This window comes from Symphodus melops, assembly GCF_947650265.1.
Source record: "Symphodus melops genome assembly, chromosome: 2".
NCBI lineage: Eukaryota > Metazoa > Chordata > Actinopteri > Labriformes > Labridae > Symphodus > Symphodus melops.
The window spans coordinates 6,866,002-7,388,501 of NC_136692.1; the positions used below are offsets into that span (position 1 = coordinate 6,866,002).

The 522,500-nt window shown below is 39.5% G+C and overlaps 2 protein-coding genes across 3 annotated transcripts; one reads left to right on the forward strand and one right to left on the reverse strand.

Annotated features, from left to right (window-relative positions):
• The first annotated feature begins 19,807 nt into the window (after window positions 1-19,807).
• On the forward strand, window positions 19,808-300,086 carry ctnna2 (catenin (cadherin-associated protein), alpha 2). Of its 2 annotated transcripts, XM_079338023.1 has the most exons (17): window positions 19,808-19,941; window positions 47,178-47,373; window positions 50,742-50,908; window positions 51,916-52,035; window positions 53,985-54,251; window positions 84,906-85,109; window positions 216,964-217,044; window positions 230,545-230,697; window positions 265,508-265,600; window positions 266,776-266,932; window positions 267,639-267,839; window positions 277,084-277,235; window positions 280,932-281,045; window positions 286,506-286,687; window positions 288,524-288,629; window positions 297,218-297,352; window positions 298,932-300,086. In XM_079338023.1, the coding sequence occupies exons 1-17, from the start codon at window positions 19,840-19,842 to the stop codon at window positions 299,217-299,219; spliced, it is 2,718 nt and encodes a 905-aa protein (XP_079194149.1). In that variant the 5' UTR covers window positions 19,808-19,839; the 3' UTR covers window positions 299,220-300,086. The 2 variants fall into 2 exon arrangements, with proteins under 2 accessions (XP_079194149.1, XP_079194150.1); XM_079338024.1 differs by lacking the exons at window positions 19,808-19,941; window positions 47,178-47,373; window positions 50,742-50,908; window positions 51,916-52,035 and adding an exon at window positions 52,899-53,005.
• On the reverse strand, window positions 182,431-192,646 carry lrrtm1 (leucine rich repeat transmembrane neuronal 1). The gene has a single exon (XM_079337530.1). The coding sequence runs from the start codon at window positions 190,997-190,999 to the stop codon at window positions 189,422-189,424; it is 1,578 nt and encodes a 525-aa protein (XP_079193656.1). The 5' UTR covers window positions 191,000-192,646; the 3' UTR covers window positions 182,431-189,421.
• Window positions 300,087-522,500: the final 222,414 nt, after the last annotated feature.

Sequence of the window (522,500 nt, forward strand, 5' to 3'; positions counted from 1 at the left end):
ATGTTGTAAAGTAAGTGCATATAAAGACAATACAGTGGAGGTATTTTGTGTCAAACTGATTTGGCACTTATTGGAGGGAAGTTTGAAATACACTATTTCTGATCCTAAACTACTATTACCTTTAGCTTGCATAAAGCCATTTTCAGATTTCTCATCATTCTAAGAGTTTGAACCACCTGTATATGTAATCATCTAAACGTTCCTCCCTCTGTAGCTGTATTTCTAGTTGCTGAATAAAGCCTGTTTCTGCCACACTGGCTAAGAAAAAGCTTTAATTTCAGGGTGAGTCGGCGGCAGTTTGGAGTGCATTGTGTTCCCCGTCTCCTGGGAGAGGAAGCAGCGATATTGGCTGAACACCACGGAGCCCCCTGTTGTTGTTCTGTAGCCGAGCTTTGAGGTAGCCATGGTACCCCCGCTAACTGGAACAGGACTGCCTCTCCTTTTTCCTCTCAGGCTTTTCTCTCAGTCCAGCTCCTGTTCAGATGTTTGATACTGCTAAAGAGATGAGAGATGAGGCAATAGAAACAGAACAATCAATAGTCGTAGCGCTCTCGTCCACCACATCAATTTTAACTCTCCTAACCACATTGTTTGTGTTATGCTGCAATGTGGAACTGCATTGACGTGACAGCAAACACTCTCACCAGGTTTTCGGCCAAGTGTGTATTTTCTCTTCTCGCAGGGTGCATAATGCGTGTCTTTTTTTGGGACTCTGACTTAGCCTTCTCGAATGGCATGTGACTTGGGCCTTGCTATACGGGTTCTTGACGCCATCCCATGCTGGACAATAAAGCACAAAACTAAGAAAAGAGCACTTAATTGTGTCAGGGGGGATGATAAAGTAGATGATCCAGCAATGCCTAAAAGTATAGCGTCAGCAGCGGTTTGGTGCAGCGAGGAAGAACAAGGTTATTCTCTGGACTTTCTTTTCATGTCTGTTAGCCTGCCTAATACACGTAGTTGTAGTTGTAAATACTCGTTACAACTCAGCCTGATTCACTGCTGGACCATCAGTAACAAAACCAATCCATCCACACGGGCTTCTGTTACTCTCTCGGTGGGTGTGTGGTTGATTAACGTCTTTTGAAGAAACCGCCCAAAAGTATTGACAAATCCTCCACTGATAGGAACGTAGTAATGAAGAGCATTCTTTGTGTGTGAACACGTTTTTTTTTTTTTTGACTAAAAATGTAATATGATAGAGCTCAGATCTTACATGTGTCCAGCTTCGAGTTTTCTTCTTGAACAGCATCATAGAACATAAGGATTCCTGCTGTCTGCGCTAACACAAGCTGCTAACACATTAGCACAGATCTGAACGTGAAGAGTGGCCTGATGATTTGTGCTCACTGAGCACCCTCGTTTAACACTGCACTTACATGTGTCTCTTTTACTTCCTTTGAAGTGTATGTGCTCAGTTTATGTATCACTTAAACAATATGGCTGTGGTGCATGTGCAGCATTTATTATGATTTAAGCAGAGGGAAGTGAATGTGTAATCGGATGGTGTGAGTATAACCCTTGATGACAAGCAGATTTAAAATGGGACATTTTTGTGGCATTTAAAGGCAGGGTTGGTCATTTCATCCACATACACTTTTCAAGATTTTCTTTGAGATTGTCCTGACAGTAATTATTAACTCACGTGTTCTGAAAGAAAACATGAAAAAGGAAAAAAAAATCTGTAATCTGTAGCAGTTGTAAATGGGTATAAACTTCGACCAATGTCTGCACTCGTTTCGAGTTTTATGAACCAATCATTACGTAAGTAGCTTTCATGCTTTCATTCACCTGTTTACTTTGTTGTGCAATCAAAATATCATATTGCTGCAAAGTAGACATAGTTTGGCTTTAGTAGGTTTTGACTCAGTTCTATTCTACAAAGAATAGTGTCTCCACTGCATTTCATTGCTTATTCGATTTGTCATGAAATATTTCTGTGCAGGGAGACTTTCACAAGGTAGCTGTTCAAATGTTTCTATTCTTAGTTTTAAAAGTGACCGGATCTTTTTAATGATGGATTAGCTGGTCTTTTTTTAGGAAAGAGAAGCGAGCATATTGTCTTCACTCACTATCTCGCCCCACTATGTGCTCACTTATTTGTTTCGGGGCTTCCAGCTGATCCGTTATGGTTAGTCATTCACCCTGTGGCGTAGCATGGTCACAACAAAAGCTTCTATGCAGTAAAAGGGTTTTTTTTTTTTTTTTTTTTTTTACGACTGGTCGTCATGTCAGTATAAGACTCACAGAAAGTGATACAACATTCATTTCAATCTCCTGAGAAGTGTCAGTGTGGACTGTCTTCTCAGTGTGATGCAAAGCTGCTGAAAGATTTGAGTTGTTACGATTCCCCTCAGCCTCACAGATGTAATGTCTCCAGAGAAAGGGCATTGATTTTTGAGGAGTGAATTGTGAATGGATAAAAGTGTTTTGCTATTGTTGGTTGGTGGCTCCTTCATTTTAAAGTGTTTCGACTCACAGTGAAGCCTTTGTTTAGTACGACAAAAAAAAAAACAACAACTTCAGACAACCGTCCGACTCATGTGAATCATTTCATCACCTTTATATTCTGCTACATCACGGTCTTAGAATTCATGAGATTCACGTGGACTCAGACTGCAGGCAGCAAACGTTGTCCTTTTAAAGTTGGAGCTGCATGCGCACATGTGCACGTCACTTTGAATGTGGCCGTCGTGGTGAGACATGGATTCACTTCAGGGGACGTTAGTGGTCCAGCATGACTTGACGTTGTCATTGAAAGCTGTCCCCAGAATGACCCGAGGTATTTTTAAAGCTGTGCAGAGGAGTTCTTGTTCTTTCTCAACACCATGCTGATGTTCTGTGTGTGTGTGCAATTGAAGTTGATGTGTGTGATTAAAATTACAGTTCACTCTCTTGGGTGATTTCTATGTTCAATATTTTCCTCTCTACTTCATCCATTCTCAATATATTGGGACTACAATTAGCTTTAAGCTAACAGTGGTACATTACATCCAATGGCAGCCCTTTTAAGTTTGATATTGTACAATTGGATGAAATTAATTCAAAATGTTCCAATACAATGTTATCTTCCAATACTGATTCAGACACGAACACTCCAGTAATGTTTCCGTCTGATACAAGTAGAAAGAGAAATAGTCATAAAAATAGTGCTTTCACTCTCTGACCTGCTGACGCTCTGAACAGCATGTCAGTCGACTTGTTACGGCGTTAATAAAGTTAGAAGAAGCTCAAGCAGGGGTGCAGATGTCAGACATGGATTAAAAGTTGTCCAGACTCAGCCGTGGACAGATAACTCTCACTTCCACAGAAACAGGCGTCTGGTCCAATGTGTGGATGTAGCATGTCGGCATCAATGAACCAGGCCTGACAAAGCAGTGTGGTGAACTGTGCTAATCTGAGTGCAAACAAATGGTGTCATTCACTTATTGTTATGCTCGCCTAAAGAGGTCATGTTGACACACTTGTGGTGCTAGAAAGTTCTCTGTCTGCCTCTGTTGTGTCTGTTTTTTTTTTTGTTTTTTGTTTTTTTAAATCTCAAAATCTGTGCAGAGAGTCTAGCTGGAGGCCGTTGGAGTGTCTCATCCTCTCAGTTGTTCTGTCTCTCTGAGGCCTCACTTGTCTTTCTATCCACCCCCACCACAGGCTACATCTGGGACCAGTGTGGGCCCCACACATTGGCCCTGCCCCTCCCCCACTCTGTGTGCGCTCTGTCTTGGTGCATTAACTTTTCTATTGTTATGTGACTCTCTTTTCTTTGCTCCCCACACAGAAAATCTATACGCTGAACCAGGGGCCGTCCTAGCTTCCAGGCTCTTTTTCAATACACACATTTCATACAAATTGAAATGAACTGCTTAAGTCAAGATAAGATAGATCTTTCCTATAAATAATAAAAATAAAAAAAACTGGGGTGTTAAAGGCTTAGAACGTAGCAGCTGCTTAGTGATTTTCAGAGAAATGCCTCACAGTGCAACACGGTGCATACATTTTTTAGTGATTTCCCCACTTTCACAGAATTTATCCTCATGTTTGCAGAGTTTGCCTTCTCTTACTGTCACGAACATGAAGACGCTATTTTTTCCCCATTTAAAGGGGAAGAGACGATTTCAACCCAGAAGTGACTGACATATTTTCTTTCTTTTTTTAAACCTAAAATGAGTGGTAAAGCTCACTTTGTATGAGGGAATATGTCAGTGTACACTGAAATGTTTGGGTGTGTAAGATTGTAGCTGGGAGGGGGGGAAGAGAGATTGTCTAAAGCAATCCTTCATGCTCTGCCTCAGATAGATTTTTTTGAAGCAGAGATACAGCTGCTGTAAGAAAGGAAACAAACCCATTTGTATTTCTGTAGGAAGTGTACGTTTGGACAGGGATGGCTGCGGCTCTGTCGCGCTCAACACAATCATGAACTCTGCAGTCTTTATCAATCTGTACGAGTTGAAACAAAGTGATCATTCTCCTTGAACCAATAGAATAGATAGACACTAATTGTGTAGACACAGATGTGTCTTTTGGCGTAAAAAAAAAAAAAAAAAAAAAAGGCTCGCTTGTTTGCGGGCCTCTGTAATTGCCTTTTATCCGACTGCTCCGTTACGATTACGTACGGATCTTGTTTGATTATGCTCGCTCAAAGAGGAACATTACAAGAAGATACTTTCATGAGCCGCACAGTGATAGTCGTAAAAACAAACTACAGATCAGTCAGAGAGCGCAGAAAGTACTTGTATTTATTATATTCTTGTCTCGATCCACCGCTAAAGATGATCTCAGTCCTCTTCAAGGAATGTATGGAAAGTGTCCGCTCTCTTACAAAGTGTGCATTGTGGACATTTGTGAACTGTTGATCTGTACCTTGAGTCTGTAATAAAGTTTAGATTGAACTGAGTGAAAGTACAGGGTGTATCAGTCGTGTTTAACAAACAGGTGTTTGAAAGAGAGTACTTTAAATGATTGAAGGAAAAAAAACAAAAAACAGCATCCGGCCTGCAAGGCAGAAGAAAACCAGATTGATTACTTGGAAACGAAACTCAATTAAGAGGGACTGCTTTCACAGCATGAAGGACATCACTATAGTGAGAAGTCTGTACTTTAGAGAGGAAAACCATAGATTTGACCTGATTAAAGTTACCCTGTGGAGAACAAACACAAGTCATGTCACGGTCATTTTTTTGGCTTTGTGACATCCAGGAGGCTCTTCCTAATGAAGCCTTTGAAACCATGCTTTGAGAATAATGCGCTCGTCTTCCCCTCCCTGCCTTTTTCGTACTATATGTTTACATGTCAGGAGCATCCACCTCCGAATGCAAAATACCACATCATAAAACACGACTTTATAGACCTACAAGGAAAAGCCACAGCCTGCCTCAAACTCTGTGTTCCTGCTCCTGATCCTGATGTGGGAATGGCTTTGATAAGGCTCCTTCTCGGTCATTAATCTTTTGTAACGTGAGTCATTACAAAGTTGTTTTAAACCTCAGTTTGATAAAAAAAGTGTGTTTGCAGTCGTCCACTCCTGTCTGCTGTTCCAAGTTGACACAGCTGCATCGCTGCATCGTCGACATGAAAAATGGGATTTCCCTTTCATGGCCTTTTCAAAGGGAAGTTAAAAAAGATATATCGGCTGTATGGCCATGCAGTGAAACGTTCATCTTGGGAGCGATCCAAGCGTTCAAAAGCTTCCACTGCAACATCCAACAAGTTCACAGGTGTTCATAAACCTCATTTAGTTTTTTGTTCTTATTATTGATGTTATTTCCCCCTTAATACTGCCCATAATCAGTGAGGGCAGGCTTCCAGATTGAGAGACAAACTCTAGCTTTTATTTCAAGTTAATGTGCGTCTGTAGGATAGTGGTACAGTAGTGGTTTTTAAGACACTTTATAACAGAGCTTAACGTCACTAGCTCGCAGAAACAGCGAATTCCCCGTCGCTTTAAGTGTCTTGATGTCGTTTTCAACAGACACATTTCAGCCTGTCGGGGCGAAGTGGTTTAAAAGAATGTATTTAACTCAGCAGTGTGTATTACGTTTTGTTTTTTTTTAAGGAGGGTTTTGCATCATGCCTGCTTTGATAATTTCCCAGGTTGAACTCTACTTTGATCAGCCCCCTTCTATTTTTTTTTTCTGTGGCCGCCACGAGAACATAGCTCTGGAGAGCAGCGATATGACAGGTTGAGCTTTGACTTCTGCTTTTAGAGACTCCCCCATCGCTCTTACAAAGTGTGTGTATGTGCTTAACTTCCCTGTGAATCTGGGTCAGTGCAGTGTCGGCATATTAACTTTCTGTAATGACAAATGACAGGGATTGTAGTCCCAAAAGTTAGCGTTGTATAGTAAAGAAGCTCTGATGCCCATTTTATGCAGCGCAAGCAGAGTCTCACTTTCTAAAGTATTTTTATCCGTGTGACAAATGTGTGTATTTTTTTTTTTGCTAAACTCTCGAGCTAAGATTATTGTGAGGAAAGCGTTCAACTGTCTACAAGACATTTTTTAAAAAGATCACCATGGACATGAGGATTTTTATGATGCTAAACGCTGCTTGTTTTAGCACTTAGTTTGACCTTATTTCTCCGCTTATCATGTATTAACCTCATTTGTTAATACATTCATGGTAGAGGAGTTAATCCGTGTCAGCATGGACCCACACAGGGAGGAGTCTTGATCTTCATTCTTCCTTTGAGACCACTGAGAGATAAGGGACATGGACCCCTAAGGGCTCAATTGAAATCATATTTTAATAACGCCGCGCTTTGAATATCAAACTGATCTATTTCGGAGATATAAGTGTGAATGAGTATAAAGAGAAAAAAAAGAGCTATCTGTGTGAACGTCTGTTCCGCATGGATGACATTTTCCTCTGTTGGTTCACTTTACATCACTGCTTCTTGCTGGTGATTTATGGCAGCCAGGTCATGACTACAAACACGTGAAGACTACAGGATCATGTCGGCACGTCTTACAGCTAACCTAACAGAGGAAAAAGGTTTTCTCAGAGACTCTCAAGTGTCAACCTCTCTTGATTATTGGATCAATATTTCTTAAAGAATGGTGTACAGTCTGTGCGGATGTTTGTTGTGTTTTCAGATCTACTCATTGCTCTCGTCAACATCAATGAAGGGAAATGAAAACAATGAACACAACATCAGGATTTCATTAACTACAACCTGGTAATACTGTAAACTCACAACACGTCAATAGTCAACTTACAGCCAACATACAGGACCAGAGGACACTGATCAGAGGTATCTCTGTCTCTAAAAGTGTTGCCACTGGTCACTGAATCATGATTTTTTCTTTATTTTTTTAATCAATCCATTGGTGTATCTCTTTGTCTTTGAGGTTAGAACTTGTCTAACCTCAAATATTTCAAACAGTTATAATAATAATCATAATCATAATTATCAAAGCTAGAACTGCCGTATACTGTTGCTGAATGTGCTGCTGTGATAAAAAAAAAAAAGAAAGATAGAAAATATACTATATATAAATATACTAAATATTGGTCGGTAAACATATCATCTTCCTCGTGTCTGTTTCGCCCGTAGATCTTTACTACAGTCTACTCAGAGTTTGTTTTCATCAGGGGTGGGGTTGGAGTAGCAGAGAGAATCACCCCCATGACCAGCACCGACACCAACTTTTGTTACTCTTGATTTAGAGACCCTGGTGGCTGAAGTGTGTTTAGAAGTCAAGTAACATCTTTCTGCATCTTACTCATTTAGGCACTGTGAGTGTGGTGATGGAACAGTGCCAGAGGGCCGGCTGGGTGATTCCTCTCTATTGGGGTTGCAATGACAAGGTGAAATGTTGTGTTACGAATGAGCAACAGGAAGGAAGACTGATCAGCTTCTGTGGCTTGAAATATGACGTTGTGCTGAGAGCGTAAACAAGTATCTGTATTTGCAGAACTGAAGTGAAAGTTTATATTTCATTTTTCGATGTGTTGTGTTGATACATTTTAAGTGTGATCTTGGTTATTTTCTCTGTTGTGGCTGTATTTGAAAAAAGCTGAAAAAAATGTATTTGTGATGAAAATCTTTCAAAGTTCCTTCTTCTTTTTTTTATTTCACACATTAAGCAAAGCAGAGAAAAAATAGGAAAATAACTTATCAGCAAGAAATTCAAATAAAAGCCCTGAGAAAGTAGTTTGGGGTTTTGTGTTTGAGTTTCTTCTCGTAACGATGTTGAAAAGTCCCAGACGTAGCCATCTGTTCTGTGTGCGATTGCCTATAGGCCGTTGGATGGAGTGGCTATCTATGACAGGTGCTGAATCAATACAGACCGGAGAACAGAGCTCTGACTCAGCAGAATATCTGTCTTCGCTGTCACTGCTGCTCCCCGCTTTGTTGAGATGCACAGAGGCTCTCTGCCATGCAGAAACTCAGGACACGCTCTGTCACGCTGCACCTTCTTCGTCTCCTGCACAGAAAACATCAGAGAAGCCGTCCTTCTGTTCTGCTGTACAAACTTCACCACGCTCTCTTGTCAGCATTAAGGAACAAACCTCTAAAACACACTGTGCTCGCTGTGTTCCCTACAGCCAACCTACCACTGCCGGGGCATGCAAAGCACAACACGTAGCACACGACCTCAGCTTGTCACCTCGAGATAATCCATAACACCACTCCTATCTAGCCACAAATACAGAACTATGATCTGTTAAGAAGAATGCAGTTGGAGCTTCTTATTCTCTGCTGTCAGTGGCAGGCTGGAGGAGGAAGGGGCCTGACTCGAGCTGGAGCTGACGTTTGTGCTGCTCGTCTTCAGGGTTAGGATTCCTAAACGTGTTCATTGTTAAAGCAGTTTGATGCCTGATAGGTAAAATGAATTCAACCTTAATAACGGTTACCTGACATGAAGCATTAAGAAGCTAGTTGGCGGATGATGGTTTCATTATAGCTTGCATGGAAATCACAAATGAGAAATTTGCAAAAAAAAAAAAAAAAAAGACCCCCAAGTAGGTAAATGAAAAAATGGATTGTAGAACTTCACACATGTTTGTCTTTGTTTATAGCTATAAATGTAAAGATTATGTAGAAATCCAAGAAACTTTTTTTTTAATTCAATATTCAAACCAGGCAAACTGACATCAAGCTTCTGGATCAGTGGTTTTTGGAGCAGAAATGCTCCCTCTTGTCTCAAAGAAAGCCTTTCTGCTTCTCCCCCCCCCCTGGAGATTTGGACTCAGCAGTGAGTTCACACGAGGGCGCAGCTCATGCCAAAACAGTCACCCTGGCACTGTAGCACTCAAGCGTAGCCAGAAGGGGCTCAAGTTTGCCTGGCTGCAGTTTGAGAGCACTCATCTCTATTCATTGGTTTGATCCCCAGACTCTCCTGCTTGATTTCCCTGAAGGTGTAGCTGTATCATTTGATTTGACATTAATTGAAATGTAATAAGGCATAAATGAATCTGAAAATGAATTACCCGAGTGAATCCATGAGTCACTGAACGGTTCGCTTGATGGTCATTGCGATGTGGTTAACAACTGTCGGATGTCCTGAAAGCGTCAGTCTGTGAACGCGGCTTGGGCTCTTTCTAGACACGAGCTTCAGTTTTAGAATTTGTTTCATGCTTTAGAACTCTGAAATCTTACTTCCTAAGAACCAAGAGCATCAACGTCTAAAAACGTTAGCACTCATGTAGTCAACGAGTTGCTTTCTCCCTAAACAACCCTTTCCATGTTTATTATTTGAGAACCATCAATAACTACTTTAGTTGAAGTACAAATGTAGAACGATGTATTACAGACGAGGTACGCGTGTGACATCACGGTGGGTGGAGTCACCGCTGTTTGAGCCAGTGTTGAGGAGAAAGCTCAGACTTCATGGCAGGAATCAATAAGAACAAAGTGAACTTTAAAGAAGCTGGAAGGTGCCTCCTTTTTAGAAATCATTTCGGCCTTGACCATGTTCTCTGTGGGCAAAATACATCCTCAGCTGATGCTAAACAAAACTTTTGGATTCATAACGTTACGTTATTAATAGACGTTCTGTAGGGAAGTCGTGCATGTATAGTAGCACATGCTGTAAACAGTCTGTGTCCACATTAGATTACAGAGCCTACAAACACACAGGAGGTCTGGTCCCTAGATATTTATCACAGACTAAATGAAATCCTTACACTTCAGTTATTCCCACATATTTAAAAAAGTAATCCAACCATATACTGATATCCGTCTATACGTCTGAGATAATATTCAAGTTTAGAGCTGTGCAGTAGTGTGTGTGGTAGTCTCATTAGAAATGAATTACAGTGAATAAGAACGGCGTGTTACATTCTGTCCCTCTGTTGTGCTTCACACGTCACTAAAAGTAAAAAACAAGCGAATGGATCACTGCAGTACGGAGATCCTTCCGGTTTCCTCCACGCTGAAGAAGACGTTTAAATTCACATCCATCACTGTTCAAACTCAATCTCATGCGGGTCTCCATGCTCTGCCTTTGTATAATGCTGTGGCTTTAAAATCAGGTACATTTAAATAAATACCCACGATCCACTCTGTCTTTAGTAAATAGTTCCGAGTCGAAATGTCTTGAATTTAAGCAGATATTCGTCAGTGTTTCAGGACATTTTGTTCACTCCATCAGACCGGGGGGGGGGTGTCAATGCACAGTGTCTATTTACCTCTTGTGTACAAACAGGCAGCTTGGTTAACACCTGCAGGACTGGGGTAATTACTTTAAACCTGTTAGCAGCTGCCATGTCATCAGCATTATTTTGGAGAAGGGCTGACTCAAGCAGAACTGAAAGCTAATAATACTGTTTAATGAGCAATAAAAAAAACAAACAGCACCAACCTGACCCTACATTAGGTGACAAATGAGCTGACTGGAGAGGAAATGGCTGCATGTGGTGAGCTCGCTGCAGATGCCATATCCTTACCACTCATACTTTTTTTCTTTTTCTTTTTCTTTCTTGCCACTGTTGCATCCTGACAATAAAACATGCGTGACTCATTTCCCAGCGACAGAACGTGAAATATCTGTCCGGATGCTGTCATCCTCTGTGTGCACTCATCTTTTTCAGCTGTATCTCGCTCTCTGTTACACATTTGACTAAAATTAGATGAAGCGTGATTTTCTGAGGAAAGCGGAATCAAAGAAACGTGAAACAACATGATTAGCCTGGATGGTTGTTGTGTGGTAATATCTTGCCCTTCTCAACCCGAGCAGTGACTCGCTTACATATTCTGTCACAGTTGTGCAAAATTCAACACCAGTGCTTTGTTAGAGGGGGCAGAAATACAATGCACATTTCAACCAAGGAAGTGTTTGAGAAGGTAGGAACCAGAGAGAATTGTTTGTTTCTCTAATGAGACATTCGACATTACACTTTTTTTTTTTTTTCAGCCAGTTTCTAACCGTTTCGATTTTTGCATCCTTCGAAGTGCAAGTGAAACATTTCAATGTTTGCCCGTCTTTGGACAAAGTGAAAGTTAACAAGCTGCTTTGGACAGTGTGCTGCAGAGCAAACAAACAAACTGTCATATTCACAACTGACAATTTAAAAGCTCCAACCAGCCGAGCTCAATATGGCTGTGGATTGTGTCGGGGGGGGGGGGGGGAGATGCACAAGGAGTAAACTCACTAATAAGGGAGGGATATGGACACTCCACATAAGCCTGCTGTGCTAACCACGGAGCATCTGGGCCGCCCATCTGTGTGCTTATCCTTTTAGAAAATGTTTGCAAGCAAGGATTCACATGAGCAGCAACATCATGGCCTTAATCACGATGTTATGATTTTATATGCTTAAAGCTGCTTGTGTCTTGTTATGTGTACTGCGGGATGTTTCACATTGTACTATGTTAGTTTCATAGTGACACTTTTTCTCGGTTAAATATGTGAGGATACTGATACAGAGCTGTTCATTCTGTTGTAGTTTAAAGACTTGCTTTGTTTTAAAGGCTCTCGTCCTTATCTAAGTGTGGAGCACATTTTTAGTCAAATACATAAACAGTAACAGTTGATGCAGTTTTTCAGGGAGTTAGGCAGTGATGTGTTATGATATCAATTCGTTGTTGTCTACACTGATTCTTCTATTTTGTGGCTTGCACAAGACCTGCACCGCAATAACAATGGCGCCAATAGTGGTGTATAGTTCAGAATGTATGTTTGCTGTGACTCCGATTTTTTTTTGTCTAATGGCTGTGATTTATTTTTCCAATGATACCTGGAACATTAAACTAAAAATAAATCCCCAAAACGTAATTTTTTCAAAACGACTTTGGCACAAATTAATCTGAGGTAAGCAGAAAGCTTTATGTGATTGCATCACGATGGTGTAAAAAAAACAAGCTTGTTCTTAGTTGTGATGAATTTTGGACGAACAGCAGCTCAAGCTTTTATTGTCCAGCCTTTCTCCTCGAGGCACAGAGTCCACTGCATCAGAGGAACGTTTACCAGCATGTTTAAAGGATTCAGAAATGATAAATGAAGGTAGACATCTAAAGCTTATTTACACCAATAAATAAACAAAACCTAATTAACAGCAGAGCTTCCATTTTGGCCATCCAAACTCAGCAGGCCCAGAATCCACTGGCTGAAGTGATGAATTGTCGACTGAGAACGCTGCTCCGCAGGAAAGAAAAAGAAAAAACCCAAACATTGTACATCAGCACTTTGTGAATCTCCAGTGTCTCCACCTGTGTGAAATGTTTGAGAACTTTTGGTTCTTAAACTTTAAAAGACTTTGCAGAGTTGTTGGGCTCCATTTGATTCAGATTTTTCAATTAACATGGAAGTGTGAAGTATTTCAGAACCAGCTCTCAAAATACCCACTGCAGCATCGTGCATGCACACAAACCTATTACCCATCAGCCTCCAGTCATCTGACACTATGTTTTTTTTTTTTTTAGTGATGCAAGACAGCACAGTACAAGTGAGAGATAAATGTGAGAATATGAAAAATATGTGTGTTAACATTTAAGACAGTATAAGACAAAACAGAACCAAGAAGCAGGAACTAATGACTGTATTCTGAGGGTGTTGAAGGGCTGTTTGTGTGTATGTTGTGTGTGGACGTGGGTCTTTATGTGTTGGGGGCCGTAAGAGGAGAGAGAGAAGAAAAAATAAAATAAATAATAATTAATGAATGGATACAATATTTTAAAAAAAACAACAACAAATTGATCAGTAATACTAAAGAAACAACAGTTGAAAAATGTAAAAAAAATATTTACTGCTGAAAATAATAATAATAGCAGACTGTGGACAGTAGTAACACTCTGTTGATCACACGTTTAATGAAGTAGCATTCCTGTTCCTTTGCTTATTTTCAAACAGCTTGAATTGTTACCCAGCAGCGTTTATCTGAGAGGACGAGAGGATATTCATGGAAATGCTTGTGATGTTTTTCATTTTCTAGTATAAATCTTAAAAACTCGAGCAGATGGGCCACTTTTCCAAACCTTCTGAAACAGCATTACTCTTTCTCATAAGCCAGGGGCCGAAGGAGGCAAATAAAGACTTCAACATTGCTTTGGTAGATATAATATTTATGGACATATAGTATAGACATATAGACATATAGTACTTATAGTGTAGATATGCAGAGATAAATGAATCTTTACAAGTGACACACAAGTGATGTTGATTTAAAGCACTTACAGCAATAATGCAAGTTTTTTTTAATTAAAAAATGATTTAAATAAATAAGTGTATTTTACAATCCAAGGTGTTTAAAAAAAACGTTCTGAAATGACTTCATTTCTATTTCCATTATCTTTTTCTCTAACGGTAAACAAACACATTCCTCTCTCCAACAGGCCCTCTCTCTCCCTCTCTCACACACGCGCGCACACACACACACACACACAAACACACACACACACTTGTATGCAGCAGATGGCAGGACATCTCACCAATTACAACAACAGAAGTGTGACTCATGCTCTTCAACCAAGAAAACATGTTGGTTTTACACAACAGATCTGACAAGGAGAGATGTCTCTCCGCCTCAGAAAGACGCTCACTCGGTGGTGTGGGAATACCTTGAAATTTGTTTAATGGGCATATTTCACATCACAGAGATTGTGTGGGGAACACGGAGCTGCAGTGACATATGGACAAAGAAGGACGCACAACTAAACTCTGAAGCTATCTGAACACTCCATCTCACCATCACTGTATATGTTTGGCCCTGTAAAACCTAATGTATATACAGGATGATCTCTGATTGTCTCAGTTTGAGTGTATCGGCATGTGTTACACCTGTAAGTAAGTAAGTAAGTAAGTAAAGTTTTATTTATATAGCACTTTTTAAAACAGCATGTTACAAAGTGCTTAACATAACAAGGAGACAGAAAGAAACAAGAATAGAAAAACACTTTCAACATGTAGATACAAGCTTTCACAGTAACAGACTTTCATAGTAAGACAAAAGCATCTGTACACATACACACCGTGCACTGTCCTGATTTCAGCAAAAGGCCTGTTTATAAAGGTGAGTTTTTAGGAGTTGCTTGAAGCTGTCTATGGAGTCAGATGATGTGATGGACTGGGGGAGACTATTCCAGAGGGTTGGGGCCAGAAAAGCAAACGCACGGTCGCCTTTTGTGGATAAATTGGAGCGGGGGATGGATAGAAGGTTGAGGTTTGATGAACGGAGTGGTCGTGAGGTTGAGTAGGGAGCTAGCAGGTCGGAAATGTAACTAGGGGCAAGGTTGTGCAGGGCTTTGAAAGCAATTAGAAGTATTTTGAAGTGGATGCGGGATTTTACTGGTCGCCAATGAAGGGAAGCGAGTACTGGCGTGATGTGGGACCGACGACTGGTTCGTGTTAGTAATCTGCCGGCAGAGTTCTGGACTAATTGGAGGCGATTAAGGGAGGACTGACTGATGCAGGCGAAAAGTGAGTTGCAGTAATCTAGACGGGAGAAGATGAAGGTGTGAATGAGGAGCTCGAGGCCAGAGGGGGAGAGGATGTGTTGTTGTTGCTGGACTGCAAAGTCCAATAACACCTGTCAAAACGAACATACAGTCACTTTTTAAACGCATCTCAGAAGTGTGACTCCAGATGTGATTCTGTATCATGTGTTGACGAACAGTTGCAGCTGAATGTGCAGAATATTATTATGACAGACTCTCTGACAGACGATGGTCCCTCAGCTGTTTTCAGGACTCGCTCATGTCGAAAACAGCTTTGGCTGAATTTTTCTTTTACATCTGCATCATCAGAAAGACTATCTGTGTAGATTTACTCATGACATATTTATCCTGTAGTGCTCTATCGGAGCATGAGGGTAAATACTTTTGAAACACTTAAAGGCTTGCGAAAGGCGGTGGTTTGTGCTGCAGCTTCACAGCAAGGAGGGTCCCCATCGGCGAGGGCCTGAGCATGCGTGGGTTCTGTCAGCTCGTCCGGCTTCTCCCCCGCAGAGAGGCGGTGACTCTCAAATCGCCCGGAGGTGTTGTCTGTCTCTACATGTCATCCCTTTGATTGACTGCTGACCAGTCCAGGGTGCGTCCCGCCTCTCGGCCCAATAAGAGCTGGGAGCCGAGCATGACGGACATGTTCATGGAAGTTTATGGAGATCTCATCTAACAACGAGGTAGCAGAGAGCTCGCTGTCACTGGCTCTGATATACGGGTGTTGTAGGCTGTGATTGGCATGTTTTGCTGTCAGGTAGCTGCCTTTCAGTTGATCCTCTGTTGTAATCATGACAGCTGTTGTGTTCGACTGTCATCTTCATGTCCTCTCCCTTTCTAGATAGAGTAAACTAGATAGGCTCTTTGTAGTCACGCATAACAATCAGTAATGTTCTTATTTTTTAGGAGTGCGAGGGTTTTTAGGCTTTGGTTTATTGATAGGCGTGTGGATAGAGTCAGAAATCAAGGAGAGAGAGAGTGAAGGGAATGAAATGTTGAAAAGAAGCCACAGGCCGGATTGGAACCTGGGCCGTTCGCTTGGAGTACCGTACCATCCGATAGGCCAAAGCTGCAACCCATTAAAATGAAATTTTTTGGGCTAAATTTTCAGGGGTTTAAAACATTCATGAAGAGTCCTTAGGGGCTTCTCATGAACTGTTTTTGGTTTAGAATGATTTATTTATGGAGAGCAGTGATTCCCTCACATCTGATTTGCCAGAACCTGAACAAGTCTGACAGTATGATTGAGGAAATTATCTGTCTGTCTGGTCTGTCTGTCTGTCTGTCTGTCTGTCTGTCTGTCTGTCTGTCTGTCTGTCTGTCTGTCTGTCTGTCTGTCTGTCTGTCTCACCTGTGCGCCGACGCGAGTGGCCGCACATTCAGTAGCTCCGTCCCTGTCGTACTCGCCTTGCTATGTTATTCGTTTGTTTTGGCTCTGTGCCAACTTCTACTTTCATAGTTTTTATAGTACACTTTCAGTGTATAACTTTATGTATCCTATGGATACTTTTTCGTGTTTTCGTGGAAATAGCAGCGGAAAACTTGCTTATTCAAGGGAGAAGCTGCTCTCACTCCGGACAGCGGGACAAGCCGGCACCGTTCACCCGATACCTTAGGAGCTGAGGCGGCGGTACAGAGGCTGTAGAGCTGGCACGAAGCTAAGGGCTAGGCTAGCAGCTAAGCGATGGAGGTACAAGCCCTCGGTTCCGGTGATAGTTATGGGGAACGTAAACTGTCAGCTCATGAGGTTCAGTCAGACTGTCTGAATGGAGAGTTAGTCGATACAGATGCTCAGTTCAATTTGTTCACCTCTGATACAACGAAAACAGCTAAAGGCATGAAAGTTTGACAAAAACAAAAGGTCACGCTCTTTTGAGAGAACTTTAATGTCTGGGTTATGGATTCATCAATTATGCCATATTGCCAGATTTCCGACCGTTCATCCATCTCCGCCCGCTGTGTGTAGTAGTCGAGGCCTCTGGCCCAGATCTGTCATTCCTGTTCACATTCTTTATTCCCTTCTGCCTCATTGACATTGGCAGTAGAATGGGCCAGTCCCAGCTGGCCCATTCTACTCTTGCTTACAGTAGAAACACATCCCTTCAGTAAAACAGACTGCTACCATGCCAGCTGTTCAGGCCTCCCTTTCACCTCATATAACCCATCTGAGCTTCAGGGATGCTGTAATGATGCAATGAAAACATTTTCAAAGTTGAAGATCCAATCATTTTAAACACTGTACAGTTGAGACACATACTGAAGAGCTTACCTCCATTACAGGAGTCAGTCTATTCATGTGACCTCTGCTTTTGTTGTTTTGTTGGAGTTTCTCTTTTATTTGACCGAAGTCGACTCTGTCAAAAGTAGTTTGGATAAGTCAGAACGAAGCCAATGAATGTTCCGATTTAGAAGAATCTTTTAATTCCCCACAACTCTGGCCTCAAGTTCCATTTTTGAATTCTCAATTATTGACTTTAATATTTTATTTATTGAAATAGTTGAACATTGCAGCCTGTCAACAGATACAACAGATATCTTTATGTTTTTTTTGTCCATTGCCTGGACAAAACGGCAGGGTACACAGAGTAAACTCACTTATTTCTAAGTCTCCATAGGTTAGGGTGACCAAACGTCCTCTTTTCCCCGGACATGTCCACTTTTTACGTCCTGTCCGGGGCGTCCGGGTTTTTTTTTATAAAATCATGAAAATGTCCGGTGTTCACCGTCTTTCATGGAACCATCAAGCTTGTACTTAAATTGACCGGCGCAAAATACTACGGTAGCTACTTCGTTGCGTGACGTAATTCTCGAGAGACTGCTTTGTGGGCGGCTCTGCGACGTGCACATTCACAGGGAACAGCAGACAGCGGCAACAGAGCTGACAGCGGAGCAGCATTGATTGCACACAAAATGCCGAAGCGTAAATGCAGCTTCACAGATGAACTACAAAAACACTGTAAAACACTACAGCAGCTACACAGCAACAGCAAAGAGATGTCTTGCAAAGACTTTTATGCTTATTTGTTGAGCAACTGGAAACTGCTGGGAAAGACCAGTTCTGCAGAAAATATGGATGGGCAGACAAGGAGGATGAAGAAGAAAAGCAGGATGAATAAGACAAAAAAAAAAAAAAGATTAAAAGTAGATCATTTTTGTTTGTTAAGTTAGTATTTTTGTGAGCATTTTTTTCTAATTTATTATTTATCTTGTTACCTTGAAAAGGGAGATATTAAAAGCTGGATTTTCTAACACAAAGAGTTCATATTTTCACATTATTCATTTGAAAAGAGAGCTATTATTTTGTTTCAGGTAGTTACATATTTCATTTTATTTCATTACAGAAGTTACATTTGCACCATTGAGGCAAAATAAATCATGATCATAGACGTCTGAGTAGCCTGTCTGAATTTGTGTCTTATGGCCGTCCTGAGTGTCCTCTTTTTTGGAAATCAAAATATGGTCACCCTACCATAGGTACACCCACTTCTACCTCGGACTTACAACACTGCCATTTTTTTTTCCTAGGTTGGCAAAGGGATGTCCCACCCTACTCTGTCTCTAATTGGCTAGTACACATTGTTGCCTTTGGTAGTTTGGTAAGAATATCAGACTAAACCAATCACAGGCAGAGCCACTGCCATCCTTTTGAGACAGTTAGCGATGGGAAAGGACCATTTTGCTTGTCTCCTCCACATGATGGGACATTTATCCATCCAAAGAATATCATGAAATACTGTTTAGAAAGTAAACCTTGTAGAGAACTGTTTCCGACTCTATCCACCTTCCTCTCTCTATCAATAAAGGCAATAAAGGCCAAAAATAAATCTTAAAAAGAAAAAAAATGAACTGGACTTTGGGACTCGGAGATGCTTGGGCACGGTACAAAGTGAATAACCAAGGTTGTTGTCCTCTGCAGAATGGGCCACTTAAAAAAAAATAAAATAAAATACAATATTGAGAAAAATTAAGGAGTTTACCACATCTCCAGGCACCGTGACATCACCGCTGGGCTCCATTGTGTTTTTTTTTTATTATTATTTTGCAGTTCAAGTACATGAACCTCATCATAAAATATAAGCTCCCTGAGTCCTTGCTTTTGATTGTTGAAAAAGAATAACCCATGTACTGTAGTTATTGAAAACACCAAAACACTCTCCCAAAAAACCATTGACCTCCCTGTCATGGAGGACGTGAGGGTGGGGGGGGATTGTCTCTCTGAGGCATTTGCATTGTCACAGATGGTTCAGTGTTTATACAGTGGTTACATGTGGGACACCGTGTTAACATCGAAATATTATGCTGTCAAATGTCAATCTTGGACGTTACAAGGCTTCAAGGTTTTCCAATGAGAAAATATCTAAAAACATGAGCTTCAATACAACAGGCAATATGTGACCAGTCATCATCAGGCTGTACAGGCAGGTTCAACAAAACCCAAGCACCGGCATTGACGGCAAATACCTGCACACCTTTGTGCAAAGCTCAGCGTGTAAATGTGTATCTGTTTGTGATTTTAACCTGTGAACTCATGTGGCAACAATGACAGTAAACTGATGGAACTGAGACTTCAGTGTGCATTCAATGTGGCTCAGTAAACTCTTTTTTTTTAAAGCACCAGAACACTGCTTACAAAGTTTGTGAGCACCTCTTGACCTCCTTTTCCTTTCAAGCAAATATAATGTACGACTCGAACTGTCACAGCTGATATCTTTTAGTGAGCCACAAGCTTTTAACGGCAAAACATTTCTCTCTCTCGCGCTTTTTTTTTTTTTTTTCTTCACATGATTTCTTTTTGACCTTTGCTTTCATTTGATAGGACAGCAGTGCGGGAAGAGAGTGCGGACGATGTTATGTACCAAATGGTTGCTGATTGGGAGTTGACACAGCGACCAGTTCAATAAGTGCTGGAGCCTTTCTAAGTAAACAAAATCTTCTAATCACCCTTTCTGCTTTTTTTGTTTCCAGAAACCATGACGACCGCAACTTCCCCCATCCTCCTGAAATGGGACCCTAAGAGTCTGGAAATCCGCACCCTGACTGTGGAGAGGCTTTTGGAGCCGCTGGTCACACAGGTAGGGAAGTTAAATCTGTGATGAAGCACTAACTAAGAAGAGGCCAACCCTTTAAAGTCTGAAACACAATTGCAGTTTACTGTTCCTCTCAAACTCGTTTATGTCTTTTAATATGCTTTAGCAGGTTTTATTTGCTAATTCTGTGATGGTGATGTTTGCGAGCAGGTTTGTTTATAAGTCCATCGAAGTCTTTTGGAATTGATGATGGTGAATGAGTACACAGCACACTTGTTCGATCTCAGTATGCGAGCCATTGGATTACTTTGTGGACGCACCTTCGCTAGATCACTTGTTACAAAGCTGTTTACCTGTGTTGAATTGATGCCAAAGGCTTTGGATTGTCGCCACTGACTTTATCTAACGTCCACCTAGAACAGAACCCCAACCCTTTACTTTGACACAAGCTGTCTTAAATAGATGTCCATTACATTTTGGAGATTCTAATTTAGATTTAGAAAATGTTGACTTGGTATTGCAGAATCCTGCTTCAGATTTGGTCACATCATTTAACGACTTTCAGTGTAGTTGAATCAGCCGTTAAACATTTCTGATTTAGACCTTTATGACAGAACTCTCCCTGATTCACAGCATGATTACTAGTAGTATGTCGTTTTGAAAAGGGCCCGTGTGTACCAGCAGCCTCCCCCAGTGGTCTGTTGTTCTTTGGTTGTTTTTCTTCTTCTTGTTGAGCATTTTTGATCAGACTCTTTTCTTTTGACCTCTTGCTTGCTCTCTGGTGTTGTGATGACGTTCAACACAGCTGTGATCTCTTCTCATACAAAGGCTTTTGGTAGATCTCGAAGTCTGACGCTATGTTCTTCATCACAGTTGATGTTTTGGCTACATTTCTTATGAAGGCTTATTTTATTTTACCCTACATTCAATTTCATTCGGTTTAGTTGATTTCTGATGATGAGACTTTATGCTGAAGAATGATTCAGACAGAAAATACCCTGAGGCACACACATATTGCATTTTCCCTTCTGTTCCCTTGAATCCATTCATTCTTTGTCAAGCAACAGAGGTGTTTTGCTATGCTTTCACAGTACAGCTTCACACAGTTTTCATATTTCAATTCCAAACCAAACCTGGATTCATACTCCTTTTATTCCAAAGACATCTTGACATGTCAAAATAGAAAACACACACAGAGTCCGGCTTTTGTGCACGCTGGCTGACTGTCACCGTCTCGGATTCATGTGACAGTTGAATCAACAGAGCCATTATAAAGCCACACATAACACCTGACATACAAGTCTAAGCACGTGTGCAAACCTGACGAGACAGAACTGACGAGACTCTTGTTTTAACACACTCTCATACAAGGGCTTGCATGGTAATGGTTCAATTTGCCACTGTAACTTTTCCTACTTTGTCCAGACATCCCACTACAAAACCACTTATTCACACTAGCAGCATTTAAGCACGGACATTCAGGCATGACTTGACTTTTTTCCAGAAAGAAATCCTTGGCAGCACTCCTATTCCTCTCAGAAGGCTTAATAATGCTACTTCGTTGCAGGTAACGGCCGAGCCACTGGCAGAGGTGGATATTAGATTTGGAAAGGCTAGATTTACTCACAGACCAGGACTCAGATAGCAGCTTTGTTTACTTGTGCCCCCCCTAGAGAATGGTTAAGTATTGATTGTAGACTTGTTGCCAGCTTCACTTCTAACAGCAGCAATACACAGAGCTTTTACCCCCTGTTGTCAACTTTGTATATGTGTGCTTACTGTTGGAAACAAGGGATAATAACGTGGGCTGAGTGTGGTATTGACTTTCACACAAATAAACTCCATAGATAAATGTAGGTTAGGACCAGGTAAGGACTGTAACTTGGGGTCTAGATGTTAGTGTTGTTCCGGTGGTATCGGTAAGAGTGCCAGCAAACCAGCTTCCTTTTTTACATCCTCCTTTATTTTCATATACTCGAATGACAACCAAGTGGGAATATATAGCTGTTTCTATTTTGGGGGTGTGTATGTGTGGGAGTGTGTGTGTGTGTGTGTGTGTGTGTGTGTGTGTGTGTGTGTGTATGTCGTCTGCAAACAACAACAGCAGAAGTCAAACACTGTCCTGATTAAAGCTCACCCAAATAATTGCTTTTATGCATTTCTAACAGTTAACATAATTACTAGCAGTGCTACTCTACTGTGAGCAATCATATTAAAAACAGAATATACATGAGTTTGCACATGTCTTAATAGCTAAACATTTAACAAACTGTTATTGATAATTACTGCGTGCCAACTAGCGAGCTAAACGCTGGCATGCTAACCGTTAGCGCACTAATTGCTAGTACTACAATTACTGAACATTAACATGAAACATAACTTAATCAAATATACTTCCAGTACTTACTAAAGTCTCATGGACTCACACAAAATAAGCAACACACAGTTGGGGACAGGCAGGGCAGTCAACCTGGCACAGCCAACTCCTCACTCTTCTCACTACTTAACTAAACTACATGCGGTGAGCAGAACGCCACATAGTCAAAAGGGGCAGCGCTTATCTCACAGAGGCATTCGTAAAACCCACTTGCTTTCAAAATCATGCAATGTAGGCTGGAGTCATTGTTTTGAGAATAGAAGTCCCCATTGTAGTTGTCAGCCCTTAACAAGTCATCGATGAATGCTTCAAAAGATTGCTTTTATTAGTTTGTCGGTACAGCCTCAAGATACTTCAAGGAACAAAAGGGAAAAAAAAGCTACAGTGTAGTTAAACATAACATGAGCGTGATTTTGTTTTCGAATTAAGACATAGAAGTTTTGGTTCAACAGTAACAATTCTGGCTTCAAAAAAATTATCAAAAAAATCGTTTAAAAGCCCCATTACCCAGTTCTAGAAGATGATATCAGGCATCAGTGTTCCCTTCTAGAGTCATACGGCTTCGATTGCAGTGATAGATCATTAGTGTTGAACTTCAACTTGAGTCTTAAAGCATTTTGATTCAGACGAAGCCTTGTTAACTTGATATAAATTAATTTACTCCATCTTGAGACGGTGTCAGCTTCGGATCACGTAGCCCAAGAGCTTCTCACTGAATTGCCTCCTTGGCCTTTTTGGCTACAAGACTTTCATGTCTCTGTCTTCACGGTGTTCATACAAGTATTACATGAGCAAAGACAACAACATAAGAAGCTCTGAAGCTTTTGAATAAGATCTGTGTAAGCACGCATCAATTCTTTAATCCACTGAAACAGCACAGTACGTAGCAGCATGTAGTACTGCATTGTTTTTTTACTGAGCAGATGCTGAACATGCTTCAGTGCCAGTCTTGATCGTCATTGCTTGAGACCCACAAGACTTGCTTGTTTGCGTGTGTTGTTAAAGTTTGTTTCCTCCGCCTACAGCTAGATTTAAATACGGAAATCCTAGTTAGGGCAGAAAACAGAAAACCGATTTAAGCATATGCTCTCTTTTCTGAGTAATGTAAAAGGATTTCAGCCAAACATCCCCAATCTTCTCCTTATTCCTGCCTTTGTAACTTTCTGGAGTTTTTCCACTTTAATTGGATTGCTAGAAAAACATCTGTTGAATCCGTATTTTCTGGAAATAAATCCAAACCTGCATTTTTTGGGTTTAAGAAGCAGTTATTGTCGGTGACAAATGAAATATGCTCTAGATATAGGTGGACTCGTAAGAAAGACAAGTAACAATAAAAATGCAGAAACACATGACTTGACATAAAACCAGTCTTTTCCACTCATGCATTGTGTGCAGTCTGTCATCGTCATCCTGGGATTGCTCTCATAAGTTGTCATCAAAGTGACAGGTAGGTAATTGCTTAATGGTAGAAGACTGATGAGCTTCCTCTCTGAGCACATAGTGATCATCATTAATCCTTTTAATAGCAGCTCCTGACAGCTTTCACAGAAAAGTATGTGTCTGGTTATACTAAGAAGCTCTTATTTTGAAAATGATGTGTAATAATCATGACATCTTAATGCCTTCTATTGAAATCAGTGACCAGCAATTAGTTGAGAAATCTTGGACTGAGCGCTTATCTTTCCCCACTAAGAACTGATTTCAGATCCAGATATTTTCTTGGTCGACGGATAAATCTTCCCTCAGTTACACCTGAGTTCTACGAGCAGTTGCTTGGCAGTGAGATTGAATTTGAAAATGTTGTCCTCCTCTTATTACTTTTCACTAAACTAGCCTGTTATTGGCTTCCCAATGTATTGATATGACAGAAAGAACAGTGATTCATCCTCTTCTCTACTGCGCTGTAACAGCCCAATGCTGCAGAAACAAATGATATTGCGACACAATGCATTCACTGCAACACCTATGGGAATAAGCACAAACGCAAACAATGGTTTGTCATCTTTCCAGCAATTGCCTCGGAAGTGCGAAGCATTTTTAGATGTGAACAACACACTGTGATTGTTTTTCCTGTCAATTTGGGTGATTCAGTGTTTTTGGATGGAATAAAGGGCCGCCTCAGGAGGTTAGACAAACAGGCTCACCCTGACATTGCCGGAGATAGCAGGCTCATTCATCATGACCAAGTCTCTCTCAGCCCTGCTACAGTAAACTGGGTATATGTCCATAGCTAATAATACTGAAGGGCTGACTGTAGCACTGAGTGCATGAAGGCAGCAGGGTTCTGATATATGAAACGTTTTTTTCATGGCAGACATGAGCAATATTTTAGGGAGGGAATTTTAGAGCAGTAGCATTCAGAGGCAGGGTTTAAAAAAATGCAGTTGGTGTGAAAACATTGTGAAGAAGAATCACACAAACAAGCTGGACAGAAAGCCTCTAATGGACCAAGTGGAAAGGTATGGTATTCGACTTTTGGGACATGCAGAATGCAAATCTCAACTCAAACTGGCTGTTTAGTTCTTCTCATTATTTTTGGTCAACATAAATAAAGAACAACAGGGCTGGCAGTAAGAAGGCTTTACAATATGAAGACAAACATTACTCACTATGAAGTCCATAGAAAGCGTTCAGTAATTCTGTTATTTGAAACAATGCTCATATGTAAACTACTTTTATAAAACAAGCAGAGTGCATCTAGCGTTTTGAATTGCATTGTTGAAATGTGCTATATAATTAAACTTGCCTCGCCTCGCTTAGTGTTCTGTAACATCAAACATTTCTTTAGAATTTATATTTTATAATTCTGTGCTAGTGGAATAAAGTTTAGAGAGATCAGTTTGACTGTGCTGTGCATATAATGATCTGAACCAACAGAATCATAGATTCTTTATTTCTGTGTAGTGGAGCTGTACATCATTTATTTTGCATGCATCATCTTTGTCTACCATTTCATTTACAAACATCATAACTAAAGCACATTTATACACTAACAGGAAGCCGGGTTCGAAAAAGCCGAAAAAAAAAATAATAAAAAAAAAAAGACCTTGCAATTCTGTGTTTTGATGTTTGTTCTGCTGATACAATACTTTTTTTTTCTACTCTCATTGTCTCCTTTAATTCACTGATCCTAAAACTCGCACTGTGTCTCCTGTAATGGTTTCCCATCAGGAGATACTAACAAGATAAAAACTATCCAACTCACATATTCAGGGTGAGAGGTGTATGCAGGCTTCTTCAAAGCTTTTTTTTTTTGTCAAACCTTTTTTTTAATGATTTCTGTGCTCTCTCTCTCTCTCTCTCTCTCTCTCTCTCTCTCTCCCTCTCTCTCTCTCTCTCACACACACATATAGCTCGAGCTGAATCTTTTTTCCGCGTGTCATTGCTGTATGTTTATTTACCCTTTGCTTCCTCTTCTCGCTCATGCATTCCTTTTCATCTTGTAATGAATGCTTTGTCGGCTGTGCTTATTGACCCTCCCTTTTTATTCACCACTGACTAAGACACATTCTCATTATCCCTGTGACAAAATAAAAACAAATTCATAATGAACAGTCATTAGTTGGTGTGATGAAGTCCTTTAACATAAGGCGTGCAACCTGTTTGGTGAACTTTAAAGCTACACTTTTGTACCTTTAAAGTAACTCATTCAATTCATTCAAATCAAAACTTCAAACTCTTTAAAATCTTTCTTTTGAAACCAGTTGAAACAGGCCCCATATTTGCATTATTCATTTAAGTCTATTTATGTAGGTATGTGTATTTGTATGCTTGTGCATGTACGTGTGAGTGTGTCTTTTTTTTTTTTTTTTTTCTTTCGTTCTGTTTTTTATGCACTGCACGTGAAGCACTTTGGTCAGCTGAAGCTGTTTTTAAATGTGCTATACAAATAAAGTTGACTTGACTCTAAACACAACTAACAAACACTTGTGCTGTTCAGTCTCATCACTGTGTACACAGCACTTTGAACTGGCACAGCAGTAAAGTAGCATCCAGTCTTTGATGTTCAGTAAAGATCACGTCATAAAAGTATTCACTTTAACGGGCTGAGTTTTTTTTCTACAGGATGACTCATTTCACTTTAAAACTCTGAGCATATTTAAGGACTGTTGACTTGTTCTTAAAGGGGATTATAGTGCTAGACTTTTCTTGCCAATGTCTGTGTCTAAATCCTTCTATTAGTAGTTTTCCAAATCGTAATATAAGGGCCCATATCAGGTTTTAGCATGTTAAGACTCACAATACATCATTTTCGTCTGTTCATGTAGCTCACTCTCAATTGTGAATCAGATGTACAGAAGTGAAGACGAGAAAAAGTACGAGTTATTAAAAGATGACATCAGGACCTCTTGTACAAATACAAAGTCGATCCCTCACCCAAATCTCTGAGCCTTAATTCCGCCTCCTGGATGGGATTTCTACTTTGGGGATGTTTGGACATTGACATGACATTTTGCCATCCTGTGATGCAGGGAAGAGCGTCCGTGCTCCAATTGACCGGAGTAGAGAGCGCTTTCAAGTCGTGTCCTAGTTATGGTTTCCTTACTGAATGCATCTCTCATTCCCACGGTGACTTTTGATACTGATTCAGTCATGGTGAGTTCTCATGCAAACCTTAGTTGGTGAATCTTGGTTCACGAAATGATGTTTGATGTTAGGGGTCATCGTTTATTTATTTTTTTTAGAGTTGGGAGGAGTCCTTCAAATATAATTCTGACTCGCAGTTCTCTGCTTTGGGTGTGTGTGTGTGTGTGTGTGTGTGTGTGTGTGTGTGTGCTGAGGATTGTGCATATCCTGCATTCCTGGTAGAAAAGACGTCAGAGGGAAAAAGTACAGCTGTCAATGCAGCCCCTCGGTATTAAAGTGAAACGCTTTATTTCTTTGGCATGTCGACATAATGGACCTCCCAGATTGGTGATGGCCGAGCCAGACACCTGAAGGGCAGAGTCGGCCGACAGCAGGGGATGCTTTCATCCGCTTTGTTTTTTTTTTAGTACATCACCCAAAGTTTGGCTCTTTATGCGAGTTAGAAGCTGACACACATACACACACATGCTCTAGTCAAGGGGCTTAACATGAAGGGAGGGGAGACTACGGCAGCAAGAGGATTAAGGCTTCACGCTGCATCACTGTCATAATCCATTAAAGCTAGTGAAAAAAGGAGGAGGCCTGGACCTTAAACAGACACTTTTTGGAGGCAAGAAGGGATATATAGTTCCCTTCATTGAAAGCATAGACCAGCACATCCAGATGTTGGACCAGCACATCCAGATGTTGGGTCATTTTGGCCACTTTCCTTTTCTTTTAAGTGTCGACTTACATTCAGGATATAGCGAGAGCATATTATAAAAAGTAGCAACTTACTCTATAAGGAAAATGTTAAATAAAATAATGGCTCCTTACAATAACTTTGGGTTATCTCCAACATTCATTTCAGACATACATCCTTTTTCAGATTAAGGGCCTGTGTCCAATAATCCCTTTCTTTTTTCTTATTAGCTAGCAGCACTAAAAAACATTTGAGAGCTCTCCCCACTGGTGCTGACTTTTGTTGGGTTATAAAAGTTGGCTCACGGTATGTCCGCTTCCTGTGTTTTGAATTACTCTGTGTGTTTTATATCTGCTGTTATTAAAGGATTTCACACCCAAGAACACATAACCAGTATGTAGAGTAGTTCAGGAGAGTGAATCGAGGCATTAGAAACTGAGAAGTCAAAAAGACGAGTCGGATTAGTTTCTCACTTGAAAATGGTTGTTTCAAAGAGTGAAAACAGAAGCCACACCCTTCTTGATTCGGATTGGTCAATGAGGGAAAGTGGCGAGCGTGACAAAAGTTGCACTTTGCTGAGGTTTTCAACTGGAAGTGTTGTGAGCAAAACACAGCTGAGGCTGTTGCCAGTACAAAAATAGAAGAGTGGACACAGTCACAGGCCCATGATGAGATGATGCCCAGCTCTTATCTTCACTGAAGAAATTAGTCTCGCACATCTTTTGTTATAGTTTTTGAAGGCCAAGTACTGAAACTGTGTAAAAAGCTGCATGAAGTCCTCAGCTGTCTGTACTCTTCTTTTTCCCTCGTGGAAACATGGATGACATTTCTGAGAGGCTTTGAACCCCGGGAGAAAAAAGGAATTTGATTGGACAGCTGGAAAACACTGACATCTCATCAAAGTGCAATTTAATTTCCAAGATGCTATTTACCTCAACAACATTTACACTTTAAAGATATATACGGAAGTTGAGTCGTTTCAGTTTGAAGCTTGAGTTTCCAATCTTAATAAGTTTGCAATAATGAAGACTCCATGATATATATACAATATCTTGTCATCTTTCCAGCAATTGCCTCAGAAGTGGCAGAAGAAGTTATATCATCTTATATACAATATAAGATGATTCAATTTGTGTTGATAAACCTGATTCTAATTTGTCCTCCATGAATGAAATTAGATTCTGCTCTTTTCCATCCAGAGCATCATTTTATAGAACATGTGACCCATCTGACAACCCTTATCTATTTCCTGAGTCTGTCCATCTGCCTCTCCTGATATTGGGACCCTCTACATCAGCTACTTTCTCTGTTTCACATAAAAAAAAATTAGTTCTACATAATAATGTCCTGTTCACCATGCATTACTGCATTTTGTCTTTGGGACCTGGACCAGAGTCGGACCGGTCGTGTAATGTCGACATGACATTTCTTTTTCTTTTCCTTTAAATGGAGAATTCTGTCAAAAGACTGGGCTTGTTGGTTTTTTTTTTTCCTAGCGTTGCTCTGAAATCGTGTCAAAGCTCCTTCTCTCTTTGATTTCTGAGTATTCTCTTAGAAAACAAAGGGTGAAGTATAGCAGTCATGGTCACATTATCTTCACATTTTAATTGAAAAGATTGCAGCTGGGACTCTTCATTCATTCCTCACTTAAATCAGCTATTTGAATCTCGAGGGCTCTCGACTCCTTTCAAGCTCCAGTCAGAATGTCAGCGTACCGATCTTCTCTTCTTTTATTCTGTGTTTCATTTCTTTTCAGTAATATTGGGCATGTGACATCACTCTCAGTGCAGCCAGTGTCAGTTGAGAGGCGCACGCGCCCACAGTTAAAATGAGGATTTGAAATGATAACTGGAGAAGGGTGATGATAAGTCGTACTTCATTTTCGCACAGTTGTATGATTATGATGACAGCCGTGTCATTATGCAGAGTGCCCACTGTTAGTTTCTGTCAGCTCATTACCTCTGCCAGTGCCGTGGGGTCACTACTGGATCTTGTGAAACACACTTTCATCTGTCTTCAAGCTGTATCTTCTGACACCTTGCTATGTCAGCATATGGCTCGCCTCAGGGTTCTGAACAGGAGCCATACACAGCTGCCTGTTGTCTGTGTTCTCTCTGTTTTCTCTACCCTAGAAAACGCACCACATCTTAACCCTTGTTATTTGATCAACGAGTATAGTGATGACGTATTTTTGGCAACCCGAAAAAATGCCGCAAGTTGTTCCTACGAAAATTCGCCTATGGAATTTTTGGATTTGGACAGAAAATAAGCTCTGTGTCAAACTCACGTTTCTGATGCGTAGCTGTTTTGTTCAGCGGGATAATCTTTACAGATGAAAATCATTTATATAAAGTTTGAAGAGTTAATGCAGCCGAGAGAAGTTAAAAGCAACCGTCGTTTAAAGTTTGCGTAAAAACCTTTAAAATTCACAAGTGGGGGTCTTAGCTAACGTAGTTTATTTCTATCTAACAAAACGTTAAACATCTCTTCAGCTTGTGTTAACCACAGACCTTATTTCAGGCGTCTAACCACAAACCCATTCAAAATCCACTTTGACTTTTAGAGTTAGGAAGCTATGGCACTAAAATGCTAACTCACTTCCTGGTTTTAGGACTCAAAACTATACCAGTCTATTCCTACAAGCACAAACTTCCCTCTTTGTTGAGAAATCCAAAAAGAATCCTGCTTGCCTTTGGTGCCTTTTTTTTTTTAAATCATCCTCATTGTCCTTCCACCCAGCTTATGCAATCTGACATTTAACACTTGTTTAATAATAAGACTCACTGCAGAAACTTCACCCTAGAACATAAACACGAGCTCAGGTGTTTCTAAATAATAAATCAAAGCTCAGTTTCATTTAAATTTCTCAGTAAGGCTTGACAGCGAGCCAACATATAGTTTAGAATCCTGAGACTGAGGCAGCTGTTTGGGATTCTGCCTGTGCTTCGCCAAATGTGACATGCGAACAATCCTTTCAATATTTTATATGGGAACTCAAAAAAATGAACACGTTTAAGAGTGCAATAATGAAAATTGAAATAATAATAATAAACAAAGCAGCAACCTCCGGTGTTCAAAAACGAAGCAAATGCGAAAGAGCGAAACACGTGCAATTCCTCCACTGTCCACTAGAGGCTGGCTGCAAAGAAGTCACACACCCATTCAAAAATTCCTCTTTTAAGAGCCGAAAAAAACATTTTCACAGTCTGGTCCAACAAAAGGATCTCAGTGTGAATAGTTCATGTCTGTGAAGGCACTCACACTGTGCGGGGGTGAACTTTTATTAATAACGATACAGCATGGTTTCAGTTTGTTTCAAAGCACCTGGGAGGAATTTTTAGCTGGTTATGAAACAGACTTCAATTAATATTGACGCCTCTTTATGACCCCAAAATGTCAACCAGACAATCAGAAACAAGACTGATCATCTCTTTAGATTATTACTGATGCCTGCTGTGGGGTAAGTGTCAGACACAAGACTCAGACTGCCTTAAAAAAGTGTGTTTTAATGCAGAGATGATTGACAAGTAATCCACATGACTGTTAAATAAAGCAACAGAAGATGTTTTGTTCAATTGGCCGATCACTCATTTACAGGGAAGAATCGACAAAAAGGCACATCCCGCTTGCCAAGATCATCCCAAATTGAAAGTTTGTGGCATGAGCTTTAACGTCACAGTTCTTACAAAATGTTAACCTTTGGGTTGTTGGATGTTTTTCATCCTGAATGAGGCTGAGTTTTCAGAGCGACAGGGACAAACAGTACAGACTGAAGTATTCATCTGGCTAAGGTGTTTTTTTTCTTCTTCTTCCTCTGTTCAGTGAAAAGATGATTTATTTCTATTCTCCTTTTAAACCCAAAGCAAAATCCTCCACACTCGACACACATTTTCAAAACTTCTCAGGTTAAAAAAAATCAAATGTGAAGGCTCTCTTTCTTTCTCTAAGGCCTTCACAAATGATGTGCACAAGAAGAGGTTTGAACTTGAGAGATGAATAAACCACACACTTAACACCCCCCCCCCCCCCCCCCCACTGTTTTCTGCTTGTATATTTGTTTTCTCCTCTTCCTCTCTTCAGTTTGCAGCTTTCAAGGCTGCAATTTTCATTATGCACTTCGATAAAGTTCACTGGGAAACTGCATTCAAACTTTATAAGCGAGAGAGAAAGAGCGAGAAGGGGCGAGCGACAGACTGGTCGGACAGTACCTGTCTCCTGCCTCGGAGCTGTGGGAGCAGCAGAGGAGAGTCCAAGGTCAACGCTGCATGCCTCGTAAAGCTGCGCAACCTTTAAAGCAGGACACCAGATTCTGCAAGCCATCACAAATACACTCTTCGCATTTTCAAATAGCGAAGCCCTTGACTGATACGATTTGGACATATCGCCACACACTGCCGATCCCTGTGTGGAATATAACGGATCCATTTGAGATCTTCAAAGGGCTCTGACAGGGAGCCAGCAGGGGTCTGCTCCGTTGTACTCTGTGTGTGTGTGTGTGTGTGTGTGTTTGTGGGAGAGAGAGAGAGAGAGAGAGAGGATGAAAGGGAAAGAAGCAGACAGATAATCTGAGATTCTGATTGTCTGCGAGCAAGATCAGCACAGATTTAATCTAAATGAGACTGATAGCCCAAACTGGACGTCTGCTTCTCTTTTATAGAACAATGCACACTTTCTAAGTGAGCCATCATGTCTGCCTCTGTTCCCTCCAGACATTTATTCCCATGAACCGGGGTTATGATAATATTGTATTTTATTATGTGACAGACAAGCTGATTCATGGAAATATTTGACTTGCTTCAACTAAAATATGTAATTTTGTAACAGTTGTCCTTCGTCTCACTGTACGAATGATGCTTTCAAACACTAATCCTGTTTTATATAAAAAAACATTATGAACATTATTCAGATTTTCGAAGGTGTGTGAAAAACTTTGGTTGAAAAGAACTAAATTCATCAAGTACTAACCTTTTATTATGTTGCACATATTTGACTTAGCGCCGTGTGAGCTCAATGATTAAAGCTTCTTCTGAAAAGATTTGTGGAAGTTTTGGATTTTCTCACAAAAAACAATTCTCCAGACTTCCCTGACCTTACCCAGAATTTCAAATGCACTTCTCTTAAACTCTCATGCTTTTGTGTAAAGAAACAAATGTTGAAAAGAAATACTTTTTTTTTTTGGTGTCTGGTGTTCTGCATAAATAGAACCATGGGCCGATCTACCAAGGTCACTCAGTGAATACGGTTTAACGCAGGTCAAACAAGGCTGATGAATAACTCCCAGCTCCACATCTTCCTGTCATTTTTCTTCAATCTTTGCTTCGGACCATGACCTGAAAAATCGATTATTTTCCAACTGTTTGACTCTGAACACAATCCGAACATTTTTCCTGCAGCAGTCAGTTCCACATCTGTTGCTAGTAGCAACCCATAACTGCACACTTCTACAGTGAATGCATCTAAAAAGGCGCTAACAGCACTTTGTCCAAATGAATGCATTTTTACAGTTACAGTACACTCCGTGCGGCGGCAGTGGACTGGTAGCCAGACAGATGCCAGAGGGACTGTCAATGTGCTCTAGGGCAAGGCACCAACACTAGTGCTAGGAGCGCTCCATGAGCTGGTGCAGAAACATTGTACAATATCTACATTTTTTGTCTTACCAATGAGGAAACCTTTGACTCCTCTCCTCTTGTTCTTCACTTCTCAACCACTGAAATAAAACTTTGGCTTCTTTGCTTTTCACTGAGGCAAGTCTGAAAAAAAACCTAAACGATGCAGAGGTGCGGGCGCGCTCTGTTGCTCCTGGAAGGCAACCTGAGTAATCTGTATTTAGCTGGAGGTCGTCATGCATCGGTAGTGAAGTTAAAGGTGATATCACAGGGGAGGTTTGCTGCAGGGTTGAAGCAGTTCATCAACAAGCTCATTGGCAATTACGTACTATGATGTGTGCTAAATGTTACTCAGGACTGTGGCGTGACCGGAACATGGATACAGGGAAGGGGATGAAGGTTACAGTGAAAGACACTGTGGTGCAGAGATCACATGCTGAGGGTGCCACTGGAGTTGTAATTAAGCGCCCATGGGTGGCCTGATGCTTGGGAAACAAGTTAGCGATGTACTGAAGCTATCACGTCCTCTGCTGCTGCTCCAGTATCAGCCCAAACCTTCGTCTTGTTTTCTCCTTGAAGCCAATATTTCAGAGGATTGCTGCACTGATTTCTTTTTTTTTTTTTTTTCTCGGTCTCTCTTGAAGCCATTTCAGAATAACATTTGAGGAAAAAAAAAAAGAAGCTTTTATGTGGTTTGTCTTTGAAGTTAACAGCATTTATGATGGCTTATATTCTGCAGTTTGTTGGGAAGATTAAGTGAAAACCTGGAGGCATGTCATGCAGAAATGAAACAGAAGCCAAATGGGGAAGATAGAAAAAAAGACATTTGACAGACTTTCCAAAATGTCTCATATCCATATTATAAATGGAGGTAAAGCGTTTTACAGTTTAATTTTTTTTTACTGTTGCTGCTTTGTTTTTCTTTTATTGGTTGACCAAGGATAAATAATACCTCCTTGTTTCCACACCCTTGATAAATGGTATTTTCAGGTTTGGTCCTGGCATCCAAACACGTTGGTTTATTTCTGTGTTTCCTCCTCCTTATTTCTCAGGAACACTCATTACTCTTTGGACAGAGAACAATGTGCTCCAGCTAACATTTGGATTCAGAGTTTGGCTCTTGCATAAGGCTCTGTGGAAGGAGTTTTTCCAAATGGCTGTGCAATTGCCCTTAAAAACCATCGAGTGGTTTAAAGCACGGCCACCTGAAAACGATCGCCAGAATATATTAACCCACTCCACTCAGCTCGATTGACCATGTATCCAAAAATCAGTCCTGTCATGCCTCAGAAATAACCCCAGTGATAGTGTAAAAAAAAAAAAAAAAAAAAGTATTTCTTGGTGAGAATGATAATGAAGATGTGGGAGGATCAAACGGAGTATGGGAACACAGGCTAATGAGGAAACGTTGCGTGGAGCCTGAGTGTGTGTTTGGCTCTCGGAGCTCAATGAATGAATGCTGTTCTTAGAAGTTCACCTTTCAAAATGTGAGAGTCATTATGGCACACACAGACACTAATTCAACCTGCTCTGCTTTCTTCTGTAATGTGTGTCCATCGTGAGTGACCTTTCACGAGTGGTCACATTAACTCGTCCACTTACCCATTCTTGTGTAGAAGGCTGAATAGTGTGAAGGTAGTCTTCGGAAAATGCTTTTAGTTTTATCATAACTTTAAAAAAATAAAAAAAAAATAAAAAAAATAATAATAATAAAATGACCAGTTTGATGTTAAATCCTTTTTTCTTCCTATCCATCTCCTGCAAAATTCAATACTATTTCAAACTTAGCCGTGCTTCCTAGGGCTTTGTGTTATAATGGTTACCGTAATCTGAATGAGGCAGCTTGGTCCTGGATGTCGGAGCTTGACAAACCCGCCAGTGTCTGCTTAAATCCTTTTTTTTCCCTGATAGCCAGGTGCTGATTCAAGAATCAATGTTAATGCCGTCTAATCCTCACTCCTGTGTACTTAAGCACATGTTCATTTTTCAAAAAAAAGATACCTTAAACGGCAGGATAGGAGACAAAGTGCAGCTTAGACACAGGCGTCAAAATTCCAACCGTTTTCTTTCGTACGCAGCTTTGCAGAGCTCCTTGGTCCGGGCTGCAGTGCTGTCACAGGTGCGTACAGCAGAATGGATTTGTATGGCAGTAGATGTACATTTTGCAGGCGATTAGACACTCAGTAGTGGCCCCCCCCAACCCCCCCATGTAGCCTGAAGCCATCAAAGCAGCCACCTTGTGCACACGGGTTTGGTTGCTATATTGTCCCTAGCAATGTGAACTGATTGATTCAGCCACTTGGAAAAATGAAGAGGCCCTCCTCTTGGTCCCCCCTGAGCTTTTACACACATTATGCACTTTACACATGAGCATAAACGGCCTCATCTATTATTTAACACTGGGCTGTAGGTGTATCACTTACTGTAGGAGGATGTCAGAGGTCAACAGAAACCTTTGGGGACTGTCTAATCATGCCTGTGCAGTTGACTGCACGTGCACACGCGTTGCACAATTCCTTTCCCCTCTTAATGTTAGACAGTTAAAGTGCATTTTTTTTTTATTCCCAGGATAAGAGTCTCAGAGGCTGAAGGCGGAAAATTGAATGGTTACGCAGAGCCTCGGGGATTTACCACTGAGCGGACGGCGCCCCGGCCGCCGCTCTGGAGAGGAAAGGCCGCATGGCATTTAATGCTATTGATCAGCAATGAAATGGGAGGGCAAGGCACAACAACTCCTTAGGCCTGAAGGAAAGGTTAGCCTCCTCTCTGCTGCGGCATAATCGCCTCTGTGTCACCTGTGAACGCTTTCCTCCCTGCGCGTTTCCTTTGAAGGACATCGTTGACATCAAACTGAATCGGGTTTCGTCAAACAGACGCAGGGCTTACATGTGTCGCGTCCAACGTTCAACTAATCCTCGTTCATGTCTGTTACAGAGAGGTAAAATACAGTCTCTTTGTTAAGGCTGTGGTGGCGGCTTGACACTTTATTTTTTTTTCTCTCCCTGCGACGGGTTTTGTTTTGTATGATTGCAGCACAACACTCCACCGCTCACTGATGTGCAAATACTTAAGATCCATCAGAACTCTTGCGTATTTGAGCAGGTTTTAAAAATAAGGATTGAACTCATGGATTCTGGCAGAGAAATGACTGATGCTGCTGCTGACGACGACGACCATGTGAGAAATAAACGGCGCTGGGTGGCGACAAACACGATGAATCCAGCGACGCTCTTTTTTTGCCTCTCGACTTTGAGGAACAGGGTGCGGGAGTAGTGGCGTACCGCTGTGAAAGTTTTCTGAATGATGTGCACTTAAAGGAATCCTCACTTCTCCCTCACTACACAACAAGATGAGCTCACGTTAGGAGCTCCCATCACTGCCACTCTCTCTGTCCTGTTTGCCTCCTGAAAGTATCGCGGACACACGTTTTATCATGACACGGCTGTTTTAAGAGTCTTTGATCCTTAAGGCACATAAGCAAATAAAAGAATATGCTCTTAACTCTGATACGTATCCTGAGCAGGTACTTGTAGATGTGGACTATTAATAGACTTAGGAGCAATTTTCCAATTTCACAGGGATTTTTTTTGCTCTTTTATTTGCTCCCTTTGTTTGCAGAAAGTGTTGAGGTTTGGTAAAAAGAGCTGTGTTGAAGTCTTTACAGTTTTGCATTGGCAGTGTGGGGGGTAAATTCAGGATGTCTGATGACAGAAGTAGCCTGTTGTGACTGCAGAGAACATGTTAGCTATATCCCCAGAGTGTCCATGGCATAAAAAAGAAAAAAGAAAAGAAAAAGAAAACGGATTAATCTCACGAGCTCAAAATGCATGACTTGTGAAAAAAAACAATCTTTGCACATTTTGATTTCGCAATCTCCCTTCAGCATGAGAGTCCTTTGCAGATGCGCTCTTATGCCCGCTGAAGTGTGGCCAAGCAATTTTTTATTTTTGTGTGGATTTGCTCCCGTCGGGCCTCTGTGGTCCCGTGTCACTCGTGCTCAGTGACCGTGTCTGTTCTGCATGTCTTCCTCTTTAAACAATCAATCTTCTGGAACATCTGGGAAAAATAAAAAATAAAAAAAATAAAGTGTCTTTTGGGAGAAGTCTGACTCGGACATTTCCAGTCATCCACATAAACTGTAATCAGCTGTCCACACATGTTCAGTGCGATATTCAGCATATCCAAAATGTGCCTGGAAATATGTATTTGTACTTGGGAGCACGACAAGCGCTGAATCTGTTCAGCTGGCAGGTATCATAGATTTTTAAATAAGGATTAAAAGATGTTCTGTTTATTCTCATCTTAATCCCTTTGCCCCTGAGGTCTCACTGCTAACACACACGGGGGGGACATGTGTGTGTATACTAAGTGTATACAGGTTGTGTTATGTTGGAACCTATGAGAAGTGTTATTACTCCAAAGGAAAAGCAGAAGTACTGCAACACCTGAGGGATTTAAGACTCGAACCCTGCGCTGCAGAAACTCATTCAGATTCAAATATCTTCATGATGTCAGTGTATTCACAGGCTAGAGCCTAAATCCAACCATTAGCCAAAGAGGATTTAACACACAGGCTTAATCATCTGTTTTCATACAAGGCTACATATTAATGTCAAGAGGACGTATAAGAACAGAATGAACGCTGTGTACACAAAAACAAACGACGCATAAAGACTCGTGCCTTCTGCATCAGCGTCAAAGAAAACAAACAATAACAGCGACGGCTTTGGAAAAAACGCCTCCAGCAGCCATCCTTACATAATATAAGGCCGTTACACACCGATGCATTATTTATGGAGCGAAACGTGTTGTAAACACTCCCACACATCTCCAAACTCCTCCTCGTCATTAGAGGTCGACCCGCTCCCATGTTGGAGTATTTTACAAACACGTGATAAACGGTCATTAGCGCGCTTCCATTTGAGTTAATCAAACCAGCATCGTCATGTCATTTGACTACACTTCATGTAGTCTTCTATCTACATTGAAGTTTCCATATCACGCTGAGTTTGCCCAAGAAAACAGATGAGTAAAAAAAAAATGTCTTTTTTGCTTTTTTTTTTTTTGGAAACATGGATTACGTTTAATGTTCTGAAAGGTGCAGCAGATTCTTCCTGAACACACTTAAATTCAATTCAATTCAATTCAATTCAAAAAACTTTATTTGTCCCCGGGGTGCAATTTAGGGCACACAGAGCAGCAAATAACGACAGTGCAACTATACAAAAACTTTACACGTGGCCCCTGGGGATCCACAGTATGTAATGTAGCATTACTGATCATTCTGTGCGGAGGGCTCCTGTGGTCAAGCCCAGAAAAAAAAAAAAATTCACGACCCAAACTGTCCAGTGTGTGTGTTTCCCTTCAAGTGTTCACACAGACGCTTGAATCCCGCCTCACCAGGCAGCACACATTTAGCCCCGAGTCTGTCTCTCCAGTTCGCTGACCATTAAATATTTAATTCTGTTGCAGCATCTTTACAGCTTCACACTCATCATTTAACCCATCCTCTCTTTTAACTCTTATGTTCCTCATCTCATCACCTAGGTGTGATCGTTCATAATCGTCACCAATCTGCTGAGGAGGATTCTACAGTTCACTCTTCACACACGTGTAAAGACTGCGCTTGATGAGTCACTGCCTGTCGTCATCCTAACACAAACCAGTTCACTAGTGAGTCGTGACCTGATAGAGCTACTACACACTCTCATGTATCCTGTGGCGGTCATTCAGAGCTTCCTATAGGGCTGAACAATACAACCTTTGCATGTGTCGACTGACCTGCAGCACGTCATGCTGCTTTTATTTCATCCACACTTAAAGTCCTCACTTTCTTGTTTACGGCTCAGTGGTTAAAGTCCTTGTCTCTCAAACCGGAAGGTCGAGGGTTCGATCCCCAGCTCCTGCGAGCAACATGTCCCATGTGTCCTTCGGCAAGACACTTAACCCCAAATCAGAAAACCACTTAAAGGCAGAGTCAGTAGAAATGTACAATGTATGTATGTTTCTGTTTATTGGGTCAAAAACAATGAGAGATAAACATAGAAAAAAGAAACGACAATCTAACAGTTTATGACCAAAGGGCTTAGGCTAAAGTTTAATTTGTTGTGCCTTTGATAAGCTGTCATGTTCTTAGCTTATTTAACTGGCAACAAGGATGCAAAGCCAAATGAAAAACGTTTGTTGTGGCTTGGAATCATAACTTTAAAGGAGCGCGTGCCCACCGCAGAACTGAGGCTGTACGTTTACTGCGACCTGAGAATATAACATACTGCACAAAGCCAATAAATTAGCAAGCTAGCACAAGCTAATTGCCAGTGTCTGGCAGCGACCTGCCTAACAGAAAGCAGGCCAACTCTACGTCTGCAGGCGGAAGCCAACTCAAGGTTCACTCTCGTTTTGGAACGAGCTCTATCCGCTTTGGCGTTTCCCCTGACTGTGATGATATTCTCTCTCGTTTGACTTGACGTCAGAGGAGACAACATTCACTGGTCTGAAAGATGTCCAATCGCATAATTGCATCCACTCTAAAAACTCACCTGCACACTGTCATTGGCCGGGGAAAACACATCCAATGCCCAGGCAGAAACGTCCAGAGTCAACCAAGCCACATAAAACATCCATAACCAGGCTGAGGACATGCAGGCTCTCTGCAGACACAGTCACCACCACACAGTGAGGCATTCCTTTTCAAAACAGCTGCTGACTCCATCTTTAAAGATCTAAATAATTAATAGTCGGATTGAAATTTACATTGATGTACAAGGAAGACATTGCATTTATCTTGTGTAATCACATTTTTTAACGCTCTCTCTCTCTCTCTCTCTCTCTCTCTATATATATATATATATATAAATAGCAAGAAGGAACATTACAATGTCTGTGTCTCCTGAAATAATCGTGTTTGCCTTTAGGCATCATTTGTAATGTAACGTTGGAACATTAAAAATGCCCTGCCAAAAACGCTAATTCTTTGAAGAGTAACGAAAAATGTAATTCAGCCCTGTACAAGTTATTCATAGAATATTTAAGCCAGCAGTCGACTCAGTCTGAACTTATGGTATCTGAGTGTGCAAGTCTGAGGCTGAGAGAATGACATAACAAGCGGCTGTATGGAAATAACCCCTGTGTGGTCTTGCATAAACCCCCGCTGCTAATACACGGGATAAATGAGCTTGCTCAGGGCCAATTACCAGCTGGCAGAAAAGGGCACGGCTGCCTTTTCCTAGACGCTGAATTTATTTTGTTTCGTATTAGGCCACATTTGGATGCACTCGGCAAACATTACTGTGGCCTACTTCATTTCTTTTTTTGCAAACTTTTTGGTTTTCCACCTCCTCTCCCTCCCTTCAGGGGTCTACTTGATTAGTTTTTATTTCTGCTCAGTTCTTACTTGGTACTTTCAATAAGTATCGAAGGATTCAGACTTTTTGTGTTGAAGGTTTTGGTTGTGCTCCAGGAGCCTCCGAAGGTTGAAAGAAAACAAAAACAGGTTGGATCTGCTCTATCGCTAATGGGAATGATAGTCCACACAGGGGGACAGCGGTAAAGGAAGTGTTTGAGGTCTGATGATGGTTTATGATTAAAAAGGATTTGAATTAAACTCTGCTTGCAATCTGTTTAACACTAGAACAAATAAAAATCCTCCTCATTGGAAAAGTCCAAGTACTTATTTCCTGTGAACCTTGTTCATGATCCTTTTTGAATCGATCCCATCCCCACATGTGTGATACTTCCTAATCATTTGCTTCAACGGATGCAAACGGTGCATCCAAAAGATTCAGTCGTAGAGCCGTCAACAGGAACATTACTGCCTGTGAATATTAAATAAATGAAAACGTTTACGTTTAAACCAGATTCAAGAAGAGGGGTACAACTTTGCGTCAATGACACATGCCTTATCAAGTGGCACAGCCGTGTTGAGGGAGATAGATATTCAACTTGAGTCTAATTATCAATATCAATCAATTCCAATCAGTAAGGAGATCAGTAAGGTAAAATGAATACGAGAGAATAACGTTTCTCAGGGGAATAAAAACAGGATGGGACACATAAGTGTAAGAATAGTTATTACTGCTTCATAAGTAGGAATTAAAATGTTCATCTATTCATTATGAAAAAGGTCTGACCTAAGCAATGTTCCTCAGACGCTCAGATGCAACGATGAGCTTGTGTATCATAAAAGGGTTACGTCCTGCGTTTGAGGCTCACGTCAAATCTTGAACATTCTTCCCCTGTTCCCTTGATCTGCCGAGTATGAACTCCACGGCTGTCTTTGCCAAATCAGTTTCCAAAGTGAAGCAGCCCCGCTATTTGTCATACGCCGTCTCTGTGACACAGCACTGATTAGAGTTGGATGGCTCAGCAGCCACAGCGTAAAGCTGCGGTGTCTAAGGACCTCGAAATGCAACGTCATTCAGCCTGAAACAAAAGCGCCGTCTCCCCTCTCCGCCATGTTTGTCCCTCGCAGGGATGTCTGTTAAATTAGATTTCCACGCTTCATCTAATCAGTGTTAACTCTGCTGCCTGTTTATGTCGGTTCTTCTTCACAATTCTTCACAGTCGGTGCTTTTTCAAGTGCACAGCCGACTGTGAAGCTCGGCTCGCTTGAACAACTTCATTTCAACTCCGAAGCATTCCTTGTAATTGAAACCCAGGTAAACAGGCACACTGTGTGAGATAATGTAAAGACTCACTGAAAAAAATGATGAACAAATGCTGAACGTTTATGTTGCAGCATCTGTCAAGAAAAAGCCAAACGGGGCTTTAGCTCAGTCTGTAGGGAGGGTCGCCGGTTCAAGTCCCGGCACGGACCAAGTCCGGAAACTGGTCTGGTAACTGGAGAGGTGCCTGTCCATTTCCTGAGCACTGCCGAGGTGCCCCTGAGCAAGGCACCGAACCCCAAAACTGCTCTGGAGCGCTCGCTGTGGGCAGCCCCCTCACTCTGAGACCTCTCCATTAATGCATGTCACTAGAACCCTGTTTGTGCATGAGTGTGTATCTCGGCCTATGTGTGTGTTAGACAGAGTGTAAACCGAATTTCCCCTCGTGGGATTAATAAAGTGTAAATTATTATTATTATTATTAAATCATTGGTGCCCAGAATGTGTATGTGCATTGCTATAACCGTTGATGAAGGCGAGCTGAATTCTGGGGGCCCAACCTACAGCTACCCTGACATGCATTACTCGCGGAAGACAATTTGGCACGCCTCTGAAGGAAAGCAGAAGTGTATAAAACAAAATGAAATGCTGTCTGCTCTGAGTCCAGGGTCCTGATACTGTGCTGGCTCACCGCTTCACCGTCATGACTCAGCCTGACACTCGAATATAACAGAGCCATTGTTAATATAGTTAATGCTGTCTGAAGATATTCAGCCGAGCACACTCGGGCAAAGACAGCAGGAGGGTTTTTTTTTTTTTGTTGTATTAAATAGCACACTAAAATCTGTACAGAGGTAGATTACATTGAAGCAGCATCAGTGCCTGCTGTGTGAGGTTATTGCAGGCATAATTAAATATACATCAAGCTCTTTGAGTCACTGTTGCAGAACAGAACGTCAACACGCTTTGACTTGACTGAGTCGGTGCCGGTGGAAAGCCGCGTGACACATGGCGCACTCTTATCTCGGCGCATTTCACCACCCAGTCCATTGTTAATGAATAAATGAGCGGTTCAAGTGCTCCTGTTCTTTTCCTTGGGAGAGTCGCGAAAGGTAAGACGGAGGGAGATCTCTCAATGACAACAAAGTTCACTCAGGAGGCGCAGAGGACTCCCATGAACTTGAACGTCAACCTCGAGCAAACGCTTCAGGAAATACTTTGCCGCGACAGAACAGACAGACAGCATCACCTTGGACTAGCATCTCCTTTTGTGATGTGATGACAGTAAATGTGTCTGAAAAGCTCGCTCTGTAAAGACACGAGAACGTTCTCCGAGGCTGAAATCAGTTATCCAAGTCTTACAGTAAAAAAAAGAAGCCACACAGGTCACATGATCAGTCATGTGCTGGTATAATGGACAGACCCTTAAACATAAATTAACTAACAGGAATGTGGCCGGAAGACCAATCGTTCATCCATATTCATTCAGACGTATTGACATCGTTTCCTCCACGGTGTCTGCTGCCAGCTGTTGGCAGCCGCTCTACAGTGTTATGCTTTGCCCAGCAGACCTCTGGATGTCATTAGTCCGGATTATTTCTCTGTTTGATTGTAGAACAGCTCAAGGATGTACTGCCAACGTGAGGGACCAAGTGCACGGCAAACACTTTGACGTGATCGCAGCTCCGCTCAGCGCTCAACCAACTCAAATCGTCTTTTCATGAACGCAAGGCGGCCACCTCCCGACACGCCACTTCTCGAGCCACAAACCTTGTTAGGATCTTATGAAGCATAATGTAATCATGTCGTTAGGGAAGGATGGGAGGCTATCACTGTGGGCATCGGGTCAGAACGCCTAAATCCAATCAGGAGGCTTGAGTGAAAGGTGAACAGGTCTATTAAAGTCCAAGTAAGTTCAATGACGAGGGGGAACAGAAAACACACGTGGGATGTTTGTTCTTCAGCAGTGAACAGGGGAATTCTATCTGACTAATCAGTGACTGGGTGCAAACAGCAACCAATCAAGGGGGAGGCAAGGAACCAGGAAGTGTACTAAAGGGAAGCAGAGTAGGAAAAGTGAGGAAGTGAAAGGAAACCAAATAGTGATCTTTACTACACGTGCAGTAAAAGACGTATCAAGCATGAAGTCACCCCTGTACCAAGCATCCTGTTCTTCAGCTCTCAGTGCTTTGCTTCTCTTTCTTCGCCTTCTTGACCACTTGCCCAGTGTTTGTTGTAAACAAGATGAAGTCACATTCTCAGCCTGCCACTGATATAGCTTACTGAGTTCCTTCCTCACATAATGTGCCTCCTCTTCTCTCTGTTGATCAAACGCTACAGAAACCAGACCAACAGAAAGTGGATTGTCTTCTTTTTTTCATATTGCATGTTAGTCATCAACCACACGCAAATGTTTGGTCGGACAACTCGTGCAGCTTTTGGAGTCAACACTTTTGCGTTGTATGGAACTTGAAGTCATTTTTATGCTGACGGGGAGAAGAAGAAGAAGAAAAAAAATCAATGTGTCACAAACTAATTTCCTGTCGCAAGGCTTAAAGTGACTCGAATTGTGGACTCTGTGACAAGCCAGCCAAGACTGTTGGTTTTTATTACAGAAGCATGGCGGTGTTAATACACGGAGCAAGCTATTGTGATGTTATAATGAAGGACCTGCCCCCTCAGGAAATCTGACTTCTGCATCGCTAGCTGCTTCTGAATGAGCCTGGACACAGCAAGCGCGCTGTTGATTTACCAGCTGAACAACAATCAGAAGATTTCTCAGCGCGGTCCGTGAGCTAGAACTTGAAAGAATAGAGAGTCGGCCTTCTTTTGTGCGCCGGGGGTCTGTCGCGTGATTGATTGCGCTCGCTTTGTTGTGTGTCTGACGTAGGTGCTACATCTGTGCTTTTACAAAAGGGAATCCAGCCGGTGTGTGTGTGTGTGTGTGTGTGTGTGTGTGTGTAAGGTGGAGTGAGAAGGTTGGTGTGTGCTTTCAAGTGTAAATATAATGATGAGTTATCGATTGGGCGAAGTGAGATTGAAATGAACACACGGTTGCACTTCATAATAAGCGCTCATCCAGCTGAACGAGGTGACGCTAAGCAGAGGAGCTGATTGTAAACAGATGTACCAGAGTCACTTCTCGGGGCAGCGCTGAATACAGATTCTAGCTTTCATGTTACTCCATTATGAATGACTGTTGGAGACAAACACACTTTAAAAAAGGCATAATGACCGAAAAGGTTCACACGCTTCTTGTGTGTCAGCGCTAACTATTCCTGGCTCCATCGTGAGCGAGCGCGTCTTTCTAGAAGCACTTTAGCATGCGTCGCTGAGACAGGACATAACTTTGCTCTTTGCTTTTTTTTTGCAAAGAGAGAGAGTGAAAACCTCTGATTCATTCCATAACCGAATCATTTCACCCCATTGTGCCGAGTCAGCTGCTGTCAGGCTAATACTCTGAGAGGAACCACCGACTTGAGTGCGTAATGAGCAATTCTGTCCATGCGCCCTCCGCACTGTCCTCAGACCGACGGCTGTCACGCTGTTCAGCAAAGGTGTCACCAGCGTGCAAGCAGTGGAAATAATTCCTTCCTTTAATGAATTATTGACAGGCAGCTTTAATTGCTTCTCTTCTGTTGCCTGTCCTGTAGGCTGAGTGACTTTCATGTGCAGCATTTTCTCATTTCTTTCTTATAATTACTTCAAAAGATTTTCTCTTTCACTGGGAGGTCGGACGGTAATGACACTTTTAATTATAGCTCGACTGAATTTAAATGGATTGATTCAAAACATTATTTTGCAAAAGAAGCCACGTTGTTGCACATTTTCATAGATAGATAAATAGACACTTTATTGATCCCGAGGGCAACTTTTTTTGTTGTTGAGTACGACAGAGTGATGATGATGTTGCTCAACCTTTAGCTTTGCACGGTCTTAGCGTATGATTTCTACTTAGCGCTAGAAGCTTTTAGCTTTTAGTAAGGAACCTTTTTTTGTGTGTGTGACTCCCGCAGGGCTGAGTGCTCTCCTGACATTTGTGATTTGAAAACAAGCTGTGGAGTCGTGTTGGCTTTGAACACGTCTTTGAGGTGCAACAACGTCGACGATAATCGACGACATTTCGCATGTTCTCATGCCACGTGTGGACATTTCCCGAGCTGACTTTCTGAGTGGAGTGAGCCCCCGAGCACCTTTAATTTCTCTGCTGAGAGTTTTACGTTTGCAAAACAGCAACTGACAAGCGACAGAAACCCCCCCCCCCAAAAAAAAAACAAAAAAACAACAACAACAATGTAGCATTATTTGGGCTGCTGGTGTTGCACCTTTAAGAACATCAACCCTCAGTGCAGCAAATAGAAGTGTTGACCTTTCCTTCTTCAGAGAGACTTATTGGTTTGTAGCTTCAGGGCTAACTTTAAATGTAAATGCTGGTGAGGTTTATCTATTAGTGGATGAATCATTTCGATGATCGATGGCTGGAGATCAGTCATTAGCTGCAGGCCGAGAGTCTTACACATTAGTGTTTCTTTAAGGGCAGCTTTCCTAATGTAAAGTGCCACATATCATATCACAGACAGTAGAGCTGAAAACGCAGGCTGGAATTAGATGAAGAGATCATTGTGTCGGATGCTGTTCCACACCAGGCTATTGATTCTGTGCAGCAGCTACCTCCTGAAGAGCTGAGATTGAAGGGAGTTATTTCCACAGGCTGGTTTTCACTTTCATTCTTCTCGCCCTGACAGGGACAGTGAAAGCTTCCGTTCTTTACAGCGCGCCTCGTTCAGCCGAGGGTTGAGCGGTTTGGCTACCTCGACGAGGAGCCGATGTCCCCGGTTCATTCCATGAACGTTTAAGCACATGCGTCTGTGTCATTTGGAAAGAGCTGCCTCAAGAGCTCCATATTGAGGATAGTAGTAAAAAAAAAAAAAAAAAAAAAAAATACAGTAAAGATTTGTTACTGTACCTTCAATTATTCCCCCAAAGTTGATTAAAAAGTGAAAACATACAGTAATATATTGGTGTCATCATTAAGGGATACATTTTCATAAAAGACCAAAAGACAGAAAAGGATTAGTGAATTGTTATCTTTTAATTGCATTGGCATCACTGGGAGCTAGCTGCACACAGCTCTGCATCTGTTTCAGTGTGATACAGATTTGAATGTTGATTTATCTCTTAATAAGGCTTTGTTTTCCCCGCTGTCAGCTGTTGATATTTGCTAACAACGCAACAAGTTTGAACGCTAACGTTATTTTCGAATCATTCAGAAAACACAAGTCTGCACAGACAACTCGAGGAGTAAGAGTATTGGCTTTATTGTCCTCAAACAAAGTCTTTCGTTTCGTCATCGTCGTCGTCAGCTTTCAATGACTGGATGTGTCTCAGTGACATGTGACATGACCTCTCCTCTCCCTTTTAAGGTGACCACCCTGGTGAACACCAGCAACAAAGGGCCGTCCAGCAAGAAGAAGGGGCGCTCCAAGAAGGCTCACGTCCTGGCTGTGTCCGTGGAGCAGGCGACTCAGAACTTTCTGGAAAAGGGGGAGCAGATCGCTAAGGACAGCCAGGACCTGAAGGAGGAGCTCATCGCTGCTGTGGAGGATGTTCGTAAGCAAGGTGAGTACGTGTTGTCCTTTATGTCCCTTCTCCAGTTCCTGTCAAACAGTCTTAATCTGTTCTATGATTTGGCGTATGACTCTGGGCTGCTTTAAACTGACTCCTGCATTACGTTGAGTGTGCGTTGCCTTTGATCTCAGGTCCTGTTTGCTGTTATAAGGTCCAACATGCATTTTCTCCTGGTCTGAAGGTTTTTCTTTATTGCTGGATGACTTTTCTAAGAACCCACAGTTTAAGATATTTACATGGGTTTTTAATATAAATCGTCCCTCTCCAGTCAGTTACGTGACAGCTTAAAGTCCCCATCAAATTATAAATAAAAAAAAATAAATAAAAAAACATTTCCCAGTTTTAGCCAACATTCCTGCATTAAATGTTTATTTATCTGCAACTATCTGCATCATTTCATCACATGTTGTCTGATTTTATTTTTACATCAAAGTCAACTTTCTTTTCTTCTCCTGGAGAACGTTCCAAATGTCTGACGACTCCTGCTGCACTCGGAGGCGTTGACTCATTTTGACCGATTACATCGCCGTAGCAGTGTCGAAGATAACGATCCAATCACATTCACCCCAATGTTAAGTCCCGCCTTCTACCTTGTGATTGCTTACATCCGAATTCAGCCGCCAATACGTCACGACTCTGCAGCAAGATGCCGTCGAGCTTCCTTCACCACATGAAATCAGTCTTTTCTGTCTCTTACACTGTTTTCACCAGCTGAGGATGCGGCACACAATAATTCACACTCGCATTCAATATGTTTTGTATCTTGTGCCCAAGATGTCTGAAGTCGTTTGAGACACATCGGTGCAGAAAAATGAACAGTATAGAACCACCTTCACTACAGAAATAACTGGTAGACATAAAGCACACTCTTGTGTCCAGGTATTGACTTTGTGACACAGAATCTGAAGTGTTTTGGTAACTCATTGTAATAGATCACGATAACAGAGCTCTTCATCCTTTCCTTTCCGTGTTGATAAGAAGCGAAACATAAAACAGACAAATAGGAAGCTTGAATTAAGTATTCAGCTGCAAAAATCACAGCACATCGAAGAAATAATCACTGCTGGCATCGTTCTCTTTGAAAGATCTGAAGTGCAAAGTGATGAAGGCCACACAGAAGAATAATTGAGTAAAAAAACGTATGTTTCGACAAAGTATTAAGTGCTGTGAAAGTCAGAACTAGTCAAATGTCTGCACAACTTTAGGCGGATGCTGAGTTAAGAGTGGCGAGGCAAATCCATTAAATATAAAAGATTAGTAGCCATTAGTTTTTGAGCTTGACTTGGAGCACGCAGCTTCATGAATGTAATGAGCCTAATTCTGGGCTTGTTTACCCTAAAGTCATGCATCGTTAAAGCTTCGACTGTCTGTGATGCTGGGGAGCCTCTCTGAATTTTAAAACGTTAGAGATGCCTGTTCTCATTAGCAGCGATTTGAGGCAAATCTGTTCAACTTCTGCACGTACGCAACTCTTCACTTCTCTGGCCACTCAGATGAGGCAGTGTCATGAGAACTCGCAAAAGTTTGTCCCATGGGCCGAGTGCTAGTGAGCCAGCTTTCATATGGAGCTAATCTTTGTGTGTGTGTCCCCCCTGTTCAATATCTACATCAGCAGAAAGAGCGAATGGAGCTCAGCGTTCAGTGTGTCATGTTGTAGCCAGCCTCCCCCTTTTCTGCACTGTCAGCTCCACTTGGCCGGTGCTGGTGCTGTTGAACATTGACTGGACTGCGTGTGCACACGGCTCTTTTGAAGCGTGAAATAGACGGTCGCCGTACGGGCCATCACATCATCTGACATCACAAAGGACAGGATCCATCTTCCTCGCTTGTTAAGCATGCAAGAGAAAGAAAAAAAAAAAAAAAAGTTTAAAGGACAAAAAGACTCCCACGTGGTTTTGGACCCGTGTGGCACACTCTAACACTTTCATCTTCATATGTGTGCATCAGTTCTTCTCATGAGTTCTTACCTTGCCCTTTTTTTTTTGAGTCTTTTATTGCACGTCGGCGCCCTCTGAAAAAGGCAACGGAGATAAAAGTTAATATTCCACATCTTCTAACCTTTCACTGCCATTATTGGAGAAGTGGGCATGCTCCGAAGCACACAAGTGGACTGCAGATTGGGCTCTCGCTTCTCTCTCCCTTTAAAAGCATTATTATCACATGTTCACATCACATCCAATGTTTCCGAATGAAAAAAAGTATGGAATTAAAAAGGTTTTCTGCACACTTGACAAGAAGACTTATTTCATTACAAATTGAGACCGTCACTACTTAAGGTAACGGTGAGCTGCAGAACCCCTTTCATTCTGTCATGAGCTCTTCAGACCTCTGTCATCATGACCTCATCGTTACACACACACACACACACACACACACACTCATCCTGGCCCGATTGAATCACGGAGGGTGATTTCAGAGCACACAGGGACTTGGTAATCAGGCCGTTTGTTCTGTCATCCTTCAGAAGCTCATCACAGGGCCAGACACAACAGGCTGCAATCTGTGTGTGTGTGTGTGTGTGTGTGTGTGATTTTGTATTTTGGCTCGAGTTCCTTCCTGGTGCATGTACGTACAAGTCTGTCAGATTTGACTATTTAGGTTTCAAGCTGTTTACAGTATCACATCACTAAACCACTAATAGCTTTCTTCAGCTCGTTATTTCTAATCTACGCTAAGAGAGCTGCTAGCGTTGACGCTCTTCCTCTTTGCTGCTAAGCTAGCCGTGAGCCTTTTTGCGTCATTATGTCAGAAACAGCCTGTTTCCTCACCGTCGTTTTGTCAAAAAGAAAGTAGAAATATTCCTTTTATTCAAAGCTGTAGTCAGGCAAGGTGTCTTGGCCAGAGGTTTTTAAGGTTGATGATGTTGATGATGAAGGTTAAGTGAAAGAAGTCATCAAGTCAAATCAGAAGTGGTGAAATGACCTGGGTCAGATACAAGGCAGAAGGAACGCTTCGTGCAGCGGCCTTAGGTGAAGAGTGAGGTCATCGCTAAACCATTGCACAGCACATCATGTAGAGATAAGTCTCCTGAATATTCTGTAAGGATTAAAGGTTGAATGTCCACTCTTTTATGAGATCTCTGGTTGCCAAACTAGAGCCATTGAAAACAACAACAACAAAACAAAAAAAACAAACACCTGAAGACAAAAATCAGTGCTCGGATGAGGTGAAGAGATTTTGAGTTCAAGGGGTTATTTTCAAAAAAACAATCAGCCTATTTCAGCTTTCATTTCTGTGCCCTGTATGCGCCGACGATGACGCGCACTCACACACGGACAACGACACATGACCCCGACATTCCTCACATCACCGTCTCTCTCTCTCTCTCTCTCTCTCTCTCTCTGTGTTTCCTCCTGCAGGAGAGACGATGCGCATCGCCTCGTCAGAGTTCGCCGATGACCCGTGCTCCTCCGTGAAGCGCGGCACCATGGTGAGGGCCGCCCGCGCCCTGCTCTCTGCTGTCACCCGCCTGCTCATCCTCGCCGACATGGCTGACGTCATGCGGCTGCTGGCTCACCTGAAAATTGTAAGTTGGCGGCTGTCGAATCACTTGAGAGAAAAAGTGGCGAATTTAGTTGTACGGAGCAGTATTGTTATTTTTTTTGATCGGCTTCGCGGGCCGTAAAATGACTCAAGTGATACAGTCAAGCGCGTTGTTTACATGTGCGTGCACGGTGTCCCGACAGGTGCCCTCACATGTTAGACAAAGGACCTCTTCTTGGTGCAGTGTCGTCCACAGAAGCGATGTCTGCTTTTTATCACAACCTCTGCACACATTAGCATATAGATGAGGCACGGAGGAGGTGTCCTGGGAACACACATCTGATTTTTTTTTTTTTTTTTTTTTTTTTTTTTTTTTTCGTGTATTAATATCACACCCCTGGCCTGCCCGGGCGTGATTAAAAACACACACCCACACGGCTCAGTGTAGAGTCAGCGGAAGAGCGTAAGGGTCTTTGCTTTGAAAGTGGCGAGAGGCTTTTAAAGACGAGTTAATACAGAGCGCGAGAAAAGAACGATATGGAAGTGGGAAGATCTACCACACAATTTCTCTCTCTCTCTCTTTCTCTCTCTCTCACACACACACACACACACACACACACATTCAGTCCCTCTTTCCGGCTTCATTCTTGAAGCCCTCTGAAGGGCTTAACTGGAGCTACTATAAGCTCGCCATCAAAGGCCACTTAAAAGTTATCTCTCTCTCTTCTCTCTTTCCCATTACATCGTATGCATTGCTTTCATTAAGCAGAGAAAGAAGTTCACAATTAGGATGTAAAAGGGAATGCAGATCGCTGAAATGAAACCCATTAAAATTGCCCGGCTTATTTTGTTGTTGTCTTCTTAAAGCCGGCTGCAAAAACACAGGGAAGAGATTCTTTTTCAACATACGCACGTGTAACTTCATGCTTGCTCAGGTTTATTTTGACTTACAAGACTTTAAAGAATCCATCAGTCAGGATTCAAGGGCAGAGTTTTTGGAAGTTCCTGTATTTATGTGTGTGTGTGTGTGTGTGTGTGTGTGTGGGACAGGTGGAGGAGGCTCTGGAGGGAGTAAAGAACGCGACCAACGAGCAGGACCTGGCCAACCGCTTCAAGGAGTTTGGGAAAGAGATGGTGAAGCTGAACTACGTGGCGGCCCGGAGACAGCAGGTAACAGGCAGCCCTCTGCCTCATGAAGCCATTCAGCCCTTCCTGACTTCAGGCACCAAGAGTTGGCATGCAACAGAGCTCATCAAGGAGCGCCTTTCTGCATTACTCAACTGTGGTTCTGAAAGTTGCGGAGCAGAACACGATTAAAAAGCTGGTGATAAAAGTGTGATGATGCTGTTTTAGTCCGAGTTAAGAAGCTCAAATGACAAACAGAGTTTAGGCTTTGTTTTTAAGTTTTTGGGGGAATAATGGCGTTGGATAAAAAGTAGCCTGAAAAGAAGTGAGTTACACACGAAGCAGGAGAGTTCCCTGTCATTTTAAATGTGTACTTAAGCTGAGACTATTTGAATTGCTCTTTGAATTCAACCCTGTTCGAATAGAACATAATAGAATAGAACAGAATAGAATAGAACAAAATAGAACAGAACAGAATAGAACAGAACAGAACAGAATAGAATAGAACATAACATAATAGAATAGAACAGAATAGAACAGAACAGAATAGAACAGAATAGAATAGAATAGAACAGAACAGAATAGAATAGAACAGAATAGAATAGAACAGAATATAATAGAACAGAACAGAATAGAACAGAATAGAATAGAACAGAATAGAACAGAATAGAACAGAACAGAATAGAATAGAACATAACATAATAGAATAGAACAGAATAGAACAGAATAGAACAGAACAGAATAGAACAGAATAGAATAGAACAGAACAGAATAGAACAGAATAGAATAGAACAGAATAGAACAGAATATAATAGAATAGAACAGAATAGAACAGAATAGAATAGAACAGAATAGAACAGAATATAATAGAACAGAACAGAATAGAACAGAATAGAATAGAATGCCTTTATTGTCATTTTACAAATTATACAACAAGATCACTGGGCTTCACCTTAAAGTGCACACAGCTAAAACCAAAACAACAAGAAGAATGTAAAAAGTGACTCTCGTTAAGGTAAGCTGGGATATGTGTGGTAGGACTCATTTACAGCTAGCAGCATAATACATTTGAATGGATATAGCAGAAATATCAGATTAGTATTGACACAGTACGAAAGTAAACTATAGCAGAAAAAAAAAAAATATATATATATGTATATATATATATTTGCACTGTATGAGATGTAATTAGGTTGAAGAGGGTTGAATTCAAGGAGGCTCAGTGGTAGAGTCGGTCGTACGTCAACCGGGAGGTCGACGGTTTGATCCCCAGCTCTTGCAGACACACGTTGGATGTGTCCTTGGTTTATTTCTGATGGTCACTTTCTGTGTAGGTGTAGAAGCATTCTGGGGAGACCAGGAAGGTAAAAATGTAAGCGTCAGTCCATTTCCCATTCGTGTGAATGAAAGTTACAGCTGCTGGATGCTGGAGCATAGACTCTGTCTCATTGTGGCACTAATTATCACTCTATTTGAGCAGTGTCAGACTAAATATATACAGGCTGTGATGTGTTCTAGAAGTGTCTGTTTTTCACTTGCATTTTAAATGACTTAATCTAACCGTAAACGAGCAGACTTTCCACTCGAGAGCTTCATCGACCCAGGAGGATGAAACATGAAAGTGTTGGAAGATTTTTCTCTTTCATGGCCTCCAGTGTGACAAAAAGCTTTTTGGAAGAGTTTCTCTTGTAAGTTGTCAGGTTGGCAAACATCCGACCTGCTGCGATGTCCCCGAGCAACACACAACACTCAGCTACAGGGTTTCTGATCTGCTGACATCACCGCTAACTTCGCACAGTTGGAACAACACCAATTTCTCACGTGGTAGATGAACTTCTGTTTTGACAGGTCGTTTGATTGGCTGGATTTTCAACAGTCGCCGGCTTCAAAATGTTGTCTTTTTCTGCTCACGAAATGACGCCGACGTTTTCAGAAACACGCCTCCTTTGTGTGGAAATAAGTGCTAAAGTGAGAGTCTTTGTCGCCCCTCCCAGGAACTGAAGGACCCACAGTGTCGAGATGAGATGGCAGCAGCACGTGGCGCCCTGAAGAAAAACGCCACTATGCTGTACACGGCCTCCCAGGCGTTCCTGCGCCACCCAGACGTGGCGGCCACACGCGCCAACCGGGACTACGTGTTCAAGCAGGTCCAGGAGGCCATCGGAGGAATTTCCAGCGCCGCTCAGGCCAGCTCACCCACTGACGAGAAACACGGACACGCTGGAATCGGAGAGCTGGCTGCTGCCCTCAATGAATTCGATGTGAGTCAGAAAGAATCCTTTTTAAATACCACACGTGACACATACTGTACACCTCTGACAAGTATTGAGACACCACTCCACAGTTTCCTTTCAAACTCCATCTCCCCTTCCTGTGTCTGTTTCATTTCAAACTGATACGCCCTTCGGTCACGCCGGCGTATCAGGTCATATCTTTTGGGCCTAAAACAAGAAACACACGTCAGTCGTTATATCGGGAGCTTTTCCTCCAAGACCTGGTTTTAACTATCTCATCAAGTTTCACCCGCTTTTCATTCTCCATGGTGTGCAAATTAACATTCCCACTTTCTTCTGAGACACATTCATTATACATGAAGATGACTGCATGGTGAATCAGGATGAGGTTCTCATCTTATCTGCACAAGTTATTGGTAACTGCTGGCGTTGGCGTTTGTGCTGCAGCTTTCACGCTGTCACAATGACATGTGAAGCATCTCTGTGTCGTCTCATGTCAAGCAGCTCTTTTACATTGAATCAATAATTAATTACAGCGCTTTGATGCCGACCCTGACTCTTATCTAGTCTGCACACAAACAACAAGCCAAACTGCCCTGTGAGCCAAGCTTGATTCTCTGCTGCCATCTAGTGGCTGAACAGTGATGGTGACCGGGCTGGTCGCTCTTATTGAACGTTATGTTTACAGGTCAGGACGTTGAGCTTGTGCTGGTCACTGAGAATGTTGTGAATTCAAACAGTGTTGAGTGTGAAAACTAGCAGTCCTCTTGAGGGGAAGTGACTTACTCCTTCAAAATAAAATAATAACCTTCGATCTATCACGGTTCTTTCTGGCATGATTATCTCCTCAGCTTGATGCTAAATAGGACCAGGAGGAAAATGAGGAGATTTAGTTTGCTTAATGTTAATCCATCAACTATTGTTTCATTATGCTCAAGAAGTCCTCATTGACTGTGCAATGACATAAAGACAGTTCCAGAAGTATCTCAAATGATTACAAGAAGCAATTATAAAAAATGATTTGAAGAACGATTGAAATAAGGCCTTTAAAAACATCAAGCTGCGGATATATCCTGACTTTTAAAGCTGTTAAAAACAGAGAATAAGATACAGTATGAGGTAAAGCTTTAAATCAATTCAACTATTAAAAAAGGTTCAGCGATTGGGAACAAATACAGGATGTAGAAAGATACAGATTAAGATTACAGACAAAAGTTGGAAGGTTAAAAATCTAGTGTAAGTACATTTACATGAAGCAGCTGCCGTAAGCTGTCGCAGGATTCAGGTGCTGAATAAGAAAAAAAGCAAACATCTCGTCTGAAGAGAGTGAGTGATAAAGGCCGACTGAGGAATGAGGAAATGCTGCGAGGCAGCTCATTTCTTATTAAAGAGCTTTAAGCAGAGTGTTGATATAAAAGAGAGTCACGTCTTTTCTGTAGACGATATACATTCGGACAAATAAAGAACAAGTGCTGTGTCTTTAAGACTTCAAACATCACTGCAGCGTTTAACAACAGACTTTGCAATTCAAACATAATGGTTAAAATGAGACGCGTAAAAAAAACCCCTGATGCTTCAGAGATTACACAAAAAAAAACATTTGAGCGACTTTTTTTCCCCCTCCTCTGCCAACAACACCCTGCTACACAGAGAAGCAGTGCACCTTTTCACCTCAGCATTTAATGTTAATGGCTGCTGCACATACAGTAACTCATAGAACTGTCTTCTGTGGTGCATCCTCCATCAATCACAACATCCCCACATGGTAATATCACACTCACTATAATATAGTCAGTCTTTTTTTACAAGCCCAACAATGACAGTGCTATGTGGAATCATTAGACAGTATACCCAGAGCACCTTAGCAATATTCAGTTTGATGGAAAATGAAGCTCTGTGCACCTCCACTCTGTTTTTGGCAGCAGCAGCAGTCGAGTCTGAGTCTTTTGTTGTTACAGCAGTTTATTTTGAGGTATTACAATAGTTTTGCACAGATTATGTTCTGTTTATTTGATCAATTGTCCTCTAAATGAAATGGAAAAACCCTTTTCCCCTCTGATGTCAATACACTTTCTCTAAACCCTTTTGATTTGAAACTGGCAAGAACAATGGGATTGGCTTTATGTTTCACACCCAGCATTTTTTCAAAACACTGAATCCACTCACTGGAACCAAGCCGACCTTTAACCCTCTCACCTGAGGTCAACTTTACTGAGCGGCCACAGCAGCTTTGTTCAAAGCCGGAGATGCTTCTAGTTTCATTGAAGTTATAGTCGGGCCTGCTTTGATGGGAACTTTAGAACATTTAGTGAGTCACAAGCAAAGAAAGTCCACACACACACACACACACACACACACACACACACACACACACACACACACACACACAGAGACAGGTTGATGTCAGCTGTGTGGTTTTTTTTTAAATATTGGCAGGTGAAATAAAATGTATTCGACGTATGTTATATGTGAGATAAGATATTAAGACAATCCATCCGTAGACATGTGAAGGTTTCGTCTCTCTCATTTTGATAATCACCAACTAGACTTTAAATAGAATAAAGATGTGGAAACTTTAGAGTATAGTTTAAGTTTGGAGGACACAACGCTCGCAGGAAAAGGACAAAAAGGTCCACACACTCGAGTAGTTTAGGGTGCAGGATGTGAAGGCACTGAGGGGGGAGTTTGTCAGGGAAATAATTTCACAAGTGTTATGGCTTGGTTGTAATGAAAGAGTCACAGAAGGCGAGCAGTACCGAAATGCTCAATGTCAGAGAGAGAGAGAGAGAGAGAGAGAGAGAGAGAGAGAGAGAGAGAGAGAGAGAGAGAGAGAGAGAGAGAGAGGTCAACATAATCAAAGACAAACGTCAGTGGCAGCCATGTGTTACCATGTACACCATGCAGACAGAAGCGGATGAATTTGACATCTTTATTATTGACTTCATTAACCATGATTCCTCTCTTCATGTGAGCCACTCGGGGCAATACTTACATAGGGTAAGAATCCATGACGTGAGCAGGAACACAAGATCATTTAATCTGCCATGTTGAGCTCCTTTTGTCCACATCTTCTATCATCTGTGGTACATTTTCTTAAGTTCTTGTTTTTATTTTGTTCACTAAAGAACACTACCTATACCTCAAAAAGTAGTTATTTTATTTTGTATCTATCCTTTATTTATTGATTACAAATACTGATAGTTCACCCTCTGCATGTGATCCACATGTTGTGAAGTCAATGAGTACAGTAGTCGTGTTTAATAATCATGATCTGAGTATCAATACAAACATTTTTATGATAAGGATTTTCACCATGATGGAGCCGGCCGACCTGCGAGTGCATATACACAGTTTGTGTGACAGCCAGTTCATGTGAGTCCTGCTTCCAGAATGTATGAGAACATTAAAGCTTTAACAATCATAGTGAAGGTCTTTATATATGGACTAATAAATGTGATAAGTAAAGGTCGTAAAAAAGGGAACCTAACTCTTCACCCTGCCTCTTTACATTTAAAAGTAGAACATTAATAAACAATCATGGAAAAAGAGTAGTTTTAAATTTTGGTTAAAAAAAAATTAAAAATCACGATAATTATTTTGACCATACTCACATAGCAACAACTCTTCGTGTCTAAATACATCTTAAGAAATGTGACGCTCAGGTTTTCACGATGTCCTTTTAGAATTAATTCACGCTCTCACTCTTACTTGTTCACTGTTTTTCAGTGACCTCTTGTGGTAGAGTTGTGCCATTGCACTGAGGTCATGTTTTTGACTAAGTGCCGTGGGGGTGAAGTGTCAGCTCAGCAGGCTGAGACGCAGATGAATAACCAAACAGCCGTCTCATAGTGAGGCCTTCGACGCTTTGATGAGAGCTAAACTCTGGTTTTCTCGTGAAGCTCCCGTGCCGCCCGTTGTTCACGCGGCCGTGGCCTACAGTAATCACACCGACTCTGTGTTTATGTAAAACAGCAACAGCGTTTTAGGAAAGCAAAAGACCTGCATAATTTGATTCCATTTGGCAGACAGGCAGACAGGCAGCAGTTAAATGAGACAAATTGCCCTTTGCTTAGCCCTGTGTGCTCGCCCGAAGCTGGTGCATGTTTAATTCCTTACTTACCACAGAGACACAGACTGCGGTCAAGATCCTCACTGAATAGTAATGACCTGATATACTGAGCTGTGAGGAAGGGAACTTTGCAGGACTTGACGCACATAGATTTCAAACTCCTCCCTAAAGTTTCTTTTTTTGAAATCCTGTGAAACACTGGTCGGAGGAGACGCACGTTCACAGATACTCACAGATGAACTAAAATCATCTCTCTCCTCTATTTTTTTTTTTTTTTTCCCCCTTTCGCTTCACACAAACCCTCCAGCCGTCCCCTGCACGCTTGCTGTGTTTTCAGTAATGGAGTCCCTCTGGGTGCTGCAGCATTGGATGATTGCTTTTATCTGTTTTTTGGGGTGATGCTCCCTGTCCTAAGTCGGCTTTGATCTGTCAGTTTCTCATTCTTAGACTCTCCTGATGAGATGGTTGGATGCATCCAGACCTGGCTACAGCAGAGACACAGACTCAGATAGACACACTCGACTGGGAAAGAAAAAGTACAGGATCCCTTTCAGTTGTGTTGTTATCAAGCTGTGGTATGAATCTACTTATTTACTTCATTATAGGAGTGAGTTTACTCCTGCCAGACAGATGCACCCCCCCCCCCCACCCCCGTGTCTAAGCATTCACTTAAATATATGTCAGTCTCACACTTACTCAGTGATGCATGTTCCTGCTCACACTGTGAGCAAGTTTCCCTTTTAGGGCTTCGACTGAGGAAAAGAACAGAGAGTGCCTTTCATCTCGTCAATATCAATAGGGAATGAGCATGTGTTTGTAAAAGTAGCACAACAACACAGACAAAACCAGCAGGAATATATGGTTCCCTGCTACGTGGGCGTCTTTTCCAGCTTTAATTAAAGAAAAATACATCCTGAGGACACGTCGTCGTCGATTGCGGCTCATACTGTACGCCTCGGGGAAAAAGAAAAAAAAAACTGCTCCGGAAACATGCGGCACCTGTGACACAAGCTTTTATTATTATTATTGTTTTTTTAGTTGCAGGTCTATACTGCAGGTAGAGTGAAAGGGCAGACAAGACAAGAAAGAGGGGGTGACCTCATCTATTTATTTTTTTTTAACTGACACTTAGAATTAGTTTGGAATGAGTCAACTTAGGACACCGAGACAAAGATTTATGAAGAGAGAAAAATGGAGGTCAGCATCAGTTCAAACTCACTTAATTTCACTGTCATACAGCATATAACAAATAGGCGACTTCAAACCTCTCACCCCCAAAACCTTTTTACCTTTAAAAGATCCTCATCAGAGTGAAGGGGTGCCCTGTACTGTGATCTGAGATTTTGTTTTTTTTGCTGCGTCATTGTTCTGAGCAATACTGGAGCAAAAACACACTGGGCTGTTGTTTGGACAGCAGTCGTCAGTTTTTACCCTTCAATGTAAATATTTCGATTTATTCACAGCAGACAAACATCTGTAGAGATGTTTTCTTTTTCATTTCATTTCAGTTGCAGTTGGCTCCAGCTTGGAATTTCTTCCACAAGGCAAACAGTCGGGGTTAAAACACGGAATAAAGCATTTCACATTTACAATCAGAAAGCTTAGTGGACTTTGTGCTAAGCTACCGCTAACCGTAGCTGACTGTCGCTTCAATGGAAGTCATTGAGACGGTTTAATACCAAGTTCAATAAAAGACTTCAAGGCCACGAAAACAAGAAGACACCTTACATCTATTATCATCATGAGACATGTTTCATAATCATTAAGATTGCTGATCAGTCTGTGATTGTACTGAGCTGCCACTACGACACAAACTGGGATGAGTTTGCCCTGCGTTTAAAACGAGGCAGACACACGTCACATCCCACGGAACGTTTCCGAGACACATCCAAAGCAGAAAAAAATAAAAACCTCATCAAGACATTTACATTTCTCATTCATACAACAAAGCGGAATTGTTATAAATGATTTTTAAATCATAAATAAGGCCTAAAGGCTCCCTCCTACAAGTTTGAGAAATGTGTCTGACTTTTCCTGGAAGTCATGATGGCAGGATGACATTTGGTTTTAAAGCTGACGATCAGAACAGCACCGGCTATCTCTTCCTACACAGAGCTCCCCCTTTCTTTTGTGATTAACATGAGTAGTGCCTATAATTAACAGTACTAATGAGCTAAAATGCCATCCAAATCCATTTTCTTTTCACCGAGCACCTCCCTGGATTTATTCAGTCGTTGCAATAGCGGGCTGTGCGGTGACAGATTTAACACGACGCTGCCGAAATGGGTTTTAGTATTGCAGACGCAGCAAGGGTTCGGTGAAGGCGGCGCAGAGTTTCAGGATGGCCACCTTTAAATTCGCTATGCAGGGGGAAAGCCCTGTCATGTGGGAATGAAAGTCTTTATTTGGGGATCTGAGCTCAGTGGGAGGACAGATGGAGTCAAGGCCCTACGGGTGTGTGGGTGAAGACACACTGTAGCGAACACAGGCGGAGATTTTTTAGGTCACAGCACACGTACACAGTGTGAAAATGCAGTTCGAGTTAAGGAAGACAAAAAAAAAAAAAGAAAAAAAAAGTGCTTAAGAGGAGGAGTTTTGAAATGACTGCAGCAAGTTCTTTCAACATGCAGACCTACACATGCCTTATGTAAGTTAAGTGTGCCAAATGAGCCGTTTATGAGATGACAGGTTATTTACATGCGTGCAGGAGATAGATGGATCTCTTGCTCTCACCGTCTATCTGCTGGGCATGTTTTTTAACATCCCGAAATTCTCCCCCCGTCTATCACGTATCCCCCTCGTCGAGCCTCCTTATCTCTGTGCAGTCAAAAGCAGGAAGCACTAAAGCGGCCTTTTAAAATGATGACCCTGGTGGTCTCTCCAACTCTCCCACTCGTATTTCGAGTGTTACACACACAAGTAGTTTGTGAGGAGCAGCAAAGTGAGGTCTTTTCATACTCACCTTTTTTTTTTTTTTTTTTTTTTTCTCCCCCCATGCGGAGAAATACACGACACGCTCGAACTCAGGTAAATGTAACTGAGTTTAAGGGGAGGGGGGAGGGGGGGTACAGGAAAAAAAAAAAAAAGCCTTCCAGTTGGAGTCGTAGCTCCAGAAGGTCTTCTTCTTCTTCTCCTGCTGCTGTGGCTGCTGCGTCCCTCGATTAGAGGAGCGGGGGGATCACTGGGAGAAGATGGAAACAGTCTTTTAACATAATTAAGATTGCATCAAAATGATAGCCTTGTTCTCAGCTCCCCTTCTTCTCTTTTTCCACCAGCAAATTTAATTTGCCCCTCTCTGAACAAAGATGCCACCTCGTTGTTTGAATTGGACATTTTTTTTTTCTTTCTTATTATTACTATGTCAAGTTTGGCCCTGCGCTGTCATTCGATTGTCACATCTGCTTTTGTTGGATCAGTGCAAACAGGTGGACAAAGGTGCAGCTGTTCAAATAAATTAGCTTCACACTCAAAGGAGACAGTTCCTCTTGTAGCCAACAGATGGCAGTGTTGAATCACTTTCCTCACTTGGCCTTCCCTTTTTCCTCTCGTTTCCTCCCACCCTCCCTCTCTCCCTTTTCCATTTTTATCCTTTTTTCCCTCCGAGTCCTTAGAAACAGAGATTTTAAGTCTGGCTCAGTCTCAGCTCAGAGCTAGCGCCTTCATCACCTTGTATGGTTTTGTAACGGTAATGAGAGGGAAGCTATCCTCCGACTCGAGGTGTTTTGATGTACGAGGAGCCTTGAATTCAGCTTCGCTAAAGAGAATTCACATCTACAGCCTCACCAATTTGACCCCTCAGCCCACATTTGTTGGATCACTCTGCCTTCCTCACTTCCTAATGCTAACACCCCCCGCCCGGAAAAAAAAAAGAGGAAGAAAAAGCAAAAAAAAAAACAGAGAGAGGATGACACAGTTAGCAGAACTGTGCCATCCTCTACCCTCTCCCAGTCCCGTTAGTCATCACATCTCTTGTATACCTACAGCTATCTGACGAAAAAACACAGTGAAAGGGTGCTTCTTTCTCGATGTGTGTGTACTGTATTTGCACGCACAAACACGGGCGCACGCACCACAACACATTTCATTCACACAGCGCAGACATGCACACACGGGGAGAGCATAGCTTTCAGCCTGCGGCATGGATCCAAGTCGCACCGGATCATTTTACCACGGTTTTCATTTCCATCTGCTCGTCCTCTTCCTCTGTTTTCTTCTTTTGTTCGCCAGTTATTCACACAGCATCCCCCCCCCTTTCTATTTCTTCTTTTCCTCTCTCCCTTTCTCTTTCCTTTTTTTTTTTTCTCTTTTTGTTCACTTTGTCTAATGTGTCCTGAACCAACAGGAGGTGTTTGGGATGCTACTGTGCTTAGATGCGTTCTCTGATTTGGTAGCATATTTTCATGCAGAACTCCCCTCGATAGCGAAGCCTGTAGTCACGCTGCAAAAAAACCCCCAGCATATGCCAGACCGCACTGTGCATACATCACAGGCTAACTATAACCGGATTTACTTGCTTGCTCAGGGAAAGTGTGCAGAATAGCCAGTGCTTTGAATCTCACCAAGTTTAAGTGGCTCTCCGTGCGCTGCATGCATGTGGCCATCTGTGCAGTGACATGTAACTGTCCCCGTTTGTGTTTATGGCACAACTCACAGAAACACTCTGTCAATTGCAGCAAATATTGGCATTCCGGATAAGCCTCATCAGCAACAACCTATTGAGGAGGAGCTCATTTTTCCCCCCTGCATATCTGCATACGTAGACAGACTTCTGGTTGTCTTTTTAGGAGTTTGTTTTCATTCTTCCCCTGCCAACGAGATGGATTTTCTCCTTTGCTAAAATGAGCAACACGTACGATGGATGGGCTCTTCATTGCGAGCGTGTGCACACTGACTGCCCGGCGATGACCTTTGCCGCGTGCTCTGTTTGTGTATGAGACACTGCTGAGCCAACCTCCGAGAAACAGTGGCTGGAGAGAAACCAGGCTCTAATGTATGTAGATGTATTCCTAACTGAGGGATAGCTTTCTTGGTAATTGCTATATCAATCTGTGCACTCCTATCCCTGCTGTCTCATTCCCGGCTCTCTCTTATTTCTCTCGCACTTTTTTTCCGCTTCTCACGCTCAGAGAGGGGAAACTACGACCAACATTTGCGGCGTGTGATGTTCTTCTTCCCACATGGTTGACTCCCCCTTTCCTGGATTTGTAACCTCTCCTTGACTCACATTCATTCGCAGCTTGGACATGTGGGTGTTCAACGCGCTTTTTTTGGTCGCCTGTTTAACATGCCCAAACATGCAATTATTTATAGACAGATCTCAGCGTTGAAACAGCATCAAACACAACACCAAGCGGCATTGAGCTGTTGACAAGAACCCCTGTTGTGTTCAATAAAACTCCGCTCCTAACATCACTCTCACCTTGGCTGGGCCAATGCGTTAGCCCAGAGGTGCACAAGCTAATTTACAGCATCCTCTGCCTGCCCATTTAAAACACCGTCTCATTCTCCACGGACAGATGCATCTGTCAAGAGAAATATGAATCGAGGAACTAAACCGAAGTAATGGGACATGACCAGGGAGATGGAGAAGTATCGGCTTGTTTGTTGCTCTACAGTAATTAGCCACCGCCCGTCTCGTCTCGATGGCGGCGAGGCATGAGCGAGCTGTGGAGGAGGCGGAAGGAGCAGATATGGGAGGGGGGGAGGTCATTGGGAAACAGGACATAGGAATCCATACATCGGTAGCTCATACAGCCTGAGGTCCATTGTAATCAGCCTCTCACTTTCTTTCCCCCTCCCCTAAATAGCTCAGTATGCAGCTTTCAACATTTAGTCAGCTCTTCTTGTTTATCTCCAGTTATAGATTAAGTCTTGTTAGATTAGGACTGACTGATGCTCTGCCAAGGCTCTCTGGCAGTAACAAGTTACATGTCTCAGTGATGCTCGCAACATAAAGAAAATGCCTCAGGACGTCTCAGATAACGCACCAGATTGTTTATCATAGCAATGCATCTAACAATACATCACAGACTTTCTAAGGTTGGCTTTAAAACTCACCCCTTTTGGTATTGCATGTTTTGAGAAAAATTCTTCCTTTTTTTTTTTGGCTGGCATTTTCAGTAAGATGGGAGGAAATTAAAAGCAGAGTGGTTAGAATAAATCCCAGCCACTCTCTCCACAAATGCCCAATCATGTTAAATTAAAAGGCAACGACAACCGCAGCGAAACACCCTGCTGCATCTTCAGACCCATCTCAGCATGCAACTCTTTGGAGACTCTTCCTGAGTGGTTGTAGCGAATGACTTTATTGAAAATAAAGGTCTCATGCCTTTAAGTCAAGGTCTTCTCTGTAAGAGCTCCACTTGCTGACTTTGCCCACTCAGCTCCGTTCAGTCTCATGAATGCAGAGGCACGCTATGCCGGCTCCCGCGCATACAGTACATTTACCAAATGCAAACACACAGACATGCACAAGCCAGGCTGCTGATATTGCTATGAATTTATCTAGAGTGCCAAGAGCAAAGGCTAAGGTTTAGAGTGAACTCTCCCTGTGGTCGTGTTAGTTTTACATAATACAAGTAAATAAAAAAATAAAATAAAATAAGAAGGAAAGTGTGGAGACAGAATCTGTTAAGGCCAAATTCCCTGTCCTTGCCTGCCACACAAAGCTCTTCGCAAAAGGTTTTTTTTTTTAATGATTTTCTAATATGCACGTACTCCTCCCACACACATTCTTAAACTAGTCTGAAAAATATTATGCACTTGCTCTTGCAAACACACAGAAACTCAGCCTTGTTATGGAGGCTAGCCTCTCAGCAAAAGGGGATATATCTGGCAAGGAAGTCCTGGTGGATTTGAGACAAAACCTCACCAAAAGATTATAAATGAGCTGCTTGTCTGATGTTCAGTCTCCATGTTGCTAAGCTAAACTCCCCCACCTCATAGTGTGACTGTATAGAAATGCAAAGTACCTTTCTTTTCACACAATTCTCTTTGGTACTAACATTTTTTGAGGACTTTAAAAAAAAATGCAATCAAAATCTTCTCTGGGCTATACTGTAGATCTGCATTTTTTTAAAATTATTATATGAAATATCTATTGGTACATTTGGCAAACTTTGTAGCACATGTAGTGACCGTTTTTTAATTATGCTTAGTGGTAAGTATCCAGCAAAGCCTTAATTTACACAAGGCAGTGTTTTTTTTAATGGGCTGATAAACCTGAGGCATAGCGGGGCGTTTACAGTCTCTCAGGGGATGGATGTGTCTTCTGAAGCCTGGAACGGAGATATGGGCATCGCCTTCGGGATTTAGCAGACACACATTGAAGAAATTAAATTCACAGGAGTAAAAGGCCCTAACAATTTAATTCAGAGTTGGATAACTTAAGTAAAGTTCTGAAGATAAGTTGGTAGATAGACAGCACAGCGCATAACTTAGCTAAGAGCTGTGATAATCCTCTGATTAAGATTGAAGATTAGGACAATACTATCCAAATTTAAATTCTTCAATGTTGCTGGACTTCTTGTAGATGTATTTGTTGTTTTTCCAACGAAAAATGGATAATGGATTGAAAGGTTTGGAGGACTAGTGTTAAATCATTTTTTGGGGCTTTTTATGCCTGTTTTTAGACATACATTGGATTTGAACACAGACCACACCCCTGGAGGTCTACAACCCCCGTACATGGGGCGCACACTCTAACCACTAGGCTACTGGGGCCTCCGGAGCAGCCAAAAAAAGAAATTTCTTCAAAAAAAATAAAATAAATAAAAATGCTGCACCATCAAACATGCGAATATTCTTCAGCATGACTTTGTTCGCCTGATTCACTGGGTTTGACTTTCCTTTTTTTCCCACTTCAACTTTATGCAGTCATACAAATACTTAAGTAAGCAGCCCGACTAGGATTCCAATAGGCAAGGGAAACCAACCAATAGCAAGGCCCGGCTGTTTGAATAGCGCAGCACTCAAAAACTCTCTAATTTCCCCCTGTGGGTCCCAGAATGGAAGAGATGCCCTGATCCACATTTGGAAGACGCACTAATGCACCAGTGAAGTTGTTTAGATGAGTGTAGCTTTGTTGACAGGCCAATTTAGCTGTCGTTTTGAGATAATGGAGTGTTCTGTGGCAGTAAGTACGAGGCTCGGCAGCGATGATCCCGAGCCTAGCTCTCCCTGATCCTAACTTCTTCTTCTCTGGTTCTTTTTTTTTTGTTTTGTTCTCCCATCACATAAAGTTACAAACTGCAAGTTGTGTCTGATGCAATTAAGTTTTTGAACGGTGTCTTATGCAGCATTTAAAGCAGCCCGCTGCATGAGAGGAACACAAAACCAAAAAGATGAATGTCCCTGAAAGAGTTGGAGGAATTCCCATTACCCAGATATCAATTTGAAGTTGTCGTTTACCTCTTGTTTTGATAATCTCAAGATTTTAACATTGAGTTTATGTGATATTTTCCTTTTAAATTGCAGGTTGAGAAGAAAATGACTCCTTCTATGATATCTTGGCAAAGAGTCAGATGATGCCTCCCCTCTCATCAACATGTCTTTCATTGTCAAGACTTCTTTCGCAGCGGTGAAATTGACTGCTCTCTTTCACACTCTTGCATCCCCCTGCATTATGTCTTCATCTTGTTAGTTCCACATCTCTCGTCCTTTATCCCTTTTCAAGTCTTTCGGATCCTGTAATGGGGCCTAAAGCATCGGCATGTGTGCACGTCACCGTTTTGTGGAGTTCTCTCACTTTCTGCCTCAATGGCATCCAACTGCAAAATAATTGTTGGCTGACGGCTGCGAGCTGCTTCTGTATCTCGCAAAAAGCTGCAGCAGTTAAATGAGAAACTTGTGAAAATGATCCTCCCTTACTTCCTTGCCAAGACCACTGGCAGCCCGCTCGCCATCCCCACTGCCTCTCCACACAGAGGTAAATACCCAGCTGCAAAATCCACCAGTGCATGCTCTGCTGATACATCCTTTCTCATTTAGCAAATCATGTGAAACCCAAACAAACTACTGAAGATCAAATGCCTGTGAGCGTTGAGTTGAAGACCATCATGCAATCTGCAGTGTGCCGTGTCACTGATCCAAAGCTTTGCAAACAACAACTCGAGAGATGTAGAAAATGTTGTTTGCAAAATTCCTTGCCAGACAAGCGCTTCCTTTTGCATCCACCCCTAATTCTATTAAATTCAAGTTCAATGGGGGGTAATGTAGTTCACTCTGGTATTACAAATGACACGTTTCATGCTGTGCTGCTGCCTCGCTGTCTGCTATTTCAACATTTGTTCTCCACTGTCGTATCACACTTAATTTAACAATCCAAAGGATGCTGGGAACTCTTGTGAAAGGAACATTATAGAAACATTTTTGATTCAATTAAGCATTGTAAACCAACCAGAGGGAGACAACCAGTCCTTGTCCCGAGTAGCTCTGTGAATCACAGAGTCCTATATAAACACATACAGATGTTTTGATGCAAATACAAAAAAAAAAAGGAAAGGAAAGGAAAAGAAACTGGATCATGGTACTACTAAGAGTCAAAAATACCACATAATACCTTAAAAGCCACCCTAAACCTGAATGGGATTATGAAATGGCCTTTGTTGTAAAAGCTACAAAATCCAATATCACAATATGAAAGCAGCAAATGGCTTACTTTGGACTGAACACATACACCAACAGTGAAGAGAAAAGAAGAGATAGATGTGCTGTTGGTGTGGTGTAGATTAAATTGAGCAAAGGAAAACAAGTCGATGCAATAAAGGAAAGAGAGCAGAAAGATAAAACAATCATGTGCGTTTGATCTCTTGTACCAGTCTGATCTGTCAGTCATGGTTTTGACTGGACTGTGAAAGAGGAGTAAGACTCCTCTGATGTTCTGAACGCAGGCTGAGTAGAGCGCCTGTTCTATTGGGATTGAACAGATACCGTTCACTTCCTGTTTATGAATGGATATTTTTCTCCTCTGTCTTAAACACATAGGATAGATGCAGAGATACAAGATATTATCCCAAAGCAAGAACTTGAGTGATGTCTGACATTCATCTTCCAAAGAAAAAAAAAACTTTGCAGAGGTTCAGTTGTGCTTTGTTGGATTTTTAATAATAGCCAGTGAAATGTGGAGGCTTCTACAGAAAGTTTAGTTGAAGAGTCCAGATGACTTTCAGAAGAATAGGAAAAAACTCACAATAATGAATAAATGATATGAAAATAAATAATTAACTTCACAACAGTTCCCAAGTCCCATTTATTTGTTTTAAACATACTTTCACACATTTTGAGATAAAAAAACCAAACTTTTTTTTCATCAACAGGAATTATAAGACTTCTCTTTGCTTATTTGTGTAAATTAAATTCACAAATAATCTCAGTTAAATCATTCTTAGAGTCACTGGGCACGCAAGTTACCATTTCAACAAACCAGTTTTTAACCAGCTCTACGTTGGTCATAAACCCTTTCTGCACTCTCACCTTTCCAGTTTTCAAAAGCATCTCCAGTATTTATCTTAGTTTTACCACTTGCCCGCTTCCATTGCTGCGATGTCTGTTGGTTTGTCATTCCCCTGGCCAACCAACAGGCGTCCAAAATGGCAGCGTGTGGGTGCCTTAAAACTGCCTATCGTCCAACGCCAAAAACACATACAGATCATTCTGGACCGAAATCAAAATTTAGGAGGAACACATAATGGCTGCTGCAGTGTTGTTAGAGAAGTCAACACTTCCTTAATGTCTAAAGATATGATCTGTAGTAAGGTCATCATCATTGAAATAAAATCAGTAGATATCTTACATATTGCTCCGTTAAGCATCAGGTATACCCTTTTAACAGAAACTAATGCAGTAAGACCTTTTTCAGTAAACCCAAAAGAGAGCTTAAACCCTTTTTTAACAAGAAAGATCTTGTTACACTAGCTGTAGGCCACATCCAAAGCTCCGTTTAAACACAGCAAAGTTTGACATTCAGTTTATCCTGTGGCGTATTTACTGCGAAGGAAGGCTGTTCGGTACGAGACAGTTGTGATGGATTATTGGAGTATGAAATGAATGATTGGACTTTTTCACGTTCGAAGGCTCAGACATTTTTGGTTTAGTCTGACAGTTCGTTTACGTTTTTCATTTTTTCCCGCAAAAGTTATTATGATGTCTTTTTTCCAAAGAATTTTACATTGACCCATTACTATGATGACCAATTCTATGACAATCAACTTGAAGTTGGAAGAAATATGGATTCCTCCATTGGCTTTCTTTGCAAATGAGTGGAAGACGCACATCTTTCAGATTTCCTCCCATCCAGCCAATGTGGTTTTTGAAGTACCAGAGGCCATAATATGAAGTGCTGATTTGAAAACATCTGATTTGGGCCAAAAAGAGAGAAAGGGGGTTGGGACATTGGCAGTGACGGAGGCAGTGTCTCCTCGAATGATTTCTATTGAAGTAAAGGCAGTGAGCAAGGCTTGGGGTTATCATTTCACCAGACGGGGTTTGAGAAAAAGCAGAAAATGAAATGAGAAGTGCATTCATATTCAAATAGAGACAAGTCCCCCTATGTGCCTGCTCGGTTTTCAATTATGGCAGATATGTATATTTTTGTCTGCTCTAAAGGAAACTGGACAGGGCCTCCCGATCCATTTCCAAGTCTGAACAGCTAGGGTGTTATTCTCCTGACAGTGTGATGCCTGCTTTTATATTGTCGGGGGGGTCAGATAGATTTCTTCTCCTTTCAATAGATACCTCCATTAGAAATATATATATATAACACACATGATCTGGTGCTATGCATCAGAATCAATATGGTCCATAAAAGTAAGTATTGTTATTCATTTAAAAAAAAGATGTTTCATACGGTATTTGGAGGTTTTGTTGGCGATAGTATTACTGCCATTACTCAAAGCTCCCATGAGAATGTTTATAGCTGCTTATAAAACAGACTAAAATGAATACGAGGCCTTTCTATGACCAGCAAGCAAGTGAAAGATGGATTATTATGATACAGTATTTTTCGGATGCTTTTAGTTGCTGGGTCATTATCAGAAGAGGTTTAACGGATTTTTCCGGGACAGCTTTTGATTAGGATTTCCTCGGAAATGATTCAGAGTGACTGATACCTTTGGTACAAGGAGGAGCTCTTTTCCATTTGATACGACTTCAATTTTTACAGTACAGGATCAACGAAGGGTGATAAGAGTAACTGCTTTGCCACAATGCTCAACATTAACAACAGAGTTTCTTACAGTAAGTCTTTACGATTAGCTTAGCGACCTATTTTCAACATTTCAACATTGCTTTAGTTGTTCCAATCGTTTTTCCATGACTTAAGCAATTTAAACTGTTATCCTTGTTTTAAGTAAACTCTTAATTTTTTAATTTATGTGCACTCATGTTTTCTAGTTTTCTTTTAATTGTTCCTCAATTGCAACAAATCGTGCTGTTAAAGAGTTACAGCTGTCTTTATACATAGATAAATATTTCCCTGGCGTTTAGTTGAGCGCCTTCACATGACCCCTTAACAACTGTAATTACAAACGTATGGTTTGAAATCACTGACAAAATATGAATTACTGTGTCCAGGGATTGTTCTTATGTCATATCATGAGCAGAAAATAAAAGACATTGCTGCAGAAGCACCAGTGACAGAACGCAACAAAAGTGTTCCTGCAGACAGAGATTAAGAAAGTCATTTAAAGTGATTGACACCTGTCTGCTGACGAACCCAACAGCTAACTCGAACCCTGGTCCAGATAGAATCTGTTCTTATTCCTGTTCGGTCTCTCACTTCAAGCCCAGAGGTTGGCGAACCACCAGGAAAAAAATTCTGGTACTCCAGATTGCCAGGCTGCCCTGAGGCATGCTGGTGAAAACCTTTAGCCTGCTTACTCTGACATGATTGTGTTGGATCTCTCTCTCTCTCTCTCTCTCTCTCTCTCTCTCTCCCTGTCTGTTGCATGTTTTCCATCTCTTCCTCTCCTTCATGGATAACCCCTCTTTTATTCATTGTGCGAAGAAAAAGCACGAGAAGAAAAATGCAGGTAGACTCATTTTTAAAATGAAAAAGTCCCCAGAAGGATTCCATGCTGAACATTTTTTACACACTCACGATTGAAGACGGACAGGTTTAGTAGTATTAGTCTGGTTGTATGATGAACCATCCAAGAACGTTAAAACAAAAACACATTTATTAGAGTAGCACACACAGACACGAGCCTCTGTTTGTCTTAGCACTGGCTGCAGTATTTATTACATAATTATTTATTAGAATAAATCTTGTTACAAACTGACAAGACTTTCTCCAACTGTCTGTCTAGCCTTTTCTAAGACCACTTATTTCCAAACTTGCCCACTCTGGGTACACTACAAAATGCTTTTCAGTTCAATACAGTGCAGACGTTAGAACTTAAAATCCTCTCACCTCCTAATTATTGAGTCACTGACTACAGCCTCCATATGACACCCTCTTCATGTGGTGTTCTTTTTATGCGGTTTGGCTTTTAAGTCCACTTCGTAAACACTTACGGTACAGTTATGCAAAGTTTCATTCAAGAATAGCTGATGGACTTCTCGAGACCTCTACCCACCAAGAGGCCGCCGAAGAGATAAATCAATATTTGATCCCTTAACCCATAACTGTCTGTCAGTTATTCACACAGTCGTGCTGCAGCTGCTTTATTGACTCTTAAATCTTTTTTTTTACTACGCCTGCGTTGTCTGATAGAGCCGCAGGAGATAAATAGTCCACAGCATGTGTCTACTGTCTCCTTCCAACGCCGGACGTTAAGGTGCCTTGCGGTGCCGTGATCGGTCTTAATAAAGACACAGGAGTATCAATTTGACGCACTGCTCCAGAAAGTCTTTGACGGTCTGCTCCAGCTCTTATTTAGTGATGAGGAAAAGCCCTTCATTCCTTCTTTGTCTACTCTTTAACTGTATGAAGCACACATGAAGATACACTTAAAAGGTTAATGTCGATTTGTACCCCGTTAGAATGCATTACGTTTAGTTTTCCTTGTTCCTGCAGTAAACAGTTGGTTATAAATTGGGATGAGCAGGTCCACCTTGGTTGTGCTACTAACCCCCTCTTCTTAAATGCTGTGGCAATGTTTGATCATAAGTCTTTTTTTTTTTTTTTTTTGCCTCAGGGATTCATTTCACGGTGCTACTCCTGTGAACTTAAGGAGCTAGTTTGTCGTAGTTCAATCTCCCACAGTTTTTCTGCCATGTCCCTATACCTGTACTATTACTTCTCACAGCTATGACAGTTCCATGGGGTCTCGGGGTCACAGCACAGGAATAAACTACCGTAACATTCACTCTCTCTCTCTCTCTGCACTCTGTGGCTAAATTTTCGATGGCCCCTATATGGGCCTCACCACAGCGCAAGATCTCAGGCTTTAACATCTGCCTGTTTCGTGTCCTGCACTCAGCGAAGGGCTCCTTCTTTCACACCGAGACCATGCAATCCCCCTCTAATGTTCCCCTCAGACTTACAGCCTGGAGTTAATACCAGCACTGAGGTGCCCCATGTCTGCAGGGGGTAATGTCATGCAAGTACACTGACTAAACAACTGCAAGTGTGCAAAACAGAGATATAAGTAAAGAAAACGGACACATATTAAACTGCCCACTTGATATACTTGTTCTGTTCTATTTTATATGATAATATGGTTAAATCTATATTTTTGTTTTCAGATAATTTCCCCAGGATTGAGTGTCGATTTTTAATCTTGATGCTAGTTGTTGTTAATTGTGGCAATACATTCACAAGCATGCGCTTTACTGTGCAAGCAAAGTGAGTTATTCTTCTGACACAGCTGGGCCTGAAGTGCCCACACATACTGTATAATAATTCCAGATTTTTTTTTTGCCATAAATTATTATTATGTTTCCAATAGCTACAGGGGAATATCTCAGTCAGCAGTAGACGGTGAAATATTTTCCTGTCTAATTCATATTCAACACTCAATTTATGTATTTTTTTTCTTCTTACATTTGGATATTCATCTCGTTACTAAGCAAAGGCAAGAATTGTGAAATCCAAGCTGAATATGACAAAAGATCTGAAATGATGGCTCAACAGATGTTGCAGCTTCAGCGAGCTTCATCCCAGACACACAGAGATGGTCTGCGAAAACACACGTTTTTTTTTTTTTTTTTCCCCCAACACACTTTATCCCGACGCTGATAACTCGAGATATGGTTGGAAATTCCCCTCAATAGTTGGCGTGAAGAGCAGCCAGGTGTTCTTTTTTTTTTCCACAGGTGTGGATGAGCCGGTGCAGAGAAAGGTCTGTCAAACCATTAAATGAGATAATAGAAAATGTAATATTATATCATTATCTTTTCTTTTCCTGCTGCTCGTTGTGTGAAGGCAGCTCACGTCTGGCAGGTTTGGTCTTATCACGGCTTTCACTTACTGACTTCTTGGCCCCAGCTTTACTGTGAAGGGCACTGTCACAGGTATTTTGAGATTGGCTCTGAATGTATGGGTGGGTGAGTGGGGGGGAGGGATGCCTCTCTGTAACAAGATGTTATGGGTAACAGACTCACTCAACTCGAGCTGGAGGTCAGTTAATCGTCTCTCCTCCTCCGGCACTGTTGCAGAATCTCGCACGACTGATTGTGTTCGCAGTTTTTGTCCTTGTCTTTGATTGCTTTGTGTTTTGTTTTCTGTTTTTGGAAGGCAAACATAATCACCACCACTTCCAACAATGAGTTTCTCTTAAGGACACGAAACACTGAGATTGGTATCAGTGTCGAAGTTAATAGCTGTTACACATTTGTCTTCTGTGAGGCGGCTATAAATAACCTGCTTTGGTAAATCAGGAGATTCGATTTACAAATGTAAACAAAACAGAAAAAAACACATCAAGGTATAATTATACATAAAGTGACATTTAATGTTCTTAAATGTCTGACATGAGTTTGGCTAGTTGTTCCTTTAATTCTTTAAATCTCTTTTTTCTTTTCTGTAACTTGCCAATAACTGAACAGCAAATCACACACTGACTTCCAGAAACATTGATTCCACCTATCTCTTGAACACATTAAGCGAGATAAGTGGGTAAGACAGCCGATGTGCCTTTGCTGATAACCCCCATATGGTATCCTTTTTTTTTTTTTTTTTTTTTACGATTTTCCACTGCTGTCAACTTTGAGACTATTTCATATTTCTTTTGTTGCTTCCATTTGCAGGGTCGCAACAACTCCTTATACTCTAACAAGAAAACTTGATAGATATGGAGGGATGAAGGGATGGATGGATGGATGGATGGATAGATGGTTAAGCCCAATAAATTACATCCATCACAGTGATCCCTCTCAGGCACCCCTAGATAAGTCTTGAGGCCATTGTTGAGGTTGCGGAAGGGAAAATGACATTCAATGAAATGACAGCAAAGAGATGATACAGTTGAGCTCATTAAATACCCTTCAGCAAGGATGACTGGTTGACAGACAGCCTCATAAACATAAACCAGGAAGTTGATATTAACTAAGAGGCAGAGACAAAAGGTTGGTAAGAAAATAGTTCCACAGAACTCTGTGGAAAAAGCCATTAAAGAGCAGTTTGTAATGTTTTGCGAGTCGGGGGAAATGTTGTGTAAAAGCTTTAACAGGGTCATTGAAAATGTTATAGTTGAATAAGATATTCGTGAGTACTATTGAGGGACAGGGGAGCAAAAAGCATTCTGATAGATATGTTAAGTACATCACATTTTTCTTTAGATCAAACGTGAAATTAAAAAAAATCCAAAAGTCCCCCTCAACCCCCCCCCTCTCGTTTACTATGGGTCTCCATTCCCCATCTACTGACAGGGAGTCTGGGCACTATTCCAGCTGGTATACCTGGGCAAGAAAAGGAGCCTTGCTGGCCTTATTATGCTACTGTACAGTTTGATTTACGACTCTGTCTGTGTGCATCTGCTGCATTAATAAACATTTGAGAACACACTCATAATTTAACCTACACAGTTTTCAATTTGAGCAATATCTTACCTTCAGTATCGTGAGCATCGCATTAGGAGAGTACATCGTTTTGGTGATTGCCTTTTTATCACACAGCATGCGCATACAGCACATTTGTTTAAAGACAAGTGACCTTCGGTTGTTTCCTAAGTGCGCCTGGAAAACAGAAGAAGAAAGGCTTTATTCTTGCTGTATGATTACAGATTGGTATCCTTTGGATTTTATCAATACTTTAATCTACACTGATCCAGTACCGATAGCTATGTTTATCGACCTTTCTTTTCATTAGTTGGAACACAAAATATTCAAGATGTCTAAATATAAAACACAAGTCTTGAGATAATTCTGTTTACTGCTTGAACACCTGAATTAAATACTTTCCAGCAAATTAAACCTAATTTACAAACCTTAAATAAAGCATAAAACATGAGAAATACAATCCCCAATAGCAGGATTAATTTCTTGTTTAAGCTTCAAAGACCCATTTGTAATGTATAGTTACTTCAGTTTATGTTAAGTCACTTCATTATGGACATGATCGCATGTGGACAGATGGACAGGTGTGACACAAGAAACCGGCCATTGAATCTTGAAGTCTGATGGACGTCTGTAGGTGACAACCCTCAGGCAAATCACTGCAGTTAATGACCATCATGTGTCTGGTGATAGAGACACACTGAGTGACAGCTGCAGGTTGAAGAGCCACTGCTTGATCCCCACTGTTATTATGCGCAGGGAATCAATCTTTAATAATATTCACCACGTTATCATTTTACCCATAGGAGCAACCTTTGTCCTGGACTTTAATGGTCCTCTCAGTACTGGCCAATCATCTACAGCAGTGGTGTCCAAACTTTTTTTCTTGCGGGCCAAAATTGTCGCGTTAGAATCGCTCACGGGCCACAGGTTTTTTTATATATATATATATATATATATATAAATATTGGAAGGAACTTTTTGTATTTTGACCTCTTCAAAAAATAATGTAAATACACAATAACTAATTGCAGTGGGAAACTGTTGTGTTCTAATTTTTTGGAAAGAATAGTCAGGCTTTTATAGGTCTCCCTCGCTAACATGAAAAACAAAAAAAGAACGAAATATGCCATCTGATGAGGCCTGGGGCCAAAATCTTCTGATTCTTCAATTTGAAGTCAAGGGCCACAAAAAATCCACTCAAGGGCCACAAATGGCCCCCGGGCCGCACTTTGGACACCCCTGATCTACAGGAACCAAAAAGTACTGTTTTTCATTAAGGATCTCGATGTGTGATTGTTTTATATGTTGCCATGGTAACAAAGCTGAGATGCATACAAGCTTCTTTTTTTTCTTTCTTGGACTTCCTGTGGCCAATATGGCTGAATAAGGAAGAGAAAACACACACACACACACACACACACACACACACACACACACACATACAATCAGTGCTTTACCACTTACACAGCTGTAAACTGTATTGTCATTTTGTTTGCTTTTAATATTTATATATTTATATTGTTTTACTTTTTTGGGCGGTAAAAAAAAAAAAAAGAAGACAGATAGGAAAAGCACTAAGATGTCAAGTTATGCAAACCCAAGGCTAAAGAGCTGTGATGAGACAGACATTGAGTTACCGAAAAGGGAATGTTGTCAACTCAAAAAAAAAAAAAAAAAAAGAAAGAACATTCAAACATTGTGCATTCGATGAGTACTTGAAGAAGGCTTTCCCACAGAGAACAGAACTTCTTGGATGTTACGTAAAACTGTTGATTGGACAAAAAGTTTTTATGTATTCACTCCAGTCATGTAGAGTATATGCAGATGTAGGCGAGTGCAGATTTGAGACAGATCACATTTGCATGTTTCTTAATTAAAACCAGAGTTTAATCATGAATCAAGATTTCCTTACCAGGGAGAATTGTCTCCATGTTTTTTTGAGGGCTCATTTTTCCATCTGTGTATTTGTCTAACTTTCTCTATCTTTCAACCTCTCTTTCACCTCATCCTCAAATAAACAACTCCCCTCAAAATATTCATATAGTGTAATTCCTCAAACAGGCTGACGACATCTGGAGAATAGAGTCGGATTGTTGACTGAGCTCGTCCCTGTTGGCAGTCGGCAAAGCATTTTGTCTTTGTTCAAAGTGCAGCTAATTAACATGTGTACAGTAATTCTGCTCTTGTTTATGTTCCAAATAAGCCTCAATAACTCGTGTCAGGGCACATGTTGGAGTTGGTAGTGGTAGTAGGAGAAACTGTATTCAAACTGGACCCAGTAAACTCAATGGGGCATGCACTGACTATTTTAGGACCACTGCGCTTTTAGCTTGATTTCCTGCTGGTTACACTATTTTATTAATTCATGTGTCTGTTCCTTTTTCTGCTCCATTTTGCCCTTCTTTTCCCCGACTTCATTAAATATTAACGAATGTTTGACTTTTAGATTTTTAATGTGATGTTTGTGTGATATATTCACCAGTCAGAGACCATTTTACTACATTCTGCATCAGTGCATGTTTAAAATACAACATGAAGCTGCAACAAAAAAAAACAACAACAACAAAACCACTTAAGTTAATAATTCAAATAGTCTTTTATGGAGCCCAGCAAGAACATCCTTCCCCAAAGTGAATATTCTTATTTCCTGAGGGGTCAAGCTGCCGAACAGTATAGGTGACTACATTTGAAGTACCGTTTTTTTTATGTTATACCCCCGATTGTTCTTTTTCTCCTGTTCGATCCCAAAGCTCTGGTGAAATACCCTTTTCTGTTTTTGAATCATCTTTTTACTCAGCTATCATCATGACACCTGCCAACATGCTTTATATGTACATATATATCCCCTGTTAATTAAAATAAAAAAAATGACATGGACATTTATGCTGGTAAAGATTCACACCGTGTTATATGTTTTTGTGAATTCATAAAAATGAATTTTGCGCTACTCATGATGATGATAATAAGGAATAAAGCATGGCTGAAGGTTCAGATGTTTTTTCCCTCTCTCTTGGAAATGTAGCTCCAGCCAAACCAATTGAAATATGAACTTTCATTACGAAGGGCAGTACATGCTGGGTTATTTTCACCACAGATGGACTGCAGTGGAGTACACTGTTGGTTTCTAATTGACAGGTCCAGTTGGGTCCCATTTATGCACCACAATGGTTAGACATGTTTGTTTTTTTTGGGCTTCTCTTTTGTTGGAGAATATTTTGGTTTGATTAATCACACAGTTGTGTTGCTCAAATGACATTTAGGCGTTTTTTTTTTTTGTTTTGTTTTATGCTGATTGAAAACAGTTTCATTTAAACAAGTTAATCTTCTCAAATGTATTTCCACCTGTTGTTTGGCTTTAAGGGCTTCAACAGGGGTCTTTGGTTCTTTCTTAAGAAAGGAATTAACACTCAGATTGTCCCCCCATTTTCATTCAACGTTGCTTCAGTTCTATATGAAACCATGTAAACGAGACATTATGAAGTTATTTTACTTTGGGGCCCTGCTGTTTTTGCATGTGAAAGATTCAACACTACCCCCGCTTACTTAACAATAGAACGTCTAGGCAACAAGCTTGAAATATTTAGTGTTCTACAGGAGGTCCACCGTGTGCAAAAATAGACGACATACGAAAGTACAACATAGTCATATGTCAGGGTACATACTGCTTCTTTATGAATACTTTATTTTTTCATTCAGCTTTTGATCAAATTAAAGTGGTGCTCACCCAGACTCAAACGGCAAAAATGAGCCTGAAAAGGAAAGGAAGTCTTTCTATGGTCGGGATGAAATATTTGTCCATTTGCATTCACACATGAAGCTAGTCCCAAACATTTTTAGATTTTTTTCAGGAGTTTAGTGTGTGTGTGAAAAGGTACAAATTTAAAGGGTGATATACAGTGATATAATGTAAAGAGGTTTGATAACTACACTCATCTGCACCCACTTTGTGTGGTTACTGTAACTCTTTGAAGTTTTAAAGTCACTGAACTAATCTACTCCTACTAAAGCACGGCCACACAAATAGCCCTTGTTAGAGCTGTTGTAGTTGCCCACCAATGTGTCACAATAGAAGTCTAAACTCTTAACACTGAGTCAGGCTCTCTTCATTAGGTTAATCAATCAGGGAGTGGGTTATGACTAATGCCCCCCTGAGGCCAGTGTGGGCAGAGCTTTGTCAAACAGAGTAAAAGTCACAACCAAACAGCCCTTGAACTCTGGAGTACTAGAGGCCATCCAGTGCTTTTGCTCAAGACTTTGTTTAACTTCCCTCTTAGACAAAACAGTTGTCATCAAATATTAGAAAGTCCTGGAAGGCTCACTTGAGATGCGCTGATGTGACATGTGCCCTGTCTCACTAGTTAATGCCCCAAAGTGGGGCCAAACTAATGACCTCACTCTTTGTGGGGCACACAAAAGGCTGCCTCCGGTCATGATACACTGTCAAAATCAACATTCACGTTGAAGCTTAAAGCCTGGCCTAGAATTCAGGAAATTAACTTAACTCTTTCATCAGCCTGCAGGTATAATACATCCAGCTGCTCTAAAGTACAATATATCTCTCCTTAAACCATTTGGGAATCTCAGACTGGCTGCTGTTTCGTTGGAGTACATTTCACTTTGCTGTATAATGTATTACAAAAAAAAGCAAACTAAGTTTGACCTGGCGTTCTGCTAAGATGAATGTACTCTTTCATTTAAGGGGTTTTGAACAGTTAGGGTTTTGATTTGCTGCTATGAAAGGTTTCAAAAGTCGGTGTCAGCAAATATACTCTGCTGAATTATCCTCGAACAATACACTAAATCCCCATTTGCCAGTCACACTGCTCAGTAGCTGACTCTGCTTTGTGAACAGTTTGAAGAGCGGAAGAAGTGGAAATGAAAAATCCTCATGTAGAATTTGAACGGGTGTTTTTTGCTGTAAAGAAAATAGACAAAGGGAGGTCCTTTAGTTCATTGTACTGAGGTTATCACCTGGTTAAGCAAGCTTTGAATTGGATATGCTTTGGCTATGTCCATTTTCCTAAGCCTCCTAAAACTATGGCATTATTCTCACTTGCCTATGTGTCAGTTTCTTTTTTTGTTTGTTACCTTAACATTGGGATTCCCTCCTAATCAATAAGCAGAGTAGTTGATACTCCACTACTGGCAACACAAAGGCTACTAACACTGCAAAACTCGTCAAGGGAACTAACAAAACCAGTCACGTCTGCGAGCCTCTTGGAGGACGTCTTCAGCCAGTGCCAGTTACCTTGAAAACCTCTCAGCCTTTGTCAACCGAGCATTTGCCACTCTTTCTACTCTGCCTATTCCCAACTCCCAGTGATAATTGCAACCTGACACGCTGTGTGGAATAACAATCGAGTACAGCAAAGGGATGTTCTCAGTTCCCCTTGATGTTCTTTTCTTCTTTGGATCCTTCTTTGTTGAGATCCACGGTGTATTGATCTCCATTGTCTCTCTTTGCCTTCGTTAAAGGCTCTGATTTTGGATGGAGATGTCAACACAAAAAAAAGCAATTTAGCAACAAAGCTCGAGAACGAGGACTAACCTTTGTTTTTGCCTTAAATGAAATGTAAAGGAAACTGAGACTTTATGACTCAACTTTTTTTTTTCTTTCAGGCATACATTTTCAACCCAATGAAAATGGCTCTATCAACCACTTTCGGGTTCCAACCCACCAGTTGAGATCCAATGCTCTTAAGAAAGGAAAAGAAAGGACGCTTACAAGAAAAGAGAGAAACTAAATATGATAAAATGAGGCAATAAGATAGTTGTTGCCATTGAAAACAAGAAGTTTTCCATTGTTTTTGGACCTTTTTAACATTAAAATGTTTAAAAAATGTTATATATAATGTTGTATATAGGTTACATTTAGGGTGATATCAATCTAAACTATGGCTTATCCATTTAGACGTGTTAAGTCTTAAAAGGGACGTGCACTAAGCTGGACTGTGCAGGCTTTACATCAGAAAGTTAAACATAACAAAGCAAACTGTATTTCTTGGTAAAATGAGCAAAACAAAACATTAGGCTGTCAGGGTGTTTATTTAGAGTCAGATGAAAGGTGAATAAAGAGTCTGTTTGTAGTACATAGAGAATAGATCTAATACACCTCTCATCTACGTTCTCCTTCATTTCACATCTGTCCAAGTCTAATGTTGTTTTAGAAGCAGGCCGTGAGAAACAAAGTCAAAGAGACAAAATGAAAGGCTTTTCTGTGTTAAGAAAAACATCAATTAATCCACTGCTCAGTGACGTATCGATTACTGCAATAGCAGCTTTTTGAATATATGCTTTCATCCGCTAATGTTTGCATCCCGGGCTTTTAGACAACGTATTAATCAAAATCTGTTTTTGCACATTGATCTACTCCTGCTCGACCAATCTTCAATAAAAGCTAGAGGGAATTAATGGAATGAAATGTCAGTAAATACTCAAACGATGTATTTCTTATTGCCTATAAATACAAACAAGTCAAGTCGTTGGGATGTATCACAGGATGTGACTTAACTTGTAATAGTAAAAGAACACATCGGAATCTTTATACAAATAATGCTATACTTTTCTGAGGTCACTTTTTAGTTTGGCTCACTTTTTCCTTGACATCTTGCTTTTTTATTTTATTTTTTTCAAACAAAAAAACAACAGGAATTGTTTTTCTTCATGGTTTTCCATTTCAGAACATTTTTACTCTGATTGTTCTTCCTGAAGACTCTCCCAAATAACTTTTCCTTCCTGTGATTTATTTATTTGTTTAAGCCCCAAACTCTCCCTCTCTCGCTGCCTTCCCCTTTTCCCTTTCTAATTTATTTTTATGATACACAACCTTGTATTTACTCCTCTCTCCTGCAGGCTGTAGATGAAAAGTAGGTTAGGCTAGCACTCTCTCACTTTGCATGTTCATACGCATGATTTGACAGTCTGCCCCAGGATTAGACCAGCTGAGAGGAGAGACCAAACACTGCACCTTTGCTCCGTATTATTTCCACAACACATGTACAGCTCGGCCTGTATTTCACAGAGCTCTTCCCCCACAGACTACTTGATGAATGTTTTGTTTATTCACAGCTTAGTTGACACTGAGATGCAACTTTGGTCGGGCTGCGCGCTCAAGCATTAAAAGCACTTCTTTAATTGGTTTTGTTGAGCCGACGTTGGTAAGAGTGAAGTCAAACTGCTGTTAGTTGAATATTCTCCTGTTAATAGATGTTAGGGATATAATTAAAAACGTGTCGAAAATTGGGAGGCACATGTCGTTGTTTGGATGTAGAAATAGTTGTCTCCTTTTTCTGATACATACGTTTTTCTTGCTCCCAAATTTAAATAAATGGAAATAAGTTGATCTCATGAAATGGCATTGTTTAAGTCTACAGAAAAAAACAAAAACAAAAAACCCAGATCTATTAACTTAAGTCTTAAACACACAAACGCAATCACAACACACACACACTTCAGAGTTGGGAATTAGCACCCGCCCAAATATGGGTTTATTTGCAGTGACGGGTAAATTTTCTCAACTCACCAGTAGCAATGGCTTGTAAATAAAAGTTTCCTTCCAGAGTGATTTTAAAAACACGTGCTTTTAAAAGAACCACATTGATGACCTCGTTTCTCCAGGTTCGGTTACAGGTAAATCAGCTCGATGAGTTCTCCTTTGAGGACGAGGCTGCGGTGGAAACTCTTAGCAGCCTCAAAACAATCAACTAAACTATGTTAAGGAGCGAGACAGAGAGCATGTCAGTCTTTAAATGGTGGATTACTTATATGGCGGAATACTGTCGGCCTTGATTTGATATTAAACGTCATTACATGACGCTGCAGACGCACGCTTGCACTCCTCCTCTCACAGCAGCTCCTTCCACAGCTTTTTTTGTGTGTGCATTTCCACTGTATCGACCATATCCATCAGCAGTTTGTAAAATAATCCTTTAAAATGCTACCCACGCTGTGAAGTGTTTTATTAGATAGTCCAATCTCACTCGGGGGGGGGGGGGGGGTCCTAAACGAAAGGTTAGGAAAAAGCATCTGGAGCAAAGCAGCTGTATGAAAATAGTTCAAACAAAGGCATGAGGAGCTTTGGTCAATCAACATATTCTCTCATGTCTGTGTCATTCATGTGTGGACACATCTACCTTATTCACCTTTCACTAACTCTCATGTCTTGTGCCTCTTGAGTGTTGCTCTTAGATATTTACCTGAGTTTTTCACTCTTTTTTTTACACAAATCAGGGCTTCACATCAGAGCTGCTGCCTTCTTGCAGAACGCACTGAATGACGCCGGCTGCTTTTACCATTAAAGCTGGAAGTGCAGAGATAACAACCTCGTGCTGTTTTGGAGTATAAAAAGAAACATGCATTCTACGAACGCATTTTGTGCCACTAACAAAGAACACAAGATGAACCAACGTTATACAGTGGAGGGGAGGGGGGGGGCACATCCCTGTGGGTTCACACTGTACTTAAGCCGTCCGAGATAAAGAGAGAGACATGAATTACCAGAACTAGAAGAGCTGTACCAAACATTATGGCCAGCCTTTTTTTCCCCTCTCTCTCCTCTGGTTGTTAGCTCAGACGGCGCCGCATCTTCCAAACGCACAGGGAGAGGGTGTTTAATGCCGAGAGTCTTTTTAGGTAGAACATCACTTTGAGTTTATTCTCTTCAATTCGAGCGACCCCGTGTTTCACCTTCTCAATGCACTCCTGGTGTTACCTGACTTCATGGTAGATGTTTGTTTTGCACTTCAATACATCCAACCGACTGTAAACAAACTTTAGTCAAAATTGTTGTTGCCAACTTCTGAAAACAGACAGAGATGTGTTTATGCTCCTGAAACGAATGCTACTCATTTTCGAACTTGTATGTACCTGTGAAATATTTTAAATAGTTATATATATTTGAAATAGTTTGTTTTTATTCTTATACCTTCTACAGATGCAAGTGAACATTTCTAATCAAAGACAAAACAAACACAATCCCAGGGTTATATTTATCCATACGTGTATTTTTTTTACGTTTCATTTCAAAGTCATGCTCGTCCCTGAACACATTTTCAGAACATAACGAGATGAGTTCATTCATATTTCACTGTTCTGCTCTTAAGATAGGATGTCGCGTGATTGGTCAAAGAATAAAACGATCAACAATATTGTCCCCAGGAAGCTGTACTGCAGAGGGATGCTCTTCAGAAGGCCTCAGGGCAGACTTTCTGACCTGGAGACAACGCAGTGGTAAAAAAATCTGACCGGATTAAAAAACTTTGATTAAAAGGAGCTGCACTGGAAGCAGTGCAACTGAGGGCGAGAGAGGCTATGATACTAAGAGAAACTGACAGTGTTTGGAGCAGTAGAGAAGGCCTTGCTGTTCCTGACGGCCAACCACTGCTTCGCTCGTATATGTGGTACATCCTTGTACTTTGTTTGCTCACACGGGAGACTCTCATTAACCACAAACCAGACCACATCACACGTGTAAATACATAAACCAAAGATCCCTTTTTTTCTTGAAATAACCAACCCATGAGATCATGGTCCTTCTCTAAGACTAACATTTCCTTTATATTTGGAATGCAGTTTATTCCAGGACACGGACTGTGGACCTCATTAGGTCGTGCTTCAGCCCAGACGCTTTTGTGTTTATCTCCTGACCTTCCTTATTTTCTTTGTTTGCCCTCCAGAACAAGATCATCCTGGACCCGCTAACATTCAGTGAGGCTCGTTTCCGTCCCTCTCTGGAGGAACGCTTGGAGAGCATCATCAGCGGAGCTGCACTGATGGCCGACTCCTCGTGCACACGCGACGACCGCCGTGAACGCATCGTGGCTGAGTGCAACGCAGTTCGACAGGCCCTTCAAGACTTGTTGAGCGAGTACATGAACAATGTGAGTTTTTCTCTTGTGATTTATACTTACCTTCTAAATGCAACTATGCATATTTATTTAATGGTAGGGGAAACACTGATGTGAGTGTGGATGGTTGTTATCTCTATTATGTCAGCCCTGTGATTGACTAACACACTCCAGGATGTGCCCCGACTCTCACCCAATCACAGCTGGGCGCGGCTTCAGCTCCCTGTGACCCCGAACCATAGATGGATGCATACTTGTCGGTTCATCTCAGCATAATTCCACCAATATTATTTGCTTGTCTGGTTGGGGGTTTGGGACTTTTTCTTAATGGGAACTGCAAACACACTGCAGCAGTTTGAAATCAGCTTTAAGATAGGTTGAGATCAATCTTGTTTTTTTTGGGACTAAATGATTGTCGCTTATTGACTGACAACAACAAATTGAGGCGAACAAAAGAAATGCTACCAACAAAATTGGTTAAAAAAAAAAGAAAGTGGTTTGCGGCGCAGAATAAAAAAGCACTCAAGCCTTTTTTCTGTGCGGAGGAGACCCGTCTGGACTCTTTCCTCTTCATTCTGAGAGCCATTTTGATCATACGTTTGACTGTGATTGGCACAGCTGTTTAAAGGTTATGAGACTGGCCGAGACAATGATTAATCATCACATGCATCCAATTTATATTCTCTTGGCACAGACCCTTCTGTGCACAATGCACTGTGAGTTGTGTGAGCTGTGTCTGAATGAGTGAAAAAAGAAAAGAAAAGAAAAAGCCTTGATGCTCTCGGACTGGCCGTCATTGAACGTACACACACAACTCAGGTCTTTGTACTTGACTGTGTGATTATGTCATTGAATATTTGGAAACATTCAATGTCAAATCTTCAAGTATCTGGCCTGCTTATATCATCTTGTCACGACGTGTGTTTTAAGTGTTCCTCCTTTAGTCCACAAAGACGTGCACTGTTTTAACCCCAAGATGAAAAAACAAACAAACAAACCTGATCTTACCTTGCATTTTAACCTGTCCTGATCAGACCGAATCCTTCAATAATGGGACTGGCTAACATACTGTACATGCACACTATTCAGCAGTTTTACATGGACACAGACAGTCTAAGTGCTTCTAAACTTTGTACCCAGACAATAAAGATGTGATCAGTGAATTAAGACAAATCTTATTTAAATAACCCTGTACAATCTTATAAAGTTGTCCTGTAGCCATACATGTGAGGCAGCTACAGGAACTTCTGAGTAAATGACATGCATGATGAGACCAAAAAAAAAAAAAAACCCTTTCCATTGTTCTTTCATATGCGAAGACAGAAAGAAGTGAGACCGTCCTCTATTATCTTTACTGAAGTACTTTGCACTCAAGATGATAACATCGTCGTCATTGTGTATAAGAGGGGGCTTCGAAAGCTTTCTCGCTCTATAATGTCGTTCGACAAAATCCAGTTGTCGTGGTTACAAAACAACACGAACACCTAAAATGATTGTAATTATATAAACACATATTTTTTAAGTCTGGACGTTATCTAAACTTTGACATCTTATTTCCCCTCGTGCTCCGTTTTACCTGTAATGGGTTTTGTAAAGTTACCAGTGAGATACGATCAACATGGCAGCCTCTCAGGTGCCTTAAACAGAGCCATACATCACTAAGAAGGCAGAGCCTATAACTTCCACAGTGGGCCAGAGTCTGAGCTCTCAGATAACCCCCCTCTGCTCTCGCTGAGTTATCGCTGTGTTGAATATGACCCATGTATTCTACCCATGTGTTCAAACCGGGGCCTCAGATGGACAGTACGTTGGATGTTGTAACTTAGAGGTGGTAGTCGTCTGTGGAAGAAGAAAAATAAAACCGCACTGTATGTTGGTTAAGGGATGAACATACATTACATATGTTTTCTAGTCGTATTTTCAGGTTGATAGAATAACTTTGTGTACGATTATATGCGGAGGATTAAAAGAAAAGTCAAGTTTGAGTCCATCATCTTAACTGCCACTGTCTCAAGGAGGGAAGCCAAGTGTCTTTCGAGGGCTTGTATTTCTCCTTGAAAGCAGGACTACTTTTAGTCCTCTTTAGTTTTTACGAGTGACAAAGCAGCAGCTCCCTGAGAGGCTTTTTTTGGGGGGAGGTAGGATGGGGAAATACTATTAGAAACAACCTTTGATAAGCTTCGATATTTAACCTGTAATTTTACATCCGTTCATTGACCAAAATGTCTCTTTATAATAATCCACTGGGCTTTGTGCGTGCGACCTGCTGACACTGCGCTTAGGGTCAATCCTGAATGTATTAAGTGTCATTCTGTGGTCATCGAGCAGTTGGCAAGCCCTCTGTCTATTGATCTCCATAGTATCATTCCTCCTGCTGGCAACGAGCCCTCTGCAATACTCTATAATCATCAACTTCATAATGTGTACTTGTTGTGGCGTCGGTGCTCACCAAAGGAGATGGGAAACAATGGGAGGGCTGTTAGATAAGGGCACGTTTTAGATTGGAGATCCTCTTTAGTTTTTAATAGCCGATAAACAGCGAGAGAGCGAAGAGGAGCGTTCTGCGTGCATGTTGTTACCCGTAAACGAAAGCTGTGCTAAGAGCGCGTTTCTATTACTTTACTGCTGCGTTACACACAGCAGTCAGACACAAGGTTTTGCAGTTATTCTCATGATCAGAATGATGAACTGTGATGGAAATTAGCCGGCATACGTGGGGCGCGCAACTTAACCAACAGGCTACAATACAGGTGCTACAATATATTCTTCTCCATGAAATCGTGTCGTTGAATTCGTGCCACTTTTGAATAATGATCCAAAATATTTGGATTTTACCTTTTATTCATAATTAGATGCCGAACAGGCCACAAAGTAGGAGACATATTTGTTTTTTAGGATGGTTGGGATCAGACTTTCACATCTGTGCAGACGTTGAATGTAGCAGGAAGAGGCTGCTGCAGCCCAATGCTGTAAAATTCCATTCTGGCTGTTTCATTCAGAAAACGGTTTAGCCATCACTTTGTCAGAACATGTCATGAAATCCACAGAGATCTTCTTTTAACTTTTCTCGGGGAGAAAATAGCATCAGGTGCATTCTTTAGGAACACTCTTTATGCCCTTTCCCCCTCTTAAGGCATGGCAGCTCTTTGCTAAAGTAATCGCGCCTTGGTTCATTAGGCCCATGAGTTGTGTTTTAGAGGCTACAGCTGGGAGATTGCTGACAGCCCCTGGCTGTCCACGCAGAGAACGGAGAGTAAATCACAGAGACACATAAAGAACAAAATGCTTCCACCCCTCAGCTCAGCATACGCCATGACGCCAAATCAACAAGCAAGACACAATGAGAAGGATACTCTTGCCCAGTCTGTTTACAAAGTGTGTTTTTAATGACTCATCATGAAGATTGGTTACACAAATGTATGTGGCGCTGCTCTGTCCAAAGTAAAGGCAACAGTGCTGAATAAAAGAAGAGCAAATATTTGACAAACTTCAAAAGCTGCTTTGAGTGACTTTACTTAAGATTTACTCCAAGGACTGCAGTGTTCGATAAGTTTACTTTCTGTCATTGCATTGCTTCACTTTGCTTTTCCACGAGGGAAACACAAATCTAAAGTTCCGGAAGTGACTTGTGGTCAAATGTAAATCATGTTCCTTTATGCACCACTTTGACCTTTGCTGTGATTTGGCTTCTCTAAATGTTTACTGCATTCCTAGAAAACATGAAAGACAGATTCAAATGGCAAACTGAAGGGATCAGGCACAGTGGGATGTGTGAGTCATCTCATTACCTTCGTGCAGCATAAAAATAAATAAATAATAAAAAAAAACAGTTTCAAAAACATTGTATGTAGTTTAAGACCACGACCCTCAGTAAAAGAAAAAAAAAAAAATCAAAAAGTTAAATGCACAAGTTTGAAATATTGGTCGTGACTGATCCATCCAGAGACAAAAGGTTTTCAGCCGCCACTCTGACAAAGTCGTTCCTGATTGTACAGTAACTCCTATTGTTCAAAGTTAGTCAACAAATGTAAACATCCGCTCGCCTTTATGTTTCCTCCTCCCCCTTCATTTAGTCACATACACACACTCCACCCTCCCTCTTTAAACACACACATTTTTTATAGGAAGCCTGAACCACAGCACAAGGTTAATCAATGTGGTAGCTGGCAATAAATTAGGTTCAAGTGACAGGAGAATGTCCATACCTGTCTGAGACGCTGGTGATCTGTGATTGGTGACAGCAGGCCTGGCTCCCTGGCTGGTGCTGAATCATCAGGAGCAGCTGATTTAGTTACGGCAGCTCCGACAGGGCCAATCTATCAATTGATCCGGAGAGTAATGCATTACCAGCTTGGGTCAAGGGAGTCTGGGCAGAATATAGCCATAGCCAGAATCCCACGGCAGGTGAGAGGGGGTCAACTGGACAGGACTGCGAGCATCAGACAGCAGGATTTAGGGAGTGTGATAGCAAGCGCACTAATCTCTGTGTTTGCTGGATGTGGCACATAAAACTAAACAGGGCTTGTGAGGTAGGATGATCATTAGAGGGGAGACTGATGACCTTTCTGCCTGCACAGCTCCTCTGGGAGTGGCCATGTAGAACCCTCAATCAACAATTTGAGTGACTGATCACACACTGTCCGATTTGTCATCATATCTGCACATTTTATTTTTGAAAGGCAAGACATAAACAATACTAATGAATAAGAGTAAACCCATTTCTACTTTTAAGGCAAAAGTAGAAATGAGAGTGTTGGGACAAAAAAAATAAACGTGTGCCAAAGTGAAGGCAGACAAAGCTGCTGAACAATGCGCATTGACAGGTGCAGGGAAGGGAAGGTGTGGGCAGTGATCAATAGTGAGTCCCTGGGCTAAAGGCCCATTATAAACTTAAAAAGAAGTGCTGTTTGGATGGTCTGCGAGCAGTGAGAGCCCCTCTCCAAAAGTAAAATACGAGACCACTGGGGACACCCACTTATTTATTTATCTTTTCTCGACTTTACAAAACAATCTCCCCCCCTTCATTGCAATAGGCACGCTCATTGCGAAACGAGGATTCCATGGCTACCGTCTGTAGTTTTACTCCGTTTTTTGCACATTTTAATTGGCATCTTGATTCAAAACAGGAGGAAGATCGATGCCAAAAGACAACAGCTCACTCAGCCAACAAATGCCTTTATATGTGCGTTTGTCTAACTCACTCTCAGTGAATGGAACATGGGAGAAATATAAAAAAAAAGAAGCCTAAACAAAAAGCTACTGCAGAGGCAAGAGATTGATTTTTTTTAAAAATGGCAATAAAGCATTGGGTTTTTTTTACTCTCAACATAAAAACCTATCTCCTGTGGTTCACAAAGTTTTGCTTCAAGTTGGAATAAACCCATGTTGTATGAGCACTCTGTGGCCTAGTAGCAATCTGACGCTCCTCTTCCTACGTATCTGAGACCCTCTTGTGGAATATAAAACACATCAGTCTGGCAACATAAGCCACACAGAGCCTGCAGAAGCCCACACTGTCTCTCCTTATTGTCTATAGACCTTCTCGCAAGAATGTGTGTAGAACAAAACCTGTCTCTGCCAAGACACCTCCAAAAATAACACACGACACGCCTGCTTCTGTTTTGAGTATCATTTTTGTGTTTTCCGCAACGTGTCCGTCGCATCACTGCAGTCTTAGTCTGAAGAATGAAGCTGAACAAAACAGACCTGATCAATACTCCCACCATCCCCTTGCTCTTCTGATGTGCTCTACTGTCTATCAACCTAAGCTGGCTGAAGGGCACCGCTGTAACAGATGCAAGGAGACAGGACTCACCAAGACAGGCCTTTCTGAGTCTAATTGGGTATGTGTGGGGGCATCAAAAATGATGGCACTGATAGGGACTGTCAACAAAGACACGGTACTGGGTCGCAGTTTGCGGGTTGCATCTTGTGTCTTTGTCAAGTACAGCAACATTTTGTCAATCAAAGAATAAAGTATAAATACGTCGCCTGGGGTAACAATAAGTGCGTTGCAGTAGCATGAGGCTAAGACTACTAGCATCATTCACACATTCACACATATATGGTAGAAAAAAGAACGGCCGATTTAGCAATAGTATCAACATACTACATGTCAACAGCCTCAGAGTGAACACTGCAGGGAACTGGGCCAGCGTTCCATCTGTTTGTTTTTTTTGTTTTTTTTCCCCTCTCCCTTAGCCAACCTTGGCTGGCTCATTAAATGGACCTTCTGCCCCATTTTTTTCATAGTGTCTTAAATCTAGACTATGTAGCCCATTTCTCTGATAGGACCCTTGCTGGCCCTGAAAAAAAAACAAAACAAAAGGAACACTACATTGCATCCCAAAGGTCTGTCCATTTGCAAGCATGCAACAAAAATAATGAATGGGATTCGAACTCAGAAAGCCTGCTTGGTCGGTATCATCTGTACATGGAGCTCATGCACAAACCACTCGGCTCCTGACACCTCAATCGGTCACACGTATTTAAAGTGCACATGTGAAGTAATAGGTATCTCTGACAGCTTGAGTTTGAGCTCAATTATCACATTTTATTTAAAAAGTTTATTTGTACAAATTGCACAGCAGCTTTACGGCTATAAACAGCACACAGTAAACCAATAGATTTGTGTGCAATCAGGGCCACACAGAGCTCTAATGTTTGCATGGCATTATTTGTGTGTGGCATCTACTTTAGTGCCCTGTGTGTCTACCTCCCACTTCACTTGTCTTTTCTTTTTCTTCTCTTTTCTCTTTCCATCTTATTACTCCCTCTCTCCCTCTCCTCTCTCTCTCTCTCTCTCTCTCTCTCTCTCTCTCTCTCTCTCTCTCTCTCTCTCTCTCTCTCTCTCTCTCTCTCTCACTCTTTCTCCCACTATTTCTCTTCTTTCTTTTTTCAAGGAGCATGTTGGCTGGAGGAGTGCTGTTTAAATGCAAATATCATTGAGTGAAATTCCCATCAGTAATTTGTATGTTCTCCTTCATTTGAAATCCTTGGCCGTACACTCTGGAGTCTTCTATATTATTCTAAACAAAGCACATGCAACCTTGCGGATTGTGCCACATGATAGTGATTTGGAACCTGTTTTAGTTGAGATAATCAAAGTCTTCCTTTAATGATAAGTGCTATACATTTGAAGTACCTCCTCTTTCGTTATAGGTATTACAGTACCTTTTTTTTTTTTTTTTCCTTTTATACTTTTTTCCTCTCTATTGTCCTTACATCCCGGTTCCTCCAGACTCAGTACTTACACCCTGTTAAATGTCCCCGGTCCAGCAATAAATCATTGGTTCCCCGCAGCGTCCCATGCCCTCCCTCCCATCTGTCAACACCTAATGCGCCACACGACAAGCTGCAATCCACTGTGCACCAACACACCACACTCACTTAGCTTTCTCAGCCGTTGAAGGCTGGCTCAAAGACGTAGGCCCCGGAGGGGGATTGACCAGAAGGCCCAGGTAAAAACTGTAAGTCTATTTCAGACCCTCTGGAGAATCAGAGCACTCCTTTATTCCCATCACTGCAGTCTGGGAGCAATTGGGAGACAGCTGAAGGAACTGACCCACATTGAATGTTCTCTACCGAGACTGCAAGGCCACCTGTGTGGATGGACCAAAGCTCAAAGAGACTCCCTGCTGTGAAACACTCACCAAACAACCCGCGAGGTTTCGGAAATATCTACTTTTTCCCCTCATTCTGTTTGTTTGCTGCGCACGTCTCGTCATGTACATGGACATCCGCGTGTATGTGGAATTGCTGTTTCTTGTCCGTGCCTTTTCCATCATCCAAAAATCATGACGAATACTAAACCATCAACTCACACTTTCCACTCTGGTGAATCAACCCCTCTCTGACACCGTTTCAACAGAACAGTTAAAGATAAAGCGTCACCGTTGACAACTATTGACTGTCTTTTTTGTGAAATTGCAATGCATTTTATCTACCAAAGACAAATAATTGGGCCCAGGCCATGAGCAGCCTCTGTAAAATCCTGTACAAAGTCAAATCAAGTTTAATTCCAGTTCACTGAGTTTAATAATTCAATGATATTCTATCCACATTGCTGTCATACAATCATATTTTTAGTTTTTATGTCTAGGTTTTTCCTATTTTTTAATGTTTTTGTCTGATGATTTAGGATTATTAATTCAACTCTTGGAAAAAAAAAAAAAATGTATTTGCTGGCAAAGCAAGCCAAAGAGAGTTGGTTTGTCTAGACACAACAAGACAATTCAAAGCTATTTACACGAGGCATAAACATTTCATGGAAGTTCAGCATGTGTCTCTTAAGGGTTTTTAAGATGCTGACTCAGTAGTGCTTTGCAGTTCCTGCTGTTTTTTTGGCCATGCATTGATCTTGCAAACCTCCCACTCCATAAGATCCCACATGTCCCCGTGTAGCAGAGCTTCAGAGACGGTGCTGGCCTTTTGAATAAGCTTGCATTAAGTTAAAAAGTTAGTCTCATACTTCCTAAAGTCTCTAAAGATTTTTGTTTTTGATTGAATTTTACTATTGAAAAAATATATATAGAATTTTCCAAATGCTATGGAGTGATAAACAAATTAGGAATAAAGCGTAAGCACACTGTCCCCTGTGTAAGGCATATTATTGCCTTACTCTCTGCACAAAACTATTGTTGTTCACTGTGTTATTTTTTTAGGCTAATATTATGGTTTAAACTAAAGTAAGCAGTGAGAGTGAAGTCCTTCATTCACTGCCTCCTTCTAACAGGGATTCAGCTTCGGTCTGATGGCTTGACTTTTAAAGACCCCTCTGAAAATAATGGTCTTCAGTGACACAAGGGTACAAAATACAACCGAAAGAAATATGATGTTTTTTCCACTTTTATATCTTTATTGCTTTCTAGAAAAATGAAAGGAACAACACTTTCTGGACATTAATCTTTTTCTTTGCATTTACATTTCAAGGTAAGTTGCCAGCAGTTGCACACATTATGTATGGTACTTTGAGTCCACTATATAGTATCATTTCCCCTATTTAACATTTGGGCGTGACTTCAAATGGCTTTACGCGCCAAAGAAAGAATGGCACTTTTGCTTTTTATGCTTTTTCCTCTCTTTGAATTAACCTCGTTAAAGTGCCTTTGCTCTTAATCATTTAGTCATTCCCTGGCACAGACCTGACATCGAAGCCAATGAAGCTGATTTATCTGCATTGCGTATTCCCCTCATATGTCGTATTTTCATCAGGATATGAGCTTAATGGATGAATTATGAGCAAAACATGAGCGCAGCATGTTATACCCATGGAGCGCTCCATCTTGCTATGCCACTGTGGCTGAATTTCTTGTTTTTTTCCTGATGAATCAAAAGAAAAAAAGAAACACAGTGTTAACACAGTGACCAAACTGTGATTAGGCTCTGCTCCCTTTTTAATAGCTCCACAATTAAAGCCTTCCCGCAGATGACCAATGGAAGGCTTTTAAGGTCAAGCAATCACAAAAACTGATCACATTTCATGAGCGCCATCTTAACAGCAGCAGACGTAATTACAGCTCTGATCGATAGCACTGCGAATACAGTTGCCGATTGTTGGTGGAGATAAGTGTTTTCCTAAGTAGTTATTGCAAGGTGGACCGACCACGAAGCTTCGTGGTCTGGGGTCACACAGAAAAGCAAAGATAACGGTCACTTTCACACAACTTGTTTTTCTTTCTTTTCTTTTTTTACAGCAAATGATCATATAGAAGAAGGACATCCAATACAATATGGAATAATACCACATGCAGGACTCAGGGGAAATTAAACATGGATTGATACTCTATATACCACAGACTGGATTTCCTGTGGCTTTAGATGGTGTTATTTATTTAAGTCCAGTTTTCCTTTCACTAAACTGACCCCTCTAGCACATGAGAAGTCTGTACCGATTTTCAGAGGGAAGGAATGTAAATTAAAGGTAGAGTTGACAGTCTTGGTCATGTATGACTTGAAGTGTTATTCATAAAGCGATGCCACATTCGCAGTGCTGCCCTGCCTTAAAGAGGCAAAAACAGTAGTATGCATCTAATGTATTATGAGCTATGTTTAAAATTAAACTATTTAGTATGCTTACATTTAAGAATAGTCTGAGTTAACTTTTCCTCTAAATCGTAATCTAATTGATGTTACCAGAGATGAGTCTTAGAGTTTTCAGTGAAGAATTCAGTGGTTCTTATGTCATTGACACCTATGGGCTTAAACAAAGAGTCACATCAAAACCACTTGGCCAACTTGACAAGCTATTGAAAGTTGTTTGTCGTAACAGTATGGCCCTTGGGTCGACCGTTTTTGAAGCAAGGAGACCCTTTGCCTGAGTGAAGAGGAAGGGTTGGTCCCTTGGTGAGCCTTCAGGCCGAGCAGTATTGATCTCTGGCCATTTGGACTGGAAAATGGGATACTTGAGCTGCACTTAATGTTTGTTTTAAAGGAGAAACACCAAGCTTAATTATCTGTTTGTGATTTGAATGATCAAAATTAGAAGAATGAAGTGCTTTTTTTTTGGGCACAAAAATATGATTTTAAGAAAATAGCGTAATGTTATGCAATCAAAAATGGGTGGCACAGTCTGCCCCCCCTTCCCTTTTGTGGGAAGTACAAAAATACATGAGGTTATTTTTTGATAGATTATCTACACTTCAACTCCCTTACCATCTGTAATGGATATCTTTGTGCCCTCAAGAGTCAGAGCAATTGAACATGGCATGACTTTTGCCAGATTTCTCAAAATCTTGCCAAGAAGAAATCCCAAAACAACGATAATCAAGACTGGCAAGAAAAAAGCTCATTGGCCTTGAGGTCATCTGCACTTAATTATGAAGTCTGATATTGTCTAGCTTCCATCAGTAATTGTTTGGACTCTTACACTGTGTTACATCGCTTTACATCCCCTGCAGTTGAATACAAGATTACGTTGACACCTCTTTTGTGACTCTGATAACGACAAGCCCCACAGATCCAGCTTTCGTTTTGTCTGTTTGCTAACCAATCGTGAAAGCGATAGCTTTGACATCAGTGAGAAGAAGCCTGCCTGCCACACTCTCCACTCCAATCATGCTTCCCCTCTGTGGCTGCAGAAGAAACACAATCCTCTGTAGGCGTTAGCGAGCAGCCATCGCATGAATGTCTGATCGCCCTTATGTCACCATCTCCGATTGAGGTGATCGGATAAATGAGACTTTAATTGGGTTTTCAGGCTAAGTAATATTAGGAGATGAGATAGAATTATCCAGGAACATATTAATGTAATAAAAAGCTCTCAGATCTGGCAGCTCTATTGCATTAGAAAGTTGCCAGCCTGTCTTCGCGTCTTCCCTCCTCCCGCTGATGCCAATCCCCCTCAAGGGCTTGCTGCTTTGAGGAGCGCTAACTTGATTGACATTGATAGCTGGATCAAACTATAGAATCAACCCTAATGTCATTAAGTGAGCAGACATGGAAGCAAAGACCTGGGCCTTAAGTGTATTAGCCGCTACATATGTTAAGGTTATGGCTGCAGGGGGCTAAAGGCAGTGGGAAATCAAGCATGCAAGCCACAATTTGCAGACGGAGTTCCCCCGTGTATGTGACCTGTGTGCCTTTGGATGTGTGTTGTTTTTATGTGCAAATACGTACATGTGTATAAATGTGGGTACATGGAGAACGAATCCTGTTAGAAGTTTCATTGGCTTTTACATAAATCGGGCATTATTGTCCTGTTGCAGAACAGACTTTTCCCCCTTTGCGTACATAAGCTGAGACGTGCACATGTTGATCCATCTGTCGAGAGGTGTTTCTGAGGAAACGGGATGAGTACAGAGTATGCTCGTCACGCAGTGACAGGATCTGATTTGTGAATAACCATCATTGTAAACAACAAGGATTAATACCTCAGGCAACCTTGACTGCACTTTGAGTCATCCGGTACACTTTTGAACTTTCTTAGAAGTTACAAAATATGCATGTAAATATGCTAAATGTTTTCTACTGTTCGCATACCTTAATGTGTTATTTTGATCTAACAAGTATTCAAAAATTGTATTCTCCACTCCGTCGCAGCCGACCTCTTATGACACCACATTTTGCACACCAATATTCTCTCGCAAACGCTGGCCTTGTTGATAAAACCAAATTTGAAAATATCAGCCAGGAGACACATTTTTCTTTTTTACTCTCTGTCACGCTAAGTTGTCTGACAAAGCTAAATTGTATAAATGAGAACACGTTATGTGCCCATGTTGATTTGCAGCAATTTTCAAAAGAAACATTTTTGGATGTCCAATCACAACGTACCGTGAAAGACTGAGACATTCTGTTACCGTTGTTTTGTTTCCTTTTCCTCACCCCTCATCTCAGCATGTAAAACCATAATAAGCTACATTTTACAGAAGATTAAAGCACGATGAAATTGATTCAACTTCCTGAACATCATGGACTTTACTGTCAGAATTTCTCACCCTGAGTCCTGAAAAGCTCATTCTCAGGAAATCACACACATCACCATGTGGACGAGCACATAATGAGGAATCTTTTCTTTTTTTTCAGATAGCTGTCATTTCTTGTTTGTATCTTTCTCTCTTCTCTGTCACCTTTAGGACTTATCTCTCAGTTCTGTGTTGATTTAAGTCCCTCCATCCTCTCTCTCAACTCTTCTCTCTGCAGCCGTGTGAAATGCACTCATGTCACAACACACAGTTTTGCCCTTTTTTGTGCAAAACATCCAGCTGCCCTCCGTGGCCCTACTGTGACACTTTTATTCGTAGCTGCTGTCACCTTTTGATGATGCGTACACGTCTTTAAAAGTCCCGAAATGCCATTTCTACCTCACAACTATCTCCTTAAGATTTCTGGTTGTGCCCGTGGAGGGAGCCCAACGCTGTGTGTGTGTGTGTGTGTGTGTGTGTGTGTGTGTGTGTGTGTGTCTCATTGTGTGTATGTGGATCTCCTGCTGTGATTTGCTTCAGCAACGCAAAAAACACCATTCTCCTAATATATTTCGTCAATGGAGAATATGTACAAATGTACAAAGACACGACGATGGCTGAGCTCAGTTACGGCAGGTTTGCAAACACAGCCGCCTGAAAGGAGCTTTTGACGATATTGGAATGTGATCATTGCAACAATCGGCATTGTTCGCTCTCTTTTCTTTTCCCCTCTCTCGCTCTTCACTCATCATAAACGCTTTTACATGGATCAGTGTGAGCAAGTGGTGTTAGATTTAGGCATCCAATCATTACTGTCTGGACCACAACAGCACTGATCAATTGCTCCGGTCTGGTTCTGTGTAACCCACTGAGGGAAGGGCAGAGGTGTGTGAAGCAGGGCAAGACAAGACAAAAAGCATTCTTAGAAGAGATTATAAGCATGGGAGTGTTCAACATCAGCTTGGATATGACTGTGGGAAGATTATTGAGACTTTGTTTTTGAATGGAGAGTGATGATTGAAATGTAAGCATCCGGTGGAGGAAATAATGTGTTTTTTTTTAAGATTTATTTTGGGCATTTTAAAGCCTTTATTGTATAGGGAGGACAGTGGATAGGGTGGGGAGAGACACGCGGGAAAGACGCCACAGGCCGGACGCGAGGACTGTGCCTCAGTACATGGGGACGTACGCAGTGCCACCGGCGCTCCCTGACTACTGTTTTTATTAAAAGCGCTCATCATCTTCTTAAAGCTCCTGTGAGTCACTTTAGATTTGAGTTCATTTTGGCGCCCTCTGTGGACAAAGTTTGACAGTACATCTCACTTATTTTCTGATCTTTTCCTGTACAATGTCCGCAAAGAGGCAGCTTTCTAAGTGTTTTGTTCTGATGAAATATCTCATCCTGCATTCTTGTAACAGTGAAAAGCATCACTCAATGTCACCAACCTGGCAGCAGTGGTTACAAGCTTAACGATAACGATATAGAATTCATCGATCTTGTCGTTAATGGTCGCCCCCTCTGTCGTACAGGACACATGGATGCTTCAGTAGTCATGTTTCATGACGAGTCAAAAACTCCTAACAGGAGCTTTAAACCTCTCTTCCAGTCTCATCCAAAGCACTGAATATCCAGTTTATGCCTGAGTTGGAAATCATATGGAAAGTTTTTTATATTTTTTCTCCAACGTGAATGTTTATTTTGTTACAAAACTCAAATTGTTATTTTTTTTGTTTGTTTGTCTTTTAGTAAGTACTAAACAATTTAAAGTGATCTCATATACCTCCATAACTCCTCCCTGTAACTCCATTACCTCCATCAAAAACAGACAAACAGACGGAGCATGTTTCATATTGATTATGTTCTCTCCTTCTCATTTTTATTGTTATATTGTTACTCTGCAGCAGAGTCAAATTTCATTACACCCCTTGGATCCATATTACAGCACAAACTCATCTTGGTGTCTCTAATAAAGTGATTACTTAGATGGAGGAATGGTCTGAAATGCTTTCTTCATGGCTTCTGGGTGATAATTCCCCAACGTATTGGAGAAAAATGAGTGACTATAGTGTCAGGGGAGAATGGGAGTGGGCCGTGCTGTTTGAGCAGGCTTTATGGCTCAATGACCTTTTAAAGAAATGGATTGTTGTTCAGTTAAATCATATACTCTACAGACAGCTCGTTCCTGCCTGTTCTGTTATAATGCATTATTGATCTTTGTTAGCTTTATTACTCTATTTAAAGGCCAAAAAATACACATGGATTTTTGTCTAAAGTAAAAAAAAAAAATGGACGTATTTTTTATTTTTTATTTTAGACATATAGCCTTCCTGATTTACTGCACATCAGCTCATTACTGTCTTTTCTTCTTATTGTTGTCAGGTTTCTCTCAAATGAGCATTTCAGAGGTTCTGAACGACTTTGTTTACCTCATTGCTAACGGACTTGAATTCTCATTGGTCTTTTTTTTTTTGTCGACTTTTATTAACATGTTAAACATTTCACCATTCATCTCCTGTCATATTAAAATACACAAACACCCTTGTTTCAAATGGATCCCAGCAAAGCAGCCATCTCTATGCACGGTTTAACCAGCTATTCTGTTCTCCCCTTGAGTGATTGTTGTTGCAAATGAATTCTCCAGAGAGCCCTCCCACGCACACTCAATCACACACATGCAGTCACACAACTGCACGCACACTCAGTCTCATCTACTTGCATGAAAAAAAAAGTGGATTCTTGTCTTTAATGATGCTTTAAGGATTTACTTCGAAATTAAAATGATGCTTCTCTACAGAACTGATGCCCGCTCATTTATCTAAAGCTATGCCACCCATCATATTTATTTCAAAAGAGACCTGTTTTTTTGTTTTTAGTTGTAGACAACAAGGAAATGTGTCTTATATGTTTTTTACCCAACAGAAAAACGAAAGAGATGAGGGCTAATGTTTGAATCTTTGGGTCAATGAGGCGTTCATCATTAACTAAATAAAAGATAGAAAAAAAAATGATAAAATTGAATTTTGAGATGCTGAATTTGATCTTGGCTTGTTATCACTGATTTGTAAAATGCACTGGAGGAGAGCTGCGCAACTTGTCTCATGTTTTGATGGACTTGCATTGAAGCGAACACTAATCAGCACCTATCCTCGTCTCCCCTGTGGGTAAGAAATTGGCCTAATTTGTACCCCTCCAAAAAAGAGAAAACTTTCAAGCCGCAGCATGGCAGACAGAGTGGATCTCACTTCAGAGCTGCTCCCTTAATGTTCCAATTTATCACTGGAGTTCTGCAATGAACACAACAAGCCAGCTTCAACCCACACTGAACTGAATGGGTATTAAAACTTTAGACTTTGATGTTCTGCCTTTATTTGGACTTTCTTTAGAAGAACAGATATCCACCTCTCAGCTGCCCTACATTTGAGATGTTTTGATTTTGGCAGACCATGAGGCCTTCTTTAAGCCTTCAATTGTTTTTTTCTTAATGCACACAAGGTCTCACATTTAGATGCAAACAAGGCATGGCAACTTGAAGAAAAGCGCGAGCTTCACTGTAATGGGCTGGTATATTTCTGATCTGACTTACTATATGTCTGTTTTTTGGGAGTTGCCTGCATGAGAGCCAGGCTCCTGATATGGGGTTGGTATTTTGGTAAAAAAAAAACTGTGTGCTGAGACAACATAAAAGAGGACCTGATTTTTGTTTTTTTAAAAGGTATACAGGTTCTAAATCTGTAAGATCAGCATGTCTGAATAAGATATTCTGTATTATTTAAACATATAGAGCACATGCACACACCTGTATTCGATGACCAATGATCCTTGTCTACAACCATCTGCTTGCAAAAACAGACTACGCCCCTACACGTCGACAACAAGACATCTTTTTAAAGTAGTAGCCTGAATGTAGGACAGCTTCTGAAAAAAAAAAAAGTGCTGAGAGAGAAAAAGGAAGACAGTCTTAAAAAATAACAAGGTTTGGTTTCTCCCGAATCTGGTTCAGTCAGGGATATTTATACTATGAAAACCAGAGACACACAAAAAAAAACACAAAAAAGAAAAACACTGGGAACACATTTAGACTAACATGACAAAAGAAATCTCTGTCACATTAATACCTTGTATGAATGGAACTGTGCACACGATCAGCTGTAATGATTCCAAAGCAAGTTCAACCTTTTAACTTTCCAAAAGCCGCTTCAAAACTCGGCTGGTATATAGCGCTGGAATGAAAGTTTCATTATACATTTTTCATTAGCAGTTTTCAGAGATCCATGGTGTATTTTATCACAAGGCTTTGGCTTTGACTGTAGGCGAGCTTAATGGGAGGCCTAATAAATTGTTCAAAGAGATAATGTTCCATCTCTCTCCATCTGTCATAGCTTTTAAGTGTAGCAAAACTGCAGTGACTAAGTCCTTTCTGGATAATTACACAGGCCAGGACTTGGACCCAAGCTTCAATGGCAAGAAATCAAAAGTCAAGGTAACATTTGTATTGATTCCTTTAAAATCTCCAATTAAAAAAACCAAAAAAACAAAACACTGTCTAAACATTTACACCAGTCTAGTAAAGAAACTATTCAAACACAGCCATGTGCCTCCGCTGCATGTAAGAAACTTTATTGGCCTCCAAGTGAACTGGGCTGGCACGTGGCCGAACCAAGTAACAGGCCCTTTGCCCGACAGCAGGGATACAATTTGGCTCTGTGTCCTGGCATTTAAAAAAACTGCGCTTATTGGTCTGATTGGATCTGATAGGCACACTGTGTCGAGCCATAACTGCTTCACCTTGGGTCTAGTTTTAATTAAATTTAATGTCTGTGTGTAAATCGCAGGGGATGTGTGTTATTCTTTTTTTTTTTAAACGATGTGAGATCCAAAGTAGCTTTTAATTTTTTTTCCCCTCTCCAACGCTGTTTTTCCTTATCTAATGTTAAGCAAAGGAACAAGTCTTTTTTTTTTTTCTCGCTCTCCTCTCCACCTGATGCTGTTTTTCAAGTGCGTTCCTCTCTCCCGAGAACACTGAAATGGTGATGACCTAATTTGCATGAGAGGATTTTGTAAAATGGGGCCAGAACTGGAGTCTTCTTCGTGTGTTAATCTTTTAGTGTGTGGTTAAGCTGCCCTTCGTTTATGACCTGTGCCTGTACTTTATTATTTGTACTCTTCTCTGAGTGTTCAAACTAAGACGTACAACATGCCAAAGCACAACTCAAAAGCACAATAAAGAGCCCCATGATGACATTTTTAAGCTACGTTTTTGACCCTGTACAAAACATATAACAGGAGGAAAACACAGATAATGTCATTTCTAGCTGAACCACAGCTGCAGCTCCAGCTTGGAATGAAACAGCTGAGAGAATAAGGGGGGAAAAAGAGTCAAACGTTTTTATTATGCTTCCTCTACTCAACATTTATGAGATTGTTTGCAGTTATTCAAGCAAGCATAAGCATTTGGAGGGGATGTCATTTTTTTTTTATAGAACCTGTAAACTTTTGGAGAAGGATGAAAAGACAAACAGAAACAACTCAACATGGATGGATTTTTAATTGCAGCTCATTCATGAACCTCAACTATGTTTGACTGTATTGCTTTGACAAGATTCACCATCCAAATATACGTCTTAAGTCTTACTTTTATGATTATGAACAGGGCCGCAGTAGCTCAGTCTGTAGGGGCTTGGGTTGGGAACTGGAGGGTTGTCGGTTCAAGTCCCAATGCGGATCAACTCTTTAAATTTGTCCGGTAGCTGGAGAGGTGCCAGACCACTTCCTGAGCACTGCCAGGGTGTCCTTCAGCAAGGCACATAATCCCCCCCCCCCCACCAGCTCCGTCACTCTGACATCTCTCCATAGGATCCTGATTGTGCATACATGTGCATATTTCAGCCTATGTGTGAGTTGCATGTTCAACAGAGTGTAACCACAGCAACAGGAAAATAAAATAAATACAATTTAAATTACTATTTGTCAGTGTTTGACCCTTCTGTACAGCTACAACATTACAGCTCCTGGGATGAGTTTACTGAAATGAATAATGATGTCTTTTTATGACCCACAAAAGCAAACTAGACCATCAGACCGAAGAATTCTATAAACTTTCTTTCAATGTTAAAAAAGAATACTCATGAAAGGGGGGGGGGGGGTGTCAGACAAATGGAATAATTGCAACACTTCAGGAACAACCGTATTCTATATTTTCTATTGCAACATGTCTCTATGGCTGTTTAAAGAGAGCAGAATGATATTTTGTTGAATAAAAATAAAAACACTACTGGTGGCACAGTGTTCAGTGAGCGCGCCCCATGGATGGAGGCTTCAGTCCTTTCAGCAGGAGGCCCATGTTTCAATCTGACCTGTGGCTCCTTTCCCGCACATCATTACCCACCCTCTTCTGATTTCTGACTCTATCCACTGTCCTATCTCTGCAATACAAATACATCTTTACAACATAAATTGGGGGGGGGGGACATTTACCATTTAATGTATCAAAGAGGAGAGGTATCAGTAGATGAGAGGTTCCACTTGGTCTACAGGGGGCGCCAACATCCTCCAAAACAGGACTTCCCACGTGGAACATTTGCTTACACGTGGATAAATGTGGGAATTGTTGGATGCCATTCAAGCTCTTACCCTTAAGGTCTTGTAAACTCATGCAAATGTGCACTGGTAAAGCACACGCAGAGACCTTATAGATGCATAAATTAAGATATTCAGTCTGCACACCTACATCCTTCTTTTCCTCTCTCTCTCACTTTCCTGAACGACTTCTCGACGCTCCTCAGCTCGACCGTGGAGAGAGCGCATAACAAAGTGTAATCATGTGTGATCAATGTAAATGGAGCATGTGAAAATTCACACCACTAAGTATGTGGAAATCAGCTCGAGGACATGTGTTGTTAGCAGTGAAACTGGGGCTGTCAGATAGTTTAACCTTACAAGAGCTTTGGCTCGCAGCACAGTGGAACTCAAGAATCAGTCTCAGGCACAACGCTTGGCCTTAAGTAGGACAAGAGAACTCTTCAGGCTGCTGTGGAAATTGAAACAATCCCTCCAGGAATTTTCAAAATTGCAGCCATAACATTTTTTTTTTCCAATCCACTCTTCATCACAAATATTGCAGGGCTTTGCAGTTTTTCTAAATTAACACTGTTTTCTGCTCAGGTCTGTTGCACTATGTGGCAAACTTTAGTTTTTCCCAACCACTGCATTTTTAACAAATCCAAGAATGATTCAGGGATTCATCATTACATAAGCAATGAAATTCAGTATTTCATGATGTATTGAGTTAACCCCCTCCTCAAGAGAATTATCTTATTGTGCAGATATTGTAGGGAAATGTATACAGATCAAGTGCACAATTGGAACGACCGAAAAATCTGAATTTATTTTTTCCATTTTATGTCATCAGTGGTTAAAATTGGCAACCACACAAATACATATTTGATCTGGAAGAAAAAAACAAAAAAAATGAATTGGTACAATGTACACACAATGAATACATGTTTGTAATATCCTTTCTTAAAAGCAGGGTCGGTAATTTTTGAAAACTAGCATGATTTGAAGGTAGCATCCTCTCCGTTCTCCGTATTCACCCTCCTCCTCCCCTCTGTGCTCCCTCTAAAGCCACGCCCCTCACTTACATGCACTTGCGCCAATTGGTCCAGATGCAGATTTCAGCTCATGCTTTGAGTTATTTTGTAAAACGTGGTCGAGTGCCGACATTGGTCGAAGTTTTAACGTGTTTACAGCAGCTATGGATGACAGAGTTTTTTTTTCGTTGGTTTTTCAGAGCGCATGAGTTATTAATTACTGTCAGGACCTAAAGACGACTTCAACCAAAACCTTAAAAAAAAGTGTATCTGGTGGAAATGACCTACCCTGCCTTTAAATATACTTCAAAACAATTCCCAGCGTGTGCACAGCCTCAACCTGGAACTCTATTAAGTTAGATTGAAAAGCTGTATTTCCATAAAGGTTTAAGAAACAGTTAATCTCCATCCCAGTGCTGATGTCTGTCCTGTCTTGGACCTCCCAGTTAAGTACCTGTTTATGTCAATGCATAGATAGTAACTCTCTCTTCTCTTCACGTAATCACTCGTAGCAGAGCATCTGGTTGATCTGCTCCACGTTACTCTATCATTATGTAAAGAGACTCTGAGAGTGTCACTTCGGCTGCGCTGTGAGTTTTAATGCATTTGATAATGAACTGAACAGAATGTACCAGACATTTCTTCAGCGGTGACACGTCTAATATCACTGCATAACGAGTGACCAGAAAAGAAGAACAATTGTAAAGAAGGAAGTCGTATTATTAAACTAAATTAAGAGTCAGTTGTTTCTCCACAATGATATTTTTCCCTCATGTTAGTGCAGCTACTGTAGATCAATGCTGACTGTAGTGCTGTAGTGGAGGCATTATTTCCCCCAGGAGAGTGCTAGTGGCTCTTTTTTTAACACAGCATAAGCATAAGTGTTTTTTTCCCCCATAAGGTATCCACTGCTTTTCAACATGACTCCAGTAAAGGCTACAGATACATAGCTTACAGTGTATGTGTTGTCCATGTGCACTGGGTTGTGGTGACTGAGTATTTGAATTGACTTAAAAATAATGCATCCATAAATGTCATCTTGACAGAACACCTTATATGTGAATGTGTGTGTTAATACATAGCATGCAGCTATAATACCCAATTAATGACATTATAAAGGCTTAATCACATGATGCAACTGTTGTCAGACATTAGGTAATCAGCATTAGCAAGCCATTCAGTGCTTTCCCAAACCTTTGTGGTCTATTCACCGTAGAGACAGCATGATACACACAGAGTACAAGAAGGATTATTTCTGCATGACAAAAATACAAACCAGGTGTTTGATGTGCCACGAGTCAAAAGGAATATGTAATCCAAACGGGCATGTTGGAGCACCAGAAGATTATTTACCCCACAAGGCGTGACTGAAAAGTCCTGACAAGTGTGGTCTCGGGCTTCTACATTTGAGCAGCAGGTAGAGCGAGGTGTGTGTGTGTGTGAGTGAGTGTGTATGTATGTGTGTGTGTGTGTGTGAGTGAGTGTGTATGTATGGGTCTGTGTGTGTGAGTGGGGGTAAGTGGGGGACCTGTATTTCGGATTAGCATTTTTATGCCTTTTTACTCCACCCTCTCAGCCCTGACTTTTTCATAATTGTAGTATTGAAATGTATCCATTACAATAATGCTGCCTTGTGCTCTCATTCACTTTGACTTAGCCACATCTTGATATCTTGTGCTTAAGAAACCGGTCAAGTACCGAGGAATGTTTAAGGATTTCACCTGAGGCAGTGCAAGCTACCTCACAAACATGAAATCTTTATTTACAGAGAAAATGAAAACAGAAATGTGAGAAACTAAATCTTCTTCTACAGAGTAATGTGTCTCTTTTGTGCATCACGTTCAACTGCACTGGCATTCATTCTGGTTAAGCAGACACATGCAAAAGTTCACAACCTCTCTATGATATACATATGTGTGTGTGTGTGTGTATATATATATATATTTAGCTGGATTATAATGCTTTCACACTTGCAGAAAACTGAGGAGCTGTGTATGTGCATGCAAACAGCCACATTTTCTGCCTTTATATACTGTGACTGCTGCACGTAGAGTGTATGCACGCGATCGCTACGATCTGTGTGCATGTAATTAAAGGGCAGCATTATATTTTCTTTTTGTCAATATGTTGTTCTCTGCTCTTTTTGTGATAAAGTGATTCTGCTGAACCTCACGCATCATACGTAGATATAAAGGCAAATTATTGCATTGCATATAGTGGACTTTACTCCTTTGTCCGCTACATTTATATATATATATATATATATATATATATATATATATATATATCAAGCCTCAGGAAACCCTGAGTTGGGCGGCGTGTACTCTGGACAAAGTTTTCAACTCCCACTGACACCCATGTATGCATGGGTTGGCTCAAAATTATCTTAAAAACTAAAATTTCTTAGAATCTATGGGAACACAGTGTTTCTGCTAGCACACGTTGCTTATCTTTTAATAACATTTGAGACAGTAGATTAAATGCCTCCCTCATAGGTCTGTTTTCCAAGCCTTGGTTAACAGTTTAATGCTTTTTAAATGGAGGCTAAATTACCTATGCATTTTATTCAAAACACACCTACAGACAAGTCACACTTACATTGCAATTACAAAAATCCCCCAAAAGAGCTCTCCTGCATGTAAATCCAATTTCCTTAATGCTGTTATCATGCCGTGTTCCCCTCCCCTCTCCATGTGCCATGCAACAAGCTGTGACAGTGAGACGAACATGCCACCACTCAGGCAGATACAGTGAGAAATAAATTATTCTGCCCTGTAGGCAGTCAGCTCCACAATTACAGCACATATGGAGGGGGGGTGGGGGGGCATTAAAGGAGCCTTTTAAGCGGACAAGTTTGCTTTGCGTGGGTATGTACATATGATTACTCTATTTAACATATTTAACATGTGAACCTTTTGGCTTAAAAAAGCGATTAGAGAAACGCAACAGAAAGCTCACAAAAGATGGTTCTTGTTTGTGAAGTGCTTTGTTGCTCTATTGCAGTTTCACAGAGAATTACCTAAAGATAGTCATACTTTACTGTCAAAGAGGAAGAGCAGATGGTATTTGAAATAGACATATTATGTCTGAGGTATAAAGGCTCAATGTTGCTTAAACGTTTTTTTTTTATCATCCAGGAAGTGACTTATAATAGCACAGTGAAGAGGGAGGAAGCTGAAGGTCAAGGTGTCCCAGACCACATCACCCAAACTGATTTTATGGCTGCCCTTGATTTTCTGTTTAATACTTTCAGAGAGGACACTTAGGAAGGAAAATTATGGAGGAAAGTAGAGATGCACCGATCCACTTTTTTTCAGTTCCGATTCTGATACAAACGTACTGACTCTGATTTTTCTGATCTTTTTCATTTCTTTTCATTGTCATTGTTGCTGTTGATATTATGCGTGAGGCTACACCAAGCTGTAGTAAACCCGGCCTTGCATTGTGCTGGCTTCACATACAAACAGGAATTGTACACTTTATATGAAGTCATTTACCATTTAAAGGAGCTTCATGTTACTTTATTGCCTTAATAGCACAAAAAGCTTTTTAGTAATGATACCAGCTTCAGATAGTGTTTTTTTCTTTGTATCCATTTTGACATATTTAATCTCCATATTCGCTAGTTTATATAATATGATTAACATGAATATAGAATAGTTCTATCATTACATGTGAGTGTGATATTTATATCTCTGACAACATTTCTTTGTCTCATGCGTAACCCTGTTAGCCTGCAGCTCGCTGCTCTGTTTGGCTGTAACAGCCACTAGGGTTGTCACTGAGAATAGACCAGAGACTTGGGCAACCCAGAGAGCCTGAAGCAAAACAAGGGCCACGGGTAAACAGGCAAAGTTAGCAGGGAGTGAAAGAGTTGGAGAGATAAGAGAGGCCAGCAGAGCAGTAGAAAAAGTAGGATGGAATGAAGGGGGGGGGGGGTTAAAGAAGGGGCAAAGGGAGATGAAGAGACAGAGGGTTAGGGAGAAGCTGCATTTCTTGTGACCTACCTTCAGGTTATTGCAGAGAAAGAAGAGATCTAATTAATGGCTTTAAGAGGGCCGATCTCATAGAAACTCCCTGTGGGTGATTACTCACCTCCGAGCTGTAGCCGTCTCCGAGATAGCCTGGGTCCACACGTGGCCCTCAGACACAGTCACACATGCAAGCCTCATCAAAAGTCTCTTCTGCTTATCTCATTAATTACACTGCTAGCTTCATTAGCAATATGAGGCATCAAATGCATGCAATTGTGAAGTGAAGCATTTTTTTTTGTTATTTCTTGAATTAAAAATGTGCTTATTCGCTCTGGGGTGGAATGAATAAGTCTCACCCTCTTAATTGTGGAAAGCATGCACGGTTAAGCATTATTCTATCAATAAATGCGACACTAGTTAAAGCAGCATGCAGAGGCTTCCCCTGGGCATTCAGACGGAAAAAAAAAAAGCATTTCTTTTTTTTTTTATCTATTAAAGTACATTAGTGATGCTCAGCTTAAAAATAAACAAATCTTAACAATGGGGGGAGTTAGATATTTTTAGCACTCTTGAATTTTTGCCCACCAGCTGCTTATGGGGAGCTTCTCAGATTATTAAGCACAAACACGACTGAGTATCTTTTGGCTTCACTTACATAAAAAGGACATTTTTAGATGATGCTTCGTATCACGGATGACTCAGTTTTGTTTTTTTATGCGGCATTTCTGGACTCAAAACTTACTCTTACCTACTTATACTATAAACATAGTCAAGGTCAAAGCACTTGGGCCTCTTCTTTAACCCCTTGACGCCTGAATTTGTTTCACAAATCACAAACACATTTTTTTTCACTTGTGTTTCTGCTTTCAAGTGGATGCTAAATTAAGTTGAGAAAGTTTAAAAAAGAAAATAGAGATTACATAAAATAGCACATAGATAGCACATCAAACGGCTGTTGTTCCGTCTCTGACTGGTCCTATGATAAACGAATGCTCGCAAAAGGTTCCTAGGTTTGTATTTAAAGTTCATCAACCGGCAGTGGAGGAATACGGATGCTATTTGGCTGCATTTGGAGCGGAAGTGGTTTGATGCAAATTCGCGACAATAGGTGATGGTGGCAAATAGGCATGACGATATAGAAAATATTTAGGTCCGCCGGGAATGTAACACCTTTAAATACCGATGAAAAGGAAGTATTGCAAGGTGCATATTCCACCTGTCCGTATTTGACTGTCAGCATCCCTTTAAGTCCAATGCCCTGTGTGTAGGGACAGTAACCTTGTGTCGAAGATCTTTGTTGTTTCTCTCATTTTCATAATATGTGAAATATGCTATGTGCAGTCGTTGCGAGATGTGACATATAAATCAGAGGCTTTGGTTATGTATCATTACCCTCTCAGTTGCATAGCTCATTTCAGACCTTTTAACAGCTGTGCCGGTCACAGTGGTGCCTGACAAAACTGGCTCACAAAAAGCTGCACAGACACCAGACAGGCTTTTCTGGGAGAGTCGCTGACTTTCGTGCAGAGAAGTTTGCAGAAAAACAACTTGGAGATATTAAACAGTAGAAATACAGTATCTAGTTGTCCCCACATGCTTCAAAGCCACCACCATCATCCCAGTCCCCAAGAAGCCGTCTCCATCCTGCTACAATGACTACCGCCCGGTCGCACTGACCCCCATCCTCATGAAGTGCTTCGAGTGGCTAGTCATGCAGCTCATCAAGTCTGCCCTCCCCTCCACCCTGGACCCCTACCAGTTTGCATATCGGCCTAACCGATCGACCGACGACGCCATCTCCACTGCCCTCCACTCAGCCTTCACCCACCTGGAGACCAAGGACGCCCACGTCAGAATGCTGTTCATCGACTTCAGCTCAGCATTCAACACCATCATCCCGCAGCAGCTCATCCACAAACTGGACAACCTGGGCCTAAGCACCTCCCTGTGCAACTGGCTGCTGGACGTCCTGACAGGGAGACCACAGGCAGTTCGGGTCGGCAGAAACACCTCCAGCACCATCATGATGAACACGGGGGCCCCCCAAGGATGTGTGCTGAGCCCCCTCCTCTTCACTCGGCTGACCCATGACTGCACCCCATCTTCCAGCTCCAACCTCTTCGTTAAGTTTGCGGACGACACGACTGTGGTGGGTCTCATCAACAACAACGATGAGTCAATCTACAGGAGTGAGGTAGGCAGGCTGGCCTCGTGGTGCAAGGACAATAATCTCCATCTGAACGTGGAGAAGACGAAGGAGATTGTTGTGGACTTCAGGAGAACGCACACCCAGCATGCTCCGCTGACCATCGACGGTGCTGCAGTGGAGAGGGTGAGCAGCACCAAGTTCCTGGGTGTGCACATCTCTGAAGACCTGTCCTGGAGCCTCAACTCTGCATCACTGGCCAAAAAAGCTCACCAGCGCCTTTACTTCCTCCGCAAACTGAGGAGAGCAAGAGCCCCATCCTCCATCATGCACACATTCTACAGAGGCACCATTGAGAGCATCCTGTCCAGCTGCATCACCGTGTGGTACGGCGCCTGCACCGTGGCCTGCCGTAAGTCTCTGCAGCGCATCGTGAGAGTAGCTGAGAAGATCATTGGTGTCTCTCTTCCCCCCCTTCTGGACATTTACAACACACGTCTCACCCGCAAAGCCACCAGGATTGCAGGTGACCCCACCCACCCGTCTCACAGCCTCCTCAGCCTGCTGCCATCTGGGAGGAGACTGCAGAGTCTCCGTGCTCGAACCAGCAGGCTCAAGAACAGTCTTTTCCACCAGGCTGTCAGGAGACTCAACTCCCTCCCTGCTCTCCCCCCCATTCGTCCCCTCAGCCCTCCTCCCACCCTCTGCCTCCCCCCCCCTGCACCCTGCCACAGTCCGCCCCTGCAGCATCAGTCATCACCCCCCTCATCACCCCCCTCCACCTCCACCCCCCGCGTGCTCCACTAATTCACGCACCCTAAAAACTCTGCACAGCCGTTTACTGTTATGCTATTTGCACCTTTCAACGCACTACCTCACTTTTTAACTTTGTAACTTAATCTGCAATCTGTTTATATTGTAAATACTTTAATTTATCCACATACTACCTCATGGTGAAATTCTCACAAGTGCCCTTGTCTGTCGATTGTCTGTCGTTCGTTATTTGTTGTCCAAATGTCTTTAGTTAAGTTATTTGTTTATGGTATTGTTTTATTGCTAGTTTTTTAGTGCTTTTTTATGCACTGCAGGTTTGCACGGGGGTTGGGGGGATTACAATTTCATCTGTGCTGTATGTTTAACATGGAGCATATTTGACAATAAACAACCTTGAACCTTGAACCTTGAACCTATATAGGAAGGTATCATGTCGAATTGTTGCTTGAGTTTTACCTGCCAGTTGTCCGTCACTTACCTGAGTGGTTACAGACGTTGATGTGATGTACTGAGGAACCATGCATGATCCAGTGCTTTGCAAACACAAGGAACACACAGAGATATTTGCATGAAATTACACTGAAGGCATCATAGGCTGTATAAAATATAGACATAGTCAAGCCAAGGCGGTGGCCATTTTGGAAATGTTACTTGCACCTCAGTCCAGAAACAGGCAGCAAGGTGAAGCTGAGGCGCCATAATTAGAGAATTAATTCACAACTTTTAGGCTAATAAAAGGAAATGGGACGAGCTATAAAGCAATTCTCCTCCCATTCAGTATGACCAACATAAAATTTGTAAACATATATATTTGATAATGGGACTTAATGGGGATTCCTTTGCGTCTGCAGCCTCAATTTAACACTCAAGGAAGTTTTTTTTATTGTCGTTGCACTTCCTCATTGGCTTCTTTTTTCGACACCACCATCATATCATAGAGCACAACTCGAAAACTGCCACTGTGCCATCAGATAATGCAACATATAGGACTCAGTTTAAATGCCAATTTTTCATTGAAAAAGTTGTCTGCGTCCTTTATTCCAGTGTGACTCATATACATGCAAGACAATGCTGACCACAAGTGCAGCTGCCAACCATCAAGCGCTGTACGTGACTTGACACTTATTGTGAATTTCAAGCGGCCACTTAATACATAACAATGGAGACCAGACCCCCCCAAAAAACACTATGATTTTATATACGAGTACTTATATTCTAGATTTTACAGAAGCGACAACATACTTGTACAAACATGAAGTCAATTTTCAATTCAATTAAACAGTGTATTGGTTGATTAACGTGTGTGAATGTAACTTTAGACATGGACGAAACTCAATTTGAAACTCATTCACTGGAGTATATTAAAAAACTGACAGTGGAGATTAGTGCTGTTTAAAAGTGTAAGGGAGAGGGGGAGTTTGGTCCTTTTACGGTTATAAACAGAAAAACAGAAACAGCTGGATATGTACCGGTCTACGGGTCAGACTTAATCCCCTCCATAGCAAGTAAGGCATTGGTAAACACTTGTCTGTGTGTGTGTGTGTGTGTGTGTGTGTGTGTGTGTGATTGCATCCTGTGTGTATAAAACATGAGGCAGAATAATAATTTAAGGGATTAGTGCTTTAATGGAGCGCTGACACGGGAAAAAGGAATTGTTTGTTTTGTTATCCTCACCAGTATTTAAAGATTCACTGAGTTTCTTCAAATAAAGTCAGTAGATAGATGATTCCCCAAAACAATAATGAGATTATTTATCCACGCATTGACCTCCTGCATTAACCAGTCCATTCACATACTCCAATGATTCCCAAAGCTGCCCAGTGAATGACAGCTCAGGTAATAGACTATCTCTCATTCGGAGTGTCAGTCACATAGTCAGACTTTCCTGTCAAGATGTGGGAAGCCTCACAATTTCACACCACAGAAAGCTTTCAGAGACTTTTGGAGATCACTATCTATGAACATTAGTTAGTAGAGGAAAAAGTGTTACTACGTCAGGTTTTTTTTTGGGCAATTTAAACCATTGATTTAAGCATGAATCTGTGATGTTGGTCACCATGGAGAAGAGTCCCATTTGTCTGAAAACGTACAACAAACCTCATTTCATCATTGGAATATGGTGTTCTTCTTTTTTCTACTTGGTAGCTTTACACTGACACGAGTCCGCAAATAACGATCACTGTTTCTTAAACTAGGCCGGCCTCAAAAGTGTTCTTTTGACAATAAGGTAGAGTGTTTAGCATGAAAGATTGAGCAACCCCCCCCAAAACCCCCCCCCCCAAAAAAACCCCCATAAAATTCCCTGTTTAGTTGACAGGCTCACTATGAAACACGACGTCTGCTTCTCAGCCCTGAAATTACCAAATGTACTTTCCCTAACAGCAACAAAAAACTCTCGGTCCAGTATTATATTTATCATCCAATCTAGAAAAAAAACAAAAAAACGATTTGTAGCGTGAAAGCCAACACTGTGCTTTTGCATTCCAATTTAGTATCGCTTGATGTCTATCATGCCTCCAATTATCCATCTGTTTCCATCTTGAGGGATAAAAAACGACTCGTAAAAAACAAATAAATTCAAAATTTATTGAATAAATGACAACTTTCAGATCATAATTGGCCATCATGTAATAATTAGCCACCATGTAATAAGTTAACAAAGACTTTATGTGAGAAAATAAGCTCTTTTTTTGGAGGGCCAAATGTTTATGAGAAAAGCATAGAATTTTTGCGCTCCTGATCTGATCCCAGATTTGATCTTTCTGAGGGAGCAGTTAAGAGGAGATCGGCAAAGTAAAAGGGACTGAGAGTGGTCTGTCAGTGTTGATCTGAGGTCACGGCGAGTTATTAACCCCTCCGCTTGAATCACTCTGTCACGGGTAAACAGCCAGGAGTAAATAATCGCACTCTGCTTGACCCCGTCTCACCTCTGACCAATTGGCATCTGCTTGGACAAACTTCGCGCCGCTTCTTCTTTTTTTCCCCTTAACATCACACAAAGGTATTCTCTTAAAATAATACGTAGGCATGAGGTCGCACTGTGCGGGTCCAGTTGGCTGTTTGCTAACTGTGTGGAGTCCATAAATTGCATCCTTTCTATTACAGCACCTGTCCACACATCATCTGACATCCTCACCGAGTGTTCTCCAGAGACACCTTCAGGAGGTGATTCATAATGAAATATGGACACAGCTCTAACTCTAAATCAAAGTTATGATGTCTGTTGTTTAATAGATCTTGAATGAGAGGGAAGCCTGATGTCATGCTTCCACTTAGACCAACTGAACTGTTCATCATGTAATACATGTGGAAATATTCAGTCGCACTGTAAAAAAAAGTAGCTGGTTTAGTTAGATCTAAAAAAAAAAAAAATACCTTGACTTCACCCGTCATATGCCATGTTCATGTATGCACTCCTGACTGCTCCTCACAGCGGGAGACTATCCCTGTCAGACGGGATATAGGTGGGGGCGCTCTTAAGGTAAGATGTGACATAAGTGGGCGAAACAACAGTCCGCTATCCAATGCTATAATATATATATTCATATGAATGCCACATGTAGCAACAAAAGGACAAAGAACAACATACTGGCGAACAGAAAATGGAATGCTGATGTTAAATTACGTGCGCGGAGATCGTAGCGGTCATGTGACTTCACTCTGTGCAATGTGCAGTTGCTTCGGAGAAAATTACTAAGGACTAAGTCGAGGTGAAGTCAGAGTGAAAATTTCAGCTGTTTGTGTTCACATATTCAAAACTCCTCTGGCAAATATCAGGAATTATTCAGGAGTTTTCTGCAAGTGTAAAAGCCCAAATGGTCAGCTAATGTTTTAATGTCAGGCCGGCTGTACGACATTTGCATCTCCTTCATTAGCAAGATGGAAATTTTTTTATCTAGCTTCTAGCACTTTGTTATGAATTCTGAATATTAAGAATCTTTGTATTCATTGTTTTCCTAGTAACCTTTCTGCCTAATCATGAGCTTATGTGGCCAAACATATTCAGGAGAAAGTTTGCTAATTATTGCCAATGTGATGTGCCAAGTTATTTTAACAGAATATTCATCTCTTATTGGAGCTTCAGTTTGTATTTTATTTTATAATTTTTTTCCAGTTCGTTTTTTGGAAGACATTTTTAGCATAATTCAAGTTTATTTGGTTGCGTTATTATATATTGCCGTTTTTTTTCTTTAGATGCTGTATTACTTTGCTTCTATACTTTTTAAATTGTGCAGGATGTTGAGTGACATGTGAGCCGAAGGCTTTTACATCCAGAGCAGCAGTGGGATTGAGTACAAATGACATTAGCATAGCCTTCATAGAGTCTTTGTCCTGGCTGTCATGTTCTCTGCTTTCTTCAGAACTGTCAGAGGAGCTTTAACTCCTCTTTGGCTTTTGGTAGAAACCTTTATTCTCATTTTCTTTTAAGTCACGCCTAATTCAGAATATGTTCAATGCGTCTTTGTGTATGTGTTTGTTTTTGTGATGGGGTCTGGGGTCTCAGGCCTCCACCATATAGTAAATCGAACAATGACTCTGAAGAAGGCATAAATAATGGATGTTTTGATTCTCGAAAGAAGAATCTTATAACGTGAGATGAATTAAGGATGGAAATGTTGTAATTAAAGACAGTGTTCAAAGCCTTTTTTTTTCTCAAATATTGCAAATGATAAGTCTAGTTTTTAATACATTTGCAACACCAGAGATGATGTGATAATCACTATAATAAATGTGTCAAATTAAGCAAAACAAAATATGAGAGCGTGCACATTTTTAGTTAGTGGTAAAAACAAAAAAAAAGTCAGGGATAAACACCTTCAAACAAAATGATTTAAAGCAAGCTAGAGCAAAGCATCCTAATATTTATCGATTCATCATACTGACCTCAAAGCCGACCTCAAAGTAGTGGCTGTTTGACAGGTAAATGTAAATGGAAAAAAAAAAAAAGGCGTAGCAGAGGAAGGGTATTATTAAGATCTCTAACATAAGATTTGCTGAGTTCATCCCATCCCATCCAGAGACAGAGCTGTTTTTTATTTGCCTTCATTGTACTTAGCTGTCCACTGAATGGAACACAAACAGCAGAGAGTGAGAAAAGAAGAGAGAGGAGGAAGGGCTGTACCGTGACCGTGCGGTGCAAATGTGATGCAGGAGCTATATAACTGATAAACACAGCCATCTCAATTGTGCTCAGTGAAGCAGCACAGAGATAACTGGATCATAACCAGATGATCTGGCTCCGTTACAAATGATCCAACCTCATTTGGAGCTGCACAGGCCCGGCCAAAATGGCTGCTTAGCTTTTAAACATTGTCTCAAGTCTCTCCAAATTATTATGTTAATTGATGCATGGGCTGCTTAATACTTTAGAAATGCTGTGAAAACACTGATTCCCACTGTTCTAAGGTAACAATCTCCACCTTTAATGGAATCAGGCAGTTTGTGCTCTGTCTGCTCAGGGTCTCTGTAGTTTTGGGGAATCTCCTTTAATATTTGATTAACAGTCCACAATTGCCATTGAACGAGCAAAGCTAATGAGCTCACCAACTTTTAAAGCTCCTCTGAGGAGCTTTGAATTGCTGATAAAATAGGCTGAAAATGAATACAGATGCCTCTTTATGGTCTACAAAGAAAACCAGACCAACAGTGAGAAGAATGCTTATTTATATATGGTAATGTTTAATGCTTTTTAACACTGCCGCAGGGTAGGTGTCAGCACACTCCTCAAACAGCTTCTTTACAATTTACCAAGGCAAAGATTCCCCATAAGTGACACAGAAGGCTATTCAAATAAAGACAGGTAAGAATTTACATGCAATAACACGTCTAATGCATGTACAGAATAAGCTTAGAAAATATATATCGTATGTACTGCTTTGTCCACAGGGGGAGCTTTAAGCAGTCATTTAGTGAATACATTTACTATGTCTTCCCACTGCAGTTTATAATTTTTCTTTATTGAGTAGGAACATGTATGCAAACATTTCAAAATTATAACAATGCAAATAATAATGAATGTGTAATCATAATCCCCTTTGAACAAATGAATTATAGTTAATGATAACAGGGCGAACTCAAAAATGGTCTTCAGGTGTATTATACAGTAAGGATGAGAGGACTGAGTGGAACACAAATGTTTACTCAATGACATGTTGGTATCATTCAGGTCTCTTTCTTCAGATTTGTGTATAGTATGTGGCCCTAATTAGGTTCTTCATGTACAGTGTGTTAGTGGATAGTGTGAATCTATCAGGATTAAATGGTTCAGGTACATTGTTTATGCCCATTTTTTTTTCTCAAGCAACAGCATCAGCTACTTCGTAATTACATAAATCTTGCCTGTTTGAGCCATTCATCTGAAACGTACGTGAGTAAACTGAACGTCTTTGGGTTTCAAAGGATAAATAAAGGACAAACCTTGGGCCTTAGAAAACGCTGTCTGGCATTTGCGGATATATCCTGAGACTTTATAGATAGAACTAAAGTATTCACGAACTAAGAAAATAATTGGCTGATTCATCAATAATGGGAGTAATGAGTAATGTCTGTCGTCCAGGCCTGAACACGATTAAGTTTCTTTCTTGCATTTTTTTGTCATTATCCACGGGGCACTATTTTCTGTGTCATTTGTTATCTTTGATTACGCTGATTTTCTTAATAATCCAGGTCAGGTCATTGCTTCTAAAAAGAGAACAAAATGGTGATATTATCATTAAGAGAGGTAGTCAATGTCTCCTTGAATAATCATGGCTTATTTCTTTATCAAAACCCTGCTGAGAAAAAAAGGTTCTCCACTTAGCCACTGAGGAGTATCAATGGATTAAATAATAAAAGAATGCATTGTGTGATTAATTAAACATGTCCATTTCATTAAATAAATGGGGTCATGTCGTCATCATGTTTCATAAATTGCTCTATAAGAGGCTGGCAAATATTCCACGGGGCAATATCTAGTCGGGTTGTACTCTTAAGTCACCTATCTCTTGTCTACAATCAGAGGTTACACATCCTGAAAATGTCTGTTTTTTCTCTAAAAATGTTCTCTTGATTGTAAAAGTTCACCCCAGAGATCATAAGAACCGGACAATTTCTCTTAACATTACAGTTTGGATTGCATTGCAATGAGAACTGTCGGGTTGATGCAAACAGGAACCTTTCTGCGGTATGTCATTGAACAGAGAGTTTTCTACATCCTCCCAGTAATACCCATCAATGTTGTACAACATGGAGGGGAATCTGAGTCCCTTGTGCTAATTGTGAATACAGATGTGAGTACCTGTCATTGGAAAGCATGAACAATGATGCAGGGGATTATTCACTCATCGTCAAACTGAAGCTTAAGAGGCAGAGACACTGCTGAACAATAACTCTGCGGCGTTTTATGGATGCTGTTCTGTCTCCTTTTTTTCATGTGCATTTCATCGTCGCCCTCTCATTCTCTCTTAACTCTCTCAAGGACAAATTAAATACGGAGCAAAATCTGAGACTGACGTCAACAGGAATGCTGTGGGTAGATGTTGTCTGTTCACATAGAAAAGCTCATACCTGTAAATGTATTCTCATTTGTGGTCAATAAACAGCGAGTCATACTTCACAAGCCACTAAGAACATCCTGTGCTGTCACCCGAGGTCATGTCAGGCTTTCAACTTAAAAAGACTGCACATGTTGCATCATTCTTTTTTTGTGTTTAACCAGAAAAAGAGTAACATAGTGGAGCTATACAGCAAATAAGGCGAGTGGTGAAAGGGCTGTAAATTAGGAAACACGTTTTTTATAAAGGCCTATACTCCACAAAATCCGAAATTATGTGGAGGATGTTCCATATGACTCAGGACCATAATTGAAATTTCGAAATGGCCCCTACAGTTTTGCACCAAAGGCCACAGAAGGACAAAGTAACATGTAGTTTGGTTTTGTTTCTCGGTAATCCAACTTCAACAGCTGCCCACGCCTGCGTTCACCTTCCTGAGGTAGGCAGTGGGGTCGGGTGCTCGCCATTCGACATGCAGCACGCATGGCATTTGTGGAAATCAGGAGTTATTTGAGTTCGGGGTGACTGACAGTGCTGCGAACATTGATATAGCTTGCAGAACAGCTCATTATGTTTCCTTTTTTTTTTTTTTTTTTCCTTTTTTACATGTGCTGTTTGACCTGACCTCCGTATTCTCCCTGTAACAGGTAAGTGTCTTTTTCAGTATCTCAGTGTTTGTGTGTGCATTCATCCGTCTCCCTGTCTGTAAAGGCAGCGTGCAAATTGATCATTTATTCATAGATGTATTAAATATTTAGCGAACTGACATTGTGTCACGCTTCAGTGTAAAGATGCACAAAAAACACCGCCAGTCTGTGGTAAGTATCTTTTGTCGACATTCGCTCTCTGAGGTTTTTGTTGTTTTTTTGTTGGGTTTTTTTTACGACCACACACTCCACACCATTACACAAAAAGTGTCTGCGGAGCCGATTACCCAGCTTCTTCCATCTAATTCTGCTCTCAGAGATGTTGATTCCACAAGGCTAGAAACAACTCATACACAGGATCATTTTCCGCTGGGATTGTTTCCTTTTCTTCAAAAACTTCAGACTTCACTATCATTTGAAAGATGCTGTAATCACATCACATTTCTACACATGGGAACCACAAGCAATATGACCCAAATGCAGTCGAATGAAGTCGGAGGGAATATGTTAGAATATGCCTCCAGAAGTTTGAGAGGGTTTTTTTTGAAGAACTATTCAGAGAGAATCGAGAAATGCTGTAACCTCTACATTAAAAAAAAAAAAAGGTACATCCTTTAGTGTTGAATCTTTTTTTTTTTTTTTTTAATATAGAGCTTGAGGGCACAGATGAGCTCATCATTATTTTCAAGTCCTTAGAGGTGCAAAGGGGGTTCTTCCAATATTCTTTATTTAGTTGCACACAAAATACAACATGACAAAATAAACAGAAAAACATACCCAATCTTCTCAGACTGATGCTCAGTAGAAATACAATATTAAACATTTTTGACAATTACATGTATCCCACTCCGTGCTGACTTCATCGAGGAGTCCTTAATGACATTCAGTCAGCATATTGAACATGTATGAAACAATAATAGCTTGAAGCGTCACTTAACTGTGAACAATCTCAACATGGCTCTCATAACAATGCGGTGCACTTCACTTAGTCAAGTGCCTTTCAGAATGAGGAAAAACATTTTACCAGCCACTGATACTTGCAGCCATTTTCTCCTTCACTTGACATACTTCCAAACTACATAAAGCACTCCTCCCTAATCCTAAGAGTCCTTCACCTTAAGCTGTGAACAGACATGAAAACTTGTTTAAACTTTAAAGACAAAACACCCCACACACAGTTACCGTCTTCTTGGTTTTGCAGTCTGAAAGGATAAAATAGCACTTACTTGAGGAACGGTCTTAAACCATGCTAAAGTGCTCTAAACTAAATGCTGTTGGATTTTAAAGATGCCAGAACTTTCTGAAACTGAATCAGAGCAAACACAGCCACTGGCAAAGACAAACCCTCTTTGTCCTCTTTCAAAGAGGTTCACATTTATTCCATTCAAATATCATTCAGTTTCTTTAGTCTCAGTAGCACTCTGCATTCAACCTACACATTTCAGCATGCACATCACAATAATGGGGGGGGGGGGGGGGGGCATTGCTTTATGTTTATTCGACCACATTGTTAACACATCATATTTATCATTATGTAACAGCCAAATCTGGTCTGGTTCAGTCTTAATTATCCTAACATTCTGTATAGCAGCTGTATATATGTGTGTCCTCATGTACAACACAAAACTGACCATTCAACTTCAGATTGTAAAGATGAACCTTGTATTTATTTCACAGCCAGCATTATGCTTTTGACAGCAGCCCTCAAGTATCAAATGGCCTCTGCAGCTTGTTTATCTTTTTTTTTTTTTTTTTTTTTTCCCCACAAGCGTTTATTTACTAGGAACATTTTCTCATTGAGTTACAAGTGGGGCGGCTGTGGTTCAGGTGGTAGAGTCGGTCGTCTCTCAACTGGAAGGGTTCGATCCCCAGCTCCTGCAGCAACATTTCCGATGTTTCTTTGGGCAAGACACTTTAGGCAGGTTTCACTACATCGCAACTTCTGCCATTAGTGTGTGTAAAAAAGCGCTACACAGTTCACGCTCAAGTCCACTTCGTACTTATGCAGAGAATTTCAAGTTGAAGTGAGGACCAAGGTTGGTGGGGTTTATTTATGGAAATTAAATCAGATTTATTCCCTGGGTTTTAATAGCATATTACCGGTAGATTGCAAAGAACAAAGGACGGCTGCATCAATGAGAGGTGCAGCAGTCAGGCTTTCTGATCAATGCTTTGCTGTATGAGAAGCACACGTTTGTCCATATAGAGACTCAGTGTCATCCATGGTCCTTGGGTGCAGCTGCCAGTTCTAACTCAGGCACATTAGTAGTTCATGATGATTTTCTACGACAAGAACAAACCCACAACTGTATGGTAGGAATAATTCACTGGCGTGGGTAGAGCATGTTTTCAGGTCCTCTTTGATGTGTCACTGTGGCTGATATAATGTCAATTATTCATTTCTTGGTTGAAACAGAGGCTATGTACATAAAGAAGTGTATTTCAACAATCCAAAACCAGTTGGTTCTTGATATAGACATCTGACTAATATTTTAGGTTCTTTTTACAAAGACAGCCAGTGCTGAGGCGGTGAAGAAGACGAAGAAGCATTTTATAATTACTGCACGCTAGATTACTAATGCTTAACTATTGCTTAAGAGTGTGCAGTTATTATAAGGTGTTACTTAAAATACTCCACGTCTTCCTCTGTCAGTCTCATCCGAGGATTATTGATGTAAGAAATGAAGATATAACAAAGTTGTGTTTGGGAATGAGAAATGCTGCAGTCTGGAAATGTGTACATGCAGGTTACTGTTCCATAGCTGCAGGGCTTAAAAGCAGAGTTTTTATATCACTGCAGTTTTGAGTGGTTGCTGCTTCTTGGTAGTGCAGGGTTTGGGGGTTATAGTTATGCATGTTTTAAATGAAAGCGGTTGTAAAATACGAGATAAAATGTGTGCACTAGTAATCTTCAGAAGAAGGAATGGGAGAGTAATGACATGCAGCAAAGTGCCTTGGATTGGAGTTGAACCCCGGCCGCTGGCTGGAGGACGGAAGTCTATGCATGGGGAGTGTGCAGCATAACCATCAGGCTATCCGGTGCCCCTAGAGTTCTATTTCTGGAACCCTAATAGTGTTATACATTATTGAGGCTAATTTGAATTTGGCTGACATGTAAACAGCCATTAAAAGATGGAGTAACTGCTCTGCTATTTTCTGGAAAATTTCACAAAAATGTTGAATGGACACCTTCATTGAATCTAATCTTTTGGTCAAAAACAAATGTTTTATTTATGCCTACTCAAGTCCTTTTCTGAAAACGTTTATTTTTACACAGTTAGAAAAAGGCCAGAGTTTACTGTGATTACTGATTTGCTGTAAAACTTTGTCTCTGAAACTTGTTAAAAGTACAATTGCCTACCCTTTGCTTTTAGCAACTTCTTTGTACTGTTAAAACTAAACATATTTCCATGTTATCCCTTTAAGGACCATTTCTGTACCTTACAGGGTACTTTTCTAGTCCTGTTTTTTTTTGTGTACAATAGTAATACCCCTGTTTCTTTGTGTGTATAAAAGCTGTTAGCAGATAAACACCTGCACGTTTTATTTACTCTGTTTCCCATGAGAGCGAGTAGTTTTAAGTTATTTTTTGACTAATTTATCTGGTCATTATAAGGAAGTTGAATTTGGTTCAAGATCATTTACTATAGTTGAATTCCATTTCTCTTGAATATTATGGGCACACAAACACTTCAGAGCCTGCTCGAGTCATTTACTATTGCCATTCTCATTCAATCACTACATAATATGTTCTAGTCTTGAAACATCATTTCAGAGTCAATGCCGTGAGTTGGTGAATCCAACTTGTGAAATTGACATGATTCCCATTTGGTTACTTATTGTTTAGACACTCCATCACAATCCTAATAGGGATTTGTGAAAAGCTTCTGTTATATTCAGTGGATATCAATCTCCCACACTGGGGCCATTCCTAAAGTAAAGAAATGTATCTGCCAGTACCTATCAGACTATAGATTCAATCGAAGGGAGCTTTGAACAGTATCCCTGTAGATTTCAGGCAACTATTTCTTTTTTGTATAAGGGAGGTCCCCGAGGCTTGGTGTATATTGAGTTTGTTTTGAAAGGGATGCTTCCATTAGATGAGAGTCAGCCATGTGGTTCAGTGCTAACGCTGGCAGAATGCCTGATTCAGCATCACTCTGTGGAAAAGTGTGCTGGAACACTGCGCCATTTAAGGAGGACAAAAAATCATTCAATCATACAAAACTGTGACTGAATGTTTGGGGTGACATGAATTTAATATTGCAAGGACTTGCATACATTTGGGTAAAAAAAAACAAAAACAATATCCCGTTTATCCAATACGGTATTTGTGTTACTTTGCTAGCTTTTGCTTTCCCCTTTTTTCTTTGTTGTCACAAAATAGACTGTTTTGCCTGATTTTAAGGTTGTGCTTTTGAATCTAAAGTATGTTCAATTAACTGTGGTGATATAAGTAACACCTCCCCTCCACTAGTCTGTGCTATAGAGGAGACATTGCGCCTTCAGTGGGTGCTGCCTGTCTGTTCTTCTTTGATTTGATATAACCAGAGTGACTGACATTGTGTTCAAGCCGTGGAATAAACACATTAATAAACATTATGCAGACAAATTCAAAGGTACTCATTGCTTTGAGTCCAGCACAAATTAAATCACCTTTTTGTCGTCCAAATGTTTTTAATAATTCTGGCCTGTTTCCACTCCAGTGACAGCCAGTCACTCTCCTGATGAACTTCAGCATTATAAAAACAGATTAAACCCTGCTCTTTGTGTTGTTCATTCGATTTGCATTTATAATGGATTAGTGAAACTGAATGGAGCCCCCTTGGTGTCTTATGGTCTAACTGATCAGACTGGCCATTCAGTCAAAGTCCGTTCATTTCAGACTGAACTGGTTTATTATGCAAAATGCTGGCTTATTCAATGCAGTCCTTGTAACTTCAATAGATTTTATGTAACCCAGAATGTGTGGCTTATGCAAATGTTGGCTCTGCATTCACAAAAGATATCAAAACAAATTAAGAGACTGAAGGGTTATTATTGGAGCAAACAAGTGAAGGAATAAATGAATGAATTGATTAATGCTGAGCGAGGTTTTGACGAGCCAAGCATTGACAACCAAATGGTGCAAATATTGCACCGCTCTGTGACCATGTCAGCATGAGTCATGATAACAGTCTACACAATATTTCACAGCCTACACCCCCCCAAAAACAAATAAATAAAATAAAATAAATAAAATAAAATATAAACAAAAAATCCTCTCTTTAAATCACCACTGTAAATTTGGCACATTCAGAGTCAGCACAAAAGCAAAGCAATGAAACAAAAAAATAAAATGGAAACACTGTCTTCACACCGCAACCCTTTTCTAATAGCTCTAAGGTGGCCAAAGATTTGTCCTCTATCAGATGTCTGTAATAGGTACAATAACATAAAAAAAGATGAACAACATAAATTTCTATTATGAGCCTTTCAGAGTTTCATACAGTGCAGTGGACCAAACACTATTTATGCTTTACAGAACACTGTGTTTTGTCCGATACACAAAGGACAAATCATCTCTCCTTCTTCAGAATCTGATTGTTCTACTTTATCTGTTCGCTGTCTGTCTTGCTGTCTGCAGTCACTGCCATCACCTATCTGTATTGAGGACAAAGAATATTAGCATTATCATGCTAATATCATTAGCATGAGCACACATTTTATGAAAAGTGGAGCAGGCAAAAGATGGACAGAATAGACTTTTCTCATAACTGGAGGGTTTGTAGAAAGCAAAATTTGATCGATGTATCTGTAGTCTTTATATGCACCAAATAACTTTTGTACCTTTTATAATAATGTTGCTTTTCTCAAACTGGCAGAAAGCTAATATAATATGCAGTAGATGAACTCGTCAGATTTGGTGTGACCTTGTTTTTGTAAGATGTGTTAGAAACCTTACTGTGATAAAATGTGTAACAATAGCATGGGAAATATCACATGTATGTTCCTTCTTTGTCCTATTATGATACAAAACATCAAAAAAGAACATTGTAACCAGTGCCCAAGTAATCATCACCTAACAAATATGTTGTAATAAGATCAGTTGTAATTTTTATATAAATGGGTTCAATATTCACGCCTATTTTTCTGTTCTCATCCTTATTCTTCAAAATAGGACACAGTCGAGTGTTTTGTGTCTTTTATCGAAGTGACTCATGAGAAGAGTTAGAGAACATTCTGAATGCCAGTTGGGCTTTACAGCATACACACATGGAAGTTTTAAATTGACTGTAATGCAGTGGTCAAAGTGTAGGTTGTTTGTCTGAGTTAAGAAAATGTGATTCATTCTGGGGCCCGTCCCTCAATACGAATCCGAGTTTATTCTGATTCTTGCCATCTTTTTGCACATTCTATAATTAAACTCGAACTTAAAAGGCAAGTGCTTTGCAAACGACCCGAGGGTGAAGCTGACTTTTTGTTGCACTTTAAGAGGGCATTTATTATTACATGTCTGTGTTTTCACAGTTTTCAAAACACATTTTCATAAAAGACTTTTAACTTCAAGGCATACTTTTCCCCTAAAAGGCTCTTGGCTAAAGAAGGGCATCATGCTTATTGCATGAGAGCAACTTCTTGTTTAATTAGAGAGCTTGGCTTCATTTATTTACAAGGCTTTCAGGGGAGCATTTTTTTCTGCAGTCAAAGATTTCCTCTGGAAGTGATCTCCAATTAAAATATGTACACGACATCTTGGGTAAAACTAAAAAAGAGTAGATTGTGTTCTCAGAAAAAACTAGTCGTTTGGTTAAGACTCCAAATTCATGACTGCTTGAGGGACCTGTGACGGCGAGGATAGATTTTAAGCTAACAAATAAACCTCTCATCTACCTGACTGTTCAGGACATTTCACTCATGTAATCCTCTTTAGGTAATTGCTTGTACCTTTGTGGGGATCACTTCATGTTCACCTACTTTTCCTGACATTTGTTCAAAAAATCAAAAAAATCAGCTGGAATTACTGAAAATCTCTGAAAAAGCTTTTAAATTCTGTTTTATATTGTCTTTGAGGTTGTTGGAGATTCAGGCCTTGTTTCCCCTTAGTTAGGTGAGCATTTTGATAATAGTAGCAAATTCATTTTATATTTACCTATTCATTATAGCTAACGATGCCACCTTATTATCATATTAATGACTAATTAATTAAGCCTTTCATCCATTACAGATGTAACTACCCTTATTATACCTTAAGTAGATTATTTGGACCATAATTCATTGAACATAGCCAACTGTTATCCCCTGTTGAGCCATAACTTTAGTTAATAAGTCATGTATCAATATAACTATTTTCTTGTTTAACCCAAACTTAAGCCAACAATTTCACCCATTTAATAATTAGCATTAACTTACTCTTTGCCCTGTTTATTTATGATTTAAAGTCAGTGTAAAACAAATTCAGAAAATGGTATTTAAACGTGCTTTATATTATGGGAACAGTAAAAGTTACTGTAAAGATGATTGAAAAGTTTAGAAAGTGAGAACGTTTTTCATCACTGTGGGGTTCAGGTTTTTTGGAGAGGTTAGGGTCGATTGGAGGGCTTGATTATACACTGGTCTTCTTCCGGATAACACCCCATTGATTGATGCTTACTACAAGAGCTGTCTTGAATGATACTGATGCCAAAAAAAAACCATTCTAGGGCAGACTGAGAGGAAATAAGTCAGTTCTAAAGTTGTGGACCTCTGACATGTTCTACAGAGCTGCCAGATAAACCCTCCATTGTCAGGTGTACAGTGAGCAGTTTGACAGTCCAGAAAGGCACATCATTATAGGGCATATTTTTGGCACATTCAACACAACGCAAACTTTATTCAGACTTGAAGCTAGCATTTATTATATATATCTAACTAACCACAGTATACAGTAGCTACCATTTTGTGTGATGAGAAGATAAGTCGCCAGTCAAGAGAGAGAACGATTTCAATGAATTTGTGGTTTCCAAGTTGACTTTGGGGCCTCTCTTCATTATTGAATCAAAAAAAGACACCCCCACAACTCTTTTTAGAGGAAGGGTTTTTTTTTAAAGATGGCTTTGAAACACGGTCCACATACAAGCTGACCTTGACTAGCTGGCCTTACGTAATGGATTGTTGAGACTGCTGACCTCCAGACCTTGATGCCACCAACCCAGCACACAACTGTGAAAAGCAGAGAGTACTGGCTACTGCACATTGATTTGCAGGATTCAAGTTGTGCACACTGATGGATCAAAGTTTCTTAAGGATGGGAAAAAAAGGGGTTATATTTTGCTTATAATGAATACAGTCAGTTGGCATTGCAGCACTTGACAAAGCTGACAGACCTCTGAACTCTTTTTTTTTTTTTAAATCTTCTTTCACTAAATACTGTCTTTGGTTGGTATATGCAGTTATTAAGATTACCTGCCCCTGGCTTTATTATTCATTTTTTAGAATTAGGATTTTTTTTTTTTCATTTACTCATTTATTCCTACTTACTCCAGTGATGTGCACACTTAACATGTACCTCGTACTGACACTATGTCGAGGAGTCATGCCTTTGATGCTGTGTGTCTAGTGGTAATGATTAGTTTTTTCTTTGAGCTACATACAGTAAGGCGCAGAAGTTCAATTGCCCTCATTCATCCAGCTCTTCTGCTAAGAGCCCATGTATACTTAGTCTTTTGAAACAATTGTTATATTGAGCAACAGTTGTCTCACTGATATGTATCAAGCCTTCACAGTCCAATACAGTTTACTGATTAACATTTTTAAATGTGATTATGATGCTTTATCAGCAGGAAGTGAAATAGGTGTACCATTGTTGACGTTGTCATATCAAGTTCCTGCATCGTTTAACTTTACACTGCATTATAGTAGACTTTTGTTAAAAAAAAAAAAAAAAAAAAAAAAAAAAACACTAATTATTTGCCTGCTCAACACTTTCATAAGTCTTTACAAAAAGTTTGATGCATAATGTTTGTTTTGTGATGATAGTAGTTTACAGATAGCATTTGCACGTAATGGTTTACATAATGACATGCAGCAGGCAGCTTTTGTTTGTTTTATTCTTTTTGTTACAATCCAGACGGGGGGTGTATATTTTTTTTATTTGAGTCGTAAAGAAAGAATTGACTTCAAAAGTACCCTAAAAATATATATTTCTCAAACAAGTCTCCTGCTAAGTTAATAACAATTCATTCTTTTAAAAGTATCTGTTACTGAACTCTAAGCATCTTACCTTAGTAATTTCTCTGTTTTTGATGTCAAGCTGTTCTTTTCATTTTTGTTTTTCTTGTCAGTATTTCAAGTCCCTTAAGCTCCTCAGTGATGAAAGGCACTATTTTGTCTTCACACTCAAAAACAGTCATGTCGTCCAGTCAATACAGGATCCAGAGCCGTCTTTATGTTTGGTCAACAATTCAATGCCTCTTATTTCAGAGCAGTGGGTGTGTCCAGAGGGGGGGCCAGGGGTGGCATGGCCCCCTCTAAAAAAATCTGTTAAGCCACCCAGGTACCACCCAAAATAATCAGAAATTGTGATTGGCTATTTTCCCTGTAAAGCACAAGTCCTTTAAGTGTTTTTACTTATGATTGTAAATTACAAAACATTTCACATCAGTTTCATAGGACAGGGGCACATACTGTAAATAGTACACTCTGTGTGATACTTGCAGTGAACCAACTGGCGATGTGTCAGGACCAAAGTTAGACTGTGCAGGGTTTTGCGTTTAAGTGCTTTAATTATTTTAAATTGCGACTTTAAACAAACATCTTCTTTGTTTGTCAATGAAAAAAATCAGCTAATGTTGCCTATATCTTGTTTTATAAAGAGATAGATTAAAGTGCACACGTCACACTTCAGGCCACCGCCTCCATAAGTCATTGCACCAGTTCTCCAGTATATTTCGGACATTCTGTATGATAGGAGCTTGCAATCAGATGAGATACCCTCAAAGTGATTGAATTCACTTCAGGTTGTTTGTTATAATACATATCGATTGTAGCTATCACCACTTCTCAATAATGGTACTTACTACAAATAAAACAATCTCATTTTATTATAAAAAACATCAAATAATAAAAGACAGTCGGAACACGTTTGATGTTTTCAGTATATTGAATGTCAACATGCGCTGTAGGGCTGCTAAATTAAAAGTAATTTCATCCTTATCACAATCTGACCATTTGACATAAAAGCATCACTGAAGTCTACACTGTTACGTGGATGATTACTTTATATAAGCAATCAGTGCTTTTTCATTCAGCATGTGGGCATTTACATATTGGAGGGAGGCTTTGGTAATATGACCATGCTTTCACAGCAGTCTGATGCTTTCAGATGAAGCTCAAGCTAACTATCAGCTGCTCTTATATAAACTGCTGCCAATGAAGTGGTGGGGGGAAAAAAAGCTTTTTGGACATAATATGGATTAACGAGAGACATGTTGTAAACAAATGTTGTGTTTTATGCATGAAGATCAGTAGAGAGACAATTGAAATAGCTTATGAGATTTTCATTATTATTTTTTTTTAAGAGATCGTAATATTGAAAAATGTTATCACACTTTACATATTTTTCTAATAACACGTAGGCCTAATGCCCTGTCATTGGGAAACTGCTTTACTGCAGAGGTTCTTGATTTGTAATACAGCTAATGGAAGAACATCTGTGGGAGTCTGGGTTCAACAAACTGACATAGGAGTAAAATTCCAGATCATTAGTGGCTAATCACAACAGTGTTATCACAGGATCTGTAGGAGTTTTTCAGAAAACAGCCTTCAGGCACATTAACAGTACCTCAATTTTGACAACATTCAAAACACAAAGAAGGAAAAGGTGATGAACACAAGGGAAGACATGCAAAGCAGAGAACAGGAAATTAAAACATTAAATTGGAGCTAATGAATTCGGTGCATATTCATAAAAAAAGACACTTGGTGATTTGTTACACATTGTTCACACTGATCGTGTGTAATCTCTTTAACAACAGCGATTCAACAACTCTTTGATCCCAGAAGTTCCATTTCTGCTGCAATTTCGCAGACAAAGTAAAAGTCCATGTTTCATTTTAAATGAAACACACAGGACTCAGTTACTGGCCCTTGGCTCAGTAATTCATCATGTTAACTGGAGAATGAAGAAAGAATAATGGTTATGCCTGTTGCTGCCACAAATCCGAGGATTCATCAGTGAAAGCCAAGATGAATAGGTTTTCTCTCCTGACTTCAAATTTCTCTGTGATGGAGACGTTTTTATTTATCGGCTTTCTTTTAAATGGAGAGCTGCTTTTAAGTCCCCCCCCCCATGTTCAACTTAACAACACTTAATGGATGTGAGAACACTCAGAAAGTGGTTAAAGAGTGTCAGGTAACAAAGCAAAACAAATCTACTCATGTTCACACTACAGATCAGCAGGTGCTTCAGTTCAATGTCTGACAGAACAGACAGGAAACATGTAAAGAGTCCACATGAGGTGGAGACTCACTTAGTATGTAGATACATTGTTTACTTATTATTCAAGAGAACATAAATCATGAAGCCAATTCTTTCAGACTATAAACAAAAATGCATACTTTGCCCAGCTGCAGCTCAGTGCGATAAGTCAACCTTAGAATAAAAGATATTTACAGTGTTTAGGGCTGAAATGATATCTCATTTAGTTTGATGCCTGTGCTGGAGTGTCAAGGACAATTCAAGATTGTAATTCATTTCATCAGGGGCTCCAACAGAAGATAGGTCTCGTTGCAACATGCGGTTTGACTTTTTAACTAGACTTAATGTATTTCAACTCGTTTTCTAAATGTTCAGTTTTATTCAGCAGACTTTTTTCTAACTAGCCAAAATACTAATATATTTAAAATCCCAGCTACATGTAGGAGTGCATCATACTGTATATAAAAAAAAATCAAAGCTTTTAACAAGTACAAATCTGACACATAAAACCTGATGGTTCATTGGAAGTAGCACTTGTTGCCTTGGAAATATCACTTCATCAACACCTCACTTTCACACTATTTCTAGAAGTCACTCTTGGAAGCAGTCCATGCCTTTTTCTTCGCCCTGAGGTCAATTCTTAACCAGTGTTATTTATAGTTCAGATCTTTTTATGCCCTGTTTTTTTCACATGATCAATAATTAATCAAACTGTCATAATATGGAACATGTCCCCTTTTGTTTTGCATTGTGTTTGTTTCCTGCATCATGTTTTTTTTTTTTTTTTTGTTTAAGCTGTGGCTGTTTTGCGCAACGCTACTTGTCAAAAACAGACAGCTATGTGCTAATGTAGCTTTAATTCAGTCTTTATGACACATTTCAGAAAGATCATTCTACATGTTTATTTTCTGTGAATCAAAACAACAGTCACGCTCGTTCCTTTTTCCTCTCCGTGACTTCACGCTTGCGTTCATTGCAATTAAGACGAGGGCACTGTGGCGTATAGATGAGAGGACTAAATATTTAATAAATAGGATGGTACATATACACACTTTAGGTGCATGCTGATGAGTTTGTTTATTAAATACTGCTGTTTAATTTGCAAAGTTGGAAACCTCATTTAGATTTGAATAAATAAGGGCAAGACATGCAAAGAACTACAAGAATTCCTACTTCCATGGTCTTTGAATATTTAGATGACATTTTCCAAAGAAAGGTTTCGTTTTAAGTAGTGCTTCGTCATTTGCCTGCTGTAAAATATAAATGCCTAGGAGAGTCAGAGTAAAAGAATAATTGATGTCATCAACATTTCCTCACATGCACTACGTGTCTCTTTTATGTCACAAGATTATGTTTTGACTTTATTACCATGAGGGAGTTGCTGAATGCACTCCCGGCCCTCCAAAATAGAAACAAAGATGGCCAAAAAACAAAAAAAAAGTAATCACATGCACAGGCTGTTTTTATTACACAGAGCAAACAGTCATCTGTGAGGTATCTTTGCTGCTGGGGGAAAACATACACACAAGTATTTGTCGATAATGAAAAAAAAGAGATAGATAGATAGATAGATAGATAGATAGATAGATAGATAGATAGATAGATAGATAGATAGATAGATACTTTATTGATCCCGAGGGAAATTCAACTTTTTTTTTTTTTTTTTTTTTGATAGATAGAGAGAAGCACCAATAGCTTTGAAGCACAACAAACAAGGCGTGTGTTATTAACATTTCTGTAATATTCGAGCATGAAGGCTATTGTAATACCTGCTCTGACACCTGGATTTGCTGATGGACAGCAATCACTGCGGAGTGTTCCCGAGCTCTAAACCCTGCAGATAAACACAATAAGACAGGCTGATGGGATTACTCTGTCGTCGCCATGGTGAATATTGCTTTGTTAGATGTGACCTTCAACTTGGACAGAATGAAAGTCCCTGCAGAGATTGATTATGACATTACTGTACACTGACTGTATTTTTAAACCATTCAGATGGAGGTAATTGAGGGTAATGACTCCGGATATTGTGCAGGTCTTTTAGACTCTTATAGGGCCTACATTACAATGATGTCACAAAATGCAGCTGAACTAGAAGGAAACCCTAATCACCACCACAGTGTAGTAGGCAACAAAGAAGTCTTAAAATGTCATCTCTGTGTGCTGTTGGATGAGAGAATAGAAGGAGTGCTAACAGTAATGTCTTGAAACTGAGATTCTACAGAAGCCGCCACTTTCCGTCAACAACAAACAAACCTGTTATAACATCGCAAACATAACCATTTAGTCTAATACTGATTTTTCTTTTGCTTTTTGATTACATTTAGTAAAAACAAATAAATCAAAACAGTCAGGTATGTAAGGTCACTACATACGCAGCCATGCAAGCACAGTTCTCTGTCATTATGTAGTTGTTGGCTCTGTTGACAAACCAAGCCATGGCGATCCTCTGTCCTTGCTGCTGGCTGGGCAGAGTGAGGGAGCAAGCGTTTCTTTTAATGACACGACTCATGATAACACATGAACAATTATTTGAACTGTATGTTGAACTAAATATCGGAACATTTCTTTTTTATGACAATTATCCACAAAGTGTGCTGTGCGTCTTGTCTGTTTTTCCGGCTGTTGATGCAACGCATTTTTTGCGCCACACGCTCTCTCCGTCCGCTGGTGGGGTTACATGAATTACATACAGAAATTACATGACGTTGTGTAAGTAATGATAATAATAATAATGATTATAATAAAAATAAATAAATAAAAAACAACAACAACATAAGGCTTTTTAGTTTGTTTGATATAAGGATGGTACAAACATGTTCTATAGGAAAGGTGTCCTTGAGTTGCTCCGGCACGATATAGAAAACAAAATGAAATACGGGGTTGGGGAAAAACTGCCTATACCGTATAAATGTCAGAGTTGACCCTTGCCCAGTTCATATTTTGTCCTTTTTTCAGTCTTTTTTTATAGTGACCTTTGATTGATTTACAGTCCCACTGAAAAAACACCTTCACAGCCTAACAGTAAAACCACATAGATGATGATCACAGAGCAGGTGAAGGCTATTAGACCCTGCTGAGTACTTAGCACAAACTTTAAAGAAAGCAGTTTGAATCAAAACTTTCCACTTAAAAGCAAGGTTGCAGCTTAGAAAAGGAAAGCTGAGGCCCCAGGAGAAGTCTGCCAGTTTGCTCCCCCACACCAAGCACAGTGGTGCTCTCATTAAAGATGTGTCATCTCTGGCATCATTCTCTAGATGAGAACACAAACACCACGCTCGAAAAATGACTGGAAAATAATTGATAGCCCGCGTCTCTAGAGCCCACATTATTCTGGAGACTAGAATTTTAGTCTTTTGAAAAATTCTGCAATCACAGAATACACAGAGCATTCAGACGCCATTAAATAAAATGCCATTTACATAAACCAACTGTCTTCTTCTAATCACTGAAGCAGACTCATGATTTCAAGGATTTTCTTAATGTATTCAGAAAATGCCAGGCTTATGACTTATGATGCCATTGTATAAAGTTGTTGCAGTAACTGGTCTTCTGCGTTTGCTTCAAATGAGGTTGTAATATAAGTAATCTGTCCAGCTAATGGTCTGTCATTCTGTGTTTGAACATAGCCTGTAATGGTCAATCATGGGGGACTTAAATTTACTGAGGGAGAAAGTAAACACTTACCCTTAAGGTTTTGTCATTCACGGTTTGGGGCAAGGTTTCATTTAAAAGTGTAATTCTAACTGGGATTACAATTGAAAAAAAAGAGAGATAAACTTCTGTAAGCTCACTAAGTAAAGGTCCCCAAGGTCCCTTAAGACAGAAATAGCTGTCACACCTGATTTTTTTAAAAGCCTCACTGGATGAGGAGATACTTTGCAACATTAAAGCGGGTTGCTCTACACTATAAAAGGGTTGCAAATACTTTGAACCCCAATGAGAATCAAAACCCACTTAAAGCTCCTGTGAGAAATGTTTGATGGTCATTATGAAACAGACTGATGTTCAAACTGATGCTACCATAAGACCAAAACGAAACAGGTCGAGATTGGATTTGGTATTTCTGTATTTTTTTGTTGATGCCTAAAACCATGGCTGAAGGGTAGGTATATGACTTCATATGACTCGCTTTTCTTTGAATTTATTTTTGGCACATTGCGAATGACAATGCTCTGTCCACTGTGAAAGTGAAATGCAGGTTTCCTTCTGAAGCTTTAATTGTTCCTTTGTATTGTGCCGTTCCAGGGTTTTTTAGTCAAAAATAACAGTTGCCTAAATAAGAAATAGTTCAATAGTTTGCAACTGAATTCCTGATGTTTTTCTACCGTTTGAGCCTTCATATTTTCATTAAAATGCCTTTCAGCAATTTATCTTTTGAAAACAAAAAGAAATGCAATGTTTCAAAATATCTGAACTGAAAAGTTCTTCTTTTGGCTCAATCACGGGGATGTTTTCCAAATCAGCCGAACCTTAGCATAAGCAACAGTGATTGATTCAGCATATTCTGTCAGATTTGCTCATGCTTCCACACAGTGCTGATTTGCTGAACAGTCGCTTGTGTTTAGCAGCAGCATATTGGAAGATTGAAGCAAGCCGTCTGTCTTCCAGCCAACCTGCCCCCAAGAACGTTTGTTATTTCTTACTTCACCATTGCTTCTGTCACTTTTTGGTCAGAGTCTACTATAAAACACATTGACTTCTCAAACTGAATCTGTTATTCTCTTTTTGTAGCACAAACCCTGATTTATTTATTTTTTTTTTCTTTAGGTATGACAGGAATGCATAATTAAGTTGACAGATGTAGCCACTTCTAATTTCTCCTCAAAATTTGCTTTGCACTGGAAATGTTCAGTTTCCCGTTTCTAAGGCAACCTGTCAAAAACTTTAGTCTTTTCTTTTCTTTCTTTGTTACTTTCTGTCTTTCCCTCACTGCCTGTTTCACACTGGGGTCAAACAGAATATTGTATCAGAATGCTGCATGGCACAGAGGATTTGGACATTATTTGATTCAGGGGACCGCTTGGATCAATTTCAACCTGGCCGGCTTGATGCTTGGGTAGCTTCTGTGGATACCAGTTCAAAGCTCTGACCTGGATTACTATGCTCAATCAATGGGACTCAAGAATTTTACTCAAGCAAGCAAGAGATAAACATAGTCCTTGAGCATACACGTCATGCTCACATTTACGTCATTCTTACTGAAATGTCTGAATTTAAAATTGTCCATGATATTCTGTTGCCTGATGTTGATGATGCACCAAATATAAACTGTCTTAATGGTTCTGACATTTGCTCCCAGTCCCATTTTAGGCTTTCTTGAGTGATACAGAAGCAAAGAGGTTGCAACAGTATAACTGAGTCAATCAAGTAGTCTGTTACCAGAGATAATAGAATTTAAAGTGCAATTTTGAAGTCATCTTCACTCCTCCTTCTCTCTCTCTCTCGACATGTCTCGCCTTGCATCTTGACTACCTTCACGTTTCCCTCTATAGGTAAGTCACTATTTTACAAATCCATCCATCACCCTATCGTTCCATATCTGTCAATCTGATTGTTGATGCAATCATACGAGGTTGATATAAATTGATGCAATTACCCTCTCTTAACCGTAAACACTGTATTTATTGAGGCAATACAGAGCAACTTGAGGCTGAAAATCAATAGCACTCTAGAGATCCAGACCTGAAACATACTTACAATGAGACCATGTTTCAGTTTGGTTGTCATTCTGTCTTTGACATGTTTGGAGTATAATATTGGAGCCTTTTTTTTTTAACTTATTTGCAGCTTAAATTAATGTCTTAAAAAGATCAGTGATAAGTCAGCAATCCTGTGCATATGGCTTTAAGAGTTCTGGACTTTCTAAAGTGAAGCTTAGCAGACGGACATTTCCTCCACGGAGCGCCAAATGGACTTCAATGGACTAATATTGCAGACCGTAAAATGTTGTGACATTATATAGATGCGGGGTGTATTTCAGTACCTCCCTTGGATAGATTATGCAGACACGTTTTTGTTTGCTATGTAGAGTGCCAGTGCAGACACAAGGTGATACAACTGTAACGTACTTACAATAGTCTCCAAAGGCTAGAATTCATTTCTTTTTTTTCCCACTAAGCCGTTGTTTAGTGTTATATAGTGTAGGACTAAAGTACTCCTGCAGAAAGTGCTTCTCAAACGTTAGTTACCATAACAGGAGCATTGAAGTGTCATTTTTTAGTGACATAAAGTACAGTGAACCTTCATTAATCCTCCTATTACCCAGAAACATGCACTCTACATCACGCCTTCCATGTGAATATACCAAGACATTCAAAATGACAGAATATGTTTGTGTGTGCTGTATTATGTGCCAGTGCTTCCACACCATCATTGGCATTGTAAGCCCTGCCACTCACACACTGGGTCTCTGTGAGAGATCAGAGGGTTCAGGTAGTGTCGAGTGCCTGTGGATAGATGGGTGCTTTGAGGCAGACAGCCGTGCTTTATGGCTTCTTGGCTTTGGAGTGGCAGTGCCAGAGTGGAGTGTGTCGACACAACAATGATCACTCAAAGCTGCTGATGCAATCCTAGACAGCAGACTTGCTAGCTTTCATGCACATGTATGCGCACAGCAGAAACACAAACAAACCTATCTTGTCAAAACTGCCATTTAACAACCATGTCACGTCAGGTAAAATGCAGCAACTGAGCTTTTTGAGGTGGAAACACAAGCCAGTGTTGGTGACGTTTAATCAGGACTTTACAATATGCAGAAAAACACAGTTAACGATTGATAAACAAAGAAATAAGAAAAGTACTTGGTCACTTGCCCATCCCTTGCAAATACTGACAAAAAATAAGCACTTTAAGGCAGCCAATGCTAAGACTCTTCCAGGTGCTTTCTTATACTGTTAAAGTTTCCCATCACATATCCCTTCTCTTTAAATAGGACAGCACAGAAAGAAAGCAACAGAAGGAGAGGGAGGTTCAAGGACATAAAGGGGAAATGTGATTGATCTAAAGGGAGATGTGTCTGGCCAGGCTCTCAACTACATCCCCCCCACCAACCCTGTTACAGCCCATAGATCCAGCCGTCCTACCTAAGTCAGGGTGATGGAGGACCTTGTCTGCCTCTTTGCTGCAATGAGAGTAGAGATGGGGGGGGGGGGGGGGGGGGGGTGTGTGCAATTGTGCACACAGTTCTGGACAAGTCTTGGAGTCCGCTGACACAGACACTAACCTTAAATAGTTTAGGTTTAAGGCCAAGTCTAAAAATATACACATTTTACTTCATACAGTAGAAAAAAGAAAAAAAAAATCACACCATAGATTGGTGCTAGGCAGGGGCTAAAGCTAATGGGACACCCCAGTTACCACCTCATAATCCTGACCTATAATAAGTCAACCCTCTAGGCATAGACAGGACTTAATTTAAACCAAATAGTTTGAACATAGAGGACTTACATGTTGCAAACCTCTTGCATGATATATGATATAAAAAGAGTTATAACTGCATCCTAGCCAAAGTAAGTTTTAATAGGCCATATCCCTTGTGACAGTGGCCCAGTTTGGTCACCTGATTGAAAAAGTCTGGACACACCCCTGGTGATAAGTGCATTCTGCATATTTGTCTGCTATGAAAGACCATATATTTACAGGACAGTGATCAAAAAGAAGCCTGTGATTTAGGTTAAAGGCTTCCTTGTCCCAGTCAGCATTAGGTTTTTATCACACTATTAGGAAAGTGAAAGATTGTGTCAGTCCTGTCACTTGTATTGTGTTCGCCCATTACCTCAATGATATGTGTATATTCATCTGCAAAGCAATAGTCTCATTCGACCATTTAACGACATAGTATAAAGTTATGATGAAACGCTACCTTGAAAAAATCCAAACCTCCTCCGTCTCCCTGAAAATAATACACCTAGTTCACCAATCCATTTTTTTTCTGGCAGCTGAAATACATGATAGACCTCCTAAATGGTCTGCCCTCCCACCATCAGCAATACATCTTGGCGATTCAAGCACAATCATTTAGTGCCAAAATAAGAGTGGGTGAAGCCGTGAGTAGGAGTGGATGAGCAGGGTTGGGAGAATGTGCTCTTGAGCTGCAAATAGGGGGTGGGAGGAGAGGAGGTGACTTAACTCATTTAGGCCCTCTCTCTAAATGAATGTGGCTGTTTTTCTCTTTACAGGGTAACACTCTGTGGAGATGTCCAACACCCCCCCCCCCCCCCCCCCCCCCCCCACACACACACACACACACACACACACACACACACCCAAGTGGCTTTGTAAGTGGAGTGCTTTATTATGTGAGTGATTAGCAGGGAAGGTGTTTAGAGACAAAAGTGATTCCATACAGGACAAGATGAATTAAATGAGAAAGTAAAAAAGGCATCTCAATGACTCACCTCCTCGAAGTGCAGAAGGTCAGAGGAGGACAGGGTTTTAAAGGAGGCTTCTGGCTGGTGTATGATGGCTGGCTAAAGAGGAGAAGAGCACCGTCTTGTTCAGGGGTGAGGAGAGGTTTTTTGGTCTGACCCTGGATCCACTCCAATGTGCCTTCTGGCCCTCCCTGAGGGGAGAGGATACTCATAAAGCTTCTGGCCAACCTGTGGACAACCTTGGCATCACTAATGAGCCTGATGGGCCTGAACTTCTGCAGCAGACTGTAACCCAGGCAACAGACTTGCCGCCAAATGCTCCCTGAGATTGTTCACAAAATGACAAGTAGCTGAGGTGAGAGCCGGCTACGAGATCACATGTTTTAGTCTCAGTTGAACTGACAGGGGCTTTTTACCATAAAGGTGTTGCCTCTTTCCTTTTCTTTGTTTGCTTTCCTTTTATATAGGGTTCTTTCTAAATCATAAATCACATCAAGGGGAGTTCAAGCCCCTGTGTTCCATGCGCTCCTTTTGCCTTTTTGTTCTTTGCTTATTGTTCTTTTTGTTCTTTCCTTTTATCCTAAAGTGATCCATTACTGTAAGCCCGCAAGTCCTTGAGTAATGGAATTTGAAGGATGTTTTCATTCATCCACTGCAAGCACTGCAGAGAAATTCAAACAAAATATGGCTGTGCACTCCAAAGTCAGCTAGATTACATTTGGTTCTGCTGTACAGTGCCAACACTGGATGTTTAAAGTAACTGAAAAGTATTGATTGATGTGCTACACTCAAGCACAATTTTACTTTTCATTTGCAAACCTAGCTATTGTTACTGAAGCTAGGAAGCTTGCTGCTGACATGCAATGAAACCTCATGGGTCTCAACAGACGAGAGTAGAATTATGAAGTAACTCCAGTTGTTTGCAAGAGTAAACATCTGGTTAGCTAACGTCTGCAACGTGTGGGTCAAAAATGGGTCAAAGTTGAATAACAACAGGGAGAGAGGGGACAAATGCTAGATTTAGCAGAAAAAGAAGAAGTATGACTGTGACTATTTCAAGTTTGGATTTTGTGTTCCTCATGAGGCTCCAAATTCAAGTTAGTAATTTGCTAAAAGGTGCTGCAAGCTAATTCCAGTATGAGACGGAGTAAACTCACATTGAGGATAAGCAACAAAGTTCTGGTCAAGGTTTTTTTTTTGTTTGTTTGTTTATTTGAGCAGTTGTAATTCTGCTCAAAAGGAGTGGGCCAAAGCAGAAGCTTATAAGCGCCCACCCCCAAAGATGATATGCACACATAATATTTTGTCTTCTTTCAGGGAAGGCTTGAAGCAGGCCAGCGACTGTAATCTTGTTAGAAAATGAGATACGTGTCTGTTCATTCTGTTACTTTTTAACCAGTCAGTCACAGAAATGACCCTGGGTCTGCCTGCACTTTGAAGTGCCTTTATTTATGCTGCACACATCCAGCCACATCATTCATCTTGATGAGTTGTCGGTCTTTAAAGCAACAACCTTTGTGCATATTGAGTCACTGTTCCCAGTGTGTTATCTTCCATCTGGAGGAGAAGGCTTGTTGTTTTTCATGTCATGCCCACCACATGTTAGCGAGACAGCTAATTACCAGTTGGGATCAGACTAATGCATGCAAACACATACACGCCCACCGATTCTCGCTCTCCCTTATTAAGTAGAACAAAAGGCAATGTACTACAATGAGTCAAATGATGAAGAAAATACACTGGTTTACTAAAATGACTGTTGCTCTTTATTAACAGGTTGCGGTTGCTCATGTTGTTTTGTGAAAAATATTTGAGGCTAAAGCTCTAGCCGAATCATGTGCATAAATAGTATTAACCCAGTTCAACAATATATCAGAATGATATATTTAAACAGGAAAAACAAGTGATTCTCTGCATTTTAGTCATCTTAAGTTTGTAAATAATCACATGTCACCACTGTTCTCTAAATTTGCCAAAAAGGCGTTAGAGCTCTCATCGTTTGGCCAGTGAGCTTTCTTTGCAAACGGGGCACAGCTTTGGAACTCACTGCCCACTGAAATAAAAACAAGAGTGCAACAATAATGCTTTTAACAGAGGTCTTAAACAAAGGCTAAAATCAAATCAACTGTGCTCAAACAAATAGCTCCTGACTGGTTTATTGTCTGATCCTGTTTCCTTGGCTCTTTGTTTAAGTCTCTTTTCATTATCTCGCTCTGATTTCTTGCTTTTCATCCCATCTTAAATGTTTTCATTGCATAAACCTCCTGTGGACAGTTGTTGAGAACTAGCACGTGTGCTAGAAGATTTCAACAATGCATCTTATTTGTCAGGTATATCCGTAATGTCCATGCCGGATAAAGTCTGTGATAATAACTGCATGTGTAACGCGACACATCTCCTTGAGGTGTTTTCTACATTTAAATGGAATCAGGCCACAAGCTGTGTGACATTTTGTATTGCAGGAGGTGTCGGGGCAAATATGTCTTTGACAAATTATCCCTCCACTTCATGCTGTCCAGAAGAAAATGAACAGTACGATAGTTAAAAAGCAATCCACAAACTATAAAACAACACATGAAAATACAGCTAAGGGCCATACTTATTGAAATGAAGGGGCTCATTTCAAAAAGGAGGCAGCTGTCAGTTGCTGTTGAAGAAGTAAGACATATTGCCTTGGGAAATATGTGTTTCGACTCAAATGTGCTCTGCTGTGATTCATTGCTATGAATATAGGCTTTAGATGGTACACATTGTTTCATCTGTTCACCATTTAAACATTTTTTCCTGTAGATTTCTAACAGGACTTGATGAAAGGGGAGGTTTGAGGAGAACATATGATCATTAGCTCATAGTTGGGTTATTTTTGTAGTTTGGCCACTTCCTCATTATTTAGCTATTCAGCAGTGTAAAACCTGATGTGTCCAGGCTTATTAAGGAAGTCAAACCAATCGATAAAACACTGTGGTGGTTAAACACATCAACGCTTTGCTCATATTGTTAGTTGGGAGGCTGGGGGATTGATGTGCAGGGGTGGTCAGCACTCTTCTTGATGCTGGTGGAAGCCCTGTTTTGAGAGGAAATGCGGGGAAAGTATCGAATAGCTTGACTCTGAATCCGTCCCATTCTTACAAAGCCCGAAGTGATCGGGTAATGAAAAATTTAGAGCTAAAAATATACACCGGCCCTTTGCTAACGAGCCATGAAAGATGTTTCTGGCATCAGCACAGAAAGAGGTATTTAACAGCAGACATGTTGTTAATTTGTTCAGGTCCCCTATGGTTCAAATAGCTTTAGGCCCTCTTGTCGAATACTGATCTCTGTTCCAGCATGACGTCGACTGCAAAGTTGTTGTAGAAAAAACAACAACATTTTTATAAATGAAGTTTGAATTACAGTAACTTGTAGAACAGAAACATGTATGTGGCTCTCATACATGATTAAATCCACCCTAATGTATGTCTTATAATGTTAACTGCAACCCTTTCTACTGCAAATTACATTTATGTGCTAATGGCATTAGTTTATATACATAAGTGTACAAAGCCCAGGACTGTGACATCAGGAAGCAGCTCATCTACTTTTTATCATATGTTGTTGATTAAAAGCAACACATTGTTATGGTTGGTAAACTATTCTGTTTTTTTTTTATTTTATTTTCATAACTATGCAATTTCTAGTTACAATGAATATTCATAGTGTGGAAACAAAATCATTCTCCTTAACATAAGAACAAAACTGTTGAGTAATCTAATTGTCCCTAATGTTAAATCTATAAAAGAGACTGGATGATAAAGTATGGCATAACCCAGTCGAGGGCCTGACTGAAAACACTGAGACTTGGTGCAAGCTGAAGAACAGGCAAATTTAATATTCTTAGTGCAGCCGTTAAAAACAGTACACAAGACATGTCATAACTTCCTCCCCACTTTAGGTACCCCATACATGGCATGGAGAATAATGTCACCGTAACTCTTTATATGTCAAGCATCTATTTAGGACAATCTCTCATTACTCTGCCAGCTGAGTCTATACATTTTGCTTCCGAGAGACACTTCATATGGTCTTAGCTTCTCAGAATCTATTGTAGTCTGCTGACATTAAAATCACATCTACACAATGTACCTGATTCACTCTGTGATATTAACATTTCTTGTTAGCATACGTCAGAATGAGCCTAGAGCTGATCAGGTTTTTTACATGTCTTATGCAACCTATTTTATTCTTTAGCCTTTTGGTCTAATGATCACTTCTGTGTTTCAGGATCGGAGATGCCTATATATTCCATCAGACTTCAACTGATTTATATTTCAACTTTTCTAACGAAAAAAAAAAAAAAGGTGTATCATCTCAGAATAAGCAGAACACAGTATTTCAGAATCCATATTATTTTCTGATTGTGAGGCAAGTGTGTCCAAAGTGCAATCTGGATGGGCAGATTGTAGAGCTGGGGTGGTTCATATTGGCATAGCAACCCCCTCCCATCCCACCATCCCTCACAACACTGCCAGATCCTCCCTTTCAAGCTTTCTCAAACTCCCTGAATCATTGGCTTGAGGCTGGGGTGCAATCTTTTTTTTTTTTTTCTGTCTGCATAACACTACCATGAATATGACTATCATTATCTGCTGACATCAGGACACGAGGCAGATTAAAACCTGATCATTTGGCTTGTTGTTATTGTTTCAGGCGAGACATCTAAACTAAAGTCTGAAGATGAGAGAGCTGAAATGATTTACATCCAGCTGTGCTGTTTGTTTACATGTCTTGGGGTACCGTGGGCCTAGTTATACTTTGTGTACATGAGTGGTTTTTGAATATCAGTAATTGCCATCATCTTCCACTGTGTTTATGACTACGGGATTAATATAATAATAAGAGGTCTTTCATTCCCCTGTAGAGACACATCTGAATTTGTGACACAGCATTCAGACAACGCTAGATTCCATTGGGATGAAAAACTTTAAAACATACCCCTGAAGGCTGACTTTATTTGTATGCTGTATTTGAAACCCCATTTGACCATGTTTCTCTGATCCTCCATGAACGCCAGCTGATCTGCTGAATCATCCTCAACAAAAAAAGTTCTACAGATCTTGAATGTTTGAATGCAGTACTTCTTCCCTTAGTGTTATGACTTGGTAAAAGCTATCAGTCTTCTCTCACACTTTCCCCTCTTTGTTACCTTTTTCTTTCTTAACTTTGTCATGCATGCCATCGGGTCTGCCACAGAGGGGCAGGTGACAAAGGTAATCTCAGAGCCTTTGACAGGGTGTCACCAGCGCAGGCAAAGCGTTTTAAACAAGGCCTGTCTCAGGTAATGGCGCACTCTGAGGGAAGAAAAATGGATAGCCTGTGAGACAGAGGAGAGTGCTGACAGCCCAAAGCACAAGGACACATATGAGTCATCATGCAAGTCAGACTTCTGTTGTTCTGACATGGGGCACAGCAGGTATCGCGATTACTGCTCTCTCGACAGCTGTGAAGAAATAGAGCTTTTATGCTCATTTCCTAAAACAACAGCTTACAAAAAAAAAAAACAAGATGATTGCTTTTACTTGTTTTCCTTTGGACAAGACAAGAGCAGCAAAGACAGTGTGGAATTCCATAGTAATGTTTTGGTGAATCAATCACAGGTATCTAACTGCAGTAGTAACATACAGTGAGGCCAGCAACAGGGTAAGTATTGGGCTTACATTATCTAAGCCACATTAAAACTGGTGTAGTGTTTCTTCTTTCAGAAAGAGGAAATGCTCCTAGAATGAACCGACTAAGGTAGAACCCTTACAGTACTGTTGTATGTCACTTAAAAACAAACAAGTCAAAACATGGATTTCCAGTCAATTCTCATTAGTGATGACTCGTAAAAACTGTTACCAGTAGTCCTTTATTATAGTGACCATCTATGTTCCTGTCTTGCCTTCAGGAAATATCCATTCAAACACACTCAGGCCTTATACTAAAAATAAGAAGACTGACTCACCAACCAGTCGATTGTCGACTTGAATATAAAAATCTGATAGTCGTTCTTTCAAGGTGACAACTGGTCCTTGGAGATCATCAGTGTCATTTGGTTTTCTACTTTTTATAATGCAGGATTAAAGTGTGCATGTGCAAAGCATTTGCACCTGCATCCACAACAAGTTGACATTTAAAGCCCTGCCTATACTTTGCATATAAAACTTTTTTGTTTTTGTTTTACCATCATCAAATATATTAAAAAACCTATATGAATTTTTTTGGTATTTTTTTTCTAAAAGGCTGACAGGTTTAAAATAGCAACACTGATTTTGAAGGGGGGCTAATCATTGAACTGTGGGGCATTTGGACAGTGTCGTAAGTCAAACCATTATTCTAGGTTGTGTCACAATGTTTTGTAAAAACCCCAACGATGGAACCCCCATGTGCATGCAGTTGTGATACCCCCCACATCCCGACCAATTTTCATACATCTGTACTCAGGTTGAACAAGTGGCTGCAAAATAGTGTGGCTCTGTCTCTCAGGCATTCTGTCTATTTGTTTATTTGTCTACATTCATTTCTCCTGTTCCTGCCAGAGGCTGGGGAGGGTAATTACTGGTGTGGAACAGCAGGAGAAGAAGCCAATTTAAGCGTGGGCACCGGTGAGGTGTGAGGCCAGCCTCGAGAGGCTCCGGCTTCCTACCTGTTCCATTTAGGCTTGGAAGAGAAGAGAGGCCACTGGGGCAAGCAACAGTATGGGATTAGACACAGCATTTGGACGCACACACACCCTTTCTCCCTGTTTTTCACTCTAAATCGATAAATAATAACATTGGGACAAAAATGTTCCATCCATTTGAGTGAGAATGTTTTTTTTTTGTTTTTTTTATTGTTCCATGAAGAAAGCAGAAAGTTATTTATTCACCATGTAACCAGAAATTCCAAATCATTACATTTGATCTTTATTTGTTAGGAAAAGAAAACACTTTCTGTTACTTACTGAATTGCATTGGATATCTACCAATCCACACAAATTAAAAGGGACAATAAGATTTTCACTTTTATTTAAACGACCGAGGTAACAGTGAAGTTGTCATGTTGGACAAATACTATATCTGATCTGCAACATCCTAAAGAAAGAGGATTTAGAAATAAAAACATGTTAAATACACTAGCACCAATCTTTCTTTGAAGCTTGGGGCAAGGTCATGGAAATTGTGGGCTTCTCTGAGGCTCTCCATATAAACTGGTGCAAAAACAGAAAATCTGAAATCTGGAAAACTGATTCCTCAGCGAAGATGGCTCCATTCCAATACCCACCGGGAAACCCAATTACCTTACTTCTACTTTTTGATAGCACTCTTACAGTCCTGAAAGAAATACCTGAGCCAGTTACAAGGAAAAGGAAAAGAAAAACAACAAACAGTAGCAAGTACCGAGGTAGAAGGCTGTTGATGAATAATCCTGTTTCAAATACTGGAACTCTAATTTCAAGGGCTGGAAAATTTGCATCAATACCCTTTATTGGGCATCTTTTTCATTTGGAATCCCCCAACCATTCAACATTCCTCATGTTTTAATTAAATCCCAACCAACTCATCCCAAAATCCCATTCACTGTTTGAACAAGAGTACTCAAGGCCAGCAACCTAAATGATGTACCAAATGTATACTGTATGTAGTCTGATGATAGTTTTAAGGTAGCTTTTATATTGGTAAGGGATTATACCCTTTTTATTGTCAGGCCAATTGCATTGTCTCAACAAATAGTAAGGCAGCTCCCAATATTAACTGAGTCATTAAAGGCTTACTGTGCGACTTTTTGATCAAGTAGATGTTACACTTGAGCTTAAAATCAAAACAACTTGAGCTGTTTTGTTGTGTTAGCATGCTAAAGGTAATGCTTTGAGCAAAAGAGCATTACCTTTGGCATGTACATTTACAGAAAATGACTATGATCTAAAATGCTTACATGGCATTCAAATCAGCTGTGCAGTTTCTTCCTCTTCTTTTCTCTTGTCCCGCATTTAAACAGCTTTTCTATGTCGGGAGATGAGCCGACTGTCCTGTCCATGTGAACACGGTGTAGATACGGCTGAGACAACATGACGGTCAGCAGGACCCGCGTGTTACTTTCATTGTAGACCGCGCAAAATGTTGCACCTTCAGCCTAAGTGCTTTCCAACATTGTTGTCAATTTAGAGAAATACAAAAAAACCGAGGGTCTATTGAGAGTTTTTAATGTATTTTTTTAATAATTGCACAGTGCAAGTCTGGATATGATGAACTGTTTGGTGAACCTACTAGATTTAACTATTCTCCCTTGTTGACAACCAACTCATGAAGATCACTCACTCATGTAGCCCAATTAAGGTGTTTCAACAGGCCTGGTAGCATTATGCCTATACAGTAGCTGGATGGTTTTCATGCAACATTCTTTAAGATGCAGTTAGACTCATTATTGTTATTTCTCAACTGGGCTCTTCCATAATAACATCTAGTACAGCAGTATGTCATGGATGATTGATACATAAACATTTCATATTATTCATGTTGGCATATGCTGTCAGATTGCACATAGCTCTTTTTCACATTAGTTGCTTTTGGAGACTCATAAAACAGGTGATACCGATATTTATGGAGGATAGCAGAAGATTGCTATAACATTCTCATAACTATTTCATGACATGACATGTAAAATAATGAGGTGTCATTCTTCTGTAAATTGTAAATAAAGCTGACACTGCTCTCTGATGACATAAGCCAGAGGTACATTTTCCCCATCAAAAACAGAACAGAGAATAGACGGTACCCCTACCAGGGCATTTAGCTTTTTCTTTTATCAACAGTCTCACAATTTCTACTAATCTGCCCAAAGCAGCAAATGCCCTGTTCCAAGAAGGATTAGTTTGATGAGTGTTTGCAAGAGCACAGCCAATAGCTAAGTTCATGTTATGAGGGAGTGACACTTGATGAGGAGAGCATGCATGAACAGATAAGATGGAGCGCTTCATTAAAGAAATGGAAATTAGTGCAATAAAAGGTACAGCAATGCTTTCTAGAATGGATAAAGGAGATCTTAGTCAGACATCAACAAAGACCTTGGCTGAATTTCTTCAAAACAAATTAGAAAGCCTGTAGACACAAAAATGGAATGAATGTCATGAAAATGCTCTCCTTATACAACCTTAGCTCTTATCTGAATTCATTAGTATTTCCCGCAAATTGTTGTTTGACCAATAGACTGGAAAAGTGATTTCATATTTTGTAGGCAAACCAGGAAGTAGATTAGCCATGGGTTGGAACAAGAATTTGTCTATGGGATTTTTGATTTTGGATCATTGCAGAAAATAAGCTCCGTGGCAAACACGTTTTTGAAGCGTAGTTGTTTTGTTCAGCAGGATAACCTTTACAGATGAACACCACTTTTATGACGTTTGAAGCGTTAATGCAGCTGAGAGAAGTAAAAAGCTAATGTGATGCTACAAGCAAACTACTCCGCAGTCACTTTATTTTGACGTCACAAACGTTACGCTATATCAATCTATTTAGCGGTCTTGATAAGCTAGCGAAGCCGTAGCTTGATAAGTTGTTTATTACCCGAATATTTGGAAGAGCATTGAAAAACATGACTAGAGGCTGTAAGGAGGATTAGTGGAGAGTTCCCAGCGTGATGACGTTAAATTTATCCGACAATCAATGTAGTCTCATTTGCAACCGCTGTTTTAAACTTTAAAATTCACAAGTGGGGGGCTTAGCTAACGTAGTTTCTCGTCTAAGAAAACGTCAACATCTCTTAAGCTTGTGTTAACCACAAACCTTATTTCAGGTGTCTAACCACAAACTCATTCAAAATCCCTATTGACTTTTAGAGTTAGGAACCTATGGCGCTAAAATGATCACTCACTTCCTGGTTTTAGGACTCATTACTGTGCCAGTCTATATCAGCCTCCATAACTTATTTTGAAATCACTACAATGGTAGTTTGATAACTTTTAGTAAATTTTGCAAATTAAAAAAAAAACATTTATTGTCTCTTGATAAATGTTGTGTTATTGTCACAGCCACTTAGATGCAGTACATAATGCAGTACATGTGTATTATCCATATGTACTGTACACACACTGTGTATACTTATAAATAGATTTAATTGGCATATGTTCACTGTTTAACCAGTCTTTTAAAAGCAATAACTGTCACATATTTCGAAAACATGTCAAATAATTCTTCTCAATCAACTTCACCATTTATGTTTGATGAATACAAACATCTGTTTCTCTTTCAGAAGCACACATGTACGCACGAAGAAACATGTCAGCATGCCATCAACCATGTGGCTGCTAGGGCCGTATCTATAAGCTGTTCTGTACAACCTCTACTTTACTCCACTGATTGTGTAGAGGGCAATTTTTCTCTGGTGTTTTTTCCTTCCACCTTAGTGTGGATGACGTTTGAACAAAAATTGTCCAAGTGCTGACTAAGCTCACTGCTGTTGTTTATCTCCACAGCACTCATCTTAGGTCAGTTTCATCTCCTGCATGGCAAGAGTTCATTGAGCCCACATTTATGTACACACTCGATTCAGCGGCTTTGTATTTTCAACCCTCACACCATCTTCCTTAATGCTTAAAGAATGACCAGCTTTGACAGTGACACCTATAGAAAATAGTCTGACTATATGAAACGTCAGTGGTCATTAACAATCTTCAAAAGAAGTGCTTTCACATCCTTACGCTTGTGTCTGTGAAAAGTGTCACACAATTTGTCAAAGTTACACATGCTAGACAGCCCCGCGTAGTTGAGACTCCCATCTTGATTGAAATTGACTTGTCCTTTTTCCTGACTATACCAATACTTCTGCTTTAATTGCAGTAATATATTGGTGTGTCATGGTAATCGCATTAGATTTGACTACCAAATGGCCTCAGAGCCAGCGCTCATCCATATTCTGATATCCCAAAAGTGACATTAATCAATCAGCTGATCCATACCCAACCATGCTCTGTATAGCTCGGCCTCATTCATCTCTGTCTCCTCTCTGTATCTGTCTGGAATCTCTCCTTCCCTCTTTCTTTCTCTATTCAGCTCTTTCCTCTGCACATCTTTTGTCTTTCCTCTCATCTGCTGTTAATCATCGATGTTTATGCTGGGACCTCTGTTTAGGCTTTATGCCTGTTATTTCTGTTTCTGGGATGCCACGCAGTACATGATCCATCCGGGACTATTCCCGAAAACAGTTTTTTTGCCTTTTTGTTTTCATCTTTTGATGTGAATGTTTGTTCTTTTCCTCTGAATCCTGAATTGCTAACTTGCACTATTGTCATGGAGGGTTCCCCCCCCCCCCCCCCCCCCCCCCCCCCCCCCCCCACGCTGCCTTTCATCTTCACTTGCAGCAGCAATTATAGGAGCCACCAGGGGACTTGTCTCACCATATGTATAAACTTGTGCCGATATGAATTGTTGTTTTGAAATAATAAGGTTTACCATCTACCCTGTCCACAGACACATTGACTATGGATCTCTTTGATTTGATTTAGATTTTGCAATCCTAGGCTTTTTTCTCCAGTCACCACTCTTGGCAGTTTTTGTGTTTCTGTCACCGCTTTGAGTTGATAAGTAAATTCTATTGGATGTAATTAGATTTCTGTCACTGTCTCCTTCCCCCTGGCTTATTATTTCACAAGGAAACAGGAAACAAAGATAGTTTCACATTCCTTATGACGACTCCAAGAAATGCACCAAAATGTGTAACTGTTCGATGCTCTGTCTGGAGGTAAATGTATTATTTGATCATGCATCACTCAAACCATAATTGCCATAAAATGAGAACCACTTTTCAAATGCGATGTGCACACTAAATCACAAGGGACCATACTACATTTAGAAAGCACCTTCACACAGAATCCACTGTCAGATTTCAGTCTGAGCCCAGATCACTGATCTCGTTTGACATTTTGATGTTATTTCACCTTATTGCAACATCCACATCGGACACCAACGCCCTGTTTCATCTCAATATTTGAGGCTTCTTTACCCCTTTTTGTTCATCTTGTCCAGCTAAAAGGCTTTCATGTATTCAGATTTCAGGAGCACAGATGGCCCTAAGTTCAGTGACTAACTTGGCAGCATTGAATTCAAACCTATTCAGTAAAACATTTTTACACACATTGGCAGCAGATTCTGCTAATTAAAGGAAATCATTCTTTTTGCGAAGATGAAAGGCATGTTTTCTCTGATAAAAGCATCTGCATTGGTTATAACACATCCTATCATCCAGTATCACACTGTGTCAGGATTGTCATGTTGGATGGCAGTCAGCAGATGTCAAATGCTTTTTTTATTCACACAAGTAAGGGTTTGTTTTTGTTGTATCCTTTACATGTAATTAAAAAAAAAATCAATCCATCATTTTTTTGTACAGCGCCAATCCATAACAACTGTCATCTCAAGACGCTTTACAAAAGAGCATATGGGATAATATGCAGGCAGGATTTCTCCTGATTACTCCTTGGTTCAATGTCTTAGCATACTTTACATGTACATATGTGCACTGCAACCGGAAGGAGTGTTGAAAATATTGGAGATCAATATCTGGACAGGGGTGATGTGTCTCCATACAACATAGCAAACCACTGACTTTGTTTGTAATAACGTGTAGCTCCGGCTGACCCATGCAAATCCCAACGTACGAACAGCGCTGTTTCTTTTGAACAGAGTTAATGATGTTATTGTTAGAGCCATATTAGTCATGCCATGGATCATAGGAATATCACTTGCTGCGGGCAAATATACTATTTTAGACTGATTTGTTTTGTCTGTTGAACCATTCATGTAAGTGATATAACTACCTTATTGATGAGATGACTAACAGAATGTTATAAGGAAACGTAGCAGAACGAAAATACGATATACTGTAAGCGACAGTGTAGTTCCTCAGAGATTCCCATTTTCTCCATTTAAAAAAAAAAAAAATCGTAAAAGAAAAAGAATTTCACACTTAAATAAACTTGATAAGCTGTAAGGAAATCTGCCTTGGCTTCTGTCTGAACAAAGGAGCAAAACAATAGAATCAGAGAATGGGAGGGTTGAGTCAGAGGAGGTAGAGAAATGAGGAAGAAATGGATTCTGTAGCTCTAGTGGATAGACGGATGCTGGGAGAAATATGAGGAGGAAGGTGTGAATGAGTGAGCAAGAGGTGGAGAGAATAAGGACTGATGTTGCAGACTTCTTTCTCTCGCTCTCTCCCTTCGTCTTTAATCATTCCTTTTTTTCTTTTTTTTTTGTGAAGTGCCCCTTGGGCCCTGTGAGATGCTGCTCACCTTTACTCAAACAGGTCAGTCAGACAGACGGCCTACTGCTGATGAAAGCTAAGCTCAGGGAATCACTGAAAGACAGCAGGATCAGCATCCACTGCACAGGGAAGAAGAAGAAGACGAAGAAGAAAAAGAAGAAGAAGAAGAAGGATGGAAAGGAAAAAAGGGAAAACAATTTCTTGTGACCTGTCATTTTGCTATCATAGCAAGACATGCTAATGAAGTTGTGTTCCGTCAGCAGATATTTTCCCAGTCAGACCAAAGTGCCTTTCATGGTGTTTGTTACGTTTATTTGCTGAGAATAGCATCCAGCATGTGTTTTGATTTCTTTTCTACGCTCCATTTCACGCTTACAAACACATGTTTGAAGCTGCCACAGTGATTTTAGGCAGTGTCACCCTACCAGCGTGTTTCATGGCACTTCGCTTGACACATTGAGCCTCACTGTTTCAAAATGTTTCTCATGAAATAGCAACAAGGCAGGGAAGAGCAAGAACTGCACAGGCGCACTGTCAGCCAGAATTCAAAGACAAGACGAGTTATGAGTGTGAACTGGTGTTAGGTTAGGGTGTGAAAGCACGGCTTTAAAAAGATGCTAGACAGCCGGTCACAGAGTTGTGAAGTTGAGAGAAAAAGAAATCATTCTTGTGTTGATTCCTTTTCTGTATCTTTTAAGGCATCATAAATACAATATTTCTCTCATGCCGTCCTGAATGAGCAAAATGACACACCTGCCACAACCAGTCAGCTGCGCCCAGACTCACAGCGGCTCACGCATTAATCAGGTTGTCCAACCCTATACAGAATCTATGCATACAGTTACCATCAACTTATACGTCAGCGTCTTACGATCCCATTCTCAAGTCTTTAATACACCAGAATCCCCTTTATTTCGTATGACTCATTGATCATAAGTCACATGTCTAGGCCATTCGTCCTCTCTGGGGCATATCGTCTGCAGTAGCACACTAAACATTTACCGTGCTCGAAATTTTGAGGAGCACATCTGGCACCAGCTAAGCGACGCAATTACTAAGACCTCACATTTAAATAACAGCAGTGGCAATTATCTAATTAGAAGAGCAGGGGCGCTGATACAGTCCCTTATCACCCGCTACACAATGCTTCGCTAAACAAGAGGAATTTAAGTAATTCAGAAATGTGCCAAAAAAAACAAAAAACAAACAGGCATAAAATTAATTTTAAAGGGTGTATTATTTTCCAATCTCTTGTTATCTTGCATATTCTTGCATTCAACCTCAGTCTTTATCTAATATTGCTGTTGGCTGTCACTGGCACAGGTGTACCACTTGCATTAGTTCAATGACTAATTACCTACAGCATCTAAACCACTGAGGAATGAATGAGAAAAGCACATCTAATTTTGAGGCACGACAATAATGTTCCTTAACGTATGTCATTTGATTCTCAGTTTTGCCTTCAACACACTGACTGTGCCCCCTCACATTCTCCTTTTCACATAGAGACAAAATCATTGAGCTGAATCTGTCCAATAAGCAAACAATAGATCAAACTGCATTTGTTTGTGCACAAGAAGGTGATCACTTTTAGATTTCATTGGTAGTTTATCACACTTCAATGGACGTTAAATGGATGGACTGTTGTGTTCACTGGTCTGTTTGGCAGCATGTATCAGACCCCACCCAATCCGGTCTAGGCCTGAATGAACGAGCCCAGATTGACAGATTCTGTAGGTATCAGAGGTTAACCAGAGGACGTGACTCACATTTAAATCCTTTTATTCTTTTCACCTTGTTGTTTTGATCATAATGCTTGATTTTTAAATACATTTTAATTTTTGAAGGTTTTGTTTGCAGTAACTTTAGGATGCTGCCAAATAATAATAATTAAAAAAACACACCTTGTAAGCATAAACAGACCATGGTTCTGAGTTAGATATGTTTAATTGACTTTTAACTGACTTCAGTGAGCGTGTCTGGATGTCCTTTACCAAAACTCTCCTTTTCAACCTGACTTCCTCCTAAATTGAAACAAATGTGTATTTGTTTATCAAATCACATATACAGTAGCAGGGCATGCTTGGGACGGCTACTATTAATAATTGCCACAGTTATTCTGTGTGATTCGGAGATAAAGGGTGTCTAATCATTTTTCGCATTATGCTAATACCATGCCACACATTATGGAAGAGTGATAAATTTCCTGGTAAGCCCTGCTAATCCGCCCTAGTGCTAAAATAATGATTGCTTTTTGTCTGTTGTTGAGAAAGTGGTCCTCACCATGTGGGTCATGTGCTGCGTAAAATATGCGTATCTGCAAGCCTCTTTTGTATACCTCTCTCTCTCTCTCTCTCTCTCTCTCTCTCTCTCTCTCTCTCCCTCTCTCACTCCTTTCTCTCTCTCTAAAGTCTATTCTATGTGAGCCCTGGGCATTTTCTATTAACAGACAGTGTCCATGGCCAGATGTTTGCATGTTCACATACAAACACGAGTGCTCTGCGCTCTCACAGATGCATCAGAACCCCCTATGACCATGACACACTTGTTGTTTGCTTTTCACAGAGAAATCGGCAGGAGCATGAAACGAGCATGAGAATGCAGGAGAGCAGATTTAACTGCTCTCATATGCTTATTTGCTCGTCTGCCAGTAGATAGCATACTGCAGCTAGTAATAATACTTGACAGGAAGCCAGGGGCTGGTACCCTGCTGCAACACACTACCAACACCAGCATGGCCGCTGTTCTGTTATGTTGCCTTGATTGTGTTACTCAAAGAAGCGCTGCTGCACTATTGCTCATGTGTGACGGGAGGTAATTCAAAGTAGCATTCATTTGCTGGAAATTTGTGTTTGCACGCCGTTGCTCTCCTTCACATCGAGACAGTAGAGAGAGAGAGAGAGAGAGAGAGAGAGAGAGAGGGATGACTCTCCATGTGTCTGTAGCTTTAAATGTAAAAAAAACAAAAATCAGTCTCAAAAAGCCCCAGAACCTCTCCAGCTTGATAAGACTTGGTTTAGAGGCTACTGTATGAGTAAGCAGGCCAGCAGAATACTAAGTTCTATTTGAAGCACTTAAAAAAAACCCACTGTATGTCCTTTTGCCACTGTGGCTCTTAATAATAACTGAATCCATGCAGCACCTTTCAAAACAAAGCACCTCACAATGAAATGACAAAACAGTATAAAATCTATGTATGGAGATCTATGAAATGTAAAAGATTCTATGTTATTAGGAGTTCTTCAGTTGATCAATTCTCGACATTAAAGGCTTTGTAGAATATAGTGACACGTCCATGTTGAATCAATCAATAAATCTTTGAGTATTTCTTCGTAGCACCAAATTACAACAGAAGTTATCCCGTGAAACTGTCCAAAAGAAAAAACACAAATAGATCAGGTCGAGATTGTAATCTTTTTGATATAATATACATATAGAGCCAACTGGTTGCTGGTTCCAGTGTTCAGTTTGATTTCCAGCGGCTGTGAAAGTTTCTCTTTGGATGGTATGGTCCTGTTTGAGGAGTTTAATAGCTGTTAGGCTAACATGCTAACGTTGGTGAATCACATGCAGGTACCAACAATAAACGAGCCAAAAACAAGCTGTAACATCCTCATCCATTCAAACGCCCACACGTACACAATAAAGGGCAAAGGGCACTGGTGTGGATTAAGTGTGACATCATGAACTTTGTGATGTCATCAACCTAACAGTTCACAGGACAACGCGTAGCGTAGAGATGGTTTGTTCTGTGCGGTACCACGCAGCACTCCCTCTCTTTGTCTTTCATGTTGTTATTGATAACATGGTGATACGATAGTAGTGTAATGGCGGCATGAGTGTCGCAGTGATAAAAGCCCAGCATATACCCTGATTCTTAATGACACAACATCAAAGCATTGTTGTTTAGAGATGTGAGAGGATATAATCTTCGAGTAAATTTCATTCGTCCCCCCTCCTGCATGAGATCAAAGCACAGCTGTTTGAAAAGAAATGAGGGGGACATAATCTTTATGTGAATTAGCCCCTGTGTACAAATCTCTTCCTCTGTGTGGGGGCAGTAAATACATTTTGACTCGTCATTATACTTTCCCTCTACCAACTCAGCCCACATTATGCATTCCCTTCTCCAACTAAATGCATAATTAAAAATAAGCATCTCTCTGCATTTCAAGCATTCCCCCCCCCCCTTCGTTCCCACCACCAGACGAAAGGAGCAGCCTCTGTTAAGCACTGCAGTGTTGTGCAGAAACTCCAGCGCCATTGGATGTGTGTTGCTTTGATAAACATTAGACCACAAGCTATTGATTGCCCCTCGCTTTGATTTGATGTGTGCGATGGCGGAGCTGCTTCTCGCTGCGAGAGGGCTGCACGGTGGGTCGAAAACCACACACATCAGCAGGAATGGAGGCCCCATGGAGAAACAGGAAGGAAGGAATGCGGGGTTATATTTGCCAAATGGGAAGGCAAAAGAGGGCAGATTGTTTAACTGGGGAATGGACGGGCAGGTGGTATGTGCCAGTGTGGAGGTGTTATGGCAAGTGTTAAAATGAGATTATGTCCATCCCATTTTAAACTGTTTCATGTTCAGTACTGAGCACTGATATCGTAGAAATGGGGACATAACCAAGCAACACTTCAGGTATTGAAGGCAGAAGAGCAGAATTGCCTGAGCTGCTGGTCGTCTGCCATCCATCCGCTCCCTGCCAGCTGCCAGGTTGGCGTGCCCATGGGGCAAGAGGCACAGATATGTGTTTGTAGTGTATAGGAGGGGGGTTGTGATCACCACTCATGCGGCCTTTCTGACCACAGACCTCTACACATCTTCTCAAGCTGTGTTTTCAAAAGTCATAATACAGGATAGTTCTTGGCTTTAAATTGTCCATGTGGCCACGGTGCCTCTGAAAGTGAGTAAGCTGTTGTGATAGTTTCTTTTCACTGTACCCTGTTGAAAGATGACTTCTCTTTTAATCGTGGTTTCTCCAGCAGGACTCCTCAGAGGGTTCTGGAGATGGAGATGTGGAGAGCCATTAGACTGAGGAGCTAAATTAGAGGTTTCAGTGGGCCTGAAAATTCAAGCATTTGCTGAACTGTCCCATGTGAGTTGAGGCCTGAGCCAAACTAGGCCTTAATTATCCCTCACATACTGCACACTGGCACAATAGAAACCTGAGTGCCAAAAATAAGCGTGTATTATCTTTCATCCGTCTCGCACCTGAGCCAAGAGGATTGAGGAAAAGGTTGGTCTCATCCGCAAAGTGAATTCAAACTGTAATTCAACTCCAAGTTTCCATATTTACAGATTTACTGGTGATTGATTATAAGAGGAAAAAAAAAAACATATTCAGAGGCTTGTGTTTTTCCATCTTGAATCTCATTTGGCTGCTTTAAAACTGTGTAATAAACAGAGATTGGAATATTTTCATTGAAGCTTGCCAGTTTTTCTCTCCGTGTTCACTGCCCAACAATCAATTGAAAATGCTGTTGAAAGGTACTTTTTAAAGACGTTTAAAGAGCCCATCAGTAGTGTTAAATATCCTTCTGTAAGAGCAATAGAGTTGGACTTGGAGTTGAGCTTGGCAGAGTTTTTCCTGTCAATCATAAAACTGTTTGTATTGAAAATGCTTGCCAACAATCTCCTGCAATTCCTAAAAGATTTGCCATTCCTAAAAGATTTGCCATGCACAAACTAACTCAGGCTTACTGAAAATGCAAATTGCACATATTGCCTCAACAATGGCAAGTGGATGTGACTTCTAATACAACCTGCAAACCTGCTTTCTTAAAGTGCTTTAAAGGTTACAGTGGTCCATGGCTAGTCTTGGAAGTGTGGAAGTACGTTTTCAGGTCTGGTCTGTACATATGAACGTTAATATGAGGACTAATAGAACACAGTATGTGTGGCTTGTAAGCAGACAGTGACATTACTTTCCTGGCATTTGATATAGGTCAACAATTTCAGCCAATTCAAAAGCCAACACCAGTACTTATAAACCCAATCAAAAACCAACAGGTTTCAAGTAGTTTATCATCTTATGTAGCAAGCAGTTAGTCAAGAGTTAGTCAAAGCTTACAAAATGTCAATTATTACTCTGCTGGTATCAGAGTGATATTCTGTGGTTTTCAGTTCTGAAGACTGTTTATTGGAATTGCTTTCAGGAAGGGAAAAAAAAAAATCATCAAAACATTTTTAGAACTGGAAACAGATGAAGCCTTTCATATCTATTGACGCTACGCTGGACTTGGGAGTGCCGTTCCAATGCTCCACTTCAGCAAAGATGATTTTTTTTTTTTCTTTCTGTTTGAATAGATGGCATGGGGAACAGTTGGGACAAAGGTAATCAGAGCTTAATGAACTAGGTTGTGGCATGGCTGCCATCAGCATACATAGTCACTCATTCGAGGATATAAAATACAGATGACGTCATTTATTGTGCAGAAACAAGACAGAAAGACATGCATCGGATTTCCTGGTGTGTTCGATGCATATCTAAAGAGTTAGAGAGATAGTATATTTGCTTGTGTGTGCACATAGATGTGTGTGTGTATTTGAGTAAGCTTAGGCAGGTGCTGGATTTCTTCTTCTGGTTTTATTTATGGTAGGGACTTGGTGTATTTTAGCTCCTGTCAGTACTCCTTGAGCTGACTTGACAGTCCACTGTATCATCCTTTTGGCAGTATTTATTGGTGATTCAATGGCGACTTTGTGCAAAGCCATACAGCAGTTGATATGATGAGACACTTATCCCTCCAGTCGCGCCCCTCCCTTCCACAGACAGATACTCTAAGAGATTGAAATCGCAAACGGAGCATTGAGGGAACAAGGAAGGTAAAAAATAATAATTAGGGAAACAATTTGTCTTCCTCTATTTTCTTCCTTTCTGTTGTATCTTTCTATCTGTCCCTCTCTCCTTCTCTCTCTCTCTCTCTCTCTCTCTCTCTCTCTCTCTCTCTCTCTCTCTCATTATTTAATAACTTCTAAAATCAAATTGCATTACACTCCACTTTGCTGGTCATTCAGAGCCTACAGGATTGCCTTTTCCTCTGGCCATAGGAGAAGATGTCTAATGACCCATATCTGTATTAATTGAATCATCTCTCTTTGGCCAAATCATTCTGACAATGTGACCGTTAAATTCCATAATTGCTCACAAAGACACCCTTGATGCTTTTGCTTGTTACTGGTGTTTGTAAGTGCTTGTATGAAGGCAAGAGTGTAGCTCTGTGAGCACGCCAAGCTCTCTTTGTTATAATGACAGAAATCTATCTAACATTCATGGATTTATGACATGATTTGTATCATCAATATTTACATATCCATCATAGTATTATTTTCCTGTCCTCTTGTCTGACAATGTTCCAAGAAAATAAGTTTGTATATCACCAGACTATTTTCAGAGTTACTTTATGCTGTCAATACAATGCGTGTGTGTGTGTGTGTGTGTGTGTGTGTGTATGTGTGTGTGTGTGTGTGTGTGTGTGTGTGTGTGTGTGTGTGTGTGTGTGTGTGTGTGTGTGTGTGTGTGTGGGGGTGTGTGTGTGTGTGTGTGTGTGTGTGTGTGTGAGATGCATGAGTTTTGCATTGACATCTTTATGTTTATTTAAAGGGAATAAAGCAAAACATGAGGTGAGGTTTGATGGTAAGCTTAAGAAATCCAATATTTGTAGATAGAGTGCCAAGTGTTGGTCCACATTCTGGATTAGCGATCTATTTAGGCATTAAAAACATTTGGTTCATGTCAGAAAAAGGTTGTGGTTTCTTTAAAATCATGATGAAAGAAACTAAGTCACTGCGGACAGTTTTATAAATCAATCATTACCATTAAAATTAGACTCATGCTGCTGCAATGAAAGTGGATTATGTTGTTTTTTTTGTTGTTTTTTTTTTAAAGTAAAACAGATATTGACCTGAAAATGTTTCGAAAACAGCTTTTTGACTTGTCGGTTTTAGTGACAAAAGTAACAAATACTGGTAAACACTGCTGCTTGCTGTTTCCATTAGTTCAAGGACAGAGCTGCTTCATCAAGCCTCGAACACTTAAAGTGTTTGTTGTCATGTTTGTGAAAAGATACCAATTCAGGTTTTTTATAGTTTCACACGAAAAGTGCAAACTTAAAACACCATTTTGTGTTTGCCCAGAAAAGATTTAAAGCCCCCTTAAAGAAAAAAAAAATATATATATTTATATCCCAGTCTTATTTATTGTTTTATCAAGCTTGCAGTGGTTCACACCAAGGAATAATCAAGGTCAAGTAATTAACATTGCTGCACTCTGTATTCATTTGGATTAATTAAAAGACATCTCGATGTCCTTTTGCATGAAAGACCCAGTGACACTTCTTTGTGACCTGGTCCAAGTTGGTTTTTCTTCATTTTCTGTAGCCACACCCAACAGTGATGTCACAGGCTCAGTAATGCTGGTTGTGGTCAGAGGTGACACACACTTGTCACCAAAGGGGGCAGTGAAACACCTCTTTCCAGCCTGGTGAGAAGCTAAAATGGAAGGACTATGATGAATATGATCAGATGTGACTGAGAGTGACCTGGCAACATGAAAACCACATAACTGTCATCACTTTTTTCTTTTCATCTTCTATTGGTGCACTAAAACATATGAGATCCTGTTTTTTTGTTGTTGTTGTTGTTGTTGTTGCAGCAGATGTCTATCCACGTCAAAACCAGTGAGAGGAGCACAGTCGAAATCCATATGCAGAAATCTATTTCTGTACAAATTCAACTAAAATGTGACATTTCCTCATTTCCTCAGACTGCTGACATCAGTGCATATACAACCCTGGGTCTGACTTCTGTTTATGACCGTTTGCCATCACTTACACTATTTCTCTAATTGTGTTCATCGCTTGATAGAGCGCCATACAACATGTATCCATGTATCCATGTTGTATGGCGGACCGCGACATGCTGTGAAGTTAAATTCCAGAGGTACAGAATGTGTTTGAAATATGAGCTGAGGGCATGATGGGAGTAAGGCCAGTGAGCTGTCTGTCTTTTGTCAGCCACAAAAAAAAGCTGGAGGCCATAAATCACTATCGGAGTCAGAAGTGAATGATGTATTCACTCCACATGCGCAAGTCATTCCCCATGCTTCGGGGCTGAAATGTAAACAAGTATGATTCTGTATTCCAGTCATTTCATGCAAATGACAGGCTGCAAAAGAAGGACAAAGATATGGCGCTTGCAATAAATATTTCAATGCGGCAGAAACTCCAACAAAAACGACCTTAAAATAAATCAAGGGACTAACTAGGAGGCAATCAGAGTGCATATCAAGGCCATAGATTTGTCTTTATTGGCTGGTTTATAGAAAGTGTTCTATTTAAGTCTTCACCTCGAACTGGATCTCTATCAAGATGCACACAGTGTTGGACAATCATTCTGAAAGGAGTGTTATTACCTCAGCTTTGTGTAAGACTATGCTAACAGTTTAAGGTATGGATGAAACACAATTTAAACTGAAGCGTTATTTTCATTTTTGTGTGGCTGTAGACCTGATCTAACAACATTTCAAGGTTTAAGAGTTATGAGCAAATAGATAAGTTGAGTTATGGAGTTACTCGGTAGTGATTGATGGCTTGGGCGTGTATGTGTGCATACTGTAAATGAGTGCCTATGTCTTCAAGGACCATAATAATCAAACACTGTGCAACATGTAAAAGGTGTTCATGGCCATTGATTTCAGATCACTCACACATATGTGCACTGGACCCTAAAGAATTGCATTGATTTTTTTTTTTTTTTCTTTCAACTCAGCACAGCCGCTTCATTCCATCCATACATAACAGAACATCCGCAGCATGCCGGAAACATGCTCTGGTTTAGGTAACAATTACAACTTCAACGATTGTGTTAATTTATCAACTCAGACTTCTAGTCAACCTAACCAAAGCAGACAACTATAGAACGTTAAAAGTAGTCAAAAGTCAGATTGAGTTAACCCCATTGTTTATATTCTTCTGTATATATCAAAAGTTGCATTCATGTTACCATTTTGTTCTGTTTTGACTTTTTGATTTATGTATTGCTGCTGCAATGCCTGGATTTCCCCTTGGGGATCAATAAAGTAATGTATTATCTTAAAATGTGCACACATGCTTGAGTGTGCAACATGATAATAAATCTATGCGATGCAATATCCCTTTGTTCTAAATGATGCTCTCACTTAACGTGTGTTGTGAGTCATCAGGCATGTTTTACATTCTTGGTCTATTTACTTTTGAACAGGGTTAGATTGCACTTAGTGATGGAACACACCGCCCACCCTGACAATTAATGGCCTGAGGGTGCAACGGGTGGGAACCTATAAAAGTTTATGGACTTGTACATGTTGCCGAGGTTGGTTTGTGGCTCTTGTTGAAAACAAGGCCCCGTATAGTTTAACGAGCTCATTATGACGCAGGCGTCGGTTATTAGCAGGTGTCATATCACGTCTCTCACGGAGACAAGACGAAGATGATACACTCTGAAATGAACAGTCCTGCGGTTCATACTTGCTCAGAGATGGCAGCTGACCTCGTCATGGAAGAACACATTTCTATCTGTGCAATAGGTTACAATAATAGGATGTCCTTGTGATGATGCTCATAGTGGTTTCATGAGAACATAGTTGTGTGAGTCTCTTGCATCACAACTCGGAGAAGCTGTACGTGTGAACGCAAACACAGACTTCACCCAGAGTTTCTCCTGTCAGACCCTAAATATTTTGTTTCCGCATCATGTCCGAGTGGGCTGACGTGAGAACACAGCAGGATGTTCTCCGGAGAATTCAGCTCGAGCCAACAGGAGGGGCCAGTGACGTTTATATACTGTACCTGCTGCACGGTGCACAGCATGTCTGCACACCACCGCTACGATCTCCGTGGACGTAATGAAACGGGCTGCATTATGTTGTCTGTTCACCAGTCTCTCGTCCTCTTTTGTCGATGCTGTCTTTCTGTTTAAATCCATGTAGCATTAATGTAAACATAAATATTCCCAATATAGCATAGTATAGTATATTTTGCTTCGTCTATTAAGAGACCCCCCCGCTTCCAATCTCCTCAAAGTAAAAAAAAACCTGAAACATCATTTCCAAAGGTTTTGACTTTTTCTTTAACTTGCAGCATTCATCTCTGCTGCTGCCATTACTCTAGACATTATACCGTATCATTCCTCACAAGAAAGCTATTTTTTCATGCTTACGTAAATGACTTGTTATGCAATGTGTTTCTTGATTAAAAGTGAGGACGACCTTATCGAAGCCAATAAGAACAATGGATAACATTTCCTGAGCTACAATATGCGTGCAAGACGTTCAGGAGCTCTTTTGGAAACATGGAGATGTTTTATCGCCTCAGACTTGAAATGCCATCCAGCTTGGGCTAAATATGGCTGTGCAAATCATCACTACGAGTCTTTGGGTGCTTGTTTTTCATCTTCTCCCTCTGTGTCTGTCTTTTTTTTTTGCCCTATCGTGTTTTTCCCCTTCCCTGTTTGTCTATTTCTTCATCTCAGAATCACAGAAATGCTCACAGTGGCAGACACACATTACTTCAGTTTCTTCCTGCTTCCAGTGTGAGTGCACAAGTGTAACTGGTTTGACTCTAAGTCCAGCCTTACAATTACAGCCAAAGTACCCATCTGTATTTATTTATGCACTTGTTCAGACGTTAATTAGTCAACTGGAGAACTCTGCCAAACCCCCGACCCCCTCGGCAGTGAGGCTCAAAACTCGCACACTAACTACAACTTCCTACAGAAGCTGACATGTTGGTGGATGCTTAAAAGTGGCGACTTTCAAGACTTTAAAGCGAGAAACAACAATCTGTGTCCTCTTCGAGATAAGGGTGAGCGTGCAGCTTGATTGTGCTGTGCGTTGGTTTGTCGTCCACCCCGCAGACGCCCAAATCTTCCTTCAAATACTGTTTTGTTTTTTTTTGTTTTGTTTTTGTTCTTTTTCCCCTTGTGTCTGTAAGTGTGTTTTGAGACATTGCGAGATGGTTTTCACTCTGACAGACAGGAAGATGCTGGTGCTACCCTCACAGCCCGTCCCTTGAAAAACGCACAGACTTTGATTGATGGCCCTTTTGGATTGTGGGTTTGCTCAGATGGGCCTCCATCTGTCTCAGGATCCTTGTTGCCTGCACAGTGATCCTCAAAGGATGGTGATACAACAATTATCATTTGTTAATGTCAGTTTTTTTTTTTGTTTTTTTTTATTGTTTCCCAACCCCACCCTCCGAATTAGATTTTTTCCTCAAGAAAATCCCCTTCAGTATTTATGCCTGGATGTTATATTAGCTACAGTCATAGGTGTTTATTCAGTCTCTTTGTTGCACCCCCATATTCATTAGTAACATTGGTTCAATGCTGTGACTCACAGATCCGCTCATTTAATTGTTGCACGTAAATACTGTCAGAGAGCTCTGTGCACTGGTATAATTTGCCTTTCCAAAGGCAGCTGAAGAGTGTCCTAACTTAACCCTTCTGACCAGCTCTAGACAGGCACCGCTCTTTGTGCCTTAACAGGTCATGTCATCAGAGGAACCGTCATGGATCTATGGGGATTCAGTTAGAGGCTCCATTGGCCTTCCTTTAAATTATTTATAAGTAAGCTCTCCTTAATTGGCTGTCATTGACCAGAAGGTTATTATTTCTGACTTCACGATTTGACTTCACAATTTTAAATTAAAAAAAAAAAAAAAGACACCTGCAAATACAGCTGGTTTAAAGTTTGGATTTAAAATTGCAAATGTATTAAAAACATTGTAATTATATTTGATTATTAAGCTGTACTTGTCCTCAGGTGAAGTTTTAGGTTATTACCACCAACATTAAACACCATTAGGATAGACACATAACATCTGATTCAGATCAGTAGTTTGTTCCTCCCATTATAGCAATGTTGTGCAAAGCTTTGTCGCACAGAACGAGGAGTGTACACTCCGACAAATCCAATGTTACTATAGTGATTCAGTACTCCTTGTTAAACTCCAGCACAATCACCAGTATGAGCTTGAATTCTCTCTCTCTCTCTCTCTCTCTCTCTCTCTCTCTCTCTCTCTCTCTCTCTCTCTCTCTCTCTCTCACAGCAGAGCTCTAATGTTCTGTTGAGCCAACAACCATGTCTACATCTCTTTCTCAAAAGTAATAAAAAAGCCCACAAGAATGAAAAAAAAAACATTGACATTAAAAATCTAAAAAGTGTCCTCGGATCCAGGTGAAATACTCAAAGCCAGACAAAGAGAAACACAACTTTTTGTTCATATATATTTTTTTAAATAAAGTGTTTTAGCCTTTCAAGTTTGCTCTTTGATTGTTTGTGCTAACACTCAACTGAAGGGCAAAGTAGACGGCAAAATATAAATATACAAAAGGAAACAACACTACAGTTGTACAAAGTATGCTAACGGTCCAATTGAAGACAAAATGTAGCCCATAGTTTACAGGTCATTCTCATGGTAGTCAGAAAATCGGAGAAGTTGCAAACAAAGACACTTCAGTGACGTCAGTGGGTCTCTGTTGTTCTTCTCCAACAATAAGGTTGTGTTTGATATGCTAACTAAACCTCCAGAAGCATTTGATCTGTTTATTGTTGACTGGAGGTAGCCAATCTCTCAAAGCACATATGAGCCTATGCACTGTAAACATGTTGCCTCGGATCTCGGAGCTGTGAAAGACCTCACACCCGTGTTAACTGCCTTCCAAGTCGGTTGCAAGTTCCGACTTCCGAGATCAAGCGGAATGCAGCGGTTAAATCTTGAGACAATGTGACAAATGTTCAGCTTATTATGTTTTTGGACCGCTTTGCTTTCAAATGTAGGAGAGAAAAATGTTGTCTGCAAAATGTTCCAACACATGCAGCACTATCAGCCATGAAATGTGAGTGTTTATACAGGCTTGCTTGAACTAAAACTCAACTGGATTCAACTCCAGTGCAGACAAAATTACTTTCTTCTTTTTTTTTTTTTTGTTACATTCCTCCACCTTTTGCAAACCTGCCACCACAGACTAACTGCTGCAGGTTACTCTTTAAACTTGAAGCATCTGCAGCAACAAAGACTCCTTTGGCTTCACTCTAGCCCTTTCCCTAAAGGTCCTCAAGGTCCAGTGTGTGTGTGTGCACTACTGTCAGGACCTGTTATCTTTTGCAAAGAGTAAAGCTATGAAAATTTGATGGGGGTATACATAACAGAAATTGTTTTGGTCAGTGCTTCACTACATCCACCTACCCTGAGATTGAGAGAGAAGCATTTCTTTGTGCAATGCTTTTTTGTGTTGGTGATAGACCACAAACTCATGTTTCTGAACTATTCTTTTTTCCCCCTTTTTTGAGAATCATAGCAAAACATATTCAAGCTATTTCACTCGGCGTTTCTTACTTGGGGAGCTTCCCCTCCTTTTGTGAAAAAAACAAACAAACATGCAAATTCAATGATGGGAGTTCTTGGGTCAGGTGTTGTGATGACACAGGGTTAAAAAGAACATCCTGTCTGTGACCTTCAGTGTGTCATTACCCTCAATAATGAAGAATGATGCTCTGGTTCCAACAGCAGGAGAGAATCATACTAGCCATGACGGACTTGGCTACATACAGTAATGTATCTCATGTGGTAACATGAGATAAAGCTCGTATTAAATGAGCTCTTGTCATAGGAATTGAAATGAGAAAACCCGAAAAGGGTGCTCATTTTGTCTGCTGTGCTGTCGGATAAGGGTACTACATGGACCCTTGTTTCTGTGACGAACACTGTCAAGAGCCCTCACGGCCTCAATGATGAATCGTCCCTTTAACAGTAACCGATGCCGCACATTTCCCTCAAACAATGCTCCAGTGTTGCTCAGAGACACGGATGTTGACTGCATAATGGCAAGTGATGTATTATGTGTTGGAACGCAGCAGTGAACACGCTGTTTTCGACCATACTCTGTGACATATGCAGAGGTCAAGATCATGAGAATTTACCCCAATTGGTGGCTTTTGGAATAAAGCCCGGGGCGACAGACTGCAGTTGACCCTATAGGTCAGTCATTTCCCATTTTGTGAATGGATGATTTACCCTCACTGTCCCTAAACTATTGCTGGTTTTGTTCTCAAGACAGACATAGTACACACACACACACACACACACACACACACACACACACACACACACACACACTGATGTGAGAAAGGACATTTCTTTTCAAAACTGCATTATCAATTTAAGTCTCCTCTGAAAACAACAAAATCATACAAATATTCCCTTTCCATTGCCCACATGCAGTTTTCGGGAGAAAAAATATCTGACTATTTTTATTGATCAAAATCAATTGTAAGTTGTTGTTTTTTCCCCACACAAATATAAACGTCTAATCCATTTGGTGCAGATTATGTGCAACTTCTCAGTTGGTCAAAATGATGATTCATTTGTTAATGCGATTATTATTTTTTAGAAAACCACTTGTGTTTTTGTACAGTACTGTTGAAACACATGACACTGTTATGTTAAGTTACTTAGTAATTCCTTCTTGAAAAACAGATCATTGACTCATATGTTTGTTTACAGTAAGAATGTTTATTCTTCATTCCATTTCCTACTTTTGGGTTTGTCTGGAGTGTAACCCCAGTAATGTCATATTCAAATTACATTTGAATGTCACTTAACACACTTTGTATAACGATGAAAAAAGACTTTTAATCTTCAAACTTGTTTTATAATATAGAGATTTCTTATTCAGGATGAATTACACATTGATTAAAAAATCTTATCAATATGAACTCTTGGGCAAAATTAAGGGGCAAAAAATACTAAAATACCCCAATAAAGCTGGACCCAGAGCCAGACCAGTCCTTTATCTGGACTTTTCCATCCTTTTCCCAGGCGCAGGTTTTTTCATTACAGCAATAGAGGACAGGATATTAGTCTTCCTCAAGGGCCGGGGAGCAGACTGTTAGTCACAGAGCTGAGAAGTGTTGGCTATAAGGAGACGATATGGAGCACGAGAGCCATGTAGCTCAGGGTCGGGTTGGGGGTGTTGGGTGAGTAAGTCTGAGCTGTGGTTTGATCTGAAAATGAGGCTCAAGCGCGCCGCCCTGCAAGGGGTATTTTAAAAAAGAGGATTTGAGTAAAGAATGCTTTTTCAGTGGACTAATGTGACATATTAAAGCACAATGAGGCTTGTTAATATGTTGTTGTTTTTTTGTTTTTGAAAAACATTCCTTCAAAACTCTTCTCGTGGAAATCTGCCTTTAAAGTCCAGGTCATCGTAAATCCATGTTTTCGTCGTTAGCAGACGTCAAAATAACTTAAACTGAGTGACTGTGGTCATTAAAAAATAAACCATTTAGACTTTTAAAAAAAATTAAAAAAATATAAACTCATAAATATTTTTGGTGACATGTGGTTGAAACAAGGTCCGTCTATGGTTAAATAAAAGGAAAGCATAGTGGTCAGTCCACACTCCCCGTGTTCTGAGGCTGTAGTCCTTACAGACACCCCGGGTTCAAATCCGACTTGTGGCTCCTTTCCAGTATGTCGTTCCCTACTTTCTCTCTTTCTCTCTGTCTTTATATGACTCTTTCCACTGGACTATTTATATAACACATGCACAAAAATCCTAAAGAACAAAAAAAAAAAGAAGAATAGAAAGAAAAAAATCCCCACATTAGTACCAAATACTCATATTAAGCATATTGATTAATGTAATGAAATAATCTCACTTTACATCCATAACCTAAAATGGGCTACATAATGCAATAAAAGCAAAGTATTCAATATATATTAATAAATTCCCCTCTGAAATGGCCATAGAGAGGAACGGAATTCTATTTTAAAAACATATACAACTTTTTTTGGTGGCATTAAAAAAAGTCAGAGCAGGTTATTGAAATATGTACAGTCTCCCTTCCTGAAATCCGTCACCAGTAAAAGAAAGCGACCGTTCCCTCTCATATTGAATATAGCTTTTGTGTTACCGGATAGAAATGTATTATGTATATGCTCTCCATGCAGTCAGGCATCCTGTTTATCTCCTGTTTGTCTCAGGGAAAGTGGGATTTTGCGTACGTGAGCTCCGGGGGGAGAGGGGGGGGGAAGGTGGACAGCCTAAAAACTGAAAGCAGCCAGGGTGACCTAAATCAGGCGAGGTGCTAACTCAGACAGATAGCTGGAGATTACCCAGGGATCAAGAGGCTCAGTGGCCTCTCAAACAACAATGGCTGGAGAGCGTGTCCTCCTCACGGCCCCCCTGCAGAGACCCTGATGGAGCATAACATGCATGCCAGGATTCTCCATTTAAGAGATTTATCTCAAGGTCTTAGAGTTGTTTTCTTGTTTGTTTTAGAAAAAAAAACAAAGACCATAATGTAGTGGTTAAACTGTCTCTAAAAGACAAAAACAAGAGTAAGCTCATTTTCACGATCATAGGGTGCATTTGTTGTCAATGTTTAAATGCCCAGATGTGATACTTGTTTGTCCTTTTAAAGCTTTCGCCTGCGCTAGAATTAAAGGATTTCTGGCATAGGAATGGTGTCTGAAAGAGCCTTTTTTTTTTTTTTTTTTTTTTTTTTTCCAGCAATCATTTACTAAATGATTACGGCTATTGAATTATAGCTCAGTTTAATGAAATGGCTTTTGTGATTTGATTTTGAGTCATGTGTGTCCACCAGGCCGGGAGGAGTCTCTCTGTGTGTGGTTGTGCGACTGCAGAGGTTGCGTGTGTTTCAATGAGATGGCCTTAACCATTAATTCATGATTGATTGATGAGTCTCCTACACTGCGGCCAATAACAAGCCCATCTTCTCCTCTCAGTGTATCTGCGCGTGTGGGATGTGTTGCTGCGTGGGCTTGTGAAAGAGGGGCAAGAGAGGTTGCTCACTGATTACTTTGTGCTTCTGCTTCATCCAAGGAAGTAAAACCATTTGTTCAGGCTATTTAGATGAATCTTTGTCATCCTCTCCTCCATCACCTTTTACTCAAAAGGGTGCAGGAAAAACGCAGGCCTTGTTTTCTTTAATAAGATGGAAGCTCGATGAATGCATACATTCCCAAGAAGAGGCCTCTAAAATGAAAAGGAATTGACCAGAGAGAGAGAGAGAGAGAGAGAGAGAGAGAGAGAGAGAGAAAGAGAGAGAGAGAAGCTCAAACTGCATTGTTATACATCTAAAAATGACTAATGCTCTGAAAACATTTTATGATCACCTATTTTCACAATCACTGCAAACAGTTTGCAAAAGATGTACAAAATACACTCTAGATGTCTTTCCTGTTGTCCTTAGATACATTCTGACGCAGGCGGAGGAAGAGGAGGAGGAGGAGGGTTGTGTTAGTGTGGGTCCATGCTTGAATGTACAGTAAATTGTGAGGGGGGAGGTAGCTCGCTCTCGGCGATGCTTGTTCCGGGGACCATCTGCTTGTCTTGGATTTTGGCATTGTGGATTCTCTGTCCTCCAAACCTTTGACTCGCTTGTTCCTCTCTATTGTTCCTTGCCTATCATGTCAAGGTTAGAACTACTGCCTGCATTTGCTTGCAAACGTGTTTCTTATGACAACGCACAGAAACATGTAAAGACCTTTCTCGATGAAATGTGTGCACTCTTCAACGATAATAAGGTAGTTTTATTTTTAAATGAACAGAATAAAAACTACTTTCAATGATTTTTACTTTTAGTTCTGTCTTCTCCATATGTGCTGTGTTTGTATATGGCCATTTTTTCTATAATCTACATGACCGCCAGCTTAATCTGCATTCAAACATTTGGATTCTTTATAAAGGGGGAAAGAAAGAAGAATATGAGAGTAAGAACATCTGATAGAACTTGACTCATGAGCATGAAAGTGTATTGATGACAGAAGATCACAAAACAAAGGTTTAATGAATCAGTGTCTGACAGCTCACAAACATGGATTAGCAGTTTAATAGGTAAGTAAATGTTGTAAAATCAAAATCGAGCCCGAATGTTTCAAGGCATGCAACTGAAGGAAACAAACAGCCATGTCCCTTCGGTAAATGTATGGGAGCTGAGATAGTGTGCTTACAGCTGACTTTAAAGTCAATGGAATTATTCAAAGCTGCATACTTAAGCTTTATGTAGTTCATTGATGGATTTAGTTTAAAGGCATTACATATGAAGTGTGGATATTAATATGATGTAGGGCAGATAGAAAATGGGTTAATTTCTGCTAAGCTTGAATTGTTTGTCAAAGGGAGTTGAGTATACACTGTAAAGGTGCACCCCAGAACACTTACACTGGCCTAATGAGTTGTAAGGCTTGGAGTGATTCCATTTATGTTCCATACTATGTGCTAACTGGGTGGAATATGAGTTGTTATATTCCCTGTTTACATGAGTTCTAGTAGTAATGATGCAGAGGGTGTATTACCACACTAGATACCAAGCCTAACGTCTCGAAAGTCTCATTTTTCACAGCCATTAACCATTGTGAGTATCTGAGGCATGAACAGCTTACTCTGATTATTTTGAAATGTGGTTGCAGTCCTTTTGTTAAAACAAACAAACCTCTTTGGATTCAGCTGTTCTGATCTTATAATGACAGCAGGCACAGTCTCTCTTACACAATTCAGTATTGTGTTTCCTTTTGTGCTGAATGTATTAGGTTTTGTTATGCACCTTGATGGTAGATAAGAGAGCTGTTTTTTTTTTTTTACACTGTATCTGAAGGTTTCTCACGATTAGCTGTCAAACAGAAAATCATTACATATTGACAAGTTTTCAGACAAGGGGAAATCCAGACGCACAAAAGAGTAAGGAGGACCAACTGGCAGTTTTAAACAGAAATGTCTTAAAATGTCAACGAAGATATCGCATTGATTTTTTTTTCTCACCAACAGTCCCTATGTCTTACTTCCCCTTACAATCACACATGGACACAGATGCGTGGCCAAACCCAGAGCACAGACTGGACCAAATAGTTTCTCATCAAACATCCTCCCATTGTCATCGCACACCCATGGGTTTCATTAGTGCCAGCTTTAAAACAACAACTCTAATTCCCACTCCCACACTCGAGTCCCAAATGCTTTCAATGGGGGAGGAAACAACACTTGCCTGAAGGGTATATGCGTATGAAATTCTCCAAAAAGAGTGATTTTCTCTGCTCTCATTTGAATGGTTTAAAAGGAACAAAATGGAGCTTTTGCTATTCTAATAGATGCACAAATAGACTTGTTGAAAAGTGGATGTGATGAGATGTTGGCAACATCTATGGTTATCACAGGTATTATGAAATATCTGCAAGGTATTCAGATTTCTCGTCCAAAGCCGTTGCTTCATTGTTTTGCATGAGGCAAATATTGAGAGACTGACTTAAATGAGAGTCGGCAGTGAGAAGGCAAAAGCATTTGATCACACTGGACGCCTTTTTGGCAGCGAACGCTGCAGCCTTTTGTAATTGTTTTCACTGGATCTGAGGGATTTTGTATGCTGCTTATGCACCCAGGGCACCTTGCTTTTATCCACCAAGCACACCTTGCATGTTTTTGAAAAATGCCCCGAGCGCCCCAAGTTGAAAAGTGCTCAATAGTGCAGAGAGAGAAATGGCATACATCACCACAGCAATTCTCTGCTGCCTAATCAAATGAGAAGATGAGGCTTTTACAGGGGGAGTTTGGGTTGTTCTGCTGATTTTTCAGCTTGGGAGAAAAATCTCAAAAGTGGCATTTGCAGTATTGGGATTGAAGTGCTGTGTTTTTCCCTGTTCAATTAGCGTGACATTAACTAATGTAATAGCAGAGTGGTGTACAGCAACTGACTTTGTTGTTGCATAGCAACAGTTTAAGGATACTTTCAGGGCCGCTACATCTGCAGGTTTCTTGAAAGGCAGCACAGAGCATGTAATTCCGTTTATAGGAAAATCATCTATCTGAGTTGACCAGAGAATACACTGTTAAAGAGGACAAGAGCAGTGGGTAAAAAACCCAAACATACTGTAGCTTATGAAGAGGACACACAGTAGGATGTGCAACACAACCTAATCGAATACAACCAAGTGAAGAAAATGTACAAATTCCATTGGAATAGCAATGATAAATAAGTCCTAATGTGCTGCTTTAAAGTGCAGTCAAGGCTCAAGGCTGATTAGGGACATTATCATATAGAAATGTAAATCTATTGCTCTTTGACCAGCTGGGAGAAGAACAAATTCCTCCAAGCGAGCATGGTCAGAGCTGGCCAAGATTAACCGTGGATTCCTTACAATGTGTCTGTTCCAGAAATCTGACAAGAAAAGCTGCTGAGTGCCATTTGCTTTACTGGCTGTTTTAACAATTCTGGACAGACCATTTTGTGTTGTGCACTGAATGGGTACCTTACCCTGAGATCAAAGAAAAGTTCAAATGTACGCAATGAAAAGATCTGTAGAATAAAACTATCAGTGTCTTGTCCACTTGAAAAGTGTTCAGTCCAGAAAGTCTATCCAGCCATTTTTTGCAGATTACAGTTGTGTTTTGGTCATGATGCAGGTTCTTGCCAATGACTGTTCCCCAGTTGTCACGGAACGTGAAAGAAAACGGTAACTGGACCCAATTGCAGAATTGAAGAAAAAACTGATTTATTTACACTAAAAAAGGGCAAAACAAACTTTCTGTCAAAACAAAATCCCTAAGTTAAAACAAAGAGCCACAAGTAAGCAGTAGTATGGCATGGGAAGACTGTAACAATGAACTGACAACACAAGGGAATACACACAGAGACTAAATAGACAGGGCCAATCAAACCCAGGTGAGACTAACAAAACAGGTGAGGACAGTCAGGGTATTCAAGACAGGTGGGAAACACACATAGGCATGAGTAACATACAAGAAACACTGAGTAGACTACAAACTAAATCATCAAACAATGAAGACACACAGAACTCAAGAATATAACAAAAAAACCTGAGAACTTAAAGAAACCCGAGGATACAAAATAACAATAAACTGGAAAACTTGCAACGAAAAAAAACAAGGTCAGAAATGACTAAATAAGACAGGTAACACTTAAGACACACGAGGAAACCAGAACTACTAAAACAAGAAATAAACATTTTAACTCTGAAAATATACAACGAAACAGGACCAAATTATGACACAGCTACCTGTAACAATGAACTCTTTTAACAAGTAGTTGGGAAGGTTGAATTGGATGTTTTTTTTCCAGATATCAATGGCCATATATTTAGTTTTGTTTACGTTGAGCTTCAGGAAGTGGTTGTCGCTCCACTGCACAAACTCTTTCCCCACTGGCCCGGGATCGACCTGTCCCTCCTAGAGCAGACTAATTAAAACAGTCTTGTAAGAACTTGAGGAGATGCCTGTTGTCATGCTTGCTCCTGCAGTCATATGCATATAGTATATACAATAAAGGAGACAGGACACACATCCCTGGGGTGAGAATGTGGATGACAACCCCTTTCTTATAGAGCACCAGTCGCCCTGACTGCCGTAGGCCTGTATGCTAAGAAGTCGAAGGTCCATTCCACCAATCCAGCATCAGGGGTTGAAGTGGATAGCAGTTTGAAGAGTGGGGATGGATCGTAAAAGCTAAAAGAGAAGTCTATGAAATCCCTGCATGTGTTTTGTGTACCTTCAAGATGCTTATTTAAATAGGTAAATAAAGAAACAGTAGCATAATTTGCCCCTCTATTGGCCTTATACAACTTGCATCAGCTCAAGCCGACTCTGGTTGGAATTCTTATGACCAATTGCCTCAAAAGTCTTCATTGAGTCACAGGCCTAAGGTCATTTAGCTCTTTAGGAGATTTGTTTTCAGCCACGGATACAACTATAGATTCCTTGCACAGCTTCAGGGCCATGTCCATGTCCAAGTGACAAGTTAAAGGGATCTGTAAAAACTACTCCTCACCACATAACTGATCTGCACAGACACTTTCCAGTGATCATATCTGTCTAGTGTTACATTTATGGAACATGGATCTGATGAAATGGACAATAATAGTAGTTTTAGAGTGAGAGGTGGCAGTACAGCCACTCAGTGTATATTGAACAGGGTACTGTGCACCTTTGTAAAATCGTATTCATTATTGGAACGTTGATAAAAAATGTTCAGTGCGTTTGCAAGCTCCGTGATTGACCATCCATCTTGATCCCTTATTTGTCTTATTGCCTGGACTACTCTTGATTTTCATGCCATTCTGCACGACCTTAAGGTCCTTACGGTGAAATATACCATTTATTTTATTCCTATATTTGAACCTAGCCTTCTAGCCTATTTTTTTTAGCTACTGCCTTCTCCACATCGTCAACATGTAAAACTAGTATTGTGTTTTCTGCGCAGTGCATCCGTCACTGCTTTATTTAGCCAGGGCTTATTGTTTGGAAACACCTTAACATAGTTTGTGGCGATAATTGATCCTTTTAGATGAAGAATACAACACGAGATCCCCTTAACCTTCTCATCAATGTCAGCAGAATTATCCCAAAAAAAACATCCCAGCCTTCACTTTTAATGGCTCCCTTCAGTTATTTGATAGCACTTTCTTTACCCCTTCAGGGAGAGGTTTGTAGGATAAGAAGAATGGTGTTGTGAATAGATGAGCCAAGAGGTGGAAGGACTACTGACTAATATGAACCTTTGACGAAGCCATAATACAGGTCAAGTCAAGGTCTCTTTATTGTTATTTCAAACATGTGCCAAGTACACGGTGAGATGAGATGTTCCTCTAGGACCGTGATTCTACTTCAGAAGCTTGAGAATAAAAAAGGAAGAATCAAGAGTTAGCAGTATGAGATTATATGCAACAACAAGAATATCTTTTTTTTTTATCATTGTAGAGCAAGAAATAAGATGATGAAAGTTCTGCATTCATTTCACGATACGATGATTGAACCAAGGATGAAAGGTGTATCAGGAGAAAGGGACTGTGCTTCTTTTGTAGCTGTTCATGCATCATCAGAGGAGTCACAGTGTTTTTTGAAATTTTGACTACATGCATGCCACACATACTTGCACATCCCTGATACATCAGACTGTGTGCTGCCTGTTGGAAGTTTCCAACAAGCCAACAGGGACGATGTATCTGGAGCGATCAGACATTTTACCGTTGGATCGGGGGGAGATGAGCTGGATCCAGGAATCCCAGCCCAAGAGGCTGACTTACTCAGTATTCCGCCAATGTGTGATCCTGACCTTACTGTTGCATGTCCTTGGTGCATGCAGAGCGCAGCAAATGCCTTTTTGGGGGATTGCATGCTCCAGCCCATTTTAATGTGCCTTTTCATTCTCAGCACAGCATCACTAAGCCCCGAAGCAGGGGCTCAGAGCAACCATTTTGATTATGAGAATGATTGAATTAATGCTGCTGAAGTCGACACTTAATGGATTATGGTGGTCCGAATTGTTAAAACACATGAGGCAGATCTGTGTAAAGACATCCTAAACCCCCCTTTTTTGTCACACTCCCCGGGAGTAGGTTTTAAGTGTACGCTTGTTAATCTAGTGCAAAGTCGAACCTTTTTACAAAAAAAAAACAAGGTCTTAAACACAACAACAGCAAGCGTCAGTCAAATACTTCTCTGGATTTGTTCCAAATTGTTGCTACACTGCCTAAGCGGGCCTGAGTTGTCTTTAATCAGTAATTGTGTTTTACTGAGTCGGAGGTGAGTCGGAGTTTATGCAGTAAAATATTAGAAACATCACAGAGGTATTTCTCCATAACCTTCTCAGCTATCACATCTAATTCTCGCACACGTTTCGATAACAGAATCATGCATACATTACTAAGAATAGATTTGAACATCCATGTTTTACTTGGGAATATTTTTCAAACACCTTTGCTTTCCACACAATGCTTTATTGTCCACCAGAATGTCTTTCACACGTCACCCTCCTGCCTTGAAAATGGCTTTCATAACCTCCACTGCAGCTGTTGCGAGTCGAATACCCACATACCTGTATGCTTGACATTATTGTTTTCACACGGAGAAATGTTCAGAGCTGCGTTATGCTTGATTTTTATCTTTTTTTCATTTCCTTAAACTTGGCTCCCTCGTCGCCCTCTCTTTGTATTTTTTGAAATGTCAACTCCTAACACAGTCCCAGGAGGTGTCATTTCTTGATATACTGTACTTGTTCTGTATGTGTTTGTCCTCACTCCTACAGTTCAGCTGGCCATTTGGGCTCCATCAACCTTTAAGCTTGCACAGTTAATTAAAAACTGAGAGGATCAACAATTACCACACTTTTTTTTTTCTGTTTGAATCACACCTATTTGCCTCTATAATGTGAAGTATTCTCATTTGTCACCATACTTGCTGAAGTCAATTGGATTTTGTAATGCATTAACTAAAAGCAATATCACTGTCACACAGCATTAGCTCCACTGACTTGAATGTAAATGTATTTTGCTCAAAATGCATTAGGATCATTTTCAAAAAGTTATTGGATTCGTTTTCCAACATAATCTGGAGGGTCTGCTTTTGCATGAAGAACTTCACTATTCAAAGCAGCCAAGAGAGAAAATAATGGCATATTGACTGAAACACAGCCTCTTATTGCATTGTCGACGTTCAGCCATAAAATGAACTGTTTATTTCACTCCATTCATAATTAAACCACCATCCACTGAGTGGCAACAATGCCAAAACAGATGTGAATTTATACGCTGAATCTAACGGTGATTGATTCCCAAAGCATTGTTACCAGCAGAAAGAGAATACCGCTGATTTGAACAGGTTTACCTCATTAGCTCTTGTTTTTTTTTTTCAACCAACTTCACAGTCATATTCAAACCTCTAAAAGCAAGAAATCCAGACATGAAGACAAAGAAATAAATTAAGAGAGCAATATTTTAAGACATGCCAATATCATGGAAAGCATTATGTGTAAATGGGTTGGATTAGCAAATGTATGGGTATCAACATAGTGTGTAATGAAGCTAAGCTGATATAGTAATGCCCTGTTTAACACATCCTAAGCAGTATTAAAAGATGGTGGGATTAGTTTGTTGTTCATATTCATGCCAATATTTAAAATAACACATTCTGGGATACTTATTATGTCTCATGTTGGAAAACTGTCACACTGTTTGATATATTACAGTGCAGTTTACACATTTACAGATGATTGATGCTGTGGGCAGATTTTTAAAATATCTCATGACTAGTAAATCAGGATCTGTTTTCAATGTCACACTTTATTTAAAGTCACTGTGATGAAAATGTCTTTGTGGTCTGATGGCTGTATCCTTGAAAGTGAACGATTATGTATCTGCTTCTCTAAAGAAGTAGAAAACACAAATGGCTACACCAGTTTTTAGATGCTCATACTATCAATATTATAATTATAAGAAATATTGGTCGTTGCCTTGGTAGTTGTATTGAGCTTGAATTCTTAAAGGGACAAGTGGTTCTTTTCAAGAAAACAAATCTGTAAAGTTTGAGCTTTTTGGTTAATTTTGAACGTCACATGTTCTAAACAAAAGAAAGAGGGAGAGAGGTGGAGCAGGAGTGGTCATTTCAAATGTGCAGGTCTGCACACTGTGACGCTCCTCGAGTGTTTTTGGCATGGGGGGGGGGGGGGGGGGGGATGAAGTGGGGGGACTCACACTAGGCTCACGTAGAAGCACTTCTGCCTTCTCACCACTCCCCTGCTGGCCTGCACTCACACTTCTCCGTGATCATCCAGGTCAGAACACGGTTATCTCTTGTCATAAAAACACATGCATGGCTTTACATAATCATGGCACAAGGTGAACTTAAAAAATAATAGGAAATGGACGTGTGGTGAAGTCCAAGTGTGTTAGTTGGAGAACAACACAGAGATATGGGATATTTTCAGTCGTTTGAGTCAGTTACAGCCATAACACTTTGCAGATTTCTTGATAATGAAGGCTGTCCATATTTCACGCCTTTGCTTGTGCAACTGTACCATGCTAAAGCAAACCTTTTCCAAGCATGCCAGGGCCAAGGAAGTGTACTGTGCTTGAGTACAGAACAGAACTATCATACTAGTCAATGTGAGGTCACCCTCATCATGATGCAGAAGATGTGTTTATTTCTCTTACATGCATACATAGGAGGGGGCTGTGTCTAAATTCCACAAATAATTGGCAATTTAGGGACATAATTTGCTTGCAATTGTTGGTGATTAGGAACAAGGATTTTTACTTGTGCCATATCAAAGTTTAAAATTCTTTATATTGTGACATTCCTACAATGATATACTAAATACCTAAACACTCACAGCTTTAACTGAAGTTAAGAAACCAACACCTACATGTAAAAATACTGGCTGCATCTTGTCAGTTTTGTTTTTGTGTTAAAAATCCTGTCAGGGTTGACACATTACACTCACTTGCTTTTTGTTCGTTGCTTCTTGCAATCCAAAGCTCCTGCTCTTATTGATGAAAATACGTAAGTGCAGTGAAGGCACACTTAAAGAAGTGGAATAAACATGTTGGCCTGTAAAAATGTCAAGAAGAGGTGCAGGGTCTGTAAATGTGATTCGTATCTCTTCCCAACTGCCCCCTAAATTTATGTGACAGCTTCACCTGAAAACATAAATGCACCTGATAGAGGATATTAATACATAGCATGGTTTACACAAATAGAAGCAGTTACATTTATACCTGTGGAATTAATTCAGTCCCCCCCCTTAAATTAACAGGCTAAACACATTTAAAATGATTACAATCCAATAAAAAATGCATGTTGGCATGTTGCAGTGATAAGCACTCTTTTTTTTTTTCAGCTTTAGTTTGTGTGAAACACCGTCAGCATCGATGTGATCGAGCTGAAACATCCGTACAACATTGTTAGAGTGCACAGAGGCATGGCGAAGCTGTGAACTCTTATGGATCTGTAGGGTTATGCGCAATGGAATTCCAGTCGCACTACTTTTTCTGTCACTTGCTCTCTTTGTTAGCAGAGTCTCCCAATGAAGGCTTGTCTTCTTGCTTTTCCTTTTTTGCCTCTGTCGACGGAAGCTACTGTCACAAGTTAGACATCAAATTCAGGCTCTCTGGTCCACAATGCAAACATGCCGTTGTGCTCTATGTCGCCTAATCCCACTGCAATCTGTTGCACTCCTCAACTCTAGAAAAAGTACATCTCTATTTGAGCGAATGATTACCATATGGGTGTTTAAAGACCTGTTCTGAATATGTCAAAAAACTATATTTGTTATAACAAGCCTTTCTTTTTTTCTCCCCTTTCTTTCCCTCTCTCCCTCTCTCTCTCTCTCTGCATTCCTTGTGGATCCATTGATCCTTCTGCTATGCCTTGAATTGGACAGGTAAGTCCAACTTTCGTATTTCCTTTCAAGCCTCATGGCTAGACCGAGTGTTTACCAAAATCACCGCTTAAGTATACGTGCTGCACCAGGGATGCATTTGAACACGATGCTTTTGTAAACATTGAACACGTTCTTTTTGCTCAGCTGACACTCGGGGAATGGGGCAATTCCATTTATGCAGCCAATTTCATTGGCTACTGGAGAGATGCCAATCTGCCCTCACAGATAGGGAAGAGAGAGGGGGAGAAGAAGAGTGGGTAGAAAAGCATTTATTCATCCTGACACTGATCAGATAAATGGGAAATGATAAATGCTGTCTATTTTTACTTCCCTTAACCTGGGTTAACTTTTCTTTTCTTTTTTTTCAAAGAAGCTTCAACAGGCTTTACGTGGCACAGCTTTGAAACACTCCATCAACGTGTTGTTCTAGATTCCCTTTTTATTTGAGCTGATCTGACTAAGAATAATGAAATATGATGCCGATGTCCTGATGACTCATTTAGCATAAATGGTGAATAGCTTGAGATGATGTCTGTCTGCTGGGCAAAGTGATGCACAGTCATCATCAGAAGACCCAAAAAAAACCAGAGAGAATTGTTTTAATATTCAGTTCTCATTATGCATTTTTCTTCATCTTCCTTTTGTTTGTCTGAGTGGAGCTGTCGATGCCCACGCCAAGCACACTGAATCTCAATGTCCATTCGGAGCAACTTAATTTATAGTTGTTGAAAAGGCCAGGATGCCCCCTGAATGGCAATGTGGCTTATATTTAAATTAAATTAAAGATCGCCTACAAAGCTGTCCTTATAAGTAAGTCATTTTATTCATTAAAATCAAATATGTTGTTTTTATTTCCGCTTCCTTTGTATCTCCTGAATCTCTGTTATCACCACCTGTGTACTTGATTAGTCCATTTCATCCTTCAATTTCTCTGAATATGCATACAATAGAAAGTTAACACTACATTTCCGGATGTCTTTGACCAGCGTAGCACATTCGTGTTTTTTTTGGGGTTTTTTTACAGCAGGATTTGAATAGCTTTATACAGTTTTATGGGGACTTTTTGCTATCTGGTCACACTCATTTTCACAATTTCTCTCTGATGCTTACACCATCATTTTCTCTGCCCATTAGTCTATTTCACAAAATGATTCCTCTATTTCAGCCATTTGTTATCATTATGAGGCTGTTATTTTTCATTTGTTCTAAAATAGATAGCGTTGTCACAGAGATAATGGAGCACCCTAACACTTACGTAAAGAACAGATACTGCTGCATTATTGCTGTGATTCATTGTGTGCACAGAAACAGTCTGAAATGCACTAAGAATATATCCAGCTACAGAACTCTCAAGCATGAATTTTATTGATTTCCTCATGTGGGTGCTAGAATATTCTATATGTTCAATGCATGTCTGAAGGCATCTCATTTACCATGACCATTTGTAGGACTATCGACACGAAAGGAATACAAAAAAGAAAAAACATAAAAAAATTTATCAAAACGGAAATAACCTTCAAGATCTCTGACGTGAAAATGTTTACCTAAAGGATCTTAGATTTGTATTTGTTTTCTTTCTCATCAGTTTCTGCAGCGTCTGTCTGCACAGGTAGGAAAAACTATAAATGAACTTGGAACCCAGAGTTCAGTCCTGAAATAAAGCTTTTCAGCTCAGCCGCCATAATACTTTGAATATTAGGCGCTGACCCACATCTGCTCCTCCACCGGTAACACTGAGCCCCAGATGCAGGCCCAGCTGTTGCCATGTATTATCTCACCGATTGACCCTGATGCCTTTATGTTGAATAGAAGACAAAAGATTATCTTGTGCTAATCCCACCTAGCCCAAGCAAGAAAGGTAAACCAAAAAAAAAGAAAACACTCTGCCGACAAAAGAATAATGACGATGATGAAAATGAGTGACAGTAATAGTCCTCTTTCTCACCGTTATAAATATCCAGCTGCTTAACTTGCCCCCATTCTCTATGCAGCTTCACCTCTCCCAGCAGCCACCACTGCACTACCTACAGTACCATATGTAGGTAAGAATAATGGCTCCACAGTCATCATCATTAATTCAGTGTTGCTTGAGTACAGTGCATGTAAATGAAGCAGTGGGCGTACACAGATATAGGTTGCCTGGAGATTTCGCCTGAGTGATGAATGTAATTATCACGCCCTATTGGACTCGTGTCTGCTTATGTTATTATTTTGACAGCTCGCTTTGAAGTGAACTGTTAGCCTTCCTTAATTTGACAGGAAAATGTATGGTTAAAAAATAGATCTGTCCATATGATGATTGAGTCAAATTTACATTTACCGCCCTCTTTAACGTTAACAACAGCTTGTAAATGGATGTTAAACGAATACGCACTTGTTGTCATTGGATTCAATGCCGTAGTACGTCATTCTTGGCTAAAAAATAAGATAATCCTGGACTGATACGCTGAGTGGAAATTTAATGCGTAGTTCAATGGTTTCCATTATTTGTCTTTGATTTCAATTAATAGAATTGTACTATATTGGTTACAGAGTTTGTGTATGTTTCCAGAGTATTCAGAACAATGCTGACATGAATAGAAATGTAAATGTCATATTTCTTTATTCTTTCATTAATTTTAGTGTGCTCATACTCATATATCATACCCTCACATTTAAAGTGACGTAATGGTCATATAGCTTCTTGTTTTTTTGTCATCAAATTCAGCACAGTAATAAGATAGAAGTCAATCTTCTATTTTAAATGTTGGCACTGTCCAAAGGGGAGAGTTTTTCATTTGCTGTTTAAATTCAACCCTGCTTTTATTTTGAAATAAAGCATGGACCTTGTGGATCAAATGTCACAACTTAAAGTTAACCATTGAAAACGGATCAAAAACGAAATTGAAACAGGTCAAAGGAACGGTCACGAAGTGAGATGTTTGATGTCATGAGGTGGATTTCACTTTGAACTTATCAACTGAGCTGTCTGAGATTATTTCAAAGTGAGCTAAAACATCGAAAGATACAGCAGTAATCTTTTTTTTAAAATCACAACGACTACAGGGTGACACTGCGGAGGTTTATTCACGGTGGGCCTGAAGGGACAAGCATACGATTAATCACGACTAAAAACAATGAATTATTTTATTCAGACCTTATTTAATGGCGATTAACTTGTTAATTCTGACAGTCATCATTTCTCATCATCTCTATGTTCTACTTTTTGTTGTTAAAATCAGTGCATGAAAATCCCCATCTTTTGAAACTAAGACTTTAAGCTTTTTGGAGGAAGGTAGGGAAGTGGCTTTACATTGTGAAAAAAATGTTGAGTCAGAGGTTTTGGACACAAAGAAAATGATAATAATGATTAGAATATTGATCCTGATGACCCACCTGTTATAAAAGAAGCAGTGGAAAGCCACCCACTCATTGTCATTAGTCATCACCAGCTCCTTACAGCTTACTGCAGTGCATGCTGCCACCCATGATTTAGCTTTCAGTCCAGTTATGAGGGGGTGTTGAGCTTTTATTATGCAGCATAGTCCTAGTCCCAATGAGATGGCAGAATGCTGCCCGATCAATAGCCCTCATGGAAGCCCGTTTAATTGACTTTTTAAGGATTTGTTTTCATCTCTAAAGCCCTCACGACCCCCCCCCCCCCGTACAGAATGTGATGCAAGCTATTTTCCAAAGACCTGCAGATTGATGTTTTGTCACTGACTCATACATACAGTGGTGCACTGGCAAAGCTACTGCAAATGCAGACGCACTAGCATGAGTAGAAGTTCATAATTTGAATCCCCTTTTGAAATAAACTGTTTTGATCTTCATTTTTCTGTTTGAACGAGGCTCAAACTACCGGCAAGGGCAGATGCTTATTGATAATGAAGCTACACTGCGTTTGTTTTGATCCCGACTAACAGCTACCTGTACAGTTTGAGCCTGCAGGGTTCCTCTATTGTTAGTTTCTGACCTTCAGCTGTGACCCATGTCTCATGTTCAGAATGCTCCAATTCATGGACACCACATCCCCGCTGAATTTTCTCATTTCATTGTCTTGACCTTTTACTTTCTGCTTCAGTAGCTCTGCTTTCATATCCATCTTCCTTTTGAGACTTCTCATTTCGGCGTTGCCCTCATGCAATCCAAGACACCACATGGTTTCCAGGTCTGTTGTACTTATTTATAACGATACACGTGCACTAATGTAGCTGCATGTGCAGCCATGCAGCACATGCTCAGTTTTTGAACACATCAGCTGTGAAACAATAGTGTCAGATCTATTAGCATGTGCATTGTGCGTCCATCCACTGTATTTCCTCTGGCTGGCTAACAGCTGCAGCTCTGAAATTACAGAACAAATGTCACACTTCCTTCTACAGCTACTCTTGAAAGAATATCACACATCAAGTGATCAGATATGTGTTCGTCAGTCACCGCAGCACCCTGACATACACTAATCAGCCTTAAATCAATAATCAATTTACATATAAACAACATATATCCTTGTCATCCATCAGGTAAGCTTGAAAAGGTGAGGGACACATGAAAACATTTGTAGTCAGTTTGATCATTTTGGTTACCACTCATCTGTATTGATTCCTTCTGAGTACCATAAATCAACGTCTTCATAATGGATGCTGTCTGAGAGTTCATAGGATCCCTCAGGGAAATATCACCCCAGGCTTAGGTCAAGAAGATTTGATCTTTTTGTCAGTTCGATGAATTGATGTTTTTTTTTTCTCTATATTTACTGTGTTTTTTGGGCACAGTAAGAAACAGATAAAGAGAGGGAGACGGTGAAGGTGAGAAGAGATAGAGATAAGTCTAAAGTACTTTAATGTCAGCCCTCAGGACTCAGAGCCTTTAAAATATTCAGAGCCGCTCTCTATCACCTTTTGCCCGGGTTGCTTGTTCAAGAAAAGACTGAAATGAAATCAATAGCGGTGCCAGTGCTTGCCTCTATGCCAGACATCATCCAATATTTATACAAATGAAGCTTAACAGCCTTAAATGTACCCAGCAGTTGCATGTTTTAGGGGGATGTGACTGGCTGGGATGGGGAGAAAACCCTGTGAAGATATAGTCAAATAAATCTTTCCCTGCCATGATGCCCTGCTGTATATACTGCAGTCATTTGCATTTACATGATACAGCAGGTTATGATTAACAGCTATGTGGAGGTTTAAAGTGGGATGCCCTTGATACCATAAATAAGAAATGGATCATAAATCCTACATGGCAACGTTAAGCCATTATCACTCTCCAAAACCTGTCCTGGGACGAATATGCTTAACATTTAGGGCTTTTGCAACTTAAGCACTACATGCAGACAATCTATCTCAGAGCTCACCTGACTTGATCTACCTGTCAGTCGCCTGCAGACTGCAATTTTATTTTGGGGCTGAGCCAGTTCGTTTTTAACACTGGTTTATTGTACCTGTCTGTCACAGACTAGCGGGGATGCTTTAGTTTAAAAGTCATCATTTGTCATCAGTCAGTGTCATTTGGCATTGATATGTGTGAAGACAAAGTCTCTGAAGATACTTGTGAAGAAAAACTCAAACACAGACTCACGTGAGTGTTTAAAAAACCAACTGATAGATACCTTATTGAAATCGTGTGTTGGAATTTGAAAGGAACCTGTATGTGATTTATAATTATGTTCCAATCATGTACTTGTGTTATAAGTCAAATGTAAATTCAAGTTAGAGTACCAAGAGGTGTGTCCCACTGAACACCCACCATACCACTGACGTCAATAATGCTGATTATAGGTCATGGGATATACCTGAGGGAAATCCTAAAGGCTATGTCAGGAAAAGGAGATAACTTGATACGTATATCCCTTGGCTCACATTGTTTGTCCATTTGTCCAGTTTTTGCAAGCTAGTGTTAAAACGAATTAACAGGTATGTATTTTTTGTTTCCTTTCCATACTGTAAATTAATGTAAAGATGTTTCAAATTACAAAAAGCTACCATTTTTGGCTTCAGTATATTGACTATTTTTGTGAAATATCAGTTTGATTCAATAAGACATTGATCATGAGACTTGGTCAAACTAAATAAACTAACAAGCCCACAGACATTGTTATCGGACACACAATCTCACTTCATAATTTAAGCACTTGTGTGCCTCTCTCAGATTATGTCCCAACCATAAATAGTACCACTAATGTAAAACTCCCCAAAAGATTTCTTTACCCAAAAGGAAACAATTCTTACCTTTTTTTTTCTCTGACCCTTTTGTTGCAGATTGTTCCCAGAAACAGTGCAATGTTGATTTACCTTAAATTGATATTTAGCTCTTTTTTAAACTGTTATGTAATGATTGTCAATGAGTCCTTAAAACATCTTTTTATTCCTGCTGACTTACAAGTTGTAAACATTATCTTAATTTAACTCAGAATAACACAAAAAAATGGTTGCAAATTGATGCACTTTTTTCAGAAAAGCTGCTGCAATTTCAGAATATTAATAATTCTCCTGCTGTGAAAGTCTGCAGATAATGGTGCACAATAGGTAGAACGCAGCCACAGTATGAGAATATGCACACTAGGGAGCAGTCTGTTCCCTCTTTCTGCAGTCGTTTTGATACTGCATCTCCCTCTTACTGTCCCCCCCCAGTTCACACACACAACATACTATTCATGTCAGAAGACCCATGAAACACAACATCTGTCAGTGCACTAATTACACAATAAACACCAGAGGAAGAAGGATATATATACACCTCAGAATGGCCTTGTATTCAACAAACATATTACATCACATAAAAACACAGTGAAGGATATCGTATGTGCAAATTTTCCTTTAAGCTGCTGGATAATTTCTTCAATGATTCTCATACAATCTGAAATTGTATTTTTATTGAAGTATGCATTGTTCCAATGTTTGTCTTTAGTGTGCTTGGTTCAGTGAAAAGAGGCTTGGCCCCCCCTCCCCTGTGAAAGCCAAAGATTGAGAGGCAATGAGAGGCATAGCTTTAGATCTTTGACACTCTGCTTTCTTTACTTGGATGGTACACAAATACGGATATAATAGTATGAAAATATGCTAACCAACGGAAAAAGTAATAGATCATTTAAATCTATTTTCCCATAAGCAATGGAAAGGGGTAAATAAACTACACTGATCATAGAGCACACAGTGAATGATAAAACAACAAATATGAAAGTTCAAACAAAACAGATCTAAAATTCAGACTATGAGTTTCACACTAAAGATGAGATGCAGATATCCCTCTGCCCCTTAATTTTTTTTGTATATCTTTTTTTTTTTTTTTTTTTTGGTTCGTTACACTGCAGAGATATGGCCACGGTTAAACTGAATCTATTGTCATTCACCCTTTCTGACAGCTTCTCACGTACAAATGAGTTTACTGTGGATAGCAATTCATTTATTTAAACATTTTTTTGTAGTTTACAAAAGAAATAGATTATCTTGTATCATTTTTTCTCCACGCTTGCGCTTCTTCTTTGAACATATTTTACACAGACTTTATTTTTACATTTGAATCCAACTTAAACAGTTTTTTTATATTTTAAATGCTTGTCAAATACTGTGTGAACCATAATACAAATGGTTTGTTTTTTCTCTTTTTTTCTTCTTTTGTGTGTCCCCAGTTTATTTTAAACAATAATTAAATGTCCTGAAGTAGAAAGACACATTAAAGCTCAAATATCCACCCTTGAGAGAAAAGCCTCCGTGCCCACAATGTATTCCTCTCTGTGTTTTTTTGTCAAACATCATCAGGTCCAAGAGTCAGGTGCCCATTATGCCCCGTGGCGTCAAAACAGCAGTAGATAGGAATAGCAGTAAATCCACCGCAAAATAGTTTGCTGCATAAAGCACACTCCTTCCACATCACAGTGAGATGCTGTGTAAAAAAAAAAAAAAGAGTCCAAAAGATTCCTTTATCCATCTGTCCAATCCCAAGTGTATCCGAAAAAAGGGATTTACTGTATATCCAGATAATCACAGGTAAAGACACACTCACACAGCAGGGTCACACCTCACATTCCCGAGAAGGTTGTTGTTGGCAAGTGCAAGAGCCATATTCATTGATGATTACCAGTGCTCCCTCAATGTGGTTCGGCTTATAGTCAACATAGTACTCCGGCGTAGAAATTGTAGCCATCTGCTGCATGCTTTGCTTTTGCTTCTGCTTGCGGCGCTGACTGCTGAAGCACTGCCTCAGTTGTCTTATTCCGGCTGGAAAGCACTTCCATGCCACATACAACATGAGCACTATGATGAGAAAGGAAAAGATGAGGGCCATGGTGCCAGTCACCACCTTGTGGATCTGCATGGTGCTCTCCAGGTCATCGTGGCCCACAGTGACAGTGAATGAACTGGTGACCATCTCACTACCATCACCCTCGTAAGGGTTGGGAGTAAATGGGCCCAGGATAACAGATCCACCCGGGGCCAGATCTCTTGTTGAGGCGTACAGGCCTGCTGTAGTTACCTCCATTGGTGGATCTTCACATAGCTGAAAAGCATAGACAGCGTCCAACACATCCTCCCCCTGTGCGGTGTCAGGGCTTGAACACAGCAGGGAATTGTCACGTTGGCCTCGGAAGGCACTCAGCCAAGAGGCCAAGGCACACACGTTGCGACTACACTCCCAGTCATTCCCTGCCAGGGTAATACTGTCCAGAGATGACCATGAATCCAGGATGCGCTGGTCCACAGAGGTCAATCGATTGGAGTCCAGCATCAGCACCTTCAGGTTGGGTGAACTCTCAAAAACATGTGGCTCCATGTACTCGATTTCATTGGCTGACAAGTCGATCTTCTCTAAAAAATGCCATGTCCAGTCCAGAGTATTGACAACAATATTGGCTCGATTGTTGTGCATGTACAGAGTACGTAAAGAGATGAGGCGAGGGAAGTGGGCTAGGTTGACTTTCACTAGCTCATTGTGCTCCAGATGCAACTCAGTCAGCTTGAAGAGGCCAGCGAAAGAATTTCTTGCCAAACTCTGCAGTTGGTTGTATCCCAAGTCGAGGAACTGCATGCTCCGGCAGTCTTGAAAAATCCGCACTGGCACAAATTTTAGAGCATTGTAGCGCAAATGCAAATTGGTGAGCTTTCTAAGGCCGTGAAACAAGTCAGGCTCGAGTGCCTGCAGCCTGTTGTATGACAGGTCCAGGATACGCAGGTTTGGGAGGGGCCTGAAGGTACCATTTGGCAGGTTCTCAATCCTGTTGCTGCTGAGGTCTAACTCCTTGACCCTTCTTAGCCTGTCAAATGCACCCTCCTCGACAATGTCAATGTTGTTGTGATCTAGGTAGAGCCAGGTGAGCTGTGACAGGCCAGCCAGTTGGCCTTCGCGCAGCTCGGTCAAGTTGTTCTCTCTCATGGACAGGCCCATGGCGCTGCTCAGATTGTGGGGAATGTCTGTGAGGTTGAGCCCCTCGCAGTACAGCAGCTTGCTGTCGCAGCGGCACAGCCTTGGACAAACCCCCTCCACCAAGGGAACCGTTCTCAAAAAAATGCCCAATACACACAGTATCAACCCAGGGGGCTTCTTCAGTGGCCACTTTAAGTACAGTCCAATTAAAAGGAAATCCATTAGCATAAATATCCAGGGATGCCACTGAGAAAATGTCCATTGAACCACTCTGGATATTGTTTTCTTTTACTTATCACACCATATTTATTGCATCATATTTCTATAATGTATTAATATGTGTTGTTTTTTAAATGTAGCCGTGTTTCTGCTATTAAGTAACCCCTTGTTGAAAATGAAAGGGAAAACGAGCAAATCTTTTTGCCTATGTCAGAAATGAAGCACTGGGTGGAGAGCAGAGAGGCTGAAAAATTGTCCTCATTGATCGATCCTATTTGAAAAGGTTCCTACTCACCCCTATCCAAAAGCTGACAATCTCCATTCAGCATCTCGCTTTGTGCCCAAACACTAATTATGTGCGAATCTAAAAAAGACCCCACTGTGGTACAAATTCTCCCCCCCTCCCTTCTCCCTTTTCAGTGGACACCAGATCCTTGGCAGGCTTACAATGTCTTAGTTCTCCTCAAGTGAAAGAGCCAGAAAGAGAAGGAATCCAAGTAGCTTTCAGAGAGATGGTAGGAAGTGCAAGTTCCCCTGTCTGCATGCATGAGCTCTGTCTCTTTTGCTCCTCCGCAGTCCTCTGCTGCAATGATCAGAGGGGAGAGGAGACAACCAGTGAAAGGAAAAAAAAAAGACCAAGGCAAAATCTTTTAAATATCTGGCTTGCTCTTTTCTCCTCCCCTTCCTTCTTAAGTTTCAGCAGATCTGTCAACACATATTATCGTCCATCTCTTGAGGCAACAACTGACTTGTAGGGTTTAAATCCATTCAAGCGAGTAATTATAATTTCAGTGACGGAGGCACCGAAAAAAAAAAAAAGGGATATAAAAAGGTGAACCCTCTTCACTGGTTTCTTGTGTATCAGTATTCCTTGTCATCTGAGTGGCTCATCTCGGTTAAGAAGCCGCTTGCATCCCCAGTGGCTTGCAGTTTCGTTCACTCCCGTGCTCTCCGGGTGTTTTCTCCGCCAGCTGGAAGAGGCTGCTGAAGGCTGGTACTGGTAGGCAGGCAGGCAGGGGCGGTAAATGTGGGAAGCAAAGGAGCGCGCAATCCCTTGCAGCAGAGCTGTACACTGACAGCGCATGCAGAAGCACCTTCTGTTCACTGAGTGTCGTAAGCCACTCACAATTCAGAGTGCTCGCTCTCTCTCCCCCGCTCCCTTGCTCTCTTTTCCTTGATCGCTCACTCACTTTTTCATGCTCCCCTCTCTCTCTCTCTCTCTCTCTCTCTCACTCTCTCGCTCTCTCTCTCCCCTCTCTCTTCCTTCCTCGCTTTACTCTTGCTGTGTTTTTCTCTCTGCCTGAGACATTTACATATTCAGAATGGGCTGGGCTTAAACCTGGAGCTTTAATGAAGCCCACATCCCTCCCCTATCTCTCTCTCTCTCTCTCTCTCTCTCTCTCTCTCTCTCTCTCTCTCTCTCTCTCTCTCTCTCTCTCTCTCCTCTCCTCGCCTCTCCTTCCCTTCAATGACTGTAATGAATTGGGCTATATAATGTCTGCCTGCTTTGACGTTGCTATGAGATAGCAGTTTTATCATTTCAGAGTTGCAAAATCACATATATTCAAAGGGACACTATCCAAAAAGGAAAGCCTTGGTGTTGCTCAACCATAGAGTCGATGTATTGAGGGACAAAATAAGATAAATCATTGTAAAGAATTAAGCATATTTTCTCTTGACATAACATTAACTAAACACAATTATGAATAATACAAATAATGTTAGAATTTAAATATATTAATTTGTGTCTACTGAATTTAAAGATAGCAGTTTATAATGAATGAATCTCTGTTCTGATAATCAGCCTTCCCAACCAAAAAATACTACAATACATCGAGTCAAGACTAGAGTATGACATTTCCCATCTGATCATACTGTCCTGTAACCAGGCCTTCTATGTCATTGTCAATTATAGTTAGGCTCTGCTGCCTGAATACAGATGTAATTGCTTGCCACATAATATTAGCATAAAGCTGTAACATAAATATTCCTCTCTGAAGGTCCCCTCTCGCCTTGTCTAGCACTTCTCTGGAATCACTCCTGGCCTTGTCATCGCTCACCCATTAATTTTCAAACACAATGAACTGTGACAGTGCCTTACATTCTGTATCAGCCAAGTTTCCAACCATCTGACCTTTTTCCCTCACAGAGTTCTGAGAACTGAAAAGACAAACTGAATATACACCTTTCACAATACAGGCTCATTAATGTGTTTATGAACATATATCGCTCAATATATTGATCCTGGAAATGTATTTTAAAGCAAAACAACACATTCAAGAATAATATTTATTGTAAGTCATCAATGCAAACGTTTTTTCCAGTGCCTCTTCTTTGCAGTGGCATTGCAGCTGGTTGGCTTTCAACAAAAGTTAACATGTTCTGACAACAGTCATCTTGGTTACAGGAAGGTCATCTACTTAGTTTACTGTAACTTGCAAAACTGATAATGCATTTTATTTATTCACTTCAATTCAAATAACTGTACATCATCCGATAGGAACGTGATTTGTGTAAAAGCATCAGTGCAATCACAACTCAAAGCTGGGTACATTTGAAGTCTATCTTGAGAGATTGATGCATTATTCATATAGCTTTTAAACTAAGTTTTTTTTCAAACTATGTAAGGCCAAATTGAAAATACAAACAGATAGCTTCAGTTATCCTGCAGTTGTGTTAACTGTTTTGTTTCTGTGTTCTGATGAGAAAGTCAATCACTGGGATGTTGTCATTGTTGTTGTTGACTCTTGCAGTATGACATTAGCATTAGCTTAAGAATAGCCTCTGTATTGAGAGAAGGCGTTTAAAGATTTCTAGTTTTGTAATAAACATAGCCATATGTTTTGTAGTCTCCATGAATGAATGTGAGAGCAAAACAAGACTTAAAAAACTATAGTAAGCTTTTAGTGTTGGACAGAGTGATGGAGTAGATGATCATCTCATCACACAATAAATCCTCCCACCCAGTGGCGCAACCACTAACTACAACAACACTGCACAATAACTCTGTGACTGTAAAAGCACCAACAGATTAAGCTGTTTTCTGTTATGATAATCATGATTAAATCCATCCAGCTTTCCTAGTGAAGGCTAAACCTTGGTGGGGTTGTTTTGTTGAATGGATTCTAATCACTATGAAGAGTTATCTGTTTGGATGTCATTTGCAAATAATGCAGAGCAGCTTGACCTGTGACAAGTTAGATCAGTTAATCAAACACTTTTTTATTTGTTTACGTAAAGACAAAGGAGATCTTGGTTGTTAGGAAAGTCTTTGCTGCAAGTTAATATACATTTTTTCAATTTTTTTAAGCTCCATAAAAAAATTGTAAAAAAAAATTCTCCAGGCACTTGACAAAAAGAGAAAGTCTAGCAGTTCTCTTTAGAGATTATATTCAAACAGCCAACATTAATCCACCATGAGAAAAGCACTTGCGTTGAATTGAATTGATTTAGGCATTATGCAATTTAAAATAGTTCCAATACAAAGCATGAAACTGAGATAGTTTAGAGGTATTGCTAATTTCCAAATCATGTCCCTGGTTGGACCTTTGGATGACATAAAACCACATAACACTGTATGAAGTTATTTTACATGTAAATACCTGTATGACAATACAACATGTTGTAAACCGATATAAATTACAGAGTAAATATTTAAAGGTAGGTATAGCCAGCATTTCACCTTTTTTTGAGTTTTGAAGTCTCAGATTAACTTTATTCCAGGTGGTAATGTGTTCCAGTTTAAAGTCTTTGATGGAGAGAGCCAATTGTCCAAATGTGGATCTACATACAGTACTTAGCAACATTTAGCGAGTAACAGTGGCAATGAACCAGCTTAATGTTAACCAGCCATCGACTCTGTCTGGTAATCTAGTTATGAGCTTCATATTTACTTTTTTGCATCACATCTCCTATGGCTCCATTAGTGAAGTCTATTCATAGCCAAAAAGAAGCTTTAATTGAGCTCATTGCATGGCATTTTTGTAAATAATAGTGAAATAATCAGTCAGTGTGAGACTGATCTGACACTGGTTAACACATTTAAAGACAATTGTCAACTACAGAGACAAGAAATAGATAATCTGGCTGTCTCAAGAAGAACATATGCCGGCCTATTTGATTACAATAATTATACCAAGGCATCATGATTACAGTGTTGTACTTTCATTGAGTCTGTGTGGCATTTGACTGCACAGCTTTAAATAATCAACCTGCCACCAGGAGCTTCAGACAGACAGTTTTAACATTCATGTCACACTGGAAAAAAAAAAAAAAAAAGATTTAGCTGTTCCTTTTTTTAATGTTGATGTTGTTGGATTTTCTTGTATCTTAAGCCACAGTTTTTTCTCCCACTGTTCTGTGACCTTCATTTTTTTTATCAAGATAACTCACTTGCAGGTAGTGGACAACAAAATCAGTCTTCATTCCCAGAAATTCAAAAATGATGCCCTTATTATTTCGATTTGTTTGCAGATCTTACATGACACCTCTCAGATCAGATATGAGATTTTTCTTTTAAGAATGCATTCACCAAAAAAAGGTAGTTTGGGCTGCAGGTAGCCTTGAGGTTAATGCACAAGCCCCATGTACAGTGGCTTTAGTCCTCCAAGAGGGCAACCTGGGTTTGAATCCAACCTATGGCTCCTTTTTCCAAATGTCCCTCCCCACTCTCTCTCTGCAAATTCTGATGACATCCATTTTCCTGTCTCTAAAATAAAGTCCTAACAAGCCCCAAAATAAACCTTTTAAAAGGTACTCTGAGAAGTTTTAACATAGAGTTATATTGAGCACCAAAGAAAAAGAAAGAAAAATCACTCACGTGATCAGGACATCTTGAAGTTGGAATCATCTCTACTTTGCCTTTGCTATATTTCCTCTTAACGGTAATGGATGACTACACCATCAGCTAATGACTTGGTGCACTATAATGACTTGACACAGCGAACAGGAGATGGGAGTATCCACACCATCAGTTTTCAGACTTTAAGAGCTTTGGCTCTCTGCTTTGGAGTTAAGGTCAGCACAAGTGTGAGCGAGTGAGAGTGTAGGGCGAAACACACGTGTCTGCTCAACACACTCGCGTGAACACAGCCAGACATTCAGATACAGCCATATAACAGATTGATGGTTGATAAGGATATGGATATAGATTTTTTTTTCATTAATAACCTTTAAATATCCTTCAGGTTTTTTTAAAGCATAATGCATGTCTCCAGTTGTGGGTTTCTTTTCTAATATCAAACAACATACCAGGGTGACTGCAAATGTATTCAGCACATTTGTCACCTTTATTTTGTTCCCTTTTGTCTGTCAAATGGAAAAAACAGAGTCAGACATGTTTTCCAGGTGAGCATCGTAGGATTTTCTGACTGATGAGTGGATTTTTTATTTTATTTTATTTTTTTTTGGGGGGGGGGGGAATGACATCTGAAAATGAGTAAATTTAAACTAAGTAAAGTTTGTTTCCTGTCAGAACTGCAATGACAAAAACATGATCTCTCACTGGTTTCCTGTCTGACTGCTTTAGCTATTTGAGGAAGGAAAACTCCTCCCACCAAAATCAAGTAGGCGAGAGCTAAAAGATTCAGATTGTGGCAACATTGGTCTGCTATACTCTGCTAAATATTTTGTTGTATTCGACGCCAAAAATACAAGATTTAAATGTATTTTCCAGACTGTAAAGCATTATTTGATTCTGATGCTCATGTTGATTTTATTCGATAGTCTTGGCTAGTTTTATCATGACAAAATGGTTGGAGGGTTGTGGTAAATTGGCGCGCAGACGAAATTGATTCGAGGTATCAAAAACGGCTCCAAATTATCAGCAGCTATGATTACAGGCCCATTATTTAAATCATTTATTGAATCGGAGGACATCCAACAGTGGGAGCCCAACAAAACAAGGCGGATGATGACTAATTGGTCTGCTGCAGAGATAATGTTGATGGACAGCAGGGAAAGGATTGTGGCAAGGGTCTTTGCCGACACTTACTCCCGAGAGTGGGTGTTAGTGGTGTGCTGAGGAAACAGCAAGAGATGATTCTGCATCTGCTATTTAGAGCGACCTCCAGCCGATAGAGATTTCTCTCAGTTTGAAAGGGTCACAAGTTGGAAAGAGAGTAAACATCGAGCTTATTCGTTTTAGTTTAGTGCTTCGTCTTTTTTAATCTCTCGCTGCACTTCAAATGACGTTATCCCATTATATAATCAGCAACTTGGGATGAACTACGGAATAGAACATATGTAATCAAAGAAAAATCTAGACAGCCGTGGGCATTTCCTATTATTACCAGCACAATCTTATCTCAGATATATGCATGTAGTTGTTCAGAACTTTGAAGACGGTCACCCAGGGAAGGTCTGTGTTAAGTACATCCTTGGTTTCCCGTGATAGAAAAAAGTTCATAATTTTACAAATGGAAAGAGAGCAGGGAAGAACATATACCGTCATAATTATCATTGGAGCATGTGACGGGCGAACATGATTGTCACAATGGGTCAATACTTATTGAAGCATGTTTTATAGGATTGTAAGGTTCGCTTCACTAAGCACTGACGACTGCTGCAACAAAAATAATCTCCGCATTGTCGTCATCTTGATTTGCACGTTTTTCAGGCTGCAGAGGTGGCTGAACGTTCGGTGGAATATTGGTAGAGTAAGATGCTCTGATATTTTGTTCACATGGATGAACATGAGGACATCAGGGTCTAAGGTTGTTTTTGAAGAAAGAAATATAATGATAAGCTCTATGCAGACATGAATCTGGGGTGTCTTTCGCAAGCAGTACGATCTTGTATTGCCTCTAGTTTTAAGTTTCTATTGTGGTCTGCACAGAGTCATTTGGAATTTATGCTCCATAATGTGAGAGGGATTGACCTGCAGTGCTGTGCATTCTGGGAGTTCTGCTCAGCCAGAAAGACACTTTCTGCCTTCTCTTGGTGAAGAAGGCACAAACTTCAACATTTATGTCACATTTCTACTACATTTATGACCCCATTTTATGTTTCAACGGGTGAAGTATCCCTTAAATGTGTGTTGTTGTTTTGTTTTTTTCTTCGTCATGATGCTCTTGATGTTGCTTTAAATTTTGGTCAGTCAAAAAAATAAAAAAAACAAACAAGACATGAAAGATGTCTTTGGGGAATCTCTATACAAAAAGAATATTGTATATGCCAACAATTTGTAGTTTATCACACTTGCTTAAGAACAAGTTTAACTATTGTATCTATCATGGACAGACAGAGATTTGGGGTTGGTTTGGATTGTTTATTAGAAGAGACTCAGCAGTGGTTTCAGTTTGTATGTGTTGGTGTGTGTGTGTGTGTGAAAAGAATTAATATGGCTCCAAAATGCCTCGAGCTATGTCCAATGCATGGTGTTCCCTGTTGGGCAAAGGACAGGCAGTCACAACACAGAGCAGTGAGAGTCTGAGCGTCGGACATGCTTTTATACGGAAACAAGATCAGAATTCTTCACCCGCCGCCACTGCTGCTGGAGTCATACAGCCATCTGCCACAGCCACTTTTTCACCCTGATTTTGCGGATTATTGTGTGCGTGTTTCCCATGTTATTACTTAATTTGATAACGCGTTTAAAATGTATTTTTTTTTGGTGTTATTTGCTTTCTGGCTCTTGTGTTTCTGATTGAAGAGGCTTCATCAAACGGCGCCTGTGACATATCTCCGTCTGCCAGAGGAACTTTGTTCTGCTGTCAGATGACGCACAGATCCCACTGAAAAACACCAAGCCTATTTTCAAAACCGCTGTCTGGAGCGGTATGCCCTCCCTCTTTGATAGCTCCCGACTACTCTGGCCTATTGCCTCATCCAGAGCCAAACAAGCTTCTGCATCCTTCATGTGTCCACTGGCCTCTCTCATGTCGGGGTGACGCGGAGGAATACAGTGAGCACAGGGTTCTCTGATGCAAAGTGCTGAAACACTTGTACACTAAGATGGAAAAGTACTAGTGCCTTTATTCATGTCTCCCCGAAGAAAGGTAGGGTAGGACAATAGCTTGTTTTCTGAATAAAACATTACAGAAGTAGTAAACAAGCAGATGTTCCTTGTATTATGACAAAGGTTCTTGTAATTTTAATGTAGAATACTGTACATCTAAAACTGGAATCTGGTGACCCCCCTGTTGGGCAACTGTTTTTTTTATTTTTTTTATTCTACTGATATGTACTCTAACTTACCAAGAACGTCCCTGCTGCTCAGTTATTGTTAGTGCCACAGGTGGTTTCTCTCTCTCTCTCTCTCTCTCTCTCTCTCTCTCTCTCTCTCTTTTACTTGTTTTCTTGTTACTTGCTTCATAGGAAACCTGAATGGAGACCAGAAGTATTGTTCATGTGTTTAGTTGCAACTTTGATTTTCCTACCCTGACAAATTCCAGTGTGCGCCATAAAACCTGTTTACATCAGGTTTATTTATTATCATAGAGGCTTGCTCTTTAGCCTTTCTGCAAACACACAGAGACTGCAGGGCCGCAGCAGAGCAGCTTCAAATGCCATCTGTAAAGCTTCATTTTACAAAACACATTTTCTGTGAAAGTAGTAACATCCTTGAACTCATTTCCTGATCACTTTAAAACCTACGGCAAACTTCACCACTTTTTTTTCTCTTTCTTTTTTTTCCGAAGGTTTATTTTGAGGTGTATTACCTTTATTTAGAGACGGGACATTGGATAGTCTGATATTGGGGATACATAGGGGAACAAAAACCAAGAAAGCATCCTCAGGTTGGATTTAAACCTGGGCTGCCTGCTTAGAGGACTACAGTCTCCATACATGGAGCACACATTCACTTCACCACTTTTAAAAGAACCACCAAATCATGGTTAGTTCAGACACAGACTTACACTCATGTTTAAATATCTGTAGCTATCTCACAGCTAAATGTGTGTGTTATTGTATCTTGGGGCATCTGGTTGACTCTCTCTTTTTCCTTTTCCTAACTTACTCACTGTTTTAATCTTTTATTTACACAAAAGCACCTTTAGGGACCCGTGTTGCAAATTAGCATCCACTATAAAAACCATGCTACTTGCATTCGATGAATGTTTGCACTTTTTCTATGTTGCATCTCTCCCTGTCAATCACACCATGAATGAATAGATGGTTTCCTAGACATTCCTCTGGCTTTTCCTTCAATTAATACACACTTGTCTTCAGTGTAAAGCGTTAGATTTAAATTCCTCTAAATGTACAAGGTACATTTGATTGAATCATTATCACATCTTATTTCTCGTCCTTGCTCCCCTGTGGGAGTCTCATCACGTTCAAAGTACATTTGTAAGAGTCAACAACAAATATCCTGTCACCTTGACTTGTTTTAATGCATTCTATTGTGTTCCAGTTGTGAATAGTGCTTATACATTCATTTCCTACAAATTGTATGGGGAGCTGCTAAATTCATCATCCTCTTTTCATTCGAACAACACATTTATTAAACATCCTCAGACTTGTTTTTTCCTCCAAAGCCTGAGGTGCAGGTTTCTCTTTTGTGTCAGTAAGGTGTTATTCCTCCCAGCTCGTCAAACTAGCAAAGCTGTGTAAACACAGAAACCTGTCTGAGCAGCAGGAGCAACTCTAGGAGATTGAAAATGCAGTCAGAGTTGTTTTTTGGAATAAACTACACTGGTGGTGTTGATCTTAGGGTTAGAATCCTACCTGGTGTGAAAGTATGACTCTTTCATGTGTTTCTTTTTAATAGCTTTAGGAGAACACTGGAGCTGGGTTACTACGAGCACATGCTGTATCAAACACTGACAGCACACACGATATAGGACAAATGAGCTGCTCCTTTTCGTCGTGATTATAAATAAAACAAATAAAGATCCTTTAAAGCCAGTATTTACTTCGTCAGCATATCCAGTGTTGTATTGGGAGACAGAAGATATAAATAGGCTTGGAATTCACTTCTCCTTCACAACATGTCATAATGGTTCTTCAAAATGCTTACAACAGATTTATTTTGAGGGAAACTATAATTGGAACTAAGTGTTAGCATTAAGCTAATGAACTACAGTAAGATGTACATGCCCATCCATCTGTAAGAAACTGTGCTCCCTTCCCTGATAAATAACGTGCTAGCAGCCACTGTAGATGAGTCTGTTTGAGTGGAGTTGGGTTGTTGGGTTAACTTGTGTAGCACTCACACTGAAATCGTCTGAGTGGTTAAACACTGTAATCTGCCACTTAAGTTTATGAGCATGCTAATGTGGCTTGAAGCACACACGTGTGTGTGTGTTTGCATGCAAATGTTCACCAGTTGCTTCAGTTTAATGAACATGGAATTCACAGACCACATCCGTTCCTTTATCAATCAAATATTAAAACCCTGTGAAAAAAAAAAGTCCATCAGTCACCATTAAAAAGATGACTTGATGTCTATGTAAGCACGGCAGGACTTGTGTGTACCATCTCTTTCTCCACTTTTTATATCTTCAATTACTCAAATTATTGAAATAGAGGTATTACTCTATTGTCACGTCATGATTTAAGGTTTTAAATTTAAATCATAAATTCACTTAGTCACAAATGATAGTCTATCTACCTTTACCTGATATATCTTTATTTTAAATAGGTATCGCCAAAAAGTCTAGTGCAAACAAAAGGAAATGATCTACATCAATACGCCACTAAAGCTAAGTGTAGCTTTTAGCTTTAATGTTCTTTTAATTGACTTTGCCCTAATAGCCAATCACAGTTTGGGATTTGGGATGGCATCTGATTTCAGAGAAGTCCACCCCACCTGAGACCCCCCCCCCTTGGAACTACTCCAAGTAAATGAAAACCAGCAGAGATGACTACTGTAGGTTATTCTCTACCACTTCTGGATGTGGGCTGAATTGAGTCCAGGTAGTATCGATTGTAGTCTCACAGATTAATTTGTCAAAGAAGCAAAGTAACAGCACAGAATTCGAACTGAGCAGTGACACATATATCAGGCTTTCAGAGCTTGAGAATGATCCCTTACTAAAGTTATTGTAAGTCTACTACAGATGTAGGACAACTGTTTGTTGGACACTTGCACTAAGTACAAAGGAGGGATGTTCACAGAGGGAATCCCCTAAACACTTTTGTACGATGACATTAGAGGGTTGTTAAAGTTGTATCTTATGAATCCCCATGAGGTCTTTAGCACCATTTTTTTTGTAAGGCTGCTGCCTCTGTCAAGCTCAATAAAAAGAAACATTTCTATGACTTAAGCATCATTGGTTTTGGTGTGTGAAGAAACAAGCCTACGAGTTAGAAATCTACTAAGAGGAACGAAGTTAAGGAAGGTGCACTGTCTTTTTCTGTGCATAATATTAAAACAAAACATAGAAAAACATATCCTGGATTAAAGGTCATATTGTAACAGTTGGTGCACGTACAGTACATCATGCAGATTGTTTCACTGGCAAGCTGGAACCGGGTTTTAGAAAGTTATATCACACTGCACTGCCCTCGGGTGTTTTCAGGCCTTGTGTGTTATTGTTGTTGGCAGCTGGTGTTTGTTTACATCTGGAAAAAAAAAGTGACACCAGTGCTGTTTTAGTGTCTAAATATTTTAAGAAAAACAGACAAATGTACGATCCAAAACATACAAATCTATTCTCCACCAAAAAACTAAGGGAGAGTAGAGAGACAGTTGGTGTTCATGCACCAAACAGGGTATAACAATAAAATCAATCTGCTGGAGCTTGAGGAGAGGTGTTTCTGAAGGTAAAAACGGAAAATGTGTTTTAAGCATGAGTGTAAATTGTGCTTAACAAGGGAAGATTGAACCAACTCTAGATTTGGGAATAGCTAGTGTTTAAACATGCACAATGTGTGTCAACATTGTTTTCATTTTTTTTTTTCTACATGCTTTATGGGAAATTCTGGGTTTACACTACACACTGTTAATGAGAGACATGCTTCTCATACACGTGTAGGCCCAAGTTACCCAGGTGCAGAAACGGGACCTGTGCACACATTGTCAGAGTGTGGCAGCTACACATTGCTGGTGACTTGCTCAAGGTCACCACGGCAATACTCAGGAAGTGACTTAGCACTTCTTCAGCTACCAGAACAACTTCCATACATAGATCCTTATCGGGACTTGAACCCTTCCTTCCTTACAGACTGAGCTCAACCTGCTGAATGAACAGGAAGTCTGATGTATTTTCTCTTGCATAAAGGTTGTAGTATATTCTGGAAAAAGCTTCACGATTTAATCTGCATTAACAATGCAGGTAAACCATATAATTGGATGTGTTTGATGTTGCAATACAGACGATCAAACTAAATAGGGTCAGTATCTTTTGGAACGCTCACACACATGTAAAGAAAGACATTTTATACAATAAATATTATTTTAATTGAGTTAAAAAAAAATCCAGTTACAGTTAAATACAGTTTCAATTCAGCCGCTTAAAGATGTGAATAATAAAAACATTGTGTTCAATGCTCAGCATCTGGGGCTGTGAAAGAAGAATGTCACCTGTTGATTTCCCTTTTTGTTTGAAGTTTACTGAAACCATTATCTGGAAATGTATTTGACTAAATGTCCCCAGCTTTAGTCACGATTTGCTTCATATTGACCACAAGCAGAACATAGAGAAAGGCAGTTCTTCAGATCGATGCAATACAACGTCACATAATGACGCATCTCCGAGACGTGCGTAGTGGAAAAGAAGAAGAAAAAAAAAAAATCCAATTGTCACATCATAAGGCCACCGGCTACAAAACTGCATCCCTGATTAAAATGCAGAGAACTGTCTCTGGGAGTACAATGGCAGCTAAATCCTCTGACAAGAGAGAAACTCTCAGCCTCACTTCCTCCCTGCTGTCCTTGTGCTTGTTTGTGTATGTGTGATTTTTTGCACAGTGTCAGACTGCTTATAAATGTTTGTGCATGATTTACTCCCCCTGCGACCCACCAATTTCAAACCTAGAAATCAAGAGTGCAATCAAAATCACTTTCTTTCTTTACAAATTCATGAGCCTTCTGCACTGTGGGCTGTTCTTTTGTCAAATTATGAGCCTTTAATGACCATTTTATTCGTAGCTATTTCAGACTGCCAGGCTGACCTTGAACTGAAACCTGTACTTGTTCTTTTGTTATTCATGTTTGTTTTTTTGTTGTTGTTTTTTTTTCCAATAAAAATGCCCCAAATCAATGGTACCCTGAAAAAAGTGAGGGATTATTTCATTTTCATAAAAGCAATCTAAGAGCTTTGTTACCTCCTTTGCTCTGTCTGTATTTTGTAACACCAGTGACTACACATTACTGAGTGTCTCTTTAACCTGAGTGACAAAGCACTTGCTGCATTAACTATTGGCAGCTCTCTGTTGACTTGTTAAGACTTGGGAGTGGACATTACTCATCACGTCATTCTTCTATCAGCTGCTGTCTAGTGCAGCTGCCCACCTGCACCACAGCCTTGTCCACCAGATGGGCCATGCATAATTAAGACGATAACCCTCAGCAGAGACCTGACCCTGTCACAGCATTGGAAATAAGGCTGGCCAGCCCAGGGGCATACTTCACCCTGGTTGTGATGCTTAAAAGTTCCTGCCGTGCATGCTCCCAGAACACTCTGTTATTTGAGTGCTGAGAACAATGTGGTATTTAAGTGACCAGGGTTTTCAACATGGCAGTGCATTTCCACATAAAGTTTTTAACTCTGTATTTGGAGAGTTATTATTAGCCAACAACATGTAAATCCATTCTAGCCGACTACTCTTGAGGCGAGAAACATTCAAAACTGAGAACAAATTTGGGGCACCTGTGACATAAATGTTAGTGTTGCTACTCTGACCTGTGCCACTCCACACTCCGTCTCACTCCCACTCTGTTTACTGTCTCCGAAATAAAGACATGATAAGCCCAAAATAAACACAAAAGTATTTCAGATTGCCTGCTTGTCAATGATTGGTTTGCCCAGTGTTGCTAACATTAGCAGCACGAGCCTCTAACACATTTAGATGTAAGATGGATAAACTCACAGATGCCATCTTTGCTTTGAACAGACATCATTTTAATTACGTACAAACAGGTCCAATCAATCAATCAGTCGATCCATTGATTTGAACAACTCAAGACAACAGAATCCATATTAAACCTTCAAACTCATTACGATGCCTATGAGACACATTCACAGTGTTCAAAGGTCTAAACAAAGCATTGCAAGCTTTTCAAAGATAATAATTGTTTGAGATGATTGCAGATGTTTTCTGATTTCTGTTCACCCTTTGTGAATGAATTGTGTTAGACATCAAGAGTTGGGTCACATAGGTCTTAGATTACAGTGTCCAGCATTATGTAGACGAATAACAGTCTGTATGGAAAGGTCTTTGTTGCCACGATTTCCTCTTCTTATAGAGTATAGACATATTCCTGCACCAGTAATCCTTTTTTTTTTTTTTTTTAATAGGCTGTGCTTCCATACACACATGAATTAGGGTGTGTTGTATGTAAATCAAGGATCGGTGCGGCATAGCCTTGTTTCCAGAGCTGAATCAAATTATCTGTCAGTGATCAAATCAGTGCTCATTTAGATGCTGCACGGCACTTTAATAAATCAGATGCAGAGAGGTTCATATGTCTGTGCTAGTGCTTGAATCTGTGCTGTTTCCAACACGGATTGATAGATGACAGACAGTATTTTCAAGGATGACGTCCACATGTCATTTTCCTGAATATACTGCTGGACTCAAGCAGCTGCGTCCATTGTAGTGACACATTTTACAAGTCAGCTTAAGGAAGAGAATAGATGTCCTTTTTTTTTTTTTTATAAAAAGACATCCGTCCCCAAAACACCGGCATGACAGTAAATCCTATCTGCTGATCCATCTTCACGCAGTGCACTTACACATATTCTGGGGCTTTACTGTTCCTTATTCCTTTACTACTAATAGCGACAACAACTCTGTTAGCGGCTTGTGCCGCTGTGTGGCTGGACTGACAAAGCCCACATGAAAGGAAAGTTGGAGACATAATCATTTCAGCAGTTCAGGCGGCATCAGCAGTCTTTGAAGCTGTTGCACCCTGGATCATTACAGCGTGTGAGCTTTTGTCACGCAGGGTACACGGTATCTGTGTTTGTCTCCACGGTGGGCTTAGACACAATAGGCAGCAGGAAGGGTGGTTTTATCATGCCATCATTAGAATGTTGTCTATTTGATTCACATGCTGCCTGCATTTTTTCTGTCAGATTTGAGGCTGTTTTTTTTTTTTTTCTCGTGTTCCTCGATCACCCTAATCCCTGATTAGAGCTACCTTCACACAGCAACCCACCCAGAAGAGCAGCTTGAGTCACCATCATCCTGGTTTACAAAAAAAAAAATCAAGCATAATGTTTTTTGTAGACACTGCTATCCACACAGACCACCACATTCAAAGCCAAGGACTGCTAGTTCTCTACAATTTGTGTTCCAGTCACAATTTTCTAGGGGCAAACTATTAAACTGTTCTTTATAGAGCAGGTGGGCTGGAGAATTTAAAAAAAAAAAAGAAATGCTGTGTGCCACTATTAGTCGACTCCGTCACATTTCATTGACTTTGAGAAACTCGGCGTAAGAGAGAGTGCTTCCAAAATGTGTCGGATTGAATAAAAACTTGCAGCATTTCTAAGCCGATGCTCCACACAGTTGAGACATGTTCAAGTTGAACACCAGAGCATAGACTCTATTAAACACAATCTGAAACATACTTGTGATCGTGAAATAGCCCAGATCTGCTTCGTCTGCGCTGCATGGATACATCTTAAGTGGATCTGTGTGACACAGAGTTTTTATAAACTGGAATGCTGTTATCATTTAGTAATGTAATGGAGCATGAAGTCAGACATACTTTTTTTTTATTGACGTGACAGCCACTGCCAGTAATCAGTGTTAACTGCACCATTAGTGACACATAGGATATGCATAAGAAGGGTCTGGCGTTGGCCGTCAAATTGAAACGATAAGTGCTTGATATGTTGACCCTCACAGCACACACTAATGTCTATTATGTGTCCATTGTGTGCAGCGCGGAGATCCCATCATTCATAACATGTCATGATTTGGTGTGATCCAGCGCAGAGAGGTGGAGGATGATGCAATGCAGGGAAGAGAAAATGATGATGAAATGGGATTATCCCTCCTGGTATTAAGAACAGGTCCTTGAATTGGATTGACCTGCCGTCCCGGTTGCGGGTGCTGTAGCCGATCTGCAGCATTCGACTCGTTTTGAAGCTTCACACTTTCCCAACACAACATCCAGCATCCACAGACAGCCACGTCATGCTTCTGCATGCATGTGTAGGCAAGGCTGTGTGTGTGTGTGTGTGTGTGTCTGTGATGAATTGACTTTTTTTTTTTCCCACTCTGCGGTGAAACAAAAGTACATCAATGATACTCAAACCTTCTTCTCACCCCATTGACTCGCTTTTTTTTTCTCTTTACCACAGTTCTGCTCTCACAGATATCACACCACTCTCTTATTTTCTCACCCTCTCTAACCTATTCTCAGCCTCCTCCTCCTCCTCCTCCTCCTCCTCCTTCTCCTTCGCTCTTCTCCTCTCCTGCTGCCCTTCCTTCAGTCCCTCCCTCGCAAAAACTACTTGCTATTCAGTTCAGGGAGGCTTCAGGCAGCATTGCTCTAGCTCCCCATACTGCTGCAGCAGGACTAGACTTTTTTTTTTTTTTTTATTCTATCCCCTGCCTGCTCTCTCTCTTTCAGTCTGATAACCAGACATTTCCCCTCGCTTCTTTTCTTATTCTCCTGAAACTATGCACCTAAAACCTTGGCTTAGCGCCCGACACACTTAATGTTTAACCCTCCTTCTCTTCATGCTTCTATTCTTAAACCTCTGCATCGCTGCGTGACGTTGCATTGCATGTAACTACATTTACTGATGGGTTTTTTTTGGGGGGGGGAGAATATATTAAAGAAGCGAGGATCAGTAAATCAAGCAGACCAGAATTACCAAGGCAAATGTTCTGCATGTTTTTTTTCCTACTTATTTTCAAAGCGTTTTAAATCATGTGGAGACTTGGATCTCAGTCTTAAATGTGTATCAGGAGAATGTCGGGGGTGGGGGGGGATTATACCATATGAGAGTTTGGTATCTTTACACTGTTGGTTACATCTTCTAATGATTCAAACCCTGTAACATCCACGTGTTTTTTACGCCCTGCCTCTGCAAGTTTTGTTTTGTTTTTTTATTTCTGTTCGCCCAGTCACGTTTTGTTTTTTTCAGGCTTGACACCTTTCTCCTTCTTTTCAAGATTTCTATTTGTCACCTAGTTATACAGATGTGCAGTGAGATGTAAAGCGGAGCAACCTGGATGGCGTCTGGACACGGCAGCGCTATCTTGGTATTGCTTGGCATCTACTCGGAAAAAAACCCCAAAACAAAACAATGACAGCCCTTAAATGCCATTGGACAGTGTGTGACTCAAAGATATGGATAATAAAGTGTTTATGATGTCTGTAACCTCCCTCTACGTGAAAGGACAGGTGAAGCAGCTTCTTCCTGAGCATTCATCCTAAGCCATCACAATCTTCACATCAGCAGCAATATTTATGATGACACTTCATACGCGGTGCCTAAATTGTATCTACCTTAAAGTATTCTGTGATTCAGCTTCTTAATGAAATAGTTAGCAGGGAGACATAAAGCTCCACATTCTTTTTGCTCTGTGTGTGTCTCGGTTGTTAATTTTCATCATGCCATGGCCTCTGACTCTGCAGCAGTTTCTGTTTCGTGCTTCCCCTCTCTGCCTCCACTGTTTCCCCTCATTCATGTCTAGCTACATTTTTATTTTTATTTATGCTCTTACTCAAGTTGACACTGTTACATAAAGTATGATGTTGTCCGGAAATCAGTTAGCCTAAAAAAATATATATATTTTGCGTCATTTAGATTTGATTCAACCCCCAAGCCAAAGTCACAAGAGAAGTAAAGGACAGAGGGGCATCTCATATGTCCTTGGGGGGTCATGATATGCATACCATTGCAGTGTTAGTGGTTCGATTCAGGCTTAAGGCCTCTGCCACATGTCATCTTCATTGCTCCCTCTGCTTGTTTCATGTCAGGCACTTCTGTCATCTCTAATAAATCCAGGAATTTGCGTATTGGAAATTCGTATATGCTTTCAGGGCTTTAACCCCTCGACGCCTATTGTCGCAAATTTGCATCAAAGCGCTTCCGCTCCAAATGCAACCAAAATAGCGTCCGTATTCCTCCACTGCCGGTTAATGCACTTCTAGGAACCTTTTGCAAGCATGAGTTTGTCATAGGACCAGTCGGAGACAGAACAATATCCGTTTGATGTTCTATTTTTATGTAATATCTATTTATGTGCTATTTTCAAATAAACGTTCTCAACTGAATTTAGCATCTACTTGAAAGCAGAAACAAAAAAAAATGTTTTGATACTTGGAAACAAATTCAGGCGTCAAGGGGTGATTTCCTATTTGTTCTGATGTTTATGACTCTGCAGTTTGTTTTGTGTCACGTATGTCTTTAAACACATCATGTTTCCATCCAGATAGGATGTTAATCCTTCAGTCTGTGTTTATTCCACCCTAAACAAACTGCTCATTTCGTACTTACGATGTGCTTGATGATAAGCCAGATGCTCCCTCTCATCCACAGCCTGCTTGACCACAGATGCTAATAGCCAGTGACAGGCTCACAGTCTAAACATGAGCCAGTGTAATGAGAGGAGTAAGCAAACGGCATCAGCCATTAAACATGAGAGAGCTTGTGCCAGAAGGCACTCTGGCTCCTCCTCAGGCTGTGTCATTGTCAGCCGTATTAACTCTTACTTACAGGACACTGCCAGCCTCCAACAGCACCGTTATTGATACCATGTGAGAGGGAAAGGACATCTAGCTGTCTCTGTAGAAAACTCTGGATCCGTATTAGCTTGTATATGTACGCTCATGTGTTTGCTGCTGTCATTTGTTTGATGTTTTAGTGTACTGATGAATCATCAATGTTTAATCATCAATGGTTTAGCCTCCACTTTTTCCATGTTGTTGCAGTGCTTTTTTGTGTCCATTAATAAAACAGTCTGGATAAGCATTCTGAGGGCCCTCTCCAAAATGGAAACGGATGTGTACAATTTGTGAAACATGAAGGCTAATGTGTTACATGTGGAGCACGAGGAGTCCCAAGGACAAGGACTGAGAGCCACTGCCTGAGGTCATTATCACCCTCATTAAGCCCCATTAACAGCAAAGAAAGACTCGTGTCCAGACTTTTATCATGTCTTTGAAGACACGAGATGAACTGTGTGAAAACTTATCTGGTAATCAGTGCCTACAAGCTTCTTTTTTTTTTTTTTTTTTTTCATAAATTCAATTCAAGTCATTTGTTTCAAACCTAAAACAGACGCAGACACAACAACAACAAATGTTGGAAAGGACTCGTTTTTTTTCATTCATTTTAGTTTTAAACTTTAAAAAGAAGAATAAGTGAATCCTAAAAATAATGTATTTGTGTCAAATCCTGTGTGAAGCAATCTGCTCACAAAATCTGCAGTGCCAGGCTTCACCTTAACAGAATTACACGTCAAGCTCTGTGTGCGTCAAGCTGATTCAAGAAGATGTCATGGGAGGTGAAGGTGAAGCCAAAAGCGTCATTTATGTAGTCATCAAGCCTGGGGGATCGTTTCTTATTCATATTATGGTTGTCTTTTTTTTGGAACCTAAACTATACCAGATATATCTTTTAATTCAGTGGTTCATTTAGCCGTTATAGACGAAGGGTAGTAAGAGGTGAAGGGAGATTCAAAAACAGAACAACAAAGAAGATCGTCCCACCAACATAATCAGTCACACTTAAATGTTTAATAAATCACCACATTTTCACCCACTGGTCTTCATCAGGTGATACTTGGGTGACTTATCTTTTTCCTTGTTGATTTCATTTGGTTTGAGAAAAGAAGCAGATATTGGTTATGGCTCATTTTTCAAGTTGTCACAATCTATTTAACAATTAATTTGGGGGGATATTGGCCTTTAACTTGATCAGACAGCTGAACATAGACAGAAAATGTGGGGCGGGAGAGAGTGGGAGAGGACATGCATCAGAGTGTCAGGATCGGGAGTTAAACTGGCGACCAGTGCGGCGAGGACAATCAGTCCAATCTGCATGTGTTAGCCCTGTGTGTTCTACGAGCTGCCTGGCAGGTCTGGCTGTATGCCCATGTACAGTATCACCCTCCACTACCTTGAAAAAAAAAAAAAGAAACGTAATCCCTCCAACTATTTAATCACATTTTAAACCTTTTATTTCCTCGGAGAATGTTCAGCAAACTATTCTGTCTGAATGTGTGTGCACACCAAGAAACACACCCACACATTTTTATTTCAGCCCTTATTTATTCAGTGTTGCATTGTGCCTGAACTCTATATCTATTAGTTTCCCGGGGGGGGGGTTATAATGCCTATAATGAGATTATGATATGGCATCTATTCCTGTGCTATGTTGCGTAATTTAAAGACAGTAAAAAAAAAAACATTCTAATCTGAGTCACTCATCTGGATTTTATATATTTTTTTGTTTCCATCCGCAAGCGTTGTATAGCGTGTTTCCCTTTTTAGTATCCTGTAATCAAAGTAGCTGATAGCCACCGCTGCACCTCTTTAAGTTCCCTTTAATGAGAACAAGTGGAATTGGCCCATCTTTGGCACCGCGGCTGAGGGAGCACAACTTATCTTAATGAGGATCCAGCTACCCATTATTTGCTGGTAACCCGACCAACATGTTACCACCATTATCACCCCCAACCCTGGGGTCTCCACACATACACAAACACTTTCTCAACCTCTCGTTATCAGCTTGCCTTCCCCTTTAAGCCGGCTGCACACAGTGTAACCACATCGGACAGTAATTGTACCTCTCGCTCTTGCCTAATTGAATTGACAAGGAGCCGGAATTGATGTCATTTAACACATTGATCGTGGGAGACAATGAGACTGAAAGCATCATGCCCCCCCCCCCCCCCCCCGTAACCCCTACCCCCCCAACCAGCTTCTATTTTCTTCTCTCTGATTCATCTCCCCATTCCTTTGATTTGCCATGTTAGTGCCTATGAATTAACAGATTCATTCCTCACTTCTCTTTGCCAGCCCCTGTGTGCAGCCTCTTCTTGCTCTGTCATTTTCCATGGCATTAGTTTCGAGGGACACACGTTGATAAAAAAAAAAAAAAAAAAAAAATTCTGTTCAAATAATGAGTGATTGCTGCCACCTTGTCTTTTGAACGCATCAGAAGTACATTCATTGTTTGCATTTTTTTCACAAGTCTGTTCTTTCTTTCTGTTCTTCATTTCCTTTGTTGAAGGAAATGAAAGCTTTTGGCCTTTATTTGCATAATTCCAAAGAAAAGATAAACATAGGCGCCAGTCTGGATCAAGAAACCAAAGTACAACTAGGTGAAATGAATTTTCAGCTCCCCTGAAAAAGACTTTCAGCTGTAATGAGTGAAAAACGTTGCTGATGTCATCGAAGGGTTTCTTAAATTTCAGCTCTTGATGTGTTCTTACATTTGAAAATAGCTGGGAAATCAGCACACCTGAAACCAGTGCCTCATTCCTTTTGCACATTTTACATCTTGGACGGAGACCACTGTACCTCTTATCCCACTCTCACAGGGTTTAAGGTCAGAAATGCAGTGAAGCAGTCTGCGCTGCAGTGCGCCACTGAATTACATCGCTTACTTCGGGAGGGCCTGAGAGAGTGAACATGAACAGGGCCCCTCAGCCGTTCCACCAGCATGCACCATCCACCAGCCGTCTCCTGAGTGGGCTAGAATAACTCCAGCACTTCTCCTGCTTACCCAACACACACACACACACACACACACGTAAAATGCTTCTTTTCAGGCAACCTCCTCCATCTTTCTCTCCCCAACTGAGAATGAATGAGTGCACAGCAGGGGGGGTGGAAATAATGGATGGGGACAGTTGGGAACATTGTCTGCCAAACACCATGGGGACTTGTGTTTACTAGAGAAGGCGAACATGCACATTCCATTATGTGGCAGTCAAAAACTAAGCAATCAATATTACTATATGGGAGACAATCGAATCAACAGACAAGCGTGTTGTCAAGCTTTTAATGGCTGTGAATTGGAGCACAATTGCGCTCGCATACAGGGTGCACCTGGATGGGAATAGAGGGAAGTCAAATAGTTACTCGGATAAACAAAGCGGAAACAAAAACACAGTAATGGGAGTCACTTTGGCGCTCTCGCTTCTTTTCGACGCACATGCACACACATATCAAAGTCTGCAGTTCAGACCGACCAGGGCTAAATATGAGCCCGATGCATTGACTAACCTATGACTCATCATCGTAGCCTGCCTTGTATATAAAGTTTGTGATGATGGGGAATTCATGCATAGCATTTTTAATTAGGAGTTTTATGTTTAGCAGGAAACTCAAGATGAGCAATACATTTCTCATTGCATGTTGGAGGAGTTTGACATTCAGTTTCATGCCAGGCAGAAGAATAATTACAGTGGAATGGAAGCACATTTCTTCAGCCCCCCTGATGTACTGTAACTTTTAAAAGGATGCTGATCCTATCGATAGGAATACGCACACACAACGAGGTGCGGTAGTGGAAAAAAGGAAATGTTCTCCACAATAAGTACTGCTCAGTTGTCAAAAGAGGTTTAGAATAACAGGTGCTGGGCTTTATCCCTGGAGACTGACATCACTGTGCCGTTTTAATCTCCTTAACTCAGATTAAAGAGTTCAGAGTTTTGAGAAATGAAACAGCTGGGGTTTCTGATTCTAGAAAATGGAAAGAAGAAAAAAACCAAACAAAAGCATACACTACTTTAGTTTTGTTTTCCTGTGTGCTTATTCATGATATTTATAATAAAATGAGTTGTTTGCGTTAGGGAGAGTCTGGTGGCTCTCTCTCTCTCTCTCTCTCTCTCTCTCTCTCTCTCTCTCTTTCAGTTCAGTTAAGGTTGCCTGTCATACATAAAAACTGTGTGGATTTGTTTGAAGTGTCCTCAGAAAGGTTCCAGTTAAGCCCCCCATTTTTATTTTTGGCAGTGAGCATCTTTAATCCCGTGCATCCCTCTGGTGCCTTAATGACACATTAGGCAGCACAATGACTAATGTCGTCATGTCCACTGCTTTGGCATACAGCTCGTCTCAGCGTGCACATCATAGCGTGAGTGCATCGCGCACAATGGAATGCCCCCCCCCCCCCACACACACACACACACACACACACACACACACACACACCTCCCCTTACGTCAAACACGAATGGGCCAAAGACATTTTCTGATGACTGTGTTTTATAGTGGGGCTCAGAGCACTGTCGATGAGTTACACTCAGGTGGGTTTGCCTCTGCTTTATGGGATCAGAACCTCAAACATATAGTTCACATTCTCCCTACGTGCCTGGTGCATTGCTCTGTGATAAAACCTGCATTGTGCAGTTGCTGTAAGAAGAGAGGGGTGACTAACTCCAGCATGAACGAGGAGACAAATGGCTCATTTCTGCTGGTTAACATCCTTATGAAAAAAGCCTTTGCTATATGAGCCTTGGCCAAGGGTAAACCAGCAATATATAAGACCAAAAAAAAAGTAAATCAGATCTGCTTTTATTGCTACAGGCTCTTTTCATTGAGCAACACTTTTGCATCTGTGACCTTGCACACATGTCTACTCCCTATAGCTTTTCCCTGCTTTGAAACACACCAGTTTACAGTGTGAGTAATCCAAATAGAAGACAAAGCTGGAAGAGTGTGGCTGTTTGTCCTCAAGTTGGCATCTGTTTGAACGCCACAGCTTTTGTAAGAAATAAAAAAAACAGCTGGCTTAGCTTACTTTTTTAGCTTCCAAAAAGGGGTACCAGTCCTGACTAAAGGTTCTTTTTTGCACAGCTCACATATAACTGGAGCCAATATAACTGAATAAAAAAAGCTCTCAGAGTCAAAGTCAAAATGTCATTGGATTGAGTTTACAATAGCAGCTCTACACATCTGCTTCAGAACTAAGGTTGAGCCTGATAATGGTGGCGTACGTCACTGAAATGACAGTCACTGTTAACCTTTGGGTGAGTTTAACCCAAGTGGCTGTTTTTACTGGTTTGCAGATGTGAGGCATTCTGTTATACTCAATTACAGAAAAAAAAAAAAAAAGAGGAGGGGGCACGGATAGTGCAGTAACACAGAGATAAGCGACCACATTTTGTGTCTCATTAAACAGGACAACAACTTAATAGCCCATTTACTTGAAGCCCTGCTGTTGTGGTCAGTGTGTCTCATTTGGGATAGGCGGGGATGAAAAGGAATCCACGCCACCAGGTGTCTGTTTTCCCTCCAGAGGCTGATGAGCATTCAGATACTTTAGCCTTCATGCTGAACACAACTGTCCCTGGGTGATCCAGCAGCTACCAGCTAATTTTATAGCACTGACTGAAGATTGATCTGTTTTACAATCATTCCTGCATATCCCCGTACTATTAACCGCACGCCTCTCTCCCCACATACCCCCTCTCGGGACCAAGAGTACAAAAAGAAGACAATAAATCAGTAAAAATAAGAATAAAAAAAGTGATTCAAAGCTGCATAAGTGTAACATCAACGGGCTGGTTAGACAGGTTGACAAGAGAAAGTACCAAGATAACATGATTGGTTAGAGATTTAACTTCTTTACATTCTCAATAAAGAGAGACCACACTCTGGTATATGTGTCACCAGAGCCGTTCAGTGTGAGTCTTATCTTTTCTAACTGAAGTAGAAGTAGTGCCTCCTGAATCCATCTTCTGCAGAGCGGGCCTTTGTTAGATTATTCCAGCTACTTTTCTTACTTTGACTAACTTTTAAAGGAGTTAAAGTCTTTAAGTGTAAGTGTAAATTATTAACATGTGAATGCTTTAACTCTCACCTGCTGTGCTGTTTTATGAACCAGCCTGTAATCAAATCATTCAAATCTTTGTATTATTCAATACAGTAGATGTTTATGATGATAACTAAGTAACAATTCTCCACTTTTTTTTTTTTTTTGGGGGGGTGGGGTTAACAATCAACAATCAGACTATAACTACTCGGATTTACCAACTTTCCAGTTTAGTTGGAGTGCATCTATTTCTTTCTTAAGAGTTCAGGATCAGTTATTTGTGTCTTGGAGCAGAAATGGTTCACTCCAAGACACTGACAGCCACTTTCTTACCTTCGGGCGAAGCTTCTTTTCCAAGTTGCATAGTAAAAGTTGAAATGTTCTAACCGCAGCAGTATATATCACCCCACTCTTCTCCACGGCTTTTGAGCGAAAAAACCATCGAGCTTCTAAGTGGTACATGTGGCACCTGGGTGGTAGAGCAGACAGTGGAGCCTCCTCTTTGGCATTTCAATGAACACATTTGGCAAATGTTCTGTATGAGAAACAGCGAGAGTTCCTCTTCTACTATCTGCCTTAGCGACTCCTACTGGTTGTCCAGGATGTGTGTTAACTGGAGAGTTGAGGGGAATCTGGAGACTGTGTTGCTCTCCCATTGGAACTCCCTGCTGTCAGGTGTAAAGAAGCAGCCGGTGACTCTGCGTGTATCAGGTGAAGCACATGGTAGTCAACACCCTCCTAAAGCCACTAGTAAGAGTTGGCAGTGACTGTGAGCGCGTCACACAGGGGAATTGGCGACAACTAATTTCATGCTTGCCAGATCGACTCGTAGCTAAAATAACATAAAGTGTTTGTCATGTTTTCACTGACTCCCGTCTAATTGTGGAACACTTGCAATGTAAACACATGTTATATGATGATGTGTTTGTGCAATATGTGTCTGTCTACACTAAATACACCACATTACGTTTTCGTGGCTCCCACTAGAACGTGTGATGGTTGAAATGTATCGTGCCATTTGTATGAATGGAATGGTTCAAGTCTGTGCCATAACTGCTGAAATTTGTTTCTTTTTTTGGCATGTTGTGCAACTGATGTAACCTGTTTTCTCTTGTTGTTTTGCTTCCTTTCACAGACTGGCAGGAAAGAGAAAGGTGACCCACTAAACTCAGCCATCGATAAGATGACCAAAAAGACCCGGGACCTGCGCAGACAGGTCAGTACTTGTTCCTTAACATCCAAATCGCACTGTTTTCTACACTCTACTCGTCTTTCCTCAAATCAAATGTTTTTTTGTGCGAACGATGACTTTACTTCACATAAACACATCAACGGTCTTTTGAATCCCTCTAACCAACACACCATCCACATCTCAAAACTTTCTATAAAGCAGTGTTTCCAAAAGTAAGGGGCGGGACCCCGGGGTGGGGGTTGCAGGATGCCTTCTAAAAACAGCGATCATTTAAAATGATTTAAAATTTTATATTTTACCCAATGATTGTAAAATGTATACATTTAACACATAAAAACACATACTTAAATCACCTGTGTGTCAGTTTAATAAATATTATATATTGTATATGTATCTTGGCTTTAGACTTTCTAACAAAAAATGACTTAATAATAGTTTGGTATTGCCTTATTTGTTATATTAATCTTTCAAAAGAGATAGTAATAATGGTTTGTAAAAAAGCTGAACACTGTAGTTTTAAGCAAAATATTTTCCTTTATGACAAAGTGGTTCATTTGCTTTTTTTTTTTTTATTGTAGGGGGCGGGAGGACATTTATCTAAAGCATGGAATACACTAGGCCTCATATACAATTAAAGCTTGTTCATTGTTTTGGTACAAAAAATAAAATGTCTTTAGAACACTTAAATGAGCCTCAGAATAACAGGTTTGGACTGAAGAGTCAATACTTGCTTCAATGATTCATTCAGAAATGGGCTCAGTGTTGAATATTTTATGACATCAATCAAAACAACCTATTATCTAAATCCACAGTGTCAGGAGCTATACAGAGACAGAACACATTACAAAGCAGACATCAATGGATTAAGTTTCAATACTGCTTGATCTAAAATGTAATCACATATCTTAACATCATAAATATCTGCAATGTCTTAGTATTTTTCTTTTTTCATCATACACTCTTTGTATGCCCTGTGATTTCAGTAATGTTAGTGAACAATAAAATGCGGCCCGGATATTGACCCCATGCTCTACATTCACTCTCAAACTATGAAGAGTTGTATCAGGAAGCTGCGGTAAAAAGACCTTCAAAATGACAAAAGCTTCTCTCTCCAGTCGTGATAAAATCAGAACCATTCCTGCTGCCAAACACAATTTCAAAAGTCAAATGCATCATTGGTTTATTTATGTTTTTATGTCTGAAGAAAATGCTAATCTAGTTCTTGGATTTTTTGGGGGGATCTTGACAAAAATATAAAAAGATTGACAGAATACTAAAAATAAATACAGCCCTGCCTAAAAACACATTTGTCTATTCTGATGGATGCAGCGCTTTAAGTATCTTTGGAGCTTCTCCTTTAGTTACAGCTCCAACTCTTTTGAACCCGACTTCTTTTTTTGAGCGGGCATCTTTCCCCGGAAAAAATGCAACCCTAATCATAAACCATGATGACTTCGGTGTGTTGTGATCCCTCGATGCACTTCTTCCAAACTACCCTTTCCTGTCATGCACTGCTCGGCGTTTGTCTTGCGTGAGCGGCACGACTGACAATTGAAACTACCTGCACAGAGTTGCTGCAGTTGTGTCCTCTCTGACCTCTTGAGACCAGGGGGATCATTCCAGACGGGAGGCTATAACTCTGCCTCCCGTTGGGCATTTGGTGAGGCTGTCTGACAGGCTGGCAGGCAGTACTCACCCTGACAGGATGCTCTATTGACTCAGGGCTTGACATGACAGAATGGGCGGTCTGTTTGAGCTCTGAGTTTAGATGGGAGGGCAAACTCGCAGCACACATGCAGACATTACACAGAGCCGTGATCCTATAATTATGTCAAAGCATTTAGCAAGTCAGTGGTGCCGTGTAGAGACACAAGGCCTTCCTGAGGGGAGGAACACAATTGTGCATCTGAGCTTTTCAGTTTCCATTGTGTGAAGGAGGGATCAAACATAAGAGCAGACAAGCTCAAATGACAGGCAGCGTTTTTGAAATGGGACCAAGTAAGATTGAACAAACCTTGCGACAACACCACCAGAGACATGTGCTTTTGTTTTTTGTTTTTTTTTCATACCTCGCTGTTCTGTGTACATGCAAGACAATGCTAACGTGTCTTTCATCCTGGGAAAATTTGAGATATGTCAAACATATCATTCCCTCCCCCATTTTCTTTTCTGTAGTACTTTGCGTCATTTAAATGTTGGAAAAATGTTTCATTACCAACGTAAGATAAATATTTTTTTCACCCACGCAAGGCAAACTCTAAGATGTGAAAGAAACTGCAGAACCATGACTCAAAAATTACAGCTCGGCAAGCTGTTATTATTCCTGTCGTCATGTCCACTGAAAACAGGCGTGCTCATTATTTAGAAAAGGTTGTTAATCATAAGAAAACAATTAAAGACACAGAAAGGAGCACTTCATGGTCCCCAAGAAGTGTCCATTTGAGGTCTACTTCTCTTTTGGAATTGGGACACATGAAGCCATAAAACAAAAGAAACAATCGAGGCACTGTCCAGCTACACGATAATATGGTCAATTTGGCCGTAAATCAAACTCCTGCTTGGATTGGCATCGAACCTTCATCAGGGAGTCAAAACAAAGTAACATCCAAATCAAAAGATTCAAATTGTGCATCTCTTCCAGAGACCTTCAATCAAAGGGAAAAGTGTAAATGAAAAGCCTTGGCTCTCATTTTGACTGTCTCTGTTGTCTGCTGTCTAACTCGCATGTGCGCAGAGACTCACAGACTGTTAAAAATTCAAAAGAAAAATGCATAAAATATAACTCATGTTAACAGACTACACCCAAGGCTCTTCGACGTCTTGACCAAGCCCCTCAGCGGGGAGGCAAACTGAAATTAACATATGTTCTTACGAGCTGGGAAGAAAAAAAAAAAAGACAACAAATAACTCTGTGTGCACTTTTTATGAGATGACACATTACATAGAGACAGCAAGCTGCAGCATAGTTTGTCTTTGTTGAAAACTTCATCTCCATAAGTCAGAGCCCCTTATGCCCCAGCAGCCTTTTAACAGCTGGTGACTCTCTGCTTCCCTGCTGTACATCTGCTGCTGGCAGGAGCGCGGCTCCTTTCATGCTGACCCTCTGGTCCTGGACATGATGGTGGATCATTTTCCTGCTATGAATTGTAATTTGAATAACAATGGATAAAAAATGTTTTACAAATTGTGTTTTCAAAACTGAACACAGTCAACAACAACAACAACAACAACAACAACAACGAAAAGAAAGTTGAATGATGTAGAAAGACAGGTCAAACACAAGATAAAGTTGAAAAGAATATGAATATTTATTTTGAAAACTGAATGCATGTTAAAGGAAAGTAAATCCCCCAAAGTATAAAAATTCAGTTTTAAAATAATCTGGCAGCAGGTGAAGGGTTTGATTTAAAGTGGAACTCTAATTTGCACAAACTGCAGGATGTCTGACCCAGTGATGACTAAACATTTATAAAGTTAGAGGAACAGGATGAATTAAAGCTCAGTTAACAGTGTGTATCTCCGGCAGAGTGGCTTTCAAAAGTGCAATTCTGTAACAGGTCAGAACCCTGTTTAAAGTTTGGTAAAGAGGGTATTACCACTCCACTGGCCTAAACCCCAAATAAATAAACAAGTAAGTAAATAAACACCATTAGCTGTGTGAGCAGAATCACAAAGTGCACTGGGCACAAACAGCAGGATATTTTAATCTCCGGGTTACAGGATGTTCATCGTATTGACTTACTAGATAAATGTATTCATAAATAAGAACCATAAACATGACCTTGTGAAATAGCATCAGTTCAATCGGGAGAGGAACAAACAGGCTTGATGTGTTAGTCACTTGATGAAGGCTCTGATGAGCTGAAAGGCGTCGGCCTGCCACACATTTCTAACTGATCTGTAGCCATGAATTAAAAGCTTTTTAACTTTTGTGAGGGAACAGAGTTTCTTTTTGCTTACTTCACTCTTCAGACTCACCGGATGTTTTTCAGTCAAGTGATTAACACATTTCACGTCTTGTACGATGCTACTGTATTTGTTTGTCATGTCAAATAAAAGTTAAAAAAAACACACATTTCAAGTGAGACATATGCTCACTCAGCTCTGTTATATTATGATACTCCACTGAAAAGTGGAAACTTTTATTTTCATGATTAGAAGTCGAGACTAGAAGATAAGACTTTCTTTCATTAAAAAAAAAAAATATATATATATATATTATTTTTATTTTTTTTTTTTTAGAGACAAATGATGAAAAAACACAAACAAAAAAGAAAACATCTACACAGAGTGGGGGATTTGTCCTGGGGCTTTTATTTTGTTGCATTCAACATTAGGCAGTTATTTAGGACAATAATACTGATCCAGTTTGAACATTGATCAATTAGAAGTTTTCTGTATTGAGACATTCAAAAACGGCCAGTCTTCCAGGTCTAAAAGGTTCCTTTCCGTAGGAAAACAAATAAAGCCGTGTGATCAGGTTAGGATTATTATTTCTTTTTTTTTATAGTCCACATGATATCATCGGAGTTTAAATCTCATTTCCTGATAAGAAACTTGATATGCCAGTAGACGTGCTCTAACACATCACAGAAGTTAAATGTCAAGATGAGCGAATCGGTTATGCTATGTTGTAGCTCAGTAATAAGCCGACCGTCTCAAGCTTGAAAATGTGCCGTAAAATCAGAATCTGTTAAAACCAGGGGCCCTTTTTTTAAGACGTGAAAAATCAGGTTAGTTTTCTGAAAGACATTATTGTAATAAACACGCATGTAATGCATTTATTTTACTCTCGTTATCTCAAATACAAGCGCTTTCAACTAATGCAACAGAGAGGAGTCTGAGATAAGCCCCAGCTTGTTTTAAAATGAGGTTTCGAGCATCTTTTTTTTTTTTTTTAACAACTCACAAACTCCTGGAATCAAATCAGATTAGACTTTGTCCTTGAAATGTATCTGTATCAAAGACTCACCCACAGATTCGATACCCCTCTATAGTTCTCTCAGACTGGTCTCGAGGTGTCACTTCAAATGTGTTGATGCATTTGAAATCAGGCCCTGCTTGCTTGTACACAAGTAGTGAGGCCTTAGTGGGCCTTTCCCCTTGTGGTTATGTGGTTAGAAATCTGAACCCGGGACAGTTGCAGACCAGCACTCACCTTCTGTTTCACCCACATGTCAATAATATTCCATTTCTGATAACACTACCAGTATAACATTATGAGCCTTCTTGTGCATGCTAAAGGCATGTTCAGTGTTTGAGTTCTCAAACTTGGAAAACAGTGGTTTTTTCATGTCAAGAGCCTTTCTTGCAAATAGTAGCAGTTTGCTCAAGTGCATCAGAACAAAATAGGCAGGAATGCTGCACTACCCTAACAGATCATGTGCATGTGTGTAAGTCAACGATCATCCACAGTTGCCATAGAAATGAGCTTGCTTTAGCCCCGGGCCCTCTTTGTGAGTTTTATGGTGAGGGAGAGCTGATGAGGAACGCACACTGCATTCACTTTGCAGCGTATTGTTTCCTTACATCTCTTGAATTGTCAATACCTATTCGCAACAGGACATTCTTTATTTTTTGCTTTTAAAATCAGGACTGAAAGCGACAGTGCAGGAGCAAAAGAGAGAGACTTTTTCTTTAAGACACAAATTAAAAAATGTGTTGTTGAAGTAAAGCATGATTTTAGTTTCTCCCCCCCCCCCCCCCCCCCCCACTTTAATTAGTATTCACAGGGCAAACTAGCCGACAAAGTAGTTGGAAATGAGCCATGTGTTCTCCCCCTGTCATCCTGTCTATAATGAATGCATCTGTCAGCTCATCTCTCTGGGCCCTATTTTGACTGATGGCTGATTCCACCATTTCCCTATAGCACAATGCTACCTTTTTTTCTTCTTCTTCTTCACTCTTTCTCTTCCCTCTCTCGCTTTCAGCTTTGGGATGTTGAGATCACTTCCATTGCTGCCATTAGTTGGTTGATGAGTACAGCTGTTTTTAATTGTTCAGGGTTATCATGTTAAGGAGGAACAGCTGCCTGAGATCTTGTCAGCTGTAAGTCTTTGTTTAGACTAACAGTTCAAGATTATCTGTGAATCCACTCGCTACTTTCCTGCTTAATGTTTGCAGGCGATGCATTCATTTTCCATTAGCTTTGTTGATGACAGTTTACTCTTCTCTCAGGTACTGGAGGATACGTAGCCCTTTTAAAGAGCCATCACCGATAGTTGGAGCAAAAATACATGTTCATGATATTTTGGACATCAAACTCACCAAAGGTCAAAGTCAACCATCAATCAAAGCAGCATTATGGAGGAATTTGGCCATCAAAGGTCTCCAGAATATATGTGAAAGTACTCATTATACATTTCCCAGATTATGTTTTTCTCCAAAAAATATTGTGGACTCTACAACTGAGAATTAGGACGTTTAAGGGAGAAAATCACATTTAAAGTCGTACATTTCCAAGATTAAAGTCGTTAATTAACATTATTACATTTGTAAATGACTTTAACTGGGGCTCTGGTTAAAATGATTATTCTGAAAGGTTTCATAAGAAGAGCAGCCATCCGCCTGCTCGAACATGATGAAAGGAGAACCCTCAAAGACATTTCCTCTGTCACAAAAGAGACAATTTCTTCCGAGTCAGCGTGGTTCTTTCTGTGGAAAAGCTCCAGTTTCTAGCAGTATGTTTTCAGGGTCCTGATACTTATGACAGTGTGATGCTGATGTAGTTCCATTTTTGCAGAAGTCAAGCCCCAACAAGACTCATAGGATGTTTTGAGACCTTGTCAAACTGTAGTTTTAAGAAGAAAGTTAATACTCATCCAGCCTGTGTTACAGAATATTCAGGCAGTTCCTTGTTAATAAAAACCTTTACTAAATAATAATAATAATAATAATAATAATAATACATTGTATTTATGGGGCCAGCAGAGTTAAAAAGATAATAATGTAAAACATAGAATTAAAAAGCAGCCACAAGCAGGGTTAAGAACAAACAATATAAAACATAAAAATTAGAAACTTAAAAGGAGGCAATTAACAGTTTTACATAATACATTTAAAACAGATTTTTTTGTAGTGAAATGTATCAGAATGACTAAACTATAACTTCACAAGATGCTCCACCTTCCAACTTCATTCTGATACATTTACAACTTTATTGTAATAAATTCACATGTTTTTCTCTCTCAGATTTATGACTCTAACCACAGAATCCAAATGAAAAAGAAACTTAATAAGGCACTATAGTACTTCTTCGTAGGACTCAGAAGAGTCCGCCAACTTTTTTTGCATTTCTTTTGTATCTTTCAATTTTAGTTATATTTAATATTTTCACATCTTCTCTGTGATTGTTTATTGTTTGTTTCAGTGATGTACAAATGTTCTATTTTCATGTTTCTTGTTCTCTTGATGCTTTTGATGTCTTGTGTGAAGAGCTTTGAATCACCTTGTTGCTGAAATGTGCTTCTTAAAAAAAACTTGACTGACTTGACTTGACCTTCACTGTCTGGAAAATCTATTCAAATCAATACTAATCAGAACACTTAGTTTGTGTGAATAAATCTTTATTGCTACTTGTATGTAGACACAGATTCTAATGAAATGAAAAGACAAATTGAATAGTAAATACAAACAGATGTAACATTAGTGTTTGCCTCATCTGAATTTTGTCATTTTGATGCCAAGCCTTGCTCTTCATTTCCAGTCATATAGTTATTAATGTGTCACTGTTGTGTTTAAACTCATCTGTGATTGATGAACACAAAACATGTCCACCAATGACATTGAGCTATAAAGTCATTTGTTCTGGTGAGCGACAAACTTTTGACTACAAACTGTGCGCCTTTTGTTTTCTTCAATGTTTTATGTGTACTGTATCAGAAAAAAAGACTTTCACTTTCTCAAAGGCTCGGCCAAGCAGTAAGAATGAAGCAGCCCTGAAGGTTTAGAAGTGTCTGGCTGATATATCACTATCCAGTGAGCGCTCAGCTACTTCTCTTGGTGTTAAACAGTCAGATAATCCCTGGCTTTTGTTCTGACATAAGCTTGGCTGCCATGCCTCTGTCTGCAACCTCACACATACTGATTCAGTTTGTATATTTTTTAACATTTCACCACACAGGACAACAGACACTTCTCTTAATAAGGGGTTTTCCTTCAATGTTAAGAGATATATGTCATTGTTTTTAGGGGTTTTGGTCAATAGGACTGATAATATGGTTTCAACGTTTACAATCCCGTTATTTTTTAAAGATGGAAACATAGTTTCTTTCAATCAGATGATCTGATTCCTCTCATTATTGGAAAAAAATGTCTGTTATCGGTGATTAATAGTCAATGACTTATGATCAATATCTGCCAATATGAGTTGGCCTTCAGGAATTTATCCACCTGATTGAGACCTCACTAAGCCTCACTTATGCCCCTTACTGTACCTTAATTCTACAAGTCGATTTCCCTGGCCAGTGTTTTGTTGAGCAGGACACGTTTCATGAAAGCTTTGAGACAAGATGTCAAAATGATCTGTCCTCAGATTGTCAACCATCAGTCAGTCCCTCCCCCCCCCTTTCATTTCTCTGCTCTTTTCTCTCACTAATCATCTTCCCATGCTCCCTGATAGAAATCGTATAGGAGAGCTATTACTTAATTTTTGATTTGCTCAGGCTGTTTCCCCTCAGCCGTGGCTCTAGCCATTTATGGTGTGATTGCTCTTGACATTTTAATAAGAAACTTTTCTGTGCTGACCCCAAGGCACCTTCTGCTATGTGTTCTGAATCACAAGTGAAACAAAAACTGAAATGCAACTGTAAACATCCAGGAATCCAGCTCACAGTTCCCTTTCAAATTAAGATTCATGGTTCAGTCTTTGCGTGCCTTGAGACTTTTTTGAACAGCAAGAAAGTCAAGTAAGCTGATTAGTCTTTTTCTCTGATTGCGTCCATGTAACATTCACTCGGTTTTTTTTTGCAATCCTTTGAATATATTCCTTTGTCTTTGAATCATACTCTAAATACTGCAGATGTTTGAGACTGTTAATCTTGTGCATCTGTTTTCTATAATAAAGCAGGTGTCTAATCCTACAAAATGCCAACAGTTTTCCTTTAAAAAAAAAAAAGGCAGATGTTGTAAATCGATGCTAATCTCATCTTTGAAGATCAGACAGCCCTCCCACCATTCAGTAAACTATGCATATATTTGTCTGTCAAGTTCTGTTAGGCACATGCATCATCTTTGTTATTTCACATCGCTTTGTGCACTTAGTATCAGGTGGGATTCAGTGTTGGTAATTGTTGCAGCTTCCTCTCTTTTGATTGCAAGATTTAATATGTGCACATAATCAAATATGCAAGAGAGGGAGTAAGAGATGTAGTAACCCTGAGGTTGAGTTGATGTGTAAGTCCAACTGAAACTAGACTTTAAATACATAAATACATGAACATATTAGTCCAATTGATGTCATACTAAAGCTGGATCTCAAAGCTGGAATAAACACCCCGCGATAATGCATTTGGGTCATTAACTGTCCATGTGAACACCTCAATCAGCCCCTACCTGGCCTAGGTGTTCTGTGTAAGCTCCACAGTTCCCTTCCTTGGACTTTGACCCAGAAGATGAGCAGCATACATGCTTTGACAAATGAATCAACATGGTGAATGCTTGAGCTAGAACGTAGGAAAAGTAGCTTTTAAGTCGTTCATCTTTTTGCTGTTCAACATACCACCAGTTAGCTGCTTGCTGAATTGTTTGTTGATTGTTTGGTACCTGACGTAATAGTAAGAAGAGCAAATCAAAACCTACAGTAGCAGAGTTGTTCCATCAATATATCCATCCTCTCCTACAGTAGGTGCTTTATATTCTGGGACAAAGACAGCAGTCTAATTTAATGGCTTAATTCAGCTTTAACTGTTGCTCTATTTAACTGTGCATGCAAACCTACTGCCAAGAAATTACAATTTCGGAATAGCAAAGCGACTTAATGCACCAATGTTGCCAAATCCTCCAGAAACGTCTGCACTTATTTCATTTTTCAAATGATTGTCAAAGAAGCCAGAGGTATAATCCTTATTTTATTGGTTGTTTATTCATTAAATACAGGAAGTCTACCAAAAGTGTGCATATGCTCAATCAATGTTTGGAAACATTTAAACAACTCATTGAAATATCTCATTCCCAATCCAACAATGATTACTATTCTGTCTCCGGTCTTCTGTGGAAGCTTTCCGCAAGATCTTAAAACCTGACTGCAGGGATTTCTCCTATTCACATACAGGAGCATGAGCACTAATGTTAAGAAATAAGGCTTGGCTCGTGGATGACCTTCCATTTTATCCGAGGTGTTGGATGTAATTTAAGTCAGGGTTATGCCAAGGCAAAAGTCCAAACCGTGGAAAATCATTTATTCATGGAACCTGTGTATGAAAGTTCAGTTTTGACCTTGGTAAAAAAAAAAAAAAGAAAGAAACCCACTAGTATCTCACTGGCAATTTTGTATGTTATGGATTTTGGCATGTTTAAACCAGACAATGCGCTCCTAGAAAGCATTCTATTGTCTCAAGTATCGCTGCATATTAAATTGAGTACATAAGCCAAAGCAATGTAAAAAGGCTACATACATTCACATACGTTGGCCATATACAATTAATTCCTTTTCTTATAAATCTGAATATCTCTCCATCTACCTGCCTACTTGTCTTGTCACCTATCATCGCAGAAGCTTTGGCTCTGTGGTGTTTTTCACACCTTATCTCCTCAACCCACGTACTGCCAGCCAGCATGCTAATAGCACTCTGGAAAAATAAAATGTACGCATGCAAAATTTAAATCGCAGATCAGACTCAAGCCGCCATAGCATTACTAACACAATCTAAAAATATCAGTATTTAAAACAAAACCTGTCACGCTCACAGCTTCAGCCTTACTTGTAATGAGTTGAGCCTTTGCTATCTGTTGGAATTCCAGGTCTATCTCCTTTTAAGTGTTTGTGAAATACAAAAGGGAGTGTTGAAGGGGAAATGGGGAGATGTGGAAGATTGAAGATGGATTTCTGTGGGAGTGGTGTGTGGGCATTAGAATGCTGATGGTGCAGGAGAGACTGCGACTTGGGAAATCACTCGTCTGTATCATTTCTCCACTCAAACCCAGCGTCAGAATCAGTTTCACTGCTGGGCATCCATGTCTATCGTAGGTGCTAGCAGTCCCCGACATGCGTCTTATGCATATGGGCCAAAACCTGCCATCAGTTTCGCTTTTCAGAAGTAATACGAACTATCCATAATTTACTAGAGTCTGTCTACCTAAAAGTTGCTGAAAAAAATGGTTCAGTCCCATTAAATTGTTGGTTTTATACTGAGAACTAGAAAAAGATACTGTTGACAATGATTTATTTATTTTAATTTTATTTTTATTTTCATTTATTTTATTTTTTTTATTTTTTTTGGGGGGGGGGTTCAAACCAGATCTGTGCCCCAGTCAAAAAGTCAAAACATGGAGCAATATTGCTCTTTATTTGAACAAAATCAGGATCCAGTGAAGAGAGGCTTAATGTGGTGCTGGTGTGCATGTATGTTGCTATTTTTGACTTTTGCCTTTTTAAACTATGCCTCAGTATCTTATATACTTATCTTGTAGACTATATGAAAGATTTCCAAAAACTTGTGTTGGACCCAATTCCATCTTTTCTACAATTTATTTCCTATAGTGCAGTTAGAAAAAATTACACTCAATGTGACATCAACAGAGCATGAATAGACATGAATATTTTATTGTTATGACAATTCCTCACAGCTCTTCCATTTTTGTTGTTGTACTCCAGTAGAACATTTGCATCTTTGAGTGTACTAAACTTTGTCACTGTCCCGAATTAACACACTTCCCTTCAAACTTGATTAAAAAAAATGGAAACTATAAAATCAGTATATAATCATTGATGACACTAATGTTGATTGTGGAATAGACATGCGAAGTCCTTCACATGCAAAATGCAACCTACTATCATCCTGTCATGTCACAATATTTCTTTATTTGTTGTCATGAGAACATTTAGTAATCACAGTTCACAAGAAAAAACAATCTTTTTCCACCTCCAGAAAATCAAAGTATGTTGTGCCACAGATTCGTCCAGTGTTCCATCAGCACTAACATGGGGGGGGATTTGTTCCTCAAAATTTCAAAATGTTGAAATGTGTCAGCTATTCAGAAATAGCCCAGCAAAGCAACTCAGTACACATCTCTTCATATCAGTGAACAAGGCTTATAGAGCCCTGATAAAGGAGTGCTTAAAGAGAGTGTGGGCTTGGGGTTGTTTATAACATTTGCAGGCCCATCATGGCCACCAGACTGTCCAAATCTAGTCTCTTTTCCAGCGGCGAAAGTGATGGATTATCTGCCCTCAGGAGGGCATTATTCACCATTGTTCTCCTTCACTCTGTCGGCTGGCTATTAAGTTTATAATTGCTGCAGGTTATTTAAGTGCCACTGACAGGCTAACATATACTTTTTTTTGTTGGTTCAATGAAATTTCCCTTGTCAGTTACACCTATTAGTCTTCTCTGCCCTCCCATTCAACTTTTCTAATTCAGGAGTATGTTCACAGTGTTTGCCTTGCCTTTAATTATGGAAGGTGGCCCGAAAAGTCAAACAAATCTTTGTCGTTGGTGTTGTTGATCAAAGACTTAATGAAATCATCAGGATGTCTTTATTAGTGATTCAGTGATGAAGAACTCCTTTAGTTTACTTTCACACTAATTGTGTCTGATAATGTGCTTCAATTACTTTTGGTGTTGGTGTGTTTAAGACTTATACTATAGAGTTAATGCATCCACTGATGACAGCAATAATGTATTAAAAGGTTAAATTGATCTTGATTTGTGTTCATATGTACGTTTACGATGGCATCTTTAAATTTAACGGTAATCGTTATAAGGCTATATTTTTCAGTTCAGTCAGATCAACGTGTTCAATGTTGTTGGGGCTTTCAACCCCCCCAAACAAATGGCTTAAATGAATGTTGATGTCACATTAATGGACACTTTTTCCCTAAAGTGTATCCCTGTCTGGATTAGCACTGGTCTCATGTGGCTAACTCCCTCTTTGTTTAAGATAAAGGACTTAAATGTTGTGCCTTCTATACTGTTCCCTCTGGCATCTCATCAGATATCCCAGTGAGTAGCATCAGGGTCCATTTACTGTCTTATAAAACAACCGGTCCCCTGCCAGTTTGGTACAAAACGATTCCATAAACAAAGACATAAGTCACAAAGTCTGCCCTAGTAAAAGGCCTTATGGGAAAAATGACACCTTACAAGCAATTTACACTCCTGCCCGCTGAGAGTTCTCCTCCCCTTTTTCAATCTCCCTCTTTCTTTTCCCCTCTCTCTGTCCTTCCAACCCCATTATGGTGCAACACCAGATTCATTACAATGCTAAGTGATATGTAATCATTGCCAAATGTAATACAGTGAAGTCATCTGCAGTATTATTAATAATATGACCTCTTCCCTCCATCTTTCTTGCTCTATATTCCAGTTGAGAAAGGCAGTGATGGACCACATCTCCGACTCTTTCCTGGAGACCAACGTCCCTCTGCTGGTGCTTATCGAAGCGGCTAAGAGTGGAAACGAGAAGGAAGTGAAGGAGTATGCCCAGGTGTTCCGCGAACATGCTAACAAGCTGGTGGAGGTCAGTCATGAATTATACATGGGGGCACACACATATACCCACAACTATCTATTCTTATTCTCCAGGTCAGAAACTAGAGGGTTTATTCAAGTTATGTGCAAATATATGAGCAATGCAGGTCAAGTCACCCTAACGGTGCCAAGGCGGAGATTTCAACAGACAAAGGTATTTCTGCTACAGAGGGATACAACCTGCCTCATTAAATGGGGGGGAGAGAAAATCCAGTATGTTTTACATATCTAAAGCCTTAATATATATTCCATCTTCTGAAGGGCTTGTTGCATGAGTAGAATACAATTTTGATGTAAAATGCAAGTATCTTTGAAAGAACAATTCAAGGCACATTTCATATTAGATAAATGCAAATCAAACATTGTTTAGCAGTTTAGTTTAGTTTGTTAGTTTAGTTTAATTTAGTTTAGTTTAGTTTAGTTTAATTGAAACTGTAAATTGAGCCCCCCCAAAAAATTTGCATTTTTACAGTATCTACATTTCCACATGTTTTCAGACACGTACAAAGAACATCTTGTTGTCACTGGTTGAAAATATTTTCTGCTAGACAGTGTAATCAGGCAAAATCAAAGCAGAGCACAATACTCAACACATCCTTCCTCTGAACTGTTTGTTCAGACATTCTGAAATGACACCACAGCCGCAACATCAAGCTTTAAACCATCATTGATTGCTATTTTAATTACAGAAATGACATGCTCGGAATTCAGCCCTGTTAGCAAATCTCAGCCCGCTTTAACTGCTGTTGCTGCAAACAGCTTGAAAATGGAAGCTTGACTTTTTTTTCATTCTATTTTTCATTGTGCTGATGGAAAATAGGTGACCACAACTCAGGCTTCAAACTGAACCACAATTATGACTGTTTCACACCAAGTGTTTCTTCAAAAGCTGAAATATTTACAAATGTATACTTTGTACATCTATGGTTAATGGTGAATATCTCCTCATCAAATCCATTACAAACAAGGCTTTCAGTGTGTTGGTTGTCTTCTTTATAATATAAAGCCCACACTGATTGAACATTGTTGTTTACCTTTGGGAAGCTATGGATCTGGTCTCTATCTTCTGTGTTCTTTGTCTTGGTTTGAAGCCATCAGTTAGGTCCCACTCTGTGTCTTTTAATCATAAATGACAACACTGAACACTTTTGAACACTTTGTTTGTGTGACTTACTTTGCTCTAAAAGAAAACCCGAAAACACAATCTTCAAAAAAAAAGGGTCCCAATTAGTGTATTTGTTGTTTACAAGTCACTAACATTTCACCGTTGTTCAGGAGATTCAACATCTGCCCTCCTTATTTTTTGATGTGTTTCTTTATCTTGAAAAATAGAACTTGAAAACTTTCTGTCAGAAAAAAACTCTTTAATAATTTAGCAGGAATTGTTGGATGATGTTACAATTGGCTTTGGTTGACTCAGGTGACTCCTAAATCTGCTGAATAATTCTAGATGGACTGGAGCCACTATGGTGGACATACTTTTGGAAGACAGCTGTGAAGGACTTTTGATCAGGCTCAAAAAGGATCTGGCAAATCATTAGATTAGACAGACAGGAAAGTCGAGGCCACGGCATGCTGTTCTCGGCAAGGTACAATAATTGATTATCCCAAATGAAGATGCTGTCAGGGAGTAAAAGGAACTATTTGATTAACTCTTGTTGGGACACCCAATATATAAAAAAAAGTTACAGGGGTATTGCAATGTCACTCTGCTGAGCGGTTGCTGGAAACAACATTGTCTAAGATTGGCAACACATAACTTGGTATTTTTTTGTCTTTGATACTGAAAGAGACATGTAGGATACCCTTCTGTCCGGCTTGAGGCTTGACTTTGGTCCTTGAAAGAACATCTTGAGCAGGTGGACATATGGCTAGTCTTAACATTGTATTATATATTAAACTAGGAATCTATCTGTGCCTATTCATGATTCATTGGAACAGTCTGTCTTCACAAACTTTGAAGATGTAATAAGGAGGGCTAAGTTTCTTCGGTTATCCTTTTTTCTCACTTCAGTTTGTACTCAAAGGGGTTTGGACCTTTCTTTGAAGGTTCATACGTGTATTTCCTCCTTGATTTCATGAGAGATTCAGATAGATTTTGGTTCTTGCTTTTTTCCCTCGTCTAAGTGCAGCAGGAGAAAAAAACCCTGTGATAGATTCCTGTGTCCTTCAGTGGGCGTTGTCTTTTGTTCCCATGGTCCCATTTCAAAGTGGTCTTTAGAACTCTTTTTCCGTGCCTCTCTTTACATACCAGCACTTAAAACAGTGCTGCTGCCTCCTTTGACGTCAGCCCAAAGAGTGAGTGATTTCTGTGCCCTTTTAGTTCGCCCCAGCTGTTTGCTGATGAGGAGGGATCTGAGTGATGCTACTCTTGAATTCTGTCCTTTGCATACGATGATGTTAAAACTTTGTTTAGCCCAAGGGCATGTGTCTGCTATTGTCATTATTACCAACAAGCAGGGGGGGTAACATTGCCTTTGCCCTGCCATTCAATTCCTTTTACGAACCATATGGCAATGTTGAAGCAGTTGTTTTTTTTTTGGGTTTCCTAAGAAGATAGAGCGTCAGTCACTTGTGGTCCAAATTTCAAAGCCTTGTGGTTGGTAGCACAGTGAAAGATGTGAGATTTAGAGATTTGACATGAAATAGTTTGTCTAGTTTCACACCAAACCTGAGAATGAGTTTGAAGGTGTTGGGAACCTTGACTATGGTCAGTCAGGTTAAGATGACTCATGTAAACAAGATGTGACACTCCCCTGGTCACTGGTATGTCCCTGTTGGTTTGACTGTCAACAAAATGTCTCTTGTGGTGAATAGTGTTTTAAATGCAACAAGCTGTACGATTAAAATCTGACCCTGAAACGATCAAGATATTCATCACTCCATGAGTCAATGAGGATATTTTCAAAACAGTCAGGCTGCTGTCCCTGCCCTTCAGTAGGGAAGAGATCTGCATGGTTAAATAGGTTCATTATACTGTAAATGGTAGAGAAGCACATGCATACAAATTTTAGTGTCATGATGGGATGAGGTGCTTTGTCAATTACGTCCTAATCGAGATCTCCAGCTGTGATCGTAGAGCTAAAGTTATGATGTCTTTTTTGGCCAGTTGATGGAAATGAGTAATTAGTTTGGTTGGACATGAACGAGGCAATCACACTTGGAGAATTAAATTATTAGAAAGAAACGTATTAAAGGAGCATTTGAATCTCTAATATGACATACCCTCATCAGATTTTTTTATGCTTTAATACCGTAGAACCAAAGAGCCATACTTTGTTATTTTCACATTTAAAATGTTTTTTGATTCATGCAAATATTGTGGAGAGAAATGTAACAATCACATGTTGACTACAGATGAGAAATTCAAAGTACCTTATGAGCAACACTTTTTAGAAGTTGTATTGATACATCGATCATGGTTGCCAATACAATCATGCACTGATCTTTATCCATTTAACTAGGTGTTCTCCTTATCACTGCCAAAATATGGTACAATATCATACCACTTATTGGTAAATACTGAATGTAGAGCATAAGTTATAAATTGAATTGAATTGAGTGTTGGTCAGCTTGTAAGATTACATTGCAGGTCCATGCTTGCAATATAGCAATAGTATTAAGGCTGCATACTTGGCAACATTGTTGTCATTGCTGTCATCATCCTTATTCTGCCCTTCAAAGACGTAGCAATCTTAACCAACCCCATCACAATAAGACATAATAACATCCTGATCAATGTCACTGCTGCCATCTCCCTAATGACAGAGTAGTGTGGTCTTAGGCCATTAGCCTAGAGTTTGGACATGATTAATAACTAAGTGAAGATTGTCCCTTTTTATGTCGACTTTGTTTTCATTTGATTCAGTTTAGCTCCAGAGTACACATTATCCCTCTTTCTTCCATCATTGTTCTCTTTTCACCTCATTGTCTAGCCAATCTCACCCCAAGGGGCATCCTAATCACATCTTTTTGATTATGCCATCTTGACCAGAGACAGGAAAGAGCTCATTATTATTCATTCATCTTCTTAGTTTGTTTTATATTGAACATGTTCCTTTAACATAAACCAGCTGTATAGTAATGCACATACACCCTCAAATGTGACAACAAGTTCGATCATTTCAGCTATCTTTATTGGTAAAGGGACATTTGTATAACATGGTGGGGGGTTGTTAAAAAGAGAATACAAACGCATCATGAGAATCATCATGAGAATTACACAAAACTAATACAGGATTTTATCTTTATACCTTGAGCCTATCTAAACATGTCTCTCCGTTTACTAAGCCTCTGTTTTATAGAAAAATAAGTTGTATGAATATCAGTCATTTTAGATATAACTGCATTAACTTCTTTTTTTATAATTTAAATTAATCTGCACATACTCTTGTTCGGCTCAAATATCTAAGAATCATCCTCAATGTGACGATCTACTACTGGATCGGACCCAAAAGCATAACTCTCAAGCCAGGTTCAAACAAGTGTCCAATTTAATAAACAATTAAGTGACAGTGAGGGGGAGGGGGTGATGCATCCAGGGATCCCAATGGTGAGGTGAACACTCGGTCCGAGTGTGATGTGAGTCTCCAATCCCGTGGTGAAGTTCCTCCTGAGAATATCAGCAGGCAGTGAGCAGATAGTGAAGAACACACACGAATCCAAAAATGACGATCTGAAGTGGGGAAGCACAGAGGGGTTAGTACCCAGCTTAACCAAGCTAGATGAAAAAATACAAAAAGGCCGTGATCCACAAAAACACTACTACCACACTGGTAGACGCAACGATCTGGCACCGAGGCAGAGGAATCCCAGGTTTAAGTGCAGCCAGGGTTGATGAGAAGATTAGGTACACCTGGTGCAGCCAGCACCCAGTTAGCCACGCCTACAGCCACACACACAGAGACTAACAGGGGAAAGAAACATGAGGATCACAGACAGGGAATACAAACAACACAACGGGGAAGGAGGGACCTGCCATGATGGGATCATGACACTCAATATCCATTCTCTATTTAGTCTTGAGTATACAGCTTCTAGCAATATTTCTAGTCAGTTGGTCAATTGTGGCTGCTATTGATAGAGGTAGTATTCAAATTTCCAAAAACAAATAACAAACTAGTACCACATTTATAGTCCAATCACTTGCCATAGCATTTTACAGTTACAACATATTAGACTTTTATGAAGCCTTGAATGCCCTGAACTATAAAATGACCCATTACTGTACAAAGGACTCAAATGAAAATGTTGCCTTTTTTTCATATTCCCAAACAACTTGTTCCAAACTATATTCATATTACCACATCTACAAGTGTTAAATGTTTCTACAACGTATAAACTGGAAAGATATTTTCAACATTCCCCCCCAAAAATTGTGTATTCTATGCCCTCTGATCTAATGTTTTCCCACATCCCCTCTCGGTCCCATTAATAAATAATTTGTACAAAATCCGAAATTTCAAAGCAAGAGTCCAGACTTCTTGTCCAGCATGGTGTATGTTGATCACACTCCATTTCACTCTCACTATGTTTTCCTTGCCAAGAGACTAGTCTACAAAAACACTTGACCACCAAACAAGCTACATGCACACAGATAAGGGCCAGTTAGGGATGCATCAATGCTACTTTTTAAGTTGTGATACCTGGGCTTTGGGTTACTGCTGATAGAAAGCACCAGTGTTGTATAAAACACCACCCCATTTCTGATATGTCTCTTTCATAATAAAAGAGTCTCAACAGCAAGAAATGCAGGGACTTTTATTGTGAAACATTTGGCAAAATATAATTGTGTTAACCATTTCACCTTGACAGATCTACTACTATTCGTTGTAGATGACTACAGTGTAGACTACATGTAATTTTTGTCATGATGTGTTTTTTTTTCAATGGATACGATGTGAACAGTAACTCATCTAAAAAGAACATTGGTGCAGGTTTTGACTCTTCAGCCGTTCTGTATGACCGAATATATTGGTTCCTACCCTGTTTAACATCACTCAATGTAGAGCCATGAGAGCCAATCTCCCTATCCAGATCCTTACATTGATGCTGTAGGTCTGAGCGCTCCATTGAATTAGTGCTGCTCACGCCAATGTGCTCTTACTAATTCAGAGTGAAGATGAATATCCAGTCTTTAAAAGTTACCATGGTTCCTTTTTAAGTGCTGCTGCAGTGACAAATGTATTCGTGCCAGCAATACTTGGACATCTAAAAGGCGTCACGCTCCATCACTTTTCTAATGTCAGAATGACGTTCTCCTCTGACCTTGACTCCATCTTAAAGGCTTTCGAGTAAAGAGCTGGGATAATACGAAAAACACCTCTTTCCTTTTCGCCTTTCCAGCAGGGCCGTACAGCTTCAATGCTCTCTGCAATCAAGAACAGAAATGCTTAATACCAAAACAAGCTTTAGAAATGGGTACAATATGCTTTGCTTTATTGGGCTGCTTGGCTCTTATTACTTCTTTTAAAAGTGTTGTATATGCTCTTTTGATTATAATTAACCATCCTTGTAGTGTTTGTGTGTTTTTTTGGTTATCTCTTTTCTGAATATCTCACTACCCTGCTTTCAAGTGGTGCTACGCTTAATGACTTGATTTTTCCATACCTGAACTCTGACAAATATGATTCATAGTTAATTTTTTCACAAATACTTCAACAACTCTTTCATTACAGATCTACTACTACACTACTGAAGTGCAAGAAAATGTGTTCACTAGAACTGTCGATCAATTAAAGAATGTACCTAATAACATACAGGCTTTGTATTTAGTTAATCACATATCATGTATCTAGTTGTGTTAAATCTTTCCGTCTTTTTTTTTCACAGCATGTGAGCTCCATGTGGAGGAAGCTACCTTTCAATAAATGATGTAACACAACAATCAAAAAGGTCATGTTTCTGTATGGCTTTTGAACTTTTCACAAGCCTTTGGCTCTGGAGTAGATTCATATTAAACAGGGACTACACGTGCCTGCATGCTTTCTTCGTAAAAGGCTGACAAGCACGGGAGAAGAGATCAAGGGGCAGACTTATCCCAAGTGGTGTTGATCTCTTGGATGGATGAAATAATAACATTTATAAGCAGTTAAACATTTGTCTGTGTTTCATCAAGTTTATTTTGCTGCTTTGGACGGTTGTATGAACAGTGACGTATGAAGTATATACCATTTTAGGCACAGTTTATAATGTCTGGCTGTAGAGCTCACTGCATACATAATTGTATTAAACTGGGTTGTTCATTTAGCCTTCATTAGCTTTTCCTTATATAGATTTACAGTTGTGACCTTAACTTAGACATGAGCAGAGTCAAGGGGAAAGACATACCTCCAGTGATTATGCATAATCAATATGAAGTTGGATGTAACTGATACTGAGTTGGCCTTCGGGGCTCAGCCACATGAGACAGACTGCAGCAGTAAATATTATTCTGGGGGCCACTGCATTAAGCACTTTACTGCTTTACAGGATGGTTAACTGGGAGGTGGATGGATCCCTGCATGAACAGGTCTATTTGTGATGACCCCAACCTTTATGCCAACATTAATCCTCTCTTCATGGAAAGTTACGAGTCTCATTGGAAATATGGCGTGTGCAGGTGTAGCCACTAAAATGCATAGGAAGGTGGCAACACTGTACACGTTTAGTTTCTTTTCCAGGGTTAAAGACAAAAAATGTTAGAATTCTTTCAACCAAGCCTGAGAGTGAGTACAAATCTGTGTCCATTGACTTAAAGAGCATTCTCTTTTATTGTCCTTTGGTTTCACTAATATGAAATGTATGGAGCATAAACATTGAACATAACAATAACAAAAAATATATTAATTGCAACCATGCTGAAAAAAAGATGTTGAATACAACAAAACTAGTAGCACTACACGTGAATATTGCATTAACACCAAAAAATATCCAGCCTTATGATGAACCATTGTTATATATCAAAGGGAATTTGACCGCCATGCTTCTTCTGGTCTTTCATTTTATCTAAAGGGAAGTTTGTAATGGTTTTACAGCACTTGCTGGTTCATCTGATTACCTGTGGATTGTATCACCCTGAAGGCTCTTTCCTTTTTGTGGACACCTCTGAGTGTTTAAAGTTGAAATCAGCTTAGTGTTTGAGACAGAGGCTATACTCATCAGTGTTATTTTTCATGAGATGACCAGTCTCTCTACAGGAGGTGACAGTTAATGGAATTATTTATTATGAAAGAAATGTGAGTTGAAATTCACACTTCCACAACAAAGAGAGAAAGACTTTTTGATGGATACTGAATCTGCCTACGACCTCAGGGGATTTTGCAATGAGAGAAGTTTTTTTGTGTCTCTGTAACTATAATGGAGAAGGTGTGCTACACAACAAGCTAGCTGACATTTTAAAAGCTTTACCCAGTACTTGTAAGGGTTTATAAACGTTTTGTACTTGTTACTTATTCCTCTGAGTGCTTTCCTTCTAACCAAAAATCTTTAGTTGGTTTGTTGCAGGGCATACTAAGGAAGGACATGTGCTCAGTCAGTTTATAATTTCCAGAGAGAAGTTTGAAGTGCTATATTTCAGAAACTACAATGCACTGATTTTTGAAGTATAGCTATGCCAAGAGTCAACAACATTCTATTCGATTGTTTTAGTATTTGCACTATCCAGTCAAATTATAAAAGCAAACCTACTCAAAACCTTATCTTTAAGGGTGGAAAACATGTTTCCAATCATATGTTTTTAATTTAACATCTAAATCAGGGTGTACAAAAGGTTGCGTGTTTAGATAATTCATCTGAACTTGACTGCCCAAGGCAAGATAGTCCTTTTCTGCCAAACACATGCCTGCAGGCGGCTTTTGTCTTGATCAATTGCTTGTTAAGATTTCCTTAAAATTGTGTATGAAGGTGCAAGAAAACAAACCAAGCCAAAAATATTGTGCTGTGGATGTTAAAGTTGTATCTGAGTAACTGTGAAGAGATCCAGCTGCCCCCTAAAATCTACATTTCCCCCCCTCAGCGGTCATTACTGACAGCAGTGTATTTGCAGAAGTCTTAACAGGACTTAACTTTGATGTACGGTGATCAATACTGCTACAGGCTATAACCAGTAAGTCCCAGTCAGGTAGCACCTCCTTATGGGATAATCAATTATTTTCCACCATACCGATATCTTAGTATATAATCATTAAGACCTGCTATAACTGTATGCAATAACTCCAGTGATGTTCAGGTTTCTCCAATATTTTCAGGTTCAACTACTCAGTGTTGGACAAAACAATGTTCTATGATTGACAAAAGATTGGCAGGTAGAATTGTATTTTTTACTATCTTAGTATTACAGGGGTTTGTTAGATGAGCCTTTGTTTAAGATACTTTTGGGCCAATGTTGCCGTCTTTGGATGGGACAGCTGAAGAGAGACTGAGAATGTTGGGAAGAAAAGACGACAGAAGGACATGCAGGAAAGGTCAAGGTAGAATTCGAACCCACGGCCGCTGTGACGAGGACTATAGCTTCTGTACATGATTCGCATGTACGCCTTTTCAAAATTGTTTTTTTTCACCTGTCCAATGTAACACAGTATAACAACATAACTATTCTGCAAAGAGAATTACTGGAACTTTGTCATATAATATACACTGGAATATATCAATGTTTCCTTTTCTTTGGTTATGTTGGCTTCTTTTTTAATTTCTCTCTGACTCTGAAAATTGGTCATCTGCCCTTTGCCTGAAAATCACAGCTATGCTTTAGGATGCAATCAAACAATCCTTTAAAATCAAAATGGTATTTATATTCATCGTGTTACATCTCCACTGTATCAAAAAGGGGAAAATAGAGATAAACACATGGAAATTATACCAGCGTCAAGCATGTATTCCCAAAGTACTGCCCTCAATCCTCCCCTGCAGGCTTAAGGGAGTCATCTTGGGGGTCAATTATCTCTTACAGAATGCATAAAATGGTGACAATGATTGTGTGACTAATTTTCCTAACCTTGCCCAACATATTGTCCTGGGGATAGGCTCAGCTCGGCGACAAAAACAGCATCACCATTTCTGCAAAGAAGTGGGATGGCTTCTCAAAGGTGCTACATGACAAGAAGCAGAGGAATTCCTGTCATGTTGTTCATATCTGACGCTAAGTGGATTACACCAGATTAAGTACGACAAAAGAGGAAGCAAAAGAGGAATCAGACTTGACATAGCAGCCTGCTTCCGTGCTTTAAACAAGTAGACATCCAATGGTAATATGATATATAGCCCAGCATAAATCCTTAATTATGTCATGTGCCCATGGGGGCTTAGTCATATCGCTTTAGATGTCCCATAATGCATTTATGCCTCCGATTCATGTATCATCTTCATTTTTTTACAGGAAGTGAACAATACAGTGTTCAGATATGCAGGATGTCCTGACGTGTCGTGTCCTCTTTTGTCTCTAATGTGGAGACAATACGTAAAATGGATTTCATCTCATTAGTCATGAGACGATTTATGTTCTGTGTTCATGCAGGAGACAAAATAAGTTATGACAATCTTGAAGGTAAAGGATTAGATGATGACCTTGAACTCAGTATAATCTTCCAGAACAATTCACAACATTGTATTGAATTAACACCATTGATTTAGACCTGTATTGTTGATTAATGAATGAGTAAAGCACAGTAGACTATAACCTTCACTTACAAATGTGTTCACCATGTATTCGCACGTGGGTCATATAAATCATTGGAAAAGTATGGAGTATGTGTGCATGTTTAGTTGTCAAGAACAATACAAAGATAAACATGAATTCACTATTCGCTTTCTTGTTTATACTCCATTGACTACAAACCTGAGCAAGTCATTGATTCTCTAAAGATGATCATAATGTGTGAGCAGTTGAACAATTTATTGCTCCCTTCAAAATGTTTTCTGTGTAATTTTTTAGGTATAACATTAATAATGATCACAAGCCAAGGGTTGTGTCTTTCGCCATAACCCGCTTCCCATTTTCTCTCCCACTAAATAAAGTGATTCAATATTGCTATGCCTTTTCATAGATGATGACCTTATATTAGTTTCACTGGATGTCACGAAGTCAAAGAATGTTACGCCTTTGTAGGTTAAAAATGTCCTTGGAAGAATTGCGCAAAAATAAATTGTTTATAGATAGCAAAGGGAGTGTATGAGGCAAACTGGAGCTCATCAATTCAAATCAAGATTTTTGATTCTATGATTAGGCTTAGCATATGCAGAGTGTATTATATGTTTAATCAATAATGCTGTTTCGACAACAATTTAATCACCTGCCTACTTCGAAGTTTTTTGGTGAACATCTATCTCTAATCGAATGTTAAGAGCAAGAGTGAGCGAGGACGTTCTGTAGGTCTGTTCCTGGGAAACAACATATATTCCCATGTACCTCAAGAATGGGCTATTATTTCTATTTCCCTCCTTCTCTATTTCATTGATGGAAAGACCTTCAGTAGCCATCTTTTGTCTAATAACATTCATCATCCATAGAGCAAGTAATTGATGGTAAGGGGAGCGCATAGAACTCTCTGGCAGCTTATTTCAAAGTGTAAATTGAATCTTTGTGCTGCTGATGGATGTTTTTAAAGAGACTCCAATGCAATGCAGAGAAGCTCCAGCCCAAAGAAAGATAAATATAGAAGTGGCCAGCAAAAAAAATTACATTTGACAAAAAATGGAAATCGTTTAGCCTGCTGTGCCAACTACATCTCAGTTTTAAACAACTTTTTGCCAAAAAAAAAAAAACAAATAAGAGTGCTTCAGATGAGATTTTCAATGATTTCCTTTTTCATATTGTAGCATTCCTTCTCAAGAGGTCTGCCCAAATCCATATTATTAGTTTTATTGATTTGACCACGAGTGTAGCAGTGGTTCTCTGAAAGCTTAGATTGATTGGAAATATTGACTCCTCTTCCATTTCCTCCTTCAACCTGTTCACTGTCAGCATTGCTAATACACCAAACCGGGGGTGTAACTCTTTTTCCTGTGGCTCATCAATTCAACGACCTCTTGATAAAAGGGTAAATTAAACCACGTCCCACAGCCATTTTGCCTCACAGACAGCAGGTTAATGGCTCATCAAGAGTCTGTTCTTTCTCCTGAAAAGGATCTTCTCATTCTGTGCCTGCTCGTCCTTATACAGCTCTATTGATGACATTGTGCAACACGTCAAGGGCTTGTGTGCACGAAAACAGGTTTTTCTGTGCACTTGCTTACAATTTTCAGTTTTGAGTAGCAAGAGGGCAGCTGGCAATCTGACATGTTGGTGTGTAGTTGAAGTCAGAGAAAGATGAAAAGAAAAGACAGACCTCAGAGAGTTAACAGCAACAAACAAAGAAGGTCAGATTTCTGGCTTCATCCTCACAGTACTGTCCAGTGGTGGCTGTGGGAGGTTTGGGATTATCAAAGGTTGGTGCAGCAGTAATGAAGGATGTCTCCCAGAAGACACAAACTGGCCATGGGCCCCTGATAGAGCAGAGGAATTTGTCCAAGCACACAGGTGGAACAGAAAAGAAATAGAGATTGCTTCGTCCCTCTGACCAGAACCAAGACTGTGTTACATTATTGCACATTGTGTGGGATGGAGAAGTGTACAAGAGAAAAGTACAAATTTAGGACCAATATAACCGTAACCCTAATCCATAAATAATTACTTTAATCCTATCTTCTTTCATGTCAAGATTTTCCCTTCCATTAGTTGTCATTTACTCAAAATACGAAGTCTATAAAGTCAGGTAAAGCAGGTAGATCAAAGTTGTCTCTGTATTCTAAATGTTTCATAGAAAATCCATGTTAAGACACATATAACACAGGGTATAAGAAAAGGAAGTGGTTGTCAGTCATGCCTTTGTTTTGGAGGGGCAGGAAGTCACTTTCGGGGTGACAGGCTTTTTTTACAAAAAAAAATTTTTTTTTAAATTGATAGAGCACATAAATCCCAAATAGGAGATTGGTTAGACTTGCTTTGTAGAATCACTGCAGCGGCTGTCATTTCTGTCGTCTTCCTTTTTTCTGAAAAAACAAAACAAAACATTGTTTTCATCAGACTTTGTGTGGGATGGCATTGATATAAAGTCGTCGATCTCTGGTTAGAAAGAACTTTAAGGCTGGATACAGTTGTTTCAAGTCCCTCGAGAGATATTTTTGATTTCTAAGTACAGCTGACTGTAAGTGATCTTTTGTCTCATTAATTATGCCTGCCAAAAAAAGCAAATACACATTAACATGGTCACCATTTATTATTTAAAATTATGTCTTGAGCTGTTTTTTGCTAGCTCTTCTCTGTTTCATTGATACGTTTTGTCATTACCTTTTGCCTCGGCTCTGGTATTTGAATCTAGAACAATCTAAAAAAACAGAACTGCTTCACTCCTACCAAGCAGGATTGCATATACGGAAGTGAACCAAATCTCAAAGGAGCTGCTCCACAGCCCCATCTCCCCTTCCCCGAGGTGGAAAGCCCTAGTTTGAGTGTTCACTTACATCATCAAAGGGCCCCTACGTCTCATGTAATATTAACATGTGCTAAATAAGTGGCAAACAGCAGCAGCAATGTTTACACAGCATTAGCACAGGCTTGCGAAGCCACATAGAGAGAGGCTGTCTTTGTGTTCACAAATTAGGAGCCTCTGACAGCCATGGGAGGCAACAAGATTATAGAATACAGACGTTGGGCTCACTGTGTTCCAAGATGACTGATTTAGGAGCGCTGCATCTGTCCTCTGCAGGAACTTCTTAGAGTGGCATTTAAGATAAATCCAACAATAATCACTGATCTTAAAGCAGTCTCTCACTAGTGCTTGTACTTATTCATTCTCTTACTTGATTTTCATGGCTACATTTTGTGTTGTCTCTTTGAAGAACTGATCAACAACAAAAGGTAAAAACAGTGCGGGTGACCATGAAAGGACCCATAGAGACCTTCATCTGTAAGCTGTGTGTCTCTTCGCCCCGGGCTTAGATCTAATAAGAAGAAGATTTCGAGGTGAAGTGGGCTGTCACCATTACGTGAAATCTGCTGGAAATGAAGTCCATTAATCACATAGTGCTTCATTTAGTCCTTTTCTACATACAGCTCTGAAGTGTGTCTTTGCAGGGGTAGTTGGAGAGAATGGGTGCCTCCGTCAGAAAGAGGGTGAAAATGTTTGGTGGTGCAGAAGAGGAGTCATCCATTCTCATTATGGAAAATAGATCATCTCTCCTAATTAGAGCCATGGCTTTTTACCACAGTACTAATACTGACAAACACAGGCTAGTGATAGCAAGCGCCACACACCACTGATTAATGAGGTGAGTTAATACAAATCTACATTACAGGGACCCTGTGATTTTGCCCCAGATAGCTTATTAAAGGTAAAGAGAAATATATTGCAGGCCAGGTCCTCTGGGAAAATATTAGTTGAAATATATCAATTTCCACAGTCTTTATTATGTGCTTAGTATAAATGATGACTGCCCTTCCGCTAACTAATTTGGTCTTGCTGTGTGTCCGTTATATTAATGGAAGTAGCAACAACTATAATGTGTCCCTGGCTTCATTAAATACAGATAGATAGAGAAAGGGAAAGAAATGAGGTTAAAGAAAACACTGAGAATTGTCTTTAAAATGTATTAAAGGTTTACGAGTCTTAAAAACGTCTGCTGGCCTGCATGTTAAGTGTTTTCACATTTTGTCCCCAGAGTCGAGAATAATGGTTAGAAAACTGAATTCCTAGTCTTGCCCTATCGTGGTGGCTGTTTAAAGACAAGTAAAAGTAAAAAAAAAAAAAATTGGCATTTTTTCAAATGCTGTAAGACAATAGAGTAAATGGGTAGAGAGGGATTCGTTCCCTGTCAAATGTGGAGTGACGGCTTTGGAGATGAAGAGAATTTGGCACCACCGGGAGCACTATAAATAATTGGGATCCTCCTTTTTAGATGATTAAGACAGTGTTGCAAATTCGAAAAAGAAGAATCAGGGAGGGGGGGGATCATTAAGGTAAAAAAAAAAAAAAAAAAAGTCCTCCTGCTCTCTCATGATAAAATATTCAAGTACAGGATGTTCTTATAAGAGCTAGACATCTATCAGCTGCAAAGAAATCTGTGTCACATATACTCAAAAATATATCCTAGAAAAACTGAATGTAACTACTACTTCTCATAACTTCAAGAACAAGATATTTCCTGGTCTGTGTTTTCTAATTGTCTAGAGACAAAAGCAATGACTTGTGACGTTTCCAGTTGACAACCATAAACTCACCTGTTTGTTGGCCCTGTTCAGTCACATCTGTTAGTTTTGCCTGTTAAATTCATGATCACAGTCTTTTACTTATCCACACGTCTGCTTCTGCCTCCTGTTTTTGTCCCTCGAATGAAATAAATAAAGGAGCAACATAAATCCAGCCGAGCACAAACAGGACATACACCTAATTTCATTTCCTTTCTTCTCTGACCCAATGTAGTCTTATCTCTCTCCTCAGCAGTTTTTCTACTTTGTCTATTTATTTCCTCCTCTCCCTTTCCCAGACTTTAAGGCAGATAAGTTGTGGTTTGTTTAGCCGAGGTCGCAGGTGAGGAGAATATCCTGGATATGGTGAAACTAAGAATGAAAACACAGCCGGCCAGCTCATACTGAAAAAGACTCTAATAATGCAGGCAGTACATTGTGCCATGCATATTCATGAGGCAGGCACAGCTCATCACACTATCTTTGATCCGACTCATAGAGTATGCAAATTCTGTGTGCACACAAGGCATTTCTCGCCCTGCTGCGAGCTGCTCAGATCATCAGACCACACCACCCGAGAGTTAGCCACACTAGCTGGCTCTCCCCTATCCTGCATGTAGTAAACACAGTTTACTGGACTAGCTAATGCTGCTGTTCTTTTATTGTGCACATGTGCTCTCATATGCATTGATGACAGAATAGCATGCAATATCTTCTGGGCTGGGAGTCTAATGCGTGTTCTTTTGGGTTCATTTGATCCATATGCATTCATTGGTCTGATCTCATTGCATTATTTGCAGCCACAGGGTGGATCGTTTCACATGTTACACAGAACTAAATCGCTATTCGACATGGAAATGACCAGAAACTTGGAAAGCAATAGGACATGTGAGTGATTGCAGCTGGGTGTCATACAGCTGTTTGACACAGATGGGATGCTGTGGGCTGACGTGCGATCTGCTTTGCCGTAAGAATATCAGACATAAGTCCATCACTCACACACATGCATAGAAATGATAAAATCTCATGTGCGCGCGTACACACACACACACACACACACACACACACACACACACACACACACACATAACACTGATTGTATGGACACTTGTGAAATCATGCAGTAATACTTCAGGCTTCACTTGAATGCATGTGGTTTCACAATGTTTGTTACCTATATGTGTGTGTATATATATATATATATATATATATATATATATATATATATGTATCAGTCATGTTTAAAGTAATTATCTGACTGCTTTTATTCAGGTAAAGTTTCATATTTTGTTTCACAATGCGAAAAAGTATCTTAATGCTGAATGAATTAGGCGTTTCCAAGAATACACAGTATTGTTTGCATATTGCTTCTGGCAGTGCACTGGAAAGCACACTGCCAGATGAAATCTTTATCATTATAGAAACCAAGGTGAAATGTCCCTTTTTTAACAGCAAATATTCACTTTCCATGTTGCTGTAAAAACAAACTTAATGACAATAAGGGTTGGCGAATGACAGTCACCACCCCTATACCAGAGCAGCAGGGAGGTATTTTTAGCTCAAGGTGATTTTATTTCTTTCAGAAAATTGGTCAAAAAGAATCTTTCAAAAAAAAGAAACAACTGTTTCCCTGCTGCTTTTGGAGCTGTTCAGTAGTCACTTAGGGCCTGATTTACTAAGATCTCAATTAAAGAGTACTAAACTGCGTGCTCATTGCAACAGTTTGCACGTTTGTGGGCGTTTTGTGGGTGATTAACAAAGAACATTTGCGTGGATGACGTCAGGTGCAAACCTTGTGGAAGCGGTAGTATTTCTGTCAGACTTTTGTGTGTTCTACTGGTTTATGTCACAGAGAGTTTGGACGGAAAGCTGGACGACTGCAAGCGCTAAATAGGTATCAGTGAGACGCAAATGAACGTCCAGTATTTTCAAGTAATAGCAGATAAATATGAATATAACAAAAGGAAAAAATGGCTTATAAGAAAACCTCGGTATTAAACACGGTCCTCTGTGGCACTGGTGCGCAGTGTGTGTGTCACTCGTGCCATCGTTGCGCACCAGAAGCTGGTCAGCGCTGTTTCTGATCGGACATAAATCTCAGCAGCAGGTACTGAAGTTGGGGGTACAAGCATGGTCAGCCCCCTGTTCAAGCGTCCCACAGCACAGCAGCAGGAGAGGAGGCTGTAGAGTGAAGAGACGAGCGCGCTCTGGAGAAGTGCTCCAGAGCGCACCAGAGACGCATAACCCGAGAAAATGAAAATGAACCTTTAGTAAATCAGGCCTTTAGTGTCTTGTCCTTTGCTTTAAAATAAACAGAAGCAATGCACATACAGTCACAGATACACCCTTGTGTGCATATGGATTTCATTTTAGATCAAATGTAAATGAAGAGGAAGTGAGGTAGGGATACATTTTACACTTTTTAAATTGGTAGAGTTCTTCATAACATTATAGAACATACTATGCAGATTCACTTTTGTATCCTGTTAAAACTGAGCATAGCTGCACTAAGATGAGCAAGGTACTGTATATCAGGGTAAAAACGTTGAATCCCCGACCTGTTTGACTCGCAGAATGTCAAATCGCTTTTTTTTTTCTTTTTTTTTTCATTTTGCTCTTTGTTCCGTCAATAATGAAAATACTGTCTCGGCTCCTGCTTCCTCTGTCACCATGACAACAAACATCCCGCCAAATAATAAAGAAAAAGAGCAGTCAATCAGGAGTGATTCATCACAGTTGGAATATATTCAGACTCTTAGGGGACTATTCATACATCTGCTTGAGATCCAGGAATTTTGTTACAAAGTTCAATGAAGAAAGTGACAATATAATGGCTCAAGGGAATATTGCAATTTTAAATTCATTGCAAAATTATAGGTCAGTTTGGTGTTCGATATGGATGAAGAGGAAAAAAAACAGCATATAGAGTATCTCGTATTTAGTCTGTATTTGTTAACATCTTGACCTTGGAGTTAATCCCCTCTTGAATCCTCTTTTAATTTATATTGATCACTTTTTTTGTAGTTCTTAAAACAAGTGGCATGCTGTTTTGTTTGATAATGGTGGCCCTGCAAAGCGAAATAAGCCAATACAAATAAAGTTAATTATCTCTGACATCAAGGGTGAGAGAACCATTTTCTGTCATTGATAACTCCAGTCATTGCCGGGAGTTTGTTTGGCTGAATTTGGCAACGTGGCACATAAGCAAAGTGTGTTTCATCAACTCTTAATGTGAGTAAGAATATTTGGCAGTTAGCTTGACTCTGCGTGTCACACATTTAGTCAAGAAGCCCTATCTGCTCTTGCTGTGTGGGAGGCCTATTTTTCCACTGTGACCCGATGCTATTCTGAGCCAACAGCTCTGCTATTTGACAGCCAACTTCTGGTCACAATTTCCCCAGAGGTTAGGTTGGAGCAAACATCTCTCAAATGAGACGCTGGGCTAACTTACACCGAGTCGATGCTCCTGGGGACATCAGCAAGCTACACAAACACCGTAGAGCGCTGACATTCCCAGAAGCGTCAGATGGAGGGACTTGTTTCCTCAACCTACTCCACAGGGCTCAAACAAAAGCTCACCATAGCCATCTTCGGCCGGAATTTAACTTGTGCTGCAAGTGGGTCCTCAATGCAATGCCTGTGATATCTATTTTGTGTGGACTATATCTTTGGAAAATATATCAGGCAATTGAATCTCTACAGGGGGAGCTGGAGTTGTCTGACGCAGGTCTGGTTCTCCTGTGGCGCTTAATAACAACTGTTCATTATCCTGCTCATTAAATGTCTACTTTTTGAATGAGTAATTATTTTGACACAGCATGTGTATGACAGGAACTGTTGCCATGCCACCAGGTCAACTCTATGGCCTTCTCGACTCATTTATCGAAGATTATACCGAACCAATGTGACCATGACCGCATGAGTAGCTTCAGCATGTGCTTCATGTTTTTTATCTCTCAGAGGGTGCTGATGTTTTCTTCTTCTTTTCACCTGTGTTCTGTTTCATGTTTACTTCATGTGTCATCTTTAAACAAGTCAATATGTCTGCCAAAGCCTACATTATTTAGTGTCTTTTGATTACTCTCTCTGCTGTGTTTGGCTCTATTATTTTTTTTTTATTTTTTTTTTTCAAACTCTGTTGGATTAATTTTGGTTATCGTTTGTCCTTTAGAGTTTTTGATCAGGGCATCGATATGCTTCAGAGAAATTCAGATGCTCCTATTCAGATTCAAATGCAAATTGCACCAAAATGACCTTTGGTGCAATTTGCCAAACTGCAAAATTGTAACGTGAACTGCAACATGATTATAACGTGAATCTTATCTTAATTCCCTCTTGTGCCCTTTGAGATTTAGAGTGTTTAAAGGAGCAGTAATGTTGGGGTTTGAGCTGGTATGCTTTTATTTTGTACAGTTGACGATGAAGAGCTTGTTTTATTAAGCCTTAATGAGACACACAAGAAATGACCTGTTGCAAATTGTTTGCAGTCTAAGCTGACCTTTGCCTGCATGACCACATGACATAGTTACTCTCCTGAACATGTACTTTGTAGACACCGCAACAATTGACCTGGAACAAAGTGTTAAACTCTTAAATGAACGAATCTTTTGTTTGTTTTTCAGAGATGTTACTTCCCTTTTCTCTTAAGAAGTGCTGCTCACACTCATCATCACACATATCAATCTTCATTTGCATGAAGCCAATTGATAGGAAATTTAAAGACAAAGTTACAGTGGCAAGAAAAAAAACAGACCCCTGTTGAACAGACATCTGCTCAAACTGTGTTGGGCTTGGAAAGTGGAATAGAGAGAGATACAGAAAGAAGAAGAATAGAGTCCAACAGAGCAGCTACAACAACAAATAATAAGATAGTAATGGTGAAAAAGGGTTTATCAGTATTATCAGTAAGAGCAAAAAATGACAATTGTCTGAATCAGTCTTATATTAACGTAAGCAACTGCAATGAAGACAAACCGGCAGGACTGATTATGTTAATTATAGCGGTTGAAGTAGAGCTCTGCTAAGAATCCCTTAAATATGTATGATATTGTTAATAGATGTAAGGCTTGTACTAATAGTTGTAGCAGTAGGAGTTGGGGAGGTCTCCAGCAGCAGGCTGTCCACACCAACGATCCAGAGGAACCTACGAGCCAAGAAAGCTCAAGAGCTCCCAGGAAGATATATGGTTAGTAACTTACATGGCACATGAAGATTTACAGATAGTGACATGCAGTAAAATGATGTGAATGCAGAGAGAGAGAGAGAGAGAGAGAGAGAGCAGCTATAGCAGCTTAACTAGTTGCTGGTCCTCTCTGAGCCAGCCCTCACAGTAACTTTTGTCAAAAATGAAACTTTTAAGTTTACTCTTAAGAAACACGAAAGGTGTCTGTTTTGACAGTTTGCTAAATACACTCAATCAAACCCTTTATTGATGCTTGTATATGACAACCTTCAGTAACCATGGACACCAGTGCTCTATAATCTGTCCATTGTTTGTAGCCACGCCGTCTCTCTTTATTTACTTTCCCCTCCTCCTTTGCTGTCATTGCCCCTGTTGCATTCATGCATAGATGGCATGCTAAGTGAAAGGGGAGCCAATGGGGATGAGCAATGCCTGCTAAGCTGGTCTTAGTCACGGGGCATTGTCATTAGATTAATGGAGCAGAAGGAGCCATCCGTTCTCTCTCCAGAGGGGAGCTTTACTTTTGGTGGGGTGGGGAGAGGAGAAAATGATGGGGAGGATGTGTCGTCCCCCCCCCCTCCCCGTCCCCCCCCCCCACCGACTCCTGCTGATTTCACATAACCGTAGAGGTATCCTTGGTAAGAGTTAGGGACACCCTTGTGTACTTGACATTGTCACTGTGGGCCAGAAAACATTCAAAGAACTTTTGTTCGAGCGGTTCATTTAGCCAGAAACACAGTTACCTTGTCATAGGTTCCAACTGAATGGAATTAAGATAATTTTCACTTAAATCATTTCATGGAGTTTTAATTTCATGTCCTTATTACATGTGGTACCTTGTAACGATATGTAACTTCTCTACCTATACATTTAAGGTGAAAAAGCTTATTACACTTCAGGTCAAATGTGTTCACATGTTCGTCTTATAACAATATCCCCTGTTGTACCCAAAAAAATAAATAAAAATGTGGCAATTAATGGTTCTTTGAGGAGAAAGTTCTCTGTAATTACTGTGCTGTCACATAAAGTGCTACCCTACTGCTCTTAAAGCTGAACTTCAGAGCTTTGCCCGCAGCATATGAATTCATATCAACACACTTCATTCAGTTTACAATTCAGTTCTTGCTCCAGTGAATTAATTCTGGCAAGAGGGGCAGCAATAAAGAGAAAAACATGAGGAGACTAAAGTTTCACAACAGTGTTAGCTGAAGAGGAGAGACAACTGTTACCATGGCAAATAATCCTGACATTCTTTGCTTTACCGTTTCTAGCCAATTACCCAAAACCTCTTGTTTCATGTGAGTGGCAGAGTTCTTCAGAAGATTTACTCCCCTCTCAATTTAGCACAAGTAACACATCTAAGTTTAGACATGTCAGTTGTTTCTCAGTTTTTCTCATGTTGTACTAAGGTCTAACTTATTTCTCCAACAACACATTTAAATCATCCTCGTGTACTCACCCTCAGCTTGGCCAACACAGTCATATGTATTCCCCATCTACTCACTGAACCAGTGAAATGATGTGATTATCTGCCTGGTTGGTTGGCACTCGTATCAGACCAAGTGATACAATGCCAGGTTACTGTACTGCTTATAATATTTTAATAGGCTGCATTTAAAATGTGGTTAACAATGCAGCAGTAATGCGTAAAAGGGAGGAGGGTTCGGCTTTAGGGTCAAGAATTGTCCGGGTGTATTGCAAAGGTTCAAGCTTGACTGGAGTGACATCACACACGTTTCTAAGTCCATAATGATTACCTCATTCACTCATGTTTACCACCTCTACAATATACACTCAGCAGATCACACCAAAGGGAGTAGTAGATAGCGATTTTAGATTTGTTACATTGAATTTTCACACCTGTCTGTCAAACGTGACTTACAGTTAGACCATGACTAAAAGTATGTTCAGTGCAACAACAATAGTACTCATAACCTTATAAACGACAGTTTCAGAGTCCTACAATTGATATTTTTTTCATCTACAAAATCCAAAACCTTGCATTGTAGGATCATAAGCAGAAAAGGGGAATACAAGCCAAACACCTTTTTTATTTCTATGCTAAAACATTTCATACGCAGAAATTCAAGGTCTGCAGCATTCAGTCTTGAGAAGAAAATGACTCAAATAAACTCAGAACAATGTCAAACCTTTATAATATTGAACAATTTCACTACATTTTCATGGAATGGTGTTTGTCAGACTTCTTTAGTTCCTCAATAAGACAACATAATACGAGTAGGAGGGAAACAGAAAACAGTGGACAGTGAACCACATTGTTGAAATTTTAAAAAGTCAGTCTGCATCCGGTGTATCTGTGACTGTATGTGCATCTATCCATCTATCTATCTATCTATCTATCTATCTATCTATCTATCTATCTATCTATCTATCTATCTATCTATCTATCTATCTATCTATCTATCTATCTATCTATCTATCTATCTATCTATCTATCCATCTATCCATCTATCCATCCATCCATCCATCCATCCATCCATATGAATGCTATAAATATAGCTTGTATTTCACCAATGATATTATACTCAGTATTTTTTCATCTCTTTACAGATTGTAAGTGAATTGACTTTCCAGCTCTAGTTAAACACTTAATGTCAGATTAGAAGTCAGCTCATCCATTACTGGAGCAACTGCTCATAATATTCAGCTACAAATGCTGTTATTGTTACCTTACGTAAAGGCGTTTTATTGGTAAGTAACAGTCCATTGTTAAACCCTTTGAGACTGCAAATTAAATTAGGATCTGTTCATAAAAAACAGAACTTGTTGTCAGTCTCGTTTCATCGGAGAGGCCAAAACAGACAGCCTCATTTCAAGACAAATATCCAATTACACAGTGAAGCAACAACACCCCTGGGACAGCAGCTGTGCCATATGCCCTGACGGTGACTCCCACAAACCTGCCGTCTGTTATACTGAGAAAATAACCTTAAATGCTACAGGCTGAACCCCAGCTGGTCATGAGGCAAGCTCTTCCTAAAAGTGGTTGATGAAGGCAACGCGTTTTAATGAGTTCTTTATGTGCAAGAGCATCCTCAAGGTGGAGGAGTGAGGAGTGTGAGCATTATTTATTGTGGTGATGCCCATAGACTTCTCCCAAAGGAGCAATAGGTGCTGCACTTTTCACTTCTAAAAGCTTAATTACACCAATCCTAAATTAATTGGACTCACAATTTATAGTTTATCATGTCGACGTAAGAAAAGCACCTATTACACATTTGATTCCAGGGTTCACTTTAATTGGCAACCCAGGGCAAAAGTTATGTCTGCTCCTTAATGAAGTAATTAGCCAAAGCCATTGCACCAAAGGCCTGTGCAGATTGCAAATTTGATTTTGTCTGGTCACTGGGTCCTTCAACTCGCAGCAATTTATTTTTTTATTTCGTTGAATGTCCTCTGCCAAAAAAGTGTGCCAAGACACTGCTATTACGATTTCAAACACGTTTTGTCGGCTTTTTGTAAAACCGACATCAACCAAAGATGGATGTGTGATGCCACTTACACTCTCATTTCCAAACGTTTGTCTTCATAAAGTCAGTAAAGTGGAAAATGAAATGTTTACTGGGATTTTTTTTTCCCCCCCGTCATCCTAATGTGACCAAAATCACGCTGTACGATGTGACAGGAGAGAAAATTATGGAAAAAGTTTCTAGATGTCCTCCTTTATCACTTTTCTTATCTGCTCTTTGTTTCATTTCATCCCCTTTTTTATCTCCTGACATCTTTATCACTGTGCAGAAAGTAGCCACACTAACTATACGGTGTACTGTATATCACTACAGACATATAATGCGTATAAAGATGCTCAAATTTCAACAAAAGCGTGGCTGCTCCCTACATTATACATAAGGTGTTATTTATTAACAGCCTACTAGGAATGATATTCTAAGAAGGAGCTAATGGGTGGCGAGATGGAGACTGCTTTAATTGCGTTGTTAATTCTTCTCACAGCCAGTGTCATCATGGCCTTTCACGTCTTCACACTTCCCTTTTCTCACCTGAGAGAAAATTGCACAAGCATTAATGTAAAAGCACAGGAATCAATGTGACATTTCCACGGGCACATAAAGATTTCCTGAGATACAAACACAGCAGAAAGAGCAGATCAAATAGTCCATCTGAAGCACGAGGGCTCTCTAAAGGACTTATGTTGTTTTTTCGAAGCCGTCATCACTTTATAGGAATAGAAAAGGAGGAGAACATTATGTGATGGTTGTAATGCCAATCTCATCAGCTCTTTGATTTTTGCTTTAATGAAGGAGTTTCTCAGGTCAGCGTCCACTGAGGACGTGCTTTTCTGGTTTCTGAGCTGTGATGTTTTCAAATCTCCGCCCTGCCTCACACGGGGTATGACATGAAATGAGCAATTTTATTGATTGTTATAAATCATCAGTGTCACCAACCCCTTTCCTCGCCACTCTCTTTTTATTTTAATTTCCTCTCCCTGTGCCCATCCCCCAATTTAAAGGTTGAGGCATTAAGGCCCGACAACTGCTGACCTTTCCCACTGCGTGCATCTATTATCCAACAGGACTAATCATGCTTCCCTTGTGCCTTTGACAGATATAAGGAGGCAGAGGGATGTGATGTGGAGAAATGTCAAGGTCTTGCTGTGTCCACATTTTGTTTGAGATTGGACTTGGGTTTTACAGAACCTTTTGGATCAACTGAGGATGTAGTCCTGTATTAAATGGGGATGAATGCTCTAATCTGTGAAAGGTCAAAGGGATCTAGGATAAACAATCTTTTATCACTGACATGATCACCTTCAAAAGAGACGTTTTAAGGCACCATTTCTTGCATGCGATGCTTTGAAACTTCTTCACAGTAAAGTAGTTTCAATTTGTTCTGCTGTGACACCAAACAAATGGCAGTAGAGACATATCTAAATGTTTGCTTTTTGTTTTTTTTTTCTCTACTGCATTTCCAATAAAACCTTACACTGTCACCTTGAGTAGAGCAGCATTTTGTTACTGCAGGTACTGCATCTCTCGTCATGCTGCAGAGTTTAATGTCTTGAAAATGGGCCGAATTTTGACTGTGTCATTTTGGTTTCACTGGCCATTGAACTGTAAGCTGGGGGAGAGAGAGAGGGGGGGGGGGAGAGGCAATTGCTGTCTGAGTCAAGGCACTTTGTCACGGCTGCCACACGGTGTAAAGTGATGCCAGCGTTTGACAGAAAGTATCGAGCATTCAAATCGCGCTCTGCTTCGGCCGTTAGACGCCCGCAAGTCTGCTTACAGTAAACAACGTGAGCCCAGGTCGTGTTGCCATGTCCTGATAATTTTTGGCATAAAGTAGGGATGCATCTGTTTCACACCTGATTAGGACAGCGACCAATAAGTATAGCATTCTTTACAGCACAGTGGGTTAAACATTTCAATGCCCCTGAAACAGTTTTTGAAACGCTTCTGTTGCAGAGGGACTTGAGAATGAACGGATAGATTAAAAGAAACAACCTCGAGGTCCATTTTCATAATTATGTTTTGGTGCCAAGCCGACTGCTTGGCTAGCACTCTTGGAAAGGAAAGGAGGTGGGGGGGAAAGAGAAAGAGAGAGCAAAGAGAAATCAATACATCAGTTGAAACAGTCTTGGCTGCTTTTTTTGGTTTTGTTGTTTTCCGGGGAGAAAGGAACAGTGAGTGAGACAGTCTGGCCCCTGTGGCAGTACAGTACCAGCAGGAACAAAAAGCAAAAGATGTTTTCAGATGAACATACCACTGTACTCCCTACCTGGGTGACACCACTTTCTGCCTGCATAGGCGGTACTGACACCCCCTGTGCGATTGAGTGCTCGGAGCAAAGAAATCAGTCTAGCCCAGGATTTTGCTCCTTCAGACTGGAGCACAGCAGTGCAGCGACACACTGAAAGCCAAAAGAAAGTGTGAAGAGTTGCCCTTCGCCCGAGAGGAGAGGTGAGTCACGCGGTGTGTTCCCTTCTTTTCTTTACGTTACATCATTCACTGCAACATGAACAAGATCAACCAATAACCCGGCCTCTGAATTGACGCTTTTAAGACGCTCGTAGAAAATGTGCGAACATACACGCACGCATTTATATTGTTGTTCCAAGTCAGCTAACTTTATGATTTATTTATATTGCTTTCAATTACCTCTCTGTGTCCCTTGTTGAGCTCAATAAAATTTTATATTGTGGATATTATTCTCCAGGGGTGCATCCTCTTCTCCTATGGCCTTTCCATTTATAAATATCAATGTAAATAAATCACATATTGAAGCCTCTATGTAAGTGGTAGTGGATGAAAAAGCCCCTGGTTCTTTACATTCCAGCTTTGAAAAGGTTGGACAAGTGAAGTACAGACCACTGAGAACAGATTGCCCATTTCACCTCTTCTATTACGTCAGGTGCCTCTATAGTCTCATTTCTGCTGCTACTGTATGCGCTGTACATGTGAGGGCATTTGAATGCGTCTGTTTTTGTCTGAACTGTGCAGCCGTCCACCCGGCACTGTTGTCTCACGTAAAGCTGTGACCCTCTTCCTGCTCGCAGCGCTGCTTCGCCTCCCCGGCAGCTCACAGCAAATTATCATATTTATCGAGAAAGCCAGCCATGATATTAGCAGGAATACCCTCTCGTCAGCTGCGGCTCCAGAGAAACGACCATTGTAAATCACACTCTGTCAGCCTTTCATGCAAGCTCAGTCATGGTTGTCAAGGAGACCATGATGTGATTGTGGAGGCTGTCCTGTTTTCTGGAGGGTTCAATCACTGCTCTGATTCAAAATCATATAGACCCAGAAAGAGAAAATTCCTCAGCAGCGGTTTTCTAAGAAAAAGTGAACACGTTAAAACCGACATGCTAAAACTCCATGATCTTTTTCATGAAACCAGATGGAAATAACCTTAGAAATGGTAGAGATTGCAAAAAAAAAAAAGAATATGCATGTGGTGTAATTGAAATGAATGGAAAACATCTTCTGTTGCATTTCAGAAGCAAAAGGTGCTGCAGCTTATCTCCATGCACAGTCAGACCATACTTGTAGGTCTTGCATACAAATGGAAGCAAACCAGACACACATACATATAATTGTGTCATAGTCTCTGGAAGGTCATTCAAGTAAAGGTCTTCTAAATGAATTAGCTTACAAATAATCTTTTTTAGCGGCACAAATGTGTTAATAGTTAACAGGTGGAACGGGGAGGGACGGCACAACACAGATGTGATTGTGGCCTAAGAGCATTCAGGGTCTCAGTGAAGTGTTTTCATTTTATCCTAGAGCATCGGTCTTAATTCCAGTGTTTCCAGGCAACGTGAAGTGTTTTCTGTTCGTGGAAGTTATAGTTTTATAAACTTTGCAGAAAAAAAAAAAAAAAACAAAAAAAAAGCCCCTGAGACAAACTTTCCGAGAATCTCTAAATGTTTGTTTTTCTTGTTAAAAGATCTTTGAACTACTTGATCCATGTGTTCAGAGGCTGTAGAGTGTATTGACGCTCAAATGATTCAACCAAAATACAAATGCAGCGTGAGAGTCTGTAGAAGAGAGCAGAAGCTGAACGTAACCCGCTGAGGAGCTGAATCAAACACAACGCTTGATAATTCACGCAAAAAGTTATTTTACAGTGAATCAAACTCATGGCATATAAACTGTATAACTGTAATTGATGTAGTCAAGTGTACTGTCCTTCTTTTCCCCCTGACTTCCTCTGAACTGTCGAACATCAGCACCTTAGACACACACACACCTCGACATGTTCTTCACGTCGACGTTTTGCATAAGGGGATGTTTACATTAACCGGGGGCTAATGTGCAAAGCCGCTTACTTCAAAGTTCATTGACCGTATGGATTCGGGTCAGTGAACTTTCATGTTGCTATCAAGGGACCTTTGTGAATGTCTTAACCTGATTTCTTCACACACATTTCACTTCTTCTTAAGAGTTACAGATTAAACAGTCTGGTTATAAAACCACTGATATGCATGAGAAGAAAACTACACTTTTCTGTTTGGGTTTTACTGACATACTAATTGTCACATTGTTATACATATTTCATATTGTAGATGCTTTTCTCCAACAAGCAAATGCGTAGAAGCATTTATCCATCCGTTCTGAATACCCCTTTTCCTATTCGGGGCGGAGCTGGAGCTGATCCCAGGTGACATTGGGCGAGCGGCGGGGTAAATCCTGGACTGCTTGTGACAAGCATCCGCACTCACATTCACACTTACAGGCAATTTTAGAGTCACCAGTTGAGCTCGAGGGCATGTCTTTGGTCTGAGGGAGTCGGGAGTTCCCGGACAGAACCCACACATGCACAGAGAGAACATGCAAACTCCACGCAGAGAAGCAGAGGGGCCCGGTCTGAGGCGGTATTTAAACCAGGAACCTTCTCTCTGTGAAACAAAAGCACGAACCACTGAACCAGTCCTTAAAGCAGTTGTGCAAATCAAATCAACATTAACTAAGCTTCCTGCGATGTGTAGCACATCTCACACTCACATTCTGAACACCTCAACTGTCTTATTCAGTCTCCACTCTTAAACATGGTCCTCTTTTGTACAGCTTACGACACCACGCTAACAACCTTGTCCTTAAACCTTGTGAGCATTAATGCAGAAACCTTCACATGAGATTGTGATGGACTTTAAACTATTACATCTCATCTCTTTGGAACTCTCACTATAGCTATTACAAAGACGTCAGTTCAGTAGATCATTTGTCCAAGGCTCTGGAGAATTTAGTTGAATTTAGTTATATAAGTCAAACTGTACATTTAGGTAACATCTTCTTTTACAATGTTTTATAGAGAATACTCTGCTAGATTTGAGACATGATCTGTTTCATTGACGTACTGTTAAACTTGTTTTATTTTTCTTCAGCCTATTGAACGACTCTGCCTTTATTTGGGACAGGTGTACATTTTTGACGGGCCTTTCATTTTTAATTTTTTTTTTTTTTAACAGACCTGTGCAAAGCACAGCAAAAAGAGTTAAAATTTTACATATACACCAGAACGTATAACCATGTACAAAATTAGGCCATCAATAAAAAAGGGTGTGGCTCTGATTGAGACCTGCCTTTATATGTCAAAATATGCAGCTACACCAGGCTGCTAAAAGGGACTGGGCCTTAAAGTGGAATGGGCTTTTGTCAGAAGTTTTAAGGTACAAACATTTGCTGTTGTTGCCGTTGCTTGGTTAGTTTGTTTTATCTCTTCTGGGGAACTTTTTCTTTCCCTTTTTAATTTCTGTTTATTTTACATGAAAGTGTTCTCATTACTATTTTCGATTAAAAAAGTCAACAGCTGGGTAGCGAATTTAAGACGAAATGGGCAAACAGAAAGTGGACATAAAGAGGACGATTATCTTCTTTGTTATCTGATTCAACCTCCATTAATGGAGATTAAACATTAATTCACACACAAGCCTATTACTGACACTCATTATTATTACTAATAAAAGTAAATATGGCTAAGCTGATAGGTCATGTGCTGGAGTCTATTATAAAGATTTCTACTTTTCATATTGGCCAGTCTAAATAATAAGAGCTGTTGTTGTGGCCCGTGAGGTGGGAGCTATATCTATATGCACATAGCTGATGAAGCAGGAGTCTGCGGGGGAGACAGTGTGTGGAGGAGTAGAGGATTGTATCCCAGTCAGCAACATATTAGTGGACCTGTCACTTAGTAAACAGTGACTTCAACTCATTTCCATTCTGAGTTAGTGCAGAGTGTAGAGAGAACTCCTGAGTGCATTAGAGTCACTCACAATTTGGGTCCACTTTGTCTCTCAGGCAAGGGTGGGTGTGAGAGGGCGGAATAAAAGGTAGCAGAGGGAGCAATTAAGCTGTAATCTGTAATCAAAATGACTCACACACCCAACGCCTAACTTCAGATTTTGTTGTAGCAACAGCGAGCAAAAGAAAGTAGCTTTTGTTTGCCTGCTAGACTTTATTCGTTTCTTCAAAATGAAGTTTCGGATATTGTACAAATGAGAGTTTTATTTAACGAGCTCTGCTGTCTATTTGTCACCAACTATGACAAAACACATTACAGTATATTTCCCCTCTGCTGGGAAATATAGTGCGTTTCTTACACAACTTGTGATGATGTCAGATTTATTGTTCTGAAAATGTGCCCTCATATGAAAGTAGACCCATGTGCTGCATCGAACATGGTGAACATGCTGAGAAATCTATCGCCTTTTGTTTTTGGAGCTCCACATTTTTTCCTTCTTGAATATGCTGCTAGGTCTGACTTGCCTTTTGATGTCGCTGCAAGCCCGGTGGGCATCCTTCCTGCAGGCAATGCGCACTTCACTCCTTAATAGGGATTGATTTTCAGAGGTGTGGTTTATAGTCACTCACTGGAGGTCGTCAACTCCTGCTGCTCAATATTCCCTGTAGACTCGAGCGTCACACAACCTTGACATCTTGCGTTAGCCTGATGTCATGCACCTTAACCTGTTCCTGTCACCCTCTGCTCCATGTAATGTATGTACAGGCGTCACAACTGGGAGCTAGCAGCTCATGACTAAAACAAATAGAGGTACTCCAGAGAGGGGCAGGCCTGTAATTGTTTCACAGTCTGCATACTGTATTCCCTTGTTTCATGTTCTGCCACATCTATGTTGACAGACATCTTTATTTACCTTGTATGTGTGCATGTGTGTGTGTGTGGTTGTAAGTGCATGCAGAAGACAGGCTGAAAAAGAGCAGTGAGAGATTCTGGTTGTTGTTTTTTTTTGGTGCATTACAAATAGAGAAAACACGACCCTGCGGCCCCTGAAGACGCCATCCCTGCACGAGTAAACATCCAGATGACAGGCTTTTAATAGAACAAAGTGCTCCCATCTTACATCACATAACATGAAATGTCAACCCCACTGATTGCCTCTCTGACAGCCATTCTTCTACACCTGTTCCTTCAATGGACTTGGCGTTTATGTCCAGCGTCTTGGCTGGCGCTGTCTCTGTAACTGGTTTCACAAAGCTACAAACTAGACGGGAGATTTGTTTAGTGCGTAGCTGCTTGATACTGCTGTCCAAATGGTGTGACTTTTTTTTTTTTTTTTTTTGAAGGGAAGAGAGGAGTCTTCTTCGAACACACTTTTACGGCTCTTTGGTACAGCCAGTCATGTGCTCACCCAAACCAAAACGATCCAATTCAAAAAAGCAGAAAGATCGATGGGAGCTGTAAACCAAAGAGGAGAATTATGAGATTACATGGAGACAAACTGATCCCATTTAATTGGTAATATACATCGATCAATGGCGACAAAGACTGACGATCTTATTTTATGTATTTCTATCCTGTGTGCTTTTTTGGAAGATTTGAGGCCCTCAGTAACAGCCCTCTGTCTTAAAAAAAAACAAAAAAAAAACAGGGAAAAATGACACCATCAGATCTATTTTCAGTTACTCAGCTCCATTTAGGTGATTTAGATTGCATACATGAGAATGCCCATCTTCCCGGCTGCAGTGGAAACCTTCATCAAATTAGAATTGAAGTGATTATCCCGGGCAGAGCAAAAGGACAAAATCGATAGTTCTTTGTTCGGGGCTAAAATGAAGGATGGGCATTCAGCAGGGATCTCTCCCTCTCTTGCTCTCTTGCACTTGCTCTCTCTCTCTCTCTCTCTCTCTCTCTCTCTCTCTCTCTCTCTCCCACACACATAGGAGTGCACACACACACACAAGCACACACATCTTTAAATTGCATATTCTGTTCCAACATCCTTGACCATATCAGCATTAGGCCTGCGTGTTGTAGTCTCAAACCTTCTGTCTTGGTTTTTTTCTCCTCTCTTTGAAAAAAATAAAAAAATAAAATAAAATCAAAGCTCAAAGGAGAGGCACTTCCTTAGATAATTGCAATTAGTAGTTTTGGCTGGAGTGTTGCAGCATTGGCCCTGGCCCAGCTCTGTGTGTTTGGGTAGGATGGAGTGGGCTTGCTGGGCATGTTTCCAACCTCCAGAACGCCCTCTGCCCCCATGCCTCACATGGGCCCACTGAAGCAGTCAGAAAGCCGCTGGGCCTAAGCACAACTAGAGAAAAGAAACTTTGTACGAGAAAAAAGACAGAGACAGGAGATTCTTTCTGACGGTCACGTAGTGCAATTGTACAGTAATTGGAGAAAGAGATAAAATAACAAAAAAGTGCTGCACCTTTGTCCTGTTCCTTGAGAGCCTTGTATCTCATGGAGACACAGGAAATAACACATCAAAGCTTTGTTATTTGGGGAAAGTTTCAGAAGTATTAGTGCCCACAAACCAAGAAGAGAAAAACCATGCCACAAACAGGTCATTTCCGTGTGTCATGTTGGTGTTTTCATTCAGGTTTAATGTGTACAAATCAAGAGTTTTATCAACCAATGTAATGGAAAGTGCTGCTTTATTGTATAAAGATCAAACAAAGACAATGCTTCCTCCAGATTTAGCCTGGTGGAGGAAAAGGAGAATCAAATTGAAATGCTATAATGGCTTAAATTGGAAGTATTTTCTTATACGAGGGTTTTGCTAACACTTGACAGATTTAACTTTAAATTTACTTTGCAAGCGCAAGTAGGAGTTTGCAAACATGCCACATCTTAATATAGGTTCTACAAAATGCTGCGCATGGTTTATTGTTATATAAGACAGTAATTGAATGCGGGGAGCTGAGATTATGCTGGAGTTGTCCTTTACATTGAGCTGCACAGGTTTTTTTTGTTTTTTTTTCTCAAACCCTCTACAAGCAGCCACTTATGTTTATGTGAAACACAAAGTCTCAATCACACTCTGTTACTCTCTCTCTCACACACTAACACGCACACACACACACACACACACACAACACACACACACACACACACACACGCAGTGCTTCACATAAAGAAGTGCAATCCATCAATGTGCTCATTGCTGTCATGAGTAAAGAGACAGAGCTCTAAGCAAGAGTCCTCAAACACAAATTTGATTTACCTCAATTTAACTCAAACAGTGACATGTGAGCACTCGAAGTGCTAATGCAGACTGACACCTTTTGCTGCCAACAGGCATGTGTCTGTTTAGCTCAGTTTCAAAGCCGGTGCTCCTGCTGAAATCTGATTTACTTTAGGATGGTATTGGCTTATACAGAGTCTGAAGTTATAAAAATTAGCTGTGAAGTGCAGCGATGTCGTGGAGAAATGTGACGACTTCATGTGGGAATACAGCAGACAGCGTGGGTTTCAGTCAGAAAGGAATTATGTGTACACGGATTGAATGTTCTTTGTCCGTTCTATTTTATTTATTTATTTCTGCGCCAAATTAAGCCTAAATTAGAAAAATGACAGGATTTACCTAATCTTACACAAAGAAGTCAAACTGAAAACACTTGTATCACAACACAGTACCACGCTGGAAAGGCAGTCATAAATCACAGTAAGGGGTTGTTTCCCACATAAAAACCATGTGGCAGCTTAATTTTACAATAAAGCAGCTCTTTCCACCACCGACGTCTCTAATGTTCGAGGTATATTAGTCATGCATCACAGGCATGCTGGAAATGAGTCAGGCTTAAGGTATACATATTGTGTGAACCTGGCCACTTTTGATCTGAATGGATCCAATTACCTCGCACCAACCGAGCGCTATGTTCCTCGTCACTCCATAAATCACACACATTCTTGACATGTGCTTCGTCTGTTGTTTTGGAATGAAATCATTGAGAGATATGTAACCATCAGGGCTCTGCAGGAAAGTATCTGTTGGACTGATCAACAACATCTGGATCATCTATAGCTCATCTGCATGTTTTATTTTTTCAACCTGCTGCCCATCACAAAAAGAAAAGTGGCAGCTGTGTCATCATGATTGGCACAATCTTTGTGCTCTAATTATATTGTTTGAAAATGAAAGCTACTCATTGAGCAGAATCTGAACTTTGATCCATTTCCCTTCATCAATTATTTCATTATAAAAAAATGTTACAATTATTTCTTCCCCTACATACATCACATCATGAACCTAATATAATGTGCTATGTGTGTATACAGTGCAGGTCTTTAAACAACCTTCACATGTCCATTTGAAATATTGGGATGTGTACATGTGTTTTTTTCAGCAATGCAGGCTGTGAAGAGACCTCACACATAGTAGTGTGTTAGAAATCAAGGATAAAAACCTTCGACTCTCATGAAAAAATAGCATGTTCAAATAAATCTATATAGCTGATATGCGTCATTGATTATTTAAGGGAGACCAATCAATTTTCCATTGACTAAAGCTCAAGATTTTTGTTCATGAAACTCAGTTTCCGTGTTTCTTCAGTTTGCAGCGCTGACCTTCTGTTATTTTTTTCAGTGGGACTTATGTGTGATGTTGGAGTGGGAAAATTGTTTTCTGCTCAGGACCTTCGGGAAACAAGGATTACGCTTTATTTTCTCATAATTATGTTGTTTTGTTGTGTTTTTTTAAAGGTCGCTAACCTGGCTTGCTCCATCTCCAACAATGAAGAGGGTGTGAAGTTGGTTCGAATGGCAGCAACCCAAATCGACAGCTTATGTCCACAGGTAAGGCTGTCACACAACACTTGCCTCCCATAATAGAAAGCTCTCTGCTAAAACGCGATTGACGTTTGGTAATTATAAACACTCATAGATGTGGTTTAAGTCTGTATCTCTAGAGAGTCATGAGAAGTGGAACAGCTAGGAATGAAACGGAGAGAGTCTCCATTGGCAGAAAGAGACGAGGAGCATCGAATGATGATGTGTAGGTGGACCTTGAAGTGCTGTTTCTCAGGATGCAAGCGAAGGAGGAGGTTGAAATCGATTTGTTGTCGCCAAGGTTAACCGTAGGCCTCATTCACGAGGGACCCAACACGAGACATGGAGCGGAGCAGCTGAGTGTAAGGCTCAGAATCTAATGTCTAAAGAGCTCAGACCCGCTTACAGTACACACAAAACATGATGCCTTTAGGCAACGCTCAACATACAAAGATTTAAAGAAAAACACAATACAAACAGACTTTGTGATTGGGAAAAAAGGAACAAAGAGAAATATTTCCATCTGTTCAGGGTAGAGTCCCTTATCTTCACACATGCAAACACCTCAGTAGCTGCCATGTCCAGATCAGAGTTTCTCTTTTCTCGATCCGATTAATCCAACTAAAACTGTATCTAAAACAACAGAGACAAAAAAAAAAAACTTTGTGCTATTTCTGGCTGAAGCTGACCTAGTAATGTGCTTAATACTATTGATGTGTGGAGTCTCAGTGGGCTAATCTAAAAATAAAAGGAATAGGGATGTAATTTGCCTCTTCTTTTTTTTTTTCATCATTAAATCATAAAATCCTCTGAAGTGTTGATCGCCTTTGGCACAGAGCCAAATGTTCTATCTTACATGGAGCTTACTTCTTATTTTGGGTAAAGATAAACTTATTCCCTTAAATCTGTGGAAATGAACATTTTTGAAAACACCCTTTGAGCTTTTGGACAATACACAAGTATTGTTTGTTGTGTTATCATTTATATTACTGACACATTGAAATTAGTGTGTGTGTGAGTGTGTGTGTGTGTGTGTGTGTGTGTGCTTAAAAAATGTCTTGAAATAATCCAGTTCAAAAATAATCCATTAATCTTTGAAACAAGTACTGTCTGTATACCAGTATTATCAGTATAATATCTTTTAGCATGACATTTTATATTTTGAAATCTGGTTTAGTCATGTTGTCCATTTCCTGTGCCAGGTGATCAACGCTGCTCTCACACTGGCTGCCCGCCCTCAAAGCAAAGTAGCCCAGGACAACATGGACGTTTTCAAGGATCAGTGGGAGAAGCAGGTGCGCATCCTCACCGAGGCTGTGGATGACATCACTTCTGTGGATGACTTCCTTTCGGTGTCAGGTATGAGACAGTCCAGAAAGCTTCACTGAATGACTATCCGAGGAAAACTCCAAGAGGTTCCTTATTTCTACTCACTCACAGACAAGGTTTTCCTTCAGTGACTTGTCGGGCCAACGTCGAGTTGCATATGAGAATAGAATTACAACTTTGATGACATAAAGAAACCATGACGTTCATTTAGAAAAGAAAAAAAAACAACTAAAGATTAAATCAAAGAGGAAAACAAAGTCAGGGAGCAAAATCAAATTATCACAAATAATCATTTCTTTAGCTTGACATGGTTTTCTGGACCCAGTTGGTTGCTAGGTAAGGTTGCGCCCAATGTATAGATGTCTATAGTCCTTCAAGTGGGGGGCCCAAATGTAATTTCCTAAATAAACATCTATACACTTTACATTCAGTTAATCTGGATTTGGAAATAGTTTGGGATTATTTGTTGATGTGATGTAAAATTGTATTTGTTCTCAACTAAATATTTTTCCTTCAAACAAATCTTTCAAATACAGTGATGCACATGAATCATTACAATCAATGTATTTGAATGAATAATATACTGTTTTAATCATCAGAAGTAAAATACTGAAAATAGGAACATTCCATGTTGAGGGACATTCAATCGTCCTTCAAACGTACAAAGATAAAGAGACAGTCTGGTCTTGCCAGTTCCATTCACTGCTGAATTTGTATTTATTTTTTCTTTCCTAAGAGAACCACATCCTTGAGGATGTCAACAAATGCGTCATTGCTCTGCAAGAGGGAGATGTGGACACTCTTGACCGAACCGCTGGAGCCATCCGGGGCCGAGCCGCCCGCGTGGTCCACATCATTAATGCCGAGATGGAAAACTACGAACCTGGGGTTTACACTGAGCGTGTGCTGGAGTCCATCAAACTGCTGTCTGAGACTGGTAAGTGAAGTTTACACAGAGCTGCTGAGGAAAACAAAAACAATGGTATTGCAGTGTATTTTTATAATTAAGAAAGTATCCTTCAGCGTTGTACTGCGCTTGCACTAAAGATGTTGTCGTAAGCCTTATGGCAAGTTAAGCTACTTTCAGAAGGAGTACTACAACACCCAAAACACACACACACACACACACACACACACACACACACACAAACGCTTCCAATAGCTTTCCAGTCTGGTCATTGACCTACAGACACACCTTAATTGCCTGGCTGCCCAGCGTCCCACAGTGTGGATCAGTGTTTTGGCTCTAACACAAACCCTGGACGCCACCTGTTCACTCCTCTGATCCATATCTCATCTGGGGGTTTTTTTTCTCTCTCCGTCACAGTGTGTCACAGCACATTCCAGGAGAACTGACTTTATCCTTGTGGCAAACTAAACTCAGGGCCAACACATGATTAGCACTGACTATATATGTCCCGCAGTATAAAAGGTGTAAGCAGGAGACGTGAGAGCGCTCCAACACTCTGAACTTAAAGTGCCGTTTAGACTGTTGTGTTTGCCTAGTTTACACAGAAGGTATACTTATTAACATTGAGGTTTTCTTGCCTTCAAGCCTTTTAGACCACAGTAATAACATGTAAGCTCACAGCATGGGGCATTATTGAGTGAATAAAACCCATTTCTGCTTCTTTTTTCTTTTCATATTGCATTCTATCTGTACTACGTGTAGGTTTCCTATTAAGTTATTTCCCCTATAGCACTGTAAGTCAATTCATGATTTGGTTTTATCCACACATAATTTTGCACATGCAAACACATTTGCAAATGCTGTAATTGAAAAGCCTCCAAACAAGGCAGCTGTGGCTCAGTTGGTGGAGTCGGCCTCGTCATCCGGAAGGTTGGGGGATTCAATCCCCAGCTCCAGCTGATCAAGGCAAGACTTGACATTGACAACACCAATCCACTGCCTGGTCTCAGCACATGAACAAATCTGGAGAGCCAGGAGTCCCCAAGCTGTCTCTCTAGGGTTTTCCAGCACACAGGTATCAGTTCTTCAGGTAGGAGACGTGTGCAGAAACATTCACAGTCCATTGAAGTTAAGTTGAGTCAAGAACATTTTTTTCAGTAGCCAGAACATACAGTTGCTGTAATCCTCGAGAGGAAACGTGAGTAAATCAGTCAGCAACTGCACTAGATGATGATGAATACAGTGAACCTTTGATACAGTTCAAATTTGTACTTCTACCTACTTTGGTGGCATGTAGTCATATTTAAAAGCTGTGTAGGAGAGAGAAGGTGAGGGTCTTTGTCAGAGAACAAATCAGAGCGCAAGGTTGTGGATATGTCTTGGAATTTGAAAGAATCAGTGCAGACCCTGTGCAAAATAAACCTTGAAAAATTGTCTGCACAAAATGTTCATTCATTGAGTTTGAGCTGAACTTTACACATGGGCTAATTCTCATTCAAACAGCAACCTTGTAAAACACGAGTGGTGCAAAGATTGAGCAGTCTGTGCTCTTTTAAAAAAAAATAATAATAATAATAATTAATACAGGCGGGCTTCTTTCCGGTTAGATGTTACCATCCATTGTGTTCAGAAAGTCGAAACACAAGAGAGAAAAAAAGAGTCTGATGCCTCAGTTTTCCTGAGAAACATTTGTTGCTGTGTGAAATAGCTCCTCCAATCAATTAGAGGCAGACAGAAGCACACCTTTAAAAAGTGCACCATTATAAAAAGAGCACAAACAGCAACATCAGTATGAAAGGAAAGAGGTCATCTATGAATTTGTTTCCCACAAAGAATGAAATCAGACTCCCCCTCCTTCTTCTTGCACCAGCTAATTCATGCCATTTTTTTGTTTACCCTTTCTCTTCTCGCCTGTCCATCCCTCCCCAGGTTTCTTTCTCTACCATTAGAGTCCATTTAGCCAAGCGCTATATCTATTGTTTCGCTTGTTACTTTCATCTGCCGGGATAATTGGGAGACACGATCAGCTCTTCTCACTGCTGGCTGCTAAATCAAAAACAGCATCAGACGAGACACGTGTTCACACAGCCGTCAGTCTATTCTGATGCTTACCTACAACATTATGGACGACACACAGTCCTAGTTATATGATGGTATCTTCATTGCATAATTCAACATGTCTAATTGGTGTAATTAATTGATGAGGTACAGCGGCAGTATCTCGTGGACACTTGGGGTCAATTTTATATGACCATAACCTTGTAACAAATGAAGACTTTATAATAGTGCTGCAGTTTTATTAATCCTCTATGGCGTATGGAGCTTGTTATAAGAGTCAGCAGGAGCCCAGAAGCATCATGTCAGCCCCACTGTGAGCAACAAATACGAATTTGTCGATGCTGCTGTTTCATTTTGATCGCCCGCTGAATTCTATTTCCGATGGGGGGGTTTTTTTCCCCATTTTTTTAATAATTCAAGTCATAATCTCAAGATCTAAGTGCTTATAATTGAAAAACCACCAGACAGATTCTTTATAGGACCTTCGATGCACAGTATACCTGGCTTTAATAACCCATTTCAAGCAACATTCACCTGACAATTTATAAAGAAGTGCCTTTTTTTCATGAGATTCTGTTATTTAACTCCATTCCCTTTCAAACTCCATACTTATCCCTTCATGGGATTTTATTTACACAATCTGGTTTCAAATGAGAAACTTATTGTGCAGTACATAAATGAATGGCAAAGGTGAAACATTGCCGACAGCAGTCTCCATAGATTATTTCAACAACCCACACATTGAGGTACTGTGCAGCTAACCTTGGAACCTGTTAAAACTACACCGTTGGCTACATTAACACTTGAACGTAAAGGAAAATGTGCCTCCTAGGCCTCATCTTCAATGAGAATTTCCCTTACAAATTCTTACAGTTTGGACACATTTTCCTCAAAATGAAAACAAAAATGCCAAGTGGCGCCACAAGCACAGGCAATAAAGTAGCCTCGAACATGCTACCTGTGTCTAATCTTGATTTCCTTTTCATAAAAGTAATACTGAATATGCTGTCTCTACAGGCAAAACCAAATTTAACCACTGCCCCACCTTCATGTCATCATTTGTTATGGCAGCAGAATTTTCTTAGAATTCAGGCTGAGTATTTGTGTGACTGATTTTTTGTTTGTTCTTGATGTTTTAAACACATTCCAATTGTTAAAGTCATTTCAACTGGAACAACTTTCCACTGAATACTGGGCAGAAGTTAACTTATTTCTCTGAATGTCTATGGCAGATTTTGCAGGTCCACAGAAAATAACATTGGTGGCACAAAAGCAAAAGACACTATGAAAATATCCAATGTGAGTTGGCTTCTGTTGTAGGTGCAAAACGCTGGAGCCCCAACCTCTCGAGTTAGTAAAGTGATTAATTCATCTGCACATCCTAAGGAACGCTGTGTCATCATCATCATTGTAGGGTCAAAAGCAAAGCAAAAACAATCACAGCCCACCTCAGTTTATTACCAGGAACCCTGGTGATAATAACAGGTGCCTAATTGAATTATGTCAACAGTAACATAACCGGACCTTTTTTCCTTCACCTCAATAATACGTCAAAAATGAGGGCCGTCCGTCACACTCTAACTCTGAAAAAAAAAAGAAAGTCTGTGAGATAACTGCACATTTTGCAGAATGCTGCTGCACTTTCTTAACCTGGAATATGAAGACCCTTCACATCACACCTTAAATCTCTGCATTGTCTTCCAATGCACACCAGAATTGATTTTAAAATCCTTTTAACTGTTTACAAAGCACTGCATGGCCCTGCCCCCAATTACTTAAAAGTATGGCTTATCCCGTACGAGCCCACAAGCAGCATTCGATCATTAGCCAGTGGTCCCCTAGTTGTCCCATGAATAAGATTGAAGGCAGCAACAGCTTTTCGCTTGAAATGCCCCACCAAGCACTTTTAGAAACACGCCAACATGTAAGTGTTTAAAAAAGAGACTTAGAAGATTTATTTTTACTGCAGTTTTTATGTTTTATTAGGATGATCAATCTGTGTTTAAATAGACATACATTTTTAAGTAGGTTGGGCTACTGTGCTTTTAACTGAACCCCTGTGCTCTTTAAATTACTTTAGGCTCATATTTAAGTATGACTTATGCGTTATGTATGAGTACTTCTTCTTCTTCTTAATACTGGCCTGTTAGATAGAAATTACAGTATGACCTGTAACCAATCGAGTATTTAAGCTGTGCAGTTAACTCGAATAAAAATCTATCCAGTAGAACTCTTGGAACAACAAAACACAACTGCATCTCAGTTGTGGTAGTAAACATCCTAATGCCTTAAATTCAGAAAGTAAATACGACCTGACAATGGACACAAGACGAAAGAGCAGCTGATTTTTTAAAGAACGGACTAAGATGGTGCATATACATCCTGTATGCAGCAAAAAGGCAAGTCACACTGGCTGCGCAGCCTTGAGGAGAACTCCTGTTTTACACCCTAACGAGCCCTTGTTTCCTTTTGATTGTGAGCACTAATTGAGACGTTAAGGTTGGGAACCTGCTGTTTTGTTACACCACCATTTCATTGGCTCTATATTTCTCTTTGATGAAGAGCTGTTGTCTTTCGTCTACCTATTTCCGCCTTTGCGGTGGCGGTTGGAGGTTTTTAGGGACTACCATGCACATCTGATCTGGGCCATAAAGCACTTATTGATCCTTGTGAACTTTTGCCTCCCTCTCCTCTCAGTCCACACAGGCCTGATGTCTATGGATTCTAACACACAGTCAGGGAGAAATCTATAGCTGAGGGAAAGATGATTAAGTGTAGCTGAACAAAGGAAAAAGGATATAGGACCACACACTTTTTAGAGGGTACAGAGCCCAATTAACTAGACTCTACCGAAAAATCAATAGCTGTCACCAAGGATTTCACTAAGCGATTTGAGCTGGGATTTTAGTGGAATTCATTGATGTGGTCCCCCCTTTTTTCCCTTTTTCTCTGGGTTGTGCATGTGTTAAACAGTTATCCTGGGCCTTTGTGTGTGTTTGTGGTACTTGGAACGAGCCTTTTCTCTGTTGTTTATAAAGCTGCAGCATTTCATGCCAGTCGCACCCACTTGTCTGTATACTTCCAGACCAACAAGAGACGCTCAGATCAGCAGTACGTGCACTTTGACCTCGTCTAAATTTGCCAATCCTTCTTGTTCATACTGAGTGTGGTCAGATATATGGCTGGGCCTAACAGGCAGCCAAGGTACACAACTCTTGAGTGTAAAGCTGAGCCATAGATTCCTGACAGACAGTCCACACATAGGCCCAGGAATGAAGCTTGTCCTTGAGAGGGAGAAAAATCAATAGCCTAATGGGAAAGTGGTTATGGCTTCTCTCTCTCTCTCTCTCTCTTTCTTTTCCCCTCTCCCTTCTTCTTCTTCCCCAAGACACTTTTCTGCCCACTAACTCCCTGTGTTTAAACTAATCTGCTCCTCAAAAAAGGGACAAATTTTAAAGTCAATCATTAATGTGGTGCCTGGAAAGGGTAGATTAAAAAACTGATATATGGCCTAAGCCAGTGTGCCATTTAGAAAGGAACGCTGGCGTTGCTCCTTGTTATTATATCGGGGCACAGTAGATGGGATTTAGCCAGGGTTTTGCAGTGAGTAATAACACACATGCTCACACTGCCACCCACATGTCATGCCTGTAAATCATTGGATCAAGTGCACTAAAAAGAAGTTCAGAAGGGACTGAGGGATAAGTAAGGACACTTTACAACGCCAACTTTTGGAATAAGAGCTTTATAGAGCAAACTTTTTGGCTGGCCAAATATTAAGCAACCTCCTATAAATATTGAGGCTGAAGTGCAACAACACAAGAAACATCCGTGTCTGCTGATAAAAAAAGAGAAGCTTTTTTTTCTTTTTTCTTTTTTTTTCAGGAAGAAAAGGACTCTGAATTAGTACACCACTATTACTTTATTTGGTACAGAGCACAGTTGTTGACCTGGATGAATCACTCTTTATATTCGTATCCATTGTTATGAAGATAGGTTTGGGGATGATTGGGGGGGGGGGGGGGGGGGGGGGGGGGGTTGAGCCAGAATGGCAAACAGATGGCAAACTCATAACTTGCAAGGATGGGAGGGAGGTGAGGTCTCTTAATCAGTGCACAAATAGAGGTGGGAGTTACAGTAGGAGAGAGCGCTGATGAGGAAATTGCTTTTGAGAGTAGCAGTGCAGTGTGAGGAGGTCAGAGAAACATTTTAACCAAGGTGAGAGCGAGGAGAAACACAGCAGTAAACAGACTGAAAGCGGAAGCACTAAAGTCGTGCTCTCATAACATTTAATGTTCTCTCAGATTTATATACAAATAAAGGCTGATCTCACAGTTTTGTTTTGTGTTACATTAATTATGAAGTGAAACCAATAAATGTGGAAGCGTTTTAGCTGTTAGATGCTCCAATATGTTACCAGTTAGCTTCAGGCTTTATCTGTTCCGGATATTGCTGAGGAGGCATGACACATTGGGTCTTTTTTGGTTTTTGCTAAAACCAGAAATGTTGCTGTGCAGAGTTGCTTCCCAGAACAAGCAGCTATAAGACACGGTGTAGATATGAGGGGAACTGTAGAGACGTGATCCTTCTCTGAGGGTTCAGAAGTAGTGACCACTTTTTTTTAAAACAAGTGCTATTGTCATCCATAATCTACTTCAAATGGATCAACGATTCAAAGGGAAATGGTATATCAAATGTTCAGCATGTACTGATAATTACATAGCGGTACAATACTGAACACCAACATATCAGCTCATAAAACAACAACAAATACAATTTTGCACTAAAGTATATATTTGATTGAGATTGATGCTCTTTCAGCTTCATGGAAACCGTGTTCATTTGAGTCTGGCATAAAAACAGCTCAAACAGCCCACTTATAGTTGTCCCAAATACTGTCGTGAATTACAGTCCAAATGGGTTCAGAAGTAGAAGCCAGAACGCTGATCACACACAGCCCATGACTTCGTAATAACTCAGCCAACTGTTGGACCAGACGAGTCCCATCCTGACTCTAAGCTGGACACTTAGTTAATACAAATCTGCCAAATTAAGAATTTTGTGTTTATTGTGAGTAAATGTGGGCATGGGTTCTTTTTAAGAAGAACTCTTTTTTAAAACTCAATGGCCAATACATGGCCAGCTATAAGGTTTGTGTAGTTAACCAGATTGGGAAAATGTGTCAGTAGTTCATTGTTGTATTTGGGCAGAGTGTAGATGGGGTTTGTGTGGACCAATCAACAGCTCTGCATTGCTATGAAAGCTGCAACTCTATATCAAGCCTTCAGCATATTAGATTATTAGAGTTCAGTAGCAGGAGGTTTAAAGTCTGAATAACGGGGTGAGGAGGTAAATCTTACGATTGTTAAAAACACCAAAAAGTGATATTTGATACATTACTGTGAAGATTAAGTTTCCTCTTTTTCGTATAAATGCTTTCGGTTTTACTTCTTGTGATGTGTTATGATGAGTAATCTGTCCTAATTAGGTTTTAGCCATAAAGTGTGTGTATTGTTGCTGTTTGGAGCTGGTTAAACACCTCATAGGGGCCACGCCATTTCTGCTGTGAGGATTTTAAGCATTCATTGTACTTCCATAACTTCTCACTCTAACTACGCTTAAGCCTAGGGGGTGAAAAAAATCCATTCCTACATGGTCACATTTAATTCCCTTCATCATTTTTCAACTGGAATGAGTGAAATTGCTCCTTACCATCAGCAACTTTGCTCATTAAGAGCTTGGAGAACATTTAAATATTTCTATTTAAAACGCCTTTCCAGCAATTCCCAAAAGCCTATTTTACGCTTCTCCAGTAAGTGGATTAAACTGAATTAAAAATGAAAAGAAAAAAGGGAGAGACTTTTTGTAGTGCCTTTTATGTTTGGTGAAATATAGCCTGTGTTTTATATCACACAAATAAGTATACTGCAGATACACCTTTAATGCAAGCTGCCTAATTGATTTAGTTTACTGTGCTTGTACAAGAGGCAGAAAGTGGGGAAGAATAATAACGTCACAAAGTTGGCTTTGAGGCGGAGTCTCGCCAGCCAACTCCCATGCTTCATTTGTCTTTCCCCTTGTTTTAGATTTTTCTTTACACTTTGTTCTCATTGCTTCTTTTGACTCCTCTTGTAGGGTTTTGGTCTCTAGTATCTTCTCAATGTATACTTATTTTCTCTGTGTGCCCAAGAGGCCACCATTTTTTATTTTTATTTAATATATTAAAAAGCAAACAATTCACTGATGTCTTTGTCTGAAATCATTCTTAAATAAAAAGGTTTTGATAACTCGTAGCCAATAACTGTGTAAATGGCTCTGTTGAAAAAGCCCCTGCATATTGATAATGCAGAATATACATAGAATAACCTATTGTGGATGATGACAGCCTGTCCAGGCAGGCCACAGCCTTTATGATGATAATTTGCCTCAGCACCGAGTCCATCTAAAAAAAGCCCCACACATTATACCCAATTATTTTACCCAACTTGACATTATGCAGAAAGGTAGCCAGCTTAATATTCAAACATTCATCCTTATTCTTGACCATTGAATGTCTATTCACATTCAGCACAATTCATGTGAACACACAAAGAGCGTAAAGCTCTTCCGTCGAGCCTGGCCGATTGATACTGACAACAAAACCGACAATTTTTATGGTCAATAGGGACTTCCCTTTGTTGCATGGCTTTTGTGCCGCTCAAAAGACTTTAATGAATTTGTTTCCCTTCACGGGCATTGTGATTTGACAGCCTGAGCTTGCAAGTTACCGTCGTTGTACTGTTACATTAAAGCACACACATAGCAATCTGTCTGCAGGTGACACACATGCGCAAATGACACACACTGCATGTCAAACGCTAGTGTGCACAAACACGTCTTGTGACAGACAGGCCAATCTTCCTGTTGGGTAAGCCAAGGTGAAATAGCTAATTGGCGTGCAATGTGTGAACAGCATATTGTCGCTTACAGAGAGACTTAGGGTGACATCTTGTCTTTACCTGAAATGCACAAGTGAGCAGAGGCTGGAGAGAACCTGCTGCTGTTACTCTCCAGCTGAAGAAGCTTTTATCAAGTCCTCTCAATGAAACTCAAAATTAATAATTCTGCTTCCAGTATGCCATTTTTCTTTTTGTAATCAATAAACTGACAGCCATTCTTCGAGATTACCTGTTAAAGTGTCACACCTGTGTTCATTTTCTTCTCCTCCCCGCAGTCATGCCCCGTTTTGCTGAACAAGTGGAGGTTGCTATCGAGGCACTGAGTACAAACCCCCCGCAGGCCTTTGAGGAGAACGAGTTCATCGATGCGTCCCGTTTGGTCTACGATGGCGTCCGTGACATCCGGAAAGCCGTCCTCATGATAAGGGTAGGTCCAACGCCTCCTATAAAAAAAAGAATAAAATCAAACAAGTCTTTGTTTTTCACAAGGTTCAGACGGGGAAAAGAGGGTTTAAAAATGCTGACCCCAAGGAAGGCCAGTACATTTATTCTTGTCGTCTCCATTATTTGAGAAATGTAATAAGTTGTTTGTCAATGCCGACATCTGACTAATATATTCATATTTATATACTGTTTTTATGTTCAGCCATTGAGACATTTTTAAAGATTTTCTTTTCTTTTTTTTTAACTCCTAACTATCTGAAAATATCACTCTTACAAAGATTAAAATCAGCCCCTTTAATGTGATACTTTACTCTTCACTCTCGTGAACAAGAATTTGTCACACTTCCAGGTTTGTGCATTTACAGTCTTAATTGAAGATAATCACCTGTGGGGTATTTTTTGTAAGGACAGTGTGTTTCTTGCAGCAATGACTTCAAAGACAATCATGGTAGAAAAAATAAATTCAAAAGCCTTCCTATTTGAGAAGTTGCACCCGTCACATGGACATTTTACATCACGTCGTTGAAATAAAATGCTGCATAACAGCCAAACACCAGCAGCTCTCGTGCGTCACACACCCACTCTGATGATACAGTATCTGCATTTTTCACCCCAACTGGCCCTTCTCTCTTCACCATGTAATTCATTTATTCAACTTTATGCAAGCTGGAAGGTTTCCCAGTGCAGCTCTGGAAAAAATCTAATTATGGAAAATAATTTGATGTTGGTAAATAATGTAAAACAGGCAGCTTTGAACTGCCCGGGACCAGCTGGCTTCATAATCTCATCCAAGTTCAATTACTTTCTGAGGAAACTGCTTGGAAGATGCTTGCCTTCATTGCTGTCTAACTCTATCATATAGATAGCAAATGTTGGGGCCACGGGTATAATAGTTTTTTTGTTTTTTTTGTGTGCCCGTGTTAGTCTTCTCCTACTTAAGCTGCGTAATATCCCCTTTAGAATTTTTACAGCAGAGATCTTATGAGCAGTCGGTGGATTAAGAAACCAATTCTCCACAGTGTTTAAAAACGGAGGCAGGTCTGGAGAGGGAGAGGGAAGTTCTAATGAAAGTTATCAAAAACTGTCCTGGCCTTTATGTACCCACATACACACAGAGCAGAGGAGTGCTATGAAGATAGAAGTGCCAATAGAATGGACCTTGGATGAAATTGAAGAGTGGTTGGAGACCAGCAACTTTAATATATCCAGTGTTTACACTCCACTCTTTTTTTCCAACAACTGAATGATTTCAACTGGCAGTTTAGAACCTAAAGCAAAACAGAATTGAGGTTGCAGTGAATAAGGTCCCACGGAGTTGATGAAATATCAACTAATAACTCTTCTTTATTTAATATAAGACCCTAAATATATAGGCTTTTCAGAAGCTCCAGCACTGCACAAGGGTTTAAAAAAGAGAGAGACTTAACTATAGGGAAAATGTTTTTACAATAATAATAAGTAAATCATATTTTGAAATTACATCATGATACCCTCAAAATACTCTTTATATAACGAAACAATCTTCCCAATCTACTGTGGGCTTTTATTCATCAGAAACCTCTATGCCTGCAGCTGCCCTGTGCCCACCAGCAGGGCCGTGTCCAGAGGGTTGCCAGGGTGACATGGCATTAAGTGAATCATATTTCAAAATGATAACGAGACAAACAGATGAAGAATCTGTGTTGAATGTGCCAACCAACATAGGCATGCCATGACCAGCTGATTGACCAGATTGGCTATTTGCCCTATCAGAGGTGGGACTTATGTTAATACCAATTATAAGTTTTCTTTTTTTTTCATAAGGTACCTAATAGTTTTCATATCGACGCAGCATCTTGTAGCATGTTTGTTCTTTAATTTGTAAATACAAACTTTGCAAAAAGTCTGGGCACACCCTGGCACAAAAACGTAATTCAATTCAATTAAAAAAAAAAAATAATAATTCCCTCGGGAGGCAATTCAAGAAAAAGTGTGTGTACTATAATGTGTTAGCAGTTAGAGTAGTTGGACAGTAAGACTACTCGTGAAAAAAAAAAAAAAAAAAACAGACCAAAAAAACCAAACCAAAAAGCTCTGCATGCATTCAGACAAAAAAAGGAAATACAAATATGGCACATAATAAAAAAAACAAGCACGTAGGAGTAACTCAAGTAATAAAAATAATTCTCCCAAATAAATTGTGATTATTTCAGTCGAACAGATTGTCAGATTGTTGGCTTTTAAAGTGGAATGTGGTCAGAAGAATTTCATTTATGGATGAAGTGGTAGTGTTTCTCCTGCAAAGGATGAATAAACTGATAAGACAGCTGTTTTTTGGTTTTAAAAAACCCTGCATTTTTTTCATTACATTTTTGGGACAGTACGTAATAAGGGAATAACATGAAATAATAAAGATGGAATAAAAAAATCTACTTATTTTTTACTCAAATTGTAAATTGTTTTTTTTTTATCTTCCTATTAAAATGAACACTAGAGAGCAAGACTCCAGCAGATCGAGTAGCTGTGCTCTTTACATGTACAACCTGTGACCGTGCTGTGAATGCAGGCGCTTTCTTTAAATGTCAGCATCATGTAGGAGTGTTGACTCTTCTCACATACATGGTTTGATCACATACTGTCTTCTGTATAAGCCATTCAGCATATGTTACCATGGTGATGCAGCCGGGGACATGTGATCATACAGTAAGTTAGCTGGCACCCCACGCCCATTTTAATGAGTGAGACAGCCCTCCAGCCAGTTATCACTTAGTCTCCCACATTGAGCAGATGCAACAAAAATAACTCAATTATATTTCAATTTCTTATATTTGACGAGAGACCAGAAATTGTTTGTGCTTCGAATGCTTGTGTAGATATCGAGCTCAGTGGAATAATGCTGTATGCCATTTTAACTTTGTGAAAAAAAGAAACAGATGAAAGGCTGTCATTACTTGTTTTAATGTGATGTTGGAAGAGCAGATAGCACATAGCAAGGATTAAACATGACACAGCTCAGAATATGATGACAGTGCAGAGATGTGTACACTGTCAAAAGTCAAACATTTTGTTACAAAGTATACTTTGTGTTTGCAGAAATAACTCTTTGATTATAGTCGCACACTTTTCTTTGTGTATTTTCTCCTTTTCATGACATGAACAAATAAACAGACGTATGCCTCAAGTCAAACCATTCTGTTGACACTGCTCCTCTCGTGTGTCAAACTAACAGTGTGAGCCTTTAATATGAAGCATTTTCCTTTTTTTAAATTTGTATTTTTTGAACCAAGGTTTTTTTTTTGTTTTTTTTGTTTTTGCAGATGAAGAAGAAGATGACCAAAAATGTCAATTCAACCTTGATTTTTGGGGCTCTTTTTGCCTCATTCGAGCATGTTTCAGGATCTGATAAGGAAAAGTTCTAACTTTTTGCTTATAATCTAGTCTGAGATTTGAATCTTGTAATTGTGTGAGTTCGCTGTCTGTCATAAAATAAGCTTGGCTGTAGCTAAACCTCCCAATGAGACACTGTACAGTGAAAACGACAAGATGGGACTATGCTTTCTCTTACTCTGGATTCCTGCACAATGAGGCATGAAGGCAAAGAAAATTGTCCTTTTCAGCTGTCAATTTACGACTCGTGTATTTTCTCATTCTCTATCCCTCTCTGACTGTTTTACAACTTTGTCTTTGTGTTTCCTCACAGACACCAGAGGAGCTGGAGGACGACTCTGACTTTGAGCAGGAGGACTACGACACTCGCAGCAGGACTAGTGTCCAGACTGAAGATGATCAGCTTATTGCTGGACAAAGTGCTCGGGTGAGTTCCTGTTCAGTTCCTCCGTGAAAGACCGCTGAGTCATTGTTTAAATATCAGGCCGAGGTGCACACGGCTTCTTCATGAGACAAGTATTCCAATGTGTCTAGTTTCCCTCAAATAGTATAAAAGTCCATCATAATGATCGGAACAACTGGATTATTTGAATAAACACTGTTTGGGGATGGTAGGTGTAAAATTGCAATCACTAACAATGAAGTAATTACCAATGTCCCAGAAGATGCCAAACAATAACAGAATACAGTTTATTGCTGTGCCAAAGCGTCAGTCGTGATCACCAGAGTCAGAGCTTTGTTGCACATTAGCAATTTTTCACTTGGGCCCAGCTTAAAGTACATTAAGAGGGTATCAGCACTAGCTCCCCTCCAGCAGAACAGTAGCTCTAGCGGTGTGTTGCGTGTTAAATGGATTGTGGATGGCAGGAGTAAGACTTGGCCCAATGCCTCTCCCTGTGGCACAGGCCTGCATAATACTGCCTGGGTCTCTACATAGTCAATACACACGGCGGGGTAATGCACAAAGAGTGTAGAGAAAAAATCTGACAAAAACAGCAGCTTGTTATTGTTACTGTATCGTCCCATCCAGCTTAGTTGTATAGCTTAGCACAGCTTGAAAGGATTGTGACAGATTTTATTGGTAGTTATCAGAAAACAACAACGTCAGAACATTTTGCTCTGCTAACATTACGGAACACTGAAGTGGAACTGTGTAAATCTTATAAACAGCATTAGACAAATAATGAATGGCTACTCACAGCATAACATTGATAATTGACCAACTCATAAAGGGACTTCCTGGTGAAACAAAATTCAAGTTAAATCTTTAAAAGAAGCCGTGCAATAAAGTGACTCACCATGACAGTTGCATAGTAATATCTGGTTTGTTATGATGAGGTGATATAAGTTAATGCATTAGGTTGTAGTGGATCAGTTGTACAGTCAGTCGTCTCTAAACTGCAAGGTCAGCGGTTCGATCACTCAGCTCCTGCAGCCACGTGTCAGCTTTGTCCTTGGGCAAGTCTTTTGGATTGTATGGCCCTGAAACAGATCAGCAACACAAACCCTGTTTAATAAAGAAGTTCAGTTTACATCCGTTTCAACACTCCAAAAAGTTTGAATTGATGTAGAGACTTTTAGATCTTACCTACTTCAACTGTTGAACAGAAACACAACTCGTGAGATTTTACAGAAAGAACAGACCAAAGTGTGTGGTGCACAGTCGCTGCTCTGAAAGTGACTGTGGGGGTCCTGGGTGTTGAAGTGCTTAGAGTTTGTATGTACTGTATACTCCCACTTAGGCTCCCGCAGCGGTACATTGCGGGGCCATCTGAGCTTAGCCAGTAGCACCAGCGCTGCTACACAAAGGAGCCTCACAGTACCAAACTGTTCACTCATATTTGCTGGCACTTAGCTTTGCTTTGAGTGGGCAGCTCTTCTTGGGAACAGTTTGAAATAGCAGCATGTCCCTTTGTCATATCGTGTTGCCCTACAGATATACAGTATATTGGATTAAAGGGTGACAGTAGTGTGTAATGTTGACTCAGGCACCCTCAATTAGCAAGATATGCACTCATGCTTGCATCCTATAAATGCACTTCAATGTATCACAGTGTCATGTAATGCAATTACTTCAATTCGTATATTAAGTGTGCGTTATCTTGCACATCACATAATATATCTGGCTGTCTGACAAGGCCTCTCCCACAGTTCATTGATATCGCCTGTTTTTCCACTCATAGACACTGTAAAGTCCTGAGAGGCTAAACATTTGCACACGCAGGCTAAAACATCCATAAAAGATGTGTTTGCTGTGAGCCCCTTGTGATCTGCCCGGTCAGCCTCAGCCTGGCGTGTCAGGAGGAAGCTTTGCCGTCATGCCAAGTGCACACTTGTGTTTCTATTCAAACCGGCAAGAAAAAGTGTAATCCATTTTCTCCACAGGAGCTGACATGAGCACGTTGAGGTTTACAGCCATGATCCTTCCGAGCCGGTGGCACATCACACACGACACAGGCGTTATATCTGCCTCTCACTTCATGGATTTCTTTTTTTTTTTTTTTTTTTGCTCGGCGTAGGAATACATAAAATCAAGTCCGGGGCTGTCCCAGAGGCCTTTGTTCCCTCGCCTTTGCCTTGTCTGGTGCTCCACTTGTCTCTTCTGTTCTGTGTACGCATAAAGCTAAGTTATTAGAGCAAAACATGCATAATGTGGAGGCAGAAGAAAAAACACATGGACATAATGTCTTTTTCTATTAGAAGATGACGACGGAAACATCCCTGTTAATGCTCAGGAAGCACAACACAGAACGCCCGTCCCACACGGCCACACAAAAACACACACACACACACACACACACACACTGAACATCTCTTAACACAGTGATTGGATAACACCGTTGATAGGTCATCCATAAAATTGAACTCTGAGTGTCTGGGCAGTTTATTTCAAATGAAACAAATTAAAGTCATTTCAAGACGCCGCACTCGGTGAAGAAACCCGGAAAGCGCTCTAATCCCTGCAGACGTAGCCGAGTCGCAGAGTGTATTGGCACAGCACTCCCTCGGCCGGATTTGCCACTATGTTAAGCTCCCAAGGCCCGCTCCTTGTTGTTATCAGTAAAGTAGGGGAAGGGATTTGGGGATAAGTGAATTCTAGAGAGCAGGGGAGGAGGGGGTAGGAGGGGGCTCCACCAAGTGCCTTCCTGCTCCCCTGACGTCCCAATTGGCTCGTGTGTTTACCCCTGTACCGCAGCACTCCTTTGTGTTCAGAAGCCCTCTGTCTCTCGCTCCCCTCTTTCTTCTTCCCCGACTCTTTCTCTTCTTTTGTCACGGCATTTTTCAGAGTGAATTTGAATACAGACCAAATCCCTCACTGTCTCTCCCCAACCGCCCTTGATCCCTAATTTTAGCAAAGAAATCTCAAATCCAAATTGTTGAGTTCAGGAGACTTTTTGCTCCCTTTAGCTGTTCGGGGAAGCGGTACGTGTTGGTTTATTGCAGCTCTTATGTGCAGAAGAACAAGGTAACGCATCGTGATTGCACATACAGGAATAGCCTCGTTTTGAAATATGTTGGTTTATTAGTCGAACTTCTTATATTGGCATTAATTGTAAACAAAGTCCTAACTGAATGGTTCCTCCTATTAATGGACACTCTAGTTGCACCATTAGCATACGACTTAATTAATATGAGTAAGTAAATAATTGATGCCTTATTGTGTTCAGGAATCATATGAGCAGCAAAGAAATGGTAATGACAGCCCTTCTGTCCTGAGGTGAGAGTGACTAAAGGCGCATGCACTAACCTGTGTTATTATTGATTGGAAAACAATAACAGCTGAGGTTTTGTGTGGGCTACATTCAAACCTGAACATGTAAATCTCAAACCAACAACAATGCAGTAGCTGTCTACACAGGACCACAAGCTGAGAGAGAGCACAAGAAGTGCCCGACTAAAATGTTGAAGTCTTGAGGCTTATATTCATAAGAGTTTCTCGTTGCTGTTTTTTTTCTTCTCACCAATTTGAATTTTAAAACATGTTATTGTTGAAATCAACATGAATAAAATTAATAAAATCAAAGAATATTATAATGTTAACATTTTTCGCATGTAGGCTCTACCCCTGTCATTCCCCACAAAGAAACACACAGCTCAGCACAGCAGGGACTCCGACTCTACTCAGCACTCAGCACCAAGCAACTAATGGTGCTGGTGCTGAGGCCATAATCAAAAGGAGATGTATGATTCAGTACAGAGGGTGCAATGTGAGCAGACTGGGATAGACAGCGCTAACTATCCAGCTAACTATGTCATTTGTTACATTTGAAGTATATGACTTTTGGTTCACATTTGATTGTTCAGGGAATCCTTCTAGTTAGTAAATCAAACTAAGAAATTAAACTAAGGAAGTCGATCTGATTAATATTCAGGAGGCGTTGGTCATAAAATAAATAAATGCTTCTGCAGAGGCCCCAGAGCCCCTGCCTGCTGTGTGCGACCCATTATTCATAGCGACACGTGCAAGCATACCTGCAAATTAAATACAAGTTTTCCCTACTGGAATCAGTTGCTCTGTTTTGAATTATTTATTCCTCAGTCTAAATACATATTAACTTGGTATTTGTTTTGAATGTGAGCAGTGTTCTCACCCCACACGCTGTTTAATGGGATTTGCAGCCGCTCTGTTGTTTGTGTGCCTTGGCACCAACAGCAGAGGAAATCTACACTGGGCTTGAGGGGGCTGTGTTTTTTTCCCGTTTGTTTATGCCGTTCCGAAAGCTAACCGCCATCAAAGCTTTGCACCACTCTGCGCGTACAGTGATCAGAAGGCCAAAGCTCATGGACACATCTGTTGGCCTGTGATGAGGAGAGTTGAGCCTTCTCTGTTTCCATCAGTAATTTCAAATTTCTCTCTTTCGCCGCGGCCCGCGTCAGATGTTTCTGCTTATTTTGTTTCGAGGAATGTTTTGACGCTTGACTCCTCTTAATTTTTTTGTTTTTTTCTGTTTTCGTTTGCCTCCTCACACTTCCACGAGGGCACATGGGCAAAGTGACGCAGTTTCACAGTGAGCTCACCCCGCACCCCCACACACCAGCTTTGCTGTGACAGAGCAAATAAGGAAGAGGGAAAATGGAGGGCGAGGGTGATTATTTCATTTAGAGAATCGCAATTCTTGGAGGACAGTCAATAATAGATGAGGTTAAAAGAAAACAATGGTGACTTTTCTTTTTTACTGTACTCGTTTTCACATTCCGCCTCTCAAGTCAATAGAATCGACCTAATAGAAACCAGGTTACTCTTCCTTCCATCTCACCTCCCTGACATAACGTTGAACAAATGCATTATTCATTCCCTGCTCTAAGAGCGAGGTAATTATACATTTATCTCCCAAATAATACCGCGTACTTACTGCACCTGTGACCTTGCCTCAAGAGTTATACCATTTTGGACCCCCCCCCCCCCCCCCCCCCAAGGCCGCCAAGGAAAGAAAAAATGGATTTTCTCTTTATGGATATACAATGTCAGGGGGTTTGAAAAGGTCCAGTCATTAAATGTAAAGTTTAGAACTTTATTTTGAAGCATTTCAGAAGGACAGGGGTAGGCAGGGTCCAAACTAAATGGTCAGGTTTTTTGTAGGAGGGATTAAAAAATATAAGGGGCACAAAAAGAGAACAAATGATGCTAGAGCTCTTCTCTTTATATTCCTTCTTTTATTCCCTTTCTCCTCAACTAATCCCTCTTCTTATTAGCCCCTTTCCTCATTTCCCTATCGTTCTCTACTCCCCAACCTTATCTCCTGTCTTTACCTAAATTCCTCTCCTCTGTCATTTCCCTCATTCTAAGCCATCTTCCCCATTTATTCTGCTTCAGTTCACTCCCTAACACCCTCATCTCCCTCCTCTAATGTTATTGTTTCTTGTATTCTCTCCCTCTCGCCTGCAGGCCATCATGGCACAGCTTCCCCAGGAGGAAAAGGCCAAGATTGCGGAGCAGGTGGAGAGCTTCAGACAGGAGAAGTGCAAGTTAGATGCAGAAGTGGCAAAGTGGGATGACAATGGCAATGACATCATCGTGCTCGCCAAGCAGATGTGCATGATCATGATGGAGATGACGGACTTCACCAGGTAAAATTGTCACCATACTCAAAGCACTTTAGAGCAACAATTAAAGTTTGTTTCTGAGCCCCTTAAAGGCTGTAAAAAGGAGTTTGTAAAAACAGTAATTGTGAATAATCTCATTCCAGCTTCATAAGGATCATTTGTCTACAAACAATTGCTTGTTACACATCTTGCAAATCCACAAATTCTAGAGGGAAATAACAAGCTCCTTAGATGCTAAATGCTCGGATTTGCTCACCAGTTAATTGCTAACTTTGTCTTTCTGCTTTTAAGGACTGTGTATTTAGCATACAGCAGGTATCAGAGATTTCTTGAAAGAGCTGGTTTGTTCATCTGGAAACAAGTTAAGAATGTTAAATTGAATCAAAACTGAGAGATGGTGAACCTTAAAGAGGATATATTATGCCTCTTTTGCACCTTTTCAAACAGTCCCCCTGCGGTCTAAATGAAACATCTGTGCTGTGCTTTGGTCCAAATATAACATGAATCAAGCACCAGACGAGGTTTGTGACCCTGTACCCTGTTCTCTCAGTTCTCTTCAGAACGCTCCGTTTTGGTGTGTGCGTCTCTTTAAATGCGCCCCGCCCCTCTCTTCCGTGATTAGCTTTAAGGTTCCATGAGAACTCATAAGCGTGCCAACTGGGAAAAACATGACTGCCGGAGACACCACAGGAGGGAAGGGTATTTTTTTTTAACCCACTGTGAGGAGAGCAAATTTGAAAGTGGAGCATTTTTCTGTGTTTTGAAAGACTATGCAGACAAACAAAGGACTGGATGGGCTTATTTCACATTTTTTGGTTCGGTAGACACTCAGGTTTTTAAATTATGTTCCCTTTAAAAACAGAGCAAAAAAAACAATGAACGGTTTGAGTGTCAGGTGATCATTCCCTTTGGATTCACTATGATAAACCCTTCTTTCTCGCACAGGTAGTGTTTTCATCCTCTGTTTATGCAGCTGTAAGTAAATAAAGTGACAAGTGGGACTGCAGAGAAACACACATGCATTTGCAATGCCCCAGAGCTGCAAACGGTTTTGTTCAAGGCAAATTGACTCCATCAACCTTTTGTTTTGATCAGACTATGTCGCAAAGCTCTGATTCAAAGATATTCTGTCGAAGATAATCTACTAGCATTAAAAGTCGTGTAGCTTCTGTTTACTAAAAGGCAGCAGCTTTGCTCTCAATCTCCCCCATCTGGGCTGCACGTATCTGGGATATTCCAGAGATGGGGTTGTGAATTCAGTCTGCAATTATATGACAACCAAAAAATAAAATAAAAAAAGCAGAGCCATTAGTGATTAGTTCATGAGTGATTACGGCAGTGGTGCTGTGACTTCTTGGCAATGATCCCACTTACTCAGATTGTCAACAAACTGAGTGCAAACTTCAGCTTAGCAATGACTGAAAATGAGGCATCACAAAAAAAAAATAATAATCATGTTGGCCACATTAACATTCGTTGTGCTGGCAAATTGGAGGGAAAAATACATCACTGATAAGACTCTGAGTAGTCATTATTACCCTCTCCTGCTCAGAACATTCTCCTGCTTTTGCTTTGGGGAAAAAAGAATGTTTTCTTTGGGCTTCAAAGCCCATCTGTCTCTATGATACATCATTAGAGAAAAAGGTAAAATGTATTTCTTGCATCTATCCGGTTAATCTGCGATTGTTGTTGCATGGTGATGTTTGACATCCCTGCTGCCAGCCAAAGTAAATTAGCATCTGTGTGAGCTTGTTTGACACAGGGGTAAGCTTGGTCTTTTCAGGAAAAGCTCTGCACATCTTCTGCAACTCCACCCACATTCCCCTTTTCCTCTCTTTCTCCCTCCTTGGATTCTCCCAGAGGCAAAGGCCCCTTGAAGAACTCCTCAGATGTGATCAACGCGGCTAAGAAGATCGCCGAGGCTGGCTCCAGGATGGACAAACTGGCCCGTGCTGTCGCAGATCAGGTACCTTTAAAGCCGTGTCCTTCACTGTCATTTTAAATCATTATACTTTTTATCAGCCCGAAACTGTCTCGGATGTGTCACTGAAGCCGGTAGTAGAGCACATTTTTCAGTTAGAGTAAGTGGGCATGGCCATTGGAAATCTTTAATGTGGGCATTGACAGGCCCAGCTGGAGCGGTAGGCTTCGCTGCCGCATGACTTCATCTCCCAGAGGGCCCAACACTGAGAGAGCAAGACAGCAGAACCAAGTTGTGTCTCTAATATAATTAGCTTCCAACCGAGGTGTTGCATTCATTATCAGATGAGTACCTCTCTAAAACACGCTGACAGACCATTTTCAATATCTAATCAATCGGTGCTGTGCCGAGGGAAGACGGAAGGGAGAAGAAATGGGTGTGTACACTGTGCTGTGTTAGTGTGTGTGTGTGTGTGTGTGTGGCAAATGATTTGGGAGGTATTTCAGAATGCAGCACACCAGGTAATGCATAATGTTCTCCTTCTTCATTTCATCTGTCTTTAATAAGCACTGAGAATAAACCAAGGCACAAGACTGGCTGATTTATTAAGGTAGCCTGTCGTCATTGTAATTGCAACTGCTGTTAGCAAGCAAACCCTTGGAATAATTAAAGCTGCTTTCAGTATCCCACGCTGGGCTGTTTTCCAGCGATTCTTAGCTGGAGAAATTTTGGAGCCCACATAAAAATTTAGAATCACAGTAAACAAATCATTTGTGTTTTTTCTTTTTTTTTTACTTAAGTCCTTCGACTGGCTTACAGCCTGGACATAACGAGCCAAACAAAGCCACTTTACATTGAGCATCACATACCAAACTTGAGTCACTTTACCTCGAGCTATTTGGTAGCATATTGAGGGGAGGAATTTGTTTTTATGTTAATACTTTTGGATGAAAATGTGACATCAATAACTGCAGAAAAGGACTCACAGTTCTTAAAATATTCTTTTTTTTCATTCTACATTCATTGAACAGTGGGGGACACTTCTACAAGTTTTACTAATAACTGAACACATTTTAAATGTCATGTTAGAAATGTTGGAAAATGTGTGATATTAAAGAGCAAGTTGTACTTGAAGATTCTCTTTTACAAAATGTGCTCATCTAACTTCAATCAAGATGTCGTTTTTCAAACATGCACACAAACTTGTATAAAATCCTGCTAACTGGAAACCACTACACAGAAGATACATGAACTATTTCAGTTAGAAATACCTTCTGAAAACTAAATAAGACACAATGCAACATTCAAAGGTTTGATCCCAATACACCTTACAACAAAGGGTTTTTGATATCTGTACAGGGTGATTTCTCTCCACCTTCTGTGTAAGCCTCTATCCCGCGTCTTCGTGTGACAGGCTTTGACTTCTCAGAACAGAAAGCCCGAGAAAGTCAGTCTGAGCGGCTGCAAAGTTTGCTGAGCTCTTAGCTTACCAGAAGGCATCTTGAGTCAACGCTTGCATCGTTCTCCTCATGTAACACGGTCCTGCTCTCCTGAGCATATTTGCACTACAGAACAAGGTTTCAGGCTATGATCGCCTGTTAACGCAGCCACGTTCCAAAAAAAACCCCAAAAAAACACACAGACGGAATGAGGAGAGAATTTGTAGTAGCCCTGTTTGGAAACATGTTTGCATGAGGACATTTGTTTCGTGAAGCTGCTCTCAGTCTGCCATTCAGCTTATTGTTTCTGAGCAAAATCTGGGACACAAAGGACAAAATAGGCATGACTTGTGTTCTTATGAAGTCATTATTGAGGCTGGACGCTGCCGAAGTGATCATCAGTGTTTAACAAGGTTTAAGGTGTGAGTGAATCCGTCACACGGCAAATCACTGGCAAGAGCCTGAGTCTGAATCAACAGTTGCTGTAATGAAAAGAGCAGGTGGCTTGCCATTTTTAATTCTCACTTAAATGGTTCCTAGACCAGTATTTACTGAATATTCAAAGCCTTCTGCTGCACTTTCACAGACATCAGAGCTGTGTCAGAAAATAAAGAGGGTCTTAAGGAGCTTTTCATTTCCAACATGTATTTGTTATAAAATTGTTTTCATGTGAGGCACTTAAGGCATACTGTTATGCATGGTGCATTATTAAAATTTGAAACAGTGAAAGTTTCCTTTTATTAGGCATCTTGATGGGATTACACAACAAATAACATGGCCTTGATTATCTGTCTTTTATGCTGGACAAGTATTTTGCATTCACACATTACAGTAGCTAACCTGTGCTTGTGGCGAGCTCTGTGGTTTGACAGTAAGCATGAGGGGCGCTGCGCTGCTTTCAGACAGGTCCCTTAAGTAGAAAACCTTGTCGCCATGACTGCACATCAGCCTATTGATGAACATGTGCGAAGTAGATGTCAATTCTGCGTGGAAGGCTGGCAGGACGGCGAGCGCTTTTGCTGTCGTTTAAGCACAGCCTTACACATAGAAGAAAAAAAAAACCCTGGAGGCAGCTCACCTCATTTCACTGCAGTGCTGCCTTTTTCTTCTACTCTATTTCTCTAGCTCAATTTTCCCCATCCTGTGTTTTATTCTTTAAGTGTGCCTCCTACAGACACAACCCTAAAGAGTGGATGGCGGCTGTACAACGTCAGCTCCACCTATTCTGAGGCACACATTGACTTTTTTAACTGCCTGTTTCAGCGTTTGATTGCTGAGTAATTCTGCGGCACCATCTGGCCTTAAAGTGACCTGTGTTGGTGGACGTTGATGTCAGTAAGTCTGCGTGTTTTTTTTTTTTTGTTTTTTTGTTTTTTAAGGTGAATGTTATATAAAGTTCTTGGATCAAGAGGGGGCTAAATGCTGAAATTCTGGAAGGCTATTTTTAGACACAGATTTAAACTGTGCTTGCGTGAGTAGATGCAGCATTTTGGAAGTGATGCCCAATCAACATAAACTATAGAGGTGCACCTTTCTCTAGTTCTCTGACGAGCATATTAGTGTGTGGTTGAATAAGATCCAGCCTTTATCATGGGAACCTTTGGTCTGAGCATAAGTTAGTGTTAAAGAACATAAATAACAGTGTCACGTTTGAGGAAACGAATGCTGCAAAACACATGCCAGGCTGAAGCTCACTATTCAGACTCTGAGGTTTCCCTTTAGCTGCTGCAGTGAAGGATCTGTCGCTTCCAGTTTGGGACAACATCTTCTACTGACAGGAGAGAAACTGAGAGTGACTGATGAGTAATTAAACGGCTTCTGAGGAGTGAAAAACATTGGAACCTAGCTGTCCAGAGGAGTCAAGACATAAGTGTCTTCAAAAATTCATGCTATCACCAAGTGAAAGTCTGAGAATGGTTAGCTTTATAAGGGAGTAGGGAAATACAGTGTATGTGCTGTAAGTACATCCCTTAAGTAAATATACAATATGCGATTATTAAAACTACAGTTCCCATAATGAACTACAATATATCGAAACTTTAGTTATGACGCACAAGGACTCGCAACACTATGGCTCCCTAAGACATACTCATTTATTTGCCATGTGCATCAAGGAACACTTGTGCAATCAGAACTCTAACACTCTGTAGGAGCGCTTCCTAAAGTGGGGATCGGGAGCCCAAGGAGGGTCGCAATCCACCAGGAAGGGGGTCGCATTTTTTGTATATACCTTTTATGTATATTTTTCGAAATATTTTAAATATATACTAAATTGTAGTTCAATTAAAGTGAGTCATATCATTAACCCTGATCCTATTATAATAAGTAGGTGCTGCTGCTCCGCTCAGTGCTAAAGTTTGTTTGTTTGTTCTTTTGTTATTACTGTTTAGATAGCGTACATGTGAGTGTATGTCTGTGAGCTACATTTCATGCCTTGACCACCTACAGGAACAGCAGGGGGTCCCGAGTCTCTGGCGGCCTTATTTAGGAGGTTGCGAGTTAAAAATGTCAAGTCATAACTAGTGTTATCTCAAGACGCGTCGCAAAAAGCACGTGGGATAACATGCAAGCAGGACTTCTCCTTTGCATTCCTTGTGTTCCTGTTGTCCACACTTCCCTGCGGCTGTGGTGGCGTCAGAGCGGGCCACATGTGAATGAGGACGTGGATGGATGTGGGGCCAACACAGTCCGATGGTGCTGGCTCAGCATCGGTTGTTGGTGTGTTCCTTAGCAACACTCTGCTCTACAACTAGATCACCGTCTTTACAGCCTGCAGAAAACTTGCTGACATTTCGGCAAATTGGACGTGTTTACAGTTTGTAACAGTTCCAAATAAACCTATGGATTCACACAAAAGCCCCCCGAGTTAAATCTTTAAAGTTTTATATGACATTGTTAGTAGTGATAGTCTCAGAGAGTGAGAGTCAAAATGATTGAGTAATGACTCCGAGAAGGAGTTCAGGTTGTGACATAAATCGGAGCCATTAAGCTTTAAAACAGCCTTAATTGCCTTCTCGGGCTGTACGTCACAGCGTCTGTTGCAGCTCCCACTGCTGAGCAGTCAAATCAGCAAGAAACACCCACACATAATAAACTTCATGTAGTTTGAGAACACCAGCATGCGTCTACCTCTTTCCCCTCATACAGTTCTCTTTGCCTCACTCTCTACCTGTGTGTGCTCTCAGCCGCTGCCTTCACCCCACTGAGCCTGTGCACCTCACAGTTTGACAACCTTTAATTAATGCATCACATTCAACATTTGGATTCAACTCACAGCAGATGTGTCTTTAGCTTACTTGCCTTCCTTACTGTATTTTTTTTATGTGTTTAGGAGGTTGGTGGGGGGTTTTTTTCTACCCAGAGATCTGACAACCCCACAGACTCTGCTCTAACCTTATTTTTAATTCTTATTACATCCACTTCCACGTTATACACTATTTTCTCTGCTTATTTTTGTGAAACATCGGAAAGCTTCACCTCGCTAGGCCTCTAAAAAGCCTTTAAATAAGTCAATATGACAAGTGAATCCTCTGATTAAATCCCTGTGAACATGTTCACACAACAAAGCCAAAACCTCTGACTCCACTGGAACATCAAACTTGTACTTTTTTTTAACGAATGCCCTGGAAATACCCTCTCTTCATGCTGATCTGCATATTGTAACATTATAGATTCACATTTATTCAAAAGGTAACACAGACGATTAAAGAGGAACACATCTTCACATCATCTTTTATGTTCCTTATTCTTCATCTACACTCCATATTTAAAACACCAGATGTTTTTTTTTTGTTTTTTTTGAAAGGGAAAGTGTAAACACAGAAGCACTTATTCTTGGAGACTGGATGAGGAAATAGAAAGATTATCAGCTTTCTCAACGAGTCTGACAGGTGACAGCTTTCTATCAGCAGGACTGTAGTTTCCTCTCAGCTGGAGGGAATATTGTGTAACCGCGTGTAACATGCTCCATTTGAATCTGTCATTGTATCTCCTTTTTGTCATCCCTCACACTCTCAAACATCTCTGCTATACCACTGGATATGTAATGAAGTAGAAATACCATTAAAGTAGTAATTAGGACAAACTACACAAGCTGAAAAGTTAAAAAAAAAAAAAAAAAAAACAGGCTAAGAATGACTTTTCTTTACACCATGAATTATTGAAGAAAAGGTCGGCCGCGGCCTGCTTATGAATGCAGCATCAGTGAGAGGTGTGACTTGTGTTTTGACAGACTGCCACACTCTGATAGTGTGATGGCCTCATTTCAGCATCAGAGTTCACATCATCTTCCCCGAATTAACCGCTGGGAGCACGTTCCACTCATTCTGGGCCTAATTAAGCAAAGAAGAAGAAGAAGAAAAAAAAAACATCGTAAAAAGACTTCTCACCTGTTTGATAGATAGATAGATAGATAGATAGATAGATAGATAGATAGATAGATAGATAGATAGATAGATAGATAGATAGATAGATAGATAGATAGATAGATAGATAGATAGATAGATACTTTATTGATCCCGAGGGAAATTCAGGAAATTCAGGCATACTCAGTTTGTATGCTGAGAGAAGCAGAGAAGTGAGGTCAGGAGACGCCTGAGAAAGCTTGAGCCTACATCAAGCTGTGGACCGCACAGCTACCTCCCCTCATCTGTAATGAACTATGTTATTCACTATGATAGACAGACAGAGAGAGAGGGAGGGAGAGAGAATGTCAATGGGCCATACCGTTTATTTACATCAACAGGGAATCTGTGGAAGAAATGGACTATTAGTCAACGGCACAATAGGGAGCAATTGTATCACGTCTGCATCAAACCTGCCTCAGGCAGCAGAGTGTGTGTGTGTGTGTGTGTGTGTGCGTGTGTGCGTGTGCGCGCGTGTGTGTGTGTGTGTGCGCGCGCGTGTGTGTGGGGGTGTGTGCACGTGTGTGTGTGCGTGTGCAGGCAGTTTGATGTGCAGTTAGCAGTGATGCTAGCCAGGACTGGCGGTGCAGTGATAATGCCCAAGGAGAAGCTTCCCTCTGCCTCACTTGCTGCTCTATGAGCTAGCAGATCCACCTCAGTCCGCATTCAGGGACACTTACTGATGCTGGTGGCAGAGCTGCTCTTGTTTGCTGTTCTTAAAAGTCCTGTCATAAAGTGGCAGTATTAATGGAAATCGCCGTACAACTCTTTTTGCTTTTAAACTTGAAGGGCGGAGAAACATATAATTTGGGGAAAACGTTTTTTTACTGGCTGGTGAAGGGCAATCAATATTGGTTGCCTTCTCAAAGACAAAGAGAGCAGCCTGAAGTAAAACTGAAATTCCTGGAGGGGGTATATTCATATCACAGCTCCATGTTTTACTTGCCATCTTCCCCTCTCAACCGCTAGCCCACAAGACAAGGAAATGAGCTTTGCATGTCCCCACACAGTGCTGCTGAATGTCCTAGTTAGGAGCGTTTAATATTTATGGCGAGAGGAAAGGTGTTGCTACAAACTGATGCTCACAGTGTTTAAGCAGCTGATGCAGTGTTCTTAACCCACTGGGAGCTTAGTGGGCCATGGCTGGCACCTGGAAGGCTTCCAGATGGAATAATAAGGAGGGAAATTGTGTAGTGGTAGGAGACCTCGGGAGGCTGTTGTTCTATTCTCTTCTTGTCCGTTTGCCGCGCTGTATGATTGGTTTCCTCTCTGTTGAAGTAGCACACAGGTCAGCATGACCAGGTCAAAACTTTTGATTTAAAAAAAAAAAAAGAAAAAAAAAACAACTAAGAGACAAGAACATAAGGGATACTGTGTAAACAAGCCTTTCTGTGTCTACAAATCTTAAGTTTCATTCACTGTTGATTGATCTGTTTTCCTCTCGAGCAACAAGCTGTGACAAACTTGTTTCATGTGAAATGAATCAGTGTGACACCCTGCAGTGGATCTTAACTTGCCTTTGAAACTCAAACTTCCACAAACCAACAGTGAGGATAAAAAAACGATGGAGGAACATCACCCAGGCTCAGAGTAGAGTAATTAGTGATCTGAAATGTTGGAACCCAACTGTTTCTGGTGGGATTGTTGTTCTTGGATTTTCTACCACTTCTACATCAAACACCGTGATTCCCAAAATTGTCCAATTTTGTAGAGCACTCACTTTTCAAACTTAAAAACTTAAAACCAGACAAAATAAGGAAAATAGCTGGCTTAAGGTTTGAGCAAAATAGAAAAAAAAAATATTTCCACCAAAACAGTAAATCTGAAAGAAGTCTCATACTTTGGTTCCTTTGATGACATAGACGTAGACAATTTCTGTAGTTGGAAAGGTCGGTTCTTTGTTTATAACGGAGTATCTTGTTTCTGCTTATCACAAAGTGTTATACAATCTGGCAGGGCTTACATAAAGAAAACATATCAGCAAATGTGTGCAATGGTGAAAGAATATATTATTTTTAAAGTGGTCGACATTTTGTTTCCATTAACTCCAAAGCCAAAGGTTTGAGTCCAAATGTTTGTTTTTATCTCAGCCATGACGGGAAACCAACACAGACCCACAATTTGAATTCCTTCCTGTCATATATTTGACCTAATGATGATCTATACAACACCAATACGCTCCATGTCAGTGTGTCTCAAACCCAGCCCTATTACTTGACTGGTGCACTATACTTAACCCCGTCATGTTATTTGAATGTCTTTGAGTGCACAGAATGTATTCATACATCACTGGACCTGTCACTGATAATGCAGAATGATGATGCATGTCCCGAATCTCAATTTACCCCTCACTGTCGAGTAAATTATTACGTGTCGATCCACTGCAAGCTGAGGAAGAGTAAACAAGGAAGTGATCACCAACACAGTAGTACTCTGTATGTAACACATATTTGACAGTGATGCATGTAAATGGGAAGAGTCCCATAAATCTGTTTTGTTTCACAAATGACATGGAGTAAAAGGACATTAGGAATTGCTCCATCCTGCCACCACAAGGCCAACCGTAAAAAAGCAGCTGCTTGCAGATGCAAGCAAGCTTGAATCTCCCACATTTTACATGAATCCTATTTGCAAGTCATTAGCAAACATGACCGATAGAGGAAGACTCTTAAAATCTGCTTTAAAATAGTTTCTATGTTCAGCTGCTTTGTCAAAGCCTTGTTTGGCTTTTATTGTTTTATTGTGTGTGTGTGTGTGTTGACAGCGTGTGTCTGTGTCTGTCTCCCCTCAGTGCCCTGATTCCGCCTGTAAGCAGGACCTGCTGGCCTACCTGCAGAGAATTGCCCTGTACTGTCATCAGCTGAACATCTGCAGCAAGGTGAAAGCTGAGGTTCAGAATCTGGGCGGAGAGCTCATCGTGTCTGGGGTAAGTCTGTCCATACAGAACAGCACGCAGCTGGTTCCACTATCACTGATGCTGCTGATAGGCTTCCGGGCCTGAATCACCAGACTTGGTCATTTTAAGACTGATTTCATGCTCAGCGCTGCGGGTGGCAAACCTTTTACTTCAAGGTCACAGTGAAGCTTGGAAGACCAAATGCAGGGTCATGCAGATTAAGGCTGATGCAATTATTACAGGCCGATCAAATTTCACCAGAAAGATGCAGCGCTGAATTTTTTCCATTTGTATTTTTCACGCCTCATTAACCCTATCATTACTGCTCAAAGGAAGACCAGTCGATTATCCCATATTGCTTTGCTTCTGACAATTAACTTTTAACCTGTCTAATACATCTATGGCATATTTCCCCATTTCAAAGGTTTTAGTTTTAATGAAAAATATTGATTTGTTTGAACACGGTTATCCTACCAATAATGTAACATGTCTCTCAGCTCCCCCACATGTGAAAAATATGTACTTTTTCACAAATATAACAAATCCACCTGCACATGCTTTAACTCTTCTTATCACTTCCATCACCCAAGCTCACAAAGGGGAAGTCTTTTGGTACATGTGATCCAGCTGCAGTCAGCTGATGTAGCTGTTTTTTTTTTGTTTTTTTTGGGGGGGGGGGGGGTTCAAAGATTTTTTCCGAAGGCCTCAGGGTAACATGTTTTCTATCATATGTGTATATTCTTACATATAAACCTCATTGGTCTCTGCGCAGATACTGGCATTATCAAACTGCCTGTTTTTTTATTCAATCTATTCAGAGCAAAATCATATTTGTGCCTCAGAGGGTTTTTACAATCTTAAGAGTGTCTACCACCATCTAACCTTTGACCCTTAAAGGAGTCACTCAACTGATCAAACGCTTTGCTGGATGGAAAAGATGAAAAATAATCCTGTTTTCTTCCCAAACACACAATCAGTATATTACACTGATACTCATTAAAGATGTCTTATGATGATCTAAAGAGGTTATCATTGTGTTGGTGCTGATTTTTCTGAAAAGAACTCTCGTCTAGACCCTCAAGACCCTCGTTATGATTTCTTCGTCTCATTGGAATCAAACTTGAGTTTTGTTCGTGCTTGGCATTTTCTTAGATCTGCTGTTGATGGAGTTCTTTGTGAGACCTCTCAGGACTCTATTACAGTTTGCCTCACATGAGATATGCAAGCCCTGCTGAGATTTTAACCTTTTCATGGTGGCCAGCTGGAGTCCACACTCATTAAATCCAAGCAGTTGACTCTTCTCAGTGTGAGGTAGGAGGAGGCCCACTGGCCGCCAACCCTTAAATGTCAGCCAAACAAAACAGACGGAGACAGAGGTACTCCTGACCTGTGCCTCTGCTAATTAGGAACTGCTTAAATAAGATGTCATATCGTGAGGGCGGTGTTTTCATTCTGCCTGATTACCGGTTGAACCACAGACCCCCCCTAGTATTGCATACAAATCATGTGCTATTGTTCTTGCTACATGCTTGTTTCTCGACTTTCATGAGTTGACCATCAGTGTTTCTCTTCTCCCCATCCCCTTCAACTGCCCTTGCTCTCTTTGTAGCTGGATAGTGCCACCTCCCTGATCCAAGCAGCCAAGAACCTCATGAATGCAGTGGTGCTGACTGTTAAGGCATCTTACGTAGCCTCCACCAAGTACCAGAAGGTGTATGGAACAGCGGCTGTCAACTCGCCTGTGGTGTCTTGGCGCATGAAGGCCCCCGAGAAGAAGCCGCTGGTAAAAAGGGAGAAACCCGAGGAGTGCCAGACACGCGTGCGACGAGGCTCCCAGAAAAAACACATCTCCCCTGTCCAGGCCCTCAGCGAATTCAAGGCCATGGACTCCTTCTAAGGGAGGGAGAGGAGGAAAAAAAAAAAAAAAAAAAAAAAGAAGTCATGCTTACACAAGTAAACACCAAAACATGACGATGACAAGTTGAAGAAAAAAGTCCTGTTTTACATTGTGTTAACCCACCTCTGTTTGCCCTGTGTGTGCTTGGTGACAGCTCAGGAGGACTACAGTACATATTAAACTGCCACACTAAGGCTCCTTTGAACACTGTGGGCCTCGTGGTTCACAGACAGCCAGCGCACACACACCCAACACTATTTATCGATCTTATTGTAGCTTAACATGTGAAAGCCAAAATGTGACACAAACACGAGTACGTTTGAAAACATGGGAGTAAAAAAAAAGAAAAAAAAAAAAAAGAAGAAGAAGAAGCATATCTGAAGAGGAAGAGAGGCGTTTTAAACAGCTGTGGCGGTTGAAATCCTGCTTGTATACACATTTAAACGGTCTGAATGGAAATCATGAATGGTTCAGTAGAGGAGTTATTCAAAAGGGAATATATCCTTGTTGGTATGCTCCCTCTTGATATTTTTTTTCAATTTGAATGTAACCTGTAGTATTAGAAATAACTTATGTTAAAGATACCTGGAAATGTCGGCATCCAAGTAGTTACCTTGTTCCTGATGATTCTAATTATGATCCATATGGTGTTTTCTCTCCAAAGCACACGTATGGTCTATCGTATTGCCTTTTTAAATTCTGTTTATTTAATGATTACATCACTAACTATGATGACCTTGATTGGAAGTTGTGTTGCGTATAAATATAGACGGAGAGGTTTGACTAGTTGTGGTTTGCTCAGAGAATAGAAATCCCTGCATACAGTACCTTTATATTCACCCTTCTCTAATAAATCCCTCAACTTGATCTTCAAAGTTTCACTTGTCCTTCTTGCTGTCACTTATGCATCACTCTGAATTTTCTCTCCTAAAGTCAGACCTGTCTCTCTTCTACGACTGTTTCCATGACAGCGCTATGCCAGCAAAGATTTGGCTGAACTCACAATTAATCCACACTAATGGGCAAAAAGAGTCCAGATTTTTTGCAGCGATGTGAGAATATCTGAGGTGGGTGTTCAAAACACACGGTCTGCATCCTGTAAGAAACGTCTTCACAGTGCCTTTTGTGTTAGTCTTGGTGCATTTTGCAGTCTTTATGCCTGTTATAAATCTAAGCTTTTGCAATGATCATTAAGGATGGCCATGCAAGACCCGCTGATGAAAGGATTCCAGAGGAGAAAAAAATCTATTAACGGTAGTACTAAAAGCTTACAAGAATAGTCATATTGATTCGGGGTCACAGGTCAAGTCCCATTACTTCATTTTGACTTGAGATAATTGGTCTTAGGTCAGCACTGTTACTGCTATCTGTGTGATGTATCACCAGGTCATCGACACACAAACAGTCAACCACACGTGCTAAACCATCATTGCACTCAGAATATGGAAATGGTATGGTAATGATAGTGAGCCTGTGCACAGAGGTTTGATACTGTGTACCTCGGTAATCATATGGATTAGGTCTTACTCACCCAGTTTACAGTTTGCACTTACTTAGTGAAATATCTTAGTATCATGATGCTGTGCAAAACTCCTTCAAACAATCATGATTCCAAGATGATATACTGTATACTTGAATGTTTGGTGATACCCTGACTCTCCATTTAAGAATGTTTAGTCCATTTAGAAAATGGCAAGAAGAATGACTTTCACATCAGCCTTCGTTATGCCACTTTACTACGGTTTTCTCACACTAATATGTATCCCTAGCCTGTCTACAAACCTCCCAATGATGACAAAAGTCCATCCTCACTGTTTTTTACCAGCTCCACTTTTTAGAAAATGTTTCCTCAAAAAAGCAATTTTCCCTTCATGACATCACAACAATTCAAAACAAGTCAACCTTTCCACCGTGAACAATAGAGCATGGTGCAAGAAAGCCCAAGCCAAACTAAGCACATCCAGAGAGGTGCATGGTCAGACACAGCTTAAAGCGAAACAGCCTGTACTCACCATGGCTGAAATACTGTAGAGGGTTTATAGGCAGGTAAAAATACAGATTCACAGTGGATTTTTTAAAGTCATTGAAAAGCAGTACAAAATATGACCTTTCATCTTGACCTTAGCACCTAATTCCATGCATGCACATAGTTTGTCTCTTAAATTTCCATCAATGTAGTGAACAGTTAGAACAGTAACTTTTTCTTACAGTGTCAAAGTTGTCTGCTGACTCCATCGCAAGATATATAAGCCAGTATTGACCACTGGAGTCCTTGTCAATCTTGCCTAAGCCTGCTGAGCTGTGGAGGGTAAGAAGGGAGCAATAAGGAAAAGGGAACAGCAGGTAGAAACGTGGGTCTCAACAGAGGCCCCAAACATTGCAAGTCAGCAAGGCCAGAATCCCCACATTGCCCTGTGGGTTGAAGTGAAAAGTTTGGAGTCTCTAAAGATTTAGAGAAAACATTGAGGATCCTACAAACTTTAAGTTTATATATCTTCTCTGGTCTTTGGAAAAGCCCCTGGAGACATTTCTGAAACCCCCCTTCATGGCGAGTGATTCCAGTGAATTAGTTCATTTTAAGAGACAGCACAATGCATTCCATTTACAAAGCGGCTCTATCAAGTCCTAACAGACACCCCCGGCACACCCTGCTATTAAACCAGAGAGAGCAAATCAATTGATTGCTTTACACGACCTTCATCTCCCATGAATCAAATCAAAAGCATCGACAGGCATAATCGTTCCAATAACAGCTCACGGGACACTAGTTTAAATAATTCAGTGGTTTAGTCACTGATAATGAATAAGACTTTTTATGTATCTTATATTGTCCTGCTAATGGCCATTAAACACAACATGTATAAGGCATCCGTGCATAACCAAAGTACCCAGTGTTTAGGAAGAATAGCCACTAGAGAGGAGTTGTAACACGGTCCAGTTAATGGAGGGATTAATTCCTGGCTGTGCCACTGTCCAACAAGAATAATCCCTGTGCGTATCCATTTCAACCATCCAAATAAAACTTGGCATGATGGCTGAAAGCCTGCTCTATTTCGAAAATTAAGAGGAAATAATTAAAAAGAAATAATGATGGCAGCAGAAATGCCACTGCAGCGGAGGATTAGCACTTTGATTGGGGAGATGTCTTCATGGGATGTGCTGCATTAAAAGGATTAAAACAGAGTTCTAATCGAGTTAAACAAACCTCCCTCGGACCAACTATAAAAATAGACAGAGAGGAAAACGACTTGGATGTCCCCAAGGCAGGATGGTGATGAACAGCACACAACCAGCTGCTGCAATATGGTTTTTGGCTTTCAGTCTCAAGTGTCAGAAGCCTTCTGACACTGAACACACTGGAGACTCTGCCATCTGCACAGATGGACATCAGGACTGTAAAGGGATGCCTTTATTACTGCAGTTGTTTCATGACATGAAACAAAAATTCAATCAGAGAAAGTTTATTCCAATCAACTTTGACCTAATGTCATATGGGAATGCCTTTACACACCAATTCATCCAGGTTTTACAATTTCATGTTCCATGTTGTCAGTCTGTGGGCCCTATAGAGTAGAGCTGTATGATTTGCAAATTCGTATCATCTTACTGGCATCAGTGAAAACCCTCATTTCAGCCTGTATCTTTAAGGACCCCGCTACCTATCTCCCCACCTTTTTTGCTTGGCCTGCTCTTTGGAAGCCAAAGCCAAAAAGGGGGGTGGGGTTATGGAGAGGCTTGAAGCCGTCTCATGACATTTTTCGTATCATTTTAGGACCTTTCCTGAGATAACGCTATATGTTCTCTCTCGTGATCCAAAACTTTGCCCACATTTAATATGAGCATCCAGCCTTATAACACTATATGTGAGTTTTATAATGGAGATCAGTGTAATAGGTCAACTTTAAAGAACTGATTCAAATGGTTACAAAATCTATTATTGTTAGGGATGCCGCTGAGCTGATGTGTCCTCAGCTCTAAATTAAACAGTAGAGGCAAAGATATCCCGTTCTACTTGGCTGCCCTTGTAAGGGCAACAAAATCTTGATTACAACAATAAAAATGTATTTTGCATTTGAAGAATTTTCCATTCTTGAACCTCTTGACACATTACTATCACAGATATAAAATGAATCCTGACCTATGACCCTCTCTATTTATTTATACTTACAGCTCTTTCGATGTTCTTCCAGGAATGGGCATGAGCTGTCCTGCATTTTATAGGCTCAGTAAAATTCTAGGTAAAACACACACACACACACACACACACACACACATGCTTACACACAAACATTCATGCAAAGGTCTTGTGTCAGTAATTCTTTTTACATGCCTCCCTCAGCCCAAAGTCCTTGAATGTGTTTGCAGAGGTCAAGTGGGCATGGCATTACAAGGTGGCCACCCAGACTCCTGTGCCTGAGTCATTCTACATTTGCAATCTAAAAATCCAGACAGGGAGGTGTAAATGGTTTTCAGCTCTAAAGCTAATGATTAAAGCAAAAAATATGATTGTGCTGTAGACCTGAGCCATTCCTCCGGCACAATGTCTCTGTCTTATCAAAAGGTTTCCAGTAACTAGGGCAGATTTGGACACAAGGCTGAGAAAAATCTTTAGGTCTGGTCTCAGTGGCAAAGCAATATTCATATTCACGTCAAAATGCACTACATCAGCCTGTTGACAAGGTAACTCTGGGTGCTCTAGCTTTCCAGTTAAAAGCCTATATATACTCAAGGGGTATTTTTATGTGTTTTGCTACATGCAGACATGTGTTGTCTGGATTGTGCATTACCTAAATAATGAAGAAATATTTCAGACAGAAAGGAAGCTGTCATAGCTAAGACACATTCTAACAATAAATTTAACAGGTATATTAAAACAAACTATCTTCCCATCCGTCCGTCCGTCCATGCATCTATCCATTCATCTATCCATCTGGCTGTATTGTAAATGACAGTTCAACTGAAAGGGGGTTTGCTATGTTACATTTGTGATCAGTGGATTGAAGTTAAATATTGATATTCACCGTATTTCACCAGATAGATCATTAGTATTATTTTACTCTAATCAAAAATGACTAAGGAAAAAAAAAAATATGACTATATGACAACCCGAGTTTAGTTTGAAGGTTAAAGTACATAAACCTGTGAACGTTGGTAGAGTAAGGGGTGTAATTAATTCAGGTAATTAAAATTAGGGAAACTCCTAACTTTTTTTGAGTACATTTTTGGGAATTCAAGCTGCATTAAAGTCAGATTTATAACACTATACAGACACACCATCCACTTCTCCAACAACCTCCCCACCCTGACTTCGCAAGATAAAAAGGGACACTTCTTCCTGTATTGGCACTGGACTTAAATAACCCAGTATGAATAAAGTACCCAGGGAAACAGGACTGGAAGCGCAGGTACACTCCTGGATACTTGAAGGATAGCATCAGAGTGCTACACATCTCTTTGGCTAGTTTCTTTTCTTTTAGAAATACATCACACAGTCTTTCATGTCACCGGCAGTGAGAGGGCCAGTCCCTAGTCTGTTATGCAAACTAAATCTAATTCGAGGAGTTCGTCCCTGCAGTTCTGAGGCCTTGCAGCACCAGGCTCCAGATATGATAAAGTACTGTATATAGAATGAGAACTGGGAAATCCACTGTTAGCTCCCTGGTACATCGTCTGTGCAGTCTTGATGCTTTCAGTGCTGACTGCCCTGCTCCATCAGAACCTCCCCAATTACCTTCTCACCTGTATGGCAGTGATGGACAGTCTGAGGCTGCAGAAGCGGGTTGGGGGGTTACACAGTGCTGTCTTAAGATGTAATGAACAGTGTACCGCTGCTGGGTGAACAGTTTGGAAGGGGACCAGGGCTATAGTGTTGTGTTGACCTTTAGAGTGATGGACAGTTGGGGAATAGAGGAGGGCTTTTATTTGTCAGTTTCATTCTTGTCAGTAAAGGAGGGTTATAGAGCAAAGGGGAGGTCACTACAAGTGGCTTCCCATTAGAGCTGAGTGTTTAGATATAGGAGCAAAACCTGGCCTACGGCATACATTTTAGGACATCCTCAGGTCTCAGACGAAGGTGTCAGACCTCAGACGAAAAAGCATCAGTTCTCAGGAAAACCTCCGTCGGGTGTCAGACCTCAGACTAAACGGCCTCAGATGAAACTGTCTCAGACTAAACGGCGTCAGACCTCAGACGAAACGGCCTCAGACGAAAAAGCCTCAGACGAAACGGCCTCAGACGAAAAAGCCTCAGACGAAAAAGCCTCAGACGAAAAAGCCTCAGACGAAAAAGCCTCAGACGAAACGGCCTCAGACGAAAAAGCCTCAGACGAAAAAGCCTCAGACGAAAAAGCCTCAGACGAAACGGCCTCAGACTGAACGGCCTCAGACGAAAAAGCCTCAGACGAAAAAGCCTCAGACGAAACGGCCTCAGACGAAAAAGCCTCAGACGAAACGGCCTCAGACGAAAAAGCCTCAGACGAAACGGCCTCAGACTGAACGGCCTCAGACGAAAAAGCCTCAGACGAAACTGCCTCAGACATATTTATTTTATTTATTTTTAAATTCGAGGGGGGGGGGGTGACTAAACGGCCTCAGATATAATTATTTTATTTATTTATATATTTTTAAATTGGGGGGGAAGCGGAGCGTTGCCGGGGAACATGAAACGTCATCAAGATGCGACCACAACAACCCTGGCGCGTCTATGGGCGCGGAATGAAAATACAGTAAGTAAGTTTTCATTCCGCGCCCATAGCAGTGGGTGTGGACTGTAGCTGTTTCCGTTCTACGTTCGTGAAGCTTTTTTACAGCCCTCATGGGCGCTGTCATCTTGGAATTTTGCAACCAGAGTCTGCGCAGTAGGGTCCGGCGGGAGGAGCCCTGGCAACACGCCCCGCCCACTTTGCGTACCGCTCTGATAGCTTACGCAGCCCAGCTACGCCAAGAACTTAAGAATCTTTGCGGAGAGAAATTCATCTACCGACCATAAACGTGAGTACAAAACCACCATATATTTCAAGTCAAATATCTAAACGTAGTTCATTCAGAAATTAAGAAAATCACACTTTTTATATTAATTATTGAATTTAAACGTTTTTTCGTGTCCTGTATGTCTTGTTTATTGTTACTGGATGCCTTGAATTTCCCTCAGTATCTATCTATCTATCTATCTTCTTTAACTGTGTGGGTTATTAAACCTTTTATTTTTGGCAAAAAACGAACTAAAACTATTTTAAGCTAAGTTAGCAACATAAACTGTGTACAGATCGAACATATGCTGGTGAAAATATGTTATATGATTGAAAGTAGTGATGCACATAGTACTAAAGTTATATCTGCTGTCAGTAGTTACTTCAGTTCTATGTACATTTACAGAGTATGTGTTTCTGTGCATAACTGTGGAGTTGGTAAATGAATCTGTTTCATTAAGGTTTCTGTTTGTATGGACCTTTTCTCTGGTTCTTTTCCTTGTCTAAGATGTTTATCTCATTGTTTTTTATTATCCTCATTTTAGACACAAGGAAGAAGAAAGATGGCTGATACAGATACCCCTGCCAGCTCACCTGATGGTCTCCCTTACTTTGTTCTCCTCTCGGTGAACACCTTTGGACTGTGGAGGGAAGAGAGCATGCAAACTACTCACAGAGAGACTCCTGTCAGACAGGGATTCAAACCAGTAACCTCCTCACTTTTATAACTGAACCATCATTCACACTATGTGTTATAAATCAAATAAAGTATTCATTGATTTGAACCTTTTCTCTCCTGTTTTAAGCTGTAAAAACATGGACTGTCTCATGTTCTTGTAATGACAGAAGTCACAGCTGGGAAACAAATAGCTTTAAAAGTACATCAACACTCGAGTGCTGAACATTTAATGCAGGTTAGTGTTAAAGACAGCATGCACATAAAGACAGTAGAGTGGTATGATACAGACACGACTGAGAAGGCAATTACATTATTATATTTTATTCAATCACATGAAATGTAACACTAGTCTTGTAACTTGAACAAATACAGATTGTGCTTAAAAACATAGTGTGGTATTTTAAGCTACTTTCTTTCACTTGATTGTTCAGTTAGATGGAGGCAGTATTTAAGGTTTTTGTGGGTTATACAGGTTTGAAAGAGGCAAATGAGTGAACAGTATGTTAAAGTTAAAGCAGATTAATCTAAAAATAACAAAAACAAAATGTGGCTTATAAGAAAAACCTCGGTATTAAACAGCCTCTCTTTTCTTCCGTTCATCTTTTGAATGAATAGTCAAACATTGCTCAGGACGTGCGAGCTGCGTCCTCTGTGGCTCAGGCGCGACACTCGGCCCACTGTTTCACATCAGACCGCTGTCCAGTGTAAGATCAGACCAAACGCCCTGGTAAGAGAAGCAGTGGTCAGGTCCTGCAATCCTCCGAGGACGAGCTGGAAGAGAGAGACAACATGAGAAAAAGGAAATCCTCAGTTTAATGTATAATATGTTGGTGAAAACAGGGAAATACCTATTAAAAGACATAAAATCTTCATTAATGATTATATATGCAAAATAAGAAACATTAATATATAATTTTGTGAGAAACGTGATCTTTATGCCTTCTTTTATTGAGCCTGTCTGTCTCCTCCTAACCACCATAACAAGCAGCCTGTTTTGTAGTCTGTGTCAGGTTTTGTCAAGTTATAACACCATTTATTAATAAGCGTCATTAAATGTACAACATGATCAACTTGTGATTATTGGATTGGTAGTGTGTGTGTAAACTCATGCTGAATATTTGGCATTTTTAAGCAGCGTGATGCTTGGTTAATATTATATTACACCACTGCTGATTGTTTGTGTTCACGTTTCTGTCAGTCTCTTAAATCAGACAGAAGTTAAATCAGAGCTTACTTTAGTTTTATCCTGATATCTAGAGAAATATTCTACCTCATTATACAGTATTATAAATATCAGCCTGCATGGTGACATGTTAATCTCTGTATAACACACTCTTTACACAGACTGTAAACATGTACACTTACTTTTTTTAAAACCTTACCAGACCTATTTCTTATTTACTGAAACATAACTATACAGTCAATGAACGGCATCTATGAGCTGATTTTAATTACCATGTTTTTTATTTTAAATACAATTCCACTCACAAAAACGATATAACAATATCAAGAAACATATGTCAGTTCTTAGGTTTGCTCATATTAAAAAGTAAAATAAATAGATAAATCATACCTGATAACTAACCTAGCTTAGCCTGCTAATATGTTAGCTCGCTCGATAGCGCTTTAAGCAATGACACATAAATCAAACTTTATTACTTACTGTAAAAACTGCAAAGCTCCCTTAGAGTCCACAGGTCCGTGACATTAGTTTACTGCAGAAAAAACAGCTTTCACCAGCTCAAAAAAGACGAAAAAACTGAACAGAAAAGCTCCGTGGAGTCTCGGCTTCACTTCACGACGTAACTGCTTATTTACCAAGAGCGATACGCAAGATCCGCGGCTGTCAATCATCGCCATGTGTGACGTAAAATCCCGTTTTTTAACCTCAAATAACTTATTTAAAACAAACTTCACAGAAAAATGAGCACTTGAACACCATGTAGGGTGATAATATCTAATGATCACAGCAGAGTTTGGGTCTGGAAAAAAATTATGTGACGAGTATTTTAACTTAACAGTTTGACCCAAGTCCCGTCTGTTATCATTGAGGAGGCGGGGCTTATGACCTATACTGCAGCCAGTCAGTAGGGGGCGATCTAAAAAAAAAAGCTTCACTTCACAGGGGACCTTGTCCCGTCCATTATTTTTACAGTCTATGGCCCATAGACGCGCCAGGGTTGTTGTGGTCGCATCTTGATGACGTTTCATGTTCCCCGGCAACGCTCCGCTTCCCCCCCCAATTTAAAAATATATAAATAAATAAAATAATTATATCTGAGGCCGTTTAGTCACCCCCCTCCTCGAATTTAAAAATAAATAAAATAAATATGTCTGAGGCAGTTTCGTCTGAGGCCGTTCAGTCTGAGGCTTTTTCGTCTGAGGCTTTTTCGTCTGAGGCCGTTCAGTCTGAGGCCGTTTCGTCTGAGGCTTTTTCTTCTGAGGCCGTTTCGTCTGAGGCTTTTTCGTCTGAGGCCGTTTCGTCTGAGGCTTTTTCGTCTGAGGCTTTTTCGTCTGAGGCCGTTCAGTCTGAGGCCGTTTCGTCTGAGGCTTTTTCGTCTGAGGCCGTTTCGTCTGAGGCTTTTTCGTCTGAGGCTTTTTCGTCTGAGGCCGTTTCGTCTGAGGCTTTTTCGTCTGAGGCTTTTTCGTCTGAGGCCGTTTCGTCTGAGGTCTGACGCCGTTTAGTCTGAGACAGTTTCATCTGAGGCCGTTTAGTCTGAGGTCTGACACCCGACGGAGGTTTTCCTGAGAACTGATGCTTTTTCGTCTGAGGTCTGACACCTTCGTCTGAGACCTGAGGATGTCCTAAAATGTATGCCGTACTGGCCTTGGGACTTCCGACAACACCTTTCTAAGATCTGCTAAAAAGAGGGTTGACAGCACTGCAGCAGCGGTGTGCAGTGTTTTGTTACGTGAAATATGCAACTCAGTTAATTGAAGATGACTCAGTGAATAACTCATTATTGAACACAAAGAGAGGGATTTAAACATGGCATTTTCTTACAGAAACATGTTGTGAGAAGGAGTAACTGACAAACTTTTCACTTTATATTGAGATTAATCCAAAATTAACTCATACATTTTTTTAAAGCTCTAATCGTGTGCTGTTTTTTATCCTTTTCAGCGCACCATAGCTGCTGTCTTCCTGCTGTCGCAGTGAAGGAAATTAGTTACACATCTTTCAAAAACTGCCCAGATTTAAAGTATAATCCACTTTATCACGTCAAACACAATGAAAAGCTCTTTTCATTTAATTTTGTAATCGTTCCTTTTTCCTTGGTTAAGCTGATGTTGTAACTTTCGAGCTACCAGGTGTTTCTTTCTATGAAAATAAAAGCAGATTTTTTTTCTCAAACAGGAAATGAAAACCGTATCTTTAGACTCTACCAAAGAGATCAGTTGACACGACTATTAACAACATTTGAACTAACATCATTAAATGCTGCGGGAATTTTTTCGCTGGAAAATCTGAAACTGTAGTTCAAAAAAAGTGCTGAGTCATGATCAAGAAGTCAAAACAAAAATGTGTAGATTTTGATATGCTGCTAATCACCATCAGGGCCAATTTGTTTTTTTCCTCCTCTATAGCACTGAATCTGTTGGGTGTAAAAGAAACTGCTTACGAAGACAATTATAAGGCCCAGTTGGAGGTCTTGTCTTTATTCATGCTTTCTTCCTTTCATTCTGCATTTCACCAGATGGAACCTTAATGAGCCGAAGCTGTTACTGTTTAAATTAGACAGAGCAACGGATAGAAAGGCACAGAGTAAAATACCCTTTAGAAATTACAAGTAAGGGTATAGTAAAGTGGCCAGCAGCAGCCCAAAATGGACACAGAAATAGTTTGATTTATGTCTGTCAGTAATTGAATAAGGAACAAGAGAGTGACCTCTAAGCCTGAGGCTCGGCCAATCAGAAAGACAATTCTCCCAGACACTAGAGATGTGGAAGACTTATTTCCTTCTATCACCGACTATTATTGTACCTACAACTATTAAGTGACATTGGCTTTTAAAGGGAGTGGGCATATGAGGAGCTGCTTTAGTTCATATTTACCTATCGGGGAAATGTGCTGTTTCACAGAGGTTAGAGAGTGGATAAGATGCGTTTAACTGATGAAATTTTGAACATTTCGCCGCAGGGTCAGTAGCTTTTTATGGGTTATTCAGCTTTACTGAAAGTGAGAAAACTACTTACATAAATCAAACTGTAATATAAAACCCACTTGTTTTAATGTTTCAAATAAAGAGAGTTTTTCTGCTTAGGCAAGGACTCGGATACTAAAAGCCATTCTGCGTAGTGTTAGTGCTATGTAGAGGCTGAATTGACTTTGGGACATGGTTCATAAACATAAAGTTACAAGATGAAAGGCAGAAAGTGTACAGTGGAAAGCTTTGAAAGTAATAAGGGGTATTAGTGCTTTGAGCTAACATCAGTATGCCAACATGCACACCATGACAATATCAACATGTTGACAGTAGCTCCTTTGTATGCACACTCACATTTTCCTGATAGCAGTAAACATAGACCAATGTTTTGCAAGTTCTTCACTGACAAATGAAACCTGGACCTGCCAGAGGCTAATGCCTGGATAGTCGAGGGTAACCAAAGTCTTAAAGTTCTAGGAAGCTGGATGTCAGGTAAAAATGCTCAATACTGTAATTTGTTTATTTCAGTGCCTCTCGGTGCTTTGTCATTTAATTGTTTATGTTTTACTTTGGGCTCCATGTTTTATTATTTGAGGTCTTTAGGATGTCATTTTTTGTATCCCTTTCATATTGTTGAACTGTCTGCGCATGATTAACATCCATCCTCCATCACAAATCATTCCCTGTAGCCTAGTCCGTAAGTACAGTGTATATAATATGCCACTGTACCCATTTGTGCATTGTATTTTACAGTATTCTTTGCCCACTGTGTGACCAATGTGTGTTAAAGGCAGGGTTGGTCATTTTCTCGAGATAAGACGAGGGATGCATTGCAAGGCTAGATTAAAATAAGGCTCACTGTTTTGCACTGCCAGCAAAGCATGGCAAACTTTTCTTCCAGGTTAACATGAGGCTGACAATGAATCTATTCCAGACATTTCGGCTACAAAAAGAAAAGAAAATATGATGAGTCACACCCTGCCCTCAGCTTCACCTGTACAATGAGGGTGAGAAAGAGAGGGACAGACTCCTTCCCTTTTCCACATCCGACCTGTGTTAGATCAAAGCTGGAAATAGAAAATGAAGTAACAGCGGCTGTCGTATAGCTGCACCCCAGTCTTGAAAAGATATGTACAACAAAACAAGCTCATACAAGTCATTGAAATTATTGCAGAACTGATAGTATGAGTCTGAAAATAACATTTTCATCATTTTTTAGGGAGTTGTTCATCTTAAGAATGTCCTTTTTTTTTTTTAAAGAAAATCTGTGACTGTTGTTGCAGCCTAAAAATAAGGAAGTTTCAAGTTCCAGGAGAACTCTGAATTGGGTCCTCTGTAAAAGCAGTACCTTAGTTTTTGTTGTTGCACACTGAATATGCTATTGTGAACTCTTTAGTCTTTAGATAATGTTTGAGAAAATCTCTAAAAGTAAAAGAATGTGTTACCACAGAGCATGATCGAAAACGTCAAGGAACCACTGAGTTCAGGAAAAGATTGATTTGTTGAAGGCAGGACATAAAAGGCCAGCAACACAATATTTTTTTTGTTTAAGTATCATAGACCAGTTGCTTCAGTGTGGCTAAAATATACTTTGCACCATTGACAATAGTGCACATGCTACCCTGGCAGAAAAAAAACATGAAGGGAACAGTGCAAGAAGAGATGACAGGGTTGAGAAACAGGTGTCTGAGCAAGCGGTTTCTCTTATTGTTTTCAATAATCCTATATGTCTTGTGACATATAGGATTACAAGGCAATAGCCCTTGTAATGGCAGCTATAGGTTGGACTACCATGCTCGATGATTTACTGTGTTAACCCTTAATCTCTTCGTCAGACTCTATCTACTGTCCGGTCCTCTTTATAAACCATAAAAGGCCCCTAAAAAAAGAAACAGATGTCAATCTAAGCTAACGAGGCCAACATCTAATCATCTAAAGCTGGTAATAGGCCTTGGAATTCATTCATTTATAAACAGACATAAAGTCAAGTTGCTCAAGGGGTTCAGTATGATTTTATGATAGAAGAGCATTGGCTCAAATATTGTTGGAACAAAAAGCTGCTTGGAATTTAACAGATGATATCGATGTGATCTTCAGTTATTCTACAATAACTACAGTCCTCTACAAAACCCTAATTTCAAAAGAATCTGTCATGAAAATAATTTAAAAAAAAATACAATTATATAATATAATATGTATCAGCATTTAACCATTTGGCCCAACACCACTTCACGAGTGGCTCAAGCCCCTCTAAACTGTATTCTAGACTCAAACCGTGGCTGAACACACAACAGTATTTTTTGCCCTTTTTTATAAATAAATAGCTGAATAGGTCTAAAAGATATTGCCTTTAAGTAGAGGGCATAAAAAGCTTTTGAAAGATTTGTGACATAAAGCGGAGCACCTATTACAGTTATAAGATTGAATTTTGTTAAACTAATGGCAGTCTTTTATAATAAATGATATTTCTTTTGTACTTACTGTCACATCTTGTTAATAATCGGCTGACAAATGCACTCCAGTGTTTCCTACAAGAATTGTTGCCTGGAAATACAAAAAAAGGACTTCATACCACTAACTCACCCCTCTTATAAAAAACAGACGTTACTATGTCCACATAGAAAAAAGATGGAGACACAATCTTCTGTTTTGAATGCACATTCAGTCATTTTGTATTATGTCATGAGACACTTGAGTTGAGTTGTCATGTGCGCTCACACTCGGTTCTCTTTTGATGCTTTTTGTCTTGCTTTGGCGTCCTCAGTCTCTTTCCTCATATCACCTCTTATTTATAGAAACTCTGAGTGCCTGAATTAAAGGCCTTTAAATGTCAATAACACTAAATTAGAAAGCCCTCCCTATGGGAATGCCTGTTTGCAAAGGCCAAGCAGCAAGTGACCCACTTTGAACTGAGGTTGGATGATGCACACTGACCCACTGATATCGACTGCCAACGCTAGTTTACACTTTGAATCTCTGGAGAAGGAACAACAGGATGTGTCCTGACCTGACTCTCCATTAACCTTGCTGCTTATATGAGTAGCGTGCATGTTTTATTTGGGGTTTTCTCCTGCTGAGGTAGTAATGTCCTCAGGCTCAATATATCATCATATAAAAACAGACCTGTTGTGACTGATTTCATTGCAGTTCCATTATAACGAACCTTGCCAAGCCTCGAATCTAATTCTGAGTTCGTTTTCGCAGCATGCTACTGTCACGTTAGCCAGTGCCTAATTCTGTCTAATTGAGTAATGACAACAACTCTGCATCGTGACACCTCCACTGCAAGGTCAGTCCAAAGCACTGCCAGCTTCACACAGAGAAACTGAGTCAAACCCACTCTTACCACAGAGCACACAGCAGGAGAGATCCCCGAATCCAATAAATCTAACTGCAGGAGCCCATTCAACACACACACACGTGCAGGAATGCATACAGACATACTTGCAAAGACTGTGGCGTTGGCACAAGCCAAATTCTACGAGGGGGTTGTAGTCACTCCATGGTTGGCGTTGTATCAACCCAGCAAGGAGCATCAAAATTGATTCATGGCTTTTTTGTGTGTGCACCTGTCTTTTTGTGTTTTCTTCTTCAGTCTGCTTGTACAGTATATATATTATCTCAGGTAAGTGGAAAAAATATACAGTGTGGCATTAATACACCTTTCTGTATATTTAATTCTTTCTATGGTTGAAATTATAGGGGCAAAGATGAATTGGAATCTTTGTAGTTGCATGACTAAACTACAAAGACGCATATGTGAATATATATTCTTTTCATCAGATTCAGAGTTTTCTGATGAAACCGGCTTAGATCTCTGATGCCTCAGTTAAACCCAAACACAAAAGATGATCCGACTTCTGCTACTACACAACTCATACTGAGGAATCTCTCTGCCCACAGAACTCACACTCAACAGAGTCTTTCAAATCTCTTCTTAAAACGTTTCTCCTTGTAAGCTTTCTAAAATGCTTGACGTATCTTCATGCATGCTGTATGAGCATACTGTACTTCCTTTAGCTATTATTCAGTTTGCAGTCCTCGCCTTTCTCTGGGCTCAGAGCTACAGCAGCTACGTTCATCAACAGAGATGGGTTTCATGTCTTTTAAACCTTTTTATGCGTCAAAAAACTATTTAACAAGAAACTTCCCTGAGAACAGACAGAAGTCAGAAAGAGAGAGCTCGAAGTCTGTTGGCTCCACTTGAGGTCAGTCCATGGTGTGAAACCACTGGCTGGAATAACAAATCATATAACCACTATGTAACTTCTTATGTTATTATAAAGGTCCCATATTATCCTTTTCTGCTTCTATTTGCTCTTTAGTGTGTTTTCCAGGTGTCTTGTGCAAATTCAAAGGACAAGGAAACGCCTCTCTTCTTGGGGGGATAGTGTGTTAGAGATACAGGCAGATGAGAGAGCCTGAATGGAGCAGCAGCACATGAAAAGAGACGCTTTTTTCGAACATTACCGATAGTGAAAGTACTTTAGTAGACACGTAAATTTGTGAACTCCATAACAGAATATGGAACTTTTAAAAAGTTTCGCTTGTTACATATGTTGAGTAATTTGGGCGTCTCTGTTGTGTGTCTTTTGTACTTGCAGAATTTCTGAAGGCTGCTGCAGAAGGTTTTCTGACAGTGTAAAGTGTCTCCTTGAATCACCTCCAGTAACACTCCAGGGGAATCGAGAGGATAAAAAAGAAAAGAAGGAATCTACTTAGAATCTGATACAGAGCGATGGATGGCAAACTACACAAACATATTATGTCTTATACGTTTTGAAAACAAAAAACTCATAGACGTCCACACTACTCCTCCTACAACTCACTAAACTCACTAAAGCTCACCTACAACTCATGTAGCAACTAAACCAACACGTCTATGAATCTTCCATATGAGATCTCTGGCCCTGGTGTGTTCAGGAATACCTACACATGGCAGGATATTTGCTTTAGTTAAAGAGTTAACACAGGGGGAAATGTGGAGCACATTTGTCCATTGATTCTCTCTGTGGTGGGGAGAGTGCTTTGTTCTTGCCTTTATAATTCCATTTTAGTTGCACAGCGGGGTGTTGTGAGACATTAGAGAAGGGCGCCAAGGTGCTCCTATAACCATTAAAATGTTCGACTGCCTATTAAATGCATCTGTACCTTTGTGGAAGTAGCCCGATCCATCACTATTATGACTGATATATTCTCAGTACACGGTCCCCGGCACAGTGTTGATGCTCAATTTAGGGCTGAGCACAGAAATATGGTCCACTTAATGCCATGTTTGAGCAATGAAGAGGAACAATGAAATAAATGAGAAGTCATAGTTTGTCAGTTTAGAGGAACATTGGACTTTTGAAAAAAATGGCAGTGGTTTTACATACACACTCAAGTGCTGTTAAAGCCAGGTTTGCACATTATACAGTTATAATTACATAAAATCCGATTGACACCAGGGTTTGATTTGATATTGGCAAGGCTCATTGGCAAGGAGAGGATTCATCTGCAAAATGAGTGTGAATTGAAATGCAGAAAAAAACAAGAAAAATTGAAAAACAAAAAAACAGTGTATTGGGTTTTTCCAATACACACAAAACAGAACATGATGCATTTGTTTCACACACATCCGAATATAATACATCTAAAGCTCTTCTTTTCCCTGTGTGTGAAGGATGCTAATAAAATGTACACTTTTCAAATCAGGATGAACAGACTGTTAGAAAAAATGTGACAACAACTCATTGAAACCTTCATGTCCACACAGATAGATGTGTGTAATCAACATCTTTCCTTTTCCTTAGTGTTTGATGTCCTCCACGAAAGAAGATGTTGTACCTTTTTTCGCACTACATTTCTATGTGCTGTAAACTCAAGTAGAATTTTTTTCTGTCCAGTGATTTCTTTCAGTCCCTCTCTGAATTTGTTGCATAATGCATAACTTCATTTTCTCCTGTGATTGATTATTGATTAAGGAGACATGGTTTGGTTTTTTCTCTTCTCTCTGGGAATTCCTCTGAGGCATGTTTGTCACTTAGGACATGCATGAGGAGAAGTCAGCGATATACTAGATCTGTCTTGGTTTGTGGTGGACTTCCCTGAAGATTAAATTGTAAATGAGATAAATTGCTCATTATACCTGACATAAAAAAACAAAAAAAAACAAAATGAATCTAAGAAAAGCAAAAACATCCACATGGCAGCAAAAGACTAAAGAGTTCTCACAAGGCCACACTAATAAACAAAAGTCACATTTTAACTCGCAATACAAAGTTGTCTTAGCTGATGTAAAAATAAAATTAGAAAAAGCATTTCACTTACTTCACTGACACTGCTGGCTAACGCTCTTAAACATCACAGGCTCACAATGCTGAGGTTAACACTGAGGGCATACAAGCACCACCATACAACTTGAAGACAGAGCAGAGTGAAGAGAGCCAGAAGCACTGTGTCTGAGACGTTTCTCTCCAGCTCCTTTGATTAGCAGCTTCAGGAGGTAATGGGAGCACTCTCAGAGTGTTGGCAGTGTGGAGCAGAAGGGTGTGGCAGACCTGCAACTAAGACATGGGGTGGGAGAGCGAAACAAAATACAATCAGGATGTCACATGAACCTTTTTCTGATGTAATTTGTTGATTTTTCAGTATGGCTTTTGTTAGTCCAAACTGGTTACGAATGATTTGTTTACACTGCATCTTCCATTTCATTATAACCACCTGCTGCAGGCAGCTAAGTAAAATCTGTGCCATTGTTCCTGGTCCCCAGATGTGAAAGTAATAGCTCTTCATCTCAGCAGCAGCCACTTTGGTGGGAATGAGGCTTTTAGGTTTGAAACTGTCTTAATGGAAAGCTAAAAGAAGACTCCAATTAAAATCATGGCATCTGATGTGCAGAATCTTCTTCATCAAGTCCACCCCAGGTGTGCCCCTCCCATGGCCATGCATATCAATGTAGATTTTTTACCATCTATATTAACCCCACAGCTGCAGAGAGGTGTCTGTATGGAAACCACCAGTATCTCTTTTAAACAGGATTTCATCACTATTCCAAGCACCATCAGTGTATTTTGCCCCTGTTTACTTTGAGTCCCCCTAAGCCTCAAAGTAAATCGTGCACAATGCACGATAATGTGCTCAGAAGTGTCCTATAGCCCTGCGAGAAGCTTTTTTTTATGTGATAACAGGCTCCAGGTGGCAGTTGAGGTTTTCACACGTGTCTGGCCAAGTGTTTCTGACAGGAGGAGGAATCTAAGGCAGCCAGCCGGCCGAGCACACCAGCACTAACCACTTCAAAATGAAGCCTTTCATCTCGCCAGCAGTCACTGAAACATATCATTCAAGGCTTAAAGGCTGTAGACATTCTGCAGCAGCAGACTAAAGGCCAGAGATGACTATGCTTCAAATCCACAGGCCCATACATATTGGCTAATCCCTGTTTAAAAGCCTTAAGCTCTTAATGAATATACACAGTGGTATTTATGTATCTTTTTTGTAAATACATGCATGCGATCTCAGTTTGATCCATTTACATTCATCCAAGAATGGAAATAAAAACCTACAAAAAAGGATGAATTTGCACAAGCAAGTTTTGACCTACATTTGAGCTCATTTCTGCTATGAAATGAGATGACATGCAACCATCAGAGTTACAAAACAGTGCTTCAAGTGTCTCTATTTTCTCCCTCTATGTTGCTCATTGCTTTTTACCTATTTCCTTCTTTTTTTACTGAAGGGAGAAGTAGACTATAGAACCCATCCAGCTCCAGATTTCTATGTGCACGGTCGAATGATTCATATCACATGCACACACATGTTCCCACGATTCTAGGAGAAGAAATCCAAGCGTTGCATGTGCTGTTCTCTGTTGGGGTTCTGCCTCTGAGAGCAGAAAGCCAAATGTTGGCTTGGGGGCTCCTTTGATTTCCAATTAGGGGTCAAATTGGAAAACAGAGAAACTGCGAATGTCGCACAACTCGCTTGGTTACATTTTTCATTTGAGAGTGATTGTTTGTACTCTATAGGGAGCAATACTTGATGTCTAAATTTGCATGGTGTACATTGTGTTGAATGTTCTTTTAGCTGCGACTGCAGGTGTCGGCTGTATGGATTCTGTTTGAATGGTTTCTGTGTAAAATAGAGACAATCCTTTCCTCTAGAGAGGCCACTGATGTCGACAGATATGCAAAGCAGCGTTCAATAGCACCATCATACCTATGTAATATATCAAACACATCAGACACTTTTTCTGGTTGTACAATTTATTTTTGTAGAGTGTAGCAGTGCAACGTTATGGAGATTAAAGCAAAAGACGAGAACAGTTTCCTAAAGGATATTAGCTTTTGTACAATTGCAAAGTGCACCAAAACAATACATCCTCTACAAATCTATTGGGCAAATAATAGAAATGATTAGAACACAGAACAGAGTACACACTCCCCATTGGTTGGAAAATCATTAGCTTGAAGATAAATAGAAAACATCAGCCCAATGTAATTCTCAAGGATAAAGTAACCTTACATTAAAAGGTTATAAAGAAGCCTTTGAAATGCAGCCTCTTTTATCCATGTGCTGCTATTGTGCTCGTTTCCTGCTGTACCGCAGCACACCCCCATCCTTCCTTCATTTCCCTGAACGTCTCTAGAGGCCTCCACTTCAGAACAAAAAACGGCATTAATGAACTCTTTAGCCTGCACAAATGCTTTCAGGGAAAGCAGAGAACAGAAATACCTCTTAATACTTTGTTTTTATCTCTTGATTTTCTAAAACGATCAGAGACAATCCGGAGTCACTAATTTCTGGCAGTGATCGGAACGTTTTGACTGCTTATATCCCCACAGAGTTGAGGAAATAGCAAGAGGGAGGAAGAGCGAGCGAGATCACTCTGCTTTGACTGTCAGAGAGGGAGAATGGTGGGACTTGAATGAGCTTGGGGGCCCGCACTCTGGATTCTCTTTATAGCTCTGCCATCCCATGCAAAAAGGAATTTTGAATGTAGCTCGTGCATATTTAATACACAACTTGTTTCACAGATGTTTCTCCAGACATTTTCTGCCTCATAAAAGAGGTTATATTATTTTTTAATAAGCCAACATCTCCTGTTGTTATGAGGATCGGCAGTGAAGCCCATCAGAGTTGCTTTGATGTGAATGTTGACAGATAGGTGCATAAGCTGGAATGACAGCACAGAGGAATGCAAACACAATGCTTACATGCAACATTCTGTGTGGTAATGCATTACGCTGAGATGTTCAAAAAGAGTCCTGAATATCTTCTGTGCACAACTCAGAGCCCTCTAATGAGTTATTTTATTAATTCATTAGGAAATCAGCGTAGAACTTTAAAGAAACAATTGAAAAGACAATTTGCCCTTCAGGTAAAAAACAAAGTTGTTCAGATTTCCCTTTTCATACACACAATGACAACAAAGCAGTGATTGGATTTCTATGAAGGTTTTTATCTTTCGTCCTTAAACATTGCATTTACGCACATTTATCCAAAAAAAGAAAAATAGAGATATATGAGAGATTCCATAAAAGGTTAAAACCAAATGATTATTAAAAAGCCTATAAAGGTATTAAATGTATATACTGCAAGGTTATCACATGCAATACTGTGGTACTGACATAATCACTTCTGCTAAGTAGAAGAACATCTTTAAACTCCAAAATTACCAGAGACATTTATACTGTTGCAGAGAAGAAGCTTCTAAACAGATTTTTAAGGCATGCATTGTCTTATATGGTGACGGAGTCGGTGTGTTAATATATATGTTTAGTAAGTATAGGCAGAGATGTTGTGCTGGATTCTTTGTAATGCTGCAGGGGTGCAGCAGACCGTCACTGAAAGCTGCAGGCTGAAGACTTTGTGGCTTTAGTTTTGCTAATGACCCCCAGTTTGCCTTCTTCCTTTGTGTCCTTTTGTAAAGATTCTCCATGGATGCCAGCTTTGGCCTGGTGTTATTTTCAGCACCCTCTTTGGATCCACCAGTTGGTGTCATGTTGCCCATCAGGATGAAAAGTTGTAGGCCGTCATTTTTTGAAACTTGGAGAAATGTTCGTACTTGCGTTCACATTTTTTTCCAGAAACATTCAGTGTGATTTTTAGGGAACTTTTGCATATACAGGTAATTTGGTAAGATGTCAAATTTTAATTTTTTTTCTGCCACTTTTGATCCACATGCAATTTTTTTTTACGACTTTTAAGACATAATAAAGCCATCAAATATGAGATTCATTTGGACAGGGACCTTACATGTCCTTGTAATTATATGGTATCATTGTGCTGGATTCAGTTCTGGGGCCTTTAGAGTGAATGATAAAAAATATATAAATGTTAATTTAATTAGAAAAACAGTTCTACTCTAGTACATCACCCTTCTTTACTTTAACCTTTACCTGCTGTTGGTTCTTGTTGTGATTCTGTATTTTTTCTGAAGATGTGCTGATTCAATTTGACTTGAAACATTGTCTTGATCTTTGTATTTTTTTTTAGAAGTTCCCAACTTCATTAGTGATTGATTTTTGGATTTGTTAAATGCTTTTATGAAACTTTCAATGACATCAAAAACTGTTTTTCTCATTCAATTCATAACAAAAGTCAGTGATTTAATTGTACATCTTAACTGTGTGAGGTTATTTATTTTGAAGAGATGTATAGATCACTTCATAAACCCACAGAAAGCTAAATCCTCCTGACAAAAAAGTAACTACATACAGCTTAGAAGAGAGAAATAAATGTCCTTACCTTGTCAAAGCTGCAGTCATGGGTTTCTGGGTCCTTGCTGCACTCCTCTATGTATCTAACTCTTAAATCCTATTATACTTTCTTAAAGACTACTGCCTGCAGTGAATAGGCCTACAATGTACTTTTCTGGTTTTGCACACTGCCCAATATTTTAGTATGTGGCTATTCCTTTCACCCAGCTTGAAGAAAGCCTTTGAGGTGCACCTTTGAAAGTGTTGGAAGTTTATTATAAGCCTTTTAGCAGAGTGGATTCATGCTGAGCTGTGAAAGTGTTAAAGGAGAATATAAGAGGTCTGCAAGTACAGCAGCAACCCGGGCTCAGGAGCATGTTTGATCGTTTAAAGCAGTGCACTATATCTACCCTGTATGATTGAAGTGAAAGAGTCTTCAGGGATGGGAAGAGGGTAGACAGCACAGTTGTCTCATTCATTTAATTTCCGGATTTCTCTTTTAAAAAGGCCTGACATTGTCTGTTTGTGAAGAGGGAAACAGCTAAAGGTGGGCACTTCCTTTTGAACATTCAAGTTGCTCACAAAGCAAGCTCTGCACACAAGTCATTTAACCTGTAATCATTAAAAATCCATTCCAGCAGTGCACCACCTTTCTAATTTTGTCCTGAAATGATTTTGCATTACACAGGTCTCATCGGCTCGAAGCATAAAAATCCATCTAAGGCCTGTCTCTTCCCTTTCATGAATGAAATTAGCGGGTGAATCTGGTGAAATGAACACTCTTAACTTTCACGACGGATCCAGTCAATCCATGCATAGGGAGAACTGTAAATCCTAGTACTTCATACAGGATGTCGTAATGGAGTTAGAATTAGACAATGGCAGGTGGAAAGTTGTCTTCAGTGAGGATGGAGGTAGGAGGATTGTTAGAGATGTGTCGACTCGATTTGACTCAGACATAATTTCTTTTGGATTCTAATGTCAAACCAAACAGCGTTTCCTCAACTACACTTAAGTTTACAAACACTGTACATCTCCTTCATCACTAGTGTTGCAGTATACTTGAAATTGGTCTCAGTCTCGAGACCACTTTGGAAGGTCTTGGTCCTGTCTAGTACTCAAAATTGCTTGCTCAGTCTTGTCCTGCTTTCAGACTTGATGGACTCCACACTGACGTCATTACTATGATTAAAAGAAAAACGACCCTTTTCTAAAAGAAACTTATTCCAGGTCAGTCACACCCCTCCAGGTTTTCGTTTCTTATCCAATACGTAACACTACCCAGTGGTTTAATTCCACATCTTAATGAACGAAACTGCATGAGGATATTCTCTGAGTGTGTTCCAGGTCACTCACTCCTCTCCTGGATTTCTCTACATCTGTGAATCTTTGGGTCATCACAACAGAAGTGTACAAACGGATAAGTCTGCCCCCCTTAATCATTGATGATGATTACTGAGCTGTGTGATAGAGCTGTCTATGAGCTGTGTTTAGCATGGGCTGTTGTTGGTTTTACTAAGCTCATGAATGCTTTAAAACCTGAAAAGTTGGTTGAACTCTAATCGTTTTAAACTCAAATCATTTCCACATAAGACTGACTGTGACTTGCGAACATCAAACGTTTGTATTATTGTAAAGATAACTTAACTATCAATGTATTTCATGTAATTATCCTAACTTATATTGAGCCTATTCAAGATAATAAACATTTGAATCAATTAAATAAGACTTAGCACTTGTAGTGTTTATGACAAGCGTTCCTTTTTCCAGTACATGCTATACTTCACTGTGATGAATTCATGTCCTTGTTAATGACAATAAGTTATTTCTGATTCAGCTTGACTCTAATGTTTTACAGTTTAGAGGGGCTGAAATGTGTTTGCTGTTACTTATTTCACTTTAAACAGCGAGTCAGGGAGCCTGTTATTGTTGTTTTTGTTTTGTAAAGTGTTTCTTCAAATCTCTTCAGTGTGGAGTTTTGTTTATTAAAATGGCCTTGGAGTTTCAATTCCTTTTACTTTCAGTTACGTAATTTGATTTTTTTATTTTCTGTTAAGCACTCTTGTGATTAAACACTCATTAATATTATATTCTAAGTGTTTTAGCAGTCCTGCTCTTGTCTTTCCTTCACCTTGTGAATGTTTTTCTTTTTTTTGGGTTTGTTTTTATAGGTAAACTCATCATCTAGTCCAGACTCTTAAAAGAGTAAAACGACGTGTATTCATTTTAACATAGCTGATGAGCAGATGAATCTGGAGACAAATTCATCTGTTCCTGCAGTTAGTTTTTTTCTTCAAAAGAAGCATCAGCAGAACATCTGCAGAATATACAGCTGGACAGCTAATGATAACCTTCACAGCAGGCCCACATTTAATGCAGCACTCACTAGACTCCTGTTGCTGCACGTCTAAATACAAGGTATAACTCTGTATTTTTTATTTAGTTGTCTGTTTTTTCTCGTAAATATGATTTCTCGATGACTCAAATTCCACTACTTAGAATCTGCTAACATTTTAAAATTAAGCTATTTGCTGTACAGTGGAACATTTTGTGACGCACGCAGGGTCGGAAAATTGCAGCCATCTTTGTGCAGTGGCGGTGAACCCACTCAACCTACTGGCCATGGCTGTGTCTAAATAAAAGTAACCTTCCTGACAACAAACAACATAAATCGAATCCGGGTCTTCTTCTTGTTCTGCTCTGACTGGAGCACTGATCAGTGTTTATAACGATGGGTAATGTGCTGGAATGGCTTTTATTTTCTGTAAAGCAGTCTTTGTAGTTAAACACTCATTAATGTTATATTCTACTTTAGCAGTCCTGCTCTTTTTCTTTCCTTCTCTTTGTGAATTTTTTTTTTTTTTTTTTGTCCGGCGAACTCATCATCTTGACTCTTAAACATGCATTCATTTTAACAAAGCTGATAAGAGCTGTTGGCCAAACACCTTTAATGGCAGGAGATTACCTCTGGTGTCTTGCAGAACAAGCTCCAATAAAGTCTCTTCTCCTTATGTCCGACAGAGCAGAGCTGTGATTAGCTTTTGTATTGAAGTATGCAGTGGGCCTCCCACTCGTTCCCAGCTGTAGGCTGAAAGAGATGAATGACATGTGCCATTTGCATTTGAGAAGCAGCGATTTTGTAAGTAGCCATCATGATTCAAAGCGGGGATTTCCAGCCAATGCTGACACTTTCCCGTCATTATCTTCATAATATGCTGACAAGATTAGAAAGGGGGAATTTGCTTAATCCATCTTGGAAATGCCTCAGTGTCCTTCACTGACTGCGGAATTAAATCATAGTGCCATTTTAACAAACTGGCCTGTTAAAACGTTTGTCCCACGCAAGAAGTTTAGCTATAATAAGTTATGGAAAAATAAGCTATTATAGCTTCTTTTTTAAATTAATCTCTAAGTATTTGTGACAGAATGGCTCTATCACTGACTGCAGGCAGTGCACACAAAGAAGGCAGACACACTTACACATGGCAAACTTTCTTCTTTTCCACCACAGTCACTTATCATCCAGTAAACCTCCCCATCATCCTTATTCCCCTCTCAGTTGCTGTAGCATGACCTAAGGAAGTTCTTTTTTTCACCTTAAGCATACAGTTAAACAGCTGCATTATAGGTGAATTACACATCCACCTCTCTGCCCCCTGTCTGCATGTTTGCATCAGCAAATCGACATATGTGCTGCTTTTTTGGGGGTTTGTAGAGGTCAAATCTCCATCAACACGCGAAGAGCAACTTTATCCACTTTTATTAGACCTAGATACATTAGACCTAAGTTTTTGGTAAATACTGAAATATTTGACATTTCAGTAAAATGTAACTTTTCAGAAAAAAAATCTTATGAAATATAAAAGAATATGGAATATAAAACACCCAGAGGGAGGGGCAACAGATGCAGGCTGCCTCGGGCTTTAGTGCTCAGACCAGGTTTTGTAAGAGGAGATCACTTCTGATCTGTGTTGCACTGTGGTATTTGACCTGTGCTTTGATTAAATGATGGACTGTGCACTTTTTGAAAGTCTCTCCTGACTTGTGCAGTCATGTTTGTTTTTTTTCCCCCTTTTTTTCAATTCTTGTAAATATTTCCCCTCTGCACCAGCTGTGTTTTGTAGTGAAGTTTTGAAATAGAACTCTGTAACATTTGTAAAAAAATGTTTTATCTGACCACAAAATAGGAACAATTCATTTTGTAGGATGTGTCATTATAACAATACTCTTTTTATTTCAGCGTGACTTTCAGAACTCTCAAGGTCACGTACAATGTACAGATAAAAGCAACAAGTGAAATAGATCACTGGGATGCTAAACCTTTTACTCTTGCAGCACAGGTGTGAAAGGCCTTCTTCTTATTCTTGCCCTGTTTAACAGCAGGTTGCTTCCAGTTTAATGTTGCTGAACTGTTGCTGTATGTCAGACTGTGAAAGTTGGAAGATGACAAAAAGTGGAGGACATTACTTGTCTCCGTATAGGAAGGCGGTGTACCACACACTGGCCCGCACACGCCCAGACACACACACACACACACACACACACTGCGGTTTGAGCGACCACTCTGCAACGAACTACGAGCACTCCCTCATTCTCATGGTTCAACTCCTAAACATAAAGAAGAAACATCTGGAACACCCTTATGTTTTATTTGTGTCCCTCTCCCATTGTCCTGTACATTTCTGAATGTAAACACGAGATTGCTTTGGGAGAACAACCATAAGATAAGCATTAATCATGTATAACCTTTTGCCCATCATCTGGACAATTTCATATACTATTTCATTCAGGTTCAGCAAGTAGGGCAATCCAACGGATATAGGGCTCTAACATGTTGTGTTATATATATTTTTTTATTATTTTAAAAGTGTTAATGTTTAGAAAAGGTCCAGGATGTATGACTTTATTATTCCTTATGAAATCCACAAAACATATGAGTGAGCGTTGCACACTTTTATCTAAATACATAAAAGAGAACAACCTCCCCTGGCCTCTTACTTCTTTCTACTTCTCTCGTGTCTCTATTTCTACAGAACACGAGTTGTGATTTAAAGCTCTTTGTGTGCAATATAACCCCGTCTGACACAGGAAGGAAGGTCATTTCCATTCCATCTGTGCTAGCTTATGAATTTCCTTGAATTGAAGGGCCACAGATTGTCTAGTCGCCCAGCACCACACCGCTTTCTTACCTGACCACACGTGAAACCTGCAGAAAACACTTCTGCATGGCATGCATCACTGTACGACCTGAGTGAATGAAAGCATGAAGAAGTGGAGCTGCAGAATATAAATGAATCACAGCACTAAGCTACATTGGTGTTAGCCGTTCGCATGTAATGTTCCACCCACTTTCAGTGTTTGAATTTGTGCCTTCCATTGGCGTTGGTTACATTAGTAGTCTTTTAAAGTTTTTCATGACCTTTGTTGTACTTCTCTTATAAATCGCACAGCCTAATGCCTGCAGCTACAATTGGCCTTAACTTTAAGGACTATCAGCATCTTTACAGCCGAGCCAGAGGGTCAACATAACTGGTTGCTTCCCATTAACCTCAGACTGAAACCCTGAATGATAGTCAATTAGACCCTTCTTAAAATTCTGAACTCATTTTTGCAAAGGCATGGACATGTTGCACTGGTGGGTGGTGCTTTCAGATTGTAGTAAGCAAATACAAACGATAGAAGGAATAGCAAATGTGTGTGTGTGTCTCTTATGATGCTGGAGCCAATTAATAAGGAGAAACAAAGGGTTCTGTAGCAGATATCTTTCATTAAAAGTATTCCTTTTAGAGAAGGCCTCTCGGGTCCTCTCGATCAAAACAATAACATGAGGTTTTTTGTATTTGTCGGATGATAGTAAAACACCATATTGTGTGGAAAACTTTGTGATTTAACTCAGGCAGAAATGAGTCTGTTTATTGATGTGACACATTATTCTCTTATCACAACACTTTTGATTGCAAAATACCTTTTACATCTCACCCATTGATGTTTTCTTGATTTATTTGGCAATGAGAGGAGAGGTAAGCAATGAATGTGAGTTTAATGAAGATTTTTTAAAAATCCTGATAAGAATGTAGTAAACACTTTAAAAGGTAACAAGGTTATGTTGTCATGTCAGTTAGAGTAATAAGGCAGCAAGAAGCAGGCACAGCGGGATTAGGTGACATGAAGGGGCAGCCTGTGGAGAGAGGTCGACTCAGGTTAGTAGACATGATGTTAGATGAAGGTCAGCTTGGAGATCAATGTACTCCTGTGCGAGACAGAAACATGACATTAAGGATAATTGTTTGAAAAACTAAAGTTATGAAAACAAAAACACGCTCAAGGACATGCATAATTAACTTTCAAGGTATTTTAAGGTAAAAGCAACTCAGTTATTCCTTTCATTAGACTGCTGTTTAGTCTTAGCATAATAGCAAACAATTGTGAATCCTGAGACAGGATCTCATTTATAGTATAATGGGTGTCACATCAGTTTTTCTTTTGTTCAATTAAAACATTTCATACTTTGTTATTTTAAAATTGTGCCAGAGAGGAACAGAGACACAGAGATACAGAGAGAGAGAGAGAGAGATCTTAATGGGAATGCATGCATGCCTGCCCACATTTGGACAAAGGGCTGTGTGTCTACCTGCACACACTGTATGTTCCTTCTCCTCAGAGGGCTCGAGGCTGTGTGCTCTGGTCAGGCTTGAACGCTCGGCCTTGCCAGAGTCAGGAGCAGACAATGAGCTGAGGAGGGAAGGCTCGGGTTGGGTTTCCCTGGAGAGCACCTGTGGCTAAGGAGCTTGTTATTGATCTAAGTAGCGGGAGGAATGAGAGACAGAGGGCAAGCAGGGAAGCACCTCTGCCCTATGCTGGCCTCCAGCCTCCCATCGGACGGAGCTGCTGTGAGTCTTTATCAATTCTATTGCCTGTCTGAGTTCAAATGAGAAAACGAGCATGGATGAGGAGGCCCAGAGTCCCACAAGGACCAGGATTATGTTCCTGGACATGGAATTTGAACAGATTGAAACAAAAACAACCTTTTTTCTCACCTATGTTTTCTAAACAGAAAAAGTACCCCCTACATTTGGTTCTGCTAAAGAAATGAAAACCAACAGACAAATATGCAAAATAAATCAGATAATTAAAAAAAACTGTCTTTTTTCATTGCATCATCTTACAGAGATTATTTTGCCGTTTTTCTTGTAAATATGACTTCTTTGTGAATTAAACTTCACTACGTAGACTCTGCAAAAACATTCAAATAAAGGTTATATGCTGTTCCTGATATTTTGTGATGTATGCAGGATTGGAAATAAGCAGCTTTTTGCGCTTTTCAAAAAGGGTGACAGCCTGCTTCTCTACTAAAGGTTAGATATCATTGTATAATAAGCCTCTTTGTTGTATATCCTTGATTTGAATTATGTTAATGCATAAAATAGATAGATAGATAGATACTTTATTGATCCCGAGGGAAATTCAGGAAAATGTTGCACAATCTTCCTTTAACATGCCTTGTTCTTCACTGTTTATGTGAAAGAACTTACAAACGATTAACACATGAATGACAAAGCTTTTTAAATACTCATTTTGGGATTCAAGAATAGAAGCAAATCAAATCATGAAAGTGTACCCTTGGGTAATATTTTGTCCAGGTTGCCTTGACCTTTAGTGCAGGATAACCCCTGTCTGTGCTTATGAGGAACAAATTCAGGAGGAAAAGTTCCGGATTCACATGACATCCTCAACCCTTACACTAACCATCACATCAGATCAGTACTTCATGTGCAGAAGTGCAAACACACATCAGTTTCTTTTGGCGCGCACATGTAACGACATTGACTGTGTACTGGGCTGTGGTACTGTCTCAATATTTTCACATGCCTGACGGTGCTGTGGCTGAACTGTCCCAGAGACACTGTCGGAGGACTGCAGCTGCTGCTGACGTGCTGCTGATAGGTTGCTTTTTGATTTGCTGACAGTGTGGACAAGCTGTTGGTTGACGTTGATAGTAACTACTTATAAAGAGACACATCAGTGAGAGGTGCAGACTTTTATTCCAGATCCTTCATGCCAACTTCCAGAGAAAAGCTCGGAGCAACAAGCAAACGTCTCTCCTTGCTGGCTCCAGCGAAACACTCCCTGTGCCTGAGGACAAGTGGGTGGAACACAAGTTGGACAGAAAACACATCCACCCCGAGAGTGGTGGTGTTGCCAAAGTTTGCTGTGGTACCCAAACACATCGCACTGCCAGGACTGATTTGGAAAAACATGTAGAAAAACAAACTCATAGGGATAAAGGCATCTCCGGAGACATGACTTTCTACCACTCTTTACCAGATAACTAATACACAATGTTTTTTTTTTTTTAAACAATTCGTAAGGCTGGTAGGTTAATATTTTATGAAATTATTCATAATATTACAATGTTGACAGAAATAACACATTTTCACAACCTTACTTTTAAAACTTTTTCTTATTATCCTGCATATTTAGAGCATAAACAAAAGCATACTTTTTATTGAGACAGTTTTTTCTTAAAGTTTAAAAGAAATACATGCTATAGGTGAAATATTGTTGCCATGAGAACGTAACTGCTGTGAGAAGCAGCATGCAGCCACCTGGAGAAGAAGTGAGCGTCCTTCTTCCAAGTGGTGTTCCTTTTTTTTGTGCAGACTTTCCAAGCTTTTAACTTTTCAGAACGGCGCTGTTTGACGACACGGCACCGGTTCTCTTTTTTTAATACATGTATGATATTCCACGTAGTTAAAAAAACCCATACAGTAATATGTAACGTGTCACTCATACAGAGGTTGCTATCAAGAGACTGTTGTTATATAGACAGAACCGACGTGCAGCGCAATACATCTCAGCGCCCAAACGCTTCATGCAAGCACTCACAAGCCAGTGCTTTTCTGCCCAGGAAAAACACTATAGGTGGAGAGAGTGAGGAGAGACATGCGGGAAAGGAGCCACAGGCCGGACGCGAACCCGGGCCGGACGCATAAGGAGCATAGCCTCGTTACATGGGACGGACGCGCTGCGCCACCAGCGCCACCAACGCCCCTAGAAGCAAGTTTTAATGCGAAGAAATGACATCTGTCAAACCATTTAAGAACGTCAACCAGTGTTCTGTTTAACTAAAACGTGATAAAAGATAGAATCCATGTGAACTCCAACTTGCCTACTACTTTACCCGTACAATTAAAATCTGCATGACAGAAAAAAACCCAGTATGGCTAAATAAAATTACAACTTTATGGCAATTCAGATTACAGCTTGCTTGTATGATTCTTTTAGAGTCAGGGACAAGGGTTGTAATAATTTACAGTTGAAGGAAGCTGGAAATACACTGTACAATTAAACTGCAATGAGATGTTCTTCAGTTGCTTTCTTGTTTTCACATCCAACAATAGTCTTTAATTCAAAGATCTGTTGGGATTATTCACTCGGTAATGCTATACATCTAGAAACAGTCCAGTGGAGGAACGCTATAAGTGCCTTCGGAAGTGCACAAATGAATGTAAGCCTTCTAAAGAGGAAACAGATCCAAACATTCGTCTCTCATTGTGGCAGGAATGCACGAGAAGACTGTGATCAAAAGACCTTAAGAAGGCTTAGTTAAAGGTACGATACATTCTGTGTTAGTGCTATATAATAGTGGCGTTTAAAAAGGATGTGATTACTTTAGTAATTGGACGTCAAACAGGAAAGCAATTGTAACACAGCTTTAATCAGCGTGCACCGATCGTAACATTGTGCAATTACTGCAGAAGCAGCAAATTCCCCACAAATACTTCTTCAAACGATAACAGATCAAACAAAAACAAGGTAAAGGATGTGCAGAAGGGTAATGTTCCACAAAATAAGCACACTCTCAGCGTTCAACGGTATGCTTATTTAGAGTTATTTTAACTATCTCACTAAAAAAACAGACATGATAGAGAAAGAAATAAGACGGAGGAGAAATAATGCAGAACAAACACCTTTGTGGAGGCGTAGATGTTTCTGCATACATTCAGGGAGCACTTCTTTACAGTAGCTCTGGAAGAGACAGAAAAGTTTGGGTCAAAAGGAAGCAGTGGAGTTGTTTGCTGTGCGGCACGCTTTTGTGTTTGTGAGTACGTCTTTATCATGTGCACTCAGATGAGCCTTTTATCGAGTTTTCTTTACGTGCAAAGCAAATACTATCATGAAAATGTTTAAAAGGAATGTATTTAAGGTTAGGACAGGTTGACCACTGCTGCACCACTTTGTTGTTTGTCAAAATAAAGTCTGCTGATCAAGTTCTTCCGATGGGAACAACCAGGTTTTTGGTTTCAAATTTTTTATGAAGTGGGCTCAATACCGATTTGCATTCTTCCCACTTTTTGCCGCTCATGCCAACATATATATCTGCCTTCCTTTTTAATACACTGTACCAAAATATGTTGTACCTTGTAAACCTGCCTAAATAATGTGAAAGAAACATCCTTTTCTGGCTGTCATTTTGTACATTTGTACTACTCTTGCTCAGCATCAGCAATATATTAGTATAAATCAATCATGTTCAGTCCCTTTGAACCTTTATCAAGTGTGCTCTCAAACACTTTCCCCACCATCATCTTTAGCAGACAATGCTCTTCCTTCTGTGTGGGACGTTCATTCATTCAGTAGAATACATATCTCTGTAAACAGTCCTGTAGATAGGTCCATGTCTGAGCCTCACTGAATGATTTATTTTCATCTATTTGTTTTCTCTTTTCTAATGCTGGTCAAAGTGATATTTTGATTTGTGTTTTTGCCTTTGTATCTGACATTTTTGGGGGAAGTGACTGCGCATGTCACTGCTGACGATAGCGAGACACACTGCCAATTAGACTAAACGTAACACACCTGAGCTCAAAGCAGGCCAAGCATACTGAAGATCATGGTGGGGAACCTGTTTGAGAACACCAGGGTTAAAAGAGACTCAACACTGTGATTTATTCTAAGAAATTGGTGAAAGTTCCTAAAAGTATTGTACAGGATTTTTTTTAAATTTCTATATTTGAGCTTTATTTCCTTAAGGATTGTTTAGTAAGCAATGCTGAACTTATATGCATATGCAGATTTCTCATCTTTGGTTCTTCTATAATGTACTTAAAAAAAGCTTCATGCATCCACCTGTTGAAGGTACATGAGGACGAAGCTTGTTTGTCTGCTCAATAACGACACAAAAAAACTATGGGACGCTATCGGTTGTTCATTTGACCCATCAACTATTAAAGTAATTTACAACCCGAATAAGCTATGACCTTGCCTTTATTACAGTTATTCTTGAAACATGATTTCCTGCTTATGTTGATTTTATATACAGGACATTTTAAAAACTGACTTCTGGACAAAATTAACAATTTGAATTTCTGCTCTTCTGCTTTCATATTGTAACACAAAAACTGAAATATTCTCACTTGTGTCAAACAAAACTTTTACACAAATATTATTCCTTTTTTTTTTTTGCTCAGTTGCTGTTGTATTTAAACCTTCCCAATACAACTATTCTAGGCTGGACAGCTCATTTGAATAGAAGTAACGTCAATGGATGCAGCAGAGCAAAGGGGTCAGATCCATACGCAGAATTTTGGTCACTGTTTGGAATGTGAACTTACTTCAGTGTCTGCAGAAGTTTATCTTATTCAATTACTTATAAGTTAATTCAACATGGGTAAGCATCACAATAAGTCCATTCACTTTTTGTTTGTGTTTGGCATCATATCTGGTGTACTGTGGTTGGTCGAACCTCGAATTACTCAAGAGGTTAATGAAGCTTGACTTCATGCAGGAAGCTGGTTAATTATTAAGCGAGAAAAACAAAGTTATGAAACAAAGAAAAAAAACTTTCTTTGTTTTTCAAACTAGGTCCTTTCCTGTGTTCATACTGTGCGCCTCGTCAGCTGCGCCCACCTCCCACCACTCACTCATCACCCGCCCTCTGTGCTCATGGGAGCTGCTCCGCTGAATAAGGGATGTGGGAGGGCTATTTGTCAAACAGCACCTGTACAACTTATTACAAGAAATGTGAGAGCACAAACTGTGTACATCTAATCAAATGCATTCAGTCACACCTTGTAACACACTCCATAACATTACCCTAGTTACTAATAAGCACATGTATATTACACCCATTGTATCAAGTTAGCATAATATGTCAGACTAATGTGTGATATGATGTTTGCCAAATGTGCAAATATGAACCTGAACATCCTCATGTCATCTACAGATTGCAAATGCAGAAATAAAGTCTATCTATAGACTAAAAAAACGCAACAAAACATTTGTTCATTCTTTGGAGATTCTGACCTGAGACGCTGTCATATCTTATTCCCTTTAATAAAAAATTAAAACACACAAGATATTTTTGGGGCTTTTTTTGCCTTTATTTGTTAGGCTATCTGAAGAGCAACAGGAAATGTTGAGAGGAGAGAGTGGGTAATGAAATGCAGTAAAAGGCCATGGTTTTTTTGAACCAACACCCACTGTGATGACGTCCATTACCTTTCATTTGGGACGCACACCGTGGCATTAACACTGCGGGTTACACCTATCCGTTCACACCCATTCACACACTGACTGCTATGTAAAAAAAGTAACTAATCCCATACACACTCAGAGGCCGCTGCCGAAACAGTGGCAGCAATTTGAAGTTGTTGGAGCTGGGGATCAAACCCCCAACCTTCCTGTGGGGACGTGACTGATTCTACCAACTGAGCCACAGCGGCTACATAACGGCTAGGCTATCCCACACCCCTACACACATACTTTTGAGCCACTCTAATAAAAATTTTGTAGTTGAAATTCAATGACCAACTTCCCAGATCTTAGCACTTCAAAATGAAAACAGCAATGGACAACAATTTCTGATTAATCTAGCACATTGCCAGAAAAAAGGCTTTTGGTCTGCACCAGTCAATTAAAAGCTGTCTTTTTTTTTTTTGATCAACTGTACTTAATCTTTATGAGTTATTCACGTTTCACTTTTTGTGCATTTCAGCCACTCGTGGCCTTCTTCTTCAACGGAGAATGAATGAATATTTAGAGGTAATTATCTGTCCACTGTTTAAAGCTTTCAACAGGCTACTTGAGGCAGCTTTTTGTGTTTTCCAAATGACACACTTAAAATGAATGGAGCAGAGCCTGAGTGCTGATGAGATGCTTGAGAGAGAAATCCAGTAGGTTTCATGACTGAAGAAATAAAAGAGATTAAACTAGAACTTCCCAAGTGAAACTTTACAAAAAAAACAAACAAAAAAACTCTGATTCCTTCAATGCCACCAGGGTTTGTATGTCTTATCATTTTAGCCCCAAAAAGAGCTGATCTTGTGACCTACGTTCCAAGTTATACATTGTAATGTTTTCTTCGAATAATTTCTCTTATTTCACTTTTGGAAAGTGTTAACAAAGGCGAGATGATGCTGAGCAAAACATACAAACAACATTTGACTCAGACTTGCCTTGCTCTGAGGACTAAAACCCGGGAAAAAGAAAAAATTGAAAACTGAAGAAAAATTATGCAATAATTGTATCTGCTATTGCCACTGAATAACTGTGCAAAGCCCAGTGATACATACTGTAATGTGATTTAAATATAAACGGCATGTGTTCATCTTTTTTTTTCTTTTTCATCTACATGTGAAGTATGTGTATGATAGCAAATAATATTAAAAAAATAAAGTTAATAAAATAAATGTAGAATAAAAATCAGAGAACAAATCTGAACAATTTATTAAAAGAAGATCTTTGCCTTTTCTCACAATTTATTCTCATAATTTATTTACCTGTACTGTACTTTCCCACAGTATCTCAAAGCAAGAACAACTTTTTACATACTGTACCATCTCACATCCTCTGTATTTGCTGACTGGCTTGCCTGTAAGTGGCCTTTGATTTGATGTCATATTGTGTCTCTTGGCATGTAAAAGCCTGGAAGATACAAAGATGACTGTTTTTATAAAGAACTAGTATTTTTGAGAGTTTAGCTTGAGCTGTTAGCACCCTGAGATAAGAGTCGTTTTGAACTCTGCCTGACCCTTTTTTTCCCACATTTTTCACAAGCAATCACCAGAGCCAACAGAATCCTTTCAGATTCACTGTAATTAGGTATGAATTCTGCATTTGGAGGCTTTTATTTGAGGGTGAAAGTGCATATTCCGTATACATGACAGTTTTTTGTTAACTTCCTGCAATTTCACATTTAAAAGAGGCAAGGTTTGTGTAAATGAGTGACATATCCCGATTGAAACATTTTTCACTTTCAGAAGTTTTTGTTTGACTTTAAGAACACATTTTTCCTCTTTCAAACCTTGTCAATTGGTTCAATGCAGGATTTTCATAGCCTTGGCTCTCGGCTAATGTGTTCATTTTTTCAGCTTCAGTGTCCTTTGTATTTTTTTCCATTTTTCTTCAGTTGAAGAAGAGACAAAGAACTCAAACCTTTGCAGTTCACCCAAAGTGCATGTGTGGGAATTTGTTATGTGTGTGACGCATGCTTTGAATATCAACATTTTCTTTAAGTTGCAGTTCTGTAACATTAGTTCACAATATTTATGAGAAACTGTCCTGACCTGAAAATTGTAAACAGCAATAATCTTGCCTCGAAGGTTAATGGCAGTGATAAATATTTAGCCCCCCAAATGTTTCTGCTGTGGTTGTTAAAATATGACAATATACACCTTGGATTATTTTCCAACAGCTGCACACTCAGATCATTAAAACCAAGGCAAGACAGTTCATCCATGATATATGCATGTGTTCTGACAGAAATGAACTGCTGGCACTGCTGCAATATAATAGTTCATTTCCCACTGACTTCTCTGCTCCAGAAATGCGACTGCTGTGATTCTTCATGTGTGTCGGTGATGGTAAGGATGGAAATGAGACTTGATGATTGATTTTAACATTATTACTGTTACCCTTGAACATCATGTATGCTGATTCAAAATATATATAAAGATATTTCTTTGGAGAATTCCAGTGTGTGACTCACAATTATAACACTGTTGCTAATATTACATCATAATGAAATATCTCCTGATTGAAATATTTCTTTCATCAAAGAAATCCTGTTCTGGGGGCAGATGGCCTAGTAGTTAGTGAGCACACACCATGTACTGTATAGAGGCTGTAGACCTCTAAGCAGGCAGCTCGGCTTCGGGTTGAACTTTCTATATCGGAACAATATTCCCATGAACACATACAATGGGCTTTGAAACTGTGAGACTACAAAAACAATGTAATTTGCATTTTTGGAACTAACGGAATCAGCTTTATGATTTGAAAACAAGGTTGAATTGCTGAATGCAGATATTTCTAAGAATGCAATTTGTAATGTTCATCTTTGTTTTAAAACTCTTGTGAGGAACCGTCACGTTCTGTTGATGGTTTGCTACCCCGACCCCTCCAATATGCTCTGACAATATCCTTAAGAGCTACTTGTAATCTTACAGAATGTCTTGAATTTTTTATTTGTGTTAGTCTTTGAGTGTCCCCTTGAATGTTGGTCAGGAGGAAAATGTGTGACACTGAAAAAAAGAGTTGTTCCTCTTTGATGTACAAGTAGTTCCTGCAAACTTTTTAGTTGTCTTTATTCTGCTGCAGTGAAACGAAACCTTCTACACAGAGAGGTGTTAATGGGTACAGTCTGTATCTAAAGAATGAAGTGATACTTCACCTTGGTCAGGTCATGTATTGTCTATTAAAACCCCACATGTATGTCTTCTTTAAAAAAGGTTTTTTAGTCACTCAATGTAAATGTTGGCATTTCAGCTCACCCCAAAGCTTTTTTGCATTGTTGTCCCTCCAGTGTGGTTTAGAAACTTCCTCTTGTCTTCTGAGAAAAAATAGTACTTTGATAATTTGAGTATTACTTTCTTTACTTTGTGAATTCTGTATCTGTGAGGAAGTCACATTTTCTACCTCTCAGGGAAAAAGCCTTGAGGTATTGATCGTCTGATGGTGTGACCTGATTGTGTTCTGATTGTGCTTTGGATACAAGTAATCCAGTTTCTGCAAAGTGTTTCGGAGGCAAACGCATTGTCCCTTTTATGCTTCGAATAACTATAAACTTTGCCCCTTTCTCTTCCCAATAATCAGTCAATCCTTATTGGTATAACGTCAATGCATGACTAATGATATCTCAAGACACATTATAAAAAGCAGGTCAAACACCTGACACTATGTTACATTGTATTACAAAAGAGAAGGTGACACTTTGTATATAAGTCATCTCCTGGAAAGTTGAGACAAAGGCATATTCTGAACAGATAAAACTGGTTGCAAGTTGATTTCTTGTATAGTGTGGCCTGAACCCAAGCATCAATAAAAGAGATACACACCCTTTTCAAGAATGGAGCTAGGTTTAATACCAAATTGGTCTGAATGTGATTGCTGACCAAGAAAATGTGGCCCCTTGTCGTAATTTAATGATAAATGTTGCTGAATTTGTAACTTTTCCAATTTTGTCCTGGCACCCTGCTTTGACTTTTCTCAGTGCCATGCTTAATTCTGCAAAGTTGTTTTAAAATATTTGCCAACAGTGTAGTATCCAAGAAAGTTTCTGTGGCTGCCACTGGCAATAGTCAAGTTATTGGAGTAAAGTGAAATCAAGAAAGTTCACACGGTAAAGTAGAGAGGGGGGTATGTCCAAATGTTTTTTTTTAAGAAAAGATCCCTACATTTATCTCCATTCTTCTTCTCTTCTCAATGTCAAACGAGATAATAAAAAGGATTAATGGGATTCATCATTTGTACATAGATGTTAGTGTTTATAAATGTATAAACCAGAGTCAACTTATACCAACAAACAAAACAAACACGCGGCTACAGAAAGTTTCATACAGCTCTACATTTCTGCCAATCTCAGATGAATTCTCAGATGAAAATCTGACCTGGAAACTGTCATTCAACGACACCTTGATTTCTGCAAAATATTATACTTTGGTGCCATCCAGTCTTGTGTATTCCATCTTCGGCTGTTCCAAAAAATGCCGCAGTAACAGTGTTGACAAGGTCAAAAAGAGCACATTCCTCCTACTCCTGTTTGTCTACACCAGCTGCCTGTTAGCTGCAGAATTAATTTTTAAATCCTGTTGTTTGTTTACAAGGTGTTCAATTGTTCAGCTCCCTCCAACATCAGAGAACTCTTGTCCCCATATTTCACTTCCCTCACACTGAAATTACATTGTCTGCCTCTTAAAGGGATCCAGGACCCAAACAACCTCATGAGCTTTTAACTCTATCTAAACCATCTTCGGTTCTCCCGAAATCTATACTATTATTCCATGCTGATGATTAGAGATAAGATGGGTCAGTGACCACATAAAAATATAAACGTGTGTGTATTAAATCTGTATTAATTGGATATGTAATACACAATTGGCTACTGTGTTAATCCCGTCTTATGTTCACCATGGTGGCTCATACTGACTTTACCTATCCCCTTTTACAGCCTGTTTGTCTCTGGCTGAGTTTCTCACATTACTAATGCTCCTTCAGCCAGTCTCTGTGAGCAGAGTGTTCATCATGTTCAATTGCAGTAACCCAGCGTCGCAACGCACCCTTAACACATCTGTCAGGCTGCTGCTGAGCCTTTCAGGAAATGAGCTGGCTTGTTGTGAAACACAGGAGACCAAAATAGAGAATTTCTTGGCTGACTAGTAGTTGAGGTTAAACAAGGTAAAGTCGTATCTTCAGGAGTAACTTATGGAGCTCTGTGTGCCTTTGTCATATATCAAGCTAACAGGTCTTGGCGTATGTATGGGGCTTAAATGGATGTACCACCAAGATACTGCATACACAGACTAAAACATGCATGCTTCTCACAGCCTTACACGCTTGTGTCCTGAAGCCTTTTCAACAGCAGTGGGAACAGAACATGACTGGAAAGGAGGGAGAATACGTTTGAGGGATCTGTTTTAGCTTGACTGTTATTTTACTGAGTGATAAATGGACATAAGCTTGTAAAGTGCTTAGAGTTGACCGACAACTCAAATCGCAGGTCACAATTACCAATTCACACACCGGCGACAGAGGCTATTTAAAGTGTCAGTATTAGTTAACCCGACTCTGACTTATTTATACGCCGCAGACAAATCAACAAAAGAAACTTTGAGGTTAGGTGTCTTGCCCGAGGACACATCTGATGGAGCTGGGGATCAAACCCTCAACCTTGGGATTGAGAGACAACTAACTCCACCACTGATCCACAGCTACTCCAAGTAAGAGGCACTGGTTATTCGATGGTGCTATTAATAATTTGACATTTTTGTTCGCGTTATTTCTTGGCCAGAGATAATTAATGTTGATTTGAAAGGACTTTATACATCAAACTGTTTCTCTCTTTTGGTTGTTTACTGGTGAGTCATAAAAAGTCCCTTTAATTAGATTAACTTCTACGGCTTTCATGGCTTTTCATGCCTGTCCATGGATTTGGCCAAGGGCACTTGTTTACTTTTTGTACACACACAGCTCAATAACCTCAGCTCTTTTTCAATGACTCAGGTTCTGTTTTGTTTATTTGAAGACTTTTGACTTACCAAGCATACAAAATAAATTTATTTATTTATTGTTTTGAAACTTTATTTATCACTGTGGGGCAATTAGCGCACCAAGGGGTCGACCACAGGAGCAGCGACACGCATATACCCTGACGGAGCAGGGGGAGCAAGTGGGGTTGGGGTCAAGTGGTTTGCCCAAGGACACTTTGGACATGTTGGATCCGAGGATCAAACCTTCGACCGTCCGGTTTGAGAGATGGCTACTCTACCCACTGAGCCACAGTCGCCCTTATGAGAACATGTTTCTTAATTTTCTTTAAATTGTGATCTACTGTGAACTGCAGCAGCTTTACAGTAAAAATATTCATTCACTTCAGTTTACCAATTCAGTAACTTGTGTTTTTCCTCTTTCTATTCAGAAGCGAATAGGCTGTTTCTAGAGTTATTTGTTTGCAGCCCATGACGTCTCTTTTGTCCTCAACAGTGATAATGATAATGCTGATTATGCTGACAAAAAAAATAAAAAATTCCTTCAAGTAATATTGAAATGTAGTCTTCACAGGCTCCAGGCTGTGAAAATGTCCATTCAATTTAACCGGCTGACAATTATTTTTTAAATCAAGACTGAATGCAAAACTTTTATTTATTAAAAACCTGCTACAGCCCGCAGAACCCAGTGTTTCAAATTTAGATCAAATGTTTCAAAGTCCTTTTTCCATGTTTACCCACCATGCACTCTGACAAACTGGATATCTGTAAATGTAAATCAATAAATTTAGCAATTTAACTAAAATAAATATTCAAAGTGAAAAGAGTCAGGGAAGCATTTACATTTCCCTCTACAAAATAGTTCAAAAAACGAATAAGATCTAAACTGAAATCTACTGACTTCAAAAGAGACTGTGTCGAGTGTAAACAAGAAGTGACAACATTTAAACGAGAGCTCTGATAGATGACTGTTATAATGTATCAAAAGAGAAGAAAAATACTGTATTATGTTTCATTATTATCCAACTTATTAACAAGTCAGTGTACCCTTTAAAAAAATAAATGTTCAGCTGTGATTGACAGCTGATTTATCTGCCATGTAGAGTCTGCATTTACCACACTAAAACACATTCCTTTACAATTAAAGACCTCCAACCCCTCTCCACATGCGTTTGCACAAAGGAGTTGTTAATAAGAATGCACAATAATAAGACACCATCAAGCTCAGGCGGTGGAAAGAATTATCCTTTGCTCGAGCTGCAATTACCCGTGGTCTGCATTGTTGTGTTAGCATGCTAATGTTGGCACTCTTTCGTTAACTCATAGTTTCACATTGCACACAAATTGATACGCAAGGGCTGTGATATAAAAACACTTACATGACATCCAGATACGCTATGAGTAGGCTATGTTAGTATTCTTTTCTGTTGTCTTTGACTAAAACAGCTTTCTAATCAAGGCCATCTCGTCCATGTAAACATGATGTAAACACTTCTTGGACAATAGTACAGCTGGCATGACTCATGCTTCTCACTCACTGTTTAGAGTCATGACTCAAAGAGACATTTACACAGGATATAGTACTTGATTTCTGATAAATTTATATGGAAAATGTTTGACAGTCTTTCTTTAATTAGAGCTTATGTAGCAGAGAAAAATAGTTTTTTTTTGTTTTTTTTTAATTTATTTTGGATTCAGAAGAGACATGTTGCAAACAGGTACTCTGCAGAACAGTTCTCAACTGGTGGGTCAGGACCCAAAAGTGGGCTGGGATCATGTGACTGTAAAAAAAAAAAAAGTGCCAAAGAGTCCAATTACGCACTCTTTTGCTACTTTTGTTTCTTCTCTTTATTATGTCACGCTTGGTACCATGTGAGGTTCAAACTGCACTATTGTTCATCTACTAAATCTGACTGGCTGAAAAATCGATCAGAAATTTGGTTCACGATTTTCATGAGGGAGTTAGTGGTGGGTACTTAAGCTAGACCAGTGGAGAACCCCTAATGTAGAACAAGGAGAACAGCCGGCAGACAGAAAGAAAGTGATAGCTAATATGCACGTATTTATTCCTAATCAAATTGTATTGCAATATTAAACGATGATTTTGCCCATCCCAAATGTTTCTCATGTTGTGCAGGTACACGCTGGCTTTGTTCACCCTTTCACTCTTTGTTCTTTCTTAGTTTTTTTTGAAGACTGAAAAACAATACTGCAAGGGACGAGACAGAGAGCAAACAATATCAAGACAAATGACAGCCTATCACAAAAGAAAAAGTAACAGCAAGACAACGAGACAATCATAGAACAGAAGAAAAAAAGAAGAAGAGTAATGGTGGGACTTTGAGCAGAAGAAAGACACGTGGTAAAGATGTCATGGCGCACCAGATGGAGACAGTTGACAGAGCTCACGAGAGAATAGAGTGGAGAGACTGGCATTAAAGCCCTTCACGTCAGCACAAATTATGGCTCCACACAACAAGACAGGGGGAAATGGAAACACTAAATAAACGTGGCCTGCCTCTCAAAGCCTTCTGTGTGCACGTCACACACAAACAGCAAACCTGTGAGTGTGTTTGCATCTGTTTGAGTGATAAATCCCTGAATGTTTGAGTGGGAGAGCATGTGTCACGTGTGCTTGCACACACTTGTGAATGTGTTTGTGTCTTTAAGTGTGTGTGGTGTGTTTGTGCCCACGCTAGAACTCCCTCATAACAATATTTCTGTGGTCATAAAACCAAGCACAGACCTTCACAAAAAAACAAAACAACAACAAACTAAAATGACAGGTTTGTAAAAAGGTGTCAAACTGCCAGATATCAATAACTCCAGGAGATTAATGTAAAGCTAAACCTTCACATTCTTGCTCCAGTCTTTTCTTAGTTCTGTTCTTTAGACTATAACAACAAAAAACATTAAGATGCAAAAAACAAACAAAAAAATAAAGGCTAAGTTGCAACAAAGCTCTTCTGTCATTATAAAGCGCTACACCTTCCACCTGAATAGATGTCAATGTCTCGATGTCTTCCACCAAGCATCTGAGTGACAACTACACTGTCCACAGTCCAAACGACACACTCCTCCATCTCAACAACAGCAGTGTCAACATCAGTGTTGCGTTGATCCGCCGCACTGACAAAACCACAGCTTTCTCAGCTGTGGTGGCATTTATAGGGAACAAGAGTGTTTGGTCATTGTTGCGTGTCGTCCTTAATGCTCTCTACACATGATCAGTCGCATCAGACGTCCTACCTGCAAGGTGAGGTAGAGGTACACAGTATAGTGTACAAGCAACATTAAGTATAGGTTCAAGAGTTTTAAATTTACTAGATGGCAAAAAGTGGAGGAATGTAAATTTTAAAAGCAATCTCATGACCCCCATGAATCATGTTTGACAGGTTAAAACCAAAACAAGGAATATAGCAGTTTACCCTCCATTTGAGAAGAGAGAAAAAACAGGTAAGAATCCAACAAGAGTTCAAAGACGTTACAAACATATAGTATTGAAGAGTAAAGGTGAGTTTTAACTAGTGTTAATAGAATTGGATTAGGGTAGTGCTTTTAGGTTCAGTATCGATTGATGGCTCATGAAGAGATCCATCTATTGCTGCTTGACAAGTCAGACTCTGACTTTAGAAATATGACAGGATTTGAAAAATATGATTGAAATCATATTTTTTCACATGAAATATGACGGTATACAGAAGCAGATGATTTCTGTGCACAAAAAAATCAGACGCTAAACTTGAAGGATTCCATTATAATACGTCAGTTAAAGTATGGAACACAGGGTTAGGTAGAAGGTTGGTTTCTCCTGCTGTTAACCTTAAGTCTCCCATAACATTTACTCCTCTATTTGCTGCGTTCTGCCTGTTGAATGAAAGCACTGTTTTAGGTATAAATACAATTACAGATTCAGAGGTGAAATTGTAAAGTAGCAGGCAGTGTGTGGCTGGATTAGGAGGACATAGTTAGTGCGTAGGCCCCAATTTCCATAGCATGACTCACTGCTGTAGACCGATGGGTCAGTTTAAGGTCTGGATGCACAATTCAATGAGTGTGTCTGTGACAGAAATCATCCTTTTGTCTGGTGGGAGGCTGGGAGCTGACAGCAAAGCCTATTAACGTTCCAGCAAGCCGCAGGCATGAATGTTCATTTATATGTGTGTGTGTGTGTGTGTGTGTGTGTGTGTGTGTGTGTGTGTGTGTGTTTGAGTCCGTGCCTGCATGGTTTTACAGATGCTTGCATGGTGCTATGTGAGGTAAAGATTTGCATCCCATTATGTTTTAAAATGTGAGTGAAAAACACATAGTTCATGGTGACAAATGAGGGAGGTGCATTCTCTTGTTATGTAAATGTGCTCGTTAGGGCATTTTTTTCATTTGTAAAAAATAATAAAAGCCTGGTTTCTTACTAATGGCAGATAATGAGGAATTTTTCAACTGATTGCCCTGGGATAGCTCTGCTCTCATTTCTCTTTTGAAAGCGACACATTGATCTGTTAATTTTGTGCAACATTGTCAAACATGTTGCAGATATATCCACGCATAGGTAAATTGTATCAAATGCACCCAATGTCTTCTCCTTCGTTTTTAAACATGTTATGCATGTGAGAAACATTTTGGCCGACATAACTATTGCAGCATAGTTGGTTCATCGTACTCTGGACTGTACGACCTCACAAGCATGGAGAAAAATGCTTTATAATTTTCTAAAACGAAACAGACATCATCCTGCATGTTACTGCCAGCACAGGGCACTTAGCATGTTTTGGCTGTCAGAGTGTTGATAGCTGGAGGCAGGGTTAGCAGGGGTACCTTTAGAAAATTTGGACCTTGTGCAAACAGCTCAGCAGCTCTGACATACTTTGTGTCAAAAATTGTCTGCATTTTCCATGGCTCCCATTCAGCTCCGGGCCTCCTGGCTGTAAATAAAAAAAAAAAAAAAATTGAGTCCAACAATTATCATGCTCAGTTTTTCAGCATGTGCACTGAGGGGGTGCAGTTTAGATTTTAAATCGTATTACTTGCCTTTTTTTTTTTTTTTTAGCACATCATGGATTGCCTTTGACTAGTCTGACACCTTAAACCCCACCAAGACAACTGACAGTCGATCCCCTTCTGGCTGTGCCTCAGGCTCAGCAGGGGATCACGGGTGACCACACAATTTCAGTTGCAGGCTATATTTGGAACATATTCCCCTCACAAGAACATCGAAAGCGTAACTCAAGCCACCCATCTTCTTTGAATATAATACTTATATGGGCACTAACAAATATGTTTGATTACTTATCTATGCCTGCTGACATGGGCATTCAGTTTTTGTCTCGTTAATGTTATCTTCTAAGACATGGTTAAGTTTTGCCAATGTTATGAAGCACTTCTCTCAGCTTGTTCCCTTATAAATTTTCTTTGGGACTAACTTCCACCTTATTCACTCTCTACTGACAGATTCTGCAGGTTAAGGACAAGAGTTTTGCACTTGACAATGTATTTAACCAGCATTAAATGGTAATTCACAAGTTATCTAGCAGCAGATGCTGCGGCTGGTGAAATCTCATCAGATCAACAGATGTATGTTTTTGACACAGGAGCAGAGTCAATCGATCAACCTCTTGTCATTGTGGTAAGTTGGAACCGACAGTGGGCGAAACTTTTGACAAACTTGATATTCCAAAAGTAGTAGTAAAACTGAACTTGAAACTGTCAATGCCAGGAACCACAGGGACTCAAAAATGCAGACTCAAAACGACAGTTCAACGGTCAACGACTGTCCAGGTCGGTACACAGAATATCAGTCCTAACAAGCAAACAAATCCAAAAGGGGCAGGCAGAAAACCGAACGAGAGGCAGGCAGAGGGTCAAAAAACACCAGAGAAACTCACAGGGAAATAATCGCTAGAACTAGGGTCACGAGAACACACTACGAACTGGCAACATGAGGAATGAAACACAGGGATATATGGACAGACAATCAGGGAATGACGAGACACAGGTGAGGGTAATTAGGGCGGAGTTGACACACAAGGCAGGAACATGAGGAGCAGGATCTGGAAGACAGAGACAAGGGTAAGTACAAAATAAAACAGGAACGGGCAAAAAATGAATAGAAACAAATGAACAAACATAACTTAAGTAACTAAACATAAAACTAAACAACGAAACATGTGACTGAGGCCCCTGTCAACACATCGATAGCTCCAGCCTCTTTAAGAGATTGAGAAATGTTAAGGGAATGGAATTCTATTGGACAATGCTTAAGGCCTCCATTGTGGTGAAGCTGCCCATGGTTGTGGACAAGGTCGTCATCGCCTTCCATTGGGGCCAGCTAAGATGTGGATTTTCAGGCTTGGTATGCAAAGGTGACTCCTGAAGCAACCGGCAGATACTTGGGAGTCCAGAGGGGCTGTGGTTTTGGTGCTAAAGTTTGGGAGAAATTCAGGAGGGCTTTAGAGAGTCTCTCTGACTGCTAGTTTGCCTCAAGACAGTTCAGGCAAACAGTCAGACGACTCAGGAAGACAGAGCAGTGCAGGACCCTGAAAAACAAAAACACGCATTTAAACAAGGTTGTTCCATCATGTATCACAGTTCACAGCAAGGAATTCTTTTATGCCCTTAATGTACACAAAAGTCAATGTAGATGCAAATGCACCAGTGACATTTTTTTTCAGCCACTCTCCTTTTTGGACAGGTAAGACAAATCAATTGGACAAAGCCTTCCAGTCTTTAACCTTTAGAGGAAAGGTGTAAGTAACAGGAAAACCTGCCCCTCTAGGGTTGAAAGTTATTAATGTAAAGACCTGATTATGGCAGAAAAAGGACAGAGCTACGCCTCTCATAGGGGAGTAATTAATTACATTTGCCCTACTAATGTGAAAGTGTGGAACAAATTGCCAGGACAGCAATATACACTGAAGTATCAAATACATACAGTCAAAGCATGACATGCTGGAACAAGTTGACATTTGGCTGTTTAAATAATAATACATATAATAATAAAATATAACAAAGCATTGAATTGAGTCTGCTGTGGATTATCCTTCATAATATACAGATAAAATATATCCATGTTTCCTCGTAAAGTTATATGGCTTTAAACGTACTTTAGAAGAGATGAGATCAGACTAAATTTGATTTGAAAACATTGTATTAGATTTATGAGTAAGATTTGGGAGATTGTAAAAACAAGTGTGGAGTGTATAAAACATGCTCAAAGTATGATTTTATAATATGTCTTGTATAACCCCCCAAAAAACAGCCCCCTGATTGGTATAAAATCTGTTTACGTGCGGTGAGCTAAATTGGAAAAATCAAAGAAACTTTGCATATATTACTCTAAGCTCATAACCGTATATCAAGAGCTTTTCTCTAGTGTTTCAGATGCAGCACAACGTTGAAAACTAATTGATATGGTTTGCCACATTTCCTTTACAGTCATCAGGGTGACAGCAAAGCTAAAGGGAACCACTTTTTTCCTATCTTAGAGCAAGACTCTGTTGTTAATAAAAAGCTGTCTGTAACGATTTAAACTTAGCCAGGAAAGCTTGTAACCTGTTTGGATATATTGCTATGAGCCCCTTAACTGTCAGAGTTGCAGCACACCCATGGCGCTCATTGCAGATCTGCTTACAGTATTTCAACTTAACCCATAAAACATGTGGAGGCAGTTAAAGCTCAGCAGACATTTATTGTTGATATCCCCAGGAAAGGATCTTATTCTGAGAAATAAGGTCAGTTAGTAAAACTGAAATGGGGAAGCAAGTTTGTAACACGAGTGTGCATAAGGGAGACTACCTTTACAACAGCCCAGGCTCTATATATTACCTCCATATTGGTTGATCCCTATCTGAAGTCCAATGTACTGTAAATGTTTGGTGGCAATGCAATACACAGTATTTACATTAAGTATGTAGCAATGGGGGCTGCAATGTGATGCTGCCTCACAGCAAGGAGGTTCCTGGTTTGAACTCCCACTGGACGGGGCCTATCTGTGTGGACTGGCAGCGCAGGTTTTCTCTGGGTACTCCATCCCCCTCTCATAAGGGGTGCCCCATGACCTTCCAAAGCTGGTTGCTGGTATTGGCTACAGGCCCCCCCACGAAAAAAGCATATAATGTATGTAATTGCAAAGAACAAAAATGTGTGAGTGGCAACTCTGAATTTTACTTTTGGATAAATCTGTAGTCCTTTAGAAATCATCAAAATATGTATTCTCATTTTTTTTTATTGTCTTTAGTGTTGACTTGTTGACTGGTTGACTTGTTTTTATCTGTTATCAGCTGATCACCTTGTAGGTGCAAAGTGATGATTTTAACAAGATAAAAAAAAAATATTAGGTGGAATCAAAATACTAGAAATGTACAAAGAATTAAGTGGGCCAAACTTTTAAGCCTTGCAAAATGCTTCATTACATCCTATGGGTGCTCAAAACGTAAGTGTAATATAAACTAAGAGAGAGAATTTCTTATTGTGGTTATCACTGTAAACGCTTCAGTGACTCTCATGCTCAGGCACAGCACTCACCTGTTTCGAGGATTCAGGCCTGGTGGGAGGCAGGAAAGCATTTGAAATTCATGAAGGCATCTGTCAGCGGTACGCATGAGGTAATTGGTTCAATAATAAAAGAAGAACATGCCACTCGTCGTCAGGTGGCTCTGTGAATGCTGTTTCTGTTTGTGAGAACCATAATAAAAGTGTTTGATGTTACTACATCAATGTCAAGCTCAGTGTTCTCCCCAGGCTCTTAGTGATGACACCTTCCCACTTTCATTTATCTTTTAATATTTCTTCTAAGACTTTGGCTGACTACCACTGATACACAGGGAGATTCACTAAGTTGTTTGACAAATATACCGCAGTCCATAGGGGGGTGAAAGCAACGAAGGGTTGCCAAAGAAGTGTTTTGTTATAACTCTGAAGTTGGATTTAAGGGTCAGTTCACCTATAAAACAAAAATATTGTCTGTTTTCTCCAATGGTTGGTTCGTTTTACTAAGGTTTTTCGAAATACAAAGACTTGTTGCAGCAGAGAAAGGATTGTTTGTGTTGCTCAAAAAATAGAAGTTAAGTCCAATATTGCCAATTTTATTTTTAACACTTCCAGTTTAAAGCAAGGGCCTACCCATAAAATGGTGATGTGATGACAGTCTAAGGTACAGATAACATCTCCATAACATGTATACATAATAATAATAATAATAATAATAATAATAATAATAATAATAATAAAATAATAAGTGCACAGGGTTATGTTAAAAGATTTAATTTAGCATGTTGACATGCTACTATGTGCCACAACATACAGGAAATGGGAATGCTAATAGTTTGCAGTCATGTCCATGCATAAAAGAGTTATAGACAAATCAATGTTTAACTGCTGACTGTGCTGGATGAATACTCAGGTGTTAACATTGGCCTTTGAAATGAATCTTCTGTTTGAAAAAAAAAACTGTTAAAGAGCACATTGGTTATTCATACAGTCTCTGTTAAGATAGTTGGACCCAATGGCAGATGGTCCAATGTTCTCCAGGGTGGGCACATGTTCTAACAATAAGGACTGGAATGTGTACTTAAGTTTATCAGCTTGATGCTAACACATACTGGAAAATGCCATTCAATAGTTGACAGAATAAGCAACTATTTTAACTTACACAATAGACCTATTTTACTTAACAATAAACAACCGCCACATGCACTTGTACTTTCACGCACATGTTTCCTTAACTGTGTGGAGACTAACTTAAGAAACCTGCTGACTCATGCTAGTTTGGGCTGCTGCTCTGATCCATCTTTATAAACAGGCAATCCAGTGACACTGCATGGCTGCTCTTTATTTCTTTGTTAATGAGACATATCCCTCTGCTCACTACTTTTGGCATGGCGTTTGAAGAGGAGCAAATGTCTGTGTAGGTTCTCTGTCACCAAGGTTATATTATATTCAAAGCTTGATCCAAAAATTATGTCACAAATATTTCACAAATCAGTAACATCAGACAGCTGGAACATTTTAAAATTTACCTTTTTTTTTTTTTTTTGCATCTACAACCCTAAAACATCAAACTTTACCAGAGAGACGAGAAATTAAGGTATACAGCAGACTGAGGATGATCTGCAGAACACGCTGAGACTGTTTTTCATTATTTTGCTTTAGAAAACAGTTGACAGTTGTGACAAAAAGGTTAATAATTAAAGTCACATCCATAAAGAGGAACAAAACAACATTGGCGGCCCAACTTTTCAGGTGAAATATAAATAATAGGAACATGATAATTGGTGTTTTGACGTTTGAACTTGTTTTCATTACAAACAGTCTTTATGCCAGGAGAGTCGGACAACACAGAGTAAAGACTGTCTCCTCACAGATGGCGACATCTTACATAGTGTTGCCTTGAAGTATACTGTTTTTCCTCAGAACATTTATACAATCTTCAGATAAAACTTCTCGGTTTGTGTACATGGGTAATTCACTTTGTAAATAGATATCCATATTCCATACAATCTGTGAGTCCTCTTTTTGTTTCAAATAAAGTTAGCGTCAGTTTTTTTAATCAACTCAAATTGAAAAGAGTTTCATTTGAACTTTACTTCAGTATCATTCCCTCAAACCTGGCCTGGAGGATTGGCCAATGATTTCCCAGTGGTGATAAATGAAAATTACGTTTTATATATGGAACGAAATCATCAAACACGATGTGTGATTTGATATGTGATCTAGAGAGCTAAACACAAATATTCTCAGTTTAATTTTAAAGGATATGTCTGCTCAATTTTTCAGATTTACTTACGCCCCGAGATTAACATGTTGGTTTTGTCTTTTTTTCTAACGTTTCCTTCTTGTTGTGCCTTTGTATGTCACATACAGATAAAAGGTGTTTAAAAAATCACTTACATAATAAATACGCCATCCCTCAACACATTCAGCACAGTATGAAGTGACCCATGAATGCAAACACAGATATCCAATCACAAACAGAATGAAATGGATGCAGTAGTGAGAGCAGCGTGGGAGCCCCCAGTCCTCTGTTTGTGAATTCATCTGATGCATCTTCTCTACTCTGGGACCTTGGCCAGCCACCAGAACTAGTGATGCATCTGAGACTACACAGTAGCAATATCCTTTAAAGCTCAAACTTTGAAATCTTTTCATATCCCTTAACCAGAGATTGCTGCCTGAAATCAGAAGTCTTCCACCAAATCTCACCAACACTCTAGGTGTTTAAATATGATATACTGTACTGTACCTTAATGCTTACCTCTGAACCTTGCTCTAAAAGGTAACATACAGCAATCTAAACATATTTCTGATGTATTGTGTAACTCCTGCTCACATTTATTTAAGTCTGTAGAGCAGAGTGTAGAGGGCTGATAGGAGGTTTTGCTCCATGCAGAAACCCCTGTAAGTCTTTGTAGTAAGAATACTGCAGGTGCATGAAGTATTTATAATAGAGGATCCATGGATGCCTTGCTGCCCAACATTGTGAATAACAACCAAAACAGTTACAAAGGATTTTTTTTACGCATTTTTGTTCAACTGAAACTGATCCTTTGAATTTAATGTGTCAAGTTTCTGAAAGCTCTGTAAAGTACTTTAACACAATTCTCCCTCATGGAGTTTTTTGATGGTCAAGTGGAGTTCTCGGGTCATTATCTGGCCTTGCAGTTTAAAGTGCCACACTCACTTTTAATGTCATTAACCACGCTTCTAGTTGTTAAGCATTTGTCTAATTTGAATGAACTCTCCAAGTAAAAAAAAAAAAAAAAAGTACAACAGTGAGAACTGTGAATGAAAATACACTGTATTAATAGAGTGGTAGGTAAATGCCTTTGTGTTTGACATCAGTTGGAGGATAATTTTACTTCTATTCCTTTTTTGATTTTGTGCATTTTTAACTAGAACAATCTAGTATGCTATTAGATAAGAACAGATAATATAATCCTTTATTCATCTCGCAAGCGGAGAAATTTACAGTTATAGCCTCAAAGCAGGATAGCAGAAGAAAATCATACAGTGCAAAAAAATTAAAACAGATAAAAATGGAAGTGGTTGTAGGTTTTGGTTTTGAGAAAACTGACATAACCAGGTGCAACTAAAACCATTTTTTTCCATTGATCAATTCAGCAATCACAAAATGTTTTTTTTCCATATACAGTGCTTAACATTGATGACATTTTAAACCAGGCCTTGTTTCATGCCTCTCATTAAGTTACTCTCTGACACAATAGCTGTCAAAACCCTCAGGTGTTGCTCTGTAAATAGACACTTCACAAAATGCAATCAGGATGGACAAAACCTGATCTATTAGTTGTATAGCCAAAATTATGATATTTTTTTGAGGCTCTTAGTTGGATTGGACAGATATAGAGTAACAGGAAATGTGGGAAGAGGGTAGGTTGCAACATGCACCAAAAAGCGTCTGGATCAAGAACATGCCATTTGTGCGACTAGGACTTTCGTATTTATGGTCCTGCTCCACCAACTGAGATAAACCGGTGCCTCAGATTTGAATAAATGAATGCTCTTCAAACCTTTCAGTGAGTACTTGTGTTTTTTGCTCATGTTTATTTTGTTTCTTTATTAAGGATGTTCCTAAAGTCTGTGAATAAGTGGGCAAAATATTTTTATTTAACTCTAGATGTAAAAGCACACCCAACACACACCTCATTTGTCCCCAGTGTTCACAGATCTGTCCTGATGACCTGGGTGTCACAGTAGCATTATGGGACCTCATCTTAGCTGACCTTAATGACTTCTGAATCCTCGCCTTGATTATTCGCCTTCCTCACCCCCCCACTCTCTCTTTCTGTGTGTCTACCTCAATCTCTCCCTGTCACACACGCAACCTATTAGCATAGTGCTATCTTTAACCTACCTCTCTCATTCCTTAATGAAGCCAGGGAATAGGTGAAGCGTATTTAATGAAATCAGAGTGTGACCAGCCCTCCTAAATCATCTGTGCAGGTTAAAGAGCAAATGGCTCTTTACACTCCATCATGCATACTGTAGAGCTGTGCATTGTAGAAAGAGTTTGATGAGTTTGTCATTGGGAAAAATAAATGTAGAAATTAGAAAGCTGCATGGAAATGTAGTTTGAACAACTTGTGATTAAATAAAGGAAAAAAAAATGATGTTCTGTTTAAAAATAAGATTCAAACATCTCTTCAGTAAGTTTTATTTTACTTTTTGTGAACACATGTTTTGGGGGAGGGAAGTGAGGTGAGAAACAGTTGATGTGGGGGGGAAATAAAGAAAGGGTTTTCAATTAATTGAGATAAGACAATGAAATTAGTAAGAGAAACCCAGATGGAATTAAGTGGCAGGTTAATCCTACCTCATGCAAGAACAGAAACACTTACGCTCGTGCTACAGGATGTATGTGGGCAGAAATGTGTGCTAGAGAGAACATATTCACATCTGTGATCAAACTTAGCATGAGTGAGAAATAGTCTGAAGGAAAAACTAATAGAGTTATAAATTAACTGGCGAAACAGACAGCCTGACTCATACTGTTTTATTTAAGTGGATTCACAACTAAAACTGCTTCCTGAAAAGTCAGAAATATTTCTGTATTCTTTATGACTTATGAGGCTGTGTTTACGCCTTATTAAGTTCTATAAACCTAACCATTGTGTTGTCCCATTAGCTAGTTTAGAGTTAGTTGATTGCAAATGTAAATCCTCTGTATTTATCAAAAGTCATTAAAAAATAACATTTGTTCATCCACAAAAAAACAAAAAAAGGTTGGAATAAATTGACAGTGTTGTAACATTTGCTGTCGACAATCTGACAAACATTTGCCTGGTCAATATCGGGTCAGCAGAGTGTGATAACTGTGAGAATTAGGTAGATATTTCACCCCCTAGTTTGTTTCTGACCTATCCCTGAACTTTTCTTTTACTTTACCAATTTGCATCATCAAACATAGAAGAAAACTACTGGGGCACCAGTCACATAGTGGTTTGTGGTCCTGGAAGTGGGCGGCCTGGGTTCGAATCATACCTATGGCTCATTTCCCACTCCCTCTCTCCCTGGTATCAGATTCTGTCCACTGTCCTATCTCAAAAAAGGCATACAGAGTTGCTCAAAAAATCTTAAAAAAAAAAGAAAGAAAAAAAATCGATAAAGCTCTCAAAGAAATTGAGATTGCTACATGTCTTTTCAGCTGCGAAGTCAATGATTTCTATCCTGGTGCATGTGTCCCAGCCATTTCCTGTATATACATGGTCATAGTCTCAGTGACAACACCCATTAGTTTCTAAAGCAGACTTTAAACCATGGTGAATGCCCTTAATATTGATTAAATACTGTTAATGGTTTAAATAGTGTTACATATTAACTTTTGGTTAACCTAGGACTTTAACAGGCTCATAGCTGTAGCTGAGGGAAACAGCTAAAACGCGTACCACACCCACTATTATGAGTAACTACTTCATAAAATCAAAATGGCATACAGTGTCTGCCCAAAAAGGCATGAGCTATTTTGTATCTGGCTGTAAACATGTACATATACATACTGTACATGCAGATAAAATTGCGATGTGGAACTGCAGAGTCATGAATTAATTTAACAATAAGATACTTGTAATCATTTTTGTATTTTTGTAATATCACATGCATCTTTCTCTATGAATCCATTCTTTATGTTTATGATCTCAAGTAAATATCAGTGCTGCATATTGTCAGGTTAATGTAAGTTTTTTTTTTGCGCATATACATTATTCACAGACATGGCTTTAGAGGTAATATCTGAAGCTATATATTAAATGGCAAAAGGACAAAAAACTGTGACACAATATATATATACTATATAATGTATTCACATTTTTACAGGACCCACATACAACCACAGAGACACCATCTTCCATGTGTGGAACGGATGATGAATTCACTTTAACGTGGTGTAAGACATTCACCTGAACATTTTTGACATTTTACCCAAAACACAGGTCAAATTTATTGCCAAATAAAGCCCGTCTGTGTACCTTCCATAAACACATTATTGCATTAGAGCACTAAGTGTGAGTGTTTGGGAAAGGTCACTCGAAAAGTGGGGCATGATTGGCGAGTGGTTATTTGCAGTCAGTCATAGCAGTGACGTGAAAATCCATAGGGAAGAGGACTTGCCTCTCTCTCCCTGGCTGGAATTGACCGCCAATCGATGGTTGAGGAAATTGGTCGGTGGTGCAGAGCTATGGGGAGGGAGCAGGGAGGGCTAGAAACTGTTTGGTGAAGCATTAGCTAAAGATTATTTATGATCATACATATATTTCTGCTGACACATCGGCAGTTAGGTCCAGGATTACTGGTCTTTCATGACACGGCAAATGTTTCTGTTTTCTTATTCCAAATGACAGCCTTGGAATTGTATTTCTCCGCAAATGGCTACTCTGTGATTACACGCTGGAGTCCAAATGAGGATCATTTACTCATCTACATTGTCCGCTCATTTTGGCTCAGGTCTTCAAGCCTAAATGTGATGAGCTCTCATTGCCATTTTCACATTGCATCTCTTTCTTTCCTCCATATTTCCCCTCTCTCGGTCTCATCTTTCCCAAGCTGCACTGGTGTCATACCCTTTGTTCAATTGCTCTCTCTTTCTTTTTCTCATTTCCCCCCTTTTCCTCCATACCACAGAGACTTGGAGATGAGCTTATCACTTTCTGCATCACAGGGCCAAGCTGTCATGCTGGCTCTGAATAAGCCTCTGTGAATGTGTGGAGAAAAAGATGTGAGAAGCAGCTTGTGCGTGTAGGTAGGCTCTAGAACAATACTATTTCCAGGCTTTAAACTTGCTTCTGTCATGGGGTATTTTTGACATGATACCTCGAAAAGTATACTTCCACATATTTTGACCTTTTGTCCTTTGTTTAAATCTTATACACCGGCAACCTTTCTGTCATTTGCTCTTGCTCCTGTATGAATGTACATCCTACAGCCTTCTTCATCCATGACGAACAGATTAAGTATGAACAGTTAGATGAAGGAAACCTGACACTACGAACCATGGCCTTTAACTGCAAATATGATGCAAATACATCCAAAAACCAGGAATTGGAATGAAGCAATTTTATATTTACCACTAAAACAATTATCTGAGAATGTTAAATGGTTGAAAAGAAATGTTTTTATTTGCAAATACAGGATTTGAATCTTGATCATGAACAGACATGTGGGGATAGAAAGCCATAAGAAGCCATTTAGGACCCAAAACAAGATGAAATAAACTAGAACGAGCTTCCTGTCTATTAGCGAAAGAACACTGTGCTACCACATCATAGCATTAAATGTTTTTGGGTTTTTTTTGGCTTTGGTTTGGACTAATCAGCTTTTTTTCTTGACCAAACATTTCCCATTTCTGTCAAAAAACAGAACTGGTTGTATTGTAAATCATACAAGAGAAACTTCAAATTCCTGAAGATGTCTATAGCAGAGGTGCAGATAATCTCACCATTTCTCTCCCTATACAAAGTCTGACTCTTCATTTTCTGGGTGTCTGCCAATGCAGAGTTCTAATACCGGAGCTCCTTTCCCCCTATATTTAAAGTCTCCATAAATCACTACTTGGAACCAATAGAAGTCATTTTTCTGTGAGGTAACATGAGGCCAGAGATTGTGATGGTACTAAAAGTGAGTTGGCAGCCTGCCTTGACTGAATAAATGTAACTGATAGCAGAACTTTAATGACAATGACAAATGAATTGTGTTTAAAGTTTATTGGTTGCGTCACAGCTGATACCAAATCCATTTAATGAGGTCTGTATCTATGCTCATACTAGCTGCTTCATCAGATCAGTGCCTCCCTAGCCAGCTAAACATAATTGAATTTATGAAAAATTAGTATGCAGTTCTCCCAAACATTATGAATAAGACATGCTATCTCTTTACCCATATATGTAAATGCTTGTAATTGAGGACTTACAGATAATTGGATGAATATGCAACTACCACATTTGGCAGAAAAAAAAATAGTCACAGTATGAATAGGTTTGAAAATTGCGAAATTTGCTGCAGCAGTTAAACATAAATTGATGGCATAACCAAGAAATGCAAAATCTAAATGTAAAGACTTTGTAGAGTGAAATAAAAAAATATGTTAAACGTGAAAGTTGTGGAAGCAAGGAGATGGTATAATTTCATAACTTAATACACAAAAAAAATGTTTGAAGACAAAATCCTTCCCGAGAAGTTTTGGTGGTGAGCCTTCAACAGTGGAACTGTACCTTTCCGGGTAGCTTTTAAGCTCTAAACAGTGTTCAGGGACAGCTACATATTCATCCATAACTTTCATTATTTCTCAACAAAGTTGTACAGAGTATCGTAGCAGGTTTCCCAGAACCCAGGAAACCACACTTTGCATTCATGCTCCACAGTTTGTAGAGCCACAGTCCAGCTGCTTTTTCTTTCACAATTCAAGGAATTTAGCCAAGGCAGAGCGAGAAAGCCTGTCAGAAGTTACTTCACTCATGCAGCAGTGTCGTCAGCTGTCGCAACAAGATTCAGGAGATGACACGCACACTTGTGATGCTGTGGGAGTTGATCACAAGTGGACAGAGGATAGAGTCACCAACTGAAATAGCATAGACATCTTGATACTCCACCTCTAAGTGACTTTCATCTCCTGAAGCACCGTACATGGTGGAGTGTCTCTCCACCTATTCATCATGTGAAAGGACATTTTCAGAAGGTTCAGACTGCTGTCTGGTATTGTTATTCGTCCCTAATCATTTATGTTTTCTTTTATTGGAACAAATATAAGACTATCTAACATCGTATGCAGAAATGTAATGTCTGCCAAAGGAGGTTAAGAAGCCAAGAAGCTGCCTCTGTCTGAGAGAAAAATGCGATGAGAAATACTATATTTGTGTTGCAGATTTTGAGTCAATTGCAAACCATTGAAAGCACAATGCCCCAGAGAACAGCTCTATGCACTGACAGGTGACACCGCCAGGAAAAACATTATGATGTCTTTCAGTTTTTATTTTTTTCATTTTTTATTATATGATTAATAGAAACAACATTAATAGTTTAGAAATAATTTAGGTTAAAAAAAACTGCTCAGCCTAGTCTTTATAATTATTGCCGATTTTACCAGTCTGCCAAGTCTTCTATATCTTGTATCTTCATTCTTCAACTCTTCAAGAGCAAAAAGGCTAGCTGCTTGGTCATAAAGCAATACCTTAGTCAATGAAAAAAACAGCCCTTCCTTAAGGAAGTGCTGATGTCATCCTATCAATACAATTTATACAAGTTCATGCAATCTTTTTGGCTCCTGCAAATCCTACATAAAGGAATAAAACATCAGAGGCTTTAATTAACAGTATCTCTAGCAGTTTTGAAATATTAGCTATAAATGAGAACAGTTTTATGAACTGTCTGAACGGTATGGATCTCATTTAATAATTGCTGGTCAGTTGAGAAAACCTTCAATACAACAAGAGGACCATGCAACAAAAAAAAAAAGTGATTTGGATACAATGGTGGGTCAGGGGGGCAGGAAGTGGAATATGTTTACAGTTTATGAGCAATGTTTACTGAAGATGTGACATGCGTGCCTCTGAGATGATGGTTTAACATTCTGTATATGGACTCCCTGTGTCCCCTGCCTTGCTCAGACCACCATTGACCTTTTCACGTCATCTTTGTCTCTAATGATGAAATAAACAGATGGTGTCATAGTCTGCATATATCTGTCACAGTGCCCTGTGACTCAGGGGGCTGTTGACTCATAGCTTTGACTCTCCAGCGCTCCGGCCGTCTCTTTACACTGAAACACAGAAAATACTGACAAACATAAAAGCATAACCTGATGACCCCAAATGACCATGCCGTACAACGGTGATGACTCCTCTCCCCTCACAATGCTATCATCTGCAGAACATCTTTCCTGTAGTAAATTTCAGAAAACGCAGTGTCTCATTTTGTACTTTTTTAAAAATCTCCTCTAATTGTGGCATTTCATTTGTTTTAGTAAAAAAACCCATCCACCTACAGTCAAGATAATTGTAATAATTATTGTCTTTCATTACGCAACACTACCAATAATGCACATCTTGTTTTATTCATGTAGAAACACCAGTGAATACAGAGATTTTCACACATAACAAGCACATTTCTTCCAAGCACAGCCAGATTTAGTTCAAAGGCTAAATTCCTGACACTGCTTTTATGACAATGCTCTTTCAGCACCATTTCATCAGGGTCTTGATATAGTCTTGTGTGGCTCGAGGCTTCTTACGGCGAGAGACGGGATACAGGACTGGTCGTTTGTCAGTCACAGTGTTGCCGTATAGACGAAAAAACAGTCAAATTTGAACCAATGGGCAAAGTAAGTCAACAAATAACAAGAATGACGTTGGGCTGACGAAGGAGGAATGAAAGGGGGGAACATGCAAATTCCACACAGAAAGGCTTGGCTCAGCAGGGGATCTGAAGAAGGAACCTTCCTGCTATGTGGAAATAGTCCGAACCAGATCACCACAGTGCAGTATTATCTTGATTCATTTTGCAGTTTGATTAACTAAGTTACACTTTAAGTCACATCAAATTAGGCTTGCACACACACACAAACACACACACTTGAAGCACAACATTACTTCAATAGCTGGACTCTGAGCAGATGACTCAGTTACAGAAGTGGAGCCGTATGTGATTGCTCTTTTGGGATAAATTTAATGTACGTGCAGCTCTACAATCCGGAGACATAATTAAATCAGGGCCCTCACATAAAAATGCTGTAACTAATTAACCAATACATTTTCAGTGGCTGCTCCATAAATCATGATGTACACAACCATTTTTATTTGCTACAGTTGAGAAGAGCTTACAGTTGTCATGATAGGAGCATGCGAGTTTGACAAAAGGAACCTTTGTATTTTAAGATCTGCCACAGTTAGTGGCGTATTATTTTCATCTACGGATGTTGGTAGAGTTTTTTCATGAATTTATCAATGAAGACAAAGTTCCTATCATGTCTGGGAAAGGGAAGCTGGTGATATTATTAATATGCAACCCCTTAGGAAGGACAGGAAGGGCGAAATTTATTTTTATTGGTGAGATCAATTCAGTGCTTTGTGCGCAGCTATAAGGAGTTCTTCCAGATTTATCTGTTGTTAAGATAATTCATTGTTAGTTTCGGAGGTTTATAGTTTTTTTTTGCATTGCATTTTTCTTGGTTGCACTCGTGAAGGACTGTCCACTGATTGGACTTTCAACTGAGTATGATGATACTGCTTTCTACTTAACCATAAACCGGACATGGGGACTCCAGTTTGAGACTCTCGGGCTGTTTAAAGCTCATGTTTCATAAAAAGTGAGAAATACCATATTTATTGTTTACAGCGGTTATAGGCACTTTAACGTGTGTATGTGTATAAATGACCACATAACGTTACCTTAACTGGCTTATTAGGAAATCATTACAGTGTCTGAGATGTTTGAGGGACTTTATCAGTAGTTGGGACCCAACTTATTTTCCTGTTCTATCCTGAGTCTAAACCCATTGCAGTCATTTCCTCTAAATACTGTTCATGTAATCACTTTCTGAATATATTCTTACTCTGTTGTTGTTTATTAATATCATGACTTGAACTTGTAGCTGTCCTCAGAGACTTCAAACTGGACTTGGACTCAGCCTTAAAGACTTGAGACCTGCCCTCAACTAGCCCTGAAGAACTTTAGACCTGACTTAGTCTACCACAAAGATTGAATTCTTGATTCAGACTAGCCTTCAAATACTTAAGAATTGACCGTAGCCCTCAAACACTTTGGACTTACCTCGCAGTCACCCTAATAGACTTGAGACTTGACTTGAACTCACTCTCAAAGACGTGTGCCCCTCTCTGTCATAAACCAGTGCTATCTCATAAGGAAAGTCCTGAAATAATCCTGTCTGACCAAAAAGACAGTTTTTCTCCTCCAACTTCTTCAACAACAGTGAAAAATTGAGCCTTAAACAAAAACAAAAAAAAGACCTCATCCGACCTTCCCCAATTTCACAAGTCAGAGAAAATAAGCTGGAATAATTGTTTTTTCAAGTATGTTTGAACTTGGCTGTTTAGTAATCCAATGTAGACAGCCCTACTGAGACTGAATCTCTGACAGACATCCTGAGGACCCTCCTAATTCCCTTCTTCACTAATGGATGTCACCTAAAACTCACCCAACAACAAAACAACTTTTAAACTCAAACACTTCACTGAGATTGATCGGGCTAAACCATCAAGAAAGTTGAGACAGAAACTAAAAAAAGATATTTTGACAATAATCACTTGGATCAGAACTTTATGGAATGAGCTCCCAAATATTGTCCTCAGAAGAAAGATCAGCCTTAGAGACTCCACTTGCTTTGGTGTAAATTTACTGCGGCAGCATCACCAGTTGTCCATGGCTTAGAGCAATTATATCCTACTGTCAGATACTTAATTAAATACAGTTCCTTTCGGATCGACTTGTTTGCAGATGGATATTTGAGTAGTTTTCCCTCTTAATGCTAAAATGCCTGTTTGGCGTACTCAGACTTCAGCCATACAATCAGTGGGTTTCTCAAGACATAGGCAAAATGGAGGGAAGTTCAATTTCTACATCTGCATATGCAACAAAAAACTTTTTTGTGCTTTTAGCTGCTTGCAACCAAAACATAAAAAGCAATTTCATTATTTACCTCCGCCTGAGAGGCATTCTGGGAAATGATGAGAAATCTCTCCTTTTCAAACCACAACTGCCAGTGGAAACAACATGTCCATTACTATGCACTTGTAGCGTGCTGTGAGTCGATTTGTGTAATTTAGGAGTGAATAAATGAGCCTGACATTAAATGATAAATGAGTGTTAATGAGCAATCATTGAAGCACAGCAGATATGAAGTCTACGTGCACTCAAATGTGACAACCAATATAAGACACTGACTTCCTGCATTTCAGCCCCCTGCCCCGCGCATCCATAAACTATTAATAATCATCAATTCAAATTGGCTGATAAACTAGGAGCAGCCGGGGATAAAGCATTTTATAGCATAATGCAAAGCAATGACTATGTGGTAATTACGGAACATATAAAGAAATAAATGGAAAATAATTTAACTGTATAGGACAGGAGAAAAACAGCTTGAAAGCGCTCTCAAGTAATCACCCCCCTCTATGAATCTCCATGCACTGCTGCAAATGTAATTGACACTAATGTTTGGTGGCATCAGTAACATCTGATAAAAGCAGAAAGCAGGAGGCATGTCACTGTTTTCATCATAGCTCTTTTTTTTCAACTCTTTGTTACCTTTGTTGTGTTGTGTTTGTAGATAAAATGACTCAGATCTTCTACAAACTGACAGGCGTGCTGGGCAAATGATTCTGTTATGACTTTGATCCCCCTCCTGGCAATTCCATGCCCTGTGGGCTTCAAAGAGGAGCAAGGCTGAGAGAGGACATTAACATTTAGTCTCCATGCCCTCTTCAACTTAACCCTGAACAAGAGTCAGACAGGTTGGCTAGTATAGTACTTATAGTATATTTCAAGTAATAATCAATTATTGATTTGGTTCAAACATGCAGATAATTAGCTTAGCTCAGCATAAAGACTAAAAGTGAAGGGAAAACAGCAAGACTGTCAAAGTCTAAACACCTATACTACAACTACCTATATCAACGTTTATAAACACAATATTTCTCAGTGCAACAAAAATAAAAATCAATAAAAATCTACTTTGGGTTTGGGATGAGATGTTGTTTGAAAGGCCTCTAAATGTCTGTCCATATCACGAGATGAGATTTTACAATGGATAATCAGTTTAGCTTGTTCACCTATTGATTTTGTCATTAAAATAAGCTAAGACTTGTGAAAAAGATGTGTCTTAAGCTATTCCTTAAAGGTAGAAAGGGGCTTTTCAGACTGGAGTTACGTTAAGTTACTGTATGTTAAACAACCAGGATATAGAGGCTGTATTTCCTTGTTATGCACCTTTTGCTGCAACGAGCACAAAAATACCAAGCTCCCTTCTGAGCCAATGTACAGAACACATTAGTCCCTATAAGCCCTTGTCTAATCCTATCCAAACTTCACACTGTGATCCTGTATCTGAGACGAGAGGAGAGGAATAGAGGAAGGTTCAAAACAGGGTTATGACAAGACATAGAGCAGAAATAGAACTTATTTGATAACCTTATTTTAAATGCAATTTCCTGAAAAGGTGGGAAATCATGTTTGTAGCAGAATATACGAAGAAAAGGGGGATGGGGCATCAATTCAGTGCAGCTTTGATGTTTCCTACTAAAAAGCTTTTCTTGCTATAATTTAATCAGCCCACTAGGGATGCAGCAAAGACAGTATAAGATAGAAACTGGTCAAGCATCAAGATGAGAAAAAAACACTATCATTTGATGAAAGGATTTGTTCATTTCTTGTGTCTTGGAAGGGGTGTTCCATCACAAGCTATTCTTCACATTCATTCAGACACAAGGCTAAAAATAAAATAAAAACAACACTAGAAATGTCAGCATTTGACCTGAACATGTAAAATAACACCACATATCTGTAAATAAAAGTCACTTTAAACATCTTTAAAGAAATAACTAATTACTCATTTCTCCTAATGTACTGTAGAACTATAAATCTCTAAATGACTTCCACATGTTTCCATTGGCTTTCAGTGTGCTGATTGATCCTTTGTTTAAGAATACATTTGGTTTGCAATCAGTTCAGTATAACTATACGCTACTGGTGATTACACTGGATCTAAACACACTCACCAAACACTCAGTGACTAATACATCATGTTGTAATATTTTACAATGGTTTAATATCAAGACCTTAAGGTTAGAAAAATGTCTGTCATCTTTAAAATACATAATCTTTTCAGCACTCCTTGTAGGCAATTTGAGAAATTTGTACTAATTCCCATACTGAAAAGCACTCAAATTTACAGTAGTTAAAGAAATATGTGTGAAAGAAAAAAAAATCCAGTAATGAATTTGAATGAAAGATAATGTTCAAATATCTGGCAGGGGAAACTTCCACAAAGTGTCTCATTGATCAAATTGATTAGTTTGAAACATGTGCTGTTTGATGCTGATTAGAAACAGTGTGATGAACATCACTGCTGGTTGACTGAGGGCCCAGTGCAAAAGGTACATTTTCATACTTCTTTTATTCCTTAAGAATATGCAGTTTAATAATTTATGGTGTAACATCACCATGAAGATGCAGTATGGTCCATTTATATTGCCTCAGGGCACATTGCCCCTGTCATTAAGGGTCACTGTCTTTCAACTATTTCTTGCTGAGCTCAATGTATTCTCATCTTTTTTTTTGGATTATAATACTTTTCTGCCCTCAAGGAGGTACAGTGGGTTTAGAGAGGAGCAAAGCTACAGAAGTACTCTATAGCTTCAATTAGAATGACTCCATACCAGCAAAAAACTTTAAAATGAAAACTTCACAATAGCTGAGGAGTTTTGATCTATTCACAAAAAGGAAAATCCCTTCATTAATGAGACACTATAGGTTTAAAAAAAACATGGTCCAAGGCATGTAGAACTTAACTTTAACTTACTTCTAAACTTACAAGCAACCGCTCAGTAAGTTCAGCATTCATTTTAAGGTGACTTAAATGAATGGCAGTAAGTTCTTTTGGAACCAAAATGAAATATTTGTATTTTTTATCAAACATATTGCTATTCTTTCAATTTATTATGCTGTGTTTCCTATCCAAAGTGATCTACAATACGTGCAAGTATGCCAAATTAAAAGGTCGCATGTTTAAACAATGCCTACTATATTTCTTTTTGTCTGAAAAGTATTGAAGTTGTGTTAAATTACACTGCCTTGCTGAAAACAAGTAGGGTGTTAATCAACCCTTTAAAAAGTAGCAACCCTAATTTATAGAAGCAGAGAGAATAATGCACAACTTGACAATGACCTGAATGTAGAATAACTCTGTGCTATCCAAAGAATGACCTGTTATTGCTTTCTGTACCTACGTTCCGCACAAACTTAGGTCAGATGACCTTTGGGTACTCCACCCACCTCTTCCTGGAACACTCTATAGGCCGACTTGCGGCAGAGAGCTCTGGTCACTTTCCTGGAATTTAATAAAGCTATGCCGAAAGACCACAAATCTATATCAATCAGGAGTTGTCTATGTTCCATTGGACACTTGACTTGACATGTATTTGCATGATGTTGTTGTGTGTATTAGACATGCATCTACTTTGAGTTTTTAAGTCTGTTATGTGATTGTCTCTTGAAAAAGAGATTACAACATCTCAAAGAGACTACCTGGTAAAATAGAAAAAACAATAAAAATAAAAGACCAGCACCAGTGTCTTTTGTCTTACTGAGTAGCCAGCAGTGTCAACAACAGACCACCTAGGGAAGTTTGGGTTGGGTGTTGTAAATGACAAATGTTAAGTGGACGTGAGCTTGTGTTGCTCTTCTGAATACTCAAAGCGCTTATACACTGCAGGTCACACTTGCGCATACACTCACTGATGAAGGAGGATGCTTTGAAAAGTGTCCATCAGAATGAACTAATCTCCACAGTAGGAATGGTTTGGGGTTGAGTGTCTTGCCGAAAGACACATTGGACATGTGGCTGCAGTAGCTGAGTATTGAACCCCCAACGTTGGACAGGTGAAAGAGGACTGACTCCACCATTGAGCCACTGCTGCCACAGCTATTAGCAGCTTGACCAATAAAAAAAAGGAAAAAAAAGAAAAAACCTAATAATAACATTAAAATATGAATTGTGAAAAAGTGATTTTTAAAAGGAATTACTATAAGTGACAGTCTCTTGGATGAAAGTGTTGTATAATTACTATGTATAATTATGGTACTATTATCTGTAGAGTTTCGTCAGAGACTTTTTAAACCATGATTGGCATTGTTCAACTGCTTGTGCTTTTCCTTTCAATTTCCAAGTATCTGTCTTTGGAGATAACTCCTAGGTCAAACAAGTGGAATTAAAGGATGGGAACTTATCTTTTTCAATATCACAGCAAAGCCATTTTACCCGCAATTCTCTGCAATCCTTATTTTGAACAACCTTAAAAGAAAGCAAATCAACATAATTACTTCTTCTCTTAGGATTGCATGCGGGTAGTTTCCTATTCATGAGGAGCAAAGTCTCTCTTTTTGCTTTTGGTAAATATAACACATGATAAGCCTTTTATCTCCCTCATCCTCTCTCAAAGTAACTCCACCTTCCAAAACTCCTACTTTCCAACAGTAATACCAACACATCCATTACAGTGGATGATGATGGACTGATTACCTTGTACACCATTGACCCACTTTAGTGAAAACAAATAGTTCTGTTGTTGTTTTTTACAGGAATTGTTGAAGAAAGATGTCGCACAGACCAAATGACTTTGCTGCTGTGCGCGAAACGATTGCAGAACAGCTTTAGCCTCAAAAGTAACAATACTACTTTACTATTTAAATTGTCTGGTTGGTGAAATCCAATGCTGAAGGCATAAAGGTCAAGACCACTGTATATCATGATCCTGTAGTATGGTTCGATAAAAAATATTTTTTCATCAGATTGTGAATTGACCTTTACAAGGAATCTGACATAAGTATGAAAAAGTGTCTGTTAAACTTATCTTCAACTTCAACATTCAGAGGATCACTTGCGATTTGAACCATGGAAAGGCTGACTGTGGGTGTTTTGAAATATAGAATCTAAATATTTAACCCATAGAAGAGGCCTGTGCAGTCTCACAGCCTTACTAGTTTATGTTGAATGAAAATGAATCATAGCTAAACAAGTGCAAAGGGATGGGAAATGTGTCTTTGTCCCCTGAAATCATTCTGTGCTGGATTTCCTACATCTATCTCTTTATCCTAAAGTACTACATGTAATGAACACAACTGGAAAATATTTTATGGTAATATCTGTTCATCTATCTGTCCATGTACCTTTCAGTCTTTGGTTATTAAAATCTTTTGTCAGATCGTCATCATGTTGCCGAATGCAGTTCTAACTTTAATAAAATAGCCATTTAGAAGCACAGGTTTCAAAGAAAAAGCCCAACGTACAGCTCCACTAGACACAAGCCTTCAGCTGATCAGCAGACATGAAGGACAAGAGACCCATTAAGACACAAGGCTTGTTTGAAAATGTGCTTCTTTCAGGTGTTATCACAAACCTTTCACTGAGTCAGTCCCTTATCTTCCTTGAAGGAGCTTTTGTTTTCTTCCATCAATCTCCGAGATGCTGGCATTTTTTTTTAAAGGAAGACAAACATAACCGACGGTTGAGAAATTACCCATCAAATTTAAATAAGAATGTTTGGTGCAGATTAAAGTTAAATTAAATCTAAATAAACAAAACCACAAAGTCTTGAAGCTGCAAAGGGTTCTGTGGAGTAAGTCAGGTTGTCTCAGAGAGGGAACTTAAGTATCCCATAATGTGGTAACTTTAGGCTTTTTACATTCACTCATCTCTGCTATCACCCATGTTAATGGATGTGGCAAAACAGCTACCCATATCTGCATCCAACAGGGATTGAAGAACTGTAGTCTTATAGGCTGATTGAGATCTCCAAAGTTATGTAAAAGAAATATGTGACTAGCTTACAAACTACTACTACTTTCATTTGTTTGCTGTTTAGACTTGGGTTGACAGAAGGAAAACACTATTTAAAATGGAAGAGATTTGGATGATTGTCTATGTATCAGGCAACATAAGGCCAAAAGCATTGCAAATCTAATTTTAAAAACAAAATGTAAATGATCAAGACAGCATTGAGCCAACACACTCTGTCATGGGACTGGGTTTGAGTCACCCATTAGGGAGCAGCCCGTATTTACTTTAAGATGCAAGCCTGAAAAAGCATCCTTGGTTGTCAAGCCACTGCTTGAGTTTTTTATTTTTATTACCTGTGAGCTGACACGTATCCCAACTGTACATGAAGCCGAGCCAATAGACAGGAAGCAACATATGTTGTATTTTAGTTTCATGTTTTGAAATGAGCAAAAGCGTAGCAGTATCCCATTTTGCCAGCTGGGATATTATCTTAGTTTTAGAAGGACTGATTCCAAAAAATAGCAGACTTCCTGAGAGCTTTCCAAACATGTCGGCCATGTTTGCTGTAGAGCTCTTTCTGAGGCAGAGTGGCTGGAACCTTACAGATCTAAGCTTTAAAGTTTGCAACCACAAGGAGGAATTTATTGATTTCACCCAGCTTAAAAGTTTATCACAGTTTGTGCCAGAAACATAATTGCCAGGCAACAAGCTAACCCCGAGACAGTAATTAGGTTATTAATATTTATTTGTTTAGTTATGTCTTTTCCATTTATTGCTTAGCAACATAATTCAGATCAAAATGTAATAACAGGATCAATAAAGCCTTGAGAGACATTTTGTTATGAATTCCGGAGGCAGTTAAAGAGCTAGTAACTTCTCCTAACACTGAAAGAATGTTGTGCAACATCATTGAGACATTTTTATCAGTCTTGAAGGTGTAATTTCATTTCTTTAATAAACGTAAATCTTCGAGACCTTTACATCCATCCTTACAGAAATCCCTGAGGGTCTTCTTCCTGAAGTATCCCCAGAGCTATTCAGATATTCTCTCATATGGGTCAGCTGATAGTATGATAAATGAGGGAGGGGTGTACCAAGGGACATTAGTGTTGAATCTAGGGAGGCAGTAGGAGTCCCAAAGCAACGTTGTTCGCCTTGGGTTTAGCCCAGCATGCCTCCCCAAGGAAATGTGCGACTAGTACAGTCTCCAAGCTTAAAAATAATTATAATCTCAAGGTTCAGCTCCCCCAGGGCATGTGCTGTGCTTTGTTGAGGCTACATAATGCTTCATTGGAAGGAACTTGAAATCACTTTATTTTGTGACGGTAGTTTCTTATATATAACACATTTAGTGACATATTAAAAATGTATGTCAGAACATAAAATGTAATCTCTTGCAAAACCACAACCACCTTGTCTTTGACCCATTATCCGTCTGTCACTCTGTTTTTTACCTCTGCCTCTGTATATGCATAGTTTGGTGTACTCGTGACCTTTCTTTCTGTTTCATTCTCACACAGCCTGGTCTTTGCCTTGGCTGTGTGTGCACATTGTGAAAAGCAAAACCTGTTGTGCACCTATTAGGATTGCCAAGACTGAAAAGGACCATGCATATGCAAGTTCCTTTCAGATGAGGACCTGAATGTGGTTGCCCAGCAATGTGTTCCAATTTTAGAATCTCAGGTTTGAATAAAAGAAGCAGACGTAATGGTTTAATACATTCTGAAGCTTGTCCCAGGTGTTGTTACAAAAATGTGACGCAAATAAAAAGTACACAGAAGAAAACTATTTCCAAGAGAATTTGAATTCCAATTCTTCTAACTTCAACTTCAACTACTACTTCCATTATTTATTGATTTATTGCTGAATAATCTTAATGGTAATTACAGCAAATACATTTATCTACAATCAGCAATTTATTATCACAGCCGAAAATAAATCAAAGGATTAAATTGTATCTCTTTGTAAATATCTTTAAAAACCTTCTAATTATTTTTAACAGATAAACTTGATCAAAGTCATCACATCAAGGCCAAACGGGAGAGACACAAGCAGGTTTTTATTTCGACCATTCTCAGCTTCTGATGATTGAAAAGAATAAAGCACACAGTAAAATGGTCAACAGTAAGCCTGTCACACTTCTTAATCTTGAGAACTGCATATGACATTCTGACAGTTTGGGAAAGTAAATACAAACATTGTGTGAGTTATTGCAGTTTCATTTATTTAAAGGTGCTTAAACTCGACCTGAATGTTTCTTTTGCTTCTCATCGTTGCTTATTCTTCTTCGGTACTCAATTAAAGAGGGCAGTGCAGAGCCTTTTTTCTGACTAAATTTACCTACTACTTTTCAGGGTTTTTTTTGTTTTTTTTGCATTACACTCATAGACTGTCCAATTACTGGCTGTCACCATTATTGGAAATTCTGTCTCAACCTAACTTTTACTTTACTGACGATAGACTAAGAGCTGGAGCTGAGGCAGGTTTTAAGTCCTTGACAAACTGTTACAGTACACCCACCTGCCAATCAGGTCAGCTACAGGCCTAACTGTGAATAATGTTTATCCTTCAATCATTCAAAAAGGGTAAGATTCACGATCACAGAAAGTTTAGAAGAGAAAGTTTATTCATAAAGCACATTTCATTACAGGTAAGCTCAATGTGATTCATTTAATGTCCATGCTGTATCTATGAACCAGACCTCATCCATTTCTTTCTCATTGATTCTGCTTTCACGTTAACCGTGACAGACCAAAGAGAAAAGCTTACCTGTATAATGAACCAGGATCTCTTTCTAAACACTTCAGATAGCAATCATTTCGAACATAAGTAAACCAGTGATGTGTAAGTCCTCCCCTCCCCCTACCAACCAACATCCAACACATCCATGGTTGTGTTAAGCTATCCATATTCCACGGAGCTCGAGGCTTTCATAATCCCAAAACTCATATATCATCGAGCTTTCGCTTTCAGTCAATCAGAGGAGAAGATTCTGAGAGGCAGAAGCTGGCCATGAGAAACACCTCTTTCCAACTTGAGACACAGGCGCCCGAACAACGTACGCTGTGATTCAAAGTCTCCACGTCAGCTTTCTGACTCGAGCTGTCAGTCACACTCTAAGCCAGGGTATAGCATTCTGTTCTACTGTTCCAACAACAAAACATTTTCCTGTTGTCATTGCCTCTCAGCAACACACCACTCTCTCACGGAGAACTTCCGGATTAGCAACATTGGGCCTCTGGCAGCCCCGATGACGTCACAGCAAATCCTATGACCAAAGAAGCCCAGCCTGCAGCATCAGCAGTACTAGGGAGCCAGGTCGTATCCAACACAACCCAAGCACCTACTGTGTCCTAGTCACTCCAGTCTGCCTCTCATTTACCCCAGTCATCACAAACAATCCATCTTCCCTGATTTTAGTCATGATCATTGTTCGTGAGATGTTAAATGTCTAATCACTAAACACTGGTGCTTGGTGGTTATTTCCATCAAGAACAAGATTGTTGTATATTTTGAATAATTATTTAACGTTTATTTGTAATCCTACCTTTTTATTTTAAAAAGAATACAATGAATTTATAAACTTAAATTGTTTATTTATTCCTGTTCTGTAAATGATCAAATACCTGATGTCGTATTTAGATTGTGTTCTCAGGTCCACACTCTGCCTTATTAAAGCCTGCAGACTATACAACATTAGCCTGCTCCTTGGACAAATAATGCAAATGAAGGCTGTTGATCTCAATATTTGATCACAGGCAGAACAGAACAGAACAGAAAGATATTGAAGAAGGAAATATTTTGATATCGGGGGAAATATAGTGGCATTGTAAATCACTTCATGTAAAAAAGTGTAAAAGCAAGTTTAGTTTTTTTTAAAAAGTCACATCACACAGAAGTCAGAACTGCTGAAGACTCATCATTTGAGCCACTGTATTATTTTCCTCTGAAATTTACCGAGCTGCCAATTTTATTCACTGTCAAAATAAATATACAGGCAGCATCACCAGGAGGTGGCACTTTGCATCTAAACCAGTTATTGATCCTGTTTGCAAGCTGCTGCAAATTGATTACCTTGATAAGGTGGGATTGCTGTTGTAGGGTGAAAACATTGGTGGGGTACTACAGCAGCAGTGCATTAGAGCAATGCTTTCTTATGTTTTCAAGTTAAAAGTTCATTGAACAAGACATCACATTGCGTCAACGTGACCTGACGTGGCTCCATACAGGCTGTGAGTGGATGTCTAAAACACTACTTTGATCACTCTTAGAAATATGATAAACAACTAAATTAATTAATCTATGAATTATGAATTTGTGAATAATTGTTGCTTTCACTGAGGAGAGTTTATTCCTCTATGCACTAAATGTCAACACTTATTACCCTGAGATTATTATTATTAGAATTAAATTAAAAATTAATATGTATTTTTTTATTTTCAAGTATTTTTTGAACCTGAAGAAGTTCAGAGTCAAGTAAAGATTATTTCTTAAAAAAAAAAAAAAAAGATTGTGTGTATCTGTGGGTTTAATGGAAATCTCCCCATTTTGGAGAGAGACAACATGCAGCAAAGCACAGAGGTTAGGTTCGAACCTCAAACCACTGTCATTGTGACGAGAACTGTAGCTTAAGCCCATTAGGAGTGCAACATATCCCCCAGGCCATACCATGGCCTGGGGGACTCACAAACAATTCAGCATGAATTTGCTAGCCTTGATGAAAATTAAATACTCTGGCCCATTGTCTAGAGCAGGGGTGCTCACACTTTTTCGACATGGGAGCTACTTATAAAATGACCAAGTCAAAATGATCTACCTAATATAAACGTGCAAAACATATATTTATTTAGAATTTAGCTCTATACCTGTATAGTAAGTGTTTGGTATAGGTTGTGGAGAGAGAGAGAGAGAGAGAGAAAGAGAGAGAGAGAGAGAGAGAGAGAGAGAGAGAGAGAGAATGACTCTGGCCTTTGTATGTAACTTGGTCCTGGTCTGTCTCATCCTCTGTTGAATTTTTTAAAATTAAAAGTCCAAGTATACTACTGAGTCATGATTAATGATTACTTTAACTGTAATGCCATGTTTAGTTACATTATTACTTAATCCACCCAAATAATATTATTGATGGATAATTCATACTGTGACTGAACAACGTGATTAACAACTGATTAACATGGCCTTGAAATATTCGGATTCATTGCATATCCTTTAGTTTTCCAGCCTAGGCTACATTTACATCTCTATTTTTTATGTTTCATCTGTCGGCTCCTTCACTGTTTCTCATTCTCTTAGTTTATTACAGTTCTCACCTTTCCTCCTCTTTGCCTGATGATCCTCTGCCTTTCTTGCTGCAACAACTGATAACTTGACTGATGCAGCCTTTTAACACTACGTTACATATTTTAATATTCATTCAGCAAATACAGTCACATCGCGACCGCCTTTACTTTCGGTTTTAATGAAACGAAATTTAAGAGGAAAATACGGAGGCGCGGAGCGCTGAGCCGTTTTTTTTTCATAGTGAGGACGGACGAAAGGCTGAAGTCTACTTTGTAATGCTTTGCGATCTACCCACACTGCCTTCGCGATCGACTGGTAGATCGCGATCGACGTATTGAGCACCCCTGGTCTAGAGAATAGGACTGATGTCCATGAGACCAACCATGAAGTTCACATAAATAATCATGGACTTACCTGTACTGTTAACTTAAATCCAAGTACAAACACAAGGGACATGACACATTAAATTGTCATGAACCAATTACATGTACTTAGAACACAAAGGGCCAGTGTTACACACACACAACAAATTCAATGAAACAACATACAAAGATAAAGAAATGATGACAGTAATTGTTTTGGGGGCGCTGACGTCCATGGGCACCATTTACAGTATGGAGGCTGTCTGAACTGTGTCTCCTTTACTATATCCACTTAATGTTGTAACAGAAGTTTGTAGATGTGTTTGGAATATCCTAAGAATGTTAGCTTCCTGCATTGCCAATACAATTGTCAATATTTCCATTTTTCCCTCACACAAACACACAACAAACACAGAAATTCACACAGAAACAATTGAATATGAAATAGTGTACCATATATGGATCACATTGTGTGCTCATTTTTGAATATGTCACGCTGTTTAAAGCAATTACAGAAGTATTTGCTCTCACGTCATCTTGATTTATTTTCTGATGGATTTTATTTTATTTTTTTTATTTATTTTTTTACCATTAAATGACCTTACAGTAACAAGTGAATATACAGCTTTAGATGTGCCCACTCTAAGGGGTAGATGACCCGAACACAAATGACATTTCTGGTATTCCCTATGCAATATTGTTTATGGTACACTATATCGTATCCATAAAGGATATTATTATATATTATATATATTATTTCCCTCAACTCCCTACGTGCTGAAATTGCCTGAACACATTTTACACATGCCCCTGCATTTAAAACTGCTGGAAAGATCCTATCAGGTATTCTTATGTATTTGCATAATTGTTAATATACCTCACAGCGTTACATTCATTTAAATTTCCAAGCACAAACAGAGAGAGGGGAGGGGAGCACTACATACTTGATAGAGAAATGCAGGCAGAGGGAAAATGGATTCCATTTGCACAGCAGTGAAGTGACATCCAGGATGGCTGCGAGCCATTGTTGGTCCACAAAGTATTATCCCGCTGTATGAGCCCAAGTCACGTCCACAATACTGTAGCCTTGTAGGTACAAGTGGCAGGTATTTGTACTAACAGGCTCTTTTAACACAGTAGTCAAGCACTAATTAACTCCTCCACACCAGCAAATACGGATTGTTAAGAGGATGAACTTTCCATTTCAACTCTCCAAGGTTTTTCTTATAGTCCGTATAGACAATGAAAGCATACATCTAATATGTTCCTAAATTTTCACATCCCTGTTGCCATGGAACAAGATCCAATTTCATTATAAAACCACTTTTTTTTTCACTGCCCCTGGTCTGTTCATAAGAAATAGCTCTTTCTTTCAATAAGTTAGTTGCAAAGCAACATATCTTTTTTTTTTTTTTTTTGAAAAGCTGTTCCAAGGACTTTAATTTGAAGTGCCTTCCAGAGATAAAATTGTCTGTCTTTTGTATGGCAAAGCAGCTATGGTTATAATAGCTTTCATCTGCAGCCCTACTTTTCATCTCAATGCTATTATTGAACATGAATAGTATCTTAGTTTATCGAGTTGAATTATATCTGGCTGTGCGCATGAGAGTATATTTGTGTGAATGTTTGTAAATGTGAAAAATAGTCGCAGATGATCCAATCAGACTGCACAGATCAGTTTGTTGTTTATTTATGCATTTACCTGTCTTACAAAACTTTAGACACTGGTTTCAACCATTTGGCTTTTAGTTGTTTTTTGGCATTGAAAAGCGGCCCAATTAAAATGGATTCCAAAAATATGTTGGACTATCAATTTTCAATTATGTTTAAGTCGGCACACTAATTTATTTGCCTCTAGCAGATGTTTTCATTACTTCAAAGCTTGATGTGGTGAAAAACAGGGAACAAAAATTTTAGGACGCTCATGTTGTTTTGATTTAAGATTGGTATTATTAATGCTGCCATGTCAACTTTTCAAAGGTGATTTCAGAGGCTGGTTCACAAGTTGATTCTGGCCAAAGTTTCTCCAAAGCCCCGCTTCTACCAAGCAGTGAGGTTTGGTGCAGTACAATGAATACAGTTTGGTATGGTAAACCCTGATTTAGCTTGGATTTCCAAAGCCAACTGTACACTACATGGCGCTATATCTCACAGTAGACAAAAATCAGCAACTCCGAGGTGGTCCATTGAGCAGTCTAAGCGCTGACAGTATTTGCAAATACCAAAAACAGCCTTGAAATCACTTTCTCCAAATACTTAGTAGGAGCGCAAATAGGATATTTAGCATGCATTTTCTATTTGCCCACTGTAACTGAGTGAAAATTCTTTTGACCAATCAACAGACTGCAGTGTGTCTAGCTCCAACCTTTAGGGTTTGGTACACTTGGCACCTCAACAGAAGGGTATCCAAAAAGTAGGACGGTATGGATCTTTTTTTATTTGACGTTTGCCAATACGTGTGTACCTTACTGAACTGGACTTGGTGGAAACGGGGTTCAAGTCACCCAAGACAACAGTGAGAAGAAAAACCTAAATCTGATTCTGATTATAGATCTCAGGTTTCTTTGTCTCTCCCCTTTCTTCTAGTTGTAATAACACATTTATTTATATATTTTGCTCTTTCAATAGGGAAGACTCCTATTTTTCTTACAGCTCTGGATAAACATGACATTTTTAGACATTCCTGGAAGCTTAGAATTAACATTTGGTCAGGCAAAGATATTTTAAAGACCAGATTTTAATTATTTCAACCTGGATACTGCCTCCTACTGAAAACATCACCTTCATATTCTAAGATTATCCAACCTGCTTTGGACTTGGACCTCTGGCGAAATTTAGAAAGGAGAGGCACGTTATTCTGTCAGTCAAAGCAACTGAACATTTAGCTTGCGTCCCAATGGAGACTGACAGCTGTCTTGTAGTTATCAATTCTAACACTGAGGGCTATTTTTAGCAAGAAAATTGAACATCAAATTTAAAATGATGCTTGTGATACATGGGGAATTCTTCATTTCATTACGACATCATATACCGTATTTGGTCATTTACGACTTACTCCTGTCATATAAAAACACTAATAAACTGACACATTTTGTGGCTATTTTTTTTTTTTTTTTTTTAAAGAGCAGTGTTGGCTGTCATAATTCATCTCATATCATGCGAACTGAAGGGCTATCAACACAGCTGTGTGGACCAGAAACGAAACTTCGAAGAATGACATACTGGCTGCTGCATTGTTGTCAGAGAAACCAGGACTTCAACAAAGCATGTTTGCTTAATGTCTGACCATAGAGTAAGGTCATTTTATCATTTAAGTCAGACACAGTAAACTAATGAAAAAAGACATTGAAATATCAATTTGAATATTAAACATTTGTCAAGAAGAAAGTGCTATTTATAAAGAGTGATATCAGATGATTCAATTATTTCCTTTGAAGTCTGTGAGGAGATAGCTATTTGATGTTTCCCACTTTGATGGGAAATATTTCTCATATGACCATTTTGATTGCTGCTGTGCACATCAATCTTGTCTTTGTCCTTAATGACTTCTATGTGACTAACGGTTAAATTGCTTTGAGAAATAACAGTTGATAATAATGAGAAACCATGTGCAATTACACAAGAAGCCATTTAGAGCATCATGTCTAAATGATTTGTACTGTGAAAACTCAAACTCTTATTGTGGGAAATAAACATGCGGTAGTGCAAACATAAAGATGCTGCCTTCTGAGACTTGGTTAGACCTTCAGAGCACATTTGCTGTTGGCATGCAATAGGAGATTTCACGGGAGCAAGAGAGACTGCACACAAACACATTGTGTATGAATGAGAGAGCTGTCTGCTGAATTAAACATTGGACCGTGGGTGGCAGAAAGGTGAAAGGTTACTAAGTGCTGCATCCAGCTACAGCCAGTATGGTCTCAGCTCTACATACATTCTTTTTAATGAAATTTTATAAGCAAATAATTTGTAATTACAGCCCTCTTTACATGAGGAGATTTTGCTATATATCAAAATGGAAGAGAAGAGAAGAGAAGAATTACTCTATTGAATTGGAAAGTAGAAATGTTTTTGTTTGAATAAATGAAAAAAAGTCAAGATGTAGTAAGAGTCTGCACACCACTGCAATGCAACTGTAAATACTGTATTGTTTTACAATGAGGTCTTTACTTTAAATGTGAATTACTGACTCTTTTAATTGCTTTGTCATTTGGGTCTATGTTAAGCGAGTAAGTGAAGTCTTTTAACTTTGCAGTAAAGTTTCCTTCATCCTGTGAAAGGTGCTATATACATTTCTTGTTTTATTATTATTAAAGTTGTTTCCAACAAAGAATATCTCTTTGCTGTCTCTGCAATGTCAAAGCTGACAGCAACGTCATGTCAATTGATAGCGAGTTTACTGCCTCCATCCAGATTACATAAACTAAATCTTTTTTTTTTTTAATCAGTTTGTGCTTTATTAATCTGAGATTACAAGTATGCAATGGGCAAACTGGGATCACAAAAGTAAACTTCTCTCCAGCTCTCTCAACCTCCACCTATCCATCTATCAGTCCCTCTCTTCTCTCTCTCTCTCTCTCTCTCTCTCTCTCTCTCTCTCTCTCTCTCTCTCTCTCTCTCTCTCTCTCTCTCTCTCTCTCTCTCTCTCTCTCTCCCACTCTTTCCATCTATCCATCAATCTTCACTTTTAATCTAAAATCAATGACTTTTAAATGCTGGAAAAACATATCAGAAACTATATTCAGTTAGATAGTCCAGAACATAAAAATAGGAAATAAGCTGGAGAAAAGCCATTATTTAAATAAATAAAAATCAACATAAAATACATTCTCTGTTATTGCATTTGTAATTGTTTAATTTCTCTAAACTTCAGGAGAAGAAAAAAACAAGCTAAGCGTTAGTTATGATTGAATCGTTGACGAACATTGTGTAACTGCAGTTGTCCATAGAAATGTTGAATGCTATTCCTAACTGGGATTGCTCTGTGTCTTGATATGCATCATTTATCTAACAGCACATTATTATGTGTTGTAAAATGGTGTGCCTAAGTGCCATTGTGAACATAAAACAGAGTCAGCATCTTTGAATGAGAAAATGGAATCCACATACAAAGACGTGACTGTCTACTTCAAGACAATGAGACAATGTGTTTGCACACAGTTACATGGGAAGATAAAAATATTTGTTCACTTTTGATTCTGTAGTCTTGGGGAAAGAAACAAGAGTGCCACAGACCTCATTCATGTAGCTCAGTCAGGAAAATGTTGCAGAGGATTGCATAACCCTCAACAGACATTGAGCAAAGATTCAAATTTGATTTATGCATTAAGGTCTTGAAACAGACAACTTTTACTCAGTTGGTTATTCCTGACTGACTAAAAGAAGCAACATTTATGTAACAAGACATAAGACATAATTTTAAGGTTTAAATATATGCGAGTTTCATTTAATCAAAAGTTTAGAGGAGGAATTGCTAAAATGATGGAGCCTAATGTTCTCTGTTCCGTTGCTTTAGCGCTCGTGATGTAAACTCTAATATTAGTTTACTCGAAGCTTTAATTTTTTAAAGTCAGAAATAAATCCTGTATGTAAATCAATACTTTTCAACAACAACAAAATAGCGTATGTTTTACATTTTATTAAATGTATTGTAAACCTCTCCTTTAAATAGCTCATGTTATCTGCTTATAAAAGTTGGTTGGCTTTATGTAAACCAAAAAGACCCCCCCCCCACCCAGTGTGCATACTGATGGGTATCTGAGGCATGCTAAGTTTGAATAAGTCCCATCATAATGTAGAAAATAAGCAGCTTATTGCATTACCCCTTCAGCATTATTAACATGCTGCAGCATGCATGAAACCTGATTAATAATTAAATCTTTATCTATTTAGCACAATGTTGTCAGTCAGATGGAGGCAGCATACATAATGCAGATTGGACATTGCCTTTCAAGGAGATCTACTGTGGCGCAGTGAAGTCAGCCACCGTGATATCTATATATGTTGACATTTTCATTTACAGGAGAGAAAATGGAAGATCTGTCACTTTGTGCCACTGTTCTATGGGTGACAGGATGATTTCCTTTAGGGTGTTTTTTCTTTCTCACTTCCAATTTAAAAAAAGGCGCATTAAATGAAATGGTTCCTTCAACAGTAGACTCGATTTTCTTTCACAGTTTCAAAAGAAGAGACCTGGCGGAGGAGATTGTTCTACCATTGTGCTTACCAACAGAATATCGTTTTCCAATTGTAAATTCAGAGGTCATTTAGAAAAGGTTAATACAATTTTGAATTTGGTAGTATGCGCTTATTAAAATTAATACAGTTATTCATATTCAAAAAGCTGTGGTAAATTACTGGAAGGATCAGTGGCCTCGGGTGCAAAAGGCACTGATGTAAAGGGAGAGTTGCATGCTTTATTAGTTGCGGAGCTTTTGCTCTCTATCTTCTCCAGAGATGTAGCTAAATATAATTATACTTTTTTTTTCAGGTGAAAGGACCCAGGAGCTCACTGGTGACTGAGAAAGTTATAATTTCACTGTTTAATTTAAGCATTGAATAATCTCAAGCCACGAGTGAGTGATCAGTGATTAAGTCTAGCAGTGCTGGTATATGGACTGGATGTACATTTCAAGTATTTGAAAACCACTGGCTATTTAAATTATTTCTTGTGACTGAATTTCTTACAGATGGACTGGGATGTACCTACATGTAAGGTGGTTAGCCTGATGTGAACAATGGAAATTGCTGTTACAACAACAGATTCAGCATCAGATAGTGGTAATTTTAATTGGAGAATGTATCTATTTAAGTTAACAATTTTAAGTAAAATAGATCATTTCAGCAAAGACCACTACTAAAGTTTTTAAAGCTTATGTTGTGTCACCTGATCCTATATGTTTTCTTCTACTTGTGTTATTTACAGTTACAATGAAATGAGAAATACATTTGTTGGGTCTAATCCCCCTACATGTTCATTTATCTGACAAGATCTGCCAAATCTTTTCCAATAAAACACTAGACAGACAGACAGACAGACAGACAGACAGACAGACAGACAGACAGACAGACAGACAGACAGACAGACAGACAGACAGACAGACAGACAGACAGACAGACAGACAGACAGAAATGTTAGAGCCTTGGTTGAGTAAAATTAGCATTTCATTTTAAAAAGGTTCAAGAAAAGGTGTAGTGGCAATTTGTCTTCTTTACAGGCAAAAACATGCGCTCCATAACACCTGTTTACTCATAGGGACCCCCCACAAAAATCCACCTCCATGAATTTCTTTCACATTTTTCTGCCTCACACCATTAAAATCAATGGGTTTTGACCCACCCAGTAGTAGAATTCACACAACATTTCTCCATGTTTCTTAAAAAAAAAAAAAATCCTCTCTTCCACTCGTTTTCTATTTCTAGCACAACACATCCATAAGATCTGACAATAATTTAAATCCTTACTAAAAGCAACCAGAAAATCTAATCATGGTTTGAAAAATGGGCCACATAAAGGAAAACAAGCAAGGGTAATGCAGGAAAGCGGTCATTTTTCACAACTCTTTCAATACACACTCCCAAGCCCCCAATAGTGCTGTTGTTGTAACAATATTTATTAAATGCTGCTCTTGCCTAAGGGGATGTTCCTTGGCAAAAAACAGCTATTTTATACTGAATCAACACAATTTTTATATACATCCACATTCATTAAGTAAGGGTAAAGATTTCTGGGTGTAATGCTCCCTGCGAGGATTTTAGGAAATTTGTCTAACATGTTTAACAAATTAATGTATGTCTTGACATGAATTTATATAAAGTCCCTGGTGTGCTCCTTCAGTTGACCCAAAGAGCAATTATTTTTAATTACCTTTATATGTCGCCACTCAGTGCATAAGAAATAAAAAGAAAAGCAACGATTGCTCTCTAAATGGCCGTTTACTGGGTAAACATTGAGGCACAATGACCTCTTTACTACAAGCACTGCTGATTATTCTTGGAAGCAAACACAGCTCCTGGCTGTGTAAAGATGTTAAAGAGACATTACTACTCGCCTGGCACAGCATGAGAGCAGAATAAACACAAAAGTGCTCTTTACTTGTTTTAACCTCTGCTGTGCTCGTCTTAAATAGGTCAGTCATCCATATTACATCAGTATCCGACTGAACGTAGAACATCAGAGAGTGAAAAGACTGCAAATCATATAGTGATTTGGACACTATAAATGAATAGTGGCATTTTTAATATACATTAATTTTAATTTACAGTGACAAGCAATGTATGCACATGCTAATTAATGAATTCTTTTTCATCTTTGATTTCAAGGTTGTGAAAACTTCACACTTTGTTTCATCTTTGTCAGCCGGTCATCGACAGACATGACATGTACTTTACACATGATCGATTAACCACACAAACATTGATTTACATTCACTTCAAACAGTATTTTACAATGTACAAAGGAGCACAAACATGGGCTCGCTATTGTTGTGTATTCTCCCCATGACTCTCCTCAGAATTGGTTTATACAGTAAAACTCCAGAGGGAGCATTGACGAGTTTACCCCCAAGCAAGCAGCACATTTCTCTTTCATGTGCGAGCTTGCGTGGTAAAATGGTAAACTGATTATCTTCTATACACTGTGCTCCTGCTTTTAGCCCTATCTGATAGAAAAGTTAGAATATCAAGTGTATTTAGATTTAAAATCCCATTATGGAAATGTTGTAGCACAAAGACCTTCAGGATATCTGAGAGCAGCAGAGGGTACACACAGATGGTGGTTTGAAAGTGTGAGGGTGTGCTCACAATCAGGCCTAGTATAATAATAAAGTGTTCATTTGGCAGTGCCTAAACCTGCACCAAGCACTTTTTCTTCATGTTGTGGTTTGTGCAGTATAGATGAAGTCTAACGACAAAGACAAAAACAGCAGCAACAACAAAAACAGCAGCAACTGAGAACAAAGGAAGTGCAGATATCCATTCCTAAAATTGCCACTTTGTGATGGTTAAGTACTGTAAAATATCTTGTGTACAAGAGACACTTTTAATACGCAGTTGTTTATCTTAAAAGTTGGCTTCGACTTAAACACCAATATACCAATATACCAGTACAGCACACGCTCCGTCATTAAAACAGGTGCAGGCGAAACCGTCACACGCTGCACGCGACTTTATGCGGTTGATAATTCATTCATCCTCATTTATAGAAAAATAGCAACACAGACAAGACCTAGCTGCGTGACTTTCTCCACCTATTTTCTCTCATGAGGTCACAATCATGCACATGTTGGGGTTTAGTCTTTACACTAAATGGTTTGGGACCAGATCTGGACTGTTGTGAAAGTGATAAAAGAAGAGGAAATAGTTCATCACATCAGAGAGGTTGGGCAGGGACAATGCTTGTCATTTCTGCTTTTTAAGCTCAAATCTCAAATGTTTTTCGAAACTGTTAAGTTTTTAAGACATCTGTTTGTGATCAATTCTACCAGTCCAAAAGACAGCCATGTAGAATTGTCCACACCTTATGCTTTTCCTGGTTCTATGTAATCCTCTACATATCAATCACTCATCCTACTCATTTCAGGAAGGCGGGGAGCTAGAACCAATCCCAGCATGCGTTAGGGAAGGCTTGAGGAGCTGGACAGGCCTAATGACCCAGGAGGAGCTGGAGGATGTGGGATAGAAGAAAGGACAACTATCCTTCATGATCCTGTTGCAGCTGAAAAAAAATGGATAGCTTGAGGAATAGTAGAGAAATATCTTTACCAAAGCCCGACCTTCATAAATGATTAAGCTGGGATATAGGCAACACCTTATTTGCAAAGTGTCACAGGTTTGATCTGTAACTTCCGATTTCAGAGTATGGCTTTGCCATGAGTCACTGCTCAACCGCAAAGCAACTTTATATTCTCCTAATCTCCTCAACCTCTCACCGAGGACATTACTCATGTTCTTTTTCATCAATGTTTCCTGAAAAATGAGCACCACCCGTTCCTAAAGTCCTATTTACCAAATCCCCCTTGGGTGCTTTAACAGTCTCTTGAATCCTGGTTGAGGTGCTTATTGGGTATACTGAATCAAACGTGAGTTTAAATGAGTATACTTGTAGGTAAACCACAACTACTGTATGTCTGGAGTGCATATTAAAAAGACAGAACAAACAAATAGTACAAAGTTGGATAAACCATTGTTAGGTAGGGGTGTTTCTGTTGTAAATGTCTAAAGATGAAATTGTGATTATCTTCGATTTATCCGACCAAAGTCAGACAACAGCAACAGAACACAAATGGCTGACAAATATTTCATATCAACAGTCTTGATTATATTCTGTTAGCAGGTACAGCCTTCAAATGACTTTCTATTTGGCTACACTTCCAAAAGGCTAGAAAAACATCATTACCCCATACATTTCAGTCTTAGCAAACCGTGCCTCCTTTTAAGCTCATAACATACACTTGGCTTCCATCCAAATATAGTTACGCTGCTATGAGAGTCTCACATCTTGTACCGTACTGATGTACTGTTATACCTATACATTTACAACACAATTAAACAAAATTAAAAAAAAAAGGAATAGCACCATGTTCAAAAAGGGTGTGAGAACAAGTGGAGAGTGAATGCCTGTCTTGAGAGGAGGAATAAATAGATGAAGACTACACTTGGCCTCGGTATAGCTTATGCTCTGACTTCAACCTCGCTTTGACAGGAACCTACAACAAAAAGAAGAACCAGCAGCAACCAAAGGGTGTGGAGGGGTCGTCACACCTTAGATGGCAGACAGATTTCAAATGATGTATATCACCGAAATGATCAAAAGGTATGTGAAAATACATACTAATAACAAATCTATAAGCATAAAAAAATGCATGCACATTATGAAGCCAGAACATTTCACATTCATTTGCCATTGCCCTCGTTGCTGCATTAGAACTGAGAACTGACTGTCCTATTACAGGACTGCCTTTTTGAGTGTAGATCCAACAGAAAAGCCAATCTTAACATGTTACCTTAGGCTTTTTAACAATAAAAATACTCAGCAGTGTCTCTGGTTGTTACTGTATGTTGGATAATACTGTATGTGAACAAAAAGACTATATACAGACTGTATATGGTTCTCAAATAGCCTAAGGACCCACCACTAACTCCTTTGTGAATTCAAGACCCATATTTCTCATATTTAATATCTATTGAATAAAAATCATTATTATTATTATTATTTATTTTTTTTTTTTACCTCAGATGGTTTGAAACATGACGGGATAGAGAGAAGGAACAGTACAAGTATGTTTTAAGAGTGCTTCATAACTTTTTGAGACTTTTTTTTGTTTGCGACCCAGTGAAAACGATTCCACAACCCACTTTTAGCCCCGGCCCACCAGTTGAGAACCACTGTTGTATAGCACACTAAGTTTAATAGCGGATGTTACTGAGCCCAGACAAGCTAAGTATACGATCAGTGCATGGAATCATTTTCAGCAAGCCTTACTCACTCAAAGTTTTCTGTTGAACTCTGGTGAACTCTTCACATCTATGGAGTTTTTTTGAAGCTTAAAAATGGAATAAAAATCAGGACTGTGAGGGCCCTTATCACGATCCCCAAAGCACATCCTTTTACCATCTTCATGATATCGTTGTATTTGTAGTGTATGATGTATATGTCAGCCCAAAGAAGAGAACGCATTAAGCTGTGGTCAAACCAATTCATGCCCCCAATTAATACATCACAGAAAATGCAGAGCAAATCTATGCACCTCTTTTCTATCTGATTGAACTTTGCCCCACAGATTTAAAAAGGTTAGTCAGTGTCTGGCCAGTTTGGAAAAAAATGGCTGAATTCAGTTGGATTGGCATCTCATTCAGTAAATGCTGAAAAAATTGGTACTCCTGCTTGGTGAATTTGGAATGTGGCTTTCAGTGCAATGTAACCTACACTGTAGGGTTGGGCGTATCAATAAATATTGATGCTTTGTTACTTACAAAGCACTCTTTTGGTGTCAGGTAATTTTAAATTATTTATATGTGAAATTATTATTTTAACAAAACGTCTATTATGACTGCTCTTCCTACTGTTTTCATCCTTTTTCTGGCACACCTGTTTCCACCTTGCATTGACATCCCTCCTGGGTATTCAGATAACAAATAGTAAGTGCTAATAGAAGGCGTGAACACATCCCAATGTGCAGAAAGATGGATTGAGATTGAGCTGCTTAGACCAAGTACAGCACTATCTGGGATCAAACAATAAGTCAGTCCTATCTCGATCTCTCCTCCCATGCCTTTCTACCTCTAACAAGAAACATGTCCGCTCACACAGTAACACGCATGAATAGCCCTCTAAGGCACTTCACTATTGGTTTACCCTGTGCATGCAATTTAAACGTTGGAATCTAGATATAACCAATTGGCAACAAGGTTAAGCATTCAATATAATTGCAATGCCGCAATGCCTTCATATTTTATCGCTATATGAGATTTATCGCGGTTAATTAATTGCTAAGCCTCTAATTAATTAGATGACATTTTTCTAATCGATTAACAGCACTCATTATTGCACCTTGCAGCAGACAGAGAGAGTTTTGACAGCTCCTCACAATTGGAAGACTACATTAAGAACCAAAGCTATGTGGACGTATTATTTCCATATTGTCTGAGGTGCATAAACTTGAGAGAAGGCCGAGCTATCACAAGCAATGCACAATTGACATCTTTATGAAGGAAGTTTTTGTTTCTCCTTGCAATGCTTCCCACTGCTGTAAATACTAACAACCTAACTACTTTAGCCTGGTTAAATTTTGCTTGACTGCATCTGAAGAGCATAAACACTCGTACAACTTTGTTTGATAGTTTCTGCATTGATGTGTCTAGTGCACTGAGAGGAGTGTTGAGGTTAAGTCTGTTGTTTTCAGCTGTTAAAAAAACAGCTTCCGAATGTCTCAGCTAAAGGCTGGCAGCATAGTCCCTAACTAGCAGTTGGAGTGGGAGGACGGAAAAATCGGGGTGTGTGTCAGAGGAGGGAATGAGGGTGCAGCTAAGATCTGTGGTGAGTATGTGTGGTGTGGCGGGTCTGTAAAGTGCAGCATTATTTTTCTTTTAGTCACTGAAACAGAACAGAAAGTGATTTAATGGAAGAAAACTGAGAGCACTGAGCAAGTTTAATGAAAAAGTTATGACACAAAGAAGAAAATGTTGAGAGAATAAAGGCCGGGTGTAAATTGAACATCAAGTGGTATGCCTGTTTGGTTTCTGCAGTTATCTCCACTGAAGTGTTTAGTTGTGTGTTATTACATTTTCACTGATGTTAAGGTCATATTGGAGGTAGGGCAGTCAGCATTACCTAATTAAAGGCAGGGTATGTAATTTCCTCAAGATACACTTTTTTAAGTTTTGGGTTGAAATCGTCTTTATGTCCTCCTGATAGTAATTAAGATATTACTTCTTTCTATTATTAAGAACTAAAGATTGATCTTAATGTTGCAGTGCTGTTGCACTGTGAACATTTGTCAGCAAATTATAATATAAATCCAATCCTGCACCTCACTGCAAATATATATCACATCCTGAAAGTATCCAAAGCTCCTGATTTACTTTGTCATGCGCCCACCCATCACTTGCACACACGCAGGGAGGTGGATGGATGAGAAACTTAGCTGGAGTGCAGCCAAGCAGGGGCAGACGTGTTAGACAGTTGTAAGCACAAAGTAAGGTCATGCTCAAACTTAAGTGGCCACGACTGTGAACCCACGCCCTGCTCACTGGATGGGTTAATTGGGATTAACAAAGAAGGGCTCTCTGAGGGGACAATGTTGTGTTGCCGGTTTTTAAAGGTAACTTTACACACTGCAGGGCCAACACTAGACAGTTTAGGAGATTTAAAGGTACAGTACATGTTTCCTCTAATTTCCTTGAAAGAGAAGAACCAACAGTTTGTTTTCTAATGGCTGCTCGTGTCCATATGTTTATAGGTGATGCAGTAAGCTCTAATGCAAACAAGTGTGAATCATTCTTGACGTGTATCTGGAGAGATTGATAACAGGGAGATATAGTGGCATGGACCTCTGGCAGGTTTTGCTGGGTCAGCAATCTCCCCTGAAGGCTTAGGTTATGAATAGATAGAGCTGTTATCATCACGGCAATAAAAGCAGCACAGAGTCACTACTACATCAATAGAGAGTCACTTAGAATGCAGTGTTTCTGAGAGCAGACGGGCCCAAAGCCTTAACCATGAAATCCAGTCTTAAATGTGTCATGACACTTAATAAAGCGTCTGTGCTTTACTTACTAGCCGAGTTAGCAACACAAAGGCAATAAATGTGTTAAATTGCAAAATTGTTTCTTAAATGTCTGCACACAAATCTGAGTTTAAATATATGTTGACCTTTAAATATCACACTTTAAATATCAGGTGGCATTACTTAGCCCATATATTGTCTGTTGGCATGTGACATGTTGTTAAAACGGCTATACAACCTCACACTAATAAATAAACGGGGCAGAACATACATGAAACAAAACAAACTGAGAATTATTAACATGAGTGAAAACATTTTACATTCGGTACTGTAACTGAATTCAGTCAACACTTTTGGTGTATGATGATCCACACAATGGAAAATAAAAAATTAACATTCCAGGCACACTAGCATTTTTTCTTGACCAGTGATGTTGATAGGTTTTCAATGTGAGTACTCAGGGCCACAGGTGGTGCTTTGAGTGAGTCAGTGGGTCCCTAATGGGATTTTTTGAAGCTTGAGAAATGAATAATTTTACAATTGAACAGACTACAATTTTCACATTAAGGGCTGTCTTGTTGAAAATTTAATGCAAGTTTTAAATGTAAAATTCAGAACAAAATAAAGTACTTTTATAATGGTCTATAGTTTTGCACCATTTAACAATAAAATGGTCTATATAGAGGAAATATTTATCTCAATAAAAAATCATTAACATGGAGATAATTGTTGATGCAGATTGAATATTTTTTTTATGGACTTGTAATTATCACTTTTTTAACAGACCTGGAAAATGGATTTATAAAATTCCGAGGCATTTTCATGACCTGCTGACCAAATCCTGACTAAATAATTATGAACTCGTACCTCTCTCTCTCACACTCTCTCTTCCACTCTCCGCTTTTGCTACCATTCATGGCATTAATGACTATTTACTTCGTTTTCAGCTGTTTATTATCAATATTTATTTCTTTCCAAACTCTTTGGCATGATGTAGCCTTTTTAAAAAATATGCACACTGTAAGTCATGAGAGCGCTGAATATTACATTTATAATAATAATAATAGAAATAACTCCAGCAGCACCACAAGACACAAAAAGACACAAAGATACAGATGCAATACTAAAAATGGGACCTTTAATCATGAAAACTTGAGTTCTTCTATATAACTCTGATGTTGATTAGTGACAAATGATTAAAGCTGTGTCATATGAACGATCCCTTCGCATTTAGACTTGCCAAATTCTCCAAGTACTGTTCTCAGACAAAAGTATTTTCTTCTTTTCTTTAACTACCCAAGGACTTTAATAAGAGCAGTAGGCCTATGCGGTATGGATTTTGATGGAGGCAAAACCCTTTTTTTGTTATTCACAATGTATTGTTTTGGAAAGATGAGGAGTTTTCTCGGGAAGCATGGCTGTTTGGTTTACTGCATTCTTTTAGATTGTAATGCCTAAATACTCAGGACCTACCTCGCAACATTGAGTGTCACACCGTGGGTGAACATCTACAGTATGTGTTGTGTTCTTGCCACTACTGTTTGGATTAGGTGAAAGGTGGTGCAAAGGTAGAGTATGTAGAAAGAGTCAAAGGACAAGTCTTACCCCAGGATATGCCCCAGTGGTAACTGATGCCAACAAAAAAGAATAGTCACTCATTGACTAGTCTATAAAGTGGCAAAAGTCAGGTCATTATGAACACGGTGGTCAATATGCCTAATTCTTACCATGACCTACCTGGCAAATTAACTTTTTCTACAGATTGACTCATTTTGAACCAAAACCGACTCGAGGCTATAGGCTTGGCTTGCAGGTTACCACCCACCTAAATCTGGGTTAGCAGATTTAGAGATCTAGTTTTAACATGTAGCTCCTTCCTTTGGGAACATTTGACAGTAGATACCCAGTCGAAACCTATGTACTTGTACTTGTTGTAATGTACTGTATTAACATTTGAGCAACCTCCCAAAAAATTGAAGTTTTTGGAAATGATTCTCAAATCAACTTGCCTTGCTTTATATTGACCTTTGCACTGACTTGTTGTTGTTGCATTCTTATACACGGACAGATTAAGTATTCTCTTGCTTTTACTGCAGCTGAATTATCTGCAGAGGTATCCTCATTGACTAAACAAACAAGATTCATCAAAAACAATTAAATCCCTGAAATACGCAGTTATTAAAAAAAAACGGAGTTTCTGTGACTTATTATACGCGGGGGAATCCTTTTCCCAATAAGCTGAACATTTATATGGAAATGCCAAATATAACGAGGCTGACAAAATGAGTCAAGTGAAGCTCTAATCAATAAACTGTATTACTGCCAATCTCCACATAGGCTGTTTGTACTGCAGCCCATCTGTGCCACAGTGCTCCTGTTTCCAAGCGTTGCGATCCGTCTGTGTGCCAGCAGCACCACTACGCTCTGCTACTTTCCAAATACAATCCCACTCTATTTTTGACGAAGCCCGACTCTTGATTGTATTTTGTAGCACTTCATCAACATGGCGTCAAAACAGGCACCGAATGAACACCAAATCATCCTGAGAAAGACAAAGTAACATTTTTGTTAGCATGTTTTTTTCTCTTTAATCCCGCGTGATCTTGTAGTTCTCACGTGATGTGTGTACAGCTGCTCAAGGCTGCGCTCACGCTCCAGAAAACAACCCAGTGGACCAGTATGCGCCGCTGACAGAACACAGCGCACACAGAATGTATGAATGTAGACGTTGGCAGTTACAATCCATTCACTTCAAAATGTGCATAACAAACAGTTTCTTCGAGGTCAGACTCAATATTGAATAGAAACGTATATTACACCAGATCCCATGTTTCACTCCACATCACTGCCTCAATGTAACTCTCTTGGTGTTTTTCTGTTGTACTTTTTCTTCATTTTTCTCATTTCATCATTATATGTGTCACCAATGGTTACTTTCTTCATCCTCCATACCTCTGATTACCTTTCTCTTCATTGACTGTCATCAAACATCTTTTTTTTTTTTATCCTTTTCTCCCCCTCCTATTCTCCTGTCTCTTCCCTTCCATCATTCACTTTTTGCCTACCTCTCCCTGCCTCCTTCATCATTCCATCTTTGTACTGGTGCAGCTGCAGAAATGAGTCTTGGCTGTGACTAATCTGCTGGCAAAGCCTCCGAGGGCCCCTTGTGGTGGTGCCTCTTCACAGAGGACACATGTGATTGATTGAACCAGGGGAAAACTTTGTCAGGCTGGCCATCATGACTGGATCTCTTGCCTGATAATAAATTCCCTCCTCCCTCAAGTACTGTGGGGAGACACAAGTGTCATGCAGTGGGTTTTCATGACACATGGTGCCCTGGACTGTTAGACTCGATCCACATATCTAGATTCTATTTTTTCATGCCTCAGTCTCTGTGTTACATGTCCCTGACCCTGTTAGTGGCTCATGTTTTATCTGTCAATGTGTTGAATTGGAAATAAAAATTAACCAACACGATGTGACTGTCTGTGATTATGGTGCAGTCCAAAAATGGAAACACAGGGCGTCTTTTTGCTAAGTGTCTAACTCTTCAACCAATCATTCCGATAACCCCCTTCTTGCTGCTAAACGTAGTGTGCATATCAGATGAGCGCTGTGAAGAGAGGACAGTGGAATTACTTTTATCGGCAAAATGTCATGACAAATTGATTTTCTCACTTAAATCCGAGACAATGGACATGACATAGCAGGTTGACTGTTTTTCTCCCTAAATGGCCCATTTTCTCTTTTCCTTCACAGATCAACGCCACAGAGTCATTAAGAATAGTGAGGGTAGACCCCTGCGCCAAAACCTGAGGGGCCACGGAGCCAGCTCTCTCCCTTCTCCATCCCACACATGTTCATTTATCACGTTTGCCGCTGATGGCTCTGGAGCACAAGTCCATGTATTCTATCACAGGCTCAGTCACCCGCTGAAGAGACTCTGAGGTGCGTTTGTCATTGGGCTGCAAGATTTTAAGTGAGCTTAAACACTTACACACACATGTGCACACACACGCAGACACACACATGTGGACAGACAGACACACTCATGAGCACGCAGGACAAACCAAACTAAGTCCTGAAGCTTTGAAATCAAACCCAGCACAAACAGAAATCTAAAGCCAAAACCTGCTTCCAGTGTTGTTATGTCGTGCCACCCTGCACATACAGTACTTAGACGCTTATTAAGAAGATGAGTTTTTAGTGCCTCTAAGTAAAAAAATACATTTCAAGCAGTGCTGTAAATCACAGGCTGTAAAGTCCGGCCCACATTTGCTCTCAGGATGAATAGAATCCTGGCAACCTATGGCCTGTCTGGTGTGTTAAAGTTGGTGGAGCAAATTCCTTAAGGTCTGAGTAGCTCATGTCTTCATTAGTACACAGGTTTATAGGTGGAAATATGATCTCTAATATGGGGGACCAACATCATTAGACTTCAAAAGTCCACTTTAGAATCCATGAAGAGATGTCACTAACCCGACATCTGTATTTTATACAGTCTATGTTGTTTCAACTTGGTAATCACATGTTTGCGTTTAAGTAGTTGTGCAAGTCAAACTGTGACTTTTTTGACAGTTGAAAAGTGAAAGCCTCAGTGACCAGCTGCCCATGAAAAATAAATGTGCTTACCTAAACCAAGTAAGCCGTTAGGTTTTGAGTTTTCCCGTGAGTGGTTATGCGAGTCTGCTGCTACAAAAATGACCTTTTTTTTGTGTACACTTATCCCAAAGTCAATGGCCCATGATGTATTCGAGATGATACAGCACATAGTAGTTCTCTGCTCAGAGTTTAAATTCTAAGCCAGGATGGAGATTCATTGCAAAAATTAAACGTTAATAGTTCCATTTTGTTTTTATAGAGTCTGGATGCAGAGAGGATGCAATTTGGAGATTTCCCCCCCCCTGCACATCAACGCATGAAGAAGTCTCATAGCGGCGTAACTGACTGACCTGAATATGTCTTTTTCATAACGAGGGTGTGCTCGTGAACTTTTTTTGTTTCCTTAACTGACTACATAAATAAACTCCTTGGTTAAAGTGGGACTTTTAAAACATTGTATTCCTTAACACAATAATGTTGTAATTACAAATATGGATGCAAGACTGAGATGGCCCACAATCAAATATGTCTGCAGTTAAGTCATTAGTCCCTCATTCTCTGAATTCACAACGCAGTTATGTCTCATTTGTATGACGAACCCATTGAATGCTGAGTTCCACACATTTAACCACATGAAGAAAGCCACTGAAATAAGCCATGACCTATAAATTACACATCAATAATGGGCTCCAATACCAGAGGGAGAAAGTTTAATCATTTTCACGATTCCTTGATACGGCTGAGGCCTTTACATGCATCTATGAAAAAAAAATTGTCAATGCGTATTTGGGGAAACATGAGGCACAGACACTATCAGAGGCAGGGGAAAGGACATTTGATTGGGTTGTCATTTCGGTTGCACTCCCTGTTGGACAGCTTTTCTTCAACCAGACACATGAATAGAGGGAATAAATGCAATGCTGAAACGTCTGTATAAGAGGAAAACATTTCATGCCTTTGGAATCGGATGTCATGCACCTAAAAGTGATCATTAATGTGTGTGTGTGTGTGTGTGTGTGTCTTTGAGTGTGCCAAGATTACATATCCGGTTCCCAAATGGTTGGCTATCTAGTGACTCAGCATGATGTATTTCTTACAATCATCCAAAATGACATTTCAGCACCTCAGAGGGGTGTACTGGTTCACAAGTGCTGGGCTGCCAGGAAAGAGAGAAAAGCTGCACATTTAATACCTCACCTGCAGTGCAGCGTGGAGTCACACGTTTACATTGGGGCATCACCTGACTTGAAAGAACTATGAGCAGCATGCATCTGACAGACCTTAGCAAGCATTACAAGGAAAGAAAACAATGCCACCAACACATTCATTTATGTTACTGTTGTTTCCTTTATTATCTAAAATGTATGCAATGGTGATTAAGTTGGGAATCTCTTCAATTGATCTTCCCTCTTACTTCATTCACTAACACTCATCTGGTCTCATTTTAAAGCCTTTTGACTTCCCACTAAAACGCTTCAGATGAAATATTAAACAAGCACAACTCAAATTTGCGTTTTGTTTTTTCAAAGTCAATGTGTAAATGTTCTTCTGGGGGGGAAAAAAACTGTTAGAAATTCATGAAAATACATCTTGAACTAGCCTGCTGTTATTCCATTTCTTCCTTAAGGCTCAATAATGATTCTGACTTTCGCCCTGGAGCTTGTGTTAAGCCTGGGTCTATATAAAGCTGATAAGAAGACCATGTTTGTAGCTTTCATAAAGACCCTGTTGGAAGTGCCTTTTTTCCAAATAATGACGCAAGCAACAGTTGAACACATCTCCTTGAGAGCTTTCCCTCCTGCATACAATACGACAGTCTACTATTAACACCTAGGAGCCTTTTTTTTTTTGAGAAAATTGCTGTGCAGTTTGATCTGTTGAATCTGCCACTTTCAACACTCAAAACTGCATATTTGCAGTGCTGGAGATTGAGAAGCTTGTCAGACAGCAGCTGTAGCAACAGTGGGTGGGCAGAACTTAGCAAAGGGTCTGTAACTTCATTTATTAAGTTTGAGTATACAAGTATGAATACAATATGAAATATACAGAATAAATAATAAGCACAAAGAGGTTAATTAAACAGAAATCAGTCTTACTTTTCATGTACTCTCTAAATGTATTTACTTCCTTAAGCATTTGATTTTTAGGGTCGAGGCTGATGCTTACAACTTGAAACAGGCCCCTGATAGCAGCAAAACCTTCATTTGAATTGCCCCCCGGGACAAATAAAGTTTTTTTGAATTGAATTGAACAGATAGACTGGGGGTGAAACAACTCAAGTCATACATGGTTACAAAACAGCAGTTGATGTTCTAGGATGAAGGCATACAGCTCCCCCAGTCCAATAGAAAAAGGCCTTCCACTCACCAATCCACTCCTGCTTAAAGCTGCATTATCTCTCTAATGAAGTGCAAAAGGGCCTCTATACATACAACGTGACGGGCAGCTGACACAACTAATTAAGGACATGAATTCCATTTACACAGGTCTGTGTGCCTTTTGAATGATAAAAAAGCGACTCGAGTTAGATAAGGGGAAGTCAAATGATGTTACCTGAGTCATGAATTGTAACATTTAGTACTTTTAATTATCATAATACTAATTGATATTTCAAAAATAATAGTACAGGTATCAGTGTTACTATGCGGAGGATCACTTATGCCGATGATACTCAGATATTTAATTCTGTAAAAAAACAACAATCCAAAGCAACTGTCCTCTCTTCACGATTCTGACACAATAGTAAATCTTCTTCTTATCTTGTAATCCAGATGACAGTTTGCAATGAGTCTTTTCATTTTCATTTCTTTTCAAATCTTTATTTATTCTCGAAAGGACTCTGCAGTTTTCCTTATTTCCAATAAATTTTAATAAACTCTGTCTCAAATAGCTGGAGAACATCAAACCTTTACTTACATTTTGATGAACTGTTGTGATTATACCTCAAGGCCACAGACAGAAAGTGGCACAGCAAGCCAAATCTTGTAATACACCATCAGGACATCTTGTTCATGGGAACTGGAGGACAAGGAGTGGGGAGTGTTGGGGTTTAAGACCACTTCAGACAGATGCTGTGATGCGTTCTTTCTGAGTCATTAGGAGGGTTGGCAGGTATTCCTTTAAAGTCCAACGTGAGAGAATATTATAAAAAAGAAGGTTACCAAACAAAGGCTTTGGTTGAATTAAACTTCTTTAGTCATGTTACTGAAACCCTGGAGGGAGATCTGGGTGTTTACGTGTGTGTCTCACTGTGACTTTGAAAGCAACAGAGTGGGGATAAAACAGATGACCTTTCAGTGATGACCTTTTCATGGCAGGGTTTCATTTCCTAATCGAGGTAAAACCAGCACTTTTCGGAGAAGAAACCCTTTCAAGTCTGTTTGTTCTCACTGCGAGTTTCTTTGGGTCTGTTGCTCTCTGAGGCTGTCATAGATTTTTCAGCCTGTCAGCACGCTCAGTGAGCTTCTCATGGGGTTCAGTTCTGTGATGACCATCCTGTAGAGCAATGATTCCCATGTAAAGCTGCCCCAGTTTATCATCCAGACCATGTTTCTGCATGTTCTTCCTCCCCCCCCGTGGTCCTCCCAGGTGACAGGAGTATGACATGTGTCAGCGATGCGTGTTAGTGTTGGGAGATGGAATAGGGAAAGGGCAGGGTGAGCCTCTCTTGTATCAGGAGTCAATGATTCACTGGGGTGAGAAGGACATTCTGCAACACTGCACAGTTCCTTCACAGCGCTTTGTGCCCATGCTCATATTTCCATTTCTCTCTTAAGGCCGTTTGTCCTTTTCCTCCACACAACTCATGATAACGCAATGTCTGTTAATCATCATGCACTGAACTATTCTCGAAGAAACGTTATTATTCAACTCAAACACATACTGAATTCTCTGACATAATCACTCAAATGTGTGAGCACAATACCAGCAATAATTGGAATGAATCCCATTAATTTGTTAAGTAAAGCACACAAAAGTCAAGCAATAACTTATGTCCAAAGGGAACCCTCTTATAATGATAGCGTTGCAATTATACAGTGCATACAATCTGTACAGCAGAATAAACAAGTTATTTAAACATTTTGAGACAAAACATTTATGGGGAAAATAGAATAATTTTGACAGTTTTTCCCTGAGATGTAATTAGATAAAAGCTTTAATGCATGCTCTGAACTGCCAAGTGAAGACAGAATGAAGAGTCATTGTTATAAAATCCAAGAGAGATCTGATGCATGTTTTACAAGACACTATATTACAATATATTATATTATAAGACAGTACTTCTGCAAGGCTTAAATAGTCGCTCAAATGTCAAGCCCATGTGTTTGATGTAAAGGGTACACTTATTTGTGTCACAAAGTTGAAATATAAAGGAACAAAAGAAAGTGTACTTTTACAAAAATCTAAAACCACTGACGTAAGAAAGCCAACAAAGCAAGGCGCAGCCACGAGGAGAAAACACGGGTAGGTGGACATATAAACTGGCACAGAAGGGAAGAAAGATAGAGGCCCTTTCTGAAAAGTGTGAACTTTCCAGTACACTGAACCGTCGTGGTCGTTCAGTGGGAATTTTGTTGGATCCACCTCAATATACTGAACATTTCAGAATGGATACTAACTTCCAGGTTTTGTGCAATATGGTTTAAATGCATCCTTTTCAGGAAATGAATTGCATGTCAACACCCACAATGCTGTGTATTTCATGTGCAGCTCCAAATCAGAACAAAATGAGGATTTGGAAAAATTTACCACACATAAATGAGTAAGCATTCTAATTATTATAATTATAACTTTTTCATTGCTGCACTTTTTTTTTACATGTAAGATTCTCGATCGTGTCCCATGATATTTTTATTTTTTCATCTATATATTTTGTACATCTCTGTAAGAGCATTGATGGAAGAAGCCTCACTACCGAACACTGCTTCTGTGATATTTTGAGTGCATATGATCGACTTCAAATGTGTAAAGATACAAATTATTTATCAACATTTTGTGGCAACACCTTTAAGGCCTGTTCAAAAATGTGCATTTCTATTGTTCACATGTGACAACTTGATTACATCTCTGCTCTCTCCCAGGAGCTCAGTAACTGTCCAGTGAGAGTGCCATTAAACACAGAAGTCTGTATATCACATCTTGGCAAAGTTAGAACCGAGCAAACTAACTGCCAGCACTTGGCTGATTGCACGAGTGCTTTTTGTCAGCAGCCTGTTAATACATTCTGATCCACAAGCACAGCAGCATTTGAAAGTAACACTGCAGCTGGCTGTTTGCTGAGGGACAAATATTACAGCCTTGTAGGACAGCATGGATTTAAATATTAAACTAAAAATTGACAGAGGTCTCTACCTTGTTAAGTGAGTAAATTTGATTTCTATAGAACCTTTCAAGAACCAACGTCACAAAGTGCTTCACACTGAAGGATTGAGCTGAGACAAAACAAACAGACAGTTAGATCAAATCAAATACAAACAGATAAAACAAAGGCACATCTGAACAGATGGGTCTTTAGCTGCTTTTTTTTAAACTTTCCACAGAGGTCAAGGCTCTCAGTTCTGGGGGAAGACTAAAATGTAGGTCAAGTTCAAAGGCACATTCTCCTTTGGTTTTTAGCCTTGTGCGAGGAACAACCAGCAGGTCCCTGAGGTCCTCTGAGCAGGATCTGTGCTTTAAGGCCTCTGCAGCTCAGTGACGTAAGACAGAGCTTGATCATGTAAGACTCGAAACACAGACTTAAGGATAGGCGTCACATGATGACCTCGTCAACAGCATCGCAGCATAATTTTGAACCAAGTGACACCAACATAAGTAAAATTATAATGTGCACAGATGAGACCTTCCACATTTGCACGTTGTGTAGCTCAAACATGTTACTTAGATTTAAAGGAGAATGTTGGATGGGTTCATTTTTCATGAAAAAGTAAGACAACTAGCCAAACATATTCTAATGCCATCATTTCATTATGATAGCTGCCAGAGAGATCTGAAATAAACCAGAAAAGAGATATTGAATACATACGGCTTCTATCAGTCTATGTGTGGGCGTGTGTGGAAATGTGTTTTTTTTTTTTTTCTGTATTAATGCAGCAGCAATCGACTGATACAGCAGCACGTCCCTCGAGGGGTTAAAGTGTCATAATCACCTCACGCTTGTTCACCCGGCCTTGAGGACTTTAAAAATGAGCGCTCTTGGCCATGGAGGTGAAATGAAACTTCTTTAAAAATGATGGTGAAACTTTGATAAGTCCTCAACAGGGACATGAAGTGTCAGGAAGACAGATACGTCTAGTGAAGCAGGGACCTTTTATTAATGTAACACCATCCCTCTCCCATCTGTTTAAGCTGACACAGAGAGGGGCCTTCTGAAGCATTCGGGAGCATCATGCGTGAAACACCCCGCAGCATTACTTATCATTGACACTCCTCTGCAGGTGATTACCTGCTTGCCTTTATTTCTTAAGGCAGGAAGGCAGCACATGCTTACGTTCTTAATTATATCTATCAAGTGTGTAGTTCTTAAAGATAGTGGAACACAACACAGTATCTGCTATGTACAATATATGTTGAATTTTGTGCAGATGTGTGTTAAATTGAGCTTAAGCTATGTTTCTAAATGTGCCTCCTGGGTAGTCCACAAGTAGCTCCTATTGCACAGACTATAGATGAGTCTTATCACACTATTCCTCACATGCTCGCCTGAACTGACCCTGAAGTCGTAACTCTCCACCGTGATGAAGGACCTCCTAATTTCTTAGTACCACTTGGAGGAGACGAGGATCGAGGAAGGATGAGCAAGGATACCCAAGTGTGTCCTATGCTGAGTTATTTTGACCAAAGGCATGACATGATTCACGTGATTCATTAACCTTTTTTAAAAATGTAATCTCACTTCAGTGGACCCTCTGTGAAGTGCAATATCTAAACAGGTTCAAACCGCACAGCATTTGCAGAGAAGCTACACTCAGTTAATCTCTGTGCTGTGATGCTTTGTAAACTCATTGAGCAAATTCCTTTTCTCACTCCACGTGTCTCTTCCTTTTAAAAATATTTTACAACCCGACAAAACAAAGTGCTTTTTTCCTCCACGTTCTTAAAGTGTGTGTGCTCCATGAAAAAGCCGATTTAAAAAAAAAAAAAATCCTTAAAAGTCAAACATCATTAATGGAGGTAAAGAAAAAGGAAAGTTCACCACGTTTAAGATATCCATCTTTGATTTGCTGTATCTTTGGTGTTTTTTTTCTCACAACATAAATTATTGTTAACCTACATCACACATAACACTTGGACCAACAATGTTTCAGTTTTTTTTATTTATTTTTTTATCTAGACCTGGATCATGTTCAAAATATATATTATCTTCCAAAAAAGAGGAGGAGTTGAAGACAAGGTTCCTGAATTTCTAGGGGATGCTGGAACAAACAACAATCAATAAACAGGATCATTTAAAGAATGGAGATGGCAAATTGTAATGAAAATAAAGTAAGGATGTATATACAATCATAAATCACTGACAAAAAAACAACTAGAAAAATGAACTGTACTCCAAAACAAAGAACAAAGAGCTAAACTCTTTAATAAGGACTGTTGATTGGCAACACAAGCAGCGTTCCGTCTTGTAGCCTCCAGCTCATAAAATGATTCCCTCTCCCCTAACATCAGCCACCTGCAGCCTGATTAACGCAGGTGAGACCAATTACCCAATCATGGCACCAACCTGCAACAGAGAAGGAGGGGAGAGACAGCAGACCATAACCTGTGACATAAATCCACATTTATTTACAAAGGATCAAGTACGAGTGGCTCCTCACAGCCGTGTCACGATGTTCAGACAGAGCGTGTGATCAAGATGAGAGAGAGAGCCACGTCTGTCCTGAGAAGGGGATTAAATGGACGAGGAGGTGTATCCCCTGATTACGACCCTGCCTCACAGGGATCCTGCAACAGAAAACCAACCAACAGCACAGGCACAGCAACGGGTGTGGAGGGCTCGTCACATCAGCACGTTTCTTCAAATATTGTTGTGGTGGCAATTTAGCTACCAGAGAAAATGCCACTGCAGGGAATCTGATAGCATTTCCAACTCGTGGTGAATAAAAGATGCTTCTCCGTCTTTGATTTTTTTATTTGCAAACAATGTGAAAAGGACACCAACAAAAAGACGACTGTACGCTCAGTAAACCAAGAGCTATCATGACAGGACCACAAAACATTTTTACACACACAAGGTTGAAAAACGGTGTGGCTTTCCCTAATTCCCTGCCACCGTTCACCTGTGTTCACCTTTTTTCTCTACTTGTGACTGTAATTGTCAGCCATGTCCAGGTGCGCAAGTGACACGGCAGCAGACAACATGCACTCTACCTGCCTTACCATACGCATCAAATTGGCCACAACAAATGTATTTGTTCGAGTATTTTCATTGACAATTATCGCATGTGTGATGCATAGTGAGTCTACAGCAAACAAAGCAGAATGTGGAAACTTGCGAAAAAATGTTCTCAGGCAATTTTCAATACTAAACCAATGTATTTCAACACTTTCGGCACTCATTGCTCTGAGTGCAAAAAAACGCCCTCGCTATCAGTTGATTGTTAGAACAAAGCCATCGTCCACAACAGAGATTGAGGAAAGGCATGTCCGACCCATCAAGATTCCTCTACACTGTCTTAATGCTTTCTGGGTGGTGTTTTTCTCACAGAAGGCTTTGGGAAGCCAAGGAAGGCATAAATTAACTTCCGTGCCCTCACAACAATGAGCGCTGGTGAGAAGTGCTCTGACGCAAAGTGGGAGCTGGTAGCTCAAAAAATGCTGTATGTGGACACAGGCCCAAAAAAGAGCTGAAGGAAAAGATGAACTTATTAACCTACAAAATGTGTACAGAAAATAGCGAAGTCTTTCCACTTGTAAAAACAGAATAAAATAAAGGTTTCATCCCTGTCCCGTGAACAGAACCATGAAATCCAACTCCAGTTGAAACACATCTCTGAAACTACATTGGTATTCCAGCTACAATTGTCTCCACTATCTCCAGTTCTCCAATTTATAAGCCTCCACTGCTACAATTCTTCTGTGTCCAACTACAAATAATAATCTCTGGCCAGCTCACTGCTTGATCAAGATGGTGGTGTACCTTTCTCCCCACTATATATCAGCATTCGTGACACAGGGCACAGGCATATTTCCAAACAAAGCAACTGCAGTGGACAAAAAGCCCCCCGACAGGAAGCTTTAGACCTAACTGTGGAGAAATTGTTCTTATTTTTTATAACGAGCAACAATTGCGCTAATGTTTAGAGCTTTTTGTTACGATTAAACACAAGCACGACAATCTTTGAAGAGGCGTGACAGAGTGAAAAGCCTCTGAAGGGGAGAAGGATGGAGAGAACGCAGGCGTGTGTGACACACCAAGAAGAGAGAAACCAGACGCAGAATGCAGAGTCTCTAATGAGGGACGATAGGCGTTAATTAAATCTGAGAGGAAATCTCAATGTGAAACTTTATTCTGAAAGCATGTCTGATCAAAAGCAACCTCTCCTTGAAACATGTTGCCACTTTGTTTGTTATTTAAATGGCGGTCAATTAAACCCGTGGTCATGCATGACTGAGGGAGGCTTCCGGCAAAGAAGACAGGTGTGGAGAAGCCACGGTGAGAGGTGTGGTGACAGGATGAAGTGACCACACGTTGATGGCTGAGATTAAGCACTTCATTGAATGTTTATCAGACAGCATATAAAAAGAGAGAAGAAGGTCAAAATGACCTTATCACCACTCTCTTTCTTTCTTCATTAACCTTTTCTAACAGACTTTATCGTCCTTCATGTTTTCATTGCAAAGCCTATTCTAAGCTCTGTCCGTAGACCCCAACACCCTCCAGCTCGCATCGGTCTTAAGTCTGTACTTTACATGTGAATATTATTCTTGCCTGCCAGACGAGTCTCGCAACTCGGAGAGACTGTGAATCACGGCCGGCCTTTCTCATCTCTTCTTAGCTTATCTCAGAATTTAAAAGCGTGAATGCTTTTATTTTTGGAAGCAGCAAAAGCATATCTGAGGAAGAAGATGTTTCTGCTGTTTTCCCTAATGGAGTTGGAGAGTTTTGAGTGGAGTTGGAATAAAGAAGGGAGAAAGAAAAAAAAAAAGGCACAGAAACAACCACAGCTGTGGTGTTCTTTGGCCATGCAGGATGCATAATGAAAGAACTGTCACAGTCACTTCTAAAGTTTTTTTGTTGTTTTTCTTTTTTCCCAGAAGACAAGAATCATAATTGATGAATGATGGAATCTCTGCTGAGTTCATCTCAGATTTATTGAGAAATCAGATACAGTAGAGAATGTATTTTTTTTATGTATTCTACATATAGGGAAATATTACTTGTGCTTTTAGATGAAACCAAGTTTATAGTTATCTCTCAAATAGAGCTTGTCCTGAGGGGTAGAACAGTCGTGGGTGGGAAGTAGTTTGTTCAACTCCGAGGAATCATCTGTTGTGTAAGGTTATTAACATTTATATAGCCAAAAGGTAGGACCCCAAGTGCAAAGGATGACTAGAAGACATGTAAAATATATAATGTATGACATGCAGGCTGATAGGGACACATAGAGTGGTAGAAAATGGCCAGTATTTAGACCAGGAGCGACAGAATTGAAAAGGAAACATACAGTAAGATGGCGAACACATGCAGAGCAAAGCACATAGACTGATGATAAAGATGAATAGGTAAGTGGAAATCTGAATATAGAGAAAAAAGAAAATGTGATCTCTGAAAAACAGGACTGGATTCTATCCGGGGGATCTGTATTAAATGTGAGAGTGGCAGTCTGAACTGGTGGCATTTAGTAGATAATGTTTTCCATGATTATCTTTTGAGTTTTCTAAATGATCATTCTAACATTTACTTGCTGGTAGGTTTGATATAAGTTTTACGTGTCTGGTTAAAAATAAATCATCTTGAATGATATCGGGTGAGTAGTAGTGTTGTCACCAAAGTGTTTATGTAATATAACAGTTGAGTTATTAATCCATTTGTAGGAGCTGATTATCAGATAATATGTGGTGTTTGTGAAAAGGATCTCACAGAGGGATTGACGTTTGTCTGTATAAGGAAGGAACCTTTCTTACCATTCCACCCAGAAGGGAAAACCAATTCTTGACCGTGAGCAGTGGACATAGACAAGTTGAGCCAGTTCAGTTCTGCTTTGTGAGAGCTGAAACTTTTACCATAACATCTAAATTGCTACCTGAAGGAAAGGACACTGATGGGTCACACACTATTTTTCTCTTCCAGTCTGATATTACATACCCATAATGTAAATGGATGGAATAGAAAGGTATTGTATTATCTTCACAGCGGTCGGCACCAGAATGGTAATTTGAGATTCAGTTGTTCAGACAAAATACCACCCTATGCTGTCCTTTTGTATCTTATAATGCTTCTTGGGCCTGAATAATAAAAGAAGACATAAACTTTGACTAAAAAAAAATACAGCAGAGTAGAAAATATAGCAGCCGGAGCATGACAAAGCAGCACACCTTCAACGTGGGCTCGAGCTGTAAATGATTGTATTATCAATATGGGCCTCAAGGGCAGAGTCTGGTGATATTGTGTAGTGTCAACCTGTCTGTTATCAATTACTGTTCTCAAGACAAAAATGTCTGTTATTCACTTATACCATCTGGCTACATATTCATCAGACCAGTGCGAGAAAAACTTGAACTTCAGAAAAAGTTAAAGTAAAAAAAAAAAAAGGAACGTGTCAAAGAGCTTGAGGCTGATGGGAACTTCCAACAAAGGTATGAATGACACCATATTTGTCAATAAGTAGGAAACAGCATCCAAGGGGATGGTTTAGAGTTTGCAGAAGAATATTTTAGAGTGCCAGTTACAGAAGGAGTCACAAGACAAGACAGTGTAGGAGCTGAATTTATTTTATTTGCATCGTTTGTTTCATTTTTTTTCTATTTTATTTGTTATACATGTGCGCCCTTCAGAGGTGGTGAGGCGAGACTAGATTAGAGATTAGTGTGCAGAGAGCACGCCTGGGAGGAAGACGGGTCACAGCTGATAGAGTCATTGACCTCAGGCTCAGCATTCATGGTAATGATAAGTACTGCATGTTTTTTAGGTCATTTAAGCTCGTACATATAAATTTTTTATTTAGTTAAAATTATTTTTTTTTTAAAAACTACCATCAACTTTAAATGTCAATTCTCACAGGTATCATTATTTTTGTATCAAGTCTGCGTGTTTGATAAACTGTTCCAGTTAAATACAAGAGCAGAGGTTACATCAAAAAGCTGATTTTGGAGTTTTTGCCACTTCACACATACATTTCCAAGAAAGTTACTGTTACAAAATAATGTCTTAGCTGAGAAAAAAAATAATGATAATAAAAAAAAAATCTATGAACGTCACATTTATTATTTATTTACATCTTCATCACCTGAGCTTGTCACTATGGTCTGACATTCTTCTTGTTAGAGTTATTTGATCTTCCAAGTCAACCAGCTGGATTTCTCTGCTGCTTAAGTTAGATTTTCTTATTGTTTTGAAGCAGTCTTTTTCATAATTTACCTCTTAATCCCTATTAATACAAAAACATGTCAATCAGGTCGTTGTTGAATTTAACAATGTGTGCATACTTTAAGTGCACTAAAGCATTTAAACAAAACTAATGACCAACTAGCCTTTTTTCAGGGTGTGAACGTGCACGTCTGAGGATTTGTGATGTGCAGCGTTCGCTGTCCCAGGTCCCACTGAAGTGAAACTGATGTTTTAGATGATCAAATCACACACAATTAGTATTCCAAACATAAACACTCGGCTTTCCTCATCTCTCTCTGTCTGTCTCTCTCATACGCACACATTTGCTATTTTGCCCCCCCCCCCTCCTTTATTAACACCACTTGTCTATAGGGAGCTGGCAAAGTTAAGTGAGCTCTCCATCTGTTAAATTAGAGAGTGTCAAAACTTTTTGCTGCTGAGTGATCCAGAGACATAATCCCATGTCTCCTTGGGTAATGAATTGTACTCATGCTAATTAGCACGCACAAGGCCAACAGTAGCAGTGAGACTGTCCTAATCAAACAGACTTATGGTTTTGTCATGCCTCCCTTGCACATGGCACTTCGGGTAAGTTTTTGATTTGGCAGTATAGAGCAACATCAAACATTAGCAGAGAAGGGTGGATTATGTGACAGTGGTTCCCAGTTGCACTGGATAAAAAAATGGATACTGCAATAAAATGCTATATACTGTACATCAGGCGTCACCAAGTGGCAGACTTCAGTCTGGATCCAGAGACAGGGGCTGTCACATCCAGACCAAGGTTTATGTTGCTGAGAGTTTCATTTTTTAAACAGCATGGCGTCTGAGGCATTTATGGCCATGTATTTTAGGGGGCGCAGGTTTTCTCGCCTTTATGAGCAATTTCAGCCACCAGGAAAGTCCCAGACCAGCGGCAGTGAAATCCTTCACTAAGACTAAAATCATTGCTTATTATTATTGGTGTGATAATACAGAAACAAAAGCACAGCAGGTGGCATTAAGTGATCTAAGTCTAAGTACATGTACACACACTGTTAAGTAGATGGATATGGTTAGAGCTTGTTTAGGACACATAGTTTGACTAGTCCATGTCCTGGTATTTAAACATAGAAAGGGTGAATTGATTACAAGATAAAAGTATGTTAGTCTCGGTTAGGGTAGGTGGTGATGTGCCCCCTTTCAGTTTTTTACTGTCTAGCATTCTTCCAGTTGCCTATTAAGTCATATAACATACAAAACCATTAACAAACAAAATAGCAAGCTGAAAACTGTTTTTCTTTCAATCCATGAACTTAAATATATTTAACTCCTTCAGCGGACACAACATAAACTGTCCAAAAATGCACGGTTCTCACTCTTGGACTCATCTGGTTGATACCATTGTTCTCTTTTCTTCTCGTTTATTTGTATTGCTATACTATTTCTATAATTTTAGCTTTTTTTGTAGAGTTGAATCAGGGACAATTGCACACAAACTCCAGTGAACCTGTTCTGGCATCTATTTCATAATATCTTTCATACAAAATGTAATACCCTCCAGGTCATGATAACTATTGTTTACCGAGTGCTTTCAAACAAACAAGGTTTTCACCAAGGTGCTTTACAACAAGCATAAAAACAAACTTCACAGAATTATTTAAGAGCAGATTGAATCACACAGAGTGAAAATATTTTCAAAGCAGAGTTGCAGAGGTTGATACAACTATAGGCTCCTTAGAATAAATCGTTCTGAATGTTATCACATGTTACACGTTATGATGTTGTGGACCTTTGCTTTTATTGAACCTGACATTGATGAGCTTTACTTGAAGACCCCTCGTAAATATTTTCGACTGAAGGAACACTTTAAACTTGATTTTTTTTTTTTCTAGGCAGATGGCCTCAAAGATTGAGAACACTCTGGATAAAACAACTTCAGACCATTTCACCTAACAAATAATATTTAATTAAATACGGACAACATTGATTCTTTGTTAGACTCTTTCCATGTCTGTCTTTTTTTCTTAAATTTGTAGCAGGTGGCTGTCGACGTGAGTCTGCTTCTGCCCTCGGTTTCAGTTTACAAAAAAGTCTGGCTCGTGCTTTTTGGTGAAAGTCTATGTTTTAGACTTCATGTAAAGTGTCCTGAGATAACATTTGTGATTTGTGTCATATGATTTTGTGCAGCTGTTCAAACAACGCCTTTCTTGAACAAATATATTCATGTCTGTAAGGTTTCTCTGTGCAATAGATAGAGTGTCGAGTGACAGAATTGGCGAGCGAGAGTGACACATAGAAGGTGAAAGTCTTCAAGGGTGAATGGTGTTGAGGGTGTCTGTGTTGCTAAACACTGACTATAATAGAGGCCAAGGATTAGATGGCAAACTTCATACCCTGATACCACACACACACAAACACAAACACACACACACACACACACACACACATACTGCATTTCATCAGGGCTTTATCTGGCCTTTTATTTGCCTTTATCGAGCATGGCGGAGGCAGCCCGCTCAGCGTTAACAATGTCGGGCTAAAGTCATTTCACACAACACTACTTGGTCATGTAAGCTGACAACTTTTATATTCCCTTATGTCCTTGGCTCGCTCTGTCGCGTGGGCTTATCAGCAGCAGGGAGTGGTGAAACCAGTTGGTTTTTCAGTACCAAAGACGTGCCACAGAGTGGGGTAAATTGTGCTAATTTCAAGCCTGGAGAAACCATTACGAGGAGGTGAGCATAATTCGTAGTGGCAGACAAAAGTGCCTCGAAAAGGGGGGCACACATTGCTCATGGATCTACTCCATGCTGCACTGGGTTTAAGTGTTCAATACTGGGCATTGGTGTGCATCAAATCTTTCACATGCAATTTATTCTTTGGCTGACAAAAGATGTGTGTGGTGATGGTGGTGAGATTTTCTTTGGTGGGTGGTACAAGAGGTTCATCTGCACAGTCTTTTAATTAACCTCATGCCCTGTTACTATCTGCAGAGCCTGAGCTCAGCTGACCTTACACCGATTTATGCAGCCGTAAAAGTGACAGGGTTATGGAAATACAGGCTGATGCAGGATGTGACAGAGGGGCTGCTGGACCAACCTTTAACAGGCTGACTGAGGCCATTATCCTTGATGTCAGATGAAGAGGTGTGAGATGGAAATGCCCTCTTACATTTCACACTGCGCTGCCTGTTTAATGTAGGGACAGCAAGCTGCGAGGCGAAATAACAGTTTACACCATTTTGTTTAAGGATGCCTAACAAATTAGTTTCAGTCATTGTAAGAGACAGGGTAAGGAAAAGGATTTAAATAAAACAGAACAAAACTGACATAGGACAAGAGCTCAACATTACTTAACACTTTTGGGTTTATTCAACAGATGCTTTGAATTAGGACTGATACTTACAAATAGATTTATTTTTCATTATTGAAAACTGAAGCTTAATCTCTTAGTATAAACACTTAACTTTTCATGAGATGAAAACAAGCAAACGTGTTCACATAGTGAAAAGCAAAGCATAAATCATCTTCAAATGTCTTGACGAGAACCAAATATTGATCATGAAAGAAGAACTTTAAAAAAAAGAAATAAATACAAACTGATTTGATTCTATATGTTAAGCCTGTTTCCAATAACTTAGCCTTATTTAGTTTAATGTATTCTCAATTCTCATATGTGACATGCTTTCCAATATTGTTTCGTTCTATGGCTGCCACAAACTATTAGGCTAATAGCATTGGATTTAATCACAGAGTCATTTCTGCCCTTTTCCCTTGATATGTCCTTGTTTTACTCCATCATTAGTTAATCCTTAATCTAAAATGACATGGGGCACATACTGGGTATGAATCACTTAATAAGAGACCTGCCATATCTGTCGTAAAAACACCATGTTTATCAATTAAATGATAAAAAACGAAGGAGTGCACAATTATCCAATTCAGATTTTGGAATTGCTTGTGGTTAGCATATTCAGCAGATTGATGAGCTTGGCTGAATAATGTACAGTTTCCTTCATGGCATAGCGAAATCAATTTAAAAAAGAAAAAGATATGAGTCCGTTCAGCAACACATAATTATCTTGTCATTCCAGTTAATTAGCATCCTATAAGGGCTCAGAGCCCACGAGGTAACTGCCTATTAAACAGCAGGGCGGATGACTACATAATAAGATGACCTGAAGGAAGAGTGCTGAGGTCAAAAGGTGGGTCTCTTTCCCACTGGAGCTCTGTAGAGTAACACCAGGAGGTCAAACGTTGAAGCAAACGTGAAATATTTCGAAATACTGTTTTGAGTCTGTCCATGCTGGATGACCTTACTCAGACACTAAGTAATGGGGAAAGACTGAAAATAGTTCCTTGTTTTGTAAATTGCCTTTCTTTTTTTTTTTCTTTCTTTTTTTTTTTGAGGATAAGCTTGGACTGTGACGAGGCTAGGCTCATTTGAACTAATTAAACCTGATTAGTCATTGTCTGTCATTTTTTAAATGAACTGATTAATGGTTGGATGGAAACATCAGTAAAGAGTGGGGGGGGGAAATGTCCATCCCAAATTTCAACCAAAAGAGATGTGATGATGAACCAGAACGGAGCACAGACAAATCTGGTAAATGATTGCGTGAGACATTTAGAAGCAAAAAAAAAAAAAACACACACAAAGGAGAATCTGATCCATGTCTGCAATATTCAGTCAAAATATGGGCATGTTTCCCTTTGATGATCCAACAATGAATCATCATTTCAACTGTGATTTATTTATTCATGGATAAAACAGAGATGGCCAAATGACACTTCTTACAAGTCCAAGTCAAGTCTATAAGGGCAGCAACATGTCCAAGTCAACGCTTAGGGTTTGAATTCAAAATACATGTTATATTCATAGCAAAGCCTATCCAGCACTAGCAAGCAGGTTTAAAAAGTTTAAGTTTAAAAAAAAAAAAGTTTAGTTCATACTTAAATACTGATATCCAAAACACACACACAAAGTCACAGTCAAAAAAGATGGAGGATTGGAGGGGGCTTGATAATGAAGCAGCGAATCACACTAATCCAAAGGTAGGCGCAGGATGACATCGAAGCAACCAGCAGCACAGCACTATTAAACCGTGGAATGAAAACGGTCATATTGAACCTGAGACATCACACTTCAACAGAGGGGACGCACTGAAAGACTTCTCTGTCTCTCTCTCTTCACACATAAGCGCACATGTCGGGTGCTGTTCTTCACAACACATAATGAGGCTACAGAGTGAGCGAAGAATATTCACCGGTTAGCTTTATTGATTGTGAGTGATGATCAAATCCAAAAGAAAACGCTAAAATAAGTAGGTTTACACCCAGGAAATACTGCACTGTGCACAGCATGGTGTCATCTATGTTCTGGCTGCTTGCATATCAGATGGGGAAGGTAATGCATGATGGGTGTGCAGAACATTCAGCTTCTAATATGAATGACCCTCCCAAAAAAAATAATACTGTAAACAGGTTGTTCACAAGTCCCTAATATGGAGTCTCAAGTCTTTTAAGGGCAAGTCCAACTCAAATTCGGGCACTTCAAAGAAACTGCAGAATATCCTTCATATTACCCCCTCAAGCTTTTGAACCCCAGCTGCTATAAGCTCCTTATCCCGATCAACATGTATACCACTGTGAGAAAATACTCTGATCAGCTGATAAGTGGCTCCAGCCACACGCGGATAAATAAAACAAAAAGCCCAGATAAACTGCCAGATCTCAATGTGCTTTTCTGTGTTAATAATCAATTTGCAATCTGGTGATATCAGTGACTCATGGTCCTGCAGCCAGTAAGAGAAACAATGCCAAACACAAAGACAAGAGAACAGAAGTATCGCTCGAATCACACACACAATCAGAAAAGGACAAATCCAATGTGTGTGAGTATACCCTGAGATTAGTCTGTCAGGCACGTCTTTGAACAAAAACTTCAAAATAAATGTTACTATCTACAGGTCTTTGATTCTTAAATCATGCTGGAATGCATCTTAACTCTCTGTGGACTGCCTTTTTGCACCATTCATGCAGGGATTGTTTCTTTTTTTTCCTGGTTGTCCTGCGATGTGAATAGCTTCTAGCAAAGCTGCTTGATCTGCCACACATCGTCTCTGGATGTTGTTTTGGAGATTGGTTCGCATGAAACAGCTTATGTGAGCAACAGTTAAAGTCATCAGAGGAAGGACAGATTTAGCCGCACATTAATGTTAGGGGGGGAAGTGATGCGATATTACAAATAGCAACCAAGCTCATGCTGTGTTTAAGCACATCCAGAGCTGAATCCAGAGCCCGACGGCTGATAGAGGCGCTGCTGCAGAATGGTAAATATCAGTGCTCTGCATGAACATCTGTTCATTACACTCAAACTGCTACATTACTGCAGTGGAAATTAACCAACAACGTGTTTCATAATGCCTCTCAGGTAGGGGGGAAATAGAAAACCTATATACTTTGTTTCATTTTAAACCAGGCAATTTAAAGGTAAATGTTTACTTAAGGTCTGCTGATATGCACTTTTACTTCTTGGATAGAGGACTGGACAGAGTTGTAAATAAGGGATAGAGAGAGAATGGAGAAGGACATATGGAAAGGAGGCACAGGTCTGAACCCGGGCCGTCCCCCTAGAGGACTATACTTCCTCAAACGGGGTGTGTGCAATCACCAATAGGCTACGGGCACCCTGGGACTCATTCAAGGGAGAATTAAGCTCATTAGTGGTCAACAGATTATTCAATTACAGAATAAATAAACATCTCTAACTACTACCGTAAGTGACTTCCTGCAAAGTTGTTGTTCATGCACATGGATTGAGGGAACAGAAACAATCTGTTATGGAAGCTGCACTGACTAAAGAATTCTTTCTTATTTTCTGACTGTCATTATAGCAGTGAATCAGACGCTTCTTTTTAAAGTGGGGTTTTGTGTATTAGTTTCAGTTTGAAGGACTCAGTAACTTGAGGCTGTCTCTACCCGAAAATACTGCTGGTAGTCTGCAAACAGTTTGGGTGCTGCACCCCAACTTGCCAAGACAACAACTCCTAATTCCTATTTTGTCTTCAACCATGTAACTACAGTATAAGCTGGGCGCCTGATTGCAATGACTGGACAAAGTGACTTAAGGGCATTATTAACTATGGTGATTCAAAATAAAGGATTTAATCAAGGAAAAACATTGAATGAATCATTAAGGGAATAAAATTACTGACTACATAGACGCAATTATGAGAATTCCTGCCCTTGATATCTGCTGGAAGGGAACATATAATTAATAAGCAGTGACATTTGTGTTTCTCTGCAAACACAATCTCATAAGAGTTGAATGATGAGACAGATAACAGAAGAGGGCCATGAGTTGGCAAACACATTAAATATAAAACACTCCAGAAAAAGTGCGTATGGGCAAAATATAACAAGATTCTTAACAAGGAGTGACATCCAGACTATAAAGTGCTCACAAGCACAAAAGGCCTTTTAGATGGCTGTCATAAAAAGATGTCCATATTTGCAGCTGAATCACTACCTTGGTGATAAAGCTGCACTTAAACAAGAGATGGCTTCTTTTTTATGACCGTGTTACATCACCAGCAGGCAAAGGTCAGTCCGCAACAGCTGTTTGGTGGATCATCACATCAGTTTCGAGGTAATTAATTTTAGCAAAGTAGCACGGCTTCCACTTGAAAGCTCTGAGGACACCGGTGACATTTGAAGTGATATGGTTTCCAAACATTGTACGATGTATGTCTTAAATATACAGTGTATCTTTAAGGAGTTGATCGACATTATTTTCAACCATATTTTTTTACACTTCGTTTGACCTGAACCTTTGTCTTTTAGTATACGAAGCCCAATTTGCAACCAGCCATTATTAAACTTGTGCACTCGGCGGATCATTGACTCAGTAACTGGGTAAACGTCTAGGGTGAAAAGTTTTGTGCTGTTTGACTAGCTCTTTCATGTAAAACAAAGAAAAGAACAGGCTTGATTATATGTAAATGTGCAAAAATGTCATGTATGTATGTTTTAAGTCTGTCTTAATTAATAGAGAATTACAGGACAGCTACTTCAAAAAAACATTCAGTTACTGTTGGTTTGGTAAGAAAAAACCAACCTGGTGGATTTAGAGAAGGCGATTAAAGAGCTATAACCCTAAGAGCTGCAAAACACAGAGAGAGAGAGAAGGAGAGAGAGAGGTAGAGACATTTATTTTCAAATTTTCTAATGACAACATTACAAGCCTTCTTTGAAGAAACATGCAGTGAAGAAACTCAAAGCATATTTTTTTCCAAGACCATTCAAATTGGTGAATTCCAATTAAATATTGCCTCAGGACATTTGAATATTAGTTTGCCAAAACTCTGCGAAAGATACCTGTTCAAAGCAGCAACGGTAATAAAATGAAAATGAAAAATTAATAACAATGAAGACAGCCCTTAAAAATGAATCCAAAACGATTGGAGCAAACACAATTTATGGAACATGACAGCACAAGAGTGAATTAATGAACTCCTACACAGCCAGGAGACACTAACACATTACATTTTTCCTTCATGTAGCTGAATGTATTAGTTCTGTAAATGGGAATGTTCCATATAGAGCATGTCTGCTTTTATTTGGTGATCCATGAACTGAAGGTCATATTCTGATGGTTTCACACAGGGTCTTTAAATCGTAGTGAGTGATTAGCGAAGACATAAAGAATAATTGGGTTTTCATCTTGAGATTTAAAATAAAAAAAGTGTCTTAACTAAACTTTTCAGAGATGTTACATTTTCTGTAAGCACATCTGTTTGCTCCTGCTTTGAACAGAACTAATGTGAGGCACTTTTTAGCATGCCATTCATCCCATTTAAACGTTTAAATGTAAACTCTATAAGCCAGTGTCCATCGTACTTTGAGGGGCCAGTAAGCTTATCCCGATCTTTTCTTACACTTATTTATACACACAAACACAAGGTTGTTAGTTATTGTAGATGTGCTACATGTTGTGTAATGTTTGTTTATTGTAAAAAAGAAAAAGAAAAAAAAAGAATGTGAAAATAGTATTGTTATATTGTAAACTGTACACCCTAGGAATTAATCAGTCGATCCTTATTGTACAGCGCCAATTCATAGCAAATGTTATCTTGAGACACTTTACAAAAAAGCCTTACTTATTGCAAAGACCCAGACTAATCCATCATGAGCAGCTATCAAAACTGCGCTGGCCTTGAAAATGGGATTGGTTGAGATGGGATAAGATGCAGGAAGAGGGATTGGGAATTGGGAGGGGGGTGGCTGCCCACCAATGATCCTGAGGAACCTAAGAGAGCTCAGGAGCTCCCAGGAAAAGACGTGGTTAGTAACTGAGATTTACAGATAGCGACATGCAGTAATATGAGGTGAATGCACACACAGAGAGAGAGAGAGAGAGAGAGAGAGAGAGAGAGAGAGAGAGAGAGAGAGAGAGAGAGAGAGAGAGAGAGAGAGAGGGATAGAGAATAGCTTCGAGCTGCAGCAGCCAATAGGGATCCAAATAAACAAACACACACTTACAATGTGTCATGCTCCTGTGTACACACACTAACTCGAAAATAATAGTCACCATATCTTATTTCAAGGTGGATATTGAAAACCTATCAATGAACACTATGTTCTATTTCTGCCAAGACTGCGTTTACAGTCAATGACCTTGTGCTCCTATGTCACTCAGAGACGACTATGTGAAAAATTCAAGTCACATGGCATCTGATCTTTTTAAAAAATCAGCGGCAGTTAAGGCAAAAAAAAAAAAAAAGGTTCCTCATGGTTACATGGTATACCTGAGTACAATGAGTAATCTACATACTGTGTCAGAGGAAACCAATTTGGTCAATATAGATTTACTGCTAAATTTCTAATGTTTTTGAAGCAAGCATTACAGGTGAAGTCTTACACACAGGTCCTTTAACACTATGTACTGACTGGCTCAGAGTACAAGCTGTACTCTTTAAAGCATGCTTTAGCCTTTACTGCTACGTGTAGAACTATAAATGTTCCAAACAAACAACTTCGTTCTTTAAGAATATTTGTGCTTAATATAATAAAAGTTTTTTGTTGTTCTCCACAACACACAATGACTATTTTATTAATTTTCATTGGATTATCAGAGGGCATTTGTTCGGGTTACGTGTGGGCCTGCAGGAAATGTACACAATAAACTATTTAATGAAACATACTCGTCATGGGACTCCAAGTCTATTTCTTATCGGTGCTGTGGCAATTATCCATTTTATTATCCAGTTCTATTAGCAATGTTCTTCGTTTGACATTGCTGTATCAGAGGTCTGCAGGTTGGCAGCATTTCTCAGGAAACAAAACACAAATCAAACAGTAAAATGAGTAAAACAAATACAAGCTGGAGGGGATCGCATAATGCCGGTCACATACAGTGTGTCCAAACAGCACCAAACTCTGAAGAGGAAAACAAATATTAGGATTCATCATATGAGTCGTCGAGTCCTCGACTGCTTGTTCATTCGATAAACAAATTCACCAGCAAACAAGTGTTTTTTTTTTTTCGTGACGACTGCAGAGCTTTCTGCCTTGATTAAACCGTCGTTTTAACTGTTTCTCCAAACACGGTAAAACTTTCTATTGTCCCAGGCGCTCTAAAAATTTGCATTCAAAGGGAAGTATCCACCCAGTGGGACACACTCTCTTATAAACAATGACAAACTCTCTAATGAATAATACATACTGCTCTGCTCTGAGAATGCTAATGTTATAGGAAGACCAGCCCTGTTTTTTTTTTTTTTTTAATTCAGACTCATTTAATGTTTTAAAAAAAGTGCTTGAAGATGTAATTCTTCACTAAGTGTACAGAGACCTTTATGAAAAACGTGAGAGTACCGTACATATTCTCAGTTGTGTACATTTCACCTCACTGTTTCGATCTCTTTTTTTTTTTTTTTCATGAAGTCACAGCAAGTACTCCAGATGTGTTTTCCGCCGCCCCCGCACTTAATCACTCCTTTAGTTAATTACTTATTTATCATGAACCACTTGAAAACAACATAATTACAACATAAAATGACTTTTTCTTCTTTTTTTTTCTCAGAGTGAGAGTAACACCGGGGGAGAGAACAAGGGAGACCATACATCCAAATTAGCATTAATGAAGTGACTTATACGGCTATGTATGGTGACAAAGGGGCCAGGTCTCAAAAGGCACTCAATATCAAGTGACAAAGGGAGGTGAAAGGGAGGCACGTATTAACAAGCAGGGAACTTCCTTGACATCTTTTAATTGCCACCTTAACCTCTGGTGTCGCAGCCATTTAGTCACCACAAAGGTATCACATGCAAAAGGGGGGGAGAAGAGGAGGGAATAAAAAATAAATAAACCCAAGCTGTGCACTGCATCAACCCCACTTATCCTGCTTAGCCTCTGACACCATGTTCCCCTATAGTGCTTTGCCAATAAACCACTAAAACTCCCCCAAGGCTCCGGTGCACATGACAAGCCCACGCTGCCGTTATGACCCCACTTGCTCGCTGCTGGTAACTGTAGCTCTTAATTGCCGTCTTCTGTTATCACGGTGAACTGTAGACCTGCATCCACAAGCATCAGCGGCTACAAAAAGCATGTTGCATAACATACACAATCTCATAATGCACAATAAAAGGCTCTCGCAGTAAAGGAGAGTCAAAAGATGAAAGGTAAACTGAAAGACCTTACTGAACTTTCATGGAGGACTTTCTCATTTGCATTGCATAACAACACTTTTCTTCTTTACATCGTGCCCTTCTTCAGTGCAAACGTGTTTAATTAAGAGGATACATAGAAGGGAAGGAAAGGAAGCGTTTAAACGAACACATGACAACCTTGACCAACAATATGGAACACAGATGTTCAACTCCAGTTAAAAGAAATACAGTAAGATTGAATACATGAATATATGTATATGTATGAATATGAGCTGATATCTTTCTTAGCTCTATCTTCGAGCTGTGGAGTAAATATAGCTATACAAACACTTGTGGAAAGGATACATAATCAAGAAAAGATGGTTAGTGAACTGGGAAGTAACTCGCACACGCCACCGCTCGACACTCTGGAGAGTGATGTCTTGCTGTAACCCACAAAGCCCCCTCTACTGGTGACAGAGAACTGCTCGTGTAATACAATGACATTTAAATGTTTTTCTATTTGACTGGTAAATAAATCTCTAATATTGGCAAATATTTGTGATAAAATTAGCAGATACCGATGGTCACATGATATGCTAACAACATATGCTAATATTGTCCGGCTCTATTTAAAACCAAAATGAAAGGATAATAATAAAAGTGCGAATTAAAGTTTATCTTGTAGTTCTGTTTTAAAACTTACTGTTCGATTTTGCTCTAATCAGTGTCCAACTGTGTGACGTCCAAAAAAAATGCACAGGATTTTTCTTAACTCACTGATCATTTTTACAAATCAAAGAATGTTTTAGGTCCAGAAGAAAACCTTAGAAATTACTTCAATCAATGACAAAACTTAAAATTAAATATATATGGGGGGTGTAGTGCTTTACAAGACATGAGCTTCTTAGAACAGCATGCTCCACATCTTGGATTTAGTCAAGCTGTTCAAGGCTATGTCAGCTACTAATAACATGACAGACCTGAATCTGAACCTTGTTTTATCAGAACAAACTGAAGAACCAAGCCCTAAAGGGACAAATGATATGTTGAAAATCTGTCTTTGTCAACATTTACAGAACTGAATTAATGATATGCTAGCACGATCCCATGATTGTTTGATACCACCTTTGTTACCTTAGTTACTGTAAACTAGCTGTCTAAACATTGAATGCGACATGTTTTTTAAAGCCCTATTGAAAAATAGGATTTATCACATTTACAACTGAATATATTCACATCACGTTTAATACAAACATCAGGTCCTTTAGGAATAGCAAATAGCTGTTTAAAAACAAAGTATCTTGGCACAGATCTTGTTCCATATTCATCTGTGTTTGTCGTCCTGGACAGTTCAGCAGACCATGATATTTCCTTAAACTAAATGTCATGAAGGCATTCAAGCATGAAATGTCAGACTAATTCAGGGCACAAGCACAAAATGTGAGCTTGCAGAGGACTTTCTCAAGCCATACAGAGTAATTCATCAACGCGAGAAGGTGGCCCTGGTATAGAGTGACGTTAAAAAAAGGAGTAATAGATGCAGACACAGCTCAAATTGATTTTGCAAAAAAAAGAAAAGAAAACGGTCCCATCTCAATTTCAATGAAACATTGTCGCTCACTGATTCTTAGAGTAAAATCTATAACTTATGCCGTTTTATTACAGGCTTGTGAAATAACACGGAGGGCAATTTGTCCTTGAAAGATTAGTATTGACTGCATATTTTGCTGGGAATAAATTTACAGATACAGCTGGGCTGCATGGAAACGGTAACTTGGAGCTTTTTTTCTGAAAAACAAATGAACAAAAACATATTTCAAATAATTCCATAAGTGTGGTCTTAGTTGAAGGTGAGGTTTAGTTAAATTGATGCAAAGTTAAATACTCGAGTCCAATAAGGAAAAGGTGACAGTTTCTTTCAGTTAATAAAACCATGTAAGTGTGATTACAACACATTTAATCATGTAGTTATTAAGAGCACAGAAAATGAGAAGGTGTTGTAGAGCGACAATCTCTAAAGGGATGTCAATACATGGATCAGACGTTACACTTTAGCAGGACATACTTCTGTTTCTGACCACAAGTCATCACAATTACTCCTCAAAATTCATCCATAAAGTCATTGCTGTAACCATGACAACATATGTCGTCAAAGCCTTAATGAAGTTGAATGCATATTTCAACCTTAACCACCAAAATCGATAGAAGGTTGAAGGTTCCCCCGTGTACGCTCTGGAGTGTTTGCATTAAGTGTTTGAGTGCTGAAAAGAAAAGCGCTACACGTCCGTCCTGTCTCTATGACAACAGTCTGTTGACAATGGTTACTGTATGACATGGCTCTGTCTCTTTTTACAAATGTTTTATTTGAGATAGTCTATCACCCCAGCAGACAGGACCCAGGAAGATCTGGGTCCAAGATACTATAAGAGGCTAAAATACGGGGAACATTTTTGAAAAGAGCACCTGTGAAAGTTCTAAACAGTTTAAAGATTTTCAATATGAATGCTCAAAGTGGCCACACAAAAACAGCAGAGCGCTTATAAAAAAAATAGATGCTGGGTGCTGCGCTTTTCATTCAGATGGCTGCTTTCTGCTGCAAACTCTTTTTACCAATTGAAAACCACTTAAAAAGAGACGCAGGGAGAACACAGGGCCTAACAGCATGTGTCAATGAATATTAGGGAGGAAAACCCAAACCAAACCAAAGTTACACAGAACACTTCTTGGTTTTTTTACCACTATTTTCAACATTGGGCCTGTGTTCTCTGAGGCTGTTTTTTTGGGGGGGTTTTGCACTGGAAAAGAACAATGCAGTTCAGCGTTTTCAGCCCTGAGTATGTAATTTTGATATCAAAGTATAGTTTGGTGGCATTGGTGGCACGTCATGGCTGGTGGATTGGTCAAATTTACAAAAAAAAAACTGCCAAAAGTGGCACAAAAAAGGTAATGGTTCTGCAAAATTGATTGACGTCATGTGACTCAATGACTGTCATGGAGGGAGTGAGAAAGAATTGTTTCAGGCCTGAGAGGCATCTGAAACAAAATGATACAAGGGCAGGATGATGACTCCAGTGTTACAATCAGACACTGCTATAAACAAACAGGGAACAAAATGCTAAAGCCAGAACACACAGATTATGTTTTATTTGCTAAAGCCTTGGATGGGGAATGTGTGCTCACTACAGATGTAGGGATATGAGCATGTTTATTAGTGAAAGGAAGTCAAAGGCAGTGCATCTATAGCTTGCGCTGACAAGATTATCTCGTTGTGCAGTGTGAGATCCTTCATTATGTTCTAATCTTTCTGTGTGCTGTGAGTGCACTTGTGATTCAGGAGGAGATAGTCTGTGAAATTCACCTCTATGTGTGATATGCAGCACAACATCAACATGAGCAAGTCATTAAAAAATACATTTATAAACTAAACATGTAGGACTTTTTTTTTACAAATATCATCATTACCTTGTTCAGTGCTGTCTTCACTACTTTGTCTGATATAATAGGGCTAGGAGAGAAACATTCACCTTCATGGGCATTACTTATAGGTGACCCTGCTTATTGTTTTGAATAGAGAAAAAGTAATGCAAGCATCACGAACAGTTATTCTCCAGACAGATCAGTCTGTGAAATGTTGCACAGAGCTCTAATCTTACGGAAATATGTTTGATCAATAAGTTAAAGGATAGATTAAAGGATGAATATGCGACTTTTTGATCCAGTAGATTTCACCCTTGAGCACCAACATGAAACCCAAGGCAAACTTCTGTTTGTTTCCTAACTCCGCCACACTGAATCTTCTACTCTCCTACAGTGACACTCCTCCAACCCCTACCCCTTGTGTTTGCATATAGGAGATATCAAATTGGAGCGTAACATAATTAAGCTTGATTAAGCGCTAAGCAGGGAACAACATTATCCTTTTCTTGAGCTGCATTGTTGTGTTAGCAGGCTAATGGTAGCGCTCTTTCGTTTACTTGTAGCTTCACACTGCATGTAAATTTACACAAAGTGACCGTATCAAAAAATGCTTCTGTCAAATAAGCAGTGAGTACACTGTTATTCTCCTTTTCTCTAGTCCCTCACTTAAACAGGTTTGACACGCAAGGGCGTGAGCCAGTTACCACAGTTATAACAATTCGAGCTAGCTGTGATTAGCCTCTCACATGCTGATTCAAAACTTTCTTTGGCATGAGTATTCAAATAATTGTTCGCTCAGATATTTCTTCTGAAATGTGTTACTGATCACATACACAGGATTTCAAGCAAAGTATGAGCAATGGAACCACATCTTAGCAAACTAAACCCAACACATTACCTTTTTTATCCAGGGGGGATTTGAGTCACGATTATTAAAGATGATGTAACTTCAGCCGACACAGATGCACATTTAATTTCAAACGGGGCAGGTCAATGGTAATCAAGATTTATTATAGGTGCTAGACCAAAATTAATTCTTGCAAAGAGAGTCGGGGTCAAATACAAAGTGACAGTGGACTTTCTTTTAATTCTCCAACAAGTCATCTCTCATCTCTGCATCTCCGCCTCTACCATGTGATTGCACTAAGTGAACTTTGGCCACACAGAGTAATGAAGAATCACATGTAATTAGACCCTGAATATTCATCAGCCTTAACCACGGCTTGCCTCAGGATTTGTAGAATATGATCAAATATTAATACCAGTGTAATGAGTGTAGCAGTTTATAGAAGAGGTGAGACCATGAGAACAGATGTTAGGCTCAAGTTTGATAAGATGGACCAACACTGCTGAATCAGTTGCACATAAATCACAGCACACAATGTCGTTGAGTGATTCAACATGTTAGACTATAGCATCAACTTTATTTTTCCTCATTCTGATACGACGTCACTGACTGATCTGTTAAGAACTCAACCGAGCAAATGTTTGCTGTAGGAGGATTGTAAACATTGGTGTGAATTTATGTGGGATGTTCCCGCATTATGAGAGTCAGTCCTGAGAAAATTTAACAATTTCTGCTTGTTTCCTGCAAGTCCACAAAATACAGGCCCTGATACTTATAGGCACTGCTTGTCAACAGGCAAGGTAGGCAACTGCCTGGGGCTCGAGAAAGGTAGGATGCGCCAAAGCACCAGTGGAAAATGTGCAAATTTTGCAATGATGTAGGTAACCTCCCTTAGCGGGGCCCCTTCTGACTGTACTCACTGTTGTTGCCCTGCTGAATGCTGGTTGAAGGCCCCCCCTATGATTTTTCCAGACTTTAGAGTGGCCACATTTAGAAAGGCAGCTCGCTTATGTTACGTCAGTTCTACTCAAACATACTTGCTGCGTAAATTTCATGTAATAGGGTCCACAGTGAACATTATGTTCTTGGATGAATTCATATGCATTGTATGTTTCTATTAAATGCTTTAGTTGGATTGGTCTCTTTAAACATTAATAGAATGTAGAATTCGTAGAATTATACATTGTGACCAACCCCTGTGGACATCCTACTTCTGATCCATTATTCTGTGTCCATGTTGCGCTCTTTCAGGCTGAAGAGGACTGGCTGTGCACCCTCAAGCTCCTGGATAAAGTGCTTGTGCACTGAGAATAAAAGTGCTGCATGTGACTCTTGTCTCTATGACAACTCTTCTTTAAAACGGCCACTGTTTGACTGACATTGCTCTGTTGCTATTGACTGTGTTATACATTTTAGAGGATTTTTTCCCCCCTTCACAAGGAGCAATGACGTTGTGAGTACAGGACCGTAGTAGCCGTAGGAGACGTAAATATAAGGAGTATCATATATTTAGAGAAGAGCACCAGTGAAACAGCGCCTTTCTGAATAGTTGAACATGTTTCAACTAGAAAAGCTCTGGTGGTCGTCTTCTGCTGCAAACGCTCCCTCCTCATTGGAAACAATTGAAAAAAAGACTGAAAAAATTGCAAGCTAGACACAGGGCTGTAACTTGGCTTTGGTATGGATAATAGTGCTTATCCATTCTGTTGATTCTTGTCTTGTGCTGTATAACTCTTATTCATATATTGTCTTTTTGTCTATTGCAGTATAGGTATCCTGATTTGACAGTTTGAATGTGACTAAATATGTTTGGGGTTTTTTGTCACTGGCTATTTTTCCTTTGGGGTATGCAGTTGTTCATTCAATGGGTTTTTACAAAAACTTCATAGAGACCTTCACCTGATCTTAAAGCGGTCCTAAGACTGATACATTAAACTGTGAGAGATGAACAAACAAGCCTGACTGTGACTGTAATCTTTAAGATACTGGAATACACTGTTGGAATGAGATGCAATTATTCCTATATTGTGCCAGAAACCGATAAGTGGTGTTTCCGGACAAATGAAAGGCAAAAAACAAAGAACTGGAAGGAGGCCAAGCTTCATTCCAGCAACCTCGAGTTCCCTGAAACAAATCCATTACGTTTGTAATTTGTTATCTGTAAAGCAGTATGTCAAAAATAGAAAACACTGTAACTGGTATTGTAAAAATATGGAATATATGGAACAAAATAATGCAATCCATGTTATTATCCAAAGAGTGAGCAAAACGATCAGAACATAAGAGCCTGTGTTATCTGTTACAGGATAATTATGTAATCAGTTTGGTGAGTGTTGATGTTTCTCTGTGATGGTGTTAAATTCAAACCACAGCTGCCCTGCTACTCTGACGTTGATTCGACATTGAGAGTCGTTGATCTCTGATATTTTTGGGGAGAAATTGTTGGGGCTTATTTAACTGCTACAATTGACAGAAAAATGTCAGTGCTCACATAGAGACAGGGCCAGGCTGATCAAGAGAAGATGAAGCTTGTTTTCATTAGGGAGTGGCTGAGAGCATCACATGATTAATCACCATCTTCCCATGCTGTTAAAAGAGAATTACTGCAGAGAAGATCTGAGGAAACCGACCACAATAAACTATTCTCTCTGGTATAAATCAGCTGCACTCAGTACATGTCTAGTAAAAGCAGAGATGATAAACTGTTCACTGTTTGATGTGACTGATTCCCAACCTCGCTCCAACTGGACAATTCATACAAAGGTTGGACATTTTATTTTTGGAACCAGGTGAAAATAAAGAGTATTCTGAAAGTCTGCCTTAATCCTTGAAGCAGAATGGTTTAGAAAAAAAAAAAAAAACATCATACATAATCCATTCCAGTTCAAGGTTTTTATGTTTTTATCCTCTTTTTTTTCTCGCTGCAGGCTTGTGCAGCTTGCCCAAAGTAAAAGCTCAGTGTTCCCGTGTAAGTGGACCAAGGCCCATACTCTCCCAATGGTTGGTACTGGTTGGTTCGATATCCCCTGGGATGTAAAGGCTATCATTTCACACGGCACTCGCCTTCAACTTTTTCCTAGCTCAACCTATTGAGTGCCTCAAAAAAAAAAAAAAAAAACCCTGCTTTGTGAAAATCAAAAAACATTGGTGTCAAAACATTGGCGTTAAACGTGTCTCGTATTTTTTGCTCTATGGAGCATCAGGTTTATGTTTGACTTGAAAGAGAGAATCACCACTGTGATAAAGGAGAGGAGGAGAATTAACTGAAAGTGATCAAATGTCGAGTCTGACTTTTCAATTAGAATTTGAAGACTGCTTCACTTTAAAGCACCTGTTAATGTCACTCTTACACATATATTGCTTGATTTGAAGAGACCAGGGACTATATTACACTTCAACTCATTTAGCCTTTTCCTTACATTTAGTCTTAAACTTCTGGGGAGGGAGGGGCTAACTGAAATTCTTTTTTCTAATGTTTCCTGATGTCAGGGGATTTTTGATAATGAAATCTCTGAGATCTAAAAGTGTGCCTAAAGCAAATGAAAACAATTCTTTATTTTCTCCAAAGAGATCAATCTTTAGGAGCAATGCATTATAAAACACATTGATCACCATGATAGATAGATAGATAGATAGATAGATACTTTATTGATCCCGAGGGAAATTCAAGAAGACCATATTATATTTGGTTGGCTGTGGTCAAATGATTGTAGTTTTACTGTTGTTTTAATGTAAATATGTAACATACAGTACATGTGTGTGTGTGTGTGTGTGTGTGTGTGTGTGTGTGTGTTTATAATAGAACATAAGATCTAAGATATAAACTAACTCCTCGTAAACTGAATCTGCTGAAGTGCTGGATCAGCTTTGCTTACTGCTGCCTTCTAACACTCAGACTTGATTTAAACTTGCTGCTTAAAGACTTGAGACTTCACCTAAAACACTGAAAAGTGATTTTTGCTCATCTCTGGTTTGTACATGATTATACAAAAGACTGATTATATGTACATAAAGTAGGTGCAGGGCAATTCAACAGCAGCAAGAAAAAGAAGCCTACACACTCACACTCACTCAATTCCACAAAAAAACAAAAAAAAACAAACTGGTGATACAGTAATCACCTGATGAAGAAGACCATATTGGTGAAACAAAAATAAAATCGCTTTTTTTTGTGGCATTGAGCAATTGGGCAGGCATATTCAGGCAGATCTTTTCATTATGTTGTATGATTAACAACATTACCCATTGAAATGAAGTTGATTGTTTCTTGTCTAACAGTTGTCTATTACATCATAAAAAGAAACCATGCATATGTTTTGACAAACTAGTAGAAGTTGAACAAATGTATCTGCTAACAACATCATGCACTGCTCATTCCCAGCTTTTCCTCGCTTCAAGTATCACAAATTAGCATCGAAAATAACTGTACAACTTTCTATTCTGCAAGTGTAAAAGTGTGTCCTACTTTCGGTGGGAAAATGCCACCCCATTTTTCCATATTTGCTGACCTTATTGAGGACTAGAAAGTCCTTACCCAAGACCAAGCGATTCATATCTTTGTCAGAAAGAAAGTGTCCACTGCCAGAGATCGGCTTATTAAAACTGTGCTGTAAATCTAGCATGGACAAGTCCTGGCCTTATTACGTTCTGGTTTTAATAAAGCTGTCAATTCTTCAGATTACCCCACTGACCTCTTTTTATGTAAGCCGTTTTAATGTTCTCCAGGGACCAGTCCAGTTTAGGGAGTTGGTGCCAAATCTTCACACTTAATCAAACACCTATACTATAGCCCCAATGGTGGGTTCATGGTGTTTATAGTGTGTCATTCAAGCTGGTTTGACGGCACAACATATTTTAAATCTGATTGGACACATAAGTGTTGACAGACTGTGCGCAGATACAAAGCCCAACATCGAAAGCGGTCCCTGAGAGTTCTATTCAGCAACATAACCATCCTCACCCTCACTATCACACTCGTCTTCATCAATATCATTAAGGTCGTAGCTTTTAATACAAGAGCTTGGTCTTTAGCTTTTTTAAGGTGTAAGAGTTTGTAATTAAATCCATTTAAACTTTTGCTTTGTTCCTTCTTCTTTTCCCTGGCTTTTAATTCATTGTTACTCCTCTCGTAACGTAACACTAAACCATGTCTGAGTCTATCTCTGTGTTCTGAAAGCAAAGTGTATTTCATACGACCGGCCATGCTGTCACACTCTCAAATGTGCACAAATCCATTTAGTACTCATTCCAAACTACAGAGAGAAAATAAACATTTGCACAGAACTGGTGACATGAACAATTTGGAAAGTTGGACTACTTCACACACTGAAACACAAGGAGCAGCTCTCTTTTTTTCCCTCACTTCACAGATGACATGTTTATCTGCAGACAAACTCTTTCAACCATGCAGCAGGTCTGTAACAGCTGACTAATCTACTGTAAGTGACAAATGATGTTCAGGGTTTATCAAGTTTGACTGCTGCTTACAGAGCAAGGCTCTTCCTTACTACAGACAAGTGTGCTGGCATAACTGTGCTTGTTGAAATGGATCAGTCATACAGATAATATCCCTCAGTAATGGAGCGGTGCTATTTTGCATTTGTGCCAAACTGCCATGGTAAGGATGTCATGATCTAGGGCAGGGGTGTCCAAAGTGCGGCCTGGGGGCCATTTGTGGCCCTTGAGTGGATTTTTTGTGGCCCTTGACTTCAAATCGAAGAATCAGAAGATTTTGGCCCCAGGCCTCATCAGATGGCTTATTTCGTTCTTTTTTTTCTTTTTCATGTTAGCGAGGGAGACCTACAAAAGCCTGACTATTCTTTCCAAAAAATTATAACACAACAGTTTCCCACTGCAATTAGTTATTGTGTATTTACATTATTTTTTGAAGAGATCAAAATACAAAAAGCTCCTTCCAATATTAAAAAAACAAAAACAAAAAAGCCCTGTGGCCCGTGAGCGATTCTAACGCGACAATTTTGGCCCGCAAGAAAAAAAGTTTGGACACCACTGATCTAGGGCATGGAGTGAAATGACAAGTACATCTAGGTGGAGGAAAAAAAGGTAATCACACGTGGCAGTACCCAAACCCTAATTCAGATACTTGTTTACTGTTTGCAAACTACACTTAAATAACTCAACTCAACTCAACTCAACTTTATTTATAAAGCGCTTTAAACAGCCATGGCTGTGACAAAGTGTTGTACATCCATGAAGAGCACAAACATAAAATATATGTTTAAATAACACAATACATGAAGAGGTTGTGTGGGGAAACTTTGGGCTCGTAGTGTGCTATGGCATTGGAAGCACATGCTCATGAATATGAAACTGCATCAGCCAGATGTGCCAATCACTGTAGCGAGGCAAAAGGTAACAAGGTGTCCCTGCAGGTTTAAAAAAAAAAAAAACATCTGGATGTGAAGACATTTCTTCGGATTTGCAGTAGTAAAGTCACGACTTTAAGCATTAACCGGTATTAAAGTGCTCAAGCAACAATGTCCCATTGTGTGTGCACTTAAGATGCTTCGCAATCCAGCGGTTACTGGCTTACAGAAGCACTTCATTAACAACAGATGGATGTACGCCCTGTTCCACTTGAAGCTAAGTGACCGAACACTTCACCAACTCGCAGTGATGAATATGCACCGGTATGAGGTGCATAATAACACACGTTAATTATCAGTATGATACATTTTTCCTGAAAGCATCTATTGTGGCTCATTGCAATTTATTAATCTCATATTATCATATCAGCAGATTTTATTTGTTTCATTGTTGCTTTGTATTTTACATTATTGTATTTATTTATTTAATTTTTAACACTAAAACACTGAAACGCTTAATTTAAAGGTCTGTTTCTGTGTGATAAAGTCCAATATTCACTTTACTATAAGTTCCAACACACCAACTGCTGAGGGAAATATAATTTGGTCTCTTTATCTTCTGCCATTAGTTGCTGGGCATGGATGCATAGAGTTGGTTATTTAAAAGCTTTTTTGTGCTTTAAAAGGAGTTGCCTTACCCGGTTCATTTCAAATTGAATCAAATGCTAATGGCTGTGAAAGAAAAACCAAAACAAGATAAGCTGAAAGAGCTGATGAGGAACTGCAGAGCCTGTTGATAATTATCTTTGAGTGTGCCACATTACATTGAATTCATCGTTAATAAATAAAAAACACACTGGTGTATTAAAACCTATGTGTTCCCTCGAGTTCATTTTCTCTTTTTTCTTTATTCCTTTTCCATGCACAGTGCAAATTCCAACCTCTCTGAGCATGTTTTGATCAGGTCTTAAGTTATTAGTAAAGAATTTCTGCTTGTTTCAGGTGAAAAGGGAGCGGGTAAGGCTGATAAAACACAAGAAATGTCTCAGGCTAGTATCAGTGAAAACATGTCAGAGTGATGAATTAAAAAAAAAAAATCATCTGGTATGCTGTATGAGAAAATCAGATTTTTAGAGTATGATTTCTGCCACTGATCAGTCAACTAACTATAGTCCTTCAACAGTATGCGCTTTGACGTCATCTTGAGGTTATTCATATTAAAGAAGTATAGAAATGTGTCGATGTAGAGAGAGAATAGGGTCATTATATGTTTCTCACAGAGAAAAGTCAGCTCTAATGGAAATGTTTTAATTTAATTTCTTTAGTCAACGTTTCATGAATTCATGACTCCCTGGTCTTTTTGTTAAGGAGATGTGTGGCAGCAAATCCAGCTGCTGGCTCTCGGCAGGGCAGGTAAGTATAGCCATGACTAATGGTCACTAACTGCTATAAAGTGGATTCAAATTCATTTGAAAATTGTGCTATTGTTTAATTTTTTTAATTTTTTTTTTAAGTATGGAAGTACAATGTTTAATGAGAGGGCAGAAGGACATTTGAGTAAATTATTTATAGAATAAAAAAGGTAGAGAATTTCTCAATGACTTTAATGAAACCACCTTGTATACATGAAAATACACAATCATTTCCCTTTGTTTGAGATTGCATATATGTACAAAGCAAACTTTTTTCTATTTGTTGATTCAAGAAATATAGATATGACTTATTTTAAAACACACTCACAGTGTTCAGTGGAATAATCCTATAAAGGTAGAACAAAATGTTATAGCAATCTACAATTCTAAGCGACTTGTAGAAGTAAGACACTGTGTCCACATCACTGTTTTTCCGGGCGGAAAAGCACTGGCTGTGAACTTGGAGGAGCTCACATGAAGTGTTTGTGTGTCCGATCTGTCTCTATGACAACAGTGTTGACAATGGCCACTGTTTGACAGACACTGCTCTTTCACTTTTTACTGCACTTTTTACTGCATTTGACATCCTTTTCCTTTTTTCTTTTTTTTTTTTCCAGCAGACACGCAACAAAGAGGATGTGGGTACAAGACACGTAGGAGGCTAAAATACAGGGAAATATCATACATTTTGAAAAGAGCACCAGTGATGTCAACAACACTGTTCTGAAAACTTGAGGATTTTCAAGGACTTGAGTGCTTAAAGCCACCGGACAAAAAGGCTTGTAAAAAAAAAAAAGAAGATGTCGGGTGCTGCGTTTTTCATCCATGTGGCGGCTTTCTGCTGAGAATGTTCTCTACCTATTGAAAACAACGCAGAAAAGACGCTGATGCTGAGAAAAAAACACTAGGTGGACACGAAATCTAAGTCATCGTTCTGCAATTTGAGTGTTTTGAGAGTTGTGTCTTCACACCCAACCTTGAGTCACCTTCCAATCCATAGTCAGACAGGCTCAGAGTTCAGATGCCAGATTTTGTACAGCTGTAGCAAAGGCATGGCACATGGCTTTAGCATGCTGGTTTAAACAGGCAGCTGCTGCAGCACAGTAGGGTCAAGGATATATAAAATGTGAGTCCAAGTTTTATTCAACAAACCCTGCCAACCTGAACGTGTAAAAAAAAAGCACAGCCGATCTTTTTTAGCCAAGAGGCCAAAAAAACAGCACAACGTCCAGGTTGATTTCCAAAAGCTTCCCTTAAAGTGTATTTTTTTTCTTCTGGGGGCTTCTTTCATAAATCCTACAGCTGAAAAGTGTATTTTTCTGCTCATAATTCTTGCTAAATTGGTACTTCATACTTTACTGACTTAGAAAATGGGGACACCTCTTCATTTGGCAAAGATTTAACAACTGTTACCTTTTTTTAAGCATTTGACAACTCCAGCTCCCACGTGTTTGAAGTAGACCCATGGACCTAATCCCACGGGAGATGAAGCTGTTAATATAGTTATAAGGGGCACTGTGCTTTAAAATACATGACATTTTAGAAGACACAGACTAATTGGTAAATTGAAAAATGATCCCGTCGCTGGTTGGGAAACTAATCTGGCCCTATTAATCGTGTGATTAATGAGAGCAACTCACTGACTATCAGGACAAAGAAAAATACTTTTTTTCTCTTTATCTGAAGTTCAGTCAATTAGTTGCTAAATTGCCTTGATTTATGTTCAACCATAGCAAATGAAGAATTTACCTAGTAATGCCTTTTTCATAGAAAACAAGATAATCACAGCAGTATACTTCCTGTTTTGTAAAGAAAGGCACAATATGGTAAGCAAAGTCACAATTTTCCATTTGAAAAGTTTATCACCACATCATCCGTAAGAATGCGGATGATGTGGTCTTGTTGGCTCTATCGAGCCCGGACTTTCAGCGCGCACTGGGGTGGTTCGCTACCGAGTGTGAGGCGGCTGGGATGAGGATCAGCACCTCTAAATCTGAGGCCATGGTTCTCGACCGGAAAAAGGTGGCTTGCCCTCTTCGGGTCGGTGGGGAGTCCTTGCCCCAGGTGGAGGAGTTTAAGTATCTCGGGGCCTTGTTCACTTGTCAGTTGAGGTGGTTCGGGCATCTGGTCCGGATGCCACCTGGACGCCTCCCTAGGGAGGTGTTCCGGGCATGTCCCTCTGGGAGGAGGCCTCGGGGTAGACCCAGGACATGCTGGAGAGACTATGTCTCTCGGCTGGCTTGGGAACACCTCGGAGTCCCACCGGAAGAGCTGGACGAGGTGTCTGGGGTGAGGGAAGTCTGGGTGTCTCTGCTTAGACTGCTGCCCCCGCGACCTGGCCCCGAATAAGCGGCAGAAGATGGATGGATGGATGGATGGATGGAAAAGTTTATCACTCTTAATTAAATAATCAGGGAGGAAATAAAATAGAACGTATATGATTAAAAATTCAAGAAAAGGACAGAGAACTAAAACATAAGTACAAGTGAGTTAAAAGAAGTGCTCATTCGATTCAGAATCTATTTTCAATTCAAAACGATTCTGGATTCATGGATTCATAGATTCAAGGTCTATTTATGAATTATTAATTCTGACTGGCTGAATTTACAGAACTAGCAGGGAGGGATTGATTAGCCAGATAAAAAATCAATTATTGGAAGTCTATTGAATCTATTAAAAATCTCAGAAGATAAGACATTAAACATATTTTTTCTCCTGTCGTTTAAATACAACAATCTGTGGTAAGGCCACCAAAGACACATCTGTGTATAACTGACTGCTGTATAACAGCTGTGATTAATTGCTCATTACAATGGATTGAAAAGCACTCCATCCATTCATGATTGATGATGATGGTCGCCTAGGCGTTGTTCCTCCAAGTCACATGTTCAAGCCTTGTCCTATGCATATGTGGTTAATGGACCAACATCACTTTGAACTTAGCCCAATTGGACTCATAGATACACGTCTGGCCACCAGCCACTCAAATAAAAGCACAGCTGCCAAGCCTCTTTCCAGGCCTGATTTATCAGGACAAGGTTAAACTTTACTGAAGACTGTAAGGGATTTGTTTTCAGGAAATGCCCCACAAACACAACTTTTCCTATGAAAGAGGCGTTGATTTGGCAGTTATCGCAGGAAGAAATGAGAGCATTTGGTAAATTCAACAAAGAAAAAGTGTGCAGTTGAGAAGAGATATAGAGGTGGAAAATGAATGAACATTTTAAGCATGTTATTTTTTTTTATATATAAAAATACATAATTTAATAATAGAGTTGCCCCAAAGAGGGAACATTATGTGACTCTGTGACAACAATGCAGGGAATTGAAACAGGGAAAATTAGGCAGCAATTACTTTGGGTTACTAGGAAATATCCACTGTGATGTTAAAGCATGCACCCACTGTCTGCTGCTTAGCACTTGATCATGACTGATGACATCAGGTCATAATGCATTGTTGTCTATAGCCTTTCTCATGTAGTACACTAACATATCAAGAGTGGCGTATGAATCGATTCAAAGTTGTCAAGATTCACGTCGGTACTCTGAAAAATAAATCGCAATACTATCAGTGTCAGCATCTGAAGAAAAGGGGCGGTTGGCAGCTGCAGAGCAAGATTTTGAAATTGAGGACGCACTGCCATCTTTTAAATCAGAGGTGTGGAAGCAAAACAAAATATGCAAATGATGCAAGAAGACAAATAGCACAGCCCACATGATGCAGCATTTAATTGACACAACAACAAGAAGCTCCAATCAGCTCCCCTTGTTGCAAGAAAAAAAAACTTTAAGAGGCCAAACCACACTGACAAGCAGGTTAGCAGCCCCTTAATGAATCTTTTTCAGTCATAATTTGTCTTCAATCTAATTTTTTAAAATACATCCTGAGAGAATTGTATCGTAAATTATATTGTATCAGGAGTTCAGTGATCCATTACTTCCCTAATAACATGATCACACACTCAACAAAAGGATGAAACTCCATCCAGTTAGGTTATTTTTTTTTTTCTGATTTCAAATTTCTATGTACAACTATATGCAAACGTTAGCAGTCGTATAATTTCAGTCTTTTGTCAGAGGGGGCACCATTTAAAAGTTCAGGAAAAAGTGTATTTAAACCTCGCCAGTGGGGGGACCTTTCAGATAAAAAACAGGATACAAAGGTTTTAGCGATTAAAAAGTTAAGATAAAAAGATATCTGCCACTTCCAGGATAAAAAACAACAACAACAAAACAATAGGTGTTTTATATAAATGATACATGGAAGATGATTCCTGGTAAAAGCATGCCTGTATTTATCCTGCTACTAATTAGGCTTTCAGCAAATGAGTTCATATGTGTCTTTATTCAATGATCCAGCAAGCCCTTTATCTCATTGTTACTTGTGCAAACACACATCTGTACTTCCAACTTTACGTCATCACTTTTTAATTCATATCTCGTTGTGCTCACTGCTGCTTTTATCCTTCACAATAGTCAGCTTCTCAGAAGACAAATGTTTCATTTCATAGAATGAACCACATTTGATCACATTCTCAGAATTGCTCAGTTGATAGTTCTGCTAAGACCTATTAACCTCACTTAAGAACTTTCATTAAGAGTTATACATTTACCAAGTGAAGTCTGGTTTAAAGGAGTTAAAAAAAATCATCTTGGCTCTAAAGCCCCTTAGATTGCCATGGTTACCTTATGTAATATGGAAATGTCACTATGAATACGGCACTGTTTCTCATTAAGTGTGTGAGCTCAGACGGCACGCTGAAAAACAACCTGAAATGTACTGAACTGTGTATAAACCACCTCAGTGTGAGAAAATAGTGGCTGAGGAAAATGATTGATTCCACTAAGAATGACTTTAGATATTGATCACTGTGAGTTCGATAGAGTAGACGACATCATTCAGACGAAGCACAATCATAAGGTCTACAGCTTTTACTCTATCTGTCTATACCTGCAGGTACTCTTACACAACATCTACTGTATGTTATTAGAGTACACCTTCAGTGCATGTGCTGAAAGTCTGTTTACCCGTAACAACAGTAAAATATATTATCTGTAATTTTGCTGTGTAATTGCCAACGCTTTCTTTTATTAAGTTATTGTAAGCAAAGCAGGGATGTTATGAATGTAGGTAAAAGGAAAATGATGCAATGTTTTAAAAGTACTCCCTAAGTCCATACCAATCTTATGAAGTCTTCCTAGAAAAACTGAATACATGCTAGCCCAATTGGTTTGGCAGCTACCAACCAGAACAACTTCCATAATGGTCTGCATCAGGACTTGAACCAACAATGCTTAAGTGGAATTGTCCAACCCTACATACTGAGCTACTACTTTAAATATTTCTACCTGGTGTTAGAACTTGATTTCCAAATCCTCTCTTTTTCAGGCAGAAATGGTGATCACAATATATACATGTAGTGTTGATGCCTGTGATAATTGGTGTTGGTAAAGGAATGACAGTTCAACCAGAAGTGTAATCTATAAATAAACCATAATCTGGCATACAATGTGTTTTAAGATCTCTGTTTGCCTTACAACACTTTTGTTCATGTAACATTAAATGCTCTTTCTACTGTGCGTGCAGAATAAAACCCTCATGTGGTCAGCCATATGGCTGTCTTTTTTTATTCTGAACACCCAGTATTTAACAGGTCCATTTATTTTGTTTTTGTTCTCAATGCTGACGAAGCTAAAGGTTATACTTGCCCACCTCTCCTTTTTTTTTTGTGAAGGCGAAGATCGATGACACAGTGCTGAGCTGTCCTCAAAATGATGAGCCGAGTGCTTTGTCAAATAAAGCCCTATGATCCATGACAGCTGTTTTTTAAGGGGTTAAACATCCACTTGTGTTTCTGTGGTCACTGCAAGTGTGCTTTCAAATAGTATCTTGTTTAATCCCCTCTGTCATGGTTAACCAGTGAAAGATGGTGGAGTGTGAATATGGGGTGGGAGGTGTTTGCACTGAGAGCAGCTCAGACAGAATGTTACAAAATCATTAAAAAGAAAAACAGAAAGTAGATGCATGTACTGTATTTTCCTTTTTGACAGTGTTTCTGTTTGATATGACAGCTTAAGTCATAGATAGTTAGAGACAGTGACAGTTTCAATGAAATGAAATATGGATGAGGATATAAGTAAAAGTCAATCATGGCGGCCTTTCTTCAAATCACCATTTCTCCAATTTGACTAAAAATCTTAGAAGACATGTTTTACTTTTACAGAAATATTGAATCTAACAGTTTCTCCTAAAGATGACACAAAGCCCTTGCTTTGCTCCAAAAATATTTGCTCCAAAAAAATATGGGCTGCTGCCTTTAGCATCCAATGCCTATTCCTCAAGTGTGCACTTTTAATGTCTGACATTAAGAGGCAAGTCTAGTCTAAAGTCTCTTTAAAAAAACAATAAAAAAAAAGTTGGAAGAGTCATTTTTGATCCTGAAGATGAAACTATATGAAACAGAACAGAGACAGAATAGATTCAACAGATTTACTCATATCTTTGACAGCAAAGAAATGTTATAGATATAATCATCATGTAATTTTGAGCAACATTACTTTTCAATAGTGTGATTAATAATTTGATAAAAAAATAAAGCAAATAAAACTTGTAGCGAAATTGTATTTTATTTCTTTTTGTGCGTCGCTTCATTATCTGATGTTGGGCATTGCTACAGGGGGTCTTCAGCTCAAAGCACAGTTTCATTGTTTGAAAGAAGGTTCATTAGGCAATAAGGATGTTTGAGGGCATTAATCTGCATCACTCTCATGAGGAAAATGTTCTCCCTCTCTGTGGGGGTGTATTGGTGCCACGATACTTGGAAAGATGATTTAATGTTTCCATTTGACTGCCAGCCTGTAACAATGTCACTTCAATTGATTCGATCTATTCTGAACTGCTAACTCAATTGAATCCAATGTGTGCAGTGCAGCTGAACAGATCTTTAAACCAGATAAAAAGCTTGTGGCGTCCCCTTGTTTCCTGTTGGAGCCTGTTCTCTCACAGTATTTAGTCTGTCAAGTGGGCGCCTGCATGTGATGCCTCCCTTTCCTGACTGCCTCATGCTGGCTAAAAGGCTGAGATGACCTTTGCGGGTGTTGTCAGTCAGGCCTTTACAGCTTAAGCTCATTTCTACAGGAGACGGTGCAGGAGTAGAAAAAACTGTATATTTTCCACGTAATTACTGTATGCACATGCTTATACAACCAGGTGTATTCATGTGTAATGACAGCTTTTCTTCTCAACTACCAGCTACAACCATTATAATCAGCCTAACATCTAAAATATTTATTATAAGTGTTTAAATGAAACTAAGAGCTACAACTATTAATATCAGCCTTAGGTCTATTATCGTTCATATAAATGTTGAAATGATTCTAATGGTGCGTTCACACCTGAGATGTTTATCGTCGATTTGAAACCCTCGGGCATTTTGTCAGATAGTTTGTTTGGGATGGTGTGAATGCTCAAATGTACTCTAGTGTAGCCTGAAGAACTGCTCTCTGGTCTGCTTGAAAACGGAGGTCTCGGTTAGCTTCCAAGTGCACCAGAGTTCAGTTTGCCGTAGGGGAGAACACAAATTAAACCAAATAAGCAATGCATTGTGGGTTGAATTTGGCCAGACATTTCAGAATAAACACCAAGCTGTCAAATAGGTTTGCCAAGCATGGTCAAGGTTAGCATTGCTAACAAAACCAGCCTTCAGTCCTCTTTGTAAGTAAACATCCACAGCCTTTGCTTAATGTGGTTACACATTACTCCGGTCAACATAGCAAACTGATCTGCTCATTGCAATTGTTGTTTTTCTCTTGACTCATTGTCTGTAAACTAATGTGTGCTGCTGCCCTCTTGGCCAGGTCACCCTTGTGAGAGAGATCTTGATCTCAATGGGTTAATTACCTTGTTAAATAAAGGTTAAAAAAATAAAATAAAAGTTTAACTTGAAACAGCTGCCATATATTTTTTATCTCCATTTTAAAGACCGAAACTGTGCTGAGCTATGGGATGCCATTCTTCTGCTGCCCCACTGTTCACTTCTTAGTCATAATGCAGCATTAATCGTTGATCATTAATATTTATTCTCCTCAGTTAAAAAATGCTGCTTTTTATCTTTTCAATTGTACAGTGAAGAAAACGGTATGTTGTATTTGTGTTGACTGAAGAAGTAAAAGAAAGAGTACTCAAACTCTTGCAGATATTTTAAAGAGTTTCACTTGATAACTTTATGCTGCAAAGCCGCTCAGGAACCTCATACTCAATTGTCCCAGGGCTATAGTGATAAATATTAGGGCATTATAGGCACTATTTAAATAATCCCTTCAGGCAACTATGGTTCAAAATACTTTTACAATATATAAATGAATTAAACAGTAAAGAAAACTTTTGTTAGAATCCCTCATAGAAAGAGCATATGCATTTGTATTCTGGGCACATAGATGCCAATCTCTGATCTTTTCTGCAATTGAAAAGGATAATGTTTCCAGAGACATCCGCCTTTATAATTGGTTGAACAAAAGAGTCTCTCTTTTGTATGAAGGATGAGGAATCGAGGTATCTATTCAGACCTGTAACAATGGAGATAGATCATTAAAGAGTTAAAAAGTTCAAATTAATACCACCAAACTTTTGGGTCAATTTACAGATATAACTCATAAAACTGCCAAGCGTGTTTTTGTGTCTAATGTCAAAAATAACCACAACTGGCGAAAAACATAATCGAATAAATAAAACCCTTGCTCCTATTTAAAAAAGGCAAAACAAACAAAAAACAGTGCTGGCCGTCTATCTTTGCTTAAAATACTGTGAAATAAGGGTATGAGTTGTTCTGACTAATTTGTTCATAACACAAAATCAATTCAAAGTTATTTTCCTTATGAGCAGTATATGCAACAACACTGGATTACCTGGAATAAATATGGCATGCAGCCTCTCAGCCTATATTGTCTCTATAGAGAGCCTGCAGTACTGGCCTGTGAAGCATTGCATCCCACAAACTCACTAGACCTATATTTTCTTTATTCTAGCAATCATGTTCTTCTGTGATAAGTGGATGTTGTTTGGTGTTTGGGAAGAAACAGTGTTGAATGCTAATTGTGTTGAAGGACACAGGATTCACTGGTTGTTATGGTAACAAGAGAATGTGCACAGAAGTGTGATAGACAGCGAGGCAGGCAGGCAGGCAGGCAGGTAGACAGGCAGACAGGCAGACAGACAGGCAGACAGGCAGACAGACAGACAGGCAGACAGGCAGGCAGGCAGGCAGGCAGGCAGACAGGCAGACAGACAGACAGACAGACAGACAGGCAGGCAGGCAGGCAGGCAGGCAGGCAGGCAGGCAGGCAGGCAGACAGACAGACAGACAGACAGACAGACAGACAGACAGACAGGCAGGCAGGCAGGCAGACAGGCAGGCAGGCAGGCAGGCAGACAGACAGACAGACAGACAGACAGACAGACCCTGCTGAATTTAAATGTATCCTCTCTTTGCCCATGATAGACTTACTGTAGTGACAGTGGGAGAGCTGTGGTTGGTTTGTAATATTTAAAGGAGATTGAAAAAGATCAAAAACATAATGAACAGACTAGAGTTAAAAAAAAAAAAAAAAAAAAGACTACAGAAATGGTGCATTGATCTTTCTCTCTCTCCCTCTCGCTTTTGTGTGTGCAAAGAGTGCATTGATGTCTAAAGACATTACCTAGGTTTCCAGTGGTGTATAAGCATGGTATAGATTTGATAACTGTCAGGTTCACATCACCTTCAAATCACTACAAGTGAGTAAATGTAATGGGCGCTTTCGGAAAAGGTAAGCACCTGTGGTACTAAATGGTTAAAAATGTATTATTTTACTCAAGTTCAACGACATCTGAATAAGTAAATGAAACCTGAACATTCAGGTGTATATCTCTGTGAGAAAAAAACACATCTTTAACAGTGAAGGACGTATTATAAGTACAATATAATGAGGGGCTTTATTCAGTGATTTATATAAAGTTTTATCTTAAGCACATGTTCATTTATGAACTCCACTACAAAGCACAAACACAGTTTGACAATTTAAACATCTCTGTATGTAAAAAAAAAACATGACCATTAAAGACGTCCAACTTAAAACCCGAAGTGGCCTCATTGGGATAGTGCTGTAGCAAGTAGTTATTACATGACGATGCAATTTTTGATTTTGATTTGTCATTTTGCAACAATTTCCAAAAGTTCTGACTCCTATGATACTGATAGATTTAGCATATGTGAACACTGCACTCTACCCTATCTGATTCTATCATTATCAGAGGGCTAGAGTAAGTAACTTCTCTCTACACTACAAATTATGCCAGATTCATTTACGATGGGCTTTTCAATTGCAATTAAAATCATGAATGTTATCCTCCATTACTAACTGTGTCTACTGTAAGTCCCTACACTGAACCAGCCGGATAATGCCAGGTAATGGCATTGTTGAAATGGACAGTGGTATTACTGATTTGACAGGACTCACTCATTAGGGGCACCAAGGGTCTGCATTGTTGAAAAGGGGAGAATGACACCTATGTTAAGAATTAATTGTAGCTTCAACTGGCTGGCAAGTTTGTTTGTTTGGATTGATGAGGCGTCAAACCCACCAGCGAACCAAACTGGAAGCTTTGAATATTTGTCCGTGTCAGAATGATGGCTACTAATGTAACAGCCTATAGGAACCTCTTTAACATATTTTCTATCTTAAGCGGGATACTATTCAGGTAAACCACATTCTTCATAATGAAACAGTATGTGTGTTTACTTTGTAAAGCCCTGAATAGCAGCTTGACTTTCTTGGAGGGCAACATTCATCATATTATCTTACCAACAGGCCACACTTAATAAAAATAGAGGATGTCCAGTCCAAGTCTTTCTACAAGGCAGCAAAAGACGTCACTCTTAGACCTTTGATGCTGAAACAGCATGAGCGTCCTTATCTTTATTGTTGATTCCCTCTTCTTCTGCGTCTTCTGAATCAGCTAACAAGCCATTATGTCAGACTTGAGGAAACAGCTCTCTCCTTCTTTCTGCTCACTCGCTGCTTGCACACTGTGCCCTGTACACAGTGTTCTTAACTGTGTCCAGTTTGTCTGTGTGAGAGAGTAATGTGGGGTGGACCCACAGTCCCCTGATCCCTCCGTCTCACTAGATGCCTGCGTTATCTCTACTAGGCCGGAGCTGTGCAGCCTGGTCTCTGCTATGCTGAGGGAGACATCGAGGAGACATTACTCACTTCAAATCAACATCAACCCTCGTTCCTTACTTCCTTATGTGCCATCTTGAAGGAGGAAATGGCTTCTATTTTGATTCATCTGGAGAAGCGATGTGAACTCTGTTTACTTGTACTTTATGGCCCCCTACATGACAGGGCAAGTTCCCCCTCCAGCAACAGAATGCTTTTCTGCACCTGTCCCAGGAGTGAGGTGAACCAATTCACAGCGAGATATTTCACTGGTTAATTCTGGCTTTTTCACAACAGGAGGTGGCTGCCTGCACATCTCTGGCATTTCAGCACATCACACGTCTGGATGGAAACTCTGGGGGTGGGGGTCCGTTGTCATCGCCGATAGGGGGGTTACAGAAATCTTAGTGGGAAAAGGGATATGGAAAAAATAGTAACATTTGTTACAATATCATTCTAATGTGTCTTTAAATATGTTAGCAAATCAAAATATGTGTTCGACCCAAAAAAAATCATTGAATAAGAGGAACGATTATTTAAATTTAAAAAAAAAAGAAAAGAAAATGTATTTATTTGTAATGACAATTGTGAAATATATTAAGAAATTGTATATTTAATTGTTGATATCTAACATTTTTGAGGAAGTGGGTGGGGGTCCCAGCAAGGTAATAATATTTCGGTATCTGGCAAGTTTTAGTTTGTAAACCTCTTTTGTATTATTCTGAGCCCAATCATATACTTAACTTAGGTTGAATGTTGATTAAATCTTGATTACACACATAAAAAACCTCTAGGAATCAAACACTTGCAGGAGCAACGTAATCCAATTGCAGCCCCTGTTTCAAATCTACGTCTTCTTGATCATGATAAATGATCAATATGTTGTGAGTTAACAGGGAGAGTAACAATTCTGAAACAGTTTAAGAGTACCAAGTTACCACAGACAAAACATGTGACTGGCTATCGTATCAAATATCTCTCCAACATTGATCTGTTAAACTAGTGTTACAGATGGTACACCACAGCATTTCCAACATACATCCAGTGAAACACTTTACATTAGTGCAAAAGCTCCAAGACAGAACAGATCATGACAATGAACTCTAATGAACTGTAGACCTTAATCAAAGAGATCAGCATGCTCTTGATCTACGAGTATACCTTATTAAAATAATACTTTTTTTTTTTTTGATACCGATGGCCACCATTCCTTTGGCTTATTTTTGCTCCAAATTTGTTGAATCTGTCTCAGAGGGCCACTTCTCAACCTGTTGCGTCATGTGTGTGAAGGCACATGTTATGAGTAAACCGATAATGATGACACATGCTGTAAACATGATGCAAGTGACATTAAATTGACAAAAAGTCCTATATCCAGTAGTGATCTGAGCACGCCACTTTAGCCCTTCATATTTACTAAAAGTGATGCCCCTCTGTAATGATGTGTTCAATTTAAGGACAAAACATGTGAAACAAAAAAAGTCCATTTACAGAAAATTGTGCTTTTGTGTCTTACAAAAAAAGATGAGTATCATTGTCTTGTGTTTCCTCTCTGGATGGTTTCAGAGAAAATAACTCTAAGGAAATCACAGGCTATCTCTAAAATCTCTCTTATATTCGGGGATAAACAGGACAGCCTCTCTAATTCTATCTCCGGCAATCTCTGGGGGACACAATGGAAAAGACAATTTAAAAAAAAACAACCAAAGTTTAGAGCAAACAAAGCAAAAGACAGTATAGAAAATGTTGCTAGCAAAGCACCTGCAGCAATTTGTTGTTTGTGTGTACCTGCCCTAAATTCTCAGTCCTATTTCATATTTCCCCTAAAAGACGACAGGTAGTCTGTAAGTCTCACTTCTCTGGTTTCTGGTTGTCTCAACTGCTCAAAGAGAAGACATGGTACAGCTTAATAACCTCTAAATTAAAGACATTGTCTTGTTTTTAATGGAATTTAAAGTGTGGTAACCAATGTTTTTTTTTTCTTAAAGATTAATTTGTGGGCCTTCATTTGAGAGACTGGAAAGTGGATAGAGTAGGGAATCAGGAGGAGAGAGAGTGGTGAATGACATGCGGGAACGGAGCCACAGCTCGAATTTAACCCTGGGCCACCCCCTTGGAAGACTACCGCCCCCACACACGTGCACGAACCACTGCGCCACTAGTGCCCCAATGTGTAAAGTTTCAACAAAGATTTGCCTTGTTTTCCTGTGCTAATCAGATGCTGCTAGTACTATACTGTATGTTACACACACGTTAACTATCTGTTTTATGAATAAAGATGTCTTTAAAGTTCATGATGACTAATACTGTCTGTCATTTTCCAGTAAAACTCAGACATCTTTATTTGATCATTTTGACAAAATGTTCTGTAAAATTCATTCACACAAAGGGTTTCCAGATCAGGCCAGAAACAGCACAATTAAATCAGCCACTATTGTTAAACAGCTATAACCACATTTTTGTAATGCAGATTCTTTGGCAGTATAATCCAAGCAATGTGCTTGTTTTATGATGAACATGGCAGTAAATGTACTCCCACTATAACTCCCAGAGCTAACTGTTTATTAAAGTCTGCCTGGTTATGTTAATCCCTCCGAGGACTTCCAGAAGCTACTGCTTTTACCATATCTGTGTAATGCCCCCAAGGACTACTGTAAACATAGTGCATGACTATTCATCCTTTCAAAAGAAAGTAGATGCTAGTGAACTCAATGTTAGAGGTAATGAAGTACATATAAGCAATTTAGTCTGAAGCAATCATTACAAAGCACTCGGATAATGGTACACAAGCTGTTCAGAGCCTTTAACTATACTGTTTGGTTAAATACACTTTGGGTCTCCTTAAAGTTTAAAGCTTAAATTCAAAATAAATGGCAATGGAACATTCTTAGCAGATCCATAGATGTACCCTCATAGCTATATTAAGCCAAAAAATAAACGTTTTTGATCCTCCAATGGTGGGAATGAGGGTGTTACCAGCAGGTCTGTACTGATCCATGCCTTTCAGCAGGTCTGTATCTTTAACAGAATTGATTCCTTTTAAAACCACTTTTCACATGTCAAATCCACATGGCAACCTCTGGTGCATTAATCCAATGTGGAAGTATACAAAATCCTGCATTTTGACAAGCGTCCAGTAACACTGAAGCCCAATATACACCACAGCCAAAAAAGCTGTTTTTACAGCATAAATTAACATGTTTAGAGCCTGGTAAACTAAATAGGTCATTAGTTGTTGTCATCACAGTCTAACACTGTACAGAGGATGCTTTTTTTTTTTAAACGGCTCCGTTTTGATTTTAAGATATGTGTTATCCTAAGGTGCGCAGCTTGCATGATTGACAGGTGGGCAACAACATAATGGTTTGTCATAATGCTTAAAACCCGCATCAGCTCAAGCTCTCAGTCTGTTGTGAGTAAAAATTAGGCTGAGATAGCATTTCCAGCATGGTTCCCCTTTTTTTGTAACAGATGGCTGTCACTTAGTCTATTCATATTTACATTCTCAGGTCAAAATACGTAAATGTTTTTTTTTTTTTTTCCAGTTGAAGATATATAACCAATATTTCAATTTACTGTACAACAAGAGATTTTTGATAATTATTCTTTATGACAGTAAATCAACTATATAAAAAATCGTATTTAAAGAAAATTCAGAAGTCTTCCTGTGTTTCGAGCCCTGTCTACTGTGACTATCCACAGAAAGATAACACCGTGACAGTGATAACAAGGGAACAACCTGTAGGGGAAAGCCCCAAAGCACTCTGGGCGCCTGTCATCAGTATTTGATGGCAGTCATCTAATACTGTACTATCAGTTGCTATGTGGTGTTGTAAAAACCTAATAAGAGATAGAAGTTGGCATTTGTTGAGGGCCACAGAGCCACAACAATGTCACAATTTTAAAACAATGATATAACAAAAAGACCTTTCTGTAAGCCAGAAGACAATATGAGTGATGTCGACCATCTCCTTCACGTCAAGCTACTAAATCTCCACTGAGGCAACAGTGGCCAGGCTCCAGCTTAGACTGGGCTTGTGTGTCTGCTACAAACCTCAAGGGGGGTGTTAGAGAAGTATTAAGATCATTTTAATATCATTTATTGAATTACATGATGGTGAGGAAATTACTTTCCCCTTTCTCTTGGTTAGGTTTGGACTCATCAGAATGCCTCTCATCTATACCAGTCTGCACAATCCAAAACCAAACACTTTTACGAAGGTATAATAAAGACATTCTCATCAGTTCAAGATTGGTCATGAGTTATTTAGATTCCCAATTAACTCCCAGTAACCTTACCTTTCTGCTACCACTGACTTCATGATGAATTAGAAAGAAAGTGTAGCATTGAAAAGTAGCTGAAGTCATTATTTCAATATTCATGGACACAAGAATTAAACCTTTCAGGAACGAGAAGAGCAAATCAAATCAGAACAACAGATGGTTTCTATGCTACACGAGTGACTAAATACACACACAGATGAATGAACAGATTTCTTTGGTCTGATGAGTTTTAGTGCATTGAGAGGATAGAGACTAGAAAAAAAACACACAATATCTGATGGTGTAAGTCTCTGTGCTCACTCTGTGCACTGAGTCTCTGCACTACTGCCTATTAACATTCAGCTGGCCGCAGCTGATAACTGTGTTTTACAGCACATCTGCACTTAGTGTTTGCTTCCATGCTTAAGACCAGAACTGGTTGTAGCTCGTCTAATTTATAATGAAGCAAAGGTTGGACAACCCTAGTGATAATAACAATAATACTGCAGAAATATTAATGATAGAAATATAAAACATTGAATATATGTAGCACATTTCAAGGGACACAAGAACACTGTGGAATTATAAAAAATGAGACCAAGCAAAAACAAAACTAAGAGGATGGGAGTCTGATCAAACTTTCTAAGTTCTGATATATATTGGGTGTCTGTCGATCCTGTGTACCCAAACGATTCCTGTGCTAAGTTAGTATCCTGTATTCATCACTGGCACTGGGAGTTGTTGATGTGTAAAGCAGCATCAGGCCATGCCAGCTTCGTAAAACAAAATTAAATCAATAAATACATATAAATCAACTAAATTGTTTGCACAATCTGTCCTCAACTTACAATGGCATCACTCACCGTCTGCTGTGACAGTGAACGCTTGTTGAGCTACATTTTATGTGCAAAGGATCCTGAGCTAAGCAAGCCCATGTTGCCATTGTCCACGGCATTTTTTTAATCTCGTCTCTCAAAATGGCATGCACAGTTCAGTAGTAAATAATCCTTGGAGGTTTTTAGCTTGTGAGGAAAACCATGCACCATTCTAACTATTTCTTTAATTCTGTAGCCTAAACAATAAAACCTTTTCTTAAAGGGGTATATTGAAAACGTACCCAAATCTCTAAACTTTTTCTTCTGGTGTTCAGGCTCAAACTGGTGCTGAAGATATTGTGACCCACACAGATAACCCATGTTTATTTTTTTAAAGATAGTTTTGAGGCCATGCAATGGACAGGACAGCTGAATGAAAGACAGGAATGCTGAGAAGAGAGAGATGGGGATGATATGCATCAAAGATTTGAACCCATGGACGTGATGGATATTTTATTTTATAACAGTATGGATTTTCATATTATTCCATCATTGCTCCCAGAGACTACAAAGCCTCAGGCTCACACTGTATTCATCTCCCCACACAAGACTTATTAATAAAACAAAAGCTGCTCTGAGGTAGAACATTATTAAGAGATGACAATTCCATTAATGTTTGTTTTTTTTGTCATTTCTATGGTAATAGATGAATGGTAGATGCATGGTCAATTTCCACATCAGAAAAATAGAAAGGCTTTTGGTTTATGTACAAACTGTTTGCACAAACTAATAATCGGTAATGAAAGGTTCATGTGTTATCGAGAAGAAAAATATCATGATCAAGGAAAATGAGAGAAACCCTGAAAGAGACACTATTTCAAAATGGTATATTTTCTTTATTTTTTGAAAAATAGAAAGTATAAAACATTGACTAAAAGTATATCATATTTTGAAACTGGTACATGTCTATGCTGGCACTACTTTATCCTTATTGTGTGAAACTTTATTTTTTCAGAAGTTCATAACTGACAGTCTTTCACTTAATACCATAGGAACCACCAACCTCCTATTCATCATGAAAAAGGGCTGTTGGGCTTTAAGAAGGCAAGTTCAGACCAACCCTCATGGACTGTCTCCTTAGAGTAGATCATCAGAGATGAAGAGATCCAGCCTCACAGAGGAGGTTCATGCTCCATCCTCACAGTTCCATCCCACCTGTACAGAAGCCTCTACTCAAAGGAACTGAACGACAGAGGGAGAACCCAGACTGGCTCCCCAACTGTTTCTGTGCCAATAGATTATGTTAAGTGTGACCAGACAAAGAGAAAACCAAACCTGATTTCAGTCTTTATGTAAAAATTCTAGAAAATCTATTTTATGTAACAAAATAGGAATAATATAATAATGAGTTTTAATTTATTATTAATTATTATTATTAACATTCACTGAAGAAATTCTTCAAACGATGACATTTAAAATACCAAACCAAGATTTTTCCTTTAATCCAATTATGTTTATCTTCTCAGCTTGTATCACTGTCTCTACTACAGATGTTTAAACACAGGACTGAACAGCCTATAAAACAATAGCATACGACTTGGGTTCATTTAATTGCATCTGTTTTATTGTAGGAGTGAGGAATGGGCCGTGTTGTTTGGGATACAAAAAACTTTGAATGCTGTTACAATCTACAAAAAAAAAATCAAGAAATGATGTAAGAGCATTCAGGCAAATACTTGGCATGTTGCCCTAAAGCATTGGTTACCAAACTGTCTGAAACTACAGCTCACTTTAGTGGTGATTTTCTTTTCATGCATCTTTAGCGCATCACAAAGTAGAGCTTTTTTAATTACCCACTTGGGGTTTCCTTTCATTGCTCCTACAACTTCAAATTTAAAGTCAGTTTTCAAACTCTTTTCTTTTACCTCCACCCGTCCATTGTTGCTCTGCTTTATTTGCTCCAGTTGCACCACTGTGAAAATATTTGATCCCTGTTTATCAACTGATGCTGTCCTTTAGAAATAACTGACAATAGGTGGGCAGATGGCTTGCCCTGTCAGGGTGCTGGGATCATGTAAGGTAGACGCTGAAGATCAAAGGATGGGTCATTGCACAACCGGGGCCATGATCCGTAACTCTGCGTGAAAAGGCTCACCCCTTCTGAGAGGGACTGCAAGAAAATATTAATCATTGGCCTTTAAAGGAGCTCTGCTCTCTTGAATCACACACAAGCTGCCATCAAACATGAATAGCTTGATGCTGAGATTCTTCATAATAACTGTGGGAACTGATTGGTTCACCCATATCAAGGATGTCTTCATAGGTGGCTCATTAGTAACTTCATACTGACCGTGACTCCTCAGCAGCAAATCAATTCAATGTGAATGTAACCTCCTGACTGGATTAGGCACATGTTGCCAACACCTCTTTAATGTATTTGTAATGTTTAGACAACCATTTCATGCTGCCAAGGCCTCGACTTTAAAGTGGGGCTAGTGGAAAAGGACATGTCACCACACCAATAAATGGTGTAAAGGAGGGAGAAGATGCGGAACAATGGTCAAAAGGGAAAGCATTGGGAAAACCATTTAAAGAAACCGTAGGGAGAATATTTTCTTTAATCCCCGCAAGCCAAAGCGACTTAATGGAAAACTCTTCTTATCGAGTATGATGCAGAGACCTTACCATTGCCTCAGCTTCACTTTGATGTGTTTTGAAAGCAAGATTGCTATAAAACGCTTTACAACATGCATGCACAAATGCAGCAACACAATCCCTCAGAAGGCTACACCGTATGGGACGGGTCGTTGATGCAAAGATATGACGATGTGAAGACTTTAAGGTGATTGTTGTCCCAACCTTATGAACGTATTTCAGAAAAGACACATTCATTTAAAGAGACTACCGACAAAAGCTTAAAAATCTATCTGTTGTGCACAAGAATTTACAGCTAGAGAAAATATGTCAAAGCTTTACAGAGAAAGAGGAGCAAACAAAACGGGTTCACTGCAGGGGATCTCACATATTACATTTTTAGTCAGTGAAAAGATGAGGCAGATTATTAGAATGGAAAAACTGCAATAAAGTGATTAAAAGTACAATTGAAAGAACTGCCTTGTTTATCAAACAAATCAGTGCTGAACCATTATTAATAAAGTCATTAAGAATCTATTGTAGCAGTCTGGAACATGATTACGGTATAGATTACACTGTTTTGAGAGGTTTGAACAAATATGAAATCAACTGTAACAAGATGCCGTCGCACGCAGAACCAGTGACAGTACTTTTGTTTAAATCAAGACACTGTGATGATCAAGTTATATTTACTGCTCACATAAAAACAAATGCAAGTAAACAAAGTGAAAGACAGAGCGTCCTCTGTTTGAATGATTGTTGATACTCCTCGGTCACAATAGGAGAGTCTGATTAAGGCCTGATTACGGGGGCTTTCGCATTTAGAATGACATTCATATTTTTTTTCTGTATTATCCATCAGCACGTCCAGTAGCAATCAGGCAATCATTACACAGTGACAGGATTATAAAACAACAAAAGATGATTGTTACATATTATCAACTAAATAAACAGATTTACATCTTACTGTTTCTGCACATTCTCCCATTTCTTACACATTGTAATGAAGCCCTCCTTTGCAATGCAGTCCTTGTCACTGCCAACTGTGATGTAAGTCTAGAAAGGGCTGGAGATAGACACACACATACAGTAGCCAGGTGCTTATTTTCACCTGACACTGAGCTTCTTACAGAATGAGGAGGGCATATGTGCTTCACACAAGTGTAGGAGTTGTTACAGCTGCAATAAAGACAGTAACCTGAAACTGCTTGCAATGAACTAATAAAGTAATTTATGTTATTTTTGACCAGCCCTAGCTGAAAGCTCCAGGGTTTATAAAAAATGAAATGCTGCACAAATTTCAAGCAGCATGGTTCTAACATGACGTGGTACTCATAGTACAAAAATCAGTGCAGTCTCAGTGAAGTGATACTGCTATAGACACAAGCCTTCCCAACACAAGACTATCATTCTACACAGAGCATTTCTGGTCATTCACTAAATAAATAAATAGAATTTTGCTTTTACTAAATCATTTTATTTACCCTTTTTAATGATGCTTACGATTGTACAATACCATGAATTTATCTATCTACCTTTAAACTTCAGGCACTAAGCCCATGGTTATTAAGAATTACAAGAGAGTTGCTCAGAGCATCATATGCTCTTCTTATTGTGGTTCTGTCATACAGGTTTTTTGCAGTAGAGCCCTTTTGTGACATCATTGAAGATGACAGATTGCAGGGACGCTTCTCACACAGAAGCGCACCATTGTTGCATCAGTGTTTGTCTCATTTAACTCGTGAGAGTAAGTGTTAATCAATCAGTAAAAGGTGCACAGAACAAGTTGTGTAGTGTGTTAAAAAGCCTAAAAAGCCTTTTATTTCAAATGCACTTGTAAACAGCCCTCCACATTACAATGATATTTGATATTAAAATCTGCTGAAGAAGTTTCTGTTTAGTTTTTTCCTTTTTTTGCAATCAAACAGTGCATCCTACTTTATAGGGAGGCCATACTATTGACTGCCTGGGGTTACCACATGACTTGATGAATAAAGAACTAAATTTAGTCAGGCTCTGCACAGGGGAGGACCCACATGCATGATGCATGATGCAGGTGGCATGGTGAGGGAAAGCAGGGCACAAGTAAGAAGCAGACAGGCATGGCCTTTGGGCAACACAGGCTTTTGCGGAGGTCCATTAAAAATCTCAGTATTAAGTTAAAAACCAGCTGTTGTGCATCGGACCATTTTATGGACACAAGGCAGAAAAGGTTAATAATTGACTGATTAAAAAAAAAAAAATAACACTGACTCTTTAAAAGTGTCACAGTGTTAAGCTAGCTTGTCTTTTTAGCTCCTTGTCTAAGTTATGGAGACATCAGAACCTAAACTTACTCTGTGAAATGTTTAAACAGGAAATTGCAGGAGTTAAGTAACACGATGGTAAGGAGGAGGATAACTTTTGGTGTGTAATGGAGGAAATCACCTTCAAAGATGGATTTCTGTCCAAAATGGCAGCCAAAAATGGTTGGCTAGGAGAATTTAAGATGAGTCTTATTGGCAGAGCTCAGATGGATATGTAATAGGATTGGATTAGACCAAAAGACCAAACATTATTGCTGCAGTATTTTATCCCTAGTTCCAAATGCCTGTATTCATAAAGGAATTGACACCTTATAGCTGAATAAATTTGTGTTCACCTTTGATGAGATCAGTCTGGCAGTTGGGGAAACTATCAGACTGTAAAGCATTTGAAGTAAAACTACCTAGTACAGCTTGGGATTTAAAGAGTAGAATGGCTCTATAATTGATTTGTTATGAGTGGAAGAGTTGACTAAACCTTGATTAAATACAGTTCAAATTTGTAATTGAATGCTTTGCAACATTGGGCTTTCAGAAGGAACAGTCAGATTACAACATATTTCTTGTATGTTTACTCCCCACATATTCCCACCATATATGTTTTCTCCAGCTTGTCAGTTAACTTTTTAAAAGTGATTTTATGATAAAACTAGTAATTTAATAATTAAATAATAATTGTAATAATTTTAATTAATTAATTTAATTAATTAAATAATTTTAACTTCAGTTGTGATTTATCACTCAGTTTCAGGCCGCTGCTAAAACATGTTAGACCGCATTGGTTCAAGGGGAAATTATAAGGTGATTCAAACATGTAAGTTTTTAAATTCTTTGAATGTTACTCATGGATATTTACCGTACTAAGGTCACACAGCCAAAGTGGATGTCCTTCAGAGCAGCATAATGAATTACTTGTTCTTTCCTGACTCAGTGCAGACGAAAGCATAAGAAATCAATTAAGCAAGACAGACAGAGGGACCGGGTCAGTATTGATGTACAGGAGCAAGACGAGGACACTGGTCAATGGCCGACTGAAATCACAGATGAAGAACTGGAGGAACAAACCTGAAATCTTTTTTAAGACATGTATGGGAGTATAGGACCATGTGTCAAACAAGACAGAATTTGTTATCATGAAGAGAGTGTACACAAACATATAAAGTATATTCACACATACACACACACACAGCACACACACACAAATAGACTGTAGGACGATAAGTGGAATCAATAGTCAGGTTGATTTAAACCAACTTGAACCATCTCATATTAAGTTCCTTGAGCTATTGTTTACAACTCTTTTTCATAATACATACTTTCCCACTTGCCATGCTAAACTTTATGTTCTTAACCTATTAATTTAAGTCGGCTCAAAAGTCCCTTTATAGCATACTATTTGAGGTTCAATGCTTTTGAGAATATTACACAATCCTCCAGAGGAAAGGCGATATAGCATTTGATGTTGCTGTATCTTAAATTTACCATCAGTTCCTGCTTTGGAACTCTGGTTCTAAAAGTTAACTTTGAAGCTCAGCTGTGAGTCACAGAAATAACTACCTTAATGGGCTTGCTTCTAGGACAACATAACTCTAAGGTCAAAGAAATGGGATTGAAAGCTCTACTGAATTGATTCTATCACAATCTTGTAAACTGCTGTTTTCAACATGGAGGATAAAAAACTCAAGAGAACTTTGAGTTATTGGAAACGCAGTTTAACTCAACATGCCCCCCCCCCCCCTCCCCCGTCAACAATGAACCCCAAATTTCTCCTGCTCTTTGTTTGTGCTTATCTGTTTTCATAAAGCATCCAGTGTTGGTTGCTTGAGGTAAAATGATGGTGTGATACCTGATTCATCTAAATTTTAGAAAGAATAACTCATCTTTCAAAAGTGATGCTCCAGGCATGAAGAGGTGGAAAAGCCGAGAAGGAAGCCCGAGGAGGAGTGATGAGAGTATAAGCTGTCCAATCTGGCTCCTCCTGTCCATCAGTGGAAGATATCACACTAGCATTTTCGACGTACAATGTACTTGCTATTTAGCCTTATTTTGAATGTCAAATATTTTTTGCACCAAAATAAATTTCTTGCATATGTAAATGTACTTGGCAATAAAACTGTTGTGTAGGCGCAGTCTATAGTATTTACCCTTTACAGTAGATCTTCAAGGCCTTTATACCTTCCTTTGAAAAGAAGAATCTCTACAGAGACACATAGTATGCTACTGAAGTGGAGTATAGCGGCTGCATTAGAGAACAAACTGAAATGTTCAGGTGAAAAAGCAAGTTGATCATCAGTGTCACCTCTTTTTACAGAAGGGTCAACCACCATCTCATAGCACTTACCGTATGCCATCAGTCTAAAGGTTTGTGATAAAATACCAAACACAACTATTACAAATGTTATTATCCCTGAAATGAAGCAAACCATACTACACAATGGCTACTGAGGCAAGAGATGGACACTCAGAACGACTGGTGACGTGTGTAATATCTGTCAGAGTGAACCGTGAAAGAGCAGCTTCTGGCAATGACGTGAAGTCTTTTGAAGCACAAACTGGCAGATATTCTTTGGAATGGCCTCATCAGGATGATTGAAATACCAACATTAAATGTGAAGCTCAGACATATGAATGTGCCGAGGTCATACTGAGACAAAAGGGTGGTGTAAGATGGCAATTCAAACACCCAAATCTCACAAAGACATGCCACTGGCACTTTAGTTTCAAACTGTCTGAGCTTGCCAAGTTATGTCTGTCAGGTATTGACTGTCTCAGAACCGCTAGAAGAAGAGCCAGAGTTCAAGTTTTTTTTTTTTTTTCTGAATCTTTGGCTCCTAACAGACATCTTATAGAAAAACTATTGACTTTAAACAAGTTCAGCATTTAAGAAGATAACTAATTATGTAAATTGTACAGAACATATTGGTTAAATCAAATTAATGTCTCTATATCTTAATGTCTTCAGATATGGATCAACACTTTTAATGGATCAACACTTTTTTTCAGAATTACGGATGCTGCTCCATGTTTTCAAGATGTCCAGAAAAGATTTTGCACCTCATAACAGTTAGTCGGTGTTTGTGCTTGTAAGTACGAGCACATCTTATTTCTTCAGGCAATTTCTACAGTTCCCCTGTTAACCTGGAATAGCTGCCAACCAAAAGGTGTTGGCCAAATCTCTACTGATTGCTAGATGATTGTTTTTAAGTTGAATGTTTTGGTGATAAAAAAGTGTAAAACGTGTAAGTATTTTCAACAACAACAAAAAAAAAGGTTATGCTATTTTCCAAGGCTACATTGGAGACAGGGAGTCTGTTTGTCATCAGGGCTCCAAAGCGAAAGAAAAGTCATGCATTAAAAAACAGGCAAGCTAAATCCGATGCCTTCTTTTAATTTGCTTTAAATTAGGGCCATATGTTGTATGTTTTAGTGATATACTTATAAAAATACGGGCAAAATACGGGCTGGACTCACTTTCTAATGATACACAGCTTCATGCAAATGGGTGAAGTATCCCTTTAAAGTCCATCAGCTCAAAAGGATGCACTGGATTATTCTGATCTCAAATACAACACTATTTCTTAACTTCTCAAGTCATGTCATATGTCAGCAGAATGATTTCATCAAAGGGAATATGCTGACGCAGAGTTCATGATGCATTAACAGATCCTCTTTTTTATTTGAGAGAGGCAAGGAGAAACAAGACCCAATATACCTTTACCACTTCACTGCATCAAAAGGCAACGCAACTGTGAGTAGCGCTTTAAAGGGTGTCATCTAATTAACACCATGTAAGCCAAGCTTTTAAGGTGGGGATATAATAGTGGGAAAAAAGCTCAAAATCACAGACTTCCAAAGACGTTAAAAACATTCACTGCACAGCAGCAGCTACAGGAAATGTCCGGATGGTAAATATATTCTTATGGGATCCTCTCCTTGTCCTTTTAAATGCCAGAGTTTAAACATTCAAATGGGCTTAGTTTGTGATGGATAATAAAGTGCCTCAGAAAGGGGCAAATAAATTGTCCAGAAGAAAGGTTTCAGTGAAATGTTGCAGAAATCTGGTTTTACAAATCAATAACAGCCAATTTAACATTTCCCTCTTTCTGCCTTTAAATGCTCCAGCCATCCATATTCTGTAAAGCACAAGATGTGTATCCACTGATACACTGTAGTTACTCAAGTGAATTTCCAATTTAGCTAAACTGGCTCTAGTGGGGGCAATAACATCGGTGGGAAGGAAATAAAGAATGAATGCACTCACTCTAAAAGTGTTTTTAGAATCTCGGGACTTGAATGTCTCGAGCAAGCAGAAGACAAATATATAAATCCAAACTTTGACAGCCCCCAGGTAGAAGTGACAGCACATCAGCCACAAGCAAGATAGAGGATAATGCATCAAACTCAAGTTATTAATTGAACAACAGAGGAACAAGGTAGAAGACGAGACATGTTCTTATGACTTGCCCAACCAGGTCCATAGATAACACTTTGCTCACAGTTATTAAAGAGTCATCCCAATCAAACCTTCACATTTAGAGGTCAACTCCCATTTAAAAAAAGTGAAACCTCTTTAGAAAGACTTTTTTCCTTCATTTTAAAAAGAGGTCAAACCAATGTGCAAATACACATTCCTTCTTTTAACTCTAGATACTACTAATACACTTTTTTAAAACTAATTGTGGGATCACAGTTTGATGTTTGTTGCCCCATATCTCTGTAACATTTTAACATTTTTATCTTTGTTAATTTTTGCATTGTGATTTTTCTTCTGCTGTCCTGCTGCTGTAACTCTGTAAATTGCTCAATGTTTGAGATGAATAAAGAATTATCTTATCTTATAGGTTAAAAAGTGGTTGGCACCAACAGCAACCAAAGGCAGAGATTGAGATGTCTTTATTTGTTGCCATCATCTCAATTGGTGATGTGACTTTATTACTGTCTTTACTGTGTGTCATTTATTTTATTTTCCAAAATGCAGTACTGTTGAATATGAAATATAACAATATAATAGCATCTGTATATCAGCCAATCACCCTGTACTATGTTCAGCATTTGCTCTGTGCAAGGACTTAAATGTGTGTGTTTAAGAGAGAGAAAGAGAGAGAGTGTGTGTGTTTGACAGACACCATTAATCACACTTGGAAAATAATTTTGCTTTGGATTCCATAGGATAAATTTGTAATTTTCATGAGCTTAGGCATGCTTAGTATGCCCCCTAAAACTCTTTCCATTTCTCCAGCCATCCATGCATTCAATTAGGTAGAATCCCTTGCAAAGCCAGGTAGGCTTTTCAATCAGTACATGGTTGTCCTAAAGGCATGCAGGAACCTTGTAATCTATGCTTAATTGGTGACAACTCATCCGTGTTCTCATGCACAATGAAGAAAGTGCTATATATCTGCAATGGAAATCTACTTTTTTTATTTAGTGAGCAATATATATTGTATTAAGTGTTGTGGAAAATCTTTATTGGATTTATTAATGGAAAATATCTAACTTCTGATTTCAATCTAAGGATAGATTTATGTATGCATGTAAATGCCTCAACCTAAACATGCCCCTGATTGGAATACTGGCAATCTCTCAGCTGCCCCAATGTCTTTAAAACAGCCAATTTAATATAAAGGAACCCAAACCCACTGGGGTGATATATATCACAGGAATCCCTTTAATTTTACTGATAGGATATGATAGCATCAACAATGTATCTGCTCTCTGTCTACATTTGAAGTAAATCTTGTTTTTGTTTTTTTTATTGTTTCACGAGAATGATTTCCACCAAAGTACAGTCGTTTTTTTATCCCTTTAACCAGTGGTTCTTAAATGTTTCTCAAAGAGAAAGAGAAAATACTTAACTCTCCAAGTCCCAACATTATGCATTATTTACAGTATCATAGGGCTATGTAAATTGTAACTACTGTACATATACTGTTTATAGAGGAGGCCATTTTATTCTTGATATGCATATTATTTATTATTGACTGCACACCACACACTGCGGCCTTGGTTCATTGTCTGTGCCACTCCAAAAGAATCCAAACTGGATGTGACTCCAGTCATATTTTCGTACTTGCCGGTGGGTGCAGATGTGTCACTGGCACTGCTTGTGCTGGGTTCACTGTGGTTGGCTTCAATTTCAGCTGTGCCACTCGACTTATCCACAGCAATTTTCATTTCAATATTTCACTCTTATAGAGTAACAAATGCCAAAAAAATGTATCTGTCATATTTGGACAATGGAATAATGACAAATATACAAGCATTATTGCTTTTATATAAACTCCACACATTCAGTTGTCAATAAATTCACTGTAGTCAGAGACAGAAAACATATTTCAACAAAGATCTTAACAACACCAAACAGCTGGCTACATCAACTGGCACGAGCTACTAAAAAAGAAAGACTAAAAGTGACTGATGTAGTCGATATACTGGCAAGGCTTCCACATCTCAAACCCTGCAAACTGAACCCCTGCAGTTTGTTGTTTTTGTGGCATTCAACATGGAGTACCTCGACGAAAAACAAGCTCCACGGTGATACCACTTACCGAGTCAACTGCTCAATTCATGCCTAAAGAACTCACGGCTTTAGATGGAAACGATATTTCCTCCTATGCATTATAGCTTTTATGCCGTGTGACAACAGTGTATCCTGAAAAGCCTGACACCCTCTCATTAGAGCTCTCAACCTTGCTGCTTCACTGAATACTACGTTTTCTTGATATTGTTTGCATAATTGATCAAAAAATATGTAAAGCAGCACTGCAGCAACATGTCACTGCACAGTTTTTCAGAGGAAAACTTCTGTTTTTTTATTTGCATTATTGCATGTCCGCAGTATGATCATAGGAGCGGAAATGAAGATAAACCAAGCAGACAAAGAGTATGAAGTGCTTTTCACACATTGGCAAAGTTGGACTTTAAAGAGACGATTGCTGCTGAGATTGGAGTGAAGTGTGTTTAATGTCTGTGTTTAACATTTTGCTTTCTCACTGACGACTCCTCCGAGTAAAGTCTTCAAACGTTCATGGTCAAGGTGCATGTTTGAAAGGGTCAAGACTCCAGGCTCTGAGTACTCTTAGTACATAGGGGCAGCTGTGGCTCATTTGGCAGAGTCAGAAGGTTAAGGGTTCGATCCCCAGCTCCTGCAGCCACGTTTGACGCGTCCTTGAGCATGAGACTTGACCTCGAAATAGTCCTGCTGCTTCATTGGCGGCATATGAATGTGTATACATGGGATTTGTTACTTCTGATGCACACTTAACATATTAGCCTCTGCCATGTGTATAAGGTTAGGTGTGTCATAAGACTAGAAAAACACTATACAAACTCAAGTCCATTTACTGTCACTAAGATAATACGAACATGATTTATTTCATGCTTACTGACTTGTTTATCCATGAAGTTGATCAGGAAATCAAATGTTATAATTATTATTCAGATACAGACTCAGGAGTTGTAGACTGGCAAGGGGGGAATATTTCACAAGCTGACATCTGGTTAGTAAAACCAGAATTTCAGATACATTTGCATCTATATCCTTTAAGTTTAAGTCAGTAATCCTTTAGTTCAAACTGATTCATTCAGAAGTATCCAACCCTCTGTTAAGATGGATTAAAACATATTTTCAGCAGTTCACCTTAAATTAATACCACATTGCACAGTAAGAGAGTTTCAGAGGCCACACTAAACAGCTCTGTAGTGTGAAAATGTCACATTTTATCACACCCGCCTAGCGACATGAGTTGGCAAAATTCAAATTAAATCTTGATTCCGCAGACCCACAGAAACCTTCACTTTTTCCAAATGATGCACTCTGTATTTTCCTCTGTAAACAAACGTCAGGTTTTGATAATGTGCTTACCCCACAGGAGTGTCATAATTTGTCAAGGTGAGGAGCTTTTCACACGCTTGATGAAGAGCCCCATTAATTGTCGGGGTGGGGGGTGGTGGTGGTGGTGGGGTGGGGGAATGGTGCCTGGAATACAACTGAAGAGAGGAGAAGAATAATTGTTGGAAACAGTTTGCATTTCATCAGGGAAACAGAGCAACAGGGAGGAGAGGTGGGAGGGAGGAGATGGAAAGAGAGGGCAGCTGGGAGATTCTTTTTTTTTTTTGAGGGGGGGGGGGGGATTATTACTGGGCTGTGAACTGATGGGGAAAGTAAGAAAAAGATGAGGTGGAAGAGAGGCTCGGGGAGGAGCTGATAGGTCAGGCATGATCCTTGTAAGAGAGAGAGGAGGAGTCCAGGGTTAACACAAGATGATAGTGGTTACATATTACTGTAAGAACAAACTATTTTCCATGTTATTATAAAATTACCTTTTAAATTATTTTCATGTACACCTAAAAAACATATTTTTGCATCAAAAGGTCACGATAATTGGCATTAGAAATGCTCTCCAACCAAAAGCCAACATCCCAGCTCTGACTTTACCACATGCGATCCTGAGCCAGATGTAAATGAGATCTGATAATTTTTCTTTATCAGGGTACGTCATCTGGATAATGACATAGAGTCATTTGCATTTACACCTTACACCCATAATTGTTTACGTTATCTTCATTTTGTCCTCATTTCAATCTGATCTCATTCACACCTTGGCTGAAATCCAACCCAAATGACAACACTGATTCCACTTTGTTTCGCAAGCATCTTCACCAAAGCATCCTCATTAAAATATGTTTGTACATGTTACAAGTGTGAGACGCGTTTTTTAAAATCAATAGAATCGTTTACTTAGAAGTGAAAAACCTCTCGTGGCCATAGGCATCAGACAGTATTAAGACCAAAACATGATTATTCTTAGGGAAAAGATCAGAGCAGAAGGATTCTTCAAACGTACTCAAGAATTAAAAAAGTAAGTGTGTTAAAAGGTATGAGGAGTTAGAGGATGGACTTTTTCCTTCATGTTTATTTTTAAGGTCTCTTGGCAATTGCCATCAGGTCAGGTTCTTACAAATCATCAGCTACAGAGTTGTATTTAACTGTGTAAATATCTTCATGAAATACAAAACACATAAGCTGCCTCTCCTCTGCCTAGATTTGATGTGCACAGAGGTTGCAATGTTACAGACACTGAGGCTTCAGTATTTAACCAGCTCTGCATATTTCTCAAAAGCATCTCCGATATTTATTCTACTTTTCCGTTAAGTTGTTGACAGAAGTAAGGTCATTTTTGGATTAAATTCAGTAGATATCTTAAATATTGGGCTTTTAATGGCAGATGTAAACAAGTTAACACTGCCACACTTCAACACTTGCTTACGTTTTATCAGAAGAATGATGTTGTCACTGATTAACAGCAGGAAAAGGAAATTAAACAAAGTGGAGTTTATACTACTTATGTCCATCTATTAGTGACAATGAAAAGAAACACAATAAAGAAGAAAAACACCAGCTGATATACAAGCGTCTAAGTGCTTCTTGAAACTTTGGGCTTGCTCTCAATTTCAATCAATTAAACACAACCATTTGACAAGATCACTTCCAGTGGTCCGTGACTCAGTGCTCGCCTGGTCTGAAGGAGAAATTCAATTACACGTAGCAGCCATCATCTTGGCCTTCATTTAACTGTCATCATGCAGTTTCAGCGAGGAAGTTCAAACTTTCACCTCTGCTGATTGATGCCAGGAAGCTGGATGACTGGAATTGCTGTTCTCACCTCAGTGATAAAACAAGCCACCTCAGCACATCGTAATTGCTCTGTGCTCTAAGGTTCATCAAAGCATTAAGTTATTGGCTTGATTCAAGTTATTAGTCACATTGAGGGGAAACTGAGCTGTGAAGATCCCTTTCAATTTATACAATGTGGATAAAAAAACTGCAAAGTGTCATTTACAGCAAAGTAAATGTGCTCTCTCATACATTTAAGAATACAGGGGCGGTTGGCGAAAATTCTTTTTTTTCCCACACTTAATTTAAAAGGAAACAAAGTGCTCTGCCTCTATGCACGGCCTGGCAGCATCTGTGTCCGATCAGAAGTAAAGCTGTTTGTTTGCACTTACTGATGTCGTTTCCTCTTCCCTAGATCCCTGCCTATGTTTTACTTACTCTCTGATGTACTCACTCTCTGATGTGTTCGCCGCTTTGGATAAAAGAGTCTAAGTGTTGAATGAATTAAATTGTAGAAAAAAGAGAAACTCCAAACACCAAAGCCTGCGAAGGTTATAATTCGGTTCGGTTACTCCTGATAAACAGCTGCAGGAAGTCGATATTAGTTTAAGATGATTGAAGGCTGGAGCGCCGATAGCTTAGAAGTAATGTCATGCGCCCCATGTACAGAGACCATCTCGTTGCAGCGGCTGTGGGTACAAATCCGACCTCAGCACTTTCCTGCATGTCATCTCCCTCCTCTCTCCTCCCAACACTTCATGTCTCTCTTCAGCTGTCCTCTCCAAATAAAGGCAAAAAGTTAAAAAAAAAAAAACTTTAATATAGAGATGTATGAATGAGTTAGAGAACAAATCCGCCTCTTTAAGTGTATAAGTCAGGCTATACTATATATACCTAGAAGGGTCAAATCTATCTAATACCCAAACCATTGAAATCCAATTACATCAGACTTACAGAACTTGTTTTGGTCTATTGTTTTGGCCTCATACTCGGGCAACTGTCTTCAATGTAAACATACACAAACCGCCATCTTGCCTCTGTGTCTAATCAAGACATGCTATTTTGTCTGTCAATATCGGGACAAGGGGCATTGTGGCCCGGATCGCACGCGAGAGGATTTTTATAAATTGTTATGTTAATCTAATTAGCAATCCACTCACCCTGTTGCTCACAGGTTAAAGAAGAATTTATGAAGAAAGAATATGGGGAGGATGGAGAAAATAAACCCTGAGAGAAAGACAATCATTTTCTTTCATAATGACTTGAGGGACACGCTTCCAACAACCCATAACAATAACCATTTTCGAAAAGCATTACAATGTCTTTGGTTACCTTGGACACAAAGAATTTGTCCTAAGCAGCGCAAGGACACTCTTATTGTTAAGGATGTGAATATCAATCACACGTCAAAAGGTTAATAAAGGGCAATGAATTAATTGATTTATCATTTAGAGTTGGCTGTTTGATGGAGAACTCTGTGTAGAGGACTCTGACATTGTCCCTTCCATTTGAAAACAAGTGCAGCAGCTAAATTGATGGGTGATTAAGGTGGGACAAGATTGATGGCTTCACATCAGCATAGCTGACCGTGACCATGTAAGGAGACTTTATGGGCACAGGAAGCCCTTTCTTGGGATAGATCAATTACATTTTTTTTTTTAATCGTCTCCCCCCTTTTAGAGCTATTGATGCTAAAGATTGAATCCTCATTTTGCTGTCGTGTGACACTCTGAAAGTTTGATAGTGACATTCATGGACAGCTACAAGGACGAAGGATTTTATAAGCATTCACACTCAGGCCATCAAGGACCCCAAAAGAAAATAAATATCTATTCCTTTCTTTTTACATATATGGTAATTGCATTTGGTAGTTGTTTAGCTGTGTGTGTGCTCTGAATCAGAAATGTGGTGTTTATTTGTAGGTTAATTTGTTGATTCAGAGCTGACGATGACGATGATTGGTTGCAGGCATGTAGCCAATTCCTATTTCAGATGTCCTGCCCATTTCACAACACACTTTATCATTCATTTCAAACACTAATAGGTGTCCCATCCGTCTACAAACCCCTTCATTGTGAGAAAAGTCCATCCTCTCCATCTTTTACCTGCTCCACTTTTCAGAAAATGTGTGCTCAAAACAGGCTGATGGAGATTTTCCCTTCATGACATCACAAAGGGCAGTAACCCCTCCCCCATGGTGGGCAACATTCCTACAGCTAGGTGTTTTTTTTTACTCACTGAGTCTGCCTTCTCACCGTAAACAATCTGGCATGGTGTGAGAAAGTCAAAGTCACATCCAAGTGGCAACCTCCGGTCTCGAAAAATAAAGCTAAGGCAGAAGTGCGAAGTCTTGCAGTTCATCCGGTGTCCGATTGAGGCTGGCTCCAGGAACACCAAAAGTCACATTCTCATGATATGGAAGTCTTGTACAAAAAAAACTAAATAGGTCTGATTAGCTTTTGTCATCACTGGCACACACTGTATAGGGGGTGATTTTTTTCCCAATGGATTGGTATTGATTTTGAAAACGATACAGATTATCCATAGTTAGGCACGTAGCTGACATGATTGACAGGTGGGCTCGCTGTAACGGTTCGTCAAGAGCACCTCAGCTCCAGCTCTCGGCTCAGCTCATTCTTCGAGTGTGGGCTCGTGCATGCATGGGTAAGAGAACGAGCTGGGAGACAGAGAGGCGCGATCGGTTCATCAAGTTCTTTGTGGCAGACAGGCTCCGCTGTTCCTTTTTCAAAACACTTAAATCTTAAAAAGTGTATGTCAAGAAAATTACCAGCCTTGCCTTTAAACACTGTACAGTTGTTGTTTTTCATGCTGTAAAAGGTTACACTGATTTTAACTTTGCAGGATAAACAGTGCTCGTTGAGTGACAGTTCTAACCGACACACACATCATTAACTCCTCTGCTGAAGAAAAATGACTGTCACCTGCTCGCGAATCATCTCTCTTTGTTTACTTTGTTCCTTGCAGAGCTTCTCCCTGTGCTCTGTTGTCTCGAGACTCTGGATGTGTTCACTGTAAACTTTCGCACACACAAAAAAAAAAAGTGATTATACTGTCAACAGCGCAGCTGAAGAGCTCATTTCCCTCATATCAAACTTCTCCTGTGGCGCCACAGAGCAATATTGTCCTGTTTACATTCCAACAAGCATTACTGAGCAAAAACTGTGCCAACCTGCCGCCCTTATCCTCCCAAAACAGATATCCTGTTGAAAACGTGCACGTGACTAACATATTCCAACATCCTTTTCATCTAAACCACGGTTCCAAAAGTCATTGTAAATCATAGCTTCCAACAGGAGCACCCATTTATATCGACTTCCTATTTAGTGAACCTCCATTATTATGTTGTAGTGTTTTTTTTTTCAAACGCACTCCACTTCCACATTTGTCAGAAAAAGGGTCTTAAGGAGGATCATTTAATTTCACCCTCACGTCCATGCTTGTCAACACCTCCATGAGCACACCTTTGTTAATTACTACAGACAATTCTGCACCACTCCAGAGAAATGATGGATCTCAATATGCATCCTTCAAGGCAATTATTCCTTTGTAGCACATGTAATTAAGTAAGAAAATATAATGTAGCAAATTAATTGTGATTAATGGAGCTAATTTGAAGGGACAGATTAAGTGCAGTGTTTTAATGCTCTCATATTTTACCTTTAATATGAAAGCCATCTCAGTCTGAACGTCCTCGCTGCCTCTCGCATGCACATCAGTCTCAGGGGACCTGAAGGTGACAGAAGAGAGATTGCGCTGCTGACAACCCTGGAAGTAGCTTGTAATTTAATGCCCACACTTTTCTTCAGCATTTCACTCCAACATTAACGCAGTTTAAACAAACAGTCATATGTGAGAGCACATGAGGGAGGATGTGGGGGGGAAAGCAAGCAACAATGTCAAACCATCCGTCTGCTTGACTGTCGTTGATGTAGTATATCAGAAGGACCTGGCAATACTTTTCTACAAGTCAAGTGTGTTTACCGTCATTGTCATTATCACTGTTAATATCATATAGATATCAGTGGTGCAAGTGCTGCATTTCAGCTTGTATCTGATCATGGCAGTGTCGTTTGGCGTGTTCTGTTTGTGTTGAATAATTGTGCTATTCTAAGTGCTGAACTGTTCATATTTTTGGTGACTCAGCACTTTATTGTCCGTCTGTAATAGAAGCTGCTAAAAGCATCAGTCAAGAATGACTATGCTGTATTTTTTTTAATGATTATTATTTGAATGTTTTGTCTTTTCTGTCCATCATATCCAATCACCCTTGGTGGAAAAAAATCAAGTCGAAGCTGAGATGCTGTATGAGCAAGGCATGAAGGCTGGAGTAAAAAATGGAGTAAAATTCTTGCTCAAATACTTGATACATGTTTAGTTGCTTTTTTTTCTTCTCTTGTTGTGTTCTGAAATCAAGTGGCAGCTATCGTGACAAAGAACACCTCGAAAAGAGAGCTGTTAGAAGGCACTTTAAAGCCTCAGATAACATTTGTTTTGTCATTTAGAAAGAACAAAAAAAAAGACTCCAGAGTGTTTGTTTAGAACTACAAAAGCAGCACCACATTTTCTGCCAGATCTGTCTCCCCTCTGCTCTTCGTAAGCCCCTAAGACAGGACTGGCTTAAGGACATACAATATCTGCACCTATAGGCAGGGAGCTGCAGCATTAATAAGGCAAGTTTTCTTTAAAAAGAAAAACAGAAATAACACTTTTAAAGACAAGTAAAGCATTAAAGAAGACACAAGGCCGGCCTTATTATTTAGCATGAGCCTAATTTTAATCAGAACTTGACAGTTTCAGCATGAAGGTTGCTCGCTCAGAGGCTTTTTCTTGTTTCACATTGTGGCAGATTGTGAATCCTTGCGGATTGTGAACAATGTCAACACTTTCATTGCAGATGGAGGAGGATATAGCAACATCAGCAAGAGGCGGCCAACGTCAACATCCTGTGAGTCAGACTCGCTTCAAGGTAGGGAGTTTGAAAAGATTTGTTGGATATGAATCATGAACGACATTATCAACTTAAGTTCTTATGAAGGCTTTTTAAAAAGCACTCGGGTCTTGCAACACAAAGGGTGGTTTCGTGATTTAACTATAATCAACATAGAAGAACAAAACCTTTGCACATCCATTTCATAAGACAGGTGCAGTGGTGTTGGGGCAGCAGTGTGGGACTTGGGTTGGGAACATGAGAGGTTTGCCGGCTCCAGTCCTGGTGCGATCCAAAAAAATATGGTGGAAGTTGTTCTGGTAGCTGGAGAGTTGCCAGGACACTTCAAGAGCACTGCAGAGGTGCCCTTGAGCAAGGCATTGCACCTCCAACCGCTCTGGTGCCCTCCTTGCATAGCAGACCCACTCTGACATCTTTCTATGAATGTGGAGATCTGATCGATATCTAATCTCACATCATGCTGTTTTAGAGATAAATCTATTTAATGTCTGAGTTTTATGTTCTCAGCCACACCAGGACTCATTAAGTTTCACAACTGCAACAAAAGTATGATAATAAAATGTTGAAAGAAACATATTTTTTTTGTTTCTCTCTCTCTTTAGAAAACTGTTAATTGTCAGATTAACACACATCATTTCGGCTATCTGTTTAAACCTGCAGTCCTAATTGAGATGACACTTAAACATTAACATGCTGAATAATGAAGCTGCCTATTGCTATGTTACTCTGTTAGCATAATAGGATCAATCACAAATATAAACACTCAGGCACCTTCTAAATGGGACTGCATCTGCCCAACCACTTATTCAGTGATGTCCTTGTGTCATCGAGCTCCTCAAGCCAAAGACATGTCTCATTAATAATGTTGAGAATGGACACGTAAACAAACTTGTCCGTCATTTTTGTTGTTGCAAAGCCGTGATGGAGATTGAGTGGTGGGGCATTATCAACTGAATTGCTAACAAGGCCTGCCACGTTTTTTTTAGCCAAGGATAGAAATTGCATCAGTTTTTAAACATGTTAAAGATGAAATTTGATTTAAAAATGTGTCAAGACACATCACTCAGTAATATGCAGTGGGATTGTCAAGATACCAGATTATGTTTTATTTATTTAAAATGATTCTCGTAAAAATCAAGTGAGGTTGGTGTTTCTTAGGTGGCTTTGAAGGTGAACTGCAAAAAAGAAGTTGTGAAACCCATAAAATTCTGTGAGAATCGAAACAAAAGTTTTAAAACGCAAAACAAAATAACTGTGTCGATGTGTGTTTTGCTTTGTATATTTTTGCCCAGATTGCGTGCAACTACTGATTGGTGGATCGACTTTCTACTCGGACAGGTGTTAGGCTGTGATGGCGGTCTTTCCCTGTTAAATGAACACGATGACATCATGTGTTTTAATTTAAAGTTTTAGCACAAGATTGCAACTGATTGCTACTGAATACAACATTTCAGTAGTCAAGTTAGATCAAGTCACTTACTTATAATGGACATTTAAAACAGCAACATCTGACCACAGTGCTGTACAATGCGTTGAAGAAACTATTTACAGAAGGTCACATGCCAACTTAGTCAACCCAGTGCTCTTACTTTTGCTGTGTGTACAGTAGCAGTCAGAGAAAACAGAAGGGACTGGGTGTGGCCCAGCAGAGGAGAGGGTCAGGATTGATTGATTGACTGACTGTTGTTTTGCTGTCTGTGTGAGTGTTTGTGAAAGCAACCACAGAACTCCTACATAGCAGAATGTGTTGTACAATTCAAGAGTTTTTCAAGCTGAACATTCCCTCAACTAAACAAGTCATTTAAAGGAAAGGCAAACTCTGATGTGGTGTGAAGAGCCTTTGTGTGCTGCTCGACGTTAAAGTGCTAGTGGACCACAAGAGCAGGCTGATTGCTTCTTCTTTTTTTTGTGTTATTTGCTCTTATGATGTTTGAAATGCTGCAGTTGTGGGATCCTTGCAGTGTTGGGTTGTAGATATGCTTTAGGCTGAAAGCAGATAACTGCACTTTAGCACCGATCTGCTAACAAATAACACCTAGACAGATAAAATACTGTTCCATTTTAAGACTAACTTCTGTTTGCAGCTGACGTCATCCTCTCCCCAGCCGTCAAAGAAATGAATTATTTGATGGGCCCAACCACACTTTACCACAGCCACTTTTGCCGTTAACATTCCAGAATTCATACAGAACATCTCAAAGAGATATTCCTCGAACAATCACATGTATGACAAAGAACCTACACTTACGCACCTTGACATCACACCCACCTTTCAGTCATGTCAGCTACGCACATATGTATGGATAGCTGCGGGATTTTGCACTTCTATATTGGCTTCATTTGTCAAGTCTGGAGGTTGCTGCTTGTGTTAAAAGGTTCAGCCTGAATGATCCATCCAGGCAACAAAAGCCTGGTGTTTGGTAGAACAACGTCATAGCATCACACTTTTTAAGATATATTTATACGTTTTACAGAAACACTAGCAGACTTTATAGGTCTCCGTACTAAGCCTCAAGGACAAGTGTCTCTGATCCCTAATGTTGGCACGGACACGTTTACATTCACTGTAAAAGGCTGGTGCATCTCAGGCAAACACTGAAGGGTACCTTATGTGTCTGCATGAGACACCAAGGGTGAGACGCGTCTGTATTAGACAACTTGGGAATGGCAACGGGCTGTTTATATTTATGCATCTGTTTGTGTAAATGCCTGCTAGCACGGACACAAAGGTCAAGCACTGTCTGGAAGACAATGGCCTTTTACGTCAGTGTCTTTTTCCCCAGAATAGTCTCTAATGTCGCTCAGCTCTCCAGCAGTAATTCACATGAGGCAAGAAAAATTATGAGTATGGCTAATTTTAAAATGTACCATTCCCAAACAGCTACATGTGCCCTGTGAGTGATTTATCTCTAAAGCAGTTTGATTTTGCCTGTAAGGACACGCTGCATCCACGTCTTTGTGTGCTCATGACTGCTGTTGTCGAGCTGTGTGTGTCTGTCGCAGCCTCTATCTAACAGTCCTCTCGTTAGTTTGCAAATGCCCTGTCCTACAGATGACAGGCAGACACATGGGAGTGAGAATTAGAATTCACCTCTAATCACTCTCTAATTCACCTTCTGTCACTCTGGAGCCTCGCTCACAGCGCTCTTTCTGCAACATAAGCGCTTTGTAGGTGAATGCTGATGTGAGGATTTTGAGCACAAGAATACCCTCCATACTCACACACAGCGGTGACCAAGGACTGCAGGTCCACATTTACTTGAATGAACAGAAATACTTCACCTTTATGTATAGTCGGAGCAGTGACCTATCAAAGAACAAAATGTATTTGGTTGCTAAACACAAAAACTATTACTTTCTCAATTTCCTACACCATAACGATCAAATATTGTTGTATTCCACTTTAAAAATCTAATTTTTTGTGTGCAGTGACATTTTGCAGCTATGGAAGGGGTTTTTGCATTTGAAAGTATTTTACAACTGTAAGTTTATTTTTTATTGCACTATGTTGTTAAGAACTGAGGCAAAGCTAGCACACACGCTATGCTAAAGCACAGGCTGGCTCAGTGGTGAAATGAATTAGCAGACACAAAGGTGAAACTGCTCTGACAGCCTTCTAACAGAGAGCTTTTGCCCCATATGCCTGTTCCATTCATGAAGCCTGAGAGCGTTCGTTATTCAAATGAAACAAGTTATATATGAAACGTTTTGCAGGAATTTCACAACCTGCCTGTTCATTCACCAATTACAGCTAAAGCAGCTAACATTTACCGTGTGAAAAGGTATGGAGAAAATACAGCTTTGTATAACTTTACAAGTTGAGAAAAACTCAGCATGAATGATTATTTTCTCCAACAATGAAAATATGAAATGAAGTGCACAAAGGGGGTGGCAGCAGAGGATTTATTGTTTTTGCTAAACGATAAGCATTTAAACGTTTAGAAGTCACACCTCTAGTTCCGACGAGCAATGGGTGATGATGTTTAACTGCATTATATAATAATGCTGAATATTCCCAATACCAGTACTGGTATGTAAGCATAATTCAAATATTCAATTTTTTTTGTTTCAAAAGGAAGAACATTTTACACATAAATTAAAGCAGAAATCCAGTTTATCCTCTGTAAATTTCTCTCTGAGTTACGACTGTTTACAATGACTGTGACACACCAGTCGTGATATTGTTTGAGCCGTATCGACACCGTGTTCACATGGAAGGGACAGCTGGCCGGCTCATCCCCTTTGCATAAAAAAGTTGTGTAAGTGAGGGACTAGAGAAAAGGAGAATAACATTATGTAACCATGGCTGATTTAAATGTCACACAAGAGTTTTTAGATCATGGTCATTCCATGGAAACGTACATGTAATGTGAAGCTACGAGCAAACTGAAGAGCACTTACTGTACTAACATAACAATGCAGCTCGAGACATGGACAATTTTTCCCGTCGCTTGTACTTAGTGCTTCATGATGGTGCCTTCCAATTTGATGACTCCTTTGTGCAAAGGCGAGCACAGAGGGGTTGGAGGTGTGCTGCTGCACGAGAAGTGAAACAATAGTTTGTTTTGGTTATATGTTGGTGCTCAGGGGCGACATTGACTGGATCAAAAGGTCACACATTCTTCCTTTAGTATGATATGCTCAGTGATTTCAGCACATGAGTCAGTATTGTGATTGTTTAATATCCTGGTAGTTGAAGATATATGTTGAAAGATAACAAAATAAGCATAAACAATTATTTGGATAGAAAATATTTCTTTAAGACATTTTGAATACATCTGCCAAACTGCGAGGGTTTTTTTTTTGTTTGTTTTAAATATATTATTCTACAACTAAAGCAGTAGATTCATTGTTTATTAACGATAATCATGTTGCATCTCTATCAGAGAGTTTTCAGAGTTGAACATTGCTTCTGTCATAAACATAGCTGTGGCTGAAAGGAAATGACTTCAAATACTTAAGGGTAAGGCAGGTTTTTTTATTGGCATTCAACCTATTCATGGAAAATTACAATAAAAGTTTAGGCAGCAAACTACAGAACACAGTCAAATACCTGAGAGAAACTAAATAAATGACTACAGAGATCATCTGTATGTAAGGTTTTCATTTCATTGTAGGCTCATAAACTTAAGTCTGTAACAAGAGAACAATGTGCTCCAAACAGATTGTGGGTGTTAGACCATGACAGGAAAACATCAGATAAATGGAGTAAAGTGTTTGATGAGGAGAAATGCTTAGGAGACTTGTAAACTATAAACAAGGGAGCTGTTGCAGTGTGCGTGTGTGTGAGATAAAGAGACACATTCACAGGAACACAGATGTGTGTAGGCAGGTTGCTGCAGTAACTGTAAGTTATTAGTCACCAAGGACTGAAACTGAACTCAATCATTTGTCACCTCGAGATGCTAAACTCTGAAGTAAACACAAAGCCAGGATGTGCTCTAGTAAGCTTCATTACTCAGATAACAATACATGATTAGCTTAAAAGGACGTCTCTACAATTACTATGCAAACAGTTACATTTCATCTACCGCAAACCTTATTGGCAAGAGGAAAATATTTGTTAAGCGTTAAGCCAAGGTTTCATTGCATAGCTTAAATGAGACAATCAACATTAGCAGAACCAACCAGGAATTTTCCTGCATTTAAAATCTTTGTCACATGCTGTTTTTTTCCTGCAAGTTCTGCAGCAGCCGTCTCTTTTTTCTACTACAGCTAACTTGGCTCGGGAAGTTATGGATATTATTTTGAATGAATGAATGAATGAATGGGATTAGTTGCTTGTGATGAACACTTTACATAGCAGTCAGCATATGAATGGGCAAGTGTGACCTGTGGTCTAGTCAGAATCAGAGAAACACACTACAAGCTCAAGTCTATTTACCTTCAACACCTGTTGAAGGTGTCTGTTCAATGTCTGTTTTGATGGCACCAATGAGTCCACAAGTCAAGGCAACATGTTAATGGTGGAGGGTGGGCAGCGATGGGAAGCGTATCTCTAAGGCTTGGAGAAAAGGGAGTGTGTCCGCACCATGACACTGAAACTATTAAAGACTTTCACAACGCCAAATGAGCCATGCTTGAGCATGTTTCAATGGTTAACACTTAATAAATTAAAATAAAGAGTTGGACTATGTTGAGTAATTGTTTGGTAAAAAAAATAACCATTTTACATAAAAATTATAAAAGCACAGAGAGGCATCAATTATACTGATTATACTAAGGACAAGATCATGTATTTACAAAATATCCCTTTTTGCAAATTTCATATGATTTTTCTGAATTGTGGAAGGTGTCCTATATTAATATCTTACCCTCTTCTACAAACAAAATCAAAAACCCTACATGCTTAAAGTGTCCTACCGTTTTAAAGGGACTATATTAAGCCACCTTGAAGCAGCAAAGGATGAATATTATGGGGGGAAATTATTTTTGACTTCAGTCATTGCAGATGCTGCTGCCAGGGCTGTTTCCAAAAAATCCTCCACTGAAAGAATTTGTGTGGGAATCCATACAGATGACGTACATTTCATTCCAGTCAGGGTTGGTAATACGCTTTAAAGCTGCTCTTGTTGCAAGTAAAAGAATGTGAGAACGCAAAGTAAAGCTTAGCCTTGATCAACCATTCACTTCACTTATTAATGGAATGGTAGTGCAGTCTCATTTAAACTCTTGTGTAGCGACATGCTGAGTAAACTCTTCAGACAGATATGTTATCTTTGAAACAGATGAAAGATGAGTTGCAGATATCCCGAGGCCTTAATTCCACCAGGCTTTCCTTTGTTGTAAACTGTTGGCTGGAGGTTGGGAAGTGCATGTATGAAGCATTGCACAGATGTTAGGAAAAAGCACTACGTGGCTTTTGCCCCAGGAAAACATCTCATCCACTCATGTAATGTGAAAACAAAACCATAAAAGGGTACCCTCAGAGTAGATGTCAAACTGTTCACTGCTTTCTTAATTCTACTGGTAAAATGTATTGCCAACCTTAGCTCGCAGCGTAATTGAAAATCTAAAATGTATGGATCTAACAACTTTCAAAAGAATATGATGAACTATATCAACAAAAAAACAAAAGTATTGAGAAAGTTCAGTTTAATTTCCAAAAAGCATCTTTTAAGCTTGTCAATCTGACTGGTCTATAGGGCCCGACAGATGTGGAATTTTTGGGGCCAATGCCGATATATTGACTGTTGTCTTTCTGTGATTTATCTTCGATCCATATAGATAAGGGGTGTAACGGTACACGTACCCGGACTGGATCGTTTCCCATTTAAGAACGACAGTGGACAAAGGCAAGTTGAAAAGACATCAGCTACACTGCTGGTAACACTGCTAACTTGTTGAAGCACCTGAAGAGGCACCATGCGAACATTAACATAACTGGAAATAGGAAAAAGGAGGTAACAGGGTAATTAATTAATTTAAAATGTTATTGAAAAAAAACTGTTGATGCTGCACTTAAGAGAAAAACAAATTAAATTAATGCTCATAAAAAACATTTGTGTCCCCTGTTGTACCGAAAATGTACAGTCCCCAAGCTTCAGAACCGAGGTCCGGACCGAACCAAAATTTTGGTGTACAGCACCCCTAGCATAGATAGAGAGATATAAGTTCAGTTAAATTCAGTTATCAAACACTTGTGGAAAAGATATACTAAAATAAATGTTTATTATATTTATGCAAGCATTGTCAAAAAACACGTAGTTGCTCCACCACATTCATGACTCAGTGTGGCTATGTTTGTTCATGGCTCATTATATCTCATGAAATTTGATTTTTACAAAACCAGGGGGTATGGTACACCAAACTGCAATGCGGATCAAATGTCACTAAATACATTTTGGTACGATTACTCACCACATGACGTGCACTTCAGGCTTCAGGTCACATTGATTTGTAGGCTGGAGCTTGTGCTAATCATGCCTCCCCTTTTTTACAGAATATTTTGAACTAGGCAAACATTTCAAACATTTAACAAAACTAAATAGAAATGCAAGTTAAAAATTCCTTAATCCAAGCAAGATTCAACAAGGAGTGTAAATATGGTCATATATACTGTTCTAAATACCGGATTGTGTGCTTTCTACATTACAATGTAGTTTAAAGTTGAACATTTAAAGGCATGTTTAAGGCTGATTGACCACATGAGATACAGTTTGTTCCCAATTCCCCATATATAGTTGTCTTGTGGAATTATGAAGGATTGCAATAGGACTGTAATGTGTAAATTGTAATTGGATAATCAACACTATATTATGACGTGTTGCTTTTCCTCAAGTAAACAGTATACTACAAAGTCTGCATCAGAAAGTCTTTGGTATTCTTTAATTTCTGATTGGTCCATTTTAGTTTTATATTTTTCTTTTTTTCATTTCCAACGTCCATAGAGAACAGGCGAAAGAACCAGTTTTTAGGAAATATCAGTGATCTCCGAATATACCAAGGCTTCAAACACAACACAAAGCCTGTTTTCTGTCTGTGATCGAGCACAAAAGTGATCAAAATGTAGTGGGGTAGTGTAAGACACACTTGACTGTTTTCATATCAGGGGAAATAAGGGGTAAGTTATTCCCTTAGAAGCCATGTGTGCCTTACAAGAAAGAAAAGAAGGAAGTTAATTGGCTGTCTCCTGGCCAACTGGGATCTTTCTCCACGTTAACATGGAAAAGAAACACCAATTATAGGACACAATTCACTCCCTATCTCCTGGCTCTCTACATACTGTGCAGGTCAGACAATCAGAAGCTCCCTGTAAAATCAAGTCTAAACACGTTATGAAGAGGCATTAATAAGCCTTTAAACTCTGCCACATGAAAGCCTAGATGTTTTAAAGAAATGCTGAGTGATACTGTTAAACAGAAATAGCTAATCTGCAACCTCAAAAGTACATTCATAAATATTTAATTTTTTATTCGCAAATAACTTTTTTTTAGGTTATATATGGAAGTTCTTGCTGGAAATGCCTTTCCAAAACTTTGATCCAGACTGAAAAAACTTCAATAAGTAACCATCTCTAAAAGTGGATAGTGAACAATATGAGCATGATTTGTATTTCAGTCTGAAGAAAGAAATGAGGAAATAAAGGTAGCCAAGGTCAGAGAGGGCTCTGACTGGGCAAGATTTTTGTTTACCTTTCCTCCCCCTAGAATAAATGGAATATTTATGAAAAAGTAAGCATCAAACAGAAGAGATTTCTTAGCCTGGTTCACCTCACTGCAAATAGAAAGAGTGTCATTACCATTAACTTACAATGCCGTACATGCAATACAAAATAGCTGAATCATGACCCATTTTTTATTACCCCAACCATTCCACCAACTGTTACGTAAACATAGTTGGAGGCAAACATCAAATGATAAGTGAGCTTTCTTCATCGGTACTTCTAGTTCCTTTTTTATCTTCTCCTTGGTCGTTTCCTCCAATGAAAGCGAAAGAGATGCAAGGAAAAGATGTGAGGAGAGAAGACACATGGGAAACACATTTTCAAAGAATTGAGACACTCTTTCCTCTGAACTATCATCTGAGTCTGTTTCTAAAGACGCCAGCACAGCTGGAACAGCTGTCAGTCTGCTTTAACTGCACCACTACCTATTTGGATTGTTCTGAATATTTGCCCAAAAAAGTGTGATACAGTTAATAATGATTAGGTTAATAGATTAGTTTATTTGAATAAAGGGGAGTGTACAAAAACCCCATTAGTGTCATCAGAGAAGAGATGCTTTGTACCAGATTTGGCTCTGTAGCGGTTCGGTTGTGCCTTGGCAGGTGATGGCGGATAAGTTCCCACCAGCAGCGCTACAATTTCTTTTTTAAAAGCAATCTCAACAGTAAGACAAGTACTTACATTATGTATTTGTGATTTATATCTTGAATGTGTGTGAATCAGTTCAACTACAGTGTTAGGAAGTCATTCAAGTGATTAACTGCCTCTGTATTCATCAATAATGTTTTTTTTTTTCAATTCAGGTGTGATCATTCATGATTTTATTACATTGTCTGGTACTGTCTTACCCAAAGATGTGAAGTGAAATTGAAATAATTTAAATATGGCTCTGCCAAAACACAGTCTGCAGGATTTTAGCTTATCATGTGAAAGACATGGAAACTAATGTTAATAGTAATTACAAAAACTACAATTACATTTGTTATTTGAAGGGGGAAACGTCACCACTAAAAAACAGCTCTAATAAATATGGTTTAAATGTGTTACAACATAATAATTAACATAAATCTGCTACTTAAACTAGATGGTAAATCATCATCATCATCAAAAAAAAAAAAGAGTAAATGTGTTTTGGGGATTTTTTTTTCATCTGGCAACATATCATGCATCACATTGTAATAGTTCACTCAGGGAGTGGAAAAGATGATTAGAAGTGCAGCAGAATTCAGGGCAACCAAAAGTAGCTCGATGCTGGGATTTCCATGTCCAATATTTTTATTTTTTTATATTTACTTATTTTTAGGGGGAAAAATATTAATGTGGGAGTACTTGAATACTTTTTCACAAGGTAATGAGAGCACTTAAATGTTAAAATGACTCAAAAAGCCCGTCCCCACAATGGACAATGTCTCCGTTTCATAACAAGCTGTTAAGAGGCCGCTGCTTTCATCCCTCAAGTGTGGAAGCAGAAACTTCACAGGGAAATTTCAAGGTTTTTGTTCCTGACCTCTGTTAATCACAGAGCTACTAATGATCAGTCTTAAAATGAAGTCTGTTTGAAGACGCTAAAGAATGGCTTTTGTTACAGGTGCTGCACCTTGGTTAGCCTTTCAATTAAATGGATCCTATAAGCAAAAACAAAAGGAAATGTAGTACGTAGCCTGTGAAGAGCAGACACTTGTAGTCCTGAGACACTCGTGAAAAACGCCTCATCCTTTTGATGGAAATGCAGGAAAGCAGGAAATGATGGTGAAAAATGGCGCCTCTTTACTGGTCTGCATGGTTAAATCGCAGTTGGCTTTTGTTAATGAATTGAACTACGTGACAACTCAACAAAAGGTCACGTTAAAAGACAAAAGGTCATTTAGTCAAAAAATTCAAATATTTGATAATAGATTATTGTTACATTAAACAGCCTTCTGAGATATAATGTAATTTTCCAATCATTACAAACAGCAACTTACTTGAATTTTAGAAATTCTGTTTTGCACTCTGTTGTTTTTGAAACTGACACACAAAGGCCTAAATCACACACATGCACAAGCAGGACCTGGGGACATGCATTAATGGAGAGATGTCAGAGTGCAACTGCTGCCCACAGGAGGCACCTCCTGAGCTGGTGGGGGTTGGATACCTTGCTCAAGAGCACCTCGGCAGTGCTCGAGAAGGGGTCTGGCACCTCTCCAGCTGTCATCCATATTTTAGGCCACATCAGGACTTGAACCCAACCCAAGTCCCTACAGACTGAGCGACTGCCACCCCCAAAAGTCCTGCTATATTGATTGTTTGGGAAAAATCCATCTTTATCATTACAAACGTTATATAAAGTAACTTTAAAATTTTCACTCCGGCACCAAGATGCAGCTTGCTGTCATCATCATTTCAACTTTTTCGTTAGACTCTGGGGTCGAATGTTTTGTTTTGTGTAGGGATGGAACATTTTTTTCCAAACAAAGTACCAAAGACCCAAATCTTCCTCTCATTGTCGATTCTGATTAGGTAAGAAATGCCAGAGACGTGTAAGACACCAGATATAATGCTATTTTAAAGAGTAGACGCATATACCCATTTGGAATGCTTTACTGTCTAAACAAAATACCAGTACGTCCTCCAAACCTTGTCTGCTGTGTTTGGGGTGAACAGTGTGAAGGCACCGTCAGAGACAGATGTTTTTAAAAGACATCACCTCTCCCATCATTATGACTACAGCAACTAAAGGTCACTGCATAATTATCAGTGTTAATATGGTGTAGCGTGGAGAACAGGAAATCCCTGAGATATGGTGCTGGCACATCTTGAGCCAAAGGTGAACCTCTTCAAAGGCTTCATTGTAAATTCACACAACCATCCAAATGTGTAGGTTTAAGACTGACATTAGTTTAAGACTCACTATCAACCAAAACTTCCAAACCAAACACTTTCTTCATCACTTTAACTAAGAAAATGATGACTTCTCCTCCATTTATTTAATACAATCATAACCTTATGTGACCCTGCAAAACCACTTGTAATCATTGTATTACACTAAAAAAAGGTTTCATTTATTGTCAACGCTGTTGTTTGTGTCTTTTAAAGCAGAAACTGACTGTTAATGTGATTAAAAACTTCATGAAAAAACATTTATTTATTTAATTTCCTCTGTAAAGGAGTGTGTGTTCCTTTTCTATAAGTGTAAATGACTATTAAAGGGGTACTTTAAAGCTTTGTATCGTTAGAAAACTTGTTGTATTTTTTAATGGTCAAGCATCACACTCTCATTTTCCCCTGAGATGGGAAAGCTCAGTATTTCTTGTCACAAAATTAAGATTTTTGCGTCTTCAGAGTCTGCTTCGGTTAGCAGGAGTGAAACCACATCGCTAGTTCCTCATGTTATCGACCCACTGAAGCAACAGACCGATTACAGATCAGTAGATGGGACCTTACTGCCAGAATATAAAAACAATGTCCGCCATTTTGCTTGGAAGCTATGCTAACAGGGTCTGTGGAGAAAGCTGAGAAGAACGGACAATGGGAAAAAAAAGTATCTTTAACGTCAAACTGCTTTGGATGAAGGGGATTTTGAAGGTCTTGGCTTGAATCGGATGTTGGTGACTATCTCTACAAGCCGCTATATAGCGACGACATTCAAAGCTGATGGAGGAACGTGAGAAGGCTGCTGCAGCCGAGGCACACGACCTATGCATTCTGGGAGTTGTGGTTTTTCATCCACATGAGCCAAAAAGACACTTTCTTCCTTTTCTCGGTCCTGAACTGTAATCATTCAGGTTAACCGGGTTATTCCTCAGCTGTACGGGTGCAGCTGTACATCATTATCTTAAAGGCATGGCTCTGCTATTCTAGAAGGGACCCATATATGCAGGCTGCAAACCTTTCTAGTGTAAGTGCTTTGTCTCATTTATTTTGATGGTTGCACTTCAAACCCCTCAGTTCAGCCAAGTTATTGCGTTTGGTCTCCATGTAGAGCTGATCTGACTTCTGACCTCTCAGTTCACTTGCTCTGTAGTGCTAGTTGGCTCTTGGATTTGGGCCCTTGATGCCGACTCAGTCTAAAAAACTACAGTCTTCAGCCGTCTGAGTCTGCTTCAAATGTCAGTAATTCACTTGCTCATGGAAAGGGTGGGAAGTGCAGAGTTAAATGTCAAATAACACTTTTAAGACTAATTGCCTTCACTGTCTTTGGCCAAGCCACTGTGGGATGGGGCTGATTAGAAAAGGGAGCTCCATGAATCTGACCACCTGATGAGCAGGCGGCTATTGTTGCACTCTAATGGAAAATGTCTAGTCTAACAAGACTGTTGCCGTGGGCTAACCGCTGTGCTCATTTTGAGTTACAGCACATTTAGTTTAATTGCTGTCTAGTTTTTGTTGCACATGATTTTAGTAAGAGGACTATTTGTGCATACACTCAGCAGAGGACAATGTCAGCTTGACTCTACTGGTAATTTACACTTACAAATGTGATGTTTTTCATGTGCTATGAGAATTAGGCAGTTGACTGAGTATAGACAAAGGCATATTTGTGGGCGCTGCCATCTCGCGGTTGCCGCCAATACTATGGTGGCAAGTCAGACTGTTGGCCAGCCGGCTACAGCCGGCTGCTAAGAGCAGGATGGGTATTTGGATTGATGATTTTAAACAGTGGCCCAGAGTTACTGCATGACTCCATGGATGTCAATATATAAATGTTGTTTTAATTAACAGATTTATATGAAAAATTGACCACCCAACCATTTAAAGAAGTCAATTGAAACAGTTACTAAAAAAAGTTGCTCGCTCGCTAATGTGAAAAAAACAACAACAACACATCGATAGATGATGTATATATACTGTACATGAACATGAACCTTAGCAACCACAGACTAACACACACACACACACACACACACACACAGAGACAGACAGACAGACAGACAGACAGACAGACAGACAGACAGACAGACAGACAGACAGACAGACAGACAGACAGACAGACAGACAGACAGACAGACAGACAAAACGCCAATTTAAAAACAAAACCAACCAAAACACCCAAACAAAATGAAAACATACACAGCATGTTTTTAATAATTATTTGTTCTTGCTCTATTTTAAATTATTGGAATTGTTTCCTTTCAGATCCATATTTTTACTCTGCTATTGATTTTTTCTATCATTAATGAACTCTTATTATTTTTGATGCTTTGATGCCATACTGTCAGACAGACATATAAATCAAAAGTATGTCATGAATCGCATGGCATGTGATGACCAATATAAAGCAGACTACAGGCCACTGATAGAAGGTCAAACTTACCTGAGCACCAGATGGGTTGGTGAAATAATGCATTATTACAAGATGATCACGTCAGTCTGAAAGGACCTTTCCAGTACACCCAGTCCATAAACAACCATCATAATGTTGAAATTACTCTACAGAGGAGGGACAGCAAAGTAGTGGGTGTGAAATGTGACTGCATGTCCAACAGAAGGAAGTTATGCAGTCTTACAGCAGCTCTACTTTACAAGGTGAAACAGGCTGTGACCCAAGGCTCTACAGGCACTGCCTGTACTGACAAAGCATGCACCTGGAACAAATCCTCCTAAAAAAAAATGTAGTGCCAGACACGTAGAGCCCATCAAGAGCAAGACCATGAAACGAGGAAAAGTATAAAAGTTACAGCATTCGAGACAGATGCAGATGTTGTTAAAAATTATTCATCTCATGAGATGGCTGGTATACCTGGAAACATTTGACATCATGTGTTGACTTCACAGAGACAAAGAAATGCTAACGCTAATTTACACACAAAATATCATGCAGTGTGCTAAACAGCAATATAAACTTTGCAATGAAATGTTTGAAAAATGTGTGTGTGTGTGTGTGTGTTCTGTTCTAATATGAGGGTATGCTATGTGAACAGACTTTTGTGTTTTGCTGCATTTTTTGTTATGTGCTATATGTGAAGATTTGGATTTTGAACAAATTATTCCTAGGGGAATCAATAAAAGCTATTAACTAACAGTGGTATCATTGACACAGATATCATACTGGAGATGAGGTGTCCAATGCTGAAGACGCTTGAATCACACGATGACAGAATATGACTCAAACAAATACGATATAAAAAATATTAGCGAAAGATACATTGTTTAGGAAACCATTGAGACCAACAGGTCCAAAAAGAACTGTGCAAACAAGACAAATTGTATGTTTCTGGTATCAACCTCAAATAAACACATCATCTCGGTTGTGGCAAAAAAAAAATAAAAAAAAGTCCTCTGAAAGTGCAAAGTGCACCATTAATGGTTTCACTGTCATCTGCAATGTACCATACGTATGCCTCTCCTTCCTGCTCATTTGCATCTTCACCTTCATCCATTTCAGATTCTTTTTCCTCTGTTTCCTCTCAAATTAACTGAGGTTGCAAGTTACATAGCCCCGCACAAATACTTTAACTATCATCAACATGTTTTACTCTACCAGGAATCACATGGGAATTGTAAAACCTTTTTACCTGCAGCCAGCGAGAGTTGCTCTTGTGGGAAATACATCTGTAAGGGTGAATCCATGATTGGCTAAAACTTAAAACCAGGAATCAGGTGGTCAAGAAGAACACTGTTCTTCGTGTAATAATGTATCACTGGTCTGCTCCTGACAATTTAGATAAAAACATTGCATAACCGTCAGGGTAGATATAATGCAGGAGTTAGTATAGGTGTTAAGATGTTCGTAGTTGGTATATACAGTATTTTTGATAATTTCTGTTAGTTGTTTGGTCTAAGAACAAAGATTTCTGGACAGTCAATAATGCATGTTACTTTTGGAATAATTCTCACTGAAAATCAGAGACCTTTTTTCTTTTTAATGCACTTCTAGGCAACCACTCAATCATCTTTGTCCTTCGAAAATTGTAAACCCACCTAGGAAATCTACGAAAGCCCTCTGTTCTCAAGTCTTTGTGTTCCAAGTACTCGTTTGTTAGTTTTTCAAAACTTGAAGTTTGCCACTGTTGTTCCCAAGAGGGAGCCAAACAGGACGTATGGCACAGGAAGCTGTGGATCAGTGGTGGGCACAGTCATCTCTCAACCAGAAGCTCCTCCTGTCGCCTGCTGCTACACCGGCTGCGTATAAATACGTTAATACTAATGGACACTTTACTTACTAACAAACCATCAGTGACTCAATGTGGTTTGAATTGGTAAGTGTGACCTGTGGTGCAAAAATGGTTTTGAGTACTCTGAACACTAGAAAAACTCAAGTCCATTGACCTCATCATGAAACCAATCTAGCACAGAGAAATACAAAAGTTAAAGACATGAAATTAGCAACTTCAATGGTGAAAACTGCAGGGATGTTAATTTATGATAGTGTGCATCATTAAAGTTGCTTTATGAAGTCACTGACGTATTCGGACCTAAGAGGCTGAAAAAATCCTCCAAAAAATCTCCTAAAACAATAAAATAAAATACCTGCAGAGAACACGGTCTTGGGGGGGAAAAAGTGTCTACAGCACGAGTGATTATTTTACTGTGTCACAACAGACAAAGATTTTCTCAACTTGTCTGATAAATAATTGAATGTTATCTCGAAAGCCAATTAAGCTGCTTAAGCTGGGCACAAATATTGACAATTAAGAACTTCTCCCACTGATTAGTTCAAATTGCCCCAAATTAACCAAACAAGTTTTTAATGAGCTTAACTTAACTTAAAAAAAATATCCAAATGCAATGTGGGGAGACTTTCTGACCCAGTTGGATGTTACTGAAACGCAGTCACGCAACACAGAAGGAAAGTGAGCCATCATTAGCAAAAAAGTGCTCCAGTTCTGAAGTGGTACACTTCCTTGGTCCTGGCACGCTTGGAGGAGGTGTGCTTTAGCACGGCACAGTCCATGCACAAACACAAACACCGGTAAGGTGCCCTTGAACAAGGCACCAAACCTAAAACAGCTCATCTGTGTTCCGGCCCTCATGCTAACATCCAATGCACATTTTCATTCATGCTTGTCCATAGGATCAAGGATCAAGTATGTGCGTGTGTGTGCGCAACATTTTCAAGATCAATAACACAGAGAAAACATTTTAAATTCACCTTTGGTGATAACTAAAGTACAGCTTCTTCTTTAGCCATTCCATTTAGGAAAACGTTAAGCTAAAGTAACATTTAATGAAATCATTTATTGCTCCCCCCATGAGCAAAAAAGTAAAATCAATGTAAAGTCCTGATTTACAATCATGTCACCACACAAGGAGCCATAGTTTCACAGGCATAATATCTAACCAGACAACTACAACGTTATGTCTGTCATAAACATGTCACTTTATTATGTACATATTTTCTGTCCTCCTTATCTTAAGTTTGAAGATTTATAACAGAATTGAGAAGAGTTTGGCACAGGTCCAATATTAAGCACAGAATGTGTCTCAAAAAAGGCTGAAATGACCTGACATTTCATAAATAAAAATACAAGTGATTCCTAACACATGCCTCATATTTTGAAATAAGCTCCTTTTGTTGCTGTAGGAAGAATTTTTCTTTCTTAAGGTTAAAGTGTCAGAGGAGTGGAGGATCATTTATATGCCAGTGACTAAACTGTGGTCTGTTTTTGCTTTTTCATGAACATCTGGAATGAATATTAATTTAGCTTCAGCAGGAAAATTCAAACTTCATTGAAATACAAGTGATTGCTTTTTCATCCAGCCATCTTCATTTGAAAAGGGGAAATGATTCAGTTTATTTCCTGCAAATAAATTCATTGACTGAGAGTTTAATTAACCAATGATTCATGATTTGGGTTAAGACCAACTCTTCCAAGCGTTTATATAAATCTCATGTTTCTAGGTCTACAATGACGTTTTTTCTTCTTCAAAAACTCCTCCCTTTTCTCTTGATTGATTAATTCAAGGCACATCTGGATCATGATTTCCTGTCTTCATTGTGTGAAAAATATTGCTGCTGTTGCATGACAATATAAGAAATGAAAATATAATAGTTCACGTTTTTTGAAGAGTTGCAGGTGAACACTTAGCTATATACATCTAGGACACATATCTTCCCTTCTTAAGCTTTTAGATTTTTTAATTGTCCTTTTTTTTATATTCTTTCCACCAAATACAATTTGACCATCAAAAATGTTGCACTTCCTCACTTCATAACATGAACAGCTGCAAGAAGCATAAAACTATTTCAAAATAAAAACAATTGTGAGCCGGTGTTTATTGATTCACAGATTGCAAAAATAGCTTGCAATAACGAGAACTTTACCAAACCTACGTTGCTATTTTTAGGTTGAGCAAGCTTAGCGACTTCAGTCTTACTTCACTTATATTTTAACTGGTGTCAAATTCTGTACAATATGTATTTACATGCTTGGTCTAATAAGCTGATTCTTATTCTACTGAACAACAATCATTTAATTAATAAAAATGCTTTCATTGGCTAATCATATAAGCTAGTGTTTTAACATTGCTATAGAAAAAATAATATTGAGAATATCTATTTAATGACTTTTTCAAACATGCCTTTTCCCACTTTGATTAATTTTTGAATAAAACTGATGAAGACAAGAGAGAAAGAAGAAGAACAAAATGTTGGGACATCCTTAACAAGGAATTGCTTCAAAGTGGGCCAACCCATTCAAGTATCTGTTATCTTCACTTCCAACGACAGAAAGGTTTTTGTTGACCCTCCTGGTGTCTTACTATGCCAGACACCTCTCCTCACTGGATCCTTCTGGGAGGAACAGTGATTGAGGTGCACACTCAGTCTCACCATCTGGAAGGGCTCTACAGACAAGGAAACAACATTTCCCAAAAGACAGACTTCCCCCTGCTGCTGCAGACCTTGAACCACTTCCACATGTCTTTGTGGGGGATGATATTCTTTTGCACTGAAGGAAACAGCCAGCGCACAAAACAGCAAGTGATAGAGTGAAGACACAGAGGGTCATGTCAGGAAGCTCCCCCTGATCCAGAGGCTATTCCCAGAGAGTGCTGTAACAACCCAGCACAATGGTTGATAGTTGTGAGACACCTCTGACAACTTCTTTTCACCAGGTACAGAGATAGCACCAAGTCCTCTGAAATTACAGATTCCCCACTGTTCACCTCTTCACATGTCAACATCCAATCTACACCTCTTAACAACACAGTAACAACAACTACCGCAGCACATGGTGCCAACAACCCATCCTCTTTGGAGATAAAAAAATTCTTAGCCCATCTTTGAGACACAAAATACCCAAGGACACCAAGTTTATTCCAGGCAGGATAATGTATCACGATAATTCAAATGCATTTCAAATGTGACCTCCTTCATCTGTTTTTTTTTTATCTAAAAAAATGTGGGGGGTAGTTCATACGGAAATACCAACCAAGCAAGGTTAGCCATTGTCAAAGACAGATTCATTAAAAAACTTGTATGCATAATATTCAAACAGAATGAGTATTCCTGTGTTTTTGTGGGACAAGATGATGGATACATTTCTAGATCAACCATTTGTGGAAAGGAGTCAGAGAAGTTGGCCTACAGAGCATATTCTAGTCATTTTAAATTACTGTTAATTCAATTTCATTTTGGTCCTGATGTAAATTCAATAAATTCAAATGTGCTTCATCTATCCAGATCTAGACTTCCTATATCTGTTGTTAAAACCAATGGTCCTACATTCCTGCATTAAAATCCCCAACCAGAGGAGCTTTCAAACTTACTGGCTAAGTACCTGGTAAAGTGAAACGAGGAAACCTCAAAACTTGCATTTTATTCTAGGGACCACCGAAATCTTTGTCTGGCTTTCTTGAACAGTTCTTGGAGCTGCTCTCTAATTCCAAACTATGAGTGAGTTCTGTTAGCGGAGATTTCAATCTGTATATCGCTAACTGTTAATCATGTAGCCACTTAGCTTTGTTGAGTTCTTCATTTTAAGTAGGACAATCAGGGCTGACCCACAACAAAGGCCACATTCCTGATCTTGCCTTCTCACTTTGTCTTTCATGAGAAAATGTTCTGTGGAATGGTTATAGTGTCTCAGACAAGAAAAGAACAATGTTATATATTTGGTCCAAATCAATCAGCCGATAAGTCTTTGATGTTTTTTAAGATCAGATTTTGAAGAACCAACATGACTCAAGGATTTTGTTCACTGTCATTAAACATGCCACAGAGGCTCCCACAACTGTTTTTTAGGAGTCTTCTCCTGAGAAACATGTCAATAACATTTTCAGCATCAAAATGCACATCACCTTTCCCTACAAAAACAGAGCTATTTTCTCACTGAGTTATTGAGTACTGTATTAGCTGATATCCTCACTAAAGTAATTTCACAAAATGAAGCACCCATGCCCATGCTCTCATCATCCTGCCTGTATGGTTTCTGAAAGAATTGCACAAGCCTATCAGACAATATATCCTTACCTTAATAAACACATCACTAAAAACTGGTTTTGATCCCTGCTGATTTCTTCTTTTTTTTTATTCTTTTTTTTTTAAAGAGCATTACGCGCATTATGTATTGAGGCACAGTCCTCGCTCGGGCGGCCCGGGTTCGCGACCAGCCTGTGGCTCATTTCCCGCATTTCTCTCCCCACTCTCTCTCCCTGATTTCCGCCTCTATCCACTTTCCTCTCTATAATAAAGGCCAAAAATAAATCTTTAAAAAAAAAAGAAGAGAGCATTAGATCAAACTCCCTAGGCAGGTTCAAAGAATAAATACAATAAAACTGCCTTTCCTTTCCAAAGTTCTTGAAAAATGGATTGCTTATTTAAATAAAAATTAGATCTTTGAGGAATCTTTCAGTCTGGGTTTAGAGCAAAGCACAGAGACGGCCTTTAAAGTGTTAAAAGATTTTCTGATTACTGGAGAATCTTCTGTTTTAGTTCTTTTAGATTTGAGTGATGTCTTTGATGCTGTCAATCATTTTATTTTGCCGGATAGTTCGAGACACTGAATTTGGCATTCAGTTTTAAGCTGGTTTTATTCCTATCATATCATTTTGTGTGGCTATTGACAGCACACGATCATCATATGTGAAGTTGTGGGGTCCCCCATGGGTCTGTCCTCAAACTACTCCTTTTCTCTATCTACAGTACATGTTACCCCTGGGATACACTCAGCCATGATAACTGTCTCCACTCATCAGTGGATGATACCAACTGTACCTTTCTTTTAAACCCAATGATGAAAGAAGCAATTCATTGGCGGCCCAGCACAAGTCGCCGCACATTTGGGCTCTCTGGCCCAAAATATTACTTCCAACTGTAAAAATGTTTTGGTCGAGAACCTTGGTCTGAATCAGCATTTTAACCTAGTCTTGTTTTATGTAGCTAAGGAGACTCTCTAAAGTTGGGTCTGTTTATACACTTACAGACCGTACATATTCTTATTTCCTCTTATTTTGACTACTGTAATTCTTTGTATACATGCAGAGTTTACACGTTACAGCTTGTCTAAAAAGCAGCAACCTTAATCTTCACCAAAACTAAGATTTTATTATTCCGGTTTTAGCGTCCCTTTATTGGACTTGCACCAAACTATGTTTCTGATATTCTCACTCCAGCCAAGGCTCAGCTAGCCACTCCACAATCAAGGAGGCCCAAAGGTGAGTCAACATTCTCTAACAAGAGCCACACCTTATGGACCAATCTCCCTGAGGAGTTCAGACTGGCAGTATCAAGGGCAGTATAGTCTTTTATCTCATATTGTTTTAATCTGTTTTCTCCATTGTTTTTCTCTATTACTTTTTTGGTAGTTTTGTTCTCTTAACATTGTTTTTCCCTTTAATTTTTAATGGTTGAAATGATTTTACATATTTTAGTTCTTTATCATTTGATTTTTAATTTTTATCTTCATCACATTTCTCTTTTATTGTCAGTTTTAGTAGATTTGTACTGTTATAATAATCCATATCTTCATTCGTTTAACTAACTATACATGACCACCTTCTTTCTTAAAGGAAAAGTTGGGCAAAGGAAAAGTTCAAGACAGAAGGGAACCTAGATTAATATACAGTAGCACCAGTGCTAGCTCTATAATTCTGCAGAGACTGGCAGCAAGCCACATTGGGACCTCATTTATTGAATCTTGCACCGGTAATATTGGATCATGCCTCAGGCTGACTTGGATTTTAACATGCAATCCCAAATTTACTAAACATTTATGTATAAAAAGTGCAAACTCTTGAGTATTACTGTGTGTATTTATGCCAAAGCTAGCTCAAGTATTTAACAATGAGCATTATTATGTGTAGTCAATGTGTGCATTTTCTTTCTGTATTGGGACTCTGGCCTGGCTATTAATTGGGGTGCAATTTCTCCATTGAAGTCTTCCTATTGGGAGAATTTGTATTTCATTTTAAGCTAAAACTTATGATGAATAACTTTCAACAGGTTATGACACAATATAATACTGATGCCTGTATATCGTTTATAAAAGCAAAATGACAAATCAAAGAAGGTGTTGTGTTAAGAGATGTTGTGCCATGACATTAATTAAAACATAAAGGTGTCTCTGGCGTCACAACTGTCTCAGTAGATACTGATATTAGTAGGGAGAGACAGAGACGTCTGCTGTTGAACTGGAATTTACCATAGAAGATGGCTCCCACCACCTTTAAATAGTTTGTGTGGCGGCTTGTGTGACACAGGGCATTTTTTTAAATATAATTTTCCATCAAGGTTTTCTTTAACAAAAACATTCCAAAATTGTTTGGTCTCATTCTTGAGAGCCCAATGTCTCATCTCTCCTCTTGACCTGAGTGTTTGTCATACCACTACTCACATAGAGTATACCCTGTAGTGCTGAAAAAAGCTTCAAGGCTGTGTCTTAAACTTGCACAGGAAATGTTGTTGATTTGAAAATCAGAGTTTAAAAATGTAAGCATGTCAATGAAACAATGAAATAACTTGAAATTACAGCTAGTTAAACTCATACAATTGCTCATGAAGTCAACCCACCCCACCTAATGTCACCAAACAAATGTGTTAAATAAATAAAAAAAAAGGGAGAAGGTGCGTTAATATTGCATACTACATACTACTGAACCACCCTGGTGGAAATTCCTTCACCGCGACATATCTACCACCAACAACTATGCAGTTGTAAAATGATTCCCTTTTCATACTGTAAGATGGAGAAGCATTTTTCAGTCAACTCAAAAAAGGCTTCAGCTTACAATCGAGCTTTTATACAATTCTTGAATCACCACTGACTAAATGAGCTACAGCAGTACTCCATTTTCTGAACTCATATTACGTCTTAATCACTCTCCTCGGGCGAGTGTGGTAGCATAATTTCCTGTTCTGGATGAGAACTGTGAACAGGCAATGGTACCCAGGCCAATGCAATCTACATAAGCATGGGGGAAAATGGATTACCATTTGGCTGCCAGAGAAAAATCTTCATGACAAATGTAGTAATGTAGATCAACCGCATCTGGGTACAATCTAGATAAATACCCATCAGATGATATGCCAGGTGTAAGTGGAGCTGGAATTCGCTAGAAAGACGTATAATTCCTCTAAAAAAAGGCTTTATTGTTTTTTTGTTTTTTTTAAACCCCCCAGATCCTAAATAATAGGACAGTATGATTCATGGTCCCAGAGAGCACTCAGCTTCCCCCTGATGATACTCAATTACTTATTAAATTATTTATACAATGGATGATTTTTGTATTCCAAAAACAGGCTATTAGGAGAAGCAATAATTGCACTTATTTGTTGTCGTTGAAGGATTAGAAGTGTCTTTTTACATATATGCACCAAATAACATCACCAATATAACCTTGTTCAGAGAAAATGAGGAGACAAATCTGGCTAATAAGTCCCCATAGTGAAGTAAACTTCACAATGAACGCTGACAAGCTCTTTAAGTGATCCATTCAATATAATATGTTCCATTTCTATTTTTATTGAGTGGGGTTTTGCGTTATTGAAAATAAGCTCTGTGGTGAAAAGAAGTTTACGACACTTACACTTTTTGTTCCTTACAATAAGTCTCAGAAATGAACACACTTGTGTAATTTTTGAAGTGTAGCACAATAGGTGAACATAAAATGCGAATAATAGGCCTTAAAGGAACTACACAAGTGTGTTTTGAGGATTCTACTGGGGTACTGACTTCAATATGGAACTTACTTTTAATTTTTCATCTGATCTTTCAGAGATTTTTTTATTTTTTATTAAATGAGCCCTTGAGCCAAGTTTCGTTCTTTTCCATCACTGTGCCTACATGGAGACGCTCCTGCGGTGCATCTGAAGGGACAAAATAGCACAGGATCAATGTGAATAAAAACCTAATCTTAAACAATATACTGAGTTTTATGGAGGGCAGCTTGCCCAAGCTGAGTCACGGACTTACTCTTAATTCAAATAACTTTAATTCAAGTGCTGTCAAACAGAGCTGTAGATTTGTGGAGGCACTTATATAAAGCTATAAGGTCCATTCAGACTTCTGTCTGAGACAGTGAGTTGGGGGGATGCAATCAAGTACAGGGTGAAAAAACCCCATTATTTTAAGTAGTAAAATGTTCTAACTGAATAATAAATAATAAGAGACAAATGAGTATAAATATGTTGGGAAAATAAAAGCACAGGGGAAAAATATTGTTGAGGTAAGATGAAACACATCCTCTGAACACTTCTTTGCTTTTTTCAATGTGAAATGTTTATAGCCTGTCAAAAGCGGGGTGCCAAGAAGGGCAGAGTGCCCATCGTGAATTTCCCTTTAAAGCTCGAACAAATTCCCTCTTAACAGTCCGGAGCCAAATCCATTTAACTGCACTGCTGTAGTAAGGTTAAACTTTATCTTGCAGCAATGAATTAACGTTGCTGGTTTGGAATCTGCAGATGTATTCTTGAAAATGTGCCCCTCGGCCAAAACTGTGTGTTCTTTGACTCTTTGTTGCTTTTTGTTCATCTATTTTTTAAACAACTTGCTGTCAATAAAAAAATAAAACATTTGCAAGGGATTACAATGCGACACGATTGACCCAAGATCCCTGGACACAGACGCGGGCAACAAGTATGTACAGCTGGGTTGATTGTTGGGAAGTAGATTAATTGAGTCCCTGGCGTAATTACTCAGACAGGACAGCAGGCAGACACAGATCCTCAGCATCTCTGATTAGGTGGTGTTTGTGCTGTGAAAGGGGTCATTAGTCATTCTCACCGAGGCAGCTGGACGTCTTCCCAAAATACTTTGTGTGTTTGTGTGTGTGCGTCAGTGTGGGAACGAGAGAGGAGGAGAGAGACATAGGCACACTGATTCCACAGTGATACACAGAACGTTTACAAAACATAGAAAATACTAGTGGTGCAAAGGATTACATTTGGTCCACAATAATTTCCAGTCAACCACCCAATGTACAGGCTGCGCCTGCTCTACGGATTGATGGAAAATGTATCATGTAGGAAAACAAATGCACTGCTGCTAAATCCCTGTGCAGAGTGTCAGTGAAAAGAAGGCGGTGTTTCACAGACTTCCACACAGAAACAGGTTGTAAAATGTTAATATTTCATTGTACATGTTTACTGGGTGTCAAACGCTGCTTTGACTTTTTATTTCACCATGGGTAACAAGTGTTAATAAAATCGTGCAGCTTTGTACAACAACGCCTGCTGTTTTTAAAAGCACTTTCTAAATAAAAAGGAGTTCAATGTATCAGACTGTGTATTATTATTACTGGTACTGGGGCAATGTGTATAAAGTAAATAAAGTAGAGGACGTGATACATTTGGTTTGTAGTGCTGTTAAAATGAGTCATGGCTAGCTTTCGTAAAAATAAAAGTGTTTTAAGATTTGTTATCCATGGCACCACTTCAAAAAACTAACGTTTGACCGTGATTTAAACAAGTTTATGGAACACTTTTGATCGTTTTGCACTTGATCAATCTGTGAGCAGAAGCATTACCTTCTCATTTCAGTATCCACTGACATTCTGGTTAGAAAAGAAGAACACATGCTGAGGTGACAAGCTAATGAGGGCATTCAATTATTTTCCTTCTGCTTCTTTTTAATGGGTGTGTTCATGAGTTAAATGGACTTTATATGATGGGAAACAACAAAATAAAGAAAAGCACGAGGACCTAAAACAGAACAAGAATGTTCAATTTTCCATTCACTATTTTAAATTCAGGCTGTTAGATATCCATAGTGAACAATTGCTATATATTTTTTATACAAAATGAAAGTCGGGAAAGACACTGAAACAACACATGTTGTTTAATCACCTAACACAACATACTAAATGGTTAATTTGAGTCTTTTGTATTTCAACTTGAATGTCTTTCCTTGTCCTTGTTGTCTTTTTTTCCACCTGCTTTCCTTCTCACCTCATTCTGAATTATTATTTGAATGTTTATAGTGAACCACGTTTTCCATCTTTGTCATCTTTTTTTTTTTTTTTTTTTTTGTATTTATAGCTGCAGCCTCACAACCCGTTCCCTGCTCTCTGCTGGCACACTGCCCCAGACAGACTTGGCATGGTCCTATCCAATTTGGTGCTCTGCTAAGATAGATATGTTTGCTGTTCTTGCTGCTGACAGACCCCTTCACCTCAAAATAAATGTACAAAACAGCTGAACTTTCTTTTCTCAAGTTGGTTATAAAGTTGCGGGTTCCAACCACAAAGTTCGCTGGCACGACAGTAGATGTTTAGTAAAGTCAAGGAAAATACTGGGAAGGATTTAGGGGAAGAAATCCTGTTGTGGGCTCATAAATATCATAGAAAAGGAAAGGAACAAAAAAACACGTTGTTGTAAAAAGTCGAAGAACAAAATCTCCAGTGATTTTTATAAACTCATTTTTGTTTTGACCGATTCTACAGTATATGTATGTTGGGATCGGATATATGTAATCTGGACAACCATTTCTCTATTTAAGCTATGTCACTTTAAAATACTGTCAGTTATACTGCTTCTTATACTACCTTCAAGGCTATGCAGCAGTCCTCTTGCAAATATATATATATAAAAAAACATTTAATTAAATTACTAATTAAGTAATCAGAACATTTCCTAATTCATGGGTCTTGGGACTATTGACTAAAAAATGAATACATATGAAATTGTTCCTGAACAAAAAGACAAAAATGTGATTTCCTGCACAGTGTATTGACATTAATCATTGAGCAGTAAATGGATGCCAGTCTTGCAGACATATTTCATTTTTAATAACGGTTATCAACAACAACATAAAAAACCTGTTGTTTTATATTTGACAAAACCAGACATAGGAGCCACTCCACACCTCATCTGTTGTTCCAAAAAGACAGCAGTAGTGACATATTTAGTTTAATTATTTCACGTTTAAGCATTTACTTCTTACAAGTAACAATAATAATACAACTACTGACTGAAACAGATTCAGGTTTGAATACTTTCACTAATTAGCATTTAATTTTTTTGGTTTATGTTTGGTTATCATCATTACAGGTATGAATCTCTCATTTACAAGACTATGTGATTAGAGGATACAACGTCAGCACCTGCAAAAAAAACGGCTTGAAGTGTGATTGGATACACAGGTACTGACAGGAAATGCCTTGAGACAAAGCTCAAGATCACATTTGCCGGTCCCCTGCCAGTCTAGTCAATCATTGTGTTTCCAGAGCGAGCGCCGCGGTCCATCTCCAGAGTGTTCCACCAGCACCGCTACACTCGACTCTGTTCTAAATACACTGCATGTCTATTATCAACGCAGTGTGCTGCAGGTCTGTGTCCAGCTGATTATGATCATCCGGACAGGAAGTCAGACAAGAAAACACATAGAGCAGCCAGTCAATTTCAAAATAAAACACAATATACAGACTCCCAATCATATTTTTTATCACGTTATCGATGTTACATCAAAACAGGCACAAAATGAACAACAAATCATCCTCACAAAGACAAAGCAACATGGTGTTTACACATATTTCCTCTCTATTCACGCGTGATCTTGTAGATGTTTCAGAGATGGATCCGGTGAGGCAGGGCGCCCACGGAGCAAAACTGTGGCGCTGACGGACAGCAGCACGCACAGAGTAAGTGGGGGATTAGGGCCCTGTTGTAAAGGGCTGGATCAGAAACCTTTCATTGGCAGAGCTAGTGGGTAGGTGAGAGTGTCGACCTGGATGATAAAGTTTGGGTACGCAGGAGATGTTTTGTAAGTGAGCAGCAGGATTCTCACGAACAATTAAATTAAATATTTAAATTACCAAAATAATTGAATTCAACAAATGACAGCCAGTTGAACAGCCAAAGAAGAAGGGTAAACACTATGACAGAGCTCCCCTCTGTCAGATAGGAGCCAATGCTGCTGTGCTAAAATACTTAAGATAAAAACAGGCAGCGGAAAAAAACAGAATTTCAGACTTTTTTTATCAGCCACTTTCATGATTTCTCTTTGATTGTGAGTATGAAGGCATTGTTAATGTCACTCACTTTGCATCTCATCTGATATTCCTTAATGTGATAGAACAGCAGATAGACGAAAATATTTGAAGAGTTGCTAGACGAGAACTGCTGGTTGGACTCTAAACTGGGCAGCCTGCTTGGAGGACTATAGCAACCTACTCATAAAGCCAACTGCCGTTCGTGTTACATTTTACCGATAAAGGTTCCAGTAAAATGTTCTCAAGAAAAAGGCTTTAAGAGCAAACCCAGCTGAACCAAACTATGGTCGACAGAGCATTCACTTGAGCTTTAAGATTTTAATGAGCATTTTCCTGTGTTTAGATTGGATACAGACTATTAATTTCATAAATAATAAAAAGGAAAAACAAGGTTTTTTTTAGATTGTGTACATGCAAACATAGCTCACTAAGGAGAATTAAAAAGTCACATAACGGTCCATAAATTTAGCAATTTGGTCACATAAACACAGTGACAGTTTCAAATACGCTTACATTGTAGAACATGTATCACAGATAATGCTGTTTTCATTCTGTATCAGGGTGCAAGATGATCATTTTCTTGCTTTGTAATTATAAAAAAAGCCTTTTTGCGGGCCTCTTTCAAAACACAAATGACTTCATCTCCAGTTGAGGTAAAATGAAAATGGATAAAAAGAATTGCAAAGAGTAGTGTCAGCCCATTCTCTTCGTTGTAATAATTGATTGGCATCTCTATTCGGTTTGTGATTCCAATTTGGATGCATATGTGATTTTTGGAGGAGTCCATTTCAGTGAGAAAACGTAGATCAATGACAGGAATAGAATTTTTTACGGAACACACAGCCAGCAAAACCAAAATGAGCAGAACTGGGATGTTTTTTTCTTGAAATCTGGTCAGTCTAATTTAACCACTGATAACATGAAACCACACTTGATCTTCCAAGTGCACTGGACTGCTCGTCTTTACACCATAGAGTCAGCACATTTTTCTAATCAGTCAACGGGCTAGCCGGTCAGAACTGAGCTATAGCTCTGTCCACTCGCTGTCATCTCAGCCAGACCACATCTGCCCAACAACCCATGGGGAATAATGGCTGCTCCCTTCATCACTGACACTGCAGGGCAAAAACACAAAGAGGGACACACAACACAGCTTTTAAAGCAGATCAGACAAGTCGTTATTCATAAAGCTTTTATAAATTTTTATTTTTTAGCTTTTATGTGAAAAAATCAATTTTTTTGGCTGGCTTTTTCCCATTTGCTGTTGAGTTTGGGCTTTGTTCTGGCATGTATCTTATTTCAAAATATCCTCTTGATCCCTTAATGCAGTGTGGTACTCATTCATTTAATTGCAACAAGCTGAAACACAAACCTGTGTGAAACATTAGTCTTCATTCGAATGAAAAGTGTGAAACAGACCCCGTGCACAAACTGTAAGCTATTCATCAGGTTTGTAATTAGAATAAATTTTAAATGTGACGCTTTTTACTCAGAGCTGAAAATGAGTTCAAACACTGCGTCTGTGGCAACAACTGAAGGGGTTTTATATTCAAAGGTAGGCACAGGTGAATATGACACTTGGCATATAATGACAAACCTGGAGTTACAAATGGGATAGCGGGAGCCAACATAGAACAAAGCTTCCACACAATGGAGGATGTATTAAGGGACAAAGTGGAGGGAGGCCAATTGGGCAATGCAGGTCAGTGATGTGCAAAAATAACATCTAATAGCATGCAAGGTAGAAAGGTACTGTATGTTTCGACCATGTGCTGCTGTCCGCCGTGATCAATGAATACAGTGGTTGATTAATAAAAGGTTCGACTGTGGTCATTCATGCAGAATGGGTGTTGTATGAGACAGGACAGGTATACCAAGTCCACAAAGAGAACTTTAATAAATAACATGTTTGAGAGAAAGTTTGATGGTTTTGCTCTGGTATGTCAGCAAAAACTTTTCCAACTGCAGAAGATCCAGCTTGCCGTGCAACAGTAACATCACCAAGCTAATATCGCAACGTTTTTTTGAGATTGTAAGGGGCGATTTTCCCACTCTTGACATTGCTACAACAAACAAATCCTATATTTGCTCAAATGACTGAATCACAACAACCATGAAGCCTGTAAATGTCCCTGTTTGGCTAGTAGGCTTGCTCCTTCAGCTTAAAGGGCAAAGATCAAATCATTTGGGGATTTACTTTTCACACATAAAATATTGACTTCCTCCACTGCTGTCAATCTAGTTAGATGTAATTGGCACATTCCCAAGAAGAACTGATCAAGGCCCAATAATCAGGGGCTCATAAGACAATAGACCTTTGAGAACTTTAAAGCCCATCCTCCAGTCCAACCTGAACCGCGTGGCCCTCAAACTCTGTGCCTACTGTACAACGACCCCTCTCTTTCAAATTTCCCTTTTAATCACACTGGTTTCACATTATCTTGCTTTCTAGTTTCAGTCAGTTAGTTTAGTTTGAGATGAAACTTTCATCTAAGAGCAGCTGTCAATAGCATATGTAGCGTCTGAGGGCTCTTAAGGAGCTTCCAGTGATCACAGTCGACCCAGGGAAGTGTGAAATTAGACAGATTGAGATACAATACATGACACAACTTGGGCTTTGGGCACATCTCCTAGACATATAGATGAAACATCTGTTTCACTACTTGTCTGTTTACTATATGATTTTAAAGACTACAGAAAAATAATCTTTTGTGATCTTTCCCCACAATTTGAAAGTTAAGATTTTTGTTCCTTTCCACAGAACTATAACTTTCAGACGTTCACATTAGGCTACTCAGCTTTGCATAACCTAACATATGTCTCCTGATCAAGTGGAAATGTGGCATGTTCACTAGCTTATCTAGGAAACCATGGTATAATTGAACCTCCTAAAGAATCTAACTTTACACCTGATTAATTTTAGAGCAAACTGTAGGGATACAAACAAAAGCACTTACTCTCTGAAAAGAGTTCCAAAATCGGTTTTACAGATGTTAAAGTTAAAGAACATTTTTATTACTTTCAGATCATTTTACTTCATTTTGAACAGAACAAAATATAAAAACAAACAAAACAAAAAATAGTCTTGAAATAACTGGCATGGCTGTTATTACTTGCCTGGTGAGGTTTGTTTGAGATGTGTCTGCCTCAAGCAACAAACTTGATACAGCATGAGATCAGATCACCACCCAGCTCTATATACCAAGCAAAGGTAATTCATCATAACTGAGTGATATCACGTTAGGGGCAGGTTACTTGAAGAAACATCCAGTTGGTCGGGAATTCAATATATGTGTCACTTACAAGGAACAGCGTAGCAGTAAAAGTTTGGCTTTAGTTTAAACAAACACTGCAGTCACTCTGCATTTTATCTTCTGAAGATAAACTAGGTCAATCAATTCATCTTTGGAAAGCACAAATTCATAACAAATGTTATCTCAACACAGTGCAGTTAACTAAAGACTAAATGACCACTGAAAAAGACACTGGGTGCTCTCTCTTCATTGATAGTGAAATGGACTTCTGTAGCAGGCAAGCTAACAATGGCTAATGCTAGCGAACGTTGATCACTGATCACATCACCAGCTCTCTTTTAAAAGCATATTCGTTAACCTGAAATACATTACCACAGTTCACTGGACCCAAACAAGGCCGTCAGCGGACGGCAACAAATGTTTTGAAGTCTATCCCTAAAAATGCGAAAAGATCGTTAAGCTCATAAGGTAATTGCTAGCTTTCCAAGTTGCTAGTAGAAGTGAAGCAAATTTATAAAAAAAAAAACAATCTTAATGTACCATGAGAAGTGATTGATAATGTTCTGTGACTTATTGATATGCAATTGTATAGTCGTGACACATTTAGTCAGCGTCACTTTGGTGCCAACTACAGTATATTGATTCTGTCAGGTAAAATGTTGGTGTTACTCTTGTCTCTGCTTCTCCACTGTCACTATTCTATCAGTGCACAGTGCTCACTTCTGTTTAAACCTCAACTGTTTCTCTATGTGAGGACTGCAACCGAGAAGAAATCAGAAAGAGCTTCTTTGCAGGTCAGCCTTGAAGAGGATACCATGTGTGAAGTTCAGTGATGCATGAACACATCAAGAGGTAAATGGAAGGAGGCTGCAGAGGTCCCCAAGGAGGAATCCATAAGACCTCTTATTGCCATGTGTCAGACTGGGCTCTCACCTGCAGTATGCTCATAGCAGGAACAGTGTGGATTATGGATGTGTGCTATAGTGAACTGCACAAACACGATATTTGCATGCAAGCGAGATATTCCATTATCAGAACAATAACAAGCAGAACAATAAATTACATCCACCACAAAAACCCATTTTACTGTAAATCTCCCATTTCCATAAAGATGAGAAGAAATTAGATTTCTCTTCTCCCTTTTATCTTATTGAAGAACAGAGACTTGAATATTTTACATTTCTTGTGTTTGGATATTAGATGCCACAGTTGGATTTTTTCTTTGTCAGAGCATTAACAAATAATCTTTTTTGTAAAAATGAACATTAACACATTTAAACATGAGGATTGTACTTCAGACCAGATTTATGAGATTAGCACTATTAAAAAAGAAAAAAGAATCCCAGTTTAAACACTAAAGAAATCTAGTTATGACCAAGAAATCGAGTTTCTCATTGTATGACACAATTAGGCAACTTTTTAACAAGTCACTCTAAACTTACAATAGAAATTTAGAGAGCACAATGCTTTAACAAGTCAACCACAGGTAGTCATAAGCTGCTCTTTGTGTGTTAAAGCTTTAAAGAAGTTTTGTTAAGAAATGTGAACCCACGTTTTTGCTTCATGAAAAGATATAACAGTAACTGTAGAAGAAGAAGAAGACTCTGCCTATGTTTCAGTTTGGAATAAGCTGATGTTTTCACATGCTCAGTGAATAAGAAAAGCCCAAAGTTGGTTAATTTGTTATGTCTGAATATTTTCCAAATTAGGGTTCTTCATGACAAATCCACAGAGAGGGGTAATATTCTGGTACCAATGTCCGGGATGGTTACGGACTTTTGTTGCATGACAAGAAGATTTTTTTTCTCTTGCAACTTCGACTCCCGTAATGTCTTGCTGGGACGCCTCAGTTTTTGTTGACATGTTATGACATTATATTTTAATTGATTGAATATTGAACAAAAAAATACAATAGTAATTCATAGATTTTTGTTTGTACCAGAAAGGCTTTTTTCTTTACTTACTCTAGGTTGCAAACAAAAAAACGTAATGACTGCATGGCGGTCTCACACTTACACATCCAGATTCACACACACATACTTCTACACTCACTCCCTTTATTCAGGAACGTTGCATTGCAATGCAAACATAGCATGGCAACATGGTCCTCGCTAAGGCTGGCTCTTCTCTTGGTTGATAGGTTATCCGCTGCACAGAACAGCCACTCATATGGCGCTGAGGTGCCATGGATTAAAGAGTAGGATTTATGATGGTCTGGCCAACATCACTCTTCGTTAGCCTACCACCACTGTAATGGCCTTTCTTCCTTGGCAAGGTTCTTTTCTCCATGGGTTGTGAGGATTTTATTTTTCACTTAGGTGTGGACATCCTCAGCTTCTCCTGCACTACCCTTCATCCCCTTCGGAATCAAAAAGGGAATCAAGTAAAGTGCCAGCAGGTGTTGATTCAGGAGTTCTTGTATTGGTGGTGGAGGTGATATCGCAACTGCCGTGCTGCTGGACATCCATCAGCTTTCTCTATCCAAGTTCCATTGTTTGCACAAGTAGGATTTTGTCAAGTATGGAAAATGTCACTCTCCTAAACCTGGGGGCAAGGTCAATCACAAGAATCACTGTTTGTGCTGCGTCTGAGAAAGAAGTCCCCCCTCTTCCATCACTCTTGCAGCGGCTCAAGAGGAGTGAGTTAGAAAGCACGCAGCACAGTTGACTATAAAGTAGTACTGGATGGTCTCGACCTTAATAGACTATAGAAAAGTAAAGGTATTTCAGGTAGTGGTGCAAATTTCTACCAAATCATGGACCCAGTGTTGAAAGCTCTTCCAGCAGGCAACGACTAATGACAGATGAGACACATTTTTAATTAGATACTTTTATCGATATCTGAATTTGTCCTTAATCGCATCTACTAGTGTCTTTACTTTGACCCTTCTTTAATAAAATGAAGACATATGACTTATTTATTAAGTCAGCTTTGTTTTTTTATACAGCATGTTAAAACACAGCTTAATTTGATTGTGATTACTTTTGAAGAGCTCAGAAAAAAGAACAATAAACTGAAGTTAAAGTACATATGTTCCAACATCAAGATTAAACAATATGGCTCATAACACAGAATATGTAAATAATAACAGATTAAAAGGTAAGTGGGCTTATAAAGGGCAACTGAATAAAAAGGGGTCTTACAAAAAAAAAAATGGCACACCCTTTCTACTTGACCACTGTTAGCATCTAACGCTAATGTTCATTTAATGCACTTCTCACACTTGACAAGCTGGATCCCAAGTAAATATCAGCACCTGACAAACTGCTCAAAAGAAACGTTACATTTCCTCAAAAGAAACATTTGATGTGAGTTACTCAACGGTTGAGCTCCCACGTGTTTTGTATGCTGTATTATAATCATGATGCTTCTGTGCCATGCCGTGTTGCTTTTGCAAAGATTAGGCTGAAGCACCTACTTATTTTGAGTTATGCAGTCATACTTAAGAACTTTTAATAACCTTTTTTTCATTTATTCATCCTAAGTCATCCATTAAACCACATTGAGTTTATAGTAAGAAACAATCTGATCATTCTTTTCTAATTCTTTTAAAAGTTGAAATCAGAAACATGGTTATGATAGTATATATAATGAAAAGCACAGAGAGAAGCAAACAACTCATAGTTGTTATTTAGTCACACTCTTGTACTTCAGAGCTCTGACAGCTGTCATTATTCTACAAGCTGTTGTCAAAGGTGAGAGACAGTGTAGTTGTTGGTGTTTGACTGTTTGAGCCTGGAGGATGCTGTTTGTGGCTGTGATAATGAAACTCTGATTGCCAAACAACGACGCATTGCCCCAAGGTTCAAAGAAGATAAAGCTATAAAATATTATATTCTGCACTTCATAGCAGTTTTGTTATCAGACTCCCATCAGAATCGCTTTTTTATATGGTCCAGTTGAAACCCCACATGACATACCAATGTCTTTCCATATATTTGAAATTGTGGGACCATCTCAGTATAGACTTATTAATAGGAGGCCAGAGGGTACTGCATATTTCATACTGGGTTCATTACTATGAAAAGGTCTCTACTTGGAAAGTATTTTCAAGGGTTGAGGTGAAATCAGGTAAGATGACTATATCTAAGGACAGAAAACTACAGGAAATCATGCACAGTATACTGATCCTAAGAGTCGTTGGTAAACTAGTCTGTGGATGGTCATGACAAAAGTCTACTGATCTACACAGTTACAGTGTTCATTGACTTAATGGAAACTTCATTGTTATTAATTTAAGTTTTGTACCCTTTAATAAAAAAGCTCCATCAGTGTGTGTGTGTGTCACAGAGTGACGATCCAACCCTGAATCCCAGAAAAAGATGGTGTGAAAAAAGCACAAACAAACTACTTCTCCTTGTAGGTTGCACAAAATACCCAATACGAATAATTTAAAGCAAAACCAGCAGGTAGCATTTTAACCCCAAATATTTTTAGTTTACATTTTTGTTTTTTTGGATACTGGAATACTGATAGAGAACTTGCATAAATGGATGAAAAGGAATGTCATTTAATTTGTACTTTAATGCTGGATTTTTTAAAGTTAACATTCAACTGGAGTCTGAGAAAAGAAGGAAAAGTGTGGGAAGTTTCTTGAACTCTTGTTGTGACAAACATGACTCATGTCCTTTATACTGTTTAAACCTTTACAAAAAAAAAACATGGACAGTAGAGGAGAGAAAAAAGCAAATAAATATCCATTAAGGATTATTTGTTTTATTTATCAAGCAAGTTTACTTCTTTATAACAGTATTGTTTTACAGCTCAATATTGTTGCTATGACTATCCATTAATAGTCAAAACCAACACTTCAACTACCCACCTGGAATTAAATTGACAATTCTCTTTCAAGTATTTTCGAGTTCACAATGAAACCAATAAGTTAAATCGTATTATCAATGCTTCCCTATATTTGCCCTGTAAATGCTGACTGAGGCCACCCACCTACGCATCATCTTTCAACAAAAGTATTATTCTTTGATATGTACAAAGACGAATTTGAGACTTTTGTTCTTGTACTTAACACCCATTGCCAAGCCTACCTACAGGTGTGCTGTCAGCATGTTATTTCCAGTTCAGATATTCTGTCTGAATACGTCGAGCAGCCTGTTCTGCTGATCGAACTGACAGGATTTCATTCACAGCTTGAAATGAAATGCCATTAGTGCCCTGCAGTTATGTACTCACACTAGCTGGGGTCCTGACAGGTGCTGTAAGACACAAGAGTGTACGAGCACTTTTCTGTCCAACCGAGAAGCAGGTTGGAGGCTACTTTACTTTCCTTTGTACGAAGCAAGGTTTTAATATGCCTAAGCCTTTGAAAGTGAAATGGTTGTTGTAATCTGTTTAAGATGCCAATGGGTACATATTAATTATATGGGGAACATTTTTTCTGCAATAGAAAATCAACTTGTAATGTTGAACATCTCCTCTGTTAACAGACGTTCCCCGGTTTTCAACGTCTTTAGTTTTTCGTTTATTGTATCAAAAAACTTGGATCAGCGGTGGTTTAATCTCCCTGACTTCAAACATCTAAAAATCTATTTCAGCTTTGATAATGTATGGATGTGTCCAGTCAAGACTTAATTGAAGGCACGTTATGGGAGCATTCAAGATTCCACAGTCTCCCGACAAAGACGATACTTGGCCCGATGTAATCAGTATGCAAGTTTTGCGTATATCTTCACTTGCAAGTGAGGCCCACAGATGTTATTGCAACTGAAGTATTTTGCAAGTTAAACAATAAATTGCAAAACATTTCCTTTTTATTTACATTAATCCAATAAACTGAAAGAAATCACCTAAATTTGCTTCTGAATGAATTCTGAAGTTCACTGAACAACTACTGGACCATTAGCAAAACTACCTTTTTTTAGTCATCATCAGTCTGCAGATTATGTAAAATACTTAATTTGTAGCCAGCCAATTCACTTTCTTCAAAATTTTTGCCACAGTTTTTTTTTTTTAAAACACAGTTAATACTAGTTCATGAGAGAAAACCTGCGCTACCGTCCATGTCAAAGAGTACATTCCAAGTGTAGAGAGCATGCTTTCAGGAGCAGTGAAGCTGTGGGCAGTGGCTGCCTTTCAACTATGACACAGGCATGCAGGTGCCCAATACTTGCATTTTTTTTTTTTTCGTTTTGAGAATGCTAGCTCAAGAATAAGGAACCATTATACCTCCGAAGTTTATCTAGTGAGTGAGTTTGTGTTCAGGAGACAGATCAGACAACACTGGGGTTGCAGTGGATAAAACCAAATAATAAATGGAGAATGGAAGGAACCAGAGGCCTGTGCCACAGAAGAGCCATGAACTTTACCTCCACTCTTTGATAAGTAAGAGGTAATAGACAAGTAAAGGGCAAGGAGTCACATGTCAGTGAACGCCAGGACAGTGAGTGACAGTGGGATTTATTATGGTATCATTTCGGAAAGCCATGTGACCTTTCACTCAGTAGATCGATACCTGACAAGACCTTGGCATCTTCACTTTGTAGTAGAACAAAATATACTGAACGGTGGTGGCAGGGGGTGACTGAAGTATCTGGATTTTTTGAGGGACAATTTTAAAAATCAATTATTTTTTTGTCTGATCAATATTTCAACAAGGTCATATTTGTATACAAAAAAAGGAAAGCTCATGTCAGCATAGAGCATTAAAAGTGGGGGGGAAAAAAGCGACCAATGCATGCCTTGATATGAACCAAAGTCTTGCAGGTTAAAACTATAAATCCATGTCATCCTCTCTGTATCTACCGGCTTACAAATGAAGAAGAAAAAAGCACTATGTTGTTCCATCCTAACAGACAGAAGATAACCTGTGGTGAGTTGTTGTCATGTCTGGAATGCTTTTAGTTTCATACAACCATTACCGACTCGGTGAGCCAGTGTGATTGCTAGCTAATATGAACATATGAACAAAGGATGTTTCTCAGGAAAGAATTCAACATCAGTGTTCATCCAGAAAATATAAAGTTAGTAAATGTGTTTTCAGTAAGAGAGCTGGTAAGGTGATCATGGATTAGTGTTAGCTCAGTAGAATTAGCCGTGGATATGTATCCATTATGATTTACCAATAAGGAGAGTTTCCATCATCTGCAGTGTGTGAGTTCTTAAAAGGCAGTCACTTTACCCGGTGTTATTTCAGAGTGTTTGTTTAGCGTTTGTTCACAGGCTCTCAGCGTTTCTTCTGAAACTTGTTAACCCATGCTATTCAGATAAGTCCTGATGTTGCTGTTCCAGACAACCAATCACACACAAGATGAAGCTGGACTCAGGAAAAAAGCTTGTCAAATGATCACTATCGAGAAAGTGAGTTTGATGAGAATTTGATAGACAAAAATAAAAACATATGATAAAAAGGGGAAAGACAGACAAGTAATGTGCATTGTTTATAAAAGTATTACTCGTAAAAGTATACTGTGTATATAAATGTATGATTCAAACGTTGTTTTTTTTAAGCAAATAGGCACCATGAAAGAAAGAATAAGTACGAGACTAATTTGTTCATTTTGTTCTTCCTTTTTAAATATACCGATGAAATGCTCTTCCTTCAAGGGCCCAGGTTCTGTAACTTTCTATCCCAGCACAAAACACTCCTGTGCTTGTTCTACAACCTGACACTAATGGGTGGAGGTGAAATTTCATGGCATGCAGATCAAACACAAAACCTTACAGTCTTGTCATGATTTTGATTTATAACCGGGCTGTCATGCACAATTTCCCATGATGCTTGAATGGTTGCCTTGTCTCAGTCATTTAAGACTGCTAAAGGAAATTGGCAAACCACAACCTTCGACAAAAACTCTCATCTATGAGCAGAAGAGTCTCACAAAGCCAGTCCACAAAATTCACATAATTTAATACATCATATTCTGGCAAGGTTGTAGTGCTATATACAATGGACCAGAGTGGCCATTACGCATTTTGCAAGATAGCAAGGGGAAAGTGAGGGGAGAACTTTGACCTTAAAGTGTGTAGCAGTAACTAATGATTCTGAAATCTGCCATGCACTTTAAACAGTGCTGTTAGTCTAGTTTTAACAGTTTCCCAAAAAGTATACCAAAATGTTTGATATTACCAGATGAATTAACTACGACTTGATTATGATTGGTCATCGTAGGCAGTATAAGGATTGCTGTTTCTTTAAGGACGTTCCTGAATCGGATCTGATTCAATCTTCAATTGACAGGCCAAAATCTCCATGCAGGTTCAGCATAATCTGTGTTGTCCTGTTTATGTTGTCTCATTGCATCAATGGAAATGTTAGGTCTATTGTGACTTTGTGACTTACAAATGCTAAATAAGCTTGTTACTTGGAGTCGGCAGAGCTCAAACTAAAGAGAATATATCATATTGGTAAAATCATGTTTGAGTAAGTAAAGCATGTAATACACAAGATAATGTAGATTGTCAAAGCAGGATGGAATCTCAACAGGGGGATGCAGTGGTCTTATAGTTCAAATAAAATATCTTTGTGATGAAGATGATTGGACATTGAATTGATTTCCTTCCAAACATTTATTTGTGCATCGGTCAGAGTAACTGGAGGTCTTCCAAAATGCTGAGGGAACAGGTGGTGGTTGTCTTCCCTTTTAAGAGTAGTTGACATAACCAGGCTGAACTCAGAGTGGGAGGCTGAGTGTTGGCAAGATACCAGAGAATCATCGAATTAGATGAAGTCACCCATGACCGTACAAGTCATCGTGGAGTCACTGAAGAGCAGTGGACAAATAAGGCTGTCATGAAGGAGTTGGGCTGTCTGTTGAGGTCCTGCAGTCAATGTCACAGCTTCTAACAGACACCATACTGGAAGACAGAAAGTACCTTATTCTCAGCCTCAGATGTTGAGTTAAAAAAGTACCTGTACTGACTACCAAGGTGGAGGAAGTTCCCGTTAAGATAGTCTTATGGAAGAAATAAATGTATTTTCAGTCATTCCAGAAACACTTTAAGCAGCAGAAAAACAAGAGCTGAAATGTATCGTCGTTTATATTCTTTATTCAATAAACTTCACAGAGACTGATGGGAATCAGCATTAAGTGGTGCTTCAGAAGAAAAAGAAAGAATTGCATCGGTGAGCAGCCTTTGTCATAGCAAGACTTTGTCATAAGCAATGCTGAAAGTTAACGACAGACATTTGTCGAACAGCCTTGGATGAATAAAAGCTAATTATTTGCTTGTGCTTGGATTGGCTTGTTTTTATTTCTTATTTTAAAAAGCAGGGTATTTTGAGAGTACTTGTATGTCTTTGTCAACAAACTAACAATAAAGTTAACATCATAATGCCTGTAGAGTGGGCCGCTGTACTTTCCAATTGCTTTCTCAGGATCTTTTTATGGTTTCTGTCACAAACGCTTGAACAAAAATTGGGAAAAGAGCCTTCGGGTATTCTGCACCCTTAACCTGGAATCTTTGCAGAATGACCTAAAGCTAGAGAAAGTGGTGTCCTTCAATGTGTTTTACTCTAAAATTAAAGACATGGAAGCAGGTTTTATAGGATTTAGATCAGCTTAACTGTTTGAACAACTGACTCCCAGGTTTGCTCATAGATGTTTCTATTTTAATTCAAAATGTGCTGTTTTTCTAAATTGTACTTGGTCTGCATTTCCATCTGTAACTTTGTGTTTTTGCTGCTGCCTGTCTTGGCCAGGTTTCCCTTCAAAAATAGGTTTTTAATCTCAATGGGACCAACCTGGTTAAATAAAGTCTTTAAGTAATTAAATGATCAAATAAATACAATACTACTGACGGTTATGTCAATGTATCAGTATGTTAAACTGTCTTGAGGCTGAACTCTGTACCCTACTGCTAAATATACAGTATATCGCTAAATCAGTGCTTCCCAACCATTTTCCTTGCAGCCCTCCTTGTTTTTGACAACAAGTGTTTTCAAATTAAATTCCTATTTAACTGCCAGGAAATGAGTAGCAAGGAAACATCCCTGACAATAGAAAAAACAACCATATTTGAGTCTATCGAACCATTTGACGTGAAGATGTAGTCTTCAGACATGCCACTACTACTCGACAGTGACATATACAGTGGTATTTATCCAACCTAAAGTGTTTAGATCGGGAGGATTTTTAGTGGCAATTGTAATTGGAAAACATACAGTTCAGAATAAAATGCAACGCACTACCACTGCAGATCCAAACAGCAAAACACTATTGATATGAAATGTTGTGGAGGCAAGAGTGGCTGAGGTGGAAAAAAGGGGTCAGGTCACTCGAAGAAAATGAAAACAATTCTTAGGCAGTGAGAGCAAAAAGCATCATTGCTATGTGCAATCTTAACCAAGAGACAGGAAAACAAAAGGTGAGAAAGACATGTATTGATAGGGGAAGGATGGTTCAGCAAGAGGGCCAAGAGACAGACTAAAGTCAGAGAGAGAGAGAGACAGAGAGAGAGAGAGAGCGAGAGACAGTGAGAGAGACAAACGGAACGGAAAGAGTGTGACAGCTCCACCCAGTGGCTAATGAATTCATTCTTTTTGGCAAAATAGGAGGGGAGGTTTGTGATGGTGAGCAAAAGAGTAATGGACTGACAAAAATGGACACACACACACGCACGCGCATGCACGCACACAGGATGGTGTTAGGGGAATTTGCAGCAGTTTGCCCAGGAAACCTTGATTTGTTTCATGTCATCCAATTTCCACCTATTTGTCAGTTGGTTGGTCTTGAATAGACATGTATCTTTTTTAATACCATCTCAAAGCAAGTATGGAAAACGGTTTAAAAAAAGTCAAACTGTTTACATGACCAAAGGGGATTTACATTATCCATAAAGGTTACAAAATACTGTTGACATGTTACCAAGTTAAGGTAAAATAATGATTAATATGATTTCCAATCATATGTGTGAAATTTCATGCTACTGGTAAGGATTTGGTATATTATTGGTGCTGACACAAAGTGCTTTTATTTTGAAGTCCCTGGAAATAACGTGCAGTGTTGTTGTCACTAACTTGATGTTAAGAATTCGAGACATCGGTGCAGCAATCTGTGTTGTACAGGTTTTCCTTTGTAAATCTATGCTGTAAACAAACAGTAAATGGTTTAGTTTAAACACTTTTGGTCATCAATGAAGGTATCAATATCACAATTAATTGGACGATTGACCTAGATTACGATTGAACGATTACAACAAATACATTGTAGATGTGGAGAGAAACGTCTTTCTAAGCTTGTAAGTCACACATACAAAGTCTCCAAATGACACTTGTCGACTCATCCCAAATGTTACTGTTCATCTTTCCCATTATGATCCGTGCTATTGGAAGAGAGGTTTAAAGAGGTTTTTAATGCAAGAGAACAAAGATGTTCCTTTTGAAAGGGGTTATGTTTTTCTTGTTCTGAAGTAATGCTGAAAAGTCTGCTATTCTTGGAACTTGTGACAAGGGAAACGTTCACAGAGAACACGTACAGTAGTTCCAAGCTTCTGAAACAGTAAAACGTTCAGGGAATAAAGGCACTGTATAGTGAGTAAACTCGACCAGGTGTTGGCTGGCAGTTTTTTCTGACATGTTTTGACGTAGTAATTCACATTAATAACAGCTGCAAAAGATTGCTTCTAGCTTCTCCTCAGTTTCTGCCTTTGGCATGCCTCTTGTCTTAGATAAATTGTTCCTTTGAAATCTGAGAACAGGTGCCTAAAGCAACATGATTGGCCAGGCATTTGACATTTTTCTAGAGGCCGTAATCATCGGAAGAGGGAGAGACGTAGGTGGTTTTCTCTTTGGGAAAGAATAATTTTGTACAACTGAGGGAACTGGAAATGCACTTTTTTTTAATGCCAACATAAAAAGATGACACTTCACCATTTTTGGTATAGCTGCTTAATTATGGTCTCAAGTCTGTTTTGCATTGCAGTTTACAGGTGTAGCAGGACCATGAATGGTGTCAGTTGGTTTCAATTCTACAAGCAATCTGTAGGCTTACTGCCAGTATCCAGTAATGAGGACGCAGAAAGAGAGAAGAGGTCAAGATGTCAGATTGTGCAGTGAATACAACAGTCCTGCTCTCTCACACACATTTTAAAATTGGACTTGCCACTTCAGTCCAGCAGTAGCAGCTGGTCAATAAAGGGCGCAAGAGCAAGGTGGCACGTACAACAGATGAAAACCGTCTAAATAAAAACAGCTTTTAGCAACATTACAATAATGTTTATATGCCTGATTAATTAAAGGAATATCAAAAACCTTGTCATGTTTAAATTATTTTCATATTCATAATGCAAAACGTTTGTTTTTGTTTTTTTTCGCCCTCTCTGGATGTCAGTGCTTTAAAGAGTAAATCTAAAGTAAATCTAAAAGCGTATTACATCTTGACATTACAGTCTGGACCAAGTGACCGTGTGAAAACAAAAGTTGAATTCATACGCATGAAGCCATCAGTTCCCTCCTCTCCCAATTTCTCTGACAGATGCTTCAGTTGTGAAATATGAGGCTGGGTGGCTGGTGATGTCTGTGATTACAGACAGCCAACTAAAGATGCCAGATACTGAAGTGACCTATACAGATCTGACATGTTGTTTGGCATTTCTTTGATAAGATTAATCTTTGGAGGACAAATTAAATCTCCCATCTAAAAATTGATCAGGACAGGTTATAGCACACAGAGTATATTCAAAACAAATTATCATTATATTGAAGTGTTATAACAGTCTCAATTTAAGGTGCTCTCACATATTAACGGCTATGTTCAATGTTTCTGATCTGAAAAAAATGCTTAAATACAGAACCATAACCACCTGAGAAAGTTGATCTCAAGGTACAAGCTAAATCTGAAAGGTTCAATTATTGGGCAAAATATAAGGAAATGTTTGATAGTTCTAGTATGTGTGAGCCTTACTGGGAAATGCCCAGTGAGGCTTGACAACGGCAAAGCACAAGAGACTATAGTCCTTTCACAGTGACTTCAGTTTTTTCAATCAGTGTATGTAGAACCAGTTATCCTATCAGCAGAAGCTCCTGATGAGCTGAAAGGGCAGTTGTCACGGTGTCCTGGATTGGTAAACTAAGCAAGACAGTACTCGGATTTCCCCCCAAATATAGGTGTGAAATAAATCAACCCCGGTGTTTTGTGCCATGTGCCACAGACATGTGGGAAAGCAACATTTCTTTAATAAAATGAATAGAAGATTGGAACCAAGCATACGGTCGGCTTTCCCATTTAAACTCTGTTTGTACCTGCACTCCAGGCTTAGGCCTTACCACACCGCCTACTTCGGGAGTGTTATGGAACCTTGTCATTTCTCATGGTTACCATCATAGCAGGTAAGAGTAGCACACTGTGTCTTTGTGAGCAGATTAGCTCAGTAGAAGCTCAGGTGTGACTGCAAAGTCCCACATATTCATCATCTGTTGTTTTTTTTTTCTTTTTCTTTCTTTCTTTTTTTTAGTATGCACCAGAGTGTTTTCAGCCACAACAGACAGTGGAAATGGCCTGAGGACTTTCATACTGACATCAGACAAACAATATTAAATATTTCACTACAGTAGTCAATGTCGGTATCTGTAGAGTATGTCACAGTAACAAGCACAAGACTTTATATTTTGTTTCCACACTTGCTGCATCTTCCTTAGATTACTCAGCTTGATGTAAATGTGTTTTATGATGATTTAAAGGGAACATGTTATCATTGATGAGCTTTATTGATAATTAAACTTGTTGTGGTGCAATTGGGCTGGTAGTAACAACTCCTTTCAACAACAGGTTGAAAGGAGAAATATGGGCAGAAAACACATGGACCCCAGTCCGTTCCATATTACCGTTTTATACAAAAACCTGAGGCAGTACGACAACACTGACCTTGGCTATACTGTCTAAAAGAGTCTATGAATTCTTTAATCTTATCCGCCCATCCATAAACTGAAACCAGGGGCAATCTGTCCCATAAACCAAAAAGCCCATAATAGAGCCCTTTTAAAAAATCAATTAATAGATCACCGGTAAAGTTTACAATGTCAAAAGATGATTACGACTCAGAGCTGCAACAAACTTGATTTATTTCTGTTATGTAATCTGCGTGGTAACTACATCCTGAGGTTTCTTCAGACACTTTGAATTTGACTTCTACTATCTGAATCATCCATCAGTCTTATTTCAGAACACTTTACCAGGACTCTTTGCAATCAAGTGCACTGCCATGGAAATAAGTGAAAGTAAAAGTGGATTTTGATAAGTGTATTAAATATTATGTCATCAAGTAGTCAATTCTGGCATTCATTGGATGAGCATCCTGGAACTTAAAAGCAGGGTTGGTAATTTTCAAAAAGTAGTATGATTTTGAAAGTAGCGTCCTCTCCGTTTTTTGTATTAACCCACCCACTGTCCTCTGTGCTCCCTAAAAAGCCACGCTTTATGAAAATCATATGAAAAACCAACTGTCATTGGTCGACATTGGTCGAAGTTTTTATAGGCGTACAGGCGCTACAGATGACAGATTTTCTTTGTCAATTTTCTCAGAGCACATAAGATCTTTATTACTGTCAGAACATGCAGACAATTTCAATCAAAAACTTAAAAAGTGTATCTGGAGGAAATTACCTACCCTGCTTTTAACATTAGCCAAGCCACTGATCTGGTGCAGAAATAAAAAAGCAGCAGCATTAGTTCCTGCTGTACTGTAGGCACCCTGAACATCTGTAGTCTGCTTGGTGATGTTTTTTAACAGTTAAAAGTAACTTTTTTTGTCATTTTTAAGGTTTAGGAGTATCTTAAAATAAATAGATCAAGTAAAACACAAACTGAACAAAATCCTTTTTTTTTCTTCAAATTTCTCTAAACAGTTTCTTGCTTCTCAGTATAGCTTCATTAGTCAGCATGGATTTAATATGCTTCATGGCCAAAGGCCTGATTTAACAATATTCCTGAATATTATGGTAATGGTTCTGTTTTATCAAGGTGGACTTTGTAATATGGCCTATCCGAGTACATTTAGATCTCAAACTTCACTCCATTATGTTGTGTACCTCAGTCTTGCTTAGCTATGTGTATGTTCTTTGCTTATGCTAAAACAGCATGAAGAACGGTCTATAAACAATAATTCTTCCTTTAGTTGGGAGTATTTATGAAATGAATCAGTTACTACAGCACTGAGCTAATAATACAGTCACAGGTGCTGCTCTGAAATAATGCAGATTGGTGTTGACAGGTCTAAGATTTGTAGAGACCCTGAAGAGGGCTCAAATAACTCCTCTGGCAAATTTCCATTATCACAGTAGCATCCTACGGCTAGGTGAATTGCTGGCCTTTTTGTCTTTATATGATGTAATTGAAGGGTAGAGAAATGACAAAAAGCCCCCATGCACCCATGATGGTTATTACTAATGGCCAACGTCTGTTCAGCAACACAAACCTGGAAATTTGAGATTTTCCTACCAGGATGTTGCAATTAAACAGCATGTTGGACAAATTCAGCAAGTTCAACTAGGATTCATGATTAGACCTTCATACTTTGACACAGGTTGCACAGCTGGGGAATATGATTGACTGTGTTACATAATGTTTATATTAAGTCAATGTGTAAATGCTCACTAATCCTAAATCTTTTGAATGACTTTTACAGACCAGATAAAATGATTTACAACATCTTGTCTCTGCCTTTGACAAACTGTGGCTTTCTCCGCAGACTCTGATCATTTACATCATGCTGGGACCCTTTTATTGGTCCAGTTAGTTATATATACTACCTGTGACCATTCAAACACCTGATGTATTGTATGTAACTGGACATTCGATGCTCTTTGTTTCTTAGGGATGCAGTCTTAGCCCACAGTTACAAAACGATGGCTGTAATAATGATTGATGTGAACAAATAAATGAACTTAACTCATTAAAACAAAACAGCAGAGAAGACTGGTAGAGTAGATACTGTGGTGCTTTAATACTTACTTTTAGAATGGATAACTCAAGGGAAATGGAATTAATCAACTTTAGACTGAAACCAGTTTGAAGAGTTAGACTGGGTTAAACTGCTTTTTATTTGAATTAGCAAACCCTGAGACGAAAAAAACTGACTGCCATCGCAATCCATTCGAAATATATGTGAAGCGCCCTTAACATTTAAACTGACCTTATCTGCAAAACATTATTCACATGATTTCCCTCCAGAGGCTCAAAGTGTGAACCGCAAATTATTGTTTCCACATTCAAACAGTTTTAGTACCCCTAGTTTTATGAAACCCAATTGTATTTTGTGGTACTGGAAAAGACTAAAAACATTGATGTAAGAAACATTAACCTGGTATTGCATTCAAAAGCTTTTATATGTATCAACACACTTTTATTTCTAGAAAACAGCCTTGTAATGATTTTTATCATCAGCTGCTAAATTATAAATAGGTTCAAAATAGAGAACCTATTGAGAACCTATAGAGAGATTGATTGTTCAAGGTCGTTGTCTTGGCACTCATGATAGTGCTCATGGGGATCAAATGTTGTTCTCCATCAGCAGCAGAATAAGCTCACAAACCTCAAAAACCACATTTCAACTGGGATCCTAAACCTCTCAACAGATACAGACTCAAGCATCTAACAACACATACATGAGTGAGACAGTAGCACCACCAAAAAAATAAAAAATAAAAAATAAAATGTGTGGCCTGAATTGGAGACCTTCGATACCCACAGCAACCAGTAATCATTAGCTCACCAGAGCGACTGACAGCACATCCCCAACCGAAGGCACATCTCTGATACATCATTTCTGCTGCTTCTTGTTTGTTTACTTACTCAAGCAGAGGCCTGACATTCTGATAAGAAACTGACAAAGAGCCCTCAGGGGAAGATGAAATATAAAAATGGCGTCAGATATTTAGACTTTATCTCCAGTGCAAAGAGCTGTAAAGTGCAGGAGGAGAGAGAGGGCACTGGTCATGGAGGAATATATGAGACAGGAGACCAAAACACAGAGGGGAGAGAGGGTAAAGCATTTTCATCTTCTTTACAGTGAGATTAATGGTTGGGGAAACGGATTTTGGCATGCCACATGAGCCGCTGGGACATGGTGAAAAAGCTGCGAGACATCCGATAAATCCGGCAGGGTCCTAACAGAGGAAAGGACCGTTGGGGAGGGGGAAGCTTAACTTGTTTTGCTGTCATGTTGTTGTGTCTAGTAGTTCTTGCTTGGTGTAAGCAGTGCAAATTTGTAAACAAATGTTGCTAAAAAGTTGCACAAAAGGGCAGTGAAGCTCTGTGTGAGCGGCTGCTGCTTAAGAAAGGACGGTTCTGTCGTTATTGTATGTTATTATTATCATTTTTATTTGACAACGCCATGAGATTTAGATACATACAATATCCACCAACACTTTTTTCTTCTGAAGACATTAATCATTATGCATAAAACAGCTTTATGATCTGATTGTTTGTAACTCTATTCAACACGAGAACAAATACTGTATTAGATTTGGACTATTTTCAGATGCAGGTAAAACGCTTCAGGTGAGCTAATGACAAGGGATGATGGATGTTTGAAAAGAGCAGATGTTACAATTTTATCAAAAAACTTTACCAATAATTATTTCATTAATTCCAAAAAACAGAGCCGACATTTTTATTTCTGTATGTAAACACAATGCCCTTTCATAGGAATGCATCTATTTTATATTTACTTTTTTCCGTAATATTTGTATGTTGTTCCCTTTTTGAAAATGTGTTTATTTCAAAGGATAAAGAAAAGACCTGTATTTTGTTATCACTCTTAAGTCCCATGTTGCACTATTTGTTTTCTTCTTACCAAAATAAGAAAGCTGTTGTGATTTTTTTGTGGCCTGGAGGCCTAAAACAAGCAGTCATGTGAACATTTGAAAAATAAGAATATCTCAGATGTTTTATCAAAAAATGTCAAATGTTTCTCCTGTTTTAAAAAAAAAAAAAAAAAAAAAGCAGCACACTATTTGTCAGCACTTTCTCTGCACAATGTACTGTAGTACACATTGTCTGCTCCAAAACATCTGATGACAGACATTTACAGTCTTTTACCAGCGTGCTACTCTGACGGGGGAAGGAACAAGTGGACAGATCCAATCTCATTAGGTGGGCACTGACAAACGACTCCTGTCAAAATGTTAGTGCCTCCTGTGGCAGAGATAGAAGCTGGATTGTGACACAGGCTTACAGGTTAAACTGCAGTCTGATACGCCCTCACCATCTAACACAGGGCTCAGCACATTTTTATGACAGCCCACAATCCTGCAACCACCATAAGTCCGGTCAAGGTTTATAGTGAGGTTTATGGCAGACAGCTATAAGAAAGGGAATTTTATCTCCAACAATATGTGCACAATTTGCTGGTCGTACTGGACAGTCAATGAGCACAACAACACTAAAATAGCAAGTAGTGATCAAATCAAGTCTGCAAAATGGTCCAGTGTAGATCTTTTTTTTTTACAAATGACTAACACATAACAGCAGACACAGCAAGGGGATAAACGAGGCAAGATTACTATTTTGAAAACAAAGGATAAAATACTCAGCCTTGGGTCATGACAAATTACTTTTATCAGAATAAGAATCGGACTTATTGGCCAATGAAGCTACCCTGTTCAATAAAACAATAATTGTCGCCATACCATTTTCCTGAAAATCAATAAAATGTCAATAAAACATTAAAGATTCAAACCTGTGATTATAACATCCAGCCACTGGGAAAGGGGGGCTCCAATGTGCCTTGAATACTTGTTGCTACCCAACATCAAAGTGATGAAGAAAACGTCAACAAACTGCCAATCATGTCGCAGGGTTACGGGTAGGCAGGCAACTGTGTGCCAACTTGGTGCAAATGTGCACCAAGCTTTTCATAGTGCAATGTCCCTGTTTAATTATAGTGTCTCATGTTCTGACAAAAAAGAATAATTAAACCATATATAACCATCTGGTTTCATTAACTTCCACTCAGGAGAAAAAATCTGCTTTTAAATTTGAAATAAATTATGACTGTAAATGTCAGTCATAACTTATTTAAAAGTTAATGATAATTATCCATACCGAGCAAAATGAAACTTTATTGTGATAACCTTATTTGTCACACCGCGCCAACCTATTTGAAGCACATATTTAGACAGTGAAAGGAAAAAAAATAAAGCCCTTTTGTTTCTCCTTGACAGCTACTTAGAAAGGTAGAAAAGTTATTAAAGTGTAAGCGTGTAAGTGATAACCTGGGCAACTAATTCATGTACAGGATGGATTTATATTATCTCATTTAAAAAAAAAACTTCTTTGCTAATTTTTCGTATCACTAATCACTTTGGTGTTTGCCTTCATGAGTCCTGTTCGCCCTGCATTTTGTACTGACATGGTTTCAGTAAAAGAAGATCATTTTAAAAAGCAACTTCCTTCACACCTTTGTAAAAGGTTAAGAGTAGGCATGGGATTTCTTAGAGAGGCAGTGTAAACAACCCCAGGAAGCTGCATTTTCTACAAAGGAGCGAGGCTGGCAGCTGTTTGAATGGTAAAGTAAAAGCAGGAAGCTCAGTCAAAGAAGATTTGTGATCAGTCCTCGTTAAGTGTTTAGCAAAGGTACTTGCCAATAGCTCAGAGAGGTAACACTGCCAAATTCTTTTTCATACAGATTTGTACGGGTTTATATGACAGATGTATTTCATTTCAGTTTAGCTGGATAAGTGGAAGAGAAAGTTAGTAGTTCTCTACATCAAAGCTAAAGCCCCATTTGCCAGTGGGATATTGTTGGTTCAATGCAATGTTTGTGACAGAAAACAAAAAGGTACTTGGCATGTGTTTTATTTGCTTGTTGGCTTTTTAAGGCTATATAAGATCAGATATAAAAGTGATTTATCGGGGCTGTATTCCCTGAGCATTAAGGAATAGAGAGGGAAAGGCACATCTATACTTCACACAGGTTGCCTTTTAAAGCGTTACGATTAAAAGGAGCAGAGGAAAGATGCTAGAGTCAGCAAAGCAGTCAGTCTGTGTCCAAATGATCTGCTGATTGAAACAAATGAGAGAAAAGAATACAAAGTAAGAACTCTTCATAATAAAGGGACAAACATCAGAATAGAGCTGAGAATCTTTGGGTGTCTCACAATTCAACTTTGATTCTTGCAATAACAAGTTCATTCAGAATCAATCTTCAATTCATTATATTTCTGGATTGATTGATCCACGGATTCAAAATCTAATTATGTGTAAGTACATACTTCAGCATCTACTCAAGTAGATCTGTGAGACTGGCTAAATTTCTTGTTGCATTCTACTGAGTTAGAGAGCAGGGAGTGTCTGATCAGCCCCCTCCAAAAATACATGGAAATACAAAAAAAGAAGTTTTTGGGAAGTTATGATTCAATTTTAAATCTTAGAAGTGAAGCATCTCTATTTTTAAATGAATCAATTATTTTAACCAGCTCAACATCGGAATATCTTTAAATCAGACTATTTTCCCCCAACAACAAAACTAATCATTGAATGAATATGTTTAGTGATGACATACAGTACATAGACATTGTATTTGTTTTTGTAAGGGACCGTGTGCAAGTAAAACATAAATATAACCATCTGGTGCATTGCACCAGAGTTAGCCTTGGGCTAATAAGCCTTCCTGATTATTTTCTCACAGATTAAACAAGATGGACAAAAAAATTTTCCTTTTGTGTATCAGCATTTTTTTAAATTTACAATGATGTACCTTTACACAAAGCAATGAGCCATTCATTTGAAATATAATCAACAAACCAAAATAAAATCATTATTTATTGAAAGCTTCCCTATCGAGGTATTTAACAAACCAAGAGCCTAACCATTTCAACCAAACAGACAATATATTTTATTCTTATGAAGAAATAAAGCAGTTTTTCTTGGAATACAAATGCATTGATCGCAGATGATGGCAACATGTATGACCACTCATATGTTCCCAGAGACAAACACAAGCTGTTTGAACACAATGCTTCAGGAAGCATGTGTGCCTTTTTGTTCGTCTCTTCCAAATATCAAGAAGTGCCCTCAGGTTAATATGGAGATGAGATCAAAGCCAACCGAAAGCCATTCACAGACAGAGGCCACCGAGTACTGCCCTCCTTCAGCAGCTGTCCTGAGGCTGGAGCTCAGCTGACATTTAAAAGGAAGGGCCTGGATCCCTGTTTCATCGTTCTTTTCTTAGCTCGGCAGGATCTTCACTTGACAGACACAAGTCTTGGAGTGGCTCTCACTTGGTATCATGTCACAGCACTTTGGAGGTTTTGCGTCTGTGTCAAACTGCTGAGAGGCTCGAGCACACTGGAGAAATATCCCCGTGTTTTTCATGTGGTCAAAGAGAGCGGTTGTTAAAACCTGTTTTCAGACAGGAAGCCTATTCATGAGACACTTTAATGCCAGTTTCAGAGCACAAGATATCACCTAATTTTGCATGATCAGACAAATGTGAATATATCAATACCAGAAAAAAAAAATAAGGGGAACATCATTCGATCATGTCCAACAACAACAGTTAAGTGCCAGCATCAAGTGTGATTACAGCATCATTCTCGGGTCACTACTTTTGTAATGATATCCAGAACAGATAGCCAATAATGCTCTCGGCACTTACCGAACACCAAAACATAGGTATAAGAGATCCTGTTTCAGCTTTACACCTCGGGCAGTGTTCTGGGTAGCTACTACTTATCTTATCTAATTCAGGTGTATACTCTTGAAATCTTTCAACATGTCGTAAACTGTACCAGGAGGAAAATAAAGAATCAGAAAATCCCTATGTAGGATGTAGTGGGTCTGTAAAGACGTTGACTGACACCTCGTCGGCGACACCTCATGCGATCCTAGCTTATAGACAAGCATGTTACGATGCTTTACCTTCCATGAATTGATATGTTACATTGATACATGATAATGAGTCAAAGGCAGCTGTTGGAGCTGCATGGGAAACATTGTGAAATAATAAGTAATGTTTGCTGACATCCTGGTAGTACAACCAAGAACTCTGCAATTTTCCCTTGAAGGACTACTTTTCCTAAGAATTCCTTTCCTACCTCTGGCTCCCTTATGAAATTGTGCATGTAGTGAAAGACAGCAAGCAACATAAGGGATCACATGTAGGTTTTTTTTGTTTTTTTTTCCCTATGCTTGTCACCCAAGTTATGACAAGAATTTATAAGGCAGCAAACAACATTGCCTGTAAACCCATTGGCCTATAGTAAAGATGAATGGCATGCCAGACAATCAGAGAAAACACCCACCAGAGTCAAGAGAGGAGGGTGGTGAAGGGGGAGGAGAGGGGTCGAGATGACTAAAGCCTCCCCTTGCACCTGTTCAGCACTGAGAAACATCAGTGTGAAAGGAAGAGGGCTGAGGAGAAGGAGCCGTGCGGGAGTACGGGAGTGGAGAGGGAAAGGATCAGGGAGGTGGAGAGGGTGTCAGTGGGGCTGGTGTGAGGATGAAAATTGATTTATTGCGGCGCTGATGAGGAGCAGCATGCCAGGAGACAGTGGGTGCTCTCCAAGCCCTCGCTGCGGCAACATAAAACGAAGCATGGGCCCTCCCTCTCCTTATAATTGCTGCAGAGATCTCAGCAAAGCCTTGAGGTCTCTGTGTTGAAATAAATATGCAACCCTGACTGCTGGTGCCCTGCCTGTTATTTCCAATCTCTGTGTCTAGATGCCGCAAGTACAGATATACGTAGGAGGTGCCTTTTGCTTTGCACTATCGGCAGCTTTGACTTGATGTGCAAACATAAACCACACAAACATACACACATCAAAAAAATATGCATATAGGATACACATCAGTTGGTTTATCGTGCTGCCTTGAGCGTTAAAACCTGTCTGAAGGTAAAATAAATATCTCTCATGTGTAATTAAAAAAACCCAGGAAGTTTGTATCTAAAGCATTGGGTGGTTGGCACGAGGTCATGCAGGTCAAACTTGGACACCAAGCTCTTCAAATTCAGATCCTGCACGAAGTGATGACTCATTCCACCTCAGAGTTTAGGTAACATGCTTGTTGTGGGAAGAAGACTTCAAGCTGAGATATGGCAGCTATTGTTTCAAAGAAGGCAGGTCCTTGTGGGGGAAAAAAAGAGCATTACATGACGTTCTGACCTTTTCACTTCCCTTTAGCACTCCCCGCTGTGTAGCATTTCATCAGGAACATTGGGAATATTGCTCAATTTTAAAGAAATATTGAAGTATTTTCGCTCAGTGACAGCTAGGGATTGGCTCCCCAGCCACCCAGTGCCCCCCAAACAGGACAAACGGTAAAGATAATGGTTGGACTTAAGTTGTCATTTCTGGTTTATTGGTATGAGACACAGCATTTGACTTTAAAAAAGTTTGAGTGAGAGGTGTTTTTCCTGAAAAATGTACCTTCTTAGCACAAAAATCGCAATAAATGATCCAACAATGGAGGACTAGTGGTGTCTTTTTCTACAGCACATGCACAAGCACCTTATAAACAATGCACAGTTTTAGAGGGAGCATTTTTATGTGGCTGGAAGCTTTGACAGAGAAATTTACTAGAGCACCCCAAAGAGCTTTGGAGCTTGCTGCAGTGGTTTAAGGCAGACACAGCATGAAGGCGGGGGATGCAGTGAGGGGAGTTAGCCAATACTGCTGACAAAGGTGGTGGTAAGCTTGTTTGTCTCTGTGTGTGTGTTCATGTATGTGTGTGTGTGTGTGTGTGTGTGTGTGTGTGTGTGTGTGTGCAAGCAAGGTCTGCCTACACATGTGGACGAGTAACTGACTAACACAGGCTGGGAATTCAGTAATGCGAGTGAGCTGTTTTTCTTCTCTCCCATCCAAATGCCACCTCCTGCAATCACAGCTAATCTTCCATCAAAATGTCTCGAACAAATCAAAGCAAACCCAGTAATAATCTGTGTTGACGTTAATGCTGCACCGTCACTATTGACATCTTGAATGACAATTGCAAATGGCATAGTGGGATGATGGGCAGAGGAGGAAGACTGACTAATGCAGCTGCAGAGAAAGTGCATTAGGTCATGATCTTTGAAGAGAGGTCAGCAGAGAATCAGCGGCAGGTCAGCAACTGATCCTGAGCCAGAGCAGGGGGGCTCATTGGGAAGATCTTTTTTTTTTTTTCCAGAGTTTTTCTTTTCTGATTAGTTTGTGAAGCTTGATGTAGAGCAGAGAATACAGGAATTCAATCTAAACCAATAACTAAAGCAATGTTCAAACTTCCAACAAAAAATGACTGGCCTACATTGTTATCGCTGATCCACCAAAACATGGAAACTGAATCCTCCAAAGAATCCTCTTCACAACAAATATACAACAGGAATGTAATAGTGGTATTCGGTCAGTCCAGTGATCATTTCTAAATAACTTCAACGCTTCTTTTGTGACTATACGATGTTGCAAATATTCTTCTTCTTTCTTATCCTTTTAATTCAAGATTTGACATTTTGTATTTAAGGGCTTTGTTTGGTCAATGAAATAAATACATTTACAAATTAAATAAAACAACACAATACAAAAAAAAAATACTAACAAGTCTAACCTCCAACATTAAGGGGACATATAAGGCACAGTGTCAGAGAGTTTCAACAAACCAGAGCAGGGATTTGTGGATTTGTGGGACAGACTCGAGGAATAGAAGTCAGACTCCAGCTAGGTTGGCTAAGATAACATGCATCATGATTGCTTGCACCAACCACTGCTCTAAATTATTGATGCTTCCTTTTCCTGCTCATCAGCCCACTTCTGAAGCTCAATTCCCACCCAGATGAAGGAAACACAGGGAAAAAAAGAGAAAAGTGAGGAGGAGATGGGTGCAGAAAAGGTGAATTGAAAGGAAAGGAACTTGGGCTGCACAGCTTTCTGCTGCAGAGCAATTCAAGAGCTGACTGTGATGGTAGACTCAGAGGATCAGCAAACCCAGGAGGCCTGCAGCAGTGCAAAGTGATGGGAATGTAAAATGAGATGAAGAGCTACCTGAATGAGATAAGATCTCATTCAGGTATATGTATTATATATTTTGGTTGCAGCAGGCAGAGCAGGAGTGTATGAGTCTCACGCTGTTAATTAACCTCAAAGCTGTGGCGGAAACAGGACAAAAATCCTGCCAGGCTTTAATCTGCTTGTCTGTGGTCGGTAAATAAGGAGCCCTGGGTAGACTGCTTTATTGAAACACTCTCACAGGTTGGCCTGCCAGGTAGCCAGCATTAATATTGGCTCCGGCGAGAAGCTGTCAGGATTTATTAGTCAGTATTACTGGTACTGAGCCAGCAGGTGTCAGCTCTGGCAGTGAAAGGAAGAGTGAGATAGATTCAAAGATATAAAGAGAGAGAGAGAGAGAGAGAGAGATGAAGCTGACAGTCAGATACAGTAGATAGAAAAAGAGACAAGAACACAGTAAGCCGTTTCCTCTTTTTTAGAGGTCGACAACAACACTGTCATACTGTGAACAGCTGCACACTGTATTAAGAATATATATTGCAATGTAACTTGTCAGCTCTGTATTTTAACATTGGTAATATTGCTCCTCTCTTAAGTAGACACATACAAAAAGGTGTCAATACATACAAGCTACATTAACACACACACACACACACACACACACTCACACCCCCACAGCTAAAAGCCATATTCACGCTTAGCCCAACATGCAACCTTTTCTCCTCATTGCCTTCAAAAGTTAACTCAATCGTTTACCGATTTGCTTCTCTTTGGACCACCTTTACATGGCCAAGTCCGACTGAAGTCCAACTGAAGGGGAGGATTTCTCGTCTGTTGCTAAGCAACAGGCACAGCCTAACTACTGTGCCAAGGAATACACTGCCAAGCAGTTAATGAGTATACAAAAGGCTCAACTTCAAATGCCTGACGCTGCAATAGACAGAAATTAGTGCTTGTGATTTGGCTTGCATTAGGATGGTTGTAATTGTTAATGGGAAATCATTGGACTGCACAATAGCGTCACTGTATACCACAGCATGGACTTCATGCTTATGTGTCTTATAGAGATAAGTCCCTGAGGGAGAGTTAAGACAACTGCAGTCCAAGAAAGAAAACATGAAGCCGTATGAGGTTTCAAAAGACTACAGTCAATGTGATTAACCACAGCGACATACAGCGTTAACTATAAGATACTAGGACGGGAAATACACACAAAGGCACATTTTTAAAATAATTGATCCAGAGAAAAGAATAGAAAAGAAAAGAGTACATAAAAATTTTCTAAATTACTGAACTGAATCTCTAAACGTTTATGTGAAATTCCATAGAATTATACTGAAATGATGGGAAATAGAAAGGCTGCTGGATTCTGGCAGAATCCATGATCACAATTAGATTGGTTGATATATAAAATAAAACAAACGCATTGAAAGAATTACCACAAGACAAACCTGTGGACAGAACGATCATGACACAACGTTCTGTAATACTTTAATCTGAGTGATCTTGTGGTCATGATCATGGGATGCCAGAATTGATATTATGACTATTTATTTCCCAGCCCTAGAAGGTAGATCATCAGTTATTAAAAGCAAGTCATTTTTTATTGTTTGAAGACAATAATCCCTTTTATAATATGTACTGTTGCAGCACAAGTTGTACAATGGATTCCGCAGACATCCCCTGATCTCTAATGAAATTCAAAAAGCTGCGTGCCCCGTGGCTAATC

Coding starts and splice junctions, on each gene's coding strand:
- ctnna2 (XM_079338023.1), top strand. CDS start 19,840: ATGACGACCGCAACTTCCCCCATCCTCCTGAAATGGGACCCTAAGAGT. Junction 19,942..47,177: donor TGGAGCCGCTGGTCACACAG/GTAGGGAAGTTA, acceptor CTCCCTTTTAAG/GTGACCACCCTGGTGAACAC. Junction 266,933..267,638: donor TGACTTCCTTTCGGTGTCAG/GTATGAGACAGT, acceptor TTCTTTCCTAAG/AGAACCACATCCTTGAGGAT.
- lrrtm1 (XM_079337530.1), bottom strand. CDS start 190,999: ATGCTAATGGATTTCCTTTTAATTGGACTGTACTTAAAGTGGCCACTG.